The following is a 552,194-nucleotide window of genomic DNA, read 5'->3' on the forward strand; positions in this document are numbered from 1 at the left end:
GTTAATGTTCCAAGAACCACTTGCGCCCATTCTTTGGCTATCTCACTAATTATTACAATTATATTTTACCATGCCTCCGCACCTTTGCACCCCTGAGAATAATAGCTTTTATCCTGAGCAAATATAGGGGTAAAGCTAATAGTAGTAACGGTGCTGCTCAATTTACTATAGCCTTACAGTTGCAAGCATGCTTTTAGCTATTCCTTGTACCTGATGTGCTATGCTGAGCAAATATTTGTTTGGGTAAAACAAATTTTCTATGAAGAGAATTATGAGGTGAGACTCTGATACATAGGCAAAGGCTGATTGCAGCCCTTTCAGTAGGGATGTCGCGGACTGTTCGCCGGCGAACTTGTTCGCGCGAACATCGACCGTTCGCGTCCGCCGAATGTTCGCGAACGTAACGCAACATTCGCCAATTTGGGTTCGCCTTAGCTGGCACTTTTTTTGCCATTTCTCCCCCAGACCAGCAGATACATGGCAGCCAATCAGGAAGCTCTCCCTCCTGGACCACCCCCACACCCCCTGGACCACTCCCCTTCCATATATAAACTGAAGCCCTGCAGCGTTTTTTCATTCTGCCTGTGTGTGCTTGGAAGAGCTAGTGTAGGGAGAGAGCTGTTAGTGATTTGAGGGACAGTTGATAGTAACTTTGCTGGCTAGTAATCTACTTGATACTGCTCTGTATTGTAGGGACAGAACTCTGCAGGGATTTGAGGGACATTTTAGGTTAGGTAGCTTTGCTGGCTAGTAATCTACCTTCTACTGCAGTGCTCTCTATGTAGCTGCTGTGGGCAGCTGTCTGTCCTGCTGCTGATCTCTCATCTGCATCTGTTCTTCAAACCACTGCCACCTAGCTGTGTGAGCTTTTTCACATTCTGTCTAAATATCAATAATAATACCGTCTCCAGAAACACCACCTGAGTGACGTTTTCCAAGCAGCAATAATATATTCCGTATCCACTGCTGTAGTGTATACGTTGACCTTGCAGGCATTATTTGCCCAGTGTGTTCTTCAAACCACTGCCACCTAGCTGTGTGAGCTTTTTCACATTCTGTCTAAATATCAATAATAATACCGTCTCCAGAAACACCACCTGAGTGACGTAGTGTGATTTCTGCCCTTTACAGCACAAAACGCAGCGCTGTGTCAACAATGGATTTTTTAGAAACATATTTGCCCTTGATCCCCCTCTGGCATGCCACTGTCCAGGTCGTTGCACCCTTTAAACAACTTTAAAATCATTTTTCTGGCCAGAAATGTCTTTTCTAGCTTTTAAAATTCGCCTTCCCATTGAAGTCTATGGGGTTCGCAACGTTCGCATTTTTGTCCGGACGTTCGCGAACATGTTCGCGAACATTTTTTCCGACGTTCGCTTCATCCCTACCTTTCAGTCCTATTTAGAGCCCACATGAGAAGATGCACTTTGCACTACATTTATTTGTATCTACATTCCTCCGAAACAAAAAGATTTTTTTTATTTCAGCATCCCTTTCCTTCTTCCACATTTTGGTGCAGGTCTCCACATCAGTCAAGACATCAAAATTTGTATTCAACTCATCCAAAGGGCTTCCACCTGATGAAAAAATAACCCTGGACCTATTAAATATGTAGACATCAAAAAGTGTCAAATAAGACATATAAAGAACCAGCTTCTCCCAAACCAGCAGAGGAGATCTGGGGGGCATCCATGAGGTTTAGGGAGGCTTGGCTAAACACAACTTCAAACATGAGCATCTACCAGATCACTTCCTGGTTTACAAGCTTGAATTTCAATAGCCTTCCTGGCACAATTTTCTGCAGTCACAAATCCCTCTTTCCCACACAAAGAAGACTGCCTTAAAGAAGCTACATCAAGAAAGTATGTGGATTTTGGGAAATTGTGACATTTTTGGGAACACTCTACTGTCTGATGGTCTAAACCCTGAATAAGAAAGAATGAATAATCTCATTCAGAAACATATATATTTCATCCCAGACCCAGACCAGCCTCATAATCACATGCAGTAGAAAGTTATATGTACCAGAATAAATAGACCTTTCATGCAGTGGGACAAATGCATTTTTACAACACTCATATTTTTTTCAAAAAAAGGCCACACACACAAGCGCTAAAACATTAAGGGCCCCTTATAAGTTAAAAAAAAAAACATTGGTGGACAGGGGCCCCCTACAAGTTAAACAAAAAGCATTTATGGCCTCAGATCCCTTACAAGTTATAAAAAACAATACTGGCCAGGGCCTACCTACAAGTTATTAAAAAAAACATTGATGGCCAGAGCCACTACAGGTTATTAAAAACAAAAAGCATTGGTGGCCACAGATCCATTACAAATTATAAAAAAAACTGTTCTGGCCAGAGCCTACCTACAAGTTATTAAAAAAAAACATTGATGGCCAGAGCCCCTAGAGGTTATTAAAAAACAAAAAACATTGGTGGCCAGGGCCCCTTCAAGTTATAAAAAAAGAACATTGGTGGCCAGGGCCCCTACAAGTTCGGGTGAGCTCAGGTGCCTGAATCTTCTTTTCTTATTACAGCTTTATGTGCTCTAATTTGCCAGTGAAGTGTAAGTCACCCATCCAACCCACATGCGATCCTGGCCCTTCCGCCGCCTGAGGCACCAGCAGTTGCTGCCGCCCCCCCTCCCCCATGCGCTTACCTTTTTTGCACCTGAGAGGGTCCGGGGGGACCCCCTCAGGTGCACTAGTGCCTAACTGCACTCTCTTCGCTAGAATAGCCGAATTTCCAGGTTTGAAAACCGGAAATTCGGCTCTTAAAGTACCAGGAGCGGCATTTTTGCCGCCCCTGGTACCTAGTGGGCACTGCCGCCTGAAGCGAGAGTCTCAAGTCGCCTCATTGGCAAAGCGCCCCTGAAAATGTGCAATACAGATATCCTTTCTTTCAGTTGCTCTTGCCACACATTCTCCAGAAATCAGGTTGCCCAAACTCCCTTTTCATTCCCTTGATTATGCAGTGTAGTAAATTCAGCTCTCTTTCGAGTATATACAAGCAGCAGATGTGGAAGGCAAGGGACAGAAACAATGCCCATTGGGTGCATTTTTTAATTCTGGTGAAAAAAACTCAATGGAGAAACTCTAGTGCAAATTTATACCCAAACTATTTTAATATTTCAGTGAAGCCACAGTCTCAACCTGTGCCTTTTTATTATTAATGTATTCAACATTTTTGCTGCTTTAGCGGAAAGTCTAATGTCCCAATCTATAGACCAACGTACTGATCTTAAGGTGCTAAAATGTGTTTCCTTAAATTCAGTCTTTGCTGACCGAGGGTAAATTTGCTTATAAAAACAAACATTAAATGAGATAACATTATGGTCACTATAACACAGCAATTCTAATACTTGCACATTTACTATGCTGCCTGGGTTGTTCTAGATCCAGTATAGCATGATTTCTGTTTGCCTGCTCAACAGTCATGTCCATTAAATTTCCTGGTGGTAACTTTCTGGCAATTCTACTGTCAATACAAATTAGAAGGGAGGGCATAATGCTGTTTAGATGTTCCTTCCTAGAACATGGAGCTTGTAGCTCCAGTTGTAGGAGCAAATTGTAAATGAGCCCTTAAATCTGCTGTAATAACTATTTCTCATTGGACTTGCTTACCTTATTAGCAAGCCACATTTATATTATGTGGGTGATGTTGCTTTAAGAATACCACCTTACTATTTGTGTTCCCAGCATGATTTACAAAGTTCATTTGACATAAAAATTTCATCCAGTTCTATCCTTCAGTGTATCCCCCAGCATTACAATCCATTGATAATATATTGGCTTACGGTGGAAATTGTAGTGCAATTTGGCTGAGCAACAGTTCTCCTCCTCCCAGTGCAAATTCAGCATGCTTGTTATTATTATCATTTACAGTATATCTTGCCATCGTCTCCCACTGTGCTTTACAGGGGATACAAGAACCTGAGCGTTTGCACATACGGTATGTACAGACAAACATCTCAGCAGAAAAGATACATGATACAATTGTTAGTAGACAATAGGGGGAAGTTCCTGCTCACGACAGCATGCAATCTAAAAGCCTATTATTAACTAATACATTTGATTTAAAAAAAAAAAGTTTAAAGGGCATGTAAAGGCAAAAATATAAAATCCCATTTTTACTTTCTTTAATGAAAAAGAAATCTATCTCCAATATACTTTAATTAAAAGATGTCTACAGTTTTTATCATAAACCTGACTGTATGCAGTGCAATTCCCCCTTCTTTTACTGCTGTTGATAGGAATTGTCAGATGGTCCCCAACTGCTGTGCAGGTAAACGATCATACTTTCAAATGGCAGGGGGAGCCCCCCCACCAGCAGGGGGAGCCCCCCCACCTTACTTCCCAGAACTCGAGCAGCATTGTTGGATTTCCTGTAGAGATTTGTATCCAGAGACGCAGTGCAGTCTCTATATTATGATTATTAATCAGTCTTGCTGTATTGGCTTCTATGGCAGATATTATTTGACTTGTGCTGTTTTGAATTTATGACGATCCCTAAGCTTAACCTCCCAACTGAAGCCCAGACCACACTGAGCATGTGCGAGTCTTGATATTGCAGAAATGTCTAACAAAGTTACAAGATGACAGCCCCCTGCGCCAACTTTGAAAGCATAAATCATTTGTCTTATTAGGCTGCTGGTGCAGTAAGTTCATGTTTATATTTAGTATACATAATACAGCATTTCTAACATTATTCTATTTTTGACTTTAGTTGCCCTTTAATAATGCTTTCTTGCAGTAAATAGACTGACAACCTTGGAGAGCTACTACAAAGCAAGTTATCCAATAAAGTAATTCTAATTTATAATTTCTCCCCTGATTAAAACTCCCAGGATGCATCGCATGCTTTTTGGAAGAACAGAAATAGCACATCTACAATTCTTTCATTAGATCTCTCAACGTTGTTATGTCAATTTTTCTTTTAGTATTGATATGCTATCCCTATAAAATAAATATTTTCCTTTAGTATATACTGTACAGGAATAACTTGCATGTTTGCCTGTGCTTCCTCCTGTCTCTAACACCACCAATAACATATACATGTTGCACAGAAAAGCTGGGAAATTAGACGTAGATAGCGCTAATACCTCCAAATGTTACAGCTCTTCTTCCAGCATGTGCAAGGATCTGGTCATCGTAGTAAAGACATAGGTAAATGTAAAGTAGTTGTGGTTATTAGACCTGGTAGTGAGTTATGCAGGAAACTACAGAATCTGATATATGTGGTCAGAATTAAATGTTAATGTTATTTACCTATGAAAAAAAGAAATGTTAACCTTATGTATATATTATTTTAGATAACCTCACAATACCCACAAGAATTTTTTAAAGCTTCCTCTGGATCTCACTTGAGCCTAATTGATACTTACACATCCTCATTCTAAACCGATAGAGAAGACTGTTGATAATTGCAAAAGGCAAAGAATGAATTATTCTCTTATTATGGGCATAGTTGACATGTCTGTATAGTCTTTCTTTACTTTCCAAGATAAAAGATTAGGGGCACCATTCATAAAGTTATTTTTTTCCATATAAATACTTATAATATTTGGCAAGTAGTGCAATGCTCTGGTCCAGCCCCTTTGCGGATTAATTGCACGCAAATGAAAAGCATAGGGGGCACCCCCAACAGCAGACACGTATGGGAAATCTGGGTAACTTTAATTGCTTTTTGTTTTTCACAGTTATTTATGTTTTATAAAAGATATTTCCCTTGAACAAACATTTTTAAGGGTTCTGTTATCTGTTTTAAAGCACCACACCTTCAAGCCCAGCTTTGTTATGTCCCAGAACATTTCTATAACTTAACGTATCCTTACAAATTACAGCTGGGAAAACATTACCCACAATATTATGGCTGTCACTATAGCCTCCCTGCTGCCTCTGTGTAACTCAGCAATGTTTACCTGTTCACTACCAGAGTCAATAACCTTTAATTAACAGAGCTCCAGCTGGCATAGCTTCTACATGTCTGGGTTATGTTAAAGAGTTAATATAGACTTTGTCCCACCCTACTCCTCCTTGAATTTTGGATGTTTGCCTTTATTTTAAGTACTGAAACCCACACAGTCCCTATAGTGCTTGTTTGCTTCAAGCTACAGTTATGTTAATGCATGGAAGCTACATTATGTTAAAAAGGGATAAATGTTTCAGGATATTAGTAACGGTAGACTATATCAGATTGAGAATGTAGCCATGACCCTCCTGATGACCACATGACTTTAGGGAGTACTTTGTGAATATTTCATTTGCTTTGGGTGAGTCACATTTTCTTTCTCCAGCCAGGCTATTTAAAAATTAAAAGAAGAACTGTTTATCTCGTGTGGCCATGTTTGTGCCTTAGTGCAGTGTCTGTAGTGTCTGTGCTTTGAAGAGACACAAGGTAATGGTTGTACCAGAGGGTCAAATTGCATATAGACATGAGATACGTTCCTATTAACACTTATTTCTGCCGTCAGTCATGATTTTGTAACTTTATTTATGCATTTATTTTATACACATGTGGTACTTCCTCATTTTTCAAATGTGAGTTTATGTTTATATGGAAAAGAGAAGTGTAAGAACTGGCTCTGACCTTTCTTTGTACATATCGTTGAATGCACAATTCATTTATATAAATAAAACCAATAAAACCTGTACTCTGTCAGTTACAGCATCAGTTAGAAAATCACAGCCTCCAAACATTTCTTGTAGCCAGTTTACAGTCTTTATTTTCTATTGTTTTTGGATTTATTTGCCCACAGAATGGGCACAGGTTGCATTGCATGCAGTGCGTGTATTAGATCAACTCAGAGATATACAATAGTATTCAAGTCTAGGCACTGATGTGTATTTTAAAACCGTAATATTGGCTTCCTGAATTGGGGCAACATTGGCATACCTTGGCAGTCTTTGAAAGGTCTTTGTATGTCCTCTCAGTGTCCATACGGGTTTCTTCTTTGATACTCCCAGACTCCGAAACATGCATCCAGGTTACTTTGCTCATGATGATAAATTGGCTATAGTGTGTGTGAATATGATGGTAACCCTCTACTGGAATAATGATTCCTGTACAACTAACTGCCACCATACTTAACAGCTGCCAAAGTGTTAATTTCTCTATATTTCTCTGTTGCTCAAACAAACCTTTGGTGAGTGTAGCCAAAAAGTTAAACTTTTGTTTCATCGGAACCCAGTGCTTGTTTGCAAAATGTATTGAGAGTATTGATTGTCGAATTTCTCCCGTTTTGCGGAAAAATTGGCGAATTTCTGAACGACTAAAAATTTTAGAAAACGCGAAATTTGATGCCTTCGTCCAAATATTTTTTGCCGCAGGCGACAATTCTGATGCTGGCGGCAATTCCAACGCTGGTGACAATTCTGATGCCCATTAAAGTCAATGGGCGCCTAGAATTTTCGCTGACGAATTTTTTCGCAATTTTGCAAATTTATTAGCCGGCGGCGAAACGCAGAAATTTCCCGCGAATTTGCGCCTGGCGAGTAAATTGGCCCATCAATTGAGAGTAAGTGTAAGGGTAGGTGTTGCATTGCATAATTCAGATTTTTGATGAGATTGCAGGGCAGGGTTCCTTCTAAAAAATCTAACAAATGGATAATGACAATGGAAATATTTGATTTAAACATGAATTTCAGTAGAAGAAACTACTGTTCTTTCACTGACAAAGAATAGTGTCTTATGCTTAGAAATGCTGCATCTTATTCATTTCATAGAACACTCAACCTTACCCCTCTCATCAGAATGAAGAGACAACAACATTTTTATCTCTGCAAAATGATTTGAAAATCCTGAAATCCCAACAGGGCAGAATTTTGTAGAATCATGAAAAATGTATTTCTCAAATAACGTGGGGTGTTTTGAGAAGAGTGTGATCTTGACTTTCCCATCCAAATTTTTACGGAGTAATATACTACATATTGCAAAGTTGTAGTAGCTTATTGAAATCAGTCGTATGCTTTCTCGCCAGTGTAAGCTCTCTTGTTATTGGTTGATATGATTAGTAAACCATAAACACCAGCTATCACAATACTGACCCCAACAGTTTCAGATTAGTAAATGTACTCAAAATATTTGCCTACGAAAGGATCCCATTGCACACCAAGAAAAGGAAGAAATGCTGGGTGGGAGTGTGTATAGGTTTTCTGTACAGAAAAATATTTTCCCCAACTTTTCTGATGTAGATGTAGTTTGTGCAAAACATTGTGAAACGTTAGGCATGTATAATGAATTACCTGATTTATTAGGGGGAAGGGAGGTACAATCCAACACTTCAGAGTAGATTATAAACCTCCTTTTGTGTATTCTGTCTTCAGATTAGCTATTTTATGTTCATAAATTTGTTACTAAACAACCCTGTTTTGCAAATGTATGCAGGATAAATTACTATTAAATAAAGGTTCAGTCATGGATCCTGGACACTTTCACACACTGGTCTATTCTCATCAGTTTCCCTTTAGAGTGCAGTAAGCAGTGTTGTTCATTAGCATGTAACCGCAATCATGGAGTACAACTGTTTTGCTTAGCTCCCAGGGACAGACAATACAAATGGCTCTGTCAATAATAATTTAAATAACTGTCTCTCTTTTTGTAGTCCTGCACAGAATATTATTGTGTTCAGTGCATTATGCTGAAAGAGTAGGTGAATTAAAAAGTACAGGGCAGTGATTTCCATTCATCTGGGCAGGAGGACAGTTTTTAAAGCAAGTAAGGTGGGCACTGACGGAACTGAGAGTTGTGCTGTATTTACTCACTAGATGGCAGAATTTTCCCTCTACATTTTCTTAAAGGGATACTGTCATGGGAAAAAAAACATTTTTCAAAATGAATCAGTTAATAGTGCTGATCCAGCAGAATTTTGCACTGAAATCCATTTCTCAAAAGAGCAAATAGATTTTTTTATATTAAATTTTGAAATCTGACATGGGGCTAGACATTTTGTCAATTTCCCAGCTGCCTCAAGTCATGTGACTTGTGCTGTAATAAACTTCAGTCACTCTTTACTGCTGTACTGCAAGTTGGAGTGATATCACCCCCCTTCCTTTTCCCCCAGCAGCCTAACAACAGAATAATGTGAAGGTAACCAGATAACAGCTCCCTGACACAAGATAACAGCTGTCTGGTAGATCTAAGAACAACACTCAATAGTAAAAACCCATGTCCCACTGAGACTCCTTCAGTTACATTGAGAAGGAAAAACAGCAGCCTGCCAGAAAGCATTTCTCTCCGAAAGTGCAGGCACAAGTCACATGACTGGGGGCAGCTGGGAAATTGACAAAATGTCTAGCCCCATGTCAGATTTCAAAATGGAATATAAAAAAAATCTGTTTGCTCTTTTGAGAAATGGATTTCAGTGCAGAATTCTGCTGGACTAGCACTATTAACTGATGCGTTTTGAAAAAAACATTTTTTCAGATGACAGGATCCCTTTAAATACAATTTCATTGCTTGCATCACCCTATTAGAAAGTTTGGTTGGTTGAGGGACCGTTTAACCACCTATGGATGGGACCTAGAAGAGCATGTCAGATAATGTAAAATGTTAACTACTACAGCACAATAGAACCCAGTACTACACAGCATTGTAACCAGATATGAAAACTCACACAGATTCTTCAGGTATGGCCCTGTTTTGCCTGCTCCCCTCCCTGGCACCTACAAAATAAACGCAGTCACCTACTCCCTGTAATTTTCACCCAAGTTACAATGAACCTCTGCCACTGAAAACTATTTAAAACACATCAGAATTAAGGTTGGCAATGTGATTGGGGCATACGGAGCATGGCCGAGACGCACCTAAAATATAAAAGTACTAGGTTGAAGTTTCTGTAAAGTTGATCCACAAGCTTCAAGGTTAAACAAAGAAAATAGATTTTTGGAATATAAAGTAGATTTTTGGAATATTCATTACACTTGATTCAAGGCCAGTTGCATTAATCATTTAGTGCTGAGAGATACCTAAACTTGGGAATAACATATTTTTCATAAACTTATAGAAAAACTTCTTATCATTCGGTGTCCCAATGACCCCCTTATACCTGCTCGACAACCCAGCAAACAGAGGGTATGCTTCCCCTTTACTTATGCCCCTGGCCACACTAATATTAAAACTCCTGACTATGTGTTGTAATAATGTTTTATAATAAACACATTTTGAATAACATAACAATAAAAAGCCCACTCTCCTAGTATAGTTATTAGAGCAGAAGCCTATCTAAACTGTACCGTAATCCTAACTCAAAAGGCAAGGTCAGCAATCTCTGTTTCCTGGTTAAAGCAATTTGGCATTGTGAGATGCCAGTGGCTATGGTAAATAGAGGGCCACGTGGAGGCAAGCAACAACAGTGCACTGCTAATTAACCTGCTCCCATTTCAAAATCAGGTTTATCATGGAGGCCAAGTCAATACCTCCAGACATTTGGAATCTGAAGAACTTCACTCACTAAACCAAAGCTGGTTATGCCAGGATCTCCTAAAACCCTGCCCAGTTTTCCAGTTAGCCTTGTACATTTTTGGGATCCACAATTTGGAATTTGCAGCTAACTGAACTGGTACCTGGAAAATAGAGCACAGTCATGACTTTCCATTCATTCTATGGAGACATTAGAAGAAAAAATCCTCCGCTAATGGATCCCTGTATATACACCAATGACAAAGGCATTTAATTATGTAAAAGAGTTGACAGTGAGAATGGCCACCTATATCCATGTTTCACAAACTTTTTCCAGAAATGAAAAGCACCATTAAATTCTCCTAAACTCGTTTGTTTAATAGACACAATACACAGTGATTCATTGAGGACATGCAAATTGTTTTAGTTAAGGTGACACCTTTATTGGAAAACTGATTTGTTTCTGGCTCACTTAAGTCTCATCAGCCCAGGCATCAATGTGACAGCAAAATCATGAAGAGTGCAACTTTTACACTGAAAAGGAAAGTCCTGTCTCTGCACGTAGAGCTTCCATATGGCACAAGGAACTTTTACCTGAACTTGAGAGGAACAGAGTAGATGCACTGGCAGGTGATTATCATTGCAATTGTTGTATCAGTCAACAGCCCTGAAGACATCAGCACTGGAGGTGTTGGAGTATTGCTCAGTTATTCTCAGTTCTATTGCTGGCTTGGTGTATCATTGCTGTGACTTTAGTGATTCATGCCAAATAACCACACCTCAATGGTATACAAGCAAAGTGTCTTAGAATAACAGAATAAAGAGATATCATTGATATATTAGGGTTTAATAAGGGGACAAAATGGTGAACAATGTGTTTCCATACTGTGTGTAGGATAAGAAAATAAGAGTTAGTTGGTACAAATCAAGTAAAACAATGTTGTGCTTTACAAACATAATGCTGATGTGCAGCATTACCTACACAAGGCCCAGGAATACTTTCAATTATATCCCCTAGCATTCAGGGTTACACGAACATTTGCAGTCATTGTGCATGTCATTGGCTAAAACTTTATTTAGAAGTGACAGTCAGAGGTGCTTTAATCCTTAACTACATCTCACAATTCTTTCTTTACAAAAGTTGCTTTTTTTCCAGACATTTGCATAATTCTCCCCCTCTGAAATGTACTGAAATGTATTTTTAAACATATATATATATATAGATGTAAATATAAATATTCTGTCTTCTTATACCACACTTCAACCCGTTACATCTAATCTAAAATAGTTATATTGTACAGTCATTTTTTTTTTTCTGTTTAACAACAAAGCAATAAAACTTTACATTGAAGGTCTTTTTTTTTATTATTATTTTTTGAACTATGTCGGAACTAAAAAAGCAGGATCCGTAATATCAATATCCTGTAAATGTAAACAAAATGTTCAAGTACAAAACTGAGTAAATGTGCCAAGGCTTGAAAGCTCCATTCGGCACCCCTGTGGGAAAAGTTTAAAAGTCTGGCAAGAAAGAAACCGCATTGAAGATGTACAGCAGCAAATTTAAAATGGTTTTTGTTGTTGTTTTTTTTTACCAGATATCGCTGGTGAAGCTTAGCTCTCTTGATGATAATGGTATTAATGTGCTGTTCCCATGGAAACCCTGCTGTTCCTTTGCTACACTATTGTGAGTCTGCTGGCCATTGAGCAGGGTTAAAGGTATGTTGCAGTATGTGTGGTGATTGCCTAGGGTCGCATCTGGCAAAGGTGGCGTTGGCTTTTCATATTCATAAGCTCTGCAGAAATGTCTCATTTGCAATGAATCTGCACGATGGAAACCAGACAAATCAATCTGAGGTGGTGCCAATGTGCCAGAATTCCCTGTAACAGCAATGGAAGGTACAGTCTGTAGATCTCCAAACAGAGACTGCTCCCCACTATCCAGGACATGCTGTCGTGATAACACCTCTCGCTTTTTTGAGGGCATTTCATAGACTAGGCGCTTCCAAAACTTTGAATTCATCTTGCTGCTCTTAGGACCAACCCATTTGATTAACGACTGGTGTTTGATGGCATGCTTTAAGGATTCCACTTCTTGATAGTTCACTTTGCTCCTCAAGTTAGTGCATTCTATGAATATAACTTTGATTTCTCCGCTGGTCAGCATATTATGAAGCCGGCTATCCAGCACAAAGATACTCCATCCTCTCCTGATCACGTAGTCTGGTGTCAGGACAATGATTAATCGACGACTTTGCTCAACGCATCGGGCAAGATCCTCCAGGTAAGCTAGAACCAAAAAAAAGGAAAACAGCACATGATCATTTCTCAAACACTAAAGTACTTCTTTTTTTTGTTTCTATGACACAGATTGTGTTATTGTTACCTTTTATCCCATTACCTAAGCAAGAGTAGCGAATGGAGTGAATGAAATGATAAGCAATATGTTGGGGAAATAATAATGTTACAAGCAATATCTTGAGATACCAGTGTACAGAGTTTCAGCAGTTAAAGGTCAGTTCTGAACCACTAAAACTCAACATGGAAAAAAATGATTACCAAGCCATTAGCAGCTTTCTGTTTCTAAAACAGGCACAACTGGATTGATGGCTGGATAGCAGATTATATCACAGAGAATGACGATTCATTATTACCCCCTTTTGCCAGACAACATGCAGCATATCATAAATTAAAAAGGCAGTCAGAAATGTAGAATATCTGGTGCTGGCAGTCAGGAACATGATAGTCAGTCCGCCACATTTTAAGATTTCAGAAATGCATGAGAAATAGATCTTTAGCTTCAACTGAAATATTCCTTACCTGTGCCAAATAAAGCATCTCTTTAGTAATGTTAACCTAGGAACCTGTTCAAAACGTCTTTTATATAATTATAAATGATATGATGGCTATGTTTACTACTGCTCTTTTTATATTCAGAGATGGGTAAACATATTGAAATTTGGATTCACTTTAAGAAACAGTAGCCTTGAAACACCAGAAAAATTCCCAATATGTGTTAATAGTGTCAAACAGTAAGATGGCCAAGCTACCTATTCCAAATCACAGTTATTAGATTAATATATATAAAATGATTGTTTCTCTCATCTCTTACGGTACATCCATAACTACGTGAATCCTCCAACTTAACTTTAGCCAACAGCAAGTTATCTTAACAGCCCTGTGTACAAATTGAGGTTTGTTAAAATGATCTGCAAAGTTAATATTGTCATGTAATTTGGAATGGATTTACTTAAGAACTTGCAGAACAACTTTTATTGGGTATTAAAGTTTAATATGCTATAATACAGTGGACTGTCCCCTCACTCTGTGGAGTGGAGAAATCTGGGCTGTAGGCAGGGAATGGTTTACCCTTTAAAACGTTCCTTTATAAAGTACAGTCATTTCAATATTGTGAAGTTCAACACAGTGCTACTGTATTTAGCTGCTAACACTGTAAGGTAGAGAGAGGGGTCAAAGTTACTATTTTCTAAACTGAAACTATAGGGGCTTTGGATTCAACAGATGACATCTATTGTATCAAATCTGTTGGAAGGGAATTTTAAGGGATAAAACTGTGGCATGCGGCAATCAAATGAGCTGGTGAGCCGAACATCTTTTACGGGGGGGGGGGGGCAACCAGATCAAGGTATTAAGATATTAATAGGTTAGAAAGAGTACAGAGATGGTAAAATATATACTAAATAGGCCATTATAGACAAAAAAAGGGGGAGGGGCTTTTAACACAGAAATATACAAAGAACAAGAGACCACCCATTTAAACTGGAGTAAAGGCGTTTTTGCTTACAGCAGTCATTACAAGGTTGTTGAAGCTGTTTTGCCTGGTGATGATGTCATGCCAGAATTGTTTAATGACTTTAAGAGGAGCCTACATATCTTCTTGGATAGGAATAATATCCAAGGCTACAGTAAGTTGTATATATACTTGAATAAACATTCATATATATTTATACTTATGTACAAAACTCAACAAAAGCATTTAAGATCTTTGCTGTTTTACAAGTGGTGTGTATTTTACATATCTGATATTCCTCAGCCTTGCGCACATATCTTACATGGCTGAATAGCTAACTTATGTCAAATCTTTTTTTTTTACCAGCATTTTTGGGCTACATGTACATCTGTGATTCTGCATTGCCACGTTTATATAATTCCCCTGAATATCTGCTGTGCATTCTTACACAATGGTGTTGGTTTTAATGAATTTGGCTCAGCAGAAGGTATGAGTGATGTATTGTGACTTTAATATTTTCAGCTGCTGGCAGCCTAAAGAACCTGTCATGTTTGGTGCCAAATAACACAGGTATATAAGTAACGCTGGAGCTGATTAAAGCCTCCCTTGACAAAAGCTGAACAATAACAGGCACCCTCCTGTGGCTGTAACCTATAATTACAGTCATGAACTCAACGCTGAAAAGGTCTGTCCAACTGCTCATTATAAATACTTTTTAAATTACTATGTCCTCATGAAACCAGCTATATTTGATACCTTAAATTAGCACACACAAAAAGGGAACTCACTTTCTAATACAAAACAGTATTTTGATCTGATATAAATTGCCGGTATCGGATTGCGCTGTCTTTTCCGAGACAACAAGGAAACACAAAATCTGTCACATACGCGCTTCTCTAAAAGGCATTATAATTACTAATAGTGTCGAGAAAATCACTGAATCCCCTTGACTACTTTTAGTGCTCTTTATAACATGAGCCAAAATAAATTCCATTTCAAACCATCTCTCTAGGTCAGCTGCAGATTTAACAGTTGTGGTGCAAGAGGGGTGCACTGCCTTAATGTTCTCTTGTAACTCTCTTGCACTTGCTCAGTAGATTCTTATCTTGAGAAAATTACTCACTTTAAATTAATCACTTAACAGTTGGGATTAGGTTTGCCACTAAGGATTCATCTCAATTCAAATCCTTAAAAAAAATGATGGGACAAATCTCATAAATTGGTGCAGCCATAGTATTTATATATATATCAGGAAATTGCATGAAGAGTGGAGGTTCCAGCAGAACTGATGGAAGTCTAGGTTATAACAATTCCCTCTCCATGACCTTGCTTTCAAGCCTTGCAAACTAAAGTCAAAAAGTGGAGCTAGAGCCCAAATAACACTGGAACAACCAGCCCCACACTGAGAAGGACACTCTGAAAACAATGTCTCAGACATTGCTCTTCTTTCCTAAACTCTCAGCATTTGTCAGGGGAAATTTGTCTCCGAATGCTGGCGTAATGATTATGATTTGCAATCGTAACCACGTAATAGAAAAGTCAAAGGAAAAATTCACAATATCAACTTTAATCCAAAGCTATTCTTTGCAACACTGTGCACTTCTTTTATACCAAAGCCGATTGTCATGTCACATTCCAAATAGCGGATTTTCATTGTGTGTTTGTGCATGTTACTTATGTGTGCTGGGATGAAATTCTGTAACAATCTAGGCTGATTTATCTTGAACATAAAGTCATTATATTTCAATCTTAAATTGTGTTTGCACAGACTATGACATTATCACTGACAGAACCCATCGCTATCTGGAGACAGCATTGTGTGGAGTTAGTGTCTGTTTATTGCCATTGGCACGACATGTTTTAGATTATAATATTCTTCATCATGGAAGCTTTTTACGACAACTGGGTGCTGAGAATCTATTTACTCAGAGCTGTGGTTACAAATGGAAAAACAGCTACATGGGGTTTGTTTAATTACTTGTGGCTCTGTTTGTGTGTTCCCAGGTTTCACATTGAAAATTTGGTAACTATATCACAGCCAGGATAGAATTAGTTGTGACTTTTTGGGAAATATACAGTTTTATATAATATATTATTAGAGTACATATTTCTTTGCAGATCCTTTGAGGCTAAATGTATATTCCTTGTCTTTTTATTGCAACATGTAAATATATTTAGATCTAAGAATACATTAAAGGGATTCTGTCATGATTTTTATGGTATAGATGTTTTAAGGTTTGCTATAGTTTTTATTACTACATTACACTGTGTACATTGCAAATAATTCATTCTAGCATATAAAATGTTATTCTTGAACCAAGAAATTTATTTTTTCATCTCTAATCTCAGGTCATTGTGCTTTCAAAAAGAGCCAGCACTTCAAAATGGAACTGCTTTTAGATAAGCTATCGTTTCTTCTACTCAATGTAACTGGAGGAGCCATGGCCAGACTTGGGTGTTTTACTAGTGAATGCTATGTTCATATCTACCACTAGCTGAGGCAAAGGAGCATTTTTGCAAACAAATTCGAGTCAGCTCAAATGCCCCAATTGCACAGGAAAAAGAGAGGTGCACGTACCATCAGTGGTCCAGTTTCCACTCAAATCAGCAAAATTAGAATTTTTCAGCACAGCACCACATTGTTTAAAAAATGCCTTTATTCAAACTTTCATGGCAGACCCGTTCAGCAGAACGGGTCTGCCATGAAAGTTTGAATAAAGAAATATTCTAATTTATGCCGAAATGCATTAAAGTCTATGGACAACAACATATTTTTTGACGCCCAACAAATTACGCATTAAATTTTTGACACGTAACAAATTTTTGACATGCGACCAATCTTTACACTCAGAGTCTATGGGCGTTGTTTTCATAGCAAAACTTGGTGAAAAATGTTACTTATCATTATCTATCGGTAAAACAGCTTGAAATACACAGTGCTAACACAGTTCCCAGTCAGACTTAAGAGGCTTATCTATCAAAATGTAAATTTGTGAATGTTACACTGTTTTTTAATTGAAATGAGCTCAAAAACTTTTCATTCAACTAAGCTCAAAAACTTTTCAAACTCAAATGTATGCTTATTTATTATATGAAGGAAAGCACAAACAAATTCCAGAATGCAGCAAATTTTTATTTCACTCTTTATTTTCAATGTGTCTACCAACTCTTTTTAAAAATTTAAAAAGCTTGAATTGAAAAAAAAATCACTTAAATTTTGCCTAGGGCAGCTTCCACTGACTTCTACAAAAATTTTTTACATTCAAATCTAAAATCAGAATTTTGAAAACTCTTACCCGAATTTGTGAGATTTCCTGACAGGAGCACTATCACCAGAGAACAAACTTAATGATTCTATTTATTGGGGGATGCCTAACATATTGGTACCCCCCAGTAGTGATGGGCGAATTTCCCATAAAATTTGCAAAACAGCAAATATTTTGTAAAAATCAAAAATTGACGCCCGCATCAATTTTGACGCCGGCGTTAACGTAAATGGGCATCCGAATAGTGTTGACACGTGTTGATTTTGACGCAAGCGACTTTCGGATACGCGTCCAAAATTTTCCCAGGAGTTTTGCAAATTTATTCGCCAGCGGTCAAACGCGTAAATTTGCTGCAAATTCGCGCCAGGCAAATTTATTCCTCCATCACTACCCCCCAGTGAATGGGGGTTTGCGTGTCTATCAATAGTGAGTTGATTAAATATTTTCTACAAAGAAACCATAAATATTATAAGATTCATATACCTAGGACCTTATATTTACAAACATTATTTTACAGCTATTCATATTTGTACCCCTGAGTTTAAAGAAGATAAAGAGGCAGTGCTAATGCCACAAAAAAACAGAGTTCTCTGTTTTTAAAGTTCTCTGCCTTAATCTAAAGCCATTTCTTACCAAATCACAATCCTTCTCTAATTACAGGCTCTGAAGATGATATCACATGATAAAACAGACGATCTTGCCATAAGATGTTGAAAGGTAGAAGATTTTTATTTTATAAATAACCAAGCCAAATTTCTGATCTAATACATTTCTCTCCATGCTGCCCAACAAGAGCAATATGCCAAAGCAACATTGTACAAGATACAAAGAGTTGATTAGGTATTCATCAACTCGAAAGTGGCATGAAAGGGATTCTGGGCTCTTTCAGATTATTTTTATCACAAAGGAATTGTACTTAACATTTGGGACTTCTTAAATGCTCTTGTCTGGAGCCCAGGACAGTATATTATTTCAGCAGTCACAATGTAGCACAGACGCTGCGAATATTTCCTGGTTAGTCTACAATAGCCATACTGCAGAGAAAAGGCAGATGGGACATTGTTCTGTTTTTGGTTTTGTTCTTTTCACAACACTGGAATTAGAGAGAACTTATAATGAGGATGCCTAATAGATGTTTCTATGCAGCAGTTTTTTTCAGAATGTTAAAAACACATACATATTTAACTTTTAGGCTTTAGACTCCTCTATCATGTCTTCTCTGCGTAACGCATGGGTGTTTTTTTAACTAAATACCTTTGTACTGGTGTACTATTGTGTTAAAGTGGTGATCTACAGGGGCTTGCTTTGTTTTAGCCTGTAAATAACACAGCTTGAATTGGAATTTTTACACAGCGTGCTTAACACATTGAATATTTTTTGGGCACAAAAGTTGGTTACATGAGTATATTGTATTTACCCCAGTGAGTCAATATTTGGTAGACAGCTTTTGGTCTTTTGGAAATAGTCAATGCCAACATCGCACACCTGGATGCTGCAATTTTATTCCACCCTTCTTTGTAACATTGCTCAAGCTCTGCCAAGTTGGCTGGTGACTGTTAGTGAACAACAATTTTCAAGTCTTGCAACAGATTCTCAAGCAAAGGTCTGGGATTTGACTGGCTCATTTAGGAATAAGACAATTCTGGTTCTTGCTTTTACACCACTCCAGTGTAGTTTTAGCTGCAAAGTTAGTGTTTGTCCACTGAAAGTTCAACTGGAGTTGTACCCTTTTATTTTTAGACCATGCAACACTTTAATCACACTCACGTAAACTCCATTCCACTAATTATGTGTCTTCTAAAGGTTGGCTGCACCCAATCTTATTTAGTGGGTTTCACAGTAAAGTAAGTAAATACTTCTGCTATACGGACATACAGTATCTAAAATATTGAGGTTTTGTGTAGACCAATGACATACAGTTTGGATTATATTATGACGTAAGTTTTTTTCATCTTTATATATTATACACTTTGTCATTATATAAGTCTTACCATACGGTTTAATCCCCCCACAACCACTGTTTCATTTACAGTTCTCTCCGTCTTTATCACTTACACCACTGGAATAATAGAGTTGCTTAGATAACTAAAACAAAAGCTAAGATAATTACAGAAGAAAATACATATGTGCACAGGTTGCCAAAAATGTTTACAAGGTTTACTGTGCTATATGAGTACAAATTTGTGACTTTGGTTTTGTATATTTATTTTGCATGCTATATTTTATTCAGGTTCACAGCCATAATATACTAATCAGAAGTGAATTGCTCTCTTTCAGTCCATAATTATATCTGGTCACTGTAAAGGTTTTTTTGCATTAGATATCTCCTTGGTGGGAATTTTAAGCTTCACAGTGGTTGTCAACAATCAGTTTCATTGCTTGGATACTCCTACTGTTGATTGCTAGATGCTGGACTTCTTTGAAAGGAACTGGTGGGACATACCCTGCATTATTATGGTCCACATATTGAAGAAGATTCTCAGTAGGAATTGTGTTCTTTGGAAAGATGCTATCAGAAGCTTAGTGTGGTCACTGTAAGCAGGACACACATCAGGAATGCTACCTGTCCATGGAGGGAACTCTTACTGGGGCTGGAAATGTTTTGTACTACTCCAAGGAGAAGAAAGAGAGGCACAGATGAAATAACACGCACAGTCCTATTGGCTTCTGCCAAAGCTGTTCTATTTTAGCTGGATCAGTGAGCGAATGTTTTTTTTTTTTAAGTCTTGCTATTTTAATCTGTAGTTGGTCTCCTTGTATATGTTCTGTTAATTTTCTATGCATGTTCAGTTACGTTTTACATTCTGCTATAAGTATTGCTTACTTGACCTACTGTATTTTACCTGATGATTATAGATCATTTCTATTTTACCTGTTAGGGAGACATTTTACGGGACGGAGAGAATATTTTTGCATTGTGGTGCTTTTACATGTTAATTTTAGTGCCTACCTGCTTATATGAAGATGCATTTGTAGTCTTTGTAGTCTTATCACTTTCTTCTATTGTGTTGTGATCTCTTAGCAATATGCTAGAAGGAGCTAGGCTTTATTGGATATAAGCTGAACAGAGTATTAAATGGAATATTTAATGAAAGGCAAATAATAGTCTGTCCAAAGCACAGAGATGCCATAAAACCAAGCCAATTCTACAGGGACATTAAAGGGTATAGTTGCCCTTATTATAATGATCAATTGAACTCCTTTTTTAAAGGGACAGAGCATTTACAGTAAAAAAAAAACTCTTATGCAATTGGTCCTAAATTGCAATAATTTATTAAGAATATTGTATTGTCATATCCTGCATAATTCCTGCAGTTTTCTTAGAGGCACTTTCTTCTATATACACCAAGCTTAACAAAAATGCTACATGATAACTTTTCCATTATTGAGAAAGGGTTCTTTGCAATATGTTACCACAATATTCTTATACTTTCCTACAGAACTATGCTTGGAACATGGGAATGCTTAGCATAGCCCTGTAGCATAAGACTCTATGACCGGCAAAACTTTTCTGTTCAATAATTTAAGTTTAGCTTCTCAGCTGCTACCTACAGCACTGAGAGCATAATCAGTGTCACTAATACACAAACAAAAGCTAAGATGGGGAGCTCCTGTGCACCACTTTCAAGGCCTGGATCATTACTATAATAGGGCTCCTAAACCATCAGGCCAGTAAAGTAAATTCAGTAAATACAGCATTTTCAGCCATATTTGTTTTTAGGGTTTAGTTCGCCTCCATGGGGCACAAATTTGTACACCTCAGAGCAAGAAAGTCCTGAATTCACTTCCTTCTTTGATGAGGTGTAAAGTATAGAGCTCCAGATATACCATGTGCATGCATGTGCTCCTACATACACATAATGAATGATGCACAAGTAGGGGGAAACTGCCCATATGCCAACTCCTTAAATGGCAGGTGCAACTCTTGTGCTCCATTCGGGCACTGAAAATGGAGGTGAAGCTGTACTGTGTGCAAAAAATATTTTTATATATCTTGCCTGCCTCTTGGTAAATAAATCCTTACAGTATGTGTAAATGGTTTTAGAGCATTTAGATTTCCTGGTTTTTACTGATCCTTTAAAAATGCTCTCTGGAATTCTCATAATGTAACCAGTAAGAATTGCATTTACAACAACTAATTTCAGATCTTTTTTGGATTTATTCTGTAGGTATAAACAGGTAGTTTTCAGTGTAAGCTTGTGTGCCAGAACTCCTCATGGATAGACTATAAATTATAAATGCAGTTTAAGTTACAGTTATCAGCAATTTACGGAGCTTGTTCACGTGTTAGTAATGGCTGTACGAATGTTAGAACAGAACAGGTAAAGTTTATTGTGTGAACTATGGCTTTAACCATGTACAATTCTTTATCTTGCATCCAACATCTGGAATCCATCTAGAGCTATTTTTCATTTATGTAGAGTATGTATTTTTGTGCCTATAAAAATATGTTAATAGGATAAGTGCAAATGTATTATAATTGGGACTGAAAACCCCATATGGTATGTTAAAATAATTATTTTCATGTAAATATTTGTGGCTCTGGTCTTTTAAAAAGTGCTTTGAAAAAAAAAAATCCAAATGAAATAAGATCCTGGATGCATTTCTGTATTAAATTGATATGTTCTAACAAATCCTATCATTGCAAAACATGAGTAAGAAATTCAGGAATTCATTATGTACTTACTTGGACTTGGGATCATATCTCTTTCAGGAATAAAGAGTTTGTATCCATAGTGTTTCTCCAGAATATCCGGAAGGATTTCTAGTGCAAATTGCTCCTCCTCCTTGCTTTCATTATCTAATGAATCTGGATCCACTTTGGTATAGGAAAGATAGGCATCATATTCTTTGTTGTCTGGAAAGAAAAGACAAAGATAGAAAGTGCCACTATAACATCTTTATTTTTGAAGCGAAAGTGTGCATAAATAAATAATGTTGGGCCATTTCATAAATATCTTGTCCCAATAACATAATATATCATTCTGATCTCAGGGATTACCTTTTAGTCCACAAAGCTAAAAAGATTGCAGGCTTTCACTGTTCTTTTACCTAATTCTGTGATTCATTATGTAATCATCACAGCCCTCAACTGTCATGAGGCATAAAAGAGTGTCTGCTTCATATCTCTGCAGTTAATAGGTCACATGACTGAGAAATTGTTCAACAAAATGAGTCACAGGATTTGATTGGTCCAGAGGAGGGACTAGTGATCATTGTTGAGCACAGTTTTAGAGTAGGTAGCAATAGGACAGTGGCAGGAAAAAAAATCACTGTATAAAAGCATGGTGTCCTGTCACAATCTCGTCACTTTACCAATCAGACCATGAGACAGGAGAGACAAGGGATTGCTGAACTTGGTGCTTCTGTAATGGAGGGGAGCTCCTGGCTATATGAGCAGCCTGCTGGGGAATTCAATAGCAGAGGTTGGCTGGGATTGACCAGTAGGATTATGCTGTATTTTTTGTTCATATAAGGTGAAGTGTTCTAGAAATGGATAATAAACAGCTGTAGCTTTTGCCCACAAAATCATTTAATAAACTGGCCCAGTGCAGGTTATTAGTCCCATGACTGCAGGATCAAAAAGTAGATATCATCAAAACCAAATCAATTACTGTTCTACAACACTGCATCTATCTATCTATCTATCTATCTCTCTCTCTCTCTCTCTCTCTCTCTCTCTCTCTCTCTCTCTCTCTCTCTCTCTCTCTCTCTCTCTCTCTCTCTCTCTCTCTATCTATCTATCTATCTATCTATCTATCTATATCTATCTATATCTATCTATATCTATCTATATCTATCTATATCTATCTATATCTATCTATCTATCTCATCTATCTCATCTATCTATCTCATCTATCTATCACCTATCCTACATTTAGGATTTATTGAGTGGTTCCAATGTTCTCAGTTATATGAACACTTGTCATTTATAGAAGTCTTAGTTAGCCATTCCTGAAAGTCATAGGAGCAGATTTACTAAAGGGCGAAGTGGCCGTCGCTAGCGAAAATTCGCCAGAAATCTCATCGGCAATTTACTAACAGGCATAGACGATAATTCGCTAGCAAAAGAGACTGTTGCTAGCACATTTTCCAAATCGCCAGGCAAATTTTCGCTCAGGTCAACAATCATTACTCTGCAAATTCACTGAAGTGTGAATTTTACAAAACGTTACCTCTTTCGCCAGAGTTTCACCTTAGACCAGGCAAACTGATATGATGAAGCTACATCCTCCTCAATCTTATGTCAGTGACATCATATCCTCTATGCCAGAAACAAAAAGTTGTAAAAAACACTGGCGTTTTTAATTTTTTTAAAGCAGGATTGCCTTCAAAAGTCCTAACTATAAAAGATTTTTGTGTTCATTTTTTTAACCAATTAGAGGGACAAGTGACATTTGTTTTAGGGTTGGCCCATGTCTAGGATATTAGAGGATCTCTTTATTTTGCTTCTTTGGACATGTGTAATAATAAGTAGCCACCATCCATAGGCAACTTCGCATTTAAGTGAATTAGTGTATCAGTACCAAATTTATGCCTGGTGTAGTATGGCGGAGCGTGCGCTGGCGAAAATTCACCCTTTAGTGCCTTGCCCATCTTGCACATTATCCAAAAAAACGTACTGACGTTCATTCAATTCACAGCATTTTGGTTTGATATTCATTGAAACGGCTTGGTCCATCTGTCCATTAGGACTGGAGGTAAGAGGCTCTAAACCTGGTCGAATGTAAATTTATGAATGTATTGTATTGCAAATATGAATGGTTTTGAGTCTTTTGCTGGGTCAAGCAACATCTACCAAACAATATCTTTAAAGAAGATGGTATACATCAAGAAATATAACTTTCACCTAATAGTTCTCTAATAATAATTTATTGTTTTATGTGACACAGAAGTTCTGTGTTTTGGGATATATTTTGCTAAGTGTATGCCAAATGCTTATGGAACATATATAAACTCCAAATGAGCAGACAATAAAATTGAAAAACATCAAAATAATACAAGACATTAAATCTATATTCAATAATAAACAGACTTATATCTTAATAACTTTTCCATTTTCTGTCCCATTTTCCATTTTCTGTCTTCTTAAATGTGTTCATAAAAGTCTGTTTTTGTAAATCAAGTAAATTTTTTGGCAGAGACAAGACACTTCATAGTTCGAGTTGCAGTAATGTTTTAAAATGACTTGTCCCTCTGCAGAAGAATCAAAGCAATCCTGGAGATGATTTTTGAATTTACAATAAAGCAACTGTTGTGAGCTACGGCATTAAACCAGTTTAATGACGGCACTCCACAGTAAGAAGCCATAGAATTTTACAAAGGGCTACCAGCTGCAGTTTTTAAAAGAACTATACAGTAAATTATGTTTCTTTTTAAATTGTAAGCATAGTTATATACTGGTCTGTTTGTAATGACACATTCATTTCTCCTATACAAAAAAGACTTGTTGCATTGAATGCTTTATTCTAGTGACGGAGTTTATTAAGTGGTGCTACATAACGAGGGTGCAAGTTTATTTATGAAAAAAAATGTTTTCTTTGCACCTAACAATCATTTGGAATATTTTGCAAATGTTGAAAACAAAATAAACTGCCCCAATGAAGCATATATTTAAATCATATAAAATATTATACAGACCCTAGAACATTCTCCCATATAAAAATGGACAATTATATCAAGACAAAAACCACTGGAAAAACTGCAGTCAATAGACTAACCCCCCATACATTATAAAAAAATTCTAGCTCTTAAAAATGAATATGGCTAAAAAAAATTTTTTTTTATTTACTGAACTTATTGCACCAGCCTACAGTTTCAGCTTCTCATTAGCAGCAATGATCCAAGACTTCAAACTTGTCACATGGGGTCACCATCTTGGAAAGTAACACTCACATGCTCGGTGGGCTCTAAACAGCTGTTGAGAAGCTAAGCTTAGGGTTTTAGGAAAATATCTAGCAGAAAATGAGGTTAGCCTGTAATATAAGGTGATGCTACAGGGCTGATTATTAAATTCTGATGCTAGTTGCACTGGTTTCTGTGTTGCCATGTAAAAATTATCTGTATTAATCTTCTAAACAGCCTTATATTGTGGCATTTGTATTCTATGTGTACTGTATATTTTGAGCCGGTCCCTATGCTCAGTAAGTGACTGGCGAATCAGCAGAAAAGAAAATGGGGAGCTAAAGGGGCATCTTTGGAGGAACAGATCTTCCCTGCTTAAGGGCTGTGGTTGCCTTGTGCCGATACAGAAGCTCAGAACATAATATAAACATTTCTAGCCTACTTTAGTTAAGCTTTAGTTCTTCTTTAAGACCCATCTACTGAGAGCTTTAACTATGAGATTTGCATCAGTCTGCACCTTGCAACAAATAAAGTTTTGTTCTTGCTTAGAAATCCATGATTCCATACTGTGTAAAGAAATAGTCCAGCCAGTTTTAGGCTAATTTATACTATCTTTATTATGCTTAGCTAAGGGTTTAGAGTTATTTATTTGAAAAAAAGTTAACTTTTTTCCTTATTTACATCTATGCGTGTATGGGTTTGTGATGTTTCTCTTGTTCAATGACATTTCTGCATTTCCATTGTTGAATGGTCACATATTGTCCTGTAGGGTTGAAAGACATGCCTGTATATAGCAGAAAATGTTTTCTTCCACGCAACATTAATACCATGACTAATAGTTACTAGGATATTCTTGATGTGGAGTGAAGTGGAATGAAGTCCATTTTTTAATGAACGCTGCCACACCACCACCTCAAGTTCCTATACAAATATGGAAGACTGGAATTGGATCACCAATATGCTTTTTAGCAGAATAGAATGTTCTTCTGTTAAAGTCATTGTACTTTTTTCCATTTAGTCTCTTGAAATCATACAAAATGATAGTAACTAAAGCAAATAGAATTTTTAATGGTTATACAGGGATGTGACAGTCAGTCTTGGGAATATTCTCTATTTCTTCAGATCTTTTGAATTACTATACTGCTCTTGTTGCATGTACATGGCTGCACTGACCATTTTGTCTTGTATTTACAACTTTAAATAACCAGGCTATGAACACTGGGAGTATACTGGTTACCAAAAAATATTTACACATGGATACTTGTCTTAGATGCAGGCAGATGTCTCATGCACTGTTCAGGAACACATAATTAATTGCTCTCTAGCATAAATATTTAATTTCAATTTTGTACTAAATTTTGCCAAATTATCAACACTAATAATCTCAGCAACACCCACAACTTCGATCAACTCACCTTCTGAAGCTTCATCACTTCCAAAGTTCTGTCTGTAGAAGAGCATTAGCTCTATGTTGTAGCATTTATAAATAGAGACAAGCACGATAAACACAAGTAGAATAGCACCCAGTCCTCCGGCTAGTTCAATGTTGTACTTTAAATCTAGAATGCAATAAGGACAATTAAACTTTTAGCATAAATATGCATTGGTAATTCAGTAATGAGTGATGTAGTGAGTTAAATCGCTGAGTAAAACTGGGTGAGCATGCAGCTCAGGATCAAAACAAACTAACAGTTCTAGTACTAGTTTGCTTCTATGTAGTTGTTTACACAGTAAATGTCCCATGTGACCCCCCGACACATTCATGTATTTCTTAATCTGTTCTCTACTTTATATCCTGGCCAACAGATAAACATTGTCATGTTTCTATTTGTTCCATATTTTATTACTTAATTATTCTTTCAGGATTATTTTTGAGATATATGATAAAGATATGCAGTATTAACCAATCTGCTTAATATTGTTAAATTGTTGGCATTGACACAAAGAATTTGCAAATTATTATTTAAAGCAAGTAAAGTTGAAAAAGTTATATGGAAAAGGAAATGTAAGGAATAACCATGTCCTTGTCCACATTTGTGCCCTCATATGGTAAAGGAATTTCTCAGTAACTTTGATCTTTTTATATTATACAATAGAGGGTAAGAATATCCTTATAAAGTTATAAAAGTAATGAATAAACTATATTTTTATAAACAGATCTTGTTGATGCCATAAGTTGTATGTTTTGTTTTTTTTGCATCAAAGGTCTATGATTTAGGCAGGTATGGTGTCCCTTATCCAGAAACACGTTCTCCATAAAAGTTCTTAATTACCGAAAGGCCATCTCTCATAGCGCCTATTTTAAGCAAATAATTCCAATTTTTAAAAATAATTTCCATTTTGTAATAATAAAAAACTTGCACTTGGCATCTAAGCTGCATGAATCCGCATTAGTGGCGAAACCATCCTATTGGGTTTATTTATTTAGCCCTAAGTCCTGGATAATAGATCCTAAACCTGTATGAAAGCACATAGACACTGCTGTCTTTAACAACCTAATATTGAATTGATTCAAGCCACCCTTGGAGGACCAATTTTTGTTAAGGCCCCAGGCATACAAAGGTTACATATAAAGCAGAACTGTTTCAGCCACTCAATCACAATTCCAATAATATCCTGGGTGGCAAACTGATCTTCAGGTTATGCCCCCCCCCAAACTGCTCATGATGTCTGTGGTTATTACATGAGACTATACCAAGGTCTTTTTTTATACTGTTTTTGGTAAAGTGTCAGCTAAGTAGCTCCAGTGGAGCAGAAGAGATGTGAGTGGATTAGCATACTGTACTATTTATCCGGAACTGTACAAATATATTATACTTTTAATATATGCCTGTAACTTAAAGGGCTGTGCTAAAATGTTATTGCAAAGGTTGTCTTAAACCCAAAATCTCAGACAAAGATGGGGCTGCCAGTAAAGAATTACATGGATGATCATTCAGCCCATGTTGCACGTTTAATTGGCATACCAAATGAGAAATAATAACCATACAAAAATTGTGAACACAGAATGCTTTAATCTTGTGTTGGTCTGGAAAAGTGTCTAAAGCCAGATATTTTTTTTAAAATTACGTTGAAGAATGTATATTAGAGCATCACAGAGCAGGCTGCCTCTAACTTACTAACTGAACAAAATTGCATTAAATGTTGGTGTTTGAGAAGAAAAATGATAATCATACCCTTCACACCCTCTCCTTCCACCCTAACGCAGCTGATTTTATTATGCAATGGTTTCTGCTATTTACAATATGGAACACATTATATCCAATATAAAAATAAGTACCAATCAGCACTTATGTAAACACATAGCTTATAGAAATAAGTATACGCCTTGACAAAAGTCATTTCCATCTTTTTCTGACTGGCGAAGGCGAGCTGCATTCCTTCGATATGCTTACTGAACTATGCACTCACTGCAGCTTGCCAGGTGTACATGTAAATTTACTTTCTTTTTTCGTACTGCTAATTATGTTTTGAATCAAGAACAAGGGTGTTATTACATCTAATCTGACAAGCCATTTGGAAGCAACGTGCTCTGAATCCTGATTGCTCCTTGTGTTAGTATTGTTTTTGTGCAGATTTTGCTAATGCCATTCCACTTCTTCCCACACAAATAGCCAGTACATATGTACATGAATGTATGAGCTTATACATGTATATACAATTATACATTTATCCATGGTAGTTGGTAGGTTGCATGAGATAGAAACAGTTATTCAGACAAAGCATTGATGTCGTTTTATTACACTAGTCAGTATCATTACTAGTATGCAGTGATGGTTCACTGCAGTACATATACGCCCGTCTCACAGGTTCTCATTGGTGCATTTTCATTACTATGTTAATGTCTTTCCAAGAGGAAGTAATTGGTATAGTCTGAAAATGTGGTGATCAGTCATTAAGGTTCCTTGTAAGAGATAAATTGGCCAAAGGTAACAAAAGGCTGCAGAAGCCCTTTACTGAACATCAAAGTCATTGGCCAGACCATCATTCTGCATGAGGCTATTGCTCGCTATTTTAAGACAACTAGATAAGAGATTACCTCCAGCTGTACATCAAGTTGTCTTCAAATGACCATATGTGCTATAAAAAAAGAGTCTACTGAGCAATCTGCAACAGCCCTTCGTCTAGAATATCCATGGATTTGTCCTTTGTCAAAAAAAAAAGCTTAAGATGCACATGCTGATAAATATATATAATTCTGTCTACATGTGGATGAATAATATGTGAAGATAAAATCAAAAATCAGAGTTTATCTTGAAGGCCAGTCAAATGTAATAATAATAATAATAAATGACAATTTCATACCATTTATGAAAAAAGCCTGCAGTAGTCACATATTCATGATATTTAATTGATGTGTAATAATTGATGATGTGTAATTTTAGCTTGCTGTTTAGAGTGACTACAAACAAAGCAAAAGTCAGCCATAAATCACAATCAACCCATTGTAATATTGCTTTGTGATCATCAAGTGTGTGACTAGCTTTACTCTCTGCTTGCTTAGGCTAATCCTCCCTTGTATATGTAAGGATTTCCAAAATGTACCTTTGTAAGAGTATGTAGAGTCATATTGCCGGCAGTGAAACATAAGCAACGCAAAGTTGCCAGAAGTTTTCTTGCGAAGAAACCTCGGAAAGCCACAGCACCGCATATGTTTCACCTCTGGCGATTTGAATGTTAGCCTGTGGGGAAGGAAACAAGGTTTTGTCTCAGGTGATAAATCTTTGCTACCATGTATGACAAAAAATCCCCAGTTTCCTTCCTACCAGATACGGTGGTGAAACACACGTTGCACTTCAGCTTTCCTAATTTGTCCCATGTGCCATTACCCTAAGAGCACATGAATCAATGTTAGCTGAACACCAGCAATGAGGAGGTTAAAATGACAGAATTCAGAAACGTATTCCCCGATATGGAGGGGCTTAATTAACTTGTTTCTAATTACATGTTCTGTGAATTACAGCATTTCAGGATAATGTCATTATGCAGACTTATTATATTTAAATCTTTTAAGCCAAATGCTCAGTCATTGCGCCTCTGTTATTAAATAGACTTCTCTCACACATCTCTATAAGCCTTTTAGGGAATTTAATAAAGTCCTTGCTAACAGCTCTATATTTAATATTCTTAATGCTAGGAAGTAGTAATATGACTACATATTTATTTGGAAAGTTTCATTTCATTCCAGCAAATGACAAGAAGTGATTGGATTTGTAGTGCCACAGAACTTATTTATAGCTATGTAGCATGCTAACACAATCAAATGAGATATAACAAAGGGCCATTAACTAAAGAGTAGGTATCCTGGGTTCATAAGCTTAAAAGAATGAATTTGGTAAAAGAGTGAATTTCTAAACGATTTGCTGTTTAGTTTCCGCAAGTAAAGGGGGGACGTGTATGTGTATCTGTTATTGCTTTCTTCAAAGAGAAGTCCCATTAGGGAAGGCATTCACTAGTCTGCATGTAAGGGGCAGGGGGTTGAAGTAATGCTATGCGTAGTGTGTAAGTATGTATAAAAAAAAATTAAATTACATGGATGTACATATGGATGTAGTAATCAATGTTAGTACTGTTATGTGGGTATTTAACCACAGGGTTGTCAGTAGAGAGTTATGCAAACTATAGTGTAAATGGGAGGTAGAGGGAGGAAAACATACAAAGGGCAACAGAGGTGGGAGGAAGAGTTGTTTGAGAAGTGTGTGATCCAGTTAACAACACCTGCTGGAGGAGAGAAGCCCAGGCCTGGAGAACAGGTGATAGGCTTAGCCTTAGGATGGCGGAAGAAAAAGCATGTACTAGGTACACAAGATCGCTAGGGCGTAGCGAGAATGGATTGCAAGATGCCCCAATCAGGAGTTTAGTTTTGGGCCATGGCCACCAAGGGTCAGTAAGACCATTGTCTCATCCCAGGGATGAATTGGAAGGTAGTCAAGATTCTGTAGGGGACTTGGGGGAATTTGAGACTTCTCTGTAAAAGATAGAGGGGAATTCCTGCTTGCTCTCTTCGGTTTCCAAAGAGATGTGAAAACTGGTGATCAGTGGTGCTGTAAATCTAAAGCAGTAGGCCTCTTTAAGGAGAAAAGAGAGCCTTGACAAAAAACATTTGCTCAGTGTATGTTAGAGAGAAAGGTCTTGAAGCAAAAAGTAAAACATACTATACGGCCCTACAGGCACTACCCCAAGTATGCAGCCAGAATTTCTGAGGCGATGAAATAGAAGCTGCAGAAGTGTTGCAGTAAAGTGTGCAACTAGTATAAGTACAAAAGCTCTACTTTACTATACATTGCTAAAAGGAAACCACAGATTTTAGTAGCATTACTATATGCACTGACAAAATTACAGTTTGGTTATCTGATCACTGCTGATGTTTCAATCTTTGTATAGCAGATGGTATATTATGGGTCTCAAGTCTCAACCAGTAGGTCAGACTGTCAAACAAAGAAGCTCCCAAATTTGTTATCACTTATCTGCTTACTTTTACATCTGATTTTTACACAGAGGTATGCAGTCGCTGAAAATCAATACATAACTTGATAAATACACTGTTTTTTGAATTTGAGCTAGAATTGTACCATGTGCTTAATTTGCGGAAAAAAACATTGAAAAAATACCCATTGACTTCAGGGCATTTGGCATCAGAAAAATGCCCATTGACTTCTATGCATTTGGCACCATTTTGCCAATTTTTCTAGTGTTTCACAAATTTTTCAGGCTCATAAAACAGCACAGTTCACTAATTGATATTTAAAACCCTGAGATGAACTCCTTCAATAATTTTGTTTGAAATTGTTGACACTTTACACAAGACTATTTGCTTCTTCTTTAAAAAAAATAACCAGCCATGTATTCCTTATATTGCCCTAGGCAGGCACAAGCACAGCAGAACTTTCTCCAGAACGTACTATACTGTGCATGCACCAAGCATAAATTAGCACAAGGAAAACATGGTGGCACTCTGGAGGAAAGAACCTTGGGCTGGATAATCTTTTTAAAAAAATTGTAAACCAGACCAGGGTGCAAGATTACCCTGGTTAGTTTCTAACAAATTGGCATTCCATTGTTTTTAACTTTAATTATGAAACACGTATGTCACACAATGGTGCCAGTAACCAAGTAACCAAGTACTTGACTTCTGCATTCCAAAGTGATACACATATGACAACACATTGAAGAGAGGTAAAAAATACCCTGTCTGCTTTGGCATATAACATTACAACAGAAGTCATGATAATAGGAAAAAAACTCTGTGGGGGAATCAACAGTTTGCCTAGGACTATTACAGCTGGAAACAGAAAGCACATTTCTTAGCAGGCCCTAAAATATAAAAAGATTTCCCCAGCAATGACTGAGCCTCCTATGGTTGTACCTCTGTATCCCCATGGTATCCCCATGAGAGCCTTAGCAGTGACTCCAGCCTTGGCAGATTATGGCCTATGAGTATTTAAGAGAATTTTGTCTATAGTGGTCAAAGATCGTTTCTGAAACCCAAGTGCTCATTTATCCATTTTATGGGTTCCACTTGAGGGGCCACTTGAACTTGTACCACCGGCAGGTGCACGCGGTAACCGTTTGTTAGACACACTTCCCCCACACAGGACACGAACTTCAAGCAAACAGATAACCAGGAGCTTTATTACATCAACTGTCTTCACCATAACCACATACATCCAACATTACACAGGAACATACTTTCAAACTTGCATAAAATTCCCACAGGCTTGTTCAAGTTTAACACTTAATCCAGAGGATTGATACTTGGGATGGCTAGGTCAGTTACTCACACTTGTCTCCGTTCATCAGGAATCCCTGTTACCCACATGTCTCAGTAGTCCAGCACTCCTGCGGTGCCCCTTTATTATTCCGACCAGTCTTTTTCTACTGTCAAAGCATTGGCAGAAGCCCATCAAACCCTACTACTGGCCTAAACCCTTTCCAATTGGGTCCCTACCCTGTGGAAAATCCCCCGGGGTACTATCCCCACTACTCTCCTTGGGACAAACACACTCAAACATAAGAACCCACTTTTACATATCACACAATTTCAAACAGCAATGTGCACACAGTAATTTTAACTCACAATATCACCCATTCTACCCCCTTGCACACCTTTTAAATTAAATTAAATAAGCACAGCTTAAACACAGGGTACAAGGCAGTTCTGTCTGCTATAAGTAAGGCTATCTAGCGCTTTGTACCCCCCCCCACTGCCCCCCATTCTGAATGATCTGCAAGCAAAGGGTGATCCAGAGGACACCCATGTGCCACCCACCTCTCATCCCTTTTGAATGCAGCACTCCATTCTCGTGTGCAAAGCAAAATGAATAAGGGACAACTTTTCCTACTTCTTGTAAATCAGGCCACCAGTGTTTAAGCTTACCAAAGCCCAGAAAGCCAAAACCACAGTAGTTTTAGTATATGTATACTATGCACATATTTATGAACAAAAACTACCATGCACAGAAGCTAGAAAAATATCTGTGCTGCCAGTACCCTTTTAAAATAAATATAAATGTTAAATACAAAATGTTAAATAAATATAATATACATTGTAATATTTTAATATGTAAATCCTATTAATTTTTATTTGTGAAATGAATTATACCTATAGTTTAGTTATCATTGTGGCAGTACCCAGTATGGAGAACCTTAGGCTAAACTCAAATTAGGTCTCAGAACCAAGCTGGCAGCATAGCAAGACAAAAGTAAAACATAAACCATTTCATTATTAAACTCTGCAGAGTTCCCTCTCATTCTCCATCTATAATATCATCATCTGTTTAGAAAGGCAGACATCACAAACAAATTCCATACTGAAGTACCAAAATCAATTCCAAATCAAGCGAAAAGCTCCTGAGGTGTCTGAAGAAGATTATCTCCTTTACTGTGTCTGTATAAAATATGACTTTTCAGTAAACATTCCACCCTGGGGTGCTCAGCAGGTTTCTCTACTGACGCTCACCTTCCTTAATGGAATGAAAACACCCCTTTGTACATTCTGTTTGATGTTCCTCAAATGGTGGTAAAATAGCATCAGCTGCACACCGTCTCTAGTGCTAGATTATACAAATCTTCAGTGAACCTATTTTAACTGAAACTGCATGTTTCTTTCCAATTTTAGGTAGATGAGAAATACCCATAAACTACAGTGCCTAATACTCTTTGCAAGCTAGTGTTGGTTATGTCACAGCCTAATGGATCTATTTCAACTTAGTGAAGATTGTACCTTATTTTACAGAGCAACAGGAATTGTATCATACCCTTTTTTCGCAGGATGATGCTGGCTTGTTTGCGTCCATTGCGATTTTCTACATGGCAAGTATAGTTACCAAGATCTGCTTCCTGCACAGTATCAAACGTTAGTGCCAGCTCCACTTCTTTTTCTCCAAGATACTCTTTCAGTAGCCTAAAAACATACACAAATAATAATTAAGCCACACAGGAATTTGAAAGTTCATGGACACACACTATTAGACAAAAGCAGCTTGAGACGTGGCCTTCCCTCAAACATCAGTGATGATCTGGAAGTGAAGATTGAGGTACAGGTATGGGATCTGTTATCCAGAATGCTCGGGACCTGGGCTTTTCTGTATAACAAATCTTTTCATAATTTGGATCTTTATACCGTAAGCCTAATAGAAAAGAATTTAATGTAAACATTACATAAACCCAACAGACTGGTTTTGCTTCCAATAAGGATTAATTATATCTTAGTTGGGATCAAGAACAAGGTACTGTTTTATTATTACAGACAAAAAAAGAAATAATTTTTAGACATTTTAATTATGTATTATAAAATGGAGTCTATGGGAGACAACCTTTCCGTAATTCAGAGCTTTCTAAATAAGGTTTTCCACATAATGAATCTCATACCTGTATATGTTATTAGGCACCAGGATGCCACACAAAATAAGAAAAGTACAGGGTTCTCTCATCTCCTCACAAACAAACACAACAGCTATAAAACATAACAATATTACAGGTATAGGGTCTATTATCTGAAATGCTTGGGAGCTGGTTTTTTTTAGATAGGGGATCTTTTAAGTTTTTGCCCAAAAAACCCAGACCAGAAAAAATCGCGGTTTAGTAAATAATGCCCCAAATAAACCCAATAAGATTGTTTTGCTATAAATGGGAATTTGTGCAGCTTAGTACTGTTTTATTATTACAGAGAAAAAGGAAATAATTTAAAAAAATATTATTTGCTTAAAATAGAACAAGGGAAATGGCCTTCCTGTAATTCTGAGCTTTCTGGCTAAGGGGTTTCCAGATAAAGGATCCTATACCTGCACTTGAATATCATCTTGACAGTTTTTCATATACAGTTGTCTACCGTTTCTATGCTACCTTTCTAAACATAGGACACATATTACATTTTTGCACTTCACTATAGCAACCAATCAGATATTCGCTTTAATTTTTAACCTCGAATAGACTCATATAGGGGATTGTAACAAAAGTTGCTCATGGCAATCATTTGCAAAGGGCAAAGAATTATAAAAACAAATACATGGATGTAATATAGCTTTTGTGACACTGGAGAGCAGTAGCTAAAAAATGCAAATCAATGTTTTTTTATTCATGACTTGTATCACTATCTCCCAAAATATCTAATTACTGTTTGGATGCTACCAGTAGCTGCCCTGGTGCAAATTAAAACTCTTCGTAGGAAATGGCCCCGTCTGTCCTTAGATATCCATTTTCAGTTTTCTTTTCTCCTCCAGACAAAGTGTAATAAAAGTCATAAATAAAAAAAATGTGTACATCTCAATGTAATATTCTTCATTAAGCAGTTTTACAAAGAAAATTTAAAGGTGGTTATTAGCGATGGGAAAATCTCTTCGGCAGGTGCGAATTTGTGGCGAATTCCAGCGATTTGCTGCTGGCAAATAAATTTGCGAAACCGCTGTGAAAATTCACCGGCATAAACAAAAATAGACGCCGGCATCAAATAGGAGATGCCGGCACTGTTTTGCTAATTTTTCGTCATTTTGCGAATATCACGGGAAATTCCCGAATGTTTCAGCGAAGCGAAACGCCCCAAATTTGCCCATCATTAGTTGTTAGTTATCAAAGGTCGAGTTGTGTTTTTCCCATAAAATTTGAGTTTTTCGAGGGTAGTTTCATTAAAAACTCAGGTTTTCGGGTTAAAAAAAAACTTGAATTTTTCAAAATGTACTATGCCCCAAAGCTACAAATAGCGAGAATCCGAAAAGGCATATATTTACCAAAATGTTCATTTCTATGTTTATTGTACCTGACCTTCACACTTGTGTGTAAGTGATTAAAACACCAAAACTATAGGAATACTCAAAATTGGTAATTAATAGAAAATTTCTGACAATTTCATTGTTCTGGTTTCTATTAAATGTATACTTTATTTGCAGACTTTAAGTACAATGTTTCCTGTGCTCACAGTTCTCATATAATTGGAAGGATGCAAGGTATTTTATTACTATTTGCAGGATCATTGAAGCACGGTCCAGAAGCATTTAGATGATCAGTTATCAAAGCCGGTGCTACAGATTCGAGGAAGCAGTGCTATTAAGTAACTATCCTTTCATTACAGGCTCTGACAGTGACATTCTTACCCCGGCAGCATTTCAAGTTGAAGATGCATTGTTATTTCCTTCATCATTAAAAGAAGTGCCAAAGTATTCTGCCAGTGACATTTTCATAATCAGAGATCAATGCGTGGATGTATTTCCCTTCTGTGACCTTCTACACATGCTAATGATAACAAGCTGTATATTCAACAGCCTTCCTGCTAACAACTGTTAATTCTAATACTTCAAGAAAGAAATGGCCCGCCAGAAGAGATAACAACATCTTGTTTAAAGGGCAGCTAAAAACAGGAAAAACTAGGTGGCATTCTGCTTATGTAAGTGCATATGGACACTGTAGGTTTTACAGTATACAGCAAAATATGAATCGACAGTTGCATCAGTGAGGAATTTGGCAGGTTTATAGACAGAAAAGAGAGGTAGAACAGCACTATGTGAGAGGAGTTTGCATGTAGTGAAGAGCAAACATTTTCCTCAGGTATGGATTTGCAGTCACTGTCAAAAAAAAAACAACTGACGTCAATGTGTTTCGCAAATATTTTACTGTATGATAAATTTTTCCACGGTTTTGCAAAATTTTCAGTGAAGAGAAATGGCAGAGATTTGCTCATTACTATGTCTGTTCTCCCTGTGCCTGGGTGGGTTTCCTCTAGGTACCTCAGTGTCCTCCCATGTTCCAAAAATACACAGGCAGGTTAATTGGCGCCAGATAAATCTGACCTGTGGGTGTTTTATAGGGATCTTAGATTATAAACTCCAAAAACTGATGAAAGTTATGTACAGTATAATCTCTGTTTAGTTTTGCAGAATATGTTGGCCTTACATCATAATAATCATGTTTAATTATATATCCATATTCTGTTTAATAAGCTGGGGAATAGCTTCTTTTCCCACATCATTTAAGGGTAATTTTCTTTATTGCTTTCTTACAGAGGTCGTGATTGGCTTCCGCTTCTACAGACAGAAATACCAGCAGAAAAAATATGTTCATTTCCCATGAACACTGTATTTCCTTCAACCACAAACTTTAAATATCTTACGTTCTGTTAATTTACTCAACTGAAAAGACGTATTTTAATATTGTCACTGAATACAGGGGAAAAACATTCTAAACAAAGAAACTGAAGAAATAAATCAGAAACTCCTTGCTGAGAAAAGGGCAGGGGAACACAAGAGTCCTATACGGATCCAGATGTAATTACACAGTAGCCTTTTTCATCCCGTCTCTCAGTAGGTTCTGATTGCAAATGCTCAGACTGTTTGATCTGTCAGTCACTGCTCCACTGGTAGACAATATCTTGCTTTAAGATGCGTGCAGTTAAAGGCTTGATCTCTCTGCCCTTTGAACGCCTGAAACAAGTGCAATTGCTTTCCTCAGACCCAGATGCCTGCCATTATTTCTATAAATCCCATGACAAGAAAAGCACATACAGGAGGCTCTACTCAGAGTCGTGTCATCTAACAAAGATCTAAAAAAAATCATATAAACTGTACATTCTCCTTCTAGGTTGTATATAATGTAATCAGCTGATAAAGTAAAATGGGCACTACCTTATATTATCCAATCAATCCCTCAATCACCTTTGTATGTACTACTCTCACTGACTTCAATCTGTGTATCATGCTATATACAGTAGCTGAAGTTACTCTTTTAGATAACAGACAATAAAATAAGGTGCTTGAGTCTCTGGGCTTGAGCAATCGTTTCCTTAACCCATATGTGACTTCTTCAACATACACGTAGTTTCTGCCGAGTTATTTTAACTGTCAAGCTTGTTACTTTATTGAAAAACCTGCTCAGGTTTAAGAAAAATGGATCATCAGCAAGCCAAAGTTAATCAGATTCAGAACCTATACATACATTTAGCCTCTGCAGGTCATGTTCATGGTATCATCATATCCTGGATTATAGTGATGGGCGAATTTAATAAACCGCCGCGAAAATTCGCCAGGTGTCAAAAAATGGATGCCGGCATCCGTTTTTTTGGACACTGGCACATTTTCGCCGGCGAATGTGTGCTGGGGTCCAAAAAACGGATGCTGGTATCCAAAAAGTGGACGTCAGCGTCAAAAACGAGATGCTGGCCCATTTTGCGAATTTCTCGCTGTTTCATGAATTTCGTGGGAAATTTGCGAATTTTTAAGCGAAACGCCCCAAATTCGGTCATCACTAATAAATTCATCAGGTTATCTAATGGGTGCATTGGCATCACTCCATCGTCGTTATTAAAATCCATGTAACTATGTGCAGTAAATGTTGTTTTGCCTAAGCTTGCTTATTTTAAGGTTAACAAAATCTGTTTAGGCGAGGGGTCCCCATGAGCCAAATTCGAATGTAAAAAGAGTTGGTGAGCAACGCAAGCATACAAAACTTTCACTGAATATGTGAGTTCGAGTCCTGCAACCCAAAAACTCGAATTTAATGGAGAGAAAAAAACTCTCTCTCTTTCCTTCTCTCCAAGCATTGAGCTCTGGTTATTGTGATGTGGAAGATATTAAAGGGAGTACTTTGATACAGGCTTTTGGGAAAATAGTGTGGGTTTGTATTCTAAGTAGGAAAGTGGTTACATCTACATAACAGTAGAGAGTTGCTATCACTACTCTATTCTGTAGTCAGGCCCCAAACTTTTTGGGAGTAGAAAATAATGTTTAGCAATAATAATTATTTTTCTGTGATGATTTCACCTAACAGCTCTGCCATACTAGTTCCTATATTTAACTACCAAACCCTATAATATAAGGTTTCAGTGTATACTGAATTTTTCAAAAATATACTGACATGGCTTCTAATTTGAGAAAAGAGAACTGGCTCGCACCGGATGCACAGTACATCTTTGCAATATGCAATATAAAAACGATAGTTACAATATTGTAGGTAACAAGTTGTATGAAAGAAAGTCAAGTTACTTTAGACATATCACCACTAGATACAGTATATCTAGTGGATGAATGAAAACCTGCATACACATATAAAGTGATGGCGTATAAGACAAAAGTTGCATATTGTACATTTCAAATGCAGAACCAAATCCATTGCTAATGGTTTGATGGGTCCTACAACTAAAATAAAGTGGCTCCATTTTACCATATATTATTATTATACCCAGCAGCTACCAGCCAGTGCTTCGAAAGACCCTTCTCTTCCCCCCATCTGCTATTGCGATGCAGGTATGTTTGAATCTGGCTAACCCTTCGCCAGTGCCAATATTAAAGCCCATTATGCCCATATTTAATAAAAAATAATTGTTTGGCCCCCACGACTGTTATATTAATCCTAATATCATTGATTGTAATATCAACATTGATCATCAAAAATAAAACTACTTATCAGTCGTTTCATCTCAAATTGTAAAACAAAAACCTGCCAACCAGAGGGTCACCTACAAATTTGCCGTGGGTCTGAGACATAGCCAGCAGCCTTTAACCTGAGAATAAACAGAAGAATCACTATTCGCTATACGTAAAGCTTCAAAGTGCCACCTTACTGTAACTTTATTTTGACCACTAGCCATTTGCTATTAATGGACATTTAGCTATAGTGGTATTTAGTACCATTTGTATGTATTTTGTATATAGTGTGAATCAGACATGTTCCTTTATATAACGACAGCTTCTGTTTTTCTCTTAACACAGCTCCCAGCCATCAATTTTCCCTAAAAATACACATTTGCCCTTACAGCTAAATGGGTTTAACATCAGTAGTCCATGAAAGATTTAGTAAGCATCCTGATTATGCTGACAGCTTTGCCCAAGTGAAAACACATTTGCTATTGATAGGGTGATTTGCAATGTCAGATATGTACAACCATTTAAATTAATCGCCAGCAGTTGGAAAGCAATTGTATTAGTAGAGCACATATTTGCTGTTCAACTTGACAGCTCTGAGATGAAATTACACTTCTCTATAATAAAATAGTCTTAAAAGGATCACCAAAAAAGGAACATTTGAGTACCACCATTTGTCCCCTTACTATCTACAAGCACTTGCCATCATGTTGAACAAGCAGCTGTGTTGTGAATTTAGGGATGATATGAACAAAAATGGGGTAGATTATCAAACATGTACCTGTGCCTGTTTTGCTAAAGAAGAACAAAAATATTTGCACAATTATTTTTGTTTCCCAACGTTTTTGAGAGTAGAAAATAATGTTTAGCAATAATAATTATTTTTCTGTGATGATTTCACCTAGCAGCTCTGCCATACTAGTTCCTATTATATTTAAATACCAAACCCTATAATATAAGGTTTCAGTGTATACTGAATTTTTCAAAAATATACCGACATGGCTTCTAATTTGAGAAAAGAGAACTGGCGTATTAACATGTCTAAAGCTTTTGCTATGTGTGCTAGGATTTGAGGGCTGGTCCCAGTGGTACTGTATGCCAATAAACAAAATGTCTTCTTGCTTGTTTCATAATGGACAGTGGGGGGTGTTGCAGGCAGAGGACTCCACATAACTTTTCTTGTGAGCTTTGCAAAATATACAGTAAGATTTTACCTAGTAGAAAGCAAGGAAAAATATGATGTTACAGCCACCTGAAAGATAAGTAGGTAGCACATATTGTCACAGTGGCAGTTCCGCAAGCTCCATAGTCTTCCTCTTAGTCCTCATTAAACAGTGTTGTTTGCGACTTTCTCTGGTACCCTTATTATAATGGTTTTCGAACATTTTGTTTAAAAACAAGAGTAAATATACTGTGAAGATCAAAGAAGAAGGTCCTAGGCCCCAAGACCTTAGGGAAAGAGGGGAACAGATACCCTGTAAACAAGGTAGTGGCAGACTGCTCTGTTATACACACTTAAGGTCCCCATTAAGTGGTAAGATAGACAAGCCAGTTTAGCAAAAGCAGCATTTTGCCTCACCTAGGAGAAATAGTGTAGAATTAGTACTTCTCAGGCTGCACCTGCTTATTGTAGGGACCTCAGCTGAAAAGGGACTCAGGATAACTTTCATCCCAAAGAATTTTACACTAGAGGGAATCCATTTCACATAGCGATGAAAATATTTCTTCACATCCTCTGTCTCCTGTGGATAATGGTGTATGAGTCTCTGTGAATCTGCATTCACTAAACACTTGCCTAAATATTACCCTAACTGATATACAGGCTGACTCAGCTTAGGAATCTTCTCAGAGTTTGTGGATGTCCATCCAACGACCTAAGGCGAATGGGCTTTATGGTAACTAAAGCACAAGGTAGAACTGAGTGACTGCCTTTCCTATTTACTACATGTGATAGAGTCCAGTAACCCATAGAGTGCCAGCTGATCAGAGCTACTATACAGTTAATGGTTTATCTTGTTACACAGGAAAGCTAATAAAGTACCTTATACATGTACCAGACACAGTCCTACACAAAGGTCCCATGGGCTGCAGTATGTATTCTAATAAATATACACAGTGGACAGTAATACAATAATTATGGTATTGGACCACAAGCTACGATATGCGGCATGACACAAATGAGAAGTGGGATACAGTTGGACTTTTTGTTTACTAGACATTATGCACTGTGCTAAAGTATATGTATTCTACATGCTCACAATCTCACATTGCATTTTTCAGACACAAAAGAAAGATTACGGTATGATTTATTTTTACCTAATAACTCCCTCTTTAATGTGATTTTCCAGTTCTTCAATAAATTTCTCTCCCCTCATCCAGTAGATCATCGGTCCAGACTCCCCACTAAAGCCAAAAAATGCTCTGCAGAATACACTGAGTGGACTACCTGGTAATTAAAAGAAAAGAAAACATGTTAAATATCTGTAGCACATACATCATAAAAGAATTATGTCATTGAAAAAAAAAAATTAAAATCCTATATATACAGTATGTATTCATAAGGAGGGTGAACAATTGCTTATATATAAGTGACAGTCCACTGCCTCATATTACAACTATATACATAAGTATCCCAAAAGTTTAGAAATATATTTAAAATCATATTTGTACAATGTTTATTTTATCCGCACCTCCTAACAAATTATCATTGCCAATTAAAAGTCCAGTATTATGGATGTGCCGACAACTCCATAATTAACAAGAATTTCTTTTATATCCTAAAGAAAGGAACTGCCAGAAGAGTTATTAGTGTTGCACAGTCCAAATGACTGTTAAATTCAATTGTGTGGCAAACAAAAAAGTGGGTAATCACTTCAATTCATATGTGGAGCCCAATGGGACTCAAATACATTTCATGTGCTTTGTTGAGTAAAAATCACTCCTTAATGTAATTAATCTGTTAATTAATACAATTCATTCAAGTAATTCTTTATATATAAAGTGCTTAAAGTTATTATAGTGCCAAACTAATTATGACATGACCTGTCTTCTAAGCAGTTCTCAGTCCACCAATAACCAAAAATGAACCTGATTAAAATGTAACATTTAATAGCTCTGTTAAAAATTCATCGTACAGAAGAGAGTTAATTAAGTTAAAAACAAGTAAAACATTTGTTGTAAATAGATTTGGTATTACATTAATTGGGATACTCAAATGACATTTGTCATATTAATCCCACCTAGCTCTAACATCAGAACTGCAAACCCTATATATCATTATGTCCTTTTATGTGAGATTAAGGAAAAACCACAGATGAGGCACTGTTTTGGTAAAAAAAAAAGTATTATGTGTATGGGTAATGGGTGATGGACGCAGTTAGTTAACACATCCTATTATAGATGATCAGCTCAGACACGATGAGCCAAGTGTGGTGTGCCAACATGGTGTCCCTACCACTACATACTCGCAGAGGAAGTAAATAGTGGCCTAATCCCTTTCACGTTTTCCTATAGCACAACTGTTATCTTTTGGGTAGTCGAGGATGAGGAGAGTATAACAGTGCTTTATTAGCAGAGTCAGACAGCCATTACACAACAGTAACTTTCACTTTTAAGCTGTCCAGGAAGTATGCACAGTATGTCTGAGCAAAGGCCATTTGTATAAACACCACAACAAACAAACACGCGCACGAAATTGCTCACTGCTGAAGTAGCAGGTCTGTACGCTGTTAATCCCACACCACATCCAATATACCATTCCAACCCCTCTCCATTTACTCCATTTATTATTTCCACCAAACTGCCCATTCCCCCTACTTATCTCATCTACTTTGCAAATGAATTGCAGGTTTTAGAGAGCTAAGGCAATTAGGGTCCTTCTGTAATCTAGAGCACCATGGAAAAACATTTAAAAAACTCATCAGTTAATAGTGTTACTCCAGCAGAATTTTGCACTGAATCTGTTTTTCAAAATAGCAAACAGATTTTTTTATATTTAATTTTGAAATTTGGCACGGGGCTAGACATGTTGTCAGTTTCCCAGGTGCCCCAGTCATGTGACTTGACAGACACTCTTTACTGCCGCACTACAAGTTTGAGTGCTCTTACCCCTCTCTTTCCTCACCAGCAACCTATCAGAAGAACAATGGGAAGATAATCAAATAACAGCTCCCTGACACAAGATAACAGCTCCCTAGTAAATATGAGAATAGCACACAATAGTAAAAATCCTAGTCCCACTCCAACTCAGTTACATTGAGTTGGAGAAACTATAGCTTATCTGAAATCAGTTCCATCATGAAGTGCTGGCTCTTTCTTAAAGCACAGGATCAGGCACAATGACCTAAGATGGCTCCCTACACAGCAATATTACAACTAAAAAAAATATACTTGGTTCAGGAATAAAATGTTATGTGGTAGAGTGAATTATTTGCAGTGTAAAAAAAATGTAATTTACTAATAAAAACTTCCCCATAAACATCATGACAGAATCCCTTTAAGAGTTAAAGAGTATTTTTTTTGTCATCAAAATAGATTTATGCAGACTATACTAACTGGGTGCACTCTGAAGGGATGCAATGATGCATGGCAGCATTTTATTCCTTGAAAGGGGGGAGTTGAGGAAGACAGTGGTGTGTTGCATGTTGCGGCTAAAATACATATTGAGGGCTGTGTGTGAAAGACATTATTACAAAGGGAAACTGGCTTTATTGCTCTGGATACAACAGGAGCAATGGTATCATATTTATTGCCAGATAACTCCTGCAGAATCAAAGTAATAACCTGGGTGCTAAGCGGCTGTCTCCCTGCTGTATAAGAGCTGCATATAGGATTGGTGAATAACTTGATATAAGTGGCAGAAAGGAGGAAGACAGGCTGTTAAACTATAATAGTACATATTAAGGCAAAATGAGAACAGTATGTTCTCCATAAAAACTCAAAGAGTTGTATTCTCAACATCGAAATCTCAAGCTAATTTATGAATAGGTCTGGGGGTGGCTAGAAGACAACTTACCCCCATCACATATGAAACATCAGCCGACAGGTCAAATAAATCTAAAACAACTCAATCAGCCCTATGTGTTCTGCACAGAAACTAACCCAAAATATTGGAACGTTCAAATGTATCTGACATTGGCTATACTGGATCTTAAATAAGAACTAAAAGCAATTTGATGAGAATGTGGTACAAATGGAAGACTGAGGAAAAAAGAAGACAGTAAGCACCAATAAGGATCTATAAGAAACCATTGCAGCTTTGGAACAGCAAGTAAAGTCATTAAAAACTGCTGCCAATTTGAAAAATCAGGGAAGACACTTTAATTTAAAGTTCAGAGGAATTCCAGAGACCTAGGTCAGGTTTGGTTCCCTGTGCCTAGAGTCAGATATATATATATCTATATCTATATCTATATCTATATCTATATCTATATATATATATATATATATATATATAGATATATAGATAGATTATAGATATATATATAGATATATATATAGATATATATACTGATTTATAAAGTACACAGACTTCCTTAGCCAAAGTTTCAATCTGCTTCAATGCCTAGAGATGTGATTGCTTATTACCTCTGTAAATCACATTAAAATTAGGTGCACTGAACTACTCGGATTACTACTGGAACCCAGAGAAGTTTAAATATTTTTGTTATGGACCTTTCCAGCAATGCAACCTCTCAAAATACAGGGTAAACAACGATATTAATTCAAATATGATTAAAAGCAAAGGATAATCTAATTGAGTCGAGGCTAATACAGGTATGGGAACTGTTATCCAGAATGTTCAGGACCTAGGGTTTTCCAGATATTGGATCTTTTCATAACCTAGGATCTTCATACCTTAAGTCTGCTAGAAAATAATTTAAACATGAAATAAATCAAATAAGGCAATTTGCCTCCAATAAGGATTAATTATATCTTAGTTTGGATCAAGTGATTTGCACAAAATGAATAAGGCACACACATAGTGTATCTCCCTCCAGGGACTGCATTCGGTTGCCAGTAACAGAGCACAGTTATGTGTGCCCGTGAAGTCGACACAAATTCTTTGTGTATTGTATGTTGATGAGAGAATTTTACTCAAATTGCCCTTCAAATATGGTACTAATATTAAAAAAAACACTTTTCAATAACAGCTCATAACAAATTAACAGCAGGGCTCAAAGTTAAATGCCAGTATATTAAATAATTTCATTGTTATTTCTAAAGTACATAAAGCATGATTTCTTGCAGTGTATTCCAATAAACACAGGAAAGATGGAAATCTATGAAATAGCTGGAATATTAATTGTAACCCATGAATTTAAATAGCAACAAGTATTGCTTTGAAATAACTATGTGGGAGTGTAGTGTGCATTTGATTAATGGAACAGGTGATTTATTGTATAATAATATGTAAAAGAAAAAAGTCTAAATGTGGGATCTTCGAAACAGCAGCATCAGGCCTTTACTTAGCAATTGTGCTGGGCAGCGGGTGGAAACAGGATAACCTTTCAGAGCATTAATGTTCCCATGATGCAAAGTGATAGCAGGAATAGAAATTCTGAGCATCAACATTCCCTAAGGCAACAGAAGAATGAAAGCGCCAGGTCATGAGTAGAAAAGAGGAGGAGACCAACCAACTCACCTTCATGCATATAACATTGAGATCACAATGCATTCACACTGAAAAGACAGGCAATAAGAACTTATCTGTAGAGATTTACGCTACGCCACAAACTTATCTGACACTGCTAATATGTTGTTTATTCTTCATATCTTTAAAATAATACAACTTGATGATGGCTATAGTTCTACTTTCAAAGCACAGGGATGTATAGCAGAATTAGTATTATTTGGGATCACAAGGGGAAAAAAATGGGTTTACTGTGTATAGGCCAGAATCATTAGCTAATAACCAATTAGGAAACAAGTGAATGATTGCTATCGGTTACTGAATATGGGCAAATATTACCTATATATATATATATATATATATATATATATATATATATATATATATATATATATATATATATATATATACTGTATATATATAGCCATCTATCTGCACACACAATCGATATCGTAAATGCCGATCCTCTGGGATCGAAATGCGTAGATATGTGGTTGATGGAATAAAGATCCTATATATTTTTTATGAAAATTTATCCGTGAGTGCTTTCTTCCTGTGAACTATATATATATAGATAGATAGATAGATAGATATAGATATATATATATATATATAATAGATATATATAGATATATACACACACACACCACGGAAAAAGGTGCACACCAGGATTTATCAGTTAAAACTTCATGTTTATTAAATAGATGTATTTAATAAACATGAAGTTTTACCTGAAAAATGCCGGTGTGCACCTTTTTCCGTGGAATATGGATAATGCAGCTTTTTTATGGTAGCACCCAGGTACGTGATTTATTTTTGAAGTTACTAATGGATGCTTGATAAAGGCCCCAGCAATCATTGTCAACTCAATGACGAGGTAGTCTATCTAGCGGCAATATGTTTTCCCTGTACATGCAACATACTGTAGTTGAAATATCCTTTAGAAGCATGTAAGCTTATAATGGTTGAGATGAAACGTATGCTCCCTTAATTAAATTGCATAACCTTAATTAAAGGGTCACTATACATTTCTATTTCCTGCTTTGAGGGTTTACTGGTGAATTTACATGGACCTTTCTGATAAGGCTTACTTAGGGGCAGATGTATGAAGGGTCGAATATCGAGGGTTAATTAACCCTCGATATTCGACTAGGAACTAAAATCGTTCGACTTCGAATATCGAAGTCGAACGATTTAGCGCAAATCCTGCGATCCAACGATCGAAGGAATATCCTTCGATCAAAAAATCTCAGGCAAGCCTATGGGGACCTTCCCCATAGGCTAACATTGACTTCGGTAGCTTTTAGTCGTAGTCGTAGTCGAAGGTCGAAGTAGCCCATTCAATGGTCGAAGTAGCCCAAAAAACACTTCGAAATTCAAAGTTTTTTTAATTCGAATCCTTCACTCGAGCTTCATGAATCGGCCCCCTCGTTTCAACCTTTCCTTCTCCTTTAAGAACGAAAAGCTGGCACTGCCACTTTAAACTTTATTAAAAGCTTTTGATACAGTACCACAAAGAAGGTTTCTGGTCAAATTAAGGAATATTGGACTCGAACATAATATTTGCACTTGGATAGAGAACTGGCTGAAGAATAGAGTACAAAATGTTGTGGTAAATGGAACATTTTCTAATTGGACCAGTGTGGAGTTCTGCAGGGCTCTGTACTTGGCCCTTTGCTTTTCAACTTGTTTATTAATGACCTGGAGGTGGGCATTGAAAGTACAGTTTCTATTATTGCAGATGATACTAAATTGTGCAGAACTATAGGGTCTATGCAGGATGCAGTGATTTGTCTAAATTGGAAAACCGGGCAGCAAACTGGAAAATGAGGTTCAATGTTGATAAATGCAAAGTTATACACTTTGGTAGAAATAATATAAATGTAAGTTATACACTAAATGGCAGTGTGTTGGGAGTTTCCTTAACTAAGACAGGTCTGGGGGTTTTTGTAGATAACAAGTTGTCTAATTTCGGGCAGTGTGATTCTGTGGCTACTAAAGCAAATAAAGTTCTGTCTTGCATAAAAAAGGCATTACTCAAGGGATGAAAACATAATTCTGCCTCTTTATAGGTCCCTGGTAAGGCCTCACCTGGAGTATGCAGTGCAGTTTTGGGTTCAATCCTTAAGAAGGATATAAATGAGCTGGAGAGAGTGCAGAGATGTGCAACTAAACTGGTTAGAGGGTTGGAAGATTTCAATTATGAGGGTAGACTGCCAACGTTGGGATTGTTTTCTCTGGAAAAAAAGAAGCTTGAGAGGGGACATGATTACTTAGAGGATCATGACGTGAAGTATATTAGAGGACATTATAGACAGATAGTGGGGGGCCTTTTCTCCCATAAAAAGGATCACCACACCAGAGGCCACCCCTTCAGACTAGAAGAAAAGAACTTTCATTTGAAGCAACGTAGGGGGTTCTTCACAGTGAGGACAGGAGGTTGTGGAATGCACTGCCGGGTGATGTTGTGATGGCTGATTCAGTTAATGCCTTTAAGAGGGGCTTGGATGATTTCTTGGGCAAGCATAATATCAACGGCTACTGTGATACTAAAATCTACAATATGGGGCAGATTCACTAAGGGTCGAATTTCGAAGTTAAAAATACTTCGAAATTCGACCCTCGAATTGAAATCCTTCGACTTCGAATATCGAAGTCGAAGGATTTAGCGCTAATCCTGCGATCGATCGATCGAAGGATTTTTCGTTCGATCGAACGATTAAATCGTTCGAATCGTACGATTCGAACGATTTTAATTCAACGATCGAAGGAAAATCCTTCGATCAAAAAAAGATTAGCAAACCTATGGGGACCTTCCCCATAGGCTAACATTGACTTCGGTAGGTTTTACCTGCCGAAGTAGGGGGTCGAAGTTTTTTTTAAAGGGCAAGTACTTCGACTATCGAATGGTCGAATAGTCGAACGATTTTTCGTTCGATTCGTTCGATTTCGTTCGAATTCGAACGAATTTAACCAATTCGATGGTCGAAGTACCAAAAAAATACTTCGAAATTCGAAGTATTTTTCATTCGAATCCTTCACTCGAGCTTAGTGAATCGGCCCCTTAGTGTCGATATTGGTATATATAGTTTATGTGGGTGTGTGGAGGGGTCAGTGTGAGTGTGTGTATGTATGAATGTTGGATTTCATTTGGAGGGGTTGAACTTAGTGGACTCTGGTCTTTTTTCAACCCAACTTGACTATGTAACTATATGTCATCAACATGGCAGCACTGCTTTGCAATTTAGAAACTACAATTCACCAACAAACAGTTAACCAACATTACAAATAGTATAAGCTTATTTGGTCTCAAGTAAAGTTCTGTAGAAAATTGTCCCTATTGGGAACAGCGTATGTATATACAATTACAAAGGAAGCTCAGGGGCACTGGAAGAACCTGATTTGTTATGGGTTCAGGTTTAAGTGCTGTAGGGCCCTATAGGGATACAGGGATACAGGGAAACACTGGGTTAAAAACTACAACCAGGATGCACATAGCAGTAAAATACACATAGTATAATGAACAGGCATTAAGGCAAAATGCAAGCTCCAAATAGGTGTTACAGTGCCTTGAAATATACAGAAGGTGATACAATTTTCTCCCACAAAGAATGTATTTATCTTGTTTCCAATGTAAGGGCGTTATTCTTTTACTTTGCTATGGTAGCTTTCTTAGCTGGAAATTAAGCTCATCTTTCTCATGAGCGCCTAAATCAATTAAATTCGTTTTTTTTTTTTGTTGGTAGAATGTTGGAAACACAACACTAATCGCAACTTTTCTTTTCTTATGGTTCTCTTCTACATTCACCAAGCTGAAAGAGGAAAAGAGGTGAAAGATATATTAGCTGTCTGTATCAAACAAGGAAGAGGCTGAAATAATTGATGCTCTGTTATTCTTGCTATGGGAAAAACTATTCATCTCTGAAACAGTTATAATGGTCTGATTTCTCATTAAAAGATATAAAACATAGCAGAAAGGATGTCAAAGTGATCAACTTTACATATAGCAAAGAAGTTCAAATATCCCCTTTCCCATATATTCCAATCATTCTTTTAACATATAATTGATTACCTTCAGCTCTTCTTTTTACATTACAGAGAATGTCAATTAAAATGGTAGACTTGTGTTTAATTAAATTAATCTTTATTGTGATGGGTTTTTATGCTCATTAATTGTTGGGGGCCATCTTTGCTAAAGTCTTCATACGGGGTGACTATTCCTTTATGTTTGTATGCTTGCCAGCTGTTTAAATCTTTGATAGGGTTGAGCAGCTACTATCTTCTAGTTTTTTTTCTTTTTGTCATTTGATGACAAAAAATACCAAAAATACAAAGAATTTTTTTTTATGCCTATTTAATGCCGATTCATTGTGGCCTTATCATCCCTTTCAGTAGTCTGTGCAGTTTCAGAAAGTTGTACTCAGCACTATGTCTACAATTAATATCAGAATATATTTGACCTAATTCCTTTTCCTGCCTTTAGCAGTTGCCCCGTTTATCCTTAGCTGCTAGAAGAAAAACCACATTAAATGCCTTCTTTCCTCATTAGGCCATTATCTTTTTTATATAACATCAATTACAGCTTTGCAGATGATTACATAGAGACATCCTGTTAACTAGACAGAAGACAGTGGGCAAGGAATATCCCTAACCTGTACTATGCTAAAGAAGCATTCCTTTCTTCTTACAACATTCTTACAACATTCACCCATCAGAGAAACCTTTACATCATTTTCAAATTTCTAACACAAAATATGGCAAATATACAAAGTACACTGGAACATATGTTATTTTACAGTTCCACTTAAGTCTTTTCTATTACAACAGATTTCCATCAACTAAGTTAAGTCTGATGTTCTAGATAACGCAAGAAAACCAAGTTATAGAGGGACAAAAAAAATGATCCTATAAGAAAGTTGGGAAGCTTACATTATTAGCTCACAATGCTCTTTGGAAATGCTATAGCAATATATTACTCACCTGTGAATGCAATGCATTAATGCAAACCCTTTCTCTATGGAACTTTCATTGTGCCTAAACCCTGAATTTTACAGTCTATATTGACCACTGATTACAGAGAACAACAACTATTATATACTGTACAGTAATGTCATGGTAATATTATATGGTAATACAGACTGCTCTCACTTTGCTGTAAAATAAATCTGAATAAATTTGATATTGATATTCTTTATTATTTTTTTAGTTGGAAAGTTAAATGGAGAGGGTCCTGACATAGATAGAATGCCACATCAGCAAACGCTCGCACTCTGATCCAGTCTTGAAGTCACTGTGGGTGCTGGGCCAAAGCTTTAGCATACAATGTTTAGATAGGGACCCGCACTCCAATGTTTCCGTGAAAAAAGGTTTTTATTTTAACTTGTGCATCCAACGTTTCGGCCCATGTTTGGATGCACAAGTTAAAATAAAAACCTTTTTCACGGAAACATTGGAGTGCGGGTCCCTATCTAAACATTATATATATATATATATATATACGGTATGTGCCTACATACGTAAGCACTTGTATGCTTTGCATTTACATTTACCATGCACTTATTTCAACCATTATGGTTCTATAATTACAAACAAACATACATCATGCTGAGCTTTCCTCTTCTGTATCTACATCCTTTTCGCGAGGGTTTCCTGGATCTCAAACAGTAATCTGCCACTGTCTGCATTTATGAACAATTAAACTTCAAATTAAAACAAATCAGAATCATATTATACAATTATCTTTCATCCGGTTAGTTGAACACTATCATTGTGAGCCAACAGAAGCACTGAATCTGTCCTGCCACGTTCTTTGATGATACCTAGATCAGCTCTTAACACTGAAGCTGCTTAAATCCAAAGCGCACGCACTTATTTATAGCTGCACAATTTCTCTCTAAAGTGCCTTCAATTGCAGAGGTGGCCGAGGTCAGATTGCTGTTTATATGTGTAGCTTGGAGCATTAGCATACACATTGCCTGGTCACAAAATCTTCAGCATCTATGCATCGTTTTCATTAGCTCTAATGTACCCGGCAGGACTTCAGTTATCTCACATGTGTCAGCGTTTGGCACATGAAAATATGCATGTTAAACATCATTGGGTACCATAACTAGGACAGTAGTTAACCCTCCATTTTGCTAGTGATTTAAATTAAATATAATTGGTTTCTCAAGTCTTCAATGACGACTCCAGAGATAAGTGGGAGGAAAAGGTATGTCAGGGAGTTTAAACATACAGGTACATGCAAGTATTATTCTAGTAAGGGATTTGTTATTGCTCCTTGCCAATGGGCTATTAGGATCATGGGCGCAGTGGGGGATCCGATAGCCTGACTGGGATCCTGCACATTTTTTTCATTTTAATGATATACAATTATAAGAGATTTACTATGGTTTGGGATCCTAAAAGATATTGCGGTGGGGCCCAGTAAAGTTTAGTTATGTGACTAACTAACAAGTTTTCATTTGACACTGGTAATGAGAACAGTTATACCTCTTTCTCCTTGAGAATACTGATGCAGCACTGACAGACAGGAAGCCAATTACAGCGTTGAAATATGTGGGAATTCTGTATTTCACAAGCACTTTTTTTATGAAAGTGATCGTGGCACAAGTTTGCGACAGACGCTAGGGGCACAAACAATATCAAATTGCATGCAACTTAGCATATGCCACTAGCTATGTCATTAAAACTACAGTGCGGAATAGTGGTTCAGTTACTTTTCTGCATTTTCATTGTGGGATGGTTTTGCTTTGCATTTGCCATGGCAGAATAATATCATCATCTTACCCTGCCATTGTTGGAATATTTTTGCTATGCATTTATATTCTCTATAATACAGAGGGGAAAGTAACACAAGGGATTAGAGATATGTTATAGTTCATTTACTTTTTAAAATTGACTTTTTAAATATTTTGAAATATGTTTTTAAGGTAGTGACATGTCTTTATGTGATTTTCTTTTAGGAAAGCCTAGAGCAGCGACTTCATTCTAGTGAAAGCCCTGGGTTGAGAGATTTCAGGGCTTTTCTGCACTGTTCTTACAAAAATACTTTTATATAAAAAAAAAAATAGTTGTGTATAAAATGTATATAAATGTGGTATATGGTATTTATATAACACTCTGCATCAAAACACATTGGGCCAGTTCAATAATGCAATATACCGTAGAGGTCTATTTAAAGTAATAGTTCTTTTATATGGAATGTTTGGTTCCTGGAGTTTTTATAATTCAAGATTTAAACATGAAATAAACTCATTAGGACTGCATTGCCACCAATGTGGATTCATGCAGCTTAGTAACCATCAAGTATAAGGTGCTGTTTTATTATTACAGAGAAAAGGAAATCATGTTTACAAATTAGTATCATTGGCTTATAATGGACTCAATGGGAGATGGCCTTCTCATAAATTGAGATAATTATGAGAAAATAAGTTTCTGGATAAGGGATTTGATACCTGTAAGCTACTGTAGCACATATCCATGTTGGTGGCTAAATAATCATGTTGGTTTGTTTTCTTTTTAAAAATGATTTATGCCATTACATTATGGAAAGATCCTTGTCCAGAAAAAAACCCTGAGCATTTTGGATAATAGATCCATTGAATTGTTAGACCTATGGCATACTCTCCACCAGCAAAATTCAGCTGCTAATGGCAGTTGAATTCCATTTAACAAAGCAACAGGCTGCATGGGAACTGGCTGAAAACACAAGAGAAGAATGCACCCTGTGTCCCATAGGCCTTAAAGGAAAATTATACCCCCAAAATGAATACTTAGGGGCCGATTCACTAAGCTCGAGTGAAGGATTCGAATGAAAAAAATTCGAATTTCGAAGTATTTTTTTGGTACTTCGACCATCGAATTGGTTAAATTCGTTCGAATACGAACGAAATCGAACGAAAAATCGTTCGACTATTCGACCATTCTATAGTCGAAGTACTTTCCCTTTAAAAAAAACTTCGACCCCCTACTTCAGCAGGTAAAACCTACCGAAGTCAATGTTAGCCTATGGGGAAGGTCCCCATAGGTTTGCTAACCTTTTTTTGATCGAAGGATTTTCCTTCGATCGTTGGATTAAAATCCTTCGAATCGTTCGATTCGAAGGATTTAATCGTTCGATCGAACGAACGAACGTTTAGCGCTAAATCCTTCGACTTCGATATTCGAAGTCGAAGGATTTCAATTCGAGGGTCGAATTTCGAAGTATTTTTTACTTCGAAATTCGACCCTTAGTGAATCTGCCCCCAAAAGTGGACACAAAAATCTGTATAATAAAAGTCCTTTTCAAATTAAACATGAAATCCAATTTTTATTTTTTATTAAAGTATTCATAGCTGTTGTAAGCTCATCTAAAAATGTCATCTAGAGGCAGGGCAGACAATTACTTTCACTTTCCAATCAGCACTTACTAGATGTCACTGCTCTCCCCACATTCCCCCATTCTCTTCACCATTTAATTGTGTAGCCAGGGCATAGGGATGGACATTGGGTCCCCAATTCTGTGTCCACAAAATGGCTCCTGCCTTCTTGCTATAATTATGAATTCCCAGACAGAGGAAAACAAGATTCAAATAATTTATATAGTTTAATTAAAGTTCATTTTGCTTGACTAATGTGATAAAATGGGGTTTAGAACATTTTTTTGGGTTACGGGTCCCCTTTAAGCAACAGATAGTTTATATCAAATTAAGTGGCATATTAAAGAATCTTTTCAAACTAGAATACATATTTAAGTAAATATTGTCCTTTTACAACTCTTGCGTTGAGCCCCCATTTTGTGATGGTCTGTGTACTGCCTCAGAGATCACCTGACCAGAAATACTACAACTCTAACTGTAACAGGAAGAAGTGTGGAAGCAAAAGACAGAACTCTGCCTGTTAATAGGTTCATGTGACCGAACATGTATGGTTTGTTTGTGTTGTTTGTGTGCACCGTGAATCATAGGATCCCAGGGGGCGGCCCTTATTTTTTAAAATGGCAATTTTCTATTTATGATTACCCAATGGCACATACTACTAAAAAAGTATATATTTTCATAGAGACCTACATTGTTCGGGGTGTATAGTTTTCCTTTAAGGTCACAGTGTATCCTGAGGGAGTTTAAGGCATAATAATGCATAATAGAGACATAATTGATGTACTAAGAAGCTAGGCTAAGCCTCTCTCCCCAAAGCAAGAAAAATATGTTTAATCATGTATACTTATACTTTTTTGTCTACACAAAATAAAGAATAAAATACAGTGTCCCTCTAATGCAGTGGTATGAAATTGTGTTTATGTAACTATATGTCATCTAGAGGTTCCTTTAATGGCTATGTGGAATAATGTTTAGGCAAATGCAAGGAGCACAAATGTGATATATTCATACTCTATCTGTCATATCCCCAAAACTGGGGCTCCATTTCCCAAGCTATGTGACTATAAGAGGTTAACTGTCTTGAAATAGTGAGCAGCATTATTTGTATATATCTTGTGCGTGCTTTGCTATCTGCTGTACCAGTAAGCATTAAAGTCAATGATTTTGTATGAAGGTACCGCTTTCTCTGCAGGAATTGATGGAGGTCTGTTCTACCCAATTTAGAACATAAAAATAATCATTAAAATAATAATTTCTGCACTTTATCTTTATCTTTGATCTTCTGAGTGATTACTTCGCTATTAGAAATTATAGGGTTAATTAACAAGGTGGCAAACATTCACCAGCACACCCTAAATCAGATCCAGGTAGCACTGCAACTAATTATTATAACTGAATGATGTCCTGGAAACGTATCTGAATCTGTAAATGTTACAAAATCCTCTTTTTTCCCCAAAGAGTAGGATGGATTTTCATGCAATTTACTTTTAAAAACAAGTGGTGAAAGAAGCTGGGTCACCTTGCCTGCTCAGTGTCATAGATTCCAAACAGAACTCCCTTTTTAGAGCAGTTTCTTTGCTCTGCCAATCACACATATTTGTTATGAAATCCCAGCTGATAAGATCTATAGCAATGAATTTTTGATGGCTAAATCTTATTTTGCATATTTGATGGATGTGAATCGTACAACAACATATTAATTCTTAAAGGGCTCTTTGATTTGGCTTCATATAATGCAAAGTAGTCGGATTTAAAAACATATATTCAGGAGATCAAACAGCATTATAGTGGAGCTTCAAGAACAAAATTACCTACCTGGTATTATCCAAACCCTTGTTATGTAAAACACTTATCTGCAAGGTAACTATAGGCCACAGTGTCTGAAAAGCAGACAATATCAGCCTTAGTAGTGAATATTAATGGTGTATGCCCATGTCCCCTTCCCTCACTTGCTGATTTTGTATCTATTCGCAAGCAACTTACTGATAGCAATAAACTGGCATTTTTATAAAGGATGTTGCATTGTAGATAAAACATGCCCAATTGCACAGAACGTTTACACTAGGCACTTCTTGACATTTGTTCAGGTCCCCCACCCCCCTTAGCTCATAACACGGTTACAGATATTATGAAAACACTGCTGTACTGGTAATTTAGCCATACTTACAAGAATATTATATAAATAAAATGTTCATACCAAATGTCATCCTAACTAACCTTGTGGTTGAGCTTTCAGATGTACATAGCAGGTCAGATAGATATTGTGCCCAAATCTTACCAATTTCCCGATGGGTGCCAGGCCAACAGTTTGTAGCTCACCCTTGTAGAAGATTAGTCCTATTCACCTGTCTTGTACAGGAAGATGCAATATTAGACTGGGTGCCAGTATCTTTATGCAACTTTTTGCACATAGATAATAAAATATTTTAGGAGTTTTCAGCACTACATTAAACACTTGAGAGTTAAAATGTTATTTGGGGCTGCCATTAAAAAATATATTTATCAGGCTACTAAGCCAAAGCTGCCACTGATCTTATCTTGCTCTAGGGATTTTTACTCCCAAAAAAGGATTCCAAGGTTAATCCATTCCATCTCAGGATTTCTGAATCTTCCCATCATCATTGTTTGATTTTATGACCTACACTGGGGTGATAGGGGCTTCTAGCCATTTACGCAATTTCACATGAAACCTTTATTTAATGCTTATGTGAATGAGTGATTAAACTAGGCCAAAGGACAAGATAAAAGTGATTTAATAAACTTGGCTTATTTCCCTAAGAATATTTATATATGAATAACCTATAGAAACTGTTTCTAACTGTTTGTATTTTTTGAGGACCAAGCTAGGATATATAAACACATTCCAGAAGCAGTTTTAGTCTAGTCATCGACTGTATGCGGGGGGCTTCAGCCCTGCTAATCCCACTGAAAGACATGATTCTTACATGCTGTACAAATAACTTAACTCTGGGTGTCATTTGGGAAGCCTTGAGTTGGTTCCTGAGTCAGTTCCATGTCACCTTGTACAAGTTAATACATTTTTCACTTCTCAGTCCATGCACTTATTTTGCTTGCACAAGTACAGACCCAATTTCACCACGAAAATTATGCACATAGACTGTAGTGGATTAAAAAATTTGTCGCTCATCAAAAATTTGTCACACAATTTTTTCACCTATAGACTTCAATGCATTTCGTCAAATTTTCTGCATTTGCAAATTGTCAGTGAAGCGAAACAAGACAGATTCACCCATCACTAGACCCAATTGAACAGAAGAGTCAGCCAACACAGTTTCGCTCAATCTTTTCCACTTTGTTGCTAATTTAGACGGCAAGCTCTGCAGGAGATGTCTGCATATAACTAGTAGTGCTGTCTTATTACAAAATATACTCATGCCACCCTTCCAAAGCATTAACTTGACTTGGCACCTCATCTAAATGCAAACATTCAGGATAGAGTAACATTTTTGGCAGCAAAAGGAGAGATTTCTGGCATGCTTTAGTTCTTCTGATTTCCCATTCTCACTATGTTAAGGGAGGGTCAGATTGCTGGAATTGTGACGTTAAAACTCCCAATTTTCCTTTGTATTGCTTGTTAATTTTCACATAGGCCTGCTAACATGAAATACAGCCCCAAAGAATACTGCTTGCTTGACAGAATGTGAAATTAGATTGATGTTCCAATGGTAAGTGAACACATTTTTCCTTCTGCAGATTAAGAAAAAAAAGGAACCATAAAAAATGATTTGTCGAGTGCAATAGAACAATTTCTTTCCCTGATATGCTTTCCCCCTAGTTCAGATAATCATATTTGATCATTTCTGTTAGTAGCTAAAACATTTCAGTGAACAACATTGCACTTCTCACAAACATTCATCTCTGTGCGGAGACAGAAATATGTCTCCATTCTGTCAGTTCTGCAGCGCACCAGTGGAATCCTGGAAGTGTTCTGCTTAATAAACTGATATCATTATGAATAACAAACGCTAGGGGTCACTAGTGCAATCTGCGTTGAAGAATTGCTAGATTTTTTTCAAGTGCCGTATCTCAAATGACCCTAATTTGGATTCAACTGCCAATGAACAAAAAAGAGGTAATTAATTCAACGTATGTAAGAATGCATATATCCGTGATCGGAGAGTAAGAATAGCATCAATAGTATGTTACAATTACTAAAATAAAACAAAAATGTTTTGTAAGATTGGTTCTCTTTAACCCTTAGATAGCAGATGTAGCATGTATTCGGAGGTTTTACTGCTTCTGTGCAAAAACACGAAGCCAATAAATTAAGCACTGACACAGAGATTTACTCTGAAAATACTTAATAAAGTGCACAGTATGGGACGGCCCATTCTTAGCAACTTTTCAATTGGTCTTTCTTTTATAGTTTTTGAATTATTTGCCGTCTTCTTCTAACTCTTACCAGCTTTTAAACGCAGTCACTAATGCCAGCAGCCTATACAGGCAGTCCCCGCGGTATATACCAGATAGTCTGTAGGTTTGTTCTTAAGTTGAATTTGTATGTACACTGTAAGTTGAAACATATATATTTACGTTTAAATGCAACTTAGACAGATTTCTGTCTTAACATAGTATTAATTTTTACCTTTTTGTGCACTGCAGTAGACACACGCCATAGGGAATTGGGGCAGGTGGTTTATTAAAGTTAAATGCTATTAAAAGTCAAGCAAACAATAGTGTATGGTTGTAGGTAAGTCCCTCCCTGTACACTATTGCTCTGTGAGATTACAATTTTATTGTTATTATCACTTTTTATTACTTATCTTTCTTTTCAGGCCATCTGCTATTCATATTCCAGTCTTTCATTGAACTGCTTGGTTGCTAGAGTTTGCTAGGAGTCATTTGGACTCTAGCAACCAGGTAGCTGCTGAAATTCCACACTGGAACACTACTGAAAAATAGCTAAATAATTCAAAACAAAAATATCCTAAAACATACCTGTAAATTTGGCTATTCCATTTGTGTGGCTGTAAAGGAGAAATTCGATTACAACTGCAGCTGGCCTACAGAGTGATGTGATGTCTGAACATTCTCAGTGTAATTATCATATGAGTAATAATGTGTTGTAAAATAAAAGCATAATAAAATTTGCCAAGGGGTTAGCTGACCCTATAAGGGCACAAGACTGAAAGGTGAGTCCTTTAATGGTACTGTAACAAGACTTCTAATGGGCAAATCTGACCCTTTTCACTTCCACCACAAATTTGCGACACTGCAAAACAATTTCTTAGCAAATTGAAATCAATGGGTGTTTATTCGCACAACAATTTTTCAAATGAAACCATGCAACATTTTTTTTACTATACATCAGAGTCTATAGGTGTTTTTTTTGATGGAGAAACACAGCGAGATATTTCGCTCTTCCCTATACTTAAAGGTAGAGCATACACAATTAAAAAGTGACATAACTAAGCACCTAATTTAAATGAAATCTAGTGACAAGCGGATTTGTGATGTTGCGTTTTGCTGAAAATTCGGTTTTTTGATGTGTGTCAATTTTTTTTGAGGTGCACCAAAATTTTTGATGTGCAGCATTTTTCTTATGCATGCACATGTCCTTTTTTTTTACATGATTTTTTTGACGCGTAAAACTGAACGGAAGGCGAATTTTTGCTGCAGTTTTTGCGAAACTTGTTGCCCTGACCATGGCAAGATTTTTCACTCATCACTACTGATAACATCAGTAAGCACCATTCATAAAGAATGTGTATTATAATAATATAAATAGAAAATGTGGCTTTCCATTAGTAGGCAAGCCCTACTTCAAAGTACAATAACAGCTAAGACCCTTTTTATTCAGAGTGGGCTTGACTAAATATAACTGAACACGATTAACATAATTGTTATAATTCTGAAGCATTTGTTTCCTGATTTCGCCCATGTCTAAATTAGCCTTTTTCAACAACTTTAGCAACACCAATTACATTAAAACTGAAAATTAAATTAGCCATTTAGGTCATTAACCAGACCCTTCTGCATATTAAATGGTGTTTTGTTTAAATGGATGGCTTTGGAGAACATGAAATGAACCAGAAACAATCAAATAATTATAAATCCATGAAGAACACTTAATAAAAACCCTCTGTTCAGTTTTAAGGGGACAGGGTATAAAATATAGCCTATGCTACATTGCATAATGTCATCTACAGATGGCAAGTAATCAGCAAAGAGCGCATGAAGAACCAGCTCTAATGAAGTATATTTACTTATGTGTGATATTTCTCTAGTGCTGTAACTCATTGCAAATAATAAAACAAACTGTGCTTCCATTATTCTACCTGCAGTAGATTGGCTGCTAGGTGTTACTGCATTAAGGCACATTCAGAAAGTTATAGTAAATAAGCCCTAGAATGTCTCAAGGTGCCAGATCTTTTACAATTATATTCTGACCTATTGGTCAAAATAAATAGATACTCATAAAGCTCATCTTTACCACTACATGGAACTGATTTATGGCCCTGTGTTTGATTAATATGGTAAATATAGTTGATGCATATGAGACCTGTCCATCAACACCATCTCTTTGCTGTAACATCTAATGGGGGAATGTAATAAAAATCGCTAACGGAAAAACTATTCGCAATGCGAAAAGTTATGCCTTTGCGCGAACAAATTTTGCTTTGTGCGAATTTAATATAACTTTTGCGAGCCCGGAAACTGTTTAGCGACCACTTCCGACAGTGAAAGACCGTTTGCAAATTTTATAGTTTGCGCCAATGCGCAGTCAATGTAATAAAACTTCTTACTGAAAAAGTTGTTATGTTTGCTCCAAAACATTACGGCACCTTCAAGCACTTCTTATGAGTGCGCAATTAAAATTCGCAATGCGCAATTAAAATTCGCAATGCGCAATTAAAATTCGCAATGCAATAACAGTTTAAGGAACAATATTAAATTGCGAGATGTTGATTTTTAGTCTTATTGGTGCGAATTGTTTTGCTCTTTGCGACTTTTATTACATTCCCCTGTAAGGTATTAAAGATTGCAATTCTATTTATTGTATTTGTAGATGGGTAGAAGTCATGTTATATGGTTCTATGCTATTTGTGTCCATAACCACTAGGGCAAAGAATGGACTTTTCATTTTATTTTGTTCGAGTATGATGGACCATGTAGACCAGCATTATTCAGGTAAGCCATGGTTGAGCAACACTGTTCAATATCTTTTTATGAATATTGCTTAGAAGTATTCTTATTATTTTTTCACCAAGATAAAATGGAATGTCACAGATACAATCTAGACATTACCCAGTGGCCAAAATAATGAAAAATATGTCATTAAAGGAAAAATCACTTTCCCTGTTTTATTTCCCTGATTTTATATCCAAGAAAAACCACATAAAACATAAGTCAAAGTATTCTTGACTTATTTCTCCCAGAAATGTAACCCCCCCCAAAAAAATACATGATATAATGATATATACCAAAATCCATATTTGTATATAGAGTGCATCTTAACATATTTAGCAACACCATTGACTAAAACGTTCTCAGAAATGGAGCCACTATACATTATTGATGTTTACATAATGACCACATGCCATGTTCCCATAGCTTCAGAAAAAAGACTAATTTTACTTTGATTCTGACTTGACCTTTGCTCAGATTCACCACCTGCTGTCTCTGCAGAAATAAATCAAAAACAACATTTACCCATGCAATATATTCATGTCACAGTGGTGTATATAAAGGTATTTCTACAAAACATATTTAAGGACAAAGCCGAGCTATATTTTTTGTAGAACACTTTATAAGGTAAAGCTTAAAGAGATACTGGCATCAGAAAATAACCTTTTTTATTATCTATCATAACATTATCTTTGAATGTTATTTATAATTTTGCCATAAATGTATTTGCATGATGCTTTTACATTACCTTTCTTACTACCCTGTTCCTCTACATGATGGCTGCCATATTTGTACAGCAGCAGTCTGTTAGAAAACTCTAGCTGACAGTTTAAGAAGTCAGAAGACAGTCAGGTTGGCAAAACAGTCAGGTTTAGGAACTTCAAGTAACAATTACTTACAATGTAACACTTACTTACAAAAACAGCACTATCAGCGAAAAACAATCAACATGACCTATAGGTAACTTTTAATGTAGCGTAATATATTGAAAAGAAAAATTTTAGTGTCAGTATCACTCAAAGGTAAAATATTAGTTGATCTGCTTTTGCAAATCCTGCAAAAAATGTACAGTCTCATCAGACACTGGAATTTCATGTCATCTAGTCAATCACCATTCTACAGTAAGCACAATCTGACTTAAGGGCTGATTTATGTTTTACTGCAATTTTATTTATTTTTTTCCGCCAAGAATCAAGAATATTAATTATTATTGTTTTCAAAAACTTACATTTTTGTTTTGTATTAAGAGCAGAAAAAGAAATAGAAAGCTTGAAATTAAAACTTCAGCATCTAAAAGCCTGCAAGCCTGCAAGGTTATGTAGAAGTCATTTTAATTAGATTTATTTTCAAATTTTTCAAGTTTATAACAGCAGCTTTCTTCTAAAGCACCAAAAATAAGCCAACAATGTCAGCATGAAAGCATTACTAACCAATAAATAGAATGATTGACAACACTGCTAGTGTCAATAAATGAAGTGGTACTAGGGGGTGTAGTATGAAGGGATAATGGAGATTTGAGACTGAAGGTGTGATACACAGAACACAAAGAAAGGATCACTGTGACATCACATCTAGAAAACATTGAAGCGCTAAAATAACATGAGAGTGAAAAAGTATTTTCGTAACAGGTATCCACTAAGCTCAGTCTACAAAAAAGTAATGCTTAGACTCACTTTGTCTATTTTAGTCTAATTCCTGTTGCAAATCCTTGTTTTAGGGTAGAACTACGCGTACGTTTGTGGCGCGATCCGACAAAACGCATGCGACAAATAGCACGCGACGGAAATAAGGTAAGCCGACATTTCTATCTCTTACCTTATTTCCATCGCATGCGACAGTCATGTCACGTCGGATCAACGCTGCAACTTCATCCGACATTTCTATCTCTTACCTTATTTCCGTCTCATGCGTTTTGTCGCAGCACGTCGGATTGCACCAAAAACGTCTGTGTAGTCCTACCCTTATATATAACACACATTTCATTGGGCAATGGTGGTCACAATTTAAATTTCTGGTGTAGATGTGCAACCAGGTGGGGTCCTTGGTTGTGTGTGTATATATATATATGTATATAAAGATTTTTGGTCATTAATAGAGTAAACGTGGGAGGATCATAGCTGATTTTTATTAGTAAGGTCTAGAGCTACAATTTGAATATATTCATCTCGCTTATTTTTATAGTCCTGAACCATGCATCTCCCCTTGATTTATTATTGTATAACATGGAGGATAAACCACAACTATATAACAGGTGTGCAGTCTTCTTTATTCAACTCCTCATTACCCAAAAATATCCCCCCTTTTCTTAATAATGCTCTCTTGCTTTGAGTACAGCACTAATGACATATCACCCAACAGTTCATTTACTATTACTATTAAACCAACCATCAATAACACAAAACAGGCATTGATTTACTGTATTAGACTTCCTACATCCTATTTAACGAATTCTCTTGTTTGAGACATGCTATCAGTTTCCAAACTGCTGTCATTTCTCACTAAATATCTGACTGTGGGCATAACTTGTAGAGCTGTATTTTTATATAGGATATAGGCCCCTAATATAGCATGCAAATCAGGAATGATCATTCTGTAAACCTCAGCTGCTGTTAAAGATGAAGTCCACCCAAAGACTAAATACAACTTTTTGTTTTGCAGAACAATAAATAAAATGTAGTTCAAAACAACTTCCAATTATCAATTACACTTTTTTACTGATTCCAGGTGTAATTACCACTGAAAGGGGTTTTTGTATCTCATACAATTTACTCTTCTCCTTTCCCTGACTACCACAGCAACATTGGTTCAGTAGTCAGCTCTCATCTAGCCAAGACTCCAATTCCCACAATACCTTGCATGGTCTGTGATTAACAGACCTGCAAAGAGAGTATATCAGAAAAGCTCAAGGCATTGTGGGAACAGGAATCTTGGCTGCAGCAGAGATGATTTCTGATACATTAATTTTATAGTCTGGTGGACAGAGGAAAAGGGATAAGTACAGACAGAAACTACTTTCAGTTGCAAACTAAACAAAATGTAGTTAATGTATTTGGGAAAGTTGATTAGAATTATTTCATAATAAAGTTTACATTATTTGGGTGGATAACGCTCAGCAGCCTCTTTCAAATGCATTTCTCAGGTTAAGGCGCACAGGAAGGACTTTCCTGAAAGACGGTGGCATGCATAATAAGACATGGAATGTTTGAGAATATCTGAGAATTTTACTACATAGCATCTCAGAGTGAATGAGGGTTACTTTTTTGGTTCAAGTTCAATGGCAGAAAATTAACCAAATGGCAAGAAGCACAGTTACTAGACATTTGTGGCATGTAACTGCTGGATGTTTTGTGTCAGCTCATGTGCTTAGTACAAAAACTTTTGTCATCTGAGTGTTTGCTCTTAACTAGTGACGGGCGAATAAATTCGGCAGGCGTGAATTTGCAATGAATTTCTACATTTAGACGCCAGCGCATACATTTGTGAAACTGCAGAGAAAATTCTGCCGTAAATTTGGGTGTGCATCAGAATAGTCGCGCGCATAAAAATTGTTGGGCATCAAAATTATTCAGGCGCCCATTGACTTTAATGCATTTGGAAATAGGCGTGCCTATAAAAATAAAAATTGACGAACGTCAAAATAATTCTGACGCCCCTTCACTTTAATGTGTTTCGCCAATTTTTTGCTGTTTCGTGATTTTTCCCGCGAAGCGAAAAATCACTACTCTTAACCTTGCACAGGATAAAGGGGGGTCAGATGCCTCTTAAACATACAGATATTCATCACAGAACAGTTCATCTCCATTATTGTCTTCATACCATGGTGAAAATGTAAAACTTAAAATTTTATTGTAGCAATTGCTAAGCACTCAGGGTGTGTGTTTGTGGGTGCCTGTATGTATAAATAATAGATGTACTGTATTAGAAAAATTAATACACAGGGTTGTTAGAGTGCTGGTTTGGGCAAACGGTTTCTTTGTGTAAGACTTGCATTAATAGGGTGAGGGGTGCCCTGCCTTCAGTGCTCTGCTGCTGCATATGTTTTTATTGGAAGTTTTTTTTAACATAAATATCCATAAATAGAGAATATGCTTTGTTCAAGCATGGAATCAGTTATCCAGTGTTAGGGTTAATCAGACTATGTACTGAGTCCCTGAGTCCCCCACTTATCAGTGACTGGATTTTAGTCTAGAACAGCAGGTAAAAGTGAGTGGAATTTACCCTCAACTAGAAAACACTGCAGTGCAACTGTAAGTTGTAAATTGGCAGCATAGATCCATGCAGACGTTGACAAGGGTTTGAGAGCACAAGAATTACAGACCTGTGTATACAGTGACTGCTTAGTGTATTTAATCAGCAGTGAATTATGTAACAGTGATGGAAGTATAATAAGCCAGAGACATACATGGGAAGTCAGAAGAGCAAAGTACCCTAAATTACAGGACCCCCTTAATCTAGCCTACAAAACCTGTTTGCTTAGACAATGAGCTGACAGGGGCAGGAATTAGTGATGATTGAAATTCTGAAGTTCGAAACCAGCAGGTAGATGAACCCCTATCCTTGCTGAAAATGAATCCTGAAATCTAGAATGTGACCTGGGGTTTTGCAGATGAGGGTGTTTTCTTTAATTTGTATCACTATATGGATAAATATGGATTCATGCAAATTAGTTACTACTATCAAATTCAAGGTATTGTTTTATTATTACAGAGAAAAAAGGAATTAATTTTTAAAAATTAAAAATAATGTGCTCATGCTGACCATGATCCCAGGAGAAATTATTTCTCCCTTGAGGATGGTGTTCATAGTAAATTGTGTCATACATTAAGGGGGTTATTTATCAAGGTCCAAATTTATCTCAGTATCGGCTGCTACAAACTCCGATCTTAATGCTTATTTATTATTACATTTTCCCAAAAATTACCTTTGAGGGTAAAAGCTCAGATTTTCACGAGTTTGCGCCCAAAAGCTCCGAAAACATTGTGAAATTGCCCGAAACCCACGACACAACCACAAATCAATGGGACTGTTCCCATTGGCTTTTATGCAACCTCAACCGGTTTGAGATGCCGTGTTTTTATATTAAGGCTTTTTAGATTTTTTTTTTAGATTTGAGGGGATTTCGGGTTTTCGGAGCTTAGTAAATAACCCCCTAAGACTATTTTTCCTTATAGATTCTAATTTTGCAATATTTCAACAACCTTGCCATTAGGGGGAATAATTACTACAGTACCAGCTAAACTCTTGCTGAGCAAAATCTGACTCAGTTGACTTAAGGCACATATAAAGTTTCAAGGTGAATTCAGCAGCAATACTAGATCACCAACATATACCTTGTACTTCCTAAATAATTTAATCAAACATATGTGCATTCTGAACTTTTACATCACATATTTGGAAGGCATGGGTATCTTGCTTTCTGAATCAATGAATCTTTCTGCTTGGAAAATGCAGAATCCTACGAGTGCCTGACCTTGCAAAAGCATCCGTCTCCCACTGGTGAACTGGTTAGGTTTGTTAGCCTGTGGGGAGATACACATACCTTGTATAAACTGTGGGGTATGGAACATCTTTAACAGTCAAATAAATAGCAGTGAAGCAGATAACCAATGGTAAACACTGACACTGTAGCAGCTAATGCAAAAGTAAATAGCAGACAAAAGTGCAGTCAACCATCGCTTGCCCCTACTGCCAGATGTTTCAGTGTGTAACGCCATTCACTGACAATATATATAGCAATGCAGAAAAAGGGTCACACAGTAAAGACAAATTAATATTAAAAATATTCCACTCACAGCCAGACTGACATTTTAATGTTGGGTGCGATTCAGCCCAATGATTCATTTTTGGAACTATAAACCATGATCTGATGACAGTTTGCATCTAATCATCGCCCACAGCTCTAATTTGCATTGCTGCCTAAATACAGCGCTTCCTACTGTCGTAAATGACCTATAGGGTGATCTCAACTATAATTCATAATTTACAAAAATCTTACAACACATCTCTTAGCCCACAAAAGCTACAGTATAGTAAATAACTGGGAAGTATTTGCCAATGGATAAGAGAATTTCTCCCAAAGTATAATATTTTCTACATGCATATTTGGCAATTTAACAATTATGAAATAAGCATTAGGGTTAGTTCGCTGTGGACTAGCCCTTATTGGTTGCTACCTATCATTACTGCCACAATTATTGGCAACAGCTACTTTCACTTTTTGATTTCCTTTAGAGCCTTCCTTTTTGTAGCGTTGCTCATTATCTACATTACATACACAACTGGTGGTTGTCTCATTTCAGTTATGTATCACTAACTTTTTGCATCCCGTGCATGTTTTACTTATTCCCATTATATACCCTTTGCATTTCTGGAATTTGTGTTGGCCTTTATAATACACTGTGACTTTTGACTGTAATTATCTAACAAAATTACAGATAAATGTGCAGATGTACAGACAGATGTATAAAAGTGTGATTATTGTGATGTGTGTTTCAGGACATATTATATCGTTTAAGGAAGAGAAAAAAAAACTTGCTGAAAAAATTCACTTTGTAAAATGATAAGTGGTAAATAATCTTTTTTAAGTAATTCAGCAATCAATTCGTGCCATAAGGAAAGAGAATCTTATTAGCCTGAGCATCATCCAACATAAACAACATATGTCTCTAGAAGGATGTGCTAATCCACAGGTTGTGTTAGGCTGATAAGCAAACTAAATCTGAGTTGAGGAGACCATCATCGTTCACACACATTCGCATTCCTGCCCTCGTATTAATTGCCAAATGTGCAGTAAGGACGCTGCCTTGCATCCATTTTGATTTGTATGTGCCACGATAATGGGCAGTCAAGGGCAGGAGGATGTTTTCTAAGACTAATCATTTATACTGGTTTATCAGAGATGTGCAACATTGCCTGCATTTCCAGTACAAATCATTAGTCTTTTACATCTATTAAAACAAACAAGTTTGGGATTTATTTTTTGGTAACCCATTATCCAGAATGCTTTGAAAACAATAATCTTCACAGTTGCTGTTTAATAAAGCAATTCTTCATCTTTGCTTGATTGACTGACTGTCTGAAATAGCTAGGGAGGGATTCTAAATCAAGCACTAAATCTAACCCACACTGTAGTGTTGATCAGCTGCTAGACGCATCCTAGGGTTTAAAGGAGAATTCAACCGTTAACTAAAAAAACCCTACCCCCTCTACCTGACGTAGACCCCCCCCTCCCTCCTCACCCCAGCCTAGCTGCCCCCCGCAAAATGTCCCTAACTTTTTACTTACCCTCGGTGCAGATTCAGGGAACTCAGTTCACGGCAGCCATCTTCCGGGTCTTAGTGTCTTTTTCCGGCGCTTCGGCAATTTCTGTCCATTTCGGTGCATTCGCAGTTGTCGCAAACCAGGAAATTGCTCCAATTGCACAAAGCGCCAGAAGAAGACACGAAGACCTGGAAGATGGCTGCCATGAACTGTAATCCCTGAATCTGCACCGAGGGGTCAGTAAAAAGTTAGGGGCATTTCCCGGGGGGGGGCAGCTAGGCTGGGGGTAGGAAGGGAGGGGTCTACGTAGGGTAGGGTTTTTTTTAGTTAATGGTTGAATTCTCTTTTAAGAGCTCCCTGTTCTCTCACTAGAGCTCCTGAGATGCAACATGGTTCTACTACTCTGTCACACCGTTTGCTGGGGAACACGGCAGACTTGCTTAGAATAGGCATTGTATGACATGTGAAAATGAGGGGCCTTAACATGGCACCATAAATTGCATTGTTTTTAGACACAGTCATTGCTAATAAGGTCTGAGCTGGCCAAATTTGAATCACGCATTGCTTCTTCGTTTTTGGGTTCTCTCTTTAGAGAAGTAACAATTCTAAAGTGTCCATAAAACCGACTCTTTTGCTCACCAAAGCTTTACAGTGTAGGAATAGCAAATCTAACATGTATGACCATCACTTGCAAATTTCCCTCCATCAGCAAAATCACAATAATTGTCTTGGTGTTTTTTAAAGAACCCCAAAATGTGAACTATATGAAGCTATTCACCTGCATTCTGTCATTGCTTCATTGTTGTATTTGTACTAGTTCTGTATGAATCAACAAATAATGAATTTCTGTATATCAGGCTTACTAGGAAAAATTACAATACACAGTCATGATCTCATATGCAGAACTCTATGGGCAGATTTATTAAGTGTCCATTATTTATTAAGTTTTGAATTTTTTTTTTATGGTCAAAACTGTCAAATTCGAATAGGGAATCATCCAAACTTGATTAGAGTTTTTTAAAAATTTGAATTTGATTTTCGAGATTTATCATACTCTGGCCCTTTAAGAATTCAAATTTGACTATTCGCCACCTAAAACCTGCCGAATTACTGTATAAGTCAATGAGAGAGGTCCAGGGGCTAATTTGAAGTTGTTTGTAGCCTTCCTGACATTCAAGTTTTTTCAGAGAGAAAACTCGAATCGAGTGAATTTGAATCAAATTCTATTCAAGCTTTCAGGTAGTTTAAAATTCAACTGACTTTTACAAATTCGATTTTTTTAATAAATCGAATTTCAAATTCATTCAAATTTAAGAAAAAAATTTAAGAACATTTTTAAAAGACTCAAAATTTGACCCTTGATAAATGTGACTTCCAATATAGCTATAGTTATGGGATCCATTATCCGGAAACCTGTTATCCAGAAAGCTCTGAATTATGGAAAGGCTGTCGCCCATAGACTCCATTTTATCCAAAGAATCCACCTTTTTAAAATAATTTTTTTTCTCTGTGATAATAAAACAGTACCCTGTACTTGACATGATACAAACTAACATATAATAAATCTTTATTGGAGGCAAAACCAACCTATTGGGTTTATGTAATGTTTAAATGATTTTCTTGTAGACTTATAGTATAAAGATCCAAATAACGGAAAGATCCAGTATCTGAAAAACCCCAAGTACAGGTATGGGACCTGTTATCCAGAATGACAGGTCCTGGGGTTTTCTGGATAATGGATCTTTCCGTAATTTGGGTCTTCATGCCTTATGTCTATTAGAAATTAATTTAAACATTAAATAAACCCAATAGGCTGGTTTTGCTTCCAATAAGGATTAATTATATCTTAGTTGGGATCAAGTACAAGCTACTGTTTTATTATTACAATCATTTTTAAAAATTTGGATTATTTGGATAAAATGGAGTCTATGGGAGCCATTCCGTAATTCAGAGCTTTCTGGATATTGGGTTTCTGGATAAGGGATCCTATACCTGTAGTAAGCATTCAGGATAAAAGGACCCATAACCATAATCTATTCTTTCCTTTTATAAGATAACAGTTTTGTGAAATAACCAGCAAAGCATTTTCCAGGTATAGTAATATAAAGCAAACAATTAGTGGGTAGCTTCTACTGCTGTTGTCTAAAAATAAACACCTGATTGGTTGCTATGGGTTACTAGACCTGGGCCAAACATTATATCAAGTTTTTATTCTAGCCAAGAATTACTCATAGAAACCCAAAGTACCCCTATATAAAGAATATTGACAACCAGTGGCAATGAAAATATTCAAAGCAGGACAATGTTCTTTTTAACAAGAAATATCTGAAATTCCTCTTTATACCAATCCATAGACTAATTACAGATAATTCATTGGGGTGCTTTACAGGAACAATAACATTATTTGCGAAATGGGAAGTTATCCCTGGACCAATGTAAAGGTACCCTATGATGTTTGTACATGGATGTTTTATATTATGTAGCTCATCTCAAACAATAAAGAGAAGCCAACAGCTGTCAGAAAGAGTTACACAGTTAGAACAAGTGCTGTTTTCTGCACAATCTGCAAATTCTGAATGATATTCTGCAAAGTACGCACCATGAATCCAGATGTCACTTTTCTAAAGTGCCGCCACTGGCATGAGAACAGCGCAGCTGCTGAGAATGTTCTGGCTTGCCAGAAACGTTCGAAGAGAATCAATACCACTGACGATACAGAAGAACAGTGCCAGGTTTGGAATCGTATTATGTAATAAAACCGCATGCCAGCTTAGTTTGCTGCATTCCAAATATCATTTTGCTTTGGGGAAAAGGCAAAAAACTTCCCAACAATAACAGATATTTTTGCTGAACTGCATGCCTTCGTGGACACTGAAATGCTACCTACCCTTAAGAGGTTTCAACGGTATTACTGGATTATTTTTTTTACAAATATGGTTTTTAAAAAGACAATGGAACCTTTACTTATGATCTTCAAAAGAATAGCCAACTTTTGTTTTTGGAATGCAACGTGTGTTCATTCACTCAATGACTGTGCTCTCCATCAATATATGTATATTCCTAAATCTACCGCTTCCTTACATCTTGCTCATGTTCCTGATTCACCAACGCACTAGTGATTGGCAAATTTGTCCTGTTTCGCTTTGCCACTAAATTTGTGAATTTCCTGCGAAATTTGCAGAATGGGCGGAAAATATACGAAACCCGGATTTTGACGCTGGTGAATTGTGGCTGGCGAATTTTTGCTGCAAATTTATTCGCTGACGGTGAGCGCAGAAATTCGGAAGGTCTCCATAGGCTCTGGAACAATTTTTAGGTCGAAGAAAAATCGTTCAATTGATGGATAAAAATCCTTCGAATTGAACGATTCGAAGGATTTAATCGTTCGATCGAATGGTTTTTCATTCGATCAAACTATTTGCGGTAAATCCTTCGACTTCGAAGGATTTCCATTCGGCAGTCGAAAATCGAGGGTTAATTAACCCTCGATATTCAACCATAAGTAAATTTGCCCCAAAGTCTACTAAAAATCATTCACACATGAAATAAACCCAATGGAATTGTTTTGTCTTCAATATGAATTAATTATACAGTATCTCAGTTTGGATCAGGTACAAGGTACTGTTTTATTATTACAGTGATCAAGAAAATCATTTTGAAAATCATGAATTGTTTGGATAAAAAGGAGTCTATGGGAGATGGCCTTCCCATAATTCGGAGCTTTCTGGATAACAGATTCCATACCTGCATTTTCATGAAGTATAGCAAATATGCATGAAGAACACCACTCATCTTCATTAGGATCTTATGTCTACTTATCATAAAGAGAAACTTTTGGAAACAAAATCTCCCGTCAGGTAGTTATCAAGCTGCCAATCCACAAGTAAAGATAATGTAATAAACAGACTAAGTTTGATTCTTGTCTTGTAACCCATAGCAAGTAGTTATCGGACAGCATTTACTAGTCAACTGTATTGGTTGCTATGGATTACTAGATGTGTGCAAATGTTAGACTTTTTATTACATTACTAGATTTGACTTGCCTTGTGTAGCTAAAAAAGGAAAGTAAGCAGCTGATTGGTTACTAAGGGTTGCTGGACTAGGGTAAAGTATGCCAATGTTACAGGCTTAGTCTGCATATACCGGTATGTACAAATGCTTTCATGTTATAAACTAGTTTTGCTGTTTTTATGGGTACAGGAGGAATTTAGCCCACACAAATGACTTCCAAGACACAAGGATCTATTTATGCAATAACCAATAAATTAGGTTTTCCAAAAGTCTGCTCCAGGCCTCATACATTGCAGTTGTGACTGTTACATCATACTCATTCATCACTCTTGTCTATTTTACCTATGCTGAGTGAGCCAATAAATATCTGGCTGTGCCTCATTTATACACAGTCACTGTGCTCTGGTTATTTACTATATTTCACAAAAATTAATAAAAGTAATTCACATGCCGTTTGCCCATAAACACATGAAATGTGATCGGTATGGATTGACTGCAGGTTTCCATAAATCTGTTTCATGCATTGGTGGATATATAACATCAGAAGGCAACCTACTATGTACTGTATATGGCTGAAATGACAATAAAATCCACTTGACTTGACACTTGACTTAACCTGCTGCATATTCTATATAGTGGGGGTTCATAAAACAATTCCCAAAGTGCTGGGACAAAAATTGTTTCCTGATTCCGTGTTATCTGTTTTTTTCTTAGGTATTTTTTCATTAAAAGGAAAACTTAAGACCTAGGGGCCGATTCACTAACTTCGAGTGAAGGATTCGAAGTAAAAAAACTTCGAATTTCGAAGTTTTTTTTGGGCTACTTCGACCTTTGACTACGACTTCGAATCAAAGGATTCGAAGTAAAAATCGTTCGACTATTTGATAGTCGAAGTACTGTCTCTTTAAAAAAAACTTCGACCCCCTAGTTTGGCATCTAAAAGCTACTGAAGTCAATGTTAGCCTATGGGGAAGGTCCCCATAGGCTTGGCTAACTTTTTTTGATCGAAGGATATTCCTTCGATCGTTGGATTTAAATCCTTCGAATCGTTCGATTCGAAGGATTTAATCGTTCGTTCGATCGAAGGAATAATCCTTCGATTGTTCGATCGTACTATCTGCGCTAAATCCTTCGACTTCGATATTCGAAGTCGAAGGATTTTAGTTCCTAGTCGAATATCGAGGGTTAATTAACCCTCGATATTCGACCCTTAGTGAATCGGCCCCCTAAAGTTTATTTTTATCTTTCTTGAAGGTTAGTATTATTAATATATATATATATATATATATATATATATATATATAGATATATATATATATATATATATATATATATATATATATATATATATATATATATATATATATATATATATAGATATATATAGATATATATATTTTTTTTCATGAAGAATTCTGCCACTTTAATTCATAATGTACTTTGTGGGTATGAAAGAATATGATATTACCTATCTAAAGCCCTTACACATGCAACGCTGTCTCACATTATTTGGGTAAATAATATCTCAGAGCGTGTTATTTAGCTAAAAAAATACTAATTACCGAGCAGTTGACAAGAAGTTTCTTATATAAATATCCTGTATATTGATATTTCTGATTGCTTAGGCACAAAAACATCTGTTACTCAATCTAATTAACAGCTCTTTCTTCTCAGCAAGCAATTAAAATCCTTTAAATGTTTTGTTCAGTTTGAGCAACATCACAAAACCCCATCCTTAAAAATTACAAAGCGCCATCAATTGCACCTTCATCGGTGTGATCATTTTCTTTTAAAAGGTAATTGAGTAATTCTGTTTTATAATCCACTTGACATGCTTTTGTTTTGTTTTGTTTAAAAAAAACAGTTTAATTGGAATTTTCGTTGTTATGCTGCTTTCAATCTACTCTGCGGTTAATCGGTTTTCATTTTGGAACATGTTGTTGTGATAGGATTGTTTAAATCAGAGACGTCAAGCAAGTCCTACTATATGCAGAGAAAGATAAACACAGTTTGATGGTCATTGATATTCAGTTCTCAAATTAGAAATGGAAATTTGAATTAAGTAAGTACAAATGATAAACGTGTCTCTAAACAAAAATACTCCCATTTTTTCCCATAACTGGGAGAAAGGGTTGCCACATTTTCAGGACTAAAATATATGGCTTCCTTTATTTTATAAATAAAACATTGTAATCAAGCATCATTTTTACTATTTGGGTGGCAACCCTACCTTTCAAGACCAGTAAGGAAATGAGGATCATCTGCCCAGGGCCAAATCATGAAGTCACAATTTTGCTAAATGTACTAGTTGTACAGTTGTTATAGGCAGTTTTACTTCATACTAAATATGGAAATATGTGTTTGCAATTAAATTTGTGTTTTTGCAAATGGCAAAAACATCCACAAATCTGCGATAGAATTTGGTCATGTGGTTTGTTTCGCTGCAATTAAATTGTGTTTTCTTGCACAGAAAAAATACGAAGAAACACACATTGATTCCACTGCATTTGATGTGAGAAAAAAGCAGAGAGAAAGCATCCATTGACACCAATAAATGTGACAACTTAATTGCATTTAGCATGAGAAAAACACTAATTGATCTCAATGCATTTGGCACGAGAAAAAAACATTAATTGATTCCAATGTATTTGGCGCAAGAAAATACACTAATTGATTCAAAGGCATTTGAAGAAAAATTTAAAAAAAACAGAAGAAAAGGCCATTGACTACAGTGGATATTTCACAAAATTTTCCCTGGTTTTACAAGTATTTCAGAAAAGTGAAATTGGGAAGTTCTGCTCATTTCTAGTGAGAAGCTATTATAAAGGAGCTAATCATGAAAAGAAGTATAAAGAAACATTTTTCTATATTTTAAGGAGCTAAAGAAGAACTAGGGGGAACACATTTTTAAGGTGAACCCTGAAGATGGATAATGTATCCTCCTGTTTGTTCTTGTGCATACATTTAAATGGAAAAAAAGCCTCACGGAGGAAATTATTTTCTTTGCCATCAGCAATGAAAACCTCAGTGGATGTTGTGGATGGTGCGTCATACAGTCCATTATGGGTTGGCATATGATACCTGCAGTGAGACAACTGTAGTGTAAAGACCCATGTGGAGCTGTGAGTAATTGCATATGATAACAATTAAGACTAGTCTTCTCTCCTTTTCATCAGGCCTGGGTGACTAATCTGATTCACTGTGAGAAGCATCTGAAATACCATGATACTATACTGGGCAGTCACCAAATTCACTTTAAAGTGATCACACAAATATACTTACATAATAGATGTCATTCACTACATTAAATATAAAAGTGCAAACCCACATGAAGCATTGGACATATGCTAAAACAGGTTTCCTCAACAAAAAAGTTAAAATTTACGTGCTATGATGAGGACTGGAATAGCATCAAAATCAAAATAGCATCAAAATATTATAAATATTCTACACATATATGGTAAGATGTCTGCCGATCCCTGCCTTTTTGCTGACATCCATACCAAGTATGTCTCCCAGTTTATATAGTACTGTCTGTGCAACCTCTTTTGACATCCATAACAAGGCAGTGGCAAAATGGCCTCATAAAATAAAGAGGTTACATGGAATAAGAAAAACCAATAAGAAACATGGAATGGTGATATTACATATTTACAGAATGAAACTACACAAGTACCAGAACAGATGGTAATTACACAAAACAGCGCAATAGATTACAAGTGGAAATTGGTTATCTCTTGACTACAGAGTAGGTTCTCAAGTCTGTTCTCAAGCTTCATTGATTATGATCATTAGTCATAAAAAAAGTACAAACCCTACACAAATAATAAAGAAATATAAGTGCTTGCATCTTATAATTGATGTGTGCCTGGATAAATTTGGTTTATGTTCGTAGCGATGGTATCTTTATATATATCTTTATTCCTGTCACCTTGCTGAACCCCTTGTGCGCAGAATGACTATCCAGAAGTATTGGGGATGGTTCGATTCCAAGTGACAACTTATGGCTTATACTGTAGGTCAGAGATTCCTTAACCATCTCTCCAAGACCCAAGTTTCAGTTTAAAAGCAAATATGTGCCATAACATTTAGGACCTGATTTACTCTTTTTGAGCATTGACTCAAGCATTCTTTAAGGAAATGACTGTGAGTTTCCAAACTAATGGGGGTTCGGGCAGAAAAACTTGGCTATTTCCATAATTTTCAATGAACAGGCTTTTATAATGAAGAAATTTAGGAAATTACAGAATTAGTTGATCTTTTTTGGTCCAAAACCCAGAGAGAGAGTTAGGAAACTCCCACAGGTTTTCCTTAAAGGTGCCTTGAGCTGAAAAGCTGTAGTAATTCTAAATCAGGCCCTCAATTCCTTCTGATACTTCTAACGGTGGTGGCAGACGAGGAGATTAGTCGGCCAGTGACAAATCTTCTCTACTGCGGGTGACTAATCTCTCCAAAAGCCTTCCCACCAACAAGAATATTAATCGCTGGCGGGATGGCATGTGAATCGCTTTGGATTTCCGAAGTCGTCCGAATTTGCCTCACGAGTAAATCGAAGCGATTTGTATGACACTGGCCGGTGACTCCTATTCTTGCCGGTGGGAAGGCTTTTCGGGGAAATTATTCACCCGCAGTAGAGAAGATTTTTCACTGGGCGACTATTCTCCCTGTGTGCTACCACCCTAAAAGGACATTTACCTTTTCTGAATGGTATTCCATTTGACCAAGTATTGTGACCCTTTGTTGGTCTAACACATAGAACCAACATACATAAGGTCAATAAGTGTGTTTGGGAACATACATAAACAAATGTAACTGTAAAAATTATAAGGCACCAACTGGCCCACACATGCACAGACAGAACTTCAATTTCTTCACCCCCGATGAAGATACAGCAGTAGGTTTCTCTGTCCAACAAAATGAGAAAAGCTAAGTAATTTTGCTACTTTGTTTGCAAGCACTAAACTATTATTTCATTAACAGATTCAGCACAAAAAATGGTCCTTTTGTTTTCTGCCAAAATATTGGCTGTCATTTGGAAATGCAGCAACATCTGCCTACTAATAGCCTTGAACATTTATGTGCTGAAACTGGCAGGTTTGGATCTACTTCCACCCCATGCCACTGTTCCGTAGCTAAGCAATATAATGCAAAGTAGTGAAATCAGCCTGATTCTTATTGTTTCCATTTATGAATTGTTTAGGGAAGCAATGTGTGCTGAAATCAAGGCAGCCCAATGGGATAATTACATCTGCAAAAGAAGCAGACGGAATAATTAGCACCTGGGAAAAAAGCAAGCATGGGATTCTGCTGGTGTGATCTGTGCTTGGATTAGAGACGAAGTTATCTTTCCTTAAGATTGAGTGCTTAATGAGCTGATTCCATGATAACTGTTCAATCACGTTGCCAATGCCTTTATTTTAATTTTATGAAAACAAAGCAGTGAATACACATTTCAATTACTTTCCACAGACATATTAATAAATCTGACAACATGCAAATTCCCATGTCAAAATAAGTCAATAAACTTTCCAAATAAGCACGGTGAAAAATGAGCGACTGTGTTTAATAGCATTCTTCAGCATAATAAGCAGAGCAATGAAAATTAAATGGCGCAGGCTATCAAAGCAATGCAAGAAATAAGGAGAGGGAAATGTATGGAGTGTGGCTGGCATAGTCTTTGGCCAATTTTCACATCTGCAGAATTGTCAGTCCAACCCTCTTCATCTACCCAAGAACACCAGACAATTCATGGCAGATCTACAAATAAACCTATGTAAAAATAGATGTATAATCAATGTAGTCAATTACCAACTTTATTTATATTATATAAATAAATGTATGTGTGACTTCTAATCACATTGTATATGTACAGGCAGAATTCATCTCAACATTTTGATTACTGTAAAAAACTCAGCACTGAAATCCTTTTTATAATAAATGGGATACAGGTATAGATCTGTTAATTGGAATGCTTGGGAACTGGGGTTTTCTTGACGTATGTTTCCATAATTAAGATTATCATTGCTTAAGTCTGCTAAAACTCAGCAGGATTGTTTTTCCACCAATACAGATTTGTGCAGCTAAGTTTGGATCAAGTACAAGGTACTGTTCTATTATTACAGACTAAGAGAAAAACAGAAAATTTGAATTATTTGCTCAAAATGTACTCTAGGGAAATGGCTCTACCATTATTTAGGTAACTGTTTCTAGATATGGGATCCCATACCTGTACAAGATACCATTATAGCAAAGCATGAGTGAGAACAGTTTCAAAAGAACTAAACAGCAACAATTCTGTTTATATTCCAAAACTGTGTGGAAAGCAGGCATATACTTAACCCAAAAGACTTATAACTGCGATTGTTGTAAAAGGTGATACTGCAATACAGTATATAAAAGTATGGTCACTGAAGAATACTTATGCAAACAGCATAGTACAGTTTTTTTTATTTCTTAAAGGAATTGTTCAGTATAAACATAACTGAACATAAAATATCGCCAGACGCCAGACTTGCCTTCACCACCTCAGACCTGGCGAAGTGCAATGGATTAGATAGGAGTTTGTCCTAAAAAATTAGAAATTTTTTCTAAGTCCCAAAAAAACGCTGGCGTCTTTTCCTTTTTACAAGGTGATAGGCTGAATAAAATCAGATTTTTTTTGGGGGGTACCCTCCTTCCCCCCTACATTTCCTGATATATGGCACCTAAACTATACTGTGGGCACATGTGTAGGGCAATATATAATTTTATTAAGGTTCCCTGTCCTTGTGTAGTGTAATATATTTGCTGTATGCAAATTACTGAATGCTAGCATAACTTCGAACTGCTGAACGTATTTTCGCTAGCGCAACTTCGCAAGCGTTCGGTAACCTGTGCACAACTTTGGATCTTCGTGAATTAGCGTTGTCCAGGTGAATTTACGCCTGGCGAAGTGTTGCGATGTGCGCGAAGCCAACGCTGGTGGATTTTCGGAGGTAAGTAAATTTGCCCCATAGCCTCATCGTCATTGCTAGTATTGCTCGACTGAGATCTATTTCTGCACATGCATCTAAATTATTCTCAGCAGGCTGTGTTTTACTGTGTCTTTAGCAACACCAACTTGTTTTGATTATTTTAGATATGGCAGGTGGTTAAAATGATAATATTCATCAACTTTTGTGACTATCGGTTATTCCCAAGTAGTTTTGTTGGATTGAGGTAGATTGTATGTGGCCAAATGTAACAGGCCAGTCCAATTAAATCAGATTGAGTGGTACCTATCCCACTTATAAATAAACATACAAGGAAACTCTATCAGGGAAATCTGCATTTACTTCCTACATAACAGGTCACAATGGATTTGTAGAGCTTAAAAGAAAATATCACCAGCTATGAAGTTTGCATAACCCCAAACTATGAGACAAGCTACAGACAAATCACTGGTTTTATTCTCTCGACAACATCAAATCTTTCCTCAGAAATAACAAAAACACAAGTTATCACAAGTACAATAATCACATGAAAAATGTATGAAAACAATGTATTTCGCTTGAAGACCTACAAATAGTTCAAAAGAGCTGTTGAGCTGCATTCGTTTAACAGACATAAAGGCATGAAACCATATTATTCTTTTGCACAACAAAACTTCAGAGGATTATTTGAATAAAAATATCTGCATGGGGAAAACTGACAATTTTATTTATCTAGAGGGTGCACATTGTGTTGCTCACCCTAATGTCCCAGCCCCAGGCACAGAGCCCTAGGGCATTGCTAGGCTAATCAAGGACAGAAATGAATGAGTTGCAGGAGATCTCTCAAAGACTTCTGAGGTGAGGAGATTACACCATATCCAGTATGAGCCTGAAGACTAAGGGTCATAGTTTGCAATTTAAAAAATTATATAAAAACAGACAAAGGGTTTGCTATTACTCATTGATAAATCCTTTTCTTGGAGTTCCATAACAGCAGCACACCTGATATAAGAAATGCTCCAGGTACATGTGATTGATGTTGACACATTTGCTCTATAGAGGCATCATTATACTGAGCCCAGAGGAACTCAGTGCTCTGGTAGCATAGGCAGAAACCTTGAATGGAACGGAGAGCATCCATTTTTTGCATGCCAGGTTTATGTTTTTTAATCTTGTCATCCATTACTGAAAGGATGATTAAGCTGGAGGTTAGAGGCTCTTTTTTGTCATCAGCCAGGAAATGTTTCTTTCCCCTGGCGATTTTATTTAATAGTTGAATCCAAGTCTGGGATGAAGAGAGAGGCTTCTTTAAAGTGCAGAACTAGTAGGTTGCCTTTGCATGCTGGATCGACTCTTCAGTGGCTCTGGTGTCGGACTGGCCCACAGGGATACCAGGTGTCAGTGGGCCCTTGTGCTGCTAAACTTTTGGCCTATTTCATGGCCATTCCCTATTTCTATGAGAGCAATAAGGCTAAATAGGTGGAATAATACATTATAGTATGTAAAGAAAACAGACTAGGAGAATAGTGGTTGAGTGAGGAGAGGAAGAAAATAGTACTGAGGGTGGGCCCCTGGTCTAAGGTTTTTTGGTGGAGCCCTGGTCTAATGCTGGCCATAGATGCAAAGATCCGATCGTACGAATCATCGTACGATCGGACTTTCCCATCTCCCGACCCACCACTAACCATTCAGATCAAAGTCTTACCAGTCAGATTAGTTAAAGAACAGATCAGCAATGTTCTGCCCCTGACAGCAATCGTACGATATCTATGTCCAACCAAAGCTAGTGACAGTCTCCCACTGAAACTCGTACGATCGGCAATACACGCAGAGATATTATCGGCAGCCGACAGAAATTTTCTAACCTGTCCGATCGACCAAACGACCGATCTCCGCCGAACGAAAAATGTCGGGACTCTCCACACATGTTCCGAAAATCGTACGAATCCTCGATTCGTACGACCAGATCTTTGCGTCTATGGCCAGCTTAAGGGTTTTTTTGGTGGGCCCCTGGTGTCCCAGTCCAACACTGCTCTGGAATAAAAACTTTGGCCAAAGGGTGTGGGTTGTCCATAAATGCACGATATAGGAAATTGATTTTCAATGGATTGTCAAGTCAAAAGTACTGGTATGGAAACCCTTATCTAGAAACCCATTATCCAAAAAGCTCTGAATTACGGAATGGCCATCTCCCATAGACTCCATTTTATCCAAATCCATTAAAAAAAAAATCCTTTTGCTTTATATTTACAAAACAGTTCCTTGTACTTGATCCAAACTAAGATATAATTAATTGTTAATTCTATTAGATTAATTTAATGTTTACATGATAGGTATGAAGATCCAAATTACAGAAAGATCCATTATCCAGAAAACCCCAGGTTCCGAGGATTCTGGATAACAGATCCCATCCTATATATTTAGATTTGTAAATAGGTATTTAACTTTATGCCAAATGTAGCACTTTTTGTAACATTGTTGTAAATATAGCCCTAAAACCATTAACATTATGGAATTCGGTGAATTGGGTGGCAGTGGGTGGCAGTGGGTTGAAGAATATAGCACAAGCCTAACAACATTAACTAGATCTTACACTTATTCCCCAATATCCCCATATGTAAGACACTAAGTTTGCCCAGATGCAGTGATATATAACAACCAATAAGATGCCTATTTTTTAACAGGTGGCCACGAAATGTTGCGAGCTGATTGCAGTTTGCACAGTAGCAAACTTTGCACCATTTATTACTTAACCTCTCTAGAGGCAAGTAATGATCACATGAAATATTTTTGAATTTTATGGACACAATATAATCCTCTTAGAGCTATGGATAACCAAGTATTCCAAAATTATATTATATATTTTCTCTATAACATCTAATATCTATATTATATATTATAGATAACCAATTAACCACATTGACTAAAATTGTCCACACCCACCTCTTTTTGAATCTTACGGAGTAACAGGATACTCTAGTTGGGGCTTACTATGTGGAGACATCGTCTTGTCTAATTATTCCTGGTTTATGGCTGGGATTTAAGAAAAAAATAAAAAAACAGACATAGACCCATGATCAACAGCAACAACATTGTGAAGAATGGCATTGAATCACTGTGCCTAGTGAGGTGGCAAAAACGTAAGCCAAGCTAGCTACGTTTTTTACAAGCTACGAATAGCAGTACCAGGTAAGCTGGATATGATACAGTCACAGTGTAATGAGAGATGAAAGGGGGGTCTTGGTGAATTAACCCCTCTGTGCACTACATTGCAAGCATGAGGTTAATCCTTCACATGATAGAGGCAGCTAGTTTCTGTGATGGTATACAATAGTTAACAGTTAGTGTAATGACCAAGAAATGGTATTTGGTTCTTATTTTGAGGCATCATTATAAAACTGTCAGCTCTGCCAGCAGGGACTGTCAGCCAGCAGCAATCTCCAGCTTTGTCTAGGCAGCTCTGATACTGGCAGGCAGGGATGGAACTAAGGGTAGGCAGCACAGGCATGTGTCGAGGGCATATAGTTGAGCACCCAAGACTGCAGGAAAAGTCCCAACAATCATGGTTGTCCCGCAAAAATCATGACAGTTAGGAGATAAGCCACAAGACCCATAGCAAGATCAAAGATACTTTATAGGAAAGGCTTACTTACATTCAATGTACTGAAAAGGCCTCTAACAAAGTTAGCTAGCCCAGGGAGAATGAGATAAATCTGGATACAATCTATGAATAAGAAACCTAATGCTTGGCAAAATACATTGCAGCACGATTTACGAACAATAAAAAAAGAAGAACCAGGCCCCAGTTCTGACTCACTATTATCATATGAAACCCTTATTAATCATGGATTGAAGCAGTGGGCTAGACATATGCTCATACACTGATTCACCACCTTCTCTGGCTGCCACCCAGCGTAGTTGGTACAACAGCCCACAGCAAAGTTGAGAATTGTTTCAGAGAAATCTTATACCAGCAAATGTATAGTCTCTTGCTTTATCTTTTTTTGATAGGCATCCTTTTTGAAAAGGACACAGAGTTCCAAAAGATAAAGAACGCCCTGGGAGAAGAATTGCAGGAGTTGCCGCTCAAGCAAACAGGTTTAATAGCTTCTATAGTTATTTTTTTTATTTTTTCACTCTATTGTAACATAGGACTCCAAAGTATAGCTTTTTTTATGCATGTTTCATGTACGGCTTTCAGGCTCCTATTTCAAATGCTTATTGTCCCCCAGTCATTATTCTCCTTGAATGCAAAAGGGCACAATACCAAAAATGGCACAGTACAAATTCTCATCTTCCATTTAATGGTGAGGTTACTTAAGCGTGTACCAGTATAATACCTCCACTGTGCTATTTTAATACAGTCATGTTTCACTCACCTAAAGCTCTTGTGTGACTGGGCTCAGCTGCGAAGAAACTGCCTGCCTTGTAATACATTCAAACATGGTTATAATCCACTGATTACAAAGTGCAAAACTAAGAAAATCAATAGAATTACTTTTCTGCCTTTCTAGCTGCTTACTTGAGATTTAATAGGCTTACATAACGCACTTCCATTTTCCTTACACTGCTAGATTTGATCCTAGCGCAGAAATGGGTTGTTCTATATATGTGAAACACAAGGATAATTCATCCAGCATTTTAGTCTCCCATAAGTGGGTTTCTTGTGATGAGCAGCTCAGACATGACAGTTTCCTAACAATATACAAGGTGCATAATCTGTAACAGGTATACAATAAAAAAAGCAAAAACCTTAAGAGTTATTTATCAAAGTTCGAATTTTAGAGCTTTATGAGGTTTTTTAGACCTCGAATGAACTCACAACTCGAATGGTTCTTAATTTAAGAAAAAACTCAAATGTAAAAAACTCGAATCAGTGAATTCGGGTAAATAACCCAAAAAATGTACGGAGTTTTCAGTGAACAACCCCCCAAATTGCTTGAATTGATCGAGTTTTTGGGCAAAACCCACCGAAAACATCATGAAGGCTATTAACATCTTCAAATGGTTCAACGGATCTCTGCCATTGAACCAGGAAAGTTAATATCTTAAAAACTACAGAAAAAAAATAATAAAAAAATGCCCATTGCAGTCTGGGTCCATGTTCAAAGTAATTACAGTTCCCCTTTAAACAAATATTACTACTTCCAGTCAACCAATAAAACACTACTTAACAATGTTACTTTAGTCAGTTTTACACTTTTTTGGTGGTGACATCTTCACAGTAAAACAAGCATTGCGCTCAGAAGTAAAATTATAAACTAAATAGGACATTACTAGAAAAGGCTGATTTAATCCTTAAGAAAAGAGGAGCATCCATTTCAACTGTTCTTTGATTTCTTCCTCTGTGAAAAATACAATTATTGCTTCACTGTAATCCCAATTCAACTTCAGGCCATTTTTATAAAAGTGTGTACAAATTGGAATTGAAGTACTCTAGCCATTGCTGCTTTAATGCCATGCTACACAGTGGAAAACCATTACTATTTATACAATTGTGTAATGATTTCATATGTAGCTGGCATATAAACAAGTATTAGCTTGAAAAAGCCATTTACAACTGATGTTGAATGCCAATTATTTTTATATCAGAAGTTCTTTCCTGAATTTGTCCCTTTTCTTCAGAGTTAAACCTGAGTGGGATAAAATAAAAGCTAATTTTGAAAGTTAGTTTAGCTTAATAGACTTGTCATTTAACACTCTGTATTGTAGTAAATCATAGGTAACGGAAATAGGGTTTCTGAAGATGCCATTTATTTTACACTGACTTTCAAACGATTTTATAAAATGACTTTAAAGGTAGAACTACACGGTGCGCTTCCAAGCATTCCGACGCGATGAGAGGAAATGCAGACGTCATGTCGGATCGCCGAATCTAATGTAAGTAATACAAATGTCGCACGTAGAAGCTAATTGCATCTGGTGCGACACGACTGTCGGATGCGAACGCTGCATGTTGCATATTCATCCAACAGTCGTGTCAGATGCAATCAGCTTCTACATGCGACATTTGTATTATTTACATTAGATTCGGCACATCCGGCATGACCCCTATGTTTCCTCTCATTGCGTCGGAACACACAGAATCACACTGTGTAGTTCTACCCTAGGTAATACAAATGTTGCATGTAGAAGCTGATTGCATCTTACACGACACAACTGTTGCATGCGAACGATGCATGTGGTGTCTTCATCAGTTGTGTTGTGTCGGATGCAATCAGCTTCTACATGCGACATTTGTATTACTTATAGTAGATTCGGAGCATCCACCGTAACGCCTGCGTTTCCTCTCATTGCGCTAGAATGCACAGAAGTGCACAGTGCAGTTCTACCCTAAAGGTTAAGCAAATAGTTGTCCGTCCGTTTTGATGTCATGTGATCTAGCTTGCTGTACCCATTTAATATTGTCATTATTATGGCATAGGGTGGGTACACCAGTGGGAGACATCCTTTGGTATGGACAAAGGCAAAACTATCATGGTTATATCAAAAAAGCCAAATTTATACTTACTATTTAATTAAAGCGTACAGTATATAACTTATAATAATAATAATAATAGGCACTTATGTGGAAACAGCAGCCTAAGTACGCCCCAAACCCCTTTTTTTTCTATTTTTGTCTTGTATAAAAGTGGAGGTTTGCTTATCTTCTGCCCATACAGCTGCTCCCTATTTGGCTAATTTTATACTATTTTTTAGACTCTTTTAAGGAACATCTGCAGTTTCCGACTCAAACACACTTACCCATTTGGCTTATGTGCCAATTATCTTTTATGCAGCTGAGTGCATTTGGCACTTGCCATTATTCTAATGTGCTCTTCACTAGTAACCAACAGAGAAAAGATGCTGCAATTCTTTCTGGGGCATATTGGGAATATTTACGTTAACAAATTGATATTTTAATATATCAGTTACGTACGTATATTTCTGCATTTCTACTACTAGATATTCCCTTTACAAGTAGAACCATAATCAAAGAACAAGTAATACAAGTCGCAAAGTTTGCCCAGATGTAGAAGCCCATAGCAAACAATAAGATGTTGGATTTTAAACAGGTGACAAGGGCCATTTTCATGAATGGGCAAAAGAGTAATTTGCTCACCAGGACAAACGGTCCAACATCTTAATTTTACAGAAGCACCCCTCACTATAATTAACTGGAGGAACTTGACAACATGATCATTTGTCTTTTTAGATTTTTTCACTATCATTTTATAATAGAAAATATGTTCACAATGGACCGTTTCCTTAGTGGAGACTTTTTTCCTATATACATTAAGGTTTATTCAGATGCATGGCTGCTGATGCATGCTGGCACACCTGATGACCATGTCTATTTTAGTAAGCAAAGACCTTTATTTTTCATTGTCTGTCTTAATATGTTGACTTTCACCTGCTTAAGGACAGTTCCACTACAATTTATTTGTGTCTTTGGGGGGGGCCACCAATAAGATCTTTGCCTTAAGCCCACTGGTACTTTAAAGCAGCCCTGAAACTAGTGGTTCACATTGTATCTTATTCTATACTTATCTTGCTTTAGATCCTGAGCCCAGGTTGCTGTATCAAATGGTTTACAAAAAAGTGCACAAGATCAAAAGAAATAAAAAAAAAACTTGTTCAGCATTTTAAAGATAAACAGGTACACATCAGTCCATACAGATAGTTGTATAGGTATGGGACCTGTTATCCAGAAACCTTGGGACCTGGTTTTTTTTCAGGATAATGGATCTTTCCGTAATTTGGATCTTCATACCTAAAATCTACTAAAAAAAATTATGTAAACATTAAATAAACCCTATAGGCTGGATTTGCTTCCAATAAGGAATAATTATATCAGTAGTGGAGGTAAAAGAGCCAATGAAGCATTGTAGCAAGATCAATGAGTAAATACCAACATGTTGGCTGCTGTAGTCATTATAAAATGAAAACAGTCAATAACAATAATAAGTCAATAACCTGTAATATGTTTATGTTAGCCAAACACAAAATGATAAGTTTGGAGGACAAATCTCAAGTCTCTTGGATGAGAACGTTTAGATGTAGGCAATATCCTACAGGCAACAGCTATCCTATTTTCCTTCCCACATTGGGCCCTTCTGAAATTAGGGATGCACTGAATCCAGGATTCAGTTTGGGATTTGGCCTATCTAAGCAGGATTTGGATTTGATTGAATCCAAGTGCCTGGCCGAGCTGAATTAAAATTCAATCACACAAACAAGAAGGTAAAATTTTTTGGGGGGGATTTGGCAGAATCTCTAAATAGTGTAATTTGGTGCCACCTCATGTGAAATAATATATGTTCACCTGAAAACATGTCCTTCAATTGTTTTTTTCCTATCCCAGAGACTTCTAAAACCGAGGTGGATATAATATTCTGCCAAGACATACCGGCAGTTTTATGACAAAGGGCAGTATCAGATGAGGGGCAGGACTGTAATATGATAAATGTTTTTTAGGAGTTCAGTGAAATGAACTTGCAGCAGGTTCAAGGCTGTGGCACAAACAACATGTATATACTGTAAATCCTAGTGGATCTTAGGGGGTTATTTATCAAAGTCCAAATTTATCTCAATATTTTTTGCTACAAACGTTTACTTTTTTACACTTATTTATTATTACATTTTCCCGGAAATTTGCTTTGCTTTTCATCGGATTTTCAAGATTTTTTCGTATTTTTCATCTGAAAACCCAGCGCACTTCAAAAAATCATTGGGACTTCTCCCATTGACTTATATGCAACCTCGACAGGTCTGAGATGCTGGATTTTCTGATTCAGACTTTTCCATCTTCGGGGGTTTAATAAATTCCCGACAAATTAGTGATTTTTTTAAAAGTCAGATTTTATTTAAAAAAAAAATCACAAATTTTTCGTGATTTTTGCATTCGGAGTTTAGCAAATAACCCCCTTAGCTTTTACAGTACTAACCATTTAAATAGATCCAAGCTTTAAAAGCTATATTCTGTCATTCTGACCTTAATAAAACACAAAGTCCCCGTAGATTTGCACAATGTTTCCAAAAGAAAAGAAAATCAAACTCAAATGAGACGAAGGTCACAGTCTCATTGCTAGTTGAATTCTAGTTCAGTCTCATTTAAAGCGTGCTATAACATAGGCAACAAAAGCCTTGGGATACTGGGTTAAGAGTAGTATCCTCACAAGTAGAACTGTCACAACTCAAGTTCAGAGCTATCCTTGCTTACAAACCTGTTAGGGGAAAAAATCAATATCTAATTCTGACGAGGCAGCTGCCTTCAGATAACTCAACACACATTCCTCCAGCCTGGATTTAATTCTGTGCTTAAATCCTGGACAATGCAGTAACACTTGATAACAATGTTTCCAGACAGTCATCAGGCAGTACAGTACTTTGTGAAAAGATTAATGGGATATTTATTCAAGAGGTACACCCATTTCTACAGCACATCTGTAGCGAGTCTAACATTTATCATGCTGTTTCCCTGAAGTCAAAAAAGAACTTCATTTAATCCACATTATACTCCATGAGTCCACCTGTGAATTGTATTATAGCAAATCCATAGACTATAATTTACTTTCCAATCATGGATCACTCAGGCTAGTTGTTTATTATGTCTGCCAACGGAAATGAAATGCCATGAAGTATTCAAGGAAACCTGTATGTCATTTACAATGGTTAAAATTTAAATGATGAAAGACAGACAAACTCCTGTGGAGATACACACTCCCCACAGCTAAATCTGCAGCCTAGCAGCTGTTTTGTTCATGTTTGGATTCTCATACCACAGTGATAAAGGGGGTGTCTGTGGAGAGCTTCCATGATCCCAGGTGTTTTTATATATTTGTTCCCCCCATTGCTCACTATTCCATTCAGTATAGTTTAGCATATTTCATTTGTATTAAAACGCTTGCAATGCGACCTGTTCTAATTATTTGATCAGCTAATTCAGATGATTAAATATGCCGGCTTTTGTTAATAAGTTCCTTTACATTTATTTTATATGGGGAAAGGTCATGTAAAAAAGACTAAAGTAAGACTGATTGAAGAAAGAAATTTTTTTGCAGGCATTTCATGGAGGTGTTCAAACATGGCTTATTTACTAATGTAATGTTGCTTTTGCTGGCATTAATGGTGGTACACATTGCTAGTTTCCATTGTAAGCCTACAAAATTCATGCACCTATTTATGGGATGCACCCCTTGTGTTATTGTTAACACATACAGAATATAATACAGGTATGGGACATGTTATCCAGAATGCTTGGGACCTGGGGTTTTTTGGATGACAGAAATTTTCTGAAATTTTAATCTTTGTCTACTAGAAAATCCTGTAAACATATAGGGGCAGATTCACTAACTTCGAGTGAAGGATTCGAAGTAAAAAAACTTTGAATTTCGAAGTTTTTTTTGGGCTACTTCGACCATCGAATGGGCTACATCGACCTTCGACTACGACTTTGAATCAAAGTATTCGTAGTAAAAATCATTCGAATATTCGACCATTCGATAGTCGAAGTACTGTCTCTTTAAAAAAAACTTCGACCCCCTAGTTCGCCATCTAAAAGCTACCGAAGTCAATGTTAGCCTATGGGGAAGGTCCCCATAGGCTTGCCTAACTTTTTTTGATCGAAGGATATTCCTTCGATCGTTGGATTAAAATCCTTTGAATCGTTGGATTAAAATCCTTTGAATCGTTCGATTAAAATCCTTTGAATCGTTCGATTCGAAGGATTTTATCGTTCGGTCGAAGGAATTATCCTTCGATCGAACTATCTGTGCTAAATCCTTCGACTTCGATATTCGAAGTCGAAGGATTTTAATTCCTAGTCGATTATCGAGAGTTAATTAACCCTTAGTGAATCGGCCCCTAAATGAACTCAATAGGCTGGTTTTGTCTCCAATAAGGATTAATTATATCTTAGTTTGGATCAAGTACAAGATATTGTTTTATTATTACAGAGAAAAAGGAAATAATTTTGAAAAAAAATGGATTATTTGGAGTCTATGGGCATCTCGTAATTCGTATGCTTTCCGGATAATGGGTTTCCGTATAATGGATCCCTACCCTGGTAATTGTGTAACTATACACTGTAAAAATCATTAAAGTTAAGTCTGTTTTGCCTGTATAAGTCCAAATATTTTAGATCTTAAACTTCTTGTACCAGCCCAGGGGTTCGTTTGTACATCTCGGGGTACTCTTGGCTGTAGCCTAAGCAAGGAGTCATCAAAAGGGCTGCGGTGGCCTTGGGTTGGAACAGAAACCTAAAACATAAGGTATAACATATATATAAAGACTAATTATTTATGGAGTTATAGTTTACCTTTAAATCCTTAAAATATACTTTTACGTTAACCCTGTTTTTCATTTTTAATATTTAATTACTTGAATGAGTGCTACGCAAACAGCAAGAGACCAGTGGGCTATGATATTTCATAGTTTTCTCCTATAAAGATGCTACAACTTCTGCTGCTTGATGATACCTTCATGCACAACAGTATTCTTCCATCTTTCTCCCACAATCTCCACTCATCACCAAATTGCTAGATCCATTCATATAAGGGACTGTTCCTGTACATTATATTCAGCCAAAAACCCTAAATATTCAGTCTTAGTGCGGTACAGCATTTACACAGAATTATTATTGAATAACAGCAGTGCGGCTTTGGTGTCACAAAATAACTTTTTGCACAACTAAAAATGGGATTTTTTTTTCTGTTGTTAAATGCATTTCTAAATAGCTTTGTTGTTGTTTTTGTTTTTTTTTTCTTATTATTTGTTTCTTTGATTCCAAGTGTTATACAACACATTATTCTGACTGGAGCAGTGGCAAACAAAGTGTCCTTTATCAACTAGATTCAATGATGTGTTTGTGTTGGTTAAAATAACACACAAGGTGCATAATTTAAGGTAATATGCAATAACAGATATCAATGTCATTACATAGAAAAAAAAACAAGACCATTAGTGTGAATGTGTTTATATTTCCTCTACTGGTGAAATCTTTCACCTTTCTAGACTTTCCCCATTATTTCCACATCTTGCCATACATAAACAGACGGTCTATTAGTAAACTATAAACACAAACTAACCCTTGGAGCTAAAAGTAAACTAGGGTATAAACAAGGGTTAGAGAGGAGAGTCTCTGCAGTTGAATGGAGATGTTAATTAGCCAGTTTGCCAAAGGATTATACACATTTGCAAGTAATAGCTCATTAGCTTGAAATAGACACTGTTAATTATGACAAGGTCATCAAAGTAACATCATTCTAAACTGGAGAAGGAGATTTTTTTAAAACTGTTCCTAAAGGGGAACTTTCACGAATATTGAAATTTAACATAAGCTTTATCATACCGAAATAAGAAACTTTCTAAATATAATTAATTTTGTATTGTTTCTGAAATAATCAAGTTACTCTTTACTACTCTTTAAGCACCTGTCTCTTCATTCTTTCTTCATGCAGGAGTTGGGTGTCAGATTTTGATTCACAATTGGATCCAACATATCTTTATATCTTATCTTTAAGGAGCCCCCAAAGGCTGCAATAGACCTAACTGACTCCCAACTCCTACATGAAGAGAGACAGATGCTGAGAGTTAAGAGTAACTTAATTATTTCAGAAATGGGTCAGAATTTTTAATTGATTTTTTTAAAACAATTTCTTATTCCAGTATGACGAAGCTTATATTAGGGGGCAGATTTATTAAGGGTCGAATTGAAAATTAGAATTTATTATTTTTTTTTTTTATAGTCAAAACTCTCAAATTCGAATTGTGAATTATCCAAACTCGATTTGAGTTTTAATTCGAATTCGATTTTCAAGGCATCATACTCTGGCCCTTTAAGAACTCGAATTTGACTATTCGCCAAATAAAAACTGTCGACTTCATGTATAAGTCAGTAGGAGACGTCCAGGGACCAATTTAGACATGTTAGTATCCTCCCTGACACTCGATTTTTTTTTGGAGAAAAACCTAGCATCGAGTTTTGTAAAATTTGATTCAAATTCTATTCGAGTTTTTGAGTCGGTAAAATTCATCCAAGTTTTAGATATTAATTTTTTTTTTATAAATAACCCTCAGTCGAATCTTGAATATTTTTGAATTTAATAGAGTTTTAAAAACTCACATGTATTCAAAATTCGACCTTTAATAAATGTGCCTCTAAATGTTCGTTATTAAAGAGAGGTCTCCTTTAAGGAACAATTGTTTTGTTACCAGTTTCCATTTAGTAAGCACGACTAACAGTTATATAGTAAATAACAGAATATGGCCAATTTTTTTCATGATTTCAGCCCAGTTTCATTACTTACTGCCATCCCTCAACATGCAGTCAATTTAAAATCTCATAAACTTCTACAAATTAACAAGCGCTCTGCTTCTGAAAAATTGAGTATATGTCACCATTACATTTCCAATCAGCATCCATGCGGTGTCAGATTTCAAGTAGAGAACAGCAGTTTCAATACCTATCATTATAAATAATGAGTTTCATTATTATCACAAACATAGTGTGAAAGAAAACAAAGGATTATTTTGAATAATCATTATATAAAAATAATTTTTATGGAAAGATGTTAGTTTTCATTAACCTTCAGATTAGTAACTATATAAAATGCTGTTGGATTAAGTAATGGGAGCTGTGGGGACACCATCATCTGCCACTGCTATTTATTGACTTCAAACCCTTTCTTATTACACCCTATTCTACCTGTTGTCCCATAGCCACACTTTTTTGGGGACTATTATCCTAACTGCTAATATAGGTGCATTTCTCCTTTGTATATACTGTATGCTATTCCAGAGCCAAAAAACAATGTTTTCTTCAGCACACCACTTACTGTTTCAGGGTGCATCCACTCCCAAGCTGCCTCCAAGTCAGCCAAATTCCTTATCTTGAATAATAAGATATGAAGCACACCATCCTCAGGCTTTGCCTTTAAAACATTTTATTCCAGCAGAATTCACACACAAGCTTTCGGGGGAAAACCCCTTCCTCAGGTGCACCTGAGGAAGGGGTTTTCCCCCGAAAGCTTGTGTGTGAATTCTGCTGGAATAAAATGTTTTAAAGGCAAAGCCTGAGGATGGTGTGCTTCATATCCTGCTATTCCAGAGCCACAGTCTCTTCCCATCATTGCAATCTCTTCCCAGAAGCTATTATCCTCACTGCTACTATAGGCACCATCTCCCCCTACTATAACTGCTATCCCACAGTCACAGTCCCTTTCCAGAGGCTATTATCCCACTGCTATTATACGCACCATCTATCTCTACTATACCACAGCCCCTTCCCAGAGACTATTATCCCCAATTTTCCATTAGACACCATCTCTTCCTGATATACCTTCCATACCACAGCCACAGTCCCTTCCCAGAGACTATTATTCCCACTGATACTATAGGCACTATCTCTCCCTACTATACCTGCTATCCCACACTCACAGTCCCTTCCCAGAAACTATAATTCCCACTGATACTATAGGCACCATCTCTCCATACTATACCTGCTATCCCACAGCCACAGTCCCTTCCTAGAGGCTATATCCCCACTGCTACAATAGACACCATCTATCCCTACTATACCACAGCCACAATCCCCTACAAGAGTCTTTTATCCACACTACAACTATACGTGCCATCTCTCCTTACCATACCTACCATTCCACAGCCACAGTCTCCCCCCAAAGGCTATTATTCCACTCCTACTATAGGCAGAATCTCACCTTACTATACCAGCTTTCAGATGGTCCCAATTCCTTCCCAAATGGTATTATTCTCAATCCTACTATAGCCATCACCTCACCTTACTACTATGCTATGGTCACAATTCCTTCCCAGATGGTATTATGTTCATGGCTATGTCCACCATTTCACCCTACAGAGGTGTTAAGAGTTGTGGCCACCCCTTGGATTCCAAAATTAGCTCCCCTACTAAATATATAGCAGAGACAAAACACCGAAAGCATAGCTGTGCTAGCCATTCAGTAATAATTCCAAGAATACTGTATATAGGAATGGTCTCCACAGCCACTGGTGTTGGCCTTGCCATTCGGGAACCATTACCCTACTGTAATTACTATTAGGGATGTAGCGAACGGCGGAAAAAATGTTCGCGAACATATTCGCGAACTTGCGACAAAACATGCGAATAGTTCGCGAACGTCGCGAACCCCATAGACTTCAATGGGAAGGCGAATTTTAAAAGCTAGAAAAGACATTTCTGGCCAGAAAAATGATTTTAAAGTTGTTTAAAGGGTGCAACGACCTGGACAGTGGCATGCCAGAGGGGGATCAAGGGCAAAAATGTATCTGAAAAATCCATTGTTGACACAGCGCTGCGTTTTGTGCTGTAAAGGGCAGAAATCACACTACGTCACTCAGGTGATGTTTCTGGACACGGAATGTGAAAAAGCTCACACAGCTAGGTGGCACTTGGTTAAAGACTGGGCAAATAATGCCTGCAAGGGCAACGTATACACTACAGCCGTTGGATACGGAATATATTATTGCTGCTTGAAAAACGTCACTCGGGTGGTGTTTCTGGAGACGGTATTATTATTGATATTTAGACAGCTAGGTGGCAGTTGTTTGAAGAACAGATGCAGATGAGAGATCAGCAGCAGGACAGACAGCTGCCCACAGCAGCTACATACAGAGCACTGCAGTAGAAGGTAGATTACTAGCCAGCAAAGCTACCTAACCTAAAATGTCCCTCAAATCCCTGCAGAGTTCTGTCCCTACAATACAGAGCAGTATCAAGTAGATTACTAGCCAGCAAAGTTACTATCAACTGTCCCTCAAATCACTAACAGCTCTCTCCCTACACTAGCTCTTCCAAGCACACACAGGCAGAATGAAAAAACGCTGCAGGGCTTCAGTTTATATATGGAAGGGGAGTGGTCCAGGGGGTGTGGGGGTGGTCCAGGAGGGAGAGCTTCCTGATTGGCTGCCATGTATCTGCTGGTCTGGGGTGAGAGGGCAAAAATAAGCGCCAGCTAAGGCGAACCCAAATTGGCGAACGTCGCGCGACGTTCGCGAACATTCGCCGAACGCGAATAGTCGATGTTCGCGCGAATTAGTTCGCGGGCGAACAGTCCGCGACATCCCTAATTACTATCCCACAGCCACAGTCTCTATTATTCCCACTGTACAGTTAAGAGGTAAATATGTTGTACATTGCACATGTGTTGACCTGATGCAGCTACTTACACTCCTGAAAAACACCTTCAAAAACTTGCTGTTTTTTTTTATAAACCCTTTAGTATTTTTATGTTTTCATCTGATATATGTAAACCTTTTTTATATATTATTTTTAACTGAATATGGTAAGACTTTGTTTTGACAGGGAGTTTACTGTGGTTTGTGCTTCAGAATCCAGCACATTATGTGAAGATGATCTGAGATGACGGAGATGTAGCATTCCCAGAGTGCTGAAGTACACTGCCTGCTGCATGTATAATTCACATTGATAATTATGACAACAAGGACTTTTTCTGCTCTTTTTCAGACAGATGGTGAGTGGTGCATCAGAGTATTCATATGAAATGTGTGCCAAATCTGCAAGTAAATTGCCAAATAGGGTGTGAAACAGAGCAAGGCAGAAAGAGATTACAACCCCCACCCCCGTTTTTTTTTTTTTAAATAACAGTTCTATTTTGAAATATTGTTCACAGTAAATGAGAGCTTAAATAGCATCAAAATACATTTTATGTACTTTTCTTTAAAAAGTAGTATTACTTGCCTCAAAGGATGGCAATAGTTTCCCTCTGGCATGATGGTTGCATCTGAGCAGGCTGTCATCTTGGGGCCGATAAGGGAATTTAATTTTTTTTTTACTTTTTAAAAATACAAATGAAAATAATGTGCTGTAGAGCTTATGTCATATCTCGGATATGCTGAATGAATGATTCTTTATCAAACACATGGTTTGTCTAATTTTAAAAGCAAGACTGGTGGCACTGTTCTCTTGCTGCCAATGGAAACAAGTTGGATGTAAGATGTATTCATATAGTAGTATGTTTCACACATACAGTATATTTTCATGCTACTGTGTTTCCATTACTAGTGACCCTGTTTGGATACAAAACATTTTAACGGCCTTATTAATTATAGCTTGGTCAAGAAAATTCTAATTACTTTATTGCATCAGGGTTTGCTTCCATCTGGCATTCAAAAAGCTGATACCCAGAAATTAAAATTTATTACAATAAAGACTAATCTCCAGGTAAGAATGCCATATAAAATACAAGACAAAAACAGACAGGTATGTATGTTCAAGTTCAATAACTTCAACCAACACTCTCTTAAATATATTTCATGGTTTTCTAATACTGTACCACAGGTTCAAGTTAAAGTCAGCTCTAGTGTTAGCCACCATTTCCAATTTGTCCCTGTTCATCAGTTCTCTCTCTGCCATAATCACAATGGCACCTACCCCTCCCCTTCAAACCCTGCTTTTCTTAACTTTCCCTCCCAGATACTTCTAATAGAGGTGTTAATTCGTTAATCTCCAAGATAATCGAAAACAAACATTTAACAACTTTTAACCATCTATACTACCTTGCTACTCATCAAGCATGACCTTCTGGCTAGATTAACTTAGATAACTAAGACAACCAAACCCACAATGCAGAAGCATAACTCTAATAGTTAATGGGAAACCTTTGTTCAGTAGAAACATGCATTTCCAAAGACTTCCTTAAGAGATTGTGCCTCCAAAATCACTCTTCTAAACTCTCTTAATATTGCTATCTTGATATTGATATTATTGAGCACCAAGACAACCTTGTCACCAAAAGATGAAAAAAAGCCCACTGGAAATGCCCGCTATAAACAAATGGTCCTGTTCCCTTGTAATGGCTTTATTACACCAAGTACAATCCAAAATTTCTACTGAGTTTAACCTTGTTGAGGAGTACATATGCCAAATTACTTGCTGTAGATATTGTACAAGCTGGAGAGGATATATTGTGGATGACAGGTATATATCCCCATTCTTTAGGTTTTAAAATAATCCCTTTAAGAGACATCCATTTCAGAGGCACCATGGGGTTAACCAGCCAGAGGTGGGCTGGACATCCAAGGGGTGGTTAATGGAGGTGAGCAGCAGGTGAAGGGAGTGAGAAGGAATTCACGTGATGGTGATTTGCTGTTGACTTGGAAAGATTTGCTCAAAAGAAAAGGTCCTGCTGTTTTACTCCAGGCAGAGGGGACCCTGTATTGCTGAAGAGAAGCTACACATGGGAGCTGCCTGTCACCTGCTGAATTAACTGAGACCAGGGTGTTTGGGTCTGTGAGAGAGTAAGAGCTACATGTGGCACTGGCAGCTGCCTGGTAAATTTCACCTGCTAAATTCCCAGAGACCAGCCTGTTTTTGTCTCTTTGGGGTATTGGATGCTAGAACTGCCAAAGTAAGGAACATTCTGTTGTTTTGGACTTTTTGTTGCTGAATACAAGCTATTTTCTGTTGTCATTACTCGGCTGCTGTCGAAATTTGTGTAGAAAAACGGAGCACCATTGAGCCAGGATATCGAGTTAAAAAAATTCACAATTTATTTTATATTCATTAAAAATCACAGCAGCATATCTCCCATAGGGGCTGCCCGTGCATTTTGTGGTTCTCTCCCGCTTCATCAGAAGCTCATTACTCGGCTGCTGCAAAAGCTTATTTTAGTTGGAAAAATAAACGGACTGTGTTCCTTCACTATGGAGTGGCCTGAATTTATGGTGCAAATTCCATTGTTATCCCCCAAACTTCACAATATCTTAATGCTCTACATATGGATATTTGGGTATGGGTATTTGAATATGGGTTTTTTTGGTGCACTTTAAGAACTCTAGTTTTTGGATTGAAGTTTCTGTTTTGACCTTTCCTGACTTAATGGTGCTTGCCCAGACCTTGGACTGTCACATTTGTGCTGCCTGTCATACCTAGACCTGTTCAACCCTGACCTTGCATCATCCTCTGGTACTCAGGGCACTAAATAGTGCATGGGTCTATACAACCGACGGGATAGTTGTTTATCTTTCTAGAGGCAAACTTGAACCAAGGTGTCTGAGACAGTTAAATAATGCACTTTTCAATTTTTAACATTTATGTTTGTAAATGTTATTGAAGGAATAATGACAATTGTCTATCTAGCTCTTTAAAAATATTTCTTTACTTTAAACAAATTGCTGCATTATTTTGAACTGCAAGTAGGTTGTTAAACAGATGCTTTCCTTTCCACTGATAACATGCTATTAGCTAAGAAACGATCACACCTACCAAGATCTACAAAATCACTTATATTAGAATTCAGTCAAAGAGTCACCTTCATTACTCCTCCTTACCTTATGCCAATGTTTATCAGCAATACATCTCTATAAGTGGTTTTAAAATGTAATGCCCAGATATGTGGGAGAAAGCAACTGAAATAATAAAAACAGGTTTGATTATTCCTCATGATACAGATTTACAAATGTTTAGTTAAAAATTCCAAAATAATTATTTGGCCCACAAAAAGCATACTTAGTATGAACGTGCACTAAAAGCTCAGCAGCTCTATAACACTGTTGCTCCTTTATATAAAAGCAACAGCCTTTTTAAATGATTTTATTTGACCACCTCTTAGCTTGGACATATTTGCAGTTAAATTCAGACACAAGGCTGCTGGTCAAGAACTTTTATACAGGTCATGGAAGTCCAAAGTTACTTGTAATAAACACAGATATTTTACATTATTTGTTGCAACACACAAATTACATCACTAAGCACCGATTTACACAAAGATATATTTAATTTACATTATATTCATGGTGTATTATATACTGTATAGTGAATAATGTACCCCCTATTGTAAAACCTAATACCCTTATAATTTACAAGAGGGGGTAAATTATTTATTATAATACACAGTTCAGTGAGTTACGTGATGGAAATTACATCAATAAGCACTGATTATAACTGGTGACATCACTAAACTATAAATTATAAGGATATAATTTACTGGATATTCAAGGCTCCTTTTGTAGCACCCAGTCAGTTACCTTTTTGTCTAGAGTATTCCTTTTTGGTCTACAACAATTTCTTTTTGTTTTGGATGCCTTTGTCATGATGTTTAAAGATCCAGATGGCCCACAAATGTAATTAATTTAGCTTTGGATAACTATATGTATTCATATCTATACTTACTCTGGGGGTCATTCTCTAGATTTGAGTATAAGAAACATTGCAAAAAACACTGTTTAACTGCAATTAATATATAATTTAAATCAGATAAATAAAGCCTTTTCATGAAATACATACTTTTCTAGTGCTATGTGCCTTTTGGATGATTCCAAATTGAAAACTGCTATTTACTGAGCTCCATCGTTTGGCCTAAATGAGGCACTGTGCTCACACACAAACCAATGGCGTGCATACTTGCTAACACTTTTACTCATACACATCTTTTATTATTACAGTTAGAGCTGCATCATTTCCTGTCAAGCAATCTCTCAGGAGCACACAGTCCATCACAAAATGGTGGCTCAAGGAAAAATATGCAAAATTGCAATATTTACAAAGCCCGCTCACAGCCAATTCCAGTAAGAGAGGGACTGCCATTTATTTAAAGTGCACATAAAGACACCAGCCACAATATTTCAGAGTAATAAATAGTAATATATATATAAGATCCTAGTAATAATAATAAATAATATCCTGCCTCAAATGCTGCTATTAATAGAGGGAGCTTTAATGGTGCAACTGCTTTCTTATGATGTTATTAAACTGTAGATTGTAAATTTTAAAAAATGTCAACAAAGTTTATAATATAAGTATATGAAAGTTGTACTTATATATGTACTTAGAGCTGGCATAGAGGCCTTGTAAAGGTTACTTTGTGTTGCACAAATTTTGGGGTCAATATAAACTTTTTTCTTGTCTGTTACCCACTCAACAATCTGTCTTGAAGGCCCTCCTATTTTATCCTCAGGTGCCGATCTCTGCATGCTCTTCACAGCACACAGACACTTTTTAACTTTCAAATGCTCCAGCCAGCAATAGAGAACATTATGAGAGAGAAGTGATGATCCACTGGAAGTAACTCAGCTGCCAGACTGAAACTGTCTCTGGAAAGCTTTAGTGCCAAACACAAAGTAACGATGAGCTATTTCACTGCAGGTAAGCTGCACATTATGGGAACATTCAGAGACCCATGAGACATGCAGCATGTTTAAAGTAGATTTGACTATCATTCTATAAAAGAATTTGAGGAAGTAATTTTCTTGTTTAAAAAAAAAATTAATCCACCACAAACAACCATCACTCTTATATTCCTTAATAAGTCATTTTACAAAACATGCGGTTAACTGGATGTTTTCTTAATGTATTTGAAAAATATGTGGATACAACAAAACATTTCCTTGCCTTTGTGGAGCTCCAGGTGCTTATAGCATTAAGGGGCTTGAGCAGCTAGAGAATCTGAGGCACTGGATACTGTAGTTTAATATTATGACTCACCAGTAACCAGCTCATACTAAAAAAGCTGATAAAGAACTACTGACTGCTGTGAACTGAAGCATTAGGTAGTAAAAGTCTAATGTTGCTGACTAATCTTAAGTACTTCTGAGCTGAATAAATGAGGTGCATGTCTGCTGATGCTTTCCATTAAAACAAAACTGTGTTTTAAAGAACTCCTGGCACATTTCACTTCCATGATACTCGCAAGTGGTCCAACACAGACATTTACTAAAAAGAGGTAATTTTATCTCCTGGGCAGGGTGTAAAGTGCAAAAAAAACAGATGCAATGCACCTATTTTTTACATCTCTATACACACTGCTTTCTGCTATTGCAACATTTCCACTGGTCTTTGCACCCCATTTTGGATTAGTAGTAAGGGCAGGGATGGCTTGTGCCTCCTTGCACTCAATGCAGCTATTCTCCCAGGCATAAGTCCTGCATAAATTCATGCACTCTAAGGGGTGCACTATTGCAACCACTAGTATTGCAATTTTTGAGATAGCTGACAATATTTATGCAAACCTAAAAGTTAGCTCCTGTTTTCTGTGTTGCTTCCATGTAAGCAAAACTAACCTCCTCAGGACAACCTAAACATAAGTTATAATACTTTTTTTTGTTTGCAAGCTTGTAGTTGAGCAGCAATAATAATATTTTCAAATAAAGGACAAGTAAAGTTCAGTGTAATTTCGCTTCTCTTTCAGGCTCAGTTGTGATTGTACCCCCTGCACCCAGGTAGTTACACAACTGCATGCATCCAGTACAAACCAGTGCAGGTGGTGTGGTAGCTCCTCACTCCGCAGTCCAAAAAAGAGGAGCTTGGGGCAATAGGTTACAGATTTTGCTCACTTGGGTATGCCTACCAAATTGCCACCAATCATTTTAACTTTCCTTATCCTTTAAACAAGTATTCCCCCATTACAATCAACAGTGAACACTTGCCATGTTAAACACATCACATCTGTCCACCAGGCAATTTTTTCACCTTGGCTATACATTGTTTGGCACAGACTTTTATAAGTTTGCAAATACTTTTGTAACTTTACTTTGAATGTGATAATAGGGGAACACACATATTTCCAAAAAAAAAAAAAAAACAATTAGCGAATTGACAGCAGTTTGGTAAACTGCCATAAAAAGAATCCAGCCATGGGCGTAGTTGTAGAGGAAGCAGACCCTGAGGCTGCAGGGTGGCCCAGGGGGTATAGGGGGCTCATGAGGCCCTAATTAATGAGTAATTTTAATACATATTGTTAAAACAGGACAACCTCTGGATTTTGGGGAGCCTAAAATAATTTTGCTCTGGGGTCCAGTAACATCTAGTTATGCCACTGAATCCATCAATTTTCTAAAAAATATTGGTAGTAAACAAACCCCTTAGAGTCTCTACCACCTAGAGAAACATTTGCTATGAAGTTCAGGTATAGTTTAATAACTTGAAGTCAGCAGGACAAAAAAGTGTTTGGCTAATCTTATAACCAGAGCACTGTTCTTTTAAAAACATGATTCTTTTCTATATGTAAGTCAAGACACAGCATATACTGTACATCTATTCCCAGCAGAAGACACAAATATAAATTCACACATTACATAACATCTGTTATAAAGAATATGTTTTTGTTTCAACTAAGTATCTTCATTAAAACAAGTTTGTTGATAGAAAAGCTTATGCCTCAGGCCAAGATGGAAGCATCGCTGATATTTATATGATTTGTGGGCTTGGGGAATAAGTTATAAGACAGAATCAGGCTGAGATAATATAACATTTCATTCAGTTTAATACAGTTAAGCTCAATGCCATCTTATCTCATCAGCATTATGATTGGTGTACAATGAATTTAAGTGCAGTTTTGTTATTGAAAAGAGATGCAGCAGCCCAAACAAAACACTGTGGCAAACATCTGCAGAAAAGCTCTCTAAATCTTTAAATAACGGATGCAGAAAGCATCTACTAAAATTTGTTTCACTGCTAACTTGGAACAGAATAATAAGAATCCCATCATGTGAGAGTCCATAGACTGATTATGTAACTGAAGCAGAAAATCTTTCAAAAGAAATTCCTTTCCCCAAGGACCATATCATTTATGTTCATCCTTTTATCTGTTGTAGGGGATTACTTCAAGCAAAGAAAACAGTATTAAGTCTCTTTATATTTTTCCCTGCCACAGCTTCAGTAATGTTTGAATTGCTAAATTTAAGTACAGTGAAATAAAGGCAAAGTGAAAGAGCTATGTACCAAAAGGTGCAAAAGTGCTGTCCTGCACAAAATGAAAAAAAAGCTTCGGGATGGCATTCAGTATGGGCCTTGCTCATCTAACTGGCAGCTGCTCAGTTCAGTGTGAGTAGTGATTCAGTTTGCATCATTACAGGAGTATTTTGCCTTCTTGCCTTGGGCCCAATGATACCCAACACAATGATCATCATCTGCTTAATTGGTGCCAAGAAAGCTTCTCCGTTTGAAGATTTTTAATAAACTTAGGCATCTAGTATAATATGAACAACTCCATGGAAAGAAAATTGTGTTTGCCACACATTAAACAAACAAAGCCCTTCTCCAAAGTTATTTCTTGCCATGTCCAACAGGCATCTCACAGCATACTAAACTGCAGTGACATGTGATCTTCCAAAAATGCTTTAAGGGGAATTGAATTTGCAAGCACATTGACTTCACTGTGCTTGAAACAGAAAAGAATCATTTACTGTTAAGGGGATCTCTTGTACTCTTGTACCGTACATTATATGTAACATACATTAATTACAATTTTCAATGGTTTGTTAATGTTATTGTCAATGTAATTGCTATAAAATGCAGTATCTGGCTAGCTTCTGAAACAATGAATCAGATGGCAACTAATTTATTGTCCTGAGGAACTCGCTTCTGCTACATTGTTCCTTGAGTTAGAAATGGGTGCCATGCATAGAATTAAAAGGGATAAATAAATACTGCATAATAATAACATAATAAATATATATTCGATTGTTACTTAGCATTACACTTTCTTTCATTATGCAAACTGTATTTGAATAGATACCTCCCCTGAAGAAACACTTTAGAGTCCATATGTTAGCACTTGTACCCCTATGCCTAGGCACAGTACAATCAAGTCCTGTTCTTAAAGAACATGTAAACACTCACAAAAAATGTAATCATTGAACAGGCTCTTTGAACTATAAATACATGCCACTCTGGTTGTTCAAAGGTTAGCAGTAAAGCTGCAGCATCCACTTAATCACTTGGGGTTCCTTCTCCTCCGATAAACCATTTGGACCCTTTACCTTGGAACTTACTTTGAGCATGCTCAGTTCTTCTTAACTTAACTAAACATGCCCTTCATTTTAGCAGCCAATGAAAAGATGGCATTGCGGGTTCCCATAGAAACTCTGCTTTAGCTGTCTACACATTTTTGTTCTTAGCTCCTCTCCTGAGCTCAGCTTAACCAGTACAGTGCTCAATCTGAGGAGAACTTTTTATCAAAATGAGTTCTGCCGGTGTAAACCCTGAAAGTGTAACTGAAGTTGTGTCAGATGGAAAATGGCACCAGGTGAAAGCTGATATTTGTTTAAGGAAAATGTGATGGTGCTGGCAAACAGTATGATAAAAACCTGCTGGAAAAGAATGTGGGAAGTGAGTTCTCTTATGTTATGCACTAACATTGACGTATGGCGTTATAACATATCGTTTACAGGTGAGCTGTGGACTGCAGTTTGGCTCTTTTTATCATCTATACTGTATATCATGAAAGAAAGACAAATCTTATAGAGATTACATATGGTTTAAATATTTGGCCAGCTGAGTAAAGCAATTTTGGAAACTACAAACATATTAGGTGTTTTCCCCAGGAAGAAAAAAAGTAGGAAGCCCTGTGGCATTCATTCAAGCACAATAAGAAAAGCCAAGTCTCTCTCTCTCTCTCTCTTCGCCTTCATGCAAATTATTTTTCAGCTACAGCATAATGTTTTGTGCAGCCTCCATTTATGTAAAAGATACATTTAGTGTAAATGCAAATGATATTGTTAATTCTTTTCTACACTCAAAACCAGATATATGAAAGGCATATCCCTTTCCAAAGTAATCAAAAAGCTGCAATAGACGTCATTTACATATAAAAGGCAGCTAAATACAGCGCAGCTTTGAATCATTTTAATATGGTACGCAGGGGATTAGAGAAGAGAATTAAAGTGCCTTATGCCTTATGTTCCCAAGTGTCAAATGGAAAGCAATAACAGACAGAACAAAATTATTTCTGGGAGTCTATGCTTAGTTTAAAAATCATCTACCAATTTCTTTCTCTGCATAGGTCTAAACAAGGATATCACTGTCTTTATGACACATTCCATTGGTTGGTTTGTAAATGCTTTACTTTTAGCCAGTCTTTTCATAGGCTAGTAGCCTATGATTAAGTGCCCAAAAGGCACGAAACGCGTAAGGCATTTGGGATGTTGCTGTTCTAAATAAATACATTTTTTAACTACATTGTGGAGAGTGATCCAGTTTGTGCCAACCTTTTTCATTTGAGCTTCAGAATTACTTACAAAGGGAGGAAAAGACATTTAACTGATGATATGTTGCAGACCATTAAGTACACTGGGCTTTTTAACATTTGAAAACACACAGGGGCACATTTACTTAGCGCGAGTGAAGGATTAGAATAAAAAATACTTCGAATTTCGAAAGTATTTTTTTGGCTACTTCGACCATCGAATTGGCTACTTTGACCTTCGACTACAACTTCGATTCGAACTAAAAATTGTTCGACTATTCGATAGTCGAAGTACTGACTCTTTAAAAAAAACTTCGACCACCTACTTCGCCACCTAAAACCTACCAAGGTACAATGTTAGCCTATGGGGAAGGTCCCCAAAGGCTAAGTATTTTTTTATCGAAAGAAAATTGCGGTAAATCCTTCGACTTTACTTTGATGGTCGAATATCGAGGGTTGATTAACCCTCGATATTCAACCAATAGTAAATGTGCCCCATCGTGTAATACATTGAGTGAGATTTGAGTGTTGAGAGTTTATTTTCATATTTCTACGTACTAGAGATCTGCACAGGGATTTTTTTTGGGCCAACTCAAACACTTTCGCCTGCAATCCGACCTCGGCTAATTCTCGAAGCACTCATGTCCACTGATTAGCTCAAATTTGCAAAAGGAGCTAAAATATTCATTCTTTTGTAACTTTGCATTTTTTTGCCACCAGCAGCCTATGCAGAGTACCTGTAAACTGCCTGAATTTTGACCTCTTTGAGGGTTATCTGTAGATTCACACATCATTCAGACACCCATTTACTTTAATGCATTTGGACAGAATTATTTTGGCGTCGAAATTGGCATGTGTCAAAATAATTTTGACGCCCATTGACTTCAATGCATTTCCCAAATTTTTCCGCTAAGCAAACAGGACAAATTCTCACCACTATTGAGGATATGAAAATTTAGAGCAAGTTTAACAACAGGGTTTCATAAAAGGCTGAAACTGCAAGGCACCCAAATCTTAACATACACCAGGGAAACCATTGTTTGTCTTTTCTTAAAAATTAAGGTACGGTATCCTGTCCCTTTAAATAGCCTTTTCATTGAATGTTATTAGGCATAGCTGGCTTTTTGCTACCCTTGGGTGCTTAAATAGCTAGTCAGTCAATGTATAATGAAATAAGAATTCCTGTTTGCTTTGAATCAAATTGCCGAGCAGTAACATTACTCAGCAATTCAGTAGGTTTATTCTTCATTAACTTCTCTTGCCAAATACTTGTCGAAATGACTCACATCGGGCCAAATTGAATACCACCCAAAATGTGGAAGAGCACCGTAGTGAATTGGCACACTCTTTTTTCTAACCATTGCAATTAGTCATTAAAGCATTTCCAATATTTCATTTTACTTCCAACATGTAAAATCTATTTGTTTATCTTATTTCCCAGTGGAATCCTGTTGATAGAGAAGGCGGCTATTCCAGCTTGCACTAAACCATGGGAAAACAGTATACCACAATTGATATATTAGGGCTTAATTACTTTGAATATTTAGTCTCTGAACAAACAGGGCATTTTGGCATCATACACTGGCACTAAGCACTCTTAAAATGATAATTATTAACATTGACATAGCCCTTGCTAGGTTTTACAGTTTCTAAGGTCAGTTTAATATGTAAAAAAAAAAATCATTGCATATAGGCATATTGGTTAATTTTAAAAGGAACAAATCCTGTGTTTCCTGATATTGCAAGTGGATCAACAGAGCAGAAAATATTCCTTAATTGAGGCTGGAATTTTAATAAAGTTACTGATAGTCTAAGGGGCAATTTCCTAACCGGCGAAAATTCGCCAGCGACGGCTTTGCAGCGATCGCAACACTTTGCTAGGCGTAAATTCGGTAGGACAATGCCAATTCACTAATGTGCGAAGTTGCATCCAAAATTTTACGGACCTTTGCAGGCTAAAGGAGAAGATGCCAGCGTTTTTTGGGACTTAGAAAAATTTTGCACTAAAAGTTGAGGAAGTCTTATGCACTCCATTGCACTTCGCCTGGTCTGAGCTGGCGATGGCAACTCTGGCAAATGAGGTAACGTTCAGTAAAATCTGCATTTTAGTGAATTTGTATTCGCCAGAGCAAAAATTCACCTGGCTTTAGAGTGCGAAGCAATGCTACCGTCTAACTCCTTCGTTAGCAAAGTGACACCTGCGCCTGTTAGGAAATTGGCGAAGTTCCGAATTGGCGAATTTTCGCTAGTGTTAGTCACTTTGCCCTTTAGGGAATCTGCCCTAAGTATCAGTAAACTCTCAGTAAATTGGAAGAGAATTTATGAACCATAGAACACACTTATTATGTTCAGGGTTTAGCCTGAATCCCACTAATCCAGGCAAATATCATAAAATTGATCATTCAGCTCTGGTCATAAATCTGAACAGTTGCATAACTTTATTTCCTCCAAAAGAGTCGAAACCATTCTGGCATGTTGCTAATGGTCCATGGTCTCCAGTGCAAAATATAAAGCATTGCCCCACTATTAATGTCTACACACCTATATCCCTAGTAATGACAGTCGAAATCCTACACTCATTCACTGATATACTTCATCTGCTGCACTTGGCAAAATAAGCTGCATTATTTGGCCCTATAGGGTCCCTTTCTCTCCCTTTCCCCGAAAATCAAGAAATTACAAGTATTCCAGATAAAAGATCCCATACCTATAGTATAACTACCTTTTATTGAGCCCACCATTTATAATTTAGAAGGTTGGCTCCATTATACTGTACATTATACTGAGCCAAAGTCCTATGTTAGTCACAGACATGTTTGTTTCCCCTCAGTTTGATGACTTATTTGACATACTGTATGTCCATATAACACTGACCTAAAGCACTTTTGTTTTTAATTATTCTTTACCTTATTCTCTTTCATTTTCTTCAATGGGGAGGGGACACAACCTAGATGTATAATAAAGAACAGCACAAAACCTTCTCATAAGGTAATATAGTAATTCTATTATATCACAACTATTTACTATTTATTCTCAGCACAGTGTTGCCTATAACATTACATTTTATTTCACTATTGTTGGCTGTTAAACATAATGAATCCATATTACAAAATATTTATCAGAAAACCATTGAAACTATGCTTTTAGGGTGCTTTAGCTCAGCTAGATAAAGTAATACAATTTGTGAATATGCAGAGAATATTAGCAGTTATTGGAAAAGTAATATCTTTGTATCTACGTTTTAGCATATATATTGTAAAGAGTGTTGCCAAATGTAATTACATTATAAAAAATGTAATATTTAAGATTAATTACCTATTAAAGTATGGAATAAAAGATCAAGTTTTAAATGTTAATATTGTCATTTTTGTGAAGCTCTAAAACAAAACACTATTCATGGACCAAAAGGGAACAGACTAGAGAAACAGGTGGTCTATTATAGTGTCCATTAAGCAAAAGATTTATACAATAGAAATCCATCTTGAGGCAATTAGAGGAATCATTTTTTTTTTCTTTTATGGTTTAATTGAAAACGTCAGGAAATAAAGCAATTATAAAGTAACTATATGAGCATTTCTCTATCACAGCTGAAAACATGAGGACTCTTCAACTGTTGCTAACAATCTGGCTTTCTTGCCTTTAAATATTGCATGGGTAGGAACAAATCTGCAGATGTAAGATATAAAAATGTTTTTGGAAGAAGCTTATATTATTTGTGCAGTGTACAGTATGGGCGTTTGTATATACCGTGGGTGCATGAAACAAAGTTGGGATCCATAGTATCCAGGACAACCTTTAAAAAAGTACTTTATAATTGTTGCACGCTGCTCATCTTTACCTCTGGTTCTTTGCCCTCAATCCTTGCTTACACTACATACAGATGGAACAGGCTGTACTTTATAAAGCCATCTAGAAATCCCCTCCAGACCCATTTTCCCAGTGAAATGTAAGATGAGCTATTACTATATCCTACTAGGTGTACTGTATGTCCTTCTTCTATTAATCAGTAAAGGAGAATATATTTTCAAAGCACAGTTCCTTTTAAATACATTAGATGGTAAATTAATATATAAACTCCAGTATGTAGCAAGATTTATATCGAAGTAGAACCCAAACGGATAAATCCATACATACATACCTTTCTATACTGACCAATCACAAAACTGCTGTTTTTTACATCTCTCTAGATCTATATACCTTCATGCAGGTTGGAAGCTATTTAGTATAACACTGTCCCTTGATTTTAGTTATCAGGTACACCACCATACCAAATACAATACTATAAGTGCAGCACTAGTTATTTTGTATATTTTTTTTATAATGTATTGGAGTGTGCTTAGTAAGCAAATGGCACTACAGTATCCCCTTCTTATTGATTGGGTACTTCAGTTAAGGAGCATTTCAATGCAATATAAAACCATGAAATTCAGCTGCTTGCTAAGTCATTCAGCAACTGCTCAAATAGAATAGTAATACTTGAACATAAACTGAAATTATGGTAGATTCTAATACTTAAAAAAATAATGTATTAACTTTAAGAACACTGGAAACAGATGTCATAAACTTCCTATTTTGTTCAAGTACAAGTAAAAAGTACAATACTTTTTTCATTTACATAATTTTGCATTTTTTATTTTCTGGAATGATTATTTTCTGAAATGTGCATCTCTCAAACTATACATATTCTGAGAAAAAAATGGTTACAGCGTGTTAAGTTTTTGGGTGATATCTGGTTTCTTATTCTTCAAAAATATATTACGGTAATACATAGTAGCTTACTAAAATAGTATTACTATTTGATTTGCTCCAAAAACAAGCTATTAAGGCCCTGAATGATCAGCCTTTATAATATTGCTCTACGTGATTATTTCCCATAAGAAAACACAACAATGTTTACAGCACCTGCATAAATGTTATGGATTACATTATCCAGCATCAGCCAAAAAAGAAGGAGGTTGGGAATTATGCTCTTTTATAGCAAACTCCTCTTCATCAGTCTTTCACAATTTTGTTTTTACTTGCATAGCTAAGCAATCTATAGAGCATACAAGCTTGTATAACTTGTAAAAACTAAGGATCGGGACAATGTAAAGTATATGTATGCATATACTATTTATTGTAGGGAAAGTTTGCTTTTTATATTAGAAAGTTAAAAGGAACACAAAAGTCTATAATATGTATGCTAACCTTGACCAAAGCAATACCATGCAGCAAACACTCAGGATATGGATTTTTTAATGTGGGTTTGTAGCACCAGGACTTTAACCTTAGACATTTTATCCTGTTCTTGAATTTGATCTAACCAGCCAAGGGACCGGACTGTGTCATATGTGCAACAAAATCAGATAAATTGAAACTGACAAAGCAAGATGATTTGGAAAGTTTACCAAGTTCAAATAAAGTGCATTTTATACTTCATTTCAACAGCTGCGGATATCCAAAATGTCACGGCAATCTGTTTAAAAACTATAGTCGAGAAGTAACCCTTTATAAATAAAGTTTGCAATGTTACATATTTCAGTGCACCTCTGTTTCTTGGTAACTTTGTGTATATTAAAAAAACATAATTGCCACAATAAGGGTCCTATGTAAAAAAAAAATAGCCATTTTTTATACCCCGGAGCTGCTATAAATTAGAAACTGAAAATATATCAGCTAAAACCTGTCGAGGCCATGTAGAAGCTAATTTTTACATTTTCTAAGAAGTGAGTGCGCTACCCTCTTTTATAGACAACAGGTTCGCTTATACTCTCAAAATATAAAATGTACCAATATATCTAAAAGAGAGAGTTAAACAGCGCTCCTTTTAAACCCTTTCAATGCTTCATACATATATAAAAGTTACTTGCTAGATGTTTAATAGTCCCCACAGTTCTCTTGTCACTTATGTGTGCATGAGATATCCAATATGTTGGAGACTCTTCCAGATGAACACAAAGTATAAGTGCAGTGGTGGGTGAGTAAGTCCTGCTCCTCCACTTTTAATCCCTCCAAAACAAAATCACATGGAGTTCATATCGCAGCTGGAGAAAATCCACGCTGTATAAGTTACCAGTAGTATCACTCTCCTTCAAACACAGATCAGTAGCTTGCTTGTGTTTGAAGGAGAGTGATACTGCTGGTAAATTTTACAACGTGGTTTTTCTCCAGACTCAAAGTAAATTGCTTAATAGCATGCAGGGGTGATTATAAGAAGTCTGCTGCGCTATGAACTCTATATGATTTTGTTTTGGAGGGATTACAAGTGGGGGAGCAGGACTTACTCACTCACCCACTTATACTTTGTGTTCATCTTGAAGAGACTCCAACATATTGGATATCTCGCACACACATAAGTGACAATAGAACTGTGGGAACTTTTAACATCTAACAAGTAACTTTAATATATGTATGAAGCATAGTGGTTTATAGACGACAGCCTGGAAAAAATACAATTGAGCTGTCAAACTTGAAAAATGTGTATGATTCGAATTGTCGCACGATTGTGTCAGACTTTTCTCACACTGACGTTTTCGAGCAGATTTTTTGATAAATGAGTTAAATTCGTAGATGGGAATTAGGTTGACTTTGTTTTATAAAAAATGAGATACTGTAAATTAGAGTTTTAGTAAATACCACCTTAAATGTTTAATAAACAAATGGGCATTTCTGTAAATGCTGCCATGTGAAAAAGTAAGTGCACCCCATGAAATCTTTTCTTTTCCAACATATGTGGACTTATCAATATTTGATCTCCATTCAGACATTATATAAAGGTGATGTAAACGAACACATATTAGGTAAATTTAACGTTGCAGTTATTCATTCAACAAAAATGAACAAATATGACATTATTGTCTAAACACATCTTTGATTCTAGAACCTGTTATTTCCCATGTTGGCAACTGTCTAGCACTCTCCGACGTCAAATTTTTCCCCCACTCCTCCCTGCTATTGTTGAAGTGTGTGGTATCAACATGCTAAGATTGAAGCCTTTTGAAAAAAGCTTATAGATACATATGAGTCTGGGAATTGAAAGTATTGCCAAACAAGTGGACATAAAACATTCCACTGTTCAGAAGACCACCTGCAAGTATAAAATATTCTGCCCAGGCTGGGCCATCCCAGCAAGTTCTGTCCAAGAGAAAGGTTTCAACCTTTCTATCAGAGGAACATCATGGCAAGCTTAAAGTTTTCATAAAAACCTAAGCAAAACACAGATTTCTGGAACAATGTGATCTAGATAGACAAGGTAAAGATAAAGTTATTTAACCACAGTACCAGAATATATGTTTGCTTTCACCAGAAGCACCTGATACTAGCTGTAAAGCATGGGGTGAAAAACCCATACACTTAAGACACAACAGTCTAGAAGTAAATAAATGTTCTGTAAAACATTCTGCCCCAAGTCTGTCCATAGGCTCCACAAGCTTTCATTATGCAATCAAAAATAACTCGACAATATATAAGTAGTCAAACTCTACCAAAACATACCAATAGACATATTCTGCTTGATTGTGGTAAACTAAGTATAGGAACATTTGCTCGCTACAAAAAAATCTGCACACTATGGCACAACTCCCCTCCTAGGGTAATCAACCACCTGTAAAACTAACTATTCCATCTAGGATGGTGAATGTGCTATTCATTTCAGGTGTGTACTTGCTTAGGTCATTTATTTATTTATATGTATAAAAGTGTAACATTTGGGCAGGTTATGTGGTATCTTTTAGAGAAACTTGAAATGTTTATATAAGGGATGCACCGAATCCACTATTTTGGATTCGGCCAAACCCACGAATCCTTTGCGAAAGATTCGGCCGAACACTGAACTGAATCCGACAAGGGGCAGCAAGGGGAAAAATTTTTCACTTCCTTGTTTTGTGACAAAAAGTCACCCGATTTCCTTTCCCGTCCCCAATTTGCATATGCAAATTAGGATTCGTATTCCGTTCGGCCAGACAGTAGTAATGGGCAAATTTGGGGCATTTTTTTTCACCGAAAAATTCGCAAATTTCCTGCGAAATGGCAAAAAATTCACAAAATGACACCTGCGTCTCGTTTTTGACGCCGGCATACTTTTTTCGGACGCCTGGCGCACATTCCCTTTTTTTTTATGCTGCCGAATTTTCGCTGTGGTTTCAACAATCGCGGGAATTCGCCACAAATTCGCGTCTGCCGAATAAATTCGCCCATCACTACCGGACAGAAGTATTCGTCCGAATCCGAATCCTGCTGAAAAAAGCCAAATCCTGGCCCGAATCCCTAACTGGATCCTGGATTCGTTGCATACCTAGTTTATGTGTATAATTTCCTTATACTGGACTAGATCTAGGGCCTAGGGACTAGAGAAGGTTCAGAGACAAGCAACCAGAATGAATGATAGATCTTACACATGGGAACAGGCGTGACACAATGAATTATTTTGCCTTAGAAATAAGAAGTCTCCGGGGCACGTGATCAACATATGCGGAAATATATTGTCAATAAAAACATTTGGTTAATGATCTTTTTCATCTCTTTAATGTTGAAGGTGACAAAAGGACGTCCATTGAAACTGTGCACTAACCACGCTCTCACCTCCCCGTGGGCTAAAGTATCAATAGTGCCCATGTGTTTGCAGCTTCCTTCATGTGTTAGGTGCTTTGAAGCCATTTACGCAATACTTTCATCAGAACAGAAGCGCAGGGCTCATTTTTATTTATTAATCTGTTTATCTCTGTCATGCCCCTGTAACATTATTCCTATGCAATGGCTCAATTAGACAGTTGCACTTGATGTTACCTTATTTATTAACATTAGCATTTATTTATATAGCGCCAGCATATTTCGCAGCGCTCTTTACCTTATAAAGAGATGGACAAAAATATCTTAATAAACATATACATATAGACCCACTCTTTTCCCACTGAAATGGAAGGCACAACAGAATGACAACATCTGTCTGCTCTATCTATAGCATATCAAAGGGTTCATCTTCAATGTTATTTATGGTTTGCACATGGATGTACTAGATTTCTGACTGGAGTGACAGAGGTAAATATAAACTGCGGATGCTGGATATTTATAGATTCATACTGCTTTAAATGCATTTCTCTCTAAAAATCTCTTTGTTGTATTTTACTGAGAGGTATTAAATGACAGGACTCACCTTTTTTGCTTTCCAAGCATGCAGAATTAATGAGGGAACACTGCGCTCTTACTAAGGATCTTGCCCATTGGTTAGAAACAGAATATCTTAGGGCAATGCAATGATGTTAGACTTGTGAGGGCAAATGCATACAGAGCACAAGTTAATTGTGTGAAGTCTTACAACCCGTCTGAAGTGTTGAAAGTTAATGTTTCCAGCAGAGTCAGAAAAATTGAAGAATGAACTCTCCTGCTTATTTACACTTTATTTTTGCTTATTCTGCATTCAGTTCCTTAAAGAAGTTCTATTACATGCCAGCTGATAAAAAGATACTTAAACTCTCTGTTTTGTTTGCCACCTTTTAAGCAAGAAAATATATACATAAAGATATGTTTTTTCCTAATGGATATTTTATTCCAGAAATGCATACTAAAGATTTCAAAAGTAAAGTAGGTTTGTGCATTTTTATGTCATTCTCAGTAGCGCTGAATTTCGTGAAATTGTCTGTAAACAATATTTTACAAGAACTGATTGCCCAATGTGTTCTTTACAATGGTCTATGTGGCACTTGTTGGGACATGAAATACATGTATATGGCACACATCTACACTGTCTAAGTAACAACTGGGTCATAAAGTGCACTACAGATAGGGTTAAAGGTATAACTGGATTTTTGGATAAGGCGTCCAATACTTGTATTACAATTAGGCATATACATGCTTTTTGATAATAACAAAAACAATTTGGGAGTCAAATGCTTATTTTGCTTTCCCACCCACCACAACTCTACTCAATCATGAACACATTAGGGCTTATTAAATAAAGGAGAGAAAAATGGAAAAAATTGCAATTGCCTTCCTTTATTTACACGCCTCCGTCCCTTCTACCTGCTCCACCTCTATCTCTCCAGTACCTCAGTAACTCTCCCACCTTACCATATTTCAACCAAATCTGCCCCCTCTATCATCACTGACATTCTTTCACCCCAGACAAAAAGTGGCAGCCCTAATCTACACCTACATACCCTTAAAGTGTAGGTGATTCAAGTGGTACGATATCAAGATGCGGTGCTTCCTTGCAATGGAGCGCACTGTACTTGTGCCTCATATACTTAATTAGGCGCAATATGCAAATAGATACAGTATGCAGCACTAATACAGATGAATCAAGTGGGTCAAGCAAAGTTCTTGCAGTAAACTAACAAAGAACCCCCGATATACTAATTCTGTTGCATGAACAAACAGGTGAAAAAGAAACACATTTCTACATGTATCGCTGTGAACACAAATTATTGCTTTAACCATATGAAATAATTAATTGTAAAGCTGAGATAAAAAGTGAGTTTCATCATGCCTTTAAATACTCAAACTCACAGTGGTAAATATCTTTTGGTTTGGGGGAGTAGAACGTTATTTTATCATTTATTTTTTAATTAGTGGTACTATTTATTGAAAAAGTTGACTTTTTGAAACTCGGATGAATGGGGTCAACCCGCAAACTCGAATTTGAATCGAATTCCATTCGAGTTTTTAAAACTTGAACGTCAGGAAGGCAGCAAACAACTCCAAATGGATCCCAGGATGTCCCCCATAGGCTAAAACAACAATTTGGCAGGTTTAAGTTGGCGAACAGTCAAATTTGTGTTCATAAAAGGCCAGTGTATGGTAAATCTTGAAAATCTAATTTTTTTAAAAAAACTTGAATTGAATTTTAACAATTCCCTAGTCGAGTTTGACAGTTTTTGGCCATAAAATTCGAAAATTCTAATTTTCACTTTGACCCTTGATAAATCTGTCTCTAAGTCTCCTATAGAGCATTTAAACATTGAATGAACCCAATAGGATTGTTTTGTCACTAATATAGATCCATGCAGCTTAGTTAGGACCAAGAACAAGCTACTGTTTTATCACAGAGAAAAAGGAAATCATTTAAAAAATAAAAAAAAAAGCTATTGCTACTTCTGATAAACTTTCCTGTCCTGCACTGAACATGTGGCAATGTAATACATTCAAATCAAAGTATTATTGTTATTTCATACCTAAATCTAAGACATGGCCAGTAGAGTGCCATCACTAATTACAGCAAGTAATGAATGCTATATAATGTGAGTTAAGGTTTCTGTTTAATGCGGACAAAAAGCTGGTGAAATTTGCAAACTGAAGGAAATAAAACGCAAATGTGTACATAATAGGAACAAATCAATTACATTGAATCTGTGATTTTATCCATTCATCCAAAAGATGTAGTTCTAGTTGTATATTCCTTTTGCTTTATAACTTCACAGAAATAGTTTAGTATAAAGACAGGAATTTTTTTTTCATGCAAGAACTTGGGTCTGTCTCATAAGCATAAAAAGTGATTAAAAGTGCACTGTGCATTATTAATAAAACAATCCCCTCAATGGGTTCAATCTCAATGCTCTCAGCATGCTCCAGAATGTTATTAAAGGTTCAAACATGATGGAAACTATAGTCCAGCAAACATAAAGAGGGATTCTTACATTTAAATGGCACACTTAGGCATCTATTTATTATATGCTGTGTAAAAAGTGTAGTGAAACATTGCCAGTGATGCTGCTCATAGCAACCAATCAGATTTTTACTTTTGTTTTCTAACTATTGAAATCTAATTGCTGATTGTTTGCTCTGGGCAACATCACCGGTAATGCTTCACAGAATGATAAAGGCCACTTTTGGTAGGGCCAGCAGCTTACCTGATGTCAAAGGACACTACAATGAGAAGCCGGTCTCCTTTACTTATACCATATTTGTGACTCTTAACACCTAAACATCACTATATCCCCCTGCTGAAGTTTGATTGTAGTGTAACAGTAGGAAACACAAATAAAGTAGTTCTCTCAATATGGTAGAGAACAATGAAACAACTAGCATACCGTATATACTCGAGTATAAGCCGACACGAGTATAAGCCGAAGTACCTAATTTTACCTAGGAAAAACTGGGAACTGTTTTGACTCGAGAATAAGCCTATACTATATACTTGCTATATAAGTAATCTGACCTCTGCATGATGAGATCCATTTTCCTCTTTATAGCTGTGCTGTGGACAAAGGTACCTTGTCTCCTGTTGTGCACTATTAAAGCCCGAAAGACAGCCACAGATATGTGTATTTCAAGGCACTCTAATGCAACCAATCATAATCAATCCCAACTCAAATGGACAGTACTGGATGTAATACAACCTATAATGAGAGGGGTGACCTCTTTTACACAATTAAGATCTACCTATCTACCTATTTATACTTGCACATTGTGAATTGTAAAGTACACTTGATAAAGGGCACATAGCCCGAAACATGTCATGGGAATAAAACACTATTTGCAGCAACTTCTGCCTCTGTGTTCTTTCTCAGCAACCTACACGTTTAAGCATATGCAGCTACACCTGTGGCGGGGTGTATCCCGAGGAGGAGTATCTAAGCTGATCCACACTTAGTCACTGTTGGCTATTAGTAGGAAAGCCTCTCATTGCATACTTTATTAACATAGTAAGTTAGGTTGAAAAAAGGCACATCAAGTTCAACCTTTCATCTCTATTTTAACCTGCCTATCTGCTAGTTGATCCAAGGCAATAAACCCCATCTGAAGCTTCTCCAATTTGCCTCAGAGGGGGAAAATTCCTTCCTGACTAGTCCCTGGATCAACTTGTACTATGAGCTATCTTCCAAAACCCTGTATTCCCTCACTTGCTAAAAAGCCATCCAACCCCTTCTTAAAGCTATCTAATGTATCAGCCTGTACAACTGATTCAGGGAGAGAATTCCACATCTTTTTACCGCTAAATTACAGCACAGCTGTAATTACGTTTGGGGTTCCCTCTTTGCAGGGCTAGGGAGGGAGCCTTCTTTTCTGCATTATATCGAAGAAACAACATAACTTACCACAGCCTGCACACTTATTTAAATCATTGGGGGGGGGGAATGGTGGCATAAAGGCTAACTTAGTTATTGGCTAACTAAGATAATCATAGCATGCTTTCAGAACATTTTTAGAACAGGGCAGACCGACAGAGAAATATTGCAATTTTATTACAGTGGATTTTAAATTCTCTTGTTATTAATAAAATCTATACTGATAATTTCTGCTGGACATTTTAACCAAAAACGTTTCTACATTGTAAATCATTTTTATACATAATGCAAGCTAAAGGCTAATGTTGAATTTTCTGTAATCTAAACTATTATATTATTATTCATATATATATACTATTATACTATTATGTTATATTGTTTTTTTCTCTCGCGAATGTAAATTTGTAACATTAATTGTTATAATGACATTCTGCAGGTAGTCGGTATGAGGGCAAAGGTGCACAAATGTAATTACTCGTTAAGATTATATCTGCAGGTGTTTCGTTCATCATCAAGTTTTGAAAAATTAATTTCAAATCTGCCAAAATGCCACACTGGCCATTTTCTTACAATATTCATTTCACAGCTAAGATCATTATTGAGTTCTAAAAAGCTTCTAATCACAGTAAGCATGGCAGTTCCATTGTTATCTTTTATTGAAAATTGGACAATGTGACAATTAAAGGGCACCTGTTGCCCTAAAATATATTGCTTGGGGCTAACAATAGTTTGGCCCTGCCAGCACTAGGAGCTCCCGGTGTGAGCGGCCATCTTGTGCAGTGTAGTTGCAAAAATGTTCTTCAATATTCACTTTGTCCACACTGCTTCAAAAAACATAACCTATTTCAAAGTTACCTTTGCTTTCATTTTGTTGGTTTATCTGACCCAATCACAAAGGGTTGTTTAAAAGAAATTATCGAAAGTCATGAAAAGAACACTTTCTTGAAAAAGAAAACATTTTTAAGTGTGATAGGAAGAAATAACAAGCATGTCAATACTAATGAATAATTTTCTTGTCATTTAAATGAATTTCAAGGTTAACGACTTTTCCAAACAATTTACTGCTGCATGCATTATGCTAAGTGTTGTTCTCATTGCTGTCAATGAATAAAATTAAGGAAAATGAATCCTACATTTCAGAAAATATCTCAATGTCTTGAATGAAATACAATTAATTGAGTTTTTACCAATGCTAACAAACCATGTATATGTAAATATGTAGAGCAAATGATAAATGAACGCACACAATCAGGGAATGTTACATGCACATGCTTCCAATAAATGGATTATTCTTTATGTAAATTCACAGGCAAATGCTGCGGCTTAAAAGAATGGAAATCATTACATTTGATCTTTCATCCCAAACATTTACTCTTAAATAAAGGTCTGCTATAGTAGAAAAGAACTATCAACTTCTTCTGGGCTGCAGTTTGGCCCCTAAATAGCTTTTTCACTCATTAGAAATTGTCCTCACACATCTGTCAGCTTGCTCTTGCTGTATCATCTAAAGTTCCCTGTGGCCAAAACTTCCAGTCTCATCCTTACCTTCGGGGGTGCTTAAGGCTTTCAGCACTTAGGAGAAACCAGATTCTCTAATACAATTTCAGCTAAGCCATTGCAATTTGCAAAGTCTGTCGGCAGAGCAGCAGTTTGGCAAATTGTTGATTTGGGAAAAGACAGATTTCCTTTAACGGAAAAAGAACATGTTCAAGGATTCTTCTTATTATATACAGTTAAAAAAAATCATTTAAAAGCTATTTGAGCTCAAAATCATAATTTGTGAAAAGAATAAGTAAATCCACATTTCATTGCCTTTTGATTTTGCAGTAGCAATTGGAGCTTTTGCTGTCCATGGTGAGTAACTCCTACTGACAAAGGCTTCCCATAGACATCAACAATAATGCAGCTGTGAATGCAGCTTTTCAATAAGATGCTTAAGAATTATGATATAATTTTACTCAGCAGGAAATTACTTCCTTTCTGCATCAATAAAGCATGTACGCAGGTACATATGTATGAAAACATGTGTGTATGAATGCAGACGTGCATTGGTAGAAAAACTGTTCATAAATGCTGAACATCAGTATTATTGTGCAGTTGCCATCACTTTATTTGCATTAATATCAAGAAAAAGGAATACATATACTGTACTGTATGGTGCAAGTACATTTCACAACAATTCCAGATCCTCCTTTAAATATTAGTTGTAAAGCAAAATTTGAGAAAAATATAAGAATTTGTAAAAATTTTGCAGAATCATGATTCTGTGCAGTCCTAGACCAAATTCTGGATTCACTGTATCCCTACATTCGATATAAGGAAACATTCTTCTTCCCTTTCCCTTCATGGATAAATTCTCACAGGCTCCATAGATACTGTATATTAAGGAAAAACCAGGACAGAGAGCCTCAATCAGTAGGCATTAATCTTTTGCATAAAGTCCACTATTATTGAAACAATATAGACAAGTGATTTGAGTAAAATGCATTAAGGTTTATCTTGTAAGGTTTGTTTTAAGGCAGAGAATATATTATTATTATTATTATTATTATTATTATGATCAGAAAACAACAAAGAAAGAGGAATTTTCATTAGGTTTGGTAAAAATGTGTCCACCACTCATTCCTAGGCCCCTTTGTTCAAAGAAGAACTAGCTTTACTACATTATGGAGTCAATGTTAGTTCATCAGTGACTTCAGTTCATGCTAGACTTACAATGTCAATACTGACTTATTGTAAAAAGGAGTTCATATTACTGTGAATGCCTTTCGAAGATATACTTGAAGGCAGCAGATATTCCAACGTGTTATAAAGCAGACATCAGATAGAGTACATTTTTTTCACTTGTGTGTTCAGGATCTTTTGCAGATGTTTTCTTTGTAGCATACTGTCTTTATCAATAAGATGATTTACATCAGCTTTTGGGTAAATGTCAAATTCCTGTGCAAAATGGTAGTGACTGATTCAGAGAACATTGACAGTACTGTAAAGATGCAAATAAATAAAGAATTTTAAGATGTCCTTCAGGGCAGACATGCTGTGTAACACTTGCCAAAAGAACCTAAAATCTCTTCTTGATCCAGAAAGTAAAACATTTCCAAGCAAAGGTAGCCACCGTAAATATGTTTAAATTCCGATTTTTGAATATTTGCCAGACACGTTATGATCCATGGAGTTCTCAGTGGACAGGACTTGACAACTTATCTTGATGGTTCTTGATGCACCTGATATGTGTTCATGAATTTCTCATGAATACAAAGTGGGATACAATATGTCTCAGATTTTCAAAGATGTGGAAAGAGGTATCATGGGCAATAAAAGCAACACATTTATCAAAGAAAGCAAGAACACTGAAGCTTCTAGGGATATTGCATTGAATATTATGCTATGTGCAAGCATACTACATAGTACATTAAAATGGTGCTCCTAGAAATAAAGAATTTATGGCTCAAATCACAGTAGTTTTGTGTGGATACAGATGGGAAAACAAGGCACATAGTTATTTCCCAGAACTAAAGAAATAAAAATAAAATACATTTTAAAGGGTGAAACTTTTTAGTAAAATAAGTATTTATATACACGAGTACCCCTGCTTCTCAGTTACCTAATTGTATTGCTAGGTCTCCCCTTTTTTTCATAGAGAAAGACTAAGGGGGTTATTTATTAATCTCTGAATATAAAATCGGACTTTAAAAAAAATCACGAATTTTTCGGTATTTATTAAACCCAGAGGATGGAAAAGTCAGAATCTGAAAATCCGGCATCTCAGACCTGTCGAGGTTGCATATAAGTCAATGGGAGAAGTCCCAATGATTTTTTGATGAAGCTGGGTTTTTTGCAATACCCCGAAGTTTTCGGGCGAAATTCTGAATTTTCGGGTGAAAAGTCAGGAAAAATTGTGAAAATCGGATGAATGATCTGAAAAAATCATGAAAATCATATTTTTAAAGATTTTTTCGGATTTTTTTCTGCAAACAAAATTTTCGGGAAAGTATATTAATAAATAAGCCCAAAAACCTGTGCGGATTGGTCAGAGTTTTTTTCAGAAAATATTGAGATAAATTCGGACTTTGATAAATAACCCCCTAAACGTCCATGCTTAAACAGACACAAACCTCAAATGTGCTAGCAGAATATTTAAAAAACTGTCTCTAGACAAGCTTTAATGTCTTTTCTCCCCATTTAGAATTTAGAAGCATATCTTCTCCCATTTTTATGGTTCTTTCAGTCCTACTCAGAACTCCTGCTCACAGACCAGTATATATCCTAAATTTAAAATGTAACCTTTATTATATAATGCATGTTAAAAGAATCATGTTCAGGAATTATAGCTTAATTTAAAATAAATTCAGAGGTTAGGCAGTGGTTTTATGAGCCGTAATTGAGTGGCTGTTAAACAAATATAATTTGGGATATAATTGTTGATTTGCACTCAGAAGGGATGGTGAGGCAGATTGCTGATTTGTCACTAGAGTAGCTAACGTTTCATTCTTCTCTGCTATCCTTTTATGGCATGGAGGAGTAAAGAGAACTACCAATGAGCCATCACTTCCTACACTCAGCCCTGAAGTGTCTGCTGGTGAGAGTAGGGTAACCAGCCAATTTTAGTTTGAGTTCTGATGCCTTGCCTACTCAAGTCTTGCACCTGACATGCATTTCACTCTTCCCAATGCAAGCTTTGTCAAAGGATCTAAGGTTATGTAACATTACGTTATTATGTAACATATGGCATTTAATACCATATATAAGGCAAAATTAATAAAAAATACTCAACCTCTTCTACAGACTTTCTACAGTAGATGTCCATCTGTTAGAGTAACTCAGTATAGCAGAGATATAATATTCGGTCACTGCAGCAAAATTTAGCAGTTCATCTTTGAAGATGATATTGTTACTATGATCAATAGTGCATTTTACCCCCCTTGGAATGGACTAGCACCTCAGCCTGGCGCTATGGGTTACAGGAAGGGGAAAGGAAAAAACATGATAAACACTCCTTTAATCTATCCAAGGAGTCTAAATTAACGGCACCACAAAATACCTGTAACAAACGTCTAGTGGTGGACATTTTTTACAGGTGGTCTAGTGTGGGACGTTTGTTACAGGTGGTCTAGTGGGGGGACGGCAGGGACAACTGCCGCCCCTTCTGCAGGGACACCCACCGCCCCCACGGCGGGGAAGCCCACCGTGTCGTTCTGACTGCTCCTATGTTAGGCCGCAGGCGCCTGTTCCCTAGGGCGTGTGCGGCGCGCTTCTGCAAAATTTAAAGGCATAGGCGCGCTTGCGTGATGATGCCAGCTTGCAATGGCGTGAAATTTGAATTGTATAAATAGCTCATTTGGGCATGCAGACCTTGCCCATTTGAGCTTTGAGCTATCTGTCTTCTGATCCTGTTTGATTCCTGTTGTGACCCCTGCCTGGCTATTCCACGATCCTGATTTCTGAAACCTGACCTTTGCCTGTTATCTGATCCTGCTAAATCCCTTTTGATTGATCAACCGGTTTTGACTCTTGCCTGCCTCGACCCAGCCTGATCTGACTATGATTCTGTCTAACGCCTTGTACCACGACCTTCTGCCCAAAGACTTTTTCTTTACAGTTGTGCCCCTTTGTTTGTCCAGAACCCTTCGCCTTGCACCTCTTGTTATAAGACCTGGCGGCTGAGGGCTCCTCCCGAGGCCAAAGGTGGCTGCTACAGGCAGAAGCATGAGCCGAGACCAGGGTGCTTGGCATTGGTTCTGGGTTTAGGGTGCCAACCGCAGGATATTCCTTTATACCAGCCACACATCAGTTAAAATGACAGAATTTTTATACCACCCCAATGAGATTCAGATACAATTATTTTTATAAAAAATAGCACCTCAAAAACAAAACCATTCAGCAAAAAGATTTGATCTATGCCACCAAGCTAAGGCTCAGAAGAAAAATCAGGAATATTTATTGTGCTTGTCTAAAACATTGTATTATCCAGAGGCAAACTTTCCCTTTCTCAGCTAGATTTATATTTAAAATAAAAAAGTAGGACATCATAAAAAAAGATTTTACCCTTTAGCGAACTTGTTATGCTTAATAGGCTAAGGAAGCTTCTTTTGTTTAATTGGAATTGTAATACTGGTGCTAGTTGCACTCTCTGCATATATCATGCCAGTTTAAAATTGATAATATTCTATATTAAAGGGGAAACGTGACCCATAATAAAAATGGAACAGGCATGTAACAGCTTAAAATGCATTTTCCATGATGCAAACATTTATAGAAATACACTTGCTGAATATATTTAAAAAGTATATATACACAGCACAAAATTGTGCCAGCACATCTTTTCTTAATTCATTTAGTACATTTTTAAATATTATACTGTAAGTGTTGAATCAGAGATCTTCATTTATTTAGCAATAATTAATACTATGGTTCCATATGGACCTACAGACAATTAAAAAAACATTTTTAAGTAATTATTCTTATTTAAATAAATACCACATGCAAACCCTGAGCAAAATCTATGTTAATACATTATTTTAAGAAGGAGCATTTATTTTTCAGAAAACAATAACATTTAACAGTTTCAACATCCAGGGTCAAACTGGCGCGCCACGTGTTTGCGCATGTGCCGTTGTGCCGTGTGTGCGCATGAACGAATGCGCAAAATGTTTTTGAACGAACCGCCCGAAGGGAGGGAGGCCTTCGTATTGTGGATGTGGGTGTGGATCTGAGCCGGCCCAGTCTGACCCTGTCAACATCTGATATGTTGTTTTTGTACCATTTACAACTAAATATAGGCTTTAAATCATTTGCAAATCATCACATTATTTTTTTATTTACATTTTACACAGTGCCCCAACTTTTTTGAAAACTGGGCTTATATAGGACTTGCTTTTTGAATAGCAAAGGCAGAGAGCCTTAGACACAGGTACAAGACAAAGAAGAACTGAAGCCTTCTATTTGGCTACAATATCCAACAACAGGACTTCTTCAGACTTCTTAATAACATCTTACCAGATGTCAGGTTCCTAGTATTGCTTAGGAGTATGGTTTAATGTATATTTTACTCTCCTTTTTTAAAAAATACTATAAAATTGCTACTACTGTTCTGCCTTTTGTTTTGACTGAAAATAATTATTTTATATAGGTAGCCACCACCTTAACCATTTTGCTTGTATCATGTTAGGCTAAGGCCACACTAGGCGATAGCGCCGCGATTTGACTCGCGGCGACTTTTCACCGCGACTTTTAAGCCGCAATCGCTGGGGAAACTTTTGCGCTGGCGTCTATGGGGAATCGCCAGCGTAAAAACACACGCGGCGATCTTTTTTCTATTGTCGCTCGAAATCGCCTAGCGAGGCAATTTCGAGCGACAGTAGAGAAAAGATCGCCGCGTGTGTTTTTACGCTGGCGATTTTTCGCGATTCCCCATAGACGCCAGCGCAAAAGTTTCCCCAGCGATTGCGGCTTAAAAGAGTCAAATCGCGGCGCTATCGCCTAGTGTGGCCTTAGCCTTATAGGGACAGTATGTCAGTGAAAATCTTTAATGCACAATAGATTACATGTAGTTCTCCAGTGTTTGTTGGACGTGTTGTAATACAGTGTGTTTAAATCTGTTTTATACTACAAGGTTTTGCCTTGTTATTCTGTTTGTACTATACATGTTCAGATTTCTAGATGTCAGCGGACAAGAACACTTCTGTTGAGTTGGATTGCTGCCTTTCTCGTTGTGGTTCATGCAATACACATTCTCTAGTGCAGCACCTCTGAAACATATTTGCTTGGTCGAAAGTATTCAAAACTATAGAATGATTTTAATTTGCATTTGATTCTTTACATACACTCCACTAAGAAACCTAGTGTATTGCCCTCTGCAGACCATGACTGGCAAGCAGATGTCATTGTTTTCAACGGGAAAATCCTTCAGAAAAGGAGAATGCGCGTCATGGAAAAATATATGGGAGTATAGGGAGGAACACACTACACGCTGAAAAGTTTTTTAAGTAATAATAACATACTGGAAAATATCTTAAATCAGCATTCAGTTGAGTTGCTTCAGAGTACAGAGTTTTGCGGAAATAAAGACTGTGCTGGTTTCCATGTTTCTAACAGTTGTTGCGGCTGCTATTTATAGAAGTAGCCAGAGATGGACAATATCTACAGCCCCTTGTTGATGTTTTACATTGTCACTATATATGCTACAGGTCACAAAATGATGTTGAATATTTATAATCATATCATCTCTGTTGGAATTCATTTAGACATGGCATACGCCATTGCACACAGGCTGAATATTTAAACTTGGGGATAAGCCCTTTGCACTTGTGCTTTTGTTTATATTATTTAACTGTGTATACTCCCTAGCCAATATAGGACCTATAATATAGTAACTTACAACCGAACATGTATTTCTTCTTTAACAAACATTAGCATTGACTAGAGAAATGAAAGTGCAGTTTAGTAGCATTTACAAATTATTAATGCTAGCACAATTACATCTTTGAAAACAAAACCTGACAACATTTCTCTGATTCAACCATTGTGACAGCGCAAACAGTTAACGGATTAATGCTGCAATGTGCAAACGATTCTTGGTCATGAAACAAAAATTTCAGACGTGGCTCCAGTAATTCTGTTTCAATCCAGATGCAGAATATTTTCATCTCACTGCTGCTTTGCTGGGCTGACTACAGACTTTCCATATAGAAACCTGCATGAATTATACTGTAATTGCCTTGCCACAAGGAAATATATAGATGTCTGTTAAAATATGAAGTGAAGCCACTGAAGCCCTTTACTCATGTCTGACACAGATGATAAATGTGAAATGCATTTTTTAAATATATTTTTTATTGCAATGCAATTTACTCTTCTGCTACTAAGTATTGTTTGTATACTATTCTTGTTTTTAGATATGAAAATAAAGTACAGTGCCACATATATTTATTGATTTCCTTTATTGAACAAATGGCTACAAGACTGAACTCCTTCCACAAAAAATGTACAAATGTAATGGAAATAAAGCCTGTTTATCCTAATATTATCTTCATCAGTTATCACCTTTCCGTTGACAGTGAACAAATATAAAGGGAAGTGCTCTGAATTTTCAGGCAACAAGCAAATAATTGTTCTAATTCTCACAGAACTCTACAGGAAATTATGAGTTTCTGTTTCCGAGAGAGAGAAGAGAGAAGAGAGAAGAGAGAAGAGAGAAGAGAGAGAGAGAGAGAGAGAGGTTGCAGATGCAAAACCCTGACAGATGGGGTACTACCCTAAATGGATTGAATAGCACACCATTTTTACACAATATGTATTCAATTGATAGGGAGTTGTCATTCTGTTTACCTTGGTAACTGGACAAATCAATAAAATATTGTCTTGCATTTAAAAATAAAGATGGGTAACTGTTATACTGAATGCTCGGAAATGCTTCCAGATAAGGGATGTTTCTGTAAATGAAGTCAATTAAAAAAAAAAAAAAGGTCTGTTTTTGCCGTCAATAAGGATTAATTATATCTTAGTTTGGATGTACGGCTTTATTATTACAGAGAAAAAGGACATTTTAAAATTTTGATTTATTTGATTAAATAAATGAAATTTACTAAAGGGTGAAGAGACTAACGATGGCGAAAATTCGCCAGCTTGACGTCATTTCAGTACTTTGAGGATTTACTGGGGCGGAGGCGTAACTTCACTAGCGAAAGAGACACTAGCGCAACTTTGCACTCTAACGCCAGGCGAATGAACGCTCTGGCGAAATGACGTAACTGCGCAAATTCACTAAGATGCGGATTTTATTGACTGTTAGCTGTTCCGCCAGACTTGCCTTCGCCAGCTTAGACCAGGCGAAGTGCAATGGAGTGTATAGGACTTACACAATTTTTTTGTTGAAAAATTTTCTAAGTCCCAAAAAACGCCAACGTCTTTTTCACTTTTTCAGGGTGATTAGCTGCAAAAGTTTTTAGGGTAAACAAATCCCCCCAACATTTCCTAACATATGGCACATAAACTATACACTCGGCACATGTGTAGGGCATTATAACAACTCTATTTTATTTTTTTAACGTTGCCTGGGCTTGTGTAATGTAATGTATTTGTTGCAACATATATGTGAATTCCACTTAGCCAACGCTAGCGCAAATTCGCTTTGCTTGCCGACATAATGCTAGCACAACTTCGCCAGCGTTTGTCGCCCTGGACGTAACTTCGCATGTTAGTGAATTAGCGTTATCTGGGCAAATTTACGCCTGGGGAAGTGTTGCGATGTGAGCGAAGCGGATGCTAACGCAAATTCGGTGCTTAGTGAATCTGCCCCTATGGGAGATGACCTGCCCATAGTTCAAAACTGTTTGGATAATGGTTTTCCGTATGCCGCATCTCATATTTGTATATTGTATGCGGATGTCTATTAAGACATTCAATAAATCTTAATTGATTGTATATAGATGTATATAGATTTTGTACACATACTGTACTTAGCCAGCTAGTTAAGAGAAAATACATAAGAAACTGTACTAATAAAAGTAACATTCTTCCTATAAGAATAGACAATGGTAATTCTTAAACATTTGCTTGTGATGAGTGACTGGTTTTATTGATTTGTACATGGTAAGTATTTGTTTTACTGTACTGATATTCCCACAGCCTACCCAGAGAGACTGTGTCAAAATTAAATAGGCGATAGCCTGTAAAGCACATTTCAAACTTTGCTCTGTTTAACATATACTTGCCCTTCATCTCTTGATAGTACAAATATCTAAGTAATGAGCCTATCCCTTGTGCTAAGTCCTGACAGATAGAAGAGCACAAATACTAACATCTGACCAGTGCAAGCCTTGTCTGCAGCCACAGGCAAAACTGTGTTTCCCATTCCCTGTAGAAGTGCTAATTTGCCAGGGCAGCCCCACTGCAAAACAGCCTGCGGCTTGCAAATACAATGCTGACTTTTTTAACTGTAAACTGGATTCTCTAGACACATGAAGTGACAAAACCTTACAGACTTAAGTGGATATTCAGTTAAATGTCAGCTGGAAATTGTCACAGAAAAAGCATTCTAAAGCTTCTAACTTATTCTCTGCTTTACAGGTCCCACCAGGAGCCCTATACGGCGTAACACAATGCTCTTCCAAAGTCTTGTCCGCCCACAGAAAAGGAATACAATTCAAGTCTTCTGAGTCATTTTCCTAAGCATTTTTTAGATCAATATTAGAACTTGTACATGGTGGGGTGGGGGATAATAATGATGTACTTCTTGTGTAACGCTATTACTGTATGTTAGGACTAGGGATGTAGCGAACGTCGGAAAAAAAGTTCGCGAACATATTCGCGAACTTGCGCAAAAATGCGAGCGGTTCGCGAACGGTTCGCGAACCCCATAGACTTCAATGGGAAGGCGAACTTTAACATCTAGAAAAGACATTTCTGGCCAGAAAAATGATTTTAAAGTTGTTTAAAGGGTGCAACGACCTGGACAGTGGCATGCCAGAGGGGGATCATGGGCAAAAATGTTTCTAAAAAATCCATTGTTGACACAGCGCTGCGTTTTGTGCTGTAAAGGGCAGAAATCACACTACATTTCTAAACCTGTGTAATAAAATGCTTTAAAACGTCCGGCGTCTACATGCCAATCAAGTCGTGTAAAAGTTACAGCCTGTTCACACGCAAAGACGAAACGCGGTGCTTACTGCAACGCAAAAAGACGCAAAGAGCTTTAATGAATGATACCGTCAAGTGAGCAAATAATAGTTTTTAATTACTAGTTGCTTGTCACCTCCAGGATGTTCGTCCTGTTGGTGGCAATATTTCTGTAGTGGTGTGTTTAGCAGTCACCGTGCTTGTGCGCACGTGCACGGTCAGGCAGAGGTAATTCAATGTACAGTGAAGTGAACCAAAAAACACAGATTCTGCAGTGTGGGCCCAGTTTTGGTCTACTTTATTGATCACCTGCGGTGACCATAAAAGATGCGATTTTGCCACTGTTGCAGAACCCTGAAAAATTAGGCATGTGTACTTTCCTGAAAAATTATGTTTTTTTTGTCGCAGCCACTGAACCAGAAGTCCAGAAACAATATGCCATATAAATGCTGAAAATATTAATTTTTTTTTGTGGCAGCCACTGCAGCACAGAGGCCAGAAAAAATATGCCATATAAATGCAAACAATATTAATTTTTTTTTGTCGCAGCCACTGCAGCACAGAGGCCAGAAAAAATATGCCATATAAATGCAAACAATATTATTTTTTTTTTGTCGCAGCCACTGCAGCACAGAGGCCAGGAAAAATATGCCATATAAATGCTAACAATATACATTTTTTTTGTCGCAGACACTGAAGCACAGAGGCCATAAAAAATATGCCATATAAATGCAGAAAATATGCATTTTTTTGGTCGCAGCCACTGAAGCACAGTTGACAGAAAAATTATGCCATATAAATGCAGAAAATATAAATTTTTTTGGTTGCAGCCACTGAAGCACAGAGGCCAGAAAAATTATGTCATATAAATGCAGAAAATATGCATTTTTTTGGTCGCAGCCACTGAAGCACAGTTGACAGAAAAATTATGCCATATAAATGCAGAAAATATAAATTTTTTTGGTTGCAGCCACTGAAGCACAGTTGCCAGAAAAAATATGCCATATAAATGCAGAAAATATAAATTTTTTTGGTTGCAGCCACTGAAGCACAGTTGACAGAAAAATTATGTCATATAAATGCAGAAAATATGCATTTTTTTGGTCGCAGCCACTGAAGCACAGTTGACAGAAAAATTATGCCATATAAATGCAGAAAATATAAATTTTTTTGGTTGCAGCCACTGAAGCACAGAGGCCAGAAAAATTATGCCATATAAATGCAGAAAATATGCATTTTTTTGGTTGCAGCCACTGAAGCACAGAGGCCAGAAAAATTATGCCATATAAATGCAGAAAATATGCATTTTTTTGGACGCAGCCACTGAAGCACAGTTGCCAGAAAAAATATGCCATATAAATGCTGAAAATAGTCATTTTTCGCCATACGTTGACCTTGTAGACATTGTTTGCCCAGTTTTTTTGGTTGCAGCCACTGAAGCACAGAGGCCAGAAAAAATTAAACCAGTAGGGTTTGCACCCTAGTTTGTAACGGTGGCGGAGGGAGGAGGACGCTAAAGGACAGCTGTGTGTGGAGTCATGAGGCTTGAAGAGAAGGACAGCTGCATAGAAGTCAGAACAAGTCTTCCGGCGTGCAGTAACCCTCCGAGATCCACCCCTCATTCATTTTAATAAAGGTCAGGTAATCGACACTTTTGTGACCTAGGCGAGTTCTCTTCTCAGTTACAATCCCTCCTGCTGCACTGAAGGTCCTTTCTGAGAGCACACTTGAGGCTGGGCAAGACAAGAGGTTCATGGCAAATTGTGACAGCTCTGGCCACAGATCAAGCCTGCGCACCCAGTAGTCCAGGGGTTCATCGCTCCTCAGAGTGTCGATATCTGCAGTTAATGCCAGGTAGTCCGCTACCTGCCGGTCGAGGCGTTCTTTGAGGGTGGATCCAGAAGGGTTGTGGCGCTGCCTTGGACAGAAAAACATTTGCATGTCTGACGTTACAGACTGGCCAAAGGGCTTTGTCCTTGCAGGTGTGCTCGTGGCAGGATTACTGGCACCTCTGCCCCTGGAATGTTGATGAGTTCCTGAAGTGACATCACCCTTAAAAGCATTGTACAACATGTTTTGCAGGCTGGTTTGTAAATGCCGCATCTTTTCGGACTTGTGGTATGTTGGTAACATTTCTGACACTTTATGCTTGTACCGAGGGTCTAGTAGCGTTGCGACCCAGTACAGGTCCTTCTCCTTAAGCCTCTTGATACGGGGGTCCTTCAACAGGCATGACAGCATGAAAGACCCCATTCTCACAAGGTTGGATGCAGAGCTATCCATCTCCGCTTCCTCATTATCAAGGACTGCATCATCCACGGTCTCCTCCCCCCAGCCACGTACAAGACCAGGGGTCCCCAAAAGGTCACCACTAGCCCCCTGGGAAGCCTGCTCCTGTTGGTCCTCCTCCTCCTCCTCCACAAAGCCACCTTCCTCCTCTGACTCCACTTCTGGCACCTCTCCCTGCGTTGCAGCAGGTGCCTGGGTTCGTTCTGGTGATTCCGACCAGAAATCGTGCGCTTCCAGCTCCTCGTCACGCTGGTCTACAGCCTCATCTGTCACTCGTCGCACGGCACGCTCCAGGAATAAAGCGAAGGGTATTAGGTCGCTGATGGTGCCTTCGGTGCGACTGACCATATTTGTCACCTCTTCAAAAGGTCGCATGAGCCTGCAGGCATCGCGCATAAGCACCCAGTAACGGGGGAAAAAAATCCCCAGCTGTGCAGATCCAGTCCTACCACCCAGTTCAAAAAGGTACTCGTTGACGGCCCTTTGTTGTTGCAGCAGACGTTCCAACATAAGGAGCGTTGAATTCCAGCGAGTCTGGCTGTCAGAAATCAAACGCCTGACTGGCATGTTGTAGCGCTGCTGAATGTCAGCAAGGCGTGCCATGGCTGTGTAGGAACGCCTGAAATGGGCCGACACCTTTCTGGACTGGGTGAGAACGTCCTGGAATCCTGGGTACTTGGAGACAAAACGTTGGACTATTAAATTTAACACATGTGCCATGCAGGGCACATGTGTTAAATTGCCTAGTCTCAACGCTGCCAACAGATTGCTTCCATTGTCACACACCACTTTTCCGATCTGCAGTTGGTGTGGGGTCAGCCACCGATCGGCCTGTGACTGCAGAGATGACAGGAGTACAGATCCGGTATGGTTTTTGCTTTCCAGGCACGTCATCCCCAAGACAGCGTGACAACGGCGTACCTGGCACGTCGAATAGCCTAGGGGGAGCTGGGGGTGCACAGGTGTGGAGGAGGAGAAGGAGGACCCAGCAGCAGAGTAAGAAGAAGAAGAAGAAGACGAGGTAGAGAGCGATGGAGGAGTAGAGGTGGTGGCAGAACCGCGTGCAATCCGTGGCGGTGACACCAACTCCACTGTTGTTGTTGAGCTACCCATTCCCTGCTTCCCAGCCATTACCAAGTTCACCCAGTGGGCAGTGTAGGTGACATACCTGCCCTGACCATGCTTGGAGGACCATGCGTCAGTAGTCATATGGACCTTTGGCCCAACACTAAGTGACAGAGATGCGGTAACTTGGCTCTGCACATGTTGGTACAGGTGTGGTATTCCCTTTTTAGAAAAAAAATTGCGGCTGGGTACCTTCCACTGCGGTGTCCCAATTGCTACAAATTTGCGGAAGGCCTCAGAGTCCACCAGCTGGTATGGTAAAAGCTGGCGGGCTAAGAGTGCAGACAAGCCAGCTGTCAGACGCCGCGCAAGGGGGTGACAGTCAGACATTGGCTTCTTACGCTCAAACATGGCCTTCACAGAAACTTGGCTGGTGGCAGATGACTGGGAATGGGAACAGGTGGTCAAGGTGGAAGGCGGAGTGGAGGGTGGTTCAGACGGGTCAAGGAGAGCAGAGGTAGAGCAGTAAGATGCTGGACCAGAAGGAGTGTGGCTTTTAGTTTGCCTGTTGCCTTTGAGGTGTTGCTCCCAAAGTGCTTTGTGCTTGCCGCTCATGTGCCTTCGCATAGAAGTTGTACCTATGTGGCTGTTGGGCTTACCAAGGCTCAGTTTCTGACTGCACTCATTGCAAATTACAATGCTTTTGTCAGAGGCACACACATTAAAAAAATCCCACACTGCTGACTTTTTGGAAGTGTGCGATCTGGCGGTAACAGTAGAAGTTGGCGGAGTTGGCGGTATTGGCGGCAATGGCGGGTGCGTTGGCCGGCTGAACACAGGTGCCGATACATGTTGTTGCCCTACTGATCCCTGCGGGCTGTCCTCCCTGCTTCTTCTAGGTCTTATTCTCCTACTGCCTCTCTGACTCTCCGTCTCTCCATCTGAACTACCCTCCTCTTGCTCTCTTCTACTAGGCACCCACAAAACATCAATCTCCTCATCATCATTCTCCTCAGATGCATCAATTTCTTCTGACACATCACAGAAGGAAGCAGCAGCGGGGACCTCCTCCTCATCACTCATTATGTCCATCTCTATCGTGTTCTCTGCCAGAATTAAATCTGGTGTAAGGTCCTCATCTCCTTCATCTTCTTCTGGCAATAATGGTTGCGCATTACTCAGTTCAAGAAACTCATGGGAAAATAACTCCTCTGACCCCAGTGAAGAAGGGGCACCGGTGGTGGAGGAAGTGTTACGTGGGGTGGCCATAGCAGTGGAGGATGAGGAGGATGTTGTGGTAAAGTTAGAAACGGTAGAGGATGGGGTGTGCTGTGTAAGCCAGTCAACTACCTCTTCAGCATTTTGGGAGTTCAGGGTCATTGGCTTTTTAAAACTGGGCAATTTTGCTAGGGCCACAGGATTGCATAGCAGCACGGCCCCTAGCACGGCCTCTGCGTGGCGGCCTGCCTTTGCCTGGCATTATTTTTAAAAAAACAACAACAACAAAAACTCAGTTGGTTTTTCTGGAAACGATAATACACACAGCTAGATGGCAGTTTGAAGAAAACAGTGTGCAAATAATGCCTACAAGGTCAACGTATACACAGCGGTGGATACGGATTACGTAAAATATATGAATGCTGCTTGAAAAAAAGTAACTCAAGTGGTTTTTCTAGAGACGATAATATTATCAATATTTAGACAAAATGTGAACAAGCTCACACAGCTAGATGGCGGTTTGAAGAAAACACTGTGCAAATAATGCCTACAAGGTCAACGTATACACAGCGGTGGATACGGATTACGTAAAATATAAGAATGCTGCTTGAAAAAAAGTCACTCCGGTGTTTTTTCTGGAGACGGTAATATTATGGATATTTAGACAGAATGTGAACACGGGCACACAGCTAGATAGCAGTTGGTTGAATAACACACTGGGCAAAAAATGCCTACAGGGCAAATAATGCCTACAAGGTCAACGTATACACAGCGGTGGATACGGATTACGTAAAATATAAGAATGCTGCTTGAAAAAAAGTCACTCCGGTGTTTTTTCTGGAGACGGTAATATTATGGATATTTAGACAGAATGTGAACACGGGCACACAGCTAGATAGCAGTTGGTTGAATAACACACTGGGCAAAAAATGCCTACAGGGCAAATAATGCCTACAAGGTCAACGTATACACAGCGGTGGATACGGATTACGTAAAATATAAGAATGCTGCTTGAAAAAAAGTCACTCCGGTGTTTTTTCTGGAGACGGTAATATTATGGATATTTAGACAGAATGTGAACACGGGCACACAGCTAGATAGCAGTTGGTTGAATAACACACTGGGCAAAAAATGCCTACAGGGCAAATAATGCCTACAAGGTCAACGTATACACAGCGGTGGATACGGATTACGTAAAATATAAGAATGCTGCTTGAAAAAAAGTCACTCCGGTGTTTTTTCTGGAGACGGTAATATTATGGATATTTAGACAGAATGTGAACACGGGCACACAGCTAGATAGCAGTTGGTTGAATAACACACTGGGCAAAAAATGCCTACAGGGCAAATAATGCCTACAAGGTCAACGTATACACAGCGGTGGATACGGATTACGTAAAATATAAGAATGCTGCTTGAAAAAAAGTCACTCCGGTGTTTTTTCTGGAGACGGTAATATTATGGATATTTAGACAGAATGTGAACACGGGCACACAGCTAGATAGCAGTTGGTTGAATAACACACTGGGCAAAAAATGCCTACAGGGCAAATAATGCCTACAAGGTCAACGTATACACAGCGGTGGATACGGATTACGTAAAATATAAGAATGCTGCTTGAAAAAAAGTCACTCCGGTGTTTTTTTCTGGAGACGGTAATATTATGGATATTTAGACAGAATGTGAACACGGGCACACAGCTAGATAGCAGTTGGTTGAATAACACACTGGGCAAAAAATGCCTACAGGGCAAATAATGCCTACAAGGTCAACGTATACACAGCGGTGGATACGGATTACGTAAAATATAAGAATGCTGCTTGAAAAAAAGTCACTCCGGTGTTTTTTCTGGAGACGGTAATATTATGGATATTTAGACAGAATGTGAACACGGTCACACAGCTAGATAACAGTTGGTTGAATAACACACTGGGCAAAAAATGCCTACAGGGCAAATAATGCCTAAAAGGTCAACTTATACACTACTACAGCGATGGATACGGATTACGTAAAATTTATTATGGCTGCTTGAAAAAAGTCACTCCGGTGTTTTTTCTGGAGACGGTAATATTATGGATATTTAGACAGAATGTGAACACGGTCACACAGCTAGATAACAGTTGGTTGAATAACACACTGGGCAAAAAATGCCTACAGGGCAAATAATGCCTAAAAGGTCAACTTATACACTACTACAGCGATGGATACGGATTACGTAAAATTTATTATGGCTGCTTGAAAAAAGTCACTCCGGTGTTTTTTCTGGAGACGGTAATATTATGGATATTTAGACAGAATGTGAACACGGGCACACAGCTAGATAGCAGTTGGTTGAATAACACACTGGGCAAAAAATGCCTACAGGGCAAATAATGCCTAAAAGGTCAACTTATACACTACTACAGCGATGGATACGGATTACGTAAAATTTATTATGGCTGCTTGAAAAAAGTCACTCCGGTGTTTTTCTGGAGACGGTAATATTATGGATATTTAGACAGAATGTGAACACGGGCACACAGCTAGATAGCAGTTGGTTGAATAACACACTGGGCAAAAAATGCCTACAGGGCAAATAATGCCTAAAAGGTCAACTTATACACTACTACAGCGATAGTAAAATAAAAAAAAGTTAAATAAAAAAAGAATGAATATTAAAAAAAAAAAATTAAAGTTGGTGCTGCTGAACTACTAGGAGCAGCAGATTAGCACACCAGTCCCACTCCCCAACACTGCTAGACTAATAGCACTGGGCTCTTATAGTAGTAGTAGTAGTAGTAGTAGTAGTAGTAGTAGTAGTAAAACAACAAAAAAATAAATAAAAGCAGTCCTTACAAGGACTATTGCTATTGCAGCAGTCAGCAGATGAGATCAGAAGCAGGACAGCTGCCCACTGCAGCTACATACAGAGCACTGCAGTAGAAGGTAGATTACTAGCCAGCAAAGCTACCTAAGCTTAAATGTCCCTCAAACCCCTGCAGACTTCTGTCCCTCCAATAACAGAGCAGTATCAAAACGATTACTAGCCAGCAAACTTTCAACTGTCCCTGAAATCACTAACAGGCAGCAGCTCTCTCCCTACACTATCTCTTCAGCACACACAGGCAGAGTGAAAAAACGCTGCAGGGCTTCGGTTTTTATAGGGAAGGGGAGTGGTCCAGGGGAGAGCTTCCTGATTGGCTGCCATGTACCTGCTGGTCTGGGGTGAGAGGGCAAAAAAAAGCGCCAACAATGGCGAACCCAAAATGGCGAACGTCGCGCGACGTTCGCGAACTTCCGGCGAGCGCGAACACCCGATGTTCGCGCGAACAAGTTCGCCGGCGAACAGTTCGCGACATCTCTAGTTAGGACATGAAAATGAATTTACTATATAATGCAGCTTTCAATAATACTGCACAAAGCTGTCTAGTCAATTGCAACTTCACATACTGACAGCTGAGAAACTTCTTGTTAGGTGGAAAGCTTTTTCCGCTTGCACCTTTCTTCTCTTACTGAATTGGTTTTCTGGCATTATGGGACAACATTTTTAAAAAATGAGTTAAAGCTTGGAAAGAGTTTAAGGGTCATATTTTAGGATTAGACATTAAGGGGCAGATTTATTAAACTTCACCCATTCTTGTTGGGGCAACCATCTGATAACTTCCTGAACTATAAAACCAGGTGAGTTCAGAAACTCACTAATTTATTCATCAGTTGGTTGTTCAAACATGGATGAACAAAGTTTAATAAATCTGCCCCTAAATCATGCTTAATCCTGTATTACCAGAAGAGAATATTCATCATGGATGCATAGTTTGCCATTGGGATTTAAAGGTGTAATTTGGATCTCTTGTCCCCTAATATTCCTTAAATCAGAGTTAAAGGAGAAGGAAAGTCATCCTGCGCTTGGGGGTGCCAAATTTTAGGCACCCTCAAGTGATTGTAATGACTTACCTGAAACCCCGACCAGTGCTCCTATCAGCCGAAAACTGCACCCGCCGGGGTTATACCAGTGAGCACCACAGAGCACTTCTCTTCTGTCTTCCGCTTCTTTGTGTGGCTGTGCATGCGCAGTAGAACAAGAAGCCAAACTTTAACTAAAAAGTCGGCTATTTCCCTCAACTGCACATATGTTTGCCTGCAGAAATTTGCAGCAAGAAAAAGCCGGAAGTGGATCGCTCCGTGGTCTCACGGGTATAACCCCAGGCTGGTGCAGTTTTCTGCTGATAGGAGCACCGGCCCAGGGTTTCAGGTAAATCATTACAATCACTTTGGGGTGCCTAACATTTGGCACCACCAAGTGCAGGATGACTTTCCTTCTCCTTTAAACCACTGCTTTTTGGTTTGTAAAATAGCATCAAATGTATAGTATGACGTATGTAAATACCTTCTGCATATTGAATGTTTTTAATGATATATGTATATGCACAGTGGAAGGTTGTTGGCTCTTATTGGTTCTCCTGATGCAAACCACTACTGGGTTGTATTCCAAACTCTACATTTCAGAAGCTACAGGTCAATGTTTTTTGTTGTTAGGATCTGACTAACAAGACTAACAGGTTGGCTGCAAATTTTGGTTCATGGCTCTAAATGTTAAGGTTGTCACTATGGCTAACTATGTATAATGATATGAGCTATAGCCCAGCAACTACTGAATAATAAGATTAACTTATGGTAAAGTATCCAACTTGTGCAGTGGTTCTGGGCATTTAGTAGCTATGCTTATCGTTGCCCATAATCTCTTCCCATTTATCTTGATCGCAATTGCCTGGACACATAATGTAAGGTACACCTGTAAGTTAAGCATAAAGCACCTTTTGAATACACTGAATTCCATATTTTCACCTGACAATAGCTTGGTTTGGGAACATGTTGTGGGGGGGCCAAGTGATTAATGGAAAGCAATTCTGATTCCAGATTCAGCATGTCATTGTCCTTATTTTGTTTTTTCTTGAGATAAATGCCCCTTTTAATTCATACAAGATTGTCTCCACAGCTCTGCTATGGAAATATTGCTGCACTGGCATAATGAACAGGAAGAAATGGGCGATCTACAACTCTGAGTATAACCAGGGGCCTTTTATAGATTTAGCATATATTTGCAAAAGCTTCACCGCTCAAAGTCTCCTATCCCAGCATACCGCACAGAAAATATAGTATAGTATAATATAGTATTTATTAAGAATCCATACAAAACACATTCATTTTCCTATATGTAATTAACACTCTCATTTTAAGTGGTTTTACTAATCAGCACTTGTAGTCTCTGCTACCAATCCCTGTACTTCCTGGTGCTGCTAGTATATACTCAAGGATTATAATAACATTATTTGCATGTAATAACAGAGGCAATAAACCTTTCTTGCTTCGTGTCATTTTTTCCCATCTGTTAATGGAGTGGAAGTTAAAATCTGTTATTCCCAGAAGGGGACTTACCCAGCTGGACATCTATAACACTTGGCTGGTTCTCCACAGGGAACAATGGCTTGGGAGGCTTCGTAGTGACTAAAGCTGGAAAAGAAAAGAAGAAACTGTAATGGAACTTAAAGACAAATTACAGGATGGGAAGCATTTTATCATGCAAGGCATTTCATTTTGCTACACTTGATACAGTGTAAACATCATCATAAAGTGTCCCTATTTTGGCAGTGGTGCTATCTGCTCTGAATATATTTTTCAGTGTATGTATTTTCAATTTCGATGAGTTATTGCAGATGGGTGCACACTGACAGGTATATTTTCCAGGTGCTATAAATTCTCATGTAGAAGTGGCTTGGGAAAAAGTTGCCCTAATAATATGGCTCAACATTGCGCTAATCTATGAAATTTCCTTAAAGGAAGATACACCCTATAATCTGAACTTTGGCCAAAACTGTTAAGGCAAGGTACTGACAATTTTCAAACCTTAAATTTAGTAACTTTTTATATATTTATACATGGACTAAGTTCTGAACAAAGCAACATAGTAATGGGAGACATCAAGCAACTAATAGAGATCCACAAGATGTTTTTAGAAAAGATTTTTAAAAAATTATTTTCCATTATAGGTGACAAATAAAGCCTGCTTGTATCAAATTGGTATATCTTGTATAATCAATCCTTTACCTTTTAAATCCCATGTTCTGTACAGCAAGAAAGCCTTGTTTCATATTTTAGTAAACTTCTGCCACAGCTAAATTATCGTCTCAAGATTAATAATCCTAAATCATTTATCACTATAGCTTTTGTCCACAAAAAGTTGCCAAAGTAATACATTTGCTAGTTAATATAGCTGGATTTCAAACTATTCTTAGGACATTTTCTAGAAAATGTTTTAAAAATACAATAAGGACAGAAACTATGGATTACAGTTGGAATCATAACTTTTTTATTTCCAGGAGAAAATATGCAATTTACTAGTCACTCCCTTAAACCAACAAGTTCCTTCATTTTTGATGCACTTTAGGAAGGCAATTTAACCCAAAGTATCTTAAAAAGAAATTTACAGGGTAATGTTTCCATAGAATATATGCAATGTAACCCTCCCTTATATTAAGGAAGAATCAAGTGAATTCATTCTACAGATCTTTGTTTATAATGCTCCTCATCTGATTTAATCCTTCTATAACCACTGCCTAGTGGTATTAGAGTGCCCATTTGTTTCAAATAAGATTTTTGAATAATTACTTATATCCTTAATTAATCCTTTATCTCACGTCTGTTCACTAGATTTGCTTTAATAGGTAGTAGGTATGCCAATGCATATTTAATTTATAACATCACAAGTCACAAATTAGAAACATGTAAGCAATATTTCTTTCATTATTCCCAGTTCTGAAAAACAGGATAGGCACATGTGGTTTTTTTGAGTGCCTATCCTGTGTTTGGTACATGTACGGATTTCCGCTCCCCTGCTGAGGTTCTGGGGGTGGTGCAATTGCACCACATTTAACATTTGATGAGTTATTGATTTCAACTTGCAATATACGTATAATGTATATGGATTTGCTAAGATTTGAAAGCACAACAAATTACTGCTTTTTAAATTTTACAAACAAATCTGTAATGCAGGCAAAAATGCCAGTATATTTTATACTGTATAATATATTTTACTTTTTGTTCTAAGCACTTTTTTTGTCCTAGCTTTAATTACAAGTAAACTGCATTTAGATTTGCAAATTTACATTACACATGTCTGTACATGTCATAGCCCTTAGTATTATCCCAATTTTACTTAATTTTCTTAAACTTGTAGTCTACATTAAGAAGAAGCTACAGTGTTAATTTAGCAGGAAAGATAAGTAATAAAGAATGATAAATAGTATTTGTATGATAAATCTACAGTTTGGTGCAGTGGAGCAAAGCTCTATAGAGCAGACTTATAGACCCTGACAGGCGGTAAATGGATTTTACAATACCTGGATTACATCTTCCAAAGGATGAGTAGCTTTTGCCAGCCTGAGGATATAAGTGATATATTATGTACATGAGCATTTTGTAATATATTGCTTAGACTCTGTGTAACTTTATAAATAGGAATCATTCTACTTAGCTCCAATTGGCAGAAAAATATGTAGTGTTATTTGGATAGGGATTATTCTAGTAAGTGAACTATGCCTCACTTACTAGAATTACCTTTACAGCAAAACTCACTTTTCTACATGTCTATTGAATGTTTCTGTGTTATATTTAGGCTCAGTTACCTGTCAACTGGATTTTTTCTCACTGGCCATTGGAAGTGTCAGCAGCAACAGCACAGGCTACACCAAAGGCTATACCTGAGGCATAGCTCAGAGTAATAAGTGCCAGATGTCAAGCATAGCAGTATTTTCCTAAGCAATTCCATGAGGAGCATGGACCATTGTCAAGAAAAGTGGTCTTACATCCAGTTGTGTCTTACAGTCAGACCTTTGTCTGATATTAGTGCCCATATTATTTCAGTTCGGTTTCTTTGCTATTCTTGTGTCACCATCCTGTTGGAAGGGACAAGCCAACAGGGATGTCTTGACAGATATATAAGGCTAAGAAGAGTAGAAACCATCCAATCCAGATATAACTAGTTATTATACAGCATTAAAGCAGGGCAACGCCAAATCATAAGATGCACCATTAGACTTTCGTTAGAAGCTTTTGGTTTTGGTGCTCCTTACTGTAACATTATCTAGTAGAGTTAAGTCTAAAGCAACCGGACTTTCTGTTTGCTTTCAGAGTTTTCTTGAATCATATTTATCATGAGCCAATATAGCCAGGTCTCTAACCTCTAGAAGCTATAAGCCATAGCAAATATACACTGACTGTGCATAAAATTATGGCACTTATACACTAGATAGAAGTACCCCATGCCACAGAGAATCCACTCATGCTCAAATATGGATGTGTTTTCCCGGTGGGTGTACTGCTGCCTTGATTTTCTACATGTAATTCCAAGAACTGTTTGATCAGTAATAGTACCATGTATCTGTGCAGTGCAATAGCCTCATTACAAAAAAGGCACATGGTATGGTAAATCAGAAGTTTGCAACTTCAGTTTTAGTAACATATGACTTTGAGCCTCTCCTCTAATTTACTTCTTTCTACATGGATGAGCTTCCCTTGTAGCTCATAACTGAAATAAAGAAACTGTTACCATTATTACGAATACTTGCTGCTGTATTGAACACCACCCTATGCCCTGCAACCCTTATTTTAACTGGTCCATACACTTAACTGGCTTTTAAAAGAACCTGTTTCTTTAGAACAAACCTGCCCCATTTCACGAGAGTATCTCTCTACAATGTCCTACTTTTATTCTTCCACTTAGCCATCTTATATTGTTGATGACTGTTTAAGGACAAGTACAGTACAAGAAAAGTCATAGATTGCATATAATTTTTGTAGGCATGTTGTCAAAATAATAAGAAGCTTAAGATTCTCTTATAAACCAAACTGACAGAGAAGAAATTATTATTCTTGCCGTAATACTTTGCCCTGAAGGAAGGAAGGGAAAAAAGAAAAGAAGAGAAAGATCACCATGTTAGAAACCTATGTGCCTGAGGTATGATGGTACATAAATCTACAGAAAGAGCAACACATGACATATTCCAGGGAATTTGATTGACAGGAAACATCTGTCAGATTTGTGTCTTCTTGAGCATCAGCATATGTGCATTTATTGCGTCTAGTTTCCTTAAAGGGAATCCTAAACCCCTACTGCACCCCCATCTATTTAAATTAGGTGGATCAAACATATTTATTTGCTAGAATATTAAACAAAGAGATCCCTGCTTAACAGTGTACCATTCCCCACATATAGAGACCATAATGCCAATTTTGGCTTCCCAAAACTGTCAACAGACATAAAGAGCGAGGTGCTAGAAATATTATTTTTAATGTGTCCATTTACATGTTTAGGAACAAATAACATGGAGTTGGATTAACACAGATAAGATATAAGCCTATTTGGAGTATTATCTGGCACTTATCGGTCAATGAAGAAGTGGGTAAAGCCTGTGATGTTGTTTTAAGAATAGAAATCTGACATGTCTGACTACAGCTTTACAGCATGCCTTAACGCCTTAATACTGTATGTTGAGTAAACTGTAATTTGTAGTCCCGAAAAATTTGAGAAAAGTATGGCTGAGAACCAAATTGGGTTGCAGCTTTGGGTTGCACATCACTAATTTGTAAACTAAGAGACTATTTTAGAGTGCTGGCAATTCTCCCAGAACGTCTCCTACCTTGTTTTTGACTTGAAATTGTAAGACATGTAACTGGGAGTCTACAAGCCAATAGAGGGAGTGCTGAACTTGACAAATAAGTGAGCTGTATATCAAGTGCGCTAAATCAACGCTGCAAGATAAATGCAGCCCAGAATCAGAAAAGTGCAGCTATTTGTCAAGGTAAATGTCTTACATTTCTATCAACTTTTCAAGTTTGCGACAAAGGTCTTCACTAATGCGATTCAGGTTTGGCCTAGTGCTTTTCAAAAACTCGTCTCCACCTTCCATCTTATTTTAAAATGACATCACTTCCTTGTATCATGGTGGGTGAAGTGTAGAGGTTCAGCATGCAGGTTGTAGGTTTGGGGTTCAATTTAGTAACACTAACAGTGTCTTCAATCCACTGAGCAACCAACTACACATAGTCCCTAACGTTCTGTGGTATTAATTTACTTCTCCTATGGTACTCCCTTATTTATCTGTATAGGTTTAACTGCCAAGACAGAGGGGATTTATTTTGTTGTGGTCCTTTTACAGATTTGCGTTGTATAACTTTTGAAAGATGAAACACTTTCATGACCTCTGGTGATGTGAAAGCATTCATTATATATTCATGAGCTTTTTAGTAAGGACCTTGCTTCTTAATGCTCTTAGTAGAGCCAGAAAGCATTTGGCAGGAACATTTTAACCCTGGGTGCAAGAAACAGAGATCCTTCAAGAGACCCACTATGTATTAGTAAATATAAATCACATTTATATATTTACATTCTCCTAATCTGATATGTGCATATCCGTTTCAGCTTGTGCTGGGTGCAATAATACTATTATTCAGCAATGGTCAGCTGAGTGGTTAAAAAAAAGATAAAGGCAAAGTTTTGCTGTTTATCGTATACCATTTGAGTTTTATCTACATGCCAAAAGCAGTTCTGTATGCAAGAGTTGTATTTCCAGTTGCTCCGTGCAAGATGCGCATAACTTAGATGATAGATTTTATACTGAGATTTAAAGATCTCCCTACCAATATAACTTTGGTTTTATAAATTTAGCCTCACAGACACCGGTATAAGGTACCTTTTTCTATCACCCTCTCCTGCTTTCCATACACAAATCACTGTGAGGAAGCCATATATCCTCATAGATAATCCTCACAAGCCTTATACATTTATTAGAAATCAATGTGCAGTGCTGCACAAGAGAATATTTGTGGACACATACAGTAATAAGTCCATGAGCGCATTAGCAAGCAATTTATTACATATAAATGCTACAGTAATGAACAGATAATAAGCAGCCAGAATTAAAAGCAGGTAAAGGATTTTAAGGTACACTAAAGGACTATGTCCTAACAATTCTCTGCTGAATTGTGCATGAGAATATTTCTTTTGGCACTGTGAAGCTTACTCTTGTTTGTACCTTGCTTAGGCAAAGTCAGTGACATCACATTTAACCCTCAGTATACCTAGACTGCTAGACCTGGCTTCTGATAACCTTGTAACTGAATTATGCCACAATAGGAGTGATACTAGAGAAGGTATTAAAGGTTGTGTTCAACCTGCCTATGCTAAACCCAGAAAAGAGGAAAATAACTATACAATCACCTGTTAATACTTCTATTAGACAAACAGAGAGAAAATGAAAAGAAAAAATAAGATATAGTTGCTCTTTAAAGGACATTGCCGCTACAAGTTGCTTCTATGCTTATTTTTGCTACCATTTAAAAATATTGCACACCATTCTACAGAATCTACACTTCTCATTCTGACTTATCACAACTAACAGTATAGCTACATAATCTATGTATTTATAATATATAACTATCGTATAGTGCTCATACAACAGAATGCCATGAGTAGCAAAGACACAGGCTATTCTTGGAGAAGTTAAAATATCATAGGAAGGTTTAAATATTCAGATTGCTCCCAAAGCAATCTCAATGACTATTAACAGGTAAATGTTCTAAATTCTGAAGTTACAGTTTCAAACAGATACATGGATAGAGAGAACAGACATAGATAGATAATGACAGATAAAGATATAGAGACAACAAACATAGATGCCAGAGAAAAAATCTCAAGTTGAACTGTATTCCATAATGTATTTATGAAGTTACTTTAGGTGTAGGTAATTTATCTACCATGTTCTGATGTTCTAATGATACTGTCTGTAAACTGTCATCACTAAGGAGAAGCAGGTTTCATTGGTTATGTTTAGCTGAGGGGAAGGTTACACGGGGCTCCAGTCTCTTGAAGAAAAGCACCACCAAATGCCCAGTATGAATAAAAGAACTGTCTCTCTGCTAAGCTAAGTTAAGTCTGGACTGAGTGTCAAGATGTGTAAGCAATGCTATGCTGTCAGGATGAGCTACATCTGCTGTCAGGATTTGGACTCTGAAGTTATTCTGTTGCTAATATTTAGAAACCTTGCTTGGCCTAACTTCAGACTGCTTGTAGCACCCAACATTAAATGCTGGCTTGGGTGCATGTTGCAGGTATCTAAAAATAATGTCACCATGATTTACACATTTTGCTTATATTCAGCTGTGAAACATGGATATCAGGTTCTGGAACAGCAGGTGACTGTGAACTCCACATTTACATTACAATTATTTTGAACAAAATATTTGCAGATATAGTTAGCCTTTCACTTTCAGTACTACATTTTTTTTGGGCACTTATACAGTAGATCATTCAAGACTGGTTCAACTCATATAATCAGTGAGATTGGACGCCTACATGCACAAATAATAAATAACATTTTGATATGTTGTACTTCATACACTGCACATATGCCCCTATTGCAACCCACGCACACTTTCAACAATCACGGTATATGAAGAAGTAATGCCTCACATTACCCTTCAGTTTTCAAGGATATCTGCAGTTGGCGTTTTATGACATTTTTATCTTTCCGCCTTCTTAATTTTTTTTTTCTTTTCATCTTCTGAAAAAGTAAAGAAGTGGTGACGGATGAACCTGGATTCCATCATCTATCTTGAATAGACAGCTAGAGCTTTAGCATGCAAATGAAAGCTATCAGTCTTGTCAACCTAAAGCCACAGCACTAAAGTCTGGAGTCCACAGCCAATTAATATTCCATGACCAATCAGCCCACTCATGCATGGTACACTTCTACGGTGCACTGCAATCTTCCTGACAAGAATGATTAGCTACAGTAGCTGTATGTTTTAATATGCCCCACAAAAGTAAAAGTATAGCTTACTAAATTTACTGTACAAGACAGGACATAGTTTCATACATAGTTAAATCGGGTTGAGAAAAGACATCAAGTTCAACCCCTCCAAATGAAAACCCAGCATCCATACAAACACCCCTCCATACTTTCACGTAATTATATATACCCATATCTATACTAACAATAGAGTTTATCACAATAGCCTTTGACATTATGGACTGCCAAGTTATGTGCACACCAGTGTTCGAAGACTTAATTCAGAAGAATTTCATTGTTTACCATCAGGCTGGTCTAAGGTCCATGTAACAAATGCAGGAAGGTGCTCCACGGGTGCTCTATAGTATAACTAGAGAGATGGTGGGTCACAAGTTTGTTTCAGCTTGGCAGTAATGTGTTGTTTCTAACAGGTTATTACAGACTATTGTGACTAGATCATGGAATATGCCAGTACACTATTTAATATCCAATATGGTGTATACACATTTCATTTTACTTTCTTTTTTTGTACAGTATTTTAGAGAATTATTCAACCTTGTTTTGTTCAACATGTTAATACGGGGCCCTGCTGGTGCTAATGTCTCCATCACATCACTGTAATATGTATTATTCCACTGCCCTCAAATGAAAGGTTGTCATAGCTACTGCCACATGATCCCAATGCTTCCATATCAGAAACATTTTTCTAGATGGAAATGATACTGGATCCCTAAGTCATCTACATTCCTTGTCTTAAAATGAACATTTTATGCAATACAACTACTATACCTGGGTTTAGTTATTTTAATCAATTGGATTTCTAAATTGTCCTTCCTAATCTGGTCAAGGGTTCTTTCCCAACCAAAAATACAGAATGGCTAACACAGAGAGAGAAAAAAGTATTACAGCTATAAAAAAAGCTAAATTTGGACAGTAATCCAAATAAAAGCCTATCATGCTACTGTATTTGGAGCTGTTATGACCACAATTTCCAACCAGAATTTGGAAGCTCCCACCATCTTCAGTATTTAATGGGGCCTGTTAATTCTCAAACCTTCATTTCAATACATTTTGTAGAGCTTAAATACAAGCCTTTTGGCAGTTTCCAATGACATTTACAATCCATGGCTTCAAGCGCTGGCCATAAAAAAAACAGAAATTCAGGAACTGGTTGAAACTACTTTGAAACTGGTAAATTAGGCTTCTTGTGCAAATGTTAATTGTTCAGTTATAATAAAACTTCATGCAGCTACAACTAAGTCAAAATCCATAAACCTTATTGCTGGGGGCTGCTTTTTTTTCAGTTAATTGGAAGACATGACCCAGAAGTTCATCTGCCTTGAAATGCAGTCGAGTGTTCTCCAAGTCCAAAAGAAAAAATGTTGACCTTGGAGGAAAACAAATCTTCTGCCCTTAGTGGGCCATTTTCAAGTATCAGTCAGCAAATAATTTTGTAGAGGAATTTATTGACTGATTGGCGCATAGCTATTTTTTAACATTCAGAAATAAAAAGAAATTGTACTTGCAATTTGTAATATTTGTACAGGACTTAAAAAGATAAAGACAAAGTTTTTTGTATAAGGTCCTACAGTTATTACCCTGGTAAGCTGCAGACATAAAGACAATACTAATAAAAAATGTTAAAAGTATAATTTGCAACATTTTGCACCAAAGATAAAATGGTATGTGGCAGTGTGCTCTTTAGGTTTTTCAAAACTGTTATGTGTCACTGTATCTAAATGATGGGTAGAATTTGTATCTATTCATTATCGGATATTGTTTTATAAATGTATTTTGTTCTACATGTTGTGTGATTATTCTCTAGCTGATACATTTTTGAGGAGTAGCCAAAGAGACAACACTTATTAGGAACATTTTAGAACTGATGTCCTTTAAGCAAACTATATTTTGAATTTGTATCTATTCATTATCGGATATTGTTTTATAAATGTATTTTGTTCTACAGGTTGTGTGATTATTCTCTAGCTGATACATTTTTGAGGAGTAAGCCAAAGAGACAACACTTATTAGGAACATTTTAGAACTGATGTCCTTTAAGCAAACTATATTTTGAATTTGTATCTATTCATTATCGGATATTGTTTTATAAATGTATTTTGTTCTACAGGTTGTGTGATTATTCTCTAGCTGATACATTTTTGAGGAGTAAGCCAAAGAGACAACACTTATTAGGAACATTTTAGAACTGATGTCCTTTAAGCAAACTATATTTTGATAATTAGTGTTCCTAGCCATTTAAATTATTTTGAATAGAAAGTGGAAATCTACTATGGCACTATGTAATTTCTTACCAGTGACTAGGGCTGGAACACTACAGATAGGCAGCAGAGACACATTGACTGCAATGGGGGGGGGTGCAATAAGAGGGGGACCTTTGTGGACAAAGATGGGTTGGTAGTGGTGGTCTGTCTATTGCTAAAAGATCCAAACATGTGATATTCCTTTGGGCATAGAAGTCCCATTTAAGATAAAAAGGTTCCCAACATAGATACCAACACTCCAGAAGTGTACTGCCCAACCAAACAGCCAACTACACTAAAATTGGGAATGTGGTCATGGAGGCTTAATTCCATCTCCTTCATGAACCTTTCTCTCAGTCTGCAACACTTAACAAGTAACGGATCCAATAGACAGCGGTTACATATTTTAATACAGTGGATGCTAGATTTAAGTTTAGCATAAGTCTGCCGCAAAGTATTAAATATTATGTTTTAAAGGGGAAGTAAAGTCTAAAATAGAATAAAGCTAGAAATGCTGTATTTTGTATACTAAACATAAACATGAACTTACTGCACCACAAGCGTAATCAAACAAATGATTTATGCCTTCAAAGTTGACCACAGGGGGTCACCATCTTGTAACTTTGTTAAATATCTTTACTAGACCAAGACTGAGCACAGGCTCAGTGTGGTATGGGTTGCTTAGGAATTGTCATAAACTATCAAAACAGCACAAGTCAAATAATATCTGCCAGAAGCAGATATAGCAATGATTGATTAATAATCAAAATAATCCTCCAAATAGAATCCCAGTTTATCTGTTTAAATCTGGCTCCATGATCTATGTCCCTGCAGCTGGAGTTGGAAACAGTAAAGTGGTTGTAAAATCAGCAGTAAATGAACAGAGAATTTCACTGCATACAGTTAGGTTTCTTATAAAAACTGTACACATTTTTTTAATTAAAGTATATTTGAGATTTCTTTTTCATAAAAGAAAGTAAAAATGCGATTTTATTTTTTTGCCTTTACATGCCTGTAAATAATGCTCCTTATATATTTCAAATCAAGCTTGCGATATGTGCATGTCTTAAGTGCTATAAGTATCTAAAGCTCTCTGCACTACATTAAATCATGTCGTCATTTTAACATAGTCAAATCAAATTTTCATAGGCCAAACAAGCAGGAAAACAGTTTCTTATTTCAGTTTCATTTATATAAATGTTTCTCCCTGCAAAATGTGATGAAATACTGTGATCACAAGGATTTGTCATTCAGATTTGAGTCTATAAAGAGGTGTTCTCAAAATATTGTCACACAAACCTTAGCCATCAGCTGTGTCAGTTAGATTTGTCTTAAAACTTATTTAAGAGTTGAAAGGGGAACTAAAAGCTTGTAAAAAATATGCAGAAATATGCTTTTGCTTGATATGATCTAAGAAACAATATTCTCTTGATAGTTGCTATTTAAAGGAGAATTTACTGACGTTTAGAAAAAAAAATACTTAAATAGCTCACCCACAATCCACTCTTAAATTTTAACCCTGCTTTAGCTCTGTAGCAAAAAACAAATATCATCCCCTTAATTATGGTTCCAGTGATCACATCAAAAAGTGCCAGAATGAATCCTCTTTAATAATAAACCATACAGCTGAATATACTGTACTTCCTTTGTATGCTCTGCTGCACTAGATGTTTATTACATATATACAAGAACTCTCCTAATATGAAAAGGCAATAGGCATTGCTCTTCACTATGAATACAGCACTATAGTTCATATAAACAAGCTGCTGTGGAGCAATGGCGGAAATTGAAAAACGGCTATATGGCACAGGTTAACGAATGGATAACAGATAACACCATTAGACAGACAGAGCTTATCTTCTATCTGCTATGATACTTGAGCTTTTTCTCCTTTGAATGTCTGCCCCCATTGCTACACAGCAGCTTATTTATATAAACAATAGTAGTGTTTCTTAAGCAAACATATCAGTTTTACCAGTGTAGGGCAACACTGCATTATATTTTCATTACTTTAAATCACTTATATTTTTTGACGTTACTGTTCCTTTAAGGTTCAAGCAATAGGTATTTTCTCTTTTTAGCTTTATTTTTCTGAACATTTCCGCTATAAAATCTGCAACATTACAGAGTGCTTGTACCACTCACCAACTATAGCAGGGCGTATAGGTTATATCATAACCTTTGTGATAATGTCAACTCCACAACAGGTTGCTCAAACTCTAACATTATATAGAAAGAGTATGACAAGGTGGTCATTAAAAGACTTACTCAGTTGTCAAGGGGGGATGTTGGAAATTCTAACTCAAAAACAGCTGGAGCCCTACAGGTTGGACATCTGTGGCTCAAACTGAAAATAATCCAGCAATTACTGGATATATAAAACCCTTTTCACCTGTGCTTTTGCCGATGACTAGAGAGATAAGTATAAAGTTTAAGCAAGTTTTGGAGTTCTACAAATGTTGGTGGTTAACATCTGTCAAACATTACTAAAGTAATGTGAATTTGTAACATTATGCCGAATCATTTTCCTAGTGCCAAAATGCAGCAAATTATGACATAGTGGCAGAGTTATTAAAACTTGACTGGAGAATCCTGAAAGTTTCTCAATAGTTAGAATTTTATCTCTGTTTTTAAACACTTTATTGACTGTCATGAATATTTATATTAGTTAGTGAAGCTTCCGGGATCATCATGAATTTCTAAGGATAGGAGGCAACACAGGGACAAATTGTGGTTAAGTCAAGGGGCAGATGCCAGAATGTTGGGACAGATTTATCAGAAGGTGTGATTAGAGCTCACTGTAGCAAAAATTATCCACTTTATTTACATTCCTAAGTGATTTTTAGGGTCCTGTTTTTAAAACAATGCTTAAAGTTCACCATTCAATAAATACATGTCCAAAAATGAAAATGAATATAAAATGGGTGAATTTTACTGTGGTGAGTAATACACACTGATAAATCTGCCCTTAAGTATTAATAGATACTTTCAAAATAAAAATGGTTTCATATTATTCCTGATTTTAGCAGGTCACTTATAACTCCTCATGCTCATATGAGTGTACCAAAATTTTTGAAAGGACAAAAATCATTTTGAAGGGGTCGGTCATCAAATTGTGAGAATACCTGGAAAGTCTTGTCTTCGGGGACGCCCACAGCCTTCTTCCTAGTTGGCACACATAGTTTTCTTTACTGGTGTGTCCATTTCAAGGTTTGACGCTCACATCCATATGCTCATGCCTTTTTGTTTGAGAACATCGCGTGAAATTCAAATATTGAAGATACTATGTCCTACTTTCCATTGCCCAATGTAGGTCTATTGTACATAGTTCCTGGGTGCACTTCTAGTCTGGTTTCTCTGTTCCTTGACCCTTGCCTGTCCTTGACCACCACTGTATTGCTGCCTGAACTGATCTTTGCCTGTAACTGACTATTCTTCCGTATCTTGACTCTGTACTCCACTGACTGATTGGTTTGACCCTGCCTGTTCTTCTACTACACTTTACTATAACTCCTTCCTCTTGTTACAGTTCCCTTGTCACCTGAGAACTCTCGCCTTGGTTATCTCACTTTAAGACCTGGCAGCATCCGAGTAGCAGAGGGCTCGTCCTGAAGTGAAAGGTGGCTGTTATAGGCGGAAGCGTGAGCCGTGAACGGAACCTTGTCGTCTGTTTTGGGTTTTGGGAAACCATATGTGACAGGAATAAAACTGAAATTGTCATTTGAGAATTACATTTAGAAAACTGTGTTCTAGAATATTTCAGGTGAAGATGGATATTATTTTCATGTTCCAGTCAAGAAAAACCTGTAAATCTCTGAGAGGAGGGGTAATACCATCTAACCAATGCCTATAACCATCCTTGGAAATAGGTCAAGGCAAAAACATGCAGCCTCTCTGCAGTTTCTTCTTATAAAAATATGGATTATTTTAGTTAAATTAAACTCTTGTGGATTATTTGAAAATCTTAATCTACCGTTTGAGTTCAACGGCAGTAAACCAGCAACCCTGCTTTTACCGACTGACCTTTTGCGGAAAGCAGTAAAAAACACTTTTTGCTATCACTGATTAAATTTCCTGCCCGAGGCCCAGCTTTTAAGAACTGCCTAAATGTAAATAAAATTCATAGGGTTGTAGCAGCGCATAGCCTGACATTCTCCTCCTAAAAGTTATCAGCTACAAATGAACATTTACCTTTCACTTTGCAGTACTAGGGTCAAACTTGGCCTTACATTGACACATATGATCAGACACTCTATAAACTTTTGATTGCTTTCCTCCACTTTGCAGGGCTGCATTATGTCACAGGTGGGCCCAGGGCATGGATCCTTTTGGTGGATTCCAACAGCCCCCCAAAGAAATGCCATATTAAAACAGTTACTGCTAACCCCGCCCCCCTTCACATCCCTATATAAACTGTAGTACAGGTATGGGACCTATAATTTAGAATGCTTGGAACCTGAGGTTTTCTGGATAATGGATATTTCTTTAATTCTTTATACCTTTAGTCTACTAGTAAATCATGTAATCAATAAATGAACCCAACAGGCTGGTTTTGCTTCCAATAAGGATTAACTATATCTTAGTTTGGATCAAGTACAAAGTACAGTTTATCTTTACAGAGAAAAGGGGAATAATTTTTAGAAATGTTGATAATATGGACAAAATTGTGGGAGACAGCCTTTCCATAATTTGGAGCTTCCTGGATAACAGGTTTCCGCATAATAGATCCCATACCTGAACTGCAAGTTCTGCAACATCTAGACTGAGAAAAGTTGTCTGTCCCTGAATAAGACTATACATTTAAGACAAGGAAAAGCATGTGCAAAATATAATGTAACATATTACTCAGGATTACTAAAAGCAGATTACAGCAAGAGAAAACGCAATGCTAGATTATTATGTTTGTGAAGTAACTCACCAGTGACTTATAACTCTAGAAGATTAGGAAATTAATGTTGCAAAAATATGAAGCATTAAATATCAGCATTTGCCAAGAGAAGAGAAAATGATTATAACCCTTAGGTTAAGTATTAATCTCATTATGAACTGTCCTTGAATTTTCTTCTTAATTAAATTAGCTTTGGAGATCCAGTTTTCATCATACTCCCTTAAAGTCAGGGCAAATTAAGGCATTTTGTTGATTATAATGGTTTATATTAATCATTTGTTAGCAACTCGATGCTCTGTAAACATCTCAAAAATAAAGGGGGGTCTTTGAATGAATGCATGTAAAGTGAATGTTGCTTTCTTAAACATTTGGTCATGGGGATCTTGCAAAGCTGCACTTACTTAATGCATATGCAATAGTCCCAAAACAAGTTTCTTGTCTTGATTACCTTTGTTTTAAGTTAGTAAGAAGAATTAGATAAGCACCCACCATTTCACAGATTCAACAATAAAGTTGCCTCTATCTGTAGGTTAAAACCACTGAAAATTTGCAGTCAGCCTGTGATTGAAAGGCAATGCTAATTGGTATATAATATCTTGATAACAGATGTCAAGTAACTATGTGGATATTCAGTAAAACCAGTGCCACCTAAATAGGTCATTAAAGCTCCAGAGACCCTGAACAATTTGTATAATTGTCCTAGAAAGTCATGTATTTGAATGAAATCGTCAGTTGCTGATTCTGCATTAAACAAACTTTACTATTAGGCTACTTAGCCAATTGAAGATGGAGCAGACTAATTTTTGCATTAGTACATGAGACCGAGTGAAGTATGTGCACAGAATCTCTCGCCTGAATGTACCATAATATCCAAGATACCTGTACCATAATATCCAAGATACCTGTACCATAATATCCAAGATACCTGTAAGAGACCTGTTTAGAATATTGTACTCTGACCAAAATATTGTCTCTCTGACCAAAAGAGAGACAATCCTTTATTCCCCATGTGGAGCAATTACCTTTTCATTTTCATTTTCTCCCCATCCTTAAAGGGGATGTTCACCTATGAGTTTACTTTTAGTATGATGCAGAGTGTGACATTCTGAGTCAATTTGAAATTGGTTTTCATTTGTTTTATTATTTGTGGTTTTTGAGTTATTTAGCTTTTTATTCAGCTGCTCTCCAGATTGCAATTTAAGAAATCCAGTTCCTAGGGTACAAGTTACCCTTTCAGCCATGCATTGATTTGAATAAGAGACTGAAATATGAATAAGAGAGGTCCCGAATAGAAAGATAAGTAAAACGTAGCAATATCTTTAAATGTGTAGCCTTAAGAAACATTTGTTTTTAGATGGGATCCGTGACCCCCATTTGAAAGCTGGAGTCCAAATAAAATTAAATTAATTAATAATTAAAGCTTAAGTTAAAATTTTAGTTAAATTAAAGGTGACCCACTCCTTTAATGGAACTGCTGCATGGTTATATTATATATAAATACATTTATAATTACTAGTTAAAGTACAGTTAGGCCCATAAATCTTTGGACAACTGCATCTGAGTTGTTTTATTTAAAATTCATTGTGGTAATGTACAGAAGCAAAATTAGAAAAAAGTTGTTGTTTCTGTCCAAAGATGTATGGGCCTAACTGTAACTATGTTCATTTTTGTGGCAGCTTAGTTCAAATCATGGTAACAAATATATGTTAAAAAAACAACACAACATTGTAATAGTTGAAAAAAAGTAAATACTGAATGGACCATTTGTGAGTGAGCACATATACTGATAATATATCAAAAGCAATAAAGGAAATATCATAATGCATAAAACTACCGTAAAATGTTGTTCGCTAAGCAATCCCTGTACCAATGCACCAAAGCACCTGCATCTTGAATCATGATCTTCATTACAAATGGCATATTTCTGTCAGAATTACCGAGGCTCATAGCCCACTGCAGTGCCATTTGTGTAAATTGTATCTTACATACGGAGAGATTGCAAAATATATAGCAACTATGCCTAAGCCTGTAACTATTAATACAGTTAAAACATGCCATCGTTTTTATGGGAAAACTAGCAAGTGTCTAAAACACTGCCATCTATCAAAACAAATTCGCTAAATATACAATTTAAATAGCAATACCAAGAAAAATATATATATCATCTGTCACAGCATCAAATATTTCAGATTTCAACAGCAGCAATAGCTCAGTATTCTCAAGATGTCTACAGCACAGATGAATCATAAGTGACTTCCTATTCCACTGGGATAACCCGTCGGTGTGCGTGCCTATTTTATGACAAATGGCAGTCAACATGAATGCTAAGAATCCTACACAAAATTCCTAAAATAAACAGAACAAGTGACACAATATGCCAACTAAAGGAAACTGGGTAAAAAAGAGAGGAAGTAACATGCTGGGAAGTTTTTTTTTACATTTTAACACCATCAATGATTGGTTGTTTTCATTAAGGAGGCAGTGTTACTTATATTGGAAAGTATCTTAGAAGCCAGAAAGTTAATAAACTAGTAAATATGAATGTTATAATATATAGCCATTTGTATCATGAAAGGCTTTTGTATTAGAAATACCAGCACAGAAGACATTGATTAAATGATACGTGACAAACATGGGGGGTAGAGCAGTGGTGCAGTGCTTTATCAAGTACGCAAATGGGTTTTTATTGTAATTCACTGATTTATTATCTGTTTCTCCCTGCCTAATTGCACACATCTCAAAAATCCAAAAACCCATACAAAGCCTTCACAGAAGATATTTTCATTGGAGAAATCCCCTTGGGTACAGCCCACACTTAAACATGTGGCTTATCTTGTGATACCTACTCTCTTAACCTGCTCAATTCCCAAAGAAATACTGAAAATCCTGTCATAGCAATATTTATAGAATGCAGTACACAGCAAATCAGTGTGCTAAATTATGGATAAATCATGTTTGTGAATTAAAATAATTGTAGGAGGGATTATCTTTCACTTTTTAAGGTATACGCATTGCCATACAGGTCATGCATGGCATGTGTGTTTTCATGTAAAGGAGGAGTCGTGTTTTATTTTTAATAGTAATTAGTTCACTTCTAAACCTTTATAGGGGAATGTAATAAAAATCGCTAACGGAAAACTATTCGCAATGCGAAAAGTTATGCCTTTGCACAAACAAATTTTGCTTTGTGCGAATTTAATATAGCTTTTGCGAGCTCGGAAACTGTTTAGCGACCACTTCCGACAGTGAAAGACCGTTTGCGAATTTTATAGTTTGCACCAATGCGCAGTCAATGTAATAAAACTTCTTACTGAAAAAGTCGTTATGTATGCTCCAAAAGATTACGACACCTTCAAGCACTTCTTATGAGTGCGCAATTAGATGTGGATTTTTAGTCTTATTGGTGCGAATTGTTTTGCTCTTTGCGACTTTTATTACATTCCCCTGTTAAAGCCTTAAAGGACAACCAAACTTAAAATCATTTGAGGCCAAATATTAGGCACTCCCCCAAGTGAATAAAATCGCTTACGAAAATAAAAGCATAAGAAAAAAATATCCCAAAGCTACAGCTAGAGGTGCAACATTCATATAGTCATACAGTATATTTTAAGGGAAAGTTCACCCAGAGCTCCCCCCCAACGTAAATTTAAAATACATTTAAGAAGAAAAGAATCCTTATAGCGGAGAATTACTTAAACAGGGGCTCTCACTACTGGGAATATATTAGGTAAAACACACTTTATTTATTCCAAGTTTAAAATACACATACATATTAAAAAACTGGACATAGCAGCAATATGTTAGGTGTAGCATCAATCCATTTGTTTCACAAGGTAAAATGCTACACCTAACATATTGCTGCTATGTCCAGTTTTTTAATATGTATTTTAAATTTGGAATAAATAAAGTGTATTTTACCGAATAAAATCGATTGCATGATACCCCAGGTCAGTGCTCCTGTTAGAAGAAAACTGCACCAGCTAGGGGTAGAAGCTGATTTGCCATGGTCATCTTCCTCATCTGTCTTCTTTCCTTCAGAGCAGAATGAAGAGAAGATGGAAGAAGCCAAAAAAGATGGCAGCAGTGGACTTCTTCAGCAATACTGTACCTTGAGCTTTAGGTTTAATCAGACATGGCCTTAGCCAGAAATCAACCCATACACATTGACTGCAGTTTCCACTGATTAAAAGTTGCTTTTTATATTAAAGGAATTGTTCAGTGTAAAAATAAAAACTGGGTACATAGATAGGCTGTGCAAAATAAAAAATGTTTCTAATATAGTTAGTTAGGCAAAAATGTAATGTATAAAGGCTCAAGTGATTTGATGTATAACATGTCAGTCAGAACACTACTTCCTGCTTTTCAGCTCTCTTGGTTTACACTGACTGGTTACCCTGGTTACCAGGCAGTAACCAATCAGAGACTTGAGGGGGGGCCACATGGGTCATATCTGTTGCCTTTGAATCTGAGCTGAATGTTGAGGATCAAATACAAACTCACTGAACAGAAATGTACCATGTGGCCCCCCTTCAAGTCGCTGACTAACTCAGAGTTATAGAGCTGAAAACAGGAAGTTGGATTCTGGCTGTTTTATTAGACATCTGTTCACTCCAGCCTTTATATTTTACATTTTTGGCTAACTAACTATATTAGAAACATTTTTTATTTTGCACAGCCTATCTATTTACACAGTTTTTATTTTCACACTGAACTATCCCTTAAAGATATTTACATGGTGGTTTTTATGCAATCAAATTCAATAATGCATGTCAATATGTCTGACTGTGGCTTAAGGTAAATGAAAATCCGACATTGCACTGTTTGTTACTAGGGCATCTAAATCGATCTGCAAAGTGAACCTCACAATCACCAGGGTGTAGCTACGAGGGAAGCGAACCCTGAAGTTGCAGGGGGCTTAGATGTGTAGAAGGCCCAGTTAGGCCCTCATTAATGAGCAATTTCAACATATCTTGGTAGGACTGGTCATCTTATAATGTTTTTGGGCCCTAAATTGAATTTGTTGTTGGGCCAAGTAACATTTAATTACACCATTGGTTAGGGTTAAGGAAAGTACAAAATGTGATCAGGGGAAAACAATATTTTTCTTTAATTGTACAGTTGGATGATATTCAGTGTCTGCCCCTCTTTGGGGCATACTAGTTGAAAATCCATGTTGGCAGCATGGAGTAGATCAGCTTTTACCCTCTAAGTGCTTGTACCTCCTTTGTACTTTCTACATATGTAAAGTACACATTAATCATTTAGACTAGGCACACAGCTGCAGCCTCTATATTTACATATACAATGAGATTTTTTTAAAGAAGCTATTTCCATGTCACTCTTGCTTGATATATATATATATATATATAATATATATATATATATATATATATATATATATATATATATATATATATATATATATATATATATATATAATGTTCATTGTTGACTATGAAGCACACAATTAGAGAGATATTTATTTCATAAATACAGTGCAGCATTTACTGCATTACCCAACAGTGCAAGGATTCTTTGCTACCATACTTATATATAAATTGAAGTATATGATTGCTAGCTCCACAACAAGCTTACTTGGAGCACAGAGGTTGGCAGCCACTGATTTAGGTTTCGTATTACATACTGCAATATCCACAGAGGAAATATTTTTATACTTTAACAAACATACAGGCTAGAGTCCAGTGCAGATCCATTTTTTGGGACCCGTACCCGACCCGTACCCGCAGCCTGCAATCCGCAACCCGGACCCGCAACCCGCATTCTTACCCGCTTGGAACCGCTACCCGACCCTACTCGCAAGTACCTTATCCGCGACCCGGATCCGCGACGTCATGGGAAGTAGCCGTGGCCAGAAAAAAGTAAATATCGCCTGTGGCCCGACCTGCAAACCGGCAGAACCGCCAACCCGCGTCTTTACCCTCACCCAGAACTTCTCCCCTCAACCTGCAAGGTACCGCAGATTTTTGCAGGTACTCGACCCGCTGCAGGACTATAATACAGACTATAAGTACCCTCCAAAATGTCACCAACAGAAATACTAAAAATCCATTAATGGGTCACCAGACACTCTTGCAAAATTATATTTAGTACAAAGAAATAACTATTCTAATGTAAAGAATTGTGGGTTTTTTATGTTTAGCTAACCACTCCCAATGACATCACAGCCCCTTAGGCTAATAACCCATATATCTTTCTGGCTTCTTATGAGATGGGTATAACTCAACACAAGGCCATGGACATGTTGATAGACAAATTAAAGTATTTTTAATTTCAATCACAACAATCACAAATATTGAAAACAAATACTGACTATTTTTTTTTTTAGATCTTCGTATTTACCAGTATATGCTTAAGGAATTGTAGTGTGACTTTACTTTAAAGTGGTAACAGCTCGGCATTTTCTTTAAATCTTACATTTTATTAAGACAGTGATAACAATAGTCTCCATCAAAAATAATATAAGAATTGTATTACATCAGTGCTGAGCTTTCCGAGCAAACTGGAAGCTGCCTAAATTATAGTACTGTTATGGTCTGAAAAGCATAAACAGTGATCCCCAGAAAAAGCCATTAAGAATATATGCAATAATGCGTTTATGGACTTGTTTGTGGTGTTGCTCATTTTTCTAAATGGTTTTATTTCTATAATCTTATTTATATGCTGCATGATTTATGGCCATGGTAAGCTCCCCTGAGAAGAAACGTTGTAAAACGCTGGCTCAATGCCTTTTTTAGTATTCTTCTTTGATTTTATAAATCAGTCCAGAAGTTAAGAAAATACTATGTGGAGGCTGTGAATGATTCTGTCAAGCAGAGAAAACCCTCTACTATCACATTTCTAACTCTTTGTCAAGGTGTCTTATTAATGGGTGTAAGTTAGTTTCCTGTAATGTGGTCATTTTAAGGAAAGAATTTTTATAAGGTAACTAAAGTACCAGGAAGAAAATAGAGGATCTCTGTGCATGGAGATATCTTACGGTATGTTCAAATGTATAGGTAGAATTATACAACAATGCCTAGTGCAAATGGGAGCACAGTTCTGGAACACAAAAATCAAAAGCCTTCCATAAACTGTGTTTTCTTTTTATCCATTAGGTCTGGTAACCTATAGCAATCAATCAGATGCTTGCTTCCATTATTGGTGATTACTATTGGCAACTATGCTGGAAGGGCTGTGTTTTTGCTACTGAATAACAGCAGCAAGCACAGATTAATTACTAGTCCAAGATTCAAGTTTACCAAAATAATCTGGTTGTAAAGAATTTGAATCCAGGACAACCAATAGGTGAACCATTTACTATACAGGTATGGGATCTGTTATCCAAAAACCCATTATACAGAAATCTCCTAATTACAGGAAGACCATCTCCCATTGACTTTTAGAAATGATTTCCTTTTTCTTTGGAGTATAACAGTACCTTGTACTTGATCCAAACTAAAATATAATTGATCCTTATTGAAAGCAAAACCAGAAAACTGTTAAAATAATTTTCTAGTAGACATGATATAAAGATCCAAATTACAGAAAGAACCATTATCTGGAAAACCACAGGGCCCGAGTATTCTAGATAACATATCTATACTAGCATAAATATGCTGTAACTCAACAGAATTCCAACCTTCATATGGGCTTGGAAACAGCAGTGAAAACTCAATTTTACATCCCCTGATTTTTGGTTTTCCCTCATTTAACACTGAGGGGTATATTTATCAAAGAGTGAAGTTAATAGTGAAGTTCAGACACTAGAGTGAAATTCCGCCACTCTCCATTCATTTCTATGGGATTTTTATAGGCGTATTTATCAAAGGGTGAACTTTCACTTTCACCCATTGATAAATACGCCTTTCAAATCCCATAGAAATTAATGGAGAGCTGCGGAATTTCACTCTAGTGGTGGAACTTCACTGTTTGATAAATTTACCCCCATGTGCTCCTGCTAATATAGAGTGCATAATGAAATACCCAGAATTTACAGTTTCCCAGTTTTTACATCATTTCTTTCTGGTCCCCTGAAAAACGTAAAATGGAGTTCTCCTGATATACCTTATTAATGCTTTAGGCCCATTAGGGTTATCATATGCTTTCTGAGCTTCTATAAACTACAACTTATTTTCACATAAAATTTGTGCCAAAGAATTTTGGTCAGCTATTTTAAACTTACATTTCTCAGTTTATTTGCCAACTACATTTATTAATAAAGCTCCAAAATGAGTTATATAAAAAAGTCACAAAGAGAAAAACAATTTGCACCAATAAGAATGAAAATTCATATCTTGCATTGTAAAAACTGTTCTTGCATTGTGAATTTTTATTGCGCACTTTGAAGAAGTTCTTGAAGGTGTCAATCTTTTGGAGCAAACAACATTTTCAGTAAGAAGTTTTATTACATTCACTATGCATTGGCACAAACTATAAAATTTGCAAACTTTCTTGCGCTGTCAGAAGTGATCGCTAAACAGTTTCTGGGTTCGCAAAAGATATTAAATTTGCGCAAAGGAATGTGTGTTTGGCATAACTTTTCGCATTGTGAATAGTTTTTCCGTTACCGACTTTTATTACATTCGCCCCTCTTGAATTGTTCCTTTAAAGTGATACTGACAAAAACAACTTTTCAAAATATTAACGTACATTAAAACTTACCTATAGGTCATAATGATTGTTTTTCAATGAGGTCTGCTTTTGTAAGTAATTACTAGAAGTTAGTTAACCTGACTTTCTAATGCTAAGAGTTTCTAATGCTAACAGACTAATGCTGCACAAATATGGCAGCCCCTCATAGAGAAGCATAGGGGATCAGATGGGTAGAAATGTAAAAGCATTGGGCAAATACTTATACCGAAATTATGCAAAGAGAATGTTATGATAGATGTAAGTGAATGTAATGCTAAATTTTGTATATCCCTCATTTTGCTGATGGTTTATTATATCAAGATTTTCCATGAAAAGAAACAACTCAAAGCATGCCCAAAATTGTGATTTATTTAGGTATTCAGCACAATTTCTACATATAAAAATAAAGATAGAGAGGAAGGATGGAAGTAGTAGTATAGGAAAGAAAGGCAGAATGAAAAAAAAAACATTTCTCTGGTTTCTAATATTTAACTTTATTCAGGGGCACATTGTAGAGTGCTGCCTTACAAAAAAAAAACACGAGACTCACTCTTTAATGATGAAGTTTCACAGATTGAAATATCCTTGTTTTTTTGCTTCCAATTTAACATCACCCCAAGTATGAGCTGCATTGCTAATCTCATAATATATGTACCTAAGATAATGTGATACTAAAACAGTTGCAATTTGCCCTTAAGTAAGTTGCTATCCTTCATAGAATATCTATTCAAAAATTATCCATTAAAACAAATATATTACAGACTTTTTTCCCTAAACCTAACACTACGAACTATATATTTCCAACCCTGGAAAGGAACCACTTTCATGTTCTACGCCTACAATTTTCTATTTAAATGCAGATTGTTACTTTCTGCTAAGTAAGACTTAGAAATTTTTCTATTAAAATGCTAATGGAAATGTTAACTTTAACGGGGGACACTGATTCAGAGAGGAAACAGAGATTGGATGCTGTACTGCACCTTGAGGTTATTCCTCACTGAGACAACACTTAACCTAGTTGGCTTTGTCAATGGAAACTGTGGTTTAGACCCCTTAGCTGCAGGGATATTTCTAACTGCTTATCATTTGTTTATATTTACTTTCCTTTGATTATAACCCAAGGCATATGCTCATGTTGAAATATTTATCTCGAGAGCAAAGCAAATATGTTATGAAAATTTAAATCCCAGACCTCTGGCCTGAATTTAAGAAGAATCGCCATCCACTACAGTTGCATTTATATTCTGTTTTCAACTAATATCTAGATTGCTATAGGAAGGGAGAGTTTTCCAAAAAAGCTCCATTCTTTTACTTGACTCTCCTACTGACCCCATCAACTCATTTTTACTTGCTGCTGCTCCCTTTTTCTGGTCATGTGCTTTTTGCAGTGCCAGTGTTGTTCCAAAGTCTGGTGTCTTTAGTCTTGCCTGTTCCTCATCTTTCTTTTCATTCCATTTCAGTCAAATTTTCCCTAGATGACTTGCGCATATTAGCCTTGTCTGTAGTTTTACATTGTTTACAGTGTAGTTTGCCACATTTGGGGGCAAATTCACTAAACACCGAAGCGCCTAACGCTAGCGTAAATTCGCCAGTGTTGCTTCGCACCCTTACGCCTGGCGAATTTGCGCATCAGACGTAACTACGCAAATTCACTAACGTGCGAATGATTCTGACCGCTATCTTATACGCCAGACTTCCTTCGCCACCTCAGACCAGGCGAAGTGCAATAGAGTAGATAGCGATTGCTTCAAAAAAAGTTAAAACATTTTCTAAGTCCCAAAAAACGCTGGCGTTTTTTCATTTTTTATGGGTGATAGGCTGAAAAAGATTTTTTTTTGGGCTCCCCTCCTTCCCCCCTACATTTCCTAACTCATGGCAACTTAACTATACAGTGGGCACATGTGTAGGGCAAAATAAAAATTTTATTTGCTGTTTTGAAGGTTTCCCAAGCTTGTGTAGTGATGCTACATATTCCTCCATTGTAACTTGAATTTGGCGCCGTATGCAAATTAACCATCGCTAGCGTAACTTCGCTTGGCGAATTAACGCTAGCGCAACTTCGCAACCTTACGCTACCCCTGAGGGCAACTTCAGATTTTAGTGAATTTGCGAAGTGCTGGCGAAAATGCGCCTGGCGAAGTGCGGCGAAGTGGACGCTGTCGCAATAACGAATCTTAGTGAATGTCCCACTTGGTTTCTTTAAAAGGTTTTTGCTATTATAAAAGGTATTTGCTATTTACAGCACAATGATTCAGTCACTGAAGCAACTGGAAAGGGCCAAAAGCTCTTTACCTTATGGAAATATATACCGGTTTTGGAACTGTTGTCCAGAATGCTCGGTACCCGGGGTTTTCTGGATAAGGTATTTTAGCCATACCTCCATACCTACTGTCTACAATAAATCAGTTAAACATGAAATAAACCCAATAGACTGAGTTTGGTTCCAATAAGGATTAATTATATCTTAGTTGGCATCAAGTCCAATGGACTGTTTTATTATTACAGAGAAAAAGGACTTTTTTTTAAATTTGGATTATTTGGATAAAATGGAGTCTATGGGACATGGCCATCTTGTAATTTGGAGCTTCTGGATAACGAGTTTTCGGATAACAGATCCCATACCTGTACTTTAGATAAAGCAAGCATTATACCGTTTTCGTAGGCACTTTCTAGAATAATTTACAATGCCTTAATCTTTTTAACATCTTAAAATACTGGGAAGTCCTTAATTTAGTTTTGAGTTTGTGCTTGCCTAAAATCCCAGTCTCCAGCCTGCTATAGTGCCACAAACTAACGAAAGGCACAGATGGAGCCGTAATTGACATAAACAGCCTTTGTCCCTGCTGTATCAACTATATGTCAATGCGCCAGCAGTACTTGCAATTTACACTGGGTGAGTGAAGCAAAAATTCAGAGGGACCATAATGAGGCAGAAAAGTTTGGAATAAGTATAAACAGTTCCTAATTAAGACGTATACCAAATATTAAAGAAGAACTGTACATTCAGAATTAATACTTAACATACAGATAATGTATATAATAATGAACTGTGACCTATAAAAGAATCCCATTTAAAAGCAACAATTTACTCAAAGTCTGTCCAAAAACACTTTCAACCGAGGCAATGGGGGTTGATTCAAGTGATTTGTTTCCATCTCCTGAGCTTTCAAAAATCTGCAGAAAGAGTTTTGCTTTGAGCTGACACAGACTGCCTAAACCTTTCAAACCACTGCACATTCACAATGTAATAAAGAGCTTCAACAGTAGCTTCATTTGCAATGTTATTTTAGAGAGACCAGCATGTTAATGACTTTTGCAACATCACCAACCCTATAGTATGCGTGTAATACAACAGTTAATTATCCATACAGGACTACAATAAAGGGCTCAGATTCATGGGTGTCCACAGATAATTTTCCAAGAAGGGGGCAAAGTTATCAATCAAAAACATCCTGTTTTTCTAAATTAAGCCTATACAATTACTTCATACACAGAAATAGGGCTATCCAGGACTCCAAAAGATCCAAAGAGTCAATAGTGTAAGTTAAAAAGCGTCTCTATTAATCATAATTTAAAAGTATGAATGCATCTCCATGGGCCCTACGCGTTTCATACCTACATGGTATGGGCTAGAATCCCAACTAACCTTTATACAGAAGACAACCAATAAAAAAATAGCTTCAAAGAAAAAAAGTGAAAAAATAGAAGTAGCTCTTAAAGTGACAGTACATTTAAAACCAAAGTACACAATATACAAAAGACACATTGAAGTAAAGATGTAGAGTAAAACCTTCCATGAAAAAACAACAACAAACATGTATAATTATAGCGAGACATTGCACATAGTTTAAAGCATTTCAAGCATGTTTATATTTCTCAATAGTAACAGGAAACATTTGAATTCAGAATTCATACCCAATGGTATCCGTGTGTTAAGGTTAAACATACAAAAAACTTCTCTCTTGCCAAGTAGTTTGGACAAATCTCCACCTCTAATACCCAAATTAACCCTTTCATTGCCCTGCACACTAAAGAATTTAACATTCCCCAAATTACTAGAGTGGAAATGCTTTGAGACATTAGTGTCTTTGTGTATGTTGATATCAGATAGATGTTCCATAATTCTTTCTTTTAATTTTCTTGTGGTTTGTCCCAAATACTGGGTCTTACATCTCAAACATGTAATAAGATAGATTCAATTTGTAGTGTTACAATTAATGTATTGTCCGATTTTAAAGGTTTTTCCGTCTGTTGAGACCATAAAAGTATTAATTCATATGGGGCAGATGACGCAACGTCTATCCCCACATCTATATTTACCTCTAGTCGATAACCAAGTGGCATCCCTCTCTTTCTAAATCTGACATGTTATTCAGAGTACTTCCCTTTCTTGTAGCAAATCTGCAAACGGAACCCAAAATGTCTCTTAATTTGTCATCAGTCTGTAAAATAGGAACATTTTTCTCTATTATGCATTTGATGCATAGAAATTGTGGGCTATTGTAGGCCAATATACACAATGGTTTGTTAAGAGTTGGTGCCAATTTTTTGGTGATCTCTAGAATTTGGAATATACTTTGAAGAAGAGACTCCATAGGGGTAATAGGGCCCCCTAGACAGAGGAAAGAATGAAGTTCTCCCATACTGTCTAGGAAGGGCAGAACAAATTAAACTTATTAAACATGGCAGCTGTACCCCACTTCCAGAGGCACAGTGATGTTGTTGTGCACTATGATTTGGCACACCTTTATTTCACCTTCTAGTACTAGCACAGTTAGTAAATCTGTTACTCAGAAAATGTACCTACTACCCATGCAGTAGGGCAGCTAGTGGGCAGGACTGCTGGCCCTGTATTAGGGCAAAATTCCCCTCTTGCCCCTATTTGTGGACGTCCGTGATCAGATTATAAAACCACTTGCAAAGTTTGTCTCAGCTCTATTTTTGTGTCGGTAAAGGGGGGGAGAACGCCCACAACTGAATTTGAGCAGCTGTTAAAAAAATAATTAAAGCTGCCTGTTAAACACCTGTTCTGCTGCAATATGCACAGACATTTACAGTGTGGAGTGCACTAAATGCTACATAAAAAAGGACCTGAGCCTACTATCTTCAATGTTAAGTTCAAGGCTCCTTCTCTTCTGTGTCCTAAACATTGGTGCTTGGCACACCCAATACTTATCAAGTGCCCATAAGAATTCACCCCTGGAATACAATGACTTGCTTATTAATGACCTGGAGGAGGGCATTGAAAGTACTGAATCTATTTTTTTGATGATTCAAAATTGCGCAGAACTATAGGTTCCATGCTTGATGCTGCCAGAGTAATTTGACTAAATTGGAAAACTGGGCAACAAACTGAAAAATGAGGTGCAGTGTTGATGCAAGGTTATGCACTTTGGCAAAAATAATATAAATGCAAGTTATACACTAAATTGCAGTGTTGGGCATTTTGTTAACTGAGAAGGATCTAGGGGTTTTTGTAGATAACAAGTTGTCTAATTCCGGGCAGTGTCATTCTGTGGCTACTAAAGCAAATAAAGTACTTAAAAAAAAAAAGGGCACTAACTCAAGGGATGAAAATATAATTTTGTCTTTTTATAGGTCCCTGGTAAGGCCTCACCTAGAGTAAATAATGCAAGTCCTTAAATGAGATATAAATGAGCTGGAGAGAGTGCAGAGACGTGCAACCAAATTCGAGGGATGGAAGACTTAAATTATGATGGTAGACTGTCAAGGTTGGGGGTTGTTTTCTCTGGGAAAAAAGGTGCTTGCAAGGAGTCATGATTACACTTTACAAGTACATTAGAGGACATTATAGACAAATAGCAGGGGACCTTTTTACCCATAAAGAGGATCACTGTACCAGAGGCCACCCCTTCAGAATAGAAGAGAATAACTTTCCTTTGAAGCAACGTAGCATACGTTACGTAGGTGGTTCTTCGCAGTGAAAACAGTGAGGTTGTGGAATGCCCTGCCAGATGATGTTGTAATGGCTGATTCTGTTAATGCTTTTAAGAGTGGCTTGAATGATTTTTTGGACAATCATAATATTCAAGGCTATTGTGATGCTATAATCTATAGTAAGTATAGATATGGGTATATATAATTTATGTGAAGGTATGGAGGGGTGTATGTATGAATGCTGGGTTTCATTTGGGGGGGTTGAATTTGATGGACTTTGGTATTTTTCAACCTGATTTAACTTTGTAACTATGTACCTTATATACTCGAGTATAAGCCGATCCGAGTATAAGCCGAGGTACCTCATTTTACCTACGAAAACTGGGAAAACTTATTGACTCTAGTATAAGCCTAGACACAACTACAGCCCTGTCTCCCAGCAGCGCACCTTCCGCCAAAGAGACTCCCCCAGCGATCGACCGGACTTCTTTGCAAAGTTGATGGTGACAGAGAATGAGAGTGCTGTGTGTCATAAAACCATCACTGATCTTTCGTATAACCAACAGATGGCGCTGTGTGATATTGCCATCACTGTTAATCCTTTATTCAACCAACAGATGGCGCTGTGTGATATTGCAGTTACTGTTATTCTTTGATATAACCAACAGATGGCACTGTGTGATATTGCAGTCACTGTTATTCTTTGATACAACCAACAGATGGCACTGTGTGATATTGCAGTTACTGTTATTCTTTGATATAACCAACAGATGGCGCTGTGTGATATTGCAGTCACTGTTATTCTTTGATATAACCAACAGATGGCACTGTGTGATATTGCAGTCACTGTTATTCTTTGATACAACCAACAGATGGCGCTGTGTGATATTGCAGTTACTGTTATTCTTTGATATAACCAACAGATGGCGCTGTGTGATATTGCAGTCACTGTTATTCTTTGACATAACCAACAGATGGCGCTGTGTGATATTGCAGTCACTGTTATTCTTTGATATAACCAACAGAGGGCGCACTGTTATTCTTTCATAAAACCAACAGAGGGCATTGTGGGATATTGCAGTCTCTCCCCAAGTGAACTGTTGGTATAGGAATGATTAAAAGTGACTGCAATCTCGGCTACTGCCCGCTGACCCGAGTATAAGCCGAGGTAGACTTTTTCAGCACATTTTGGATGCTGAAAAACTCGGCTTGTACTCGAGTATATACAGTAACTGTAGCAACAAATTCACTACTCATGCACTGAGGAGCACAATTATGCACACATGTATGAACAGATATTATAGACATACACATTGGTACTATAGATGCAACCTTCAGAGTAAAAAAAATGGAGGCTGGGATGAAAATAATATATTCTACATACATTATCAAAAAAGAGATTAATGAAAAGACACCATCAGAATGTACATTAAGAAATGGTTCACATAAAGCTCTAAGAGATATAAATTTGAGAAGTCTTTGTTACTGTTTTCCCTTGAAGCATCCACTCTCCTTACACTTAATAAGCACATTAATATTCACTAAGTACATTCTGGCTATAAAGGCAAATACTATGGGGATTTTCATTTAATCCATACGAAAGCTGAAAGTGCTGATGTGTTAATTAAAAACAGTGAGGTGTTTTGGTCTTTAGTTTTCATGTCAATGCCTTTCGATCTTCAGCTTCAGATTGCAGACAATTGTATCATATATGTGGTGATACACTGCTGGGCAGTCCTTTACTAATGAGGTTCTATTGGAAGCAAGAGTGATCTATATAATAAACGTCTCCGGAATGAGCAGGGAGAAAAAGCAACATGTATCTGCATTATATTCATAACTGCTTAATGTTAACAACTTGTTAAGGGAGGCAGAGAGATGAAAGGCATCTTAAAGGATTAAACCTAATGCAACTCAACTGGTTTACACAAGCAATATTAGTAGTAATTTAATGCCATTGTTTCTTATCACTGCACTTTGTTTTCAGACTGCTTGACTTCCTGAAAAAGGCTTGCAGTAGAGCCCAATTATTAAATAAACACTAATTTGTTTTTTAATGTATCATGGCCCATATATTATATGATTGTTATACTGCAAAGGTTCTTCAAATCATTAGGAACAGCTTATGTTGCCCTGGACCAGGGACAGCAGCAGGGTTCCCATAGCAGGTTTCCCTAATGGGTACAATAGACCTGCACCCAGTGAATCAGATGCAAAGAAGTGACATAATTCAGAAAATTATAGAAGTGATTTGCTCCTGGTTTGTGTAAAAAACACAAGTGCAGTTGCTTTCGTTTGGCACGTTGGATGCAATTGTGGCAGACAGAGAATGGCCACAATTATGCTTAAACTATATAATAAAACCCCACTCCCTTATGGGTATAAAACATGCTGATATGTGCCCGAGATTGCACTTTGCACAATGAGTTTGCATTCATCAATAACCCTTATGTTATTCCTGCATGCTCTGAAATACTTTGGCCGGCAGTTAAGCAAATGGAACAAATAAAGACATCCTATTTATCAAAATTCAGTTTTTAAGTAACGTTAAAGGTTTTCCTATTTTGGATAAACCTGATTTTTTTTTCAGACTCAAATCAGAATGTTTGCTTATTTATAAAAAAATTGGAATGTAAAACATGACTTTGAATAAAATGAATTGTAATCCCTCAAGTTTATACTCTATTTATCCCTTTCAATGGGATTTTTTTGTGCTTAATTTCGGACATACAATTTTTTGAAAGCACCATTCAAATTCAGGAGTTTTAGCACTCTGAAATACTTTGGCAGTCTATAGTACATAATCAAGGTTGCTAATTATGTCTTGAGTAGTGATCTCCTTTATATACATTGCAACCAACCTGAATGTAAGCAATACTGACCTCTGTGTTACTGTACAGTGGACACATTACAAAATCCCCTTGGGCTAAAACATGTTCATTTAATTCAAGTAACACAGCAGAAAAAGCATTAGTTAAGACAACACATAGCAACTGGTCCCACAAAATAACTTTATCTGTGGCATGCAGCCTTAGGGCTCGGAGCAGGAAAAAAATACTGATAATAATGGCTCGCTTGGCTTCAGGTAGACTTCACAGGTCATTATTACATTTTGGAAATCTTTCAATTTTAGGGAAGAAAACAGGTGAGCCATGAAGCATATAATAAACACTGTCAAATTAATTAGCATTTATCCTTGGATTAAATGGAAGCTTGACTCAGCAGGGACTGACAGCCCTTACTACACACCATGTTTTATTCATAGCTTACTAACTTCTGGCAATGCTAGGAAATGATAATAATGTATCAACAAGTTTAGTTTAATGTGAATTTGGGGACAAGTGATGATGAGTTCTTTTTATTATTATTCCCAGCTACCTTTTCAATTTTCCTTCCCTGTCTTTTTCTATTACTTAGTAACAGAGATGAATAATACAATTTGGAGATGCAGCAAATACCATTTAGTTCTATGTGAACTCCATTTCCGCTATCAAAATTGCATGTTCTAAACCCCTGCTTATTAACTGAATACAGCGTGTAAACGCAGACCCTTAATAAAACTCACGTTCTTTAATTTTATCTTTTAGAGAAGCCATTTCCACTGATAAGTGCTGAAATCTGTATGTAATCGACTCTTTTATGGAAGATTTGCTTGCTTTTATAAGACAATTGGAATGTAACAAATTAATGCAGGGGCATAATTTTGGCTTAAAAATATATATAAATACAGTTTTATATTTGTTAGACCTGCATGGAATTAGAAAGACTAACTGCTATGGTGAACCAATATTATTATTATTAAGGACAATCTAGAAAAAAAGAACTGTGAACTCTGGCTTATTGGGATAGTTAAACTTTAAAGGGGCAGTTGACCTTTATTTTAATCTTTAGTAGGGATGCACTGAATCCAGGATTCGGTTCGGGATTCGGCCTTTTTTAGCAGGATTCGTATTCAGCCGAATCCTACTGCCCTGGCGAACCAAACATGAATCCTAAATTGCCTATGTGGGGTGGGGAGGGAAATCACGTGACTTTTTGTCACAAAACAAGGAAGTAAAAATGTTTTTGCGAAGGATTCGGGGGTTTGGCCAAATACGGACCTATTTGACGAAAAAAAACCTTTAACTTAATTTCAGTTGGTCTTTGAATTTGAATTTCAAAGTTTTTTCAATTCTAAATTTGACCCTTGATAAATATGCCCCTTAGAGTCATGATGCTAATAATGGACATATGCAAAGAGTGACAAAAAAAGATATACAGCATCTGTGACTCATCAATAAGAGGCAAACACATCTCTACATTAAAAATAAAAGCAAAGTACTGTTTAAACATTTACTTCTAATTTTAGAGCCAAGATGATGGGTTTCTTTGTTTTTTTTTCTGTAATTGCACATTCAGCACTTAGCACAATTAGATGCTCAAAAAAAAAACTGCATAATTGGGACATCCCTGTCTTAAGGTTCTTAGAAAGTGACGAAGAATGTGGCAGGCAAATTTGCACAATATGCACTATAAAATGCCTTGTAAAGCACTGCATACATGTGTGGTGCTTTATAAATAAATACATATAATACAATAAAAGTCTTTTAATTTAATTTCAGTTGATGTGTGCTGTGCTTATAAGATACTTAAAAAAGCTGCTTCTGCCACAAGCAAGGAAATGGCTATATACATAGATACTTTGCATAGATACATATATATATAGATATATATATAGATAGATAGATAGATAGATAGATAGATAGATAGATAGATAGATAGATAGATAGTATATATTGCTGAAGGGCAGCACACTGCTTGTATTGTTTGTCTTGGGTACAAGGCAAATGATTCTAGATACTCCAAAAAAGACCAGTAACACCAAGTAATCTTGTGAAAAACTTCAAAAGTGCATGAACAGCCAACGTAACGTTTTGGTTCCAGTTGGGACCTTTCTCAAAGTTGGATCAAGTCTTTGGCAGACAACCACTGTCACAGAGCGATCAGCTTCAGGTTATATATTGACAATAAAATAATGATATTAACAATAGAATAATGAGAACACCCTATTCCATGACGGGTAATGGCTGGTATTTAGGACTATTGATATATATTAAAGATCAAGACCCCTCGTCCTGGTACTTACAAAGGCCAGACCTAAGACAGATAGGAGGGAAGGGAATGCTGATGATAGTGGTCTCAGGTAATCATATAAATGGCATGCTGACCAAAGGTCAAGACTCTGCAGACAGAAGTCAAACAACAGTTAGATACAGAAGTGTTGCTTCAGAACTGCAAACACCCATCCTGTCTCAAACTAGCAGACATATATTTTATGGTTTGTGTATGTTGGAATCAGAGAAACATAAAATGGTGTAACAGGTATTGCAATATTGCGTATAGAAAGCTTTCATGCCTTCTAATATAGAAGGAGGGCTTTTGACCATGTATGGTATTTCCGTGTACCCTTTGCTCTTATGGTAAATGCTCTGTTAAAAAGTATAAAAGCTTGTTGTAAGAGGAGTGTCTTTGAGAAGTTCTCCTGTCACACTTAAGTACTATGCTGTGGTGTGATTGTGACAACTTCCTAGGCAAAACTCTTGTCTTGTTTGTTTTTGTCTAATAAATAACCTCACTTATTTGAATAGCCCTTTCTCTGAGTTTTGCTTTTATAAACGAGGTCTGGGTAATAAAAAATGCCTACAATATGGCTAGCTGGATATGATCTACTAAACTATTAGGGTCATTGCAGATGTGAATTATGTATAGTTAAATTTAAAAAAATACTGTAATTTGTTATTCAAGGTTTCTTTTTTTATACTATATTATTATATTATCCCAAATCCAAATGTCCCTGCCTAATCTTAATTAATATTTGATATTTGATTTAATTAATATTTGAAAGCCTTTTCTTGTTGGTTCTATTTTTTATTACATATTGACATGTAATGGGCTGCTCCTTTTAGAACTTGAGATTGTCTGATAAAAATATAGAAGTCTGATAGTTTGACGAAACTATTCTAGCTAATGTTTTCTAAAACAAAAAGTTTGAAGGTATCTTGGATTCCATTATTTGTTAATATCCAAAAAGCAAAGCAAATGATACAGGAATCAGCGTAAAATATACAATAACAATTGTCAGCCGAGTTAAAAAATATGTTAAACAGATTGTATTTCTAATTGGAGATCCATAATGTTTAAAGTACATTGCTTTTCTTCTCTAGAGGAATTTTATTGATGGTTTATTTGTCCTTTAATATGTGGCTACTATTATTTTTCAGATCTGACCACATCACTGCAGAACTATTGCTATTGTTTCTACACTTTGGCCTTTTGCTAGAGCTTTGCCAAAAACCTGCTACATCTCATACTGACCATCATTCATTGCTGCTGCTCTTCCTTTCTCAAGGTTATGAAAGACTTGAGAATGCCCTTTACAACACAGTCTGAGAAGCTGTGGCCTATATTGTTCATGGCATGGGAAGAGCGTGCTACTATACTGTTTAATTCTAACTTATTTAAGTACAAGTTACTGATTTTCTAACAGTCACATGCATACTACAATAAATGCATATTTCTCATATAAAATTATGGGAACTGTACTCAGTCTTAACATCTCCAGGTACAGTTTGATACAAAGATCATTAATATTTTAACTCAGTTCATCCTTTCTGGTCCTCACACGTGTTCAGACCCTTCAACACATTGAACTGAACAAATCCCTTTTGTCAGCTATGCTACATTTGCAGGCTCCTCGTCAATGCCTTTGGGATTATTATATAAGGTTTTTCTTTTATCCATCTGACAACCAATAACATTAAATTAACATTTATGCTGCACAAAATGATTCAGGTTTGGTAAGCTACCTCTACATAGAATTTTTCATCTTATATTTGATGTTTGATCTACAGTGACATTAAGGGATACCTGTATCCTATTTTCTCTATCACCCAGTTTTTAACAATTCTGTTTCCATTTGGTTTTTATGATGATAAATATGTTTAGTATCATTTCCCATTTCTTAGGATCTTGCCTTTTGAATGACATTTAAAACTAATATGGTCTGATTATCTTTTCCATTGCTTAATTTCATTTATATCTTCCCAAAAACTGGGAGTAAAGCTTTACTGTTTTAAACAGATAGAACCAACGAGAACTATGAAATAATAATATATTATAAAGATAGGTAAAATCTAATCATAAAGGTCAGCACCATAGGCCTGCTGCTTTTTGAAAAAAAAATTAAATCTAGAATAACCAGGAAATAGAATTTTCATTTTAAGCACAAAAGTGACTATTACTCTTATTAACTTGAGAATGTTTCCAATATTTCTTTGATTTTCTAAATAATAATTTTTTTAAAGCAATGATAACATCCACTTCATGGAATAGCATTTAACTGCTCAGAGCAGCCACAGGTATCAGTTTGATAAGTAAATTAGTTAAATTGTTCCTGACTTTCCAAAAAGAGCTTCTTTCCTTAAGGTGCCAATGTGCCTATCCCTCCGATCACTCAAAAGTTTGTAAAGAGCAGAACGCATTGTGAAAAAAAATGGCAGATTGCAGACTTATTTGCACTTTATAGAATGCATTATGGTATGCAAATTATCCCAAGTATTTGTCTAGCTGTTTAAGGTCAGATATGTTATTTGACAGATTGGCCCATGGTCAAACATAAAGATAGTATGGGGTCATATATCTGGTACAGACATCTACCTATTCTGATTGAAACCTGACTTTAATTATGATTGGCATGCAGCCACACAAGTATTGAAAACCATACATTTTTATAGGTACCTGTAGGGTGAAATTTACACTCTCTGCACGCCTGGCTCTGAATTATGCAACAGCGTTGCAAGCAATTTGAGTAGACTTAAAGGGGAACTATCGCAAAAATGAAAATTTAATATAAGCTTCAGCATGCTGAAATAAGAAACTATTTACATTTTAGAACATTTCCAATAAAGCTGGCCATAAATGTAAAGATCTACTTGTTTGGTGAGATCACCAACAAGCACACCTTTGCCCAATCTGGTGACTCAGGTGATCTGATTGGCTTCCAGCCCAGTAATTGTATCGGAACAGTAGCCTGCAGTCCTGGATAATCAAACCTGCCAATAGAAATCGGACTATTCTTCAGTACGAAATTGGTCAGATATGCTGCCACTTTGGCCCCATAGACATAATCTGCCATCCCGGCCTTAAGTGCAATTTAATCTTAATAAAAACGATCCTATCAAATTGCCAAACTTCAATGTTGTAGGCTGCAAATTTTTGTAGGCTGCAAATTTTTGTGAACCAACATCTCCATGTTCAATTTCTGTTACTGTGGTACAGGCTTCTGATCTGTTTTATATTTCCTGTATGATCAAATACCGAACAAATGCCATGATATTAAGGTCATAAAACAGAACTTTTTGATTGAAGCAACTGAGTTAATTGTGGTCATAAAGGCATATTAGACCATCCCATCTGGTCAATAAACATCAGGAACTAGGGACAATTTTGCCAGCTAAACGAAGAGTTTAAATAGGGTGACAAATATTCCAGTGTATTCAATATACATTTCAAATTTCAGTAAGAATTAGTCAAAAAAGAATCTATGGCTTAGTAACAAGTAGTGTCAGTTTAATTTGTAACACATGTCATAGGCATATCTTTCTAAAGAATGATGGAATATTTATTGCACCTGGTTAAGATGCCATAAAAGCCTTCTAAATCTGGACTTATATTAATACAGAATCAGCTTATTACAGAGCAGAATATCAATGTGGGCCTGCAGTTTGTCATAAACAATTTCTGATTTTACTTAAGTGATTTTCTCTCCTTTGCAGGGAATGCAGATAAAATGGAAGATTTTCTTACAAATACCTCAAATTTCGCTATGAAACAAATTAAACTTTGAAGCTGGGCTTCTCAACTTCCCTCATGCAATTTACCACAGCTGTTATGGAAAGAAAGGAAACAGTTATTTTCCCACAAAAAGATAATTCAAATGATATCCAGTTTTTCTTATATAAAGCAATATCTGATAAAATTCAATGAAGTACTTCCAGGCTGAAAAACTCTCACAGCGGTGTCTCATACAAAAGAATAATTGCTGCATTTTACCAACAGAATTCTTCTATTTTATTACATTTGTTTCCTATTTATACAGAAACAGCCCTATGAAAAGCAGACAGGTGCTTACTTTTGACATTATACAAGTGCCCTGGAGGTATCGGACCACAATCTCATTTCTGACTTATTGAACTTTCAGGATTTCTCAACATTAAACAGAACTTCTTGTAGATATGAAAAATTGTATTGAGTACCCAAGGTTGGGATTATGCGGAAACCATGAACCATTAGAATGTTCTGAAATGAGGCAAAAGCCACTTCCCATATAGTCTTATTTAAAAATAAATATTTTTGACTGATTTGCTTTATTTCTGTAATAAAAAAGTAGTACTCTGTACTTGATGTTGACTAAGCTAGCATAAATCTATGTTTATTGCCAAAGTCAAAGACCTGCAAACAATGAAATGTTATATTTGTCTCTCAAAGTAGATGCTGATATTGTTGAAAAAAAGCTGAATCTCAATTTTTTAAAATTAGTACTAATATATATTTTCAGTAAGTATTGTGCCATATCTGCTTACTAACCAGCTGCTAAAAACCACAAATATGTATAAATGTGGGTTACAGTTAACCTTGTAATAGTCAACTGAACAACAAACATTTTAATCGCAAATGTCATATAATTAATAGACAGTAATCCTTATAGTATAGTGAGTTACAGTAGAGAGATCTAGTGACACATTACAAATAAAATCTGGAAAGAATGTAAAAGAACTAGAGTCAACCCAGTTGTGCATTTTGGGTAGGGCAAATGGGGCTGTATAGGCAAGGGGCAAACTGGTAAGGTACAAGGCAAGGCTGTTATAGTTTAAACTTGACTTTCATTCTCCATTAAGGGCAATGACCACAGGGTGTTTTGTTGCCCATGTGAAATAGTAGCAGGTGCAAAAATAACTAAAAAAAACGAATTCCTTTGATTAGTGTGGAAATTTGTTTGTGTATAGCGCAAAATGGTCACTGCTGCCTTTTCAAGTAAGAGCGCAAATAGATTAAAAATTGAGATCACAAAATATCAGATCATTTGTGAAAAAACAACTGTGATTCTGTTTTAATTCTAGCAAAAAGAGGGGTTTGATAAGTGAATTAATCAAGCATTCTGCACCTAGCGTACAGTACATGTGATTTTTGTACTTTAAACCCATCTCATGGATTAAATAGTTATATCTGACTATGAAGCAGCTTGGTTTCTTAATCTATCTTTTGCAATGTGTTCTGATGACCCTTCGTGCCATCTTTTACTTAATCTTATTGAAATTGATTTTCCATGTCTTGGCAGGTAAAGATATGATGTACCCATTGATCCAGTGAGAGCCTGTGTACAAAAACTACGGTTGGGTTTAAAAACAATACACTGTACTTTTCTTTGACCTGAGGATGCCTTAGAGGAGAATCATTTGGGATCTCCCTAGTTATTTTTAAGCTTTTATTTTTGTAGTTGCATTTTTGTTCTTCTGAAAATCAGATTCCTTTTGTATAAGAGTTGTTATGTAGCAACCAATATATCTGGAGGATGCTATTAACAAATTGGTATGCCACAAATTAGTATAATCCTCAAGAGGATGAGCACAATTTTTAAGAACTGTATCAGTGTTTGTAAGACTGAGCCATCCCAGGTTTTTTTTTGACCAATGTAAATTTAGATCTTGATCTTTTTTAATATTTCTAATTAGTTTTTTATTAAAACGCCACAATATAAATAAAGCAAACAAGAATATCCTAGTTTGTTTGAACACAGTGTTTATTTTTGGGAAACTGGTTCTGATTTTCATTGGCTACAGTATATTATAGTCATGTGACTGCACCAGTTTTGTAAGCCTTAGGGCTCTTACACACAGGCGTTTTTTTCTGCGCTCCCCTGCGTTTCACTTTCTTCCGTTGAGCCGCAGGGGAGCCACGGAGTAAACGATTTCAATTATTGTGAAGGGGGCTGTACTCACACAGACACATGTAAGTGGCACACGCATGTGGGATGCAGCATGTTGCAATTTAACTGCTTTTAGTACATACATGCATCTGTTTGAGTACAGCCCCTTCACAATAATTGAGTGTGTCTACTCCTGTGCTCCTGTGGCTGAACGGAAGAAAGCACAACGCAGGGGAGCACAGAAAAAAACACCCGTGTGTAAGAGCCCTTACACAGAACAAAACTGCCTATCGCTATTTAAGCATATGTTTAATACAGGCAACTGCCTCGTCGTAGCATTCGTCAGCAGTTTTGGTCAAAGAATCCTAACCATATGTATCTGTTCAAAGTTGCTTGGAAATCATTTTTGAGAATTTTAGCTGAATTAATATTTTCAAAATTATTGTAGTATTTAAACACCACTATGAGCAACATTCCTTATACTTAGTTATACACTTTTTTTTCAAGTAGCTGTAAAGTTTTATTTAGATGGAGTATGATATGTACTGAATTTCCTAGAAAAGTTATGCATGATTTTTCCTTCAAAGAAGCCTACATTTTACCTAGAGGGCAAAGAAGCTTCTTTCATGGTCCAGTGGTATAATCGATTTATCAGTGATAATATTTTGGCAACTGCAATGGTATGTGGAATGATGGGCAATCACCAGTGCAAATACAATATTACATTAAAAAAACAGATAATTTTAGATAATAATATACTATGTCATGGTCAGCTATGTATATATGCGACAAATAGTCAAGCTGATAAATACCCAGTAGTACTTTGAAACTGTAGGGACCCCTAAGGTTAAAGGTTTCCCTAGGGCTTTAATTCCCTATTCCTTTTCCCTAGTTACTGGGGAAAAGTTCACGTATCTAGTCTAAGTATGTGCATATCCAATGCTATTGGCCAGGAGGTGCTGTGACCACATCCTGTCACACTCTGGTATAGTGAGTGAGAAGGGGTGGATCTTCCTCTTTGGCTGCTGGATACTGATCCAGCTGGGTGTGCCCAGGGGAGCCTGGGTACAGCAAGGCCCAGAAAGCCATGTGCCTAGAGGGACCGGGTCCTCTAGTGTCTAAGGTCGGGAGCAGGGATCCCATGAATGAGGTTAGCTGAACAGGGTTAGTTCTGTCATAGACTCTCTAGGAGAGTAAGGTAGAGAGGACAGATAATAAGAGCAGTTGGAGCTCCATCGAGGATTGTAGTAGGGAGTAGCTCCCCAAGGCTTTTGAATTGCCTAGAGTGAAGAAGGGGCCACAGTGGATAGGGTGTCAGGATTAGAATGGTGTTCTCCCTGACCACTCCACTGGGTGGGAGCTGGACCACTCTGAGGTATATTGCAGAGGAAAATGGATGCACTACTCGACTACCTTGCCTGATGGGAGTCACGGTCTCTGCTGTGTTTATGTAACCTGTTTCAGCCTGCTGTGTGGCATTGTGTATGACTTGTACCTCTGTAAGTAAACTCTGGGCTCATTTGTCTTGTACAAATAAATTGTTATTCATTTAGTTCATCACAAGAATCTCCTGGCGCCCATTATTTCTATTTGGTGTAGCAATGTAGCGTGAGAGTTGTAGTTAAACTACTCCACCTGGGAAATCTTCCATGTAGCGAAGGCCCTAGCCTGAAGTGTTTTGAGTCACGTGTAACCCATGCTCTAACAACTAGCTGTACATGAACCCCTTTTTGGTCTGCCTAGTCAGATTAGCGTTACAAAACGTATACCCACATACAAGCAAAACTCATTGGGGCTAATTTATAAACTTCGCTCAGCGCAGAATGATTCGCACAGTGAATATATTTGCCATGTACATGGTTATATTTTAAAGCTGAATAAAGCAAACACAATTGTAATTTTTTTTTCACATTGCAAATGTCCATAAGAGCTTTTCAACTATGGCAAAAATCGCAAATTACGAATATTTATGGACACACTAACTCCACAACTTTGGTGGAGGAGAAAATATTCACAAAACAGATTAGCAAATTGCAAATTTACTGTATATTCCTGTCAACGCTATTTCCGCTCATAACAGCCTCGCACAGTGGCCTCAATCACGCACACCAATCTCATTTGTGAAAATTTGTTTGCAATGCGAATTCGCAAAAACCGGAAAGATAGACGCAGTAGTGCAATATTTTAGTGTTCAGGAAAAAACATGGGAAAAAAACCTATTTGCAAATAAAAATGCGCTGCTCAAATTTTATAAATGACCCCCATAGTGGTTAATGCCAGCAAATAGTGGAATTTTTTCATTATAGTACAGTCATTTTTGGCTTTTACTTTAATTGACTAATTTTACCACTGGAAACTATTAAACAAAAAATGTGTATAATTTAATATAAGCTTTTGTCTTTATTACTGACTTTCCATTATAACACTTTTAACAAAGCTAACGACTTAAAGCTACTTATAAACATACTCTAATTCTGTCTGTACCACGGCCCTTCATGAGAACAAAGGCAACCACCAGAACAATTGCAGGGCCCCAATTCACTTGAGCAGCACATTTATTATGTTGACAAACGAGCTTGGTAAGAAAGTATATACCATAGCTAAATGCTTTCAAGTGGTTTAATCTATACCTCCTGTGAGTCATAAGCAAAGGAAATCGCAATTTGCCTCTGAAGTGTTTCAGCACTAGACATCTGTAATGCAGGCCTGAGAATCAGCACTAGAGAAATCTATGCTCCATGTAAACTGAGAAAGATTTTGTGTGCATTCAGTGTTAAAGCTTCTTGAGTATGAAATAATAGCTTTCAGGGCTTGTCAAATCCTTACTGTAGCAATATCCTTTGGTATGGGGAATGTAAAGTTCTTCATTCGGAAGCATCACAACCTGCAGCAATGCAGCAAAACGGCCTTACTGCTATTTCAACTACAAAGTCAATTACCAATTACAGTGGGTACATACTTCGTAGGGTAGATGTGCTACAGCTGCACAAGTTATAAACCCTTTTTATATGAAGAAAATAGCTATAAATATGACTGCAGCTAAGACAATAATTGGTAGTTAGCATAAAGTCTTTCTTAAAGAATAAATACCATTCTCTACCCAGTGACATTTTATGTCCAGATACACTGGTATGGGATCCATTATCCAGAAAGCTCCAAATTACAGGAAGGCTATCCCATAGACTCCATTTTAATCAAATAATTCAACTTTTTAAGATTTTTAAATGCTTCGAATTTCAAGAAGACCATCTCTCAAAGACTACATTTTAATCAGATAATTCATATTATTTCAATGATTTCCTTTTTCTCTAATAATAATGACAGTCTCTAAGATAAGCTTACCATTCGCCCCCGTTTCACGGGGATAGGCCCCGTTTCAGGACCTCGGTCCCCGTTGGAAATTGCCGCTTGAATTGTTCCCGTCTGCAGCAATATCTTAAAAAAATCCCTGTGAAGCAGCTGATCAGGGCCCCAAATGCATAATTCCACAGGCAGGGGGCGCAGGAGAGAGCAAGCAGGCAGCAGGCTGATGACATCACCAGCACGGCCATAAGGAGACTGTGAAGAAGAAAGTAGCGACTATGCACCTTTGGTGGACTTGGCAGGATCTTGCTCCAGACAGTATCCAGTATGCTGCTGATTCCCCCTCTCCCCCTTCTCCCAGACGATCAGTGGCAGGCAGAGAATGCTGGTAATGTAATGTTTATTTTCTCTGTCCACTGAGTTTCACTCCCCCCACTGTTCCCTTATCATTACAAAGTTTTAGCTTATTCACCTAATTTCTCCCATTGTGCCACCATTAACCCTTTCCTTACCTTTAATTAGCAATATTGCCTTTATGCCATCCTACTATGAACTCTGGGGGTAATGTACATGGAATGGTCTTCATGCCATTCTACTATGAATTATGGGGGTATTGTACATGGAATTATCTTTATGCCATTCTACTATGAATTCTAGGGGTATTGTACATGGAATTGTCTTTATGCCATTCTACTATGAATTCTGGGGGTATTGTACATGCAATTGTCTTTATGCCATTCTACTATGAATTCTGGGGGTATTGTACATGGAATTGTCTTTATGCCATTCTACTATGAATTCTGGGGGTATTGTACATGCAATTGTCTTTATGCCATTCTACTATGAATTCTGGGGGTATTGTACATGGAATTGTCTTTATGCCATTCTACTATGAATTTTGGGGTTTTGTACATGGAATTGCCTGCCATTACGTTCATTAATATATTCATAGAGGGTGTATTTGTAAAATGGGGAGTGGTTAGTGGGGGTGTCTTACAAAGTGGGTGTGGTCTTAAAAAATTGCCGTGGCGCACTGCCCTGTCCCTGGATTTCTTTCCAAAACTCTGGTCACCTTACTCTAAGAACTTCACAAGCTGGTTTATTCTAACACATAAATCTCACAACACAAAGCCTGGTCACTCAAAATTTGAATTTGGAAGACAGAATATTTGTACAGATACCAAAAAAAATGGTGCATCCCTAATTTGTAGAGTGCATTATTGAGCACGGGAATAAGGATGTGTACAAGACTGCACTAAACAAATAGGATACCACCACTCCCACAAAAAATGCTGTCCTCATCATCTCAACTTTGTAAAAAATTATTGATGCAATTTTACATAATTAATTCAGTGGAAATGTAATTAGCATGTTCTTTTTTAACTTCTTCATTTAAGCCACTGTTTGGCAGTGCATTTATATTTAATGAGAACCTGTCAACATCTTATTGAAGACACATAATTTATGATAACATTAAATAATAAATTGCCAATTTTTGTTGTGATCTTTGCTCTGCCTCTTCTAATTAGAACACTTCCTGGACCCACATTAAGGAAATTCTTATCTATGACCTGGAAAATATTGTTTTGCATCAATGTTATGTGCATCATAGATGTGTGTTTTGAACTCTTTATTAGTGTTTTGCAAAAAAGGGTTTTGCAGAGAAAATACTGTGCAAAACCCTGAAGTGATAAAGGGTCAATTCATTCTGGATAGCATAGCACAATGCTAATGGCTTCATTTATAAAAATAAAGATATGTTATAGCAGCAAAATTAGTCATTTAGTCAAGTGCATTGTTTTTACTTTTTGTATTGTCAAAACGGGGGAATGATTTAAAAGTCGGTGACGGAAAACGTATTCACAATGCGAAACGTTATGCCTTTATGCAAAAATTTTTCCTTTTTGCAAATTTAATACAGCTTTTGCGAACTCGGAAACTGTTTAGTAGAAAAAAGTTTGTGAATTTTATAGTTTGCACCAATGTGCAGTAATAAAACTTATTACTGAAAATGTTGCTACAGTGGGGCTCATTTATAAACTTCGCACAGTGAATATATTTGCCCTGTGCATGTTTACATTTATAAAGCTGAATAAGAGTGTGCAAACAGATTTGTGAATTTTTTGTTCACAGCAAATGTCTATAAGAGCTTTTTAAATATGTCAAAAATCTCAAATTGTGAATATTTATGTGCACACAGTTTATGTGCGTTTAAATTACGCCACAACTTTTATGGCGGAGAAAATATTCACAAACAGTTTCACAAATTGTTTTGCCAATAATATAGATTTGTGCATCTTAGTTACCATTAAGTATTTTATCATAGAGAAAATCATTCTAAAAAATGAATTCTAATATAAATTGTTTTTCTTAAAATGGACTCTATGGCATATATTTATCAAAGAGTTAAAAAGATCTCCATAGTCTGCTAGAATGAAATTCCGCCACTCTCCATTCATTTCTATGACATTTTGAAAGGTGTATTTTATCAAAGGATGAACTTTCACTTTCACTCATTGATAAATACTCTTTCAAAAATACCATATAAATGAATGGAGAGTGGCGGAATTTCACTCTAATGGACTGTAGTGATCTCTAACTTCACTCTTTGATAAATATGCCCCTATAAGAGATGGCCTTCCTGTAACTGGGGGTTTCCAGATAAGAAATTCCTATAGCTAGACTATATATACATAAATTACTTTATTTAATAAGAATGCAAATCAGAATCAGTCACTTACAAAAACTGGTCATATCATCCTGTGGGTAGCCATGGGGCTTCCATAAGAAACATTAGGGACCATTAACGACCACAAGTGCAGTATAAAAAGTACAAATATATGAAAAAAATATGAAGTGCACACACTCATGTATGTGCACTTTGACAAATCAGATGCAACTGAACTGAAAAGTCTGAGCTGAGTCTGGTTTACATAAATGTGAGTAGAGATGAGCAAATTTTTTTGCCAGGCTTGGATTTGCAGCGAAATTCCGCATTTCGCCATTTGCAAATTCTTTTTGTGAAACTGTATTGCTTCGCAAATTATTTTAGCAGTTTTGCAAATTTTTTTACTTTTATCACTGCATCAAAATTACATCTGCATAGATTCTTTAGGCATAAGTATCTTAGGTTTATCTGGGGTGGCTGTAGCTGCAGGGTTGCTTTCCCCACGTCAATACATACGATTGTCCGCAATTCGGAACAGGAGGTTGGATGGACACACAAGGAATGTGCTCTATTCATTAAATTACAGTGTCGATTTTTGCATGACCACAACTGTGGTTCTGTTGTAAATTACCTCCATTAAGTTCCTTTGGTGCTGCCACACTTTCTATCTGAAACTAGTGCTAATTATTATTTTGTTTGTTCCAATAAAAAGAATCTTACATTTCATACAACTTCTGCTATATCGAAAGGAACACAAGCTTGGTGCTAATATTATTATGTTCTGTATATTCAGTACTAAGGTTACAAGTTGGCCCTATGGGAATTTTATTCCAACTTGGACCAATTAGGCAACCACAGCTGCAATGAAGATTCTTAAGTTCTACAAGGAAATGAATTGATTTAAAAGATACCGGAAGGCTAGTGTGGTGTCCAAGGGGACATCACTAGTGACATGGCAAACATCTTCCTAGCAGCTGGTCATGGCAAATTGAATTGATTGTCTTACTGCTATTCTCTGCTCCTGCAAGTCTCCATGGAAAGTAGATGGCAGAGGGAGGTTCACAATTTGGTACCTAAATCTCTACTACAGTGATACCTCTGGTGCTAGAAGCCCTTAAAACGTATTTTAAAACATAAAATATTGATATATAAAAGAAAGAAAATAGTAGATTGAGTCTCAGAAGTAGATGACCATCCATAAACGAGGGTCTGCAATGAGAAGTTTGAACAATCACACTCAAAAAGTAAAGCGTTTTTGCCAATTGACCACCATTAATATGCATACTGGAATACTGGCCATTCAGCAATAGGAGAGGGATCAACCTCAGTAAAGATGATGGAATCAGCCATACTTCACAACACACCTCACAATAATGATGAGATATTTAGTACTGCAATTACATTATAAATATCAAGAAAAGTTTGGAAGATTGTTTGCCGCTCTGTTGGGGGGACGCATTACACCTGCAATATCTTTAAATGAAAATGACTGAAAATTGTTAACTACACTGTACTCATTTTCCATCAAAACTATATTAGAAATTTGTAAATGTAGTAGGTTTTGCTCCATTTCCCCAATGGAAACAACACTGATTTCTTTTATATAGTATTTGTTCAATATACTAAAGAGTACTCATCAAATTTACACATTAAGGTGCAGATTTATTAAGGTTCCCGTCGTTTTTCCACAAAAATTCAAAAGTTTTCAAGTTTTGTCAAAACTTAAAAAAAACTTGAATCAATCAAATAATCGAGATTTATTATACATTGACCCTGTAAATAGCTCAAATCCAAAAATACACCACTTAAAACCTGGTGAGGTTCTGTAGAAGTCAATGGCAGAGGTCACTGGAACCATTTGAGGAGGTTAACAGCCTGCTTGAGGTTCAAGTTTTATTTTTGGAGGGTTTTGTCCAAAAACTCGAATGATTCGAGCAATTCGAGTATTTTTACGTCATGTCACTGTCAGTTTGCCCTATGACAACAATCAATACAAATTACCAATTCTTGTCATACCACAGAAAAATATAGTAATAGAAATAACTCTTATTGCTGAACCAACATTTCTTGGCCAAAGATGCTGAACTCCCAAACACTGGAGCTCGCTACTTCCCAGCTAATGTATAATTACAATTCTTTTAAAAGAAAACAGACACAACCTACTGTAGTACCATTAAAACATAATGGGGTCATGTAATAAAAGGCGCTAAGTTGCCCACATACAGTATCCCACAGCAACTTATCAGAAGAAAATGTTTACTGGTCACCCGTTAACAAATGTTTTAGTGGTTTCTATGTTTACTGCACCAGGGCAAACTTAGTGCCTTGTATTACAAGATTAATAAGATAAAGTGCATGCCCATAATATTGTTCCACCACAACATTTAAATACATACACTGTATCTTTTTGTCTTACTAAGGTATTTTCATCTACAGTATTTCATTTTTGTGTATTTACAGTTATGACTAAATACGGACCTATAATGTTCGTCTCTGCTGGTGAGAACAGTTTTTCTCTTTTTTAACATCAGAATGTTGTTCTTACAGAAGGGTGTACATGTTTGTTGATCTGATAAACTAACAATGCCCAAATCTAGACAAGATGGGTCCCTGACACAGCTACCTATTACGAGTACCATTTTATATTGATTAAGAAAATGGATCATGATTTCATCAAAGGTATTATAAAGTTTGAAACAAATCAGAAGAGACCTAATATTATTGTGCTTTGTAACAGTCATGAGGGTTGAATTCACAAATTACAATAAGACTAATAATATGATTAAGTACTTACATTTTCACAAACAAAGATATAATTAGCTTGAGTGAATGAACGAAATTGAAGATAAAACAAAATAAACAACCTTTGGATTTCAGGAAACCACAAGTAAAAAAAAAACAGGTAATGAATATAAAAGACAACCATGTAAGCTCAATACTCCAGTGAAATTTGTTTTGCATTATGCATATCATCTAACATAGGCACGCTTTGTGTATCTCATGATAGAGAAACTTAATCTATAATATCAGTTTTGGCATGGCTTTTGTTTAGTAATTGTCGCTCTGAGCTGTAACTCTGGAATGAATGTATTCAGCAATTGTGCGAAGTGTAGTATAAACAATAAGTGTTTATGAATTCTATGCATTTTCCAGCAACATTGACATCTCTGATTACTTTCTAAAACATAAAGACAGAATAAAGCTGTTCATTTCACACTCTAAGTAAAAGCATTGCTCCTTGGTAACGCCAATAGCAATGTTTGATATGACCTCAAGTAATCTTTAATGTTGCTCTATTTATACCAATATATATATATATATACACACATATATATATATATATATATATATATATATATATATATATATATAGAAAGCTAGCGGGATGGAGTGCACGACCAAAAGTTGATCCATAGCCTGGGTGCTAGCCCTAAAGATATGTAGAAAAGCTGCAGGGATTGACAGCACTCCTAGGCAGAAATTCACAGCAAGTCAACGTAGTAAATAAAGTGGAGAATTTATTTGTGGTCCAACGTTTCGGCTCCACACAGGAGCCTTCGTCAGGGAAGAACAGAGCACAAGTGAAATAAAACTTATATAGGTAACAAAAATGGCGCCAAAACACCTGTATCCAGGTGCCTGTCAGTCATCATTAACTGTACATACAAATAAATACACACACACAATATTTGTATGTACAGTTAATGATGACTGACAGGCACCTGGATACAGGTGTTTTGGCGCCATTTTTGTTACCTATATAAGTTTTATTTCACTTGTGCTCTGTTCTTCCCTGACGAAGGCTCCTGTGTGGAGCCGAAACGTTGGACCACAAATAAATTCTCCACTTTATTTACTACGTTGACTTGCTGTGAATTTCTGCCTAGGAGTGCTGTCAATCCCTGCAGCTTTTCTACATATCTTTAGGGCTAGCACCCAGGCTATGGATCAACTTTTGGTCGTGCACTCCATCCCGCTAGCTTTCTACATATGGAGTACCTTCCTGTGATGATACCCCAAGGAGTTGCACCCAGATTTCTTCAGCGCTTTGATAGCCTCCTGACCGGAGCTTGATACCGCTAAACTTTAACACTATAATACCCTTGAACCTCTGCTTTGGAGTTTTTTTTATCTTCTTTTTTGTCCATCTATTTGGGCCTCACCATTTTCTTCTGACCACCATTTGCCGTCCCTGCAAGATTAATACAACCGGTTTCCTTTTGTCACCACCGGCGCTACAACCATGGCAGAAGATCTCTCACAACTTATATTGGACGTTGACATTAACCTAGACATCGCTTTTACCCCCCAGGACGCAGACAGGATACTCTTCTCAGAAACACCATTGGACATTGCTGTGAGTAAACCCAGTAATGATATCTATCATGAACTTATGCATTTAAAGAAAAAAGAGATCGATTTACAACTACACGGGATCTACTTATCAAATTACCATCGTCAGAGACTTATCCCCAGAGGCTTTAGAGTTGCCAATATCCCTACCATCGGCCGCAACAACCCCGAATTTTGTGGGAGGTGGTGTGGAATCCTCAACAGATGCTCCTTCGATCTGATACTCTTGGTGGTCGAACAAGTGGGGAAGGAGCTTGCAGCCATCAGAACAGATATTGGGCGGCTCGAGGAACAATATCTAGAAACCCTGAAAACAGACAACACCAATGACTGGATAGATAAGCTGACCATGACAATCGACAAATACAAAAGAGACCTTACAGTCTTTAAACAGAACAAACTTACAAAAGTTTCAGATGACTACAAGACAAAAAGAGTCTATGGCTGGCTAATGGGGCTTAGATCAGACAACCCTAGGGGACGCTTTCTGAGACGACGACGACTCCCAAAATCCCTACTCACTGTAGACAGCTCGGATCAATCAACTGACTCTGACACAGGGAACGACAGCAGCACCTCTAAACCTTTTTTAGGGGTCAAGACAAGGTCCAAAAAGGGAAACACGGGAGAAGGAGGAGGCGAAGGCACACAAGACGTGGTGGCCGTAAACCCGAAAGGAAAACCCCCGAGGGGCAGGAGAATGTAGTATTCAATTTGAGCCAGCACATATTGACCCCAGGGGAATTGTCTCTTCTTTCGAAGGGGCTATCCTTTGTCCCAACCAATAATCCTGACACAATGGACCTTCTGGTGGACGTCCACAGGTTCCAGCGCAAGCTCAAACTCAAGGAATACTTTAGAAACACCCCTGACCAGCCCATACCACAGTTTAAAGGCAAGAGCACATTTGAGCCAACTAACACACCAGCCCCCATTAAGACATTTGGCAAAATTCTCTCTATGGATTTGAAGGCTGGACTGGGCAAAGTGAGCAAATATAATAATCTGAATCAGGCTGAACGAACAGCTATAGGAACATTGAAAGCTGACAACAATTTGGTTGTCAGACCTGCTGACAAGGGGGGCTCAATTGTCCTACTAGATTACTCATACTACAGAGAAGAACTTCTTTGCCAACTTGGGGATTCTAATACGTACAGATTATTACAGGGTGACCCCACCACTGTGTTTAAACGTGAAATCGATGAATTTTTGAGGCTGGCTCGTAATGCTGGATGGATTGACCAGGATACACTCGAGTTCCTGATAACAGACTTTCCTCGGACACCTATCATATATACATTACCCAAAATCCACAAGTCTCTGTCCTCCCCACCGGGTAGACCTATAATATCTGCCGTGGGCTCCTTATACCAGCCTATCTCTATGTTTATCGACCACCATCTTCAACCCATAGTTCGCACTATGCCTTCATATACCCAGGACTCTGGCCATGTGATCAAGAAATTGAAAGAACTGGGGGCTATACCCGGTGAATGTCTACTAGCCACAATGGACGTTAAGAGCCTCTATACAATAATACCACATGACCAGGGTATAGTATCTTGCAAGAGGGCTTTACTTACTTCACCACCCGGTACAGCACCCATTGAATTCCTACTACAACTGCTGGAGCTCACTTTGACAAAAAACTTTTTTCGGTTTGAGAACTCTTTCTACCTGCAGATGGCAGTGCCCTCGCACCATCTTATGCAAATCTCTTCATGAGGGACTTCGAGGATGTCAAAATTCCTTGTATCCAAAAGATAGCTGTCCCAAAGGCTTACTTTTCAGTAAAAAATTTCTTTATTTAAATTATCATTAAAAATATTTGGTTACATTCAGTCCCCCCAGGCCCACCTTACGCGTTTCGCACCTTCCGGCGCTTAGTCATAGGTGTATCTGTAGACCACACAACCTCTGCGGGATTTATACCCTATCAGTCCCTCCCACTTTGTTTAAAACCAATCAAAATCTTTGAGGGATTAACCCTATTGTGTTAATTACTCTTCAACCATGTCCATATGGGGTTTAATTTCTTAATATTTTTCTTGCGTGAATATTTATAAATCCAATTGTTAAGTATATATAATAGTCACTATTTATAAATTCAATCCTTAGGTATGTATAATAGTATATTTCACAGAATTAGTATAATAACCAAACATCAGTACCACTCACTTCCTTTGCATTTGTTGTTCCTAGACCGTCAATTGCTCCCTTTTTAATCTAGATAACAGTATTAGCCTTTTCACGTATAGCAAGTAACATCAAATTCATGATTAAGTCCTAAGGGCAAGCGCGTGCTCAGATGGAATATCCAGAATACTTCTCTCCTCTCCAAGAGGCTCAACTGATCTCCTCCTCTTTCCCCCAATCTGACTCTCTCTATCCCCTGAATACTAAAAGATTCTAGGGAGTTTCCATTACATGTATTAAAGTGCTTAGTGACATTGCTCTTTTCAGCCATTCGCGGGTTCTTTATCTGACTCAAATGTTCCCTGGCTCTTTCCTTCAGTTTCCTAGTCGTACAGCCTACATATTGTATTTGGCATTTAAGGCAAGTTATCAAATATATTACATAGGTAGTATTGCAATTAATATAGCCCTTAATGTCAAACTCCCTCCCTGTTACCGTTGATTTAAATTTCTTTGATACTTTCATGTGCCTACACGTTATGCATCTCTGACTCCCACACCTATAGTTCCCAATTGATGTAAGTGGCCCCAGATCTCGTCCCTGGTCTCTCTTTTTGAAATGACTAGGTGATAACATATCTTTCAGAGTGTGGGCTCGCTTGGGAATCACATTAATCCCTGGATTCAACACTCTGAAAAAGTGCTCATCCCCATAGAGAATAGGTAAAAATTTCTTAACAATCCTCGAAATTTCAAAAAATTGCTTACTGTACCTAGTAGTAAGTACTACTTTGTCTAACCAATTAGAGCTTTTATCTTGTTTCGTTTTCGTACTTAACAGATCTTCTCTAACACTTCCTTTTGCCCTCAATAGAGCTTTCTGTATAGTTTTATGTTTGTAGCCTCTCTCCGCAAATCTCTGCTGCATGTCCTGTGCCTGGTTCCCAAAATCCTTACCCGTGGAACAGTTTCTTCGGAGCCTCAGAAACTGTCCCACCGGTATTCCTTCTATTAGTTTCTTTGGGTGACAGGAAGAGGCATGCAAAAGAGTGTTGCCACTACACGGTTTACGATAAATACTCGTGTTTATTACCTGATCCTCTGCTGTTAGCTTTACATCCAAAAATTCTATCTGATTTGGGCTAAATTGACTAGTAAAACCAAGGTTTAAGTCATTCTCATTGATGTCCTTCACAAAATTACTAAACTCCTCCTCAGTCCCTTGCCATATACACAAGAGATCGTCTATATAACGCATATACAGTTTTAGATGTTCCTTCTGTTTCACATTAATATGGGTTTCCTCCCACCACCCCATATATAGATTAGCAAAAGAGGGAGCGAATTTCGCTCCCATCGCTGTCCCTCTCTTTTGTAAATAGAAGCTCGCATCAAAGGTGAAATAATTATGTTTCAAAAGGAACCCGACAGCTTCTAACAGAAACTGTATGAGTTCATCCGAATAATCACTGTATTTATTTAAGTGATACCGGATTGCTTGAATGCCTTTATCATGTGGTATCAAAGAAATTTAAATCAACGGTAACAGGGAGGGAGTTTGACATTAAGGGCTATATTAATTGCAATACTACCTATGTAATATATTTGATAACTTGCCTTAAATGCCAAATACAATATGTAGGCTGTACGACTAGGAAACTGAAGGAAAGAGCCAGGGAACATTTGAGTCAGATAAAGAACCCGCGAATGGCTGAAAAGAGCAATGTCACTAAGCACTTTAATACATGTAATGGAAACTCCCTAGAATCTTTTAGTATTCAGGGGATAGAGAGAGTCAGATTTGGGGAAAGAGGAGGAGATCAGTTGAGCCTCTTGGAGAGGAGAGAAGTATTCTGGATATTCCATCTGAGCACGCGCTTGCCCTTAGGACTTAATCATGAATTTGATGTTACTTGCTATACGTGAAAAGGCTAATACTGTTATCTAGATTAAAAAGGGAGCAATTGACGGTCTAGGAACAACAAATGCAAAGGAAGTGAGTGGTACTGATGTTTGGTTATTATACTAATTCTGTGAAATATACTATTATACATACCTAAGGATTGAATTTATAAATAGTGACTATTATATATACTTAACAATTGGATTTATAAATATTCACGCAAGAAAAATATTAAGAAATTAAACCCCATATGGACATGGTTGAAGAGTAATTAACACAATAGGGTTAATCCCTCAAAGATTTTGATTGGTTTTAAACAAAGTGGGAGGGACTGATAGGGTATAAATCCCGCAGAGGTTGTGTGGTCTACAGATACACCTATAAGCGCCGGAAGGTGCGAAACGCGTAAGGTGGGCCTGGGGGGACTGAATGTAACCAAATATTTTTAATGATAATTTAAATAAAGAAATTTTTTACTGAAAAGTAAGCCTTTGGGACAGCTATCTTTTGGATACAAGGAATTTTGATATATGTGTCGCCTGTGAACTGGGGCGAGTACCTGAGGCTTCACCAGATGTAAATCAGAGGTGGATTCCCAATTTTGATATATGGACTTCGAGGATGCCCATATAACTCCACTCTTGGGACATTCTGTGTTACTATACCTTCGCTACATAGATGATCTGTTTTTCATTTGGACTGACACCGAACCAGCGCTCTTGGCTTTCCACAAACATCTGAACGAGTTGAACACGCCTATTAAACTCACTCTGAACTATGATAAGACCAATATTGACTTTCTGGATCTGAACATTTTTATCCTGGAATCCAGCTTAGAAACCAGGTTATATAGGAAACCCACAGACAGGAATTCAATTCTCCATGCGGCCAGTCACCATCCGCCCTCTACAATTAGAGGAATTCCATACTCACAATTTCTCAGAGTGATACGTAATAACAGCACAGAATCAACGGCAGAAACACAACTTAAAGAAATGTTTACTCGCTTCCAAGAAAGAGGGTACTCGGATGACCTCCTGCGAAGCCAATTGAATAGAGCCCTGCAACACTCACAGACGGATGCATTGACTAAGGTGAACAAAAAGAAAAACACAGTAATGCCTTTAATTTTTACTACCACTTTTTCTTCTATCTCTCGGCAAGTATCATCCAGCATCAAAACGAACTGGCCCATGTTGCACATGGATGAATCACTCTCCTTCCATGCTGCCCCAAAACCTATGTTGGGCTACAGGAAAGGAAAAAGTTTGAAAGATCTGCTGGTACGCACCGACTTCAAAGAACACGACCGAAAAAACTCCAACTGGTTAACTGCTAATCAGAAATTGGGTTGCTACAAATGCCCCAACTGTGTGACCTGCAGATGTCTGCTGAGTGGGCCGGACTTCCCTCACCCTCATACTGGCAAACGCTTCAAAATTAGGTATAGACTAAGTTGCACCTCTACTTACCTGGTTTACATCATTACCTGTCCCTGCGGACTGTATTATGTGGGTAAAACCTGTACCACCCTAAGAGAAAGAATCGCTAACCATCGCTCCGCAATCAGTAAGGCACTCAGGGAGGGCAAGGCACTCCAGCCTGTGGCTAAACACTTTCTCTCCAAGGGGCATACACTTCCGACCTTCAGATGCATGGCTATCGACCACCAACCACCGCTAATAAGGGGAGGCAATAGAGATCAAGCCCTTCTGAGGAGAGAGTCACGTTGGATCCTAAGGCTTGATACGGTTACCCCCCGTGGATTGAATGAAACCTTGCCCCTCGGCTGCTTTCTCTGATTATATATGCTTCTCTCACCTTATCTTCACCTTTGTGTGATGGACTAATCTATTGTTTTTTATTGTCTGTTAATGCCATTCTTGTCGTCCTTCCAGAGGCCCTGAATAGACTTTTGAACAGTACACTTTTTCTTGTTACACCCACTCTGCTGCACTCCCTTTCTATTTTCCCCATGTGTGGTCTTGCTGAACGGAGTGGGACATTAGCAATTTGATTGGGTTATATACCCCAGATCGACACCCTACCCTGCAAGTAGTTTCCCTTTTGTTTTGGCCTTTATTAAGTGAACCGGGCTTATTTGCGGTGTGGTGGAGCGGCTGGTTTCAGAGGCTCACCACCCCGCGGCGCCCCCCACTTCGCTGGCCTCGCAGCTTTTCATCCCTTTTAGGGTTGCTATCGGCTGCCTGCTGCGTTACACACAGCCTTTCACGGGTTGCCTAGCAACGCTTGCAACGCCCCTCATAGAGTGGCTCACGCACAGACGATCGCCTGCATTCGGGTATTTGGGCTATATTGCGGAAGTGGGGAGCTGTTGGTTTCAATGGCTCCCCCACTCCGCGGTGCCCCTCACCTTCAAAGCCCTGTAAGCGCTGCAGTCTTTGGTACCTTAGAAGGTTGCCATCGGCTGCGCGCTGGGCTACGTGCAGAGCCGTCTGGGTTGCTTAGCAACGTACGCGACGCTCCTCACAGAGGAGTTCCATGCGCCTCCGGTCTACTGTTTGCAGGGAGCAGGACGGGTCGATCGCTGGCTTTTGTACCGTGATTTTTATTGTCTCCACAGCTATACTTCAGACCACACTGGGGTAAGGATTCTCTCCTCTTTCTTTAGGGTTGAAACTCGTGCAGCGCATTGTGTGTGTGTATTTATTTGTATGTACAGTTAATGATGACTGACAGGCACCTGGATACAGGTGTTTTGGCGCCATTTTTGTTACCTATATAAGTTTTATTTCACTTGTGCTCTGTTCTTCCCTGACGAAGGCTCCTGTGTGGAGCCGAAACGTTGGACCACAAATAAATTCTCCACTTTATTTACTACGTTGACTTGCTGTGAATTTCTGCCTAGGAGTGCTGTCAATCCCTGCAGCTTTTCTATATATATATATATATATATATATATATATATATATATATATATATATATATATATATATATATATATATATATAACTAGGTCAATATCTGGGTGCTATCTTTACTGGCAAAATTATCCAAATAGCGAAGGAAAGAAGATGCAAACCAGGATTTGTATACAAAAAGTTAAAATTCCATATTTATTGGTTTAGATTAAAAAATCGCCCAATGTTTCGGTCTGCTCCTAAGACCTTTATCAAGATCATATTCTTAGTAAATCCACCATGTTTAGATAGCTAAAAACATGTCACTCACCCATTCGTGCACACCCCTGCGATCATGTGACTGAGAAGGAACCCAGCACCATGCAGATAAAACAAATATGTGTTGTTGCTACTTTGTAAACACATATTAGGGCAGGACTACATGATGCGCTTGGACCCGACACGTCGCAATGCGACTTAACGCATGCAACGTGTCGGATGTTTTACATAAAACGGAAGTGAAGGAGAAATCGCATGTTACAACTACATTGATCCGACTGTCGGATGAAAACATCCAATGCGTCGCATGCGTTTAGTCGCATTGCGACGTGTCGGGTCCAAGCGCATCATGTAGTCCTGCCCTTATGCTCACTTCTGTTACTTAAAAGATGATGGTTGTATCTCAAACATCTGATTCTACAACAGTGGTAAGGTGGTGGTTGGGCCCTGGTTGGGGCAATGGTATGATATTTATTTTTCGGTTTAGTTCCTGTGGTAAAGAATCCCAAAATAAATATTTGTCCCTATATGGTTTAAAGCAGACATCACTATATATACTGTATATAGCCCATTTTTTCCACTAGAGCTGCTCTTGGTAACTAACCATATACAGGTGAATGCAAAAGTTTGGGTGCCACTGGCCAGATTACATATGCAATTAATTTGTTAGTGAAAAGTCCCAGACTCTAATAACCTCATGGGGCCTTAAAAGCCATTGGAGCTGTCATCTGTTGACAATTGGAGAGCTTAATTTCTGACACCCCAAACTTGGGCTGTCATTCAGCAATCATGTATTATATGTTCCTACCACACACTCGCCTTTCCTCTCACTGCGTTGGTGGTGCTGGTTTCTCCGTTGACCCCGGCCAGGTCCCTTAGCAACAGCAAACAAGAAACGGATCCGCACACACGCTATGATCAGCAGTTGGGGGGACACCCCTCTTTATTATATCACCTCGTGATCAACGTTTCGGGGGGATAAACCTCCTGATGAAGGGAGGTTTATCCCCCTGAAACGTTGATCACGAGGTGATATAATAAAGAGGGGTGTCCCCCCAACTGCTGATCATAGCATTCAGCAATCATGTACAGTACTTCTAGGATCTGGGATAATTGGGACCTGGGGTTTTCTTGTTATGGGATATTTCTGTGATGTGGAGAACCACACAAATCTACTTGAACAAACTAAAAAAAAAACAATAGGTTATTTTTCCATACACAAAAAAGTATGCCTCTTAGTTATTTCCAAGTACAAGGTAGCTATGAATGTATTGTATTAGTCATAAATGAAGAACTATTTCAATTGCACACATAGGGAAATGTCATTCCATCTTCTATGCATCTGGATAATGGGTTTTCACTATAATCCCTTACTTGTAATATTTACAGAACACCAACATAAATCCTTGTAACAACTCACAGTTTTAGGCTTAAGACATAAGGCATAAGCTACTCCGGCAAAAATACACTTCCAGTGAAAGGCCTGAAACCACTTGTGCTGCCCACCACTGTGTAGAATCACAACTACTGTATCCAATGCTGTGCGTGCCATTAGTCCTAAGGATTTGGGAAAAATTGTCACATACGTTTTTTGGGACATAAGTGTTAATTATGTTACTATGTGAGAAACCAGACTTTATTGTATTTTATAAGGGGTCAAAGGCAGGTAAACATTTTGAAGGTTTGCAGGAAACATTGCTTAAAAGGAAAAATAATTGTTTTCATATTTTATAGCGGGATTGTCTTTAGAAGTTGTAACTATTACAAATTATTGTTTTAACCTTTTTATTTAGCCAATTGATGGGCCAACCACATTTGTTTTAGGGTGGGTTCATGTCTAGGGCATTAGAGGATCTCTTTTGCCTTTATTTTGTTTCCTTGAACATTTTTAATAAAAAGTGGCCACTTCAAGCATTTTCACCAACATCTCTAATAAAGACATCCATACGACCTATATGTACTCGTTACCGAAAGTTTACTGTGAAATGCTCACGCTGATGAATTAACGCTAGTGAAACATTGACAGTGTTAGATTAATGAGACGCCACTTCGCATTTTAGTGAATTAGAGTAATGTAGCGAATTTGCACTTTACAAAGTTGTGCGAAGTGTGGCGAAGCGTTCACAGGCAAAAATTCGCCCTTTAGTGAATTTGCCCCTATAAGAGAAAAAAATGAAGACCCGATGAAAAATTGGCTATAATTGGCCATTCTATAACATACTAAATATTAACTTAAAGGAGAACTAAACCCCCCCATGATGATAAGTCCCCACTGGCCCCCCTCCCTCCCTCCACCCTGCTAAGTGTTACCCCAGAATTGTGTCCCCTGTAGGATTACTGGCCGTACATGCAGAGTGAGTGCAGCGGAGCTCACAGGCGCCATCTTCTGATGCTTCATGTCTTCCTCCTTCCCTTTGCCAATTTCCGTCGCTTCCGGCACATGCGCAGTTGTCGTGAAATGGAAGAATGCTCCAACTGCGCATGCGCCAATACGGCACTTACTTTAAAAGGATTACCGAAGCACCAAAGATGGCGCCCGTGAGCTCTGCTGCGCTCACTCTTCATGTACGGTCAGTAATCCTACAAGGGACACAATTCTGGGGTAACACTTTAGCAGGGGGTTTAGTTCTGTAAAGATGAAATGAGTGGTAATGCAGATACAGTATGGCCAGAATTATCTAGGACGAATCTGCATTGTTAAGAACAATGAATATTTAGAGCATACTGTACATTTATTTGGTCGGGAATAAGTAGCTTGCTAAGGGATTTATAATGACGCAAATCTGTGGGGATAGGTAAATGAGCCTTTGCACTAGTGTGTAGAATCAAAGTGAAAGTTTCAGCAGTCCAGTTGGATTTAATTAAGGAATGGATACACATTAAGCTTTTTCTGTAAGGAGCATTGGATGAACCCTTGCTGAAAACTTTAACCAGTTTTTGTAGTGTAAAGACAAATTGGCATCCTTTGGTACTATTTTGGCATATATTATAACAGAGAAACCAAACTAAAATATCTTGTCTTGTAGTCAGTAGCCAATCTTGCAATTATACATATATTTTGTTGCAATATAATGTTTAAAACACTGGGAGCTGCTAGTACTTACGTGGAGAACTATTTCGTTGAAATGTAGTGGTTTTAGAGGTTTATGAAATCATGACTGAACTCACTTTCTGTAAAACCACAAATATCATAAATCCGAATTGATTTAAAATGGTCCAATAGGATCCAATAGCAGAGCTCCTGTTGACTTCTATAGGACCTTGACAACTTTTACCTGGCAAATTTTTGTATTAGCGGTTTTCGTGGTTTTTAAACTTAATAAATGTACAATTTTTAGAGCTTTTAAAGAACAGGAACACCACACATTTTTTGAGATTTGTGAAAAAAATATAAATGTACATGTTAGTAAATTGGGCAGTCATTATCTGAAAGGAATTTACCTCAATACCAATGTCTCTTTATGAGATTTTACATCGCCCTTCCCTCAACCATCTCCACATGAATTTGTTTCGACAATACAGTACATGCCTTGATGATTATTTTACCTGCATCAACTGACCTTACAATCAATCAATCAGTTTGTCGACTGTTTTGCAAAGACTGAATTTGAGTAACATTTATATTGACAGCTAGCCAATGGCAACATTATCAACTATAAAAACTGCAGTAGAACATTTTGCAGATTCTGGAATCTGGGAAAAAGGGAGAAATATGGACTGCTCTGATGTGAGTGTTTGTATAAAATACATAGATCTACTGCAGTCAATATGGTATATAGCAATCCGCATCATAAAAAAAATTAAAGATATGAAACAAGAGGGTATCCTATTCCTTAGGTAACACAGGGTTTTAAACCTTTAGGGTGGAACCAAATAGTGGACTACCATACTGTTTAGACTGGTGCCCATGCTTCCCTACAAATGGAAAATAGCAGTTCAAACGAGGCACATAATTACAAGTAACTGGTACCAAACTTATTTTTGGTTCCCCAAGCTTATTCCCCCTATTTTGTTTGGGTCCCCTAGATAAGGTTAAGAAACCCTGAAATAACAGATTAACAGCAATGGTTCAAGTTAAGTTAGGAGTAGTGGTCACAGCTGATTACAAGATAAACAAAATAGGAATGTAATTTACATTGCTATTTATAAATTGCAAAAGGTGGTAGAACTAGAAAGAATTCAATCGCTCATCTACATCTTTTTCATTTTACATATAAATGCTTCCCAAGTAGCATTCAGGTAGAGTAGGTCATAATATCTCACTAATGGATGATCAGAAAAACATCTGCATTGACAGATGCCTTTTTCATGTTCTTCGTTTGGTAAGATACACCCTGGACAAATAATCATCATAAGAATATTACCATTTTTAAATTGCCTACCTCAGTATGCTTTGCTCAGCACTGTGGAAATTAGTTTTGATTAACAAACTGAGGCCTACTTTGTTTGAAGCATGTGACTCAGCTGTGCTAAAACAATTATATATTGAGTGTGCATGGAAAGCTTTACTTTTATATATAATATACTGTATATATAATAGTGCAATTGATTGTACGAAGTTTCATGAAGCACTTACCTAGAGCTCCTAGAGAAACCACTTCCTAAAGGGGTGGGCGGCCTCTCTTAATGGATATTTACACAGTGTCAGCATAGAGCAGTTTAGAAGCTACGTATAAAAGGCTGCAGACTGAATTCATTGGGAGTCTGTGTTAAGCCTTTGTGAGGTGTAGTTCTGGAGCTTCAAGTGTGTGCTTGCAGGGTTACTGCTGACCCCCTGTTGGTGTATACGGCACCTTTGCACATACATTGTTTTCTGAATTTGCTTAAAAAATAAAGAACACATTTTCCATTGCAAATCTGCCTGGCAACTGAACTTACATGCACCCAGTGACAATAGTACTTTGTAATAATTGTGATATCAAATCAAAAGACTTATCCCAAACATTCATGACTGCTGGGTGGAACCACCAACAGGTGGTAATGCTTTGTGGGGCCCATTTACAGATTACGTGTTGCTTGATTATCACATTATTAGTGTTGCTTGATTATCACATTCCTTGTTTCAGTGAATATTTCTGACCATTGTTCTTGTGAAAGGGGTTTTGACTATGAGATTATTCCATTCTAGCATTTGTTTAGTCTTTTCGGGGTCTCACTCATGCCATAACAGATAGCACTGCTCTGATATTAAACCTTTTGTAAATCCACACTGTGACAAATAAATGTAATTGCTGCAATTATTAAAATGTGCAGTTCCTCAAAAATCTTATTTTGATTTTCACATTGGAAATATTCATTTATACATTTAGGGGCAGTTTTATCAAGGGTCGATTTTCCAAGTAAACAGAGTTTTTTCGAACTCCCATTAATTACAAAATGTATTAAAAAAAATCAAAGTTTTTTTTTTTTGCAGGTGAATAGGCTATATTTGATCATTCTAATCAAAATCGAAAAAAAATAGATTTTTCAAAGTCCACCAATTGACTCCATATAGGTTCTAGGAGGTCCTCCCATAGGCTAAAACAGCAACATTTGATATTCAAATTTGGACTATTCCCTAGTCAAAGTACACAAAGCATAAAAATAGCACAAAATTTGAATTTTTTAACTTCATATTTTCACTTCGACCCTTGATAAATCTGCCAATTAATACAATTAATTGTTTACAAAAAAAAGTTTCCTTACTAGATAGAAATGCATCCAAGATCAAGACAATATACTCCTTTTGGAATTACACAAACATATCTATAATCTTCCAATTCTTTTACTAAAAACATGAATACTAGGGATGCACCGAATCCAGGATTCGGCCGAATCCTTCTGCGCGGCCGAACCGAATCCGAATCCTAATTTGCAGCAATTTGGTATTTGGCCGAATCCTTTGCGAAGGATTCGTGGGTTTGGCCGGATCCAAAATAGTGGATTCGGTGCATCCCTAATGAATACACACAAACGTGCTTGTTGCTTGTAACATGTCTTACCTGTTACTTTTAATTGAATTGTCCGTCTGATTAATCTGCCTTCATATTTAAGTTCACAAGTATAGTTTCCCCCATCTTCTTTTTGAACGTCTTGTATCAATAGACTATTTCCCTTCTGAATAATCAAGCTTCGCCACTTCTTTGGCTTACATTCCTGCATAGGAAGCACATTTAAACAGGGCATTCAGTCCATTGAAATGCATGAGTTCCTTTGCTTATCTGTCCTTTTTTGTTTTGTTTGTCCAAATAAAGCTAGATCATGGATTCACAAAACAGTCAGGCATAAAGATCTAATGTCCCAAAGAAACACACTCAAAATAATTAAAAATACAAAGGAAATATTTAATTACATCAGAAATGCTTTTGGAAAGGTAGTTTAAATATCAAAAGTCTTTCAAGCAATAAGAGGATAATAAAAAAACGAATCCAGTAGAATTTCATGAGCATTCAATTAACCATTCTAATAATGATGCGTAGGAATTCTACCAATTCAACTACTCTTTTATTCATTTTGACTCGGTGTGGCATTCTCAGCAAATTCTAGCTAATCGGTGTCCCTTTTAGAATGTTGTTTCTTTATAATTATATTTCTATTTTATAACTGCATCTAATTCCAGCTGATACATATATAAATGTGTAGTCACATCTTAAATGTATTTTTTTCAGACAGGCAACACATTTAGTGCGTAGGATGAATCTTTTTTCTTTTTATGGAAAGACTCATTAGCAGGAACACATTCAAAATATACATATTCCATATATTCCATAATTTTGACATAGGATTTATATATGGATATCATGATGACTTAATAGGCTGAAAAAAACACATTCATAGTTATATGATTTCTGATTTTTAAAGACAGGACAGACAGGAGTGTAGCGAGGACCGCCATCAGAAATCGCAGGGCCCCATACGATAAAACTCCCTGGGCCCCCTGGGCTGCGCCCACCACAAGCCCCACCTACAGGTCCGCCCTCCCCACCCCACAGGTCTGCCCCCCACCACACAGTAAAAAAATAAAAAAATATTGGTGGCTAGGGTTCCCACGTGTTAATAAAAAATAAAAAGATATTGGTGGTCAGGGCCCCCCATGAAAAAACATTTGTGGTCAGGGCCCCCCATTAAAAAATATTGGTGGCTAGGACCCCACATGAGAAAAAAAATTGGTGCCCCCCCACATTATAAGAAAATTGGTGGCCAGGGCCTTTTAAACATCCATGCCTTCCCGAAGTCAGCAGCTCTCAGAAAGACGGGGGGCCTGGCTAATCAAGTAAGTGTGGCATGGCTGGGCCCCCTTACCCTCGGGCCCCCTACAAGTCTCCCCCCTGTCCCCCCCCGATGGCTGCCCTGAGTGTAGCAAGCGGTTGGGTGAGTATATAGAGATGAGATCAGAGATGTAGGGTAGGGCAAAGTTATGAAGTGTTTTAAATGTCAGGGTCATTAATTTGAATTTTATTCTGAAAGGTAGTGGAAGCCAATGCAGGGATTGGCAGAGTGTTGTAGCAGAGGAGGAGCAGTTGCCAAGCTTTATGAGCCTCGCAGCAGTGTTCATTATGGACTGGAGACAGTGGCGTAACTAGACCCCTAAGGGCCCTGGTACGGAAATTTAAAACTGGGCCCCCCTACCCCCCCCACGCATTGGGCTGGAATACAGCATTACTGGGTTGGGAGAGCAAGTAGTAGGGCGAGGATTAGCATCCCTGAGACTATTATCCCACTGTTACTATAGGCACCATCTCTCCCTACTACACCTGCTATCCCACAGTCACACTCCCTTCCCAGAGACTATTATCCCACTGTTACTATAGGCACCATCTCTCCCTACTATACCTGCTATCCCACAGTCAAACTCCCTTCCCAGAGACTATTATCCACTGTTACTATAGACACCATCTCTCCCTACTATACCTGCTATCCCACAGTTACACTCCCTTCCCAGAGACTATTATCCCACTGTTACTATAGGCACCATCTCTCCCTACTATATCTGCTATCCTAAAGTCACACTCCCTTCCCAGAGACTATTATCCCACTGTTACTATAGGCACCATCTCTCCCCACTATACCTGCTATCCCACAGTCACACTCCCTTCCCAGAGACTATTATCCACTGTTACTATAGGCACCATCTCTTCCTACTATACCTGCTATCCCACAGTCACACTCCCTTCCCAGAGACTATTATCCCACTGTTACTATAGGCACTATCTCTCCCTACTATACCTGCTATCCCACAGTCACACTCCCTTCCCAGAGACTATTATCCCACTGTTACTATAGGCACCATCTCTCCCTACTATACCTGCTATCCCACATATAGATGCAAATGGGATTTTTATGGTGTGGGTAGCAGGGCTGTTGCTGGAAAATGCAGTGTGCAAGGTGCAACTAATGAATGGGATTTGCACAGTAAATAAACCAGGGCTGCAGATTCACAGGGCGACTACCAGGGCTTCATATGAAAATTTGGACAAACGTGAATTATCGGCCAGTTGAGGGTTATGGGGGTGGGGGGGTTCAAGGAGTACAGAAGAGAAATGATTTACAAGGTACCAGGACTACAATAGGACTGGGATTCTCAGGGCGCAGTTGGGAAAAGCTATGGGCAGGGAGTAAATAGCAGAAGTGCAGTTGGATTCATAGAGATGCAGCTGGGGAATGGGGATCTGGAAGGCAGGAGTAGCAAAAATCCACAGGCTAATATGACAAGGCGACCCCTAGCAGCACCGGCATACCCAGATTTGTGCATCTTCACTGACATTGCCTGTTAGGGCCACTGCACCATCGGGGGAGGTGCAGTGAAAAGAACATGCGTGTACCCTACATCCCGCTCTCCTCTACGAAGTCTGCGGCTCACTGACAGAAAGGGGCCATACTGCCCAACACAGCCTGCACCCCTGGATTATGTGGAAGCAGCGCGTCAACGCGATGCTCTGATCCTCTTCCGGGCCTCCTGTTTCTGCAGACACAGACTGCAGCAGGCGGGGCTTCCTTTCCCTCGCCCGGACACTTCCACTTCAAAGGCCCAGCCAGCACAAAAAAAGAGCCTGCCCAGCCAGCACAAAATAAAAAGGCAAAAAAAAACCAAAAAAAGTCAGTGGCTCCGGCGGGCCCTGAGGGGGAGAGGGCCATGGTGCAACTGCACCTCCTGCTCCCCCGGTAGTTACGCCACTGACTGGAGAGCTGACAGTCTCTGGAGGGGAAGGCCAATTAAAAGAGAGTTACAGTAGTCTAGACGTGATATGACGAGAGAGTGAATAACAATTTTGGCAGCATCTTGGGTGATAAATTATCACATTTTGGATATGTTCCTTAGGTGGAAGTGACAAGATTCAATAAGTGACTGGATATGAGGAGTGAAGGACAGGATAGAATCTAGGATAACCCCAAGGCACCGGGCCTGGGGAGATGGGGTGATAGTGAAATTGTTAGCTATGATGGATACTTCCGGGATGTTAATGGTGTTGGTTGGAGGGAAGAAAACCATTTCCGTTTTAGAGAGGTTTAATTTAAGGTAGCATTGCGACATCCAAGTAGAGATAGCGGACAGGCAGGAAGAGACTTGAGTTAGGAGTTCTGGGTTGAGATCAGGAGAGGAGAGATAGATCTGAGTGTCATCAGCATAGAGGTGGTAGTGTAAACCATATGAGTTTGCTGAGAAAGGAAGTATAGAGGGAGAATAATAAGGGGCACAGGACAGAGCCTTGAGTTACCCCAACAGAAAGAGGAAGGGGAGAAGATGCTACTCCATTGTAGAAGACACTGAAGGAATGATTAGTGAGGAAAGAAGAGAACCAGGACAGGGCCATGTCACGAAGGCCAAGTGAATTGAGAGACTGGAGAAGAAGAGGATGGTCCATAGTGTCAAATGCAGCGGAGAGATCAAGCAGTATTAGTAGTGAGAAGTGATTGTTGGCTTCAGCTGTTAAAAGGGCATTAGTTAGTCGGGTTAGGGCAGTTTCAGTTTATGCCACATCACTCACATTTTTAAAATTCAAGAATCAAGGAGATCTAAACGCTAATGGGAGAGGTGTAGAACACTTTATTCCACCCATTACAAAGATGATAGAGTGGGTGTTCTTTAGAAGAAAGACAGAAGCAGATATATTTCCTCAAGATACAAAGTCAAGAGTTTTCATAATTTGCAGGATGTTACAGTAGGTACAATTATATCAAGCAAGATCCACACCTGGAAGTTGAGTGACCTGCAATAAATGTAACACTTAGGGGCACATTTACTTAGCTCGAGTGAATGAATAGAAGAAAAAATACTTCGAATTTCGAAAGTTTTTTTTGGCTACTTCGACCATCGAATTGGCTACTTCGACCTTCGACTACAACTTCGAATCAAACGATTCGAACTAAAAATCGTTCGACTATTCCACCATTCGATAGTCGAAGTACTGTCTCTTTAAAAAAACTTCGACCCCCTACTTCGCCAACTAAAACCTACCTATGGGGAAGGTCCCCATAGGCTTTCTAACAAATTTCTGATCAAAGGGAAATTGTTAGATCGATGGATTAAAATCCTTTGAATATTCGACCCTAAGTAAATGTGCCCCTAAGAGGCTAATTTATCACCTTTTGAATGTGGGTTTTTACAAGATTTAAAGGGGTTTTTTTTGCACTAAAACTCACAAAATGGAATTATAACTTCAAATCAAGAAAAACTGTTTTCAGCTTGTAAAATCAATTTTCTAGAGGAATTCAAGTTTTTCTAAAATATTTTATGCATTCGAACTTTATATATTTAGATTTTTTTCATAAATAAGGCAACATTCGTTTTTTAAATTATAAGTTTATTCAAAGTAGAGAAAACCTCAAAAATGACACACATCTGAACTTTGATAAATAAGGTCCTAGGAGTTGTTAAGACAACAGCTTATTCCTTTGGTTTGGTATTGCGCAGAATAATATTATTTTTATATTTGTAAAATGAAACACCACCTGAGCTGGCTACACATATCAAACCAAAAATCTTCTAATGCTGGATATATTCAAGTTTGTATAGAAAATTGTCCTCCATTGCAGTTATTCTTTATTTCTTTCTGATCCTTTGTATGACTGTTTATTTGGTTCATTGGTTTTTGGTTCTTCCCTTATCTTGTTATTGCCACTATCTTAATAATGTATATGGTTTTTCGCTAATAAGACATATTATGTAAAGCACACAAATTAAATATCTACATCTGGTGTTTTTGTAAACGAAAAAACCTGTGGAACTAATTTAGGGTCTTTGGTGCAGAATAGTCAGCTGGTACACAGACGACTATAGAAAAATATAAATGCTATCCTTAAAAAATGCTTCTGTTTTCATTCTTAACCTTACTGTACAGTTGGAGAATACCTAGTTAGGGTACATGATCTGGAATATCTATGAATGAGAACAGGTTGCAAAATTATTTGTGCTGTGTTTGAACATAATACAATGCCAAACCAAAAAATTTTATTGATTTATTTCATTTGTCTATTAGAAATAATTCCCACATAAAGTTAATGATTATGAGTATCTACACTTAAAGGCAGGTGGGGTTTGCAGGAGGGTCTAGGCTTCAGTGGGGTTTTCATTCACCGAAATCCAATTATCCTTTATAACTCCAGCAAATTATGGCATACCACAAAGTTAAGTTTAGCAAGGATTTGAATAGAAGGTCTTTTGCTGTTTTTTCTCATTTTTACACTTATTGCCAAATGGAAAATCTTTTAATGAAAGCTTTTCTCATCATAGCTAGCTTTGTAGCCCTGCTATACTATAGAGCATGCAAAGCAATACATTTACTGCCAACCTATGGATACTCACCGCACACTTCTCCCCATACACACCCATTGCTGTTGTGTCTACTGGTATACTGGTATATTCTTTGATAGACATTGTTTTGCACTTATTTTGTGCATTTACAGGTACAGAATCTGATTTCTGTTTCTGTCCAGAAAGTTCTGAATTAACATCTCCCATACTCCTTTTTTCCCACAATAACTTTTTTTTTGTTTTCTTGCTCTTGACCCTAACTAGGATATAATGAATCCTTATTGTAGGAAAAACAATCCAATTGGGTTTATTTCATGTTTAAATGATTGTATGTAGACTTAAGGTATGGAGATCTAAATTATGGAAATACCCCAACCATCTTAGTCTTAGATAACAGGTCTCATAACTGCACAGTGTATATATATATATATATATATATATATATATATATATATATATATATATATATATATATATATATATATATATATATATACTACAAGAAGGTCCGCACTCCCAGGGCTTAAAAGAACAATAGTATTTTATTAAATATGATTAAATATAACGTTTCGGCTACATCCCTAGCCTTGGAGATATATATATATATATATATATATATATATATATATATATATATATATATATATATTAATAGTTAGAAAAACAAACCGCACCAACCAGGACTTAGTATAAGGAAAAAATTCCAAAGTTTATTTTCAACGTTTCGGCTCTGTGGCTCGAGCCGTCTTCAGGAGTAAAAGACGGCTCGAGCCACAGAGCCGAAACATTGAAAATAAACTTTGGAATTTTTCCTTATATTAAGTCCTGGTTGGTGCGGTTTGTTTTTCTAACTATTAATATTATTATTGTTTTGAAACCTGCACACAGGCATGGGATTCCTTTTACCGTGTGCACCAGCCATACATTGCCTTATATATATATATATATATATATATATATATATATGTATGTATAGTTTCAGGAACAAACAGCAACACAGGGTTATTTACAATGGTGAAAAAAGTGTATTTGGTAAAGCAGGCCTTACCAAATACACTTTTTTCACCATTATAAATAACCCTGTGTTGCTGGTTCTTCCTGAAACTATACCAAATCTTAACCGTGCACTGGGTGATGTTCAGAAGCGGAGTGCCGCCCATTCTAACAATTCTAACAAGAGATGGCTAGTGATGGGCGATTTTGCGCGAAACGGCGAAATATTTGCGAATAAATTCGCAAATCACTAGAGATGGCAAACTGAAGGCTCTGACACATGCCCAATCTATTTATACAAACAGAAACCTATATTACCATTTGCAAAACTTTATACAGAAAAAAGAAACTGTTGAACGTATTATAATCTGGGTAAAAAGCAGCATTATAGAAATTCACAAGCATATGATAACACAAATAAAAGTTATGAAAGAAGCAGGAGGTGTAATTGGATTGAGACTTGCAGTCCTTGGATGGTGCATTATGCTCAAGCTGACACATTGCCAGTTTCTGCAAAAGCACCGAAGAATGATTCATTATCTGGTGGGATAACCATTGTTTGGGGTCTGAATTGTACATCCTAAAAACAGAAGTCCCAGGTGAAGCTTTATATTTTTTCAGTTACATTTTTGCACACATGCTAAAGCTTCTATCGCTTAATGGCACAACTGCTCATTTACAGATGTTTTGCACTTTACTGTTACAGAACATTTCTATGCGCTGGCCACAGAATTTGCATGACTTGTACTTAGAGATGTTTCAGCTAGACAGATATTGTGCCATACATACTTGCCAGGTTTTCTCATTAGTTTTCCTAAGCCCTCTCTAGTGATTAATTCCTTAATGTGGAATCATCTTTTGTAATTTATAAACAGAATTCTCTGTGCAGCTGTATGTAATTTTTCTTTGCATGGACACTCAATAAGACTCAATAAGACATATGTAATTGAAGTGTTACTTCAGTCATCATTTCCACGATTTCGACATCTTTTTAGCATAGCTATAATATACTGATCAATAATGGATTTAGAACACAATAAGGGTATAAGATCTGTTATCCAGAAACCAATGATCTAGACAGCTCTGAATTACGGGAGAGGGTCGTCTTCCATAGTCTCCATTTTATCCAAATAATCCAAATAAATAATTAATTTTAATTATGATTTCCTTTTTCTCTACAATAATAAAACAGTACCTTGTACTTGATCCAAACTAACCAAAGTAAGATATAATTAATCCTTATTGGAAGAAAAACAAGCCTATTGGGTTTATTTAATGTTTATTTAATGTTTTTATGGTATGAAGATCCAAATTACAGAAAGATCCCTTATCCAGAAAACCTCAGGTCCCGAGCATTCTGGACAACAGGTCTCATAACTGTTTATGATCTGCAAAACTTTTCTAGTTGATTTAGAAATGCTTGGTTTACAAAAGAACACTATAGAAGTGTTCCACCATGTATTGAGACAATGTGGCCATCTGACAGACCATTAGAATCCGTTGATAAGATTTTACTTATATACTGTAAAAGTCTCAGAACTCCCACTTACATGAATAAACATAAATATGCAAATGAATTCAGCTCCCCTTGAGATGAGAAATATACAATACTCCCAAATTGCAGTGTTTAATATCAATTATTCCACAAGACTAAGCGACAGATTTGTTGTAAATACTGTGTTCTTCTCTGTTCTGTCATTAAACAGATGTTCAATACAAATTTTTATTGCACCTCTGAAAGCCTAAAATTATCAGATAAAAATCCACCATTTGCATATATAAATTTTCAGATTCATACAGAAATATCCAAGGTTGTATATTGAGAGCTCTTTCTGTAAGATTTGATTTTAAAAGAGAACTAAACCCTAGAAGCAAATATAGCTAAAAATGCCATATTTTATATACTGAACTTATTGCACCAGCCTAAAGTTTCAGCTTCTCAATAGCAGCAATGATCCAGGACTCCAAACTTGTCACAGGGGGTCACCATCTTGGAAAGTGTCTGCGACACTCACATACTCAGTGGGCTCTGAGCAGCTGTCGAGAAGCTATGCTTAGGGGTCACATTTGCAAGCAGAAAATGAGGTTGGCCTGTAATATAAGCTGAAGCTACAGGGCTGATTATTAAATTCTGATGCTAATTGCACTGGTTCCTGTACTGCCATGTAGTAATTATTTGTATTAATTACTAATCAGCCTCATATTGTGATATATTCCAGCCCTTTATCAACCCCCTAGACATAGTAATGCTTCCCTCTGGTAGATGCACATTGTTATTTGACATCTTTAGTGACATATGCATCATCCATTCTACTTACCTTGTACCATGCCACCTCTATGTCTTCATTTGGCACCCTATAATCATCTATATCTGGACATATTATTAGTTTCTTTTTTGTAACTTCTGCTTTCTCCAGATATCGGATTGTACTGTTGTAACAGAGACCCATCTCGTTTTCAGCCACTGTTAGGGACATGGACACTTTCATGCAGTAAGTGGCATTTCTGAAAAGAGCAAAATAAATGAGAGAGGGAAGACATTAACAGCTGATTTAACAATATAAAGTCATATTTTTTGTAAGTAAACATTTAGGGGCCGATTCACTAAGGGTCGAATATCAAGGGTTAATTAACCCTCAATATTCGACTAGGAATTAAAATCCTTCGACTTCGAATATCGAAGGATAATTCCTTCGATCGAACGATTAAATCCTTCGAATCGAACGATTCGAAGGATTTAAATCCAACGATCGAAGGAATATCCTTCGATCAAAAAAAGTTAGCCAAGCCTATGGGGACCTTCTCCATAGGCTAACATTGACTTCAGTAGCTTTTAGATGACAAACTAGGGGGTCGAAGTTTTTTTTAAACAGACAGTACTTCTACCATTGAATGGTCGAATAGTCGAACGATTTTTACTTCGAATCCTTCGATAGTCGTAGTCGAAGGTCGAAGTAGCCCATTCGATGGTCGAAGTAGCCCAAAAAAACCTTCGAAATTCGAAGTTTTTTAACTTCAACTCCTTCACTCGAAGTTAGTGAATCGGCCCCTAAATATAATTATTTGTTTTATAAATTACAATATAAGTACAAATGCAACAAACACTGAAAAATGTACTTTGTCCCAGACAGCAGTGCATGTCATTTGACCCTATGATATCTGACTTGCGATCGTTTGATTGGCTTGGCTGCCTGTTAAGCCACTTCTCATGTAATAGACTACTTTGCACAACTTTCAGCTGTGACAAATGCAATAGGCATGCTAGATGAAATGCTTCTAAAATAGAAACAGTGATGCTGGAGATCTGGTGCCTTCTCCACTGTAGCCAATGACATGTACCATGATACATTGCTTGGGTCATTTGCTATTCACAGATACACTTGAGGAAGTGGGTTCTATTCCCATCCAGCATAGTCTTTTGTAATGTCTCAGTAAACTTAGATGCAATTTACAAAAAAAAAGAAAATTTCTATTTTTTTACTAAAGCATTCAGAGCTGTTGTAAACTCATTTAAAAATCTCATCTGTCAATTAAATATTGTCTGCCCCATCTCTATGCCTTAGGCATAGAGGCGGGGCAGACAAATCACTTTCCATTCAGTACTTCCTAGATGTCACTGCTCTCCCCACATTCCCCCATTCTCTTTACCATTTAATTGTGTAGCCAGGGCATGGGGATGGACATCGGGTCCCACATTCTGGTGATGAGAAGATTCTGAGATGATGCAAGGCTTGCCTTAATAACAGTGTCTAAAAAATGGCTCCTGCCTGCTTGCTATAATTATGAATTCCCAGACTGAAGGAAACAAGATTCAAATAATTCATATAGTGTAATTAAAGTTAATTTTGCTTGACTAATGTGATAAAATAGGATTTTGAATAATTTTTTGGGTGACGGGTCCCCTTTAAGAATTTTCTGAGCAGGTTAAATGTATAATGCCAGGCTTTTGGCTCAAGTAAGATTCAGCAACCCTAGTTGCTGAATACAGGAAGTACATGAATATGCATGAAGATCATTTATAGACATTAGCTATGATACCAGGGTATACATTCAGGACTCCACTGTTACCTGAAATTGTACATTCCCCCATCCCTCCTACCAACCACAACCCAACTGTGTTCTTACAGAAGTCACAAAAGTTGTCATTGCCTTAATTCAGTCTGAACATGGACTAATGTAGAGCAAATCTGCCCAATGCACTGTTGGATTGGTATGCTGAGCTTCATTGGCTATACAGGTACATACATAAATAATATCTATATAATGTGATTTGCTTGAAGAGTTGCACTGTTGGCTAGATAACCTTCATCTGCTTGCATGATTAATTCTGGCTATTTTAGTTTAGTTAACGGAAGCTTAAAATATAATTGGAGATATATATATATATATATTGGAGATATATATATATATATACTGTATAAAATATCAGCCTAAAGGGCATCATCAGTGGTTAACCAGTCATGTGGAAATGCTTTTCAACTCCAGAGAGCTTGCATTGCAATGCAATTAAGGCAGGAGCAACACAAATTAAACAAAAGACTGTTTTGAAGTTGGACATCACTGCCCCTAGTTTTTGTAGGCTACATGTGTTAAATGATTAGTTTGTGTGCACTGTAAAATAAAGAAGTACAGTATATCAACCTGCAGTTCTAAGCAAGTGTTGAGCTGTGTGCTTACATACAACATTATCCGGGCTCCACAATTTGCTGTGTGCACTGGCGTCATGACCGGTGAGAGCACAGGGAACATTGCCGGCCATTGTAAGACTGCTCAGAAGTTTGATGAAATCACCAGGCATTTCATGTAGAACTATAAAATAGCTATGGTCTCCAAGAAAGCTAGAAATTATGTTTAATGCATATAATCCTCTATGTACAAAATACATGCCACAATATTTAAACGCAAACATAAAATAAATGTTTTATGAGAAATTATTATTACTTTATATTTTTGCCACAACATCAAGCAAGGAAACGAGCCAAAGAAGATCATAGTGTTAAATACTCTAAGGGAGTTATTTATCAAAGGTTTTTTCTACCTCGAATAAACTCACAACTCGAACGTTTGCTTATTTATGAAAAAAACTTGAAGGTAATATGCATGCAATTGGGGGGATAACTCGATTACTCAAAGTTATCTGTGTAAAAAAACCCTAAAAGGCACCTCTCAATGGACCTCTGCCATTGACTTCTACATGACCGCGACAGGTTTTAGCTGGAGTATTTTCAGATTCTAGCTTCAGGCATAATAAATCTTGAAACATTTGAGGTTTTTTTTAACCCAAAAAATTCAAGTTTTTACCGTCGAAAACTTGTATTTTTCGGGAAAAACGCTACTCGATCTGTGATAAACAACCCTCTTATTGTATGTATATATGCAATTATTGAAATTTCTTGAATACATTTCTATATATGTCATTGAATTAGCATAATGCTCCCAGGGTTAACGCAACAAAATGCATTTCAAGTCTGCATATATTGATAGCAAGTTTCAATTATAAATATTATTTAGCAATTGTGCCATTTAAACATGTTCTAAAAAAGCCCTGTGTTGAATAAAAAGGCATTTATTTCCCTTGTTTAACATTCTAATTAAGCTAAAGATACACAGTGACGTTCCTTAGAGACATACTAACCTCAAGCTATCATCATTTAGACTCTACATAATTATTACATGAATTCCCAGCTGGTTTTAAAATATGAACCTATATTTATACATTTTAGACATTTTCTAAATCTGGGCACTTTCTGCCATGAAAAACATCCAAATTTGTGCTAACAGTTCCATAAAAAGAGGACATTTTATAGCGAAAGAACCATATTGACAGCACAGAAGGTTGTGCATCTGGAAGTGTTGAGTAAATACCGCACTGCAAGATGTAGCCTGTGAAATATAAATATTCATATATATCATTGCTGTATTAGACTTTGAAGGCTAAAGATGTACCTAATATAATAACTGGGGATTGTGTTGGAAGTGCGGCAAAAGTTTTGATTGAAAAAGTTTTTGTGATTCATTGACCCTTTTAAATACAATAGTCAAACACTTATGGCCCATATTTACTGTATACTGTTGACATATACTTGTAAAAAAAAAAAAAACACAGATAGGTTCAGATTTACAAAGGCTTGTTCTTTTACAAATGCTTTACAAAAGGTTTTAGATTTCCAATTCTCATTTTGCTTTAGGGGCTTGCCAAATCGATAGTTCGGTGCTGCCCCTGAATTATAACCACCAATAGAAAAGAATTGAAGCTGATGGCTTAAACTAGTGAACCCATTAGTGACAAATTGGTACATTTAAAAATGCTAATTCTTTGATGAATGTGCCCCTTCATTCATAGATTTGAATAAGCCCTATATGTTTAACCTATAGCTGGATCTTAAACATAGTTGGATCTTGGATCTTTAGTAACAATTATCAGATACATTTAGATATATGGTTGGTGTTATTTCACACTGCAGTATTCCCTTAGATCCATGTAGATCTATTTGACTTAATGGTTCTTCTGACTCTATCATATTTAAACACAATTTCATCATGATCAGGGCCGAATTTACATAGCAGGTGCCCCCAGGCCTGCTGTCATTCATGGCCCTTCCCTTTTATTCACTCAAATCTTCATCACCAGGATCAGAGCAATGGGGATTGGTGCACAGGAAATTTACAAAACTATTGTATCTCCTGCACATCCCCAGTGTTTCTGAACCAATGTGGGTGTGGTTGGACAGCATGCTGCCCCCTAAAATCCTGCCACCCTAGGTCCAGGCCTTGGTGGCCTCTCCACAAATCCAGGCCTGATCTTGATATAAGAACTTGACTATGAATAAATATCACATTATTTGTTTCAATGAGAATAAAAAATGTTCAACTGTTGAAATAGTTCAGCCACAACCACAATAACTTTTATGGAGTCTTGACAAGTTGTCTTTATTATAATTTTTGTGTTTAATCACGAATATTCAGATTTTAGGAACTCAACTCAAATATATAAGTTATTGTGTTTTTTTGCCATAACTTGGATGATTAGTGGAAAACAAGTATTCTGAAATCTTAATTAATTTGAGCAGACAACTTTACAACCAGGGGGTTATTTATCAAGGGTCGAGTTTGTGAAGTTTGTGGGGTTTTTTTCTACCTTGAATAAACTCACAACTCAAATGTTTGCTTATTTATAATAAAAAAAACCCCGAATATAAAAACTCGATTGAATGCTATTAGAGGAAAAAAATTGAATACTTTGAATTGATTGAGTTATAGGCTAAAAAAACTCTAATATTTCGAATTGATCAAATTTTTGAGTGCAAACCACCGTAAAAAAAAAATATATATTTTTTTTTTTGTTTGTAATAAGACAGTATCCTAAGATATAATTAATCCTTACTGGAGGCAAAGGGGATTGATCAAAGAAATGCTATTTTTTTTTATACCTTGAATGATCTCGAATGATCTCACAACTCGAATGGTTTCTTATTTAAGAAAAAACTCAAATGGAAAAAACTCAATTCAGAGAGTTTGGGGTTAACAATCTGAAACCTGAAAAATGAATCATATTTTTGGCAAAAAAAACTCGAATCGCTCGAATTGATTAAGTTTTCGGGCATAACCCACTGAAAAAAAGTTGAACATCATGAAGGCTATTAACATATTTAAATGGTTCAATGGATCTCTGCCCTTGACTTCTACATGACCTTGACAAGTTTTAGATTGTGTGGAAAGCAGTGACATCTAGGAAGTGCTGAATGGAAAGTGAAAGTAATTGTCTGCCCCGCCTCTATGCCTAAGTCATAGGGGAGGGGCAGACTGTGTGTGATTGACAGCTGAGATTTTTAAATGCGTTTACAACAGCTATGAATGCTTTTGAAATTGGATTTCATGTTTAATTTCAAAAGGACTTATTATTATGATTATACAGATTATACAGATTTTTGTGTCTGGGTGACATGTCCACTTTAAGTCTGCCCCATATGTGAGATCATACAAATGCTAATACATGTATAAGATCTGTTATCCAGGATGCTTGAGACCTGGTGCTTTCCAGATCTTTGCCTAATTTGGATCTTCATACCTTAAGTATATTAAAAACTATTAAAACATTTAAACATTGATTAACGCCAGTAGGATTATTTTGCCATCATTAAGGTTTAATTATATCTTAGTTGGGATAAAGTACAAGGTATTGTTATATTATTACAGAGAAATACAGAGGAAATAATTATGAGGTGAAATGACTTGATGCAATACAGTACATTAGCTTTAGAAAATAGTACAAAGGACTTTGCAACTACAACATTGTAGTTCATATTGTCCTCTTTACATAGTATTCATTAACCTTCAGCAAAAGAAGATCCTTTGTTGTTCATAAACTAAATAGGTTAAATTCTTCCACTCGTCTAAATTACATGACAATACAGGACCCAAGTGAATATGAATGGATTGGCAAAAATATGATTTCAGTAATGTGATTCTACCCTCCGTCAGCAAGTTATTTGAGGCTGATGATGCAATAGATGCTTTATTTAAATAGGTCTAAATTCCAATGAGCAGGTCGTCATCCAAATGAGCTGGACAGAGCGGAGAGATTTTATTATGGCTTGCGCTGTTTACTTGAGAAATATGAAACACACTTGATATTTTTAAAGGCTTTATGATTTAACGACTGCCAAAAAGACTTGCAACATATTGCAGAGCAGGTGCTTCTTTTTAATAATTCTGAAAAGCCAGAAGTTATCATAGGGAAAATTGCATTTTAATCATTCTGACACTTTTTCACCATAGTGGAAATCTGTACATCTTGCTATATATACAAAATCCTTATTATAACTTTCTTTTCCTGTAAGAACTGTAATTATAAAATCTGCATGTAGGAAAGCAGTTCATTTTTGCCCGAATTTCAGTCTATTATATGCAATTCCATATACGCAATTGTCAAAATGATAATGAGTTTGTTTAGCTTTTAACTATGTATAAAAAGTTATGAAATTACAGAAATAGGAGTGTACACAGGATTAGTCATCCGGAAATTTGTTATACAGAAAGCTCTGCATTACTGAATAGCCAACTCCTGCAGACACCATTTTAATTAAAAAAATTCAAAATAATGTCCTTTTTCTCTGTAATATAACAATACCTTGTACCTCATCTTAACTTAAATATAAATCATTATTATTGATGGCAAAACAATCCTATTAGGTTAATGTTTTAATATTTTTTTAGTAGACTTAAGACACAGATATCCAAATTACAGAAAGATCCCTTATCCAAAAAACAGCAGCTATTATTATGTATTATGCCCCCCGTGCACAACCTACACACACAAAAAGGAAAAGTCTAAAGAAAGGGAGTAAAAGGACAGGTTTTATGTTAAAAGTCTTCTAATTAGTTAGGGGAACAAATGAAACCTCTCCCAGGGAATAAATGAAATATGTTAGGTATGACTAGACTAGAGACTTTCACGTGATAATTTAACTTCTAAGTACATTAGATATATCACATTTTGCAGCCTAGTTGGCCCAGCCCTCAGGAATAGATAGGAGTGTATGTTAATAAGGTAAATAGCAAAGTCACATTTATAAATAGTTATAAATACCTGAAAAGGTGTCATTCAAGTTCAAGAAAGTCTCACATAGAATCCCTCATAATCCAATCTGACTATAAAGAAGTGCCAAATCATGCACTATGGGCCAATCATGGGCCAAAAATGCTAATTGTGGGAGCATGCTGAAACCTCTGGAACTGCACCAGTTTAGAAACATGTTATCTACTGATTAAGTATGGGCAAATGTGTATGTGTACACGGCCTGAATAGGGAATATAACTGCAATGTCTTCTTTGTATTAAGGTTTATGATGGCATCCTATGAAAGTTGTGTGGTATTACTTCTATACAGCTAATTACTTCCTTTCCTTGTTTATACCTATGCCAGTGATATACTGTAGTACAGCTGATTTTCGTTAGGGCTTAATAAAGAATATGAGAATATATTTATTATTAATATTATTATTATGACCTGTATTAGTTTAATAAATACACACTTGTCATATAAAGATTACCGCCACTTTTGTCTTAAAGTAGAGATGTTGCAATTCTAAGGATAAGCTGAACCAATAATGAGATTTATTACAACATATCAAGGAAAACAAACACTTGGGGTATCAGGTAAATCATTACAATCCCTAACCTTGGATTGGAGCTTTCCTTATCCTTTAAATACAAAATATCACTCCACTGAAACTATTAAATAATATGCAGCGTTACACCTTTCCCTTACTGCAAAATGGGCAATAGCATGCAGTTTTCTTTATTGAATCTAGCTGTATGTGTGCTACTATTTAGTGGTAAGTGTGATCAGAACATTAGGCTCTTGCAACTATTAAATCTGTTAAGACTATTTTTCCCCTTTTGGGACTGTTGACACGTGAACTACAGCCTTGTGTTTGGGGGCACACACCTCATGTGATATTAGCTTCCTGCATCTATCCCAATATGTGGATTGAGCTCTGCATTTCCTTTTTGTTTATGTGTTTGTGTCTGGAAACTGTAGGTTATTCTACTTCTGGTATAGGCTTAAAGATGTTGTCAAAGCCAGTTTTTATATATACGCTACACCATTGTTTGTTTGGCTTATTTATTACTGCAGTGACCTTATTCTTATCTACTTACTCTCTATTTAGTGTGTTGTTAGAAAGATTCTTTTTTCTATTAGTGTGCATGTGACATTATCAGTTGCTAGCAGCACCATGGCTTGTCTCATTACCTATGTTATGTTTTGTAGACCTTTTCTTTTATCTTCTTTTTTTATATTCTGTTAGATCATTCCCTGCAGCCCTTGGCGACCTACTGTTTCATTCACCCACACCCACTATTATTTTCCTTTACAGGATTTCCACCCACTGATAATGTTGATATTCCAGTCTTCCAGCAACATCTCTCTGCCTCATCTCTATTTATAACAACAGGATGCTATTCCTACTACTTCAGTATTGTAAAGTGGTTGAATTACAAATTATATAATTATCTACAGTGATAAGAGAAAGCAGGTTCACCCTGAAAAGACGTGACATTTTAATATGTTTGAACACATGGATATTGGATACTTATTTAACTGAACTTTGTAATATAAATCAAATTTATCTAACAGATGAGATGAAAAATGGTACTTTGCAATTATATATTCGAGATAAATGAAAAGGAATGGAATTATCTTGGCGGAAAAAGTTCCTCCTACACATTTCTTGCAACAGTCCATAGAAACAACTGGAAAGAATCCTGTTCCAATGCCCCAAACTAAGTTATGTTTGGTTTTGCACTTTGCCCACTGAATATGACATTGTACAAATAACTAGAGGCCTCTGTACTTCATTCCAGAGCACATAGTCCTGTGGAATGCAGCCTGTGTTAGGCCATGCTCAATTCTAAGAGGGTGGGTAGGAGACATATTATTTTATTTAATGGACAGCGACATTTCAGGAGCTGCAGCTGCCTAGCTATTGTGTTGGCTGCACTAGCAGAGCCGAATTTCCATGTTAAAAAATGAAAATTCAGCTCTTAATGTTACCAGAAGCATCTTTTTGCCCCCAGTAACTGGCCCATTAATGGGGCTTAGGGAGACCCAACATAAAAAGGATGAGGGCCCAGTTGTGGGTCCTGACCCTTTAAGAATCAACAAGCTATAGAAAGCAGCATTTCCGTGTCCATTGCTATTATATGCACTGCTAGTTATGACTACTGAAACACTTGCTCACTTGCTATTCTCAGCAATGCTGGTTCTGACTACTGAACACTTGCTCACTTGCCATTCTCAGCAATCCTGGTTATGACTACTGAAACATTGTAACAGAAGCCAGCTGCTTACCAGGCTTTAACAGACATTATACATAATGGAAATGATAATTGTATATCTTTTCAAGGTATTGAGTGTGTCAGATTGGGTAAGAGGAAATGAGGTCTGGAGAAATTGATGAACAAGAGAGAAGCATGGTGGATGTTTACCTTAGAGACAGAGAAGCCTTTAGGTTTGAATAAAGAAAGTGAAATGAAATCTTATATTGAATAGGAGAGAACTTGAAATGTGTACATTGATAAACCATTGTTTATAGCTAATGTTGGTTTTAAATGTATTTTTAACATATAAAATAAAAGTATGAAACGTTTTATAAATTAGGCTATTTCCCCTTTAAGGAAATTTGTCTGTAACTATGGATAGCTATAAAGTTGTGCATTGTGTAGAAAATGTTATACTCTGAGGAAGTGCCATGGGGCACGAAACGTGTCAGTAGTAGTGATATATATATATATGCACTGATCTAAGGCTAACTAATATTTGTAATATTCATCATGACTTGGCGTGTCAAAGGAGTTTGTTTTGGTTAAAGACCTGTAAAGAAGCATGCAATTCATTGTGGGAATTTGAGTCTTGGTTGGAGGTGAGAAGACTAATACTACATTGTCTGCTTGAAGGTTGCATAAACACTACTTGGGATTACAAACATAGAGAGTAGTGGTGCACAATCAATCTCACTGCTTTTTGTAGCGTCAGGTGCCGGCTGTGACTCTGTCTGCCCAGGTCCAGTTCCAATTCCAATACAAATTTCATTGGAACTACCTGGGATTACTGTACACAACTTTTTTGTGTGTGTTGTCTGGTAATAATAAAGCCTCAACATGGCCATACCATGGACAATGAACAATGAACATCATTGATCTGTCCCAACTCTTGGACTGTATGTATTGTTAGACTGGGATGTTTAAACTTAACAATGCATAAGGAATACTAACAAGCATCCCTGTTATCCCTAAATCCTGATATTTTGGGATGACCATTTTGGTTTAAACACTTCACTTAGTGAAAGAGCTGCCAAACATCTAGCTGAGGCTCCCTTGACTGCTGTGAAGGTCAGGCAGCAGTGCACTTGCATCAGCAGAAGAAAATAACAGCCTAACTTCTTGTGCTACACAGGACCTGACAAAGGATAAAATGGGAATGTGTAAAAAAATAGTGGCTTTGGCAGCAGTGGGACATTTTGTATGTCAAGAAGACACAGCTTGAAAAACAGAACCACAGTAGTAGGGATTTAACTGCTAGTAGTATAGTTTCGATTTCATTCTTACCTCAGAACACAGGTGTACAGTCCACTGTCTTGCACTTCTGATGTATGCACCCATATGGAATCATCATCCTTGCTCATTCTCACAACAGAAAATATGATTGGTTCTTCCAGATCTCCTTTGGTTTTGTACCACATGAGCCTGAGACCAGCATTCTGAGCCATGCTATAATTAGTCCTGATATAACTGTAGAAGAGGGCACATTTCACTCTCACAGGTTCCCCTGCCAACGCCATGTATTTCTTTAAGTCCACTGACCAGTCAATGCAACCGTCCACTAAAAGCAAAAAAACATTAAAATATATAATTAAGTATTTTGCCATCACTTCATCTCGATATGAGCAAATCATGGTAAAGTATATAAAGCAAAAATTATTTGAACAAGTATGCAAACATTGCCCTTATAGTTACTAGATCACTTGATAACTCATGGACACTTCTACTGAATACAGGTTTCTGGGCTGCACATTTTTTTACAAAAAAACCCAGTGTTTTGGAAAAACTCGATTGTATTAATTATTGGCAAATTTGTGCTGATCTTAACAAAAATCACATCATTTGATTCATTTTCAAACTTGATATATAAAATATCTTCACCTCCAAGTCGTTGCAGCGCACTCCAAAGTCAAAAGGATCGCTCAGATAGATCATTAGTTAAAAAATCATCCTTTATTGGTTTACATCAGTTTAAAAAATGAATTGCTAGCTCATGGTCTGACGCGTTTCGTAACTATGTACTTCATCAGAGACCTCAGTTACGAAACGCGTCAGACCATGAGCTAGCATTTCTTTTTTTAAACTGATGTAAACCAATAAAGGATGATTTTTTAACTAATAATCTATCTGAGCGATCCTTTTGACTTTGGAGTGCGCTGCAACGACTTGGATGTGAACGGTGAAAACGTCTCCCTTAGCGACAGACTCGTGGGCGGCAGTACCCGGGTCACCCCGTGGAGAGGGTAAGCTGATCCTTATGTATATTTATCTATGAATACAAACAACTGTTGGAAAGAACGTGGGAAGGATTGTGTAATAAACGCAGGGCTCGGGGCAGGCGCACCCGGGCCAATTACTACCAACTGTGAGCGGATTTTAACCGCTGTAAATCTCTGTGCTGTAGAGGATCAAGCGGACAGAAATTATTTATATCAATTTAGAATCTCAGAATTGGTGTTGGGATATACATTTTGGATTATAAAATATCTTGTACCTTGAAAATGCAATCCCCAGTGACTTTTACAAAAGTTCAACAGGTTTTAGCCCACTTTTTTCATTTAAAAGTTGTGATTTTTTTTTAGGCTAAAATTGAGATTACATTTTTCATACCAATTTTCAGTTGAAAAAAGTGATCTAGAATTTTTTTTTTTTTAAAAAAAAGCCCCTTCATACCCAAGAATGAGAATCTCAGTACAATGTGCTATTTAGAAACAACTGTGCATGATATATGAGACTTTGCTCTCCTGTGCAAGTACTAAAATAATTTTTATTAAACACACTTGCATACACCAGAAGGGATGTAGGTTCATAATGTGTTAACAGCACAATTACATTATGTATGATTTCATATTTTTTTAAATGCTTTTTATGAAGATTTTGACATGATATATCCATGAAATATCTCAGGATTTTAGACAAGTTAAGTAAATAATTAGGGTTATAAACAATGGTAACATAAGAATCAGGAGGTGTTAGTTGATATACAGTATGTGGCATGATTTTGCATTTTGTTGTTAATCACTTCACTGCACACTAAGAACTAGTTCCACAGGTTTATCACTGTATTATATTACTGTATTATATTAATCAATGCTTTATTTAGAGCCTCTGCGTGTTTATTATCACACAGATGATCCGTGGTATCCATGTGCGCTCAAGAAACCCCTTATCTATTAGGAGGTCAGGTGATTCTATTTCAGACAATCAACGCTACAAGATAAGCATCCAGTTACAGGAATCAAACGGAAAGTGCCTCTTGCTAAAATACTGCGCGTAAATCCCTAATTGCCAATAAAGTGGCAAGCATTAGATTCCTAACATAAAAAAAAACATCCACCTAATTTTTTTTAAAGGTGAACATTTAAGAAATGTACCTTGTATTGGCAAAGGCCAATTCTTAGTAACGTTTAAAATCCCTTCTAAGATAACAGCAAAGGATTATTCAGTAAATCACAAGCTGGATGAAAATCATCAAAGTTTGACTTTTAACTCTTTTTATTCTACCCGAATGTGGCAGTGTGTTATTTTAAGCGATACCAACACATTCCAATAAAAATAATAGGAAAGTGCTGCACGACAAATATTTTAAAATTTTCAACCCTCTGATACATCTGACGGATCTTCCACATTGCTTCAGTGGCGCTGGGCTGGGGGAGGAGTGATCCTTCCATAGGCTACAGTCCTGTTTTCATTTGTAATTAGCCTATGGAAGGATTGCGCCTCACCCACGCCCAGCGTCACTGAAACAACACCATTTAGCAGTGTTGGAGGGTCGGGTTAACGGAGGTTCGTGGGGCTGGGGGCGGCTTTGGGGGGCTTTTAGTAGAAAATTGTCGGTGTGCAGCAGCTCCAAATTATGTACACGTTCCTATGATTGTTATAGAAACGTTCCGCTATCACTTTAACGTCAATGTCTTATTTTTATGGTCTTTTTTTTAGATACTTTTCTTAGACTGTCTTGCACAGTAGTAGCATATTTCCCTTCCCCTGGTAAGAAACCATTTCAGTATTCAATTAATGTTAGCTCACCTTTAAACCCTGGTGTTAAAGTGTTTTAGATGCCACAGGACTACCTGCAGTATTTCATATTTTATGGTGTTTAATATAGTCATTCCCCAACAAAACTGAAGATACTTATCACTTAGGAGGTCATTTAATAAATTCCAAATTGTTCTCATTATTTTATTAAAAATGTACGACCAACGAACTAGTTCTCGCGAACTTCGACTATTCGCGTCCGCCGCAAGTTCGCGAACGTCGCGCGACGTTCGCCAATAGGCGTTCGCGTCAAAATCGTTCGACCATTCGACCATTCGATCGCTAAAATCGAACGAAAATCGTTCGATCGAACGATTAAAATCCTTCGATCGTTCGAATCGAACGATTTTCGGATGTTCGAAGTTCGCAAACAGTTCGCGAACTGTTCGCATTTTTTGCCGGTTCGGCGGTTCGCTACATCCCTATTTGTGATTAAAGGGGTGAATCTCCTTTAATAAGGGTGTTGAAGCCAAGTTATGAGTTTTTGGTTTTCCCCATGATTCTGTTGTTGAAGCTTAGAACAGGTGTAAAACTACTACAACTAAGAATTATCACACAAGAATACAAATGTGGAATGAAATTAAGTTTTGACCATTGAGCTCAGATGTACTTATTTGTTTCAATCTTTTGTGAAGCATCTGAAATCTGACCATATTATGAATTCTCTGAATGTCTAGTAATACAATAATTTCTGCTTCTCTAGCATGCTTATACTAATCAAATTTGACATTTAAAAACAGTAACATGACAAGCATGAATCATACAACTGCATTATAGTTTTTGGATTCTCAGATCTGTCTTGCCTTGTAGCAAGAATCTATTTCTCAGCATTGACGAATGCAAAAAAAATCGATATTTAATAATACAAACTTCTGATTACCTGCAAAAGTTTTAAATAATAAATGCTTTAAAAATATTTTAAAATATATCTTTTATAGGTCGATAGGACTGTATTATGACCTAAAACTGTTAAATAAGATATGGGCATCATTTTGACATTGCATGCAAAACTGATGTGATGTATATTACTGCAAATTCTACAATGTAGTCCTCGGGGTGCACTGAAGGGCCAATACTGTGAGGCTATGCCAGTGCTTAGCATATTGACTGACACTTTTGCTAAGGTAGGAATATCCAGAGGCAACCCAAAGATTTCTGGAGGGGGGTTAAAAATAAACATGCTTTAGCATATACAGTATTCTACAGACCACTATAATTACAAACACATTTGTGCACACAAGAGGCATATAAAATGCTTGTGCATATACTGTATATTTTGTGAGATTCCTTTAGTAGAAAGTCACAATTGTGCAGAGCTGAGGAAGGCAACTTTCTATCCTTTCACTAAACAGATCCAAAAGTAGGTAATTCCAGACACAGCCGCCATCTACTGCTCATTAGATACATTAGACACCATATTTCTTGGAAATTTCTTTGCCAGAAGATCTTATTACGAGTTCTCAGGAGAATATTCCATTGGTTTATGCTATCTTGAAAATATCACTAGATCACATCTAGATTAACTGACTAAATGTAACAGAAGCAGTGTTACTGTGGTTAAGACATCTCGAAGCACTGCAATGCTAGTGGGTTGTACAACTATATACTTTTTTTTCTCTGGAGGTTCTGATGCAAACTAGAGCTTGCTTTCTCTGAACCCTTCCACTTTGGTTCTCTCATATTTAGCCTTATTTAGCCTGGCATGTCCTGATGGATGTTTTTTTTTTTTTCAACCCAACTTAACTATATTGTGCCATTTATAATCAATCAAGCAACAATAACTATGGTAAATACAAAATAAGTTGGGGGTGTAATATTATTTTAAAAAGAAATCTTTACATTTGGATCTGAAAATAAATGCATGTAATGTATAATTTTATTGATATAAAGCATAAATATTTTTTGTCATTGCATGGAGAAGTGTTATTAACTCGTTCAACATCTTTTGCTCTTACTGATTTTCACACTCAGCTATTCAGGCATGCATTCTTTATAATCTTTATAACAGAAGTATTCAGACCTTTATGGCAGCCATTTTTAAGTCGCTGCGAAGGCAATGCTCATACCACTAAAAAAGTCCACAAAGGCTAATATTGAATTAGTAGACAGGTGCTTCTGCAAGTGTTAGTCAAGTGATAGTTGTCTGAAAAGACATGTAAAGCTGATGTTGTTGTTGGATAAAGGCTGTTTTTGATAACCTAGTTTAAGTAGCCTAAAATGACAGGATAAATTACAGGGTGACTGAGATGCTTTATCCCACTCCCAACTGCAAGATATCTCTCTGGCTTCTGCCTATCTATGGAACTCTCAACATCAGACTCTCCCCTTCCCTCCAGTGGCGGAATTAATGGGGGTGGGTGCGACTGCACCAAGGTCCGCACCCCCTCGAGGCCTGATGGCAGTTCACACGTGACTGAATCCGCTGCGAAAATCGATTTTGCACAGCCTGCACCTGGGCCCCGCGGGTGGTAGTTACGTTACTGCTTCCTTCTGAAATTTTAAATGTTGCCTAAAAACCCACCTGTTTAGAGAAGCATATTTGAAGCATCTTGACTAATCAGACATCAATTTATCATAATCCACCAACTGTTTTCATCTTCATTATGTTTTAAGTGTACCCGGTGAGTAGGGCTCTCAGATCATATTTTTTTACACTGTAACCCTTGTTTGTTAAATTATGGTAAGATGCTGCATAACTTGCTGGCACTACTTAAATAAATGATAATGTCATATAAAAAGCAAGTTAAAGTTTTCCCCCCCAAGGATTAGGTTAAAAAATGTAAATGCATTCATATCAACTAGAGTAGCACATACAGTATAAGATGTACTCTATCATGGCTTCATAAAATATTCTGCATTTATAAGAGTGTTTGTGGCTACTAGGAACCATTAGTATAATTTACTGTGTTATAATTCAATGCTTGATCATTAAACTGGTACATCATTTTTTTAAATGTTAATAATGTATTGTGCATAAAGTTTCCTGCAGTAATGGCATGCACCTTCTGGTCATTTGCTTGAATTACAGTGCTTGCGATTGCAAAGGTAAATATTAGATGACAAAGGAAATAACAATCATATAGGCCTGGTCCAATTAACTAAAGAAAAATCTGTCAACTTAGAAGCAAAATACGTTTAAATACAGTTTATATAGAGGAGGTCAGTTACCTCTGTTTGAATGTAGACTTTAAGCATGACAGTTCAATCCTACAAGTCATAACAATTCCTTGTACGGTGGGAATACAAGTAGTCATGATAATAAGAAACTGACTTGATGGGCCAGTGCTCCTTAGATTCTAAATGACCACATTCCTGGGAAATGTATCTACTTTGTCAAAAACACTTCTTGAGACAAATACACTCAACATGAAATGTTACTTTCCTTTCTGTGACCTTGAGTGGAGCAAGTTGATTTATAATTCATATGTCCTTTAGGCTACAGGAAGGCAGAGATCCTTGATAAAGAGACATTGAATCCTGATCTCATCCATCAACCTTTAATGACCTTGTAGGCATAAAAAGGTTCATCCAGATATCAAATAATATTAAACTGCATTGTTTAATACAGCTGAACTGTACGAACCTAAGTGAATCAATAGCCTGACCAAATGCTACACAATTTACATGGAAGATTCAATTATTGACTACATGCAAACTATACTAAACAGTCCTTCCAAGGAAATCTAATATGGAGAAAATAATATTTTTTCAATGTATCTGTAAGCCAAACACGGATAACTAGAATAAGGACAGGTGATTTACCCTCAATAGTATTAGCCAAACAGTGTATATGTTATTTGAGAGGAGACAATGTAAATGTATTTTTTAAAAATGTTTAGAAATATTTGAGAGGAGACAATGTAAATGTATTTTTTAAAAATGTGAAAAAATTAACATTTCTGTCCCCTAAACATGACTTTGAATAAAGTGGAATCATAACTGCTCCTTTACATCAACTCTGCACAACATTTTTTTAGATTTTTCAAGTGAACTATAAACCTCCTATCCTGTTTTATACACTATGGGGTAAATTTATCAAAGCGTGCAGTTCCGCCACTAGAGTGAAATTCCGCAGCTCTAAATTCATTTCGAAAGGCGTATTTATCAATGGGTGAAAGTGAAAGTTCACCCTTTGATAAATACGCCTATAAAAATCCCATAGAAATGAATGGAGAGTGGCGGAATTTAACTATAGTGACGGAACTTCACTCTTTGATAAATATACCCCCATGTCTTTTGTGTAATAACATCCACAGACAATGTAAGCATGAACAAAATATGACTGAATCATCAACCATCAATCATCAACACAACTAGTCTTAACTGGTCTATCAAACAATGTAGTCTTTAAATAAAGAGTTCCAAATCAGATTGCACTGCAGATATATATTGCGTCATCAACAATAGAATCAGTTCACAACAAACACAGCCTGAAATGTAAGTTTTTATTAATGAGTATATTAAAATCAGACCCTTTCTTTTAAAAAAAAACATCTGAGTGGTTGATGAGCATCAGGTGTCCCCTGCGCTTATTATAGTAGGGCCTATATACAGTACAGGAATACTAGAAAAAGTTCTGTACTGAGCATGTTCTCAGGGTTGGACTGGGGTGTGCTGAGTCCACTGGAGCGGTTACCCGGCGACCCCCTTAGTCCCTCAGGGGACCCTGGCCTCCCACTCAGACACCCACTGCCAGTGCCTCCCCCAATCTCTGTGTCCTGCCAGCCCAGTCTGACCCTGCATATGCTCACCCAAGCTTGACAGGAGATGGTCAGAGAACATTACATTGGACTGGTGCATTTTTGAAGAAGAGGAGAAGTGCCAGCACAGGATAAAAGGTAAGCAACTAGAATCACTGGGGGGGGGCATCAAACAACCTGAAACCCCTCGATGATTCTACTTTTCCTTCTTCTTTGTATCTTGTAATGTTCAACAGGTTTAACCTGACATTAACTATTGTAGAGGAGAAGAGAAATCCTTTCCCTGCTTTTCTGTCTGTGACATCATTCAGCCCAGTAACAGGCTGGAGAGCGACCTGATTGGCTGGACACCACAGTGCATCCTGGGAGGAGAGGGTGTGCCAGACTGTGAAGATGTGTGTGTAGGCCCTGCTGGATCTGTGTGTGTAGGCCGTGTGATTGAGTCTAACACGTGCTGTGGAGAAAGGATCAAAAGGGAGAAAAGTCCTGCAAGAGCTGCTGGATCTGTGAGGTCTGCAGGAGTGCAGAAAGAGGCTGTCTGACCCTGTCACGCTGCTAAAGCTTCAGAGGAGGAAAGTGCCATTGGTGAGAGTGATTCTGGAGAAGAATTACTTGTGATTCCAGTGTGATCTGCCTCTGAGAGAAATCGCTGAGTAAATCCCTTGAAGAGAGGATTTGCCACAGTACTGAGCCTAACAGGAAGACAGGCCTTGTGTAATTTTGCCTGCTACGTGGGAAGCTGCTATTTTCCAAGGGAAAAGGTACTCTGGGGAAAGGTAGCGCTACCGGGGGAATAAGAGCTCTGGGGAAAGGGACATTGCATTTTGAACTGTGTGCTTTTTAAAGGAACAGTAACACCAAAAAATGTAAGTGTTTTAAAGTAATGAAAATATCATGTACTGTTGCCCTGCACTGGTAAAACTGTTCTGTTTGCTTCAGAAACACTACTATAGTTCATATAAACAAGCTGCTGAGTAGCAATGGCGGAAATTGAAAAACGGCTATATGGCACAGGATAAATAATGGATAACAGATAACACCATTAGACAGACAGAGCTTATCTGTTATCTGCAGTGTAACCTGAGCCTTTTCTCCTTTGAATGGCTGCCCCCATTGCTACACAGCAGCTTATTTATATAAACAATAGTAGTTTTTCTTAAGCAAACACACCAGTTTTACCAGTGCAGGGCAACACTGCATTATATTTTCATTACTTTAAAACACTTTTATTTTTTGATGTTACTGTTCCTTTAACCCTTCCAGACAAGTGGGACTGTGATACTATACGAACTGTGTTTGAACAGATAGTTAAAACCTAATAGGGATTTAGGTAGTGTCCCTTATATTCCCATACAGGCGTGACTTTTGTATTAGTTACTACTTTACAGTTTGTATAAAGTTAAATATTGTTATCTGCAAAGTGTGTGTGTTTATTATTTCCTAGGGGATTCCTCTGAGGTAAGTTCCTCAGTGCTCCCTAGGTGGAGGCACTGCGCTGTGATTTCCCAGTTCCCAGTACTTTTCGACTTGCAAAAGGGACTCAGGGCCCCTGAATTGCCAAGGAAGCTATTATTTAAAGGGACAGTAACCAAATTAGCGTTACATTTTGGAGGCACTGCTGAGATGTCGACTGGGAAGCTGGGGATGTTTGATGAAAATATGTCTGCCTTTGAAACTCCACAAAGTGTTCGCCAATGGTGTACTGCATTGGGACTTAACCCCCGAAAAGTTGCCGCTGTTGGGCCCATGGTGCCCAGAGTGAAGGAAGAATTTATTTATCAAGTTCTGGATAGGGAACAGATTTTTTACCGCCCAAGGGTGGCTGCGTCACGGCGGGATTCTGCCGGGGTCCTGTTGAATGTTCTTATAGACAGCCCCAGAGAGATAGATCGTGACCGTGTTCCCCCTGATATTGATGCTGAAAGTGAAGGGCCCTGGAAGATTGTTCTGCCTGATATGTCTGATGACGCAGATGAGTTAACTTCCCAGGGTGATGCCCTTACTACCCAGTATGCAGTGAAGGCACCAGAGAGTGTGCAGCTGAACAAGACATTGTTTGATTCGCCAGCTGAAAAGAGTCACATAAAGAGATGTCCATCCTGTGAGAGCGTGGTCTCCAAGGGGAGTCGCCATAGTTCTGGTGGCCGGCTGGATACCCCAGAGATTGTGAGCGCGCTGGGACAACTTACTGACCAACTGACACAGCTAGCCTGGAATGGTAATTTTAAGAGATTTAAAGTGTTTTCAGGTACCAATCCTGTACCCTCAGGTGAAGAGTCCTTTGAGAGTTGGAGAGACTCCACTGTTGTGTCCGTGAGAGATTGGACTGGGCCCGAAACTACTATGAGAAGGAAGATCCTTGAGAGTCTTCGCAGCCCTGCCATGGATGTTGTTAAGTCCTATATGGTTGGTCACCCCGATGCTACTTCGGGTGATCTGATTGAAGTCCTGGAGGTGACGTTTGGCCCTGTAGAGAGTGCTACAGAGATGCTCTATCGCTTCCACTCTACCGTCCAGAAAGAGAAGGAAGATTTGTCTGCTTATCTTGTGCGGCTAGAACAAGGCCTGAGATTGCTAGTGAGCCGCGGAGCAATTACAGACGATGAAATGGATTCTATGAGAATTCGCCAATTGAAAAGAGGGACCCTGAATAGTGACCCTGTTGCCATGACAATTAGAGCACACTACCAGGATAAGCTACCCCCTGGGTATGTTGCTCTGATGGAGAGAGTTCGGCGAGAGGAGGCTGATGCCTATGTGAGGGTCAAACGGAGTTCCACTGCAGGGCATACAGAGAAATCCCCTGCTGAAGCAAAACTGGCAGAAGAGAACAAGAAACTTCGCAAAGAGTTGGAGGACTTAAAAGCTCAATTGTCTGAGAGAGCCAAACCCCCAGCTGAAACTAAGAGAGTTCCTACGTGTTACCGGTGTGGAAAGCTTGGCCACATCCAGTCAAACTGCCCAGTTCCTGATGAAGGTGAAACCCAATCTGCACTGTGTAAAGTACGCCGTAGGCGTAGAAGATTCCATGGAAGATGTTACAAGTGCCAAGTGATGGGTCATCAGGCCCGAAGTTGTAAGACTTACAAAATTTCCACCATACAGAAGTCTTATTATGAGCCTTCTGTCTGTGAGAGTGACTCCCCTGAAGAGGATAGGGTGTTGAGTCGAGAGAAGACTACTGTGGAGAACCCTATTGGCATGAAGGTGGCCCCTGAAACCTTTGATACCCCCGATAGATCTAAAGTACCGGGTCTGGGTAAGCGCAGGTCTCCAGGTAAGGCCAATGTTAGGGTCCCAGGTAACAATAGTGATAAAGACATTTTTGACTGTTTTGCTGTCCAGGCATGCCAGGGCATACGGCAAGCGAGGACGTTGCCGATTTGTCCAAGGGGAGAATGTAGGGGAGAAGAGAAATCCTTTCCCTGCTTTTCTGTCTGTGACATCATTCAGCCCAGTAACAGGCTGGAGAGCGACCTGATTGGCTGGACACCGCAGTGCATCCTGGGAGGAGAGGGTGTGCCAGACTGTGAAGATGTGTGTGTAGGCCCTGCTGGATCTGTGTGTGTAGGCCGTGTGATTGAGTCTAACACGTGCTGTGGAGAAAGGATCAAAAGGGAGAAAAGTCCTGCAAGAGCTGCTGGATCTGTGAGGTCTGCAGGAGTGCAGAAAGAGGCTGTCTGACCCTGTCACGCTGCTAAAGCTTCAGAGGAGGAAAGTGCCATTGGTGAGAGTGATTCTGGAGAAGAATTACTTGTGATTCCAGTGTGATCTGCCTCTGAGAGAAATCGCTGAGTAAATCCCTTGAAGAGAGGATTTGCCACAGTACTGAGCCTAACAGGAAGACAGGCCTTGTGTAATTTTGCCTGCTACGTGGGAAGCTGCTATTTTCCAAGGGAAAAGGTACTCTGGGGAAAGGTAGCGCTACCGGGGGAATAAGAGCTCTGGGGAAAGGGACATTGCATTTTGAACTGTGTGCTTTTTAACCCTTCCAGACAAGTGGGACTGTGATACTATACGAACTGTGTTTGAACAGATAGTTAAAACCTAATAGGGATTTAGGTAGTGTCCCTTATATTCCCATACAGGCGTGACTTTTGTATTAGTTACTACTTTACAGTTTGTATAAAGTTAAATATTGTTATCTGCAAAGTGTGTGTGTTTATTATTTCCTAGGGGATTCCTCTGAGGTAAGTTCCTCAGTGCTCCCTAGGTGGAGGCACTGCGCTGTGATTTCCCAGTTCCCAGTACTTTTCGACTTGCAAAAGGGACTCAGGGCCCCTGAATTGCCAAGGAAGCTATTATTTAAAGGGACAGTAACCAAATTAGCGTTACACTATTATATTACAAAACTTGCAAACTAGATCCAAATCAGTACTCCAAATTAGGGATGCACCGAATTCAGGATTTGGTTCGGGATTCGGCCACGAGTCGACCTTTTACAGCAGGATTCAGATTCGGCTGCCCGGCCAAACGGAATCCGATTCCTAATTTGCATATGCAAATTAGGGACAGGGAGGGAAATCAGTAAGTAAAAATGTTTTCACCTTCCCACCCTTAATTTGCATATGTAAATTAGGATTTGATTAGTTATTTGGCCAAATCATTCCAGAAGGATTCGGAGGTCCAGTTGAATCCAAAATAGTGGATTTTGTGCATCCCTATTCCAAATTATCATAATAAAATTAGTGAAGCGCCTGATAATTAGATACAAGAGATGCAGCCACACAGAAGATGAATGGTATATACGGAACATTAAAAATGTATTTCCGTAGAGACTGACAGCAGACCACAACCAGTTCCATCAGAGTTATCAATTTAACTTGCATGATGGCTTTCTTCATTTAAATAGGCCAGTATAGTGCAGTCTCTGAGTAGGCAAGTTCTTACACTAGCGCTGTAACAGCAGATTGTGATGGGTAAGAATTGTTCCTTGTGTGCCAGGTCCAACTTCTGGTAAGTGTGTCAAGAGAGGCAGCTAGGCAAGGATAGCAGTAAGGATAGAATTATATCTCATGCAGCATTATGATGCCATATAAATATTTATAATTGATGTCACTCAATTCCTACACTTGAACCCATATATACATATGTATATACATATAAACACAATACAAACTGTTGCACACAATTATAGAAAGCAATACTGTGGGAAATCCTGTCATTTCTAATAATTTGAAGATGTAACTTGGAGAATATTGTTTAACTTTTAACCTCCTGATAAGATTTTGATTGCCCCTTAATGTTATTCCCTCAGGCTGTGCCTTAGAAAGCAGGTCTCTCCTACATGACTTTGCACTTAAGTAACAGGACTGATTCTGCTGAAGGTACACAGTTCACGTCAGGGAACCACATTATGTCTCCTGACAGAAAACAAACACATTTAGCCTTTTTTGTCTCTAAATTTGCCATTACCTGTGTTGTTGCAAGTATTACCCATATTTTGCTATTTCTGCTTCTCAAATTCACAGTAGGGAATATGTTTAAGGTTAAAATAATAACATATTACATATTGATATCACATAAAGTCAATTCTCTTTTTCCTATAGAAATATAAGCCTGACTGAATTTATGCTTTTCAGGAACCAGAACTGTGTGCAGCACACTGCTAAGGATATTCCCAGAATGTTATTACTCACTATGCTCAGGCTGACAGCAGTGTACCAAGAAAACATGGCTGGTTTACTAAAGTACATTTCTTCAGTGCTCCAGGGGTTAAGTCACCTCACCTGTGACATCACATGATAAATTGAAAGCCATCCCATGATACCCTGCTTTGTCTTTTCATTTACTTTAATAAACGGGGTTATCCTGCTTAGTTAACTGTGCACTAGGTAATGTCTCGGCACTCTTTCAGAATGTAACGCTCTACAAATACAGTGCGGATCAGTTATTAACACTGGCCAAATTTGCCCATAGGCAGTAACCCATGGCAACCAAATTGCTGCATTCATTGTTCTTCTTACAGTTGGTTTTAAAAAGCTAATCACTGATTGTTTGCTATAGGTAACTGCCCATGGGCAAATTTGCCCAGTGTCTATAAATGAGCCCACCAGATTATAATGCATAATACATTTCCCTTGTTAATAGTGTAACAAAAAAACATTTGCTAACTATAAATCTTTACTATTTAGAGCTGATTTAGAAATTAAAATGTAACCGTGTTTGCAGCTTAATAAACCAAGTAGAAAAGGTTAAAGTGGACATGTCACCGAGACATAAAAAGATGTATAATAAAAGTCCTTTTTAAATTAAACATGAAATCCATGTTCTCTTTTTTATTAAAGCATTCATAGTTGTAAACTCATTTAAAAATCTCAGCTGTCAATTAAATATTACCCCTCCTCTATGACGAAGGGCAGGCAATTACTTTCACTTTCCATTCAGCACTTATAGATGTCACTGCTCTCCACACATTCCCCTGTCTCTTCACCTTTTCATTGTGAAATCAGGGCATGGGAATGGACATAGGGTCCCCCATTCTGGTGCACAAATTTGAGATGATGCAATGCTTGTCTTAATAACAGTGTCCACTGCCTGCTTGCTGTAATTTTGAATTTCCAGGCTGAAAGAAATAAGTTTCAAATAATTTATATAATGAAATTAAAGTTTATTTTGCTTGACTTACATGGTAAAATTGGATTTGGAATTATTTTTAGGGTGACATGTCCCCTTTAAGTGCATAAAGCAGGCAGAATTCTTATTTGAGAATTGTCTTGAATCAAATTTGGCTTCTGAACCTGCACGATTTAGGCACATTTTTATTGTGCAATGTATTCAAACCACTGCTTAGTTGCTATAATAAATAGAGCCCTAGCAACCACATATCTAAATACATTTTTTCTATAACATAAACAACAGATGGAACAAAGGGGTTTTCACATGAGTTTACCTAAATTGATTTATTTTCATATTCACTGACCACAAAATTTGTGCAAGAGACTTGCTGGAACAAAAGGTTAGAATTTACAGGTGCTGTATTGATTCGGCTTCTCATTCTGAGATGGGCCAGCGGTTTAACATCTATAAAGTTGTGCAGAAATTCTGTGATATCAGCTGACTGGCTTCCTCCTGGGACCTTCCATATTGTCACCGAAGCTATTCATGCACCACATCTGCATCTGGAGCCCAACCATAAGAGAGGGGAAAATATGTTTGCAATATAAAACTAATCATATTTGGGTCCCGCAGGCTAAATAAACCTGTCCCTTCTTTATAAAAAATGTAAGCATTTAAGGCTTTATGTAATAATAGATTTTCACAGAAATTTCTCTGGCTATTTGGCATTGGAAAAGTAATCATGCTTTGAGTAATAAAACTGAAAGAAAAACCATGTGCTCAAGTTGGAAATGTATGCTTGGCATGCAATTAATATTTTAAAAAGAGAAGGCTTTAATTTGGACATTAATATGGCACAGAAGCAAAGCAAGTGAGGGATCAATGATTTGAATTGGGCTGTAAGAATATACCTGTGGCAGTGTGAACGTGGAAGGATTTTTGCTCAAGCAGAACATTGCTACACACTGCTATAAATGTGTATATATTAACTCGGCAAGTTAGTCATTAGTATTTTATCTTACGTCACGTAACATCACACTTTACTTTTCTTTTACGTATTACGTAAGGCTACACATGTATTGTTGTTGTTTCTTTTTATATTTAGGCCCTCTTCTATTCATAGTACAGTCTCTTTTTCAAATCAATGCATGGTTGTTAGGTTATTTGGACTCTAGAAACCGGACTGTTGAAATGTTGCCGCCCAATACATTTTGGCGGATTTTTGCTGTTACAAAAATTTTCGCCGAAACAGGTCCGATTCGCCCATCGCTAATTTTGACATTTGTAGCAATGTGACATTGACATTATCCCATAATGTACCTTGTATTCTTGTGTGATAGCCCATATTTTAATCATCGATAACCTGTTTTGCTTTTAATTTCAGAGTTGACTTGCCAAAATATATTTCTGTTATTTCATTAGCTTCTACATAAAATAAGAGAGAGGCATATAAATATTGCTTTCTGATGGCGACTCCATGTATTTCTAAGGTTCCACAAGTACAATTACAATGAAGGAAGTTGACGATATTTGAACATGCTTTCAGACCCTTTACACATTCAGATCCTGCACATAGGCTATTGTTATACTTCAGGTTCTAAAGAAGCAATACACAAAGTAATGCATGGAACTTAGTCCAGAATTTAAAGTGGACCTGTCACCAAGAAGTATAAAGTTGTATAATAACAGTCCTTTACAAATTAATCATGAAACCCAAATTATCTTTTTCATTAAAACATCCATACCTGTTATAAATATACTTAAAGATTTCAGCTCTCAATCATATATTGCCTGTCCCTCCTCTATGCTTTAGGCATAGAGGCGAGGCAGGCAATTACTTTCACTTTCCATTTTGCATTTCCTACATGTCACTGCCCTGCTCACAATCCATAATTGTGTTGTTAGTAGGCATGGGCATCTAGTCTCACATTCTGGAACATCAACAAGGTTTTAAAGGTGTTACAAAACTTATCTCGATAACAGTTTCGACAAAATGGCTGCCGCCTGCTTGCTGTGGTTGTGAATTCCAAGGCAGGTGGCAACAAAGATTTAAATAATTTATATAATGTAAGAAAAGTTTATTTTGCTTAACAAACACAATAGATAATAGTTTGGCATTATTTCTTAGGATGACAAGTCCCCTTTAAACAACTGCTTCGCAGGATTTTGCCTTTGTATACCACACTAGAAATTATTATGATTGTAATATATATGGAATTTTTTATGAATTTGACCAGTAGACCACTGCTTATGCGTTACATGTGTTAACCAGAAAAGTGCTGTTATATAGAGACAATCTTCACTGATAGACAGTTGCACTAACCCCTAATATCAATACCTAGTAGCTGTAGACGGAGCAAAGAATTGAAGTCCTATCAATCAGAAAGCAGTTTCTTTAGCTGCTGTGGCAAACCAAAGTCCCAGAGAGACAAGCAAGCTGTCATGATGTAATTAAAGAGAACCAGAGTACTCTAAAGACTTTCAGGGTTTTATACACATCTGTTAATGTTAAAGGATGATCTTTCATTAAAACACTGCCATTTTTTAAGAATAATTAGTCCTTAAGAGGATAGCAGTGGGGAAATGAAATGACAAATAACAATTTTGGCGTATAAGTTTGATCTCTTCCCTCCCAACTGTTCTGTTTAAACATTTATGTATTTCATTAATCCCCTTTCCTTAAATTCATCTGTTACATTTTTCAGTCATTACTATCCCATAATGAGGTATAGTGGTAAAATTTGCAAGGTTTGCATCAGGTCTGGTAGCCAGGCCCGGATTTGTGGAAAGGCCACCTAGGCCCGGGCCTAGGGCGGCAGGATTTTAGGGGGGCGGCATGCTGCCCAACCACACCCACATTGGTTCAAAAACACTAGGGATGCACTGGAGATACAATAATTTTTTAAATTTCATGTGCGCCAATCCCCATTGCTCCTGTCCCCCTGGAGGGGACAGGGGCGACGAACGGCAGTGGGCCTAGGGGCGCCCACTATGTAAATCGGGCCCTGCTGGTAGCCCATATCTTTCTGACTTTTCTTAAACTTTGAAACAGATGACTAGTAAGTGCTATCTGCATAATTGGTTACTACGCCTTGTTCAAACATGGTGACTTTTATTACATTGCTCCTGCTCTGTTTTTGCATCAAAGAAAACTCCTTTCATTTTCCTTATTAGAAACCATCAAAAACAACACAGATACTGGTCCTAAATGCTGGAGGTGTAAGTTAAGTTCCATAACCCATATTTGAAAGGGACAAGGCTAAAACCCAAACTGGAACCAGACTGCAAAACTATAGATTCAAGGCAAGTGTAATACAAACAGCAACAAAACATACTGTATATGTGATGTCCATCTCAGAGAGACACATATCATATATCCAACTCCCTATTTAAATACTCTAGATGGAAAATACGATCTTTATCCACAAAAGCTGGATTTTTTTCCCAATAAATTACTTTTGACATTTGTTTGGAATGCTGCTAATTTAACCAGATGTTTACATCAAGGTGCTTGCTGCACAGCCTTTGAGCAAGCCTTTGCACCTGGTGTTGCAGTTGGATCAGCTACAATGACATTACTGATGATGCTGCTAATTAATGAAGATGCTGAAAAGATTCCATGTATGCATAAGCAAACACTTAAGTTTCTTTGGCATCTCCCCAGTTGGGTCTCAAGCCTGACAAACCAGGATACAGTTTCAAAAACAAGCCAATTGTGGACAGTCCACTAAGCCGTACTGTGAAAAAGAAATGCTACAATCTGTTTTATGTGAAGACAGAGGGCTAGAGAAGGGGAAAAAAGAGAAAATAACATGTCCTTTAGTTTTCATTCACAATGTAATGAAGAGTGAAAAATGACAGGCAATAAAAGTGCCATCAGTTTAAGAGGAAGATGCTGCTTTCACTTTGCTTCTAAGCTGCCTATTGTATATGGAGTTAAACAGTCAGTTTTCCAGTAATGGAGACATGTCTCTGCTGCAAAGGTTAAAATTCTGATCTAATTTTATACTGATTATAAACTCATTTGGTAAAAAATCCTCAGACTGAAAATAACTTTGGCCAACATTTGTCAAAAGAACATTGTTTAAAATGACACCTTCAAAACAACTATGCAAATGTGACATTTCCACGTTCCATTGTAGTTCTTTTGTAGCACCTTGAAATGAACCACACACAAATTACTGCTAATCGTTTCTATTTGACCATATCACTAATTACCCAAGCCTTATCATGCTGAGCTTTCTGGATTATAGAAAAATACTGATAAACTGAATCATAACATACAGCTTCCAGCTTATTAAAATTACATCTTAATATGACAGAAAAAACACAATACACATTTTCTGATGACCACGATGAACCCTTTAAGAGCTCTTATCCCAAAAAAATGTACCTTATACATTATTTTTAATATCAAAGTTTAAACATAACGTTAAAGTTATGTAGGTGCAAGTCCCTTTGTGAACAGTATCAAAGTAAGCACAATTTAAACTAAATAACATTGTTTCATATTGTTCATTGCTCATTAACATGACTCCTCAGAGCAAGTATCCATTTTGTATTGTCAATTAGCCCATATACCTCCCTTGTCTGTTTCTTACTGGCTAACTAATAGTGATGTGCGGGTCGGGTAAAATCCGACCCGCGCCCGATAACCTAACCCACCCTCCCTCCACCCGTAGCTGACTTCCGGGTTCCTTTTATAGTGACATCACAAAAGGGGCAGGGCGAACAGGCTCGCAGCTATAAAAGCGGAAGTCAGAAGCCATCAGTGTAAGTTGGCGGGCAAGGAGAGCAGGAAGAAGAGCTCGACCCGGACCTGCCCACCACCTGCAAATAGGGGGTCCCGTGGGTATTGGGCTGGCCCGCACATCACTACTATATAATGCAGATTCTCCACTGGTGACATATGGTTCTTTTTATTATACATATCTGTTTGGTTGAACCTCTAATAACCTCTACAAGCACAGTAACATATTTTGCTTTGCACATCTAATTTTTTCTATTTTTGTATTCTCCTTCTTGCATTTTGAAGATTAGACATTAGAATATAAAATTCTAAACTATGTCTACATCCCAAAATAATGAAGAAAAGAACAAAATACACAAGTACCATCATCTTTATTATAAAATCCTTTAGTACAACATGTTATATGCATTTAATCAGCCAATGCATACATACAGAAGCAAAGAAAAGAATGTAACAAAATTATATAATCAATAATCCGAGTTATCCTCTTGTAGACAGTTTAATAATAATAAGGTATTCATGAAATTAAATAATTTATACACTCTTTCAGCTTTTCCTGAATCCTAAAACATTAAGTCTTGCCAATCCCTTGTAGTGCTCTCATACTGAGGAAGCAGGGAAAATAGAAGGCTGATTTGATCAATAATTCACCATTCAGCCATATTTACAGACTCCTCTAAATATATACTCCAAGCCTGCTAAATTACCTTTGCTTTGCTGGGCAAGGAGCCAAATGTTCCCATATTGCAAATGGTGTTCAAGAAATTTATTTTCATTTTGTAAAAAAAAAAGAAAGAAAAAAAAAGCAATAGAATGTGTCACACAATGTCCCATTACAGCATAGAATGCAAATTCACCTAGTCATCTGTCTTTACTGCTCAATACCGACAGGAATTTAATAGGATTAATTGTTTCTGTACAAATTCCCGGTACATCACAGCATTTTCACATTTGTTCCTCACTCCAGCAATCCTTTGTTCCCATGTTTTTACACCTTAGTAAGAACGCAAATGTCTTCCTGCCTGCCTATTAGAGTAAAGACTTCTGTGATTACAAATGCTCTGAAGCAAGTTGTGGCTTGCTGTGCTATGCCAAGTGTAAGTGACATATTTGGGACATGCCTCTGTCGTTAAATTATTACTATGGTTTGGTTCAATATAATGGTTTCAGAGAAATGCAACAACAGGCATCTTAAGTTTTATGTGCCAGTAATATATCCACTGTATATAAGTCTATGGTACCCATGTTCCTCTCCAGAAGATAAGACTGAAAGGTACCTGGCAACCTCAACTGATTTACTCAACTACTTTGCAAGTTCGGGGTCCCATCACAGGTGGTGACAAATTCTCAAGTTCTTAACAAGTTTACTCACTACAGGTGGGGTGTTGGGAGAGGATGGCACATGGGACGATGGGGAATGGGGGAGACAATGACAAATAAAAATACAATAGAGCAAGTGAATTGCCTGTAAAAATGGTGGGGAGATGAGGATAGAATGATGGATGGAGTGTGCAGGAAGAAAAGTAAATGACACAAAGAAATGAATGGAAAGATTTGAGAATCATAAATATGAAAAAATGTACGTAACATTTGGTAATTATGGACATAGAATAAAAGGAGGCGAAAGAGATAAAAAGGTATATGCAGTTAAAGGAATAGCATCACCAAAGACATAGACCTTAAAAGAACAAGGAAAGACTATAAACAGGTAGATCATCTAATTAACGACCCCCTTCCCCTCTTCCCAAACGTTATGTGCATTCCTGAAAAAATGTTCCATGACCAAATAATCAGACCACAAATTTGCTTTGTGACTGCATTACTCCCACAATACTCGCATTGCTCGCACAGTTAATACTACCTGCTGCCCCTGCAGAAAACACTAATATCTTTTTAGGAATGCACAAGCCTTACTGTATGTTATGAGCAAGCGTTTGGACTTGGTCTGAGACACACAGAGAGTGACAGAGCAGAAGTTCAGTAGCCCAACTAACATTAATGAAAACAATTACATTCAAGCTGCTGCTTTACACAGACACTGAATAACAGTTTTGCCAGTGATGATAATTTTCATAAATCCCTACTAGAATATTGCCATGTATTTTTTTTTCACCTGGAAAAAACGCAGCCTTTGGTGCTGTAAATAAATGAAGACATCATTACTATGCTCCCATTGCCTTCCACGTCAATCAGTCAGATCAGAACCCTACTCCATCTATCTAAGGAACTGTCTGGTCACCATGTTTGGAAGAAATCGACAATATCCCTATTTTTCCTTGAAGAACATTATATATATATATATATATATATATATATATATATATATATATATATATATATATATATATATATATATATATATATATATATATATATATATACACAACACAACACAACACAGATCGATTCCCCAACATTCGTCGAAGACATAAGCCTAGGACCAGTCCACAGATTCGGATTCTGGTCCTCCCACCCAGTCCGCACAGGGTTCTTTTTTAGGGGTCAGCATGAGGTCACGCCAGGACAGAACAAAAGGAGAAGGAACCACACTAGACGGGGGAGATACAAGGGTAAAAAACAAACCACCGAGGGGGAGACGAATGTGATCTTCAATTTAAGTAAACATATACTGTCCCCTGGAGAACTATCCCTTCTGAACAAGGGCCTATCCTTCATCCCTAGCAGGACCCCTGAACCAATTGAAATATTAAGTGATATACACAAATTCCAACGGAAACTGAAACTACGTGAGCACTTTAAACACAAACCCAGGGAGACCATTCCCTTATTCAGACCTACCAGTACATTTGACCCACCTAACACCCCGGCATCAATCCGAACTTTTAGCAACATATTGTCTAAAGAGGCACTATCCACTCTGCACAGCATTAAACCACATCGGAACCTTTCGGCGGATGAGAGACAAGCTATTTCAACTCTGAAACAAGATAAAGATTTGGTGATACGCCCAGCTGATAAGGGTGGGGGCATAGTTCTCCTTAGCTATGAATATTACAAACAAGAACTTCTTGACCAACTTTCAGTGACATCCACTTATATTGCCCTCCCTGGGGACCCCACGAGGATATTTAAAAGGGAGTTGGACTCGAAACTCCAAAATGCCCTCTTGGCTGGCTGGGTGGACCAGGGGACCTTCCAATTTTTGACGTCTGAGTTCCCTAGAGTGCCCATCATTTACATGCTCCCAAAGATTCACAAGTCCCAGTCTGCACCCCCAGGGAGACCTATTATATCAGCGGTGGGTTCCTTATTCCAACCAATAGCTACCTTTGTGGACTCCTTCCTACAACCACTTGTCACCAAAATGCCCTCCTACACACGTGATGCCACCCATGTCATTCAGATCCTGAACGGACTCGAGGGACTACCAGAACATTGTATACTAGCAACCATGGATGTCAGCAGCCTGTATACTGTGATACCCCATGATCAAGGGATAATGGCCTGCAGGGAAGCATTGGAAACACGATCAGACAAATCTGTCCCAACTGAATTTCTCGTTGACCTCCTGGAGCTGGCCTTGACCAAGAACTATTTTCGATTCGAGAACTCTTTTTATTTACAGATATCTGGCACAGCGATGGGCAGTGCCCTGGCACCGTCTTATGCAAACCTTTTTATGTTACGATACGAACAGAACTATATTATAAGGGGAGCTGCAGAAAAGTTGGTTGCTTATCTTAGATATATCGATGACCTGCTATTGATATGGGATGGGGACGCTACCTCATTGACCGAATTTTGTAACACGCTCAACTCCATGGACACCCCAATTAGATTTACCATGAAGTATGACACAGAGAGTATTGAGTTTCTTGATTTGTTGATCTACAAGACAAAAGATGGCTTGGGAACAAGTCTCTACAGGAAACCGACTGATCAAAATACCATCTTACACGCAGCTAGCGATCACCCACCCTCCACTATTTGGGCGATTCCATACTCGCAGTTTCTACGCACGATTCGCAACAACAGTGACCCTGAGAACTCGCAGCAACAGCTAATGGAAACTTTCACAAGATTCCTTGATAGAGGCTATAAGAAGGAAGTTCTGATACAACAACTGCAGAGAGCCTTACAATTCAAACAAACTGATCTGATAACCAGGAGAAATAAAGACACGCCTCAGACATCACGGATGATCTTTACATCTAAGTATTCACATGTCACTAAACATCTAAGGAGCAGCATACAAAAGAACTGGCCAATCATCGCCATGGATGATGGCCTATCCTTATTTGAAGCCCCTCCACCCACCTTTGGTCATGGTAAAAACCACAACCTTAAGGATATCCTGGTGAAAACTGATTTCATGGACAAATCCAGGACAACCCCCAATTGGCTAAGTGGGCAACAGAAGTTGGGCTGTTATCGGTGCCCAGATTGCACAACCTGCAGGTCTTTACTTATAGGGAAGGATTTCCCTCACCCACACACGGGCAAGCGCTTTAAGATTCAGCACAGACTTTCTTGTACAACGCCTTTTGTGGTTTACATTGTGACTTGCCCTTGTGGCCTTTATTATGTAGGGAAAACCACCACCCCCCTTCGCGAAAGGATTGCTAATCATAGATCAGCAATCAGCAAGGCACTTAAAGAACATTCAGCCAAACAACCGGTAGCCCGGCATTTCCTACAGATGGGACACGGCTTACCCACCTTCCGATGTATGGCGATTGACCATCAACCACCACTGACTCGTGGTGGAAACAGGGACTTGGCCCTCCTCAGAAGGGAAGCGAGATGGATCCAACGTTTGGACACAGTCACTCCCCGTGGACTCAACAAAACATTACCTTTGGGCTGCTTCTTGTGAAGATCCAAGGACTTTTTCCTAACTTATTATATTTTGGGTTAAGCATCCCTTTTCACTTTGCAGGACCATACACTTAGATGTTCTGTCCTTACAATAACATTGATAAACTGAGATTTGTTTATGTTGTCCTACTTGTTGTGAGCTGCCCCTTTGTTTAGATATAAGTCACAGGGTAGGGGCCCCAGAGATATTGAGTATGGCCCCCCCACTGTTTTACAGACCAGTTCTATTTCAGATTTGTCCTCCTTTCCTCCTCTCCTATAACTTGCTTTTAACCAACTCTCCTTATTCCCCTTTTCTATGCTCTCCCTCCTTCTCCCTGTGCCCCGTATGTGTCAGCAGCTCTTTGACCGCAGCCTACATGGGAAGGTGAAAGTGCCATGATGCAGTGTTATGTGGGCAAGGACGAAAATACCCGTGTCAAATTTGCTATATGCTAATCGTGTCAGCCAAGATGGATGGGTAATGTTGGCCTCTATGAGTGGTGAAGCGTGAGATCACCTCTTTAGCGTTCCTTTGGCATTTGCAGCAAGTCTATAAAGTAACCTGTAGCTGGCTATTCCCAGCGTCACTTTGAAATAATGTCTGCTGGCCGCTAACAAGGAAACCCGCACGGCTCCCTCTGTCAGACCTGCACGTAACAGCGTCATCCGGTTGCCCCGGTAACGCCAGCTAGTGAGCGGATCGGTGTATAGCAGTCCGGGTGCGTCTACGCGCACGCCCACCTCTACACTGCGCGATGATTGGACGATTCACATAGAGACGTGTTGCGATTGACTGGTGGCTATTTCTTGAAGCTTAGCCTTAAACTGACACAGTGGCACTTTTCCCTACTTGCAACTCTCTTACTTTATCTTTGTTTCACATGGCTACACTTGCCAACACTGTTAATACTCTGTATGATGTTCTCACGTCCCACACCGATCTATGCAGATCCCCACACTTCCCCACACTGTTTGGTGGTTGCTTAGCAACGGTTTTGGCGCCAATAAACGGCCAGGGGGTTTAAATTTTGGGTTGGGACAGGCTCTGGCTGTTTGTTTGTAATCTCCTGATGAAGATCCCTGTGGGGGATCGAAACGTTGAGTGGAATAAATACACTATTATTTTGCATCAAAAACTTCCTGTGAGTGTCGCTTTCTTCTGCAAATATATATATATATATATATATATATATATATATATATATATATATATATATATATATATATATATATATATATATAATCCAAAAGTCTTACCAGCACTCCAAGAGGGGTAAATTGACCAAGGTGCTGCATACAAAAAAAATCCAAAAACGTAGGTGCACACCAAGTACCTTTTCAAAGAACATCCACAGACCGGTAAGATTACTGGTCTGTAAGCTTACCAGATTTTTATATGTGTGTATATATATATATATATATATATATATATATATATATATATATATATATATATATATATATATATATATATATATATATATAGAAATGCAAAGTGACAGCACTCCAAGGAATTTGCGCTTTGTATGGAAACAGATGTTGCGATGTTGTCCTGTCTGTGTTATCTCTGCCTAGCACCTACTAAACTAGGTGCTATACGTTGCTAGGTGCAATAGCGCATAACAATTGGGGGCGTGTACTGAAACTGAGTACCTGCCGGTCCGCCCACTGAAGCCCGGGTCATAGTTACCGCCCACCTCTACAGCACCATGGACGGGGCGTTGGACACGCCCACCCAGCAGCGCTGCTGTAAAGATTAAATTTTGCACTATGATACTTGCGGTTGCGTATACCTAGGAATGTGGGCAGAGTGCGCATCAGGAATAGGTCTCTAATGGGGAACACTGCACTATAACTTCCCCACACGTACCTTGTTGTTATTTTGGTTGCCAAAGCTGTTGGTGCCAAAATGGCGTTTTAAAAACCCCCCTGGACACTATGCTCTGTTTCTTTCCCTGATGAAAGCTCCAAAATGGAGCTGAAACGTCGGATTTAATAAAACCTCCTTTGCATCAAAAAAAATAAAAAAAATCAAAAAAAAATCATAATTCCTTGGAGTGCTGTCACTTTGCATTTCTATATTTTGACTTTTCGACTGGCACCCAGGTTCTATTTTTTAGCAAAAGGTGTGCGTCCATTTGAACTGTCTATATATATATATATATATATATATATATATATATATATATATATATATATATACCAATGCTTCACAGACCAGCACTCCCTTTGATATGATACAAACAATCTTTTTATTGCATCTTTATCCAACGTTTCGGTCCCTTTTGGGACCTTTTTCAAGGATCATCCTTGAAAAAGGTCCATTTGAACTGTCTATATATATATATATATATATATATATATATATATATATATATATATATATATATATATATATATATATATATATATATATATATATATATATATATATATATATATATATACCAATGCTTCACAGACCAGCACTCCCTTTGATATGATACAAACAATCTTTTTATTGCATCTTTATCCAACGTTTCGGTCCCTTTTGGGACCTTTTTCAAGGATCATCCTTGAAAAAGGTCCCAAAAGGGACCGAAACGTTGGATAAAGATGCAATAAAAAGATTGTTTGTATCATATCAAAGGGAGTGCTGGTCTGTGAAGCATTGGTGTATACAAAATTTACCGTGCACCCCTGCTTTTATCAAGATTGATTTTGGAGTGCGGATACTCATTTGGAAATTTGCATATCCCTTAACACTTGTTTTAACAGTCTCAAGATGCTGCTTTTACCAGTAATTTATTATGTTATTCTATTTGACATTTCATTTGCTATTCACAGTGACAGTCCTTGACATACTTAAACCTTAATGCTTTCTGAGATGCATAAGCTGCCAAAACAGTGATCATTTTTGGTATTTTATTTATAGTTCAATTTATTCTATTCCTTAACAATTGAGTTACACTTACAAGCAATATTTGCATCTGGCCTATACTGCAACTGTTCATAATTCAATTCATTTAGATACTGTAGGGCATTTTTATCGGTTTTTGCAGAGGGATTTGTATTTAACATTTGCCCTTCAATGTTATACAAGTAACTTTGCTCAAACTTATGCTCAATTTTCTTTTTGTTTCAACAGATATTGTGTCAAAGGTACATAGTCATGCTAAACAAATGAATGGTATTTACATGTTTGTTTGTCTGTTCTAAGTTTCATGTAGGTAAAACATACTGTAGTACAGTTACTCTTTGCTCCACCTGGTGATAGCAGTCAACCAGAGATAGAAGAGTCCATCATTAATAGTGGCACTGGGCTGGTGTTAGGTACCAGGTGTATGTTGCACTGGGTTGGCCATGGATGCTACATAAAAATACAACTAGCCATGATGATTTTTTAACTTATATTTTTGCAGAGCTGACCAGTGCAGTCAACAGCTTGTCAAAATCTTGAGGATTCTTTATATTGCTTACCCTGCCCATGTGTCTTCCCCTTAACCTCAACCCCTGTCTGGATTCTGAAATTTTAGTGGAATTATAAGAACACTTACCCATGACTGACTCCTGCACAGTTGCCTCCATTTCTCTGCATTTTTAACATAATGAGATTCTCAGCTCATTTGCCCAGTTTATGATAGATATATTCATGACAATTCAATGTTTTAAACATATCCAAATTATTTTTTAATAAAGGTCAGTGCAATTTCTTATTTGGTTGACAGACAGCTTTTCAATAGAACCAACATCTTAGAATCCTATTTTATATACATATGTGACTTATCTTACTGTAGCATCTCCCAGTACCTCTACAACATCACTTGGCTAAGCATGAGATTAAAATGCATATGTGCCTATGTTATTTAAGTAAACAAAAAGAAAAAAGCATCAAGCAATCGCATTTCTTTTAAATGTAGGGATGTGAAAATGTAGACACCCTTACACATTATTGACAGGCACATCCCTGGTAATATGTACACCTAAGTGGGTCCTTATGGGGACCTTGTGCTTATGTAACCCTTGTAGTTCTCACAGTGTACACCAGATGGCACTGTGCAGTAGTATAAAGGTCTTGGGAACCATGAAGTCTGGGTCCATTACTTTAGCCCAACCAAGCAGGCTGGAAGGGAATGGGTAGTGTGATCCTAGGAGCATTGGCCCTAGTAAAGTAGCATACTCTTTTATAGATCACTCTAGGAGTGATAGAGAGGTTATATAGTTGAGCAGCTCAAGGCTCCAACGAGGATATTAGAGGGATTAAGATCCCAGGGTATTACTGACCCAGAGTAGGGACCAAAGTGTTGAGGCTACGGATGATAGGAATTCCCCTAGACTGCCACTCAAATAGATCCTGAAAACTGGGCAATACCTCTCACAAGCTACAACTCTCTCTCTGCTGTGTATTCCCTGACCTGCGGGGATTCAGCATATACTGGTACTGTGAGTATATGCTACCTTTGTACTATCTGATTGTTCTATGCTCCATTGTGGATAAGTGCTATATTGTTGAATAAATATTCAGTTCTGGTTAAGCATTAAAGAACTACTGGCGCCCATTATGTGTGCTATTGCACCTGGTTACAGTTGCACTACACCCTGCCTCCACCCCGCTGCAAGGGCTTACCCATGAGAGAGCCTCATTTGTGGTATTACCCCACACGGAAAGTAGCTAAAACTGATCACAATAAAGTCAGTTTACTATAGCGCTACATAAACAATGCATTGTCAACTTGCTGCATTTCGGACATTGCTTAATGCAGATTTTATGAACAATTCTTCTATATTTGAAAAAGCAATGACACAAGAAAGGCACTCAAAATACCTCTTTAATTTGTTCGTTCTGAATAACACAGTAAATGTTTCTGCTGAAATTGCGCTACGGAATATTTCTACTATGATTAACCAAAGAACCAAATAGTTCAATGAAAGCCAGATATAAAAGGCATCAGGTTGTTTCTACTGGGAAAGCAAATGACCCTTTCCTTATGCTTCCAGTTGTTAACATTTGAAGTATTTTTGGTTTAAAAGATGCAAGAGCAGTATTAATATTGCTACCCATGATATCAAGTACCAAAGCAGACTTTCTCAAGGTAACACACATTCCAACAGATGGACAAGCCCTAAAAGATTCCATGAGGTTTCCTTCTGCCAATTTGACTGTCTCAAAGGAAAGCCAGCTTTACACCTGATGCATCTGTGCCCAAGGACCCCCTGCCTTTAAAATGACTTTCCTAACTGTTATCAGGAAAAAAACAACATTAAGATAATGGAAAGAGTGACAGTTAGCATCTCACTGGGGATGCAAAATAAATGAAATCAATTAGTATCATAAATACTGGTTAAGCGTCCCGCATCTCACACATTTAAGACTTATAGGGACAAAATATTCACTGGAAATCTTTGCTAAAAAAACGAAGTTCATTCTGAACAGAGCTGCAATGGTTCTTATTATGCTTGTTAAAAATAAATCTGTCTAGGAATGCCTGTGCAACGGAGACCAAATTAGTTCTTTAACCATTTCATCTCTGTAATGCCAAAAAGGGTTAAATGGGTGCAAGGAAAAAGGCATATTCTGCTCTTGCTAAAATCTCCATAAGCAATTGCTCTGTTTGAACACGCCCGTTAATAGAATGAATCATTTTAAGGTCAGCTGTCATTCCTTTAAAATTAGTCCCTAAACAGATCATACAGCAGATGGAAAAGGCCAATCTGACATGACTCTTTGGCTTAATTATAGCAATACTAAGGCAACATATGGACTTTGCAAGCACTGCCAAACAGTACTCTCTGAATACAGTCTCATGCAATATCACAGCTTTGTATCTTTTGTCTTCACACTCAATTTTGTTGTTGAGCATTTTGTCTCAAGACACTGCATATTTCCATGCAAATGCATCTACGTTTCCAGGAACTGTAGATGCCAAGATAGTGCAACCTTTAGCTGGAAGACACTGAACTCTTTTTTTTAAGTACTAAATAATTATTTTTGGCATAAATAGGAGGCATAATGAATTCTCACTGTTTTATAAACGTGTAAATAGCTAAGAATGTGTGTCTAAATTGACTGCTAAGTATCAGCTTAATAAATGAATACATTGCATTTGAATAAACAACAAAAACAAAGGCACAGTAACCCATTTCTAAAGATAAAATAATACATAATACTTATATTTCCAGGGCCATGATAGATATTTAGCTTTAGATTTCAAATAGATCATGGAGGATTTTAGCAAGGCTGCAGTTTTCTTTGTACAGTTATGGGATCTCTTATACAGAAAATATCCAGCAAGCTCAGAAAACAGGTCAACTTCCACAGTCCACTTTAAGTAATAGTTAAAAATGATTTCCCTTTTCTCAAATAATACAATGGTACCTTGAACTTGATGGTAACTAAGCTGCATATTGGTGGCAAAACAATCCAACTGGGTTTATTTAATGTTTTAATGTTATTTTAGACTTACATGTATGGTGATCCATATTATGGCAACAGCCTGTTTTGAAAAAAAACCCCGTATTCCTTAAGCCATTATTGAAGTAATATTTATAATTACTACCATTTATTTGTTATTCATATATTGATATACATTACCATTTACGTAAGCGTAAAAACTACCTTTCAATAAATATAGATTATGAAGGGTTATGATGTAACAATTGCATAATAGTTTTTTTTAACACATAGCAAAGAATGTACATTACTAGTATTTCAAGTGTAAAATATGGTTTTAAGTTGTAAAATATGGTCGTTCACCCTGTTACAAAGCAAAACCAATTGTTATTGACAATACATCTTCAACACAAAAACAAGAGTATTTATTTTACGATTTATCTTTAAACATATTTTATAGTCTACGGAACTGAATGAAAGACTTTTTCTATCTTATGTATAGACCTTATAAGATACAGGATTCCTAAAACAACGTCTGTTTTCTGCCACAACAAAATCACTGTCATCTTCCAAATTCTATATTTTTCAACAGTTTTTATATACGGATTTAAAAAATGACAAGGCCTCATACCTCCCAATATTTTAAAAAATCACGCAGCACGGCAACATTTTTGCCACACCCAATTTATGATCATACCCCCTAAATACCACATCCGCTTTACAAAATTTGTCAGGTTATGGAAAGTTTGAACACATTTCTGGGGGTTTTTGGTTCAGATTTTATGTGTTATTATAGTTTTGCTAATGAAGGTAAATTGTCCTTTAAGCTGCATGTCACAGTTTCCTCCACGAGACTTGCTTATCTTAAATAATTACACATGTGTCCAGTGGGGGAACTACTGTGGCAGCAGGGGGTGCAAATGGGCCAGGGCCCGCACCCCCCTCAGGGCCCCCCGGCAGCTCGCGACGGCCGATTACCGGGCCCGGCTGCACGTTTCGCACCAGGACCCGCCCCCCTCTAGTTACATTACTGAATGTGTCCTAAGTGCAGGCGCTAAGTATTCTGGGCTCTCTGCCAAAAAGCCTCTTATTTAATTACATTTCAGAAACATTTACAAAGTTTTGTTCATTACAAACAAGGAAACTTGTATCTTACTAAAATAAAATCACCCTGAAATATTAGCAGTATGTTTTATTAAAAATTGATATCTTGAATCTATATTTCCAATAATTTTGTCTAAATATGTGACATAAATGAAATTCAAAATGAGTACACGTTTATATATTACATTAAGTAAAATGTATTAAATGCTATCTTAGCAACCAAAAAAAATTCCTACTAATTATAATTTTAAAATTTGATTTATGTCACTTGAATAGTGTGAAATGTTATACTACAAAGTCACAAGTATCACATCAGCAACATTCTAGAAGTCTCTTAAAATTTGTTACATTTAATTGGACACTTGAAGACCCTTAAAGATGCTCTGGCGCTAATTGAATAATGACATGAAGGTTGTTAAGACAAGTACATTTTGATAACTTCTTTACTACAAATTGGAAACCGTTTACATTTAAAAGCAATTTACTTTTGTTACCTCGTGGTATAAAAACTCTGCTGCCAGTGTTAAATAAGAATTGCAAAGCCAGCAACTCCTCAGCACCTCTGACTCAAATTGCACGTGAAAAGCATTCTGATGTTGACATGTTAATAACTACAATGAAAAGTTTATTCTTGGCCCTTTGAACTTGATGAATTTATAAACCTTTACAACAAGCAGTTGAAAAATAAATGATTCTGTGTGGTGAAGTCTTAAGCAGTAAAACCGGCTGTGGATTTACACCGAGCCAAATAAAAATCGGAAAGAAATAGAATTTTATTTTTTTTTGGGTGTGCAGTCAGGAGAAACAACTGCAAAACTAAAACCATGTAAAAGAATAGGATCAATAAAATAAGAACCTTTGAGTACACACTTAATCCCCTTTCTGTAGCAATTTTATATAAAATAATATTTTTTTTAAAGACTGGAAGCTGCTCTAAAATTAAGATACAGTAATAGTGTTTACAATAAAGGTCTAAGATTTAGTTTATGGTCAGTAGAAGAGTATAGCAGGGGACTAGAATAGAATAAAAACATTCTTGCTAAGCAAGACTCACCTTAAGACATGATCTAAATCTTTATTACAGATTTAATATTAATATATAAGGTATGGGATCCGTTATCAGGAAACCCAATATCCCGAAAGCTGCAAATTATGGAAAGGCCGTCTCCCATAGACTCCATTTTATGCAAATAATCCAAATTTGTTAAAATGATTTCCTTTCCCCTCTATAATAATATAACAGTTCATTGTACTTACATAATTAATCCTTATTGGAAGCAAAACAATTCTATTGGGTTTATTTAATGATTTTATAGGTATGAAGATCCAAATTACAGAAAGACCTGTTAACTGAAAAACCCCAGGTCCCAAGCATTCTAGATAACAGGTCCCATGCCTGTAGCTCTTTTATTAATATGAATGAGTAAAGTCCCCATAAATTAAATGAAGTTAAAGGAACTGTATTGTATTTCTACATCTATAACCACACCTCGAAAAAGGTGACCAAATAAGCAGAAAGTCTTGAAGCTGGACCGGAAAAACGTTTTACTTGTGTGCCTCTAATAAATGAAGAAAACAATATTATGTTTATAATACGCAAAAAAAAGTTAGACACAAATAAATAATAGGGCCTGGAGTGGACAATGCTGCAGCCGATGTCAAATACATTGTTAAATTCAATTATAAACACATTTTTGCACCTTTTCAGACAGAAACTCCATTGCATCGTTGAGGCTTAACACCGGATACAATCAATCTCAATGTGGTTTTGCTTCCAAGGCAACATTTCTGTTAACGGTGTCATAGGAGAAAGCCATGAATGGAATTATAAATATACTTTACATTCTCTTATAAAAATTATTTTTTTCTGTGGTAGCTGCATGCTCTTTATTGCTTGTTTTACTAGCTAAATACTAGCAGCCTACCAAAAGGAGGATAGGAAATATTATATGTAAAGGGGAACTCCACAAAAACATAACTTAAGCCAGGGGTGCCCAAAAGATAGATTGGGATCTACCAGTAGACCTTTAGCTGTTGATCAGTAGATCTAAAGACACTGTCAACAAGCAGCTTGTCTAAATCACCCTCCTGTTTCATGCTTTTCATTCAAATATGTATTACATTAAGGTTACATAAGGAATAGTTGTTTGTTAAATATAACAATATACATTTTCTCATAAATCAATATTTAAGTAATATTTTCCATGGAACAGAATCCTAATAATACTTTTATGGATGTAGATCCTCAGGGGACAACGTTACTAAAAGTAGACCTCGCATTAGAAAAGTATGGACACTCCTGACTTAAGCTTTTTGAAAAGTAAACATAATTTCAAGCAACTTTGCAATATACATCAATTAAAAAACATGGAGACTTTTCATGATCTTTAATGGTTTGGAATAGTTTCCTTAGCCTAGCCCCAGCTCTCCTGCTGATCTGTCAGACTTTGCTGAGCTGTCTGATTACTGTTACTTTGTATCAGCAGCAATCTGTCCTCAGCCTGTATCCTCCAAACCCCACAATTCCCGGCACACATGATTTCAATAAGGAACAGAACATCACAGTGCAATGCATTGTGGGTTATGTAGTTCCTGCATGCGGTCTGTAAGCTGTGGAGAAGTTGTTACTATTTGTTACATTAGTGTTCTAGCCCCTCCTTCCCTGACAGGACTGTTAAACAGATGGATTTCACCATAGAAAATAGCTTTTATTCATACTTTTTGAAGAAACAGGTAACATTAATACGTATATTAGGGGTTTCTTTGTTATGTGGGCCTCTTTATAAAATTTTAGTTTGGAAGCCGGAGTTCCCCTTTAACTAATATCTATTGAAGACAGTCAGCAAAGTGCACTAAACATGACTGGAAAATGCAGGCAACATCACAAGATCCCAAGTTGTCTGCAGTTCTAGCTTCAACCTATTGGTGTTAGGGTGGCCTATTTGTATCTCCTTTTTCAATCATATGTCAAGAGTTATCAATGCTCCTGACTTGAAGAAAATATTTTCTTAAGGAGGCAAAGTCATGTTACATTTTTTTAACAAAAATAATTGTACTATGAAATGTATTTGCTTAGGAGAAAACAACTGTGCAGTTAAATATAACAACAAAATGATAAGTCAGATGGTAGAATATTAGATCTTCTAGGTGCAGTTAATCTATATATCCATGCAAATCATTAAAATGTCAAATGCATTTCATGGAATTGGCTTGCTTGATAAATTGTTAAAGATTTATTACTAAGCAGTAGAGGTCATACAGTATATATATATTTGTGTGGTTTAATATTAGTGATGATCACATATTTTAGCCACACATTTTGCCATTGGTAAATTCTTCAGCGAAACTGTGGCAAAAATTTGCAGTGAAAAAAATTCACCAAAAAAACACAAGAAAACACACCAATTCAGTGGAGTATTGCGTATTGCTTTAGACCTGTAGCAAACTTTGCACCTTTTATGTCATAACCGCAAAACAGTCCAAAGTTGCTCCTTGAAATGCAACTCAAAATTTATTATGTTTAACTATTTCAGATGCACCCATGGGCAACGTTTCAGTTTAATAATCTCAAATCCCAATTACTGTGTTGCTCTGTTCATGCCTTTTGGGCTTGAGAAATAGTGATTTGAAAGTTTTTTCAGAATATAGTGATTTGAGTTTTTTTCCCCATGTTAAATACTGATTAGTAGTAACTCCTGGTTTCGATGTTAAGGTATATTGGAGTATTCCCAGCTGCTGCTTTATTCATTCTATGCCTATGAATGAAAAAATAAACCTGCAGCTTTATAGAGCTTTATGACTATAAGTAAATCAAGGTGTACTGATGTCTTGGAAATGCTGTGTCCAGATATACAAGTTGGGTTATGATACAGGGGCACTCTACTATACAGTCCCTGTATAAGTCTATTGATTAGCTTTAATGCACTTGTGAGTAAATAGGACAGTTCCATTGAGGTAACCATAGAGGAACCAGGCTCCCACAGCTGTGGGGGCCTGGACCACAGGGTCGGCTTCCTCTATAGTTGTAGAAATTCCTTCTCACCATATGCTCAGATGTGGGTGAGGGGCGGGGGGGGGGGGGGGGGGCTGGCACAGGGTACTTTCACTACTGAACAGTTCCCACTCATAAATACAAATAAACATGCATTGCAGATGCCTGTTTGTTTGTATGTATGTTTTACTGAACATACATTTCATTGACATGAAAAGTTATCAGCCCTTCTCATCATCTCAGAACTGGCCCCTGCTCACAGAGGTAGTAGCCAACCCTCTCTTGATAGGAATGTCAAATGATACTAATTGGTATTGTATTTCCTATAATTAGCATTCATTATCTCCTCTGATAACTAATTATTGGCTGAATTAACTGAACTCTACAGACTACACTATGTTCAACGTATTCCTGCTACTGACATCTTAATATAATCTAACGATTTGTATTGAGGGAGATGGTAGGCAGTGTGCTGAGCTTTTCTATCCATTGTAAAATACTTTCGATTATATAGGTATGATTAGAGCTCCCAGGTAATAAAATCTACATAGCCTATATGACTTTTTTATACTACAGACTAACTTATAGCATATGTCAAAGTCCAAGAAAAGCCTATAAAGTTGGGGTTCATAAACATTCTATATAATAAACTCTGCAATTTATTACTAGTGAGACAAAATAACATGGAAGTTAAAAATAGATTAGCTTTATATTAAAAGGTTTTTCGCATTGGACAAAATTACCAGTCATATAAAACAACACATAGGCACATTGGTAATTTGCATATAATTATGGTTCTCCTGCCAACTGGAAGTTCACTGAATTTGAAATCCAGTCTAACAATTTCTTGGACCATCTTTAATAAATCCACTGGGAATACTCCATTAAAATATCACACCATGTGTCATTTTTGGCATTAGTTCCTGTTTTAAAATGTGCACTCAACCTCTAAATCATTATTATCTTGTAGTAGGAACTGCTTATTACAAGGTTTAAACTGATGTAATGACAAGGCATTTGAGGGATTTCTTCTACCACAAATCAATGGGGAAGCTAATTACTCTAGATTAATCCATGGCCACAATTCTTTAACAATCTAAAGTTGATACTTGATACTTGAGCTGCTGTATGCTTGCACAAAAATGTCTGTCCAATCAGAACTGGGGAAAAGCTATACAAATTAGAGAAAAACTATGAAAAAATGCAATATAAAATTAGAAAGTTACCTCTCTTCTTAAGTGACTGTGGCAGAAATGGATGTACTTGAATGGGGTAATGTCAAAGCAGCTAGAACATTCCCTGTGGGTTTTAGAAGCTGGTCTTTGCTTTTAAAATAATAAATGCCACATACTTATTAGTTGCTATGGGTAACAAACCTTTAACTTATTATAGCATTAACCTCCCAGAGTGTTTCAGGTCACTTGGGAAACAGGTCTCCTGAGGATAAAAATGTATAAGGTGCACCATCGACACAAAGACCTTTTATATATCTCATATAGAATTATTTAAAATAGTCATCCTTGGAACATGTAAAATGATATTTCTTATCAAGCAACTAGTTTAAAACGTAGAATATCTATCAAGCCCAAGGGTAATTTAAATTCATAAAATACTAGACCATATCTCTTACTTAAGTGAAGAATTAAAGTATATCATGCTGGGATCTATTCTTTTCCAATTCAAAATTAAATTAGATGAAGCATTAAGATCAAACTTTTATCGGTCCCGCTAGTAAAACACGAGTCTACCTGTGCATTCTATCTTAATTAAGGTCTTAGGTAATTTCTAATTGTGTTCTGCAACAACTCACGTGGGATTGCTGAGTTAATTTATTAAATGAGTCATTCAATTGAATCGATCTTTAAAACCACTTTAAGACTGTGTTGTACATATATTAAAGGGCCGAGGGTTAACACTGAATTAAACAGTTTGCTTGACCATAGATAAACATGATTCTAAAAATACCATCGGAATGAATAGAATGTGATTTTTTTTGCGGCAGCAACTTTACCTGTATTTATGTGTTAAATATACATTTTGACAGATACTACATGGTCTTTCTATGAAGTTACACTTTGGCCCTCCAATGTCTTATATGGATAAAATACAGGGCTATCCTGATGGCAGACAGATCTGAGAGCTCTAAAATGTTCTTCCCTTGCTAGGAAGAGTTTCAATATAGTTAATATTAATCAAAATAAAAGAACAAAGTATTATTGAAATATAGACAAGCATTCAAATCAAATGTGACTCAAACTCAAATCAGGAGTGGTAGAAACTGTAATTCATTCTGTCACTCTAATTAATTATCACACAGATTGCTTATTGATTTCTTTGTATGCACTCGGCTGCATTATGAGACTTGGCTATCCAAGTACAATGTACTGATAGTCAGAGAAGTCCTGGCAGCTCCAAAAATAGATTAACACACAGAACAGTATTTAAGCATTTTCTTTTTAATAATCTCCAGTTACAGTATATATTTCATCACATTCATTGTTTCACTAAGGTCTTCTACACTAAGCCTTCATAAGGAATTTCAAATTACTTTTTTCTCCTAAGTGCGTTTGCCTGCTTCAGGTTAGTGCAAAACATTATAGCAAAAAAAAAAAAAGGAAGATCTCCTAGTATTTTTATTATATTGATTTAAATAGTTGCTGGACATTTGAGTTGAGTTATTGTTCTTATAATGGGGATCTATGGCAAAGTCTTGCTAGCAAATAATGTTTTTTTCACAGTGAAAACCCAGGAAAGGGTCAAAGGCTGATTTATGAAATACTGGACTTGGGAATCCTTTGGGCCTACCATCAGTTTAATATTTTTCCCATTTATGAAAACTTACCCCATGACAGAAACATTTCCTGACAGTCTGGAAAGTTTTAATAAAATGACACATTTATCAAATTTAATACCTGTGTCAATTCATCAGAATGGGGAGATAGCACACACAGGGGCTGATTCACAAAAGGTTGATATTCCTTAAGGCACAGTTTTGTGCGTTATTTAAGACCCGTTATTTGAGGAACGATTCATCAAAGTATTTTCGCATGCTTTAATAGACATATTGCAAGCGTTAATTCTACACATTTCGTTAATTCGAATCACATTGCGATATTTATTGAATAGAATTTATCCTAACACATTATTCACTAACATCTTTTAAGCGATAAAAGCATGAAATAGTGTGATAATTACTGTGAAATTTAACACCTCCCAGGAGTAGGCGTTACTAAGCAACATCAGATGGATTAATAGAAGAAGATGTTAGAGGAAGATGTAGTGAGGTTTTTTAGGGCAGAAATTAAAGACCTTTATGAGGAACTGAAGACTCACCTACAGCCACCAACACACTTTTTCATGATACCTTAGGCAGATCCAGAATGCACTTCGTTCTGTGTCATGGAATTATATTAAGTTTCCTTGGGAAAGGAATGACTAGAATACTGTAAAAAGAGACTTAGGGGCAAATGTAATAGCCTCCGAAAATTCGCCAGTGGCAGCTTCGCTCACAGCACAACACTTCAGCAGGCGTAGATTCGCTAGGACAAGGCTAATTCACTAAAATCTGAATGCTGGCGAAGTTGCACTAGCGTTACTGCTCCAAGTGAAGCGAAGTTGCGCTAGCATTGCCTTATTTGCATACGGCGGGAAGTTAAAGTTCAATGGACCTATATGTTGCAGCAAATACATTACACTACACAAGCCCGGGAAACTTTAATAAAAAAAATAAAGTTGTTGTATTGCCCTACACATGTGCCTAGTATATAGTTTATGTGCCATATGTTAGGAAATGTAGGGGGGGTGGCGGTTACCACAAAAATATTTTACACTCTTTTTCAGCCTATCACCCTGAAAAAGAAAAAGACGCTAGCGTTTTTTGGGACTTAGAAAAAATGTAAACAATTTTTTAGGAAGTCCTATCTAATCTATTGCACTTTGCCTGGTCTGATGAGTCTGATGCAAGAGGGAACGTTCAGTAAAATCCGCATCTTGCAGGCGTTAGGAAGCAAAGTACCGCTAGAGTCTATCTCCTTCGCTAGCGAAATTACACCGGCGTCCGTTAGTAAATCGGCGAAGTACCAAAATTATGTCACGCTTGCGAATTTTTGCCCACGTTAGTCACTTCACCCTTTAGTAAATTTGTACCTTATACTCTGCCAGTGGCATGCTATAGATTGCACCAATTACATTTTAGACAATTCTTTTTCCACACTGGAACTGATAAATTATATTTTACCCAGCAATTAATATTGTTAATGTTTGGTAAAAGTTAGTAAATCAGCAGAATCTTCAAATGCTAAAAATGGACCAGTTTAGTGCTCCAGTCTTGTATTTTTAAAATTAGTTATTGCAGCATCCAATGGGGCTGCATTGGTTATTAATGTTGCTTTGCGACACCATTCATCAGAATCTGTTCTTTCCAATAATGTGTCATTTTCTAGGGTAAACCTTCTGTGGAATATTTGGCCTTGAAATCATAAGTATGCAGTTTTGTGGAGTGGTGCTTTGGAAATTTGGTAGTTTACTGCTTGGACTTTTTGATCTATACAAGTGAGAAATGTCCATATATATATAATTGGTATTGGGCATTCAGGAGACATAGAACTTCCGAAATCTGCTGTATTCTCATGCATAAAATAAATTATGTTTCTTATATATGTGTTTGTATTATGGGAAACATAAAATTTTAATTTACACCGGCCCTCAGCCTCCATCATAAAATGAATAATATTGTGTCCCGCCAGCATAGTGCGATCATGAATCGCATAGCCGTAGCAGTAATATTTGGTGTTAAGTGTTAGCAAAGCGCCGCTCTCGAATACTTCTTTAGGGCTGAAGGTGTCAATAGACATACTGACGTGCCAGTACAGTAAACTAAAGAAGTATGCGAGAAAGGTGCGTCACTACGTGCCAGTACGTGTCTATTGCTAACACCTTCAGCACACAGGCAGCAGTATAGACCAAATGGCAGATCATTTCACTAATGTGCCCAAATATTACTGCTACGGTTATGCGATTCTTGTAATTTAATGTTAATGGTTTAAAGAATGTCGGGCTGAATGGTTGGCCCCCACACATTTTCACCTCACCAAATCTGGCCCTCATTGCAAAAAGTTTGGACACCCCTGGTCTAGAGGGATCTGCACCACCAAGCAGGGAACATAGGAGAGGCAAGGAGGCGTGGCAATCCACAATATTGAACCTGTGTAGCAATTCATCATTAACTTCTTCTTATGTGCAGGAGACTCTATAGCAAACCACTGTTGAAGGCACAACATATAGATGGGTTCTTTAGCTGTACCAAGAGAAACAAAAAGGAGCACATAATAAATAGGATTGGGGAAAACTATGTCAACCTTCTTTAAGTAAGTCAGGTATATCTATACTGCTTAATACTGCTTTAGCAACTTAAAAGGGTGGGTCACCTAAAAAAAACTCAGTATGGTGGAGACAGCAGTATTCAACTGATCATTATTTATCATTTTCTTTGTAGTATGTGAATAGTTTAATTTTTACTCTCTAGTGGTTTGGAAGTCAGAAAAGAAAATGAATGAGAGAACCTCAGTACACAATGCTTCTGCATTGCTCCTTGGTTCTCACATGTGGTGTCTCGCTACCCACTTTGCATCTTCAAATAACATAGTGGGTCTGAGTAAACCCTTAATGATTTGTGTGTGTATGTAGAATTCCATGCAATTCACAGGTCATTGGAACATTGGCAAATCAGAACAGCCGGCAGCATTTACTGGTCTTACTATCTTAGTGGCTGCTATAAGTGTTGCAAATGTTGTAACTTTTATTGCATTACCCCCAAGCTTTCTTAGCATAGTTTCAAGTCACAGTTCCTGAAAGCTACCGTGATGAACACAATATTTTATACTGGTTTTTTTTTAACGTTAAAGCCTGCAGTAAAACACACATCCGTGGACGAACTTAGTCCAGATGTTCTGACCCTATGGTCCGCTGAACTCTGGAGGTCCCCAAGGCTTATACAGATGGCTCATTGAACAGAAGGTAAAATTACATTTTCCAAATGTCATTTATAATGTATGTTAACTTTGTATTTTCATCCTCCACATAGAAATCTAAGTTAGTGTTCAGTTTATATAGATATATATTTCTAGATATAGTGGATTTGCTTATTCGGGTGTTGCTTAACTTTTTATATCTTATCTATTCCTACTTAATGTTATTGCCACCTTTTTCCCTCTCTAGAATGATTTAAATAATACAGTTCTTGTGCCATTTAGAAAAAAAAGGATAATTAATTATGCCTTAAATACTCTGTTACTCTGTCTCACGCATTTTAGAAATGAGGAATATTTTAGGATAGGAGATAAATTTGCTGACCGGCTTCAATAACAAGCAGGAAAATATTATCTACTAATGTTATTTGTAATTGTGGTACTGTACAACTTTTTTTTAATGAGGACTCTTCATATACCCTGTGTAACATGAAGGTTTATACAATTATAACCCCTTTTTATTAAGTTAAACTTCCTTTTTTGTATGTCAGAAAGGGGCTCACAGAACCTTTTTATTTTACACAACAGGTCTAATTCTATACATACAATTCTACTGTAACATTAAAGAAGTTTAGCAGTGCTATGACAGTAATGATCCAGGTATTGAAAGCTATGCACAGGAGCTCAATATCTTGCATTTTCATAGGCCGTTGCATGATACATACTCAGTAAGCTGTGGAGACAGTGTATAGTGCATTTTAGTTTAATTCTTTGGTTTAATTCCTTTAAGAAGTGGGTAGTGGACATTTTTTACCATCATATTGCTAACTTAAAACTGGCTTTGTCAAGCAAAATTGATGTTATAATTTCTTTAAGCCATTCTTCTTGCAGTCTTCTTGCACCCCACCCCCTTCAACCACCACTTTGAAACTTGTAAAACATCACCCAAAATGCAAAGAATCCTTTTGAAATGCAATTTGTCATGTTTTTATTTTTGTAGTTTCCCTTTAATTCTGCCAGAATTATATTTTTGAAACGTGAAGGATCACAGTGTAGCCCTGTAGGATCATTGTTAATACAGTTTCTTAAATTCAGGCATTTGTTTTGGCATTGTGCCTGGAACCTTTAAAGATGTGCGGTGACATTACCCCATCCATGGATGCACCTGAGCAATCGCAGCTATCCCTTTAGAAAACCAGACAGCAAATAATAAAAAGGTTATAGTAAAATGTTTTTTAAAAAATCCATTTCTTTTACTGACTATAAGGCATTTGTTAACTGTTTGTAGGTGCCTAATATTATTTAAACCGGCAGGATTTTATTGCTAAATATAACAAAAATACTATTTATAAATGGTTTTGAAATATGCCTGGTAGTGATTTAACAATGTATTATAGTGGCACAACAAACCTTAAAAGTGTTAGCCATGCAGAAGTTTTGCCATTTCCGATAATCCGTTCTCCTCCAGATAGGCAATAATTATATTTGTGTGAATGGACCAGTGCTAGAAGTTTTGAGAAACTTGGGAGAAGCAGGGGCTGCTGTTCCGTGTGCTATCTACCATAGATCCTGAAGCCTTGAGAAAGTCTGCTAGACGAAACGCTTCGGGTGTGACGTCATCCAGGGGAGCCCAGCATCGCACGCTTACAACGCCGGCTATTACCAACTACAGCAAGCGAAAAATTGGAGCTGCAAACACCTACGGACTGAAGTGCTACTTTAGGCTAGGGCCACACGGCGCGATTTTGCCGCGATTCTGCGCTGGGCGAGTTGCGAGTTACGAGTCGCTGCGGTTTTTAAGCCGAAATAGCTTTGTTAACTTTGGCGCTGGCGTCAATGCAAATCGCGGCGAAATCGCTGCGCTAATTCACACGCGGCGATTCTTTTTCTACTGTCGCCCGGAAACGCCCAGCGAGGCAACTTCGGGCGACAATAGAAAACGAATCGCCGCGTGTGAATTAGCGCAGCGATTTCGCCGCGATTTGCATTGACGCCAGCGCCAAAGTTAACAAAGCTATTTCGGCTTAAAAACCGCAGCGACTCGCAACTCGCCCAGCGCAGAATCGCGGCAAAATCGCGCCGTGTGGCCCTAGCCTAAGTGTACGCATGTGAGTGCAATTTATTTAGTATACGATTATTTATTAAAGGTTTTTACACAATGTTGAGCACATCTTTTTAGAACCAACGGAAGTCTATAACATCTAGAGGGGGAACAACTATTCTTTTTAATGCCAATTACTACTCCTAAACGTCTGTGAGTATAAAATCTGTACACATAGAAGGTGCCACTGTCTCTGAAAAAAACACTGGCAAGCTAGTCCTGCAGGTGATGGATAATAGGCACACTGCTTAAAAAATATAAGTTAACTGCACAAAATGGTGCAATTGTCGAATTAAGAAATACTATACTATATACTACTATTTTTCTATTCTTGTCTACCCTGAGTTTCTAGCTCTGGTCCATTCACACAAATATAATTATTGCCCTAATTAAAAAACACAAACCGGGGAGGCACATTTATCAAGGGTCGCATTTCAAATTCATGAGAGCTCCTTTTAAACTCCCCTCGACCAATCGAAATGTATTAAAAAAGTCAAATTTTTTAAAGTCAAAAACTTGAATTTGAATCTAATTCAATCAAACTCGATTCGTATTTCTTCTCTGAAAAAAAATTGAATGTCAAGCAGGCAGCAAACACCCCCAAATTGATCCCTGGACCTCTTCAATTGACTTAAGCAGGTTTTAGGTGAAGAATAGTTAAATTCGAATTCTTAAAGGGCCAGTGTATGATAAATCTCAAAAATCAAATCAGATTTTTTTTTTAAAAAAAAACTCGAATCAAATTTGGATAACTCACTAGTCGAATCTGAGAATTTGGACCATAAAAAAAATTGAAAATTCAAATTTTCATTCGACCCTTGATAAATCTGCCCCAAGTGTCAGTAAAGTGTCAGTAACAGAGGTGTGTAAGGTGCTCATCCCTGCACGTTACAGACTAGCATGAAAAAATGGAAAAAGATAAAACATGGAAAGCAAAAAAAAAAGTTTTGGAAGGGGAAAACCCTTTTAATACATTACTCGTGTTGACATAAATATAGATTATTGCATTCTCTGACAAGGAAACATTGTCCTGTGATAGAGTCTCATGTCTCCCAGATGGGTGGCAGCATATATAATAGTGTTTATCTCTAGGGTAGTTACAGGTTTTGTCCAGCAGAGCATCTGTGAGCTGACACAAATTTATTTACCACTCACAGTGCTGCCAATTAAATTAAGATTGTGTGCTATAAGTATAAGCTTGAAACAGCGAGTGCTTTTAAACTCAGAATTTACTGTAGTCATACAATTATAAACAGTCAATAGCTTGTGTATAATTTGTAGATCAATTTTTCCCTCAGAGCATTCTGCTTTACACTTAAATATATGAGCCGCAGATTTATTATCTTGGTCCAAATTGTGGTATATGTTTTCCAATTACCTCTCTCTCTTCCTCCTCTGTGGTTATAAATTGTTTTTAATCTGTGATTTTCTTTCATGCAGGTTTCTTCCATTGGGCCAGTAGGAACTGGGAGACAACCCATTGGGCACCATCCTTAGTAGGCTGTGCCACCCCAGGCATAGTTCCCATGCTGAGTGCAGGTTTAGTCATCAGGGTGCCAGAGGTAAAGAGGGCTCAGGTGTGTCCCCCTAGTAAAATACCCCTGTCTATTTATATATACCTTTTGTAATGGAAAGCCTAAATACTGGATAATGGTAATGTGAAGCTCTCAAATGTTTACCAGGGGTTGTTAGATAATATTTAGGCAAACAAGTGGAGAAAGAAATGCTATCACTTCAGTGAGGAATGTTGTTTGCATAATGCTGAGCTAAATGCACCATTGAAGCCAACTCCATCTGTATTATGCCTAAACTGTAAAAGCTACAATCCATTTTTTTTTATGAAAAACCCATCCTCACAGCTCTGCCAAGTTTAATTGTTCAAATGCAGAAGGATTAATTATCCTGCTGTGTAAAACACATACAGTGAGACATCGAGCAGATAGCCCTGTATAATCCACTGTCTCGTTTTTATTGTAGCAATGCCTTGCTTATATTACCTACAGCAATACAAATGATGTACAACATGTTTGTATTATAAAAATGTAAACACTGCAATTAATCATATACTAACTAATTTGTCCTGACAGTAAGGAATTTCTGTTAGGACCAAATTTTAATTAAAACAGTTAGCCTATCTGCATAATGCACCTTCTGTATAAACCTTCATATTTATAACATTTCTTTCTGGCTTATGGAAATTTTTCTTTTTAAATGAATGCAACAATAGTACATCAGCATTTGACATCCCTGTAAAATAATCATTATGAAGAAAAAGGGTCAGCAGCAACTATTCTTTTAAATGTAAGCAATGTACATGGAAAGCTTGCTAGCAGTATCCCCATAATTATATAAAGAATGATGCGATCCGCATCGGAGCTCACCCAGTAGCGCTGTGCTTTCCTGGTCGCAGCCCGTACGAGACGCCGGCCACTTCCCGCCGGTATTCAGTGTAGAGTAGACAGTATTCTCGTCACTATCGGCGCTGATCCAGGACACGGCACACAGACAACAGCGTCAATGAAAAAAGGTTGGCTTTATTTGAACACACACATGCGGTTGTGGATTACAGCGGTGGATACACAAGGCTGTCTGACTTACGCGTTTCTTGCCGGATCCCCCGGCACTTCCTCAGAGTCAGAGGAAGTGCCGGGGGATCCGGCAAGAAACGCGTAAGTCAGACAGCCTTGTGTATCCACCGCTGTAATCCACAACCGCATGTGTGTGTTCAAATAAAGCCAACCTTTTTTCATTGACGCTGTTGTCTGTGTGCCGTGTCCTGGATCAGCGCCGATAGTGACGAGAATACTGTCTACTCTAGCAGTATCCCCATGCACACCTCCTGTTGCTTGGTTTTTATTTTGTTTGCATACCCACAAGGTAGAGGGGGAACCCCAAACTCATTATATGTCTTCTCACACATTTAAATGGGGATCTAAAAATGTTTTCTTAACCATAGTTAACTTAAATTTTCCTGAACAATACGTTCAATATTACAACAAATTATGAAGGGTTTAGCATGTTGGGAGCTGGAGACCAGCAGGATTATACACTCTATAAGCAATGTCACATAACAAAACATTTTCACCACACTGGCCAAATGACCTAATGAATTGACTTCTCCAATAAGAAATACACCTGGTGCATGTAAGTAGTTATTTGTTCCTCCAGCTGGAGCTAAAAGGATTAATTACAGGGGAACTTGTAAGGAAGGCTTACCTTCCAAAGCATGGCAGCGTCCCGTCCTCCAAAGATGGCGGCTCGGTTCTTCCTGGGCACAGTTCTGTGACGTCATCATCTGGACGCCAGCGCTGATATGCCAGTGATGGATTGGACCAGCGCAAAAACGCCTTCGGATTGGACGCCGGCGCAAAAACAACAGCACAGAAACGACAGCATGATGACGTCACCACGTACGTTTTTGGCGCCAATGAGGGCTATTTAAGGCGCCAGAGCACTCCAGACTTTGCCCTACAATAGGTTCCACATGGTGAGTTCCTGGGTGCGCATTACTACTTTCTACAATTGATTCTGATCTTAACCTTGCCTGGAAAATCGTGTATTGAACATTTGCCGTATCAGAACTAACCCTTTTTGCCTGGACCTGACTTTGCCTCTCTCTTAACCCCTTGGATACCTCAAACTGGTCGGACTTTGCTTCCTCCTTGGTCTGCTACTGGCTGAGCCGTTAAAGAAGTAGGACAGAAATGTTGCACTTTAGCAGAGAAGATCTGTGCCTCCCAAAATGTCCCCCGTAGCCCCCATCTTTCTTCTGCTGATTCGATGCACATGCCCTGTGCTGCTGTCAGTTACTGAGCTTTTAAGCCGATGCACAAGATACTGAATATATATAATTTAAATGTCACAATATAAGGCTGAGATTGATTAGTAAATAATTATTGGAACATGGCAGCTCAGAAACCAGCACAAAATTTAACATTTAGCAAGATTTAATAAGCTTCCCTGTAGCATTAGTTTATATGATAGGCAAACCTCATTTTCTGCTTGATGATTTGTGACGGCCCCTAAACTTAGCTTCCCAGCAGCTGCTCACAGCACACTAAGCATGTGCGTGTCAGACATTCCTAACAAAATCCAAGATGGAAAACTTCTTTGACAACTTTGAAGGCCTGGATGATTACTACTATATAGATACTGAACCTTTAGGCTGGTTCAATAAGTTTGGACCTCCTATTACTGCTAGAGGCTGCTCCAGGACCACATGTTGCCCAGCAATAATCTGGAACTTTTTTGCCAGTGACTAAAGCATTTGCTCACAAACAATGCCTATATAAGACACTGGAGCTTTTTAGTCATGGGTGAAATTTTTCCCAGGTTTTGTTGTGAAAAAAAATGCTACAAAAAAAAGTCACCCAATTTGGAAAAAGTAGCACGAAAAACCACCCATTGACTTTAATGCATTGACTAGATTTTTTGTCACTTGAGGATATCTAGCAACAGAGGGTGAAAAAGTATTTGTATGTACCTAGCCTTATAATGCACAGCAAATAGGCAGAACAATAAAAACAGAACATAGAAGGTTATATAAAGGCACCAAACCAGTTCAAGGTATCACTTAACTTTGTTATTTTTAGTCCAGTATTGGCCGAGTCAATGCATTGAAGTCAATGGGTGTTTTTTTCTGCCAGTGTAACTACATAACTCTCAAAATCTTGATTCCTTGCAATCTTGGTGACCTGGTTCCTTTATCTCTAAACTACTCAAGCATATCCAACTGACTGACCTTCTTCCTTTCTGATCATCGCTTCCTGGACTTCCTGCAATCTGGCTTTTATCACAACCATGGGCAATTTTAGCCCCAAAACCACCTGAGGCAGATTTCCATATAAACTGCTCTACCATGACTTAACAATGACCTGTGATCCCTCAAAAAACACTTCTATTTGCTAATAATTCTAAATCTCTAAACAACTTTTGATATTGTTGATCACCCTCATATATTTCCCCACTTTCACCCTCGACCAACTAAAAAATGCATACGATTTCTAATGCCACCTTTATACTGATGATACTTAAATGTATTTGCGCCACACATCTAATACCCATAACATTCCAGAAGTGTCTATTGCCATATCCTTCAATATCTAATATTTCCATAACATGATCATCCGTCACGCAAGACGCCACTACATTTTTTACTCTTGCATCATATCACATATTGAAAACTGTAACTTTCTATTAATTGGCTTTCCCCTCCAGAGACTGTCAACATTCCAATCCATAATAAATGTTGCTGCCAGGCTCATACACCCTGTGCCACTACCAATACCTTTCAGGATAAAATTAAAATGAATGACCCTGACATTCAAAGCAGTTCATAGCTCTGCTCCACCCTAAATCACTAAATGTTTGTCCAAATACTCACAAACGCCCCGAACTGCTCCTCAACTCCTCACTCATTACCTCTCTACACACACACTCCAGGCTTAGGGTAGGGACGCTTCCCTTTTCTGGAATTACCTTCAACATTCTGTGTTTTTTTTCTCCCTTATCTCCATTTTCTTTAGAAAACTGTATCCTCCTCCAGCTTAGCATTCCTTCATTATACACTATATGTCACTGCTGCTTCCTCCATGCTGCATAGTACAATGTTTAATGCCACATCACATTGCTGACTCCTGATGTTGCCTGTGTCTCATACCCACTTCTTTTAGATTGTAAGCTCTATTGAGCAGGGTCCTATTACCTTTCGTAATGATACATATCTGCATGTAATTCTATTTTGGATGCATCTACACCCATTGTACCATGCTGGGCAATATGTATAAATGCATGATAATGATAAAACAACTCTCAAAAAATGTAGGAACAGTATACTGGACTAATAGTTGCAACAAAGACAAGCACAACTCTAGCAAAATATCCATAATAATAATAATCATAATAATTGAGCTCTCTGAACTAGAAGAGCCAAATCTCCAGTTTATTATCCGATAATGCGGCTCTTAAAGTTACCAGCAGTGGCTTTTTTGCCACCCTTGGTAACTTGCTAGGCAGTGCCGCTTGAGGCAAGGTTTTCACCTAGCCTCATGGCAGTTGCTCCCTAGAACTTCACTATACATATTTTATCAATCTGCGTTTCCACAATTTGCTTTTATTTTGTGTTCAAATAAGCAGATGCAGCCATGACTGATCTGATCACTACATAGACAAATTCTAACGAAAAGTCCATTTCAGGAGCAAATTATAACAAAGTAAATGTGGGCACAAACACGATACTAGGGATGCACCAAATTCTGGATTCAGTTTGGTATTCAGCCAAATTCTTATTGTTAGCCAAACTGAAACTGGTCTCCTAAACTGACCACAGTGTTTCCTACAGGTAAATTGTGCTTAAGCTCTTAACAAGTGAATCTGGCCCAGACCTCTAATATTGGCCAATATTGGTGCAGGCAAAATCCAAGCAACTACTGCATCACATTAAAATTTACAGGAGGAATCAACTAGATAAATGTGTAATTGATTAAATTAATGAAGGTTATAGCCTAACAGGGATGTCAACAGAAAAGCCTTCCAGCTGTTGTAAATGATACTGTGGTAGTTCAGTCATCAAATGGTTAGGGATACTGGGAGCTGTATTTGGCATTAGATAAAGAGCCATATGTTTGACACTTGTAGATCAGTCTAAACAGTGATTGTTATAGGCAGGGGCAAATGGAGGTATCCAGTATTTAAAAATGATTACAGGTTTACATAAACTCCAAACACTTAGGTACGGATTTGTAGAAAAAGTTAATTAAACTAAGAATACACTGTGCATTTTTACAATGAAAGGTTAATTTTAGGCTCTGCAATGAAGGAAGCTGCAGTGCCATCTGTCATGATATTTTAATAGACTGTTTTGATGCTCGCAGCATGGTCAAGTTTTACCATGACACAAAATTGATTGAAGGTCAACCTGATAATGATATTGTACAGTGATGGATGATGCTGACAAACACTTTAGCAGTCTGTACAAATGCTCAGCTGCTTTTCGCATTACCGCACAATGGGCAAGATCTTTGCTCGGAACAGAGTTCACATATGCAATTTCCTTTTTTTACCCTTTTTAATTAAGATTTTGCTATTTCACATAAATAGACATGACATTACTTTTTCCTTTATCACTGAGCAGACTATTGTGCATTAAGCTCAAATATCCATTCTGTTAATTTACAGGTGATCTGACTTTATCTTAATGAGACAAATTTTAAACTGAACTACTGCGTCAAAGAGAATAAATTAAAAACATAAACAATGATGTCTGCTCGCTGTCTGCCACCGTCAGCCTTTTTGGGATAGTTTTAGCTACATATGCTGCTTTCACTGGGATACATTCTGTGCAAAATATAGACGTGGGTCAGAGACATTCACCTGTAGAGCAACTATACCATGTCCAGTTCTATCATCAGCCTTAGGAGAGACAACATCAACAATGCAGGGTTGATATAATAACACAAGGGCATAGGTGCCCTTGGCAACCAAAAAGATATTTGTTATGAAAATTGTAGTAAACTGTTCACTTGTTGATTGTTTGCTATGGCCAAATGCACTTTTGTAATGTAGCACATATACCTGCTTCTCAATGAGCCTTGTTGTCTTATGACTCAAGGAAATGGTTTATCTAAACACAACAGGGGTTAATCTATCACCATTGGGCACATTTTCCTGTGGGCAGTTACCCATGGCAACTAGTAAAATTATTGCATTCATTGTTCTACCTACAGCTGCCTGAAAACAGCCAAACAATGATTGGAAGCTATGGGTTACTGCCCATAATCAAATTTGCCCAACCAACCTCTATCATTACACAGTGCAGAAGACTCTATAACCTGCAGAACTGATCTTTACAGGGAGTTGACATTAAAATAGTATAATACTTCTCATAAGCACTAACAAGCACCCCCTTTCTTTCACACTACTACAAAAGATTGTCTGTAAAGAAATAAATCAATAAAAAATAAAATGTATGAGATATGACTGTATGGCCCAATCCATGACAAATATGTGAGCTTTCTTATCTAGTTGGCTTTATAATTCATTTTTCCCCTGAAAGTATCTACATTACAAATCAATAACAATTATTTTTTTCTACCATGTTCCTTGGGGAAAGAAGCATGACAGTTCAACAGATTGAGCATGGAAATATGGAACATAAGAACAGTTCAGTATAACTTATGCACTGGTGTAGCTGTCTAGATAAGTCCTTGTGGGGCCAATGAATTTTAACTCTTTAAAATTACATTTTCCTCTTAACAACTTTGCCGTATATGTGTGTAATATTTGACAATCAACAGCTGTAAAAATGTTCTTGTTGAGCAACACTGCACCTTAATAAATATGCCCTTTGGTTCTGCCCCTCCAGCTTAGCTGCTGGGATTCTTTTGAACCCTCTGGAGAGAGATTACTATATTCCCATCCAGTGAACAAGTCAGTCAGTAAACACTTTCTCAAGATGTTAAACACAAATATCCAGAGATTTAGAACTTTTTGAGGCTTTTCTTTATGTGCCATTGCCTGAGATCCTACGGCTGGCTATAATAACTATTTTCAATCTGTATGGTCTTTCTCAGGATAATAACGCTAAACAGCTGTAAATCAAGAAGCTTTTCCTTGGCAAAGCAAGATCTGACTTGCTATGGTAGCCAGAGAATATATTGATCATTATTTCACACAGCATGCAATTTCACAACAGTTGTACAGTCATAGGACAATTCTACCCTTTTTAAGGTAGCAGTGCATGCATTGGTCTTAAGAAGAACTAATCCCTACAAATGAATATGGTTAGAAATGCCATATTTTATACACTGAACTTATTGAACAATTCTAATGGTTCAGCATCTCTATACATGGATCAACAATGGCCCACACCATCAAACTTGTTAAAGGAGTTTGTCCAACCACAAACTTTGAGATTCCGGATCGGTGTGTTCCAAGTCCAGCAAATTTTTGGGCTCTCCTCTGCCCGTGTAAACAAATACAGTCAAAGATTAAATTGCTGTGTCCCTCAAATAACGTTTATCGAGGGGGAAACAAAAACAGAAAAATTAGATAATATAGTGCAGTATTTTCAGCTGCTTAATTGACACACCCTTGGTGTTGTATAAAAATAAAAATAGATATTTTTATTTTTTTTATCTATTTTTTATTTTTATTAATTCTAACCTTTTACACACTTTTCACTTTGTAAAATATTTAAATTCACTTTTTGTCACTGGCTATATGAGAATTGAATTGGTTCACAGTAACACGTATTCCATTTGAGGTCACTTTCATCACTGAAAAACAATAATTAAACTAACACCAAGGGTTTGTCAATTAAGCAGCTGAAAATACTGCACTTTATTATCTCATTTTTCTGGTTTTGTTTCCCCCTCAATAAACTCACGTTATTTGAGGGACAGAGCAATTTAATCTTTGACTGTATTTGTTAAAGGAGTTCCCCATCTTGCATTTTGAGTCCACTATATGCACATGCTCAGTGGGCTTTAAGCAGCTGTTGAGAAGCTAAGCTTAGAGGTTGTCACAAATCATCAAGCAGAAAATGAGGTTTGTCTGTCACATTAGATGATGCTACAGGGCTGATTATTAAATTCTGATGCTATTTGTGTTGGTTTCTGAGTTGCCATGTACAAATCTGAATTATTTACAAATCAACCCTATATTGTGACATGTATGTTATTAATATTCAGTATATTGTGCATCAGTCCCACAGCTCAGTAAGTGACAGCAGCACAGAAAATGTGTAGTGAATCAGCAGAAAGGAAGATGGGGAGCTACTGGGGCAACTGTGGAGGCACAGAACTTCCCTGCTAAAGGACTGTGGTTGCCTTGGGTTGGTACAGAAGCCCAAAATATTTCAGCTCTACTTCTTTAGCTAAACTTTAGTTCTCTTCTAACATCTATGTCTACATGTCAACATCTAACATCTATGTCTACATGTCAACATCTATGTTATTATTACAGCAATTATCTCTACAAAACTGCCACCATACTGTACTGTATATGCTGCTTCTTTAATGTGATATTATTTATAACAACACAACAAGCAGAAAGGATGCTCTGACCACAGTGGTGTAACGACTTGTTAAGCAGAGGGCGGCCACACCTATAACTGCCCCCAAATAGTTCAGAAATTGTGATGTTATGGATCAACAGAACGTGAGTCTGCTCAGTTTAGGGAATGCCTAAGTACTGAGTATAGTTATTCAATGTTTTTCTTTTAGATTAATTACATTAAATAAAAAACAATACTAAGCCTTTTATCTGCAATTTATCCATAATCTTATCAGTAATCTCCCTTTTAAGCACAGAGTACAGTAGAATCACTGGTAGATTAAGAACCCCTTTCGTTTCTGCATAAACCTGCTATATAAAGGTCAAGTTGAATTATCAATGGTAGGAACCATGGGGATTGTAATACATAAAGTAAGGGCATAGGCTGGAAGGCCTAGGGAGGAATACTGCAGCAGCATGTAACTTATGCATCCTAGTGTTCTTTTTTATAGACTGCAGCCAAAAGTTAATATTTATTGTTTTTTTCTGCTAAAGAATGATTTCTAGGTTAGGCTTTAACATAAGCATTAATCCATTAAACACTGGTATCTAGAAAGGGAAATGTAGCTTATGTATGTTGGCAATCTTTTCTCTGGGGTTTGTTCCGTTTGCTATCTGATGTATTTATCTTTGAAATGCATTGCATCTGCCAAGTGCATCCATCTATCATATCTGCTGGAGCTATCATACCCATTTAAAGTCAGTATCTACCTGAGCACATGTTCTGTATGCAAAAGAAAAATTTCTATCAAGCCAATACATAAGATCCAAACCTACAGTGCTCTCTTAGTCATTTGTTCCACTGTGGAAGCAGTTAAGTCAGCTGGAGGCCATTTACTTTTCTAATTACAATAAAACAATAAATCAATAGGCATGGTGCTGCAAATACGGGGATAAATAAATCACTTCTGAGCGCCCATAAAGAAACTCACTAAAGAAGATGCATCAATGTCACTTGTGCTACAGGTCAAAATGTTAACTACTTTAGTGATCATTTCTGAAGACTGGTTTGCAGTGTCATACAGGGAATCTGCAGTTAATAGGGAGGCACAATGTAACGTGACAAGTTCTTGACATCCTATCTCATAATTCTACAGCCAAAATTGTCTGATGAAGTCTATTAATTTGATACAACATAGTAAAAAGAAGTATTAAGGTAATGTACAGTATATACCTATAAGTAATATAATGTGACCTTAGCCCCTTTTTTGATTCCTTACTATAATTTTAGCATCTACTACCTCTACCTTTTTAAATACTAATGTTAAATAGATTTGAAAGTATCTGTGTGAACAAATTAAGATCACCAATTTTATCACATGAGAACTATCACAGGCAGAAAGGATCCTGAAAGGACAATGATCTGGGACACGCTACGCTGTTAGACAACTAGCTGCATGCTTAGAAATGGTAAATAAGAGGGCAACATCTTATGCTAACATGGATTTGCATTAATTTTGCCCCCTGGCTCATAGAGCTTGATACTGTTGCTGAATACATAACAAGGCTCAGTGTATAATAATACACATAGACACAGATAGTAGCGACAAGCAATTTTTTTCATGGATTTGCAGTAAAATTCCACATTTTGCCATCTGCATATTTTTTCACAAAAATGCGGCAAAAAAATTCCTTGGAAAAAGCCAGCATGACAAAAAAGTCACTGACCATAGACTTATGGAGTGATAAAAGAACTTGAGAAAAAATGTCCATTGGCTTTAAATCATTTGGACAAAAGCCACAGAGACCAAAAATGACCATTGACTTTATTGGATTTGGAGTAAGAAAAAAAAAGTTTAGTGTAAAAAAATAAAAATTTGTTGCCTACTGACTTCAATAAGTTTTCATAAAATTTTTTTCACTGTTTAGCAAATTTCTCAGCAGTTTCCAAAGTTTTTTGGTGAAGTAAAATGGGATAGATTTGCTCATCACTAACAGATAGTAAACTATGAGAATATAGCTTATTATTAATATAGTCAATTCCTACATTACAAACATGCATAGTAAATTCCATACTGGCTCATTAAGCCATGTTCTATAGTTTTCAATAATAAATGCTAGGGGCTAAAATATATAATGCATGTAAAAAGTATACAACCCTTGTAAAAAAAACACGAAATTATGTCCACTGAAAATCAATGTTTTATGCCATTTTATAGGCACTGTACCACGCTAACTATTAGCACAATGGAGCTGTTCTCTAAAGAGAAAGAGACACATGGAGAAAAGTGACAATTTAAAGAACGTTCTAGCTTTCACATACATGTCAACCTTGGTCAATGGGTTGGAGATATAATGCCAACAAGGACTTTTCTTTTGTGTATGTTAGCCTGAGACTAGATTATTCCATAATGTTCTTTCATGGAGATATACCCTTTTTTTCTAGCTGAAGGTGAACTTTTCCTTTCTTTAGTCCTCGGGGATTACTTTTTGTTCTTTCTGTTTACTTGTGCAGGTTATTCTTTGAAGTGACCTTTAATTTTTCATATAGTTTTATCCAGTTATCATATCCACTTATAAGCCCCTTTTTTCCACCGATGAAAACCTTTATTTTGACAATTATTTTTCCTTAACTAGAAAATCTCCTTCTAGTTATAAATTCAACAGCTTCCCTCTGATCTTTCTCCTATTCTGTCACTTATTTATGTTAACACCTGCTTAATACTGCACTGCATATTTAAGTAAGGGCTTACCAATGTCAGGACCAAGATTCAAGGTTCTTCATTTCCATCCTTCTATAGGGAATGTTCTCTTAGTTACAGCTCTCAGTAGATGAAATTCTACTCACATTCCATTATATTCCCTCCTAATTACCCAACAGCCTCCTCTGTTACATAGTGCTATATTATATCACAAAGAAGCCTCTCAGTTATATGTAGACCTCCAGCTCTACATTTGGCTATTTTCATCAAACTGCCTCCTACAGTCTGTTACTTTGTTTTTTACTTTTAACCTCTCTTCATCACTGGTGAGCTTGTTTTCTACAAAAGAAGCACCTGCCCAGTTGTTTTACAATAAAGTGCAGTGTTACCCCTTGCCAAACGCAGCATATAGAACACTGGTAGTAATGTATAGATGTTGTTGCCATAGTTTAATTTAGAAAAACAAGACAAGAGGTGCATTTTTATGAAGAGGCTTGGGAGATGAGGTTATCATTTAAGGAACCTTACAAATTAGCACCCACGGTTTTTCTCCATTAAATAATTCAGGGGCCGATTTATCTATGTCTGAATGGGAAACCTGATTACATTGAATATTCTTAACTATTTGATCTTTGATTAAATAACTCAGTTTGGTCTTTCTGATAGGCCAGTTTCATCATAAGCAATATTTAATATAACCTCAACATAAATACCTGACGAAAATCATGTATTACACTAATTACTCTAAAGCACAACAAATATATAATTTATTAAACTGAAAAAAAAACCATGAAAAGCACTCATACAAAACTTCACCATGTAAAAGCTGTTAAGGTCATGTAGAATTCAATAGGGATTTGTCCTATCCAATTGCAGAATCTTTCTTTATTTCAAACTTTTAGAGGAGTTTGGTTTTTTTCATTTGTATTTGCACAAAAAAATTGAGGTTTCATATTAGAATTTGTATTAGTTCTGCATTTATATTTGTTTGTGCTTTTTATATTATGATGTTTCCTTGGCATTCATGGTTTTACAGAAAGGGGCAGATTTATCAAGGGTCGAAGTGGATTTGAGTGAATTTTCGAAGTTCAAAAAGTTCGAATTTCTAAATAAATTTTTGGGTACTTCGACCATCGAATAGGCTACTACTACTTTGACTAAAAGTAAAATCGTTCGAATATTCGATAATCAAAGTACTGTCTCTTTAAAAAAACTTCGATTTCAATATTTCGCCAAATTAAACCTGCCGAAGTGCTATGTTAGCCTATGGGGATGTTCTAGAGCATTTTTCAAAGTTTTTTAAAGTCAAAGTAAAATCATTCGATTGATCGCTAAAAACCTTCTAATCATTAGATTCGAAGGATTTAATTGTTCGATCAAACGATTTTTCTTCGATCGTAGGACTAACAAATTTTGTAAAAAATCTTTCGACTTCGATATTCGAGGTTGAATTATTTCAATTCGATGGTCGAATTTTGAAGTATATTCCACTTCAGAATTCAACCCTTGATAAATCTGCCCCAAAATGTTGATGTATGGACCTTTAAAATTATCCTTAACCAAAATTGTTCTGTAAGGATTCTTACATTTGTTACTCAATAGTACTAGGGCCACTGATATAACTAGCCTTAAAGGGTAAGTAAAGGCTTCCACAAAGTTCCTTAAACTACGCTATTCCTCATTTATATAACCAGTATTTTATATTTTTAAATGCATTCTCTATATAAATTAGTATATGGCATATACTGCATATATAAAATGTACACGTGTTCTTGTTCCACACACCATCCCTCAATTGTCATGAGTTTGCTAGCCCTAGAAACCCAGATGTTTGCTGTGATGTATCCTGCAGTGATTTCTTGCCAACTTTAGATAGCTACTATCATTATGCCTCAGGCACACCTCACTAACTCCAACTAAAGCACGGATAATGCAATTGAATTCTAACTACCTTCTTAAGACAATATCCTAAATCCAGCTCAGCATTAATGTCGGAATTACAGGTAGAGTTACTGAGATTTTTTTATATTCAGCAATTTTAGCATTTTACCTTATTATATTCCAGCTACACTAAAACAGTAAGCAGGCCCATCTGTGATTGATTGTTTCTCAGTTCTACTGTTTATTTGTATAGTTCTCAAAGTGTAAATGTTTCAAGCAGAAGAAAATAACACAATTACATTATGTTATTTATTTATTTTTTCAATTATAATAATGTAGCCCAAGTAAAAGGACACATGCATTATCTGAGAAAATGAACTGGAATTTCTCATTTCTGCTGGTAGTCTGCTAACACAATGTAATGTAATAATACACACACATATTCTTTTCCCCTCAGTAAATGCATAACCAATAATCATGGGAAACAAATTAGTTGCGAGACAGTATTCTGCCTATTGACTTTTTTGTCATTGCCACTCAATCTGAATGCTAGATAGTTATGAGAAACCACGAATGGAAGGGCAGTGGCTCTGTTAGCTTTGCTCTATAAAAAGACATCTTGTGTTCCATGATTAAATTCTGTAACCTTGGTAATCAGAGCACTCTGCTGTCAAGTAATTAATTTTGAATTTTCTTGGAAAAAAAGCCTTTATTACTACTGAGAAGAAAAATATCACCTTTCGTGCATTTTAATCACTTTGAATTTTGAAAAAAAAAGAAAGCCTTTCTGACCTATTCATACCATCTGTACAATATATGAAAATGTCTTCTGCAAGAGACATTAAAAAATATAATTTTTCTCCTTTATATTCTTAAGTTTAAGTTGAATGTGAAAATTTAGCCAAAGGTGATCTACCTAAGTAGATCACATCCACTCCTACCCCAATATCTAAGCTTATGCTTACCTCATAAATAGAAAGCAATTGCATCACTCCTGGTTACGCGTGACATCATATTTAGCCCTGCAACCGGGACTGACTAATGTCTGACCAGATGGTGAATAGTTGAGAGCTTGAATAGATAAGTAATCATAGATAACAACAGTAATACAACAGTAGTTGTTTAACTGCCAACATCCGTGACTTACATATGAAAACTGGAAAGAGCCAGAAAAAGAGAAAATATTCTAAAACTATTAAAAATAAAAAACAGACCAACTAAAAATTTGTCAAGAATAGTAGATTCTGTAACATACTAAAAGTTTACTCAGAGATAAGCTACCCCATTAACAAAAGAGAACCATGAACCGATGACTTGGTCTATAATCAGAGAACCATGAGATAGCTGAATCATGGTCAGCCAATTGCCCCAGCAAGACCTGAGTCTACAATAAAAATTTCCATCTATCCAACCATCTGAAATCTTTAATGCTATGCTTGATTTTCAAACAAGTTTAAACTTATAAATTTAGCTGAATTATTTTTGACCCTGGAATGAGATTTTAAATTGTTCTAGCAACACAACTGTAAAGGTTGGTCAACAGGACTTAAGCCTATGATGTTTCCCCATGACTTGGTCTATAATCAATAACTTTCTATTACAAGCATGGTCAACAAGTGACATAAATGAATACTTCTTTCTCAGCCACATCCACTCATGTAATTTTAAACCAAAGATCATTAACAGTGTTCAAAGTGGTGACTTAGCTCCAATAAATGCAGCCACCAATTTTGCATCAGTCAAATTTGCAACAGAACTTTAACCTCAAGGATTTGCTATGAACAAATGCATTTTTTTCTGCCATAAAAAGACAACTTGGTGAAATAATGTCATTTTCAGTACCTGGAATTATAACTCTCCAATGGTGCAACTCCTTTCCATACATAAAAAGTACATAAAAAAAGACTAAGAACAACCTAAAATACTGTCTTATGCTCAAAAGCTAAAAAATAAAGCTGTTTATTTTGAAACAGTTATTGTCACTTCAATGCACTGAGAAACACACAGTATTTTTTGTTACTTATAAGATGACTTACCATTCTGACTGCTTTCAGTGTTATCCATCAGTTCTTTTTAATGTAGAGACCATGAGGGTTAAAAGTTTTGCTCAGACAGTTTCCCCTAAATATTTGGACACCTAAGTGGTTCTTCTGATATATAAATAGGAAGCTATTGTCTTCTTTCCTGGGTCCATTGTAATTTGACATAGGTTATTGTTGCCCAGTAGGTGTTTAAAAGTATAAAAGGTAAAACACACATGCTTAGGGCTCTCTTCCTGGATCCCACGTTGCGGGGAAGTGGGTACAGGACAGGATCTGAGCTGGTCAAAGGACCTAGTTAATGTAAGTTTTATTTAGAGTCAGAAGTTCTATAATAGTTGCTTTAAGAGTGAAAGTTAGAGGCAGTGTATTTAGTGAGCAGCTTATAAGGTATTGTTTGGTACTTTTTTTTGTTTGGTATTGTTTTGGTATTGTTACATTTTTTGGATAATCATATAATGCTTTCTATAAATGATAAAGAATTTTTGAAACTGGTAAGTTAACAAGATAACAAATTAGCAAGTTCAGTTGTTACTATAAATTCATGTAGTACTGTACAAATGACTATATATGCTACAAAGAGCCACATTTCATAAGAGACACGTGTTAATTATTCTCTAGCTAATGCAGCTCATTTTACTGTGACAAGGAAGGAAACATATTAAAAGTAATTAATAGTGACTGTCTGTAGCAGCTTGCATTTATTTATTTAGGTTTGACAGGTCTACTCTTCACGCTAGCAGCTTTCCAGTGTCGTGTTACCCTGCAGGCCAGAAACGCAAGTATTATTCAACCCTCAAGTCTCTGTGAGATAATTGGATTTAGACCTTAGATATCGCTCCCAATCCTCCTTTGGAACACACAGCTCGGCCACTTGGGGATTGGGGTGATCCAGACAGCACCAAAACCCCATTCCCTGTCTATGTGAAAAATGACTTATTTACAGTTGATGACTAGAGCCTTTAGAAAGGCGCCATTGAGGAAAGATACAATTAATCACAATGAAACCCCACTGGTTGAATGATGGTGCTCAGCCTTGGCAAGCAGACAAAGCAATAATGGGAAGAAATCAAACAGCTTTCACTAACTCAATGATCTGAGAAAAAAACTAATGTTTTACAGAAAAAACTAATTACTAACTAATTACTTTAACTTTTTAATCAACTAGATAAGAAGCCTAGAAGTGCTTAAAACGAAGCTATGAATTATGATGCATTACAATAACAGTGGGAGTACACCGTTGGACGTCCCTCATGATTACCAAACTACTTCATAGCAGAACTCTACTTCAGTTTGCTGTACCAAAAGCTAGTTAGGTGCCAGTAAGCTTGTGCTGCATGTGTTGTAAAATAAATGCCACTGATGGCAAAGTTGAATGAAGAAAATGTTCTAGTGATTACAATTATCTGATGGAACAGATAAAACATAAAACGTAGCAAGAATTAAAGAATGGGTGAAATAGCTAAATTGAAAGAAGATTTTATCTAAAATGAATTGGCCATTTTAAAAGAAATGTTTTAGAAAGGACGACATAACTGTATAAAATACATATCAGCTCAGATAGAATATCTCTACGGACAGCTCTATATATTTGAAATTGATGAGTCCAAATTTCAACCCCACATACACATACATAATCCAAACCTAAAAGTCATTTCAAATGACTTCATCTTAAAATACAAGAATCTTTATCAGATATGGGATAACTAGGGACTTGGCTGATTTAAAGAAGCAGTGCAAATGTGCAAACTCGACCAGGAGATTCAGATTCACTGAAACTAGAGGAAGGAGGGCCAAGAAGCATGTGTCCATGCCACTACTTACTAGGATAGAAGAATTCTAAGACATTGGTTGCTTCATTATTAGTGCAGAATCTCCCATTGCTCTATGGGCACGGGAATCACATGACATATAACTGGAACAAGAAGACCCAAGCATGCTAAAAATCCCTTCCCTACAGTAACTCTCTTTGAGCATCCAGCATCTGCAGACCAGATGGAAATAATATATTCTTAGTCCTAAAGAATGCACAATGCACACATATATAGAACATGGATGGGTCAAATCTAAGCTTTCCTCTTCAAAAGTTTTATAAGATGACATTTAAGAAACACTAAACAAAATGTAACAATAATTCAAATTCAGAAAGGAATTCTTCATGTTATAATTAGACATTGTTAGAACTGCTCCATAATAGTCGAATCTGCCAGGACAGCTACGAGTTTGAGGTTATGCAAACAGAATGCAAGGTACCAATAATAGGAACTTTGCCCTGGGCCAACAAATGAAGCCCTAAAGGTTGGGCATTGCAATATACTGTACATCAGACAGATTTCTGATCTTCAGCATATTCTTTAGTTTCTGTGCAATATCTCACTACATTACTTAAACAATGGTGAGAAATGTTGAAACAGAATATTCTAAGTTTATCAAGACACTTTGAAGTTCTATTAGCCATCGTCTACTTAGGGGGTTATTTATCAAAGTTCGAGTAGATTTTTACCCCATAAATTTGAGTCTAATATTTCGTTTTTTTAAACACTAGAATTTTTCAGATTAATTATACCCCGAACCTGGAAATAGCTTGAATCTGAAAATACTCCAGCTAAAACCTGTCGAGGTCATGTAGAAGACAATGGCAGAGGTCCCTTTAACCATTTTCAGTGGGTTTTGCTGGAAAACTCGATTAATCAACAGATCCGAGTTTTTTTTCTTCACTGATTTGAGTTTTTTCTTAGATTAGAAAACATTTGAGATGTGAGTTCATTCGAGGTATAAAAAAACCTCACAAACCTCTAAAATTCCATCTTTGATAAATAGATGTATTAATGTTAACAAATAACACACTTTCAAGTTCACTAAGGAATATTCTAAACGCCAGTTTCCCATTATCAGAAAAATTTCCCATTTTCCCAACTCCCAACCAAGTGCTCGCAGTGTCGGACTGGGATGCCACGGGCCCACCAATAAACCTTAGACTGTGGACCCACTTTCCAAACTTTTATTCCTCCCTTCTTCACTCAACCTCATTGTTCTCCTAATCTTTCATATCTACATACTATACTCTATTCTTCCATTATTAAGCCCCTTCCCAAATAGGGAATGACCATGAAATAGGCCAAATGGTTACAAGCAAGAGGGCCCACTGACACCTGGGCCCACCGGGAATTTTCCTGGTATTCTGGTGGCCAGTCCGACACTGAGTGCTAGTGAGCAAAGGATTGCAGTTAGCTTTGGCATGTGTTCATATTCCTGGTGCAGTGCATTTTCCAACCTCTGCAAGATGTTCCTTTTCATGTTGTATAAGATGTGGAATACAGCAAGTGACCGCAAGAGAGCGCCTTAAGTAGGTGTTTATTTATGTATCTGAGGAATGTTGTATAAGTAAATCATCTGTTATGAAGTAAACACATATTTAACACATACATACATATACACAAATGTAACAATTTGAGTAGCACAGGTTGTAGAATATACAGAGAGGGCACTCAAGCTGCCGAATGCCAGCACTGTAGATTCTATGGTTTCGGGTTCCTGTTTTGTAATGTGGGCTGTCCAATATTGGAAAATGGGTCGCACTAACAGGGATCATTTTTAAAAGTGGAAGTTATGTGATGGCTTTAGCTCACTAATATTTTTACAACTGAAATCAGTTTTTGCAGCCCAGTACTAACATGACACATCCAACTAATCATTAGCACTGAGTGGTTTAAAAAAAGCCTGTACAATGAACTGTATCAACGTCCTGGTCCTTATTTAGCTCTGCAACTGTGTAATTTTCAGCATTATAAGTGACCTGTCTAATGATATCTGAGAAATGTACTACCTTCTGAACTTAGCAGCCGGAAAATTACATCACAGCAGGTGGTCCATTGTTAGAGATTTGGCTCCCTTGACTTTATAATTGCTAATTAATGCATAGTATGAACTGTGGAAAAGGCTACCAGCTCTGTTCATGAGAAGTGGTAGCATGTGTCTGTTTATACAACAGCCATAAACATCTCGTAATCGCCCATTAAAACCATAAATGATTAAAGAATGTTGGGCATGCAAAAATTGCACTTATTTTATTAGGTTATAAAGCAGTATACTTTACTATAACTACTTCCTTGATACTGTGGGCATTCACATTCTGCAGGAGAAGATGTTTACTTTCATAATTAAAACTGTGCTAAGCCAATAAATACTAACTGCTGATTGGTTCTAATAGGTTGCTGCACCCAGGCAAACATTGTTACAGCTTTAGGTTAATTCCTCTATCTCTTTGCCATCTGATACAAAGTGGTGCTTAGTGTGAGTGCAAAAATGTATTCACGTATAGATGCATTACACTTTAAAATTTTAAGTAATTTTATGCAAATAGTCCAGACCTGTTGATTATTTTGTTTTTACTTCTTTATGCAAATGAATCTAATACTTTTCACAGAGCTTCCAGAAAGACCTTCATTTATTTTATTTATACGAACAATAATATGCTAAAACATAAGACCCTAGTGCAGAATTATCTGTATCAGTGGGCGTCACTTATAAATACACAGTGTAAAATGTGGGGCACAGTTTTGTTATTTGTCTGCAGTGGGTTGCATACTGCAGCGAGCCCTGCAACTAAATGGCTGCTATGAAGCAACCATCTAAGAATAACTAATGTGTCCTATGATCTGACATTTAAGCAAAACTTGAATAATGTTTTGCTTATGGCACAGCAGACGGGTCTCAACCACCCACAAAGTGCTCAACCACCCACCATGCAAGAGAGAGAGAGGAGAAAAACAGCAAACTGTCCTCTCATGAAGATCCCTGTGGGGGATCGAAACGTTGACTCCAAAAAAGGGCCATATCCTGCTTTATGTTCTATATATCCTATATGCTGGCACCCAGGCAAAAAACCTAGTCAACGGTGTGCACCTTGGATTTGGGAATATATATATATATATATATATATATATATATATATATATATATATATATATACTCTAAAGCTATAACAAAATGTCTCTGTCTTAAATATATTGATAATGGGTTGAGTGTAGAGGACTCTTGTATTTGTCTATATGTATTTTGTGGTCACAGCCTCATTGCACCCCCGCCGAATGGTTTTAAAAATTAGTGGTGAGCACAACTTTCCCTTGTTTGTTATACAGGAGCAGTGACCAGCTCCATGTTGTAGCTCCCACCCTTCCCAGCTATAGTCAAGTGAGCCCACTGGTGTCTAATAAAAGGGCAGCCAAGTTTGGGAGTTTTACTTTGAAAGCAGCTAGTAAGTTGCAGGTAAAACTTAGTCCCTTTGTAAAATGTATAATGAAGCCATAGAATTCTTAATGAATCAGATGAAAATTGAGCGTAGGACTGGCCAGATATGGGATGACTTTGACGTAGTTGGCCAGCTTAAATATATTGCAATATATGGACAAACAATCCCTGTTTTGTTTAAAGGGTAAAGGTGGCCATAGACACGCAGATCCTAACGTACGAATCGAGGATTCGTACGATTTTCGGATCGTGTGTGGCGTGTGCCGACATCTTTCACCCGGCAGAGATCGGTGGTTTGGTCGATCGGTCAGGGTTGATTTTGACCCGACCGATCCCGCTGTTGGAAATGTGTTTAAATATCTGAACTGTCAATCATACATTGCCTGCCACACCTCTATGCCTGAGGCATAGAGATGGGGCAATCAGTTACTTTCACTTTCCTTTCAGCACTGCACTCCTCACATCCCCCCTTCCCTCCTCACTCTCTATAACTGTGTAGGGCACTAGATATAAGGCTAATACACATCTTGCCTTAATAACAGTGTCCACAAAAATGGCACCTGCCTGTTTGCTGTGCTTGTGTAAATTCAGGACTGAAAGAAACCACATTTAAATATTATATATAATGTAAGTAAAGTTTATTTTGCTCAATTAACATGATAGAAAGTGATTTGCAATTAATTCTTATGGTGACAGGTCCCCTTTCATACACAATTTTATCTGCACACATAAGTCAAGAATAAAAGACACACATTGTCCATTCTTGACAATCTGGACACAGATTTGTAACATGCCTGATATCCCTTAAAATCAAATTTTTTTATCACTAAATACAAGCAGGTGAGCAAGTAGATGAACCCAATTGAGTGCAATGTTAGTTCTTTATAAAGAATTGTTGAGATTCAGAGCAGTGGAGCAATTTGTTGAGAGCATCTAACCTAAATTTTATACTTTGCCTTTTCATTTACAAATTTGCTTAGGAAAAACTGAACTTTGTCGGAGCAATCTCACTCTTAATTTGATTTATGATCTAAATTCACATATTACTTTTCCACTGCCACCTGCCTTAGTCTAATAACATACTTTTAATTAATCAATTAATTTTACCATTAGAAAATGATCCTTTGACAACGGCTGAAGACACAACGTTGAACAAAAGAAAAAAAATGTGAGTTCATTGTTTTTGATATATTTTTGATATATTTTCTATATTTTCTTAAAGGACCCCAGAGTAAAACTGATGCAGCGTGTTGATTCCTATGAAACTGAAGGGGAATTGGATTTCAAACCATATTGTATGCAATTATCCCAACCTGACAGAGAAAAAAATATAACCTAGAGACCACAGTGAGCAGTATTAAAATCACACTCCTTATTACCTGGTGACAATCATTCCATTTACTTAGAAACAGAAAACATAATATGAGTTAGTGACGGAAATGACTTGAGTAAAATCTTTATGGCATTTATGCAGACTATCCTTTCTGCCCTATATCAGCAAAAGAAAATATAATATCAGCTTGCCAGCCTCAGACAGAGAATGAAGACATATTTATCATTGAAGGATTTAGGGCAGTTCTCATGCTCCAGCACTGAGAATTATTGAAAAGTGAGACATAAATACTGTACAGCTATCGAGCGCAGTTCTCTCTAGCCTGTGTGTTTGTACAGAGTCAAACTGGCATTTCTGGGCTAATGTTATTCTTGGATAAATTTGGCAGTTCTGCAACTTATTTCTGAATAGCACTCAACAAAACGCTGAAGAGGTAAGTGTGCAATGTCACATTACTGCACGTTTAAAGCTTAATTATACAATGATACAGTTCAACGGCTTACAAAGTTTTCTGCATAATAAACACCACAAAAGTCTCATTACGAATGCAGCTACCTGCTCTGACAAACTGGCATGCCTTTTGTGCCAATGTAAATGATAAATAAAAAAGAAAATCGCAAGAAAGGATAGAACGTAAGAGCATAATATTGAAGGAGGTGATGAGAAATGAAAAGCAGCAGTTTGGGTTTTTTAAGAAGAATAAAGAAAGTTTAACTCAAGAATTGTGACCTACTGTATAAATGTGTTCTGTGCTCTAGTCTAACAAACAGTGCTGTGCAAAGTGCTTACCTGTATATTGATATATCTTCAGCATATGGGGGTGATTTACAAACATGGCATTTAATTGAACTAGTGCAGTTGTCTATAGTAACCAATCAGCCATCAGTTCTGATAAATCTATTACAAGACAGAAAATGAAGGCACAGATCTTACTGGTTGCTATGTTTAATTGCACTTCTATATGTTAAAAAACATTCTAAACACATTTGTGGTAATTGTTCCAACTATTATGCTTCCCTTGCAGGTTATAGAGAATAAAACACTCCTTTTTACAGTGGTATCATTGCCAGTGCAGTTATTGCCTCAGACGCCAAATATTTCAGAGGATTTTCAGGGCAAATTGAGTTTAGCCCTTCTGTTAATAGGAATTTGTTAGAAAGGTGAATTTTGCAAACCCTCTAGCCTTGCACTGTTCCACAGAAGCCCTAGCAGAATGGGTGCCAGCAGAGCAATTTAACCTTGGTCAGTTAGAGCATCATCTAAATTCTTACCTAAGCATGTTTATGACAGCCGTCAATTTCGAAACAGTTTATCAGAAAGGAAAGATGACAGGAAAATGCTGAGTTGATATGACAGTTTGGACAAAAAAACTGTTAAGGCAGGCATCCCCGTAGGAAATGTTTCTGCAGTCTACCAGATGGCCGGTGATCAGGGGAAATGGTTAAAGCTAGCAATGCAGAAACTGGTTAACAGCATGCAGCTACAGTCAAGTAAATAAAATCCAAAAACAAACAAGGAATGTGTTATCTCTTGCCTTCTCAGCAGCGGGTATGTTTTGTGCTTCGGCCATGAGACAAACTCACTACTGTTACAAAAGAGAAAGAGGTGAAGCATTGACTGTGTAGCAGCACATACGGAGAGAGAAAAAGAGAGCAAGAGGCAGGAAGGCAGAATGATTTCCAGAGTTAAAAATGAAAAACAATGGCATAAGAATAGCTGCATGAAAAACAAATAAATCGTATTTGGAAAGGTAGACAATGTGCCTCATAAGCCTTCAAACTTCTTTATCAAAGATAACAAAAACAAAAAGCTTTATAGTCAACTATGTAAACAGAACACTGAATTAGGGCAATTGTCTCTACCAAATATACTTAGTCACGCCCATGTTATTTCCCTAACCCCTCCCCTTTGAAGTAACCCCATTGATTATCATTTTGTAACTCTTTATATTATTTTATGAACAAGTAGAATGGCACCACCAATAACGGTATCTACCATCTGTGTTCTGTCTCTTTTTTATTTATACTAATACTGAACCTACTTCCATTAAAAACGTCCATATTTTGCTCAACATAGTCCCTTTTAAGCTACAAGCAATGTACTGTTAAGTGTTTTACTGTAGTCTGACTCTGTCAATATCAGGCGCATGTCACTTGTAACTTCAGGCACAGAGGAGCTCAGTGGGAATGAAGTATTATATGAGAAAGTGGCCCTTGATAAAATGACTGTAAGGTATGCCACATGCTGTGCATTTCTTCTACTGCAGGTAAAGTATTTACTTACCCTTACAGAAAATCCATCATGTGCCATAGCCCTAAACAAGTGTGAATAATTCTAGCCACATGTGTAAGCTTTTAAAGGGAAAGAAAATCAATTCCTTGGTTTAATCACTGTAGAGTTTCTGCTCCATGATCACCAAGCCTTGGTTACAGCAGGAAAAACTGGTGGGAATCCAAATTACCCCAGTTGTGATAACAGTTTGCAGAAACTGTCAATTGATTACAAATCATTTGACTTTCCTAAAGCCTACAAGACACCCATTTCTAAAATTCCACCCAGAAACAATGATTGATTTCTTGAAGCAACAACAGTATATGAGCTTTCCTCTTCTTGAATACATTTCAGATGTGCTAATGCCCCTCACCTCTGCCATGACCTTCCTTTTAATATAGCGACTCCTGACCCATGTCATAGTTATAATCATAAAAATGTAATACTTTAGGTCAATGCTTCCCATACACAATATCTATACTGCTTGTTGTTATACCCTTTGGCACAGACAATAAATATAAACTGCCCTATTTCTGATACTTTAATAACCACATAATGCTATGAATAAAAATATAGTTTACACATTTGAAATGTTGCTCTTCTTAAGGTTACAGCTTCAAACAGTCTACTAGGTTTTACATACTTAGCCTTAGAAGTTTGGCAAGGACAAATCGTTTAGTAAATCTGTCTAATGATGAGAGATAAACAATGAACACACTCAGAATACATGGAATTAAAAGCACTTGATGAGATAATTTGAATGATAATTAAATTTACATCAGTTCCTTGCCGGGTTGTAAGTCCCGAGGGATGTTCACTGTAAATATGTTACACGTTCATTGTAGCAACTGCAATTAGTAAGTAACATTAAATATTCTTCCAAGCTCGAATCAAGTGTTTGATCATCAGAAAATGAACACCCAGAGATAGATGCATTTCCAAGAGGATATTTTATCTGGCAGTGAAGAGAATACCCAGACAAATTGTATTAATACTGTAGAATACTGTACTCAGACACACTCTATGAGATCAATGTTAGCCATTAGACTACTGTATATTATATGTTTGAAAAGGAAAATAGGTGTAATTGACAATTAGATGGCTTGCATGTTCACAGTACTCAAGTTACTCAAAATCTGATGTTACATGAATAGGTAGCACCAAAGTTCCAAAAATTTACAGAGATCAAGGTGGAGAATACAGAAGGATCCAAACAGTAAAAACAAATTGTCTTTATAAAGCTTTTTGATTTCTTAATTCCACCATGCGAGGTTTAGTTTTATGTTGGATAGATTTATTTCTTAGTACTTTATTTGTCAATTTGATTATCACCCTTGTACAATGCAGTTATTGTGCTTTTATAAGTGTTATACTCCTTTGTTTGTAAGCTACATGTTATAGACTTGCACGATATTTCATCGTGGTTAACATGATCTGTTGGATTGAAAATCTTTTGTGCTTTGGAAAACCTTTGAGGGAAGAAGTCATGTAGGAAAAAAAAATAGCACTCCATTTATAAAAAGCCCTAGTAAATCAAAAAGCTTTTCTTAATATAGGCACATGTTAAGCAAAATATCCAAAAGCACTAAAAAGCTTATTTTGGTCTTATAGCTCCTGCAGCAGTCCCAGATTGCTGTGAGGCCTGCTCTCCCAAGGTTAATTCCCTATGCAGGTTTCTTTTCCGATAGCCTTTCTGTAGTTTGCACTGCCACCCTAGCAGGCACAGGGCAGCTGTTAGTGCTCTGTGCTGGTCTAAGGAATATTTGTCTGCTCCAGTGCCAGCACAGTGACAGAAGAACAGGAGACAAATAGCACCCAACACAGACAAGTTGGGGTACTCACAATTGCAAACAGGAGCTATACCAGCATAGGAGCTTAAGAAAGATACTTTCGCCCTTATTGTAGTAAAATGCGCTAAGTTTGTCCAGGAGCAGTAATCAGTGGCAACCAACAAGATGTTTGCTTTTAAATAGGTGACCAGTAAGCACTACCTTCTTATTGATTACTGTTCCTGAGCAAACGTAATGCCTTTTATTACATAACCCCCATCGTATATTATATCAGTGAACTGCATATTAACTCAACTAAAATAAAAACATTCCTGAAGTCAGTCTTGTAAAAAGATACTTCTTGCACTGAAAAAATAAATGTAACCTTTTGCATGCATGTACGTACTTTATATCTATCGAAAAAACATTCATACGGAGAACACATGGAGGTAGCATTTGCTAGCATTCTTTTCCTCTCAAATATGTGAACACTGAGGATAAACAGAAAACAGCTGTCCATCAACACAAAAAAAGCTCATAATCAAATGAATACCTTGTACAGCAGGTCACTTTGGCACAAAAACTCAAGTACAATTATGAAATGCAATTATTTCTGCTATAGGTTTCCAACCGAGGATCATATGCTCCTGTTATTTCATACAGATTTTTACATAAATGTGGGTGGTGATTGCAAAAGATGATCTGTCTTACCTGGTGGGAGTTTTATGCAAATCGCTAATATATAAAGAGGTTAAACTGAGGGTTTTGGCAGACTATTGTAATTAGGTGATATAAATATAATTGGATCTCTTTGTAAAACTTTTCTTTCATTTTACCCAATTGTTATCTTTTTCTTGTTATATAATTTTGGAAAATATTTCCAACAAATGTAAAAACGTTAAAAAAAAACGATGTCCTGTTTTTATCAAGGGTTAGATGCAAATGATTGTTTTTTTAATAGCCAGTAAAGGACACTGACATAGGTTATTCTGCTCAGTGAGCCAGTCAATACAACATTCAAGCTGTCCACCAAATGAACTTCTACCTGAGACACAGCTTAGCAATATAAAGGTTTTACTTGTCCTTGGCTACTATAGATTCCAATTTCAGACAATACAACGCCATTGACTCCAGAGAAAACCCATTGAGGACTCAAGTGCAATGGTCATTCCACCTTACTCCTCAGTCTTACCTTGGTTCTTACCACGTTATTATATAATATTTAACAATTAAAGCAGAAATTATATAAATTTAGGAAAACATTTTAGAGAACCTCACATATTTCAGTTTACTCATCAGTTTTTTACATGAGTGAATTGTGATCAATTTGCTCATTCTTATACTTACCTCTGAGATAGAAGTCAAGGTAGTACAGGTATGGGACCTGGTATCCAGAATACTTGGGACCTGAGGATTTCCAGATAATCTTTCTGCAATTTGGATCTCCATAACTTAAGTCTACTCTAAATCCAGTCAATATTACATAAACCCAATAGGAATATTTTACATACAATAAGGTTGAATTATATCTTTGTTGGGATCAAATACAAGTGTCACATTCGGTCTCCCAAACCCAGAACAACAGCCAAGTTTCCAGTCACGTTTCTGCCTATAACAGCCCCCTTTCGCGTTGGTAGGAGCCCTTCACTTACCGGATGCCACCAGGTCTTAAAGTGAGAGAACCAAGGAGACCAGTCTGGGCAGCCAAGGGAACCAATAATCATAGTTGTAGAACAGGCTGGGGTCAAAAACAATCAGTAAGTGCAGTACAGTACAGAGTCAGGATCCGGAAGAATAGTCAGTAACAGGCAAAGGTCTGTACAGGCAGAGATTTAGAGACAAGAGGCACAGGTCAAGAAAAGGGACAAAAAGCACACCCAGGAACCTACGTTGGGCAATGAAAAAATGGACAAGGGGCAGTTAAATATTTGAATTTGTCCACGTCAGATGCGGTGCAGTGAATAAAAGGACCTGCGCGTATGGACATGAGTGTGACTAAACGTAAGAATGCATGCGTCCCCGCAAGGAGAGTGGTGGGCTTCACCGCCGCCCCACCAACAAACTGTGGAACACACAAAGAATTTTGTGTGAAAACACAAAATGTTGTAGTAAGTCTGACCTGAGAACACAGTTTTTAAAAATTGTGTACGCAAGTTTAAAATGTGCGCACAAAATAATTATTTTGCACACATAGCTGAGAAGGAAGTAGAGAGAACATTGCTCTCACCCCTTTAAACCACCAGTGCTGGTTGTAGAAAATAGTTTTTTTTTGTTTACACGTTGTCTCACTAACTACTTTCTTTTCAATTATAACTTTTGTTTTGAAAGGCATATTGGTTATTATGGCAGCTAAAAACACAGTAGCACCTCCTTTAATGAGGAAACAATGCACAATGTACATAAGAGAATAATTATAATGTAGCTCATTAGCATTTGCTAATTGCAAGGCACAATACCCCAAATGCTTTACAGGTCCCTTGTTGCAAAAAATGTTCATTATAGACATAGCAGATGAAATTGTACATTTTACCCTAAAAAAACAAAGCCTGTAATAAGTAAATAACATGATTTCCCTCTCTACCTTTAGCCTTGGTTAGAAATATTTTGAAGTAAGCCAATGTTTCAAACGTTTATCACATATGATTATTTATCATCTCAACAAATGTACCATCTCAAAAATATTTCAAAAGTGGCAAGATTATGTTAGCATGGAATAAAAAGCTTGCAAGTCAAAGGACCCAAAGAATGCATAGGGACTTCACACTCATTGTAAAATTAAACATTTCTCTGTACTCTTCACACAGAAATGTTTCATTTTTCTCCACCACACCATCTTAATTAAAGCTAAAGCCATATGGGAAACTGCTTTTATAAGGCACAATGGCTAACCCATGATTCCCATTTCATGGCATATTACCAGGTGACATATGCTACTTAAAAAATAATCTCCCTTTACTCAGGGTGACAGTTGGATTTGAGCAGCACCCATAAAAGATAAAACTGTTTGTCTAACCTGTTCATCACACTGCATGACTGTTGTTCCTGACAATTTTTATCTAAGACAAATATAGTTTTCTTCCAAACATAATGTAAGGAATTTATTTGAGCAAGAAAATTTGGCAATAGCCAAATTTGCCAGATCATTGCTCCGTATATTGGATTTTGAGTTAGAGTCCTGCGCGGGTCCATTTTTTGGAACCCGTACCCAACCCGTACCTGCAATCCGCAACCCAGACCCGCATTCTTACCCACTTGGACCCGGCCCGCAAGTACCTTATCTGCAGCCCGGACCCGCTAGCCGATGACCATCAAGAATCAGGAAGTGCTGTAATCAGAAAAAAGGAGTAAAAACCGCTATTGAGAAGAGCCACGGCCCGACCCGGGTACCAGCGTGTACCCGACCCGCTGCAGGACTCTATTTTGAGTAGCAGTTTTTACAGATGTGTGGGCAGTCTTCATAGCAAGGTCAAACTCTACTCTACAGGTGATCTCCATCAGCTCAGGTGAGAACTTATCTGATCTGGAAGTGAAATAAACCACTGCTTCGCAGCTCACCTCTTTGGCTTGTAGGTTGACTGATGGATCAGTGAAAAGTGCCTTCATAAGGGAATCAACCTATATGCTTCTTCTTTGATTAACTTGTTATACAACCAACTGAACCCTTTTTCTTACACACACTAAAAAAACTGATAACCACAGATCAGAAGCCAATATAGAAACAAAAGGTACTATTGTTATTACTTCTCTCTCTTTATTGTCTCTTCTTTATCTGGATATACTGTAAATTTTGTCACCTGCTACCATTTCTTTATTTCTTTCTTTTTTACTCCTTATGACATTCCACATGAAATGTTTACAAAAAGGTGTACCTACATTTCTTGGTTTTTTTTTCCTAATATGTCTTCCATGTGACACATGTAAAAAACAAATCTCATCCACTAAACTATATAATTCCGCCAACAACTGGCTGATACTGTAAGCTAAGGATCATAACTGGGTGGCCAAGCACCATTACTATGAGGGTTTACTTTTTTTGTGGTACTGACATCTCACTCCTTCCATTTTGGCTGGTTTAACTGGTGCTTTGTGATTTCATCGTAACCGACTTCCAAGTCTATCTTAATAAGCAAATACTTTAAAATCATGAATGTCTGCAGGGGGCAAGAGGGGGCAGTTGTCCCACCCTGACTTCTCTAGCTAGTTCCAAGAAATTGTCTTTAAATTTGATTCAACAACACAACATTTTTTTTAAAATTCCCAAGCCTTAATTAGGTTATCTTCTGCATTGTCATGAATAGGTTCATCTTCAATGGGATGCTTCCCTATGTGATATTAGCTTATTTGCCATACCTGGAAAATTTTCTGCGAACACCCCTTTATACAATATTTTAATACATTTTTACCACCAATAAATGCACTGTATACTCTATGGGGCTGAATTAATAAAACTTTAATCAATCTCAGTTTTTAATGAAAACAAAGTCTACCAAACTCCCTTCCACGAATTGAACTCCTTTATCAACATTTTTTCTCGAAAAAACGGAGCGACAAAAGGTCAAAACAAAATCAAGCATCAATTCACATTGTACGATTGACACTCCGAAAACTTGATTTTATCTAATTTTCGCTGCGAAAAACTCAACTTTTTTTGATTGATTGATGGATGAATTTTTCGGATTATCCAGGGCAGATCACAATGTCAAGAAACAACTTCAGGAACATCTGCCATTGACCTCGGCAGGTTTGAGATGGCGTATTTTGGGTACGAGAGATCTCAGAAAATTTGAGTTTTTAATTTTCCCCCTAAAAACCAGAACCAGAAAAAAAATCAAGGTTCAATAAATTGTCTCCTATATGTCCTGTCATCCACCATCCTAAGAAATAAAGAGGCATAACTGCTCTTTGAATTAATTCTCAAGAGTGAGGATAGAAATATTGATCATTGCTTCAGATTGCTGCAAGCAGCTTTAGAAATGGGTCCTGTGAAAGCATTCTTTCTAAATCTTCAAGCTAAAATGTCAGTGAAACAGGCAGTGGAACATTAATGTCCTGCAAAAGGTAGAAATTTGGTAGCTGAAATATGTAAATGTATGGTATTTGGAGGATCAAGGTGCACTGCCCTTTGTAAGATGTATGTCATGTAGTACTACACTTGCAAATACAACACTGAGCAGAAAGGTGGTTTAGTACACGAGTATATCCAACTTGTACAACTAAACCTTAATTTGCATCAAATTACTAGGGATTTCCATTTGATTTTAGTCACTGCACTTGATGTGGAAAATGTTTTCATGTGTATCCTCCAAATGCTTTGGTCCCCTTCCAAGTCCAAAACACACCAAAATGAAATGCCTCCAAGTGAGCCAATGTGTGTTTGCTTATGGAAGGATATGAAGAGTATATGTAGCAAAATATCTATTTAAGTGCACTAGACCAGCACATTCTTGTAGTAGTGCTGAATGGATATTGGCTGAAGGCAGACTTTTTCCCCTATTAAAGAAGACATTTTATATAACCTTCATATTCAGATATGTTATTCATCCTTCCTCAAAATATGTAATGATGCAGAAAAAAAAAGATTTGAACTCCAGCCAGATCTGCTGACAGTTAAATACAATAAATGTGCACTTTCATATATTATAACCAACATCAACAGTTTTCTGATATAACTGTTTCTGCATTTTTGTTTTGTTAGGCAACTGCATTGTTAGGCAACTTTAGAACACTAGATCAGGCGCTGTGGTTTCGGTTCAACTGTACCTCCCTGCACCTAATGATAATACATACTGATGTGCATGATCATTAGGTGCAGGGAGGTACAGTTAAACCTAAACCACATCTACTGATCTGAAGTTGCCTAGCAATACAGTTGTCTAGCAATAAATACCAAAGTTCAGAAAGAGTAATTTTATTAGGTGTGAAAAGCTACAGTAAACCTAAACCACAGTTTGTGTTCTGGAGTTGCCTAACAATATATACTCTCACAGAAACAGTTAAACAGTAGGTAGGCTTTTTTTTTAAAAAAAAAAAAAAACAATAGTTTTTAGTGTCCAGGATTTTTCCATTTCTATATAGTGTACATCTCTTTTTTCAAAATTTATGGTATACCGGTAAGTTCCTTTAATACTGAAACAATGTAACAAAGCAAATTAAAAAAAAATTGAATTATTTTTAGGAATGCAGAACTAGTCCATAAAACATATTCAATGCACCCAGAATATATATGCATTGCATTCGATAAAATAATATATTTCACCTTCATATGTGTTTGGATTGCATTGTTGTTATATGCACTCAAAAAAAGGAGAAAAAAATTCAGGGTCTGAATTCACTAAAATTGGTGGTGTAAAAGGAGGGCAAACTGTATTTTTAATCTCTGGGTACAACAGCTCATATTCTCAATCAAAGTCCATGTCTACTCATCTTTAAAATGCTAAGGAACCCCTCAGACATAGCAGAAGTAGGCTACAATCCATGAAAAGAGACATTACTTTTTAGGGTGTTTGGTAGCCAGCAAAGTAGGCGACATATCGACAGTACAGGATATTGACAGTACAGTACCCGACTCTCCAATATGACAATTATTCACACTTTATTTTAAAGAACAGCTTTCATCATAAAATGATTTGCAAAGGAATCACATTATTGTGCCCATCAGTTATGATTTCTTTTTTTGAAATGCCCATCATTTACCTGGTCATTGTATTATAGTACACTGCCTGCTTAATATAAGATGATGGGGAATTATGTTCAATTAATACCTAATGTGACTGAAGATATTAAATCAGGAAATCATCTTATTAGGGAGGGACTCCTTGCTCCTATGAATATTTATCATGATCGGCGCATTAGAAATACTGATGACTGAAGTGTCTGTCCACTTTCCAAAGGTAGCGTGGAATTTAATCAAAGATTTAAATAGCAGCTAGAAGACTGATGATTGAATGAGCAGTTGAAATCCTGTATGTCTACAGCCAATTTGTTGACAGCAACTTTTGGTTCCAATTTCAGTCAACTGTCAAATATTAATATGGTAATTAAGCCTACGCTGTCTACCATTATATTTGTGACTCACACCCATGAGCAAGGCTGCATCAGACCTCTGCAGAAGGAAAAATGGGAGTTAAATATGCCCACAAATGTAGGCTTTTGCATCCATGAGTGTGTAAGTATACATGTGTATGTGAATGCATGAATGCAGGGGGATGTATGCACAATAAATGTCTATAATGGGTTTAAGAGGTTCATATATAACAGGATCATTTAATTTCCAAATGCTTAGGGGCAGATTTAAAAATTTTGAAATTCGAAGTAATATCGAAGTACTGTCTCTTTAGAAAAACTTCGACTTCAATACTTCGGCAACTTAAACCTGCCGAAGTGCTATGTTAGCCTATGGAGACCTTTCTAAGTTTTTTATATTCAAAGGAAAATCGTTCGAATCGTACGATCGCACTACGATCGGAATATGATCGTACGATGAATAAAATCCTCCGACTTCGAAATCCATTGTCGGAAGATTCTATTCGATGGCCGAATTTCGAAGTATTTTCCAGAACAGAGTTGTTTGAGTGTTTGCCTTTCTGAGCACAATAGAGCACCATTAAAACATGCTAGTGTACAAATATTGAACCATTCAGTATATTTATATAACACCAAGAAAAAAAGCTGAAGAATTGGAAAATAAATGCGTTATTTGTTTGTTTAATCCCCCTAGTATGGTGCTTTTTGGAGCAAAAATGTCTCTGCAATAAACATGCAAATGGGAAATGTACAAGTTGTACTCCCTGTATACTGTATGCAATGCTAATGGTAATTAATGAATAATTCACTTATTCCTATGACATATTTATCTTAAACTAAATTCAGGGTGTTTTTTTCTCTGACCTCTTGTGTAGTAATATTGACGATACATCAATTTTATTTAAACATCAGCTAGACTTCAGTAATGGGTAGAAACTAGATAAAAAATACACTTATCAGTAGGGGAGGATTGTGAATGGGAAACAGTTTCTACAAATTACTACAAATGCCAGGTCACTATTTTATGGCGTCCCTACAAATATGTACCAGAGACATCATCTCCTGGGGTATATACTGTAAATATCTTCGATTCCAGTAAAAAAAAGGCAGGGTTCAGATATACCATTCAAATAAAAGAAATTCCAACGAAGGGCACCAACAGAGCTTCTGCTCATTCAGCTTTTCTCCCATACATTTATTGAGCAATACACTTGTTTTGTCAGGAACACGGCAGCAAATGAATATAAATTTCAGAGAGCAAAATGGGAAATAAATCAAATCAGCAAATTGCAGGAGCAAATCTTAAATCAACTAATATTTTATCTCCAACTTTAAACATGTCATTTTCTATAACAGACCAGTACAATGTTTTTTTACCCTACTCTTTTTTTACCCCACTCTACACAAGGGAATTGTCTAGCAAGTTGTACTTTTTGGGTTTTATTATTGCTGTAACAGAAAGACCTTATGACACACTCTTTCTTGCAAACTAATGTTTATTTTCTACTGCTTAATTTCATTCAAACACATTGTTTCTCAAATGATATCTACAGTCATGTGAAAAAGTTTAGGAACCCCTCTTAATTCGTTGGAGTTTTGTTTATCATTGGCTGAGCTTTCAACGTAGCAACTTCCTTTTAATATATAACATGCCTTATGGAAACAGTAGTATTTCAGCAGTGACATTAACAGTTGGATTAACAGAAAATATGCAATATTCATCATAACAAAATTACATAGGTGCATAAACGTGGGCACCCCAACAGAGATATTACATTAATACTTAGTTGAGCCTCCTTTTGCAAATATAACAGCCTCTAGATGCCTCCTATATAATTTTATGAGGGTCTGGATTCTGGATGGTGGTATTTTTGACCATTCATCCGTACAAAATCTCTCCAGTTCAGTTAATTTTGATGGACAGCCTGCTTCATAGATTTCCATAGATTTTCGCTGATATACAAGTCTGGGGACTGTGATGGCCATTCGAGAATATTGCACTACTCCTTCAGCATAAATGCCTTTGAAGATTTTCAAGTGTGTTTAGGATCATTGTCTTGTTGGAATATCCAACCTCTGCTTAACTTTGTGACGGATGCTTGAACATTATCCTGTAGAATTTGTTGATATTTGGTTGAATTCATCCGACCCTCAACTTTAACAAGGGCCCCAGTTCCTGAACTAGCCCCACAGCATGATGGAACCTCCCCCAAATTTGACAGCAGGTAGCAAGTGTTTTTCTTGGAATGTGGTGTTCTTCTTCTGCCATGCAAAGCGCTTTTTGTTATAACCAAATAACTCCATTTTTGTCTCATCAGTTCAAAGTACTATGTTCCAAAATGACTGTGGCTTGTCTAAATGAGCTTTTGCATACAACAAGCAAGTGCAGAGTGCAGAAAGTTTCTTTCTTATCACCCTGCCATACAGATGTTCTTTATGCAAATTGAGCTGAATTGTAGCACAATGTACAGATACACCATCTGCAGCAAGATGTTCTTGTAGGTCTTCGGAGGTGATCTTTGGGTTGTCTGTAACCATTTTCACAATCCTGCCGCTCCTGTATTTTTCCTGGCCTGCCAGACCTGGGTTTTATAGCAACTGTGTATTTGGCCTTCCCAGCGCCGGATTTCAATGTCGGGCGCCCCTAGGCCGCGCGGTCCGACCAGGCGGCCGCGCGGTCCGACCAGGCGGCCGCGCGGTCCTAGCGCCCACCTCACCTCCCCTTCCCAGTGCGCCGGCGAAAAAACGCCGGCGCAGCTACTGTAATTGCATGGGGACGTATAATGCGGCTGGGCGGCATGCCGCCCCTATTTTTTTGCCGCCCTAGGCCCGGGCCTATGCGGCCTTGCTGCAAATCCGGGCCTGGGCCTTCCATTTCCTGATAACATTCCTTACAGTTGAAACTGACAGTTTAAACCTCAGAGATAGCTTTTTGTAGCCTTCCCCTAAACCATGATACTGAACTATCTTTGTTTTCAGATCTTTTGAGAGTTGCTTTGAGGATCCCATGCTGTCACTCTATAGAGGAGAGTCAAACAGAAGCACAACTTGCAATTGGCCACCTTAAATACATTTTCTCATGATTGGACACACCTGCCTATGAAGTTCAAGGCTTAAAGGACAAGGAAAGTAAAACTAAATAAGCAGAGTAGAAATGTTGTACATTATGCTTTGTACTTCTGTACCAGCCCAAGGCAACCACAGCCCTTAAGCATTAAAGATCTGTGCCTCCAAAGATGCCCCAGTAGCTTCCCATCTTCTTTTCTGCTGATTCACTGCACATGCTCTGTGCTGCTGTCAGTTACTGAGCTTAGGGACCAACTCAAAATATACATAACACATAGAATATAAATTTCACAATATAAGGCTGATTAGTAATTAATATGAATAATTACTACATGGCAGCACAGAAACCAGTTGTAACGGTCAGCACCCAACACCAGAACAAATGCCAAGCACCCTGGTCACGGCTTGTGCTTCACCTGTAGTGTGACCGCCTTTGGCCCTCAGCTACTTGGATGCCACCAGGACTTAAACGAGAGGTGCAAGGCTATAGGTTCTGGATAGGCAGAGGGGCACAACTGTAAAGCAAAGTCTTTGGACAGAAGATCGTAGTACAAGGTGTTAGGCAATAGAGTAGTCAGATCAGGCCGGGTCGAGGTAGGCAGAGAATAAACGTAGTCAGGCAGGCAAGGGTCTAACCAGGAAGTCAATCAGAGGGTTAAGCAGGAGAGGTAGTCGGTATTCAGACAAGGGTCAGGATCCACAGGTCAGAATAGTGAAAAGCCAGGCAGGGGTCACAACAGGAATCAAACAGGTTTAAAACAGGAATAGCAAAAGCTCAGGAAGCACCAGGAACAAACGCGCGCACTAAGAAGGAGCCGGCACAGGAGTTGAGGAGCAGCATGACGGGAGTCCCTGCCGATGGTGCTACGGGCGTCCTCACCACACCACTAGACCACCAGGGTTAGTGTTTTTCATTACACCAGTGTGATAATGTAATAATCAGCCCTGTAGCATCAGCTTATATTACAGACAAACCTTATTTTCTGCTTGATAATTTGCAACGACCCCTAAGCTTAGCTTCTCAACAGCTGCTCAGAGTCCACAGAGCGTGTGAGTGTCACAGACACTTTCCAAGATGGTGACCCACTGTGACAAATTTGAAGTCCTGGATCATTGATGCTATTGAGAAGCTGAAAGTTTAGGCTGGTGCAATACGTTCAGTGTATAAAACATGGCATTTTAAGCCACTTAGTTGTCCTTTAACAAGCTAATCCAACCAATATGTTGCTAGTAATTAGAATTGAGCAGTTACATGCATTCAAATTAGCAGAATTACACATTTTTGCACAGCCAGTTTTTCACAATTGATTTAATGTTATACAACTCAATACTGCTTCACTAAAAATCTTTGTTTAGAAAACACCCCAATACTCAGATGATCCTGGGAAATTAAAGATATACCACTGTTATCTTTTTAGTTGAAAGTGGAGTCAATTATTATGCAGGCTTGAAGGTGTTTCCAAACTTTTGTTGTAAATATCCTGAAATATGCAGGTATAGGATAAGGGATCCATCTGTCATTTGGATCACCATGTCTGCAAGAAATAATTTAAATAAACCCAAGATGTCTGTTTTACCACCAATATGGATTCATGCAGCTTAGTTAACATCAAGTACAAGATTCTGTTCCATTATTAGAGAGAAATTTTTTTAAAACAAAATAAGAATTATTTGCTTCAAATTAAGTCTATGGGAAAGGGCCTTCCCGCAATGCTGAGCTTTCTAGATAATGGGCTTCCAGATAAGGGATCCTATACCTGTACCAGCAATATTTATTTAGTGTGATCACAGTTTAATGATGTGTATATTGTGTTGATGTGTATGACTGTATATCATGGTAGAGTGACCAAAGAGATGTGTAGAAAGGAGTGTTTTGTCTTCAATTTCTCCTCAGTAGGAGATATAAACTCCAGGAAAGGTGTTAATAAACAGGGAGTGTTTCTCTGTTTAAAGACTTTAGTAGACAGGTTCTGGAAGATAGAATATTCTGGAAGGAACAGGCAGATACTCCATTCTGTAAATTCAGCTCTCATGTTGGAGCTCACTTTCCACAGGCAGGCTGTCCTGTGGAGATATTTAATTGTAGTGAGAGTGTTAGGAAGGTCTCTTTGAGCAGGGCACAGTCAGTGCCAGATTTACATAGTGGGCTCCCCTAGGCCCACTGCAGTTTGTTGACCCTGTCCCCTGCCACTACTTGTAGCTGAATGATTTCAGTTGCAGCTAGGGTTGCCACCTGGCCGGTATTTTACTGGCCTGGCCGGTAAAAATGATGGCTGATCCCAATGTTTTTAATAGGGAAAAAAGATAAATTATAGGAAGGCCGGTATTTTTTTCCAGAAAAGGTGGCAACCCTAGTTGCAGCCTGAGGCAGCCAGACAAATTCACATGCTCCTGGCTGTCCTGTCTGTGCATGTTGCACTAAGTTGCAATGTGCACACCAGTCCATGGCTCACGCGACGCGCTCAGGAGGCAGCTCCCTCTAGTTTTAATCAGGCTGGTGGCGCGCCCGCGCCGGGTGATGTCAATATGTGGGACAATTCTGCTTTTGGAAGGAATTGGGATGTACCGTTTTACTACAAGATATAGAGAAGATGCTAGCCGCCCCTAGAGCCCCTGCTTGCCGCCCCTAACATCTTGCTGCCATATGCCCGGGCCTAGGCGGCCTCTCCCCAAATCCGAGCCTGGGCACAGTAGGAAGGTTACCTGCCTGTGTAAAGAACTCCCAGAGTAGCTGGGGTGCTGCCTGCAACTGCAAGGAGCAGAGGGAGATGTGACCAAGTGACTGAAAGTCTGTCTGAGGGAGAAACTGAGAAAGCCAGGAGGCTGAGCAATCCCCCAAAAGGAAGAATCGTGAGTACAGTGGTGACTCCAAATTATGTGTTTTGCTGGTAGTCAACATGGGGCCCAGTTTAGTTTGGGAACTAATCAAATACGGGAAGGTAGTGCCCAGTGGGCATGGTTTTGTTATGATTTGTGTTTTGTATGCTGAAATGGTCACCCCTGTGTGTAAATAAAGAGAAGAAAGTGTATGTTGTGGATCCTACAAGCTGTAAACACATGCAGGGTTCAGAGGGCATGTTAATTAAAGGGATACTGTCATGGGAAAACATGTTTTTTTTTCAAAAAACATCAGTTAATAGTGCTGCTCCAGCAGAATTCCGCACTGAAATCCATTTCTCAAAAGAGCAAACAGATTTAATTTTGAAATCTGACATAGGGCTAGAATGTCAGTTTCTCAGCTGCCCCAGTCATGTGACTTGTGCTCTGGTAAACTTCAGTCACTTTTTACTGCTGTACTGCAAGTTGGAGTGATATCACCCCCTCCCTTTCCCCCCACAGCATCCCAACAACAGAACAATAGAAAGGTAACCAGATAACAGCTCCCGACACAAGATAACAGCTCCCTGGTAGATATAAGAACAGCATTCAATAGTAAAATCCAGGTCCCGCTGAGACACATTCAGTTACATTGAGTAGGAGAAACAACAGCCTGCCAGAAAGCAGTTACATCCTAAAGTGCTGGCTCTTTCTGAAAGCACATGACCAGGCAAAATGACCTGAGATGGCTGCCTACACACCAATATTATGAATTAAAAAAAATACACTTGCTGGTTCAGGAATGACATTTTACATGGTAGAGTGAATTATTTGCAGTGTAAACAGTGTAATTTAGAGATACAAACTACACCATAAAATCATGACAGAATCCCTTTAAATATAAGTTTGTCTTTACAGTGCAAGTAGCATTTATACCAACAACAAAAAGGTTGAATCCTATTTGCAACTAGCTACAGTAACAGCAACAGTTAGAGCTCTCTCCATGTGACGCACTAGGATGAAGCGAGTGTTCCTACAAGTTATGCTATGTTTTGGATACTTACTGTTGACTGACGTAACACACATTATCATCTAAGTGCTATTTGTTGTTCTTGTAACGGCTGACCTATTTTCTGCATCTGACCTGTTAAGGGTGATTGAAGATAAGAGTTACCTCCAGTGTCAAACTGACAAGAAAGGATTCTTTCATTTAGTAATCCTGTCTCTGCATAAGTCATACTGTACCTTTTTGTCTCTGGAGATTACTACCACACACTATCAGGCTCTGAAACATCCCACTCTTGTGGAAAAACCACTAAATAAATCCAGGAATGCATTATAGCAATAAATATACCCAATATCCAGCGGATCCCATTAAAAGCATGCAAGATTTTCACATCATCATTGTATCCCTTTAATTCATAACTACTCCAGTATTTTTTATCTTGTACTTGTTGTTTTACATAAATCACACACTACTAACCCGTAAGTTCATTGTTTTTAACCTAGAGTAAATATGTAAAAATCATAAAATAAAATATCTGAAATTTCCTAAACAGGGCCTTTCCCCCACTAGAATATGATTTTTCCCTTTTTAACCCAGATGCTATAGATGTTCTTTGTCTCCATTTGAATTTTTTCTAATTTTATATAATTATGTTAAAAAAATGATTGCACATGTATCTAAACCTTTCCCATATAATTTAATTTTTTACAGCTGACCTTTCATGCAACAATAGCACTTATTCCCTTGCCCCCTAATACTGTAAAATATAAAATAGAGGACTCAGGTGTGAAAGCATCATTAATACCATGCTATGCATTAATCATCAGTCGATGAATATGCCATGTACATTTTAGCCCACCTTTAAATCACAAACCATTCATTAAGGCATTAGTTTCAGCCTGACAAGCAGGAAATTGACCTTTTGGCTTTTTTCCTTTGCCGCCATATCAAGTCAACAACATGTGAAAATATAGAAAAAACAAAGTTACTAACTGTAATACTAGCTACAAATGCTGGCTCAAATCCCAGTGTTGGCTGCTTGTTTGTTGGATAAATCAAATGCGTTCCCAATAACTCAACATGCTTAGGACAAAACAATGTCTCCCATGGCTGTTGCAAATACATGTTTAATTTCTCCTTCCACTAAAAAACATTTCCTTATAAATATTGGGATAAATAGACACAATTAAGAAAAATATGTAAACTATAATTTTATTTGGAAGCCAAAGAGGAAGTATTTACATTCACAGCATACACTGAGGTGTTCCGGATAATACCTTATGTCTACTAAAAAAACAATTAAAACATAAATTAAACCTATAAATCTAATAGGATTGTTGTGCATCCAATAAGGATCAATTATATTTTAGTTAGGATCAAGTACAAGGTACAGGTATGGGACCTGTTATCCAGAGTGCACTGGACCTGGGGTTTTTCAGATAACTGATCTTTCTGTAATTTGGATCTTCATACCTTATTAAGTTTAATGTAAACATTAAATAAACCCTAAAATAGGCTGGATTTGCTTCCAATCAGGATTAGTTATATCTTAGTTTGGATCAAGTTCAAGGTACTGTTTTATTACAGAGAAAAGGGAAATCATTTTTTCAAAAATGTTGATTATTTGAATAAAATTAAGTCTATGGGAGACAGCCTTTCCGTAATTTGGAGCTTTCTGGATAACAGATCCCATTGTATTGTTTAATTATTAAAGAGAAAAAGGAAATCATTTTTGAAAAATATTAATTATTTGATTAAAATTGAGTTTATTCAGATCTTTCTGGATAACGGGTTTCCTTAATGTTCACGTAAAGGGGAGCTGTCAGAAAACTTGGATCCAAGAATATGTCCAACCATACTAAAGCACTTATATATTTACATTTGTACAGTATGTTGCTCTAGTGAATACCAACTGTAAATGGTTATTTAAGACATGTTATTAATATAAAATTCAGTTTCTAAAAACAGACTTAATCATATAATCATATAGTCTGGGGATTTCAAAACTAAATCTGCAACTATTACATTTTTTATCTTGCTTGCTGGTCATCTGACATTAAAGTAATTTCCACATAAATTTTAAAACTTCTTCCCAATAACTCACTTTAATCCTGCTGGTTCTGTATTAAATTTTTAATTAACATTTCAGTTCATAGCCTTTTCAGTTTATTTATATATGGGCTGCATCAGAATCGCTCGCTTGAAAAGAGATTAGATCGCAAAGTAGTAAATATATTGCTGAAAGTTTTAACAGCTGTCAGTTATAATTCATAAGCGAATCAAAGCATAAAGGAAATCGCGTGCTTATATATCTAAAAAGCAAAAAGCTATAAGACTAACAACAAAGAAATATGGAGATTAGCTATGGCAATTCATTATATTGCAAACACTTTATCATTGCGGTACCTCTTCTATAGAATACTATGGAAATACAATTGTATTAGAATCTGAAACACTAAAAGGTGCCTCCCTCCCCTCAAGGTCCAAGATTCCCATGGACAATTGCAATTGAAAATAACAGGACATGGCCACGGCAGATAAGGCGCAAAGTGTGAATATTAAATAAATTATACTGCAAAGGTGTCGGCACGCATGTATGTACCCCATAGATGCTTACTAAGAACCTAATATGTATAAGGTGCCCCCTATGGAGTTTCATGAGCCAATAGCACTGCATTTTGAATACAATATGATTTTGGTCAAGGTGAGCTGGATTTGTAGAGGGTTCACTGCTAAAACTAAACATGTCACGAAACAGATTCAATCATTTATAACACATTAATTAAAAAACATCCTAATTAAATTTGAAACCTCAAACATTTATTATAAAGGGATACTGTCATGGGAAAAAAAATTTTTTTTCAAAATGAATCAGTTAATAGTGCTGCTCCAGCAGAACTCTGCACTGAAATCAATTTTGAAATCTGACATGGGGCTAGACATTTTGTCAATTTCCCAGCTGCTCCTGGTCATGTGACTTGTGCCTGCACTGTAAGAGAGAAATGCTTTTTGGCAGGCTGCTGTTTTTCCTTCTCAATGTAACTGAATGTGTCTCAGTGGGACATGGGTTTTTTTTTTTTTAAAAGTTAATTTTTAATGAATTTTGACAACAGAAAATCAGAAAGAAGAAAAGCAAGTTAGAAGAAAAGAAAAGAAGGGGAAAGTGGGGAGAAGGGGTATGGTTGAAAAAGTAACTATCAATGGTTGGTCGAGGTGGCTGGCGAGTCGAGCCAAGGGTTCCAAATATTCTCAAACTTCTTTGGGCATCCTCGTGCCAAGTACGTAAGCTTGTACAGTTCCAGTTGCAAATTAACCAGTCCAATCCATCTACTCAGAGATAGTGGCGATGGGCCCATCCAGTGCAGGGCAACGACTTTCTTTGCATAAAAGAAAAGCAACCGCATCAGGCATCTAGTGTTTACTCTGGGTATCACGGAGTCAAGGAGACCCAGAAGACATGTAGCAGGGTTAAGTATCTGGGGAAATTCCAGTTCGGTAGCCATGAAGTCCAATATTGCCCTCCAATATCGGAGTATCACTGGGCAATCCCACATTAGATGTATGAAATTAGCTACAGGAGCACCACATCTCGGACAGCTGGTTGAAGCTACTTTTCCCATAGTAAATAGTTTCTGAGGGGTGAGGTACGTTTGATGTACTATCTTAAACTATATAAGCCTGTCTCTTACATTTACTAAAGGGATATATAGATTGTCTATAATTTCTTCCCAATCATCTGGGTCGACATGAACCCCACTACTCTCCCACTTATACTTCACTCTGGGTCGGGTATCATATCTATTGGAGATTAAGTGCCTATATGCATTGGATAGAAGCTTGACCTTGGCGGGTTGAGATATCAATTTTTCCATCCCTGTGTATTGCAGGAGGAGGGGTTGGGAATTGCACGGAGCAAAGATGACTGATCTGGTTATAACGGAATTCGGACAAATCAGGCAGAGAGAGGATCTGGCGAAATCCAGGCAGAGTGCGAAGAGTTCCATCAGCGTATACTTGTGATAGCCGCATTAGGCCAAATTTAGTCCATGTTCCCACCTCTGTGAATGTGGATAATTACTATTACCCCATAAAGGTGAATCTGGAGAAAGACTGGTATCAGCTTTAGTGAGTTGCACAATTGCATCCCAGGCTCTCTTAGTGGCATCCATTACAGGCAACAAAGGGCCAAGATCCTTTCGAGTTCTATATAAAGCATTGTGCAGGCTTTCCACAGAAGTAAGATAGAGTGCCTCTATTATGGATGCCGGGTTATCAGCGTCAAACACCTTCCAACCGGCTGCATGCGAGGCCTGGGAGGCAAGATAGTATAGCTCATAATTGGGAGAGGACAGACCCAACTGATCATGAGGAGCATTAAGAATGGCTCTGAACAGAATGGGTGTTTTGTTCCCCCAAATAAATTCAGATTGTGTTCGGTCTAGATCATGTAAGGCTTTCTTGGGTATGTGGCAGGGGGTATTACTCAGTATATAGAGAAATTTAGGAAGATAAATCATTTTACATATATTTATTCTGCCTATTAGCGTGAGAGGGAGTTTGGTCCAGTGTGCAAGTGTGTCCTTGAATTTACGGAGTAAGGAGTGTAAATCATGCTGCAAAAATAATGTTGGATCTTTGTGCACCATTATCCCTAGGTACTTAAAATTATCTGCTACTTTTAGGTTACAGTTTGCGGCCATCCCTGTTGGAAGCTGTCTGTCAAGGGGAAACAGTACGGACTTGTCCCAATTAATTTGAAGGCCTGAAAATATACCAAATTGTTTGACAATCCCAAGTACAGAGGCGAGTGATTCATGTAGGTCTGCTAAGTATAGGAGCGTATCATCTGCATACAATGAGACCTTCTCCTCTATTGTTTTGTAGATGAATCCCCGTACCCCCCGAGATTGCCGAATTGCTATGGCCATGGGTTCAATTGCCAACGCAAATATGAGTGGAGAGAGAGGGCACCCTTGACGAGTACCTCTGGACAGGCGAAATGGTACGGAAGTAATGCCATTAACCCGGATGGATGCCTTTGGTTCACTGTACATCATCCGAAGCCACTTTGTAAAGGAAGGGCCAAAACCCATTCTAGTTTCTACCTCCCATAAGTAAGGCCACTCCACTGAATCAAATGCCTTAGCCGTGTCCAATGAAACCACCAGCCTGGAACCCATATTTTCGTGTTTCAGTTGTAAATTAAGGAACAGTCTTCTCAGGTTAAAGCTAGTTGATTTAGAAGGCATAAAGCCGGTCTGATCAGGTTCCACCACCGTAGAGACAACTTTGACAAGACGTTTAGCCAAAATTTTTGCAAAAATTTTAATTTCCATATTGAATAACGAGATTGGCCTATAAGAGGAGCACAGTGTGGGGTCCCTCCCTGGTTTGGGGATGACCACAATTGTCGCATCCGAGAACGTTTTAGGGAGAGAGAAATTTTCAAAGGCATACATCAGGGTTTCATGCAATTTGGGGACTATTTTGCGTAAATGAATACGGTACCATTCTATAACAAAGCCATCCGGGCCCGGGGATTTGCCGGATGGGAAGGATAGTATGGCTTCGGCAATCTCAAGAGGGGAAATCGGGGAATCCATGTACTTTGCTTGGGACATAGGTTTTTACTATTGAGTGCTGTTCTTAGATCTACCAGGCAGCTGTTATCTTGTGTTAGGGAGCTGCTATCTGGTTACCTTCCCATTGTTCTTTTGTTTGGCTGCTGGGGGAGAAAAGTGAGGGGGTGATATCACTCCAACTTGCAGTACAGCAGTAAAGAGTGATTGAAGTTTATCAGAGCACAAGTCACATGACTTGGGGCAGCTGGGAAATTGACAATATGTCTAGCCCCATATCAGATTTCAAAATTGAATATAAAAAAATCTGTTTGCTCTTTTGAGAAATGGATTTCAGTGCAGAATTCTGCTGGAGCAGCACTTTTAATTGATTCATTTTGAAAAAAGATTTTTTTCCCATGACAGTATCCCTTAAGTTAAATATGGCAAACACCGGGGAGTCATAATGTGCGGAAACCCTCTGCACATTAGTGTTGCACAAGTGCACCAAAGGCAACATGCTGTTGAGGTTTGGGGTTTACTGGGTCAGGTGTGGGCAGGTATAGAAGCCACTATTGCTGGCCCTTAGTGTCTGCAGCTCAGCCTTTAGCCTGTGGCCCCTAACCCTCTTTGATGTCAGCAGTAGGCTCTGGTTGCAGGTAGAAGGGAAGGCTTTTGCCTCAGGTAGATGTATGACTCCTCACACCCCATAACTAGTCACTTTTCTTATTCTTAAAGCTAGACCCAAAATGTGACATACCTTATTATTTCAGCAGTTTCTATCTACTGTCAAGCAATAGGCTACCAAAACAGCGCAATAATAATCAAACAAAATATTACCAACGAACAATGATAAAACAGATTTTATTCTGTTTACCTGCAAATAGTGAAGCTGTATCAAACAGAGCAAAGATACTTGGGAAGGTTAAACTGCATAAGCACTTAAAACAAAATTATAGACAAGCATTTTGTCTTCTCTCCGGGGTCTTATATACTTGAAGGAAAACATCTTCCAATTATCATAAAAAGCCATCTCCAATTTTCACAGTTCAGCTATACCAGACTGACTGAAGATATAAAATGTATGGCTTAGGAATTTATGTATATAATCCTCTGTAACCATTTCCTCTTGAGTAATAGCAAGCAGTTGGAACAGCAATAGTAGGCGATTTACATTCAGATTGCTTGGTATTTATAATCGTATTCCCAGCAGGCACAAGCAATCAAATATTTTGAACAAACAAGCATGTTCCTCTTAATATTCATATCACTTTCTCTTACTGAACAAGATGAAACCCTTTGTTACATTTTGTAACTGTTTTTTCCCAAACAAAACTTTATGTCTAGCTTGAAAGCAATGCACCAAATGTAAATTAAAGTGTTTCAACAAGGTCTTAGAGGACCTCACTAGAGTTAAATAATTTCTGCACTTTGCTACATAGCAGTCATTTGCACCAGAGTAGAAAGAGGAGAATCCTTCAGGCAATAAAGATGCTGTTGTCCTTTCTTGACACTCTGCTCATTACAAAGATTAGACTTGTCTTCTTAAGCAGCACTGTGGCGCTTCCCTGCTGGCCCAGGACAATATATCCAGATGATCAGCGCCGATGGCTATAAAGAATATATAAAACCCAAACACAAAAAGCTAGTGCAGTGCTGTTGGGTAAATTTACACTATCAACATGTTCAAACCCTGACATAAAATGTAGGCTGTGGGCACACAGGCTGGGCCAGCAAGACACCGGGAAAAAACCCGGTGGGCCCCACCGGCCCAGACCCGCTACACATAGCCGGCGCTCATGACCTCCCCTCCCCCAGGGGACATGTGAAGCAGGTAGGCGCTGGCGGGGGGTGGGAGGGACAGAGGGTGTACCCTGTGACTGCGGGGGGCCTTGGGGGGGCGGGGGCCCTGATGTGACAATGCCGGTGTGCCCTGACACAGGCTGACTGGATTCAAATCAAAGGAGCAGGGGCACTGAGCAGATCTGCTTCTCTCAGCTAAGAACTAAACCCCCAACTTCAAAAGTCCCCACTGGCCCCCCTCTGCTGGCCCCCCTCCCTGCCTGCCCTTTGCAAAGTGTTACCCTAGAATTGTGTCCCCTGTAGAAATACTGAACGCACATGCTAAGTCAGCACAGCGGAGCTCACGGGCAACATCTTCCAGTATTCTTCCTTCCCTTCGACAATTTCCGTCACTTCCGACAAATGCTGAGTTGTTGCGAACTGGAAGATTGCTCCAACTGCGCATGCGCCAATACGCTGCTCACTTTACGAAGAGTACTGAAGTGCCAAAGATGGCGTCTATGAGCTCCGCTGAGCTGACTCTGCATGTGCGGTCAGTAATCCTAAAGGGGACACAATTCTGGGGTAACACTGAGCAGACAACACATCCACCATATCATGAGGAAGGTAATGATCTACTCCTGGACTTTTCCGGACTCTATTTCTTGTTATCGTTGTGGAGAAGAATTTAGGCCTTAAAAAAAACAGAACTAGATCATGTCATGGAGCTAGATGACATCTCTGAAGGTGAACTAATCCCTTAAAAACTATACAGCAAACAGCAAGTGTTCATCAGCATAGTACAGGTATAGGATCCCTTATCCGGAAACCCGATATCCAGAAAGCTCCGAATAACGGAATGGCTGTCTCCAATAGACTCCATTTTATCCAAATAATCCAAATTTTTAAAAATGATTTATTTTTTCTTGGTAATAATAAAACAGTAGCTTGTACTTGATCCAAACTAATATATAATTAATCCTTATTGGAAGCAAAACCAGCCTATTGGGTTTATTTAATGTTTAAATTAATTTCTAGTAGACTTAAGGCATGAAGACCCAAATTATGGAAAGATCCGTTATCCGGAAAACCCCAGGTCCCGAGCATTCTGGATAACAGGTCCCATACCTGTAGTGTGATTTTCAAACCGACAATGAGCCCAGGTCTTGCCAGCCATACCAAAAAGAACTTTGTCCTCTCCTCTTATTAGAAATACCTACTTGCTGACCACAAATATTCACAGACCTCTTAATAAAATGTCTTAAGACTTTTTCAAACAACGTTCTGGTGACATGTATGAATATTTCTTGTTTAAGGCAGGAATAGCCTGTGTTTCCAACCCTTTTTTATCTGCTTGTAGTCCACTGGAATTTACATCACACCTGACACGTTTCACTCTAACCATAGTCCTCAGAGGAGCATGGACAAGCCTGAAAAACCTTCCAGTTGTACTATTTAGGCAGAACAGTGCTCATACATGCGGCTAAAAAGGAACAGAGACTTACAGTATTTAGTATGACTATTATTTCAGTTGAGCTCCAGTTTCATAATCATGCATGTGAGCCTGAAAAAACGGTTCTAGGAGCTGTAATTTCAGATTCAAGCTATTGTCAGGGTCAAGGTATAATAAATCTTAAATTTAAATAAAAAAAAAACTTTGATTGATTCAGGTTTTTTTTTAACCCAACATATACCATACCTGTATTACATGTATGGGGATGTCCGATTGCTTAAATGGATACTTACTTCTATCACACTAATTACCCAAATGTCATTATTTATGTTTATGGTAATTTCATGTTTTCACTCATGCTGAATTTGTCATTGCTACCGGAAGTTTATACTGTAGTTAAGAAATATGAAATGGGTTAATCAAGTAGAGCAAGTAATAGTATAAATGGTATATATAGTACATGAAGCTTGCAGTTAGAAGCTTTTATAAAAAGTGATGCTCTAGCAATGAAGACAAGCAGTTTTATTTTTCCAAAGTATGCCTCACTTATCATGAAACATGTTTTTATGGAGCACTATGTAATAATTCCAACATTTTATGCAGGAGTTTCATATTTAGAAACACAGTCCAAGATTTTATTGCAGAATGCAAGGTTTTCCTCCATCAGCAGAGAATTCTGCTGGTGTCTTCATTCATCCAACATCTGATTAATATCCTCCTCTGCAAAACACTTGCGGTGGTGGGACCTGAAATGCTTTCATGTAAATGGCCTCAATTAATTGTGCAAACCATCCGAAGGTAATGTAATTAGCAGGAATGCAGACAACTGTTTACAGATTATGACTAAAATTTTTTTTTTTTTTCAAGAAATGTTATGGTGGTGAAATGTTGGAAATAAGATATTTGTACTTTAGAAATGATTTCACACTACACAACTTTCCAGCTGTGACTAAACACAGGCAGAAGTTCAGAGGACAGCAGCAACCGATTCCCTAACTGATTAACTGTCAGCCACAGCACTCACTTATGAACACCATTGGACTTCAGTGACATTTCTGTTCCATCTGTAATTGCCATTCAGTACAATAAAGTTTGTAACCTTTGTGTTTGGAAACCACACTGTGAGCAAAGAAGATCTGCGATTAGTTGCTGAGGGCACAGCACCTAGACAACTAAAGGTGGCCATACACGGGCCGATAAAAGCTGCTGACAGACCGAGTCAGCAGCTTATTGGCCCATGTATGGGGCCCTCCGACGGGCTTCCCCGATCGATATCTGGCCGAAAGACGGCAAGATGTCGATCGAACAGGACTAGAAATCCCGTTGGATTGAGGACTGCATCTGGTCGTTGATGTGGTCCCGCGATCTGACCACCCATTTACCCATCATTATGATCCGATCGTTGAGCCCTAGGGCCCATGATCAGATCAGTCCGATATGGCCCACCTGAACGAGCGGATCTCTCCGTGTATGGCCACCTTAAGTATGGTAAAGTCATGTCTGATGTCTGTCAGGTAGAGGGACTTGTACACTTATCAGCCAGGCATATCAAACACGTAGTTACTGGATTAAAGATGTTGGCACGAACATTTGCAGTAGGAAGGTTGCCAGGGTTGCCACCTGTCTGGTCTTGACCCAGACAGCCCAGTTTTCCAAATAAGGAAAACTGGGCAGGATTCCCTGAGATTGACATGGTGATTGGCCAATCACCACATCATAGCCCCACCCACCAATGTCACTGATCTGCCCACACAGCATCACCACCTTGCCCTGTGACATCACTGCCTCACTCCTGCAATGTCATTGTCCCGCCTGGAGTTATCAGCGGGGAAAGGTAGCAACCCTAAAGGTTGCCTTTATATATTATACTTATTAATGTCCAATCTTTATATTAACTCAAATAGGACAACTCAGTAACCAAGTGCTTATCCTCTGTAAAACACTTTTTTTTGGATCAGCTGCTGCACAGTATAGTGACCCAACCTGCCAAGGGTCTCTCATATACAGAAATAAGGTAACTGCAGCAAACTCAAAACTTTCAAAATTGCTTTAAAGTTACTTATTGACTTTAAAATAGAAGCAACTTGGTTCCCATAAATTTTTTGGAAAAAAAAGACAGTAATTTAGCACCCAATTTATACTTTAGACTTGCCATTTTGAAGGCAACATTGATCTCACGTCGCTGGTCGCAGAACTAGAGAATTGAGTAAAAGTTTATAAAACTATCTCCATCACAAATTTCAGAAAACAAAAAAAATTTCTTGAAAAATTTTATAGTACACTTTTATTAACATTGTGTGGATCTTGCCTAATGACTCTACAATAATAGAATAAAGGGCTCTGTGTTCATGTGGCTGTGCATGCAGTATAGTTTTGCATGTTAATGGATTGTTATCTTCATCAACAAATCCCTAGTGAAACCAGTACAAACTCTCTTCTTTGGTGCCTTCACATACACAAGGGAATGGTGGCTGTCATGAAATGAACAAACAAGCTCTTTGTTCTGAAACATTAAAGAGATAATGCCATTAAAATAAAAATGGATTAATTGTGCCTGCACACAATGTGCCATGTTTAAATCAAAATACAAAAGTTTTATTTGTGCTTAAAAGCAATATTATTATTATTCTTTGGGATGCACCGAATCCACTATTTTGGATTCGGTTGAACCCTTGAATCCTTTGCGATAGATTCGGACAAATACCGAGCCGAAACTGAATCCTAATGCAAAATGCAAATTAGGGGTGGGAAGGGGAAAATATTTTTAGCTTCCTTGTTTTGTAACAAAAAATCATGCTATTTCCCTCCTGCCCCTAATTTGCACTGCGAAATTCGCGAAACGGCGAAAAATTCACGAAACGGCGCTGGCGTCTCGTTTTTGATGCATATGCAAATTAGGATTCGGTTCGGCCGGGCAGAAGGATTCGGCCGAATCCAAATCCTGCTGAAAAAGCTAGAATCCTGGCCGAATCCCAAACCGAATCCTGGATTCGGTGCATCTCTACTTTATTTATATTACACCAACACATTACACAGCACTCCCAGGAAAATGTATAATAATTCCCAATAGCCTCAATCATACAGGAACTAAAAAAGTTTTTGTGCAGAGCTGTATTCACGTCCAGTGCAACCCTAGGCACCAGACCCTAGCCCTCCCCCTACCCTTACCTATCAGTGCATGTGTATGGGGTACCCTGTGAGAGAGGTTAAACATTAGTTAAACACGAGGATGTGGTTATGTTAATCCAGGGGGAAGTGTAAGGAATGATATAATTTTATTAATATAATAATAATATAATTTTGTATGTAAGTATTAATGGTTTTAATTGGTCACCAAGTGGCGCTGTTGGGTAAGGGGAATGGGGAGAGATATATAAGGAAAAGATCTTTGGCTGATAAGAAGATCAAGGGAATGATCTGCCACCTCTGAGAGCATTAGGTGAGTAATTTATTTATTAAGTTTGGAATGGTAAATGCGAATTAGAATTTTTGCATTTTTTTGTCAAAACTCACAAATTCAAATTTGAAATTTAAAAGCACCAACTCAAATGTAAATTCAAATGTGAGATTTATCACACCTCAACATAGAAACAATTCTAATTTGAATATTCGCCACCTGAGGAGTTCATTTGCAAGTCAATGACAGAGGTCCAGTGAACCATTTCAATATGTCCAGCTCTCACCTCTCCAGTCCATAATGAACAATGCCGCCAGGTTTATACACCTCAGAAACCGCTCCTCCTCTGCCATGCCACTTCTCAATCCTTGCACTGGCTTACACTTAGTGATGGGCGAATTTGCACCGTTTCGCTTCGCCGTAAAATTTGCTTATTTCGTGCGAAATTCGCGAAACGGCGAAAAATTCGCGAAACGGCGCTGGCGCCCGTTTTTTACGCCAGCGCCCGTTTTTGACGCCGGCACCCGTTTTTTTGACGCAAATTTTCGCGGGCGTTTCGCGAATTTATTCGCTGGCGGTGAATCGCGCAAATTCGCCCATCACTACTTACACTCCCTTTCAGAATAAAACGAATGACCCTGACATTCAAAGCACTTCATGACACCATGTTACAACCTCCCCACTCTCCCTTAGATCCATCAACAGATTTAGCCACAAGTGTCCAGCAGCATATTTTAAGCATTTTTTCCTCTGCCCCCTAAAGCTGTTAGCCTATGCACTCGCCCTCAAGTTCCTACAGAGAAAATACAGCCCTAGATTACAGTGTTTTTTTCTGCATTTTTTTTTTTTTCAAGTTTTTACAATTCTCATGTAAAAAACGATTTTACTTTTACAAATTACTCTGCAATTGCACCAAATACTGAGCATTTTAATTGGGTTGATTGCTTGAGTACTAGCAGCTAACAGCAAGTTAGAAGTAAAATAATGTAAGTTACCCTTAAATTAAATATACAAGCCAGCAAAAAGAACTGTGAAGTTTTAAGTTAAAATGTGCCTATCCATTGGACACAATGATTGGAACCTCACCTTCCATGGTGTCCCTTCATTCCTCCTCGAGAGGAGAATTAATTCAATCACTGTTATAAAAATGGAGCACGTCTTGCATAAGCAGATAAATTATTAGAAAGGGTATAAATCATTGGCATGTAATGTGATGCCAACCAGATTCAATGCAATTTACAGATAAATATGAGAAATGACTGTAGGTTTTTACTGAATTAAAAGTGGCAAAAGTTTTCAGAAGATAAATGATTAGCTGTGACTGCAGATTCATTTGCAAACTAAAAAGGTGACTAAACGTATTAAATGGAAGAATATAGCGCGGATTATATTTCCCTTCAGTTTAAAGAAAAAAAAGACTTTGATTTCATTTGTTGCTGCCAAAAATACTTAATTCCACAACATTTTTGCTGTAACGGTTCTGGAGACAAAAACAACAACAACGATTATAGAGATACTAGTCAAACAACATGTGGCTAGACAAATTATAGCTCCTTGTAAACAGATTTTAATTGCCCAGCCTAAATAGGTTATTACCCATTAACCTGTGTAAGAAAGTGTAAATGGATTACATTTATTTTACTTTCATTAACTGTAGATTATTAACAGCATTATTTTGGTTGATCTTTAGGGCAACGCGATAATTCATTTTTTTTTCTTTTGGATATTAAGACTTTGCATTAAATGAGAACAATAAACATGAATACTGTCAAAGTACAGAGAGCCTACCAACACAATCTAATTACACACATTTTTCGCACAAATGACCAGATAAAACAAATATACAGCAAAAATCTACTGTTAAAATTTTAATTTAATCATATATGTAAATAATTAAAGAAACTACAAAACTTTTAAGTGATTTATACAAAAGTTAAATAGGACACTCTCCAGCAGCTAAGCTTCTCCCATCAGGGACTGGACCGGACAGCACCCCCAACTTGCGGAAAGATGCCACTTCTGCGGAAATGTCGCTACAGGCCCTGGGGGGATTTTTGAAATTTTATTTTTAAATAAATCTTCAAATATATAGGCATCTGAGGGCCATCCCCCAAAGCTGCCGTTGCCGTCCTATGCACAAACCTTCGGGTGCCCATATATAAATAAGGCCCTGTCTCCCATCCTAAAGAAGCACTCTCAGTACAAGTTTTATTCTTTTATTTTGTTTTTCTCATCAGTTCCCAATGTCTTGGCACAAGTGGATATAACTCCAATCAAAGCAAATCAGAGGTCAGGAACTTAGCAGTAACAGAACTTTGTTTTTCCTTGTCCAAAGCCAAAAAAAGTATAAAAAATTTTTTTAGACAAAAACCCCTAAATAAGATCTAATTACTCAAACAAATCCATCTCTTATTCTCAAAATATTATACTGCCTTTACATTTATCCTGTGGCTCTCTAGATCACCTTATAGCGATTGTTCACTTTTCAGTTGGACTTAATTTTTTTTATAGTTCCTTAACTTACTTTTTTCTTCTTACACCTTTCAAATTGGGGTCACTGACACATCTAAAATACAAATGCTCTGTAAGGCTACAAATTTATTTTTATTACTACTTTTTATTACTCCTCGATTTAGTCGCTTTCCTATATTCAATGCATGGATGCTAGGGTTATGTGGACCCTAACAACTGAAATTGCAGACTGGAGAGCTTCTGAATTAAAAAAACTAAATAACCCAAAAAACAAATAATACAAAATGAAAAACAAGTGCACATTATCTCAGAATATCACTCTTGACATCATACCAAAAGTTAATTTAAAGATGAACAACCCTTTTAAGATACATATGCTAAGGTGCCATAATGCAGATGGCAGCCTTTACACACTATCGGCAGTCAACCATAAGACAGAGGTACATTAGTTTGCTTACAATCCAAAGAAGCAAAGACACATGTCTAAAAAGATAAATAGATGAATTCATCCAGTAGAACAGATGCCTTTGATGAATGAATGGATGAACAGATGAATGGACCAGTGATCCCACATTATTATGATGGAGTAAATGTAGAAGCAGGACATCAAACAAATAAAACAAGTCCAGATGCAGACAGGGTAGAATATATATATTTAAACAAAGTACAGGATGTTCACATTCCATATCATAGGCTGCCACATAAAACAACATGGCAAACAGAGAGGAATATAGTGATTAGTAGGGAACCTACTGTATACTCTGGTGAGGCCTGGGTACATTCTGAGGTTTGCGTGCATCAAGGTTTTCTCTAAATGGTGATGTACACAGAAAATTATAATGTGTACCAGCAACATGGGAAGTGCTATTGAAATGCATTACAATGTGCAGTGAGTGCAAGCATGATGATACATGTATTATGATACATAATTCAGTATATCCTTAGAACCAATGACTTTGCTGTGCACTCAAAACGCCACATCTAAACTGGGGTTAAAGGGGTACTTCACCTTTTGCTTAACTTTTAGTATGATGTAGACAGTGATATTCTCAGACAATTTGCAGTTTGTTTTGATTTTTTAATTTTTATACAGTTAGTTAGCTTTTTTTTTCTCTAGTTTGGTATTTCAGCAGCTATCTAGTTGCTAGGATCTGCTATTTCCTAACAACCACTCAGTGGTTTAAGTGAGACTGGAATAAGTATTTGAGGGAGGACTGAATGAGGATAAGCAATAAAAAGTAATAAAACAGTTGTAGTCTCAGGGAGCAATAGCTTTTTGGCTGCCAGGTTCAGGGACCCCCATTTAAGAGTTGGAAAAAGGTAGACTAGGAAGGCAAATAACACAAAAGCTATAAAGAATAAATAATGAAGACAAATTTCAAAGTTGCTAGGAAGGGTACATTTTATAACTTACTAAAAGTGAAGTTAAAGGGGGTGTGGCTTAAACACTGACCAAGATGGCAGCGTAACTTGGGAGCTCCGCTCCCCCTCAGCCCCTAAAGCAAGAACCAAGCTATAATAAGCAACAAACGGACATACCGTTTACGGAGATCTCCTCGTAGCAGGATTGGGCAGCAAGGGGTGCCTTACGGGGTGAAACGGAGCTTGGTGTAGCCATCCTCGAAGGTAGGCCCAGGCCCCACGGGAACGCGCTGTGACCGCAGACGTAAACTCTGCACTTCTGCCCTCCCGTCCTGCAGCCGGAACAGCGTGGCCGCCTACGACGGGAGCTGCAGACCCAACTGAGACGGACCGGAGTGCTGGATACGCGTGTATTACAGCGCAAGAAGTGAACGCGTAAGTAAGCGGTCACGTGACTCCATCTTCCCGGCACCTCGATTTCACCGTGCACTGGGTCAGGCCTTCCACGCCGCTGCTCCTTCCTACATAGGGGGTAGCTGCACCCACAAGGCGCACGGTCCTGGGCGCTGGAGACCTATTAACCCTCACTGATCCCCGGGGTAATAAGCAGCCTGTAGAGCTCCGTTGCCCCACCTAAATAAGCCTCACCGCAACGACTGTGGCGCAGCTCCTAAGGCCTCATCTGCCTACTTGCAGCCAGAGTGCCTGGATTAGGGTCCGGTGGCCGATACAAACTGACTCCTCACACCTGCATCAATGTAATTTGTGATGGGACTTCTGTCCAGCAGACACACTGCGCAGCTCTAGGCCCTCACATTACACGCACTGTTCTGCTCCAACGCTCTCATTTACTGCTGCAATTTAAGAGAGTGAAAAGTGACAAAGATTGTTCAGTGGCCATTAGCATTAGCATTAGAATGAACTGACAAGGTTCTTTGGGCTTTACTGCTTCCGGCACTGCACCACTTTGAAGATACCCCTTGTAGCTACATAGCCTGGGCAGGAGCACGTGCAATATCTACTTATAGATCTCTGACCGCCTGATGACTACTAGTCACTTTTCGTAGCTGTCCCTGACTGGACAGGGGGTCGCCCTGCTCTCCACTACGCACACTTACAGAGGAGAATAGACTGTTCCCATCCTTCTGTGGTCAGTTTTTGCACTGTAATCTACAATGACGGGGGGCAAGGGTAGAGCGAGCTCTGCTGAACCAGGTGCGGACTTCTTTAGAAGCAGATCAGCGGCTAAAAAACAGCTTTCAGGATCTCAAGGTGCAGACTCATCAGATCAAGAATCCTCCAGTGCCCCTTGCACAAAAAAAGATATACAAGAACTAAAACAGTTTCTCTGTGGATTTAAAGAGGATATCCAATCGGAGCTTAGAAACTCCCTGGCAGAGATCACCGCTGAACTCTCCTCTGTGGATCAAAAGCTCCAGACAGTCACTCAGGATCAGGGAGATATCCAGGAGAGACTTAGCAATTCCGAAGCCCAGATTCAAGACTTGCAACTGCAACTAAAAGAACTTCAAGACTCACAAGAAGATCTCGAAAATCGCTCCAGACGGAATAATTTACGCATCAGAAGTGTTCCAGAAACAGTGCCACTGGAGTCTTTTCTGAAAAAATATTTTAAACAACTGTTGCCGAACATGCAAGGGAGTGACCTACTGATGGACAGAGCCCACAGAGCACTCAGAGCGAGACCAAGGAACGATGCACCCCCAGAGATATTATCATACGCTTCCACTACTTCCGTACCAAAGAAGCGATACTAAATGCGGCTCGCGAAAATCCGTTAGAAGTTGATGGCATCAAACCTCAAATCTACGCTGATCTTGCTCCATCTACTTTACAGAAGAGGAGAGAGCTGAAACCACTCACAGAGGCTTTACGTCTAAAGGGCATCCCTTACAAGTGGGGCTTCCCCTTTAAACTCATCTACACCTGTAACAAGGTTACCTATACTATGAGAGATCCAGCAGACATCGCAGAGGCTCTTAAACACCTGGAAGGCCAACAAGAGGCGACTGCGGATGAGGAGCAATAGCTATCTTCTCCCGGATTATTGTTGACTGTAGATTAATGGATGTGATGATCAACAGACTGATCTGGACTTTTACCCTGTGCAGCTTCTTAGGTACATGTGTTGGATGAGACCCGAAAGCAAGACGAGATCCTTTAACTCCTGATGGCAGACCTCCAGGTGCCTCATCTCAATAGATCGAGACTAATCCGACAGCTGTGATGACCATTGACTTTTTTGGCTTCCGAACCATGCAATACTCTTGGTACACAGACAGGGGGTACCAACTTCAAGATCGGTCTCAGAGACTTTCAAGAAAGGACTCTATCTGCTCTTTAAGGACATTATCTGAGAAGAAATAGCCTGTTATCCTTCCGTCCGGAGATAAAGTCCAGATACCAGTCGGGATTTCCTGACCCCAGATGACAGCTCTTAAGGTTTTTCATTTGAATCGTTTGTGTTCATTACTTATTTAAATTTCTTTGTCTTTAATAGTTTATTTGATGCATAATTGAATGTTTATGTGTTTGATATGTTTGCATACAACGGGGGCTGGGGGGAGGGCATACCCAATTGATACCTCACTAGCCTCACTCCCACTTTGGGTAATCCCAGTGGATACAACTTACATTGTACCCCGATAGTGGACCCCAGATACCCTGAGATACTGTTTACCCAGGGCCCCCTCCCTTCTCTAAGTTGAAACCTTCCCAGTTTTCCCCTTACCCACACACAATGGCAGAGGAGCCAACCGAGAACCATAGCGGAGACCCTGCACAACATCTCCCATTCAACTTAAAAGTGATAACTCACAATGTTAGAGGGCTCAACTCCCCAAACAAAAGGAAGATGGCACTGACTGATTATACTAAAATGAGTGCGGACGTGGTCTTACTGCAAGAGACCCACTTTTCACGAACTTCATTTCCAAAATACATGAGTAAAGCATATCCGACTTGTTATTTATCCAGCGGGGACACGAAATCGAAAGGAGTGGCAATTCTTATCCACAGACACGTGAAATTCCAATTACAGAGAAAATTCATAGATCAGGAGGGTCGCTATGTTATAGTTACTGGCCTGTTGCAAAACCAGATTGTTACAATAGCCTCAGTTTATGCGCCAAATACAAGAAAGGCGAAGTTTTTCTCTACATTTTTTGAAAAATTAGCAGATGTAAAAGAGGGCAGACTGATAGTTGGGGGCGATTTTAATACAATTTTGCATAACAATTTGGACAGAACCAGGGATACTCTGACGGCAAAACAACCCCTAGAACTCTCATCGGATACCAAACGTCTAACAAAACATCTGAAAAACCTGGCTATGGTGGACATATGGAGAGAGAGACATCCCCTTGACAGAGACTATACCTACTTCTCCTCAGTACACAATTCATACTCACGTATAGATTTCTTATTCACCAATTCGACGCAGGTCGCTGCAGCGGGGAGAGCCGATATACATGATATAACATGGTCGGACCATGGGATGGTAGAGGCTATCTTTGATCGGTGGGATGCCATACGAGGTAGAGGCACCTGGAAACTGAACGATTCGCTGCTTATGGATCAAGAGACTTGCACAACAGTGAGAAAAACCTTGACAGATTACTTCAAAGAAAATGACCCCATGGACACCTCCTTAGCGGTTAGATGGGATGCCCACAAAGCGGTGGTGAGGGGGACTCTGATAAATATAGCCTCTAGGGCAAAAAAAGATCGACTCAAGAAGGTTTCTTCCATAACAGAGGAGTTACACGGTTTGTCTTTACAGCACAAAGTAAACCCCACTCAAGCCATCCTACAACGGATTAACTTACTGAGATCAGAGCTGACGCAACTCCTGGCGGACAAGGCAGCATTTGCCTTAAACAGAACCAAGCAGAAATACTTTGAATATGCCAATAAACCTCACACCATGCTGGCTCGCAAGTTGAGAGACCACACTGCAACACACGCCATTCACGCCATGCGGGACTCAAGGGGACATATTACGAGAGACACAGTCAAGATAGCAGAGTTGTTCCGCACATTTTATGCAGAGCTGTATTCAGATGATAAAGCCCCCTTGGCAACGCAATCCAGGCAGTCCTCCTTTTTATCAGACTGGACCAAACCCTCCCTCTCGCCAACGCATCACGACCAACTACAGGCCCCCATTACACAAGAAGAAATTCAAGAAGCGATCAAAAACGCCAAATCGGGCAAGTCCCCGGGCCCTGATGGTTACTCGGCTAGATACTATAAACAATTTGCGGACATCCTGTCTCCTCAATTGGTCACACTCTACCAATCTTTCCTAGACGGTCGTCCTCCTACACCTCACATGCAGGCGGCGACTATCTGTATGATACACAAAGAGGGTAAGGACCCACTAAACTGCGAGAGCTATCGCCCAATATCCTTGATAAATGTGGACATGAAACTATTTGCAAAAATCCTGGCCACCAGACTAGCCTCTCATCTACCCTTACTAGTACACCCTGATCAAGTGGGATTTATCCCAGGTAGGCAAGCAGGGGACAATGTCAGGAAAGCAATAACTTTAACCTATCTCGCGCAGAAACAATCACCCTCCACTATGTTGCTGTCGTTGGATGCTCAGAAGGCTTTTGATAGGCTGAACTGGAAATATATGATGTCGATATTAGAGGAGATACACTTGCCACTTCCCTTCCTACGTGGTGTACAACAGCTCTACAATGCCCCATCGGCCAGAGTCACAATGATGGGACATCTCTCGGAGGAGATCAGCATACGAGGGGGAACGAGACAGGGGTGCCCACTCTCCCCTCTCCTGTTTGCCCTCTCATTGGAGCCCCTAGCCAACGCCATCAGAAACCATTCGCAAATTACGGGCATCAGGGTAGGTGAGACAGACCATAAAATTAGTTTATACGCTGATGACATTCTTCTTACCTTAAGCTCACCACAAACCTCATTACCACATCTGAACGATCTGTTAGACCAATTTTGCCTCATCTCTGGGTTCAAGATTAATCACTCTAAATCGCAAGCAATCTCGATAAAGTTGCATCCTACGGAGAAAAAACTATTACAGCTCAACTTTGACTTTCATTGGCGAGAACAGGCAATCAAATATCTCGGGATACATCTAACCGCCAAATATGACCTCTTGTATGACAATAATTATGCTCCACTACTGGCCTCCTTAAAATCAAGCTTACAAACTTGGAGCAAATATGGGCTATCTTGGTTTGGCCGTATTTCGGCGGTGAAGATGACACTTCTCCCAAGGATATTATATCTATTTCGAGTTCTCCCAGTATACTTTTCGGAAAGGGCAGCTAACTCATTGCAAAAGGCCATCACGAATTTCATCTGGGATAATAAACGACCTAGAATAAAACTGGACATAATGACAAAACCAAAAAATATAGGAGGAATAGGAGTGCCACACATATTCCGATACTATATGGCAGCAAGATTATCTGAAGTAGTCTTGATGCACAGAACTCCTATCATGCCGTGGTTAGAAATTGAAAACACGAGCCTGACCCCTATGACATTGGATCAGTTTATATGGATACCGGAGAAAGATAGAGACATTCCTAACCACCTTCCCCCCACAACGACGCATTCCTTACAAGTCTGGGATAGATATAGAGACAAACTACATCTATCTTCACGCAACTCATTATTCTGCACATTCTTACGAAATAAAAAATTCCCTCCAGGGTTAGAAACTAAGGATTTTCTCCCCTGGATAGATTATAAAGCACATCTCTGCTCAACTTTGGTAACAGGGCGAGAGATACGTACCTTTTCAGACCTTAAAGACAATCACCAAATCCCAAACAGCCAGTTTTTTTAGATACTTACAGATACGTCATTTTGTAACCCAAACCTTCTTCCAGAGCAACACTCTGGTACCAGCCCCCACTCGATTCGAACTTCTGTGCAACAACTCAGATCAGACTGCTCACTTGATATCCATAATATACGACCGGCTCGCGGAGGATAATACCACTTTGGCACAACCGTATATGAATAAGTGGGAGAGTGATTTACAAGCGTCAATTGACAAGGAACAGTGGCAAACAATTTGGGATAAGGCTGGTAAAACGTCGGTGTGCACCATAGTACTGGAGAAGGCCTATAAACTGATATACAGATGGTACTGCACTCCCTCAAAGCTGGCCCACCTCTCCAGTAACAGCCTTCCCTCACTATGTTTTGGAGGATGCGGTGAGCGGGGTACATTTTACCACATGTGGTGGACCTGCAAGGTTGTTAGGGACTTTTGGGACATGGTGGCTCACACCCTATCTGCCATTTTTAAACTTTCCATAAAACCTGACCCCTTTTCATTCCTTTTGGGTCTACCTCTTACAGCACTGCGGACCTCAGACTCTAATAGGCTAGCAACACATATACTCACGGCAGCGAAGACGCTGAGAGCCGCCAAGTGGAAGAGCACCTACTTACCAAACCAACAGGCCCTTATCTCTAAAGTGCAATGGATACGGAATATGGGAACCATTAGAGCATTTCTGCAAGGTACAGAATACAAAAATGCACTGCTATGGCTCCCCTGGGCTGAATTCGAGACAACCCAATCAGACTCAAACTGACTCAATGGTTTGGCTCCTCTGCTCTCACCCTCTGACCTCCCTCCCTCACTCTCTCCCCCTTTATTTTTCCCACACTATTATCTCTATTGTTCTCATTTTTCTTCCCCTCTTGGAACTACACAAAGCATTGTTAGTGGATTGGCCATTACTTTCCTCATATTACGGGCTGAGCACATGACGACAGCACCAATAAAGGATTCTATGTTCAATAAAGAGGTTTACTGCTCACACACAGTAATGTTTTTAACAATGCCTGCAAAAAATTTTTTGTGCCAATCTAAGATAATGTAAATGCACCACTTATACATGTGGTATTATTATGTTTGTAAGACTTTCTCTCTCTTCTAAGATAATAAAAATTTTCAAATAATAAAAAAAAAAGTGAAGTTAAAGTTAAACCACCCCTTTAAAGCAGCATTGTGACCTTCTGGTAGGCTATACTAGAAAAATTATATATATGCAACTTTCACGTGTATTTTTACCTGTTAAAATTACAGATTTTCAGAGTTCTGACTAAATAAAACTAATGTTACTTTAAGTCAAACTATTATTCTTTCTTATCTATTAATTATCTTATCTAAAACCATAGGTGGAAGGAGAGAGGGTTTGGGGAGGCTTATTAAAGACACTAACTTTGCAGATTCCAATACAGTACAGGTATGGGATCGGTTATCCAGAAAGCTCCGAATTACGGAATGGCTGTCTCCCATAGACTTCATTTTATCCAAATTTTTATAGTAGCTTGTACTTGATCCCAACTAAGATACAATTAATCCTTATAGGAATCAAAACCAGCCTATTGGATTTATTTAAAGAGATACTGTCATGGGAACATTTTTTTTTTTTTCAAAATGAATCAGTTAATAGTGCTGATCCAGCAGAATTCTGCACTGAAATCCATTTCTCAAAAGAGCAAACAGATTTTTTCATATTCAATTTTGAAATCTGACATGGGGCTAGACATTTTGTCAATTTCCCAGCTGCCCCAAGTCATGTGACTTGTGCTCTGATAAACTTCAATCACTCTTTACTGCTGTACTGCAAGTTGGAGTGATATCACCCCCCTTCCTTCCCCCCCCCAGCAACCAAACAAAAGAACAATGGGAAGGTAACCAGATGGCAGCTCCCTAACACAAGATAACAGCATAACAGCTGCCTGGTAGATCTAAGAACAGCACTCAATAGTAAAAACCCATGTCTCACTGAGACACATTCAGTTACATTGAGAAGGAAAAACAGCAGCCTGCCAGAAAGCATTTCTCTCCTAAAGTGCAGACACAAGTCACATGACTGGGGCAGCTGGGAATTGACAAAATGTCTAGCCCCATGCCAGATTTCAAAATTGAATATAAAAAAATCTGTTTGCTCTTTTGAGAAATGGATTTCAGTGCAGAATTCTGCTGGAGCAGCACTATTAATTGGTGCGTTTTGAAAAAAACATGTTTTCTGATGACAGGATACCTTTAATGTTTACCTGATTTCTAATACATTTAGGTATGATCTGTTATCCGGAAAAACCCAGGTCCCGAGCATTCCAGATAACAGGTCCCATACCTGTATACCAATTCTATGTATAATAACAAGAACACATGGCAGGATAAACCAAGTGGAAATTCTATGTAAAATACCTCCCTGAATACTTTGCATGATAAAAAGTGCCAGTTTCAGATATAATACCCCAGATAACATGACAAAAGGTGTTGCAGGCAACCTTATAGCCAGCCATGTAATAAAAGTTGTTACGTTTGTACCAGGTCCTATTTATTTCATGTAGGTAGTGTTTCTATATTTGCCTCCTTAAATCCCCCTGTAATGCTGCATAGTGCTGGGACAGATAATCCGTCTGGGTCACAGCATATGAAAGTTAGCTTGATCTCTGTTAACATTATCACTGCCAGTCTTCCTATCATGCTTTAATTTAAACTGAATTTTCAAAAAGGAAATAGGATCTTGAACAGAACGCTTTCCTTCCTTTTCTTTAATCCAAAGCAGTGAGGGCATCTGTCTTAAAAGATTTCATGAAGCAGCATTTTATAGAGGAGAGAGAGAGAGAATGAAAGTAAACAGAGCAAGTACAAATGAAGGAAAAAGCATGTAGCGGAATTACATGGGTTACTTGAGGGGAGAATAGCACAGGAAAAAGAGGCAGGTTCTCTGACCCCAATTAGGCAGAGGAATAGAACAGACCTGGAGGCAGGGTCTTCAACCTCAGTCAGGCAGAGTAATTGCACAGAACTCAAGGCAAGATCTCTAACCCCATCTAGCAGGGAGATGCACACGACTTGAGGCAGGGTCTATAGTACCAGGCAGGCAGGGCAATCTAAGAAAACTTGACAAAGGTTCAAGGTTCATGGCTGCCTTTAGAGACATGTGCAGTTCCCCGCTCCTCTGTAAGGCAAAAGCACCTGCATATCTACATAGTGACTCACTAGCTGCACCTTCCTGCCCTAAAGGTTCCTTGATACTTTCCTTCTGTACAGACCCATCAATCTGGGTCTATCTTTGAGTTTCCTTTGCAGCACTTTGCTTTTTTATGAAGACAACATGTTGAACAGAAATAGGATTTGGATAGCCTCTTTACAGGAGCCTGTACTGCATTCCTGAGGGAAGTCGAGAAAGATAGAATGACTTTAACCAAAGGCAGCTCTACAGCTAAATGAAAAAAATCTTGCAGGATATGAAGTTAAAACCTACATGTTTTCTTCCCGACCTAGGCTTTACACCATCTTTCATCACTGGCACAGCTGAAGCTAAGAAGAGAGTCGCTGCAGTGAATAATAATTGCTATTTCAGCAGGCCCGCAGAGCTTCTTTCAGCAAGTTAAAGTCTCACAATTTAATCCCTCACCAGTACTATGAGTTCCATTACCTGCTCCCTTTCTTCTCTCGATACATATTTTCCTATTGCAGGAATGAAATAATATTGCCTGAAATTAAGGAAGTTTAAAAAGAGATTTGTGCTCTTACAAGAGCCTAAAGAATACATTTAGTGCAACGTTTCCACATTGTTGGCTTTAGGGAAATGATCTCCAAACTATATGTTGTTAGTATCTGACAAGGCACTTTGCAGCCTGTGTAATTAAACATGTCAGCTTTACTTCATGACCTCGCAGGACTTAAAAAATGGATATTGCTTCCAGAAATAATCTGAGTAAATTGCTTTGCAATTCTGTATTGTCTATTACTATAGTCTACTGTTACAAATGGAGGCTGCTTCACAACTAGGTCAAGCTATTATTATGTGCAACTTCAATTATCCACACATTGACTGGGGTAAAGGGGTTGCCAAGTCAGAAAAAGCTAACGGGTTTGTAAATATTCTTAGTGTCAACTTTTTATTTCCGCTTGTTTAAGAACCTACTAGGAATGATTGTCTTTTAGACCTGGTAATAACTAACAATACTGAACTCATCTCTAGCATTTGTGTGGGTGAGAATTAAGGGAATAGTGATCATAACATGGTCTCCTTTGAGATTATGCTGCAGAAACAACTCTATAAAGGAGTAACTAAAACACTAAACTTTAGACATGCAAATTTTGACAGCATAAGGGCATCTCTACAACATAATAACAGGGAAGGGCTTTTCACAGGGTTAAACACAGACGAAAAATGTGATGTCTTTAAAATGCTGCTTAATAAATATACGTCAGTATATTCCCCTTGTAAGCAAGGAACGTTGTTGTAAAGCAAAACCTTTGTGGTTTGACAGAATTGTTGGTGTCGAGGTTGGTAAGAAAAGACACGCTCTTAAGGTTTTCAAGTTAGCCGGGACAGCTGAAACGTTTGTCAGGTATAAGGAGGCCAATAAATAGACAAGCTAAAATCGATATGGAAAAGGGTATTGCAGCAAGGAGTAAAATTAACCCAAAATTATTTTTTAACTATGTAAATATTAAAAAAATGAAGCAGGATGAAGTGGGACCATTGTTGTCAGAGGGGGGTCCATTGATTGATGAGAACAGAAATAAGGCAGAGATTCTGAACTGTTATTTTTTTATCTTTGTCTACACAAATGAGGAACCAATTAATGAAGGTTTCCTTCTAAATATTACCAATTCTATTAATACAACAAATGATGCATGGTCCATGCAAGCGAACTTTCAAAAGAGACTAGAGTATGTAAAGATAAATAAATGTCTAGGAGAGGATGGTATTCATCCCAGGTTACTAAACAAGCTTACCTCTTTCATTGCCAAACCTCTTTACTTAATTTTTGAGGATTCATTTAGGTCTGCCATGGTGCACAGAGAGAGATTCTTGCAAATCATAATACTAGGAGTCTGTGCCAGTTTGTTTTTATTTGTAAATGATCTTGTCAAACAAAATGAATTGCCTTTTATGTGGAGGTGAGCAGGAACTTCAACTCTGCAATGGCAGTGGATGTAATCTACTTGGGCTTTGCTAACTCTTTTGATATAGTTCCACACAAACATACGTTGCCAAGGAAATGCAGAATTGTTCTACAAACCATGTGCAGAAAAATTCTGCATTGCTTTGGTGACCTATACTCTCTCTCTGTTATAAAGCAACCTCTGCCAGCTGAACATCACTTTCTGGATAACTTTGAACTTGCAGATTTGAATATCAACATGAAAGTGAGGCTTGACATGCAGGAACAAGTGTTACTGGATGGGAGAGGCACACACGAAAGTGATGCTTGACAGACAGGAACGAGGTGATATTTGATAGCAGAAGCGTGCAGTGATGATCCAGTTGGGGAACCAATGCGGAACCAGCCATATACACTGCATCATTGATAGGAGACATAAAGACAGAATTTTTAAAGCCATGTGTTACAGCTTACTTTATACCTATTAAGGAAGCTTGTCGTACCACATGAAAAATGTAGAGGATCGCAGGAGTTTCCAGAATTTTAAAGTCTATTTATATAGTGCTTTTATGAATCTCTGTTTGTGAGAATCCCATTTGGGTTTCTATTTATTCCTTATTAAAAACCCTATTACACTATTTTGGCGCACTTTCCACATAGCATACACAGAAGGTCCCTGATGAGAGATTGATGTTTGGCCTGGCTATACATGCATCTGGTGAGTAGGTGACTCAGCCAGAGTGTGGTATTTGGATCACCTTTTACCTACACGTGTTTATATGTAAAAGATTTACACATACACTCTTCACCAGATACTGTCATGGGAAAACACATTCAAAACACAGCAGTTAATAGTGCTAATCCAGCAGACTTCTGCACTGAAATCAGTTTCTCAAAAGAGCAAACAGATTTTTTGATATTTGATTTTGAAATCTGACATGGGGCTAGACATATTGTCAGTTTCCCAGCTGTCCCAGTCATGTGACTTGTGCTCTGATACTGCTGTACTTCAAGTTGGAGTGATATCAATTCCTCCCTCCCCCCCCCCAGCAGCCTAACAACAGAACAATGGGAAGGTAACCAGATAATTGATTGCAGTTAAATATGCCTCTAAGGGTTCCCTTGAATGCACATAATAATACTGTACTGTGATTGATGTACATGGGGGGGGCTTAAGCAATGTCGGACTGGGGTGTCCAGGGCCTAGGGCTACAACCTCGAGCCCCCCCATTCCAGTTGTGAACTACTCCACCTGCCGGCATGGCTCCAACTTCCCCTCCATCATCCCCGCTGGCACATACCCTGTGTCAGCTGCTCTTTTTACTTGCAGATGTCTTTTACTTGTAGAAGCATTATTGGGTTGCTAGCAGTCTGGGTTGGTGTGGGACACCAGGTTTTTTACCGGTGTCCCACAGTCCTGTCTGACCCTGGTCTTAAGTTAGTAAAGAATATTATTCATGCAAGATGACAGAGAATGTATCTGTCATTTTAAAGGTGCAACCTCTACAGTGGTTAGAATAGTATTAGTATGGTATCTTCTTGTACAGGCTACAAGTAAGCCAAGGGACTGTATAAAAGAGACCCATGTAATTGTAAGGTTTTACACAGCTATTGTGAAGGATATGACAGCTTAGGCAGGGCATTGTGGTCAGTAAGATAATAAAAACAAAATTAAAACACTTCTTAATATTTTCATTAAACTAATCTAAAGAGAAAATAAAGGCACCCTAGGAAATGTGGTCTTTATTCAGCTAATAAAACTAGATCTTCAAGCAGTGAAACACAGCTCTCTCAAGCATATTAAAATGTTTACTGGCTACTCTGCTGAATGGAGTAATACTGCTCAATTGCTACCTAAAGGGAGGTAATGGGAAGTCTAGAAACAACAGCCCGATGTGTACAAGTAGCTGCTCAACGAATCCCCATGGTGTTAATAAGCATTTTAATTATTCCTGAACCACAAGATATTGTCAAGCAGAGTGTTTATGGCAAAGGCAATTCCACTGTTGGACAAAACAAGAATTCAACTGACTTTACATCTGCTGTTCAGAGCAGGGTTATGCATTTTTATGTATTTTTAGCCAGGGCATAGAAATGGTCTCTGCTTGCATCTGCAGTATATTAGTCAGAATACCATTTCTCTTTCCAAAACTTTCAAGGGACCTGTTATTCAGAATGCTCAGGACCTGGGGTTTTCCGCATAATGTATCTTTCCGTAATTAAATATACTAGAAAAACAGGTAAACATGAAATAAACCCAACAGGCTGGTTCTGCTACCAATAAGGATTAATTAGATCTTGTACTTGTTCAAGTACAAAGTACTGTTTTCTTATTACGGAGAAAAACCAAAAAATTTGATTATTTGGTTAAAATTGAGTATATCAGAGACGGCCTTTCTGTAATTTGGAGCTTTCTTAATACGTTTTAAGATAACGTTTCAAGATAACGGATCCAATACCTGTAGTACACTATGCAAAATGAAGGGTTATTAATACATAAGATACTATTTCAAAATTTAATGTGACATTACTACCCATGCATTGTTAATGCTTTGTGCTTTCATTGATGTCAAACAAGGACCCTTCTGCTGGATCTCACATACTTGCTTCTGTAAGCCCCACATCCTAAAATTCTTTTCTTAGAATTCTGTTCTTACAACTGGTTTAATTTTCAAAACAATTTTCACACTAGGCTGTGTTTTATGTCAACTGTATACTGTTATAGTTGGTGGGTGAAAGCAGTTAAGAATGTCCCCCATATCTAGAACATGACTATGCAGTCACACTGGAAACTGAACACGGCTGCATTCGAATATTTGATTTGCCTGCAGGGAAGGAGGCCTATCCTCCACATTTCAGTTGAGGCAGCACTTTAATGGCCATGGATCTACAATATAATCGGACATGCCACATTGCACACTCTGGAGAGAAGTACTGACGTGAACTCTGTTGCTTGAAAACGCTAGGAGTACAAGGGCAATAGGTATAATGTCAACTGGCATTAGGCATGCAGTTTATGCATTTCCACAGGCAATATGATTCCCAGACTTGAATTACTGACCATTTCAGACACACAGCATAAAGTAATTCCATTAACTTGGCAATGTCCCCAGCACCAAGCTGTGGTCACGTCACAACTGCACTTCGAACATTTCCTTTCCTGCTTTAAAATAGCACACAATACTTTTAACTGGATAGAGCAGCTTAGATTTATCAAGCATTTGTTGTTCTGTGTTCTCTGGAAAACTGAATCTGCAGGCCTTGTATAATCTACTTTTCAATTTATTCGAAAAATCTTTTTGTGGCTTTAATAAGGATTGTCCATATTCGATGCAAGACTTATAATTGCTGTAAGATATTTATGATCTGTGCTTGGGGGTAAAGAAAAGAACAGCCAATAGAAGCAAATGGCTTTTAATTAAATACAATGGTAAGCATGTATGACCCCCTGCCAGGATTATTTCTGGAGATGAAATGTCCTCATTTAGTAACATGACTCTTTCTAAAAGCTAAGCTATTTGCCTAAGCAGCAGGGAACTCCCTACTGTGCACTTATTGTGTCAGATCTGGGTAGCATCCAGAGTACAGTTTATATGTATCTTGTATAGGAGCTCCCAGGAAGGCAACCAGTTGCAAAAAAGCATATTTGATACACTAGAGACATCCTATTAAATGTCATGTGTCATGAAAAGTAAATAAAAAGAAAGACGTACTAAATTTTGCCTAGTAGTGTCATCACCTGCATAAAGTTTCTGTACAGGTATGGGAGCTGTTATTCAGGATGCGCAAGACCTGGGGTTTTCTGGATAACGGATCTTTCCGTAATTTGGATCTTCACACCTTAAGGGCAGGATTCCACGGACAATTCTGGCGAGATCCGACGCGCTGCGCAAAAACGCAGGCGTCACATCGGATGCAACGGAAAGAAGGTAAGTAATTCTAGAATAGAATTACTTACCTTATTTCCGGCGCATCAGATGTGACGTCATGTAAACACCATATAAACATCAAATATATATATTGCTTCCAAAAAGGATCTTAGTTTGGATCAAGTACAAGGTATTGTTTTATTACTACAGAGAAAAAGGAAATCATTTTTAAAAATGTGGAGTATTTGGAAGTCTATGGAAGATGGCCTTTCCGTAATTCGCAACTTTCTGGATAACGGGTTTCTGGGTAACAGATCCTATACCTGTATATGTATAAGAACTACATATTGACTTCTATTATTAGGGGGTACATTAACATTATACTCTATATACTGTACACATTCCATTTTTTTTTTTTACTTGGCAATAGTGATGAGCCACATTGGCTGACTGATACAGATTTGCGGCAAGTTTTGTGAGTGGTGAAAATGTTCACAAATCTGTGCAAGAGATTTGCCATGCATTTTGTTTTACCAGAAAAAAAACTGCTGTTTTCCATGTGGGGAGAAAAAAGTGAGAAAAACGGCCCATTGATGCCAATGCATTTGTTAGAAGGAAAAAACACTTTGACGTCAATGCATTTGGCACAACAGAAAATGCCCACTGACTCCATTGGAGAGAAAACAGCCACTGACTACAATGTAACAATGGCAACAAAAACTTTCGACATATCACAAATTTTTCAAATCACAAATTTACATCTACAGATCTGCAAATTTTTTGGAAAAGCGAAACAGTGCAGTTTTACCATCACCACTCGGCAACTCAGCCTGGCATAAAGAAATAAAAATATAGCATCTCCATATACAGTAATTCTCAACCCTAGTGACATCCATTTTGTCCCCCGTTTTTTGTTGTTTTTTTTTTATTTGTCTCTTCCTCCTCCTCCTCATTAAACGTAAGCTCTTTAGACTGGGGCCTAATTCCATTCATGTAGTGAAATTTCTAGCAACCATGTTTTTAATTATTTTCATTATCTTAATTTATGTTTACTGTTGATATGTATATACATATATACAAAATCCCTGCAGGATGCAGCTTGATAAATAAATCCTATTCTTATGAATCACATTTAGGTTTTCATGGGACATGATAAGACCCCCAGTTGTTACTATTCTGTTATGTGCTAGCTAGTCATACATCTAGCAATTGATATGCAATTTTGAATTGGGTTCATAATTAAAGTTTGGGGGAAATAGAGAGATTTAAATGCAAAGTGTGTAAATGTCCTTAAGGTTGCCTGACTAATTATAACTGCGCAGTCTGCAGCAAGAACCAATTAGTAGTCATATTTACAAGTGGATTCCATAGGTGTTTGGAGTAATGAGGCGGCAACCCGAGAGGAGGAAGACTGATGGAAAAAAATAATAGGACATATACATTATAAGGAATGGGACAAATAAGGAGGGTGTTGTAAAATGGACACTATATAAAGGATTTAAAACACAAATAATTTACTTTTTTGAGGGGAACAAAGATTGAGCCAATTGGTTCCTTTCTGATATAATTCTTTGCTTCAATATATTAACTGCTGAAACCACATCTACAACGTTCCTCTTGCAGCTGCATCACCAGTTTTACAATTAAGTAATGTTCAAGTCTGCTGTACCCGCTTAAACAACTTTGTTCTTTTCCAGCTGCTACTTAAAACTTGCTATATATCAATTTGTGTATAATCAATGCTATGTTTAATTCTGCTGAACCCTATTTTAAGCATTCTTTTGGTTCACAGAGCAACTGGGTATTAATCATGTATTGCTACACTGGGCTCTGCAGTCTTAATTACTTAGTTGCTTTGCCTGATGAAATAACCAGGTGTAAATGTGTGTCTCTGGTGCCATTATCATTAAAACATTTAGTGTTCTGCTCTAAATCATGTGCCCCATAGTGCATATCTATAAGTTTGGGGCCGTATGATCGGGGCAGCAAGTAGTTTTAGCAAGTATATGTTCATAAGCTTGAAGACTTATTGAAAAGTAATATTGCAACAATTGGGAAGGAGGTTTACTAAATATCACAGTGAAATGTGACCACAATTTTACAGAAAACTGTGGCAAGTTGCAAGGAAAAAGAGATACATTTAAACATGACTTTATGGAAAAGTAACACTAAAAATGATTAATTTAAAAATCCATTCTACAGTATGTCCCTTGAGCAATACCCTACCCTGTACAATGTTATTGTATTTTAAATGCTTTTTGCAAAAATACCATAATAAAGGTACTCTTGGAGATAAGGCGACATGAGCTTTTCCACACTCTAAGTGAGCGCTCCACAGAGGCTCCCGACATCCCATCTTCAGTCTTTTGCTGCAGCTCTATGGCGGATTTTGAATTGGCAGTATTGGTTCCTCAGCCAAGATTTATTTCTACAAGAGCTGCGAGCAGCAAAGGCAGTACCCAATAGAGCCATAAATTCACACTGTCTGCACTCATTCCTTTGGCTCACTCTTTCGATCCTCACAGCACTTACAATAGTTAATCACAGCAAAGAAAGCTGTTTGGGAGAGCACATGTAGGATCTGGCACAGTTCAGGTCGCCCTATCGCCTTTTTGGTACAGCAGTAAGAGGACTATTATTATGGTATTTTTAGATTATGCACGTAAAATAAAAAAACATTTTGCAGGGTAAAGGTATTGTGTCAAAGGGACATAGAATGGATTTTTAAATAAATAATTTTTAGTGTTACTTTTCCTTTAAGCACGGCTCAACTTTCACTCACTACTTTACTAATCTATCATAAATAAAAATGTAATGATAAGGCTACAGCTTTATTCATACAAAGCACATTGTTATTTAAAGAACACTTAGGGGCACATTTACTTAGCTCGAGTGAAGAATTAGAATAAAAAAATACTTAGAATTTCGAAGTATTTTTTTGGCTACTTTGACCATCGAATTGGCTACTTCGACCTTTGACTACAACTTCGACTTTGAATCGAACGATTCTAACTAAAAATCGTTTGACTATTCGACCATTCGATAGTCGAAGTATTGTCTCTTTAAAAAAACTTCAACCACCTACTTCGCCACCTAAAACCTACCGAGGTACAATGTTAGCCTATAGGGAAGGTCCCCATAGGCTTTCTAAGTATTTTTTTATCGAAGGAAAATCGTTCAATCGATGAATTAAAATCGTTCGAATCGTTCGAACGAATTGCAGTAAATCCTTCGACTTCGATATTCGAAGTCAAAGGATTGTACTTCGATGGTCGAATATCGAGGATTAATTAACCCTCGATATTCGACCCTAAGTAAATGCCCCTTAGCCACTTATACTTAGCTCAGAAGATGTCCATGCCATTGTCCTTTATATCTCCACTGCTATTAACAGAAAACTTCTAAGACTAAGCCCATAATGAAGCCCAAGCACAACTGATCACCACTGGTTACCCATAACTATCGACACCCTCTGTGGCGACACCACAAACCCCAGCAGACTGACAGGGAACTTGCCAAATAAAGCTGTGTCTACAATGAATGTGGGAAGACTACTGCTGCCTATTTAAATATTACCCTAAACTAACTACTATATATGACAATGTATCCCAGCCCTTAAGGTCACATGTGCAAGACTATCAAATTAATACATTAAAATAGCAAACTACTACCCACCAATCTAAGGGAGGGCAGGGTGAACTTTTTTCTTGCACAACAATTTAATAATGGTGGCCAACTTTCCCCCTTTCCCCCTTTAACAAAGATCCCCTCCCCTTTATGCTTTTTTTAAGTAAATAACCCCTTAACAGTTTATCATCAACATGTCTGAAAATGCATGAAAAACTGTCATTTGCCACTTTTTTCATAATCTTTTTGCTACCTGTACAACTTTTACATGATTGTGATTTCTAATTCCATGACACACTTTATTTACTGCAATATTTTAAATGTGCCTCTATGTAACTCCATTATTGCTAAAACAGACACATAGGTAGAAAATAGTTGTAGGATTCACATTCACACTGCCTGCAATTCTGCTCAAAGCTGCACTGAAAATGTAAGGCAGTTCTGAAAACAAAACATAATATATTTTTATATATTTCTCCCAAACATTGTCGGTAGGGTTATAGGTCTAACTGAAAAAAATCCCTGTAGAATGATAACATAACTCCATTATATTATGTGTTTCCTGAAAAGCTATTTTCCTCTAGAGGGCACAAGAAATCTCATCATATCCTTAGCTTAAAGGATAATCCCCCCTTAGCGATACTTTACCACAGGCACAAGAAATGTGAACCCATATTTTCAGCTAGGTTTGTTCACGCTTCAAATACAGGAGCTCCATGACCTGGCTGAACATAATAGGCTACACAACATAGATACGCATTACTCTTATAATAACTAAAGCAGGAGGCAAGCCCAGTCAGTGCATTAAAAAACTCACATAGTTACATACCTTTGTAAAGCTTGGCAAGACTCTGACCCCTGCTCTGTGATCCACTATGTACTGTTCTCACAGAAAGTAATCCCATAGAAGGCAATGGAAAATGAAAAAGGAGATGAATAATATAAAGTGATATCCTTTCAATGCATGGAATTAAAAAAAAAAGTATCCCCTTTACTTTTAAACATAGAGAATCGTGTTATCGTGCAAACATTTGCAATACCTGTATCTAAAGTCATTAAAAACATAGAATGCACATTGTTATATTTTTTATCTATTATGTATCATATCTAGCTATCATGTCCCATCTATCCATCTACCATCCTAATTCATCAGTACTTTTTAATAGAATTTATTTCTAAAGAGAGGGAATATAAGATCACGGGCTTTTCAATCAACATATTTGTTCTGCAAGCAGAAGATAGGCTCAGTCCCTCACTGTGAAACGTTTAGTGTACCCACTCAGTCATATTTATTACAAAATTATACACTGAAGGCTTCCTTTTCTTGTTGTGTTTCCATCTGTGATAAACTTCCATGTCCAAACCATGTCATTAGTGACAGTCCTTGGTCCTGACAGCTTGACTTAATTAATCTATTTAAGTTATTGGTCAAATTCATGGCTGGGAAACATGTAAATCAAATTGCATTTCTATCTTCTGCTCCGACTAAATGTTCTTTATTATCTTAAACCTACTTGAAATGAACTAGGGTCTATGAAACTACAGTACAAATGTATTCCTACCTTGACCTTTCAGTTCTCTGAAACTATATTGCCACACAAAATGACAGTGACTTAGGAAGAAGTATATGAATGATAATTGGAAGAACTTAATGAATTCATTTTTTTTTTTTACAAAAATTTGCTTTACAAATAAAAAGTAACTTTCCCCCACAAGCAATAAAAGGCGCTAAGTTTGCCCAGGACCAGAAAACCATATCAACCAATTAGATGATTGGCCGCTAAATTTTTGTTTCCCACATTTTATTGATGTGTTTCAATAAACATGCAAAATTATTTAGATGTAGGAGAAAGAACACATGTCCCAAATCACAACCTTGCCCTCAAAAAGTGAGGACAGAGTAAAACAAATGATCAAATGAACAAACAGGTAGGTTAACATAATAAACTGAATAAGACAGAGTTAAGCCCAGTGGATGAAAACATAAATGAAAATAGTTAACCATTATTAATAATTATTAATTAACACTATCTTGGTTGGGTTGGATTAGAAAAGAAAAGAAAAGAAAAGAGAGGGCCCTCAAACATATATGTTTAAATATAAAGCATTCTAAAAATCTGATCTTTATTTGTGGAGTCATTAAAATCAAAATAAAGTGACCATGTCTTTCTAAACAACAATTTGAATTTTGCTTCACTTGTTTTTGCTTTGATAGCTTCCTGCCAGCTCAGTTAATAAAGGTAAGAAATTATATCAGTTACCATGCGACAAACTTTTTTTAACCAATTGTAAAATAGAGCTTTTTTGGAGGCAGCCATGAATAAAAACAATTTGTTAATTTGGTTTGCTAAAGAATCTCCCAAGGAGCTAGAGAATACTTCACCATTATTAGTATGCAGTAAAGCAAAATTTGGAGATAGCTAATAATTTGTTTTTAGCTTGAAATTCAAAGAACTTTCCACATCATTCCAGAAATTACCTATCTTAGAACAAGACCAGAAATAATGGAATAAGTTAGCAGTTTTTCACATTTAGGGCAATAAGAATACAATTTAGAGGAATTGTCTCTAACAACATTTTTTCCATAACTCAGATAAACAAGTTTAAATTGTTGAACCCTCCAACTTTCAGAAAGAATCATCTTCTTTAAAGTATGTATAGAACTAACATGTGTGGAAGGAGATAGAAGACACTCCTACTAATGGATGGTAATCATGTCGATAAATATCTAAAAAGTTTTACCAGAAATCTAGGACTTTTAACAGCTGACTGGTTGCTATAGGTTACTGATCATGGGCAAACATAGTGCCTTTTATTATATAATGTAACTGCAGGAAGACAAGAAATACAATAGCGCTACCAATAGGTCCCCAGCAAGGTAGATATGAGCCTGATGGTCTCATCTCATATCTTGGCCAGCGCATGGCATGATTAGATAATCTACCTGGTTTATACATGTCCTAAAGCATTCAGTCTATGATGGTCAAAACTACTTCTCAATATGGTCTCCATCATCAGGTCATTTTATTAGGTTTTAGCTAAGTTCCACCCATTTTTCCACCGGCTTTGTTTCCTTTGGTGTGTGATCATGCCATACAGTTTTGTATAACAATACAATATGGGCCTTTTTAAAGAAGCATTATCACCCTTATCCAAGAGACAACCATCTCTAATATCCCAAAGTGCTAGACATGTTGGGTATGTTTAGTTATTGTGGAATGGATGACATAGTGTACTCATGAGTTTCTCCCAAGTACTGAGTGGGTTTTAAGCATGGGGCTGAGCACAATTCAGATGACAATCTGTCATATTATATTTTTTCTTCATAAGCTTTATATTTACATATACACTATGTCAAACCCAAAGTTCTCAAGAACTGATTTTTTAATTTTGTTTTGCCATCCTTGGGGAAAGTCTGCACTATAAATTTAAATTAAGCAGCACGTATTTTTAACAGTTGTGTATTGTTATTTTTCTTAGCATCTATTCATACAGCAGTCATTTATTATGATACAAAATATCCTTCATTTCATATAAAGCTCCTTCTATATTAGGCTTAATCAAATCTATTTATTAATAGTAACCCTCATGTGGATGTTTGGATATTTGCGGATAAGCAAATGTGTACAGTTTTTCAACAAGATGATTTAAGGACCCAGAGAAGATACCAAATGTGAACTATAATCTTGATTTGTGCTCTGTCATGTATGTTAAATAGCTATTATAGTGATAACAGTCTAGTAAATATGATTTTATTTGAAGGTATATTTATCATAGTTGCAGTAGCTTTAGCAGTAATGTAAAATTCATAGTATTCATAATGTATACTGACAGAATGCATCATTCTAAATCTAGCCACTATTAATGATAATTTAGAATGTTACATCAGAAGATCTTCAATCAAAATATGTGGTTTATTAAACTGAAAAAAACAGCATCCAGCGTGGGCTCTTTGAGCAAGAAATCGGCTGGATATTGAAATGATCCCAATAAGCAATCATCAACGTTAAAGGTTTAAACTCATTTAAGAGTGAGGTCAGCTGTATTGATTAGGTTTTACGTTGGTGGGGTGAGCTAAGTTCATGCAGTCTCTGGTTAGTGTCACTTAAAGGTCAATGTTTGGAAATGAGTCTCAAGAGTGTATCATTTTGGTGGGAGGTAATGGTCATTATTTTTAAAAGTCTACAATATGTGCAGTAAAATGTACAGTATTTAAAGCATATTGGAACAAACACAGAAACATTATTTATCCAGCCAGAGCAAGAACAATTATACATTTATAGAAGACCAACTTTTTTATTTTTGGTGAATTATGACCATTATTATGAGTGGCTTTGGAATGTGGAGATTCCAGATGTATCTTAAGAAGAAAGGTGAGATCAGATACAGGTTGAGAGGACAAGAATAGAGAGAAGAGAATACAGTGAAAGAAGAGGAGGGGAAAGTATGGGGTACAGAGTAAGATGAGGCTGGTTCAAGGTTCTCATAGAGAAAAGAGAAGAGAAGGCAACAATTAAAGGAGAAGGAAAGGTTAAAACTAAGTAAGCCTTATCAGAAAGGTCCATCTAAATATACCAGTAAACCCCCAAAGTAATGTTGCTCTGAGTCCCCTGTCAAAAGAAACACTGCATTTCTTTCCTTCTATTGTGTACACATGGGCTTCTGTATCAGACTTCCTGCCTTCAGCTTAAACCTCAATGCCCTGGGCAAGAGCATGCTCAGTTTGCTCCTCTCCCCCCACCCCTCCCTTCTCTACTGTAATCTGAGCCCAGAGCAGGGAGAGACTCAGGCAGGAAGTGATGTCACACCACATTAATACTGCAGCTCCTATTCTAAACAAACAAGAGTTTCTAGAGCTTTTACTAAGGTATGGTAAAACATAAATAACATAAATATAGCATTCTAGCTTGCACTATTGCAGCTAATCTATTGGCAATAAAATGCCTCTGTAGCTTTCCTTCTCCTTTAAAGCAAAATGAAATAGAGAATGAAGAGGGACAGGACTACATTGGTTTGTAATTTAGGATGTTATATTATTTTAAACCCTGCAACTCATGGGTCCCACTTTTTGTTAAAGGAGAACTATACCCCCCGTGCAAGTTAAGACCCCACTGTTCCCCCTCCATGCCCCCCCTGCACAGTCTTACCCCAGAATTCTGTCCCCTCTTGACCACACATGCAGAGTGAGCGCAGCGGAGCTCACGGGTGTCATCTTATTCTGTTCGGTAATCTTCATGATGTGATAGGTGTAATGGCACATGCACGGTTGGAGCAATCTTCCGGTTCGCGACAACTGCATATGCCCCGAAGGTAATGGAAATTGACGAAGGGGAGGAATAAGACGCGAAGATAGATGGCGCCCATGAGCTCTGCTGTGTTCACTTTGCATGTGGGGTCACTATTTCAAGAGCTGACAGAATTCTGGGGTAAGACTGCACAGGGGGAGGCAGAGAGGGGGGCCAATGGAAGGGGGCCAGTGGGGACTTAATATTGCGGGAGGGGGTTAGTTCTCCTTTAAATAAACTGAGGTTGCTGTTTGCAAGGCAGAAAACCTTCCATAGGCACCATTGCTTAATGGAAGGAGCATATGCTGTTTTCAATCTATTGTGCATGAGCAGTTTGGCTGCGATGAGGATGTGGAAAATAATGCATTTCTAATAAATATATTTAGTTATACATTGACAATGCCTACATAAATCCAAACAGTCCCTAAAAGAGCAGTACTTGCAGGACATTTATGACAGTATTTTATTATAGATGTAATCAATATTTCAGTCAGTTTGCTGACCTTGGCACATACTGAAAGTTGGAAAATCAACATTATGCTGTCATTTTTGTATATATTCTCCAACTGCCTTTGAATTCATATTATATGTATATATAATATAAATACAAGTATAGGATCTGTAATATGGAATGTGTGGGTTCTGAGGTTTTCTTTAATGGATCTTTCCTTACAAAACCTTAAGGGGCAAATTCACTAAGCACCGAAGCGCCGAACGCTAGTGTTACTTCGCACCCTTACGCCAGGCGAATTTTCGCTAGCGACGTAACTACGCAAATTCACTAACGCGCGCAGTGTACTGAACGCTACCTTTTACGCTAGACTTCATCGCCACCTCAGACCTGGCGAGGCGCAATAGAGTAGATAGGGATTGTTTCAAAAAAAGTCAAATTTTTTTCTAAGTCCCAAAAAACACTGGCGTGTTTTCTACATGATGGGTAATAGGCTGAAAAAGATCGAAATTTTTTTTTTTGGGGCTCCCCTCCTTCCCCCCTACATTTCCTGACTCATGGCAACTTACCTAGACAGTGGGCACATGTGTAGGGCAAAATAAAATTTTTATTTGCTGATTTGAAGGTTTTCTAGGCATTTGTAGTGCTGATACATATTCCTCCATTGAATTTCGCGCCGTATGCAAATTAGCCTTCGCTAGCGTAAGTTCGCTTTACATAGCAAATCAACGCTAGAGCAACTTCGCAACCTTACGCTACCCCTGAGCGCAACTTCGGATTTTAGTGAATTTGCGGAGCGCTGGCAAAACTACGCCTGGCGAAGTGCGGCAAAGCGCGGCGCCTGGCGAAACTACGAATGTTAGTGAATTTGCCCCTTTAAGTCTCCAGAAAATTGTGTAAACATTAAATAAACCCAATAGGATTGTTTTGGCACTAATATGAATACATGCAGCCTTGTAAACATCAAGTACAAGGTATCGTTTTGGGACCTGTTACCAAGAATGCTTGGGACCTGGGGTTTTCTGGATAATGGATTTTTCCGTAATTTGGATCTCCATATCTATTAGTCTACTAGAAAAGCATGTAAATATTAAATAAACCCAATAAGTTTGTTTTGCCGCCAATAAGGATTATTTATATTTTAGCTTGGATTAATTACAATGTACAGTGTTATTATTGCAGAGAAAAAGGAAATAATTTTTTAAAAGGGATATGGCCTTTCCATAATTTTGAGCTTTCTGGACAACGGGTTTCTGGATAATGGATCCTATACCTGAAATATTTTAAAAATGAATTTAATTATAAATGGAGCCTATGGGAAATGGCCTTCCTTGAATAATTAGACAGATAGATAAACAGATAGATATAGGGTTAGAACGAGTTTGTTACTCTAAAAACCATTGCATTAAGGGAATATATCTGTTTTTTCTCCAAGTAACATCTAATTGGGATTTAAGCAATAGAATGTCTCAGCAGAGAATGTTTGCTTCAAGTTTTGCATAAAAGAGTTTTGCGGATAGAAAACTCTAGAGAAATCATGTTAAGATCCCTATTTTATTGCAAGTCAAAGAAGGTTTCAAATCTCAGTGTTAAGAATAATTGCCAATGATAATGGAAGTGCATCTTCACTCAAGCTCCTAAATGAAGCACACATTTAATGAAACTGTATAGTTCACAGAACAAGTTACTTCAGCTATTATATGTCTCTGAACCTCTTAAACACATATAAATCAAGGCTAAATTCCCAGGTTGATATCAAACTTCCATAACTGAAGCTTTCTGGAGGTTGATCAGACTTCTTGAAATGCAAACAAAAATAGATGAAATTTGATTTGCATTTATATATGTGTGTGTTTGTTTGTGTATGTATGCATGTTTGTGGGCATGTGCACTCGCCTGATTATTTATTTGAAGCACAACTATTTTTTACTAATATTTTACACTTAAATACATATAGTCCCCTTTATAACATCTTGAATGTATAGAACAGAAAGGTGTATACTGCCCACTAGGTGGAAACTGTATTTCTATCATCTCAGATACTATAAACATACAGGGTAATATGTACTAATTCCATAAACTCTACAAAGTGCCCAAAGACAGTCTGGGGGAAAAGACAATCTGGGGGTCGGGTGGGTTTGCCCCAACCTCAGCACACCCTTTATGGGTTGCGGGCGGGTTCGGGTTCAGCTCTTCCTGCTTTCCATGACCTTCCACTGGTGTCTTCCTACATTCTTTTTTATACCTGTTCGCACTGCCCCCTTTGTGACATCATTAGCAAGTGGGGCAGTGTAGGTCTATAGGTCTATATATAGAGAGTCGGGTGCAGGTCCGGTCACATGATTACTGCTAACGGAATGGATCTCTAATGTACTGTATGATGTGATAATAAACTGATATTTGGATATATCAACTGCAATCACAGGTAAAGATTACCCTCCACCCTTGAAGGTGACATCCATGAGTAAAGTTAGGTTGAAATCCCCAAAATGCAAAAATAAATGAGGGCGACTTTTGCTAGCTCTACATGAACCCGTGATATACAGGATAGTCAAGTTAATCTAAAGCGTAAGAGAATTCAGAACAGGGTGGACTTTAGAGGACAAATAATGGAGAAAAATACTGATAACCAAATAATGGAGATAAATACTGATGACAGATAGCAAAATTCTGGGTATATATATATAATTTACCTTTGCTTTCTGTGTACCTGTAGCGCCCTGGTTTCTGTTCTTAAGCTGCTTTGGTGGTTGACCCACACTCCAGCCTTGTGACCAGAATTTCCTGATTAGAAATAGCAGGACTTTATCTATATCCCTTTTACTCCCTGGACTGCTTGTACATTCTTTACCCAGAGAAAAGACTATATCTATTCTGTGATTTCTTTTCTCAGACTCTTTTGTAAGTTCAGGATCCTTGGAGTTTGTGTCAAACAAACTTTGTCTACCTTTAACCACAAGTGGTCTCTGGTAACTGAATTTCCCCGATGCGGATATGATTTCTCAAAATCCATCACTTTAAGCTGAGTGCTTAGGAATTTGTGACTAATCTTTAAACAATCAATTCAGCCAAATTTGGATGTGATCATTACATATGATTTAAAACTGCATAAATGCCAAAAATGTAAGAGTCTCACAGTTATCAAGCAGTCAAATAAGTACCAGTAAAGTCATGGCTACAATACAACTGCCTAGCAATTCCAGTGCTAACTCTGGATCTGAACCTGGTGATGTGTCTACACATTTAAATAAACAAAGATGGCATGTAATGTACTGTACGTCTGCTTCTATGAAGAAAGTATGTAAAGTTTACCAAAAATATATCACAATGTGGTCTTGTCACAAAAAACCCCAGTCCAAGGGTTGCCAAAAATTGGAAAACTCAAAGTAGGTGAAGAGGATCCACACTTGTCCTAATAAATATTTTTTACATTTTACTACTGCCTTGCTACTGCATTTACTAATTGTGGATCCTCTTACTTTAGTTAGCTTCTTAGTTTTCCAATGTGTCTTCAAATTACCAGATTTAGAGAGCTCTCACCATGCAAGCCTTTTAATTCTGCCCCTCACCATGCAAGCCTTTTACAGTAGTCCACATTAATGACACTCACACAAAGACTGGACATAACAATTAATTAACCTGTCCAAAGATGCACTTCCTTTGTAAAGGGCAGCTATGGCTAACATTAGATTAGGGTCTTGGGTGGGGTCAGGGCTATAGACATATTGCAGAGGGAAGTATATAATTTGACCCTTTTTAACCACATAAAAGAACATAATGAGCAATAAACTATACTTGCAATTCTTTAATAATTAAAAATATATTAATATATTAACAGCGTACCCATTATGTTATCATCAAATGTTAAAATTAAAGGGAAACTGTTATGGGAAAAATGTTTTTTTCAAAATGCACCAGTTAATAGTGCTGCTCCAGCAGAATTGTGCCCTGAAATCCGTTTCTCAAAAGAGCAAATAGATCTTTTTATATTTAATTTTGAAATCGGACATGGGGCTAGACATAGTCAGTTTCCCTGAGTCATGTGACTTGTGCTCTGATAAACTTCAGTCACTCTTTACTGCTGTATTTCAATTTGGAGTAATATCAGGACCTTTTTCCCCCAGCAGTCTAACAACAGAACACTGGGAAGGTTTACAGATCAGCAATTCCTAACACAAGATAACAGCTGCCTGGTAGAAGAATAGCACTCAAAAATCCAGTAAAATCCAGGTCCCACTGCAACACATTCAGTTACATTGAGTAGGAGAAACAACAGCCTGCCAGAAAGCAGTTCCATCCTAAAGTACTGGCTTTTTCTGAAAACACATGACCAGGCAAAATTACCTGAGATGGCCGCCTACACACCAATATTACAACTAAAATTCTTGACTCTTTAGAGTAAAGACTTGTGATCCTATCATCTGATGTGGATTTCATCTGATTAAATAAAGTTAAACTGTACATGTAAAATGGTTCAACACATGGTTCACTGAAAGCTAATCTAAATTTGTATGGTTAAAGTGAGATTGACGGGATCATCATGTCACACCCCACAAAACTTGCATGCAATATAATCAGTTTTTTTCTTCCAAATTCCAAATGCCCTAAAACTAAACTTAAATTAAATGTAACCAATGAGAGTACAAATATATGCAAATGAATGAGCATTTAATATAATTCTCTGGGAGTCGGAACAAGTTGGCCAAGCAAGTTTTATGATGTACGTCAGTGGAAAGCCAATATTTCACATGGGTATTACTGAAAGGGAAAGTTTAACTACAAATGATATTGTTCTAATTGCAAGGATCCAAGTACAGATGGCAGTTTATTATCAGGACTACATTAAATGATGCCTGAGTTGCAATTTCATTTTCTATAAGAAAAGCTGATCTTTAAGATTATTTTGTTGTTGTTTTTTTTTTTTTAAATATTACTGCTTTGCCCATGGGGCTTTATGAAGCTGACCAGGCAGTATCTGATTCCTTCACTGCAAAATGAAAGTTCTCACCAAATTGCAAACATATTTCCTTTCCTACTGCTCTCGGTGTGACAGACTAAAAGAGGAGTTATGGAAAAGTTGTACTTTATCTTAATTTCTATTTAAAGACACACTATCACTTTTCTGTTTCTATTTCCTTGTATTTCATATTATTAAAAAGCTATTTTACTGATCTTGGAGAGAATCAAAGTGGTAAGGGCTCCCTTCACTGTCTGAAGCGGTTTTCCATTCATCGACATGTTGTTGTCGAGTGGGGATCATCTGAAAACACTTACTTCAAGGTTATGGAGCTACCTTAGTCTGGCAGGCAGCATATTTCCTATTCATATCCATGAGAAGTTGCAGGTGGGAAAGCATTGTAATACTGGAGATCCTCTCAAGCATCTGTTTTATAGAATTACCCTTTTAAAATGTCTTTGTCCTGTGAATAACTGTATCCCTTCTCAAAGCACTTGCATATATACATAGAAAATAAAGCCTTTATATGTCCCATAGTCACAAGTTACAATTGATGTTCAAGTCACATTGAATGCAAACAATTTAGTAATGACGATCCAATTTAGCATATATTGGTTACCTTGTATAAGTGTGCAGTTTTAGTGAGAAATTATCTCATGAGTGTCATTGAATGAATGCATTTGTACAAGAAGTTCCATGCATAATGAGAGAGACTTCTTTTGTTTCTCTTCTTCCACCATTGAATAATCACTTCTTGTATCCCAAGTATCAACTCTTATGCCACTCGATACTTTTGTCCCACTAATACTATGCAGAGTAATTTCTTTTGTACTGCCAATGTAATACTCGTTTAATTTCCAATACTGTTTTTATGCTAATTTATAATCATTTCCAATCTATTCATTGAAATGAATTGTAGAATCAGCATTGAGGAGCAAAAACTATCCACATAAAAGTACAAATATGGGGACCAGTTATCCAGAATGTTTTGGATCTGGGGCTTTCTGGATGATGGGTCTTTCCATAATCTGGTTCTTCATACCTTAAATTTACTAGAAAATCATGTGAACATTAAATAAACCCAATAGGCTGGTTTTGCTTCCAATAAGGATTAATTACACTATATCTTAGTTAGGATCAAGTACAAGGTACTGTTCTATTTTTGCAGAGAAAAAGGAAACCATATTTAAAAATTTGGATTATTTGGATAAAATGGAGTCTATGGAAGAGGGCCTTTCATTATTTCAGAGCTTTTTGGATAATGGTTTCCCAGATGACAGATCCCATATCTGTATAACAAAAGCAATCTAACATGTTTAGGTAAGGGGATATGTTTTATTTTGCACATACTCCTACAATGGCTCTTGTAATGATAATGATAATGGTACTATATTGATACTGCATCATATTGATATTGCACACAGTAAAGGCACCTTCATTCAGAATAGGTGCACAAGCAGCCCTCATGAGACTAGGAGAGGAATACATTAAAAAAATAGGCAGCTTGAATTCTTAAGACTTTTTGTTGGCATAGTATTGGTATTGGTATCATATCGGAAGTGGCATCATATAATTATTTGACTAATGGACCAGGGGTGTCTGAAAATGACAGGGGACAGAATAAACAAAATAAACTCACACATGCTGATTGTTCACAACCTGTATTTGCGGAGAACATAAAATATTTATGATACACTGCATTTCACTGTGCTAGGCAAAATGAAGCAATTAAAAATCAGTTTAAGTTCAGTCTAAATGTTGAATGCTATTTTTTATGTCCTGTGTAAAATCCATAATGCCTACCAACAGCTTAAAGGAACAGTTCAGTGTAAAAATAAAAAATGGCTAAATAGATAGATTGTGCAAAATAAAAAATGTATCTAATATAGTTAGTTAGGCAAAAATGTAATGTATAAAGGCTGGAGTGAACAGATTTCTAACATAATAGTAAGACTCCAACTTCCTGCTTTTTACCTCTCTAACTCTAAGTTAGTCTGCGATTTGAAGGGGGGCCAAATGGGGCATAACTGTTCAGTGAGTTTGCAATTGATCCTCAGCATACAGCTCAGATTCAAAGCAAACAGTTATGACCCATGTAACCCCACCCCTCAAGTCACTGATTGGTTACTGCCTGGTAACCAATCAGTGGAAACCAAGAAAGCTGCAAAGCAGGAAGTAGTGTTCTGGCTATTATGTAAGACATCCAGTCACTCCAGGTTTTATACATTACATTTCTGGCTAACTAACTATATTTACATTTTTTATTTTGCACAGCAAAAGCATGCATGTTGCATCTATTTACCCAGTTTTTATTTTTACACTGAACAATTCTTTTAAGGGTTGCTGGTTAGTTATCTCTAATTTATGCAGTAAATTAAACATTTAGCAAAATCCATTTCATACAGCTGTATACTGTATAATCACACCACATAGTGCAACTAGTCCATCTATTACACCCTTAGCTAATTAATGTCTATGTTCAATATCCACCTTATTGATTGGAAAGGTGTAGGGTCATTAACTTCCAGTCATTCAGTCCATTAGAACAGGACGCCTATATGCCTATTTTTCCTGAGGATTGTACAGTGTTGGACTGGCCCACTGGGATACCAGGAAAACTCCCGGTGGGCCCAGGTGTCAGTTTTGCTTCTAACTATGTGGCCAATTTCATGGTCATTCCTTATTTCTATATGGGAAAAAAATGCTTAATAATGGAAGAATAGACTAATTTAATATAATGGACTAGGAGAATAAAGAGGTTGAGTGAGGAGAGGAGGAATAGTAGCTTGGAAAGTGGGAAAGTAGTCCAACACTGGGATTGTATAGCCAGGAACATGGCAATGCCTCTTGAACTAAAAATTAACCAAAACGACATAAAATTAATTCCATAGGGACAATATATATAAATCAACTTTAACACAGAAAAATAATATTTTAAGATGGCCAACTGGCCTGTAGTTACACTTTGTTTTCACACTTTGTTCAGTGATTTTTAAAAGCAATGGAAAGACTGTTACAAACAGATATATATAGCAGTAACTGAAAAGGTCATAACAATCCAGGCAAGTCATATTTAGTTATGGGGCTACAAATAAAACGTATTACTCTGTTTAACTTTCTGGATCAAAGTCACTGTAGGTAGATGAATTGGCAAATAATATTTTATATGATTAAAAATGAACACTGCAATATGCAGTCCAGCAAGGGAGTTATTACGTGCGCAGACAAAGCCCACAGCATGTCCTATGCACATTGTAAAGAAAGCAAATGGGTTTTATAGATTTTTCCCTTAGAACTGGGGCATGCAAAGAACCATAAACGGGAAGCGAACAGCTCACACTGTTTAAGAGTTAGTCACATTCAGAGGTAACATTTTCATCACTAGATATTTAAACGGTATTTTAACGTAATCACCAATATTCTTACAGCTCCAGTAAAATAAGCAGCACAAGCAGCACTGCATATTGAGATCTAATTGTTACTGTGATATAAATACGGGAATAAACTGTTCAGTTAATGAGCAGTAATATTTAACGAGAGCAGTACGCTTTATACCTGAGCATCTGTAAATGTATTTGTTCTAATAATGTGCAATGTAGATTCTATTAGTTGCAGGGGTACATGTAGTTTAGTGCATGATGCCATTACAGGTATAGGTTCTGTTATCTGGAAACCTATTATACAGAAAGCTCCACATTACGGGAAAGCCATCTCCCATAGACTTAATTTTAATCAAATAATTCATATTTTTAAAAATTATTTCCTTTTTCTCTGTAATAATAATAAAAAAAAAAAGCCTATGTTTAATTAATTTATAAAAAGCTTATTAGGTTTAATTAATCTTTAAATGATTTTATAGTAGACTATGGAAATCCAAACTACTGAAAGATCCCTTATCCGGAAAAGCTCAGGTCCCAAACATTCTGTATAACAGTTTTCATACACGTATAAACAGAAGGATAAGAGAGAGTCAGAGGTACTTATTGCAGTATTTGAAAAATAAGGAAGGAGGAAAGTATTCTCGAATTGCAAGGTTAAGGTGCCATTGAATTGTAGAAAATTATTGGTTCTTATGCATTCTAAGATCTAATTTTCTAAAAACTTAAATATTTCAACTGACCAAATTTGTAGTTTTTTTATTTTATTTTAAATAGTCCTAATACATAGGCTGAGATTAAGAAAGGCCCAAAACAGTCATGCATCTCAAAAGAGATAGAAAAGAAACACTTTTGGTGATATCGTTAGTTTTAATATAAAGAGTCTATATAGGCCCCCTCAAACAAACTTGTTGTACAAATTGGTGACTTCTAGCTGTTGTGGAACTGCAAACCCCCCACCGTTTTCCAATAAATCCAGGGAGTTTTAGTTCAAAAATAATAGATGGAGGGTCATGTTTGACAGCCATGTTTTATATAACTAATGGGGCTCTACACAATCTAAACTGCCCTGATCTAAAGATAATGGCCTTTTTAATCTCGCATAGACGAGGTCACTGTGCAAATATGAGCACATTTGTTGCCTAAATCTGTGGTACGCACTGCACCACGTACCTATTTTCACCATAAATACAATGTATAGTATGTCATGTACAACACAGTGCAATATTAATTGTTGTAAGCCATAGCTGCCCATCAGCAGGAAGAAGTTACTGGTCTGAAAGCAAATATTTGCTTTATTTCTACATTCTCACTATTCTGAACAATGGCTGCCAGCACAAAACATAGTACTTTACTAAACATATTGGTCATATGTCTGTGTGCTAGCTGTGAGCTTATCATGCTTAAGCATATTGCTTGGTAGTTATAAAAGACAAATGAGCATACTGGTTCTCCATGCTTGTGTTTTGATCAATAGGGTTCAATAAAATGCTTTCTTTTTGATAATTACTAGCAAGCACCTTATTTTATCTCATACTCACTGCACCCTCACCTGCTGACCATGGAATCATCTTACATTCAAGGGAAATGGATATTAGATACCCAAAGAAGATTCTATACATGTATTCATTGATGGATTAATATTTCCAAAAGATAGTGTTCATTAAATGTTTAGGTTTTTCCCCTTAGTACAAATGTGTATTGTGTTTTGCCTCACCATTTCAAAACTGTTGCCTTGCCATTTTATTGCCAAGAATCAATCAATAAACTACACTGGAGTCCATGTTTTCTAATAATTGGTAAACATCAACTCTGTCGGGCTGAAACCTCTAACAATACAATGCAAATAACACTTCTGAAACATACTTTCTCCTAAAAGTCTATGAAACTATACCTGACCCATTTTCATATTTTTACTTTTTGGTAGTCCTTTTAATATGCACCAAGTTTTACCACACTAATGAATATTATGCTAACGGCGTTGATTGCATAAACATGTGAATCTGTGCCCACAATTGTCAGCTACAAAGTTACATCAGGCAAGCTGACATTTTCCTCTTGCCTTGCAAAGTGTGAATATATTGGATAATACTTCACACCTTTTCTGCCAGAAATTTTGAAAAGCTTTAAGCTCCTGACAAGCAAGAAGTCATGTAGTGAATTAAATTCTGTGGTGAGGTTAAAATTAAACAGAAAAACAAATTATTCCATAAGAGGTGCATCTGCATAAAATATAAAGCTTTAAAAAAAAAACAAGACATAGGAGACAGGCAAATGATCCAAAAAACTAAAAAGGCTCTAATTTTTGGAATGTTACTAGGTATTTTAAAATACTGGGAACATTTGCGTCTGGACAGTAACTCATGAGTGATAAGCCATTTCCATCCAGCTGCAGGAAGAATCATTAATAGAGATACAGAGAAAGGGACAAGAACAAGAGGAAAGTATGACATGGCTTACTAGGGCTGTAGAATAAATGCTCAAGGGATGGCAATGAAAATTGGGAATACCCACTGCAGCATTACAGAGTATATTCTACCTGTAGCAATCAATTTGTTGACAGGGATAACAGCACTGGGGGATATTTGCCAACAAATGCAGATATATGCCAATAGAAGGCACCACATTCTAATTTAAAAACGTTTGGCGAGCGTTTGTTCCTCCGATTCGGGTGTTTTAGAGCAAACAATCGTACCTTAATCCAGTACCTTTCATAATTTATCAAGTGCCATAAGTGTCATAAAACCCACAAGTACGCAAAATAAAAGTTATCGAGGTCACATAGAAGTCAGTGGAAGCTGTCATTCTTTTCTTGCAAAGATCTGTCTTTTGTTCATGGTTTTACAGGTTTTTGTATATCTATAGATATTTTTTTTGGATCCCTTACTTTCATTCATGCTTTTTATAATTGGATCTTTTAATAACTTTCATGGCATTTATGGTTTTTAAAGAAAATGAGTTTAATTGTGGTTTCAAAAAGGTCTAATACCAGTAAAATCTGACCTTTAATAAATGGGCCTCTAATTCAGCAAACCCTGAAAGAGCTTCTTTACTGTATTGTTTATGTTGTTTCTCAGCTTGGGCACCCAGGTAAAGGAACTGTTTACGATGTGCACCTTACTTCTCTCTCTCTCACTTAAAATCAGGAGATGTTAAATTGAGGTTTTCAGTATATATATAAACTTGGATTGAATAACAGAATTGGTCTACCTTGGCTTGGATTTTCCCAAAGACTGCAAACTGTTAAACCTAATCCAGGTCTCTGATATAAACAATGAAACATAAATGATAGCCCCACTATCACTTTTCCTTCTCTTCCCATTTGCAGTTCTGAACTGTCAATACCCTACCCTTACACTCAGAACCCTGCCCCCTAGTACTATAAATCCTTTCCTCCTTTCAAACATTGGACAACAACTTCTTGGACTCAGTAACCCACCAATGATCTCAGGTATGGCCGACAAGGACAACTGTCATAGCAATAACAAGATACATCAATATTGCTGCTTCAAGGCCACAAGCTTTGCTCATATTTCTATCCCCAAAGGAATCAGTGCTATAAATGCTAACTTGTCAACTGATAGATGAATTTGTATAATAACTGTGCCCTAAAATGGCAAACTATATATAACTTCATATGTGCATTTTACTCCCTTTGTCCTTTCGTTCTGGTTAAACTGCCTGAGGAGGATTCTTTTTTCCCACCTACCCACATATGAGAAACACTGTTGGCAATGCACTCTGGGACTTGCATAGTATCTACAACCTTCAGCGGCACCTACCTCTTGGCATGGGACAAACCTGCACAGCAATGCCCTTTAATATAAACATTGCATTAGTAAAACATACATTGTATTAGATTTATTTATCAGCTTAGTCTTAGAGACAAGATCAATTATGCTGATGAAGGGACCAGTAAAACTTCACTATAAATGGTACTTTAGAACTATGGTAATAAAACGTCTGGCACAGATGCTAAAAAGTATATTTTTAAAGAAATCACATTTTTGTTCTCTACATGAAATGACTGCTTAAATTTTCTTCAAATGTAAAATCATTAAAAAATGCAAAGCATCCCTTAAATAAATCTTTGGTGTTATAAAAAAAAAATCTTCTCTTTATCTGTTCTTCCTTAAACCAATTTACCTTTAAAGAGAAAAGTCCTTTTGATCAGAACAGAAGCGGGTCTAAAAAGGGTGTCAAGAATCTGTCTCTTCAAATATTAGAAATGGTTTGTTCAGACTAAATAGCGTGGCTCCGGAATGTCTCAGAATCTCTGTGTCCTTAGCGGTTATAATGAAAAGAGATCAAAATCAGATTACACACAAAACCTTAAATATTAAAAGAATTTTTGATGTTACAAATGTTACTAGGGATAATTGAATTCCTTCGTTTTAGCAGTTTAAGATATTAACAAATATTTCAATTTATAGCTGTCGCAATGCAGCCTTGTCACTTTTAACAATCTTCCTCAAGCTTACTGTAGTTTTACCACAGTTTATAGAAATCTAAGCCCCTTAAAATGAAGGTCTTTAGAGCCACACAGTTAGGTTTCCACATAACCCTTTAAGTGTTTCTACTGCCTGAAGGCTCAGAGCATAACATTGCCAAGCTCATAATCACTTCAGTCCCACCCCAGTAGAGCTTACTATATATGTTCCTATCACATTTACACAACACTCATCTTATCAGAATCCTATTACCTACCTACATTTTTTTTGGAGTGTGGGGGAAATTGGAGGAAACACACAAAGACATGGAGAATTATACCTCCTTGCAGATGGTGTCCAAGTCAAATTCAGTGCAGGTTTGGTACCCATGGAATACCCACAAATCGGTCAGACCTTGGGTGCGAAATTCTTGATGCCCTAACCATGTGGGCAGCCTGCAGGGGCAGTCAGGAGAGCTTCGGTGGTCACATAATCAAACACTTTTGGAAAAGAAATGAAAATGTAATGACACTGCTCACATCACCCTCCCTCCCTCCAGATCTCTCCTCTTCCCCAGTCACAGCTGCATGAAGAGAAGGTACTGCTGGGGGGGCAAAGAGGTTTAGGGTTTGGTGGCCTGTGTGGGTAGCATAAGGGGCCATTGATGCGGCAGCCCTGATGGGCTCAGACTTCCCCCACCCCCAGTCTGGCGCTGTTGACAGTAGTCCTCAAATATTTACTTGGACCAGTGATCCCTAACCAGTAGCTTGCGAGCAACATGTTGCTCTCCAACCCCTTGGATGTTGCTCCCAGTGGCCTCAAAGCAGGTGCTTATTTTTGAATTCCAGGCTTGGATGCAAGTTTTAGTTGCATAAAAAACAGGTGCACTGCCAAACAGAGCCTCAATGTAGGTTGACAATCCACAAAGGGTCTACTAAATGGCCAATCACAGCCCCTATTTGGCACCCCAGGAACATTTTCATGCTATTGTTGCTCCTCAACTTCTTTTACTTTTGAATTTTGCTCACGGGTTCTAAAGGTTGGGGATCCCTGCCTTAGACCATTGAAGCAAGTGATGTTTCAGGACCATTATGGCCTATTATATTATTAAATAATTATAGCAGATTGTGACCAGGAGGACGTGTATCCAGAGAACAAATTAAATTGAGCTGATTTTGAGTAATTTGTTGACTGTAGAAATTGGTTGGTGCAAGAATGCATCTAATTGGGTACAGACTGTCAGCTGTCAGACTGTAGGTATGCAGGAACAGGTCAGGTGCAGATCTGTAGCCCAGAGCTACAAGTAGGGATGCCACCAGGCCGGGATCTTACGGACCTTGCCAGTAAAAATGTTGCTTGATGCCAATGTTATTTATAGAAAAAAACATAAAAATATAGGAAGGCCGGAATTTTTTTCCAGAACAAGCTACAAGATTGCAGGGTTACCCTTTCAGCCACTGTGTTACTCACAATCATACTATTTTACCTACTTTTTTTGTACATCCAATTTAAACTAAAAAATCTTGCCACACTGTGTACCTATGAATTCTGTACTTCTGCAGCAATGTGCCTGCTGCCATACTGTAGATTTGTCACTTTTACACATGATGGAGGGGAAGATATAACCATGGGCAGAAAAATAAAAATAACCCTTCTAGAGTATATGGCCAGTACATATCACCTGTCTGTGCACTGGAAATAGATTTAAAGGATGGTCCTGCAGTGTAACCAGAGAAACATATTATAGTCCAGTCTCCTATACAGAGCCGAACAGTTTTACCAATATACTGCCCCATGCTGGAACTTATTGAGCATTCGTGATGTTACACATTCCTGTTCAAGTTTACAACATACTACTGCATAAAAATTGTTAAACTGCAGGCAGTATTGTAATATAGCTAAATGCTGATGATTCTAAATCTGTATCCAGTTGTTTTACATATAAATATGCAACTTAGCCGGGCACAGTGGGCTGTGGGTAACAAGTGATAATCTTTCCCTTGGAGGCTGATGAAAAATAAGGCTTATCACGGTGTTTTCAATTCGGCATTTAAGATGATTATCTCAATACATACAAATTCCCTGGAGTGATCTGATTGCAATTAAACAAAAGCTTCTTTGTGCACAAAAATGTGTGCTCTGTAGATTAAAACTAGAGGAGGGTCAAAAAAGTAGAAAAACTTCATCTAAGAAAATGTGGTTTATGAATCAGCAAAGGGCATTTTTAAATCTCAGACCAGCATTCCACATGTAGGCTAGTGTATCTACTCCATGAACTAAAAATCATGTAAAGGGTGCAAGGGAGGGCTACTTGGTCTAGCATGGAACATCCTATTTCATTCATTTGCAAATTACTTAGTTGACTTACGATCACATTCATTGTATTTGTTTTATTGTTAGAATTACAAAAATGTTTATTTGGGAATAGTCTGCTGCAGAAAGATGTCATGTAAGGCAAATTCTAGCAACCAATAACAACCAGTTAGCTGGCGGGGGGGGGGATCAAACCAAATTAGGTTACAAGATCCCAAGCAAACCAAATTTTACACAAAAAAAAAACAACTTTCCTTGACACAAGCAGAAAAACACAACTTCTTACAAAAAAAAACTTCACAGTTCTACAGGTTTTTAGTATTAAAGTTGCCCTTTAAACAAGTCAATTTCACCCATATCTGACCATCCTTCTTGTAAAAGATTGAAAAGATTGTAAAATTGATTTCCAGTGCTCAGCTCCTCTGAAAAATATAAGAACATTTTTCTTTCCATTCACTTTAACACTTATTTAAATTACTTTAATGTCACTTCACTTTATTTCTTCCTCCCAGGCAATGTTCTGCTCTATTCCCCAGAGCACTGTGTGTACAATAAAAGCCATCACACAGTATGCGAGTGCTTGCTTAGAAAGACTTTTGTGGGCCAGACTCATAGGGCATCTGGGTTTATTTTAATACTGCAGCCATCTGTTCTTGGCATTAATGGGCAGTGTTTTTAAACCATTTATCAGCATTTCACTGTCTTGTTCATTCTCTTGCCCTCTTAACTCTTCCACTACGGGTCTACCATGTCCAATCTTAGAGCGGAGTTATTGCTTTATCATTTGATTCTCATTTACAGCGTAGAATTTACTTGTAGAATGTACGCTATAGCTCTCTTCAGAAACATGTTTTTGTCTTATTTATTTATAGAAAATAAAACATTATTTTTTCCCTTATACATTAATTTGAGATCAAGATTTACAGCAGATAATATGACTACAAGTAAACAAAAACAAAAGGTCCTCTGCACTCATCCCATTATCAATATATTAAATGGATTCTGTCATGAGTTTTATAGTTTATTTGCACTGTTTACATTGCTAATGATTCACTCTACCATTTAAAATTGTATTCTTGAACCAACAAATGTATTTTTTTAGCTGTTATATTGGCTTGAAGGCAGCCATCTCAGTGCATTGTGCTTCTGAGCTTTGAGAAGGAGCCAGCACTTCATGATGGAGCTGCTTTGAGACAGCTATTGTTTCTCCATTGTATTTTACCACAATCTAGGTAGTGCTCCCTAGTCAGGGTTTTTCCAGCTTTGGTGCTATTCTCATGTCTACCACTAGGTGGGGCTAACAAATCCTTCAGCAGAGGTGTCAGATAGCTGTAATGCCCTCCCCTATAATTAAAATAGGGATTGTTTGTCCATATATTGCCATGTATTCAAGCGGGCCATGTCAACATCATCCCTGGTCTGGCCAGTTCTACGCTCACTTTCATCTGATTCATTAACACACCTCCCAACATTTTGAAAAGAAAAAGAGGGACAAAAAAAATTCCCACGCGTAGCGCAGTGAAAACTTTTTGTGGCCACATCCCCTAATTGCCATGTTTATTTTATAAAATGTGGCAGGTTAGGAAAGTTTGAACATATTTCTGTGTTTTTTTTTTTTAGTTATTACAGTTTTGCTAATGAAGGTGAATTGTCCTTTAAGCTGTAAGTCAAACTTTTCCCAAGGGACCTCCTTATCTAAATTGTTACAATTACTTATTTGCTTATCTCAAAATTGTTACAAAGTATCTTATTTGCACCTGGTGGCTGTTCTGGGCTCTCTGCCAAAAGCCAATTAAGTTAGAAACTTTGTTTTTCTGGCTGTTCAGTGCAGAGAAAGGTGGGACTTTCCAGTACAAATGCGGGACTGCAGGTTGAACAGTCCTGCTCAAAATGGGACAGTTGGGAGGTATGCATTGAGAATTCTACTGCTTCATTATACATTTTACACAGGGACTAAGTTTTACCTGCAACTTAATTGCTTTCAACGTCAACACTCCTAATTGATTGGCATTGTATTTGTCACCATTGGGATCACATGACTGTAGTTGGAAAGGGTGGGAGCTACAACATGGAGTTACGAAGTCAAAATAACCCATGTACAGTAGCAATATAAAAATAATGTTCCAGTCCACTGTGACCCCAATACCCTTTCCCAGTAATGTCTCATGGCTGTCAACTTCAGAACTTGAATCTGGGTTTTACTCATGTTTGAGGTACTTGACTTTGTCAATTCTTAAATGCCACCTTTTTATAACTCATAAATGGACACTTGATACAATTTGACCTTGAGGAGGAGGAGCCTTAGCATTTAAATCAATGGGAGCTTAAAAGAGATTCAAAAGGGGCACTCATCAAGGGCTTAGATCAGGCATGTCCAAAGTCCGGTCCAACTCTGTCATGAAATTAATAATAATGCGGCCCGCCAGCACAGGATGATCAGGATCATTCACTCCCGGGAGTGGAATCGCGTAGCTGACACGTAGTGACGTGCTGCTCTCGATACTTCTTTAGTTCACTGTACTGGCACGTCAGTATGTCTATTGACACCTTCAGCCCTAAAGAAGTATTCGAGAGCGGCGCATCACTACGTCCCAGTATGTGTCTATTGCCAACACCTCCACCACACAGGCAGCAGTTATAGACCAAGTAAATATTACTGCTATGGTACTCAATTCCTTGTTTAAATGAGGATTGGAGAATAAGTCCAAACAGACTCCACTTCTCCACTTCCTAAATGCCATGTACATGTCCATCTACGGAAGTGAATGATCCTGATCACAAGCTAGCTACCTCAGAAGGGATAGCAGTGGCAGGCTGAATGTCAGGCTAAATGGTCGGCCCCCACACATTTTCACCTCACCAAATCTGGCCCTCGTTGCAAAAAGTTTGGACACCCCTGGTATTACCTATCATGTGCAGAATCACAGCCCATCTATAGATTGTATTACTATAAATTGATGGAGGTTAAGATTTATGTCAAGTAAATGTGAGTCCTTTAGGAACCAATTGAATCACTTATGCTTAACAAAAAATCCAATCTCTTGTTTTATGGACTGACACTGGTTTAAATGGTAACTATAAAAATTGTATCTTTAGATGTGAAACATAACTCCTGGAAAATACTGCTGCTTATTAAAAACTACTACAAATCTGCAGGAAAATAATTCCAGCACTAAAATATTACAATATAAAATTATTCCTGTGTAATATTTAGCCTGTAAAGTTACTGTTTGTGATAGAAAGAACCTACATGTCCATTCAATTCTGGCATAAACTGTAGAACCCTGATGCAACCAGCTGTAGTGTATGCTGATCATGTGCAATTAAGTATCTCCTATACATATATATGCTGGAACCATTCTATAGCAACCAGTGTCTCTGGGTGGAAGAAGGAGAGCAGCATTATTCACACAGCTAATCTCAGTTATTCAAACAGCAGTGCACTAACAGAACTTAATAAGTGAAAGTATTTTCCTGCATCACTGGGCAAGCCTGACCCGATAACATTGGAAGCATCGCTCAGCAGGGTGGCCATACAAGCACAGCATGCATCATTCGCTGAACAACTAGCAGGATTCTAATGGGAAAAAAGTAAAAAAAAAAAAATAGAATTGCCAGTAATATTACTTGGTCATAGATTATTATATCCACTGCCTTGATATGCAATAATAGCTTATTAGATGGATACACATGTTCCTGTTGAGAATCTAGCTCTATTAAAACAGCAATATAAAATTTTATATAATTAGGTTCCTTGATTGTGACAATTGTGAGTCTAAGCTCTCAGGGGTGGCATGAAAAAAACATCTGCCGATTGTTTCCCTTAAAACATTTAATTTACTGCACAACTGCCTAACAAGCATAACGAAAGGGTTACATAAAGGGTCTCTAGTCAATTCTCTGGTAAGCATTTCAGAATTAAGGATATCACTTTGCAGAACAAAATGATTGGTTTATCATGGTTCCTTGCAGTTAATGGGCAATACTCTAAGCAAATTTGCTCTAAAACACAATAGCACTAGATATTTATGATAAAAAGACATTTAAGCAATTACCAGTAGTTATGGATGCAGTATGTTCCAGGCATATGTTTATTTTCAGGAGCCTATAATATTGTGTGTGCTTAAATGGAAGGGGGAGAAGGGAAATGTTATACTGACTGATTTGTGACATACAGTATGAAGCACCCACTGTTCTACTGGAAGATTCCACATGTGCAATCATGGTTGTAAGTGCCTTTTAGACTCCAGTAGTCCGTGACCTGCCAGAAAAGAGTTAGATGTGCACATAGGTATGATGGGATTATCAATGCTTAACAGAGGCAATGGCTTGGAACAAGGGTATCGTTCAGTAGCTCTCAAGGCTGCTGCTTGGCTATAGATATGTAGTGAAGGAAAGAAAGTGAAGGAAACCCAAGCACGTCCTCAGCATTCACTCACAGAATTGAGAGAGGGCAGTGGAATTAAAAGGGGTGTTGTACTGATAAATTATGCGCTTACAGCCTATATCCAAGGAGTACTTTCTTCACATAGTTCTTCATGTTATCCTTCATGTGGAACTGTACAGCTCCACTGTCTGCAGACTTCTTTTATCCACTGCATAAGCAAAACCCTCTAAGTCCTCGTGCTCAGAAAGACCAACAAAAAGACTGTGAAATGATTATACTTTTTAGACAATATGTAGAAATTCTGAAAGCGCAGACTAAGTTAACATTCTGTGTTAATGCATACAGAGCATCTTTCAATTTCTAGGAAAGTGGGCCTCTAATGTGCCAGGATAACAATGACAATTGCACAGATCCAAGAAATAGTTTAAAACAAATGTGGTAACTATATGTAAATATATTACAATTATGTGTACTAGATTGTGTCATTTAAAGAATTTGCTAGTTAGTCTTATGGTACTGTCAGATGAGGAAGACAACAGGTTTGTACTGTACAAAGAACCTGCTGTTGCTTTTAGACTTTAATAAGATGATGCATGGACTGGCTGGATAACTGCTACCTTTCCATTAGGCTTAGCTTTAGGCTAATGTCACTCTGGGCGACACAATCAAACACAGAAGTGAGTTTTTCAGTAACTAGTTGCTCCTAACAAAGCAAGGGCACATGCATGTGCAGTTATTAGCTACTAACTGGGTGTTTTCATCAAACCTTGTCCAGCACGCACAATGGAAATTGCAGCCAGTGTATTTCAAGCCGCATCGTCAGATGAAAAAATTAGTTGATGAGAAAATTAGCAGAAAGCCAAAACAAAATAAAAATAGAGGGAGGTCAGCAGTAATGTTCCATGTCTTACTGACAATCTGAAAGCAAAGTGTTCACTATCTATACACAAATTAAAAAGTGTCACAGAGTCAGATTAATTATTATAGATTGATATCTATAATGACATAAATTAATATGAGAAATATGCTGGCACTAACATCCAGATACTTAAATTTAATAATATATTCCAAAAACACCGACAAACACTGCATTATCTCTCTGTATAGGGAAACACGGGTATGGGACCTTTTATCCAGAATGCTCGTGACCTGGGGTTACCTCCTTCCGTCATTTTAATCACCATACTTTAAGTCTACTAAAAATTGTTTAGACATTATATAAACTCAATAGGATTGTTTTGCCTCCAATAAGGATTAATGATATCTAAGACTTGATCCAAGGAGTATCCAAGACAGCATATAAGCATTCCACATAAGTTACAATAACTGATCTGTTAAGAACTGTTTTGTGCTTCCCTGCTTTGTGGCAGGCATCCAGTTTAGGAACCTCAGCTATAAATTGGCAGGCACCTAAGGCTGTTGGTCAGGGGGCTAATCCCTATGTAAAAAAGCAAAACTGCAAATTCTGAGAACAATGGCAGTGATTTGGCAATTAGGTGTTGAGGCTGTCAGCCACAGTTTCTCTGAAATTCAAGATAAATTCTAAAGTTCTTGGAAGTATGACCAACAAAAGTGTTTTTATAAATAATTTGTGATCTGGAAACACTTCTCCTTGTTAATCCTAAAATCAATGCAAACCTGTAATTCCTAGAGCATAAAATCGGAAGCAAGCTGTGGAAGAGTGCTACAGTTGCTCAGATAAGGAAGATATAAATAATCACACAGTCTACACTCTGACACCTTCACCTGTTCCTATTTCATTAGAGAAACCAGAAAGGGCTCCTGTTAAGCGTGAACTAACTTCTTCCAGCCTTTATCAACCTCAAAAAGAGGTCAAATGGATGATTGGAAATCCAAGGTTCTGCTGACAAACACCAGTGTCCCTGTAGAGTCCCAGAGAAGCAAACAGTTCAAAAGCAAACATGCCCTCAATTTCCATGAGCGTTAAGTGATACTGAGCATTTGCTGCTACCAAAGGTATACAGAAGCTTCAAAAAAAAGAAGTTTAAAAAAATAAATAAATAAATAAAGGTATACAGAAGCCTCTTTGAAAAAAACATAGTCACCGGAGACTTAACTAGAAGGTCCAGACATCAATCATCCAATGTACATATTAATGCAGAAATATTGAACATTGAAGTTAAGGAAGGAAAGTGTTCAGTTCATTTTTTAAAGAGATCTCTGAGATAATATGAAAATTCAAAACATGTCCAATATGTCTTTTTAGAAGTCAGATTGAGGGATGTCAGCAGTAGTGTCCCAGGACCTACCTACAAACTGAAACCACATTTATGTGTTCAAAATAACGAAGGCCACATTATGTTCCTATCTGGCTCAAAGAGGATTGTGTCCAGAGATCTGCAATAACGCAATTAAAAAAAAAAAACCACCCCACTTCTTAACTGCAAGTATTGCTATGTATGATTTGTTAAAAAAACAGAACATTTCAAGTGATATGGACCATATTGATGTATCTGGCATAGAAAAACAGTATAGAACATCGCAGCATTCATTTCAATGAGGGGCAGAATAAAATAATAAAGGGCTCCAGCGCAACACCGTTTTTTGGGCAGCTAAAACAAATGAAAAGAAATTATGTATGTATATGACTGGGTCCAAAAAGCTCAGGTTAATTTGCATCTGTTTTACTAATGGTAGTTCTGCAACTGACTTGAAAGGGAAAGGGTGGGTTTGTGTGTGCCAGATGCATTAATCAGTCCTGAGCCATTTGCATGTAGAAGCTTCTATACTCCTAATAACTCCAGCACATATTGAAACATATTTACATTTTGTTCCTTTTGTTCAATACAAGGACACCTATGCTAACAAGAATTTGGCAAACATAATATTTGCATAGGAAAAATATAATGTCCATTAAGCAATCACATACACCCAGGCTGTCCAACTGGAGGCTGGCGGGCCAAATGTTTGACATCATCATTTTATATTGCATCACTTCTATAACATGACCTAATTCTGGCACTTGCAATGCAGTGACAACCACCTATATCCTCCTATTTGTCTCTAGAAGTTACTCACCCACTGAGCTTGTGAGTTCTACGTGGAAGGGAGCTCCCTCCTATTGTCTCTTTAAAGGGGTGGTTCACCTTTAAGGTAACTTTTAGTATGTTATAGAATGGCCCATTCTAAGCAACTTCTTGATTGGTTTTGATTATTTATTTTTTTATAGTTTTAGAATTGCCTTTTTCTTCTGAATCTGGCCCTCTCCTATTCATATTACAGTCTCTTATTCAAATCAGTGCATGGTTGCAAAGGGTAATTTGAACCCTAGCAACCACATTGCTGCATTTGCAAACTAGAAAGCTGCTGAATAAAAAGCTAAATAACTAAAAAACACAAATAATAAAAAATGAAAACCAACTGCAAATTGTCTCAGAATATTACTTTCTACATTATACTATACTATAACATACTAAGTTATTTTATAGGTGAACCACCCTTTAACGATTAGCAAATAATCTTTAATATAGCTGTATTTTGTATTTAATTGTATTTATTATTGTATTGACCCCTGTTGGCATGATACAGATACACATAAACACACACATATGGCTCTCAAACTTGTATAGTAAATTATTTACCCAATATATGGAAACAGAGGGACAACATTGATATAAATCATACTTAAAGGGAAATAGGAAATTTCCCACGAGAGTTGTGATGTAATCAATGTGTTCCTTGAACCAATTTCACATGCTAGGACACTCTATCTTTATGCGCATGCATGTGCCCCAACATGGTCGCCTGTATGGTGAGTTGCCTCCTGGTGCAAACGACAAAGATTGCAAGGGGCATCTTCTTTCAAAAATAGAATTGTTTCCCTCAACCAGAGTTCGAGCTCCTTTAAACCACACCTCTGGTGGGGGAAACAATTTTTCTGTAATAGACATTTTCAATTAACAATAACATTCCAAGAACATTACACTTAGTGGCACTGAATAACACAGATCCATAAAGATTTGTATTAGGGCTGAATATATCTATAATTTTTATTTTAAACAAGCCAGTTTTTCTTTATTTTACACAATATCAAAGCAAATAATATAAGGAGGAAGGATAATTCATTGTAAAACAGTTAACGTTCCCTACTGTGTATGCTTGCAATCAATTAACGTCATAACGTTTTGAGTGTAGAAGTTAATTGGACCTCAAAGTACATCAATAAAATGGAAATGCTCTGATTGCTAATAATACTATTTCTGTCTTGTTGTCATATCTCAGAGACTGAGATACGTAATTGTAATAGATCATAATAAAAGCAATCACTTTTAGTTGAATACTCCAGACCAGTGTGAGCTGGGGTTTTGATGAAAGTTGACCACACGCAGAACTATCAAGAGGGGGTTCAAATTAAATGGCATCTTGAGGAAACGTGAACAACACTTGTGTGACACAGCCCCCCCCCACCCACTGTTTTGCTTATCTCACTTATGCCCTTACCTGACTGCTCAATGTAGGGTTGAACTGGGCTGGCAGGACACTGCAAAAAAAACCAGCAGCCCCCATTGACCCAGACCTGGTCATCGCTGGTACCTATAGGTGCTGCCATCCCCTATCCGGCAAAAGGTACAAGCCACGCGAACACACCATGAGGGGGGCGGCATCAGGTTTGCCATGCAGAGTATTTTGCAGCTGGTGTGGGGGCCCCTGAGGAGGCAGCTTCTGTGGGCCCTAAAAACCCTAGTCTGACACTAGCTCAACGTTTGTTGTTTCTCTGCTCTGCAGGGTCATGGAGGAGATGATGTTGTGCAGTTCTACCAAAAAAGTGGGTTGGGGAAGTTCAAAGAGTATATGACACTTAATACTGTACACAAAGAAGCAGATCCAGAATTTCTGAAACATCAGAGCTCATATGCCACTTACTACAACCTTCCAACTCATCACATTTACCCCCATATCATGTGTTGGCCAATAATTGTTCACATAAGTCAATATTATCTGAGATATGACAGCTCTCTGGTATAATGTTGTAACAAAATCATCATAATAATAATCATCATCATAATTGCATTACATTTCTAATACCTGTTCAATCTCAAGTTGGTTACCTGGTCCCCAAAACTTGTCAGGGCTTACCAGAAAGTGGGCAATGTTGGGGTATAGTCAGGTATAACTGGGTGTTAAAACAAATCATAATTATTATGCAGGCTTTCTGCCCAGAATATTCTGACGCATGTACAGCTTTACAAAAAGCCTTTTGATATATTTGGCATATACAAAAATATTCTATACAGTGCCTACTAAAGTCACAATTTTGTACATTTAATTTTATATTTCTGTTTTGTGGTTGTTGCTGTTAACACATTGAGCAGAGATAGCACAGAAAGAAAGGCAACGCCTGAAAACAAATAGAAAAAACGTATTTTAGAGAAATAAAATCTCTGCTTAATAGCTACAGCTTGCAACACTTCTTAACATATCACAAGTAATAAGGATGCATTGCTGAAATCAGATAAGGGAAAAGCGACGCAGCAAGATGGAACTGCTGAGCTGAAAGAATGCAAACAGTGCGCAGTCGATGGCATTCAGGGTGAAGTAGCTGCAGGGATAAACTGTGAAGAAGCAGTGGCTGGAACCAGTACAAAAGGGAAAGAATAAGGTCAGGTCAGGCAGGTGTTGAGAGAAAAGCAGAAATAGATTGTGTAAAGACTACGCTAATCTAAACTATAAATGTTGTATAATACTGGAACATTTTACATGTATTAGGATTGTGGATGGAACTGAGTTTTTAATGTAAGTGTTAGACAGGCCCCTGTATTAATGAAAACAATTCAAACCAGTTCACAGTCCCAGTTAAAATGACCGGATGTTGATCTATGTATACCCCACTCCAATCCCTTGTTGTGTACCAAGTCCAAAAACAATTATTTCTTTACTCCTATGGAGAGACTCACGTTGCTTCAAGACTACCACAGCAGGTCTTGACAGGGATAAACTGATGGTATGGAGACACAGATATAGAAGATGAAAGGGAAATCCAAAAAAAAACAAAAAACTGGATAATACAGGAAGAAAAACAACAAAAATATATAGTTTAGTATGTTTAACACTTGGTTCAGTGTTCACACTTTTCCTTAGATAGAGAATACTAGTTCCACAACACCTTTCTTATAAGTGTGTATCACTTTAAATTGAAATTAGTGATAAAACCAGTTAAAATGCACTCACAAACATTCACGTATGTATGCGTCAAAATAAGAACAGTCTCTATTATGCTTTCGGTAACCACATTTCCCAGCTGCTCTTTTTCAGTATTGATTCATAGGGCTCCTTGGCAAACTCCAACTAGACAGTGTCTATATTGGCATCCTTGTGACACAGCTGACGCGTTTCGCCTGCTTACAGCTTTTTCCAGAGCTCTGTCTAGCTGGATGTTGCCAAGGAGCTGCGGTCACAATATTGAAAAGGACCGGCTGGGAAATGCGGTAACTGAAAGCACAATAGAGACCCTTCTTATTTTGGCGCATATATAAGTGGAGAATGTTTGTGAGTGCATTTTAATTGGTGTTTCATTTCGATATTAACGTGATTCTTCACGTGCGCATTTACTTTTATTGAACTATTTTACTGAAGGGGGAGAGGAGAAGCAGGTGGTGAAAATAGAAAGGTTCTCATACTAAAAAAAGAAGTGATTTCTGTCTGTGAGTAGATTCACATGGGAGAGAGCACAGTGAGGGGAGAGTGGAATTTAAAGTGTACTCTCTACCTATGAAAAGTGTGAACACTGAACCAATAGTTTGTTGTGATCACTGGGTGATATAAAGAAGTGTGAAAAATACTACAATATATAATTTGTTTGTTGTTGTTTTTCTTCCTGTATTATCCAGTTCTTTTTTTGGATTTCCCTTTCATCTTCTATATCTGTGACGCCATAACTTTAACTTATCCCCGTTGAGACCTGCTTTGGTAGTCTGGAAGCAAAGTGGGGTGCTCCATAGAAGTAAAGAAATAATTACTGCAAACATTAACAGAGTGATGAACACAAAAGTGTTTTAAGCTAATTGTAGATTTTGTTTATAGCTAACTGTAGACTAGCAGCCAAGCAGTGGTAGAGTTTATGTTTGCCCTTCCTACCCCTTCTATCACTGCGCAGTATTTGAAGAAGTTCATTTAATCAGGTTGGGCTGGATTTCTTGGTTGTGTCATATTAGCTCCTCAGTGTGGTTAATCTTCACTTTATTTTACTGTGCGTTGGTTCTCTGCTTATACCTTTTCTTATGGCCTCAATTTTCCTCTCTTTGCCTTAAAGAGATACTGACACCTGAAATTAAACTTTTTTTTACATCTATTATAATATTGGCTTTGCAAACTACTTCTAACCTTGCCATAAAGTATTTGCATGATGCTTTTACATTACCTGTCTGATCCCCCATGTTCCTGTATGAGGTGGCTGCCATATTTGTGCAGCAGGAGTCCGTTAGTATTAGAAACTGTAACTAACAGGCTGAGATGGGACAGTCAGATTGGCAGAGAGTCAGGCTTAGGAACTTCAACTAACAATTATATACAAAAACAAACCTCTCGGCAAAAAATGATCAATATGACCTATAGGTAACATTTAATGTACATTCATATGCTAAAATTCATTTTTTAGTGTCAGTATCACTTTAAGACCTCTCAGTTTTGTGCTGTTTATTCACTTTTCTTGAATCTTTGGTCTCTAGCCCCTCATGATGTACAACCTTTCATAGCTCAACAAAACCAAGTGCCAAGCCCAACAGCTGAAGGACAATCCTCATGTAGGACTTTTAAGCTCCCTGTTAAAATCTTTATTGCTCATAAGGAGTTTGTATAAATATAAAAAAAGTTTATTTTCTTAACATGTACAGTAATTGCTTATGTTGGTTTTTTTTTACAGCAGGCACCACCATGAATCTGACCACAACTTGTGAATCCTTTAGGAATGCGATAAAATGATTTTCCAGCAAAGCTTTCAGTACTTTCAGTGATTTCCCAAGGAAAGAATTATAACAAGAGTGCTTGTTTCCAGCATGTAGTGTGTTAAGGGATAGTTTCCTCAGTTCTTTAAGCAGGAGACTCACTTTCTACAGTTGCAATAAAATGTGTTGGTTGTAGCATGTTTACATCGGACTAGATAAACATTTCTTCAGTAGAAGCATAATGGAATCTGTAAATCTAGGGTATCTTGAGAACTTGGTATCTGACATTCAAGATACCAAGCCGTCACACTTGGAGATAACCTGTACATTGAACATCGGGCAGATAAATTTGGGCAATATATCACCTGACGATAGTGCAGCAAGGAGAAAAAAGACAAAAGCCTAATCAAGCAATGAGCAACTAAACAATTTGTGGAATTCAGACATGTTATTTCTTCCATGTTCTTGTCCAGCCCTTCAGTGAATGACAAACAATTCTCTACAAATTAGCATATATTAACAAAAGATGAGCTGACCCATTAAAATGTGAGAAAAAATACAGTGCATGGCAATCTAGGGCAATTTCTATTGCTCCTCACACATTTATGTAAGATCCTAGTTACAGCCTTTCACTATGACTCCCATAGCATTAGGTGGTCTCAAACCTATATAAATCCATCAGCCAAAAACTAAATCACCTGAAAAATTAAATGGATGATTAGTTACTGAATATAAAAAACCAAAATGTACTTTTTTTTACCAAGGCACTCCATAAATAGCACAAGGTAAAGCACTACATTATGGAATACCTTGCTACATGTTAAAACAAAACTAATTAGAAATTAAACCAACCATTGGCAAACAAATACTAAATATATAATAGATTAGTATACATTTGGTGGAAATTAAAGTAGATTACAAAATCACTATGTCATTTCTTGAAATAGCAGCTTTCTCAAATCAACATCCTGTGCTCTTGCTAAATCAGGTCATACTTCAATCACAGTCATTCTAGAACCAAAGATTCTGGAGTAGCAGATGGGCTTATTAAGCATATTCTGCAATGTACGTTATTTCGCACAAGGATGTTGGATAGAGACTCAATATGTCCTGGAAATCCTGTGTAGACTCATTCATGTTAAGAACAATGGATTCATTATACAAGAAATAAGGTGGATATATACATTATTTCACAAGCACGAGATGCAATTTTTATGAATTGAACTTCTATACATACACTAAAAAACATTCCCTCTTATTATACAAAAACAAAATGAAGGGTAACCAACGAATGGATCTCATTTGACAACAGAAAAACCACACCTGCAATTAATGTTTCCTAATTTCAGTAATAGAAATGGCAAAAAATAAAGTACACCTTGATAAATTTGCCATTTATTTAACACAGCTTTTCACTCTATCTATGCTATAATAAACTTTATTAAGGGGCCCATTTACTTAGCTTGAGTGAAGGAATAGAATAAAAAAAACTTTGAATTTCGAATGTTTTTTGGCTACTTCGACCATCGAATGGGCTACTTCGCCCTTCGACTACGACTTCGAATCGAACGATTCGAACTAAAAATTGTTCGACTAATCGACCATTTTCGTTCGATCAAACGAATTGCGGTAAATCCTTCGACTTCGATATTCGAAGTCGAAGGATTTCAATTCAGCAGTCGAATATCGAGGGTAAATTAACCCTCGATATTTGACTATAAGTAAATTTGCCCCTAATTGTTGTAGCTCTGGGTTTTGTTCTTGGTCCACTCCATTTGAAACTCTTCCTTATTAATGACAGCTATATTGACAATAAAAGGAAGATAGAGTAGATAAAGTTCAACATAATTTCTTGGATTGGCATTTTGCAAAATAATTAGCTTACATAATATAAATGGAAAAATGTAATAAAAGCCAAATTTAGAAAAACAAATTGCATAAATAATAACAGAAATGTGCATTTCACAGTGTCATATTCTTCACTTCATTTATTACAAGTTGTTCATTCGGATTTTTAACTGAGAATAGCACATTTTTAAGACCTGACTAAAGATAGCATATAGCATTATTTGGTCCCAAAATTACTTTTTAAATAAAAAGTAATATTTTTTGTTGATGTAAACTATAAAATGTGCAATCCTTTTTTTTCGCTGGTATATAGGGTCACTTCATACCTTTAGGGTTCACAAAAAACTATATTAAATTTATAAAGAAGCATTGTGTGTATTTTTGTTGTTATTGAGTTATATTACATTGTGATTACTGAGTTTAGAGTCCTTTATATAGAAAACCTGGGGAATAGGCTCTAAAGCTTTGATTAAAAGCAAGTACTAAATAACCATTGGCTGTATAGAAAAAAAAGGCAGACGGGATGGGGGAAAAGGGGATGTAATCAACCCTAAAATTGTTTAAAGAGCTATGAGGTGCAACACAAAGTACTCAACAAAACGCACAAAGATTTTCCAATGAAAATCATCCAAATTAGCACTTAAGTTAAAAAACAATGCTGAATAGGACTGTGTAGGTTTAAGACACAGGCGTACTCGATTCAACTAGGGATACAATGAACCCCCAAATCCTGGAAACAGGTTTGGCCAAATATCAAACTGAATCCGAACCCTTGCCAGAAATTTCCACTGTGCGGGCCGAAAATTCTGATGTGCTGCCGGCAAATATTTAATTATTTAAAAAAATGCTTGGATTTGGCTGAATCCTGAACTGAATCCGGGATTCGGTGCATCCCCAGATTTAACAGACTAGAGTTGGCTCAGCAAGTGGAGCATATTTATTTGTATTGTTCTTGAGTGTGCAGAACCTACAATGGAAATTTCTTAGTGCAGTTCTCCAATGAGTGATCTATCTTCACACATAAAGTTCCCTAAAGCAGTATGCACAAATGACTGTTTATAAGCAGAAAAATACAGTAAACAGGCATGTGGTACTAGGTATAGAGCAAAAACAGTCCCAATCTGGCCATCTGGGCTGATATATGAAGGCAAGTGCCAGCATTACGGTTTTTAAAGGTCTGCCTGAATGTGGCATAGCTTTAAATAATTTTTCCAAAGAAACATTTCATTACCGCACACTGGCACAAACTAAACATAATTTTTTCCAAGCAGTGGATAAGTTGCTAAATATCTTTGTGGGTATGTAAAACTTTAAATGAATTTAAATGAACAAGAAGTGTACGCACTGCGCATATTTTTCTAAAGACTGTAATTACATTCTCCTCTAAATATCAACGTTATTTTTCTAATTCTTACAGTCTGCTAATGTACTTAGCCATACTGTGGCTTTTGTAATAGATTTTTACAATGCAGCACTGCACAAATAAATTGACAGGGAAATATGAGTGTATTCCCTTTATTCTGTAAAACAAATATTGAAAAGAAATGTTGCAAGTAACTCAATTTTAGCACTGAGATGTTCCATCTTTACCGAGCATCTACCAACATATGATTCTTTTGAGGACAACAATCCTGTTATTAACTGAAAATAAAAAGCAATAGGTTTGGATTTACAATCTGAGTTTAATGCAGGAATGTCTTTATCACTTAGCTAGCAGAATTTAATTTGCACCCAGAAGGGCCTGCGTTCTCCACTATATTCCTTTGGATATTTCATATTGGATATTATTACTTTGTGTCTTACGACTTGAACATTAGGATCTGCATTTAGTGTTGAATAAGTAATGACTACATCTGTTAGCTTCTTGAAAACCTGTTTCTGAAAAGGGGGGGAAAAAAGCTCAAATCGAAAGTGAATTTTGCATTAGTCAGTAAGCAATATCCAAGTGTGTTTTCAATAACATTTTGCTATATAGACAACTATTTAGAATATCTTTGTTAGCTTGGCAGAACAAGGTTGGATGTTTCAAACTGATTTCTTATATCAAGGTTGTTTCTGCAAAGTTTGGCATATTCCTGATGGCCGAGCGTCTGTGCCAGGTGATAAAGGCAGTGAAATTCATGGCCCTGTAGCTAGTTTAGCACAAAGGAAACAACTTTCCACACGTCAGATTGGGAATCTTCAGGGTCAGCAGTCTCGCTCGACATAAATACAAGGAAACTAAAAATGGATAGTTCAAGCACAATAAAAACAAATCAGAAATTATAGAAAGAGCCTTTAATGTCTAGTTACAGTTTATTTCTCCATATTGTTGTTTATTTTACCCTTCATGCATTGACATTACAGTACAGGCATAATATGAGTTCCCAAATACTGTCTAACTGCTATGAATACCCTTTTCATCTCCACAATTCCCACAGCAGCCATAGGAGGTTATCACATAAACTGGTCTAAACAGTATCTATGAAAACGCTGGTGAACCAACATTGGGCTCATAACTTTTGGTCGCTGTCTCTGAGAAAAACCAATCGCATTAGTTGCATTTGTATCTAGTCTATATCAAGCCATTTGGAAGAATTCATCTCCTCAAAAGTTTATAATGCTAATGGCACCCTATCTTCTTGTCAGAACGCAAAAGGATGCGGGGCACTTGGGATAGCAAAACAGTCAGATTGCTTGGCATCAAAAGGGTCAGACAGATTCATATTCCAAATTATAGGAGAAGTAAAACACCAGCCATGGGTCAGTAAACTTTAGGTCCATTCATACTTTAATTATTCAACTCTGGTATCAAAACAGTGATGTTGCAACACAGAGAGACATCACAATGTAGCTCATCTGATATTGGCTTTATCTCAAGGCAGTGATGTCACAGTGCTGGCCCCCTCCATACTTCAGAATGGGATCCAAACACTGCCAGGTACTGACACAGCCCTTACACCTCATCATCCTATCTAAAATATATAAGATATATGACAAAAGAAAGAGTATCTTTGCAAGCTCTTGTATATGTACTCCTACTAAATACTTTGCTAAGACCTGTCATCCAGCCCCTTTTTATGCTATAGGAAGAAGTTTTAGTTGTACTTCTATAAGTAGTCATCATGGCCTCCACTACACAGAATGATTTTTGAAGCTGGATGACAAAGGAAGGTACCAACAGGCATTTAAACATCTTATAGTGGACACTTGTTCTCAGAGTATTTGTCTCTCATCACCTGAGCCTTAGAAACAGTTCCAAACAGAGTGTTTATCTGCATGGATATTGTATACTCACTCTCTATGTAAACATGATAAAATGCCCGTGTGGATTTATGAAGAAATAACTTTAATAATAATAATGTTGGTCCTGGTAGTACCCAAACGCATTCTACATTTTATGGTTTTAAAACCCAAACATCCTTTTCATTAATTGAGTTGCTTAAGAATTAGTAGTGAAAGAACGTCACCTGCATGCCATTTATATTTTATATAATACATCTGTAGGGGAAGAGAATCGATGCCCTATGGAAAATATGGCACACACAACGGTTTCACTCTTTCCATGGAGTAATCTTTAACCTTCATTTTTCCACAATCTGCCAGAATTCCCATAGTTTTGCAACAGATGTTTGCTATGTACCACTATACAGTACAGGTATAGGATCCACTATCTGGAAACCTGGAAAGCTCCAAATTGGAAATGGCAATGGAGTTTGAGGCAGAATCTCTTGGCTGGGGGAGGTATGGCACTATAAACAAGATATTAATGATTGTTTCAATGTACAGTTAGGGGGCTATTTACTAAAATCTGAATTTATCACATATTTTATTTAAAAAAACACAACCAAACTTTCATGCCCGATTTTAGGTTAGTTATTAATAAAAAATACTCAATTTAATGGGATCATGGAAAAACCCGAATCACTCAAATTTTTCTGGCTTTTTTTCCCGGAATTGCTTGTATTTATTGAGTTTTTGCCAGAAAACCCTGAAAAAGTAAGATTTTTGGGCTAAACCCAGCAAAGACCACAGAAACTTCAAATTGAGATAGGTGCTTCTCCCATTGACTTATACAGGATCTCGACAGGTCTGAGATGGCGGATTTTCAGATTCAGGCTTTTTGCCGCATTGTGGGTGTAATAAAGCTCAAAAATTCGAGTTTCTTTTTTTCCCTATATAAAAATTAAGCTTTCTAGTGAAAAAAGCTTAGATTTTTCAAGATATTAACATTCAGATTTTAATAAATAACCACCTTAATGTTTGTGGTATTCTTCAAATTAACCGTATTTTGCACGCATGGTAATACTATGACACCCTGTGGTGAATGTTGACTTCTGTAAATAATCAACAACTCTCTACGTTATATTCAGTGTGTGTGCCCTAGTTGCCACAGTGACAAAAAACCTTACTATCCACAGCTATGTGAATATTCACAGGAAATGTGTACATAGTATCAGAATAAGTATGATTTCCCATGCAGGCTGAAGTAAATGCAGTAAATACTATAAATACTATAATATACAGTTCTTTAAGAAGTTTACTTCAAGTAATGTGGCTTACCAAGCCAGAAATCCCAGTTCTAATTTTTATAAGAGCATTAGTTACAGCAGAGGCAGGATTTTATGCTTTCATAACTCACATTTAAACCCAGTAAGCCTCAACTCACTATCAATGTGCACTGACCTATTTCAACCAAAAGTTTCATTATTATTTTACCTGAAGAATCATTCCTAATTATCAGTAAAAAGATATGTCACTTGGAAGCCATAAAAGGCTTAAAATATTGTCACTTTACATAAATGTGCTCTTTATTCCATTACTTAATTGTACCCATAATTCAGACTTCAACTGTGTTTTTTTCTTTTTTCTTAAACTAATTTGTAATATTTTTAGACTAATGGGGAGATGATAATTTGACTACTTCCCTGCTGGAGCAGACTTCAGCAAATGGCTCTTTCCCTGAGCTCAAGAAAGCCGTTAGCCTACAGAAAGCTTACAAGAAGGCAATATTTGTGATGGATGAAAAGAGAACTTTAGGCTAAGATTATATTTTGCCAGATAAGCAAAATGATTCTAAAAGAGCAACATTTTTCTGGGAAGCACATGGGCAGATAATTTTAAAAGTCTTTAGCAATTTCTGCCTACTCTTCACTAGTTCATTTATCTGCTATGTTCTCTACTTTGCTGTACATTACCTCAAGGCTAAGCAAATGCTGCTTAATTTATTGCCACAGGAACCAAACAAGCAGCATTCATTATTCCCTTTTGTGTGGGTGTCTGTGCTTGGCAATAAACCTATGACCTATACAAAAATTGGTAAATTGACTATAACTGTAGTGATGCTTTTTATTCAAGTCCAGCCACCTTCATCCCCTATGAGAACATTCTTTTTTTATTCTATTACATTTTAATGGGCATTTTAATGATAAATTATGGATTAGGAATACACAACGTTTGCACGTTTGCAGGTGCATTTTCTATCAAGTAAACAAAGCATCCCAGTCTCTGGGATGCTTGGTTACAAAATTAAAGCAAGGGATATTAAGCAAGTATTTAACATTGAAGCATCTTTTTTAATAAAAATGCGGCCACCAAGGGTTGCTCTTTGTCAGGAGCGCCAGCCAGTGCTTCATACAAAATGGCAGTACAGAATGTGCTATTATTTGGATTCGTACAATACGAATACAACCGAATATGACCTATTCGATCAAAAACAGACCTATTAGGCCAAAAAAAAACCAACCTAATTTTCGTCGGTCGGAATTCGAATTTTTAAGTTTTTTAAATTCGAAATTCGACCCTTGATAAATCTGCCCCTATGTGTCATTGTGTCATGGTTTGGTGACAAATTCATAGGGATTCACCTAATCCACTATTTTGGGATTCAGCCAAATCCTGAATCCATTGTGAAACATTTTTCTGAATATTGAGTCCGAATCCTAATTTTCATATGCAAATTAGGGTTGAGAAGGGTGAAAGAAAATCAAACGGTAAAAAAAAAATGTTTACTTCATGTTTGTGTGACAAAAGGTCCCGTGATTTTAAGGATTCAGTTTGGCCAGTCACCACATAGATTCAGTGCATCCCTACAAATTTAAAATTAAAAAGTTGTGAACTCAGTTCAATACCAGATTATAAGAGTTCCTGAATGCACTCTAAATTGCTGTCATTGATTGATCTGGTTTCTGACTCTCCAACTTGATTGTGACTTGATTGCTGCCTGCCCTAAACCATGTCTGAAATTCAACTAGATCTCTTAACACCTTGGATACTATATAAGCTTCCTGAACTCTGCTTCTACCTTGGACCCACTTGAAACCCAATGAGGGCTGAGCAGCCTTAACACTGTTTTGAAGAACTCAACTCATAACAGGAACAAGACTGCCCCCATGGCTGCATTTCAAATTAATAAACAAAAATAAAAGTTAACAAAATCCCTGGAGCAGATTGACCCATGCCAACACACCTTGCCTGATATTTTATGGGGAAAATACTGTGTAACGTAAACCCTACTTATTAACAGCATGAATTGTCTCTTTAATAGAAAAAATTTGGAAAATTTTGCATACAAAGATTAAAAAGATCGACCAAACTCTACAGACCTCTCTATTTAGATTTTACCTTTTCTCTCCTTTTCAATGACATTTAACAATGACATGCTTTTAACAGAAAATTCAAGAACGATATAAGAAAATATAAAATGCTGCCTTGGTTGAAGGCAACATTACGCTTAATAACATTTCTGGAGAGTCCATTACAAACCCAAACAGTTATCATTTGATAATAACTTTCTTGTTATAGTTGCAAACCAACTCTAGGAATGTCTTTGACATTCAGCAAAAGCACATTATAGGGTGATGAAACCAGAAAAAAAAAAGAATTTGGATAAAAAGAGAGTAAAACAGCCAAGACTATATTTTAAGATGTACTGATTTTTATTTCAGAAAATAAAGAAGGAATGGGGGTATCAAGGGAAATTGCTTTCTCCAAACTGCCGATGAACATCACAGACAATCTCAGGTGCCTTCACTTCTATTGAGATAAGAAATCTATTACCTGTGAATTTTACAACAGACCCTTATATATAAATGCTGGCAGTTTTAAACCTTTCTGCCTCTTGAATTAAAGCAGCCCTGGAAATAGCATTAGCAAAAGAGCAAGATTACAACTGTAGGTCACAGGTTCCTGACTTTTTAAGTGTTGTAAATTTTAAAACTCAAGTTTTCAAAAACTGCTGCTTGAGAGAATACGTAGGAATACGGATATGAAAGGAAGTTGCAGGCAGATGAATCCCAGTTAACACTGCATTTTTAAAGGAGAACTAAAGCCTAACTAAAGAAGTAGCTAGAAATGTTGTACATTGTGTTTTGGGTTTCTGTACCAGCCCAAGGCAACCACAGCCCTTTAGCAGTAAAGATCTGTGCACCCAAAGATGCCCAAGTAGCTCCCCATACTTTCTGCTCATTCACTGCACATGCTCTGTGCTGCTGTCACTTACTGAGCTTAGGGACCGACTCAAAATATACAGTACACATAGAATAGAAATGTCACAATATAAGGCTGATTACTAATTAATACAGATAATTACTACATGGCAACTCAGAACCCAGTGCAATTAGCATCAGAATTTAATAATCAGACCTGTAGCATCAGCTTATATTACAGACAAACCTCATTTTCTGCTTGATAATTAGTGACAACCCCTAAGCTTAGCTTCTCAACAGCTGCTCAGAGCCCACTGAGCATGTGAGTGTCACAGACACTTTCCAAGATGGTGACAAGTTTGAAGTCCTGGATCATTGAGAAGCTGAAACTATAGGCTGGTGCAATAAGTTCAGTATTTAAAATATGGCTTTTTTAGCCACATTCATTTTTAGGGTTTAAACAGAAAGCATATGTATGGTAATTCAAACAATAACAAATGTAAAAATAAATCACAATTATAGCCAGATTAAAAGTAAATAGGTCCCTAGGTAGCGTTGTACTTTGGGGACTCTGACTTTTTAAAAAGCACACTTAATGCTAAAAAGTACATTTCACAGTGAAGCACAGGGTCCTTTCATCTTCATCTCTTTACTTCTCCAATCTTTCTCTCTTTACTCTTTCTTTTGCATCCATTGCTTTTTCTATATCCAAGCACTCAGCAGCAAATTCTTTGTGTGCAAAAACTGTTCTCCAAATTTGACAGGTAGAAGGCATGAAATTCCACCGCCAGAGCAAACTATCAGCATTTACCTCGGAAATAAAATGCCTTTGGTCACTGGGCCATCAGAATCAAACTGGTCTGCATGTAAACATATCATAGGGATCATTTACTTACCATGAGGGTGCAAGTGCAAGAGCGTTAACTTACTCACTAACAGAGCACTTGTGTCCCTGGGGTGGCGGAACAATCTTTCCTGAGACCACTGGTCGTTCATTTTCAACACAAACATTTAGGGCTGAATCATCAGCTATAGGGGTAAAAACAATAGAATCCTACCTGTATCTAACAATTCAGCAGTAAAGAGTGGGCGATGTTCAAAATCAAAATTTTCTGTCCAGGCCAATTAATGAGTCCACTGATATCCAAGGCATTTGACCATATCAGTTGGCTCATCACACGATATACACACACACCGAATATCATACGATAGTATTGCCACCTTTCATTAGAGCAGCTTGATTCATCAGCTTGCATAGAATATGTTAAATAGCATCAAAGTTAACCATATGTGCTTTGCTTTAGCCTGCTGGTGAATAAATACAGAAAGGAACAAAGAGATTATGAAGTTCATGTGACATGTGGCAAATGAATTTAGAACAGCATTCTGGAATACGCAATCATATTCTTCTCTAGTCTCAGTTTCTAAGGACAACCTTGTTGAATAATATGGGCTTCTCAGCAGGTCACTGACCTGTGTCTGACACTTTCTCCATTATTTATACAACACTTATTTATTACACCATGATTTGTATACACACACACACGCACTACATACAAAAGGGAATAGAAACATTTTAGATTATTTTAATAAAAATGTCTTGTTGATGGGTAAAGCTTGTTTTGGTGTTTAATGTTGGTTTGGGTTTTATATATTGGCTTTAGAATACATGGAAGGCTCAGGGGCTCTCACCATGGAGAGCTGGTGGATAAATGGTTTCTGATCAGGTTGCTTGTCACCAACCCAGTCAGCCAAATAATTATTAAATAACTTAATTAAGTCACTTGTTTAACATGAACTTTAAAACTGCAAAAAATGAGTCTGAGCTCCTGTCTTTCTCCTTCTGACCCTGCAGAGCAAGTATTTTAGACACTCGGATACTGGGGAAAGAAAGGAGTGAAGCTCTTGTACAAACAATATTTGGTAATGGGTCGCTAACAAAATTTTTAACTTAAGGTTTGCCAGGGATGCTCCTGCCTGAAAGAGAGTTGAAATTACAGTTGTTAAACTGTTTCACTGCTGCCAAATAAATAAAATTGTGCCCAGAACTGTGACTCATAGAAGTGAATTAGAATTTTTTCCATTATTATAAAAGCTAACTGCAGGTTAACTGCTATGAGTTACTGGGTAAATGCAAATTTTTATGAAAATGGGTGCTGCTATATAAAGTAAAAAAATACTGCTGATTGTTATGGAGCCCTGGTAAGAAAATATCCTGCTGTGAAATCTAAAGTTGACTGTGCACAGTGTGTAGTGTTGACTTATTGGCCATATTGTTCCTTTAACGCCCAGATTCTATTGCTTTTATTTTATCCTCCAGCGGATCAGTTCTTGATGTGTGTGCAGAGAACATTTGATACAGAAGCCATGAAACAATGCAAGGTCAAATACTGTGCAATCTGAGCTGGAATAGCTCTGCTTTTAACTGTTTTGGTTAGAATGTATCTTTGGAAAAAGGAAAAGATAAAAGATCACACTATTTTTGTTTTACTCAATAACATTTTCCCGAAAATAATTTTTGCAGAACCTGAAAGAGTTTAATATGTTGCTCAGCAACAAGGCATCCCAGACCTCAGCTAAGCTTTTTTAAATTAAAACAGCAGCCAAGGGATACATATTACAGTGCATTGTGATTCATTTGTTTTTTCAGCAGCTATTTCTATTCCGAGAGGACTCTCCGAGGGAGTAAAGAAGTTATGTGGCAGAAAATTAGGAATGTATTTGCGTGCAGGAGCTTTACATTAAAAGGAGAATTAATAATTCCATTTGTATCATATAAGCGTACAGAATATGCAACACTGTATATTTTAGTTGATTTATAGCCTCACCTGTGGTGTCTGGAACTAAATGAGTAAAAAGCACTTCTCCAGAATAGCATTTTGCTTTTCTCAAGGACATTACTTTTACCTTATACTTCACTTTAAGACTGAACTTAACTATAGATTGTGTTTCACAAAGTCCTCATATCTACAGTTTTTAAAGCAACTCCATAAAACCGGAAAGTAATATTTATATTCGGTTTTAAAGAAATAAAAATAATGAATGCAAACGAAGCCAACACTAAGAAAATAATTGTCGCATAATTGTCGCATAAATTTAAGACAGTATGCTAGTATATAGTAAATGTCATTGATATTTCTTGGCTGAAATGGCTACTAAACTTTTCCTTTTTATTTTCATATGTGTGGAAATATTAGGAGATTAATGTAGAACTGTATCCCTTTTAATTTGCTACCTTGAAATTCTAAGATGGTGCCAATAACTCCATATCTTTTTCTATAAACTTCCTGTAGTTTGAGTAGTAAGCAAGGAGCATGAACTTGTAGAAGGTGGTAAAATAAATCACTAGTTAGTATAAGACCTTGCAGAACAGCAGCAAAAAATGATTACATAAATTGCAAAATTGCTCAGAAGAGCACTTTGATCAATTGTACCTTGTTGATTCGAAGGATTTAATCGTTCAATCGAACGATTATTCCTTCGTTCGTTAATTAACCCTCGATATTCGATCGTAAGTAAATCTGGCCCTAAATGTAGAGTTGGACTGGCGGTGTCCAGCCTCAGGGCTGCAACTTTAAGAGCCCCTCTCCCAAGATATGTCCAGTGCATAAATAGCACAGGCTGAGGAGCTACCCCATCTCATGAAGGAAGTAGAAGCAAGGACAAGCTCAAAGTCAATATGCACAGTGCAATTGCTTCCACCACCTCAAGCACATCATGTGTGATCTCAGATCTTTAGTCTTCATGATATGACACGCATGACTTAAGTGTTCAAAAACACTGTAACTCATAGAAGCAGTGTAATTTATTTTCCTTAGAATGCTTCAAGCAGAGGGACTTATATTTTAGAGGACAAGATGGAAATTCATATTAACTCATATTAACATTATGGGGCAGATTTATCAAGGGTCAAATTGAAAATTAGAATTCGAATGTTTGGAATTTTTTTATGGTCAAAACTGTCAAATTGGACTAGGGAGTTCTACAAATTCGATTCGAGTTTTTGAAAAAATTAAAGAATATTCAAGATACTGCGTCCCTTTAAGAATTCGAATTTGACTATTCGCCACCTAAAACCTGCCGAATTGCTGTTTAAGTCAATTTTAAGAAAAAAATATAATCGAGTTTAATATAATTCAATTAAAATTTTCAGGTTGTTCACAAAATTCAATTTTATTAATAAATTTCGACTAGTCAAATTTCAAATTTATAGGAGTTTAAAAAACATGAATTTGAAGTTCGACCCTTGATAAATGTACCTCTATATGTACCACTGCTTGCACTTTAGAAAATGGTAATTATACAGCTTGGGGCAGATTTATCAAGGGTCGAATTTTGAGGGTTAAAAAACCCTCGAAGTAAAATCCTTCGAATTCGAAGGATTTTAGCGCAATCTAATCAAACGATTTGAACGATTTTAAGCGATCGCTCAAAGGATTTTTATTCGACCTAAAAAAACTTAGAAAAGTGCTGGGGAAGGTCCCCATAGGCTAACATTATACCTTGGTAGGTTTAAAGTGGCAAAGTATGAAGTCGAAGTATTTTTTAAAGAGACAGTACTTCGATTATCGAATGGTCGAATAGTCGAACAATTTTTACTTTGAATCGTTCAAATCATTCGATTCCATCGAATCCGATCGAATTTGACCAATTCAATGGTCAAAGTACCCAAAAAAATACTTCGAAATTCGAATTTTTTTACTTTCGAATTCTTCACTTGAGCTTAGTAAATCTGCCCCCTTGTGTTCAGTGCTCATTAGTTCCTCTCTTAATTTTCAAAAACAGACACAATCTGTGTGAATGCTGAATTTTGGTGGATTAGAATACAAAAATTCTGTTGACTGTTGTTCTAATTATGATTGCATAAAATGCCCTAAATAAAAAGCTTTAAAGGTAATGGTCAACCCCATTTGTAAGGCGCAAACGTTTGCATAAAAGGAACCCTGGAGGAACCCTGGAGCTACCACTTGGTGAGAGATTTCAGTAGCTCGAGTGTTCCCCTATGTCACCTTGATGCCCACCACCTGCTTGTTTAGTAACATGTTTCTCAAGGTTTCAGTCTTTCTACCAGTGACCTTCGGTGCTTGGTCAGCCTACTGCATCCTTATTGACATTTGGAATATTGCAATATCGAGTGTTACTAAGGAATGTGAGCTGGCAATAGATATGATATTAAGTCTGGGTATACTATCTTTTTTCATTAATCTCAGACTAAATTAGTTATTGGCTTTCTTCCATTTCTGTATAGCCATCATTACTGGTGGAATTAAACTAGGAGAGATTAAGCGAGACAAGAGTTTTAAATGTTGACTTGTCACCCAACACTATTTATTTTTATCTAATATATTCACCTGTTAATACTTGTTAACCCCTAATGACCACAGACCACCAAACTGGCATTACTTTAAAGGAATGCTGTCATGATTTTTATGGTGTAGTTTTTATTTCTAAATGACACTGTTAACACTACAAATAATCCACTCTACCATGTACAATTTCATTCCTGTACCAACAAGTGCATTTGTTTTAATTGTAATATTGGTGTGTAGGCAGCCATCTCCAGTTGTTTTGTCTGGCCATGTGCTTTCAGAAAGAGCCAGCAAGGAACTGCTTTCAGATAGGCTGTTGTTTCTCCAAATCAATGTAACTGGATGTGTTGCAGTGGGACTTGGATTTCTACTATTGAGTGCTGTTCTCATATCTACCAGGGAGCTGTAATATTTTATCAGCGAGCTGTTATCTGGTTACCTTCCCATTGTTCTGCTGATGGGCTTCTGGGGGGGGGGGGTAAAGGAGGGGAAGTGGCATCACTTCAACTTGCAGTGCAGCAGTAAAGTGTGACTGAAGTTTATCAGAGGAAAGTAAGTCCCTTTTAGTGGAGGAGCACTGGGACAAGTTTCCTAGTGCTGTGTCACATATGTACACATTGGAACAAAACCCCTAGTATTTTTGTAAATAACCTAGAACTCTCCCTGATACTTCTACAATTAAACTAGCACACAACCCCCAATGTTTCTGCAGCCACCTTGGCATATAATCCCAAATATTCTTTTGTGCAACTCTTGCAGTAGGTTAAGGAATCCACTTGCCTTCCAGTTCATATAGATTACAATGTCCATCAAACCACTTGGGTTTTGACAGGTGCTGGTGGCCACAGTGCCAGGAAGACAACGAGGCTCAATAATTTAAAGCTACAGTATAATCTTCTCTAGCTGTAGATCCATTTTTTTTGTTTTTATATACCAACATGAACCTTTTTAGTTGCCCTCTTACCAGAAGCTGGGATGTAGATCTTAGGGGATCTTACAAGATAACTACAAGTTTTACAAGAACTACAAATAACAGCTGTAAAATATGTTTTTATGGGTGATAGAATGTAACCTGGTGCAGGATTATTTAGTTATCCTGCTAGGTCCAATAAGGAGATGACTTGAGGCTTGCAGGTGTGCAAGCTGGTAAAGAAGTTGAATCATGTTGTGTCAGGCAAATGTGCCCCCAGCACCACATCCTAGCAACTGAAGATTCACTGGAACAAAGGTTAATAATGGCAGCAAATCTGGCACTCGTGGTTGATTAACCATTTATTTTAAACAGCTGTTTAGACTTTTTTTGTTGAATAAATATGCAGGGCCGGAACTAGGGGTAGGTAGAAGAGGCACCTGCCAAGGGCGCAATGGAAAGGGGGCACTGGGCAGGAACCTGTCTTCTGTCTACCCCATCTCCCATCTGCCTCCCTCCCCTCTGATGCTTTCCCTCCTCTTAGGCGCTCTCGCCTGGCCTCCCACCCTTCCAGTGCAAGCTTGCTCACACTGAGATCCGGGGGGCTGCATGCGCGGTTGGGAGCGTAGTTGCCGGCTTGGACTGGTGCTGTATATGCACCAAAGTGTTTCTAAACAAAAATATTGCCGTGAGCAGTGAGCCCACTTTGCTACATTAAAGCACAGGTCCCAATGCAGTCTGCCCAACTTACCATATATCTACAGGTTTGAGCATTTGTTTCCATAGAAGGCACGATGCAGGTTGTTACATAATTGCCTCATGATTATGGATATTTAATGCCACAATTGCTTCAGCTACAGCATTAATCTCATTTGAGCAGCATACATTTTTATACAATGACAAGAGAAAGCGCATCATGTCCATCTGTTGTCCCACATTATATCAGCATTTCCTAAATAGATTATTGATTATGCTAAACATATGTCATAGTGACAAAATGTAACTTTTATAACAATGCATAAGAAATCCATGTCTGGAGTCCATTAAGCACATTACACTGAACTGCAGATGACTCTCTGGGGGATAAATTTACTTACCTCTGAATTTGCGCCAGCATTGCCTTTGCTGCACTTCGCCAGGCGTAGATTTGCCAGGGCTGCGCAAATTCACGAAGATCCGAAGTTGTGCACAAGTTACCGATCGTTTGCGAAGTTGCGCTAGCATTGTTACGATCAGCGGTCCAAAGTTACGATCAGCGATCCGAAGTTACGCTAGTGAAAGCTAATTTGCATACAGCGCCAAATTTAAAAATTAATGGACGTGTATGCTGCAGCGCATACCTAACACTACACAAGCCCAGGGAAAGGGAATAAAAGTATATAGGGGTGTTCTAATGCCCTACACATGTCCCCACAGTATAGTTTAAGGTGCCATATGTTATAAAATGTAAGGGGGAACCCTAAAAAAAAAATTTGCTCTTTTTCAGCCTATCACCCGATAAACGCCTATCTACTCCTATCTACTCTATTGAACTTCGCCTGCTCTGACCTGGCAAAGTAAATTCTGGCAAAGGAGGTGACGTTCAGAAAAAAAACAATCTTAGTAAATTTGCGTATTTTCGCCCCCTTTGCCAGAGTGCAACTTCGCCAGCGTTAGGGTGCGAAGTTGCGCTAGGCTATCTACATTGCTGGCGAATTTTCGCCAGGGTCAGTGTTAGTAAATTTGCAAAGGGCAAATATGACGTCACGCTGGCGAATTTTCACTGAACCCCAATATAACCGATACAGCTCTCACTTTCCGAGTACCGCACAAGGGCATAAGAGTGGACATTAAGGCAGAGTCACACTGCAGATGTATACATCAGTGCAGCATTTTGGAGAAGAAGCAGATGGCAAGAAAACCCCTTACTGAGAAGGCTGTAATGATTTCCAAAGGTAAAACAGCAAGTGGCTTGTATCCATAAATGATGGCCCCCGTATGGTAAACCTGATTGAAAATTTGAGACCAAAATCTAATTGTTGCAGCACGGCTGAACATAACCAAATCCAATTAAAAGTGTAGTAACGTTGCTAAATAATATAGTGGATTTTTACATAACGTTTCTATAATGTTAAACATATTGCTCTAACCAGACATGAACGCTAATCTCTTGAAATGGGCTTAAATCCAGTCACAAGCACAGTTTCACGACACAGTAATAAGATGAGTCAGACGGATTCCTGTTTAAAACACATAAAAAGCTGTTTAAAATCAGCAATGTCTGCGTTCTTACAGCTTTTAGCAGGACTAAAGCTTCTAGCATCCTTAAACAGTAAGCCTAGATGGATTTTGTGTGTCACTGAAGGTTTATAAATCCAACATTTAATATTATACATTTTTTTTTCCATGTTGAAGAGATTTGTGCGTTTTAAAGGGGTTGTTCACCTTTAAACTAACTCCTAGTGTGATGTAGATAATGATATTGGTTTTCAGTTTTCATTATTTGTGGTTTTTGAGTTATTTAGCTTTTTATTCAGCAGCTCTCCAGTTTGCAATTTCAGCAATCTGGTTGCTAGGGTCCTAATTACCCTAGCAACCAGGCATTGATGTGAATAAGAGACTGGAATATGAATAGGAGATGCCTTAATAGAAATATGAGTAATAAAAAGTAGCAATAACAAAAAATGTGTAGCTTTACAGAGCATTTGTTTTTTTAGATGGGGTCAGTGACCCCCATTTGGAAGCTGGAAAGAATTAGAAGAAGACACATATTTCGAAAACTATAGAAAAATAAATAATGAAGACCAGTTGAAAAGTTGCCTAGAATTAGCCATTCTATATCATATTAAAAGCTAACCTAAAGGTGAACCACCCCTTTTCCAGCATGGAAAAAACATGTTAAATATGAGATATGGTAAGCACACTTTAAATAGGGTATCACAGGTGCATTCTGCAGAATGATTTTTAAGAAGGCATAAGGCTCATGTCTGAAATGTGCAAAAAATTAGCCATCTATCCAGAATGTGCAATTTTGATGAGGCCAGTGCCTAGAAGTATATTTGTGTTAACCTTCTTTGACCTGTTTCCTTGCCAACAAGTCATCTGGTATCTCCCATTTAACTCTGGCAGATGTTCTTTATTTAGCTCAGCTTTAACAATTTTCCTTAAAAGACGGCCAGAAAAGCAATAGCACTGCAATTATGAAACATTATAAACATTTTCCAATTTTCACTTTATCAAAAATGCCATTTTTCAGAAGCGCATGAAGAAATTCATTACTATAGTTGTGTACGTGGTAACTTTTTCTTTTCACTTTATTGCCTGAAAAATGCAAATAAAGTGGTTTCTTTCTGAGAAATGATGATTCATTGATCTTCAGAGAATATGTTTATACTGTATTACAAATATCAGCAAATAAGACTTGAAACCAGTATGTCACAAATAGGTTTAAATTGTCTCAATCTCCATTATGTTGAATATGCTTCTCTTTAATAAGGAGAATTCATATAAAGATATTTTATTATTATTTGTATAGCACCAACATCTCCCACGGACAAGCATTTCATTAGAATAGATGCAAAGTAACAATCGCATTATTTTTGGAGACAATAGGCATAAGAGTATTTATCTATGGGTGAAAGTGAAAGTTCATCTTTTGATAAATACGCCTTTCAAAATCCCATAGAAATGAATGGAGAGTGTCGGAATTTCACTTTAGAGGACTGTGGCAATCTCTAACTTTACTCTTTGATAAATATACCCCTATGTCTCGCTTCCTCTCCCACTTAGATTGTAAGGCGAGGAGGGTAACCAACGTCATACCTCTAAACATTTTTGAAATTAAAAGAGGGACAAAAGAGTCGCCACATGTAGCGCATTGAATTTTTTGACCACGCCTATTTTTGTGGCCACACCCCATAATTACCATGTTCATTTTACAAAATTTGGCAGGTTATGGAAGAAACATATTTTTGTGTTTTTTTCCAGTTATTACAGTTTTGCTATACACGATAATGAAGTGCTCAACCCCTGTGTTCCGTCTCGTCAGACCAGGTGCTTAGTGGTCAATTACCCTCTCTGCCATGGGTTGAAATCATATATTCAGTCCATATGACCATAGCACACTGACAAACAGGTTTCTGTTGCGTTTCAAGTGTTTTATTGGCTCATTACAGTAGAAAAAGGCAACGTTTCGGGCCGCACAGGGCCCTTTATCAAGCTTGATAAAGGGCCCTGTGCGGCCCGAAACGTTGCCTTTTTCTACTGTAATGAGCCAATAAAACACTTGAAACGCAACAGAAACCTGTTTGTCAGTGTGCTATGGTCATATGGACTGATTACAGTTTTGCTAATGAAGGTGAATTGCCCTTTAAGCAAGGAGTCTAAAGTCTCCAAAGAGCCATGTTTATTTAAATTGTTACAATTACTTACTTACTTGTTACAAAAGTATCTTAGTTGCGCCTGATGGCTGTTCTGGGCTTTCTGCCAAAAGCCAATTAAGTTAGAAACTTTGTATCTTTTACTGGCTGTTCAGTGCAGAAAAAGTCAGGACTTAATTGTCCAAATGCGACATCTCAAGTCCAAATGCTGGTTGAGATGTCAAAAGCGTGACTGTCCCGCTAAAAACGGGACAGTTGGGCGGTATGACCGACGTGTTTGTAGAAGTTCAATTGTTTAGGATGCAGGCCTGGATTTGTGGAAAGGCCACCAAGGGTGGCAGGATTTTAGGAGGCAGCATGAAGCACAACAACACCCACATTGGTTCAGAAACACTGGGGATGCCCAAGAGATACAATAGTTTTTTAAATTTCCCATACCCCACCGGTCTCGATGATAAAATTTGCTTGAATAAAGGGGAGGGGACAGGGGCGATAAACGGCAGTGGGCCTAGGGGTGTCTGCTATGTAAATCCGGCCCTGTTAGGATGGTAAGTGCATAGTGCAAAATCAGTAGTTAATATGTGTGTGAAAGATGAGTAGGGGAGTTAGGAAGGTGGTGAAGTTGCTAAGTTTATAGTGGGGGTCCCCAATCTTTTGTACTCATGAACAATATTCAGATGTAAAAAGAGTTCGGGAGCAAAACAAGCAAAAAAAAATGTTCCTGGATGGTGAAAAATACGTAAGTGCTGTGATTGGCCATTTGGTAACCCCTATGTGGATTGGCAGCCTACAGGAGGCTCAGTTGGGCAGAACAACAGGTTTTTATGCAACAAAAACTTGCCTCCAAGCCGGGAATTCAAAAATAGGGATTGGTAAGCAACATGTTCACGAGCCACTGGTTGGGGATCACTGTTTTATAAGATTTAATTAAAAGGTGGGTTTTATGTTTTTATGTGATCATTTGTGGGCCTAAATGCCCTGTGTGTGTCTACTGGGAAGGGTGTTCCAGAAGATGGAAGAAATAAAGAGTGAAGAGGAAAAGGTCATGTGCAGATTATTTCTGGTAATTAGTGGTGCAACATTTTTGAGAACTTTGTAAGAGAGTACAAAAACCTTGATGTGAATTCTGTGTATAACAGTTATAGCCAGCACAGGGGCTGGCAGAGAGGCACAGCAGCTATGGAGCATCAGCAGAGGTTTACAGGTCCAGAACACAGCGTTCATGATAGGATGGAATGGGGTCAGTTTCCTCAAACACCCAAACCACCCTTTGCTGTTAGAAATCCCAATAAAGTACCTAATAAAAAACAGCTCTGTATGACAGAATTCTTTGCCCATTTATAATTCTCATATTGATGTGCACATCCCATGCACTCTTAGATTTTGCTTTGCTGTTCATAAAGGAATTCGAAAGACAATCTCAGTACTGAGTTATTACCACGGAAGCCCTTCTATTTCAATGGCACTTCATGGTAATGGCTTTTCTAGTCCTTCCTCTTGTGTAATGCAAGATAATAATGTATTCCTGTCCTTGGAGTCATTTATTTATCTCCACGTGAATACAATAAAGAGTGCCAGCAGAAAGTATTTCTAGCTACTTGACAGACATATGCATGATTGTAAAACAACATTCATTTTATCCCTAGGTTTAAGATATGCAGTCCTGCTCACTTGACATCCGGTATGCATGATTCTAAAACGACATTCATTTTATTCTCAGGATTAAGATATCCAGTCCTGTTCGCTTGAAGGAGAGCTTGGGTGTAAGGAAGAGAATCGGAGAATAGTAGAAAAAAAGTAAAATGAACATTCACTGTGTTTTATGTATGTTTTAACAGAGCTGATCGTATATTTTATAGTCTGATGTGCCTATCCTAATCTAGGCTATGGATGACCACATGGTGATTTAACCAAGAAGAAGTTGAAATCATTTTTTGCAAACATGATAACGTGTCTCAGTTGAAATACCTGTGGATGATGGGAATAATAAAGATACTGCAGCCACTGCTAGGGCCAACTGTGGGCACAAGTGATGGGTGAATCTGCCTTGTTTCACTTTGCAGAACTATTAGTGAAGATGCTGAATATTTCGGGAGATAGATAAAAAAAAATCGCAAGATGCACTAAACGCAATTTTGTAGTAAAATATGGAAGTCTTTTTCTCACTCCAATTGCATTAAAGTCAAAGGGGTTTTTTTTCGTCCTTAAATGCATTGTCAAGGGCGGTTTTTCTCAATTTTTTTTTTATTCAAATGCATTACAGTCTATGGGTGTTTTTTCTTGCATTTTTTTCTCAGCAAATTATTTTCCACAGCAAATTTTTGTCACAGTTTCCTAAAAAAATCTCCCAATGGCAAAATGAGGAATTTCAAAGTAAATTCATTTGATCATCACTAGTGGGCACCAATGTTGTCATGTGTCTTGGCTAAAGTCAGACGGGGGCAGAAATACGCAGACTAAAAATCAGTTGCAATGCAGGTATTAGCTTCCTCTTCTACCTGCACCCAGAACCATTGTGTTGGCTCAGGTGCTGGCCCTTTCAGCTGACTTAGGCAAAGAAACACAAGAGTTTGGAATCTCATGCTGAAATCAGATAAGTGGGCCTGCACCTGAGCAACACAATGGTTCCGGGTGCAGGCAGAAGAGGAGGCTAATGTGTAGGGGCTGATTTCAGCCACCCTCTGGCTTTAGCTAAAACACATCACAACATTTCTGCCCTCGCCTTGCACAAAATCTCACCTCCCAACATTTTGGAAATAAAAAGAGGGGGAAAATATTTGGTGCGCGTATCGTGGCAAATTTCTTTGACCATGCCCATTTTGTGGCCACACCCCCTAATTACCATGTTCATTTTACAAAAATTGACAGGTTATAGAAGTTTGAATATAGTTTTTTCAGTTATTACAGTTTTGCCAATGAAGGTGAATTGCCCTTTAAACTGAGAGTCTAACTTTTTCCAAGGGACCTGTCGTCTTATACAGTATTGTTACAATTACTTCTTTGCTTGTCTTGAAATTGTTACAAAGGTATCTTATCTACTGCTGGGCTCTCTGGCAAAAGCCAATTAAGTTAGAAACATTGTTTCTTTTTCTGGCTGTTCAGTGCATAGAAAAACAGGACTTTCCAGTACAAACGAGGGACTGTGGGTTGAGCTGTCAAAAGAGGGACTGTCCCTCTAAAAACGGGACAGTTGGGAGGTATGTAAAATCCTAGGGTGGCTAATATTCTTACTGCTGTTGCTCCGTTGTGGAGTGCCACATTATGGTAAGTTACTGTTATCATTAAAGTAAGATAAAGTTGTCCGTGGCACTGCAGTTAACAAAGAAATTCTGTCAATGTGCTTTTACCCTAAGAAATAATTCCAAATCCTTTTCTATAATATTAATTGAGCAAAATAAACTTTGTTTACATTATATACATTATTTCAATGTTGTTTCCTTTAGTCTGGGAATTCAAAATGGCAGCAAGCAGTTAGGAGCCTTTTTGTGAACGCTGTTATTAAGAAAATCTTTGCATCATAACAAAATCTCATGTATATGCCAGAATTGGCCCATGCCAATCACAGGCTACACAATTGTAGACCATGAGGAGAGAGGGTAAATGTGGGGAGTGCAGTGACATGTGGCAAGTACAGAAGGGAAAGTGTTAGTAATTGCCTGCCCTGCTTCTGGAGCAGGCAATATATGACTGACAGCTAGGGTTGCCATCTGTCCAGTTTTGACCCAGATCTGCATGGGTCAACACCGCCTGCCCGGTTTTCTATACAAAAACAAGGAAGGTGATCAGCCTGCCTTGACTGACACGGTGATAAGCCAATCACAGTTCGCCATGTTTATCCCTGCTGTCACGCCCACCCCTGCAGCATCACAACCCCACCCCCAATACACCACGACCACACCCCCTGCCCGGGTCAAAAGGCGGTAACCCTATTGAGAGCTCAGCTTTTTAAATGCCTTTAAATGCCATAAAAGTATATTTGGATATTTCCATAAAAAGAGTTTTGGGGTTTCATGTTTAATTTGCAAAGGATTTTTATTACACAGCTTTTTATGTCTGGGTGACAGATCCCCTTTAAATCTGTCAGCTAGTTAAAATATACATAAAAAATAAAATGAAACCGTGCCCAAAACACTTCAGGCACAAGTAGGTTAAATGCATGAGATTTATATGCTTTTTCAGTTTCATGCTTGCAGCCTTGAACACTGGTTTCACTGCAGTCAGGTTACAAAGAGCCAAAATGTTCTTAAGCTGGCAGTTCTATAACGTTTACTGAGTAGTTTTAGTCCTGCATTCCTGCTTTCCTTGCATTATTGGGCATGTAAATATTGTTGTAAAGCTTGCAATTTACTCTTGTACTGAAGAAAACCTCTGATGAAGAGCCAAATCATATTCATTCAGTCCTAAGGTTAGAGTCAAAAGGATGCCAAGAAAAAAAGGCAAAGGAACTCAATGTATTCAACAAATAATGCAGTCTGGAATCTTACACAAAGGTAAATGAAGGACAGGATAGCAGCTTTGTGATAAGACACAATGCAATATTATGAGGGCCAAGGTCAGTAAGAGAATTCTAAATAAAAAGAAGGCCACAGACAGCTTTATAACGGTGTTATGTGAGTTGGCAGAACACTATGGCACCTCAACACCTTATGATTAGGGATGTAGCGAACGTCGGAAAAAAAGTTCGCGAACATGTTCGCGAACGTCCGGACAAAAATGCGAACGGTTCGCGAACGTTGCGAACCCCATAGACTTCAATGGGAAGGCGAATTTTAAAAGCTAGAAAAGACATTTCTGGCCAGAAAAATGATTTTAAAGTTGTTTAAAGGGTGCAACGACCTGGACAGTGGCATGCCAGAGGGGGATCAAGGGCAAATATGTTTCTAAAAAATCCATTGTTGACACAGCGCTGCATTTTGTGCTGTAAAGGGCAGAAATCACACTACGTCACTCAGGTGGTGTTTCTGGAGACGGTATTATTATTGATATTTAGACAGAATGTGAACAAGCTCACACAGCTAGGTGGCAGTGGTTTGAAGAACAGATGCAGATGAGAGATCAGCAGCAGGACAGACAGCTGCCCACAGCAGCTACATACAGAGCACTGCAGTAGAAGGTAGATTACTAGCCAGCAAAGCTACCTAACCTGAAATGTCCCTCAAATCCCTGCAGAGTTCTGTCCCTACAATACAGAGCAGTATCAAGTAGATTACTAGCCAGCAAACTTACTATCAACTGTCCCTCAAATCACTAACAGCTCTCTCCCTACACTAGCTCTTGCAAACACACACAGGCAGAATGAAAAAACGCTGCAGGGCTTCAGTTTATATATGGAAGGGGAGTGGTCCAGGGGGTGTGGGGGTGGTCCAGGAGGGAGAGCTTCCTGATTGGCTGCCATGTATCTGCTGGTCTGGGGTGAGAGGTCAAAAAAAAGCGCCAGGTAAGGCGAACCCGAAATGGCGAACGTCGCGCGACGTTCGCGAACATTCGGCGAGCGCGAACAGCCGATGTTCGCGCGAACAAGTTCGCCGGCGAACAGTCCGCGACATCCCTACTTATGATAAAATGACTGGTGACAGAAATTTAGACAATGCTGTTTGCTATCGCACAAACCTTCATATAGATAGAGATGTCTGGTGCGCTAAGGTAGAGGCTCGGCCACCTCAACCATGCAACGTTTTGGGGACACGCAATTAATGCTTGACAAAGGGGCGTGTCCCGAAACGTTGCATTTACTGCATTAAACGTGCAAGGTGTTCCTTGCTTGCAGCAGTCTGTGTGCCTCTGGATTTCTTTGCCTGATATTGGTGACAGAAATGTACCAGGCCTAAAGATGCAAACATCTCAGCTTGTTACTATATTGATCCTAAAGCAACACATGAAAAAGAAACTTAGCTTCAATACATTGTACTCTCCATAAAAAATAATAGAGTATGAAAAGGACTAACATACATTTAAACATACAGCATGCTCCTTGTTCTGAATTGCAAAGATTTGTAATTATGATTACTTTTTTGTACACTGCTAAACAGTTGAAAACTATTGCTTGCTTTTTAATTTTACTAAGGGCTTAAACAATGTTGTGGTCATGTTGAAAATTACATAGTACTTAGACTAAGATTTAGAGGTCATTTAAGGTCATTTACTGAATTGCATTTCAATGGATGGGCATCACGTTGCTTCGGTCATAAAAAGGTGCGCATTTACTAAATTAGAACAAAATGCAAAAAAACCCCAAATTTTTTAACCACAATGCAACATGTATTATATCATCAGCTTGACAAAATCCAGTTCATGAACATGTAGTATGTCTGCTCACTGGCCCATGGGATGGGAAATGTAGTAAATGCCTTGTTATAACTCTGTCTACATCATAGTAAAATTTAATTTAAAGGTGAACTACCCCTTAAGTTAGCTAGCATTTACTCTACAACTGTTTAAAAGTAAACACCTGATTAGCTCCTATGGGTATACCTGTTGCAAACTTTGGAGTTTTATCTACAGTATATATATATATATATATATATATATATATATATATATATATATATATATATATATATATATATATATAGACAATTATATATATTATATATATATATATATATTATATATATACATATAATATTCAATAAATGTACTTGTTATATCCGTGAGTGCTCCTAATATCTTCTTCTTTCCAAGACAAATTCATCTTCGTCCCTTTAATAGGGCAAAGAGAAAAAGTAAAGTTGTGTCTAAGTACAGGTATGGGATCCCTTATGCAGAAACCCAATATCCAGAAAGCTCCAAATTGCAGAAAGGCCATCTCCCATGTCCACTTTAATCAAATACTTAAAAACTGATTTCCTTTTTCTCTGTGATAATAAAAAAGTACCTTTTACTTGATCATATCGGTCCTAACTAATCTGCATGAATTCATATTGGTGACAAAACAGTTATTTTGTGTTTATTTAGGAAGTTATTTACTAAAACTTGAATTAATTTCAGTTTTTTTTAATGAAAACAAAGTCGAACAAACTCCATTCCACAAATTGAACTCATTTATCAATAATATTTCTCAAAAAAAATCAGATTGTCGCTTCAAAAACTCGACCTTATCAAATTTTCACTGTGGACAATAAAGTTTTTCTGATTATTGGAAGAAAACCCAGACTTTAGTGGGTTATCCACCACAGATCACGATCAAGAAACAACTTCAGGGACATTGACTTCTACATGACCTCGACAGGTTTGAGATGGTGTATTTTCGGATTTTTAGCAGCTTTGGAGTACAATAAATCTCTAAATATTTGAGGGGGTTTTTTTTCCACATAAAAATTGAGTTTTCCCCTTCGACCAGATAAATTTGGAGTTTAATAAATGGCCCCCTTAATGTTAAATACTTTTAAGCAGACACAAGGTATAGTGATCCAAAGTGCAAAAAGATCCCTTGTCCGGAAAACTACAGGTGTCAAGCACTGTGGATAAAAAAAAATCTATACCTGTACTACTGAATTAATCATGTCCATCAAAGTTGAGGTTTTAAGCAGGATAAGTTGGAAAAATTGGCAACATTTTCAATTCTCAAATACTGATGCTTCATAAAGATGCCCAACATTGCTAATAGTTCATATATATACTAACCAGTCACAAATCTGCATAAAATTCAAAAGAAAATCTTTTAATGCTATATGCACATATTTTTAAAATATACTTGACAGTTGTTACCTTTTTATGTGGCAAACATTAAGCTAAAAAGCAAATAACATTTGAGGTGTTAGGTGCCTTAAGGGTATCATAGCAGAATTTTATCAAGGGAACAGTAACAGAAAAATAATGTATAAAAGGAATGACAATATAATGTACTGTTGCTCTGCATAGGTAAGTAAAATGGGTGTGTTTACTTCAGAAAGTCTACTATAGTTTATATAAACTTTGAGACTTGATTTTTGGAGTTACTGTTCCTTTAAATGTCCTCTAATTGACTGCAACACATGACCACAGAGGCCATGCTTCAGAGCTTCTCAGGGCCATTTACTGGCAGGAAAAACACAAATGAGCTAATATACTAAAATAAGCAGAGAAAATGGACCAGTTGGTTCCTTTCAGTGGTCATTATCTATGCTTCCATAGTTGTTGATGAGCTATGAAACACCAAACAGCACACATCCACCTAGTTATTGAATGGTTTAGGGTTCCCTGAATCATTATTTAAGACTTAGAAGCCTTGACTGACCTTCTCATAGCCTTTGCTACTCTGCAATTGATTTTATAATGGTATACTTTCAAGTGCCTAATAGCTCTATTCATTATTGTTTAATATATCAGAGTCAAGTGCTTAAATGCAAAGCCTCTGGAATATCCCTGGCTGAACTGTTGAAAAGCACATTCTATTAACTCTCATCCCCTAACACACTTCATTTTCTACATGGACTCTCAAGTGGAACAGCAATTTTATTTTAAACACGGATTTAACAGCCTAGGCTTAAATGGGATTTCCTATCTTAACATACTGAACATTCTAGGTATGTTGAAGTTATAGAAAAATGACTATGGCTATAGCTGAAGTGAGGCAAATAACTAGGATATCCTTTCTTATGTTCTCCTACGTATGTGTATTGTGTTCAATAGATACATCAGGAAAGGCTGCTCCATCTGTATGCAATGGGACTCATTAAAGAGTGTCAAGTTGAAACACGAAAATATTCTTGTCAACAAGGTAAGCAAGGTTAAAACCGATATTGATATTTTTGGCCCAGATTTATGAACTTATAATACATACCTAACAGATGCAGAATTAAGTCTTCAGACTCCAGTTTTCTATATTTAGATATAAACACATTGTCAGCCAATCAATATTTTTCTTCTTTACTAGTGCTCAGCCATAACCCACCGTTCTCCATTTTGCAGGCCGCTGAACCTGAAATGCTAAGGTCAATTTCATTCTAAAACTGTGCTATTCACCACCAGCAATTTCTTATTCATTATGGGATATATCAGAAAGGAGATCATTCACTTTCAATCGTTTGTTGTGTGGTGACAGTGAAATTTGATGTCTGGAACGGTCTAAATCCTAAGACGGACGAATGGCTAGTGTCAGAGGGTTGATATTTGTCACCCCTGCCCTCTATGACGCCATAACGCTATAGGGCCCAAGGCAGGATGGACTAAAAAGGGCTAAATGGTCTACTGTGGACAATGGTCACTAATATAACTTATACTAGGCCATACAAATAAATGATCCCCACTCTGTTACTTGAATTCCAGAGTGTCAGCATAGTGTCAGCATGTCTCTTATGCCCTTTTGCAGAAGTGTTGCTCAATAGCTGTCTGTACCACAATGGCTATGTTTAGCCAACAGATGTTTACGAGGCTGTGGACAGTTGGAACCAGAAATCTCTTATGTTGCAAAACTGCACATCTTACAGGAATGTACAAATATATGCCAGTAAGTCTCCTCACCGGACCATGTATGGTATTTCCGTGAACCCCTTGTCATAATTACTGTAAATGCCTTCTGAAAGCTATATAACGCCTGGACCAAGAGGTGGGTCTTTGGTAAGTCCTTGGCTGACATTCTGTGTGTTACTCCAACAGCTTACCCAGACAAAACTGTTATGTTGTATTATGTAAGAATAAATTGCCTGACTATTACTAAAGGTTTTCCTTTACTGAGTTTTGTCTTACACGAGGTCAAAAATGGTATTACTAAAAATACCAACATTTGGTGACCCGCCGACTGTGATATCGGACGCTGGACGCCCAAGTTTTTCAGTCGGATCTTCAGGCAAGTTGAGAAGAGAGCTCCTGCTTCAACAGGTGACAGGAGACTACCCGTGGAGATTTTTCTTTTGCTCCAGGAAGGATTTCCCGTAAAAGCTTTACTTTTATGGATGAGTAATACCCACGTGGAAGGCTCTGATAAGGTGAGCATAAATGTACTTTTCTAGTCTATTTTTACTGCTTATTATTGTGTTAAGTGTTGTACTAACCAGTTCTGATATTCTGCCGTTCATGATAGGAATACGCCTTTTTCTTACTGTTTTTGTAATTTGTACGTACCTAGTTCCTCATCATGAGCAGTTACACTAAGTAGAAAAAATTCTGTCATAGCAATTGCACATGCATGTTGATGTATGAATGACAAAGGATCCCTGACTGTTGTGATTGAATGATTGTGGTTGAAACTGGAACCCACACCCTCCGGAATCAACCGAGTGCGTGAATAATTTTAGCTTAATTGTAAACTGTGTGATAGTGTCCATAAGGGAATCCGTGACTCTATTTCAGAGTCTGCTTGCGGTTTAGGTGTTTTCTCTGCGGTTTCTGTTTATAGGGTGACCAAACAGACCAGAGAACGGAAAACTAGGTTTTCTGAAGGGAATTCTTTAGCGTATGGTGTGTGAATAACTTTAGTGTAACTGTCATATGTGTAATGGTGTGTGAGAGAATGTGTGGCTCTATCTCAGAGTCTGCTTGCTGTTTAGGAATTTTTCTGCGGTTCCTGTTTATCAGGCCAGAAATACGGAAAACAAGGTTTTCTGAAGGAAATTCTGTAGCGTGTGAAGTTTGAATCACTTTCCTGTCCGTTTGAATTGTCAGATGAAAAACGAGAGCCCTACAAACATTTAGGTGTTGTCTGCAACTTCAAACCTGTTTTCTCCCTTTCCACTCAATTGTAAGTCTGTTCTAAATTACAGAGAAAAGTATAATATCATCTTTTCCTGCAGGTGACTCCAGTTTATATGTATGTTTGTTTTCCCTGTTTGTTTTATAAACCAATGTTAATAGCTCGCTGCTAAGCTTTTTTTGCATCCTACAGGTCTGTTAGAGCATATTTTGAATGTAATACTTGTGTGTATGTTAGAAAGAAAAGGACTTGACTTGACTTGACTTGACGGTTATATGACTTTGATGTGTCTGTAATGAATATGTTTACCTTACTGTTTTTGGTTCTCTTTACTGTTTAAATGTTTTAGTAGGTACCTCTGGTAATGTAATATTTGTTCTATGGGTCTATCACTAAAATATTGTCATTTTGTCTTAGACTATCATGTCACTATTCGTATCTTATCCTAACATTGTCTTCTTTGTTATTATTCTCGTAGTAACATTAGTTCTCTTGTGTATTTCTGTTTGTGAATGGGTTACTCGTGAATACGGTTAATTCACTCCACTTGTCTTTCTTGTGTTAACAGAAATATTAGTGTTGTCTCTTTAAATGTTCTCTGTTATAGTTTTTTGTCTCAAACTAACCTTACTTCTCTTTTTTGTCTTTATGGGTCAGATTGATAACTGTTTTCTAAGTGTATTATGTTTGATTTGTGATCTGAAGAGAAAAAAAAAAAACATGTTCCATCAGTTTGGAATATCTAACAATCCTCCTAGATATGCTAGTTGAGTGCCCAAAACATTTTAAGTTTCAAAGCCTTTGTTAAGTGTCACAGTGGAGGGGACAAGACTGCGTTTTCCTGTCCAGAAGGCGATAGTATTCTTCCCTCATAACTTGAAATTCTACTGTGACAGATAAAGGATAATTGTAAGAGAAAATATTTTATTATACAAATTGCATGCTATTAGATCTAGCAGGCTTTTGCCAACCAATAGAAAGTGATATTTTTCACATATACTTCAGCTGAGCCATTACACCTATTCTCTGCTCCTTGCTCAGCAAACTTAGATCCAGTCCTTTATATGGATACTAAGGAGCAATTAAATGCCATTTGAATGTGCCTATTGGCAATTTTAGAGTGACACTGGGTTACACAATCTCAGAACTTTTGGTTCCACAGACGGTGCAGCCCCCAGTAATAAAGATTCTTATTGAGCTAATGGTTCAGAATGTTTTAAGCTTATTAACAGTAGTACTTCCCCTGAATATTCTGAAGAAAAAGGTCCTGACAACCAAATAAATCACCGTCAGTTGTTTCACACTGAAGTACTTAATGGTGCATTAGACTTACAGCACCCTTTAGAGGAAATCTAGTTCATAGTCCAATTAATAGCAAGAAGGATTCTGTTTGCTGGTACTGTCATAAAAACTACATTTCCCAGAATCCTCCGTTGCACAATATTTCAGATGCTCAACTTCTCTCACTGTTTTGTAACTTCCTCTTTTGTCAGCTCGCTGGCTCAGGAACTTTTAACCACAGCACATATTTTTAACTTTACCATTTCATACTCATCTGTAATTTTTTTTCTGTATCTCCTGCATCTGGATCTTTTTCACCAACATGAAGGTAAACTTGATGCAGTTTGGATCCATACCCGATTCACTCATTGGTACAGGTTAAATTATTTTCATTATTCTCTAGACAGATGTGAATCCATTATTTCATATTATTGTACTGCATTTGCAGTACAACAAGAGGGGAGTATTATATTGTGGGTTATGTTGTTGTTACTATTTTTTCTAATTAAATAAGTTTCAGTTCATAAAAATGCAGCTTATGTGCTTGTGCCGCTGCTAAAAAAAAAATTCTCCCGTAATCTTTGCACTTGTGTATCTTGCATCACAAGTCTGCAAGTGTAAGAAAATGCAGAAGTGACTTAAATTTATTGTTCATTTTATCTGATAACCAGTAATTTCACTACCAAATTTGTAGAAATAAATGATGCTACTAAAATGGGTCTATGTCATTTTCATTTAGGCTAAAAATATAAAAATATATATATAGATACAAGAGAGAACTTGTTAAATGTTTTTCCTGGTTATGATTAATCAATATTATTTTGTTATAAGAAGGAAACAGTACAGGTTGTATTTGATAGTTTACACAATTAAATTTTCGATTCTGTTACAAATTTGCAAATTACACTGATATTAAGTGGAGTTGTGTCTTTGTACCATCCCACTTCCAACAACACAATTACTGGCAGCATTTGGTTGGATTTATTCCCAGCTGTCCTGTCAATTTTCTGCAACAATCCTATCAGGTGTTGTGGACTCTCTCCATTTGAATTAACCACAAGAAAACAAATGTCCTTCACTCATATCATAAATGTACAACCACTTCTCATTACTGACAGTTCATTCAGTTTCATTAGAGTTCTTTAGCTAGTACATTAGATAAGTCAGTATTACCAGAACACCAGATACTGTCACATTGTCTCTTTGTTTCCAGGTTGGTGATCTGAGCAAAATTCCATCAGTAGCTGTTGAGATTATTCCAATCCATTCCAAATAGAACAGCTATCATTGATCACACCACTCATTGAAAGAAACTCTACATACATACAAAGAGCCATTTCCAAGTTTGCCATTCATATCTGTGATGCCTTTACATCTTTTGCATATCCTAATATCGAATCCATGGACTGAGTATGAACTCTTAAAAAAAAGAACTGTACAGAGACTGCTGCATTGACTGAATACAAGTGACTGTTGAATATTTCTTCATATGTCTATCCACAGCCATGATGTCTCTCTGATTGGACTTTCCCCTATAATGAACTGATGGACTGATATTGAAATGGGTTAATTTTAAGGTTTAGATTCATACAGTATTGAATGTGATATAGTTAAATTGTGTGCAATTTATAAGAACAATGGGAATGTGATAATGTAACATTTTCTCTATATGTTTAGTTTTAGATTAGTTATGAAAACAACAAAGGTAAAATTGTATCTGGTTCAAAAGTTTTTAGAAGGGAAGTTTCCTGCAATTACTTATTATTGTATTATTGCCCCAGGTCCTCAGCTCTATATGTAGCCGGTTGTGTGTAAACAGCACTGACGAAGAAAAAAATGATAAACCCCATAATAATAGAACTCTGTCATGTGCTAATATTAGTATTGAGTAGAATCTAGATTCCAAGAATAGTCCCGCCCATAATGTTAAATCTAAAAAAAAAATATAAATCTTATCACCGTCATAAACTAAGCTCTATAGTTAATATAGATATGGGTATATAGAATTTGTGTGAAAGTAGGGAGGGGTGTATGTATGGATGCTGGGTTTTCATTTGGAGGGGTTAAACTTGATGGACTTTGTCTTTTTTAAACCCAATTTAACTATGTAACTATAAACATCGAGGTTGTTCAAATAAATAGAGTAGCTGACCAAAATAGTATGATTTTAGATTAGTATGTGTTTTGATAGGAAAAAGAAGGTTGTACTCATATTGTTTCTGAAATGTTTGTTGAATGTCATATAGTCAAAGTTTTAGAGCTGCAACAATAAGTGTAATCTTTTTATAAGAACAGTTCAGTTATTCCAAATGATTAGGTAAAATTTTATAGCTGGTTAAACAACTCCATTGAAAGTTTCATTGAGTCTATCCATGTCATCCTGGCCTTAATACTTGGTCTATATTTCTCTGTTAGAATTTGTGATATAAGCACCTACCCCCAACTTCTGCTTTCATTTGATTTACATCTATAAGGTAAAGCTTTTCTCAGCCATATGTGGGGGGGTTTGAAAGAAAGAGAGAATAATTTTTTACTTTTCAATAGTAATGAAATCAGTATTATATTAGTCTCTTATAACATGTTACATATATATTGTATATTCTTTGTCATTTTATAGGGTTTTCTGTTCCCAACTGCACTTAACCAAGTTATTTCATGAAACAGGATGTATCTGTAGCTCCCTAGCTTCCTGTTTTTTCTTTTCACTGATTTCAGCTTTCAGCTGCACTTCTGTACTGGTGCTGCCACGACAGTTGAACTGTAACTCACAACAGCGTACACCACTGTCCCATTTATAATAGACCTCCCTTGTTCCTGGGGGTCCTCTCAGCACTCTTACTGTGCCTGTAATTACTAATGTGAAACATATTCAATGTTTCAAGAGAGGAATGACAGTGAAATTTGATGTCTGGAACGGTCTAAATCCTAAGACGGACGAATGGCTAGTGTCAGAGGGTTGATATTTGTCACCCCCGCCCTCTATGACGCCATAACGCTATAGGGCCCAAGGCAGGATGGACTAAAAAGGGCTAAATGGTCTACTGTGGACAATGGTCACTAATATAACTTATACTAGGCCATACAAATAAATGATCCCCACTCTGTTACTTGAATTCCAGAGTGTCAGCATAGTGTCAGCATGTCTCTTATGCCCTTTTGCAGAAGTGTTGCTCAATAGCTGTCTGTACCACAATGGCTATGTTTAGCCAACAGATGTTTACGAGGCTGTGGACAGTTGGAACCAGAAATCTCTTATGTTGCAAAACTGCACATCTTACAGGAATGTACAAATATATGCCAGTAAGTCTCCTCACCGGACCATGTATGGTATTTCCGTGAACCCCTTGTCATAATTACTGTAAATGCCTTCTGAAAGCTATATAACGCCTGGACCAAGAGGTGGGTCTTTGGTAAGTCCTTGGCTGACATTCTGTGTGTTACTCCAACAGCTTACCCAGACAAAACTGTTATGTTGTATTATGTAAGAATAAATTGCCTGACTATTACTAAAGGTTTTCCTTTACTGAGTTTTGTCTTACACGAGGTCAAAAATGGTATTACTAAAAATACCAACAGTGGCAGTGGTGAATATCCATATTACAGTAGGTAGAATGAGCTTGTGTGATTATATGAATGTATGGAAACACACAGCCCAGCGCTCAAAAGACCTAAATAAATTAACTTTTCCCTATGGCATAATATTAATATGCATAGTTATCAGTATTAGAAGCTTTGTTTTTAGTTGTCGTAGTGTTAATGTCAGTTGCCAAACCAGGCCATGTAAGGGAAATATGCTACACTGTCAATTGTATTTGAATAATGAGAAAAAGAAAGACCGTTTTAAAGATCAGGGATCCACTCCAAATTTGTCTTGAAACATTCAATTTGTCATTTGAAAGATTTGATATTTTAGCAAAATTGCTACTGAAACTTTGAAACAACAATTTCACTGATATTTTGTAGGTGGAATTACTTTTACAGGCAGAACATGTCTAATATTTTGGGTAGGATCATCAGACATTTAAAAATGTATTTATTTTAAATACATACATTCTTTATGTTTAACAATAGCCACTACCACACATTGAAAAGGGAATAAAATGTATTTCATGGACAAACAAAAGTGCAAGTGTAAAGTGCTAGAACCAGTCTTGGCCTGGCGATCTGTGGGTTCTGGCAAACAGTGTCGGACTGGGCCGGCGGGAAACCGGGAAAAAACCCGGTGGGCCCAGGCCTTCATGGGCCCCCGCCGGCCCAGCCCCCCTCCCCCAATGTTCTGGCCCCCCTCCGCCGATGTCTGGGCCCCCAAATAAAAATTAATCTGTTTGCCGGTATCGCATGCGCGTCGGTGTTTGTGCATGCGCTCCGGCGTTTGCACGCACACCAGCGTGCGCATGCGCGCTGGCGTGCGGGCAGACGTTCGCGCATGCGCGCTGGCGAGCGGCCAGACGCTTGCGCATGCGCGCGGGGGGGCGGAGTATAGTTACCCGGTGGGCCCCCCCATGTCCAGTCCGAACCTGCCGGCAAATACCAGAGGGGCTGCTGTAAGATGCCATAGACACTATTTATTGGGCTGGTGGGGGACTGTTTGGGGCTGCTGTGTACTTGAAATGCCAGGGCCTAATTTGAGTCCCAGTCCAGACCTGGTTATAACTAATGCAAAATTGAGTACACAGTTTTTCACACAGGTACTTCTATCCATACATGTGTTCAGCAACTTGTGCCAAGGACCATTACAGTCATTCAGTCTGCTCTGATATACTGCACAAAGGGACACCTTCTCCCCGTCTCCCACAGTATAAGGTCTGGTATTAACATATCCTATACTGTACAGTACTTTGGTAGAAATGGTGTATCAGCAGAGAGGGAACAGAAACTATAATGCCAGATCATCTAATCTAGATTGAAGCAACCAGGGGTAACTGGACTTGTATTAAGCAGACAGAGAAAAGAGAACCTCACAGACAGCTGCTAATAGTGACCCCAACTTAGGACAGCGCTCTCCTTAAATGACATGGTGATCAGCCAATCACTGATTGCCACATCATAATCCTGCTCCCTGACCCATTATCTCACCCACTGACCATCACCGCTCAACCCCTATCCCCCCTCCCCCAAACTCACAAACGCTGTCCCCAGGCTGGACAGCCACCAGGCTGTTTAAATGGCAAACTGTAAAAAGTTTAAAAACCAAAAAGGTCAGATTTAAAACTTAAAAAAAAAACTTTAAAACTTAAAAAAAACAACAACTGCAATCTGTCACCGAATAGCACTGTGTACATAATAAAACAAGTTAATATTAATATAAACTACTAACTTTAAAGATTCCTCTACATTTATGCAAAAAGGAAAATAAAACATTGAACTAACATTTCTGTGCTAAAAAGGAAATATCCTTAGGATAAAACCTGTCATTGGTCCAGTAAACTGGAAACCTAAATCCTATGTACAGTAAAGTCATATGAATAACACAACAAGGTGTAATGCTGGGTTTATCAACCTCCGTAGAAATACCCCTTAAATATCAGAACATCAAACATCCTTCCTTGACTTAGTAAACATATGATTTGTCAACCTGCCAAGTATGTACAAGCAATTTATAATACAAGTTTCTGATACCTTTTGGCTCAATTGCAGTTTTAATACGCCTTTTCACTAGCTCATTAGATCTACCGGTCACCATGATTATAGTGAAGAATCAATGGTGGCTGTGGGGATTGGAGATAATAAAATGACAAAATGTAGGCCTCAGGGGTGATACTTTACCAAGGATCAATAAGGACTTCAGAAGACAGACAGTAAATGTCTTCTGTGGATTCACAATCTGGTAAATACGGAACCTAGAAGGCACGAGCAATGGAGATAAATAGTCTCTGGTGGAGACAAATAATGTATGGTGTTAATTAGCATTTTGCTTTTGAGCAATGGACAACAAATACCAATGGGAACCTTTTCAAACACCCTTAGCAATACATCAGTTACAGATGGAGCATGTGGGCATTGCAGACTCCCTTTCTGTGCTTTCCGCAAAATCTATTGCTTGTTACAACCTGCTGTAAATGATGGAACACAGCATGATTTCACACAGATGTATCAGAACAGAAAGCTGGTGACTTGACATGTGCTTCACTTCGTTAGGGCAGAGATCAATTTACTCTTGGTACAAACTAAAATAAAAACAAATGCTATGTGCCTGTGTATTTAATGACAGATATGTAAGAAGGTGAAATAGAAATGTATTTTAGTGTAAAGATTTAGGCAAGATTTAGGCAAGTGGCTCCCTAAAGTTGGCCTGTATGTGAAGTCTCTTGAAGGAGCTTATAAAATGGAGTGTACAAGTAGGTACTTCCTCTTTTGGCCTGAGAAGATCTTCTGGCAGTACACACGACTGGGCCAGTCCGAAAGAAAATGGGGTTACACTTGGCTAGGAGTATGGTGAGTAGGAGCTTGTGTGAAGATTAGTCAGATAGCTGTAGATAGTAAGGGCAGCCTGTGGCCCGATGAGGAGGTAATGATTGGGGTAAGTACCCTGAGCAATTGTGCACCAGGTAGGGACTGAGCTTTTAGGGAGTAGGTTAGTGAGAACTTAGGGGCTGTAGTGAGACAGCTACTTGGAGCTTGAACAGTGTATGTGGACACGACAGAGAAGGGGAAGCCTAGAGAGAGATTAAGGAGAAGGGTCCCTGGAACGGTGACTGTCACTCTGTTACAGTTCATCCACAGAACAGGGGTACAAGAGGCTTCTGAGAGGAATGCTGTGAGAGTATGTGTGTGCTGGTGATTTGTAACTGAAGATATACTGTACCAAAATCAGATCAGTTGTTCTATAATATACACATATATTTGTACTTTGCCATCCCCAGCTGCTGAATAAAATTAAGTGTGAGATGTCCATTTTACACAGAAAAGGCATTCCCTTACCTTTCTCCTATGTGTGGTGCTACCAGCCACAGGTAGCTTTACATACAGTATATCGATGGTCAGAGCCTTATTAACTATGCCTATGGCCCTCCACACCATGACATTGGCACACTCCAGTACTTCTGCATTACTCCTCTGGTTGAGCGCCATCTTTTATTTATATACTCATGTCTGCCACACTCCCGCTGGTTCAGGTTGGGAAAGAACATGTTATGTTCAGATGTGGGTCAGCCAATACATCATTAATGTCAACCCAAAGACACCTTTTTACATAATTAAAGAAAATTTAATTCTCAACAACTTTCCACTACCAACCAACTAAATGATTTCAGTTTGTTTTAAAGATAAACAGTATGTCTGGTTGTTCATGTTTCCTGCATTTCTGATTAGCACTGCCCAAACAATGTCACAGAAGTCACAACTGGAGGAGAACTGGCATTGGTTGCATGGTTACAAAAGCCAAAAAGAAACGATATAAACAAATACTACTTTAAACTGCATCCACATTTACACATAACTTTAAACCCATTAAAGGTTCTCATGAATGTACAGGGGAAAGTTGCTTAGAATTATATTTCTTTTATTATGCAAAAAAACCAAAAAAAGCATTTTTTTTGAGTAGAGATTCCTCTTGTGGTGGTATGGTAAAGCCATCATTAAATGTCTATAATTGTGCTACTATCCCTGAATCATATCATTCTGCAAAAAATTCACATCCGTAGTTACTTCCTAGAGGCAACACATTGCTACACTGATTTGCTGCCTGCAAGCAGTAAATTTAAGTACGAGAGCTTTTCCCATATTCCTTGAGCATTGAAATGCAGTTCCTTCAGGGTCCACAAAGACTTCAGTTGCTATGAATGTTAATATATGAAAATAATTTCAAAGGAAACAGTGACAGATTGCACCATGTAGATTAATAAGAGGAAAGATTTAATTAAGAGAGAGGGAAAGTATATTAGGGAGCATGTACTTTAAGAGAACCATTATAACAAAGTAAAGTAACACTATGCCCAAAAGATGAGTATAGCGAGCTTACATTTAATTAAAAGATGATTAAACTGACATGTGTTTTTAAATATTCAAGCCTATTACCCAAGACAACAACATCTGCTTCTATTAATGAGCAGGTCTAAGATGTCACAGTACTCAAGAAAACAATTTATGGAATTAAGGAGGAGTCTGAAATAGGCATGATACCGGTGCCAAGCTTACCTAATTTACAAACTGTGGAACTACATGAAAGCTGCTAAAAAAATTAGTTTAAGAGAAAGATAGGTTATTGGCTTATACAAATATGGTATTTAAACACTGAGTTTTCGAGGGTAGTTTTCAGTCAAAACTAAAATTTTCGATTTAAAAAAAAAAAATCGCTTAAGCTGGCCATAGATGCAAAGATCAGATCGTTCGAATCCTCGAACGATCGGACTTCCCATCTCCCGACCTGCCACTAACCATTCCGATCAAATAAAGTACAAAAGAACAGATGAGCCAATATTCTGCCCATGACAGCAAACGTACGAAAGTTATGTCCGACAAAGCTGGTGACAGTCTCCCACTGAAAATCGTACGATTGGCAATACATGCAGAGATATTAACCGCAGCCGACAGAAATCTTTTAACCTGGCCGATCGACCAAACGACTGATCTCCGTGGGACGAAAAATGTCGGGACTCTCCACACATGGTCTGAAAATCGCACAAACCGAGGATTCGTACGATCGGATCTTTGCGTCTTTGGCCAGCTTTAGATGTAGTGTGCCCACATGAATAAAAGTTGCCCATCTGTCCAAGGAACACTGGAGTACTGGGGGTTGCAACACACACGGTTTTTATTTAAACTTGTGTACAGGTATCCACATTCAGCGAGGTCACATTCTTTCCAAAGGGAAGCATTAATATCCACAGTTGGTACACATCATCCAAACCAAGTGGCTGAATTAGTTGTCGAAAGTACCAAGTAAGACCAATTCGAGAGTGGGTGTAAGAGTGCATTAGACGCTCCCGATATTGTAGTATAAACATCCTCTCAATGTGTTCGGATACAGTGGCATGCCCACAACATGCATAAAGTTGTCCAGGGCTTTGGCAGCATTCTAAGGATTAATGGGCATAATATGAGATTTTCACCATAACTTGGTACATTTGAACGACATATATTTACTTGTACTGCATAAAAATAAACCTTGTGTGCTTATTAACCAGAGGATGGAAGCCTTTGTTCCTCCAGTGCAGCTCCCATAAGTATACATAATGGAGGGATTGTTAGTAAACTTGAAACCTGTACATTCAGCCAAGGCTTTAACAGGGACTCATTCATGGACGGTTATATATTCATGGACAGTTATAAATACTGTATTTAGAGAAGTAACCTGGAAGTGCTTTAAATGACATAAACACAAACAGGGGTACAGTTATTATAAACTTAGTGAAGATAAATACAGGTATTTATGTGCTACATAAGTTAACACATGGTTGAGATGAGGTCCCTGTCCCAAAGAACTTACAATCTTTTACAGTATCTGATCTGAAAATTACTGTGTTGACTTTGTAAAAAATGGTCTAAAATACAAGGGTCAGTTGGGATCTTGATGTTTCAAGTGGTATGTTGTACTGCTGTGTTAAGGAAGCATTATGTGGTTAAAGAAGAGTGAAGAGACCAAGAATATACTTCTCATTGCGTGACAAAATAGCAACATCATTTAACATATACAGTGTCAGTGAGATGAAAGAAGCAGCATACTGGAGGTGCAAAATGTAATGTCAGGGTATTTGTAATGTAGACAGGTATGAAGAGCAATCAGATTCAAGTAGAAAGCTGCAGGAGACATACAATCAAGCCTAGGGTCAAGTTTAAAATGGTATCGAGGAAATGTACCAGTGTCAGATAGAAAGAATCATCCTAATGCCCATTTTTGGATTGTTCTGTTGTAATCCTACATACTGCCAAACTCAAACAAGTTGCCCACAAGAGATTATTTGTTGTTATATACACAATAAATCCCAGAGAGAGTCATGCATTCATGCTTTGACAGGCCTCGGTAAAATGTAAGGGAGCAGAGAACATGCTGTGTTCCTGATACATACAGAGCAAGACAATTGTATTATATAAACACTTTAGAAAAGGTGACCTATACCCTTGCATATGTGGACTAGACAATGAGGATAGCATCTGAAATTTATAGAATAGTTGGTAAAGCAGATTTCTTAATCTGAGAGATCAACAATTCTGATCTTATTGGACTTATAATGTTTATTAATAAACAGTGGCAAATACAAGATAATACAAGATATAGCAGATAAAAAACAAAACAATTCTGAATGTAAATTATGCCATGAGGTCACGGTCCTGATTTCCTAAAAAGAGAAGAAGTGATGTCTTGAACTCAGCTGTTGTGTAATACACCCATTCAAACATCTTATATAATGAATAACATTCAGTCAACTAAGTCTTACTTTCCTAAGACAGCACCTAATTAACTTTGCAACTCATACCAAGTGGTTCATATGACATACTACCATACCCCCATATACATTCTAGACATTTCTTTTCCTGAAGAAAAGCTTTTCATTAAGACCACTGTTTCAAATTTCATTGGTGATACTTCACCTTGAACAGTGCCTTTTATTTGGAGGCCAAGCCTGCAGAAGTATACTTATAAGAATATATTAATATCCAGATTTTACAAATCACACACATGCACAGTACCTATGTATGGAGAGGTTCGCTGCACATACGCAAGATAACATACATTATCCTGATTCGCAGGCAAAAAAGAAAAGGGGCAATAGAGAGCTGGGGTGGCAGCGGGACCTGTGAGGAAGTGGACGGGTAAAGCAAGGACTAATTGGATGGGTAAAGCAGGGAGGAGGTGCTGGCTGGATAAAGCAGGGAGGAGTTGGATGGGTAAAGCAGGGAGGGGGTGGACGAGTAAAGCAGGGAGGAGTTGGACGGGTAAAGCAGGGAGGAGGCGGACGGGTAAAGCAGGAAGGTGGTGGACAGGTAAAGCAGGGAGGAGGTGGACGGGTAAAGCAGGGAGGAGGTGAACAGGTAAAGCAGGGATGAGGTGGACAGGTAAAGCAAGGAGGAGGTGCTGGATGGGTAAGGCAGAGAGTAGCTGCACAGGTAAGGCAGAGAGGAAGTGGATGGATAAGCTAGGGAGGAGCTGAACAGGTAAGGCCAGTAGGAGCTGAACAGGTAAGGTCGGTAGGAGCTGCATGGGTAAGGCAGGGATAAGCTGGACAGGTAAAGGAGGAGTTGGAGGCGTAATGCAGGAAGCAGCAGGACAAGTTAAGGTGGCCATACACCGAGAGATCCGCTCGTTGGTGATGCCGCCAAACGAGTGGATCTCTCCCCGATATGCCCACCTTGAGGTATCCTATCCGTAAACAGGTGGTCAGATCTCGGGACCGGAAACCCATCAGAGGGCCCCATATATAGGCCAATAAGCTGCTGACCGGCAGCTTTTACGGCTCGTGTATGGCCACCTTAAGGCAGAGAGGAAGTGGATGGGTAAGGAAAGGAGGAGCTGGATGGGCAAGGCAGGGAGGAGGTGGATTGGTAAGACAAGGAAGAGCTCGACAGCTGAGGCAACGAAGAGGTGGATGGGTGAGTTGAAAGATGACAGTCAGCCTAAATGCAACAGAAACATTCCTCATCGAACTTATGTCTGCCCTGAACTGCAATGTAACATTTTGGTCTCAATGCTGGGGACTATATCGTGTCTGTCTTAAAATGCTTTGGGGGGAGGGGGGAGTTTACATTGTACATAGATGGCTGCACAGTCACAGTTTTATTTAGATTTGATGGTTAAAAAAAGAAATGTACTGGTTATTTTATTTTATCAATGGGCAGAGGCACCAATCAATGGGGAGAGTGAGCCAGAACATATGATCCTTGATGGTAAGTGATATTCAAATGTACAGTGTATTTAAGTACCACTATATTTAAGTAGCACTATACTATATAAATAATATACATACTTACATACATACATGCTTTAAATTATGAACTAAATAAGTTCAACCAATTATTGAAAAAAAAGGTGTGAATAAATGGCATAATCCATTAAAACACCAGTATGCTGCCAAATCCAAATCTATAGGCTGAATCCGAAAGTATGCAACTTGCAAATATTTCATACATATATTATAGTTTTGAGAAATAGTCATAATTTAACAGATAATCCCTAAGGCAAATGAATTGAATGGTGGTTTAGAGAAATGTGAACAATGATAAATTAATACGTATAACACAATTCATTAAGCTACAACCAGGCCTGGACTGGGAGTCAAAATAGGCCCTGTCATTCCAAGTACACAGAGGCCCAAACAGCCTCCTACCAGTCCAAACAGACCCCTACAAGCCCACAATATGGTAACTTTCGATGGAGCCGTACAGCAGCCCCTCTGGCATTTGCCAGAACCCACAGATTGCCAGTCCGGGCCTGGCTACAACCAATTTCTCTACTTGGCCAGGATTAGACCTAAGAACTCGGTCTCTCTGAGCTTTCCCAATAACGGGTCAGATTCACTTCCATGAGAAAACGTTATTTTATGGGTTATCACGCGAACACTTTGCTCCTAATTTGGTTCCAGTTTGTTTCAATTGACTTCAATAGACTTCTCCTGTAATAAACAGTGAGATAAGTATTTTCAATGAATTTCATCTGGCTTTATGGGAAAATCTGGAATTGAATTAAGTGTATAGTATAAGCTTTTCTCGACAAATTAAATGTGGCCCAATATTGGGCCCACTGGCAATAATGGCAGTTACCCAACCTTCCTTTTCCTTCTGTTAATGACTGAATTAGATTAGGGACATTTAAACCTGTTTAATTATTATTCATTTTCTTTACACAGTATTTAATTATGTTGAACTGTAAAGTGTGGATATGCAAAGTGGGTATGTGTTGTTTCCAGTGTATTGTTTTAAGATTATTTTGACATCCTTAAACATATTCAGTTTTCATATTGCATAGTGGACATGTTTGCGCTGGTTTACTGGGACGGCACCTACTACACTCTCAATTGTGAAAAGTCTGTTCTAATAATAGAGCTTGAGAGTGCAATACGTGTCTTGTGCATACTGCAACGTGCAATGTGTCACCCATACCCAGGCACAAGTATGTGTTACATTCTAATGCAGGACTACTGCAACAGAAAACATCATCAACTGTGCACAATATTGGTTACACACAATTTTGTAAATGTAAATAAACAAAAAAGGCAATTGGTGCATTTTTCAGAGGAAAGGGGATAACTTCAGATAAAGATCGGTCTTTGGAAAAAAACCTATAGCATTTACATTATGTCGAGAAGGCGTACAGTTGTCATGTCTGTATTGTATAATATTTAAGATGAGGAACACTGATTAAATTGTAGCTAAATTCTTTTACATACATTGATAAAATTTATCCTTAGTAAAGTCAAAGGAAAGGTTTTCAAGGTTGACAAGTACAGCAATATAGGTCATCTGTCAGGATGGATTGAATACTAGGGTCTGAAGGACTTTGAACCTATCAAAGCACGCTCCATGATTTTCCTTTCATAAAGAGCAGTTCTTCGACTAACTGTTCCCATCTCAGGAGTATAAAAATAACTGCCCATCAATATAATTCCCAATCAATAAGAAGTGCAAGTAAAGCTTCTTAGGTGTCTTATTGTGTGGCTCAGTGCACTTCTATGTGCCTTTCAAACATGAAAGGGTAGTCGAACACCGGTGGCTTAGTCAGAGCAGTGTTATCCTTTTACTTTTTTCCCCCCAAAGAGAATAGACCAAATCAATACTTAGGTTTAACAATCACAAGTAAAAGTTATAAAGATCTACATTTCACTCAGGGGTTTCAAGCCCATTCTTCATATCACGTGAAGGAAGGAAACCAGCAGGGCTGTGACTCTCAAATATGACATTACAGCAGGAAAAGCTTTCAGTGTTTCAGGCTTATTGATTGCAATAAAGGCACTCTGCCCTGGAATATGGTAACTTGTAGTCAAAGTTGAAGATGCACTAAATAGTAAGGGATCTAGGGGAAGGCTTTGTTCCTTTGTTTTGTTGAACTAAGAAGCTGTTCAGCTAATGGATTCCATACGGCCTGCTTGGCCACTCTCAAGCTTTCAATGTATCACTTAAACCAAGAAAATGCATAAAAATATTCCTCTTGCATCACAAACATAGAGAGCATGGCAACTGAGGCTAGATATCATAAATGTTCAGTTTGTCAGTTCTATGTCTAACCTGACTCCATGTTTTTGTGAGCTCCAGGCAACTTTCTCCTACAACTACAAAAAGGTGACCTTGGATTCATCCAAATATATACACATTCATTATGAGAACAGTCATTTACAAACATCTGTCAACCAGATGTTTCAATATGTTTTCAAACAGCACAAAAATGCTACACAGTGTTATTCACTCTCAAGCTACTCATTGTCTTGTGACAAACTACAACAGTTCCCATAAGACATTTAAGATCACAGTTCAGCTGGTGGGTTGAGTGAAAGGATAGGAGTCTTTGGAGGATCCTCCCTCTGGCAGTTTACTGTCTACAGTAAACTGAAAGTTGGTTATAGAATAACAATTAGAAGTGACTTTGTACAGCCTCAGGTTACGGCACATGGGACAATATCAAGGATTTTGCATGCCATGTAATTTATAGCCAAAACACATACCCTGAATTGACTTCTTCTAAACTACCTAAAATAGTTTGTATAGGTATGGGACCTGTTATCTAGAATGCTAGGAACCTGGGGTTTTTTGGATAACGGATCTTTCCATAATTTGGATCTTCATGCTTCACATCTACTAGAAAATCATGTAAACATTAAATAAACCCAATAGGCTTGTTTTGTTTCCAATAAGGATTAATTATATATTGGTTGGGATCAAGTACAAGGGACTGTTTTATTATTACAGAGAAAAATAATTAGGGATGCACAAGATCCGGTATTTAGGATTCGGGTTCTGGCTTTTTTGGTGCCTGACCAAACAAATCTGAATCCAAAAAAAAAATCATATGGCTTTTCACCACACAAACAAGAAATTCAAAAAAAAATGTAACCACGTGCTACGTATGTGGTTCTCTTTCCCCATCATTTCCATCATTTACATATGCAAATTAGGATTTGCATTTGGTTCAGCTGAATCGTTTACAAAGAATTCAGGATTCGGCTGAATCCTAAACTAGTGAATTTGGTGCATCCCTAGATAAAATGAAGTCTATGGGAGACGGCCTTTCTGTAATTCCATGCTTTCTGGATAACAGGTTTCCAGATAACAGATCCCATACCTGCCGTCACTAATGAGGTGAATGTGGCCTGAAAATAGGGCAGTTCCCTTTTGTGCAAGAACTTTTAGGTGGTTATCAAAGAAATCAGCAAAGTCAGTATTTCTGGCACTGTGTGCTTTGGCTACTAACAACTATGCAACATACCTAGAATTGCTTGTGAGTCTAGTTAGTCAGCAGAAATATACGATATCTGTTGTACTGCAGGCTAAAGTGGGCATAGCATGGAAAGTTTCTCACAATAAAAAAAATAATCCTGAATCTTACCTGAATTTCTTTTTGACACGAGCTTCACGTCAGCACTTACTATTGAGCAGATCAAAAGAGCCAGAAATACTGGAGGCTTCATTTTTCACTGGATTTCCCAGAGTCTAAAATACATATAAATTGAAAACAAAGTAAAAATAAAATATTTTTGAGACCTTCGGCAGAGCCCTCCAATACTTTGTCATGTTAACCACTCTATATATCACTATGACTTATCCCAGCAGGCAGCCAATTTCAATGGCAAAATAACAAAATAAAAGAACATTCTTATAAAGCGCCCATTTTTTTTACAATATCAAGCTCGAGTTTTATAAGGAAATCATCATGTACCACAGTGAAACTCAACTCATTTTTGCAGAGAAGTGGAAGTTGCTGAAGTAATCTCTTTTTTTTTTTTACTTTTTGTTCACACAATGCAATATTCAGATGTTGTAAAATATTCTAATGCACTATATCTTCCAGCTTTTGCAAAGTGCCATGGAATTGCATGGAGTACTTTACATTTCCCCTTTTCAAACAGACAACTATTCAGGTAAAAAATCAGGCTCAAAAAATGTCTGGTACTGGGAGGTGAATTAGTCCCTTACATTTGTACTTTACATTCCCTTATTAGATACAACACTAGAGAAAATCTTTTGCATTATAAATATGATGTTAGCCCCCTAATGGATTTATAACCCAAGAGGCTCAGGTTAAAGACTATAATAAACAGTACATTGTACAGACGAAGCATATTTTTGCTTAGTGACAGCACAAAGGAAAATACATAAAGGGGTTGTTCACCTTCCAATACTTTTTTTCATTTCAGTTGGTTTCAGACAGTTCTCTGGAATTAAATACTTTTTTTTTTCAATTACTTTCTATATTCTATTTGTGATAGTTAGTTTAAGGTTTAATTATTTGTCTACTTATGGGGGGGTGTCACCGACTATTCTAAATTGATAAATTGATACATCTTTGGCCCTGCTAAAACAGGGATGTCCAAACTACGGCCCACGGGCCAAATGCGGCCCACAATCCATTTTTAATTGGCCCGCAGCAGGTAATAACGAGCTGTTCCTGGATGAGGAGGGACTGCCCCAGAAGCTGGATCTCTGGAATTCCTGCTGAGTCTTCCCGAGCACCGCCAGGATGAGCTGCTCCGTACTAAGCTCATGGAGGCGGTGACTGTGAATAGTGAGCAGCTCGGGACACTGGGGATGGGTCGGGCAGTGGGTTGGGGGGAGGCAGTGGGGTCAGGAGGGACAGGGGAGCGAGGGACCAGGCCTGAGAGAGATCTGCACTGTCATTGGGCCTGATGCTGCTGGTGAGCTCCCATTTCTAAGCACTTGGGCCCCTCTGTCTTTAGCCAGGACCAAGGCTCCTCCTCCTTCTCCTTTTGTCACTGAGCTCCCAGCATCACCTGCACCCTGGATGATTATTAAACGAGCCATTGGGTTATCCAGGCAGGGGGTGCTGGGAGTTGTAGTGTCTGATCTCAACTGCTGCAGAAACTCTTCTCTGATGGGAATGATGTACAATCTCTGTGCAGCGCTGGGGAATATGTCAGAGCTATAGAAACAAAGGATAATAATACAGTAGAAATGTCATGAGACTCCAAATAGATAGGGCCTAAATCGCTAGTTAGCTACCTCTGAAGGGATATCAGTGTCAAGCTGAATGTCAATCTGAATGCTCGGGCCCCGCACATTTCACCTCTCAAAATCTGGCCCTCGTTGCAAAAATAAGGACACCCCCGTGCTAAGCAGAATCCCTGTGTTTCATTAAAGGCAGCGTTACAATTGATATAATAGTTGCTAATATTTCAAGGATGCGGCTCCAAAAATGTATCAACTAATGTAGCAAATTGTCACAGTTCACAATATGCAACAGGATTACTGAGCTGCCAGACAAACACCAGAGACAGACTATTAAAGGTTCAATTTAAATTTGGAAAAACTTGGAATGGAATGGAAAGTAAATTAAAAGAAAATCTATTTCTGGTGAACACAATTGAAAACAATTACTCTGAAAATAAAGTTTTGGAAGGTGAACAACCCCTTTAAAGCAGGAGGTGTAAACCCAAACCCAATGTTTTAAGTAATGAAAGAAAATATTATTCTAAACAACCTTCCAATGCACATTACTTAAATATTTTCAATATTTTTGAAGTTTAAAGTTGTAAATATAACCTTCTGAAAGAGTGAAACCCCAGCAATGCAGAAACTTTCGATGCTAAATACTTTCACCGAAAAATTTAAAGCCACAGAAAACACATAATAAATGCATATTTAAACTTGGTGAGAATTACATTTGGTTTCATTAGCCAAATTGTACTTTTGGGTTTACGGCTCCTGTAAATGTGGTTTCCTGCAAGATATAAAATAAACAAAATTTGTAAAAATATTCTTCCAGTGGATTTGATCGATATCCAAATATTGACATCTATTTGGTTCCCTGTTTTTGTAGTGAAGATTAATCAATTCAGTAGCTTGCTAAAGATCAATCATTGCATAAATAAGTACCAATGAATAATGATCAATCATAACTAATTATTCAATAATTAGCAATGGTAAATCTGCCCAGTGTTGCATTTATAGCTGACACTACTCTAGGTATGCCTGTCCTTTCCCTGTGCTACCCAGTTATTCCATACATAATAATATAAGTGTATTCACAATTTGGATTAGAGAGGGCTCTATACCCCTAACCCCTCTGCTCCACTGCTGGATTCCAAAGCACATATCCAGTGGCATGTGAAGGCTTTAAAAAAATTGGAAGAACATTCTTTCATTCATTATATAAAGGCATCCAAAGCTGCTGAGCTAGGCACAAGTCCTCAGGTGTCTATATAGAGATTATGGTCCTATGAAAAAAAATCAGCTCTCCCTCCCATATGTAATAAATAAGTTTGCCCAGGAGCAGTAACCCATAGCAAACATTTAGGGGCCGATTCACTAAGCTCGAGTGAAGGATTCGAATGAAAAAAATTCGAATTTCGAAGTATTTTTTGGGTACTTCGACCATCGAATTGGTTAAATTCGTTCGAATTCGAACGAAATCGAACGAATCGAACGAAAAATCGTTCGACTATTCGACCATTCGATAGTCGAAGTACTTCCCCTTTAAAAAAAACTTCGACCCCTACTTCGGCAGATAAAAGCTACCGAAGTCAATGTTAGCCTATGGGGAAGGTCCCCATAGGCTTGCTAACCTTTTTTTGATCGAAGGATTTTCCTTCGATCGTTGGATTAAAATCGTTCGAATCGTTCGATTCGAAGGATTTAATCGTTCGATCGAACGAAAAATCCTTCGATCGATCGATCGCAGGATTAGCGCTAAATCCTTCGACTTTGATATTCGAAGTCGAAGGATTTCAATTCGAGGGTCGAATTTCGAAGTATTTTTAACTTCGAAATTCGACCCTTAGTGAATCTGCCCCTAAGATGTTTGCCTTTCAAAAGGTGGCCAATAAATGCTGATTGGTTGCTATAAGTTACTGCTCTTGAACAAACTTAGTGCCTTTTATTACATAACCCCCTTCGTTCCTTTAGGTTCCTATGAATTTTGGGCTTTATGAACCCTTTCAGACAAAAATTACCTGTGGATAGATGGAAATCCTTTTATCCTATTATATTTTACCCTTTATTAAATCAGGGGCTGCAGCCATTCTCACATTCTTTAAGCAAAATGCAAAGGATATGTAAATGGTTTTACAAATAATATGTAAGTTTGCAGTAATGAGAGAAGTAATATTCATCGCATTTTAACCTTTCCACGCAGTAGCAAATCCAGGAGGGCCATTTCGACAAGACAGTTAAAAAAAAAGCCTAATTGAACCAAATTTTTGACAGATAATTGCAATGATGAGGAAGTGCACGAATGGCTTTTCAAGAGGCCCTGCTGAAATGACTTTCCCCATTCCGCTCTCTAAACGTATTAATACAGGAAAAGAACTCTCCTCCAGGTTTTCGCTCACAGATATATTTTTATGAACAAAGACATTGCATACAATTAAAACTAGAGGGGCAATTACAAAAAGGATCTGACATCTACATTTAATAGTAATAAAATACAATGTATTCTGTGTGTAATAAAACCCCAGCGGGGCGTTCAGATGAAATTGCTCCACATAACACTTTTACAGTACAAGTGGAAAGTAGCTGAAAAGACTTTTATGGCTAATTTAGAGGGAGTGACTCATTTTTCCTTTGACCGTGTTAAACACCAATAATCTAACTGCAACAACAGATTTAATAGATGCCATTAGCAGCCTGTTTAATGATGAGTAAAGAGTACAATAAATATTAATCTATATTTACTCTCTGACTGCAATGAATATATTAGAGCACTGTAGTTTAAATACAAGGTTTCTCGCATTCTAGCAATTAAAGCGACTTTCACATTATAAAGATTGCTCTTCTGAGGTCTGCATGACATATTAACACTATCTGGTAATATTCTAGCCCACATATATAGGCATACAGGGACACTTGCTGCTGTTGCACTACAGCACTCAAATCCCTCACCCATCAGGTCCTGGCAGCCCCATGCTTTCAGTGGTATTCTGACAGTAGTTTAACAGCACATTGGCTACTGGTATTTGCCCATGAATATTCTTTTCATTCTCTTCTGAGGAATCTAGAAATTTCTGACACATTATGGGGCAAATTCACTAAAGGACGAAGCACCTAATGCTAGCGTTAATTCGCTAGCGTAGAGCATTTTCGTTAATTTGCCGATTCAACGGACGCTGGCGTAAATTCGCTATTGTTACTTCGCACCCTTACGCCTGGCTAATTTGCGCAACGGACGTAACTATGCAAATTCACTGACGCGCGAATTTTTCTGAACGCTACCTTTTACGCCAGACTTCCTTCGCCACCTCAGACCAGGCGAAGTGCAATAGAGTACTGGCGTTTTTTCTTTTTTTATGGGGGTGATAGGCTGAAAAAGATCGAAAATTTTTTTGGGGCTACCCTCCTTCCCCCCTACATTTCCTAACTCATGGCATCTTAACTATACAGTGGGCACATGTGTAGGGCAAAATAAAAATTTTATTTGCTGTTTTGAAGGTTTCCCAGGCTTGTGTAGTAATGCTACATATACCTAGTTCACCAAAAAGTCTTTTAAAGTAATGAAAATATAATGAACTGTGCTGCACTGGTAAAACTGACGTGTTTGCTTCAGAATCTCAATAGTTTATATAAGCAAGCTAAGATGTAGCCATGGGGTAGCCATTCAAAGCTGAAAAAAGGAGAAAGGGCACAGGATACCCAGCATATAAGCTCTGTAGTATACAATGGGATTCTTCAGAACTTATCTGTTATCTACTGTGTATCCTGTGCTTCAATGACTGCCCCCATGGCTACACAGCAATTAATATAAACTATAGTAGAGTTTCTGAAGCAAACATTTCAGTTTAACCAGTGTGATTCCTTTAAAAAAAAGCCTTCATTTTTACTGTTTATTGTCACTGTTCCTTTAAGTAAATTTGCATACATTCATGTTGCTTCTATTGTTTTTTATTTTATTTTAATTGTTCAGACCTTTGATGCATGGTGCTCCAAATTACTGAAAGCCCCTTATCCAGAAAGTTCAAGTTCCTAGCATTCTGGATAATAAATCCCCTACCTGTATATGAGCTGTGTTTTTAATTGGTAAGACTGAAAACCGCTAAGGCCCCAATACATCATTAAAACAATTGCTATAGATGTCTCCTTACAAACATGATGCTTCAAAGACACCATTGTCTTTTACACTGTTTTTGTCATGTAACCAGAACACAGTTGATTTATACCTGGTGGAAAACGCCACTGGCAGTACTTCATATGAGTAATGGATGAGGAGATTGCTCTCGTTATCAATCTAGGACAACCTTCTGACTTATCTCTGGTCACAAGGTCTGCCACACTTTGCGTTCCTTTTTTTAACCATGGCAGATACGGAAGGATTTTAATGGAACATCATAAGTCAGGGTTTCCCTATTTAATGAATGCATTTGAACAAAGTAGGCTTGAATCTGTCTATCTAGCAATATATCTATCTCTCCGTCTATGAGCCACGCAAAAATAAATAGCTTTTTAGGAAAAATAAAACACAATGAGAAAGCTCTTTGGATCCCTGCTAACACAGAGCAACTGGCCATGATTTATTATGCCTTTTCTTGCTACGTGTTCTTCACACCTTACTATAAATCTCGGGTGGCAAGAAATCTTTTAGTGCTGTAATATTTTGCAATACCCAACTGGGAACAATTAATAGAAGCTTACCAACCGTTACTTGCATTTGCAGTCGGGGAAGACATCACAGTATCTGTAGATATCCCAATAAATGCTGATTTAGGCTATTAATGAATTATGGGTTTGTTTCTGCAACATCATCACAGATTTTATATAATTAGACTGAAAAACAAATATATGCAGTAAACCATAATAAGGCAGATCTAATTACATATATCAGATGAACTACAGTGTGTAATGAATAACTAAATATAATTGTTTTATTACACAGTTAATTGGTTTTTGCATACTTATAAACTAAGCAGTCACAAAAGGAGTAATAATTCAGATTTAAAACAACTGAGTGCTATTAACCTTAATAGATAATAGCCAGCGCTGTATTGAAGTCCTAGGCACGATCACAGGACTAGGGATGGGCACATTTTTTCACCTTGTTTCGTGAAAAAATGACGCCCATAGACTTGTATGGTGCCATGCGTCAAAAAAAAAAACGTGCGTCAATAAAACATTTCACCGCACAACAATTTTTTTGACGCCCATAGACTTTAATGGGTGTCAGCAACATTTCGTCGGCGGAAAATTTTTGGCGAAACTAAGCAGGTCAAATTCACCCATCCCTACGCCTGACATCACTTTAACTTTTGATTTATTATATAGGCATCTGAGGGCCACCCTTTTAAAATGGTGCCTATGGATGAATACAGCTTTGGTAATACCACTATACCTAATAACCATTAAAGGAACAAAGGGGAACTAAAGTCTAAAATAGAATAATACTAGAAATGCTGTATTTTGTATACCAAACATAAACATGAACTTACTACACAAGAAGATTAATTAAACAAATGAGTTATGCTTTCAAAGTTGGCCACAGGGGGGTCACCATCTTGTAAATTTGCTAAACATCTTTGCAAAACCAAGACCATGCACAGGCTCAGTGTGGTCTGGGCTGCTGCTTAGGGATCGTCATAAATTATCAAAAAAGCACAAGTCAAATAATATCTGTCATAGAAGCAGATACAGCAATACTGCACTGGGCCCTGTGTTATCTTGTAATATAATATGGATTTACTAATTTTTGTATTGTTTAATACAAACTTTCTCCAACTCTCCAGAACCAGTGGCTGCAGCAAAAAAAAATCTTCCAAATAGAATCCCAGTTTATCTGTTTAAATCTGGCACCATGATTTTATAAGAAACCTGACTGTATGCAGTGAAATTCCCCCTTCATTTACTTGCTGCAGATATGAATCTCTACATAGTCGCCAACTGTTCTACAGGGAAAAAACCAAAGCTGCCTGAGTTCTGGGAAGTCCCTCCCCCCTGCCGTTTGAAAGTACGATTCTTTCCCTGCAGAGCAGTTAGGGATCGTCTGAAGTTTCCTATCTGCAGCAGTCAAGCAAGTAAATAAAGGGAGGATTTCACTGCATACAGTCAGGTTTCTTACCAAAACGGTAGACGTTTTTTTAATTAAAGTATAATGGACATAGGTTTCTTTTTTTTATTAAAGGAGAAGGAAAGGTTAAAACTAAGTAAGCCTTATCAGAAAGGTCCATCTAAATATACCAGTAAACCCCAAAAGTAGCGCTGCTCTGAGTCCCCTGTCAAAAGAAACACTGCATTTCTTTCCTTCTATTGTGTACACATGGGCTTCTGTATCAGACTTCCTGCCTTCAGCTTAAACCTCATTGCCCTGGGCAAGAGCATGCTCAGTTTGCTCCTCTCCCCCCACCCCTCCCTTCTCTACTGTAATCTGAGCCCAGAGCAGGGAGAGACTCAGGCAGGAAGTGATGTCACACCACATTAATACTGCAGCTCCTATCCTAAACAAACAGAGAGTTTCTAGAGCTATTTACTCAGGTATGGTAAAGCATTCTACAGAATAAATATAGCATTCTAGCTTGCACTATTGCAGCTAATCTATTGGCAATAAAATACCTCCGTAGCTTTCCTTCTCCTTTAAAGAAAGTAAAAATGGGATTTTATTCTTTTGTCTTTCATCATCCATGAATCATATTTTTTTAGAGCTAAACATGGTGGCTTATACTAATTACCCTAATTAGCCATGTCAATTTCCTAATTAACAAAACATGATAGACATTAATACAAATATTTGCCATCTATAAGCTGTCAAAGTCATGTAGAAGTCAATGGGGTTTCCAATTGCAAAATCTTTCTTTGATTTGAAGTTTTTTGAGGATTTTGGCCTTTTTCATTTGTATTTGCAAGAAGAATTACTTGGCATTCATGGTTTTAGAGGAAATTCATGTTACATGGTTTCTAAAATCTCTAAATCCACAAAATTTAGAATGTTCGTAATGGGCCTCCCCATATTTGAATATAAAATAGTATGGCTTGTTGTGCAGAGGAAAAGAGATCTATCCTATTCTTTCCTACAGTGGAAGAAAAGTCCCTAATGTCCCAATGGGTATCCCCAAGCTTATAAAAGGATGTTGTTGAAGAGGCAGAAGGTTTTAGTAAAGAGAAGCCAGGACCTAAGTGAAATTCAGGGAAAATTTTCCTGTGAATGAGCATTTGCAGTCACATTACAAGATAGACACTATCATATCACGTGCTAAAAGTGTGAAGAGTAACTGAACCTCAAAAAAGAGATTGAAGTGTGCGTTGTTCCCCAAATAACACCCGCCAAACTGTAAGGATTTCAGAGGCAAGGCCCAAGGTTGTATGAAGCAAACTGAGAGATTCTTGTATGCTGGGCCTGAAGGCCTGTTGTTGGAGTAATAACTAAGTGAAACTGCTGTGATGTGATAACTGTAGTATTACTATTTAGTGTACTATTTGTCCAATTCTTCTCTTCAATATAACAAGTGCATTGTGACTGGATGTGCACTTACATAAGCCGTATGCATTCAATATGCCGGTAGTTTGAACAAATGACACGACCATGGCTCTGCATGCTGGAATTATGCAAGTAGTGACTTGCACTTAAAGGGATACTGTCATGGGAAACTTTTTTTTTTTCAAAATGAATCAGTTAATAGTGCTGCTCCAGCAGAATTCTGCACTGAAATCCATTTCTCAAAAGAGCAAACTGATTTTTTTATATTCAATTTTGAAATCTGACATGGGGCTAGACATTTTGTCAATTTCCCAGCTGCCCCATGTCATGTGACTTGTGCCTGCACTTTAGGAGAGAAATGCTTTCTGGCAGGCTGCTGTTTTTCCTTCTCAATGTAACTGAATGTGTCTCAGTGAGACATGGGTTTTTACTATTGAGTGCTGTTCTTAGATCTACCAGGCAGCTGTTATCTTGTGTTAGGGAGCTGCTATCTGGTTACCTTCCCATTGTTCTTTTGTTTGGCTGCTGGGGGGGAAAAGGGAGGGGGGTGATATCACTCCAACTTGCAGTACAGCAGTAAAGAGTGATTGAAGTTTATCAGAGCACAAGTCACATGACTTGGGGCAGCTGGGAAATTGACAAAATGTCTAGCCCCATGTCAGATTTCAAAATTGAATATAAAAAAATCTGTTTGCTCTTTTGAGAAATGGATTTCAGTGCAGAATTCTGCTGTAGCAGCACTATTAACCGATTCATTTTGAAAAATTTTTTTTTTCCCATGACAGTATCCCTTTAATAATGACTGGCAACAACTGAAGACTGCACAATAGGCTTGCCTGTGGTTTTCATTGGTGTGAAGAGTTTTACAGAACAGTGATATTACTCATGTTTAATATATACTGTATCTGTTGCATAACCTTGTTCTGTCTGTTGTATCTTTGGCAGGCAAGTACCACCTTATTATTACTGAGCTAAAATGCATGCCACTGCTAGATTAAACTGACCACACGTAAATGATCAGTTGTCCAGTATATCTTCTGTGGGCCCAACAGGATCATTTTGAAAATTCAGTCTATTTGGCCTACAGCCCAATTGGTGCAGACAGCGGGCTTATTGGTCAATTGCAAAGAGCAAAGTAGTACAAAGTTACCTTTTTTAAGCTTCAGGCTGCTAGCTAACCTTAAATGTTGGGAACTGCAGATGCAGATGCAGGCTTTTTACTGATCAGGCTTTCCTCTACATAGCACTTAAAAGTTTGCAAGTTAAATTTGAAATATGTTTGCAACACTTTGCTGCTATCACCCCTATGTCTCCAGCATTAGAGTCCATACACAGAAGAAAACTAAACAAATGGCACAAAATCATGGCTAAGTGTTTTGTGGTTCATAAGCTAACAGATGTTTTGTGGTTCATAAGGAAAGGTAAGAAAACTTGAGAGGTGTTTTCTTTCACTGAGAAACATCTTTATGTATTCAGAATATTGATGTTCAGTCTTCAGGCAGATATCCAATTATGAAATGAGAACACCTGGAACAGATCTTAGAGCCATTTATGTACCCAAATCTAAAACGCTGCATCCCTACCACACTGTTAGATATACGTCAGCATGGCCATCTGCTTTAGTCACACTTTTTTAAGATGCACTTCTGGTTTGATAAAGCAAAATTAGCCATGGTCTACTAGAAGAATATATCACAAATGAAACATCTTTATATGGTTAAAGTCTTCAAAGAATGTGCATAATGCAAGTATGATTATTATACAACAGAAATGCAATCACAACAGGAAACAAGCAGAAGAAAATGCTGTATATTTGGGCTCCTTGAACACTGCAAGTGTAGCATACAAAGTGCAACTTGGGGACAAGTAGCCATGTTTTTCAACCACATAGCAACTAGGTTTTTTGTTTCTTTTTTCATAGATATCAACATGTCTACAATAACTATGCAACAATTCCTATTGAACTCATGACAAAAGCAAAGCCATAAGCTCATGCTCGTCTCATTCAGAAAATGCAGGTTAATTCTTGCAGATTTCAGCTTTCATTTGTTACCATCAGATTGCAATTCAGTTTCAGTTTGGCACACAGAGAGGGAACTGTCAATACAGTGCAGTTATTCACTTAGCTTTTCTTGCAATGGGATCTTCATTTCTGGCACTGAAAGAAAGTTAAGCCCCTAACAAATATCCAACACACACACACTTAGGTGATGTATTCCCTACTGAACTACTGAGATTAACTTTTGCCACTATACTTTTATAACATGTTTCAGTGTTTCCCTCTGGGGAAAAATGTGGTTTTAGACACTTAATTTCATTTTCCATATTTCAAAGTTATAAAGTGTACAACTTAAGTGTTTTTTTTCCTGCAGAAAAAAAATTATTTGCATCATGGGTTCAAGAATGCTACAGAATAGGGTCCAGTAAATTATATTTTTTAGTTATATATGTGTGGAATATACAGACACCCACACAATAATTGTGTTATTGTGACCAGGCTTTCAGTTATTGGAGCAGTAGCTGATGAACCTGATGTACAAAAGATTAAATGTTTAGCCATCAAACACCAGACAAATATGTTACAAATGATTACTGTCTGCATCAGATTATAACTGAAAACCTACACAACATATCATATTTATTAACAATTCCTAAATTGCAGATGTCCATTCATGTAAAATATTATTGAATTTTTTTAAAAAATTTCTTCTAGCCAGAATGCTGCAACTACATAAGATTCCGAAACTACAAATATTACACAATGACATATTAATGTTTGTTAAGTTACACTTTATGACCAAAAGTATCCAGGCACCTGCCAGTCCAACATCTCATTCCTCCATCAAGGAGATTTAATATGAAGTTGGTCCTACCTTTGCTGCTAAAACAGCTTCCTCTGGAAAACAGTTTCCAACATTATTGTTGGAAGTTTCCATTTAGCCACAAGAGCATTACCGCGGGTGGGCACTGATGCTGGAGATCAGGACTGGCCCACAGAGTGTCAATTCATCCCAAACCCAGCCTGCAGTGTCAGACTCCAGACGGTAAAATGTAGTGTATTATTCCAGAGGGCACATGTCCACTTCTCCAAAGTCCAATGGCACTGACCAAAGGCAGATTACATAGACTATACCCTGCTCTACCTCTGTTCCCACCCTTGCTCCACCCGCTCCACCCAAAACCCACCCCTACCAGATGTCACCGGTGATTATTGGCTCGGACATACACCTTTATAGCACTTATGGGTGTCACAGTCATGCCCCCAAGCTGACACTTGGCATTACACATGGTCATGTTAAGCTCATTTGTCTCTGATCATCATCAACTTCCTACAAATAATTATGCTCTTAAAATGGAGCATCCACATACTTCTGACATAAAATTATGGCCCAATAGTCCTTCAATATGAACCAATTTCCAGCTACCTGGAACAAGGTATTAGCCCTCAAGGAGCTATATTAAACCACCATCCTCTCAAAATCATCTACTGTCACACCCCAAACCATATGCCTAAGAGGTGTTAGAGGTGAAATCCAAACTCAGCTACGCTTTTATTGAATGCTAAAGTGTTGTCAATTTTTTTTTTCCAATTTTAGGGGAAGACCAAAATTTTATTGACCTTGAGACAAACACGGATCATATATATTATAATATATTTTCTAACCAATTTGAGCAATAGTAAGCTATCAACAGCAGCAGATTTACATGCAAGTGCTTCCCTCAGTGGAGCATTCACCCTGAGCCCCCAAACAAAACCATCTCTCACTGCCAATGTTACCACCTATGCAAGATCTATGCAGTGTATATAACATAATTTTTAACCAAGAAAACAGAATAGTTAACCCAAATTCAATTATTGCTATTATACAGGGGAAATATTATTATTCTTAGAGTCAAAAAAGCAGCCCAACTTTGCACACGTTTAACTATGTGTAAAGGCAATGGTGCACATTCACTGCCAGAAACTTACAGTACTTTTCAGTTTACCAGTTTGGATAAGTTGAACATACTCTGTACATATCTTTTATGTTGCTTTAATGCTATTTTTTTAGTATTAAGTTAAAATATTCTTGCTAAGGAATATTTATGTTTGACAAGATACAGAGTCGTATCTATTTTATTTAGACACTAAACTGGAAAAACACAACAGGAGAGAGGAACTAGCTGATTATGCTATTCACTTAAATCTGATTCTTCGTTTTATTCCTGTTTTAATTTGTATTTTCATTTGCCTCTTCGTGATTTTGCTACTGTGCAAGTGTATTTTTTCTTAAAAAAAACTGGCTGGTAATCATTTGCAATTAACATCATTGTTGTAAATATGTGTCTGTCAACAACAGTATCTGAACAGGTACCTTAAAGTCCTTTCTGTTTAAAACTCCAGAAGGAAAAGAGTTAGATCCTTTGCTTTGGAATGGAATGTGTGATCCCAAGTAATCTTGGGATCAGGCAGGGTGCAATACAAGGGCAGGTACATTTATGTGTAATAATTAAAAAATTTGAAGGGTGATGGGGCTAACCTGCACTAGCAAACCAAATGCACAAAACACCCAACTAGTCTTATTTTGGCTGGGAAACTGGCCAATAATGTACTGGAGCTAGGTATGTACCCCAGGAGATTATGGGATGAAATGCAACAGAACAACCTCCTAGAGAATAGGGCTGGCAAATATGAGGAAAGAGAAAGAAGGGTGTTCAACACTCTTCACCAAGAGTGACCTCCTGGTCAAACCAAATATCTCAAAGTAGAAGACAACAGAAACAGGCTGCAGCAGACATTTACATGTTAAACATATAAGACCAGACAGAAAAAATAAACTAATATATATAGTTACTTTTGTTTGTAAACAGAGGATAAAAACATTGTTTCTGAATATCAAGGATCTAATTTTGTGCTAAACTGGCCATCTCTAAATGTCTTCTAAGAGGAGTCAGGCCAACAGTCTGATTAAATTCCCTGTTGCTTTCTCGCAGTTACACAGAATAATTATTATTGAAATGTTCTTAATATCTTAATAATCCAGTAAAAACTCCATGCATAATATTAGATCTACATCTTGATGGGCAGCTGTTGCTATGACTACTCCACTTGGAAGCTTCCCAAAAGTATTTCTGGAACTTAAGAAAATGAAACATTGGAGAGGTTACTTAAAGTCAAAGTGCAGATACAATAAAAAAGTTGATGCTATTGAAGACGTTCTGTTATCAGAAAGTGCGGCTTTTTAAGGAATAACAGGGTGATAAGAGAGGGTAATTTTACATCACAGATGAATAAATAGACCGTCTCCATTGCCATGCGCACTGGCGCACCAGAAGTGATGTCTTGCAATCTGAGGCAAATCTCCAGATATTTACAGGACTGCTGGAAACGTGTTTATAATTTATAGGTACACAGACACATACAGTTCTATTTTTGAAAGAGCATTTATATGTTTCATCACATAATCCAGCAAGCTATTCAGAAATGCTAAGTAAATACAGACCTAAGGAAAACTGCTTTTCCTGCCTGCTGAAACGTGTTTTAGGTATGTGGTGGCCTGGATCATTATCGCCCTAATGACATAGCTGGAATATGGAATACAGATTTGGGCCTCTCTGTTAGTGAACTACAAAATATTTTAACTACAGATCTAAGGATTAAGAGTAGGGAATGGAGACGTTTACAAAGCTGGAGCTGTCCAGAGTCCTGAAGGGCTGAACTAAAGCAGTGGATAATGAGCTCACAGTGGCTCTCAAGAGTAATTCACAATGCAGTAGTTTCCAAATCAACTCCCCAACACCTTGTGCATTTCTCATTTTATTCACAAATGATCCACATGAGTTACATGTTCTACTGTTATGTAAGTCAGTCATAGGCACAGGCTGTCTCTGAGCAAGAGTAATTTCCTAACTTTCTATAAAATATAAATGCCTAATGTAATGCTAGGAGGAAATGTGTGTTTTAGGTAGGTGGCAGCCTGTATCATTATCACCCTAATAACATAGTGTTAGTTAGAATGTGGAATACATGAAAACGTCATACATTGGGGCTTATCTGTGGATGAAGTATAATATACCTTAGATACAGATCTAAGGATTAGGAATAGGGAATGGAGAGGTTTATGAAGCCTGGATCTGTCCAGAATCCTGAATGGCTGAACTAAAGCAGTGGATAATGAACTCACAGTGATTCTCAAGAGTAATTTACAATGCAGTAGTTTCCAAATCACCTCCCCAACACCTTGTGCATTTCTCATTTTATTCACAAAAAATCCACACGAGTCATAAGATCTACTGGCAAGTAAGGCAGTTGCAGGCACAGTCTCCTAGCAAGAATAATTTCCTAAATTTCTATACAATATAAATGCTTCATGTAATGCTAGGAAGGAAATGTGTGTGTTTTAGATAAATGGCAGACAGTTAAGATATGTGTTCATACAATAGTAACAAATGAGCATCCTTTTGTTTAATATAATCATTAAAAATATCCTTTCAACATTTTTGCAAATATCAATAGAAAATGGGAGAAATAAAAGAAAATATCAAAGCACAAAGCAGCATTCCATTCAGAAGGTCCATGATTAAATTTTACTTTATTTATGTATAGGTCTGGGAGCCATTATCCGGAAACCTGTTATCCAGAAAGCTCCAAATTATGGAAAGGCCGTCTCCCATAGACTCCAGTTTCAACAAATAATCCAAATTTTTCTCTGTGATAATAAAACAGGAAGCAAATTGGAACATAAAGCAAATTAGAAGCAAAACCAGCATATTGTATTTATTTAATGTTTAAATGATTTTCTAGTAGACTTAAGGTATAAAGATCAAAGTTACAGCAAGATCGTTATCCAGAAAACCCAAACATTCTGGATAACAGGTCCCATACCTGTATTTGTTTAGTAGCAATGTCACATGCATTTGTATTGCTTTCCATGTATCCAAAATAGTTTTATCTCTACATATGAATATGATAGTGATATTCTTTGTGTGCGCCTATCTGAACAGTTCTACCTTGTGTGCATGCATGTGGGAGTGTACAGCAATTTTCTGTGTGTGTAGTGATTTCCTGTTACTTTCAGAATGTTTTTATGATTTATTTAGCGTAATATATAAAAGACAAATTAAAAAGCGCCTTTGTATGCAAGACCAGTTTTCTGCTTTCAGTTAGTGACAAAAACTGATCAATGTTTTCATATTGCACTCATTTTATGAAATACATTCTGTTAATGAGATATTGCTCTTTAATTTTTCCCAAGTGTATTTTCCACTGCCCCCATCCACACTCCCTCCTTCTTATTGCTATAGTAGATAAAATACCTGTGAGTCATTGAATGATTCCTATTTTCTTTTTCTTCTTTTCTTTATAGGCAGGAATGTGCTTAGGTAATAAAAGTAATAATAATAATAATAAAGAAGTTATTCATAATATCCTTAATTTTTTAAAATAGGGGTAAATGTTTTCATAAAAACACAAGATTCAATAAGAATTGACAAGCATGATAACTAAACTGTAGTAATAACACTTCACACATCACTTCACACTTTTTTTTTTACATCATATACTTAGGTAGTTTGTATTATACACATACTGTATACAATATATATATATATATATATATATATATATATATATATATAATCCAAAAAAGTAGAGGTGCACACTGGGATTTGAAAAACAGTTAAAACTTCAGCTTTATTATAAGTTACATTAAAAAGGAACTGGTCGACGTTTCGGTCTCTGTCTAAGACCTTTTTCAAGACCCGACCCGGGTCTTGAAAAAGGTCTTAGACAGAGACCGAAACGTCGACCAGTTCCTTTTTAATGTAACTTATAATAAAGCTGAAGTTTTAACTGTTTTTCAAATCCCAGTGTGCACCTCTACTTTTTTGGATTATTGGATACTACAGCCACAGTAGGTAGCACCTGGGTCTATATTGTACTTGTGAACGGTGTGCGCTGGATTTTTTGGATTTTATATATATATATATATATATATATATATATATATATATATATATATACGCAATGGTCAGAACAGGGGTAAGCAGTTCTATCTGGAACATCGGACATATCGGGCGTGATACCCTTCGTTTTTAATTTTTGATTTATCACACCATCACGTATGCTAATTGGACAAGTTTGTGTGCTAGGGATTATTGGCACTATTTACACTATGTTTGTTGAGATCGCTGAAGCAGTTCATACACATGGTCATATATTCAGTTTTCACAGGGTGTAATGATATACAGTACACTTCCATGTATGACCCGTCACTATTTGGTTTTGGCGCCACTAAGGCCTATATCAAGGGATCTTGTTAGTGTTGTGTGCACTTCCTGATGACAGCTTGAGTTAGGAGCCGAAATGTAGATATAAAACTAATTTTTTTTGAACCAATCAAAGTCCTGTGAGTGTGGTCCTTTTGTGATTTTTGATATTTATCTGATTTTGACCAGCACCAAGGCATTGACGGTATCTTTGAGTGCACCAGTGCATAGAATTATATATATATATATATATATATATATATATATATATATATATATATATACATATACATACGCATACTGTGCATACAATATACTGTCAACTACTGTGTTGAAGCTAAACCAGATTTCCAAATAATAAAAATACAGTACTACACTGCAATTATGAGATGACTGCACATTTATCAGCTAAGTCAGTCCTGATATAAATACACCAATAGACTAAAATAATATAAATTGTAAAAGAAGGTAGGAAGACAGCCTATATTAGCAAGGCAATTCCTGTCAGATTTCATTAAGTGTAAATTTGATCACAATGCTACCTGCTAGGTTATATGACTTTAATAAATCATGTACAATAGGGTTAAACAAATAGCACACACATATGAAGGGGTTGAAAATAAAATCATAATTTCTCAAGCTTTTCCTCATTTTTACAAGCTAGAAACAGGATATTCCACTATCATTTATCATTGATTTGATGACCTAAAAAGTCACAGTGACAAATGACTAGCCTGGGTTTCTGGAGAAAAATAGAACACCGATTATCTTTTATGAAAGATAAATTAGCATGCGATGGTGAGGGAGGAGCTTAGAGCTTCGATTCACCAGCTTAGCTGGTACAAGTAGTTTATCTATGCGCTGTGTGTAGCTGGCAAAGTAAGAATAATATTAACTGATGGAAAAAAAACATTTTCGTGCTTTTCTAACATTAACGTGCCTTTCATTAACATAATTATTGCAAAAGTGCTTACAAAAGAGATCAACAGTATGATCAGAATGTGCAATTCATGAACCCTTATTATTAAATTACCCAAGGTGGGAAGATGATATTGCAGCTGAAGAACCTTCTTACAACTAAGTTGCCCTAGGTCCAGAGTTCACCAATAAACTATAATAGTTACAAGAGTTCAAGCCACATACCACAAAGCAACACTTAAATTATGTAATAAAAGATACAAAGTTTGCTCAGATGCAGTAACCCATAGCACCAATCAGCAGGTAGCATCATATTTGTTGCTGTGGGTTTCTGCACCTGGGAAAACTTAGTGACTTTTTGTTACATACAGGGGACAGGGAGTTATTCTTATATAAATAATGTGCATTGTTAAACTCTCCATGATTAAAAAACCTATGGTATAGTGTTCTCTGGTAGACTTTTTTTGAAGGGGTTGTTCCATCTGAAGCAGTGTAAAGCACATCTCTTGGCACTGTTCTGTTGGAACACACTGTGCTATATGGCAAAACAGGTAAGAGTAATGGCGATCAAGCAGCAAATGGTCAAATCTTTTATTCAGCTGCATTAACTTTTGCATGAGGCACATTATGTTCATGGTAGACTTTTTATTCAAAAGTGACATTCCCTTTTAAAGGAAAGTTATATCCATACTGAAAATGAAGCCCTTTATTTGAACCTGTAGCATTTACATTCTGGCTTCTTACTGAAACTAATGCATAGGACTATTGTGGTTAGAATAGGGGCAGTCAATCTTTAGCTCTCCGGTTGCTGCTTAACTACGACATTATTTATGTAAAAAGTTACAGGACCAATTTAAGGGGGTTATTTACTAAACTTTGAATGCTAAAATCCAGAAAAATTAGTTGTTTTTTTTTTTATAGAATCAGACTTTTAAAAAAATCACAAATTTTTCAGAATTTATTAAACCCCAAGGATGTAAAAGCCTGAATTAGAAAATCCGGCATCTCAGACCTGTCGAGGTTGCATATAAGTCAATGGGAGAAATCCCAACGATTTTTTGATGTGTGCTGGGTTTTGTGCAATACCCCGAAGTTTTCAGAGTTTTCAGGCAAAAAAGCTTTTTGGGTGAAAAATACAAAAAAATCGTGACAATTGTATTTTTTCAGGAAAATGTAATTATAAATAAGTGTAAAAAACCTGCATTTGATCTGAATTTGTAGCAGTAAATGTTGAGATAAAATCAGACTTTGATAAATAACCCCCCATAGTGTAGTAGCTTCATTTGGTGCAGAGTTTATATTAATTGGACACACAGAACGGCTTTCTTTTACCCAGAATTCCATAACAAAAGAAGGCACTAGTAATAAATATGACAGTGTAATTGTAGCTGAAACCTTCATAAAGCGTTAGTAAAGTAGAGTAAGATTATCCTCTTGTCTAGGAATCTATGAGAGGAGCTGTCCATGGTGCTAGAAACTTCCATCTCCATTTACTAAATGATTCATTCTCTTCCAAGCCACACACTGTGCCGATAATACTGTAAGTGTGCTAGAAGAAATGGGGGACCTCAGTATGCATTCTAAAGAAGCTATTGTGTAATCAACTCAGAAATAACAAGCTTTCAACTGTTTACATACACTTCAAAAGCAATGTAAGTGTAAATGACAGCTGTCATTACAAATATAAATAAGGCCATTTGCTTTCAGTCCTACTTCCCCACAGATGAAGACAATTGTGGCTAATGAACCTTCTTCCTTAAACTACAAACAAAAAAAAAAACCCCCTCCGGCTGTGACAACAGAAACTAAATCAGAAAAACATTGTGTCATTCCATACACATTTCTTAGTTAAGAAATAGGAAAGCATAGTGCTGTACGCAGTTTTACTCTGTCAGCAGCAGTGCCCATTGACCCAACTACACTAAGGTTGTGAGCCCCTGCGGGTAGGATCCCCTGCTCCTTAAATAAGATTATTATGATTTATATGACTTATTCTCTGTATCTATTTACAAGGCAAGATTGAGGTTCAGCTTACAGTTTCTTACCATGTAAAATGTCCTACCTGTCCCAAATATTTAAAATCAGTTTGTTTAACTGTGATGACCCTTTCCTTCACCCCCATGATCTATCAAATTAAAAATCTGGTATATTTGACATATGATTCACAAAAGGAGGTGTAGAACAGATTTCTATCATGCAGAACAAGAAGTGAGGTGTAAGAAAAAAAAGGTTTTTTCCCTAAGATAAGTTTATAAATACAGTATATGAAATGACGTTTTAGGTGTGCAGAAGAATGTAAGATGCTTCTCTACTTTAGCAGCTTTAATATAGTCACTGCCAAATCACCACTGTTAACTCCTGGACTAGATCATCGTCATGTCTCCCAAAACCTATTCATCTCCTGACACTCATGTCCAATTGCAGTTTGATACAAAATTTAAAGGGGACTGTCACCCTAAGAAATATCTCAAACTTATGTTCTATTGTGTTTGTGAAGCAATATAAACTTAATTTACACTATATAAATTATTTAGATCTTGTTTTCTAAAGCCTTGGAGTTGCCTCATCCAGCAGGCAGGTGCCATTTTGTGGACACTTTGCATCAACCCAAAGTCTTGTTTGTGTGCCTAAATAGGGGACCTGATGCCCATGCACTGTCTGTACAATTATATAGTAAGGAGGAAAGGGGAACATGAGGAGTGCAGTGACATCTAGGAAGTGCATAATGGAAAGTAATTGTCTGCCCTGCCTCTATGCCCTCTAAGGCATAAAGTTGGGGCAGGCAATATTTGATTGACAGCTGAGATTTTTAGATACCTTCCTAATGGATATAGATGTGTTAATTAAAAAAACAATTTGGGTTTTCGTGTTTAATTTGAAAATTACGTTTATTATACAGCTTTTTGTGTTTGGGTGGCAGGTCCCCTTTAAATCTTTATACTGCATTTAGATTTGGGCTACTTCTAATAACTTTGCTTTTGAGTTCAACTTAAAAATATACATAAGAAGTGAAAGAGGACAGCATGACTTGTTTTGCAAGCAACATCATTTTCTCTTTTTCACAAAAAATACAGTACAAATAGAGATTTTGGAAGATTTGTTTGCCATTTGCAGCTAAAAATCAGTAATTTGGCTTTCTCCCGAAAGATATGTTGCCCTTTGTATTATTTTTAATTCATTTATTCATTGGTATGACTTACGGACACAAACACTTCCAATCAGTGTGCCAAGTAAAAAAAAAAACTTGAATGAGTATTTACTTGATAAAAATGCAGATAATTATTTCCATAACACTGTGAGCTCCCTCTAGTGTCCAACTGTAAAAGTCCTAGGATACAACTGCTAGGTTAATTACACTCATCAATGGAATGTTTCCTTTCAGCAGCAAGATGGCATTTAGCAGCTATACCAGAACAAATGATGTGACGAGGGTACTGTTTTCTACACATATAGCAGGGTGCATAACACACGTTCTGCCAAGGACCAACTGAAGCACAGGATATTTAAAATGATATCTCTGGAAAACAAATGGGAAGTTTTATCACAGTTTACCAACACAGGCACTGGGGACCAGGTGTCATATTCCAGGTGATTATACATTTACTTTCCTTTTAGACACAGAGAGATCTCCATTGGTGGCCATAAGACTGGGTATTTACTCTTATTTTGCCAGTTGTGAGCTCCCAGGTTACAAGCAGTGGAAACACAAAGCAGTCATTGAATCTCTATTGAACTACTCCAGAAAACATGCTACCTACAGTCAACCTACTACTATTTTTGTGTGCTTATATTTTAAATGTTGTGTACAGGGACCTTTTATCCAGAACGCTCTGGACCTAATTTGGATCTATTAGAAAATCATGTAAATATTAAATAAACTTAATAGGCTGATTTTGTTTCCAATAAGGATCAAATACAAGGTACTTTTTATTATTAAAGAAAAAAAGGAAATTCATTTTTAAACAGTAGGCTATGACTCTATTGTGGTTCCAATTCAATTTTACAGGGGTTGTTCTTTGCAGGACACAAAACAAAATAATTTGACTAAACAGTATATGACTAAAGCTGATCAGGAGTATATGCATGTTAGTTGGAGACGCATATGAAGGAGCATCCCTTTACAAGTTCAAATATAAGGATGCAGCTGGAGGACAGCGAAGATGCTGGTATTTTCTTCCAAAAGTAAACCTTCTCCTGAGCAATGACTGCTTCCTCCTATTCCAAAAAGAGCTGACTGATAATAATCCAGATAAATATATGCAAAGGCTTCATGGGAAGATTGTGCTCCCACATCTATGCAATTTTCTCATATTTACTGCACTGCTAATTTGTACTGAGGTTCTCAATTACATTCCAGTATTCTGCACCAGTAATAATGAAGGTTGGACAGAATGGAATCTGCAGCTCATCTCTGTAAATGTATTTATTACCTGCAGCTAGATAAGCACGGTGTTTCAGGGGCAGCGGCTGAATGAAGAGATGGTTTAAATGCAATTAGAGAAGGACAACTTAATTTATTTTGTCATGTCTCTCATGCACCATTCCACAATGTGAGCACTTTAAAAAGCTAACAGCCCTGCTAAATCCATGGTGTTAATAGGAGTTAATTAAAAATCAGTGGACATTGACAGAACATAGATATTCCAGGGATTGTGGCCGGATGCTGATCCTCAATTATATATTAATGTTTCAGAAGATCTAACGTTTCCTATGTTAGACCTCTGTTACGCTGCCAATGTATCATACAACTAATGTTCCATTGATTCTCAGCTCTATCTTACATGATGAACAGCTAATTAAACCAATTCAAAGGCGCCATGAGAGGCTACAACAGTCAATAGATCTGTTTCACCAGTTCTACTGTTCAATTAATTTGTCCGTGTTCCCTACTTGTTACAGAGTAAAGCAGAACTACAGCAATCAATACATGCCTGATTAATAACCTCAGCCGGACCATGAAGGAATCCCTTGCCACATGTAAACTCTGCATCTCCAGCAGGTTGTAGCAATGGCTGAATAGAAATGCACTACCCAGTGTAATTAAAAGTTCTGTTACCAACATAATAAGAGTTCGCATTCTCAAGTGATCTACTCTGTCACCTCTCTCTGAGATCTGTCCAGTGAGTGATGAGGTAAGGGCCTATCTTCAAACTTACTTTTCCTTTTCTTCCCATTCCCTTTAGATACATACAGTTGCCACATATCTGCCCCATTTTTATAATTCTGTATATACCCGTTAGATTTCAAATATGTATTGTAAAGGTTCTGTCTCTTGTTTTCTTTGCCTCAGGAGCGTTCTAAAGCTAAAGACCATCCAAATCAGTTGCACAATATAACTAAAGGTGGCCATAGACGCACAGATAATATTGTATGAAACAAATTTTCTTACGATATTCGGTGCGTGTATGGTGGGAAAAGAGCCGACCGATATCGGCAGAAGACCCGGCTATCGATCGGCTTGTCGATCGGGCTGAGCGAAAAATTTTGATCAGGTGCCTTTGAAGGCACCCAAACATTGGCCATTGCTAGTGCTGAATCGTCAGATACAGGTAGAATTCTATTGTTTTTACCTGTATATCTGATGATTCAGCTCTACACCTGTGTATTGAAACGAACAATCTTTCTTGGAAAAATCTTTTCCAAGAAAGATCGTAATTGTTACGTATATGGCCACCTTAAGCCTTTCAGATAAAAAGTACATGATCCTGTCCTATGTTTAAAGTTGTTATCATGAGTATATCCATAGAAAGGCCATCTCCCATAGACTCCATTATAGTCAAAAAATCCAAATTTTTAAAATGTATTTCCTTTTTCTCTGTAATAATAAAACAGTACCTTGTACTTGATCCAAACACAGATATCATTAATCCTTATTGTGAGCAAAACCAGCTTATTGGTTTTATTTAACGTTTACATGATTTTCTAGTAGACAAGGTATGAAGAACCAAATTACGGAAAGATCCCTGGTCCAGAAAACCCCAGGTCCTGAGTATTCTGGATAACCTGGATAACTATACCTGTACAGTCGTTTTAGTCAGAAAAGAAGTAAAGCAACTCACAAAGTGCTAGGGTAAAAACCCTTTAAAAGAATAGACAATTGTTATATATAGTTATATACCTGTATATAAGTTTTTCATAAGCAGAGTAAATCCAAAACCGATATTTTACATAATATCACACAGTGTTTAACCATTTTCAAGTAAGAATTCCTATGTTATCCTATTTTTTTTTTTTTTTGTTTTTCTTTTAATTAAGTTAGTTTCTAACTTACTAGGGATTCAAAACGTACTGACCCAGGTGAACATTCTATTATCCATAGCAACAGATTAGAGATTTACTTTTACTTTTCTTATGGCAATATACTAATTAAAGTTAACTGGTTACCAAAGGTCACTGCAAAGGCCCATAACTGCACCTAGAAATAAAGCCAACATGAGTAGTTCTTTTGGCACATAAAACCGTGCCTCTTTCCCAGTTCAGATCAATGCCTTGCTTTGTGGGCAACTTGCCACAAAGCATGACATTGTTTGGAACTGGGAAAGGGGTATTGCCGTTTAAAGTAAAATATTTTCCTCTCCTACAAAAATGTGGCATAAAGACACAGTCCATGGGGGCCATTAATCCACTGGACAAAATGTACCAAAAGCAACCATCTTGCTTAAGTTACAGTAATGAAAGCAAATATCTCACTGGCTGCCATGGGTTTCTGCACTAAGGCAATTTGAGTTAGTAAATGAGCCCAGAGTGCAATAAGCAAGAGAATTTTTCAAGCCTGCATTTGGGACATGCCACTGTGCATATTTACAGAAGATCCACAAAGAACCCATAAATCAGTAAGCAGAAGAGCAATTCTACTGTTGCTATAAATAATATGGAATTGCATGCACTGGTTATTATCAGCCAAGGGAAGCATCCTTTGCACTGTCACATATTTACCAGATGAAGGGAGTTCATACATTAAAATAGGATTGCTTGGAAAGTAGCGTGAAAATTGTTTCCCTCTGCTGCTGAAATGCAGGCCATGCAATCTCAAAAAAAGCTATAACAGCTATGTACTGTACAAACAGGTTTTTCAAGCTGACGGGGGTCAAACTATTCTAATATTCTCCTGCAAATAAAAATTAATGAGTTGGATGCTGTGCTCAATGCTTGGGCATATTTGGCATAGTTATAGCTGCAAAGATTGGCCTAAAGCTGCATTCCGTAAAACTTATCAAGGGTCTCCCTAAACCCCCCTACAAGTAAGACATAGGCCAAATCCATGTTAGAAAGATCAAAGAGCCCAAGCTGTAATCACAACCCCTGCAAAGCAAATTTATGAATCATCAGAGCTGCCTAAATGGGAATTATTAACAAATCTCTTCTACCAAAAATGACTATGTTGGCTGTAATATAAGAATTATTTTGGAAGCTGGTATATTTTCCCCATGTATTCCCTCTGAGTAAGCCTGAATTTGGCCAATAGATTTATGAAAACTAACACCAATCTAACTCCCAGTGGTGAATTTAATAGAACAAACTGTATTGTGCATGTTATCAATCAAGTCCTCCAAGAAGCCTCTACAGACCACGGCAAATATGTCACACCAAAAAAGCATGGAAACACAGCATATCCCCCAGTGACCTCCACTCTAATTCATTGTTTGACACTTTCTGTATCCAAGGCAAATAGCAGTGTCATCAGATCTATGGCAAGTCATTTTTATTGTGGAAAGTACATTTACAGATGCATTTCAGGCTTGCCTGTTGCCAAAAGACCCTAGTTTAGGACACACAGGGTGGCAATTTATTTTAAAAACGCAGGTCAGGTTAAAAGCTTTTACTTGCATAACAATAGATACTACATACTAAAGCTGGGGAGGTTTATATCCCCATATAACAGCAGACGCCAATACAATTAAATAAATCTGAATGTAAAAATCTCGGTGCAATCAGATATTGCAGTTACTGTTGAGAGGGTCAGTTATTTTTTTCTTAAACTCATTATACCTAAGAATGTAGTTTAGCAAATGGTAACAGAGATGGGTATCTGGCATAGCATGTGAGACCATTTAGTGATATTGCTGGGTCCCTATTATACAGTACAATACAGTATATCAGGCCACTCAAAGAAGTGTAACGTACAAGCTATGTCCCTCCCTTGCCGTCCCACTTTTTAAAAGTGTTTTTAAAAAGAGACGACAAAAGGTTATTTAACTGTACACTGCTTACATGAACAAGGAAAGAGAGCACTAGCCTGGTTAAACTTGGGAAACATTATTCTGGGGAATATGAGCCATATTCCAATTTCTAGATTATTTTATTCCACCTAAATACATAACATAGATAGATAGATAGATAGATAGATAGATAGATAGATAGATAGATAGATAGATAGATAAGATAGATAGATACTCTTAAGCGTCCGCACTCTTTCCGTGTTCCTATTCGGGGTGCACAATGAATTTCTGGCATACATTCAATTTTTGGAATAATTTATTCCTGGATCAGCACTTCCATTTTCTGTGAAATAATGTCCTTTATTTATACACACAATATTTAGTGCTCCAACATTCCGGTCCACATTTGGACCTTTCTTAAGGAATCCTTGAGAAAGGTCCAAATGTGGACCGAAACATTGGAACACTAAATAATGTGTGTATAAATAAAGAACACTATTTCACAGAAAATGGGAGTGCTGATCCAGGCATAAATTATTCCAAAAATCGAATAAATATATATATATATATATATATATATATATATATATATATATATATATATATATATATATATATACTTCTTTGATGAGTATCCGCACTCCAAGGCAATGGATAAATAGGGGTGCACGGTAATATTGACATACAGCAAAATTTTCCAGACCAGCACTCCCTTTTGGTGAAAAATCAACAATCTTTTATTGTGACATGGTACCTTGAAAAAGATCCCTATCGGGATCGAAACGTTGGAATAAGATACCATGTCACAATAAAAGATTGTTGATTTTTCACCAAAAGGGAGTGCTGGTCTGGAAAATTTTGCTATATATATATATATATATATATATATATATATATATATATATATATATATATATATATATATATATATATATATATATAAAAATAAATATATATACAGTATATATATATATATATATATATATATATTTATTCGATTTTTGGAATAATTTATGCCTGGATCAGCACTCATAAATTTATTTATTCCACGTTTTGGCGCTTAGAATTGAGCCGTACATATAAAATGAAAGCTGTCGACTTTTAAAAAGACTTAATTTGTGCCCCCCAAAAAATGTTTTACAAGGAAAAAAATTGACCAGTCCCCACTTAATTCACATTCTGATGTAGAAAACATTTCCATACAAGAGATACCTTTTGCTCAAGTGCAGCCTCAGCAATAATATACTTGTTTCACATTCACAGAACATGTGATAATGAAAAATACTTTTGTGGGTTAAGCTTCCCTTCTCTAGAGGACATCTCACTATAGCTGGCTAGAAGATACAATCAGCTGTATAACTCCATCCCTAGGGAGGAGTAAAAAACATTTCCTCAAGGGCAATTCCAACAGTCAATTTGAGAGTCAAAATTCTAATCCCCGATATTGCAATATGCCATTACTCAGTATAAAGTCTCTGTTCCTGTGAGTCTTGTTTCATATCTAATGGTGAGGCAGCATCTATGATTAGGAAATCCAACACATATTTCCGGGTAATATTTTTGAGTTGCATTTTTAAGGATGATGTTTTTCAAACCAGTTCAAACCTCCATTAAAGGTTTTTACGGGACTCTATATATATATATATATATATATATATATATATATATATATATATATATATATATATATATATATATATAACATGCCGATTCCCTTACATTTACATTATCATTTTCCTATTTTAAGACCTAGCACTCTGGATCAAGACTGGAGTAACAAAACAAAGATAATTATTTCTGGGTACTCTCAGTACTGCACGGCCTGTGAATGGCTTGGATAATAAAGATGGAATCTCTAAGCCAAACTGTGCTGAGCACATCCTGAAAGTCAGAAGGAAATCAGACTCCCTCTGTGTCCAAGGCAGACAGCAATGTCATCAAATCTCTGGCAAGTCACTCAAACAGAAGAATGTACTAAACGACACATTTTACAGTGCCAATACATTTTACACATTTTAGTCGGCACAAAGTGACAATTTTCAAAGTACAATTATTTCTTAATGTCTTGGAAGCACCATACAAAGACCTCAGCTCATACAGGCCATATGACATCCATAAAATGTGACCAGTTAATTCCTCTTGCGAATTGTACGAGATTGCAGCTTGAGACCTCTGCTCTTCACGCATGGCAAGAGCAGGATCTCTTTAACCCTATGTGTAACAGTAAGATTTGGTTCTAATTATTTAGTTATTTAGAAATGATCACTCACCCAGCAGCTTTCAATCACCCTCATTGCTTTAAAGGGTTACATTTATATATAAATACCATTGGAAAGTTGTCTTTTTACACGCAATAAAACCCAACAAAGACATCCTGCAACAGCATTTGTGCCAAGCTAACCTATGGGGGGCAGCTGAGTAGGAATCTCCACAAGCTGGCTAGAATAAATAATTCTGTGTCCTGCTGCATGGATAAATTTGATTTACTTTCATAGAGTGCTTTACAAAGTTACATTCCTAAATCACAGCAGCTGTGTGTGCCCAAGGAAGTTTAAATGTCAGCATTCTGGAGCAGAAGCAGCATCTTTCTAAGGGTAGACATAAAAAATGAACCACAGATGTAAGAAACTCAATAAAAAAAACACTGAGAGAACATAGTGAAACCTAGGAGAATCGTCCGTAGGTTGGAAATTGGTTAATGGTACATTTCTTAAGAAAAATAATCATTTTCAGGCTTTTTTTATTGTGGATAATTAGTCACAAACTTTAATCTCCTGAATGGTAACGATTTATCATGCAGTTGGCAGTCTGCAGCTGTTCAGCATTATCATTTCTGGCTTTGGTCTTTTCTTCACAGTCCCACACCTTTTTTTGCACCAAATTGAACTCGCCATGTGGACATTTAGTTTAGAAACATCACCGTTTCAGCCAGTCCATTACTTGAGCTACAGCAACATCATTTGGTCAAGACTCAAATCACAAAAAAAAGCAAATTCTTATGAAGGTGCAAACTAATCACTGAATTAGGAAATAAGGCTGTAACCCACTTGCTACAACCTAAAACATTCTTTTTTGAGGGGATCCAAATTTAATTGCAGAACTGCCATCTGTATGCCATACCGTATCTAATTGCTATTTTCTACTGAAGCAGAAATTTCTACTGTATTCAGGGGAATCATATAGACTCTATACAGTACAGAGACAGAATTTTGGGTCCCAATCCATAAGTTAAGGTCTCTGAACTACAATAACATTAAACATCAACATGAAAACCAGGTTTGTTCATGTCCCATATTCTGGACCCCTAGACAATAATCTTGAGAAAAATTGCTGAATATGTACCTGTGAGACGCTTAATGTATCTCACTAATGAACTACCCACATAGGGTACTAAAATGTGATTTCAAATTACATTAGTAGTATATACACATAGCGAAAAATGGTGGAAACTAGTGGATACATTTTATCTAATATCCAGCATGGTTTGTGATAAAACAGGCTTAATAATACCCATGCACGCCAGCTGCCAGTTACGCATACAAAATATATGACCAAATAATTACTATTTAAATATAGCAAATGTACATTCTGCTTCTGCAAATCCAGGAACAAATGAGACTCCGTGTTTCAATTTCCTTTCCTGACACCTACTTGTGCCCTTTATTTTAATAATCTGCTGTCTCAAGCCATGACCCTCATTAACCCATTTCCTGTCAGAAAAGTCATAAGGGACTTGATTTATTTGGCATGAACACACTTAACTATAACACAACTGTTATTGTACACACACACAAACACACCGTCTTGAAAAAGAATCAATTAATTTTAGCCACATGAGGGAAAGGAGATTGACACCTTTACATCAGGGACTATTTGAAAAGATTTGTACAGACAGCCCCACGATACAGAGAGACTATAAAACAGACAGACACACGGACAATGTGTTTGCACAGATTTGTAGGAGTAATACAACTATTAAATGTAACTATTATTATTCTTATGAAAGCTGTTCAAATTAAGCATTTATTATTAGCCAGTGTTTATGCATCACTGTATGTTTATAGGAAATGTTTTTTTGCCAATAAAGTACATTATGCCTAAAACACACATTGCAAAATATCTGCTTATTTTGGCTTTCCAGTCACATTAATACAATCAGATCACAAATGAGCTTTACCTGCAGGCAGTTTCCATTCACAAACTTCGTATCCCCACCTACAGTCTATGTCAGTTCACACAATAAGTACAGTATTATGGTCCTTACCTGTAATCTATTCCCATTCACATATTCATAATACCATTATCGAACGTACCTGCAGTCTATGCCTACTTACAAACTCAGCATCCCATGACAGAATTTACCTGCAGTTTATTCCCATTCACACATTCAGCATCCCATGACAGAACTTACCTGCAGTCAATGGCAATTCACACACTCGGCATCTCATGATGGACCTTACCCGTGTTCCATAGCAAGTCATACATTAAGAACACCATTATGGACCTTACCTGCTGCCTTTGCCCATTCACACATTCTTCATTCCATGATGGACCTTACCTGCAGTGTTTTCCCATTCACACATTCATTATTCCACTTTGGACCTTACCTGCAGTCTGTGCCCATTCAAAATCATAGTACCTCAGGATCTTACGTACAGCTTGTTCCCAGTACCCCATGATGGAGCTCACCTACAGTTGAGCCCATTCAAACTTGGGCCCCCTATCTACCTGATGAACCTTACCTGCAGTCTATGTCCATTTATAATTTAAGTATTCCCTGATGGTCCTTGATTGCATTGTAAGACCCTACACACAATACCCACACACAAGGATTCTCAAGGTGGATATGACATGCTGTATACATCCCAGTCAGAAATAGTCCCCCCCCCACATTAACTAGATCGGCATTGTATCCCCCATATACATTTAAGGTATTCAGAGCTGGCACTTACATACCTCCAATGCTCACATAGACTGTATCTCCTTACAAACATTAGGTACCCCCAAATAGACTGTATCTCCTCTGCAAACATTAGGTACCCCAAAATAGACTGTATCTCGTCATACCCCCAAATAAACTGTCTCCTCGCAAACATTGGGTACCCCCAAATAGATTGTATTTCCTTGTACCCCCAAATAGACTGTATCTCCTCTGCAAACATTAGATACCCCCAAAATAGACTGTATCTCGTCATACCCCCAAATAGACTGTATCTCCTCGCAAACATTGGGTACCCCCAAATATACTGTATCTCCTCGTACCCCCAAATAGACTGTATCTCCTTGCAAACATTGGGTACACCTAAATAGACTGTATCTCCTCGTACCGCCAAATATACTGTATATCCTCATACCCCCAAATAGACTGTATCTCCTTGCAAACATTAGGTACACCTAAATAGACTGTATCTCCTCGTACCCCCAAATAGACTGTATATCCTCATACCCCCAAATAGACTGTATCTCCTTGCAAACATTAGGTACACCTACATAGACTGTATCTCCTCGTACCCCCAAATAGACTGTATCTCCTCGTACCCCAAAATAGACTGTATCTCCTTGAAAACATTAGGTACACCTAAATAGACTGTATCTCCTCGTACCCCCCAATAGACTGTATCTCTTCACAAACATTAGGCACCCCAAATCTATGTCTTACGCACTGTCCTCCAGATGTGGCAGTTTATTTCCCTTACCCGCGTTCCTTTATCCCAATTACAGCCTTTGTCACCCTCCGGACAAGACCTCACCTGCAGTGTCTTTCCAACGCGCATCAGTCGCAGCAGCAGCAGCAGTATCGGATCAATCCCATAAAGTTGCCAAGCCGGTGTCGGAAGCTACAGCCACAAAGTAGCTCGTTAGTGTGGAAGTGGAACAGGCTTCATTCCTCCCCCGACTTCCCAACACTCAGTCAATTTCATGTCTCGTAACTTTGTATGAGAAGTGTCTCCCTGCGACTGCGATAAATCTCTGACAGGTCAGACGGCTTTTGTTTGGCAGGAGGGAACTCATTTACAGCCCGCTCCCTGTATATCCCATGGCAGCGGTAAATACTGGCCCTTGTCCCTGAGAAATGACATAAATCACATGGCTACTTTGCCTGTTCTTAGTGTCCGGGCGCGCATCGTCCCCTCAATCACTCGGCAAGTGGGATAGCGGCACTTGGATGGCAGGTGCATATCCTATAGCCACGTGTTTGCTGGTAAACCCCCCCTAAAAAAGTATAGTAAAGCCCAATGTGGAAGGTCATCCCATAGTTATAGACAAGCAGGAGAAAGAACAGCTCCAGAATGTACGGGGTGCCGGTCCTGTGTCCTAGAAGTGCTGAGGTCCTGATAGAGGCAGCGCTCGTCTGTAGGATTCCCGGCTCCGGACTGCGCGCTGCAGACTGCAGGAGTCTCCGGGCTTGACCGAGAAGCTCCAATCCCCGGCAGGGAGGGGAGGGCTCGATCTGCTCGTCTTCCTCTTAAAGTCACAGTGACATATTGGCGCGATCAGTCAAGTGGCTCACGGGTCTGTCTGTGCTAATGATCATTTTGCTTCAGTGCGTTAATTCACTGTACACAAAGCCACCGGCAGCTACAGTGTCACCGCTTCATTAATACTGACTTTGGTGTCACCCTTCTCCGGTGAACTAGAAGAATGAGAAATGTACATATGTATTAGGCACGGTGCCTTATTTACTGACGGACAAGCAACGCATTTATCTTCCCCTTAAAATTGCAGCTGAGCGAGTGGCCGTCACTCTTAGGTCCTATTGTAATCCGTTCCTTCAGTTTATAAAGTGTCAGTCACAAAGGCTCCATTACCTGCTCCATCAGGCTCCAGATCCTCCAGCGAATTCTACTTCCATAAAGTAAACATTGGCTCTAAATTAAAGAAGAGCTTATGATCTCAATGCTTGTGCCCTGTGTAAGACTGGGAAACTAGGATATCGTTGCCGACATTTAACCACCTCCAGCGGTGCAGTGCCCTTTGGGAAAAGGAGGAAAAAGGGGCACACTGAATTATACCAACCATATACAGTCCAGCATGCATTGAGGCATGTCTATGCACCAAACATCACCGCTGGAAGGCTGGCACATGTGTTGCCAAGTTTCAAATTCTTGGGTTCAAGCTACTGTAGGATTGCCTCCTGTTTGGTTTTCACCCGAAAACTGAACAGAAATCAAGCCATTTGCATCTAAGTGATGCACTAACCTTGACCCGGTGTCATAACTCCACTGACATCATTGTGCTTTCCTCTGATGTCATCATGCCCACCCCAGCATCACTGCCCAACCCCAATGCTATCTGCCCCACCTCCTTTGTTCGGGTTTAGCCTCTGGCAAAGGTGGCAACCCTAGTTCAAACATTGACCCGAACCCATAACCCACATATTTACCCACTTTGATCCGCTACCCAGACCTGCAACTTGCCTTATTTGCAACCAGTGTCGGACTGGCCCACCGGGATACCAGGAAAACTAGAGGTGGGCCCAGGTGTCAGTGGGACCATATTTCATGGTCATTCCCTATTTCTTTGAGAAGAAAGAGGTTAAATAGATGAAATAATAGGTTATAGTATGTAGAGAAAAGAGAACAGGAGAATAGAGGTTGAGTGAGGAGTGGAAGAAAATAATACTTAGAGTCGACCCTGGTCTAAAGGTTTTTGGGTGGGCCCCTGGTCTAAGGGTATATGGTGGGCCCCTGTTGTCCCAGTCTGACACTGTTCGCAACCCGACCCGCAACCCGCCAACCACCATCAAACAGGAAGTGATGTTGCTGCAAGCCGGAAGTTACAGCATCAGAAGTGGGCAGGGACAGAAACACGTTTTGTAAAACTTTAAAAGGAGTGAAATATAAACAATATAACGTAAGATAGGACATTTAAATGAGATCCGCAACCTGCAGACCCACGGCCCGCATCTATACCCACACTTGAAAATCCTCCCCTCATTCCGCAGGGTGCCTGCTTTTTTTTGCTGATAACCCGACCTGCTGCAGGACTCTAGCTGAATTGCAGTGGTGCTGAAAATGCCCGTGTGCAATAGGACTTAAAAGAGTTTTGAGTTTAAAAAATAGCCTTTAAAAGCACCACTGAGAGGGTTATTAACTAATATCCAAATTTATCTAATTTTTAAATTAAAAAAACACTACTAAAAGCTAATACCCAATTTAACCTTATTTATTATTAAAAAAGCTTGATTTAATCGGTTCGGGTAAAAACTCGATAATCGAGCAAAAACCTGAATCATACAATTTTTCCTGAACCACTCAATTATTTAATAAATCAGCAAGGGTTTACCCTGCTAGCAGTACCTGTGTGCCAGTGAATTTCTTCTGATCTGTAGGTCCAAAAAGCCCCCCATCAGCAAAATAAATAATGACTACCTATGGCATATTACAGCAGCCCCTCTTTCATTTGCCAGAATCTACAGATTACCAGTCTGTACCTAAGTGTAACATAGTGGTTTAATTCTCAGGGTAAAGCTTGCCATACATATAGTGGCCTATTTATCATGCTGCTTGAAAAAAACAGTGGCTGAATACACCACACATCACATCTGATCGCCAAGCATCACCATGTAAAAAAAAAAAAAGCATATTTATGTTACTGTATATACATTTCAGGCATAATAGTTTTCATTGTAAAATTCCAGCATTAAAAGTAGCAACTGCATTAAAAAGCTGTGTCAAAAACAGCTATCCTTCAGTGGGAAAAAAAATCAGCAATTTTTACAGCAGTAATTTAGTTGTAACAAGTTTTCCCATTTGCTTGATTTGAGCTTTTTGAATCCACCAAATAAATAGGGCTGATAAGCCCTATAAGGAACCAATCATTTTGTGGATCAACCAATGAGTAATTTCCAGAAACAAGACATAGAACCAAAGCCAGAGACTGTCCCTGGGAATTAGGGACAACTGTTCTAGGAAAAAGCACACTGAGTGATTTCCTCTTGCCAGAGGAGCTTGCAATTACTTTTAGTTGCCACTATGGTTTTGTTGCCCTTATATTTCCTCTTTAAAAACAGCTCTCAAAAAGAATATAATAATATGCAAAAGGAAAAACTGGAGGTATCTTGTAAGCATGTCACAGAACAGTTTGCTTATTCAAGCTAGCTCCTATTATGTGACTTGTAGTTTGTCACAATTGACCACTGCCAGCACTCAACCGTTTCCCATTTAAAGGAGGTTCTGCAGCATCTGCTGCCCTTTGCCTTTTCATGAAGTGTTTCAGAGTTGCCAGTAAGTTCTACAGAAACCCCGCACGCTGTCATTATATTTTTATAGCAACGCCAGATGACCCTGTTCACTTTGCTTTTTGCTTTTCAAGTATGTTACAACGGACTCCTATTGAAAATGCTTAAAAGCTTTTTGGTCGCCGGCCCTCACAGTCTGCCTTTCTGTATGGAGAGGAGAAACGCAATCATTAGTGGAGAGCTATAATTTACTTAGAAAGGGGCTGAACAGCAGCAGATCTCAATGTGCATCTCTGTTTAATTACTCTATGCTCATCAAGCTGTTTGCTACAAATATGTGGCTGAATATGTATTTCACTATGCAGTAGTCATAACTCCCCCCCCCCCCTCAACTGCCAGAAAGAATAAATCAAAGTGCATTCCTCACAGCCATGACCAAAAGAGATTAGTTGTGAGCAGATGTGAAAAAATGTGAGTGCTCTGCTTAGGTGCTTAGGCCATTGACACTCATAATGTTTCTCTACCTGCCGATGTGAGCTGGCGAACAAATGTTCCATACCCATCTGGGCCAACTGTTACTGTCATAAATGTAGAGTGGGTTTTAGGGCTGAAAACCGCTTGTCAAGAGCATGTTTTTTTATTTATGTAAATGATAGGTAGCAAAGAAAGGTAGAATAAGCTGGCGGAGAAACATCTGTAGGTCTTGATCACATGACTTGATTCCAGCTGGAGGCATTATTGTGAACACTGGGCTAATTTGCACCTGTGCATTAAAGGGATGGTTCACCTTTAAGTTAACCTTTAATATGGCCAATTCTAAGCATTTTTTTCAATTGGTCTTCGTCATTTATTTTTTATAGTTTTTTAATTATTTACTTCTGAATCTTTTCAGCTGACCCCATGTAAAAAACAAATGCTCTGTAAGGGTACAAATGTATTGCTATTGCTAATTTGTAATACATATATTTCTATCCAGGCCCTGTACTATTCATTTCGCAGTTTCTTATTGATGTCAATGCATGGTTGCTGTGATAATTTGAACCCTAACAACCATATTTCTGAAATTGAAAACTGAAGAGCTGCTGAATAAAAAGCTAAATAACTCAAAAACCACAAATAATAAGCAAAAAGGTCTCAGATTATCACTCTCTAAACCATACTAAAAGTTAAACAACTCCTCTAAGCAACCAATCATCACATAGCGCTGAACACTAATATCTTATTGGTTGCAATCACATCCGCCAATCCTGAGTTTTATATGTAAAGTACAGTATATAATGTATAGTATGTATAAACTGCAAGGGCAGCAGACTCAAGTCCCCAGTGCTTGAGAAAAGACAGGTGGGGCCCAAAATGTTTTATAAATAAAATGTACACAGCAGGTTTCTGCTGCCATTGTGCAGCCCCCTCTTATTTGAAATTAATATAAAGTCTGCATTCAGTACACGGTGGCTAAAACTGCTGACATCACTGGTCCACGGGGCAGGTAAAATTGGCCTATAAATGCCCTCACGATATTGCCTGACATATCATTTCATTCCCTGCATTTTGATTGTGGGGGGAGGGAGAGAGACGCAGCAATAAATTTTCCCTCTGTTTCATTGGCACAACCTTTCCCTGTAAATGTTGCACAGCAAAAAAAATGTGTGTCACACATCTGGCTGGCAAATGCACCTAGGTAATGGATATTGTTTCATATAGTAGGGCACTTATGGGATGATGTAATTGAGTTTCTTGCTCAGACACAGTTAGTAGAAATAGAATGGGTGCACATATGGAGATGGTAGTAACAGACATGACATGTCAGTTACTAATAATATAAAATATTCCATTGTGTAATGGCATTCTGACTATAATATGTTAGCTGGCAGCACACAATTGGATCCTGCCTTTCAACCTTATTGCAGAACAACTGGATCTGTGAGCAGTGTGGCCTCACACACAATTTAAAATTGGTCTTAAAATTTAAAGTTCTGGTGTTTTAGAATTGGAACCAAAACGGCACAAGCATATTGTTTATTTAATTGTTGCATATGATAGCAAATTTAATCATCAGAGAAGCTGATGCCTAACATGTACTTTAAAAAAAATTGTGAATCTAAACTAATTTCAGTTGGAAAATAAGGTTATTTATGGCACACACTTGAAGCAATGGCATTCCTATTGGTTTAAAATTGACAGTCAATAGTAATGTGTGACTTATTTAGCTTGTTTGGTGCTAGAGACTGCCAAGTCTAATTTTGTGTGTGGAAGAACTATCACTATAACTTAATTAGCTCAAGTGAAAGGTCATGAAACTAAGGGGGTCATTTACTAAACTCCGAATGCAAAATTTAAGAAAAATTTGTGATTTTTTTATAAAATCGGACTTTTAAAAAAATCACGAATTTTTCAGAATTTATTGAACCCCAAGGATGGAAAAGTCTGAATCAGAAAATCCGGCATCTAAGACCTGTCAAGGTTGCATATAAGTCAATAGGAGAAGTCCCAATAATTTTTTGATGTGTGCTGGGTTTCGTGCAAAATCCAAAGAAATCGGATGAAAATTCCGAAAAAATCGTGAAAATCAGATTTTCCCCCCAAAGCGAATTTTCGGGAAAATTTGATAATAAATTAGCATTTAAAAACCCAAGCGGATTTGATCAGAGTTTGTAGCAGAAAATATTGAGATAACCCCCTAAGTAGTCCAAGGGTGCATAAATGCACAAATCTTGTTTCTAGAAGAGAGAGCTTTGCACCATTTACAACTAAGCTTTTCAGCAGCCATTGTGGTGGAAGGGATTACAGGAAGAATGTAAACTGGGAATGCAATATATAAGGATAGAAGAGAAAATGAAAAGCACAGATTGAGAAGATACAAGAAGATTAGGGAAAGAGAGATAAGGCAGATGAAAACATTGGGTACAGGAGAACCTATAGGAAAGTATATGAATGGGAAAAGGGGTGCCCCCTGACACCTGTAATAGAGTTGCCACGTGCCATGGTTGTGAAATGTGAAGGTAGAGGAAATTTTGTGTACTACTGTACTGGACTGAACTGGAGATTGTACACTGTAGGTTGAAATATTAAAGAGACACCGAAATGAAACCTTTTTTTACATCTATCATGGCATTGTCTTTGCATCTGATCCCCCCATCAGTGGCGGAACTACCGTGGGAGCAGGGGGTGCGAGCTGACCAGGGCCCACACCCCCTCAGGGCCCCCCGGCAGCCCGCTCGCCAGTGAAATCCGTCGTGTATGGAGGGGGGCGGGGCCCGGCTGCGCGTCACGCACCAGGGCCCGCCCCCTCTAGTTATGGCACTGCCCCCCATGTTCCCTATGAGGGTGCTGCCATATTTGAGCTTCAGTAGTCTGTTAGTCAGGTTGACAAAACAGTCAGGTTTAGGAACTTCAAGTAACAATTACTTACAAAACCAGACCTATCAGTGAAAAACGATCAAAGTGAACTACAGGCAACTTTACATTAATATTTTGAAGAATAATTTTTTTAGTGTCAGTATCCCTTTACGTGAAGGATCAGGAATCCTTATAAAAAACACAGATGTCAAGGATGGTAACATTGAGTTCATGTAATTCAGGACTTCATATGAATTTATTTTGCTTGCACAGGTATGGGACCTGTTATCCAGAATGCTCAGGACCTAGGGTTTTCCAGACAATGGCTCTATCTGTAACTTGGATCTTCGTGCCTTAAATCTACTAGAAAATCATGTAAACATCAAATAAGTGCAATAAGGATTAGTTATATATATTAGTTAGTAAGTATAAGCTACTGTTTTATTGTTATGGAGGAAAAGGAAATCATTTTTAAAAATCTGGATTATTTGGATAAAATGGAGTCTATGGGAGATGGCCATTCCGTAATTTGGAGCTTTCTGTATAACGGGTTTCCAGACAGTGGATCTCTTACCTGTATAAGATAATTTTAACATCGCTACAAACAGTGCAGCCAACACAACTCACACCCACAGGTTCCGCTCCCCAGGCAGGACATGTGCCATGTGGGGATTGGGGGTTCTTACTTTTTGTTGCAGGCCCCACGTATGGTTGCAACCTGTTCAGTTTTCACCCAGACAGGACTGTCTGGGTTCGAGGCTGCTTGTCCCAATTTCCAAATTAGGAAATCTGGACAGGACTTGAAATTAAATGGAGCAGTGACCCGCCAATTGCTGATCGCCACGTCATAATCCAACACCATGACATCATAGGCCAACCTCCAAAATGTCACTTGCCCCATCCTAACTCCGAAGCACAAAATTTGGCAACCCTAGCCCCACATCATGATCTCTACATTTAGCCCATTAGCTGGGGGAAATTATATAAAATCTCTGTTGTATTTATATTGTCTAAACTAGGAACAGGGGAACTATTATTTGCATTTTACACGTAAAAGGACAGTATACCCTCTTGCTCAACATGAGCTCAATGAATAGGGCTTGTCCGAACATATTTTCTGCCTGTTGCCTTAATAATAGGAAATATCTATGGTTTAGTTATAAATAACACTGAACAAGAAATTGAAACCAATACATTTTGGCTTAATTACAGTTGGAAGAGGTAAAGATTGAACATAGTAAAAGAGATCACCTATCCACAGATAAGCCTCTGGTATAATGAGTTGCTCTTTACGTCAAAGGCTGAAACTTAAAAAGGGAAGGGGTTGTTTATACAAAACTCATTATGGCTCATTATCACCATTATTATTATAACCACAAATTACCCTGTTTACAGGGGAGAGGAAGCATTCAGGATAAAAATCAAACTTTTCCACAAAAGCTTTATAATGATAAAACATTTTAACACGGGCAAATTTAATAACTTTACTGTTTGAATTTTAACATGATTCATGCAAATCATTAAATTATTTTGATAAAACATTGGTAGGTTTTAGGCAGCAAGATTCATATTTTTTTTTTCAAAAAATATGTGAATATGAGAATTAGTAAATCTGCCCCGAGAGTTCCACATTTTCCCAGCTGCCACTATTGCAGCTTCTGCCTTAAACCAGCTATTCATTGATCTCTTCCATCTTGACATGATCTTCCTTATCTTCTTTCAGAATCCTCCAATTAAAACCAATTTATTGACATTATGTGAGCTCATATAATCGGAAGCTTTCGTAATTGAAAGAGGCTGAAATGAAAAAAGACCGTGCAACATGGGGATGGGAACTTTCTACTTTTACTGTGAAAAGATAGTGTACATAGAGTTCCAGTCAGTACATCCATTATATAGCTTCATGATGTCTTTCGGTTGGATCACTCTCTGCTCAGTTCCAATGTTAGTACTATGTCCTGCTTTGTGGCAACAGTTTGGGAAAAACTCAGTAACACCCCTGTGCACAAAGTGAGATTTGTATAGAATTGATTTGCTAAGATGAGAGTGGAAGAATGTGACCAAATTGCACAAAGTCCTGACCTCAAACCAAGTGAACACGTATGGTATGACTTGGAACTCTGAAAGGGAGCCAAGCCCGATCCCCAACATCACTGTTGAACCTTAAAAATGCTGTTGTGGCTCAACACAAGAATGGAACATCTTTGCAGTAAAGAATGGGACGGCAAGGCAATCATTTACAGTGGCATATACTGGTAGCCAATAGCGTAACTTGAGTGTGATAGCCCCCCACAATTAGATAATCTGATGGAGTCCAGCACATACAGTACCTTCTCTCCTGCCTCCCCCCTTCCAGGCCACTCACACCCCACCTCCCAACCTATCCCCCTAAGTTAAAAGGAAGAGCTATGACACAACAGACCTCATAGTTCAGCCCCCCCTGTTGCCACTGACAGTGACTTCTCATCATACATAAGCATATGCCTGTGCTTTGAACCAACCACTGACTGATTTCTGACCCTGTCATTTAAGTCTCTGTGTATGCTAGCCTTTAGCCTTTTTGGCAGGAAAATTACAGGTAAGCGAAATGACATACAATTCTGTATCCTCCGCTTCCTATATTTAGATACACTGACGCTGCTGTCGGATTAGTGATGGGGATGGAAATGCAGTCTGGAAAATAACTCACATTTTAATAATACATATTAGAAAATGTATTAAACATTTATAAAGTACTGTCTTACTTTAATTTGTGGATCACTCTTTTGTGTTTCCTTTGTTATTTCATGGAATGAAATGATCCTCCACAATGTCTATGCCTTTCTCTCTGAAACCCATGCAATGATAGCAACTAGGGGGAAAAGGCAGCACAATATATTATAAAATATATATAAGATGGCAGTCCCAGAGCCTTATTTAGGGGTTTAGGCTGTATTCTAGTTAGGGACAGGTTTGGGCAGAATGTTTGGTTTCATAGATATGCCTGTAATGTCATATTGGAAAATCAGTTAAAATATGATTTGGGGTATGAACCCATCTTAATGTCCCAGATATTTCTGATAAAGCAATATTTTTCAAGGTGTTATTTGTAGACGCCAACCCTAGAGCTACTATAACTTGCACAGATGATACAACTGTGGAGCGCCCCCACTCCATTGCTGTAACAGTAAACCAATATTTATTATGGTTCAGTGTGTCAATTTATTTTTTATGGGGACCATGTATTTGCAACTTTAGGTACCCCAACTGTTGCAGAATAACTTCCTCAATCATGCAAGTGAAGGAAATGAGTTTCTACAACAGAGGAAATGCCAAATGCTTCCAACCCCTCCTTTGTAACATTTACCCTTGAATACTTCAATGTACTCATCTTCCATGACATAGTGTGATTTTTATTCAGCGTCCCTATGATTAGACTAATGCTGATCACTGGTACCTTGTATGTAAAAAAGCAGAGATGTAATTGCAGGGAGAACTGAAAAAGGTACCTGGCACCTGGATACATTTTCAAATAAACAAAATTAAAATAAAGAAAAATGATCCTGTGCATTAAACTGTACCATTCTTTTGCACATATCATAGCAGATGTTATTTTTCAGCATTACACTGTTTTAGAAGTCTTACAATAAGGCCAGTTTTCTTTCAGTGGGAGAAGAGAGCAACAATCTTATGTTCCACTTGCTCTGCCAGATGCATCGTATTGTAGAGGTCATATGAGAAGAAAAAAACTAAATAAATTACAGACGATGCAGCCCAAATATCCTGTGGCTAATGCTTGTCCAATTCTAAGAGCCAGATGTCATTTTGCTGTTTTGCCTTTTGAGTTATAGAAATAGCATAGCAGCGCCATCTAGTGCACAAGTGATTGTATTACCTTAACATGAACTGTGTGAATCCACTGAGTGAATGTGCCTGTGGTTTCTGCATATTGATGATTACTCCTATTTAAATATACAGAGTAGCAATTTAGATCTGTTCATGTAAAAGCAAAAGAATGCCCCAGCATGTAATCATTTTAAGTGCTTGTGGATTTAAAAGAACTAGCCATCAAATTGGCCAATTCTTAATACTATGATAAGGTTTACAGATTTGGAGATATGACCTGGGCGTTCGGTGCCAAAAGAGCTTTTAAAGTTGATGTGATAAGAGCTGCAGGCTCACTCTATTCTAAAAAGCTTAAATATCAAAATCAAGTTATCGCTTTACAGGCAGATAACACTAATATAATGTAATAATAATAATAGCCACTGGCAGATAACACAACAATAATATAATTATAATAATAATAGCAACAGGCAGATCATAATAAGTCATTACAAAGGGTTATACTTTACCTTTATATAAGCATACTGGTCATATTTTCCCCCCTGTCTTTGTAATTTATTCTTTATGTTGTTTCATGTTTTTAGCTTGTAGACAGCAGTATGAAGCTGCCTGTTCTATTGTATGAGGATATATGTTCATGCACTCCCAGCATCATCCCTATATGCTATTATTTATACATCTTGTAAATGAAATCAGCAAACATGCATGTTAACCTCGCTCATTCCCTGGATGCTTTCCTATGAATTATAATTTGCATTTCCCATGTTCCAGAAAATGATGGTGTGCAAAACGGAAAAAAAAAAAAAAAATCTATAAAGTAGGCAGAGTTTAGAATGACTGTAAATCAGGAGTTAATTAGATTATGCCAGAGTGTAATAACAAGACATTCTCTAGCGCTTACTATGAAAAACTCAAAAGAAAATTGACATTGCTTACAGCTATGTACACTTTTCCATCTACTCCTTTGAAATTGCCTTGTAAATGGGCGAGTTGCAGTATAATGCACCCTGCCATGGTGTTTAATGATCAAGTAATAAAAAGATGCTAGTACTAACATCTTGGTGGCAGGTGAAATGTGTACATATTTCCAAGATCACAGGGCAGCTTTAAGCACTGCCACTCATATACAGCCGATTGTAAGTTATATGACTCCCCTCCTCAAAATGCTGACTCATCTTCCTAAACTGGTATATGTTGATGCACAGTGGTGCAATGGTTAGCACTTCTGCCTTGTAGTACTGTGGTTGTAGGTTCAGTTTTATTCAGGACATACAGGAAGCTCAAAGGAGAATTCAACCCTTAATAAAAAAAAAAATTATTACAGGTTGAATTCTTCTTTAAATGGCTCCTGTTAAAACTGCCTATAGCTTATATCAGGGGACCAAAGGAGAGCAACATTTTTTTTGCAAGGACCGGGGGGGGGTCGTTGAGGGGTCCGGGAGGGGTTGGGGGTCAGGAGGGGTCGGTAAGGGGGTCAGAGGGGGTCGGCGTCCAATTTGGGCGCGCCGGCATCCATTTAGGCGCACCGGCATCCATTGTTCGCTGGCCCACTTCAGGACTGTCTGCGGCCCAGCGGTTGGAGACCCCTGTTTTATATAATAGGGACCTTAGATTGTAGACTCTTTTGGGCCAGTATAACGAATTACATCTGTAAAAGCCTGGGAAGTATATTGTTGCTATATAAAGACCCAACTCAAACTTTGAAATCACTTGCATGCCCCTTTATGTGCTATTAGACTCTATTTATATGGTACAGGTATAGGATCAGTTATGCGGAAACCCGTTATGCAAAAAGCTCCAAATTACGGGAAGGCCATCTTCCATAGACCATTTTAAAAACATAATTCAGATTTCTAAAATTGGTTTCCTCTTGCTCTGTACTAATAAAACAGTACTTTGTACTTGATGCCAGCTGATATATACAGCAAGTAGTCCTTATTCAAAGCAAACTGATCCTCTTGGGTTTATTTAGGGTCGAAGTTAGAGTTAATGGGAGTTTTTTTCCCATAAACTCCCATGAAGTCAAAATTCGAACAAAAATTCGAACAAAAATTCGACCAACTGCAATTTATAAAATAATTCGAATTTTTCAAACTCGGGTGGATGGAATCGACCCACAAACTTCAATTTGAATTTTTTCTCCAAAAAAACCTTGATTTTCGGGAAAGCTGCAAACAACTCCAAATTGATCCCAGGACGTCTGCCATAGGCTAAAACAGAAATTCGGCAAGTTTAAGGTGGCGAATATTAGAATTTGAATTCTTAAAGGGCCAGTACATGATAAATTTGGTAAATCGAATTACATTTTTTTTAAAAACTTGAATCGAATTTTAACAATTCCCTAGTCAAATTTCACAAAAAAACTCAAAAAATCATATTTCTAAATTCGAAATTTGAATTAGAAATTTGAATTTTCACTTTGCCTTAAGGTTTAATTTTTTTTTAAGTAGATTTAGGGGCAGATTTATCAAGGGTCGAATTTCGAGGTGATGAGAGTTTTTTAAATTCCCAGCAACTCAAAATTCGAATAAAAAAGACCAACTGAAATTTATTAAAAAAAAATCAAATTTTTAAACTTTGAGTCAAAAGGCTGTATTCGATCGTTCGAATTGAATTCGGAACATATTCGATTGAATTCGAATATTTTCAAAAAAAACCTATGATTTTTCAAAGTCCACCAAATGACTCCAAATCGGTTCTAGGAGGTCCCCCATAGGCTAAAACAGCAATTCGGCAGGTTTTCAGATGGTGAATAGACTAAGTAAAATTTTTAAAGAGTACGTGATAAATTTCGATGTTCGAATTTTCTAATTTTTTTCAAATTCAAATCGAATTTGGACTATTCCCTAGTCGAACTACACTAAAATTAGCTCTGAGGATCATAAAAGGAAGCTGGCTATGAAATATGGCAAAGCAAATAGCCGTATAGAGTGCGTAACTATGAAAATAAAACATGCTAATTTTGTTATCAATATTAAGTTATATGATTAGCACTTCTAGGCAGAGTCAATGGGCCAAAAACATTTTAGAAAATACTTGTATATACAGTAGTATAGTGTAGTATTGTTCTAGGGATCCTCAGAAAGACATAATGGAATGAGTTATTCCACACAGAGATCCTTCCTAATCTGCATATTTCTGTTTTGGTATAAATGGGAAATGTCACTGTGTTTAATAATCAGAGCACATTAAATCTTTGACAGTGACAAGATGGCGTTGACCTGCCATGCATAAATTGTCATGAAATTCGTAACAGACAGAAAAAGTCCATCACATTCAGTCTTTCCCTGGCTCTTTAGAAGCTCAAGAATTCTTGCGTAGGCTCATGGCTCTCAAGCCAGAAGAGAAGCTGCAGGCAGAGAAGTGCCCATTCATGGCCGTGTAGTGTTTCAGATGTGACAGGCTGATTCCATTGATACAAACGTCACGATGAATTATCAGGTTCGGGTGCTTTTAATAATGTTTAATAATGCTGGGCTGGCAGATTATATGTCTCATATGCCATGATCTGTAGTTTGGTCTGACAGCTGTACTTCTTAAAAAAAAAAAATATATATATATATATATATATATCTATATGTGTGTGTATATATATATATATATATATATATATATATATATATATATATATATATATATATAAAAGAACGAAAAAGGCTCGCACTCACAGGTCTTAAGAAGAAAATATGGGTGTTTAATAATCAGCAAAAAACTACTAATGTTTTGGCTAGCACTCTAGCCTTTATCACTTTGATAATGTCCAGCTAGTGAGAGGAGCATGGGTTACATTGCGAATCAGTCTTTGCTAAGTGGAAGATTTCCATAAGGGTGTAGCATGTAGCGCTACTGTGCATAAAAATAGGAAATAATTGGATGCCAGGAGGTTCTTATGGTGAAACAAAAGAAGGGTGGTTTATTAGTACAATATCTCCAGGTTTACTTACATCAGGTGAGGTATAGATAAATGTAACATCACATGCTATAACAGGTTGGATGACACAGCTGAGGAATGTGACTCCCATGAGGCATTGTAGTCAAGAAGTACATCAATTCCTTCCAGGCAGAAACACCTTAAAGTGGTCTGGATCCCACCCAGCAGAGTGATCAGGGAGAATGAGTCTAAGCCTGACACCCTATCCACTGTGGTCCCTGCACTAAAGGAAATCTAGGAGCCCTTGGGAAGCTACTCCCAGATCCTCAATGGAGCACAAAGCTGCTCTTTCTATATAAGCTCTCTATTTTACTCTCCTAGAGAGTATGTAACAGATATAATCTGAATATAGCTAAACCTTGTTCACAGGGTTCCCTGGTCTCCGACCTAAACACTAAAGGTAATGTCCCTTTAGGGCAAATGGCTTTACTGGACCTTGGTGTACCCAGGCTCAATGGGAACATCCAGTAGGCAGTGGCGGAACTACCGGGGGAGCAGGGGGTGCCACTGAAAGCCACTGTGTACGGAGGGGGGCGGGGCCCGGCTGAGTGTCACGCACCAGGGCCGCCCCCCTCTAGTTACGGCACTGCCAGTAAGTAAGGACACCAGCAGCCAAAGAGGAAGATCCACCCCTTTCCCAGCACTATTTGAAGCGTGGTAGGAAGTGGTCATTACACCTCTTGGCCAATAACACTGGTTATGTAAATGTAAACTTGATACATGGGCTTTTGACCAGCAACTAGGATAAAAAGAGGAAGGGTAGGGATTTAAAGCTATAGGAGCATAGGTCCCTGCAAATACATCTTTCGCTGAAGACATACAAGCACTGGAGTTATTTTGAGAAAATTAGCCCTAGGATATCCCAGTTACCTGTTAATTATACTTACCTAAAGCTGATGCATCTACTTTAATGAAGCCTCTGTGCCTGACTGGTCAGCTGTCCATAACACTGGGAATGAAATAAACTAAATAGGCTATGTATTAACTTACTTTGTGGCCTAAAATAAAACTCACAGGTTTTTTTTACAAGCCTGTTTGTGGGATCTGTGAGTGCCTGCCATTTTCTATCCTCTGGATGAACTTAACTCTAAACAAACAAAAAAAAACATTGGGTAAAACCATAGGTGTGCATTTACCTCCAGTAGCTCTAATTTTCACTGTCCAGCAGGTACATTTGTTTTTAGAATCTATGACTGCAGCCTTAGGGAGCTTGGGCTCCATCATGGCATACGGCAGCTTTTTATACGCACTGCTTAATCCTCAATTAGTTTGGAGGAAACCGTTAGAGATTTCATAGTGCATTTCCCCAGCCAATGCGCTATTACTCTTACGTATTTCCATACTAATTCTGCATGACTTTAATTGCCTATAACTGTCTGAAACCGATTATGTGCAGAGTGATGATTCCTTTGTGTCAGATGCACAGTTTGATAGAACAGTTTTATTCACCTACTATCAGCTAACCCCTCGGAGGAGAGCAGAAATTTTGCAGAGTAAGGGAATATTAAATGTTGTTATTATGAAATAAAGTGACAAGCAAAGTGCATCAAAGAAAATGAAAATCAGGAAATCTCTCACACTCTCCTCTCTCTCTCTAGATTCTAGGAATCTGTCTCTGAATTAGTTAGTGGCTTGGATGCTTGGGGGCAGTGATATCATTTAAAAAAGGCTATCTATGGCTACTTCAAGGGGGACCTAAACAGTGTAGCACAAAATTTTTTTCTCAATTTGTGCTGGACTACAACGTCTAACATCCTCCAACAAATTGTCAAAAATCTAATTTTACACTTAAAGGAGAACTACAGCTTAACAAAGAAGTAGGGACGAAATGCTGCACATTATATTTTGAAATACAGTAGCAGCTGAAGGCAACCAGTCCTTTAACATTGAAGATCTGTGCCTCTGAATATACCCCTAGTGCACCACCATCTTTGTTTCTGTTGATTCACAGCACATGCTCTGTGCTGCTGTCAGTTATCGAGTTTATAGAATATAAAAGTTACAATATAGGGCTATTTGAAATTACTTCAGATTCTCCTTACATTGCAGCTCTTAAACCAGTGGAATTTGCATCAGAATTGAATTATCTGTTCTGTAGGATAAGCTTTTATGACAAGCCAAAAAAGGGGGCTTGTGGGTGCACTCCAAAGCTAAGTTAAAATGTGTTTAATTATAATGGAAGTACTACTGATTTGGTCCCATGTCTCATAAGTAATTCAGTATATATGCAAGTGCATGTGTTTACAAAAACAGGGACCCACCTTTTTGGTTTTTTTATGACAAGCCAGTCTTATTTTCTTCTTGATGTGTTGTGACAGCCCCCTAAGCTTAGCTTCTCATCAGCTGCCCAGAGTACACAGAGCAGGTACAGTATCACTGACACTCCTAACAAAATCCAAGATGGTGACCACTTATGCAGAATTTTAAAGTCCAGAATGACTATCATGATAAACATTCTGAAACTGAACACTGGTGCAGTAAGTTCAGTATATACAAATAGTTTTTTTTATCTTTAATTCTCCTTTAATAAGCCAGCAAATGTTTAAACATTGTGTGCTCTTTCAGTTTAGGTTATCAACACAGAAAGAAGCTACTCCCCCAAGTTGAGGGTAGCTGAAGTGTGTGTTACGAAAACTGGTTAAACTAATCATGCGGCACCGATATGCTGAGTAACTACCACCCAGAAACACAAGGAGGCAAGACAAAACTGTGTGTGTTTAACAAATATTTCATTAAAAAAACACACAGTTCTTCGCAGAAGAGTGTAATTTTAAAAACTGTAGCAAATCTAGGTTCAGGCATACGTCTAGGCATGCAGCTATCAAACATAGTCCAAGAAATAGGCAGAGATTTGGGAAACAAACAGGAACCCATAATAATTAGCCAATGCAGGGCAAGGAACAGACTTTCAGGACAGGAACTAGAACTCAAGAACGGAACTCAGGAACACATAGGGGCAGATTTACTAAAGGGCAAAGTGACTAAAGTTAGCGAAAGTTCGCCACCGTGACGTCATTTAGTTACTTCTCCGATTTACTAACGGGTGCAGGCGTAACTTCGCTAGTGAAGGAGATAGACTCTAGCGGTAATTCGCTCTCTTACACCTGGCAAAGTTGTGCTTTGGTGAAGGGACGTAACTACGTGAATTCACGGATTTTACTGAACGTTACCTCTTGCGCCATACTTGCCTTCACCACCTCAGACCAAGCAAAGTGCAATAGAGTAGATAAGACTTCCTCAAAAAATAGTTGAAAAATTTTCTAAGACCCAATAAAATGTTGGCGACTATTAATTTTTTTCAGGGTGATAGGCTGCAAAAGATCATAAATTTTTTCTGGGTATCCGGCTTCCCCCTATATTTCCTAACATATGGCACATAAACTATATACTGGGCTCATGTGTAGGGCAATGTAACATTGTTATTATTTTATTTTAATAAGGTTGCCTGGGCTTGTGTAATGTAATGTTTTTGCTGCAACATATATGTCCATTCAACTTTAACTTCCCACTGTTGCAAACTACTTTGCCTTGCTTGCCACGGTAACGCTAGCGCTACTTCGTCAGTGTTCGGCACCCTGTCCTGCTGAATATACACCTGGCGAAGTGTTGCAATGTGAGCGAACCGGACACTAGCGCTAATTCGGCGATTAGTGGATCTGCCCCATAGTATGGACATAGCAGGCTTATATATCCCCTTAATATATCTATTGCCTGCAGCTATATAATGGGCATGGTTACCAGGGAATACTGACAATCATTGATATTAATGCTAAACCTGGCAGGCTACAAACACAGTGGCAGACTACCTCAGGTCCCTGGTTCTAAACCAGGGAGTTCCTGACAGTGTGAAGCAGGGAGTTTGTCATCTAATCCTTTAAATTTCAGTGTATATTTCCACTTACAGTTATAAAAATGATTTGGGTGTACATGTCCTGGGTCATTCATGAATGAAAACTGTTTTTTGCATTGAAAACTAATTTAGTGCTGTTAAGTGATCAAAGAAACTCTCGCCTCTATTCTGCTTGTTGGTTGCTTATGCCCCAAGTCCTCCTCATAAGAAGACAATCAAATTAATAACAGCATGTGACATATAGAAGGTAGTGAACCAAAATTTAACCTATGGATTGGTGTGGTCCAGGTGCCCTGAACTCACAGCTGGGTGGAGAGAAGAGACTTCACACTTATGACATTTGCCCCCACATGTAATATAAGGCACTAAGTTTGCCCAGGAGCAGTAACCAGTAGCAACCAATAAGATGTTTGCATTTAAACACATGACCAGGAAATTCTACCTGCTGATTGGTTGCTATAAGTTACTGCCCCGGGCAAACTTAGTGCCTTTAATTACATAACCCCATATGTGTCTTGCACACTGGATTAATTTCAAGACAGGAATAAAAGCCTTTAGAACTCATTTGGCTATAAGGCCATAATCGGCCATTTTTTAACTTTGGCCACTGTGTGAGGCATTGTGCAAATAGATGCAGGCCTCTGCATTCCATTTCGGAGCCTGTCGTGCTGCACTCGATTCCAAAGGAAAGGGTGGGTGGAGGCATGTAGGCATCCCCCCCTATCTCGCTTATCATTTATTACTGTTTTGAAACCGGTCCAGTGTGTGTGAGCCTCCAAATATTATAAGTGAAATGTCTATTTCAGTGTAGGAGCATATCCTGTGGGTCATTTTTAGATTAGCTAAGAAAGCTATATACCAAAAGCTTCTAATAACGATATCTATTTAGAAGACGTGGACTTGCATGGTAGACCTGAATTAATAATAGAATACATATACAATATTCTTCCATGACAGTCACTCCAACTACCATAAATACTGATATTATGATTCAATATTTGTTTGTCAATATTGCACTGTAATAAAAATTTTAAAAGGTGGATTCTGCTGTTTGGTGTTCAGAGCTAGAAAAAGACTTTTTAACCAGAAAGAGAGCCGAGATTCTGATTGGAAGATCCGCTTGCACCCAATTGATTATTGGGGCACTTAAAAATGTTGTATTAAGCAGTATTGCCTTGCCAGTCTTGAAAATCAGATTTAAGGTAATTGATTTTCTCAATTCGTCTTAAAGGTTTATTTTCCTTTAAATTTAGAGTTGTATTCAAAGCATGGTTGCCCATGAAAAAAATACATAAATAATAAAACTATTGGCTAGCTGCGATTTGCTGCAAGCTTACTTACCTTGAATAATTATTGTTTACAAGAATAGCACCAGATCCTGTTCCAAAGGCTTTATTATATGAGCCACAATGTCATTTGCTCAAGGTCACTAGGGTCTATCAATGAGCTTTCATGCATTTTTACAGTAATTGAGTCTATATCTGTAAAATAAGAATTTACCAACATGATGGGAGAACCAATTTACTTGCATAAATGAAAATCAGAGGAAGGAGAATGAACAATACAATTTTTAAACTATCCTAGGGGTATGACCATTCTAAACTGGATTATAGCAATTATAACCTCTACCAGCTTGTTAAATTTAACCCCTTACAGATAATTTGAAAGTGGCACAATGTCATATTTTCATCAACTTTTAATTTGAAGAGACACGTTTGAATTACTACCCTTTATTAAATACACCATGGACACATGCATATAATAACAATAATCGAAACTGGCTAATGTTTTAGGATATTAATTCCTCATTGCAGACTAAAGCCTTCGATAGGCAAATGGAAATTAAAGACAATGTCAACCATCCTCCATATAACTACTGACAAACTGCAATTAAAATTAATCATTTAAGTAGACTGCATAAAGATTGTGTTTTGATTAAAATGTAATTGTGTTTATGCATTGTTGGTGTTGTAAATTATAGTGTCTCGTTAAAGGACTATCCTGTTTTACAAGATTTATCCATCCGCTGAACACCAATCTGATATTAGTCATTTATAGTAAGGAAAAATGTTGATTTTAAAGCAAAAGTAACTTAAAATGTTCTTTATCTTTAAAAAAGCACTATATATTTTTAAAAAAGCTGTTTTGATTATGCTTTTAAAATGCTTTTTTCTTAATATGTGTTATAACTTTTCCACTGCCTAAGTAAACATTGCATCCCTAATTTAATGGTGACTGGACTGCAGTGTAACAACTGCCAAATATTTGTTCTTCATTTCGTGATTACGTTGCCCCCCCCATGATGTTACATCCCTTAGGGCACTATAAACAAAGTCCATTATAACAAACTGTAAGTGATGCTTAATTAAAACATTTATAAAAGATGTGTCTCTTTTAGAGAGAGATAATCAATAAACATCCTATGAGTCTTTAAGAAGCAGTATATCCCCTTTTCAATATAAGTTCAATGAATAAGGCTTGTGCTGAACATATTTTTTAAAATCATAGTAAAAAGGATGTATACTGCCACTTTAAGATTAATAACAAAAAAAGACGTGGACATTTTCTATAACTAGAGTAGCCATTCTGGCTATAGAGCTGCACATGCTTGTTATGAGAGAGTATGCTAGTAACTGGTTAGATGAAATCAGTTATACATTTTGTTGCAAGTGTTTCCATAACTGTGGTGTAAATGCATGATTCTCATAGACAATGCTAGCTGTATACAGTCCATTATCCAGTTGATTGGGACCCAGTTAAGTTTCATTGGTGTTCTCAGAAGAAGGATCTAATATTCCTTGAGTTCTTTGCTTGAGCTCTGCTTTTTGAAATTGTGACCACTGGCAATTATTTGTGACAGCCAATCACATAGTTACTTTTATTATTCGACCTGCAATTGGCTTACAAAAATTTGTCATTAATTGGCTGCTATTTTTACTAAAACTTTTTTTCTGGTCAGGCTTTTTGAGCAAAAACACTATTTTTTTTGAGGAAAAAAACCTTAAATTTTCTAGATTTATTATACCCCGATGCTGCAAAAAACCCGAATCCGAAAACTCAGCATCTCAAACCTGTCAAGGTCATGTATAAGTCAATGACAGATATCCCTATCCCAATTTGAAAAAATTCTGTGGACCCGATAATCCAAAAAATTCAGGGTTTTCGCGCAATAACGCGGAAAAATTTTTAGGAGGAAAGTCTGAAAAAATCATATGATTCGGATTTTCTCACGATTTTATCGAGTTTTTTTCCAAAACTGGTTGTTTTTATGATAAATAAGGTAAAGTCATGGATTGAAGTTTGGTTGAGCTTTCTTTATTTAATAAGTGAGATTAAATTGGGATTTAGTAAATAACCCTTTGAGTGTTACTGCCCAGGAGCAAATTTTCCTGGTGTTGATAAATGAGCACTATAGAGTTTTGCAGCAGTGATACATTTAATTTTTACATAAAAACTAAACACAGTAGGCATATAATACAATTTAACGGGGGGGAATGTCTTTGGAACAGTTCCATAGTTTATTCCGGATAGGATTAATGCATGCATAGTTCAGATCCTGCAATATGTCCCTTATAAAGCGCTTTAAAACTGGTAGAATAATTTTTGTCCAACTACTTCTCTTTGGACAACGGCAGCTACTCCCATGTAGCAGACAAACAAAAAAGATCTGTCCTCCCATCTTCCCCTAGATGGGATATTCACATGATAACTATAGAAGTTACTACACTTACACACCTGTTTCCTCTCTTTGAAGCTTTGTCAGCTGTAAACTCCTCTGCACAGGTTTAATACTCATAAGATGGACACTCCAGCAGCACCAGGCCTGTTTTTTGGCAAGAATAAAGCACATTACCACTGCTGCTGGATTGTTCTTCTTATATTCACAGGGGCTGGCACACTTAAATTCACAGGCAGCTCTGACACTCTCTACCGTAGCATCACCTCCTGGACATCTTGCAGCTTTACAGGTAATAGGATGGGGTCTGTGTAGCTGGAGCTTCAGGACTCTATGGCACAGCTACCAGATTGTTCACTTCTACAGTCTCTGTCTCTCTCAGCAGGGGCACTTGTATAACCTGTACTGGACCTCCCTGTATTTTGGCTGCCAACCCTAGGCTTCCCTATGTCTTTCCTAGATGTGTTCTGGGGCTTGGAGGATGCTCCAGGTTCTTTTCTTGCCTCTCAGCCAAATGGAATGCTCCCCTGACTGTAGCCATGCTGCATAATGTCACAGGCAGGGGAATCTAAGGCTCAGGGCCTTGTTACCCATTTGAAACGTTATCATGGCATGACACTCTGTGGCCACAATAAATAGGTACTTTTTTAAAAAATTTTGATGCAACTTGCGTGAGCTCCTATTTCTCTTTATTGCCAAAAGGAATTAAGTCAGATGACAGGTAATGGAAGGATCATCTGATCCCCAATACAGTGCTTGACATTCTTCTCTGCCTGCTCTATCCTGCTCTTCATCTTTTCTGCCCGCTCCATCCCGATTCAGTCTGTACAGCCTTTCCACCAGCTTCCTCACTCTGAAGTCTGTCCAGCTTCTCTGCACACTCCATCCATTTACACTCTACAGCTTCTCTGCACACTCCATTATGTTTAACCTGTTTGTACAGCTTCTAAGCCACCTCCCAGATTCTCCACCTGCTCTGTCTCTTCATCTTCTCTGCCTGATTTATTCTGATCCAATACAGCTCACTACCTGCTCCCTCATACTCTTGTCCAGCTTCTTTGCCTGCTCCATCTGGCTCCAGTTTCTTTATTTTCTCCACCTGCTCCATCCTGCTCCAGTTCTCTAGATTCTCTGCCTGCTCTGTCCAGATACAGTCTTTCCAGATTTTCTGCCCACTCTGTCCTGCTCCAGTCTGGTAAGCTTCTAGACCCAGTCCTCATGCTCCAGTATGGCCAGGTTCTCTAACCACTCCACCCAGATACAGTCTTCCCAGATTATCTGCATGCTCCATCCAGCTCCAGTGTATAACTACCCCGCTTGCTCTGACATAATGCAGTCTGTCAAGTTTCTCTGCCCACTTCATCTTTCACAGTCTTTCTCTGGCCCATACTCCCTGATGCTCTAGCCTGTGCTCTGTGCAACTTCACTTCCCTCTCCATCTGGATACAGTCTGCCAGCTTCTCCACCCACTGCACCCAACATCTGTCTTGCTTTTCCACCCATAGGGTGCCTGCCATTTGGTATGCTTGATTGATTTGTTTTTTTATTACATTTGTCTGACTTGGTCTGACTCTTTTTTACTGATCTGGCCAGACAACCCAAACAATTGTAACATCAGGGAGTTAAGGGGAATCAAAGCTCCTATTTGATGTACCTTACATAAGCCTACTTTATCTATTTCTAACATCCAGAAATATTAAAAAAAAAATGTAAAAAAAAAATCTCACTGAAAATGAATCTAGCAGATTACTACAGTACAAATTCAAGTTTCCATTGAGAACAAATGACTCACTCTGTAACATCTATAGACAGAGCTACATTACGAACAATCACACAGGTGTCAGACTAAATGTAAATTAAAATGATTTCTTACCACCCACATCTAGCAATTATAAATCAACATTTAAAAAGGAGATAGCTTTCATTTGAATCACTAACCCTTTAGTATGAGGTTATTAATATGAAATATGTGCTATGAGCACTCTGATTCGAAAAGATCAATTTGTTCACAGTGTAGTTATCCTTGTGCAATTTCACACTGCTATATGGCATGTCATTTTAAGTGAGGCATTGCAAGGCAAAAAAACAGCAGCGAAAATTCACCGGTGTCAAAAATTTTTGGACGGGCATTGGAAAAGTAGCTCACGTCAAAATCGTCGTACGTCAACATTATTCGGACGTCCATTGACATCAAAATTTTTCGCTGTTTCACGAATTTTGCAGGAAATTCGCATAATTTTTGGCAAAGCGAAGCAGGACAAATTTGCCCATCACTACTTATAAACCCTCTGATCAAGTGCCTCTCCCACCACATAATGAAGGATGCAGAAGGCCTGCCCTCTACGTGATACCAGACCCCCTGACCTTTGCAATTCTGCAGAGATTGAAGAGTGGGCATCAAAAGGAATCTTTACCGACCCGTAACTTTGGCTGTGTGTGAGCAGTGTGCCAACTGAGTGCAAGGCAGTACAAGAAAAAGGACCACCAGGACTGGAGTCCACTGGGAATTTACCCATAATTCTATCTACTGTATTATTTTCCTATTTTGTTTCATAAACATAAAAAAAGGGTCAGCTCACAACTACAGACAGAGTGGGCAACTTGCACATTTCCCCACAGTGAGCTGCGTCTAAAACTACTTTAATTGAAGGCACTGCCCTATGCGTACTTCTGCCCTCTGGCAACCCAACTTACTGTGCTGCCATTACTTATATACCCACACCTCAACCATCCTTTTCTGATGTTCCAGACGGGGCAGGGCAAACATGAGTGTATAAATAAAAGAGATACACAGGCAGCAGAATAAATGATGAAGGGGCATGGGAAGCATATCTGCAAAAGATAAGTTGAAGAACTGTTTCATTGGCTGGAACCTGTCCAACCAGAGAAAAAAGGATATGTGAGAAAACAGTTTGGGTTGTGCAATGCAAATAACCTGTGTACATTACATTACCGGACATTACTTGGCTCCAGTGTGCTAAACGTCCACCGCCATTTCAACTTTTTTACTTTTTTAAACTGGCTTCCACTGTGCTCCGTTTTTTTCATGCCCCTGATTAGGCGATGGGGTAAACTGAGAAGTGTCCAGCTGTTCTTAAAAACAAATACAAATAGTTTACAAGGATAATCATTGAAGCCAGTTATTCACATAAGCCTGACTATTGTTGGCTTCCTTTGAACAGTGAATTAATAACACCTACACCCATTGCACCAAGATAGATTATTTTGTTTTGCATCTTGCCTACACTTGTATTAGTAATTATTATATTTGAGTGTAGAATGTTAAAAGTCTTTCTGACTAAACAGGGGGTTGATTATATTTGTGCTGATATAGGTGTTTGGATTAGAGGAAGCAAAAAACTTGATCTGATTATTTAGTACTCTAGAGGTCTAAATGGAAGAGTGTTAATGCAGTCATTATGCATTCATGAGCTGACTCAGTAACTGATTCAATGGAACTGTGATTTGGAGCTGAAAATGGGTTTTAAGGGTAAGAATTAGATACCATAGAAGGAAGGTAGTGACAGTAATACTTGATGCTTATTCTTGGAAAGGGGAGCATGACAAATAAATAATATAATTAGAGAAGGGAAAGTTGTGTGTGGCATCAGAAATGTGTGCATAATCCAACAAGATATCATATCTATGGCAAAAGCATGCCCTTCCAACCCTATGAGTTTCACACTGGTCAAGTGGAGGTTTTCCCTTCTTGGACTGTAATGTTTCCTGGGAATAAAAGTAGTTTTATTATTATTATAGTTCATCGACTCTGTTTTAATATTGGGCCTCCACATGCCTTCTGTATTGTAGAGGATATAAAAATATATAGAGGAAGGCTTGCCTAAGGAGTTTGCCTTTGAATAGATATAGCCGACATGGATATTTTCAGCCAAGTGGGAATGTCATTCTGCAAGATATAATTAACCCCAGATGATTTCACTTGTGAATCAATTACGTGGTCCCTATTCTCACACACTACACTAGAAATGTCTAGTTTGTTAGTGTGGTTTAAAAAATGGAGACCCAGATGTATTAATGAGGGGGGGGAAAGCATTTTGAGCTGGTTCTAACCTTAGAGGTCAGACATTTGTATTTACAATATCACAGTCAATTTGACTTACACTTCCAGTTCTCCCCCTCTCTTTAATAACAAGAACAGCTCCGGTGACAGTGGTATATTTCTTTCTTTTATTGTGTGACCATTGCCAGGCTATTCTTTAATGCAATAAAAGAGTTTATGCATTTGTCACATTTCTGTAGAGGCACAAAAACTGTACAATCACTTGTGAGAAACTAATACACTGAAAATAAATAAAACTTACCCCAATTATAATTGAGTCTTCCTTCTAGAAGGTCAGCTTCCTGTAGGCACCCTTGAGGTAGAATAAGATGCCAGTAGGCTAATGGTACATATACATAAACGTGTCACAATTAATTACTTTCACTGTTAACCGGTAAATGTGCCACCCGCCAAAATAATGATCATATAGACCTTTGTCATGTGAATTTTAGCATAACAATTCAGCAATGGAATGCTTCATTAAAAGCCTGACAATGTAGCAGTTATAAGGATTTACATTTCGTTACATAATATGCTGTCAGAAAAAACAAGTAGGATTTTGTGTCTACAGTAGTTATTATAAAAAATATGCACTTCTGATTTTTTTTTCCCCAGGAAAATGGTTTGGGTTCAGCGTAAGCAGCAAATGGAGGCTTCTGGATTTTTAATTAGTTGCGTGGATCCCACAGGCATGATTTTAGCTTCTATTAATGAAGTCAGCTCTTTAAAAATCAATAAGATTATGCATGGTCATTAAACTGCTGAAGAATATACAATCAGCTGACATTTAACAAGCATAATTTTCTCCAAGTTTAAAATGACTCGTCACTAAAAAAACTGTAAAATTGAATGTATATTAAATTACAATAAAGTATAAGTGTTATTTACACTTACTGTATATTGGCTGCAATTCCTTAAATCTGACAGGCATTTTGTAGTACAAATTCCTAAGTCCCCGAATTTAAATATATATATATTATTAGGACTGGGTTTGGATATGTGCCTAGATCCTGGCATAACTTAAGCTGGAGTGGGAAACTGCTGTGACCAAGAGAATTGAATATGTTAAGGAGCAAAAGGCAGTTAGGACTAGGTAGCTGTGGAGCTGTGGAGCCTAAAGTAGTGAAAAGGAGCAGAATGGCGGAAAACACGGAGGTAAGCAGTACATGAATTGGATGAACATAAACATTTTTTAAAAAATGGTCTTAAAGTTTTATGGTGTTAATAAATAAACCCCACAGAGTCTGGACACCGCGGCAAACGCTTCTGTTAAACTTTTTGTGAGCACAACCAATCTCTTTGTGCCTTCTAATCAGGAGTTATAACAAGCGATATAGCAAAGCAGATTATTCCAAGAAAATAAATTGCCCTATCAATTCATGCTCAGAGGGAATGGGAATGAAGTACTCTGAGGACAGTGTAGTACTAATGCTCAGTACACAATAATAACAGCATTGCACATGGGACAAAACTGTACTACTGCAATACAGACGAACAGAGAAGGTGCCTCTACAAAGTAGACAGGATAAGAGCATAAGATAGAAATTGGGGGTTGAGTCAAAATAAAATTTTGAGGGGTTAGAAAGACATAGCAGAATGTAAAGGAATGGATTAAGGAGAATGAGACAAGCTAAATGGGAGAGAAAACAGTGGGGAAAGAAGCAAATCAAGAAAAAGTATTTTTAACATCCACCACACACACAGGTAAAATTTGCTAGTAGCCAAAGATAAAGCACATAATAATAAATAAAGGGTTCTTACACATGGGCTTTTTTCCTGTGTTCTGCTGTGGTGTATTTTACATGTGCTTTCAGGGGATTCACTGCACCAAAGAGATACAACTTTTATTAAGTGAATTAACATTTGCTTGTTGAATTTGTATTGCTTTATATTCATGTTAATCACCTTGAATAACAGATGAAGAAGAATCTAATGTTATTAAGTCTACCCTGCTATGATGCTCTTTTTCCTGATACTTTACGCATGTTCACTGTGCACATTTGTGGTGCTATAAATAAATACAGTACATTTACAGATTATTATTTAAAAATGTATACTGTATAGTCTCAGTACAGGACTTGGTAGATGGAATGGCAATCAAAACACATTTGATGACATACAAGGCATTAATCTTGTTTTTGCTAGCCTGATTGCTTTTTGCAAGTTCTATGTAATCCTGTAATTACTTAAATATGTTGCTGTCCCTTCTGGCTTGGAAACCTTAAAGGCATGCTTTGTTCCACCTTTTCTATTAAGCTATAAATGTTTTTGATTTGTTTCCATTAAATCTGTTTCCCAGGGGAATATAATGAGCATTTAGCAGACTTTCCACTTATCCCTTGTTTACTGAGAAAAAGTTTAACTCAACGTAGAAAGTGCCCAACAGGCTGAATTTAGCCATCTGAAATGTTTTCATTTGATAATCGCCTTTCGTTTCTTAGGTGTTACACTTGAAGGGCATCTTGCCTCTTCCTCTTATGAAACAGTTTCAAAGTTGGCAGTTAAAACAGGGACAGTTCTAAGGGCTCATTTACAATGGGGCACAAGCCCGACATGGAGGACATGGCATGCCTTTATGCCCTTCATTGTGCACCATTCATAATGTACAAGGAAGTAGCATGAGGGGTCTCCATATGCACAGTTCTGATAAGTGCAGAGCACCCTTGTAACTATGAGCTTTATTCTCTATGCTAGGGTTAGATATTTTAATCCAGTGCAGCGCTTTGTGAGTTACTTCCCATAGTAAATTAACTTTCCTATCTTACTTGCAAGAAAAATCAGTTGCCTATCCTAGGTTTTTGTGTACTATTTAGTCTGACGTCAGTGGTAGGAAAGCTTTTCGAAGGGTTAATAAAGGATACGATACTGGACTTCATAGCAAATCATAATACTATGAGTTTGTGCCAGCATGGTTTTATGCGTAATAGATCTTGCCAGACAAACAATTACTTTTTATGAGAAGGTAAACAAGGACCTCGATTCTGGGATGGCAGTGGATGTGATTTACTTAGACTTTGCTAAAGCATTTGATAAAGTGCCACACAGAAGGTTACTGGTTAATTAAGGCATGTTCTCCTGGAACATAGTATTTGTACCTGGATAGAAAACTGGCTAAAATATAGACTAGGTCCTTTGCTTTTCAACTTGTTTATTAATGACCTGGAGGTGGGCATTGAAAGTACTGTTTCTATTTTTGCAGATGATACTAAATTGTGCAGAACTATAAGTTCCATGCAGGATGCTGCCACTTTGCAGAGTGATTTGTCTAAGTTTGAAAACTGGGCAGCAAACTGGAAAATGAGGTTCAATGTTGATAAATGCAAGGTTATGCACTTTGGCAAAAATAATATAAATGGCAGTGTGTTGGGAGTTTCTTTAAATGAGAAGGATCTAGGGTTTTTTGTAGATAACATGTTGTCTAATTTTGAGCAGTGTCATTCTGTGGCTACTAAAGCAAATAAAGTTCTGTCTTGCATAAAAAGGGCATTAACTCAAGGGATGAAAACATAATTATGCCTCTTTATAGGTCCCTGGTAAGGCCTCATCTGGAGTATTCAGTGCAGTTTTGGACTCCAGTCCTTAAGAGGGATATAAATGAGCTGGAGAGAGTGCAGAGATGTGCAACTAAACTGGTTAGAGGGATGGAAGACTTAAATTATGAGGGTAGACTGTCAAGGTTGGGGTTCTTTTCTTTGGAAAAAAGGTGCTTGCGAGGGGACACAATTACACTTTACAAGTACATTAGAGGACATTATAGACAAATAGCAGGTAACCTTTTTACCTATAAAGAGGATCACCGTACCAGAGGCCACCCGTTTAGACTAGAAGAAAAGAACTTTCGTTGTGATGGCTGATTCAGTTAATGCCTTTAAGAGTGGCTTGGATGATTTTTTGGACAGACAAAATATCAAAGGCTATTGTGATACTAAACTCTATAGTTAGTATAGGTATGGGTTTATATAATTTATGTGAAGGTATGGAGGAGTTTGTTTATGGATGCTGGTGATGGTTTTCATTTGGAGTGGTTGAACTTGATGGACTTTGTCTTTTTTTCAACCTGATTTACCTATGTTACTATGTATTTACAGCCATGTGCGTAAAACATTGAGTGGTTGTGAGTGAGGCATGTTGCTACAGCGTGGTGAAGAAACTGACTAAAACACTTAGAACTCGCTATTTGCCATCAGATGTGAATGATAGTGTCTATGTATAGATCATTTTTAAAATGGAGTATCTCTAAAAAGACCACAATGACTATATATGATTAGAACAGCTAATGTGCAATGTGATATGGGACTGTATTTAAAATGTGTTGATTAATCCGCATTTACCATGTACATGAACTATATTTGAAATAGAAGTAGCAATATATGCCATCAAGAGATGTAGATGTGATGGAATGAATGCCGAATATATACATATTGTGCATTTAGCTACTTGAATTTTGTGATTCTGAGATATTGAAGATGGAAATTACTAAGTGTATTTGAAAGATCTGTGAAGGATTTATTAAAGAGAGAAAGCTTTCGGACCTCAATATAAAGATATTTAAAAAGACTTTTAAATCCTATAATAGAGGTTCAAGAAGGCTACTAGGCAGAGTATTAGTAATGATGAAATGTGTGATGTTTCACAATCTATCAAAAACGGAATGAGAAGGCTAAGCTTTTGTTTCAAATTGATCATAAAAAAAGTATTACTACACACAAAGCGAATGTTGATCCTGAAACTGCAGGGGGTGAAATGCTAAATCTTTTAAAAAAACTCCAGAAACAGTCATTGAAAGAATTGAAAGTATGGTGGGAGATTTCCACACTAGAAAACTATCTGGAAGTTGAGAGAGTTCCACGTGGTCTACATCTAAAAAAGTTTCCAGCTTTTGAATTACAGGATACAGAATTGATGCAGGAATGGTATATGGCTTTGTCTGAGTGTTCATTTAATCTGATGGGGATACTGATAAGGAAGTATAAGAAAGAACAAAGTAGATTGAAAGAGGAGATAGAAAAAACTCGGAAACAATTGAAGAAATATAAATTGTATCCAGATTATAAACAGAAAGAAAATAGTGAAATAGAAAGCCTTGAAAATAAGTTTATGGAGAATACACAAAGAAAATTTCTATGTGACAAAGTAGACTATGAGGACAAAAGGATATATTGATGGGGCATGGAACTGAACTCGGATAAAGGGAGATGGTTTTAAGACCCATTTAAAACAGAGAAAATTGGGAAAATATAATAAGAGACGTTCTACTCCCACGAGAGAAGTTGATGCAATGCATGGAGTTACTTTTTTAGAGACAACAGACAGCGATGTGGAGTTGAGTCAAGATGAAGAAGAGCAACTAAAGACAATCTTAAAAGAGACAACAAAGAGACTGAAAGGTATGAAACACTCAGAACGAGGAGAAGGAGACAACGAAGAAGGCGAAAGGGAAACAAAGAGTCAAGAAAAGAGAAACATGACAAAGAAGAAAAATCTGCAAGGGCAACGAAAGATTAAGTGAATATTTCAGGGTATGGACAAAATGATAATGATTTGGTTATTAATATTTCGTCCTATAGATTAACATCTGATGAAAGAACTGTCCTGAACAAAGGTTTAACTATTTGCCCATCGAATCACTTCTCATTATTTAATACGATTGTGGATGTGAATAGATTTATGCACTCTCTAACCCTTAATCACTTTTTGAATAGTAAAATAATAAAGGAAAGTAATGGTGAAGATTTGATAAGAATAAGTGTAACAGATAATGATGCTAGTGAAATGAATGAGAACTATGCCACACAAGATGTGTTACGTGCTATTGAACAATTGGGGATTAATGAAGAAGTCATAGAATTAACACCATGTGAAAGAGAGGTGGTACATGCAAATTTAGAACAGAAATCAACATTTTGCCCAATAGGCCAAAGTGGTCCTTTTCTAGATAGATTTTACACACTAGTATGTGAGGATTTAAAGATGCTAACTGAAAATAAAGGAAAAGGGAGAAAAAAATCTAACTAAAACAGAATATCAGGCCCACAATCACTTAAAGATAATAACAGTGATACGTAAACCAGATAAGGGTGGATCAATAATGGTCCTAGACAGAGAATGCTATGAAAATGACATTATGACACAACTGAATGATGAAAAACAATATAGAGTGTTGGCATGTGTTTCAAAACAAATTGCAAAAAATTTTGGAATATGGTAAATCAGTAGGGGTTCTGGATGTGGAGGAATTTGACTATATTTGGCGTGAAAAACCGAGAATCCCAATTTTCCATTCATTACTGAAGGTACATAAGAGCATAATAAACCCCAAAGGGCGACCAATAATAGCAGGTAATGGATCTTTAAATGAGAAATTGGGGGAATATGTAGACAAACTTTTACAACCATGTGTTCAGAAGCTTACTTCTTATATTAAAGATAGTGGTGATGCCATTAATAAACTTCAAGATGTGGTTTGGGAGAAAGACTTTTTATGGGTCACTTTGGATGTCACAGCTCTATATTCCTTGATTGAACATCATTTAGAACTGAGGGTGTAGAAATTTTGGTTGGACTACTATATGATGTACTCTAATGAGCAAAATGAATTCATTCAGTGGAATATCTATTGAACCACAACTATTTTATATATGATGGTCAGTTCTATCTCCAAAGGTGTGGCACAGCTACGGGGGCATGATTTGCGCCCTCATATGCCAACCTCTTTATGGGTTGGAGATGGATCACCTTGGAAAGTGCATTTAGTGAGATATCATCGATTTCTTGATGATTTAATTGTGGTCTGGAAGGGTGATGAGAAACAGGAGAATTTGTAAAATACTGTAATGAGAATCCTTTTGGCATAAAGTTCACACTAAGGGGCCGATTCATCAAGGGTCGAATATCGAGGGTTAATTAACCCTCGATATTCGACTGTGAACTAAAATCGTTCGACTACGAATATCGAAGTCGAACGATTTTGCGCAAATCCTGCGATCGATCGATCGAAGGATTTTTCGTTCGATCGAACGATTAAATCCTTTGAATCGAACGATTCGAAGGATTTTAATACAACGATCGAAGGAAAATCCTTCGATCAAAAAATCACAGGCAAGCCTATGGGGACCTTCCCCATAGGCTAACATTGACTTCGGTAGCTTTTAGCTGCCGAAGTAGGGGGTCGAAGTTTTTTTTAAAGGGAAAGTACTTCGACTATCGAATGGTCGAATAGTCGAACGATTTTTCGTTCGAATCGTTCGATTTAGTTCGAATTCGAACGAATTTAACCAATTCGATGGTCGAAGTACCCAAAAAATACTTCGAAATTCGAATTTTTTTCATTCGAATCCTTCACTCGAGCTTAGTGAATCGGCCCCTTAATGTTGGAAACTTAAGTGTAGAATTTTTAGATAAAAATTTACCATGATAAAGGAAAGGTTATAACAGATGTGTATAGAAAACCGATTAGTAGGAACTCACGTTTAAAGAGAGATAGCTGTCATCAGGAACCACTTCTAGAGGGTACCCCGATAGGACAATTCCTCAGATTGAGGAGGATTTGTTCCTCTTGGGATGCCTTCCAGAGAGGGGCAATGGACTTGTGGGACAGACTAGCTGCTAGGGGGTATAATACAAATTGTATCAAGAAAGCATATGAACGAGCAGGTAGTAATGAACGTAAACATTTACTGAGACAAGATGCAAAGAGAAAAAAGAGATATCAAAAATATAGAGATCATAAGGTTAAAAAGGACGAAGAGAGTGAGAATAGTTGGAAAGAAAGACAAAAATTGGATATATACTTTGTGACTGACTAAAGTAGTGAGGCTAACAAGATCAGAAAAATTATACTTAAACATTGAAAGTTAATAGATTTGGATTCTACTATAAATGTGGGGAAACTGTGGTTCTCCTACAGGCGGAGTAGAACCATAGCTAACTACATATCCCCAAGTATGCTTCCAGATAAAGGAATCGGCATCGGCCATGATCGACACCCAGAATTCAGAACCAATGCTAGGCTCACGGGTCTTTGCACTTGCTTCCTCCTTTAACAACCGCCTTTCACTTTGGGAGGAGCCCTTGGCTAATTGGATCCTGCCAGGTCTTAATAAGAGAGGAGCCAAGCTAAGGTTTCTGGACGAGCAGAGGGGCACAATCGTTAAATAAAAGTCTATGGGCAGAAGGTCACAGTTCAAGGAATAGATGTAAAGCGTCAAACAGGCCAGGTCGGTGCAGGCAGAATTCAAGCAGACAGACAAGAGTCAAAACCGGGAATACAATCAGAATGTTCAAGACAGGCACGGATCGGAATACGGATATCAGAATAGTCGGGTTACCAGACAGAGGTCGAGAACACAGAAATCAGGAATAGTCAGCCAGGCAGGGTCAAAACAGGAATCAGAATACAAGCAGATCACACCCAGGAACTCAAAAATGGAACCTAACAACTGGCAAAGAATTCAGCACTGAAGTCCATTTAAATATATTTGAATTTCGGGCAATTGCACGCTGACGTCATCACGTCAGTGCCAATTCACCTATAAAAAGGGGAAGTGCGAGCTGCGTGAGCCATAGGAACCAGCACTAAGAAGAAGAGTTTTTATTACTTGAACATATAGGTGTGGAGCTAAAATATGTAAAGCCTGTAATTCTATGAATGTGTCTAAGACCTTTAGGAGTACGATTATGGGGAAAGAATATGTGTGTAAAACATACTGTATGTAAATTTTAAAACAGTTAATGTTATATATTTGGTTTCATGTGTATGTGGTTGCCAATATGTGGGGAAAATATTGAGGAGAGTGAAGGATAGAGTTTTAGAACATATGGCATGCATTTGGAGAAAAAATGTGTCCTCATCAATAGCTGACCATGTTTTGATTGTACATAGTGGGAATGAGACATGTATTTCTTTCCAAGGTATAGAACATGTGAAACTAGGAAAAAGAAAGGGGGACATTGAGAAATTATTAAACAAGAGACAGGTTTGGATGTTCACCCTAGAAATAGAACAGCCGAAAGGACTGAATAAGGATTGGGAAATCAAATATTTCATAGACACCTAATTTCACCTATATACATACAGTATATGCCATTACCCTCTTAAAGATATAAATACATATCATAAGTATAAAGAGGGTCGATTTAGGCACATTAGAGAAATAGAGAAATAGAGAAATAGGATAAAAAGAAACACATTTCACTATTCTATATTTTAAAATGTTTTCAATGAAAGTTTTGTTGTTTTTAAAGGAAATTTGTGAATAATGAAAAAGTGTGTATTACAATGAAAAAATGTGTGTATAACTTTAAATGCACATGAGATGGTTTGTATTGCTGTCAATAAAGTTGATCCTTGTTGTAACATGAAACTATGCTCTGAGGAAGTGATCCTTTGAGGTCACGAAACGCGTCAGCAGCATGCTAATCTGAAGCTCTGAGCTTTTGGCGTATATGTAATGGTCTTAAACAGATGAAAATAAAGATGGAATGCTTTTAATCTCCGTAGTGGTTGATCTACGGCTATAAGTACTATGTATGTATTGTGAAGCTGTTGCTGAGTGGGAGTGGCCAGGAACCCTCGAGCAGAACAGGATTTAGGAATAGGAGATACTATGTAATTGGATCTGTTTTAGTAAACAATAACATTTTATGGTGTGGAAAAAGAAGCCTCAGTGTGCTAATGCCATAGATCCTAGATTTCTTTGTTCTATTTTACCCTATTGGTGCATTGTAAGGGAAGTATGTAAATGTGAAAACAAGGTCGTGATTATTATATCTGTTCTGTGGTTCAGACTCTTGAGACATTAGTTCTCCTCCAGGTCTGTTAATTGGCTGCTTCTGCTACACTGTTTCAGGAACCAGCAGTAAGGGAAAGTTGGTTAGAACTACACATATTTAACTATGCAAAATAAAGTTATTGAGCCAATTCCATTGAACTAAAGTGGAACTAAAAATTGCTGATTTCAAGAGACATTTTATAGAAAGTGGCTAATAAATGAATTGTTTCATACAAAAGCAACAATGAAGCATCCCAGGAGCTGCTGCTTTTATTGAATTCATTTCAGGGAAGACATTTTCATGGTAACTACTCAGCATCAGATGGGTAAGGTACGCATACAAATGGTAATTATGTCTGAAAAAATTGCTTGTGATCAGGTCTGCATGAAACAAATTACAAACAACCAATTCATTTAATCCTCTGTTGCTAAAGAAGAGGAAATTGTGGATTTTCCACGAAAAAAAAGGTAAAGTTCCACATAGTAATAATGGCAAGCAACATACAGTATGTATAACAGATTAGTCCATGCAGTTAGTCTTCTTTATATTGAAACTAAAGGTTGTCACTCACAGGCTGATTCCCTAATAATCAGCCCAAGGGCTGAAGAAAAGGACTCATTACCATAACAGCATAATAACATCTCTGCAAGCATTCGGTATCAACCCCAAGGGGGTATTACTATATCATGTTGCCATGGCCAATTTAAAATGAATGTCAAAGGATAAAGTATAACTAAAAGATACCTAACGCTTGAGATTAAATCCTCTGGCACTGAAATAGCCTTCATTCAAGAAACATATTTCCTAATGATGGCACTAGTGAACTCAGCTCTAAATTTTATCCAATCACTTATTACACCTCTGTCATGTACAAAAAACTGGTGTGGCCATACTTGTTCATAAAGATTGCCTTCCCTCAGTTGACCAGATCTTCAGGGATCCGATGGGTCATTACTTAATGCTATTAGGCAAATATGCTGATGTACTGTGCCATTTTATCCAAATAATCCACATTTTAAAAAATTATTTCCTTTTTCTCTTTCATAATAAAATAGTACCTAGTACTTGATCCAAACCAAGATTACATGAATCCTTATTGGAAGCAAAACAAGACTATTGGTTTTATTTATGTTTTTTTTTTCTAGTAGACTAAAAGTATGATGATCCAAATTACAGAAAGATCCATTATCTGGAAAACCCCAGGTCCCCAGCATTTTGGATAAGAGATCCTATACGTGTATTCCTAGTGGCTTTATTATTAGACTGTATTTGGTTTGCAAGAGGCACATCCTATCCAGACAGTATCTAATCAACAGAAACAAACTGAACATGTCATCAAGATTCAGAATCCTTAACTCGTCATTACCCAATATACTAAGCACAGGTTATACTTACAGTATACTGTAATGTATATATAATGTATATATATATATATATATATATATATATCATGTAATCAAATTAATGACAAATTAATAACAAAGGTAGTAGTATATGATATCCTAAGATGAATGTTTACATTTTTTCTGAAACCCATTTACTGGATATCCTAACCATGACTCCTGTGTCTGCAAAAGGTATAACTGCTGTTTATTTCAAATCCTAGTCTCCATTCTTTAATTCCAATATAATTAAAAATAAGTGATGGTTTTATGTGAGCACAAATAAGTGCATTAAAACCATACATCAGTAGATTGGGAAAATGGTATATGTGTTATTCTGCCATTCTCTTCCATTTCCCTATACATGTATTGTAGCTGATCACCTATAAACAAGAAAAATCTATTTTTTCAAGCTGGTGTTTGTACATTCAGCTCTACACAGGAGAATAACATTAAATAACTGTCAGGTACAGAATCATGGCCATGGTAATTAGCTGTGTATCTTTGCTTAATGCAAGTATGGGAGTCCTTGCTTAACTTTCTCTTGGGACTTTCAAAGTCAGTAAACTGTAAAGTAAAATTACCTTGAACATCGCCTTGAACTGTTTGAGAGAAAAAATACCAAAAATCTACATTTTGTTCAGCAGCAAAATATTATCTCAGTTTGCTGTACTTTTTTTTCCATAAATGTGAATGGAGACCAAAGCTGTCCAGCCTCATACCATCCAATTTGCAGACCTCTAAGGCAGAATCACAGAACATAGAAACCAGTAATTTGAATGACATTGCATTGAATTCAACAGATCTTGCCAAACTCATTTAATTGCCTTTTCATGAGGAGGCGAGCATGAATTTTGACTTTGGGTGGCAGTGGATGTGATCTACTTAGACTTTGCTAAAACATTTGATATAGTACCATAAAGAAGGTTAATGGTTAAATTAAGGAATATATGTGTGGACAAGTGGGTTCTATGTTCCATATATGGTGGGAATGCCCGAGTGTGCATCGTTTCTGGATTAGAGTTTACACTACGACACACTCTGTGTTCCAAGTTGCAATTCCTAGACGTCCCAATACGGCTTTACTGGGGCAAAAACCTGGCCAACTCACTCGGACACAATTCCAACTTTTTACGGCCATTACAACTGCTGCTAAAAGCACTATTGCAAAAGCATGGAAGACAAAGGTATTGTCCATTGAGATCACTAAGCATAAAATTGACTGGATCATGACTCAAGAAAAAATGACCAGTATCCTAAACGATTCCCATAACAGATTTCTAAAAATTTGGGGTCCATGGCTGGAATACAGGTACGGGCCTGGATATCACCTGACATTGCTTAGTATTTGAATTCAATTTTCTATACCGGTTGACCAGGGCCCTTTGTGGGACCGTCATTCACTGGGACCATAGGTGGATCTGTCATTTAGTTTGTTAATTGTTATAAAAATATAGTTTGTGTTATTAATATGCTTAATCATGCAGAACTGGTTATATTCTGTTAGCTACTGTGTTAGGTCTATTTGTACGGATGGGATCCTATGTATCCTATTACATGATATCTGTATGTAACCATGTGAATTTCAATGACAGTATTCTTGATTATACATCTGCATAATGGCCGATATTTCCATTTTTACTGCTGTATGCTAACTATGTATACTATGTTTTGTAAAACACAATAAAAATGATTGAAATAAAAAAAAAATGAAAGAATATATATAGGCCTGCAACATAATATTTGTACTTGTGGTGTGGTTTCCACAGCAAATAAAGTTTTGGCTTGCATAAAAAAAGGCATTAACTCATGGGATGAAAACATAATTTTGACTCTCTGGTAAGGACTTAACTTCAGAAGGCAGTGTACTACTGGGATCCAGTCATTAAGAGGGATATAAATTAGCTGGAGAGAGTGCAGAGACAGGCACCTAAACCGGTAAAAGGGAAGGAAAATTTAAGCTATTAGGGGACTGTTAGGTTTAGGGGTGGTTTCTCTGGAGAAAAGATGCTTGTGAGGGGACATGATTAGAACGCATTACAGACAGATAGCGGGGGACCTTTTTTCCCATAACGAGGATCACTGCACCAGAGGCCACCCCATTAGATTAGAGGAACAGAACTTTTGTTCAGGCCCGGATTTGTGGAAAGGCCACCAAGGCCCGGGCCAAGAGCGGCAGGATTTTAGGGGGCGGCATGATGCCCAACCACACCCACATTGGTTAGGAAACACTGGGGATGCTCAGGAGATACAATAGCAAACCCCATTGCTGAGGTCCCAATGATGAACGTTTGCGGAATAAAAGGGAAGGGACAGGGGCAACGAACAGCAGCAGGCCTAGGGGCACTCACTATGTAAATCCAGGCCCTGCTTTTGTTTGAAGCAGAATAGGTGCTTCTTCACCGTAAGGGCGGTGAGGTTGTGGCTTGCACTTCTGGGCTGGGTAAAACCAAAATTAGTATTGAGATTGGTATAGCTGGGGCACCCATGATCCTACAACACACACATACATAATCAGTGATCTGGAACATTCGCCCATTATGAGCATGCATGTGTCCCAACATGGCATAATGTTTATGTGGGGGAATGGCCTCACAAAATGCTATGGTTTCCTCCAACCAGAATTATCAAGTCTGAGTAAATTTGTACCTAAGCAACCAATAGGAACATAGCTGCTGGAAGAACAATGAATGCAAACATTTGATTTAGCATGACATTTGGTTGCCATGAATTACTACCCAGGTGCAAATTTGATAAATGAGCCCCACTGTAGGGCAAATTTATCAACATTCACTAAGCTGAATTTCTTTAGGAATTTTTTATAGTGTCTGAATACTTTCACTATATATGAAAACTAATACATTTTCATATAATGGGTATCTATAGAAAACTATGGCTGAACAAAAGAAAAAAACGTTTTTCTTGTGGGACTGATTTTTGCATTTTATAATAATAACACATTTTTTATCCCTGAGAAAAATATTTACAGAAAGTTATTTAATCTGCTCCCAAATATTTAATAATTCAATAATACATTAAATTGATAAGATTTTTTTAAAGGAACTTCTCATTAAATATATTGTTATTTATATAGAGACCATAGTACAGAACAAATTGTGCTGTGCACAATGAATTCTGTGTGAAAGCACATAACTTTGTACTTATTCACTTCACTTTTCTGTGCACTCAGTCGTCAAATGTTTAAATATGGTTTAAAAAAGTGTGCACAAAAAGTAACTTGTGCTCACACAGTAAAAAAAAAACAATGTAAGCTTTGCGGATGCCAGAGAAGACCCAAGCACGAGGAGAACATATAAAACCCTTGCACTGATTGGGATTGAACCTAGAACTCCAGCACTGCCCTAGTGCAATTCTTACTCTTTAAAATGTAGTCCTTGCCTACCCCTAAACCCCTAATGTTTGGCTCTGACATGTCCTACCATAGATGGCGCAGCTGGGATGTTGGGTTTGAAGGTGGGGTGAAGGCCCAGTAATCTGAAGCAGCAATGTAAACAGTATCTTTAGCCTATTATGTTGTTTCAAGCTTGTTGCTGAAGGAGGCTTAAAGAAACAGTAACACCAAACACCAAAACAAAAAGTGTTTTAAAGTAATGAAAATTGAATGTACTGTTGAGCTGCACTGGTACATCTGGTGTGTTTGCTTCAGAAACTCTTCTATAGTTTATATAAACAAACTGCTGTGCAGCCATGGGAGCAGCCATTCAAAGATGAAAAAGGAGAAAAGGCACATGATACATAGCAGATTACAGATAAACTCTATAGAATATAATTGTATTCTTGAGAATGTATCCAGTGTTTGAATGACTGCCCCCATGGCTATGCAGCTTGTTTATATGAAGCAAACACACCAATTTTACCAACGCAGAGCAACAATACATAATATTGTCATTTCTTTAAAACATTCTTATTTTTTGGTGCTACTGTTTCTTTACGCTTAAAAAGTAGCAATTGAAACAACTGCATTTAGCCCCTGCTGAGAAGCTAGGAGAGCTTCATATAAGTGTTTTTCCCCATTAAAGCCATTTCATTTTTACCTTTGACTTATCGTTTTAGATAGACTTTGCTAACTCTGGATGTTAATGGCATAAACATCAACCTGTTTGCTGCAAACAAGCATATGCATCTCTACCAATAAGGAGAGATCAATTAAGGTAGACCTGTGTCTGTGAAAATGATCCTGCTGTCCTCTTTCTTCTCTGTCTACCCTATCAATTTATCTTTAAACATATCATTCCCACACACTCTTTTCATTACCATTAGAGTTATTAAAAAAATACCTAACTCAATTTAAAGATTTTTTTAGTGGGAAGTGGAACAGCATGATATTAACACCTGGGTCTCATTAATATTCATGACAACCTGTTACCAAGATAAACAACAGCATTCATGTAAACCATTTAATATAAAAAGCCATCACACATACACATACGCTATCTGATTCCTGCTGAGCTTTTTAATTTAAATTTAGACCATAATTTGGCGGTGCAAATTGAGTATCCAGAATGAATCATGCTGTTTACACCAAATTGTTTCAGCAATTCTTGTAGCAATGAAAACAATGTCTAAATACACTATAAAAATCAAGGTCCAATTTATACTACAAAATGATGGGCTATTTGCGGTTTCATCTGAGTTATCTTATTGGCCTTTAATGGCTAAAGGAAAGGAAGCTCTTAAAATGTGTTCTTCAAATCCGTGATCAGCGTAACATAACACAAACGTAATTATTTGGATAAAATGGAGTCTATGGGAGACAACCATCCCGTAATTCTGAGCTGTCTGGATAATGGGTTTCCATATAACAGATCCCATACCTGTATATAAATATTTGGGGGTTTTTTATGATAATTAGACACAAGGAGTTCCTGGTACCATGAAAGTTTATATTTGGCTATATGCAACCTTTATGAACTACATCTTCTTCTGGTGATGGTCTTTTTATTGATATGATTAAGCACTATAATATGACCCTGAGGGTTATTGGGTCTACTGCAGCATGAAGCACCACATGGACACAGATCTGATAATGCTATAAAGTTCTGTAAAATTTTTAAATATTAAATAACTTCTTGGATTTATAATTTGGAACAGTCTTTGGCAAGCAAATCCTCATGTGAATTTTAAATAACATGTAGTCAAATTGAAAATGGTGGCAAACTACAAAATCCATTATAAAAGTTTGTAGCATCTAAGAATACTTTGCATAAACTTCATTTTGACAGGAGAAGACTACTTGGGAAAACTTCATATGATATTCTTTTAAAAACTTTAGGGAATTTGTCCTATTGATCCTTCAACTTTTTCAAGAATCAAGGGAAATCTGACATTTTCATAAGACAGAAAAAGAAAATTATAAAGCTGGTGCTGTTGCCAATGTTGTATTTGTTGTGGCAGAAGTAGTAGAGCAGCCAGGCAGCAAACATCCCAATCTCAATCTCATCTAAATTACTAAAGGGGTTATTTATTAAAATCAGAGTTTATCTCATTATTTTCTGAAATATACTTTGACCAAATCCTTATTTATCTAAACATTTTCCTGAAAAATTCCAGTTCCAGAAAAACTGGAAAAAATAGTGAAAATTAGAATCGTACAATTTTTTGGGATTTTCCTCTATAAAAATCAGATTTTTGGGTTTTTTTGCCCGAAAACCACAAAATCTTTGGATTATTGCACAAAACCCAGCTCAATGTCTTATATACAGTACAGCCTCAGCAGGTCTGAGATGCTGGATTTTCAGATTCTGACTTTTTCCATCCTCGGAGCATAATAATAAATAACCCCCTAAATCATTAAGGGTTTATGTAAGAATGCTACAGTTTAGGAAGACATGGACAGAGATAATGCAGATTATAGTGTGCTGGATAGGCTACATAATTTTTTTTTTTTTTTTTAAAAAAAAAAACATTCTCTGTCTATAATGTCCTTTAATGTATTTGGAAAGAGTATTCATGTCCCCTCGCTATAGTCTTCTCCAGAGAAAACAACCCAAACTGTGACAGACTTCCCTCATAATTTAATTCTTCCATTTCTTTTACTAGTTTTGCTGCACAACTCTAAACTCTCTTCAGCTCATTAATATTCATCTTAAACATTGGAGATCAAAATAGCACAATGTAATTTCATCAACAAGAATATAGACAGTTACTTACAATACCAACCTAATGGTCATTATAAACAATAAACAATAAACAAATTAAAAAGCAAATGAGCAAGGACAGACCCCAGTTGTACTCCATTAACAACACTGGTTGGTTCAATTGAAATATTATCCATTTACCACCATTTTTGTGATCTATGCTTCAGCCTGTTCTCTATCCAAGTACAATATTCATAATAATGTTATATTTCAACACAAAAAGCATTTGGTGCCAGTAAGTAAAACTAAAATGTCTAATGTGCAGGCCGAGATCATTAATTCTCTGAGTAAATAAACTCCAAATTATAATGTAAAAGGAAGCAATACAGTTTCTATTAAACCTGCAGGGGAGCAAAAGAGGGTTTCCTGCCTCATGTTTTATGCTGACACTGATTTCTATTTACTCTGCACATTTGAGATGGGAGCTTTGTAGGCTGAATTTAAACTCATTAAGCAGAGGTTATTTGAAAGCAAATACCTATCTCTACCCACAGCTGAAAGGAACAAAACAAACTTGGATGAGAGAAAAAAGACTTTCAGTATCAGATTAAAGATAAAAAATAGTGTAACATTGACACAAAGATTTTTTGTATAAATCAAGGTGAACTGGTCAATTATGTCATGACCTGATTTAGCTGAACAGATCCCTTTTCCATTATGGAAATTTACAACCAGATAGGAGGGCAGCAGGAATCATATCTCTGAAAATAAGCACTCAGCAGGGAACAGCCGAAATTGAAGTCCTGAAGCGACGAAAAAACCCAAAGTCACGAAAACAGACGAAATTGAAGTCCTAAGGCGGCAAAAAGACCCAAAGTCACGAAAGGAGGTGAGGTTGAAGTCCTGAAGCCATGAGTTCAATTCTATTGAACACCAATTTGTGTGTTTTTTTTAATCCCCTGGTCACCAATGCATTATTTTAATATTCTATAGGCTGTTGCCACCAATGTTTTTTTAAAAAAGTTTGGGGCCCCAATTTTTTTATAACTTGTAAGGGCACCAATGTTTTTTTTTTACTTATAAGGCGGCCCTGACCATCAATAGCTTTTTATAGCTCGTGTGTGGGGGGGGTTACTTTTTTTAGCACCGATGTCTGTTTGGTCTTTTAACTGTAATGTGGAGTGGGTGGGATCTGGGGTGGGGATTTCTAATGGTGACCCTGAGTCTGCATATTCTGATTATTAATCAGTATTGCTGTATAGGCTTTTATGGCAGAAATTATTTGACTTGTGCTGTTTTGATAATTTATGAAGATCCCTAAGCTTAACCTCCCAACTCAAGCCTAGATAACACTGAGCATGTGCATGGTCTAGCAAAGATGTTTAACAAAGTTGGAAGACACCCCCTGTGGCCAACTTGAAAACATAAATCATTTGTTTAATTAGGCTTCTGGTGCAGTAAGTTCATGTTTATGTTTAGTATACAAAATACAGCATTTCTAACATTATTCTATTTTAGACTTTAGTTCCCCTTTGTTTGTTCTCTGTCCAATCGAACAAACTTATAAACACAGGTGAACAAGAGATTGTCACTTTCACAATGCTTTAAGAAGACGCTGCAAAGCTTAGTGCATTCATGGAGCCTGTGCTAAGAGAAGAATTCATGTGCTACTAGTACTGGTCTAATGAGCCACACACAATATTCATGGCAGGAACAGAAATTATATATTTTTTTTAGACATTTCAAGGGTCCAACAAACAAGCATATCCCCTGGAAAAGCCCAACATCTGAGCTTCAAGCTAACAGAGTTCAACAAATTTATTGTTCAAAGTGTTATTACAAAATTCTTGTGGATGCACCCTTACAATAAAGTCACACAATATAATATAACATAATAACCCAAACTTGGAGAAGCTATTTAAACTTGGTTCAGATGTAATAATTTAATTAAATGGAAGGGGGGTTTTGCAACACACAACTAACTCAAAACAATACATAGTCTACCTCATTAGCATTGTGGGCCTCACAGAAACACTGGTCTTTCATTCTTAATGAGTACATTGGCAGGTGGCTGGAAATGCTAGGAAAGGGACTAAATACTTTGCCTATATATAAATATGTTGTATCGTGCATCAGTTTCAGATGGAAAAAACAAGTATTTGGGTTCAGAATCACTAATATGAAATCTATGTTATATCAATTAGAAATGAACAGTGCACAGTATGATTTCCTTTATGCATCTGTTTACCATCTTGTTCTTTCCGAATGCATTCATATTTAAGGGAAGGTTAGGTTACAAATAGAGCACTGTAAATTAACGTATGAGGTCTATACTGTAATAATTTGGCATATCAAAGCATTGAAGTGTTTCATGCATAATCCACTTGCACTTTAATATTCATGGTGCCGTGCATGATAAACTAGCTCCCATATATTTGTACATGCTAATTTCCGATTTGTTACAGATTTGAATTTGATTTCTGATTGACTTATATTATATTCAAGCTCATTTGCATGTTTCTGCATTAGCAGCTCTTTACATTCCTTTCTGTTAGAGGCATGTTCTTTCTACTGCTCCTAATACAAAGCATCTTTGACCTCTTCATTGACCATGTGTCTTTTATTCTTAGGATATGATGCATAATGCTATGTAAAAAGTAACAACAAAGAAAGCCAAATTATTTAAATAGGGATAGATTTTTTGGGGAATGTTGCATTTCCCCTGACAATTTGTATACAGTATATACTTTATAAGCCATCATATATTTTATTAGGATTTTTTAGTAATTTCAAGTTAACCATCATGCTTTAAAATGTTTTTTTATGTATATAGTATAGTAAAACATGTAAAATATATATTAACATCAACAACTTTAAAAGCCTTACACATTTCATGCCAATGAGCAGTTAATCATATTCATAATATCATAACCATACTCTGTATTAGTTGTCTTTAAGGGGGTTATTTACTAAACCACACATTTTTCTGGCTTTTCGGGACAAAAACTCTAAATGTGCTTGAAAAAAAATACTCAAATTTTTCGAGATTTATTATACCACTATGCTGCAAAAAGCCTGAATCCGAAAATCCATCATCTCAGAACTGTCGAGGTCATGTATAAGTCAATGGGAGATATCCCTATCCCAATTGGAAGATATTGTGGTCTGCACTGGGTTTAGCCTGATCGGGGTTTTCGGGCAAAAACCAGAGAAATCAAGCGATTTGGGAGAAAAGTAACCCTATAATTTGGGTTTTTGCTCAATTTTATCTTGTTTTTTACCAATCCGATTTATTCACGTTATTTTACTAATAAATAAGGCAAAATCAGCAATCGAGTTTGGATGAGCGTTTTTATTTTAAACAATAAGATACATTCAGATTTTAGTAAATAACCGCCTTAATGTCAATGAACTTTGTTAGTTTTAAAATGTAACCTCTTGTATTGGTTGTTTTTGAATTTAATCTGTATGTTTAATATATACACCCATTTATTCTATAGCTCTTTATAAATATCTGTTAATAATAATAGTAATAATCCATTGCTTTCCAAGGTTTTATAAAACCTTAAGTTCCTTTGACTTGAAGGATTGTTGCCTATACTAATACTGACACCTACAGGCAACTTCTGATCACAATTGTTTTGAATCAATAAATGGCACGTTAGGCTTTTTAACAGTAAATGCCGATTTTGTTCGCACAGAAATTATGGTAAAAAATGCAGTGATACTGAACACTTTGGGGAATATTTAATACACAGAGATTTTTTTTGTGGTTGGGTTTTTAAAGGGGAAAACTCGACATTTTTAGAGGAGAAATTTTTTTTTTATTATTTATTATACCCCAAAGCTGCTAAAAGTCCAAATCTAAAAATACTCTAGCTAAAACCTGTCGAGGTTATGTCAATGGCAGATGTCCCTGAAGATGTTTCTTGACACCGTGATCTGTGCTGGATTCTCTGAAAAGTCTGTTTTTTTGGCAACAACTCAAAAAAGCATACAATTCGGGCGTCAAACTTCAAATGAAAAATTCATATGATTCGAAATTTCTGACTTTTTCAAGCTGATTTTTTGATAAATGAGTTCAATTCGTGGATTGGAGTTACATTGTTTTAATAAAAAAGTTATATAAATTGGAATTTTAGTAAATACCCCAATTTAAGTCTGTGTGGAAATAATTTAGTAATTTTATTGGCTTTGATATTACAGTTTAGAAGAAGGCTGTAATGCAAAGCCTTTTGCTGAGGGAGCTTACATTAAAAAGATAGGACAAGGGTTGTTCACAGGGATCCTGTCATCGGAAAACATGTTTTTTTCAAAACACATCAGTTAATAGTGCTACTCCAGCAGAATTCTGCACTGAAATCCATTTCTCAAAAGAGCAAACAGATTTTTTTATATTCAATTTTGAAATCTGACATGGGGCTAGACATTTTGGCAATTTCCCAGCTGCCCCCCAGTCATGTGACTTGTGCCTGCACTTTAGGAGAGAAATGCTTTCTGGCAGGCTGCTGTTTTTCCTTCTCAATGTAACTGAATGTGTCTCAGTGGGACATGGGTTTTTACTATTGATTGCTGTTCTTAAGATGGCCATAGATGCAAAGATCCGCTCGTTTGGCGATGTTGCCAAACGAGCGGATATTTCCCTGAAATGCCATTAACAGGCATGGCTATATCGGGGGTAATCTGATTGTTCGGCCGTATGGCGATACAAAATCATAAGTACTGCATGAAAATGCCTACTAAAGGGACTTCTTTTATCATCCGTCAGCAAAATTGTTTATCTGACTATGTTTTTCTTCTTCTCTCCCAGGTATTAAGAACTTGTTAGCCGTAGAATTGTCACGGAACTCCTGCCGTGAAAGTAATAACAATTTTGTGAATATTGTAATAATTGGATACATATACATTATACCGATACAAGAGCTATGTTTCTTACTATGCTGGTGCTGTCATATTTAACTTATGTAATTGATACATAATTTGATTCATATATGCTTCTAGTGACCCTTTAGTAGGCATTTTCATGCAGTACTTATGATTTTGTATCACTACCAGGGATAGGCTGAGATGGCAATTTCCCTGTTATGGACCTTTCTGTGAAAGACCTTTTTTTTTCCTCTTTTTTTGGACATTCACACTTGCACAGGGGAATGAACACTTCAGCACACCGGATTTGATCTTCTAAAGGACTATGGACTGTAAATGGTTAATGTCGTGCACTGCTTTGCTTGATCCATCGGAATGTACTTAACAATAGGATTGGGGGAGGTTTCTATGGTGGAGGAGGGTATTTAATCCCAGGATACCTTGCACTCCAATACACTTGAAAAAGGGTTACACCCGAAACATGTAGTGTGTGTTGACACTGCTAATAAATGAAACACTTGCAGTTACACATTATTCGGATTAGTTAATGTCAACCAATTATGTGCTGTTCTGTCAAAATAAAGACATTTGTATTTGAACAATAAAAAAAGTGCAGGGAAATAGTGTGCTGGAACTAGGGGTAGGCATGTCCCTAAAAAGCAGTTGGGGGGGTAGTAATGAGCAAAGTTGAGGCATGGCAGACCAAATAAACAAGAGGTGAACTGAAGGGGGGTTGGTTTGTAGGGGATAGAGCATCAATGGTGACTGCAGTGGGACCGGGGGTAGTGGGTGTGAGCGTCAAGGAGTAAAAGCTGGCAGTCCGGGCCAGTATTGCTTATACTGCTTGGCCTAGCTCTGGTGCTGGTTTTAGGCCACTTTGGATAATTGGTTTCTGGATAATAGATCAAATACCTGTACTGAAATTGCTTGTCACTCAGGTCACATACTGTATATCTGCCTTTATTGTTACAAACCTGACTGTTTCGATCTAGTTTGGATAAAATGCTTCAGGTAACTTTACAGTTTTCACATTTACAGATACATAAATGAGATGTTTTGGCACCCTCCACAAATATAAATGAGTTTTCCTGTATTACTGAGTTTTAAGAGAGAAAATGTAATGGGGGGGGGAGTTCATTTTTAGTTTATAGCTATAATTACTGGACAAGCAATTGGCAGTCTGACAGAGAATGAGGATACTGACATGCCATGTAATTTAGATTGGCTTACACTTGCGTGCTGAAATGATTCTTGTTTTTGCCATCTGGAACTGAATTTCTGTATATTTCACAACAACCAAAGACTAGAAAACTTAGACAGCTTATGTGCCTGCTGGAAGGTACTATATTGCTCTATAATCATGGACATTGACTAAAAAAGCATGACGTTTCCTTTTATCGCTCACATAATTTTGTCATACTATCCATTGTTTCTTATCATAATATCCAGTTTTTTCTTTTATTCTGCTCCTGGACCTGTTTCCTTAGTTCTTACAGTACAAAAATATCATATTATCAGTAGACAAAATCATATCAGTAGACAAAAGTATTATCCTGCCTAAGGGTTTTGTGTTATTTTAGAATATTGCTAGTCCCCATCCGCACAACAGATATAGGAAACTTACAGTGCCAGGTTATGACATTTATCTAGAACACTGTGGGGCACATTTACTAAAGTGTGAATTTTCACTTTCTCTAAATTCTCTGCGACAATTCTCCAGTATATTTCCCCATACAATTGTAGTGGGGAAAATTCTCTAGAGAATTATTGCTAGAGAATTTTCACCAGAGAAATTTCACCATGAAGAAAAGTATCATGGAAAAGGCAATGTAGATTGCAATTTAAAAGTGGCTCCTCTATCGTTATAATGGGAGTTTGTCAGCCTGAACCTGGCAAAGTACACTTTGGCGAAAAGGGTCCATTCACATTTTGATGAATTACCGAATTTTTGCTAGAGAATTTTTGCAGGAGAAACTTGTCTAGCGCTGAGCTTTTTCACTAGTGAATTGTCCTCTTCACCTTTTAGTAAATTGCAGAATTCACACAATTTGCCCTTTAGTAAATATGCCCCCATGCACCCTAGAATTTCCAAGGCACCAATGCCATCACTAGATCAAAAGAGAGCATATTAGTATCAGATATTAGAATATACCTTCAATCAGCTCAACTATCGGCGATCCCTCTACCCTACCTCCAAAATGGGTTGCAATGGAGTAATCCTTGATTTTATCTAACACATTGGCTGCTGCTCCCTGGATTCCATGTGTAGCCAGACCTTATTCCTATGTGAGGGTTTAGGCATTTAGGATAAAATGAAAAATAGAAGAAAATATGTATCCTTTTATCTACCTTCTACCCTGGGTAACCTGGAATTTCTTCCAGGATTAGATAGGGCCGCCTTGCTGTAGCAGTGTTTTAAAACACCAATACAGTTATTAAATGGAACAGGTTCAACAAATTCAACTCCTCCACGGGAAATTTCAAGTGCAACATTCAGGGGAGATTCTTGCCCCTAAACTGCCCTACAAATATCTATCTACAAAATAAATATCTATCTACAAAATAATATTTTCAGGAACTGTATAGGACTGCCACAAATATTGAGGTAGGTATGTCCTAATCATAGGGATGGGCAAGGATTGAGTGAGATGTGATTATATCCATAATTTAGTTACACTCTTTTAAATAGTGATTAACTCTTTGCAATCCAGGGCCCTGAATTTCCTTTGCGTATGAAAGATACTGGGAGAACTGGGCTAACTGGGATTTACAGCACAGTGGGCATTAAGGAGCACATCTCAGGAGGATTCCACTAGGAAAAATTAATCACACAGTTTGCAGTAACGATATAACTTTATATAATAAGGTAAATAAAAGAAACCAGGCAGTCTAACACATAGAACACATAGAAAACGTATTAAACAATACACAGTTCAGTTCAAATGAAATAAATGTCCCTTCACCAAGAGCTCTTATTCCTCTGGTAGTGCTACCTATTCCCAAAAGTACCTTTCCCTTTGGAATAGGGATGCCCTGAATCCACTTTTTGGATTCTGCTGAACCCCCGAATCCTTTGCAAAAGATTCGGCCTAATACCGAAACGAATCCTAATTTGCATAAGCAAATTAGGGGTGGGAAAGGGAAAACATTTTTACTTACTTTTTTTTTTTTTACAAAAAGTCACGAAATTTCCCTCCCCACTCCTAATTTGCATATGGATATTGATAGGATTCAGATTTGGTTCGGCTGGCCAGAAGGATTCGGCTGAACCCGAATCCTGCTTAATAAGGCAGAATCCTGGTCGAATCCCAAACCGAATACTGGATTCGGTGCATCCCTACTTTGGAACTTAGTAGCTGCTCCCACGTGGAAGATGCATGATCAAGCCATGTGCTCACACTATGGACAGGCATTCAACAGCTGAACTGCATGCAGGGTAACTTCTCCCACTAGACTGGAAAATCAAAGCTGTCCAGCTGAGTACCACTCACAGTTTCTCACTGTTGCTGCAGTTACTTTACTCACAAGCTGCCTTTGACCTTTGACCCCCTACACATCCCCAACTTAGTTGTCATTCTGACACACAAATTAGGGAGCTTCAGCCTTTGCTCTGCACCTAGAGGATAGTATAATGCAGAGTGTGCATAACTGCTGGAGAAATAAACTATTGCCCCTGGAATCCATTGTTTCTGCTAATGTGCAACTCTTCCTGCTTGGTTACCATCTTTTTTCAGACCTGTTCAATTATCCATGGAGGTGATTCAAGACTAATGTAGCCAGAAGATGTTCTTCTCCCATGTGATTAATGTACATAGTGACCATACTGACAGAAATAACTCCTCTTCACACAAGTGACGCTGATGCAGTGTTTACTAAATGCTGTGTCGATTAGCCTTGTAAGAACATGTGCCAAAAATCTATTCATATTATCTGAAATTTGTTCCTGTGTTTTTTCCAAGAACTGCCATTGGCAGCATGTAACCACTTTATGTCACTGATGCAAGGTCACTGAAGCAAAATATTTGTGTAAACAGGGTTTAAATGTTACTTATATTAAGCAGCTAAATGAATGAATGGCTCAGCCGTAAGCATGTCCTGTAATCTGACAGCCACTTTACCCTGGAAGAACCATGTCACAAACCTTCATTAACCCTGTGTCATGTTTGTAAATTAAAATTTGCCTAAAATATGTACCTCTTAATATGTGATGCCTTTATATACGTCAAAACATTTCGAGGTTGAAATATGGCTGTACTAGCTGCTTTATTAAAAAAAAATATTTTTTTACATTCACAAAGACATTTCAGTCAAACTCATTTGGCCCCTTTAATTGGTGTAGGAAAATAAAGTTTTACAGTGACTGACAACCACATCCATAGTTTGCTTTAAGAGCAAGCATTCTCTAGCATGCTCCTTAATAATAATAAGCCTGTCTGTGATAGCTGAAGAAATTGTAAACCTTCTGAGAAAAATTAAATGCAAAAAGCAGGTGGTTAGAGCCCAGCTCTCACTTCTAATTGTAAGCAGCCACAAAGAGGCATCACAGGCGTCCCCAAGAGAGGGCAAAGCTCACCCCGAAGATACTTTGAGAAGTGTCACTAAAAGATAATTAAGGAATAGCATTTGGGATAGATTCTGTTTTGCAGATATTAAGTCTGTAACTTCTCCTTTAAAAATACCTTCTAAATGTCACGGGCTATTCTATTGCACTGAGCTGTATTTATAGAAGAGCAAGAAACTGCATTTAAGCTGTGTAGCTTCTCCATTGACAGCATCCTTAGGGAATCATAAAAAGCACATTTAACTTATTATGAAATATATTAGTTATATAATAAATATATATATATATATATATATATATATATACACAATATATTTGTATATTAAAATACACGTATTATTAAATATATTTTAGTTAATATTTAATCATCTAACTATAAGAACTCTATTACGATCACAGCCTTGAGTGCAGTCCTGCTAAAATTGATACGTTGCTTTTATTGACGCTATTCATTATAGGTGTTTGTATCTGCACCAAGCACCAACACGTGCACCCAGAATATTATGTAAAATTGCATGAAAGAGCACCTTTGATGGAGGGGAACCACTGTAGCTACCTCCACTGTCAAAATGTGCACACATTTATATAGAAAGGCCCAAGAAATAGACAGTGCATGTCATTATGAAATATTTTGGTTTACTACAATCTTTAAATATAATTGCACTTTAAATAATGTAGGGTTTACATATTCAAATTAGGGATGCACCAAATCCACTATTTTGGATTCAGTCAAACTTGGCAGACATCTTGGGTTAGGGCACACCTGGTGTTTTGACTCTGATGTCTCATGCTTTCAACAAGGACTGTGGAGGACAAAATTACCTATAACACCTGTTATTCCTTCCTATTCAGATGGGGAACTCTTTGACTATGGCAGATTTCGAAGCAAGTATTCCAAAGTAGGCTTCTATTTGTAGTTGACCAGAAATAGGTTTTATTGTTTCCAGTCAAGACCGCCATCAGAAGTCACAGGGCCCCATATGACAAAATTTCCTGGGCCCCCTGGGCTGCACCCACCGCAAGCCCCACCTACAGGTCAGCCCCCCACCCACAGGTCCGCCCCCACCACACAGTAAAAAAACAAAAAAATATTGGTGGCTAGGGTTCCCACATGTTAATAAAAAATAAAAAGATATTGGTGGTCAGTGTCCCCTATAAAAAAACATTTGTGGCCAGGGCCCCCCCCCATTAAAAAATATTGGTGGCTAGGACCCCACAAGAGAAAAAAAATTGGTGGCCCCCTCCCCCACATTATGAGAAAATTGGTGGCCAGGGCCCCTTAAACGTCCATGCCTTCCAGAAGTCAGCAGCTCTCTAAAGATGGGGAGCTAATCAAGTGTGGTGTGGTGTGGCCGGGCCCCCCTTACCCTCAGGGCCTCCTACAGCTCTCCCCCCTGTCCCCCCCTGATGGCTGCCCTGTTTCCAGTGGTGTATAATAGACATGATGCATTATAGAAAACAATGAACGCTATTTCTAAGCAGTGGCAAGGGGCAGCTATTAAACTGCCTGTCTGAGACAACCTCAAGGCTCAAGATTTATCTATCAATGCAGAGCCATTGATAAGGCAAGAAACAATGCAGATAGCTGATGTTATTTTACTATCTTTTCTCCTGTCCCACTGTAAGCACTGTTTTTTGACTGCAAACATTCTGTAGTCGAAAATCAACAAATTGTATATCTCTGTCTCAAAAAGTTTGATTAAATTGATTGCAAGATCTCTAGACTCTAAATCGCATTGCCCACCAGAGGGAGACATGAGCACGTTTTAAACACATTTTAATCTATAACTAGTACAAAACATTACTTTGTCCCTTCAGATAAATGAAAACACTATACCTAATGAATATCAATATACACAGCAGCGAGCATATAGCTGTTATAGATTACTTTATGATATTTTATAACGACTTTGTATGTGATTCGTTTCCACCTGCATTTGTCAGTTTAATAAGACAACAATGCAAAATTAAAGTAATTAATTTATTCATATACTAATAAAAGTTTCATGCTCAGCTCACCTTAATCATAATCAGTTCCATAGCTTTCAGAGTCTGAGGGGCAGACAGAATGGTAGAACTGGTGTAAAAGAAGAAAACATGCAGTTAATGCACTAACCATCACTAATGATGGACACAAGGCTCATTTCTGTATGTAGCTCAACAAAATAGGTGACCGAGGAAATAGCAGTGGAGAAATGTAACAATTTGTTACTGAAGCAAAAGGGCACATAATAATAAGAGCAAATGTTTCCAGTTTTGCTCATATGTGCATGCATTGAACCCTTTTTGCATAACATGTTCTGTTTCTTCAGTTCACCTGTACCTTTAAAAACGATTACTGTAACAGCAATCATCCAGCTCCCAGCATACTCTGTATTGTAATATTTTATACTGCACTTCAACTACCTACTAGGTTGTGTTACAAATTATCTGATGGATCTGCATTAGCTGTACAAAATAATTTTGGAGGACGTCTATTGGCAGTATGTAAAGTATGTAATAAAAAATGTAAATAGAATAAAAACTACAAAAATAATACAAATTATAAAAACACTGCACATTTGCTTATTACAGCTGTCTTATTCAGTAGAACATTTTATTATATACACTATGCACTGGCACACATGAGAAGACAAGCAATGTTTCCTCTGTTGGCAGTTGCTATGTGTTCACAAAACATATTAAAAACGCACAAAAGAAGATTGGTGACTCTGTGCAGAATATTTGTTGTTAACACAATGTATTGCTTTTCCCATGGGTGTGTTTATGTGGTATATTTGCCCACTGAGCTCACAAAGCTAGCAGTATCGTCATAGGCTGTCTATGAGCTAGACAGGTGGCATCTCATTTTACTGGTGGCAGGAAGCGGCAGCATTTTTGCCCTGCATTAGTTACATTGGAAGGCTACAAATCCCACCATCTGCTTATCTATCTCTGCTTATATTGTTAGGTTTCAGATGAACATGCATTTGTCTGTTGGGACCTACAGCAGTGCTAGCTTACAGTAATTTTCAGTGGGGGAGATTAACTGATAGGATCTTTTCCTTTTATTCAATGTATGTCAGTAGAACATTGATCCACTAAAGCTGTCCATACACATACTAATTTTTCTTTACTTAAAGGGAAACTGTAACCTTAAGAAAGAATTCCAAATCCTATTTTGGATAGAGAACTGGCTAAAAGATAGACTACAGAGAGTGGTGGTAAATGGAACATTTTCTAATTGGACCAGTATTGTTAGTGGAGTACCGCAAGGCTCTGTACTAGATCCCTTGCTTTTCAACTTGTTTAGTGGGCATTGAAAGTACTGTTTCTATTTTTGCAGATGATACTAAATTGTGCAGAACTATAGGTTCCATGCAGGATGCTGCCACTTTGCAGAGTGATTTGTCTAAGTTGGGAAACTGGGCAGCAAACTGGAAAATGAGGTTCAATATTGATAAATGCAAGGTTATGCACTTTGGCAAAACTAATATAAATGCAAGTTATACACTAAAAGGTGGTGTGTTGGGAGTTTCCTTAAATGAGAAGGATCTTGGGGTTTTTGGAGATAACAAGTTGTCTAATTCTGGGCAGTGTCATTCTGTGGCTACTAAAGCAAATAAAGTTCTGTCTTGCATAAAAAAGGGCATTAACTCAAGAGATCATAATTATGCCTCTTTATAGGTCCCTGGTAAGGCCTCATCTGGAGTATGCAGTGCAGTTTTGGACTCCATTCCTTAAGAGCGATATAAATGAGCTGGAGAGAGTGTAGAGACGTGCAACTAAATTGGTTAAAGGGATGGAAGACTTAAATTATGAGGGTAGACTGTCAAGGTTGGGGTTGTTTTCTCTGGAAAAAGACGCTTGCGAGGAGACATGATTACACTTTACAAGTACATTAGAGGACATTATAGACGAATGGCAGGGGACCTTTTTACCCATAAAGTGGATCACCGTACCAGAGGCCACCCCTTTAGACTAGAAGAAAAGAACTTTCATTTGAAGCAACGTAGGGGGTTCTTCACAGTCAGGACAGTGAGGTTGTGGAATTCACTGCCGGGTGATGTTGTGATGGCTGATTCAGTTAATGCCTTTAAGAATGGCTTGGATGATTTCCTGGACAGACATAATATCAAAGGCTATTGTTATACTAAGCTCTATAGTTAGTATAGGTATGGGTATATAGAATTTATGTGAAAGTAGGGAGGGGTGTGTGTATGGATGCTGGGTTTTCATTTTGAACTTGATGGACTTTGTCTTTTTTCAACCCGATTTAACTATGTAACTATGTTTGTCAAGCAAAATAAACTTCACTTACACTATAAAAATGATTTAAATCTTTAGTCTTGGAATTTACAATAAGAGAAAGCAGGCAGGCACCATTTTGTGGATACTGTTATTAAGGCATACTTTGCATCACGCCAAAATCTTGTTTATTCACCAGCATGAGGAACCTGATGCCCATGCATTGGATACATAATTCGATGGCAAGGGAATGTGGGGAGTGCAATGACATCTAGAAATGTGTCCATTGATATATATATATATATATATATATATATATATATACACCAGGGCCTAATGTGTTGAGGATTATTTGTAATACAGAAGTTGGGGGTGAACTATACTCTGCAGTTCTGCTTCTCAGTAATTTTGCAAAACACAAATACAGGTATTGGATCTGTTATCCGGAAAACCATTATCCAGTAAGTTTTGAAAGCCATCTCCCATAGACTCCATTTTAATCAAATAATTAAAAAATTTTAAAAATGAATTTCCTTTTTCTCTGTTATAGTATAAGAGTAACTTGCACCAAATCCTAGGTAAAACAATCCTATTGTATTTATTTAATATTTGAATGATATTTAGCAAACTTAAGGCATGGAGATACAAATTTTTTGGTCCCAAGCATTTTGGATGACAGGTCCTATACCTGTATCAAGTTCAGTCATTAAGACCTTCTCCTATTTATTGCCATAATAATAATACAGTACAGGTATTAAAATAATATCTATTATCTGGAATACTTGGGACCTAGGCCTTTCTGTAATTTGGATCACCATACGTTAATTCTGCTATAAACATTTAAGCATTAAATAAACCCAATTGTAATGTAATTGTAATTTCCCACCTAAATGAATTCATGCAGCTAACTCAGTACATGCTGCAATTTTATAATTACTGAGAAAAAGGAAATAATTAAAACTTTCTTAAAATGATTTGCTTAAAATAGAGTCAGGGTTGGACTGGGGGCTGTCTCACGCAGACCCAGACTGGCAATCCATGGGTTCTGGCAAATGCCAGAGGGGCTGCTGTAAGTTGCCATAGTCACTATTTAATAGGCTGCTGGGGGGCTGTTTGGGCCACTGTGTACTTGAAATTCTAGGGCCTATTCTGAATCCCACTCCATTCCTGGTCTCAGGGCCCCCCTCTGGGCCCCAGCCCTTGCCACAAAACCCCTTCCACGCATACCTTTTTTTGCTGAGACTGGGGCAGGAGTGGGAAATCGGGGGTCATCAGTGAGAGATTTGGACAGGAGGCGAATATGGGCCGGCAGAGCCTACGAGAGCCGGGGTTTTCCCGTTGCTCTGCTGTCCCAGTCCGACCCTGAATGAGTCTATGGGAGATGGCCTTCCCGTAATTCGGAGCTTTTTGGACAGCATATTTTCTAATAAGAGATCCCATACCTGTATATCTTCTCACTGAGGTCTTCTAGGTGCCTAAGCAGCTGATACCTGACTTGCAGCTTTATGATATACAGCAATATCATTCTGCACTAAACGCATAGATTCAGAATGTAGAGCTAATCTTTTCACACAAAGAATAGGAAAAAATACAAAGAAAAACATGTACATGACCATGCCCTGTAAAATAGCATATAGGAGTCATTTGTAAAAATTATACTCTGATTATATTTAATTTCTTTGGAATCAGAAAATAAAAAAAAGACATCAAGCAATTATATAAAACTTGTACCATTAATAGCTTTAGGTTGTGTGAGGAACACCCAGCCCACATTAACCTAAGCCAGTGCCCCCTCCTTGTCTCCCACTGTTACTCAGATACTCAGGTTAAAGAGCTGAAGAATTAATAGCCTGTAAATAAGGATCCCCACCCCTGATGCTACTGAATGCTGACCAAGGGGATGCGAGGGGCAGTGACTGGACCAATGAGATTAAAAAACAGTGAAACATGTCCAGCCGACACTAGACTACAGCTCCCTCAGTGAAACACTATGCAGGCAGCAGCACATACTGATACCAATCTGAACTGCAACAAAGAGCCAGCCTGCCAGTCCCTGCTTAGCAGCCAGTTCCTCTCACCTTACTTCATAGACTGCATTCTCGGAAAAGCTCCAACAGACAAGGAGAAGATTCCAGGAAACATCAGACAAAAGCCACAGGAGGGTGAGTACACTTCTTTATATGCCACTTTTTGGCAACGGATAAGTTACACAGCTTCCAGCAAACAACCCAACAGCATCAGTCTGATTTTTTCTTTTAGCAAATCATACTCTTGTTTAACTTCAAATCAAAGTTATAGTGAGATTCACACTGGGGATAGTGTAGTCTTTCCTGTTAACAGATGGGAAACCTATGGATACATATGTTAAAGCATTTTGTTTTGTATAGATAAAACTGCTGCGCTAATAGTGGAACTGGCTTAAATTATGTTATATTTAGCTGTAAGGGACGGGGTGTTGTTCTCTTGTTATTTCCAAGCACACCTGTAATGTTGTAATGAACATTTTACAGTAATGTGAAGTTTGAAACTTTATCCTTATTCTATTCAGGGCTCCTACTGTCACGTGACCCTAATTCTAACATTACCCACCAGTCCCCTAACATTAATTCTAAATTAAGAAATCTCAATTGGCACTAGGTACAAAAATAAAACATTAGGGAGCTGATACACTTCTCTGAAATAAAATGTTCACAAAAGTATCCTGCTTCACATGATAAAGGGAAAAGTATGTGTCTGTTTGGGAGGGGGTCTTTGTTTTCCTTTAAATTCCCTGACTTGTTATTAAGAAAATCAACATGTTCAGTTGCTAGAAGAGCATTGTATTTGACTACTTAATTACGTCCCTATTTTTAACTAGAAAATGAAACTGAGTATGCCCTGTTAATGGCAAACATGCAGAGGAATATTTAGCAAGGTTCATCAATTCATTTTAGTTCTTACACTATAACTTGACATTAAAAATGGTTATATAGGTATCAGGAAAACAAATTTGCTTTGTTTTTCAGATTTAGATGATACTGGATCCCCCCCTGCAAAGATCTTATGTAAGACAGAAACACTTATCAAACTCAGAGACGGAGAGATCTTGGAAAAGAGATTGAGAGGGGTCATGGAGAGGGCTGCTGGGGCAGAAGGAGCTAATAAAATGTGTGATGAGGACAGGACTGAAAAAATGTCTGAACCAGTTGTTAAACAGAGCTGTGTCCCAGAGTCACCTGCTCCCTCGGAGAAAAGGAAACAACGTAGGTACCGCACCACCTTCAGTAACCTGCAGCTAGAGGAGCTGGAGATGGCATTCAGAAAGTCCCACTATCCAGATGTTTTCACCAGGTATCTGATTTAATTGAGTGTAAATAAGCCACATCTATAAAAAAAAATTGTGTCTTGTAAATTTCCAAAACAGCACAACATTGCTCAGCAAATGAGAATGAATGGACAATTAATGACATGGGGGCATTTCCTTTTCTTAACATACATTTAGGAGACCTAACCCCAGTCCTTATGGTTATCTGGCAACATTTAATGGTCCGTTGGACTACAATAATTCATGTTTGCTTTATCTAACATACATTGTTATCTAACTACATTGTTATGTATATACTTAATTTGGAATAGACTTTTTTCCTTTACTGTTTGTGGAGTTTTGTTTGTACTATATTAACAAAATCAGTATTTTGGCAGTCTATTTACAGTATATAGTCCCTGTATAGACTAAATATATGGTTGGTCAAACCACTGCACGTTTCAGTAATTTCAACCTTACTATTATTATTAACATGTATTTATATAGCACCAACATATTTTGTAGCACTGTAGCTTCCACTACTGAGTGTCTTAGCTTATGCCATGATTTTCTTATTATCAAATATAATTATCCTGTTAGACAGTGAGAAGACTCAGCACCAACCCTGGACTTCAAGGACCTGCTTTTATGAGTTTTGAAGATTAAATTAACCATTCTAAAAAGTGCTTGTTCTTTTTGCAGACTCGGCATTATCCAAAAACACCACTCTATATATTACATAAGAGCAATAATTGCTTTCTGACATTCTGGAATAATGGCTACTATATAGCTTATTCTTTTTCATATAGGGGCCGATTCACCAAGGGTCGAATATCGAGGGTTAATTAACCCTCGATATTCGACTGGGAATTAAAATCCTTCGACTTCGAATATCGAAGTCGAAGGATTTTAGCGCAAATAGTTTGATCGTTCGATCGAAGGAATAATCCTTCGATCGAACGATTAAATCCTTCGAATCGAACGATTCAAAGGATTTTAATCCAATGATCGAAGGATTATCCTTCAACCAAAAAAACCGTAGGCAAGCCTATGGGGACCTTCCCCATAGGCTAACATTGAGTTCGGTAGGTTTTAGATGGCGAACTAGGGGGTCGAAGTTTTTTCTTAAAGAGACAGTACTTCAACTATCAAATGGTCGAATAGTCAAAGGACTTCTAGTTCGAATCCTTCGATTCAAAGTCGTAGTCGAAGTCGAAGGTCGAAGTAGCCCATTTGATGGTCGAAGTAGCCCAAAAAACACTTCGAAATTCGAAGTTTTTTTACTTTGAATCCTTCACTCGAAGTTAGTGAATCGGCCCCTAAGTATTTAATCTTTCAATAGGTGACAGTCTCATTGGGTTTAGTGAGTTTCTAATCAATCACATTTTTCACCTTGTTTCACCTCCGGCATTGAATTATTTAGAGGCATATTTATTACATTGTTGGAAAGAGTTTCCATTATTATATGGTAGATTTTGCAGGTAACAGAATTTTCCTCAAATCTGAAGTTCAAGCTACATGTGTTCCCCTTAACTTTTTAGTGGAGTCAAATAGAATAGGTTGAACCTAATAGATTTGCAAAAAACATGGCACAATGCACTCTGTGTCAGTAGGAAAGAAACTGACTCAAGCAGGAAAATACAAATCCTGACACAGAGCAGTCACTTAATATAATTTTATAATATGAGGTATTTCACCTAAAACTTTTATTAGCAATTGTTTGATTATTTTCCCATTACTGGATAACAAGAAAAATATATTTTCTGAATAAGCAGATTTAACTGGTTCTCTACAGAAAACATACAATTTACCCTTTCTTTTTACTGAACCTATATCTTAGTGCAAAGGTAATAAATAATCATTATCATATATTTTTATCTGTATATATATAAACTGCTGTTTTAAAATTGTTCCTACAACTAGGCTGCAGTTATTCTTCACACATCAAATGAAAGAGTGTTTTGGAGTTGGGGCTGACATATTAGTTTGACCAAATTTGTCAAAATATAGCGTACGTAGTTTAAATGGAAACATTTAGGGGTAAAGGAGAGAGTAAACTTTTTGTTTTCTCTAAAAGTGTAAAAAGTATTGTAAAATAAACAGAATATTTAAAAAGATCTCACAAGCAAATGTAATATCAAACTCACTTTAGTTTATAGTAGGATCAAACAGTAAGGGGGTTATTTACTAAACTCCGAATGCAAAAATCACGAAAAATTCGTGATTTTTTTTTTTAAATCTGACTTTTAAAAAAATCATGAATTTTTAGGAATTTATTATATTCCGAGGATGGAAAAGTCCAAATCTGAAAATCCGGCATCTCAGACCTGACGAGGTTGCATATAAAAGACAATGGGAGAAGTCCCAATGATTTTTTGATGTGTGCTGGGTTTTGTGCAATACCCCGAAGTTTTCTGTGTTTTCAGGTGAAAATTCCAAAAAAATCGGATTGAAAAATCCGAAAAAATTGTAAAAATCAGATTTTTTTCCCGCAAAGCAAATTTTGGGGAAAATGTAAAAATAAATAAGTGTAAAAAACCTAAGCAGATTTGATCAGTCTCTAGCAAAAAAATTTAGATAAATTTGTACTTTGATAAATAACCTCCTAATTGTGGTGAAATATTGGAAAAAACAAAGATATAATTAATCACAAAAGGGAACATTATGGACTTGGTGTACTGGTACAGACAAAAGGAAACAACATGGTACATGCTTAGACAAGGTTCCACACGTGTACCATGAGGATCTACAAAGCTTTACATTTTAGGGCTTTAACAGAAATTTCTTTTCCTGTGAAACCACCTTAGGATCCAAAACAATGGGGTATATTTATTAACACTGTGAAAATTTACACTAGGGAAGCAACTTATAGCAACCAGAGTTGTGCTTTTGATATCCATCTCACAATCGAGTGAGAAAAGCAAAACGTTGATTGGATGCTATGGGCTACATGTCTGTAGTAAATTTGCCCAGTATATATTAATGATTCAGCAGTCATCAAGGAAAGTATTAAGTAATGAATTTTCACATAGGGGGTTATTTACTAAAACCTGAATTTATTCATTTTTATTATTTATCATTTTTAATTAAAACAAAGTTTCCCTAACTCCCATCCATAAATTTAACTGATCTATCAAATAATCAGCTCGAAAAATAATCAGCTTGGGAAAAGTCTCTGCAAAATCAAACAAAAATTCAAAATGTATGACCTTTTCCGATTTGGCACCCAAATCGCTTGTTTTCTTCCAAGTTGCCATTGACTGCTACATGACCTCGGAGTATTTTTGGATTCGAATTTTTAGCAGCTTTGGGGTATAATAAATCTCTAAAAATTCAAGGTTATGTTCCTCTAAAAAATTTGAGTTTTCCCCTTTAAAAACTCAACCAAAAAAAATTTAAATTTAATAAATAGGCCCGATAGTGTCTGTATATATAATGCATATGCACATAAATATAGATGTGTTGCATTTAACTGCACGGTGCCTTATTAGTACTCTGCTCCTGTTGGGATGCAGAAGCACCATTCATGGATACACTATTACTATGCTACTTGTCAATACAATGGACAGGCAGAATTATCCCTTGTCTTCTTTATCATGTATTAAATGATATCAGAATATGGTTTCATCTGAAAGAGAATATTAGGGTTCAATTAAACATGGGATACAGAGAGCCATCATGTTGGGTCTAGAGCCTTAGAGGGGGACCCTTGTAAAGGAATTGGAAAAATATTTACAATAAACTTATAATTGCAGGTAATACTGCACTGAAGCAGATTTGACATTCAAGATTTATGATGTTATTTTCCTATGTTGGGCCTTATTTTGTTACATTTTATAGAGCTCCATCTTCTCTATCCCCAGCCCATTTCATTGAACAAAACAGTGCATTGCTGCAAAGTAACATTCTTCTACAAATGCCTGTATGATAAAGGAAACATATCATATGAATATTATGCTACCCAGCTGTTTAGCTAATTACTGCAAATGGTTTTATATAACTGATGCACCAAATCCCAAATTTAACCTTTTTTTGCAGAATTCAGATTTGACAGAATCCTAGTGCGTGAAGGAGCCAAATCTGTACCCTTAATATCATAAGAGTATTAACCACTGGACAACTGAAGGTTGATTTTGCTCATTTGCATATGCTTATTAGTGTTCAGATTTGGTTTGAGACTTGGCTGAATCTTCTGTGGTGGATTTGGTGTTTGCTGAAATCCTACAAATATGGGTTTAGCGCACCCCTGTATATGTGGGTGGGAAAATAGTGACACATTTCTGTGTTTCTTTTTGCAGAGAGGATCTTGCAATGAGGCTGGATCTCACAGAAGCCAGAGTGCAGGTACATGGGGCGGTTCAATTTATAAACCCTAATAAATCATTTAACACTGGGAGAATGTGAAGAAAATCAACGTCTGAATAAATCTGGCATTCCTCCGCTAAGATGACTTTAAGACCTAAAGTATTGAAAATGGAGAAAATCTTCCAGTAGTATGAATCATTCATACATTCATATATCTTCTCTTATCTTTGCATTGGAAGCTACTGCCTTAATAGACATATTATCCAATGGCAGGTCCCTCTCTCATCTCACATTAGAATGTGCACCAAATATATACTATAACAATGAAGTTCACCTTTGAATGAAGATTTATTTTTATAGATGAACCAAAGCGACTTTTCATATGATTTTCATTTTTTGTTTTTTGGGTTACCCTTCAATCCTGTTTTCTGCTGTTAACTCGGGTCCCTGATATGAGCAACCAAAAAAAAGACTTTAAGGCTTATGTTTTATTATAATTTTTTACCTTATATTGGTTATTATTCTGTTCATATCTACTGCTGTTAGTCATCCATTTGATTGCTAAATAATTGGCAGAAAGCTAGGTCATCAACACCAAAAAATAAAAGTGCTTTAAAGTAATTAAAAGATAATACCCAAGAGTCATGCATATCCTGTAAATGATATCATTATAAACGGTGCTTAGTGATGTCATCAGTTATAATCAGTCCTTAGTGATGCCATTTCTGACTCATAATTCACTGAAATGTGTGTATTATAATACATCATGTACCCCCTGTTATAAAATATGAGGTATTAGAAGTAGTGTTTCATGACTTTTATAAACACACTTTACAATGGGAACAGTATTCACTATATAATGTATTGCCCTGCACTGGTAAAACTGGTTGGTTTGTTTGTTTGTTTGTTTCCAAAACATTATATAATGGTATATAAATAAGCTGCTGTGTAGCTGTGCGACCAGCTAGGAGAAAAGGCTCAGGTTACACAGCAGAGCTTATCTGTTACCCGTTATTTAAAATGTGCTATTTAGTCTTATTTCAATTGCTTTCATTGCATGGTGCTTGTTTTTGTATACCCTATAGTAGTGTTTCTGAAGCAAAACAGGGTTTCCTGTTCAGGGCAACAGTATACTATATTTTAATTACTTAAAAACACTTTCATTTTGTGGTGTTCATTTACCTTTAAGCTCTATTAACCAGACATTGTCATTTCCAGGCTGAGATATATGGATTATCTTTAGTATGGTAAAAACCAATATTTTATAAGTTGCTATGAATTACAGAGTCAGGGCAAACTTTGCACTTTGTGCAAAGGTTCAGCTTACTGTGTATGTTATTTCTATTTGTTGTACAGGTATGGGATCCATTATCTGGAAACACGGTACCCAGAAAGCTCCAAATTACAGAAAGGTCACCTCTCATAGACTCCATTTTATCCAAATAATCCAAATTATTTCCTTTTTCTCTGTAATAATAAAACAGTACTTTGAATTTGATATTATCTAATATATAATGCATCCTTATTAGAAGCAAAACCAGACTATTCCGTTTATTTAAAGTTTAGATGATTTTTCTAGTAGATTTAAGGTATGAAGATCCAAATTACATTTAGATCCAGGTCCCTAGCATTCTGGATAACAGGTCCCATACCTGTATTAGCAAAGCATCTTCATTGCATGTTATCTCATGGTCTAGCTTTTTGAAAATGAGCCTAGCTAGGATTAATGTATATACCTGATAGACTTATGTTTAGAGTGTAGGTGTTACCTGTGACTAGGAATATATTGATATCAAGACCAAAATATCAAATATTTGATGATTCTGCATCATAGCAACTCAGCAATGAAAATTATTATTTGTGCAGGTTTGGTTTCAAAATCGGAGGGCAAAATGGAGGAAACGGGAGAAAATTGAAATGCTAGGAGGTGTTTCTGGATTTCCCATGAGCAATCCCTTGGGACTGTATCTTGAAGGTCCATCACCTCTAGCAGATTCTGCCTGGAAAACAGTACCTCTCTCTGCTGTGCCATTACCATCTGTCATGCCTGCTTTAACCACACCTCCTCTGGGTTCCCTGAATCTCAGCAACATTTCTTGGGCAGCACTTTTCAGTAGCCCCATTTTAAGTCCATATTTCGGAAGGTAATGTTATTATTTTAGGCATTCCTGCACCAATTGTGTCTTCCATATTAGCAATTCCATACTTTCCTTCTCATTGACCTCACTGACAATTATTCCCTAGACACACCAATTACATGGTGAATAATTACAATACTAACCACAACAGGGGATATGTAAAAATAAATATACTCATTAAAGACTTTAGAGTTGCACAGATTCAGCAAAAATGGTCTTCTTAATATACATTAGCTTCTGTCAGTTTGTTAGGGTCTTTTGTATGTAACAGATTAGAGGTGTCTATGATTAGAAAGCAGTTGAGAAAAACACAATACAATAACTTAAATATGAAATGTCAGGAGTAAGGTTTTTGGTGCTCAAGATGAAATCTGCAAATTTTTCATACTTTTTATTTCATCTTTATATTATAAGTGCTAATTTATCATACAATTATCATTTTACGCTTATCACAAACCTACATTTCATTTATAGCTTGTAACTTTTTAATGATCACTCTGAGCATTAATATGTACAATTTCACATTTAATCCAGGTTCTTCGGTGTTCTAAACCCACTGATGACCACATCCTCTCTCCTTATGGAAAACCCAATTCCTGCTTCAGACTCTGATTTTACAGCTCTGACCCATCCAGCTATGGGTGAATGGAAAATGTCCAGTATTGCTGCTCTGAGACAAAGTGCAAAGGAACATTCTGAACAAGTCCCTGCCATAAATCTCCTTAGTGGCAGCTTTTCTGAGACTAACAAAGAAATGTGCTGATCCCTCTGGAAGGAGCGAGCGAAAAGACAATTTCTGCACAGTGCACTGCACTATTTTTGAATATATTTAAGAGGGAAATATGCTGCAGTTAAAGGACCAGGGAATGAATTTACCAAGCAATTCAAATGATATTTTATACAGAGAATTAAGTTTCCTAAATTACCTCCATACATTTTTCATGTTATTTTTGTGCTGCCTACACAACGTAATTTAGTACTACGTGGCCTTAGGACAAACCATCACTTTCATAGTGTAGTAAATAGGCTAAGAACCTCACAAACAATGCACAAATAGTAAGCAATACAGAATCTACTCAGAAACGTTGTATATATACCTACACGTGCCTTAGAAAAATATAACAGGTTGCTGAATTTTGGGAATAGAGAGATCAGTGTGGGTCAATGTCCCAGTATATTTGCCAATATTTCAAATGTAAGCACAGATTTTTAAAAATTTTATCCAGAACACAATATTTTATTTAAAAATCTCTTTTTCTTACTAATGTGAAGAAAATGTGTACAGCATGTGGTCATGGAATACATAGTGTAAAATCTATTCGTGCTAAACAAAATTAAACTCTAATGCCTAAAGCAGGAGAATTCATTGTGAGTATTCTATCAGCATTATATAGTTATCCTTTTATTTAATCTATTTGTTCAATCTACTTCTTTGTATTGGAATGTTTGATCACTTGCAGATGCATCAGATGCTTATTTGTAAAGGCTTCAGTAATAAATATTTAAGCTACAAATGAAATGAAACTACGACCTGGATATATAAAGTTTGTATTAAAGGTAGTTCCAAAAGGTTCCAAAAACGTTTTAAATACAGTGCTATATAGAAGGAATTCTTTACAATGTGTATACAGAGAAGGACATAATAACAACTTACAACATTGATTTACAGTACTGAAAGTATAAGAAAAGTCATTTAGAAGCTCAAAGGCTCAGAATTCCACTGTAAAAATACGCACATAACAGCAGTTCTACTGATACTCTGACAGCTATCCCACATAATGTATTGGTTGGTTTTATACACTAGAAACAAAGCTACTTTGCAAGGTCAAATTAAATGTCTGTATATGTTCAGTCTCTGATCACACTAGTACAGTGTTTACAGTCCTGGGGGGGGGTCCACTGAAAGAGCTTGGATTATGATCTGAAATGTATAATTTCAAAGTATAATAATGAACCATCATTAGAAACACAGAGGGGCCCATTTCCTTAGCTCGAGTGAAGGAATAGAATAAAAAAAAATTTGAATTTCGAATGTTTTTTTTGGCTACTTCGACTATCAAATGGGCTACTTCGACCTTCGACTACGACTTTGATTCGAACTAAGAATCGTTCGACTTTTCGACCATCTCGTTAAAAAAAACATCGACCCCCTAGTTCGCCACCTAAAACCTTCCGAAGTCAATGTTAGCCTATGGGGAAGGTCCCCATAGGCTTTCTAATGTTTTTTAGGTCGAAGAAAAATCATTCGATCGATGGATTAAAATCCTTCGAATCGAACGATTCGAAGGATTTAATCGTTCGATCGATTTTTCGTTTGATTGTTCCATCAAACTATTTGCGCTAAATCCTTCGACTTCGATATTCGAAGTCGAAGGATTTACATTCTGCAGTCGAATATCGAGGGTTAATTAACCCTCGATATTCCACCCTATGTAAATCTGCCCCACAGAGTTGCCATAAATAACTCAGGGATAGATAATTCCAGGTTTAAAAATGAAACTTTTACCCAATTCAATAGAGGGGCCCAGCTCCAGAAGAGGCACTAAACTGACCTTAGGGGGCTTATTTACTAAGAATCTAATTTTGATTTTTTTTTTCACAAATCTCTAAAAAATCAGGTTTTTCCTTAAAAAAAACTCTAAAAATGTCAAGATTTAAAAAACACAAAAACCTCTACTTTGCCAGGTAAAAGTTGTCATGGGAAGTCGGTAGAAATTAATGGGGGCTGCACCGATCCTATTGGATCATTTTAAATCAATTTTAGGGATTTTGAGGGAGGGGTTTCGCTAGGAATTGCCCAAAAAACACAAATTGTTAGAGGTTTTAGAGGTATTCGTATTTTGTTTGTTTTTTAGAAAGTTCAGCATCATTTTCCATTCATACTTTTTTTATTTGGAATTATTTATTTTTTAAATGTCATGACATTTGCAGATTCTAAATAGAGTGTGTTTAGTCGTGGTTTCAAAAACCTCTAAAACTACTATAATCCTACATTCAATAAATAGGCCTCCATGTGTTTGTTATCAGCCAACCATTCTCCCTGTTCTCTCCAGGGGTGGGCACCTGCATCTCAGTCATAATCTTCAGACAGTTTCTGACAAATGCATTTTTGCAATCAGCAGAAGACCTTATGCATCACAAGAGATTAAAAAAAAAATTAATACTATATTTAAATTTTGATTTGAGAATATTCAACACAAAAAAAACTGCAAGAAAAAATGCCAATTCACGCCAGTGCTTTTTACATGAAAAAATGTAAATTAAAATTCAAAAGTTTTGCCAAATTTAGTGAAATGCGTTGAAGTCAATTGGAAGTTGATTCAAGCATCACTAGATATAATTAATTAAAAGTTATCAGTGAGCATACCACTGTCACCATATGTGCAAATGATTTGAAATCTGAGATTCACATAAATCCCTGATATTTAGTCAAATCACACAGTCAGTGTTGGACTCTATGCATTCATTTCTGTTAACTTGCATTATTGGCAGAACAGTGTCTGGGTGGGTTAACAGCAAAGGGCTCTGATCTGGCATGTACATTTAATTTTATCTACTTTGTTCAATCCAAAGAATTTCTCTGTGTGAGTCATAAACCCACTGTGAAAGCTAATAATATAATAAAAAGTACACAGGTAATGTTATATTACTTAAAACCAGCTTACATTGAAAGCCGATCAGTAAACGCTGGGGAACATAGGGAAGCTTTTCAACGTGTACTGAACGCAATGTTTACAGTAAATGTGGCTCTATGGACTTATACTTTAGCTTGAATGTCTTTAAAGGGGCAGTTCAACTTTTAGTTTGCAATTTTAGGAATCTGGTCGCTAGGGTCCAAATTTCCCTATCCACTAAGCATTGATTTGAATATAAGACTGGAATATGAATAGAGAAGGGCCTGAATATAAAGATGAGTAATAAAAAGTAACAATTAAAATAAATGTGTAGCCTTACAGAGCATTTGTTTTATAGAAGGGGTCGGTGACCCCCATTTGAAAGCTGGAAAAAGTCAGAACAAAAGACGAGTTATTAAAAAATGATAAAGAAGAAAAAATGAAGACCAATTGAAAAGTTGCTTAGAATCACCCATTCTATAACATACTAAACGTTAACTTAAAGGTGAACAATCCATTTAACCACAGGATGACATTTCTTGTAATTTACTGATTAAAGTTCTACCAAAAAAAAAAAAGTACTGTAAAAAAAGGTAAGTAAACAAAATGTCTAGAAAGCACTTCCTTTTAGGGATGCACCGAATCCACTTTTTTGGATTCAGCCGAACCCCCGAATCCTTCGTGAAAGATTTGGCCGAATACCGAACCCTAATTTGCATATGCAAATTACGGGCGGGAAGGGGAAACATTTTCTACTTCCTTGGTTTGTGACAAAAAGTCACGCAATTTCCCTCCTGCCCCTAATTCACATTTACAAATTAGGATTTGGATTCGGTTCGGCCGGGCAGAAGGATTCAGCCTTTCTCAGCAGGATTCGAATCCCGAACCAAATCCTGGATTCGGTGCATCCCTACTTCCTTTATTATCACTGTTATCATCACTAGAAGAAAAGTAAGTGGAATGTCAATTTCAGTATCATTATCTAAAAAAGACATAAATAAAAGATATCACAGGCAAGTACCAAACGATTGATCCTGGAAAAGCCACATGGTTGATCTATCCATGTTCCATATCAAAAATCAGAAGACAAAAGTCAGCAACTGCTAGACTTTAGCAATGAGCGAGTATGTCATTTGGTTTTTGAAAATTATAGTGAAGGACGGGTTTATCAAAAGCTGAAACTCATTCAGGAGCTCAACATTTCCAAGATTAGGTGCATTGTCATTTGTTTGAATGAAACTCTTGCCATCATTACACTTGTGAATTCTCATATTACCCTCTTCAAGTTACGTTGCCATCAGAAAACTGGCCACCTGCAGAGAAAAAATACAATATGGAACTAAACTGATCTGAATTATTATGTGTTTTTCATGAAATCCTCCAGCGCCATATCAAGTAATTGAATCTTGACCTTCATATGCATTTGTGTAGGTGTCAGAAATTACATTATAAATTATGGCAGGCAGCAACTCTCTGGACCTTAAAAAATCCATATTCTACATAAACCTTAGTACCATGTAAGTAATTACTATTATATTACAGGCCAAATTGTGCAGACATTGTATTTATGTGGATAATATTTACATATATATTATCTATATAGACACATACTGTACATGTGTGGAATCCTTTACAATATACAGAATGCTTGGGTCTTGGGATTTTCGGGGGTTCTCTAATTTGGATTGAGGCCCAATTATTAAACCTTGATTTTTTTATGGTCAAGGTTTTTTTAAGGGAAAAACTCAAGTTTTTCCTGAAAAAGACCCCTCTAATTCTTACAGATTTATCATACCCCAAAGATGCTAAAAATCATGATCCAAAAATCCACCATTTGAAACCTGTTGAGGTCATGTAGAAGTCAATGGCAGATGTCCCTGAAGTTGTTTCTTGATATTCTGATCTGTGCTGGATAATTCGAAAAAGTCAGGCTTTTTGTCCAATGATCTGAAAAGTTTTCACAGCAAAAATTTGATAAAACCGAGCTATCGGAGCGTCAAACGTACAATACAAATTGATGCTCAATTTTGTTGTGACTCTCCAATTTTTTCGAGGAAAATTATTGATAAATTCGTTCAATTCGTTGAAGGGAGTTAGGGCAGCTTTGTTTTCAGAAAAAAATTAGATAAATTTGTTTTAGGAAATCAGCCCCTTTAAAAATTATTTAAACCCAATAGGATCCATGCAGCTTAGTTACCATGAAGTACCACCTAATGTTTTTTATTATATAGAGAAAAAGGAAGTCATTAAAAAATATTTCTTTAAACTGGACTTTATGGGAGATGGCCTTCCCCTAATCCAGATTGTGGATTTCAGGTTTCCAGATACCTGATTCCCATACCTGTACACATATACATTATTTAAAGTAAATAGTGCTAATAATACTTTAGTAAATAAAGTATGCAGTCATTTAGCAAACACAGTTGCCCCATCAAAGATTTTAGTGGTTCTTCCTTTCCAATTCAGTGATTCATTTGCATGAATCTGAACCCCAAAACTCATTCATTATGTGGCACAATACTATACTAGAGTAAACTTCAGGGTTTTATTCTCTTATGCAATATTATTCCATGTATTTTTCCTTAAAGGGATATTCTCATGGGGAAAAACATTTTATTTCAAAATGAATCAATTAATAGTGCTGCTCCAGCAGAATTCTGCACTGAAATCTATTCTCAAAAGAGCAAACAGATTTTTTTATATTCAATTTTGAAATCTGACACGGGGCTAGACATATTGTCATTTTCCCATCTGCCCCAAGTCATGTGACTTGTGCTCTGATAAACTTAAATCACTCTTTACTGCTGTACTGCAATTTGAAGTGATATCACCCCCCTCTCTTCCCCCCCCCAGCAGCCAAACAAAAGAACAATGGGAAGGTAACCAGATAACAGCTCCCTAACACAAGATAACAGCTGCCTGGTAAATCTAAGAACAGCACTCAATAGTAAAAACCCATGTCCCACTGAGACACATTCAGTTACATGAGAAGGAAAAACAACAGCCTCCCAGAAAGTATTTTTCTCCTAAAGTGCAGGCACAAGTCACATGACCAGAGGCAGCTGGGAAATTGACAAAATGTCTAGCCCCAAGTCAGATTTCAAAATTGGATATAAAAAAATCTGTTTGCTCTTTTGAGAATTGGATTTCAGTGCAGAATTCTGCTGGAGTAGCACTATTAACTTGTGTGTTTTGAAAAAAACATGTTTTCCGATAACAGGATCTCTTTAACTGAGTCATATGGTAAATTTCTAATATAGATATGCTGTATGCCATGACGCCTGTGAATTTTCTTCACTAAAACGGTGGCACAAGGCTCCATGCAAAAGAAAAGCTGAAGAAGACATGAGAACAAGCTGGATGAAAAGCATAGTGTGCCAGGTGTTTCAGAAGTGCACAAAGAAGTTAAAACAGCGGGATGTTGTGACTCAAAGCCTCAGGCGTATTCATGGAGAAAATTAATTTACAAAAGTATGTGGTTCAGGGCTGGAGTCCGTAAGCTTTTTCATGAACAGATTAGCGATTATATTATTTTCCCCCTCTTTATTCCTGCAATCCTTTCAACAATTAGTGCATTAATTGGAATGAGAGAGAACACACTAAAATATACATGGAATTAAATGAGTTCCCCATTGAGATATCCAATGTTTCGGGATATCCAGTGACGCCACACACCTGCCATGAATGAACATGGATAATGTACAAAGAGAAGACATTCACTAATCAATCTAGCATAAAGTCCAACCACTTTATGCCTCTTTTAAGAAAATAATGATAATTGACATGCAGCTATTAAATGGGAAATTAACTTGTATCATTTTCTGAAGACATAAGTAGCTGGATTTTAATTATTTCTCTTTTCTAATGTTTTTCTTCAAGCCAAAGCTGGACATGTTCTCTGGTTGCATTTGTCAGTTATCCAAGACCAAGCAAACAAAAAGTAGTTTTGAGGCTCAAATGTTATTTGTTTTCTTTAGAGGCAACTAGGGAAGAGTGCAAAATTTATTGTGTCCATATGTGTCATAAATGCAAATTTTTTGGATGAGTGAAGTACAGGGCCGGAACTAGGGATAGGCAGAGTAGGCACGTGCCTAGAGCGCAAAGGTGGAGGGGCGCCAGGCACGTACTTACTCCTACCCCTAGTCCGGTCCCTTCTCTGTCGACCGCCCACTTGTTCCCATCTGTGCAAGTATGCATGCGTCAATTCACGCATGCGCAGAATCTTTTTTCCGCTCAGAAGCGCAGCAGCCGGGCAGGCTTTCTAGGGTGCCTGCCCGGGTTGACTCGGGTCTGAGTGAAGATGAATAAAAGCTTCTTTATTTACTAAATATAACAGTGCATAATGTCCTTAGTAGTAAGGACATTATGCACTGTTAATATTTGGTAAATAAAGAAGCTTTTATTCATCTTCACTTGTCCAAAAAAAATTGTATTTATGATGCTGTGAGGAAGTTCCGTGACCAGGGAACAGGAGACGGACATGTGATCGTCTTGAACCAATCAGCGCAGCACTGGTGAGAAAGCTGTATTCCCTCCATATGTGTCCTATGACCAGCAATTTTTCAACTTATACCTTTAACCTATAAATCAAACTTTTCACACTGCTTTGTAACATGGGCAATAATTTGGATACAATCAAGCAGAGTGGCGAGGTGTTTTACATTTTGGGTCTGCCCTAAACTTGTAATACACAAAGATCCTTATGTCACACTTTAAGTACACAAGAGGGGGGGGGGTTCAACATTTTTCTTAAAAATGTGCTTTACAGATGAAACTCACAGTCTCATCCTCTCATGCACATTATGTGTTATGTTCATGTTCCGTTTGTGATGTCACAAGACATACAGTATCTGTATACTGTGATATTACAAGATGTGTCCATCCACCCTTTTTGGCTTCAGAAGGAATATTCATGTTCCTTTTATACAACACAACAGGCATGTCTGTTGCCAGGGCCATCATCAGGGGGATATAGGAATTAGTGAAGACAGGGACCTCAAAGCAGAGGGGCTGCAAAACACATAAAAGTGGGACCGACAGCAAATTCAATTCATTGGAAAGTTGACCTACTTATCAAGATATCAATGGTTCTTCAAATGGATTAATAATAAAAATGCAAATCTTACTGTGATCCATCTTGTAGTTCTAAAACTGTTAATAAAAAACAGTTGAAAAGAAATTGCTCATTAATGCCCCCCCCACACTCCTGCCCCCCTGCAGCTACAGGGTCTGCTTTTTTTGTAGTTATATCCCTGATTGCGGGTTGTAAAGGAGGCAGGGCATTCTGGGTTTGGGAGGGTCATTGTTGGGGTTTCTGCATAACAGAGCATGTCTAGATTGAGTGTAGCTTTGCATGTGCTGAGGCCCCATTTTACTTTTTGGAAGGGCCGTCCACTCAGGGGCCCAGGTGACAAATGGATTAATAATGGGGCTCCTCAGGAGGAGGTTCCTGCTAATTTAGTAGTATGAAGTCCAATGATTCCTGATCACAGCCCTGTCCACAGCCTCAAAATGAATGTCCAACAACTGCCCCAGCCTCTTACTGTCACACTTAAGAGGACCCACCCAAAAATATAAATAGGAGAATATACCCCCTGCTATTCTTAAACCTTACAAGTTTGCCAGAGGTTAATCTGTCTAATTTAATATTCTGCGCTTCCAAAAGGAGTAAAATCACATGCTCTAATGCCTATGAATATAAACTGAATATTGTACTTCTTTACATATCACCAAACATTATCTTCACGTTATTGTCACCTATGCTGAAGAGGCCAGAAAATATTTTACGACACTGGCAACAGAATTCAAAACAATTTCACAAGTGACGACTCTGTTCATGGTATTACAAGCAAATCAGTAGCTGATGTTTAAAAGCTTTTTTTGCTGATACTTATTAGACAAAATATTGATGTCCAATCAACCATGAAGCAAATGAGCCATTAAATACTTTAGTGATGGTAAAAACGACATCAGCCACATCTTGACACTTAAAACATAATCAGAGCAAACTTTGCATTATTCACGGTATGTCTAATGTATCTGTCAATGTGTCACCATTCTGCTCTGAGATGGGCTTGTGTGTCACCTTTGCACATATGACAATAGAGATAAATAAAGTGCAGTGTTATCTATTTAGCTGCTCATCAGGCGAACAAAGATGGTGTTTAACATTTAGCGGAGGAGTAATTTACTGAGATAATTTTTTCTGGACCCACAATCACATGCCTCATATGGAGAGACAAACAGAACAATCTAACAGGAAATAGGGCATGATAATCTGCCTTTTATAAACAGAACTAAGTGCAAATCCAAAAGAAAAATCCCTTTCATCTCTATCATTTAATACCTTTTGTTTTGGAAAAAATATTAAATGTATACAGAACCCACTGCAATCTACAAAACCCAATTTTAAACAATATATCAACATGACTTTTCATTTTTCACCTTTAGAATTATTATATTTCCGCACCACCCTCAATACATTGACACCCACTACTACAAGAACTTCCTTTAATGACCCCTGATACCCATACATGGGGAGGTTATTTTTTTTATTCCACTAATTGCCAGACGTCAGCATCTATCCAGTATTAAAAGCTTGGCCCTATATCCCACTAAGGTTTTGGCCTCCTGAACCCAACTCAGTCTTCTCAGTTTGTCACTCTGGTTCTACATCTTCTGACCCTCATCTTCCTTTACACCTTCCTCACATTATTTATCCATCCTAACCTCAACTTTTAATTCCCTATCAGCATTGCTACAAATAGAGTAAATTGCCCTGAAGGCAAAATTCTGCCCCCTACTTTGTACATTTTCAATTCCTCTGTAGAGCACTAGATTTGTACTAGAGTTCAACATACTTAATCACATTTTCCTTGCCTTGATCATTTACCTACAGTATCAAGTTCAGTAGCAGGCAATTGTTGTATGATGATGGGGTTAGCCTTTGTGCTTACCTCTGTAAAATGGGACAGAACATATTTAATGAAGGCACTTGCTTGGTATATGTGCTCTTTATCAAGTGTCATTTGCTGCCTATGGACCTGGCCAATAGCTGAGGAATGCATTTCTGAGGTAGAGTTTCAAAGGATGTACTACATTTGTTGTGCAACTCATTGATGATTTGCTGGCATCAAGTAAAAATAGAATTAAAAACACCTCCCTTAACAGACTGGGCACACGACACCCAGATTTTCACTACTATAGCAATTATCAAAATAAAAACCTTGTGTGCATGCAAAATCTAAATTCCAAACCCGTTCTTATATAGTGCTAGTTTTATTATATAAACCAATGACATTCTGTTGGTATGTAAATGTTGTTGCCATACGGAGTAATATGACTTGTTAAACAAAGCTGAAGACTGTTCTCATAAAGAAAATATTGGGTTTCCTTTCCTCTTGGGGTGAACTGATGGCTGGGAGCAGCGTAGTGGTCACAAAGAGGGCTACAATAGTTTTTAAGCGTGCGCAGTTATAGAAAACAGTTGCAGTTGATTTTCCAATCTACTCATACCATACCAGATGAAAGGAAATCTGAAATAATCAGATATAATAGCCTGACTAAAACTGGATGAGGCTGTCTCTTGAGAGTGCGTTCCATCAGGCTTTGGGACTTTGTTCATATTAGGTATGCTTAAACATTTTATTGGACTAACATCTATGCCTGACTTTTTTGAATTGGATATTGATTTGCATAAATTTTTTCGTACACTGAAACTAAAAGTTCAATTTGCTGATAAGGAAAAACCTACTCCTGTAGTCACTCCGGGGACGTTCTTGGGGCACACTTTGAGTCTAAAAAGACCTAGTCAGTATTCCCCCGATCTTAACAATGTGTTTGTGGAGGCTTATATTAAGAATGTGACGAATGACTTAGCTGAATTAGAGCAGAGATGTAGGAAGGGGGAAAGCCACTACACCCCTCACAATTTAACCCTTGAGGAAAATGTGGCACTAAAGGAATTAACTTCCAATGAGAAAATAATTATAAAACCTGCTGACAAGGGTGGGGCACTGGTGGTCATGGATAGAGTATCCTATATAAAAGAGATAAATCGTCAATTGTCTGATGACATGACGTACAAACAAGTGACTACCAGCCCCCTACCCCTGATCAAAAAACAGATTAGCATGTTGGTGCGGTCTGCATTGAATTCGGGGATTATCGACAACGCTTTAGCAATGTATTTACAAATTGAACATCCTGTAGATCCTATTTTCTATGTCTTGCCTAAAATCCACAAGAGACTACAGGACCCTCCTGGACGTCCGATTGTCTCTTGTGTGGATTCTATTTTGACTCCCATCTCTTGCTTTGTAGATCGAATAGTAAACCCTTATGTAACACAGCATGCCTCTTATGTACGAGATACTGGGGACTTTATACAAAAAATTGGTGAAGTTAACCATTTACCTCCTGGAGCCCTTTTGGTCACCCTTGACGTGGAGAGCCTCTACACCTCCATCCCACATGATGGGGGTGTTGAGGCCCTCCGCGTCGAGCTGACCAGGGATGATTCTTTGGATGGCTCACAGAAAAATTTTGTATTAGAGTGTTTACAACTTATTCTGTATAATAATTATTTCTTATTCCAGGACCAATTCCATATCCAAATCAGAGGAACAGCGATGGGGTTGAATGTGGCCCCTTCGTATGCAAATATATATATGAATCAATTTGAAGAGAAATATATTTACACCAATTCATTATACCATGAGCACTGTCTTCGATGGCTTCGTTACATCGATGACGTGTTCATGGTTTGGGTGGGACCTCGGTCCTCTCTGGATGATTTTTTTCAATCCATTAATTCATACTCACCGCATATTAAATTTACTATACATGTCAGTGCGAGTGACATACCTTATTTGGATACCAGAGTATATGTGATGTGTGGTCGATTATTGACTGATTTATACACCAAGCCTACTGATAAAAATACCCTACTCCATTACAATTCGTTTCACCCGGTACAGGTGAAGAAGTCACTGCCTAAAGCACAATTTTCACGTGTGAAGCGAATTGTAAGTGATCAGGTAATGTGTCAACGCAGACTGGATGAGATGCAATCTAAATTTGCTGATAGAGGTTATCCTGCCCCATTATTGGTCCAACAGCGCTCTGAAGTTGAACTCTCTAGTCGAGAGAATATGTTACAGGGACGTCCCCGCAGGCCATTGGATCGTATACCATTTGTCACTACATATAATAGCATAAGTCCTCAGATAGCAAATATCCTTCGCAAACATTGGCGGGTACTGAGGGACGGGATTCCAAATATCCCGAGTTTTCAATCACCTCCCATGATGTCGTATAAAAGGGGTCGTACAATTGGGTCATCTTTGGTGCAATCTGATATTGGGGGAAAAAAAGACATCCAGTCGCTACTGCAGTCTAAAAAGCACGGTACTTTTCCTTGTTTGAGTTGCAATTGTTGCACGAATTGCCTTAAAGGCCCCCATGTTTACCATCCCAGAAAAGGTACCCCGATAAACATCAATGGATACTATACCTGCCTGACTATGTTTGCTATTTATGTAATAAAATGTCCGTGTGGATTCTTATATGTAGGACAGACCACTCGCCAGGTCAGAGATAGAATTAGAGAGCATAAATCTGCTATAAAAACGAAAAAGGTAGATCAAGCAGTTGCGGGCCATTTTGTGGAGTTGGGACATGGGATACACCAGCTCAAATTCCAAGTGGTTGACCATGTCCCCCCACTACGGCGTGGGGGTGACAGAGCGAAAAGGCTACTCAAGAAGGAAGCCTCTTGGATTCGTCGCCTCGATACTCTCACGCCTAATGGCCTTAATAGAGAGTATGAGTTACATACTATTTTATAAAAAAGATATCTGTGTTTTTATAGTATTTTTTATTGTTGTGTTTTTACAGGTAGTTGATTCCAGCACATACTATTGAAGAAAAGCTGAATAACTTTTGTGCCAAGTGGCCACAGTTAAAATGGATACAAGTATGCTTTATACTATATGTTAATTGCTGTTACTTTGTTGCAATTTTGTCAATAGATGGCGCTGTTTTTACTTGTTTAAAAGGAAATCTTTGTGACCAGGTGTGTTAGCTTGATAAAGAGCCAGAGATGGCTTGAAACGTTGCTATTGTTGGTCTGTGCCATGATTAAATAAAGGCCTTTTATCTTATCAAGAAGGTGCTGTTCTCATCTATATTAAACATTTTATTGCCACAGCCTGTATCAGTCACTGACAAGTAGTTTGAGCTAAAACATCTATATAACTACAGAGTGGGGCTTGTAACACTGACTCCTCTATTGCATATGCTAAGAAGATAAATTATTTTGCATATTTTCCGAGTCCCCAGTGAGTAAAATATTTCCATTTTTAATGGAGATCAAACACCATCTGTTACTATTGATATACAGTACTTTTGTCTTTTTGCTTTTTTGATTGCTGCTTTCCAACAGTATTCAAAGTTCCTAAAAGATGCATATGTTCCCACTGGGGGTCATTTATAAAGTTTGCGCAAATGGTTGTATTGCGCACGTTTTTTTCTGAACGCTAATATATTGCACTTTTTGCGAATTCGCATTATGAATACATTTTAGCAAATGGCGCGCAAATGAGACGGGAGTTTGCATGAGTGCACCCAATGTACGAGGTTGTTGTGCTCGAAAATAGCGCTGACAGTAACCTAAATTCGCAGTTTGCGAAACTGTTTTACAAATATTTTATCCACCACCAAAGTTGTGGGGTAATTGAGTTGCAGAGTGTGCGCATACATATTCGCAATTTGCGAATTGTGACTTATTTAAAAAATATATTCATCTTGCGAACCAATCTGCCCTGAACAACATTTATAAATGACTGCCACTGTCTTTTCATTTCCATTTCCTTCCTCCCTTTTTAGCTAAATCATATAATTAAAAACATCACATTTTTTAGGCGGTAGTAGTTTAAAAATTGACCTTCTTACTGCTGCAAATAGAAACTGGAGAAATATTACTGGATTTGTTTTTTACTCCCATTATGTTTAAAAGACCTAGCACATGCTTTAATGAATTTGCCTGCTGCCTTATTTTCTGTGAAATGTTTCAGTCCGGTCACTATTCCCCTCCACAACGTTTTTCCTTTGTATTGGGTTTGATTAAAATTTAGCCATAGCTCATTATTTTTCTATTTTCCCTGTCCAACACCAGGGGGTTATTTACTAAAATCTGAATTTACCTCATAATTGCAATAAAAAAAGCTCAACCAAACTCCCATGCCCAATTTTGCCTTGTTTATGAATAAAATAACTTGAATAAATCAGACTGGGAAAAAACCTGATAAAATCTAGTAAAAACTCGTATCATACGATTTTTTCAGGCTGTTTCCCCAAATTGCTTAGTTCTTTAGAGGTTTTGCCAAAAACCCCAGATTTATGGATAGTCGTGTTAAACCCAGCGAAAACCACAGAATATCTTCAAATTGGGACAGGGAAATCTCCCATTGACTTATACATGACCTCGACAGGTCTGAGATGGCGGATTATCGGATTTGATCTTTTTGCAGCATTGAGGTATAATAAATAATAATAAATTTGTGGGGGGTTTTCACGAAAAATTCGAGTTTTTGCCCCAAATATATAGACCAGATAAATTTGAGTTTAGTAAATAACCCCCAAGGTGTAGCCTTCTACAACCCATTCAGTAATTTTTCAGCAATACCAAAGACTTTGTATTTCTCATCCAGTGCTATTATCTCAAGCGTACTCAATTTACTAGGTAAGTTAATACCTAGTATATTGTTAATATACATTTAATTTCAAGCCAGCCCATTGTTTATGTGTGACTTCCCCCTAGTATTATAACTTAATTCACCTCCCCATTTCCCCCTACAGTTCTTAGGTTTTATGTAACCTATCTCCCTCCCCCTTATAAAACACATCTGGTTACTGTCTCCTGCTACTCACACTTGGGGCATATTTATTATGCTGTGTAAAACAGAATTTGCCGAAGAAAATCTGTAATAATAAATGGTGAATTTATCAAGGTTTGTATAATTGTATGCCACAAAAATGCCAGATTTGCTGCCTTTATTTTAAATTGCTTCCGGCGGAAGACACTTTAAGAAAAAATACTTAAAACTTTTACGCCATTTTTTACACGGCGAAGCCTGGTAATGTGTGTTGTATTACACTGTGTTTTTTACACAGAATAATAAATATGCCCCTTGGACTATACTATATTAGCATAAGGAAGGTTAAGTGTAAACCCTTGGTCATGACATGCATATTAGGGGACTGTGGCTTACAAGGCAGCACAGTTATTCACAAGGACTATTCCGTTCATCAGAAACAAATAGACCACTAATGGAAGATGAACATGCAATGCAAACAATAGCAGCTGTGAAAAGGTTATTGGGATGCAACTGATTGATCTAAGGGTCACTTCCCTCAGTGCACATAAGTCTTAGGTAATGGGGTTTTTGCACCACAGTGATGATCTATTTAATAAAAACTGTATTTTCATGCTCCATTTCCTGGTACATTGTTCAATTCTTCAGTTCTGTGTCAGGGATGCAATATGATTATTACTTTGTGGTATGCAAAATAATACCCAGATTTTGATTCATATATTTGGAGTTTAAACGATGTGGATCAAAACATTCAAACATTTGAATGCTATCAAACATAGTTTAGCTCATGAGGAGCCATTCTGAAGAAGCACATGACAGTAGCACTCACTTACTGAATTTACTCTACAGAGAAAAGTACTTGAACCACATGCATTTATAAAGAATGGTATGTACTGTAGCTGGGACATCAATATGGAACTCAAGTTACCATAGCAACATGTCAAGTTTATATATATATCCAAGAAGTAGATCAAAAGCAAAGCGTGTACCTAAAAATAATATAGCACTTAAATACTTTCCTGTATTAGACATACAAAACAAAATATAATATGACCTTATATTTCGAATATATTTTTTGCTGGTTAAAAGAATCGCTAAATTTGTTACTAGTGCATAATGTTATTAATATCATAAATATCAAAACAAAAATAGCAGCCGAATAATCGAACAACTGATATAAATTTGATATTACGGGGTGGGGTAAATTAATTCATCCAAGCTCTTTTAGTACTAATCTTGATTCAAATTTAAATCAGGAGGCATAGGGAGCCTCACGAGGCCCTAATTAATGAGTAACTTTAATATATATTGGTTATACAGGGCAACTACTGGATATTTTGAGGGCCCTAAAATTATTTTGCTGTCGGGGCCCAGCAAAATAGTCAGTAACGGAACTAGGTGGGGGCGGGCCCTGGTGCGGGCTGTGCAGCCTGACCCGCCCCCACCCTTGTCCGTATGATTTTTCTCTGCGGCTGCAGCCGACTCCAGCTGGCTGCAGCGCGTGATCTGCCGGGGGGCCCTGGCCCAGTTGCACCCCTGCTCCCCCAGTAGTTACGCCCCTGAAAATAGTTACGCCACTGAATTCTGTAAAATATTTTTATTGGAAGGTTTGTTGGGAGGCTTTTTATGAAAATATTTAAAATAAAATAAATTTTAAGAGGTATTCTACAGGTACCTTATGTGTCACCTCCTTGGGGACAACCAGCATAAGAGCGGTACAATGAAATCAGCAGATTTGGCAATGCCGTGACCTATCAAAAGCAGGCTCGTGAGTTATTCCTTGATGGAAGAAGAACAGTATAAGTGAAAAGCTACAATAGTTTATACAAGAACTGTAGTATAGGGATGGACCTGTTATCCAGAATGCTTGGGACCTGGGGTCTTCCAGATAACAGATCTTTCCATAATTTGGACCTCAATACCTTAAGTCTACGAGAAAATCCCATAAAGATTAAGTACAGGGTACTGTTTTATTATTACAGAGAAAAAAAGGAAATACTTTTAACATTTTTGGATTATTTGGATAAAATTGAGCCTATGAGAGGCAGCCTTTACATAATTTGGAGCTTTCTAGATAACTTTTTCTTTAGTCCAAAAGTCAGGTGATTACCCTAATCTAGACTTGGCAACATTTCCATATTGTGATTCTACCCCTAAGTCCACCTATTTCAAATGTGCACTCCTTGGAATGAGCATGTCTTTAATTCTGGTTCCCTTGTTTTACAGACCCACTCCTCTGTTAGAGCCTAACCTATTTGGTTAGAATTTACTTTCACCTATACGTACATTGAATTGCTACAATCACAAACTGGGTGTGAGATTTGCAATAATGTATACTTCACCTAAATCAAGAGAAGTTATGTTGTTCTGTTTTCGCAATTTGAAAAAATAAAAATAATTTTACTGGGGGAGGGAATCAGAAAAAATATATCCATGGACTTAAGGTTCTCCCAGTGGTTTTAACTGGGTCTCTGTAGAAAATTTAGAGAGTTGTCTTTACCTGCTGCTGCATTACATATTGAGCATTTATTGCAAAATAGAAAACAGGCCCTTCCCTCAGAATCTTTTCTGCCATATTTTATGACTAAAAAAAAGTGATTGGATAATATAAGAGCAGATTTTCAGAACCATAAATAAATATAAAAAAATATAAAAAACATAAAAACATAAAAAATAAACATTAAACTTTGCAGGAGTATAATCTTAAAACCAAGGTGAATCAATCTGTGAGCAAATAAATGACAAAAAAGTGTGAGCTCTGCGCTATGTCCAATTTTAAAGTAATGAGCAGCACCAAATGTGTGTATGGACCCACTTGTCCAAAGTTTTCAAATTAAATGTAGATATAGGTATTTAGTGCGCTGATTGCCAGTATACTGTTCCCTAGGTTCCTAGGAAAAATTTTCCTTGGAAAATTCTGATCATTTCGTAACCTCACTTCCGCAAACAGTCTACGACGAACGCGCCGATTAAGGCAATTCTCTCTATACAGCTCAGTATGTTTAACTGCCCGTGGGGCCTTAAATTAAGCACAGGCTTACCTCACTATTGAAGCTTTGATTTTCAGGTTACGAAATTATCGGAATTTTCCACTCTATGCGGAAAGGATTTCCGCGATAAGCGTACAATCAAGATTCAATCTTGTAAGTAGATCCGATTTCATATACCATCCCTGAAAAAAGTGTAATACACTATATAGCCTTCTTTTTTCCATCTAGGAACCTAGGGAACAGTATACTGGCAATAAGCGCACTAAATACCTATATCTACATTTAATCTGTGAGCAAAAGCAGCTCCCAGCAACAATTACTTACAGCAACTGCAGCTTTTCAGACCCTTTCCCACAGAACCTGCTGTTTCTTCTGCTACACTTTGCATAAATAAAGCAAACTAACAAATAAACACTTGACATTTAGCCATTTTCAATGTATTGTTTGAAATCACAGCTCTGTGTCAAAGGAAAATCTGAATTCCCTTGAGAACCCAAGACAGGATTTGTCATAAAAGGATGAAGAAGAGTCAAGGTAATAAAACATTTAAATGGTTTAGAAAACGCTATCCTTTAACTGATGCTGGCAAAAGAGCTAGGGTTGACAAGATGTTTTGTGTAGAAGGGAGTAACTACAAGCAATGGCTTTCCAGCCGACAGAGCTGAGGTTATAAATGGACTACAGAGCTCATTTACAAATTGTGGTATGTGGAGGCAGGATAGTGTGTGCATTGATGTCCTTCATAAAAGGAAATTGCAGCCACACATGCTTCTTGCACTTCCCTGTACATGTTCTGAGAGCCAATGTGCCCCCTCAGTTTGCTCTGACGAATAGTTTGTCGATTGAAACTAGGGACCTCTGGAATAACTAACACCTTGATGTGCAGAATTAGAATTCCAGGGTACCCACAGTGGGTTGTGTGAATAGCTGTTACAGACTCGCACCAAGTTAATGCTGTTAGAGCCAATGACAGACTTGCGTTGGCATGTCAGAAGTGGTCCCATCCCCACTCTGTAAAATGCTATACGCAACTTGTGCCAGATTATATGGTAATACTTTGTATTATGTGACAAAAATTGCAGAGGACACAACTCATTGCACATCTGTGCAATTGTGGGATGGTGCATTGTAGGAAAAGCATGCTGAATTGCACCTAAAAAGAGCACTTTGCATGCGGTGTTATGTTTGTAAAGTGCCTAAAGGTCTTGAGCATTATTAAAAAAGATTCTTTGCCTCTTTCTTTGAGCCCTTCATTTACAATTCCTACCTTAGTAGATGAAGGATTTATATCAAGCTATAGAATATGTGTGAATGGGAGACATTATAGTTTCTGCTTCTACAAGGGAAAGCTAAAAAATATTAGGAGGCTAAATATTTTTTGATGTTATTGATGTAAGACACATTGGCCTAATTTTATAAATATTTCCTTCTGTAGCTTCAATACTAAACAATAATAATAATGTCTCATTTATAACAGTTGGTGTGTGGGTGTTTCCAACACACCTTCCTTATATATATATATATATATATATATATATATATATATATATATATATATATATATATATATATATATATACATATATATATATATATATATATATATATATATATATATATATATATATATATATAGGAGCAGATTTACTTGAGGGCGAAGTAGCAGACAGTAGCGTGAGTGCCCGCAGGGACATCACCAATTTACTAACAGGCACAGACGTCACTTCACTAGCGAAAGAGATAGACGCTAGCGATCAATCGCACTCAATCGCCAGGCGACAATTCGCTCTGGCGAATGGACGTTACTCTGCAAATTCAATGAAATGCGTTTTTTACTGAGCGTTACCTCTTAGCCAGACTTGTCTTCGCCAGCTCAGACCAGGCGAACTGCACTGAAGTACATCATATTTTTTAGTAGAAAAAGCCAAAAAAAATGCTTGTGTCTTTTAATTTTTTCAGAGTGATAGCCTGCAAAAGTCCTTAAATTTTTTTTATATAACTGTACAGTGGGCTCATGTGTAGGGCATTATAACAACTCTATTTTCTTTGTTAAGTTTATTAATGTATTTGCTCCATCATATACGCCCATTCCCTCCATATGCAAATTAACCTGGATGCAAGACCTCTAGTGAATTTGTGCTAGGCAGAAAATAACGCTCGCCAGCGGTCGGTGCCAACAGCGAAACTCCGCATTCCATTGAATTAGCGTTGTCTGAGTGAATTTTCGCCTGGTGAAGTGTAGTGATGTCTGCGAAGTGGTTGCTGGCGAAGCTTTGCCCTCGAGTAAATCTGCCCCATAATGTTATTAAGTTATATCTAAAAAATGCAGCTTTAAATCAGTCTTTAAAATCCCCAGCTATATTTCTCTTCTGTGTTTTCCATAAATATCCTCTAATAACAAATAGAATGAAATTACTTTAAAATGAACAAATATAAATTAAGACTTTTGAAGGAAGCTAATTTCTTATATGCAAACCTTCAGCATTTAAGAAAAAAGCCTCATTAAAGAGCGTGAACATTTCTCAGGGGGCTTGTTGAATCAGGATTAAAGTTGTTATGAGTAGGACTAAATGGTTTGTGATTTATAGATTTAAAATCCGTCGAAAATTGAATCAGCCTTTTCATGCCACGATTGTTCGGAGATGTCCAAACCTGGCATTGACAACAAGGCAATTTTGTAAAAGCACAGATGATAAATGATGTTAATACTACTGAACAAACATGACATTTTTGTTGCACTCTGGTCAAAGATGAATCTCTAAGTAGGATGATTAATCAGAAATCAATGTTACTAAGCTCGTTTAGAAACTATCTCCCTCTTCAAAAACAGTTAGAAGCCTGAAAAGTACCGGCTAATGCTTTTATTTTCGAAACATCATTCCCATTATTAGCCCTAACCATCAGAGAATGCAGGAAATAGAAGAGCAATCAGAGCAGCCCCGTGCCCTCCTTGTACACAGCTTGGCACTTTTTTATCTTCTGAGAGCAGTGTGCAAACATATAAATGAAATAATGCATTGCAGATAAATTGTGGCTAATGCAATGTAGCTGGAGGGCAAAAATAGACATATTCATTTCAATATGATCATAGATTACACAATATGCTCTTTATCGCTGATATTTGCCTCAACCTTTTTAGTGATTAGATGCTTTAGACACTTTGGTAAACCATTTTTTTCTAATGAATGCTTCTGTTAAGGTGCCGGAGTCCAGATGATTCACTTAGTAGCATCTGCTTGTAGGGCGAACTCTCCCCTCTTTTAATACTGACAATAAATTGAATATAAAAAGCTGATAATTTAAGAAATACTTTGCTATCAAGAAAAGTACAGTCTGCAGTCAAATCAAAGGGAATAGTATCTGGGTAAATCAGATGCTTTACGAATTAGAGTGCATGCACAGTGGTGGCCCCCTACAGCTATGTCACATAAAGCATATTTCATAAGAATTTCTTGTGATAGCGATTCAGATCCTTGAGTGTATAGGACTATTAGCTTTAGTGTATTAAATGTCATTCACTTTGGTTCTGTTTTTCAACACTGCTTTGTTCTTTTAAGTGTATCTAAATGACTTTTGAAGGTGTGCCCCTATTACTTAGTACTCTTTAAATGGATTAATTATTATCCAGATTTAAACCCCCCAAGCATTTTTAGTATGTTTGGATTTAAGAACTTTGTTTCTTCTATAGAGCTGTCTTTTATTTTGCACTAAAAAGTATAAAGTTTCATATTAAATGAAATGGCTATTTATAAAGCTATAATGTTCCTAGAAATGCATTGCTTACCTTTTTTGCATATATTCTTCCTTTGCGTAATTTTCTCTCTTTCTCCCTTTTTATCATCCCTCGTTTCTGCTCCTTTGTATTTATATTATTTTTATTCTAATGTAAAGGCTCTGAGTAGTATATTTATCAAATGTATAACCAATGCTACTCTGGAATTTACACCAAAAGTATCCAATGGGGAAATCAAATGTATGGGAAGAAACAGGCAATGTTGCAAACTTGTGTTATTACTCCTCTGGATCAACTGGCAGATAGGCAGGTTAAAAAAAAGTTCAAAGGTTGAACTTGATGGACGTGTGTCTTTTTTCAACATAACTTACTATGTTACTATGTAAGACCTGTCATGGAAATTCACTTAGCCGAGACCACTTGAGGTAAAAAGATGAAGTTTATTTGACATGGACTGTGTGGAGCTGCAGACAAAGACAAGTCTGTTAGAAACTGCTCCCAGAATGTTACATTGTATGAACTCAGGGACATGGTTAAACTGAACCATGTCTAAAGACAGTACTTACAATTTAAGGGGTGTACAACGCTGTGGGTAAAATCTGTCGATACAAATTCAGCCATTATGCCACTATACAAGACTATTGTTTCTAGCTTTGATTTAGTGATACCCAAACTATTGTATCTTTGAGTTTAGTTGGATCTCTTGCTTCATAATTCTACTGTCCATGGTGCTGAAATGAATCTGTGGGTGGCTTATGGTTCAACTGACTCTCTTCCTTTTAAAGTAAAATATGTCTGTGCAGCTGTCAAAAGCCAGACCGTGAGCAGTGAGTAAATTATTAGTAGGGATGCACTGAATCCAGGATTCGGTTCAGGATTCGGCCAGGATTCGGCATTTTTCAGCAGGATTCGGATTCAGCCAAATCCTTCTGTCCGGCTGAACCGAATCCGAATCCTAATTTGCATATGTAAATTAGGGGCAGAGAGGGAAATCATGTGACTTTTTGTCACAAAACAAGAAAGTAAAAAATGTTCTCCCCTTCCCACCCCTAATTTGCATATGCAAATTAGGATTCGGTTCGGGATTCGAGCCGAATCCAAAATAGTGGATTCGGTGCATTCCTAATTATTAGACATGTCAGCCTCTTTAGTGGTGTAGCAACAGGCGACATAGGGAAGGCAGTAAGTAGAGGTCTCCGAAGAGACCTGCTTCTGCTGACAGTCCCTAACTTGCCTGTCAAAATGATGTGCCTACATGCCTCCCACCACCTGCACCCCATTAAAACAGCACTGCCGAACACAGGCAGCACTGTATTGGTGGGGAGAACTAAATTTTGAAGAGCAGAGACCTGTATTATTTTTTTTATGTGAGGAGTCCACATAAAATGTGAAGTGCATGAACATAGTGGATTTTGATCTTTTTCATAGCAACCAATCAGTGATTTACTTTTTATTTTAACTATGCTGCAGGTAGAGCAATGAAAGCAAACGTTTGATTGGTTGTCATGAGTTACTTCTGGGAGCACATTTTCTCATTATTGATAAATGAGGCCACTGTTTCTGTCGTTCTGTTTTAATATATAGTTTGAATCTTGGTTATAAAGGAGGCATTTTAGTATATGGGCAAAAATATCACTTCCACTTTTCTTGCTGTCTAAGCATTACTTGGACCTTTTACCCTCTCATTTTATATTGTGTTGGTGCATCAACAAGTGAAGAAACAAAAGGAGGATATTCTGTCTAACTCATCACCAGACTTGGGTAGAGACAGTTCAGTTTCAGAATTTAGGGCGAACACTTCTAAATAGTCTTCGAACTGTGGCTGACTTAGCAATGTTTCCTCATAATCGCAACGTTTACAGCTAAGGAGGTCCTAGAAAACTGTTTGACCTCCACAGGGTTCTTGAGTCAAATAAGTGCAACAACCACTGCCCTAGAGTCTTTAGAAAGTAACTATTCAGCTGTGTGGCAAACCACCATATGGGATTAACAACCTATTTTGCCTATGATCAGAAACATGTGTGAAATTATTATTACATGCTGCAAAACAGTGGGCAGTCTAAATTGTGCATGTGAAGCCATGTACTATGGAAAAATAACAATTGCATTTATTAGACTGCACGCATAGTTCTGAGGATTGTGCTGGTACTTTGTCACCCTCTTGTGGGAATATAGAAAAATGAAAAGAACAAAAAAATACTTTGGCATTTTTGAAAAACGCACATTTGCATAGTTGATCTCCATGCAATTTACGCACTGGACATGGTACTAACTTCTACTGTGACCTTCCCTTATAAATGTACTTTGTTCTTGTTAGGGAAGGACTTGGTCCAGGATGCAGCTAAATCTCAGCACTTCCTTTAAGCCAAACCAAAATGAAACGGTTTTGTTCACAGGGTGATAATTTTTTTAACTCAAATTTAAATATCGAAATTAGGGTTAAGATTTGGTTCACAAATGGGACACATACAGTAGAATGCCGCTTTATGCTTCTCAAGGGACCACAGGAAAAAAAATCTAAAAATCTGGGAAATGTAAAATTTGGGAAGAAACAAAGAGCTTATGAGCACCGAACCCGATTTAATCGGAGGATAACTGAGGGCAACGTAAATTTGGTGTATGTAAAATCAGGGTACTACTGAATTTTTGGAGCATACCTAGTGTTTACAGATGTGTCTTTTCCTTAAAGCATGTAGAGCTCTCAGCATCTTTCAGTTACCTACATTTGTACACCTCCACCCCCCATACTCATGATTTGCTAAGTAGCACTTTTGTTAAAGGAAACCTATACCCCCAAAAAGAATTCTAAAGCAACAGTTTATATGAAATGAAGTGGCATATTAAAGAATCTCACCAAACTGATATATAAATATATGTAAATCTTGCCTTTTTACATCTCTTGCCTTGAACCACCATTTTGTGTTGGTCTGTGTGCTGCCTCAGAGATCACCGGACCAGAAATACTACAACTCTAACAGGAAGAAGTGTGGAAGCAAAAGACAGAACTCTGTCTGTTAATTGGCTCATGTGACAGATCATGTCTATTTTGTTCGGCATGTTTGTGTGCACCGTGAATCAGACGATCCCAGGGGGCGGCCCTTATTTTTTTAAAATGGCAATTTTCTATTTATAAATTACCCAATGGCACATACTACTAGAAAAGTATATTATTATGAAAATGGTTTATTTGCATGAAGCAGGGTTTTACATATGAGCTGTTTTATGCAATATTTTCTATAGAGACTATGCGAAGTCTTCTTCGCATCGCCGCGATGTTGCCCCGCCCCTTTTTGCGTCGCGATGCGTAGCCGTGCCCCTTTTTGCATCATGGCCCGCCTCCTTTTTGTACCCGCCCTCCACCGGCCGGTTATTTTTTTCATTAAAATGGCAACCCTAATAGAGACCTACATGGTTTGGGGGGTATGGTTTTCCTATAAGGGAAGTTTCCCATTTGATAAAGTGTCCTGAACATAGTAGTCACCGACCCTTTGAGTTTTGCAAATTTTTCTTCACATGGATACCATCAGTTACAGCTGCAAGACATTTGGGGCAAGTACTTTTTCAAACTTTGTTAGGAAGTGATTTTTGCCCATTCTTCAGTTTAGTCAATTGATGTTATTGCACCTCAATTTTCAGCTGATTATGTTCAAGATATAGTTTTGTGGCTGTGCAAATTCACCATCTACTAAATGAGTTTACATTGTCCTCTCAACTAGTTTGCTACAGCCATCCTGGTACATGGTTAATTCTGGTTGGCAATAAACACATTGAATCCAGATACCATCTTTTCTCCTGATGCTTTGAGGGTAACCCTGGTATAAAGCTCCGATCAGTTCACAGTTGAATAATTTTTAACGGATTATGAACACCACCACTGATGGATTATGGGACATGATATTAACAAGCTGATCTAGAAAACCTTTTACCTATAAAACAAACATGCTGCTGGGCTGATTAAAGATAACACGACTCATATGACTGCACAGAACCCAGGGCATTCTGTCATATACATCAGAGCGATTTACTTCTAACATGATCACTATGTGAGAAACAATTGAACAAATGCTATTATGTACAATGTATAATGTACTGGATAAATAGATAACCTGCACAAAAAAATTCAATATAGATAGCCAAAATTGTAATGTATAAAGGCTGAAGTGGCTGATGTCTAACATAATAGCTTTGCAGCTCTTTCTCAATGAATGCAGGTTCCAGGCTACTGTGCCTTTGCCTTAGGATATTTTGATACCCCAAAACTATGCTTTAAAAGGCAACACACTCGTAGGTGCGGCTCTTTCCTGCATTCACTGATGGATAAATACAGTACAGAAGTACAAAAGGCTACACGATAAATACAGTACAGAAGTACAAAAGGCTACACGTACAACACTGAAAGAGCTGTGATTCATTTTCTTTATTGAATATAACCAAACAAAATTCTCTTTTCATAACACTTTGCGGCGGAAACCACAACAGAAATTCATAGCTTCAAGCGCACATATACATACTGACTGTACAGGCTAGAAAAAGTAAATCGCATGAACCCACGGTATGATAAATTACATTTGGTTCAGTTTGCAGGATGCAAGTAGCCATCTTACAACCATCTACAAATTTTTTAATTATAATTTAATTATAATACACTAGTCCCACTTTTTATGGTGCACTAAAAATGACAGAACTTCCCCGCTGTTTGGCTCACAGCATGTAACATGCAACTGATGCAGTATTTACAGCAACATTCCCAGTAGCTACAATTTACATAGCAAGCAGTTCTGTGGTTCATCAACAAGTCTGAACTGCCAAAAAATCCCTTGTACTGCTGTTTAGGACAAAAACTTACCACTTGCATTAGTGCCATTTATTTGGTTAAGTAATTGTCACTAGGGATGCGCCGAATTCACTATTTTGGATTCGGCCGAACCCCGAATCGTTTGCTGAATAACGAACCAAATCCTAATTTGCATATGCAAATTAGGGGTAGGAAGGGGAAAAAATGTACTTCCATGTTTTGTGACAAAGTCACGTGATTTCCCTCCCCTCTCCTAATTTGGATTGGGATCGGCCGGGCAGAAGGATTCGGCAGAATCCTGCTGAAAAAGGCTGAATCCTGGCCGAATCCCGAACCGAATTTGGTGCATCCCTAATTGTCATTAATCTAGATGATAATCTGCCTCCAAACCACAATACTGACAGTACTCAAGACCAAGTGAAACCTTCTGAGGAGGTCCTGCTTTTTAATTCAGTTGGTAAAAGACCCCACCTTTCCTCCCAGCAAATTTACATTTTTTTACCCCAGTTAAAATGTAATTCACAGTTTGATATGGGGCATGGATTTTACACAGATACAGTATGGCCGACGCTTCAAGCTTGGTAAAGTGCAGTTTATTGCACATTCAATAAAAACTAAGAATATTTAGCATTATGTCTAAGGCATTAACATGGTTTATAAAGCAAAATAATAATTTAGTGTTGTTAATTTAACTCAGGATACAACGGAATACTTTTTTATAAAAAAAAAAAAACCCACAAGGTGTGTTAAATGAAAGTGCAATGGGCCATGCTATAATAACAAAAGACAGAAACAGAAGTTTTTAAGCATGATTAGAAAAGATGTGCTGTTGTCATTGCTAATGAATCGGTGTAGAGACAGAAGTGACTCTATACAGTTAATGCAAGGAGAGAAGAGACACCAAGTGAAGCTGGGATAGCTCAATTCACAGGTTAATTTTCCTTTCTGTAAGGACTAGGAACTTTCATTGGTGCAGGGGTGTCCATTTCTATTCTAATCTTAAAGCTTTGTTCACCTTTAAAGTAACTTTTAGTATGATGTAAAGAGTGATATTCTGAGACAATTTGTAATTGGTTTTCATTTTGTATGATTTGTGGTTTTTGAGTTGTTTAGCTTTCTATTCAGTAGCTCTCTCAGTTTGCAATCTCAGCAATCTGGTCGCTAGGGTCCTAATCCCCCTAGCAACCATGCATTGATATGAATAAGAGACTGGAATATGAATAAAAGAGGCCTGCACTGATTTTAATAAGAGAATGGAACATGTAAAGGAGAGGGTCTGAATATAAAGTTAAGTAATGAAAATAACAATAACAAATACATTTGATGCCTTACAGAGTATTTGTTTTTGGAAAGGGCCAGGCAAATAATTCATAAACTATCAAAAAGAAAAAATGACGGTCAATTGAAAAGTTGCCCAGAATTAGCCATTTTATAACATACTAAAAGTTAACTTAAAGGAGAATGAAAGCTACAGAGGCATTTTATTGCCAATAGATTAGCTGCAATAGTGCAAGCTAGAATGCTATATTTATTCTGTAGAATGTTTTACCATACCCGAGTAAAAAGCTCTAGAATCTCTCTGTTTGTTTAGAATAGGAGCTGCAGTATTAATGTGGTGTGACATCACTTCCTGCCTGAGTCTCTCCCTGCTCTGGGCTCAGATTACAGTAGAGAAGGGAGGGGTGGGGGGAGAGGAACAAACTGAGCATGCTCTTGCCCAGGGCAATGAGGTTTAAGCTGAAGGCAGGAAGTCTGATACAGAAGCCCATGAGTACACAATAGAAGGAAAGAAATGTTTTTTTTGACAGGGGACTCAGAGCAACATTACTTTGGGGGTTTACTAGTATATTTAGATGGACCTTTCTGATAAGGCTTAATTAGTTTTAACCTTTCCTTCTCCTTTAAAGGTGAACCAACCCTTTAAATAAAAGAAAAAGTAATGCTCCAATGCTATTCCCAGCACTCACTAGGGGTACAAAGCCCATTTCCTTGTGTGGCAGCAGCTGAAGGATGTTCAAAATAGTAAACTAATGGAGCTTAGACCAAGTCCCAGGAAAGCAGCAATGGTGCAGGGCATGTCTGCAGGACTTTACACTAAGAACAGGGAGTTGCTTATATTTATGGGCAGACATTTATACTAGCTAAAAAGGGTTTTCAAATACCTGATTTATGTAGCTTATTAACAAAAATTGAGTAACAGTTGCCAGATATAACAGTTCTACTAATACAATTTTTTTTTAACTATTTAAAGACTTTTAGTTTGATGTAGAGTGATATTCAGAGATAATTTGTAATAGTTTTTCATTAGTTATTTGTTAATTGTCATTTAACTTTTTATTTTTTATTTTATTTGATATTTTCAGCAATCTGGTTCCTAGGGTCCTATTTACCCTAGCAAACATGCATTGATATGAATAATAGACTGGAATATGAATAAGAGAGGCCTGAATAGAAAGAGGAGCAATAAAAAGTAGCATTAACAAAACGTATAGCTTTGCAGAGCATTTGTTTTTTTAGATGGGGCCCCCATTTGGAAGCTGGAAAGAGTTAGACACATAATTCAAAAAACTATAAAAAAAATAAATAAAGCCCAATTGAAAAAGTTGCTTAGAATTAGCCAATCTAGAGCATATTAAAAGTTAACGTAAAGGTGAACCATCCCTTTAATTATCCTGCTGCAAGAGACACATTTTGGCCAGTAAGTGCCACAAACAAAAAATATAATGTATCAAATAAAAACATTTGCAAATGTTATAAAAAAAAAAAAATGCAATGCTGCCAGGACATCCTATGCATGTATAAAAAAGCAGCAAATAAAACTTTTTAAATACATTATTTAAACTGCATAGAACTGTATGGCAACCTCTAGACCTAACTGTTCTGTAAATTTACATAAATGCAACAATATCTTGCACATAAAGAATCCTAGAAATAACAGTAACC

At 37.5% G+C, this 552,194-nt stretch overlaps 2 protein-coding genes across 2 annotated transcripts; one reads left to right on the top strand and one right to left on the bottom strand.

Moving 5' to 3' along the window:
• Window positions 1-10,821: 10,821 nt before the first annotated feature.
• LOC108698434 (X-linked interleukin-1 receptor accessory protein-like 2) lies at window positions 10,822-456,256 on the bottom strand. Its single transcript, XM_018229918.2, has 11 exons — window positions 455,504-456,256; window positions 423,409-423,512; window positions 224,380-224,653; window positions 213,588-213,774; window positions 204,527-204,680; window positions 140,990-141,064; window positions 42,422-42,551; window positions 34,517-34,662; window positions 26,675-26,818; window positions 22,102-22,272; window positions 10,822-12,686 (listed from the first exon to the last, which is right to left on the bottom strand). Exons 2-11 carry the CDS (start codon window positions 423,488-423,490, stop codon window positions 11,989-11,991), a joined length of 2,061 nt encoding a protein of 686 aa, XP_018085407.2. The 5' UTR covers window positions 423,491-423,512; window positions 455,504-456,256; the 3' UTR covers window positions 10,822-11,988.
• A 58,190-nt stretch (window positions 456,257-514,446) lies between these two features.
• Window positions 514,447-523,732, top strand: LOC108698436 (homeobox protein ARX). The gene is made up of 5 exons (XM_018229919.2): window positions 514,447-514,679; window positions 515,523-515,847; window positions 520,099-520,144; window positions 521,972-522,249; window positions 522,778-523,732. The coding sequence occupies exons 1-5, from the start codon at window positions 514,508-514,510 to the stop codon at window positions 523,004-523,006; spliced, it is 1,050 nt and encodes a 349-aa protein (XP_018085408.1). The 5' UTR covers window positions 514,447-514,507; the 3' UTR covers window positions 523,007-523,732.
• The last annotated feature ends 28,462 nt before the right edge of the window (window positions 523,733-552,194 follow it).

This window comes from Xenopus laevis, chromosome 8L, assembly GCF_017654675.1.
Source record: "Xenopus laevis strain J_2021 chromosome 8L, Xenopus_laevis_v10.1, whole genome shotgun sequence".
Lineage (NCBI taxonomy): Eukaryota > Metazoa > Chordata > Amphibia > Anura > Pipidae > Xenopus > Xenopus laevis.

Excerpts from the sequence above, each read along its gene's own strand:
- LOC108698434 (XM_018229918.2), bottom strand. The coding sequence starts at position 423,490 with ATGAAGCCTCCAGTATTTCTGGCTCTTTTGATCTGCTCAATAGTAAGT. Across the intron at positions 224,654-423,408 it reads CGTGTCAAAAAGAAATTCAG|TGGACGGTTGCATTGACTGG; the intron begins GTAAGATTCAGG and ends TTTTGCTTTTAG. Across the intron at positions 213,775-224,379 it reads CTGTACACCTGTGTTCTGAG|AAATGCCACTTACTGCATGA; the intron begins GTAAGAATGAAA and ends TGCTCTTTTCAG.
- LOC108698436 (XM_018229919.2), top strand. The coding sequence starts at position 514,508 with ATGCAGGCAGCAGCACATACTGATACCAATCTGAACTGCAACAAAGAG. Across the intron at positions 515,848-520,098 it reads TATCCAGATGTTTTCACCAG|AGAGGATCTTGCAATGAGGC; the intron begins GTATCTGATTTA and ends TTCTTTTTGCAG. Across the intron at positions 522,250-522,777 it reads TTAAGTCCATATTTCGGAAG|GTTCTTCGGTGTTCTAAACC; the intron begins GTAATGTTATTA and ends CATTTAATCCAG.